General features: G+C 46.3%; 2 protein-coding genes across 8 annotated transcripts; one reads left to right on the top strand and one right to left on the bottom strand.

Moving 5' to 3' along the window:
* Positions 1 to 137331: 137331 nt before the first annotated feature.
* LOC309584635 (ubiquitin-associated protein 2-like) lies at positions 137332 to 343379 on the top strand. 7 transcript variants are annotated; one of them, XM_082300776.1, is made up of 27 exons: positions 137332 to 137466; positions 143338 to 143415; positions 144279 to 144389; positions 162080 to 162233; positions 163975 to 164052; positions 179927 to 179981; positions 181161 to 181264; positions 209657 to 209709; positions 218900 to 218967; positions 221856 to 222054; positions 223012 to 223216; positions 237401 to 237675; positions 238766 to 238944; positions 240704 to 240911; positions 242096 to 242135; positions 259929 to 260112; positions 264839 to 264905; positions 266272 to 266458; positions 267712 to 267803; positions 268705 to 268752; positions 326343 to 326421; positions 327860 to 328074; positions 337907 to 338006; positions 338090 to 338197; positions 340325 to 340392; positions 341118 to 341309; positions 342794 to 343379. In XM_082300776.1, the coding sequence occupies exons 1-27, from the start codon at positions 137368 to 137370 to the stop codon at positions 342884 to 342886; spliced, it is 3339 nt and encodes a 1112-aa protein (XP_082156902.1). In that variant the 5' UTR covers positions 137332 to 137367; the 3' UTR covers positions 342887 to 343379. The 7 variants fall into 7 exon arrangements, with proteins under 7 accessions (XP_082156902.1, XP_082156903.1, XP_082156900.1 ...); XM_082300777.1 differs by having other exon boundaries at positions 137336 to 137466; positions 238766 to 238938; XM_082300774.1 differs by lacking the exons at positions 179927 to 179981; positions 181161 to 181264 and having other exon boundaries at positions 137336 to 137466; positions 238766 to 238938.
* A 4161-nt stretch (positions 343380 to 347540) lies between these two features.
* On the bottom strand, positions 347541 to 560890 carry LOC309584636 (ubiquitin-conjugating enzyme E2 R2). The gene is made up of 5 exons (XM_082300778.1): positions 560692 to 560890; positions 428605 to 428691; positions 358931 to 359028; positions 351964 to 352098; positions 347541 to 350553 (listed from the first exon to the last, which is right to left on the bottom strand). Exons 1-5 carry the CDS (start codon positions 560866 to 560868, stop codon positions 350334 to 350336), a joined length of 717 nt encoding a protein of 238 aa, XP_082156904.1. The 5' UTR covers positions 560869 to 560890; the 3' UTR covers positions 347541 to 350333.
* Positions 560891 to 576716: the final 15826 nt, after the last annotated feature.

Below are 576716 nucleotides of genomic sequence, written 5' to 3'. Positions count from 1 at the left end.
GATGATGACCAAGATGTCAACCCTCAGGCAGATGGTCCTTCTACAAGCAGAGACTGGGATGGTCCTTCCACAAGCAGAGACTGAATTTTAAATTTCTTGTTATGGACTCAGATAGTTAAAGCCTTAAGGACATATTTATAATTAATAACTGATGTAGATTTCTATTTAGGATTAATAGTAGAGTTGTTATCTTATAAAACAAAAAGGGGGAATTGTAGGTACAAAAACGCTGTTAGTCCAATTAGACTATGAAGAAAAAAGTCTATAAAAGAGTTTGTAAAATAATTAAAGAAATCAATCTTGCTGCATAATTCCTGCCTGCTGGATCATCTCTCCTCCTCCTCCCTATGGCTGTGGGACACGGTGAATATACCCTAGGGCCCAGGCCTGCGGTAATACAACATATCTGTGGGACGCTGAATTATTTAAGACTCTAGTTAGGACTCACCACAGAGGATGTAGCTCCAATTGCAAACCTGTTAAAAGGGGAAGGCAGTCCAGCATCCCCTAGATCCCTGACAGAAGAGGCAAGGCAGTCTCTCAAAAAGATCTCTTGAGATCATTTCCATCAGACAAGCACACAGGTATTAGCCCTCCCTACCCTTTAAGCTTGTCATTCTAGGGAAGGTACTGATGCCATGAAGATTTTTGCCTTTTCTTTTATACCCTTTTATATCTTTTACAACTTCTGTATTCCTAGTGCTTTTTGCCTACATTCTTGGACTTGTTTGTTAAGCTAAGAGACTAAACATTTTAGAAGCTTCGTAGTTAGGGATCAGTGTGCCCCAGACCCCAAGGTCCTCTCCAGAACATATTCTGTAAACCAAGATAGAACCATCCAGTGGAAGGTTCCTTGGGGAGGGGGGGCTCAGTTGAGCCTCTCATTGGGGAATCTTTGATAGATATGCTAATTAGTAAAACCTATAATGTTATACCCAATGTTGGGGGGGAAGGAGAGGAGAGACACAGAGACACAGGGAAAGACTCGGTGGGGTGCATCTCGATGCATATGACCTGGACGTGTACACCTAAGGATCCTTAAAAATAAATACCAAGGTAAAATCCCTTTTCCCCTTCTAACCGTGTATGACTCTTGATTTTAAGACCAGGAAAAGGCATCAGTTGCTGGCGACCATGAAGGGACCCTAAAGACCTTGAAACTCGCAGTCTTGGGTTGGAACACATCTTGCTTTGCCCCTCTCTTAGCCGGCAAATTACAGAGGGGCCGGAGCAACAATCTAAGACTGTGACCAGGACTTTAGGACCCAACACGGAAAGGCAGAAGCACGGAAAGAGGTGAGTGAAAAGGGGATCAGTACCACAGACTGTGCTAGCACTAGGGAAGGAGATCTCCGAGGGGGTTGGAAAGGTTGGGGGCATAGAAGCCCACAAAAGGGGAAAGCTTAAACTTTTCCCCTGCAAACTGTAGAAAGGAGGGGATGCCCTCCAGGAGCCCAGAGGCTGCACCCTACGCAGCCGCAAGAGAGGCTCAGAGGTTGGTTGGTTGGTTAGTTCAGACGTCAGGAGTTGTGGGTTCGAATCCTGTTAAGATCAGATTTTCACGCGCGCGCATTTACTGCTTGCTAAAACTAGTTGCTTTTTAGTATTTTAAAGCGCTGTTTTGAAGTGTTAGTGTAGTAACCTAGATAAACTGCCTGGGAAATCGGAATTCCAAGGCCAGATTGCAGGCTGAATTCCAGAGTTAAGAGCTTTCCTCTGGCAGAGTTTTCCTGTCTGTGAGAAAACATGGGTGGTGTGAATGAAAAAATCCCTCCTAACAGCCCGTTGGAGCTGATAATAAAACACTGGAAATGGCTGACAGGACGAAAAACTACTTTAGACACCCGAGAATTGATCAGGCTGTCCACACAGGTTTGGCCGACTTTAAAATTAAGTCAAGGAAATTGGCCTCGCAATGGGAGTTTGGAAAATAACATCATTAATGACCTGATGGTAGAATTGAGATCATTACGTAGGTTTGATGAACTAAGATATGCAGAACTTTTTACTATGTATCTGAACAGGGAAGAAGCATATGTGGTAGACAAAAGTAATATGGAAATGACTCTGAGGAAGAGAAAGGGAAAGAAAAAGCCGCAGCAAGCTGACTCGTATACTAATACGGACAGAGAAATTGATATGAAAAATGCAGATACGGTAGCACCAGCTTTGTGCAATGGGGGGAGGGTCTCCCCACCCTGTTCAACCTCCGGGGCAGCCCACACAAGTGGGGGCGGGGGATGGGGGAGCAGTGGCTCCCCCACCACCGCCGCCGTCCCCACCACCGCCGCCACTGACTCCACCGGCGAGGCAGCCTGCACAGGTGGGGGCGGGGAATGGGGGAGCAGTGGCTCCGCCGCCGCCGCCGCCACCACCACAGCCGCCGCCTCCGCCTCCGCTGTCCTCGCCGCTGTCCGAGCGGGGGCAGGGGAGGGGGCGAGCAGCCGGCTCCAAGCCGGAGGAGCAGATCTGGGCCCCCCCACCCCTAGCCTCGTCAGGGGCGGAGGGCGGGCGTGGAGGCAGAGAAGGTGCAAATTGGCCACCGCCCCCTGACTTTTCCAGAGGCTGAGAAAGTGCAGACGGGCCACTGCTCTCTGACCGCCCCGGAGGTGGAGGGGGGGTGGATTGGCCACCGGCCCCTGACCGCCCCAGAGGCGGAGACGGGGAAGGGGGAGGGGAAGGGGCAGGCTGGCCGCCTTTCCCTGAGTACTCTGAACACAGGAGTGAAGGTAGAAATGGGCACGGGCAATTGCGGCGGCATTCTCCAATACAGAGAACCGCAAGTTTCCGAGCCAGAGACAGGAGGAGCCGCTCGCTCTCCCCACCCCGCGGCACAGGAAGTGTTAATGCTCAGGACAGATGGGATGGCCCCGACCCAGGCAGCTCTTACAGAGCCAGGGACGGGAGAACCTGCTTGCAGCTCCTGCCTCCCTACCCCTCCACTGCCGCCAAGAGCGAGACAGTTCCTGATCAACATTTGCCTGGAACAAGTTTTAAAACCAATGAACCAATTTCAATTAAAAGCGAATGGGATGATTTTGATACAGATGGTTCTCACGGGGAGGGAGGTAGAAGGAGGGGCAGGATAGCCCGAGAAGCTATGAGAGCAGTCAGTCCCGTCGCTAAACACACAAGGTCGAAAGCAGGAAAAGGGGGGGAGGAAGAACTTGTATTAGAGGCACCTCTGAGACAGGCTGTGGAAAATCAAGGAGTCATTTATATAAAAGTACCATTTTCTCTCGGGGAATTACAGCAGTGGAAAAACTCAATTGGGAAGTACAGGGACAACCCAGAGAGAGTACCTATATATGTAGAAATGGCCATAAAATCCCAAAACCCAGATTGGGGTGATCTAAATGTTATGCTAGATGAATTATTGGATAAAACAGAGAGAGAAATGGTCAACAAAGCTGCTAGATCTGCTATAGAAACTCAAATTGCAACTGGGAGTCTTCAAGAGTCAGTTAATGACATCTATCCCCTAGCAAACCCTGGCTGGGATCCCAATGTCCCAGAACAGATGGAAAAGCTGAAGCGATACCAAAAATGGGTGGTTGTTGAGTTAACAACGTATTCTGTGTTAAATACTTTAAAAGGTAAACTGAGTCAAGACACTGTAGATGTGATTGGAGCTACAGGGGTAAGTAAAACACAGCCTTTTTTCCAACCTTTAAAATTTAAATTGGGAAAACACTGGGTCACTCACCAGTTCCTGTATATGCCAAATTCCCCAATGCCATTATTGGGCAGAGATTTATTGGAAAAATTGGAAGCAGAAATTAAGTTTACAAAGGAAGGGGGAGTGAAAGTTATAATCCCAGAATCTGAAATTATCGAAGCAGCTGCTATACTTGTACAGGAATGCCATGGAAAAATTCCCAAAGAAGTTGAAGAGGCTGTCATTCAAATAGTGTGGGCCAATGATTCTCCTGGGAGATCCAAGAAAGCTGAACCTGTGAGTATTACACTCAAAGCAGGGGCTACACCAGTAAGGCAAAGACAATATCCTCTGAAATTAGAAGCTCATAAGGGATTAGTACCTGTGATTGAAAAGTTTCTCAAATTTGGGTTGTTAGTAGAATGTGAATCCAGGTACAACACACCAATCTTGCCAGTAAAGAAAGCTGATAGTAAAAGCTACAGGTTGGTACAGGATTTGAGGGAAATCAGCAAGATAACAGAGGACATACACCCAGTGGTAGCAAATCCTTACACACTTTTGACAACACTAACAAATGAATTAGGGTGGTTCACTGTTTTAGATTTCAAGGATGCCTTTTTCTGCATTCCTGTGCATAAGAATAGCCAAGAATTCTGCTTTTGAGTGGGAGAATCCAGAAACAGGTAGGAAGACCCAGCTCACCTGGACAGTTTTACCACAAGGATTCAAAAACAGCCCGACCATATTCGGAAACCAGCTGGCAAAGGAGCTGGAGGACTGGAGGAAAAAAGAACCAGGGGGAGTGGTTCTCCAGTATGTTGATGACATCTTGATAGTGGCCAAGACACGAGATGACTGCATCAAGCTCACTGTAAGTCTGTTGAACTTTTTGGGTCAAAGTGGGTATCGGGTCTCAAAAGAGAAGGCACAGGTTGCTAGGGAAACAGTAGTACACCTGGGCCTGGAAATTTTCCGTGGACATCGACAACTCAGCAGAGAATGGAAGGAAGCCATCTGTCGACTTCCAGAGCCCCATACCGTAAGGGAGATGCAGGCCTTCCTGGGGATGGTAGGTTGGTGTCGCCTGTGGATATCAAACTACAGTATACTGGTGAGACCTTTATATGAGGTCCTTAAAGCAGCTGAAAAGGGGATAATCATGTGGACGGAGAATGCCAGGGCTGCATTTAAACAGCTGAAACATTCCTTGATGTCAGCCCCAACTCTGGGGCTGCCGGACCTGACTAAACCTTTTGAACTCTTTACACATGAGCGACTGAATGTTGCTCTGGGGGTACTGTCACAGCACCTTGGAGACCAGCAAAGAGCTGTGGCCTATTTCTCAAAACAACTAGACAATGTGGCCCAGGGATGGCCAGGATGCTTGAAAGCTGTGGCAGCAACAGTCCTTCTGATACAGGAGGCCCGTAAATTCACCCTTGGGCAGCACATTGTTGTGTATGTACCCCATGCAGTGATAAATGTGCTGGAGCAAAAGGGTGGACACTGGCTCTCCCCTAGCAGGATGCTCAAATACCAATCTGTGTTGTTAGAACAGGATGATGTTACTCTAAAGACAACTTCTGTGGTAAACCCTGCAATGTTTTTATCATACACGTTACTTGACAGTGTGCCTGAGCATGATTGTTTGCAGACAATAGAGGAAACTTATTCCAGCAGACCAGACCTGAAAGATGTTCCTTTGAAAGATCCAGACTGGGAATTGTACACTGATGGGAGCAGCTTCATGAGAAACGGTAGGAGGATGACCGGTTACGCCGTAACCACCTCAGATAAAATCATTGAGGCAAAAGCCTTGCCTCCAGATGTATCATCACAGAAAGCTGAACTCATTGCACTAACGAGAGCTCTAGAACTGAGTGAGGGGAAGAAGGTGAACATATGGACTGATTCCAAATATGCCTTCAGTGTTGTGCATGCCCATGGAGCTATTTGGAAGGAACGTGGCCTGCTGACTGCTCAAGATAATGAAGTTAAGCATGCTAAACAGATTCTTGCACTTTTACAGAGCATTTGGAAGCCTACGGAAGTGGCCATCATGCATTGCAAGGGTCATCAAAAAGGGAAAACAGCCCCCGAACTAGGAAATCGTTTTGCTGACAAAACAGCAAAGGGGGATTGCAGAAAAAGGCATTTTTGCAGTGGTACCACAGAAAGAGATAGATTTGTCATCATTTACCCCAAAATACAATCAGAGGGATCACAAATTAATTAAGTTCCTTAAGGCTGAAATCAAAGAAGGTGGGTGGGCTGTTACCCCAGTAGGACAAGTCGTAGTTCCACCCCTGATCCTTCGGGAAATAGCCCAACGAGAGCATGAAAGTACCCACTGGGGAACAGAAAATCTTTTAAAACATTTGAGGAATGTAGTGATAGGGAGAGGAATGACTGATGTTGTACAATCTGTAACAAGCCAGTGTGAAACCTGCTGTAAAAACAACCCTGACACAAGCAAGAGAGTTGTCTTCGGAGTGATAAAGACTGGAGATCTGGTACTGGTTGACACCTTCAGTGGATGGCCTGAGGCTTTCCCCTGTCACACCAATGCAGCAAAAGAAGTAGTGAAAGCTTCGCTTAATCATATAATACCAAGATTTGGGGTTCCTTTGAGAATGTCATCAGATAGGGGACCACATTTTGTTGCAACAGTGGTTGGGGAAGTTAGCAGGATTTTGGGACTTACCTGGGACCTGCACACACCATACAGGCCCCAGGCAAGCGGCAAAGTTGAACACATGAATGGGACCCTCAAAACCCAGATTTGCAAGATTTGTCAAGAGACATCCATGACATGGGTTCAAGCCCTGCCTATAGCCTTGCTGAGAGTCCGCATACAGCCAAGGCGAAGGGACAACATCAGTCCCTATGAAATATTATATGGCAGGCCATACCAGGTTCCACATATCCCAGGGGAAATTCATATGAGAGGTAAAAATGATTTGCAGAAATATTTAATGGCTCTGAGTTCCGCTTTGCAGAAGCTCCAGAGATTCGTCATGTTATCCAAACCAATAGGATTGGACACACCTGCTCATCCATTCCAGCCTGGAGACTGGGTCTACATCAACTGGTGGGACAGCGACCCCTTGCAAGCCAAGTGGAAGGGACCATTCCAAGTTTTGCTGACCACTGCGGTCAAGGTTGCTGGCAAGGGACCGTGGATTCACTACTCCAGGGTGAAGAAAGCTTCTGCTCCCGAAATCACCAAGAAGACAGAGACTGATACAAATCAGAAAGATGCAGTTTAAACTGTTTTTTACATGTTTGCTGTTTGCCCAACTGGTAACCATGGTTCCAGGTTTACCCCATGATTTGCATGAGACTGTGGTCCAAAATGTGTCCAAAATTCTTAATAAGAACGATTGCTGGATCTGTACTCAGTTACCACCCCTAGATGGGAAGGGTCACTGGTCATTGATTGGCATTTTAATGGAAGAGAACCGCACTGAGACGTGGGAACCAATTAATAGCACCCTTCTGCCTCCCATTACCCTGAGTGGCCTGGTAGAGCGTGCAAACTATAAGGTCCCTTGTGCAATTGTAAATGCCACAGGAAAAGCCGTTCTTCCTTCATATTGACATCAGATCCATTTCAGGGAAATAATAGACCCAAGAATGGCAGCAAAGATGAAATTGACAGGGTGGAGACTGGCTCTGCCGTTTGGGACAGGGTTGTACTGGATATGTGGTGATAAGGCCTGGAAAGTTATGCCTGTGAACAAAGACCAGGCTTGTGCTATTGGTGCTGTGGTCCCAAATATGGCAATATTTGACCATCTTGAAAAACCAAATGAGAGGAGAAAAAGATCTCTTAATCCCCTCATTGAACGTCCCACACTTTTTCATAGCATAATCAGAGCCCTTGTACCCGCTTACGGAGTAGTTGCACTGGAGAGAGCAATTGTAAACATCTCGGCTGTCATTGAACGTATTGAGCAGCATACTGCAGATGCAATTTCAGCCTTACAGGAGGAAGTTGACAGTCTGTCCCGTGCAGTTATGCAAAACAGGATAGCTCTCAATTTCATACTTGCTGCACAAGGAGGTGTATATGCTATTGTCAATACTTCTTGTTGTTCTTATGTGGACCAAAGTGGAAGAATTAAGAAAGATTTGGATGAAATTTGGAAGGGAACTCAAATTCTACATAAAGTAGCTTCTGGAAATAACACCTTAAAATTTGATCATATTTTTGATACCCTCATGGTTACCAAACTGGGCCTGGGTAAAAGAAATATTCATAATAGCTGTAATTGTAGTTATTATCTGTGTAATTTCCTGTGGAGAAGCCGGTTATGTAAACCGGTTCTGCAGGTAAAGAATAGAGTAGAGTAGAGACTAGACAAGATAGAGTTTTGTTAGTCGCTAAAAGGGGGGAAATGATGCCATGAAGATTTTTGCCTTTTCTTTTATACCCCTGTTATACCTTTTTACAACTTCTGTATTCCTGGTGCTTTTTGCCTACATTCTTGGACTTGTTTGTCAAGCTGAGAGACTAAACATTTTAGAAGCTTCGTAGCTAGGGATCCGTGTGCCCCAGACCCCAAGGTCCTCTCCAGAACACATTCTGTAAACCAAGATAGAGCCATCCAGGGGAAGGTTCCTTGGGGAGTGGGGCTCAGTTGAGCCTCTCATTGGGGAATCTTTGATAGATATGCTAATTAGTAAAACCTATAATGTTATACCCAATGTTGGGGGGAGGAGATACTCGGCGGGGTGCATCTCGATGCATATGACCTGGACGTGTACACCTAAGGATCCTTAAAAATAAATACCAAGGTAAAATCCCTTTTTCCCTTCCAACCGTGTATGACTCTTGATTTTAAGACCAGGAAAAGGCATCACCATAGCCGAACATCCCAATTTCCCTCCTGTGGTTTCAAAAGTCATTTCAAGAGTCCACTGGTCTTTTCTACAATCCTGTTAGCTGGAGGGTATTAAGGAGTGTGAAAAGTCCATTTAATCCCTTCACTTTTTGCCCAATCCTGTACAACTTTGGCAGTAAAGTGAGACCCACTATCAGATTGAATTTCTTGTGGTTTTGGGAAAGTTCCAAACCATCCCTGCAATGCTTTGACAGTATTATCTCCTGTAGCTCTTTTAAAGGCATCGGCCTGGACTAACCCAGATATAATCTCTACTCCTACCAGCACAAAGTGTTTACCTCCTGACTTTTTAAAGGGGTCAATATAATCTACCTGCCACACGTCCCATTAGCCTTTACCCTTTCTTAAATGCAGAGGATCATCTTCCAAAGGGTGTCTTTCTAGCCATCTGCAACATTGTTCACAGGCTGATATGCATGTTTTACACATTTCTCTGGTAACAGGCCAACCGTGAGCAAGGGCTTCTTTGTACAAATCTTTTGCACCTGTGTGTTGTCTTTTTACATGCAACCATTCTAATAAGTGCTCCCAGTCCTCTGTAATTTGATCTTTTTTCACAGGACTTAGTCTTGCTAACTCATCAGCTTTATTGTTCCACTCTCCTGCTGGATTTCCATCTATCTGGTGAGAGTGATGCCTAGGTTTTCTTTTATATTTTCCTGATTCTGTACTGCTTAGAGTGTAACTCTGAGGTTTCTTGTAGCTTGATAATTTCTGCTCACTTTTGCTAGGTAGACATAACAAAGCCTCTCTGGGCCTGCTCTCCAAGGTCACCCAGATCGTCCTAGTCCCAAAAAGTATAATCCAAAGAGCTTCTAAGGGGGGCAAGCCGAGGGGAAATTACATCATTGAACTGAAGCTTTAATTGGAGAATTAACCCTGGTATGCAAATGAACCAAACCTATAAAGGTGTGAAGAACTCGTGACCTGTCGTCCATCTTGGGGTCCATTTTTGGCAATAGCCTGTGGCTCCCAGGGTGTACTTTTGAAGGCCTTTCAAATAAATACCTATTTTATTCTTTTACTCCTGTCCAGCCTCTGTGTCTAGGAGGCCTCTTAAGGCATCAAGAGGCTACCCACCCCATGGCAAGATTCCCTTGACTTGCAATATTTAGAATTTCTTGCCACTTTCCCTTTTGACACACTGGAATTCTGTTAACCTCCCAATCATTTTGCTGCCAAAAAGGAAGCCACTCAGTACATCCCTTAAACACAGCATAGGAATCAGTGTAGATACAGACAAGAGAAGTATTCTGTACCTCACATTGGAAAACACTCCAAACAGCTATCAGCTCGCCAACTTGGGCACTGCCTTCCCCCTCTGTGATAATTCGTTCACCTGAGGAAGTGTGGAGGGCTACAGCCTTATATTTCCATACCTTTCCTTCTCGCTTGGCAGAAGCATCTGTAAACCAAGAATTTGCTGACTGTTCGGGGGAAAAAGGAGGGGCTACTTTAATGACTGAGGCAGGTTTGTCTTGGCTGCTACCCAAGTTTTCAGTCTCTTGGATTGGCAGATTTTTTACAGCTCCTTCAGTTATTGAGAATACGTTACAATAATGTTCAATCTGAGCATACCACTTTCTTACTGAGGCCCTCTGGGCCACCCCATCAGGTGGGTGGGTCCCAGTAGAGACTGTCTTAATAACTTTGAAAGGGCCTCTCAAAACAATTGGTTGTTGTCATGCAATCTTCTCCACTTCTATGAGAGCTAAGCTAACCAAAAACAATCCTTTCTCCCAGGTAGTGTATATTTTTTCAGCATCTTTGAAGCCATGGGAGTAAAACCAACAGGCTTCGTCGGACCGCTGCCATATGTGTACTGACAACCCTGAGGAGGCAAATCCCCATTCCACCCGAAAAGGATCTGTAGGATGAATAGGGCCCAGGGCTTGGTGAGCTGTTGCTTCAAAAACCAACAATTGTAATGCTTCTTCTTGAGAAGCAGTCCATTCCCATTTTATCCCTTTTCTCAACAAGTTATAAAGAGGTCTGGCAATTATGGAAATACCTGGGATGTGTTTTCTCCAGAACACTAATAATCCTAAAGCATGTTGGAGATCTTTTTTGGATTCAGGCATTTTAATCTGATCTAAAGAGGTTAGGGTATCAGGTGGGATACATGTCATACCTCCCTTCCACCAAATCCCCAAAAATTTCACTTCATGTGAAGGGTTTTGGATTTTTTCTGGGGCAATTTGCAAATCAAGGCTTTCTAAGTGGGAGATTATTTTCTGTTGGGTATCTCTCACTTCTTCTATTTCATCTCCTTCCACAAGGATATCATCGATGTATTGATAAACAGCTAGATTGTCAGCTTTGGGTATTTTTTCTAACTCTTGGGCTAAAGCGCGGTGAGCCAGGGTGGGGCAATGTTTGTACCCTTGGGGAAGCCTAGTGAAAGTGTATTGCTGTCCTTCCCATGTGAAAGCAAAAGGGTCCATATCTTCTGGCTGTAAAGGTATCATAAAAGACATGTCTTTGACAGCTATAGTTGCCATGATTGAATGAGCCTTTTCTTGAATCAATGTTATTAATTCCGCTAGATTTGGAACTGCTGCTGTAAGAGGGTCTGTGTTGGCATTCAGCCTGCAAAAATCTATTGTCAGCCTCCACTTCCCATTAGGCTTTCGCACTGGCCCACTGGAGAATTGAAAGAAGAATGAGTATTAACTATTACTTCTTGTTCTTGCAGTTCCTGTATCACTGGTTTGGTACCCTCTTTGGCACCCAGGGGGAGGGGGTATTGTTTCACATTAGTTACTTTGCTGAATGGTAGGGAGGGTGCGGCTTGGAGCAGTTGGATGTTAAAACATGGCGTGCCAAAAGACCACAGAAGACCCTCTGAGTCCTCCCACTACCTCCCAGCAAGGGCATTCATCTCCAATAAATTGGTTGGGATATCTCCAATCACCATATTAATAGAAAGTTGGTTTTCTTCTCCAGGCAAAGTGAGCTTGACTAAGGCCACATTCATAGATTCTGTCATTCCCAAGGCATTTAAAACACAATATCGGTTCTTTGTTGGAACAATTCCACACCTCTGGGCATCTTTCTTTGTCAGTGCAGAAACTTGTGCCCCGGTGTCAATCAGAAAAGTTACAGGTGCCCGTTTAGGGCCTGTAATAGCTGTGATCATTATATCTTCTGTTTTGTTTTTAGTGAGCTGCTGGGGTTCCTCCCCCCTGGAGTGGGGTCCAGGGGGAGGGAACCCTGGGGTAGAGGCATGGGGTTTCCCTACTCCCTGGTCAGTCTTGTTCCCTATTGGTTGTTTTGTGTTCCCCTGCAGAGTTCTTCGGCAGTCCCCCGGCCATGTGGCTGGAGAATAAAGATCTCTGAAACTTCTATCAAGAATCGGTCCCTATTTCTTTCCACCGGCCTCATTGTCTATACGTTGCAGAAATCCCCGCTGCAACAGTGAGCATTCTCAGATATACCCATGCTCCGTTTCTTCGTCCTCCTGTAAGAAACGGAGAACCTAGTTTCCCTGGTTTTGAGGAAGAATCTGTTTTGGCCCATTGCCTGGACTTTGAAGGAGAAATTGCTTTGGCTAACTGCCCGGACTTTGAGGGAGAAGTGGCTTTGGCTCACTGCCCAGATTCTGAGGGAGGAGGGGTGCACTGGGTTGAACTGACAGATTCGGTAGAATGGGTTTTTGGCAGTGCCAGTTAGACACTACCTTACTCAATTTATCAAGGGGTAAGCCATCCATCACATCTCTGGGGACCCCCTTTTTGATACCTAAAAACCACCAATGCTGATGGTTAGGGATCTGGTTTACATTCTCTGTTTTTTTGCTATGAGGAGCCCTAATGTACCTGACACCTTTTGGTTTTTTTTATTTTTTTCTTTGGGGTTTTTATAGGTTCATATTTTCTACTGTAATTAATCAGATTTTTTGCAACCTCACTCCATGTCCAAACTTTGCAATCACCGGCAGGTGAACTTGATTGTGAACCTGACGGCTGAGAGGGGGTTGAATATGGAGTAAACCCAGGATTGGTAGATCCAGTTTGGTCTCTTGTGTTATTAAGGAATCTATCCAGTGTACTAGTTTGAAAACAAACCAGTGGGAGGCACCAAGTCAGAATAACAATTCAATGGGGAAATTAAAGGAAAGGAAAAAAACTAAAAGAAAACACTGGTTCAAACTTGACAGAGTCAAGATACAACCTGAGTCCCTGTTAGGCAGGGTGGTGGTAGCAGTCTGGTAGAATGGTGGCTGCAGTCCTCTGAAGCAGTGATCCTGTAGAAAAAAAGGGTCTGCTCTTCCTCAGAAGGTCCAGTGGTGGCTGTGTAGCTCCTGTCCTCTGGAAATCCAGTGGAAAGGGTTCTCTCTGGTGTTCAGAGTCTCAGATTATATCCACGATGGGATGCTTGGTTCCTCCCTCTGGGTGGAGCATCTCACAATGGGGTGATGAGTCATGAGGCCAAGTGTTGATTAGGCTCATTAACAGAAGATAGTCCGGAGGGAGTTATCTCTGAGTCATGCGGCAGGACAATGATGGGCCATTAACAGAAAGATAGTCCAGGGGGAGGAGGCAAGGAAACACTGCCCCACCTGATTTCAACAGCTCATGAGGATGGTAATAGAATACACTGCAACCCAGGACATTATCCACCCCTTATTCTATTACCATTGACATAATCCCAAATCAATACCTTCTTAAACTCTACACACACATACATATATATATATATATATACACAATGAAACCCTACACACCGTTCTCACCTAAGACTAGGTCCCCTTGTGGTACACAACAGGTTTCCCCATCTTTCTGCATTACCCACCAAGTGCAAACAGGTCCTTCAGCAAAGACAATCTCATGGATGGGTTTGCCTTTGCCTGAGGTGGAATTAATCCAAACAGTCTTCCCTAAAATGCCTCTCAGGTGTACCACAGGGACTCTATCTCCATCCAGTGTGTGCAAGGGTTCAGACTTGGCAGGACCAGCTCGATTGATGGACCCTCGTATATTGACTATCCAGGTGGCCTTTGCTAAGTTCACTTCCGAATTTTTGAAGGTCCCCCCACCAAGTGCCTTTAGGGTGGTTTTAAGTAGTCCATTGCAGCATTCAACTTTTCCGGCAGCTGGTGCATGATAAGGAATATGATCTATCCATTCAATACCGTGTTCTCTGGCCTAGGTGTTGATGAGGCTGTTCTTAAAATGAGTCCTGTTGTCTGACTCAATCCTCTCAGGGGTGCCATGTCTCCACAGGACTTGCTTTTCCAGGCCCAGGATGGTGTTCCGGGCTGTAGCATGAGGCACAGGGTAGGTCTCCAGCCATCCAGTGGTTGCTTCAACCATGGTCAACACGTAGGGCTTGCCTTGGCGAGTTTGGGGAAGGGTGATGTAATCAACTTGCCAGGCTTCCCCATAGCTGTACTTTGACCATCGTCCACCGTACCACAGAGGCTTCACCCGCTTGGCCTGTTTGATTGCAGCACAGGTCTCACAACTGTGGATGACCTGTGAGATGCTGTCCATGGAAAGGTCCACCCCTCGGTCACAGGCCCATCAGTATGTTGCATCTCTCCCCTGATGACCAGAGGCATCATGGGCCCAACGAGCTAGGAATAATTCTCCCTTGTGCTGCCAGTCCAGATCCACCTGTGATACTTTCACCTTGGCTGCCCGGTCCACCTGCTCGTTGTTGCGATGCTCTTCATTAGCCTGACTCTTGGGCACGTGCACATCCACGTGTCGAACCTCCACGGTCAGCTTCTCTACTCGGGCAGCAATGTCCTGCCAAATCTCAGCGGCCCAGATGGGTTTCCCTCTGCGCTGCCAGTTGGCTTTTCTCCAGCGAACCAGCCATCCCCACAGAGCATTAGCTACCATCCACGAGTCAGTGTAGAGATAGAGCCTCAGCCACTTCTCTCGTTCAGCAATATCCAAAGCCAGCTGGACGGCTTTAAGCTCTGCAATCTGACTGGATCCACCTTGTCCCTAGGTAGCTTGTGCAACTCGTCGTGTGGGGCTCCATACTGCAGCTTTCCATTTCCAGTTAGCGCCTACAATTCAGCAGGAACCATTAGTGAAAACGGCATAACGTCTTTTAGACTCGGGTAGCTCATTATATGGTGGGGCTTCCTCAGCACGAGTCACTTGCTCTTCCTCTTCTTCAGAAGATAATCCAAAAGTCTCACCTTCAGGCCAGTTTGTTATGATTTTCAGAATCCCAGGGCAATTCGGGTTTCCAGTATGGGCACGCTGAGTGATGAGAGCAATCCATTTGCTCCATGTGGTGTTGGTGGCATGATGCGTGGAAGGAACCTTTCCCTTGAACATCCAACCCAGCACCGGTAGTCGGGGTGCCAGAAGCAACTGTGCTTCAGTGCCGATTACTTCTGAGGCAGCTTGGGCTCCTTCATAAGCTGCCAAGATTTCATTCTCTGTGGGAGTGTAGTTGGCTTCAGATCCTCTATAGCTTTGGCTCCAGAATCCCAGTGGTTGGCCCCAAGTCTCACCAGGCACCTTCTGCCAGAGGCTCCAGGACAGACCATTGTTCCCGGCTGCAGAGTAGAGCACATTCTTCACCTCTGGTCCTGTTCTGACTGGGCCAAGGGCTACCGCATGAGCGATTTCCTGCTTGATCTGGGCAAAGGCTTGCTGCTGTTCAGGGCCCCAGTGGAAATCGTTCTTCTTGCGGGTAACCAGGTAGAGAGGGCTCACGATCTGGCTGTACTCGGGAATGTGCATTCTCCAGAATGCCTCTGGCACCTAGGAAAGCTTGTGTTTCCTTCTTATTGGTCGGTGGAGACATCACAGTGATCTTATTGATGACCTCAGTGGGAATCTGACGTCACCCATCTTGCCAGTTTACTCCCAGGAACTGGATCTCTCGGGCAGGTCCCTTGACTTTGCTCCTTTTGATGGCAAAGCCAGCTTCCAGGAGAATCTGGATGATTTTCTCTCCTTTCTCAAATACTTCCTTTGCTGTGTTTCCCCACACGATGATGTCATCGATGTATTGCAGATGTTCTGGAGCCTCACCCTTTTCCAATGCAGTCTGGATCAGTCCGTGGCAAATGGTGGGACTGTGCTTCCACCCCTGGGGCAGTCGGTTCCAGGTGTATTGCGCACCCTTCCAGGTGAAAGCAAACTGGGGCCTGCATTGTGCTGCCAAAGCAATGGAGAAGAAGGCATTGGCAATGTCAATAGTGGAGTACCACTTTGCTGCTTTGGACTCCAGCTCGTACTGAAGTTCCAACATGTCCGGCACAGCAGCGCTCAATGGTGGCGTGACCTCATTCAGGCCACAGTAGTCCACCATCAGTCTCCGTTCTCCGCTGGACTTACGCATTGGCCATATAGGGCTGTTGAAGTGTGAATGGGCCTTGCTGACCCCCCCTTGGCTCTCCAGTTTACGAATCATCTCATGGATGGGAGCCACAGAGTCTCTGTCGGTGCGGTATTGCCGACAGTGCACTGTTGCTCTGGCGATTGGCACCTGTTGTTCTTCAACTCTTAGCAGCCCCACAGCAGAGGGGTCATCTGAGAGGCCAGGCAATGTACTCAGTTGTCTGATATCTTCTGTCTCCACAGCAGCTATTCCAAAAGCCCAACGATGTCCTTTTGGGTCCTTGAAATATCCATTTCTGAGATAGTCTATGCCGAGAATGCACGGGGCCTCTGGGCCAGTCACGATGGGATGTTTCTGCCACTCGTTCCCAGTTAAACTCACTTCAGCTTCCAGTACAGTCAGCTGCTGGGATCCTCCTGTCACCCCGGAAATAGAAATGGGTTCTGCTCCCACATACCTTGATGGCATCAGAGTACATTGAGCGCCGGTGTCAACCAAAGCTGTGTATTTTTGTGGGTCAGATGTACCAGGCCATCAGATCCACACAGTCCAAAAGACCCGATTGTCCCTTTCCTCTACCTGGCTAGAGGCAGGGCCCCTCTATTCCTGGTCATGGTGCATGTTGCTCCCTTCCAATGAATACGTTCCTGAGGTCCCTTCAAGAGTATTGGTCATATTTTCATTCCTATACCGTCTGGAGTTCTGTGTGCGAGAGACTGGAGCAATGTTGACTCTAGATGCGCTTCTTGTGGTAGTTGCCCCTCTTTTTAGTTCACGTACCCTGGCTGCTAAGGAGGAGGTGGGTTTTCCATGCCACTTACTCATGCCTTCTCCATGTTCCTGAAGGAAAAACCAGAGATTACTTCGTGGGGTATCTTCTCTCCCTGGTTGGGGGATGCCTGCTCCTAATGGCAGAGACTCTTGTTGGTTCTGGCGAGATGTGGTAAATCTCTTTCTTAAGTTCCTTTTTCAATTTCTGATGGCCTTCTTCAATCAAGCTCCAGACTTACTCAGCCGAAAGACTTGTTTCCACGGATGAGATATGGGTGCGAAATGGGGCTGTGACGGTGTCCTCGTAAATCCTCAGTTTGTTGACCAACGCTTCCACCTTGTCCTCTCCTTCCCTCCATTGCAGTGTTGCCAGGTAACAGGAGTATATCTCTGGTCCAAGGCATGCGAACCTCAACCACATCTGTGACGTTCACTGGACACCATCTGGGCTCTTAGGAAATCTCTCGTCTTCTGAGAAAATGATCTCCAGCACAGCCAATTCCCTCAGGCACCGGATACCTTGTTCCATTGTGCTCCATTTTCCTTGGTGCACCTGGAGGTCTTCTTTACAAAGGTACCTGTCCCTTACACTTGTAAGCAGTCGCCGCCAGAGGCTGAGAGTTTCTTGGGTTCTCCCGATCCCCTGGTCAATGACCACATCCCGGGACAGAGATCCCAGTTGCCTGGCCTCACTTCCATCCAGAATGGTGTCATTGGCTGCAGCGTCCCAGATGCGGAGCAGCCAGGTCAGGATAGACTCGTTTGTCTGGCGGGTGAATTCCCTCTGCAGGTCACGCAGCTCACCTAGGGATAGTGACCGAGTGATGATCTCTGTCTCTGCCTCTTCTGCTGGGTGTGAAGGTCCTGGTGCATCCTTGTCAGTCACAATGCCGACTGATTTGCTTTTTGATTTCTTCTTCTGAACGGGGGCAACTGCAATTGGTTTAGGCTGTTCTGGTTCAGTGATGGTTTGCGTGGGAACGCTGACAGTACTTTTGGTTCCTTTCTCCTCTGAGTCAGTCTGCATAGACATGGACACTGTTGCTTTGCGTTTGGTTTCTTTCTCCTCTGTGACGGTCTGCGTAGACATGGACGCTGTTGCTTTGCTTTTGGTTCCTTTCTGTGTGACAGTCTGTGTAGACATGGTATTTGCTGCTTTGCTCCTTTTTACCTCCTCCTCAAGCAGACGTTGCACCACACTAAGTATGTTTTGTTTCTAAGCATGGTGTACACAATGCAGGCCATAGAGAAAAAAGAGAAGAGAACTGACAAGAAGATTTGTAGCGGGAGGGGGTCCCGGGAGCAGGGGAATCCAGCCAGAGTCACGATACGAACACCGATACGATTTGAGCATCGTGCTCCAATTTTATTATTCCGTTACACCAAGTTATACTTTTTCCCAAAGTTCACGCCCCTTTCCCATGAGAAAGCCTCTAAGCAGCGGGGGAGCTGACCAGTGTATACCTTTTCCCAAGGCTGTTCAAGGCTGCCGGCTGGCAGGTGCCTAGCAAGCCTATCTTCAGCCTGAGGCCCCTTCAGGGGTACTTCTGCAACAGCCCTGGGATGCCCAAGCCCTCCTGGGGTATCCTATATTCCACAAGGAATCCCTCTACAAAGATTATACCATCCTTAACATCCAGAGGGAACTCAATATTTTCAAAAACTGCTGTGCCTGGCCTGAAAGGCTGGAAGAAACCACTCTCTACTCCTCCCACCAGGGGCTGGGTGCTATTGTTGAAGAGATCCCAGACATAGGAGCCCAGACTAGGACAGCCCAACAAAATTGAGTATATATTCCGAATGGTATTCATCGCCTCGCAGGTTATTATGCTATAGACAAAATAAACCAATAAAGCAATTCTCATACCATTCCCTGGTTTTAACAGGAGTAACACAACAGGCAGGTAGTTCCCCATGTGAGGAAAAATATAGAGAGCAAGATACAGTACCCATGCAGACAAGCTGAGCACCGTGGTGAATAGGTTTCCGTTAACACAAAATTGTAATTCTGACTTTCTCTCAGAGCAAGCCCAACAGTCGGTGCCAAAATATGTACTAGTTTGAAAACAAACCAGTGGGAGGCACCAAGTCAGAATAACAATTTAATGGGGAAATTAAAGAAAAGGAAAAAAACTAAAAAAAACACTGGTTCAAACTGACAGAGTCAAGATACAACCTGGCCCATGTTAGGCAGGGTGGTGGTAGCAGTCTGGTAGAATGGTGGCTGCAGTCCTCTAAAGCAGTGATCCTGTAGAAAAAAAGGGTCTGCTCTTCCTCAGAAGGTCCAGTGGTGGCTGTGTAGCTCCTGTCCTCTGGAAATCCAGTGGAAAGGGTTCTCTCTGGTGTTCAGAGTCTCAGATTATATCCACGATGGGATGCTTGGTTCCTCCCTCTGGGTGGAGCATCTCACAATGGGGTGATGAGTCATGAGGCCAAGTGTTGATTAGGCTCATTAACAGAAGATAGTCCGGAGGGAGTTATCTCTGAGTCATGCGGCAGGACAATGATGGGCCATTAACAGAAAGATAGTCCAGGGGGAGGAGGCAAGGAAACACTGCCCCACCTGATTTCAACAGCTCATGAGGATGGTAATAGAATACACTGCAACCCAGGACATCCAGCCTTTCTATGGGACCTATAGCTGCTATGGTTTTTTGAAGGACAATTGCTGTAGGTTTGAGTGATTCTGGAAGGCCTCGAATTAAAGGGGTCATCAGTTCAGGCTTCACAGGTAATTGCATGGGGGATTCATATCCAGGTGTTAATTTCCTTTCATGGATCATTTGCAAACAGGCGGCTTTGTGGACGCTTTCTAGAAGTTGATCGGGGGAACCAACTATAGCTAAAGGGTCTCCCCTTTCTAAAAGATTGAGTCCCCGGGCCCAGAAAGCTGCACGCTGAGTCAGGGATCATGTGTTACGCTTGTCTCCTGTTGTTAAGAAAACTCCATGTCCCCAATATCCACTGGCCTCCTGTTCAGTTAATTGAATTTGGTCTCCTCCAGTGAGAGAGACTCGGAAGATATATTCCGTCTCAGATTCTTGGGGGACCCCCCCATACTCTTTTTTTAACTTAGCCAATTCAACAGCAGTGTATGGTATTTGTTTAGTGGTGATATGTGGTTCAAAATCTTCATCATTGATATAATTATATTCTGTATTAATCAGAGGTCTCATACGAGGACAGCAGTTTTCCCCACAATTTTTCACTAGCACTAGTTCTTTCTGGGGGTATTTTTGGTTAATGTGAGGAGTTTCCTTTTTCTCTGTCTCTTTTGGTGAGTCAGCAGTCTTTGAATTCTTAAAATATTCTTCCCTTAAAGTAGCCCGCAGCAAATGATTTTCATTCCTTTCTTCATCTAATTGTTTCTGCAAAATTTCCACTAGGTTTTGAAGGGAATCTATGATTGCTTTTCTCTTCACTACATCGCTTAATGTGGTGATCTATAGCTGCTGTAAGGCATGCTCCTAAAACAGAGCAGATTATGGTTTTATTTCGTCCAAATTTAAATCTAGTCTCATGTTGCAAAGAACATACTCTATCAGTCACACTCTCCAAATTGAACCAGTTATTTTGAGCCCATTCTTCCCCTCCCGAAGAGGGCCTGGCATTATTTTTTGCTAGCAGAACATAAAATGCAGCTTTAACTTTTGCACTGGGGTTTCCAGTCATTTTATGTAGGCATCAAAACCACTACAGGGAGGTAAAAATTACACACTGCCGCACACACAGCTTCGCTGTGTCTCCCTTCGCTTCCCTGGGTGGGTGAAGAGACCAAATCTGCTTGGGAGGCACTCATTAAGTTACTTATGGTTGTCTATTCACTACACCAAGCAGTCCAAATTCACACACACACACCAAAAACAGTTCCCCCTTTTACACTAAGAGGTCTTTTGCGAAAAATCTGAAGACAGAGCCCTCAGCTGAGTATGGGGTGCTTTTCACCCAGGCGTGTGCAGTTTGCAGGAAATTCGAGTCACCCCCCTTGCGTTCTAGACACCGCTCACCCTTTTCAGGGTGTCGGGCTAGGTGCGGCTGGAGCGAAACTTCCTTCCCCTATTACAGACTATACACAACCTTGCAACCTCTTCTGTCTGTCAGAAATCCTGTCCGTGATGCCAGTTTAATGTCACGATCTGCTAATACAAGCGAGGGTCGTGATGGTCTGTTTATTGAACTCAGAGTGCAAAAGGACACAAGGAATTTCAGTCTTAATCAGAACAGTGCACCTTTATTAAGTGCCCGGAACACGGTAATGCGATAGAGGAGAGAAAGAGAGAGAGAGATAAAGAAAACAAAGTAAAAGGGTAGAGAGGAAGAAAAGGGGGGGAGAATAGCTACCAACGGATGAGACAAAGTCCTCGTGGTCTTCTGCCAATAGATTCGCCTTCTTTCCGTGGGGAGATCTCGTCTTGGTTAATTTAGAAAGTCCCTTTATAGTTCTTTTCAAAAGCAAGGGGCAACTGGTCAAGAGGTGGGGAGGTCTACAACCATTGTTATGAGGCCCATTGCTTTGGGAAATGGGTACAGGACAGGTGTACAGGACAGGTCATTCCTTTTTGCTTCAGCGCAGTCCTTCCTGCTTTGGCAGCAAGAACAGCGCAGTCCACTGTGACCTGCACTAGTTTCCTCAGGAATGCGTACCAGTTCCCAGCAGGCACACCTGCAGGCAACACTTGGCAGACATCCCACCTCAGCCAGGCTGGTACTCCTGTTTTCAGTCTCTGTCCTTGGCAATGATGGTGAGGCAGATGTGGGATCTTCAGACTGTCTCTTACACTGTATAAATGTTTATTTTCTTTCCTTTTGCTATCTCTAAGGCATGGGTTAGGGCGATTATTTCAGCCTTTTGTGCAGAGGTGTTTGTTGGCAGGGGTCCGAATTCTATCACTTCCCGGCAGGTGGTAACTGCATACCCAGCATGCTGCTTTCCACTGATGACATAACTGCTCCCATCAGTAAACCAGGTCTGTGCATCTTCTAAAGGAGTATCCTTTAGATCCGGGCGGCTGGAGTAGGTGGCTTCGATAGTCTCCAGGCAATCATGGCATACCGGTTCCCCTTGATTTCCACTGAGAAAGGAAGCTGGGTTGACAATGTTAGTTACCACTATTTCTACATCATCTTGTTCCACCATGATGGCTTGATTTTTCAGGAACCTTTGTGGGGAGATCCAGTGCCCGCTTTTCAATTCCCTCACTGCGGACACTGTGTGGGACACCAGCACAGTTATTTTCTGACCCAAGGTGAATTTGCATGCTTCTTGGATGTTTAGCACGACTGCTGCAATGGCTCTGAGGCACCCAGGCCATCCTTTGGCTGCTGCATCTAGCTGCTTAGAGAAATAAGCAACTGCCTGTTGGTATGGGCCCAGGTCCTGTGCTAGTATTCCCAAGGCAATCCCTTGTTTCTCATGGGAAAATAGAAAGAATAGGTTACTCACATCTGGAAGTCCTAGAGCTGGAGCTGACATGAGGGCATTCTTTAGCTGATTGAAGGCCCGCGTGGCCTCCTTTGTCCACTGGAGATCTCTGCTTTCCTTTGTAATGAGCTCGTATAGCACGAGCAGCCCGTAATTGTAAATCCACAATCTGCACCATCCTTTCATCCCCAGAAAAGTCCATAACTCTTTCACTGTCTGGGGTTTTGGGGTTTGGCATATCGCTTCTTTGTGATCTTGCCCCAAAGTTCGTTTCCTGGCATTGACTTCATAGCCCAGGTAGATCACTTTCTGTTTCACTATCTGAGCCTTTTTCTTAGATACCCTGTACCCTTGGAGCCCCAGAAAGTTTAAGAGGCTTACTGTCCAGGCTATGCAAGCTTCCTCTGTTCGGGTAGCTATTAAAAGGTCATCCACGTACTGCAATAGCTTCCCTTCTCCTGGTCGGCTTCCCAGGACTCTACGTCGTTTGCAAGTTATTCTCTGTTGCTGCCTGTTCTGAGCTTCCCCTCCCCCTCCCCAAGACACTTGCTCCTGCCATGTGTTCTGAGCTCCTTTGTTCTAAGCGCGGTCAAAACCAAATGTAACTCAAACTCTTTAGCAGTGTCTGATTGGTCGGTCACCCCAGGTCTGCCCCCAGTCCTCCCCTTTCCCTTTCTCCGAATAAAAGAGAAGATCAAGGGAGGCCCCGCCCTCTTTTGGCTCTTGCTATCCTTTCTGTGAACATCTCTTATCGTCTGTTTCTTTTGAAATCTTCTAACTGCAGAAAATTGAGCAGGCAGAGAGCTATATTTCTCCCTCTTTGCTTCTGCTAGAGGTATTTGCTTTGCAGCTGATACAGGTACCAATTTTAGAGCTACTAAAATGCTAGATTGCCTGTGCTACCTCTCTGGGTTGCTCGAGGCTTTCTAAGGCATTGAACTACTAGCGCTAGCTGGTAAAAAGCTGAAAAGATACCGCCTCAATTCTCCAAACAGGGTGGGACTGTTCTTAAATCCTTGAGGCAACACCATCCATGTGACTGAGTTTTGCACCCACTCTTAGGGCTTTCCCATTCCAATGCAAAAATTTTCTGGCTGACTTCATGGAGACAGAGGCAAAAGAAGGCATCCTTTAAATCTAAAACAGTAAACCAAGTTAGCTCTGGTGTTAAGCATGTTAACAGAGTGTAAGGATTCGCTACCACAGGATAGAGATCTTCAGTTATCTTGTTAACAGCCTGTAGATCCTATACCACCCAGTACGACCCATCAGGTTTACGATCAGGCAAGATAGGAGTGTTAAAATCAGACTGGCACTCTTTTAACAGTCCTAACTGTAAGAATTTTTCAATTATTGGGCTAATTCCTTCTCTGTCTTCCTTTTTGAAGGAGTATTGTTTAATTTTAACTGGTTGTTTTCCCTCTTTGAGTTTGATCTGTATTGGGGTTGCATTTTTGGCTCTCCCAGATACATCTGTGGCCCAGACTCCTGGGAACACTTGACTTGTTATCTCTTCTCTAATTTCTTCTGCAGAGCCTCTAGTTGTTAATATTAGGCTCAGTATTTCCACATACTGTTGGTCATTTACCTCCAGAATAATTTCCCCATTCCTAAATGTAATGGTTGCTTGTAATTGTTCCAATAGATCTCTCCCTAAAAGTGCTTTTGGAGAATTGGGTAAATATAAAAACTTCTGAATATCCCATTGTTTCCCAAATTTATATTTCAACAGCTTGCAAAAATAAGCTTTTTCAGATTGACCAGTTGCTCCCTGTACCACAATGTAGTCATCCCCCTCAGGCATTAAAGCTTTATTTAAAACTGAATATGCTGCCCCCGTATCAACCAAAAATTCTCTTTCTTTTTCCTTTTCCCCTAGCTTCATTATAACCAGTGGATCTGCTAGGGTAGAATCCCCCAGTCCTCTTCAATCTTCTTTCACATGTGCAACCACCTTCCCTCTTTCTCGGTCTCCTCTGTTCTGGCGGTCTTCTTGTCTTCTTTCTGGGCACTCATTTTTCCAATGACCGAATTTTCTGCAAATTGCGCACTGGTCTTTACCTAGCCGGGGTGGGCCCTGTCTGGGAGGTCCTTGTCTGGGGGTCCCTGTCTAGGTTTTTCCCTGTTTCCTTCCCTTACTACTGCTACTAATTTCTTCATCCCTTGCTTGTAACTTTCTTCTCGATTACTGAATACCCTCCAAGCTGCATCTAATAGAGTTTCCAGGTTCCTCCCTTCTGGCCCCTGAAGTTTTTGCAATTTACGTCTGATATCTCCTGTGGATTGTCCTAGAAACAATGATACCAGCTGTTGTACCCCTACCTCGGTCTCAGGATCCAGCGATGTATTGCGGCGCATTGCATCCCTCAGATGATCCAGGAATTCGGATGGTGTCTCGGAAGGACCCTGTTTCACTGCATGCAAAGCTGACCAATTTAGGGTTTTGGGAATGGCCCTTTCCACTCCTTTTGCTATCCATTCTTGATAACCTTTTAATTTCTCTAATTCAGCTGCTCTATTTGGACTCCAGTGTGGTTCCTGGAGTGGGAAGTAATCTTTTACATCTAATTGTTGCGTTTTGTAATAATCCTCTGCCAAATCTCTTGCTGTTTTCAAAACTAACTGCTTCTCCGTGTCTGTTAGTCCACCCAATAGTAATTGTATATCAGCCCAATCTGGATTATGCTGTTTGATTATGAGTCGCAAGCGTTCAGCAGTACCCTCTGGATCACTTCGGTAATTTTTGGCAATGTTATACCATGCATCTAGGTCAGCAGTAGAGAAAGGTACTCTAATCAACATTGTATTCCCATCAGGTACCACTGCCTCTCGCAGGGGCGCCATCAATACCTGCTTCCTGGTTTGGGACGAGACAGGACTGCCATGGGGAGAGAGGGTTGGTGTTGGTGCTCCTTCCGAGTCCTCATCCTCTTCCCGTCTCCTAAGGGGAGGCTTAAGCAAATCAGTTAGTTCATCATCATCTTGTCCCTGAGCTGCTGCCTGATAGACTTTGTCTGACCTTATGCATCTCTGGCCTATACTGCACGACGAATAACACCTCTTAATTCTTCCTTGGCCTTTTTTATTTTCTTTTTCCAGAGCTAACACCATAGGGTCACTGGGGGGTTTGATTCCGCAATCTGTCTGCCATTCAGGGTGATTTTGGAGAGAGAAAAATGCATCAGCATAGGAAACTTCTTCCCATTTGCCCGTCTCAAAACCAGCATTAACTGTAGCAAGGTATTATAATCTAAAGTTCCATTAGGTGGCCACTTTGCTCCATCTTCTAATTTATACAGTGGCCACCACTGGGTGCAATATTTTACAAGAGTTCTTTTATTTTCTGTGCCTCCAGTTCCTACTATGTCTTTCCAATGTGCCAAAACACAGCCAAGCAGGCTCGCTCTAGAGATTTCCTTACTCTGTCCAGTTCCCATCCTGTTCAGAGTTTGAGTTCACTCAAATACTGTGCCACCAAATCTGGGCCACCTGTATAGCGTATAAGCCACTCTTTATAAATTCTCTTATGCTTTCTGCCAGGCCTGCTTCACTGCAACTTAAAATCTTCTTCAAAAGCCTTTACTACTTTCTCCCAATCCTTTTCTAGCACGCTACTATTTTCAGGAATGTGATGCTCTTTGCCACACAAAAGTTTTAAAATGAAATGGTCCTTGCTTTCCCAGAACTCCAGGCACGGATCTCTGTCTGCTAAATAAATAGAATCGTAATATCTCCGACTTCGACAAAATCCGCACTGAGCTAAAACCCACAGCTGGTGTGGGGCTGGAGTCTTCTTATACCCACACACAAAGCAAGGAATTCCTTCTATCACTCGTGCAAGTAGGACAAATGAATGGAAAGAGTCGGGCACTATACTCCTACCATATAACTGCTGAGGGAGAGAGGAGGGTAACGACCTCCTTCCCTGCTTAGCCACTGTTGTTTCTATCTCCTTCTTCTAGTTTTATCTCGCTTCCACCCAAACCTTTCTTCACACTCTCTCACAGTCCTTTCCCAGTGTCTTGGGGTGACCTTATGATGTGTATCCCATATCGCTGCCTATGCCCAGAAATTAATTTTTGTGCCTTTCTATGCCTCTAAACTGAGCCTGAGAGGGGGAAGGAAAAAAACTGAGCAAAACTTTTTCAAAGCAGTTTGCAGCTTGTTCAAGATCACATAAAGATAGCAGGGTTTTTTTTCCCCAGCTGGGGCAGGGGAGTGAGGAAGCACCCGGCTTGCGGCTTTCCAGTCAGCTTTTGGCCAGTTTTTCCAGTTTCTTGTTCTCCGGAGAGAGACTGAGAGTTGAACTTTTCCTTCCCTGGAATTTCGGATTTTCTCCCTTTTCTACTGGACTGCTTGATTGCTGTAACATCAGAGCACATCGGGAGGACTTTCCACCGGGCACAGAGGGCCTGGCCCTGGGCCAAGCCCCAGCTCCGAGGAGACCAAAGGGAGAACTCGAACACTTTCCCAGGTTTTTTCCTCTACAGCGAAAGATTTTACCATTTAACATCATTTTCCTTTCCATGTGTTTGTTAAATAAATAGTTTTATCTTCTTCACTTTCCTTCGAGGAAAATTTTTTTTTTCCTGAACCTGGTGGGGGAGGGGTGGTTGTGCCTTCTCTCAGAGGATATATTTCTAAATTTGGCCAAACTGGAACACCCAGTTTTCTTCCCAAACCTCCCAAACCTCAGGTACCAAATGGGACTTCCCGCACAGAAACTTTAAAATCTCAGGCTCAAAATCAACTTCTCTAGTGTCCCTCTGATAACAACGAGAGCATAAGCTCTGCCGCCTGGCAGAAGAACAGTACCACCTCTTCTTACAAATTTTATACTGTATTAGTACCCACGCAACATGCCACCCTCTCGCTGAACAAAAAATTCTAATGCATCCAAAAAAACAAGTTATTCCATGTATTCTTTCAAAACCTAAATCCTCTGCCACTGGTTGTTCCCAATCTAAAGCTACTAATCTTCCTGCGGAGGTTCTATATATTCCCTCTAAAGGAACTTGTTTGCCTCTTCTCTCTATCCAAAGTTCTATTGGATTTACAAATTCCCAAGAATCAAGACCAAACCACTGAGGGGGAGGGGTTCTTCTAACCTCTCGCCTAGCCATGATTCTAATTCTATTAGCACAAAGATCAATAATCTAGCACCGCTCCAAAAAAATGCTTCAATACTACACACTCAAACAACACACGGCAACATACACATCTCCAATCTACAAACAAATAGGCGAGCTAATCCACAGCCACATACACTTAAAAGCAGTCCAAAAACAACTAATATCCACATAGACATATAAGCAACACAATAACACTCAATCCAGCTACTAGTAGCCAAAATATTCATAACGCTCACTTGTAATAATACAATCATCAACAAGTTCGGGTGGAAACCCCCTGTATTGGGTTGACCCTGAGTTGATGGACAGTCTTTAAGACCAATTACGCTTCTCACAATTTACATATTTAAACCACACAGAAAGGCGGGACTCCCCCTTTTTGTCAGAGCTCGCCTGCTGGAAGGTGGGGGGGGCTCCGAGCCTCCCGGCCCCGCCGGGCCGGGCCGGGACCACTGCCCCTTTCCCCCTGTCCCAACGCTGCGGCACGGACCCTGGGTCGCTGCGGGGGGACTGTCCCAGAGCCGCAGGCAGCTAAAACCAGCCATGGACTGCTCACAGCTAAACCCATCCAGCATGGCTTCTGGGGACAGGCGGGTCCCTCTCCTCTTCATGCGGAGCCGGCGGAGTCAACGGGAGCTGGCAGAGCCTCCTGTCTGCAGCCAGCACACTTTGTGCTGAACTGAAGAGGACACCACGCAGCCAGCAGCACAGAGGGAGCGAGGCTTTCCCCACCGTAAAGCCTGAACAAGAACACTCTTCAACATGGCGGCTTCAGAGTCAGAGAGAAAGAGAAGTGAGTCACGTGGGACAAAGCTGAGCATGGTGACGGGACAAAAGAGGGCGATGCAGCGATTCTGGCGCGCAGCTTAAAAAAAAAACCTCCTTGCATGCCGTGGTAAGAAACTGTAATACCACAAACTGTTTGTCTCTTTAATCCATTTGAAGAACATGGGGGGATGGAGTATCTTCGTGTGCCTGTGAAGATTGTGAAGAATGCCTATGCCAGGCTATATAGAAGTAGTAAGAGGCTGTTAGAGACTTGTGGCGAAGAAAAGCCTTTGTGTGCAGGCCAAAATAACTTATCCTTAAAAAGATGAATAACCCCATGTGATGGCCCATGCTTTGTAGTGTGAAGGAACTGTGAGATTTTTCATGGGAAAGATGTTCTACACACAGCAGATTGTTTGTTTCCGGGCGGATCTGCTGTTAGTGGCAGTTTGGGAACCACGTGCAACTGAAGGAAAACCCTTTTTTCCTTAAGCATAAGAGAGAGACTTTTCAAGAACTGGAACACTGACTAACATCCCATGTTCTGTTATCCCTTGTGTGAGCTGGGTAAAAGGAGAGAAGTGCTGGAAGGGGGGGGGGGGATTTGCTTTAATTTTGTTTTGTTATTTTCTCTTTACTTTTAATTCTATTAGTAATAAAACTCTTTCATTGTACTGCAACTTTTTAAGGTTTGTGCCTGCTTTGCTCTTTCTCCTAATTCTTATCTCACAGAAGGAAAATAAGTAAGTAATTAATATTTTGAACCAAAACCACTACATTTAATTGGTGTTTCTGCCCGGTTTCGAACTCAACCCGCTACACCCCCCCCCCGGAATTGCCCGATCCACTCTCAGAATAGCTGGTTCGGTGACTCCCCCTTACCGGCTCCTGTAGCTGGCTGCCCCTGCCGGCTCCTGTAGCCAGCTGCTTGCAAGCTCCAACTTTACCCACACAGGGACTATGCTGTGCACGGGGACATCTTCTCGCGTCTTACCAGCAGCCCTGGCCACACGTACGAGTTACAGGCAGTCTAAATCCAGAACATACCATTTTATCCACAGTCCCAGCAGGTCGTTGTCTGCCCCCACAGTGAGCTACCTGAGAGATGGAGTTCCTCCAGGAAAAGCCCTGGGGCACGCCTAGGATGTCCGCTCCTCAGTTGATCCTGCAGCTAGACAGAGTTTCTCCTGCCTGGCTCACCAAAGTGATATGTGGAAAAGACTCCACTACTGGAATAAGTAGTAAAGTAGGTATGTTTATTCCAGCGCTGGAATGCATGGGAGATAGTTCCTCCAAAGTCATGTGTGCCAACAGCTGCATTCAGCTTGGTATATATAGGGTTACAAGTTCCATATTCATTAAGTTTCCCAATGTGCCTATACATATTCATTACCTAGCCCCACCTAGCCTCACCTCGTATTATAATGAGCCCAAAAGTCATTTACATCTGCGTTGCGCTTGTGCAGTGTTGTCTGGTGGCCGTGGGCGGGGGTCGCTGAGAAAGGGTAAGGAGCTTCCTCAGATGAAGTAAAGGGTCTTCCTCATTCTGAACTTTTCACCTTGCTTCCCTGCGCATGCTCTTTATGTTCCTGGCCCAAGTCCAAACTTCAAGGCTGGTTTAAGTTAGTTTTTGGTTGAAAACAGGATCTTTGGTCAAGATTCCTTCCCTTTATCAATAGTCTTCTATCTTCTCATCCTGCTTTGGTAGGCACAATAAGTGTTGAGCAAGCTGTATGCATTGCTTTTAACAAACAACTTCTTAGCAAATAATTTAACCTCTGCTTCCCCATCCCCCGATTTATAATAAAGTATTGCCTTGACTCTCTAACATTAAAAATGTGGTTGGCAGGTTTTTGTTTTTCCTGCAGTTTCGGTGACAGGTAAAGCAAGCAAGATAGCAGAGCAAGCGAGGCAACATGCGCCATCAAAAGCAAGACAGCAAGTTTTAACGGAACTTGCAAACTGCAAAATTAGCTAAAAACAAGTTAGACTGAAAAACAAGAAGCACCAGGCATGTGTTGAAGACAGAGGTAAAAAGTTCAAAAGTGAGAAAGACTACAGAAGCCTTCATCAAAAGACCACCAGAAGACTGACGACCACAACAGAAGGAACTGACGCATGCACAAAAGCAACAAACTGTTATAAAATCATGACACAGCTTTATGCAAATATGAGTATGCTAATGATATGTTGTAATTGTGATATGTCGCAGAAGGACTTTTAAAATGTAACTGAAGGCTAAAGAAGATTGAGTGAGTTTTGTGGCAGGGCGACCCCCTCACTCCCAGCGCTGAATAAACAAATAGGTGAGTCAACTATAGTTTTATTTTCTTGCCTAGTTTTGGACATCAGTTCCTGGTACTGAATAAAGGAATGTAGCGGGTTGGGTTTGTAACCGGGCGGAAACACCAATTTCATGTAGTGGTTTGGTCCAAAATACTCATTACTGTTTACTATCTGTGAGATAAGAATTACGAGAAAAACAAAGCAGGCACCAACCTTGAAAGAATATAGAGAAGTTTATTAACAGACCTAAAAGAAGAAAGAAAAAAAAATCATACCACACCTTCAGAACTCTTCTTCTCCCCCACCTTCCTCCCTTCTCCCACTGACAATGTAAAAAGACAACCCTTGAGATGTTCAGTCTGTTTACCACTTCCATAATAACCTTGTTCAGTCCATTTAGGAAGAGGAGTCTCTCTTGCCCATGCTATGAACACATTATCACAATGAGACAGCCGCCCAGGTTGGGTCTCTGCTCGCATGTGAGTCCCTTCCCCCAACTTGCAGCTTTTCCCACAACTGCTTTTGAGGGTCCACTCTTGAAGTTTTTTGGGGTACAATTTTAAGGTTGAGCAGTTCAGAAACAAAAGTTCTCTTCACCCATCTCTGGGAGCATTTCATCTCTAAGAAATCTCTGGGAGCATCTCTAGGAACTGAGGTTTTCTCCTTTCCCATTTGGAGCAAAAGTCCTCATCACTTCCATCTCTCCCTGTTCAACTTCTCATGAAATTACAGCTGCTTCAGCATCTGCCTATCTCAGTGCAGATGCTTCTGCTTACAAGTTGAACACTCCACCCCCCATATCTTCATGAAATTACAACGGATACTCTGATATATCATAGCTTCACAACAGAATTTCAGCTTTAAGCATCTCCTCTTTCTCTTCCCTCAGGTTTTCAGCTCTTCACAGCACTAAAAAGGTTAATCTCACCTAGGCCTTGCAGCTGGAATGTGGCTTATCGCAGTGGAGGGGGGGGAGCCGAGTTGCTCCGGCTGTCCACAGCAAGGCTGTATGGGGGGGTTCCTCCGGTGGAACAGGGCCCGTCGGCTCCAGGATGGCCGTGGCCCGGCCTGGCCTGGCCCGAGCAGGGCCTGGGCCGGGCCCGCAGGCCTCCACACGGGGCCCACAGCCACCTGTCCCAGCGCCGGAAACGAGAGAGAGCCTCTGCCTCAGGGTTTCTATTCTTAAGTGTGCATCACAGAGGCGGTCACAACTTTAAGTGGCTTAAAGAATTGTCCATATTCAAACTGGCTATCTGATAGGTTCCGTCAGGTCGCAGAGGAAGCTGTAAGCACCCCTTGGCCGGAACATCACGTCCTGGACTATGCTTGCTAACCCATGACACTTTCTTAACAGGTTATGCTGTTAAGTGATTTTCTTTGAATCAGTTTCCAGGGGGGCATGTGACTCAGCACCTTTGTATCTAGTGGTTATTGCTGTTATCTTGGTTGTTGTTGCTTTTCTTTTTAGTAAACTTATTTTTTCACTTGCATCTTCTTGCATTTGTTTCTCATTGTTGTTGAAAGGGGAGTGGTTAAAACTAAAGGGGGATATCTTGGTGATTCATAGTAAGATATCCCAGATCCTCTGGGCCCCAAAATTGTTACTGTATCTTTAGGACCCCGGCAGCCAGGAATCTTGTGTTTGTGTGGGGGAGGAAGTTGGCTTTCATGCGGCATTTTAATCGCTCTCTCTCTCGCACCTCAGGGGCAAGGTGGTTGTTTCACTGGCAGTTTCAATCTGTGATCTGGCAAGGTTTTTTTTGTTTTGTCCCCAGCTTAAAAAAACTGCAGTGGCGATCTTTGGGCTACCTAGAGGAGGAATTCCCGCAGCTATTTTTGTCGGAGAGTTGGAGGCACCACGCCGAAGCTGCAGCAAAGCCCACTTCGACTCAAGATGCCATTAGCGGCGTCCAGCTGGGAGGAGGACACATGGAGTGGCCCCCTAGCCCAGCCACCCTGTCTTGACTCTTCCTTCTGGGAGAGAGACTTCCCTCTGTGGTTTTCCAGCCCCTGAATCCGAGGAATTCCAGTCGGAGTTCCAGCTGTCAAAAGATAAGCAAAACGAGGCATAGAACGGATGGGAGGCTGACACCATTTTTCTCTTTGTCCTTCAACTCACATGGTCGAAATTCAGGGCACCATCTTGAGGGGTGGGCCCGACATTTTTTGGGGGGGGTCTCTATTTGTTTTGGGGAGTCTGGGGGTTTGAGCAGTTTGTATCTGGTGGTTATTTGCTGTTGTTTCTTGACTGTTGCTGTTGTGCTTGTTAGTAAAGGGTTATTTTTTCACTTAATCTACTTGTATTCATTCCTTATTTGGAACTATAAGGGACATAATTCAGAGGTTTTCTCCTTTAAATTGTCTTAAACCAAGACAGGGAGGCAACTCATTTTGGAATCTCTGCCCCATATAATTTTCTTAAACTAAGACAGCTTGATCTTTAAATTACCGGGGCTTTTCGTTTTGCTGGACTAGACCTGATAAACTTCAATAAACAAAGCCTGAGGGATTTGAAGATTGGATATCTGGTATCTTAAATTTACGGCCCTTCAATGACACACTGGAGTAACCAGAAGTTACAGAGGAGATTAACATTACAGACTGGAGAGTTGGGGACTCCCTGTCTGAGAAAAAGATGATAAGAGGACAAAAAAAAGTGGACTCATTAGCATGAGGAGCAAGAGATCAATAATCAATAGAGGATAAAATACTAATTGATGAAGAGAATTATGTAACTTAGAAGCAAGGAACATTAATTTCTTTATTTGCTAAAAATGAATAAATAAGTGAAAAGTGTTAAAAGGGGCATGTGTAGCTGGAATAATTTGCTACATACACTGGCCAGAATAAAGTAATGCCTGGCTCACTAACACTTAAAATGATAGTGTTGGAGAGTTTCATTTCTTCACAACAATTTTGGTGACATCCCCACTCCCAAAGTGACTCGCAAGTATGTTGCTGTTGAGATGGACACAACACTTGCGAAGAATGCACACTAAGTCAGAAGGTAAAAGGACAGAAAAAAACCATTTTATTCTACAAAGTTTCCATTTATATACTCTCTTGGCACTCGTGCTGTGTCCTCATAGGCTTCTACATTAACACCTCTTAAAACTTATTGATAGGTTGCAACCACCACCCATAAGAAAACAAATCTAAGCTAAAAAACCATCCCACAGACAGCTGCATGTTTTCTTCTCTTGTTTTGGGTTTCTTGCTTCTGTTGATGATAAAGTTCTCACGGGTGCAAGCTGAATTCTCAAGGGTAAAGAGTAATTGTGCTTAAATCAATGTCTGTGAAGCTTTCTGACCAGCTGTCAGTTTCCACAGCTCCCCCTTTTTGTTTTTCAACCGGAAATGCAGTGTTTGCCATCCTCTGCAGGGCCCTTCTCAGAAAGGAGAACAAACACGGCACAAGGAGGAAAATAAGAAGGATAACAATTATAATTAGACCTCCCATTTTTATGAGGTCTTTGATCCATTTAGTAATTCCCCAGTTGCCAAACAGATCATTAAACCAACCAGACTCATTTTCTTCTCTTAATTTTGAAAGACCTATTTGCAGTTCTTTGATACTAGCAAAGACTGACTTAAAGTGGTCAGAAAGATTCATGCAGCACATGCCATTGAATTCTTTGCAACCGTGTCCCTGTGCCAACAGCAAGAAATCAAGGGCTGCTTGATTTTGCAGGGTAGCGTGTCTAATAGAATCAACATCAGTTCACAATCCTGACAAAGCAAGCGAAGAGGCATTAGTCTGTTTAGCAAGCCAACAACCTAGCTTGTCTAACAGTCCCAACACTTTTCCAGCAGCTATTCCTGGGATAAAACAAGAAGACAAAACACGTTTCTCCAGATTCCAAAAATCAAGAGTGTCATCGCAGTCTCTTGAAAAAGAATGCAAGGACCATTTGTCACGAGTTGCATGTGTGTGATTTAAGAGCATAGTTAAATTTGGAGAAAGCAGTTAGGCGGCCAATAGTACATGGTCCGCCAACAGCATGTGAAGGTATTGCAGGCCACGCGCGGTCTCCACAAATTAAAAATATCCCTCGAGGTAATTTGCGTGGAGATTGATCTGAAGCAGCTTGGTAGTATGTAACACCATCCTGATTTAAAACCATCCAATTGCACCAAGCTGAAGCATTTTGAAATGCAGGATTTGCGGGTGACACATCTTGAGCACTGGGACTGTTGCAGCGGGGATTACTGCAACAAGTATATTTCAAACCAGGAGTCCCGTGGAAACCGAAGTAGATATGGACAGATTCGTGGTAGATGTTTCAGAGATGTTTATTTCTCCAGCCGCATGGCCGGGGCTCAGCTCAGGAACTCCCCCAGTCACGGGACCCAAGGGTCCTTGGCCACACCAGGGAACACAAACCAACCAATGGGGAATGAGACTGACCAGGGGCAGGGAGACCCCGTGTCTCCCCCCAGGGCCCATCTCCCGGGGCTCCATGGCAGGGGAGGGACCCCAACATCTCACCCGTTTTATTTCAATAAAAGGAGAATGAAAACAACTGGATAAACATAACAAGAACAGTTTCAAGACAAAACAAGCCACCCTCCTGAGTCTTTAAATGTCCAAACAGATTCTCTGGAACATCTTAGGGCTGACAGAAGGGAGACAGAACTCTCTGGGCATGCTTTGTGGGGAAACTGAGGCAGGAGAGGGTTAAATTTCTTCCCTCCCCCTTTTCATCCGCCCCTCGGTAGCGGAGAGGAATTGTAGGGAAATGGAATTGTATAGGGAAGCCATGGGGTGAAAAACGGATTAGGAATAAACTGGGGATAGGGTAAACTTAGGAAGGGGTTCATATTGGGTATAGGGTAAAAGGGGGAAGTAGGCTGTGGATAGGGAAATTGCTGGGATGGATATTGTTTATAATTTTGTGCATAACGGCTGCCCTTGACTGGAATACCCCCAGGCCCAGTAACATTTGCTGCTTGTAAACCCTTCTTTCCTTGCACTATATCAAACTGTACAACTTCTCCATCTCCTACACTTTGCAGGTAATTTTTAGGGTTATTCCTTTTAATGGCAGTTCTGTGGATGAATAAATCTTCGCCTGTATCATCTCGTGTTATAAATCCATAGTTGTTTTTTACATTGTACCATTTCACAGTTCCTGTGACTTTCATTGCTATAACTCCTCCCATCACGTGCTTGCGTGTTCGTCGTGGCTGCTGGTCCCGCGTGGCCGCTGCCTCGCTGACTCTGACGTCTCGGCCGGGCCCCCGCGTTGCGGCTGCTCCTCGCCGTCCGAGCGGTGCTGCTCCGGCGCGTGTCTGGGCTCTGTGCAGCCCCGCGTTGCCATCGCCGCTGGCTCCGTGCCCTGTGAGCGGTTCCGCTCCGCAAACTCCACGCTGCTTTGGGTGTGGCCCCGTTCCGGCTCGGCGCTGCGCTGTACGGCTTCTCGTGTCGCTGTGGAAACCGCGGCTTCTCCCTCCGCAGGGCTCTCCGAGCCGTGTGCTCAGAGCGAGCTGCCACGCCGATGCCCGGTTCCTGGCTGCTCGTGGCCCACGGCACCCGCGGCGCCTGCGGCATCGCTCCCTCACTCGCGGCCGCGTGGCCGGGGACCCCGAGACAGGGATGGGGTCCGCTATAAGGAGCACGCTCCCGAGGGGGCCGGGCGCATCCAGCACAGGCACCTCCGCCGGCACGGCTGCAGTCGTGTGCTCCCGGGATGGCGGCCACGCGGTCTCGGCCACGGGATTAGTATGATCCTCTGCTTTAGGGGTAATGGGACCGTTCAAATGCTCCTCAAGGGCTTCCCTGATTATAAGGTATGCACGGCAAGCTTCTCTTTGATCCCATATTTTATCCCAGATCTCATCCCAGAAACACCCCTCACAAGATACAGGAGGTTCGATATTAAAAAGTAAGTCTCGAGAAATACAGGGGAACCTTTTGAAAAGCCAGATGAAAAAGTGTTCTATATCTCCCGGTTGCATTACTTTTTTGTTTTGTTGTTCAAGGATTCCTTTTACTTCTAGATACATTTTTCTCTGTGGCTCAGAGAGCCCCATTTCCCACGATTCTTCCATAGTCCAGAGAGAATATCCAAACCAAGATGAGAAGAGAGAGGTCTAGAGTGGTTATTTTACTCACGAATTGTCCTCAGGGATCGGTATCTTGCCCGCATTCCTCCACCAGTTTGTTGCAGCGGGGATTACTGCAACAAGTATATTTCAAACCAGGAGTCCCGTGGAAACCGAAGTAGATATGGACAGATTCGTGGTAGATGTTTCAGAGATGTTTATTTCTCCAGCCGCATGGCCGGGGCTCAGCTCAGGAACTCCCCCAGTCACGGGACCCAAGGGTCCTTGGCCACACCAGGGAACACAAACCAACCAATGGGGAATGAGACTGACCAGGGGCAGGGAGACCCCGTGTCTCCCCCCAGGGCCCATCTCCCGGGGCTCCATGGCAGGGGAGGGACCCCAACATGGGACAACATGGGTTTTCCCAGCACCAAACTCATGTTTAATTAAAGAATACATGCTGGAGCCCTTACTGACTGCAAAATATCTATTTCTTGTGGCTCAAGGCTCACAGGGAGTGTGTAATCCCATACCTCAATGTCACGAAGGCACTTTTTCAAGTCAGTACTACAAGCAGTTTTAGGAGCCTGGCTGAAGGTTTCCTGAACTATTAAAGAAGGTTCAACCTGTACTCCAACCAAACATGTATGAAAAGGCGATTGTGGTGTTGGAAGAGATGCACAAAGAGGATTGATTCAGGGTGTTGGCAAGGGTTACCCACACATTTTCTTTTGGCATCGGGGATAACATGTTAAGTCCTTGCTCCATCTCAACCTGAAGCAGGACTGTCCAACAGACGGCCCACACCATCATCATCTTTGGAAGGTTGCCTGTTGGTCTCATGACATTTTTGATGTCGCAAATCAGGGCAAACACACCTCGCAGGTATCCACCACACACCGGTATCTGTGGAAACACAAGCATACCTGCGCCCCCAAGTGATAAGGTCCCATGGGCCTTCCCACTTGTTAGTGAGTAAATCTCGTACCCATACTTTTGCCCGGGGTAGGTGTGTTTCGCCTGTAGACTGTAATGAGAAGAAATGGTTAAAAAGAACGAGATTATTAGAATTTGGTGGCACTGTAAGATGATTTATCGTATACAGGGTTTTTGCCAGTCTGCTCTGTGGGGTTTCTAGAGTCATTCCCCCTTTTTGTTTTTCCAGAACACACTTTAAATAACCATGAGCACATTTGATAATAGCTTGACCAGTGGGAGAATGTGGAATACCAAGCTTGTGTGTCACACCCCATAATTGTAAAAACTGCCACGTCTTCTGTGAGACGTAGGCAGGGCAGTTATCAGTTTTCACATAGGAAGGCACACCTAAAACAGCAAAAGCCAGTCGCCAATGAGCAGTAGCATCACGACTCTTTTCTCCTGCATGAGCAGATGCCCACATAGCAGAAGGTGTCAATACAAACATGCATGTACTTGAGACGGCCAAATTCAGCAATGTGGGTGACATCTGTCTGCCAAATTGGAAAAGCTTGTAGGCCTCTGGGATTAACACCTGCTGGTAAAGGTGTGGCAAACCCCTGACAATTAGAACAAGAATTAACCATGTTGCGAGCCTCGGTAGGCATTAGCAGTGATGCCTTTTCCTGGTCTTAAAATCAAAAGTCATACATGCTTAGAAGGGGAAAAGGGATTTTACCTTGGTATTTATTTTAAGGATCCTTAGGTGTACACGTCTAGGTCATATGCATTGAGATGCACCCCGCCGAGTCTATCCCCTGTGTCTCTCTCTCTGTGTCTCTGTGTCTCTTCTTCCCCCCCCCCCAACATTGGGTATAACATTATAGGTTTTACTAATTAGCATATCTATCAAAGATTCCCCAATGAGAGGCTCAACTGAGCCCCCCTCCCCAAGGAACCTTCCCCTGGATGGTTCTATCTTGGTTTACAGAATATGTTCTGGAGAGGACCTTGGGGTCTGGGGCACACTGATCCCTAGCTACAAAGCTTCTAAAATGTTTAGTCTCTTAGCTTGACAAACAAGTCCAAGAATGTAGGCAAAAACCACCAGGAATACAGAAGTTGTAAAAAGGTATAACAGGGGTATAAAAGAAAAGGCAAAAATCTTCATAGCATCAGCAGAAATTACTTTTGTAAAGTGCGAGCACTCTGATAGAAAAAGTTGTGTGAGGCTTTGGCTTGCGCTATTTTATCAGGCTGAAGTGCCATCCACGCAGGGTTGGCTAATTTATCAGCTCTGGCATTACCTTCCGCTATAAATCCTGGTAAATTGGTGTGGCTCCTTATATGCAAAATGTAATAAGGATGAGTTTGATTCTGACATGCACACCACAAGGTCTTCAACAATGAAAAAAGAGCAGCATTATTAACTTCCTTTAAAAGTGAGCAATCAAGGCATTGTGTAATGTCTACAACATAAGCAGAATCAGTAACAAGATTCAGTGGTACATGAGAGAATCACTGAAATGCCATGGCCACAGCTCTTAATTCAACAAGCTGGGCAGAGCCTGATTCATGGCCTTCCAGCATCTGCCACCCAGACTCATCCATCCAGGTGACAGAGGCCTTTCCTGTTCTTCCTGATCCATCAGTAAAAACTGTGAGTCCTTGTAACAGCACACGACTGTTCTTAGGTCGTAAGGACAAGCTGGTGGATTTTGCCAATACAGGAATTTGTGGCTGGGCAGATGATAAGCAATCTGCCCTGAAAAGTTTTGCAGTGCACTCTGTAAAGGAGCACTGTTTGCAAAACTGCATTCAAAATATTCTTGTTGAATGGGAAGTATGATTTTTACAGGGTCTTTGGCCATCAATTGCTGGCATTTGATGATCAGTTGAGCAATTAGTTCAAACAGCATAGGTACTGTTTTCTTAGGCTGGTGAGGTAAAAAGATCCATTCCAAAATGTGCAAAGGGTCAGGCCATTGATCATTCCATTGTCCAATGATGCCTGTAGGATGGAAATCTGGGGTGACAAGAAACACAACTATGTCAATGGTGAGGTCCACCCTGTAGACCTGACGATTTGAAATAGCTTGTTGCACCTCTTCCAGCACTTGTTCTGCTTCAGGGGTTAACTTCCTCGGTGAAGTTAACTCCGGGTCCCCTTTAAGGATATTAAACAGTGGAGATAATTGCGCTGCAGTCAACCCTAAATAGGGTCGTAGCCAATTTATGGTACCCAAAAGTTTCTGTGCATCATTCAAAGTCTGAATTGATTTTTCAAATTGAATGTTTTCTGGCTGTATTGTTTGCTCAAATATTTTTACTCCCAGATATCTCCAAGGTGGTTGCTGTTGCACTTTTTCTGGAGCTATCTGCAAGCCATAATTTTGCAGCGCTTTGAGCAAATGTAGTTGGATTTGTAACAAATCCTCTTTTGTGGGAGGTGTTACCAGGATATCATCCATATAATGATAGCAATATGCTCCAGGGAATTGTCCCCTAACTGTTGACAAGGCTTGTGCAACATAGGCAAATGGTTGGGCTATTTTTCATGCCCTGTGGCAAGACTTTCCATTGATATCATTTCACTGATGCCTTTTCCTGGTCTTAAAATCAGGAGTCAAACGTGGTTAGAAGGGAAAAAGGGATTTTACCTTGGTATTTATTTTAAGGATCCTTAGGTGCACTACATCCAGGTCGAATGCACCTCAATGCACACCGCAATGCACACCCCCAAAAGATCTGGTATAACATTACAGGTCTTACTAATTAGCATATCTATCAAAAATTCTCCAATGAGAGGCTCGAACGAGCCTCCCTCCCCAAGGAACCTTCCTCTGGATGGTTCTATCTTAGTTTACAAAATGTGTTCTGGAGAGGACCTTGGGGACTGGGGCACACTGATCCCTGACAACGAAGCTTCTAAAATGTTTAGTCTCTCAGCTTAACAAACAAGTCCAAGAATGTAGGCAAAAAGCACTAAGACTACAGAAGCTGTAAAAAGGTATAAAGGGGTATAAAAGAAAAGGCAAAAAATTGTAGAGAAATGGCTGAGTGAACAGGGACACGTGTACGTGCACAATCCAAGCTATATTAGTGGACTGTCCTTGACTAGGGAAAAAAGAGAGGAGCAATGCTGATGTGGCAAGCCGACAGGATGTTGCGGAGGGGGATGCTGACCATAGAAAGAGAAAAACTTATGTTAGTTAGTCGCGTGCATATTAATCTGTAACCAATTGCTTGCTATTAAAGGCCGCGTGAACAGTGGCTGTAACCTAATAGTATGGAGCTTGCTTATGCGTGCTTGGGGAATTAGGGTATAACTATGGGTCTGACAATAGAATAAACAGAGTTCCATCATATCTCTATGAGAAGCGTGGTTCATCCCGGCAGATCTCTGGCTATTTCTGGCGCCCAACCAGGGACTTTTCCTCAGAGGAAGATACGTTCGCTGATCATCAAAAGGAGGGTGACGACGACGAGCAACAGAGATACTGCGGGCGGAGAGTGTCGACCGTGAGTCAAAGGATGTCGGTCAGGCCGGTAATAAGGGTCGCTACCTTCCCTCCGTGATACCCTGCTAGCATGGATTTAGAGTTTGCAGCAGCACAGAAATTACTCCACAGTATCCTCACTAAGCGCGGGGAGGAGGTCAAGGAGAAGGATATAAATAAGCTCGTTTTATGGGCGCGGGAGCATGGACATTTGCGAGTCCCCCCCTCCTCTTCGATGCAGCCGAGTGGAGGGAAGTAGGGGATCACCTGTAGGACTGTATGTCCTGGGTTGCAGTGTATTCTATTACCATCCCCATCAGCCGTTGAAATCAGGTGGGGCAGTGTTTCCTTGCCTCCTCCCCCCAGACTATCTTGCTGTTAATGGCCCATCATTGTCCTGCCGCATGACTCATAGATAACTCCCTCTGGACTATCTTCTGTTAATGAGCCCAATCAACACCTGGCCTCATGACTCATTACCCCATTGTGAGATGCTCCACCCAGAGGGAGGAACCAAGCATCCCAGCGTGGATATAAGCTGAGGCTGAACACCAGAGAGGAGGCCTTTCCACTGGATTTCCAGAGGACAGGAGCTACACAGTCACCACTGGACCTTCTGAGGAAGAGCAGACCCTCTTTTCTACAGGATCACCGCTTCAGAGGACTGCAGCCACCATTCTAGCAGACTGCTACCACCACCCTGCCTAACAGGGACTCAGGTTGTATCTTGACTCTGTCAGTTTGAACCAGTGTTTTCTTTTAGTTTTTTTTTCTTTCCTTTTCTTTAAACTTCCCCATTAAATTGTTATTCTGACTTGGTGCCTCCCACTGGTTTGTTTTCAAACTAGTACATAATTTGGAGCCCAATGTGGGGCAGCTCTGAGAGAAAGTCAGAATTACAATTTTGTGTTAACGGAAACCTATTCACCATGGTGCTCAGCTTGTCTACGTGGGTACTGTATCTTGCTCTCTATATTTTTCCTCACATGGGGAACTACCTGCCTGTAGTATTACTCCTGTTAAAACCAGGGAATGGTATGAGAATTGCTTTAATGGTTTATTATGTCTACAGCATAATAACCTGCGAGGCGATGAATACCATTCGGAGTATATACTCAGTTTTGTTTGGCTGTCCTAGTCTGGGCTCCTATGTCTGGGATCTCCTCAACAATCGCACCCAGCCCCTGGTGGGAGGAGTAGAGAGTGGTTTCTTCCAGCCTTTCAGGCCAGGCACAGCAGTTTTTGAAAATATTGAATTCCCTCTGGATGTCAAAGACGGCATAAACTTGCTGTCAGTTCTGCTTTGTCTTCTCTGTACAGCCTGCACCACGTACACCATGCTTAGGATCAGAGCCATGGCACAGCATCCTCAGGATGAGGGAGGGAAAAAGAGCAGAGCAACAAACATCATGCCTACGCAGACTGACGCAGAGGAGAAAGGAACCAAATGCAAAGCAACAGCGTCCATTCTACTCAGACTGTCACCGAGGAGAAAGAACTCAGATGCAAGACAACGGCGTCCATGTCTACGCAGACTGACACAGAGGAGAAAGAAACCAAATGCAAAGCAACAGCGTCCATGTCTACGCAGACTGACACAGAGGAGAAAGAAACCAAATGCAAAGCAACAGCGTCCATGTCTACGCAGACTGACACCGAGGAGAAAGGACCCAGATGCAAGACAACAGCGTCCATGTCCACGCAGACTGACACCGAGGAGAAGGGAACCAAAAGCACTCTCAGTGTCCCCATGCAAACCGTCACCGAACCAGAACAGCCTAAACCAATTGCAGTTGCCCCCGTTCAGAAGAAGAAATCAAAAAGCAAATCAGCCCGCATTGTGACTGACGAGGATGCAGCAGGACCTTCGCACCCAGCAGAAGAGGCAGAGCCAGAGATCATCACTCGGTCGCTATCCCTGGGTGAGCTGCGTGACCTGCGGAGGGAATTCACCCGCCAGACGAACGAGTCTATCCTGACCTGGCTGCTCCGCATCTGGGACGCTGCAGCCAATGACACCATTCTGGATGGAAGTGAGGCCAGGCAACTGGGATCTCTGTCCCGGGATGTGGTCATTGACCAGGGGATCGGGAGAACCCAAGAAGCTCTCAGCCTCTGGCGGCGACTGCTTACAAGTGTAAGGGACAGGTACCTTTGTAAAGAAGACCTCCAGGTGCACCAAGGGAAATGGAGCACAATGGAACAAGGTATCCGGTGCCTGAGGGAATTGGCTGTGCTGGAGATCATTTTCTCAGAAGACGAGAGATTTCCTAAGAGCCCAGATGGTGTCCAGTGAACGTCACAGATGTGGTTGAGGTTCGCATGCCTTGGACCAGAGATATACTCCCGTTACCTGGCAACGCTGCAATGGAGGGAAGGCGAGGACAGGGTGGGCGTCTTGGTGAACAAGCTGAGGATTTACGAGGACACCGTCACAGCCCCGTTTCGCACCCATGTCTCATCCGTGGAAACAAGTCTTTTGGCTGAGCAAGTCCGGAGCTTGATTGAAGAAGGCCATCAGAAACTGAAAAAGGAACTTAAGGAAGAGATTTACCCGATCTCGCCAGAACCAACAAGAGTCTCTGCCATTAGGAGCCGGCGTCCCCCAACCAGGGAGAGAGGATACACCCCACGAGGTAACCTCTGGTTTTTCCTTCAGGAACATGGAGAAGACATGAGTAAGTGGGATGGAAAACCCACCTCCTCCTTAGCAGCTCGGGTACGTGAACTAAAAAGAGGGACAACTACCACAAGAAGCGCATCTAGAGTCAATATTGCTCCGGTCTCTCGCACACAGAACTCCAGACGGTACCGGAATGATAATATGACCGATCCTCTTGAAGGGACCTCAGGAACGTATTCACCGGAAGGGAGCAACATGCAACATGACCAGGAATAGAGGGGCCCTGCCTCTAGCCAGGTAGAGGAAAGGGAGAATCGGGTCTTTTGGACTGTGTGGGTCCGATGGCCTGGCACATCTGACCCACAAAAATACACGGCTTTGGTTGACACCGGTGCTCAATGTACTCTGATGCCATCAAGGTATGTGGGAGCAGAACCCATTTCTATTTCCGGAGTGACAGGAGGATCCCAGCAGCTGACTGTACTGGAAGCTGAAGTGAGTTTAACTGGGAACGAGTGGCAGAAACACCCCATCGTGACTGGCCCGGAGGCCCCGTGCATTCTCGGCATAAACTATCTCAGAAATGGGTATTTCAAGGACCCAAAAGGACATCGTTGGGCTTTTGGGATAGCTGCTGTGGAGACAGAAGATATCAGACAACTGAGTACACTGCCTGGCCTCTCAGATGACCCCTCTGCTGTGGGACTGCTGAGAGTTGAAGAACAACAGGTGCCAATCGCCACAGCAACAGTGCACCGTCGGCAATACCGCACCGACAGAGACTCTGTGGTTCCCATCCATGAGATGATTCGCAAACTGGAGAGCCAAGGGGTGGTCAGCAAGGCCCATTCACCTTTCAACAGCCCTATATGGCCAGTGCGTAAGTCCAGTGGAGAATGGAGGCTGACGGTGGACTACCGTGGCCTGAATGAGGTCACGCCACCATTGAGCGCCGCTGTGCCGGACATGTTGGAACTTCAGTACGAGCTGGAGTCCAAAGCAGCGAAGTGGTACTCTACTATTGACATTGCCAATGCCTTCTTCTCCATTCCTTTGGCAGCAGAATGCAGGCCCCAGTTTGCTTTTACCTGGAAGGGTGTGCAATACACCTGGAATCGACTGCCCCAGGGGTGGAAGCACAGTCCCACCATTTGCCACGGACTGATCCAGACTGCATTGGAAAAGGGTGAGGCTCCAGAACATCTGCAATACATCGATGACATCATTGTGTGGGGAAACACAGCAAAGGAAGTGTTTGAGAAAGGAGAGAAAATCATCCAGATTCTCCTGGAAGCTGGCTTTGCCATCAAAAGGAGCAAAGTCAAGGGACCTGCTCAAGAGATCCAGTTCCTGGGAGTAAAGTGGCAAGATGGACGGCGTCAGATTCCCACTGAGGTCATCAATAAGATCACTGCGATGTCTCCACCGACCAACAAGAAGGAAACACAAGCTTTCCTAGGCGCCATAGGTTTCTGGAGGATGCACATTCCCGAGTACAGCCAGATCGTGAGTCCTCTCTACCTGGTTACCCGCAAGAAGAATGATTTCCACTGGGGCCCTGAACAGCAGCAAGCCTTCGCCCAGATCAAGCAGGAAATCGCTCATGCGGTAGCCCTTGGCCCAGTCAGAACAGGACCAGAGGTGAAGAACGTGCTCTACTCTGCAGCCGGGAACAATGGTCTGTCCTGGAGCCTCTGGCAGAAGGTGCCTGGTGAGACTCGTGGCCGACCACTGGGATTCTGGAGCCGAAGCTACAGAGGGTCTGAAGCCAACTACACTCCCACAGAGAAGGAAATCTTGGCAGCCTATGAAGGAGTCCAAGCTGCCTCAGAGGTAATTGGCACTGAAGCACAGTTGCTTCTGGCACCCCGACTACCGGTGCTGGGTTGGATGTTCAAGGGAAAGGTTCCTTCCACGCATCACGCCACCGACACCACATGGAGCAAATGGATTGCTCTCATCACACAGCGTGCCCGTATTGGAAACCCGAATCGCCCTGGGATTCTAGAAATTATAACAAACTGGCCTGAAGGTGAGACTTTTGGATTATCTTCTGAAGAAGAGGAAGAGCAAGTGACTCGTGCTGAGGAAGCCCCACCATATAATGAGCTACCGGAGACTGAAAGACGTTATGCTCTCTTCACTGATGGTTCCTGCCGAATTGTAGGCGCTAACCGAAAGTGGAAAGCTGCAGTATGGAGCCCCACACGACGAGTTGCACAAGCTACCTAGGGACAAGGTGGATCGAGTCAGGTTGCAGAGCTTAAAGCCGTCCAGCTGGCTTTGGATATTGCTGAATGAGAGAAGTGGCCGAGGCTCTATCTCTACACCGACTCATGGATCGTAGCTAATGCTCTGTGGGGATGGCTGGATCGCTGGAGAAAGGCCAACTGGCAGCGCAGAGGGAAACCCATCTGGGCCGCTGAGATTTGGCAGGACATCGCCGCCCGAGTAGAGAAGCTGACCGTGAAGGTTCGACACGTGGATGTGCACGTACCCAAGAGTCGGGCTAATGAAGAGCATCGCAACAACGAGCAGGTGGACCGAGCTGCTAAGGTGAAAGTATCTCAGGTGGATCTGGACTGGCAGCACAAGGGAGAATTATTCCTAGCTCGTTGGGCCCATGATGCCTCTGGTCATCAGGGGAGAGATGCAACATACCGATGGGCCCGTGACCGAGGGGTGGACCTTTCCATGGACAGCATCTCACAGGTCATCCACAGTTGTGAGACCTGTGCTGCAATCAAACAGGCCAAGCGGGTGAAGCCTCTGTGGTACGGTGGACGATGGTCAAAGTACAGGTATGGGGAAGCCTGGCAGGTTGATTACATCACCCTTCCCCAAACCCGCCAAGGCAAGCGCTACGTGTTGACCATGGTTGAAGCGAGAACTGGATGGCTGGAGACCTACCCTGTGCCTCATGCTACAGCCCGGAACACCATCCTGGGCCTGGAAAAGCAAGTCCTGTGGAGACATGGCACCCCTGACAGGATCGAGTCGGACAACGGGACTCATTTCAAGAACAGTCTCATCAACACCTAGGCCAGAGAACACGGTATTGAATGGATAGATCATATTCCTTATCATGCACCAGCTGCCGAAAAAGTTGAACACTGCAATGGACTACTTAAAACCACCCTAAAGGCACTTGGTGGGGGTACCTTCAAAAATTCGGAAGTGAACTTAGCAAAGGCCACCTGGATGGTCAATACCCGAGGGTCCATCAATCGAGCTGGTCCCGCCGAGTCTGAACCCTTGCACACAGTGGATGGAGATAGAGTCCCTGTGGTACACCTGAGGGGTATTTTAGGAAAGACTGTTTGGATCAATCCCACCTCAGGCAAAGGCAAACCCATCTGTGGGATTGTCTTTGCTGAAGGACCTGGTTGCACTTGGTGGGTAATGCAAAAAGATGGGGAAACCCATTGTGTACCACAAGGAGACCTAATCTTAGGTGAGAACGGTGTGTAGGGTTTCATTGTATATATATATATATATATATGTATGTGTGTGTAGAGTTTAAAGAAGGTATTGATTTGGGATGATGCAGATGGTAATAGAATAAGGGGTGGATAATGTCCTGGGTTGCAGTGTATTCTATTACCATCCCCATCAGCCGTTGAAGTCAGGTGGGGCAGTGTTTCCTTGCCTCCTCCCCCCAGACTATCTTACTGTTAATGGCCCATCATTGTCCTGCCGCATGACTCATAAATAACTCCCTCTGGACTATCATCTGTTAATGAGCCCAATCAACACCTGGCCTCATGACTCATTACCCCATTGTGAGATGCTCCACCCAGAGGGAGGAACCAAGCATCCCAGCGTGGATATAAGCTGAGGCTGAACACCAGAGAGGAGGCCTTTCCACTGGATTTCCAGAGGACAGGAGCCACACAGTCACCACTGGACCTTCTGAGGAAGAGCAGACCCTCTTTTCTACAGGATCACCGCTTCAGAGGACTGCAGCCACCATTCTAGCAGACTGCTACCACCACCCTGCCTAACAGGGACTCAGGTTGTATCTTGACTCTGTCAGTTTGAACCAGTGTTTTCTTTTAGTTTTTTTTTCTTTCCTTTTCTTTAAACTTCCCCATTAAATTGTTATTCTGACTTGGTGCCTCCCACTGGTTTGTTTTCAAACTAGTACACTGTACTATTCAGGTAAAAGGGAAAGAAATTACAATCTTGGGGCCCACCTGGAGAACTGTTATAAATGCCTTGAAAAATATGCAAGCCAAGTCGAAAGTAGCTGCGGCTGCGGTGGAGGCAATTGCAACACCGCCTGGGGTTGTCGCTCCTGTCCGAACTACGCAGCGCGGGGGGCTGAGTGGACTGTTTAAAAGCCCGAGCACGATAAAAGGGCAGAAAGCAGAGAAGCACTTTGAGACTGTCAGTGAGCTCCTGCGGGAGCAGGAGAAAGAGCTCTTGCAATCAGGGCCAAAAGAGGAAGTTACCGCCACCATGCCTCAGAGCAAACTGAAGACAAACACGGAAGTTACAGTCGACCAGTCAATGGGCGGAGCAACGGGCGGTCCTTCTTGTCAACTGCGCCTCTACCCTGCTTGTCCACCCCCTCCACCTCCACTGCCAGCAGAGATTCATCCCGAACCACAGACTGTTTCTCTGCCACAGACTGTTTTCCTGCCGGAGCCACAGACTGTTCCTCTGCCAGATGATGACATACCGATGATGGAGGTGACAAATGAGCTACGTGCTCATCCCCCAGGATCTTGTGTGAACCCACAAGCATTGGAAAGATGGGCTCGTCAAGTAGAAGAGGCAATGAATCAAATGAAACAACACTTTGATTGTGCACTGTCTTCTATGAAAGAAAATCGAAAGCAGGAGCCACAACAGGGTCCCATTGAGTCCCGAAAGGGTATGGCCCAGATGGCCCTGCAACTACAGGAATGGGCTCGAGTCGAGCCCTCCGCTCCACCTCCCGACTTTGAGCCAGGACGTGGCACGTACAGCAGATGTTCCCAACCTTTGGGAAGTGAACCTTCACTTGGTGGCTGACAACCTAACATTTGGGCGACCACTCTGAGTCTGGGAACAGTCACCGAGTGTGCATGCTAATTGCCACAGAAATTGTTCATGCTGGTATTATAGCTTGTGCTTGCACTCGTGCTGTGGGGGCTGTGGGGAAGAGCTTACTAGGGGAAGTTGGAATGTAGATGAGCGAGGTAGTTTATGCCAAGAATATTATCAAGTGCCTGAGACAAGAAGTTTTAGGCAGTGTGCGTCTATTGTGCACGGAATTCCACCACAACGGATTAGAGTTAGCTCATTCAGGGATCCACACGAGTTTTTACTAAGCTTGGAAGTGTGGGCAGGGAAGGAAGCCATCAGATGTCTGCAAGTGAGTAAAAAGACCACTGTAACCCAGGCATGGTGCCGTACATGTGGCTCCTCCTCTCAAGTACTTTCACCCTGAGTAAAGCTGTGATAACTTCAGTGTCAGAAAGAGAAAACGTGTGGGTAACATGGGCTCACCAGGAAAACCAGACAGATTTCTGTCTGACCATGGGGTCGGCAGCAGATCCATTTCGCACATGTCTAATTGGCGTGCCATGGATCTCACTTGAGGACACGTTTCAAAAATGGGCGACAGATATAGGGAAAATCAATGAGGAAGTGGAGCAACAAATGCAAAGCAAAAGAAACCGGGGCGAGTGCTTAGGTTGGTCTAGTTATCGGCACTCCTTGCAGCAAACCCGTATTATTGCCAATTTAACAAAAAATGCAACCTTGCCTCTTCAAGAGCTACAGCTTTATGGGTCCCTTTTTCCCAGTGCGCTTGTTAACGTAACACCATGGACCAACTGTTCCAATGTGGTGCCGCCAATGCAATATGCCAATGGGTCTGGTGTAGAGGGATTCCTTGTGGAATATAGGATACCCCAGGAGGGCTTGGGCATCCCAGGGCTGTTGCAGAAGCACCCCTGAAGGGGCCTCAGGCTGAAGATAGGCTTGCAAGGCACCTGCTAGCTGGCAGCCTTGAACAGCCTTGGGAAAAGGTATACACTGGTCAGCTCCCCCGCTGCTTAGAGGCTTTCTCATGGGAAAGGGGCGTGAACTTTGGAAAATGTATAACTTGGTGTAACCGAATAATAAAACTGGAGCACGATGCTCAAATCGTATCGGTGTTCGTATCGTGACTCTGGCTGGATTCCCCTGCTCCCGGGACCCCCCCCTGCAACACGTGGCGCCCGAACGGCAGGGACCCGAATGAGTTTTGCTTCAGGCAGGTTCGCTTCAATGCGGTAAGACTCCGTATTTCATCGTATCAGTGCGGCGGAGCCAGGGGAACCAGAGCGGGTGGCCCCAAAGCCGAGTAAAGCCGGGGGCCCGGTCTCAAAGCAGAATAGAAAGCCGGAGGATAAGTCCCGAAGCTGGGTAAAGCCGGGGGCTAAACCTCAGAGCTGAGTGGCCGGAGACCGTATTTTCGCGCGGCCGAGCGAATACCCGCAGCACAGAAGCTATGGACTACGGGGCAGGACCTCGACTCCTAGCTAATATTCTCTCTATGAGAGGCAAAATTGTAAAAGACCGAGATCTGAATGCCCTCGTTACGTGGGCCCGGGAACATGGATTATTGAGTTACATTTCGCGTTTGTTTTCAACCGAAGCGTGGGGGGAAGTTGGATATAAATTGTGGCTGTCCACGATTGAGGAAGGAAAGGCAGCTAAAGAAGTTAAAGCCCTCGGCTTAACCTGGAGGGCAGTAACTAGCACTCTCACAGAAATAAAAACAGAAAAGACAGTTGCTGTAGCAGCCATAGAGGCTTTAGAGAATAGCAGCTCTGGGAAAGGAACAGACGGGGGTCTTATGGAGCGGCGGCCAGAGACCGGAGCGGAGTCCAGGGTAGCACGGTTCTTCAGGCTGGCTGCAAAAAGATCGATTAAAGGCACAGCAGCACCCGTCCGCTCACTGCAAGAGTTGCTGGACTCAGCAGGGCAGGATGTTCTCCCTCCGACGGCCGAGGGAGAAATGGCTGCGAACGCGGAAGCTGAGCCGCCAGACCCAGGGGGTGGGGCAGCGGTCTAAGGAGACACAGGCAGTCCTGCTGTCCTGCCGAAAGTGGCAGAGCAACAGAGAGGTCCTAAAACCCAGCCAAAAGCGGCAGAGAGTTCACCCCCCCCCCCCCCCCCCCCCCCCCACCGAACAGCGGGACGTCCGACAGCAGCGCGGCTTCTGCGGTTTCATCTCCTGCAAAACCAAAGCCAGCCGGGGCAGCCCGGAAGCAGCCCCAAAAGAAGGAGAAGTACCAACAAATAATGCAAAAAGTAATCAAAAAGCTTGCTGACTTATCTACACAAAGCATTTTGCAGTCTATCTTTACAGCAGCTGTCCTGTGTTCAAAGGATTACACCAGCATCGTACAGTTGTTATTAACCCCTTCACAGTTCCTGCTCTGGGAACGAACGTGGACTGCAATGCTACAGAATGTCCTGCAACAACAGGGACAAGTCATCGCTGCATCACTGACCAGAGCTGTGCCCAGCAAAGTGGTGCCATGCTACAGGACCCCGAAACGAGAAGGCACAGTCAGCATCAGCTCCTGAGAAAAGTGACGCCACTACTTCAACAGCTGGGACTCTGAGACCTGTCCCGAGAAGCCTTGAGAGAGGCTGCAGATGTGGCTGAGTGAAGGAGCTGAGGACTTGCCAGATCCACCACTCTCCGTAGCAGGAGAGACAGCGAGATCCTGGGGCGAATCTAACAGCTGCCCTAGGTGGTTGCTAGTGACTTGTGGTGGGTGTCAGGGAACCCTCTCCAAAGGCAAAACCAAGAAGGAGAGTTGCATAAATTTTTGGGTATAGCACCAGACACAGAGGTAGAGTGAGAAATTGTTTTTTGACTGTCTTGAGACAGGAGCATTGGCGGACATTTTCAATCAGCTGTCCGCCCATTTTAGATCGAGTGAAGGCAGTTAATTTGGCTAGCATCTATGTTTTTACCTGGTGCTTCAGCAGCCAGGGATCACGCTATTTTGCATAAACTTGCTTGCTGGGAGAGGGATAAGTTAAACATAACTTCACAGATGCTTGATGAGTTAAGTGTAGATGTTACTAGTGTTAGACATACAATATTACAAAATCGAGCAGCCCTTGATTTTCTACTACTAGCTCACAGCCACGGCTGCGAAGAGTTCCAGAGTATGTGCTATATGAATCTTTCTGACCACTCTGTCCCAATTCACAAGCACCTCTCTGACCTCCAGAGGGGCCTACACATCTTTCAGGAGACAGACGACCCTATTGGAGATTGGCTTAAGGGTGTGGGTATCACCAGATGGCTGTGTACCTTGGTAGTAGAAGGCTACCGATTGCTATTTGTAGTTATATTAGGTTTAATAATACTTGGGTGTATATTTTTGCCTTAAAGCAGGGCTGCGAAAAATCATCAACCAGACCTGGGTTGCCCAAAAAGAAAACAGGGGATGTGTAGAGGGATTCCTTGTGGAATATAGGATACCCCAGGAGGGCTTGGGCATCCCAGGGCTGTTGCAGAAGTACCCCTGACGGGGCCTCAGGCTGAAGATAGGCTTGCAAGGCACCTGCTAGCTGGCAGCCTTGAACAGCCTTGGGAAAAGGTATACACTGGTCAGCTCCCCTGCTGCTTAAAGGCTTTCTCATGGAAAAGGGGCGTGAACTTTGGGAAAAAGTATAACTTGGTGTAACCGAATAATAAAACTGGAGCACGATGCTCAAATCGTATCGGTGTTCGTATCGTGACTCTGGCTGGATTCCCCTGCTCCTGGGACCCCCCCCCCCCCCCCGCAACAGTCTGGGGTTTTCTTCTTTGAAGATCCTTGGGAGGACTACCAGGCACGACAGGGCATGGCCTCCTTTCCATGGAAACAGAAAGTATCAGGACACTCCATTGGAGGCTGGAACGTGCAGGCCACGTTGGGAGGAGCTGAGTCTATTGGCACAACTGGAGGAAAGGTTTTACCTCCTGGAGTGTTTTTGATATGCGGAGATAGAGCATGGAATGGGATTCTGCATAGTCCAATTGGGGGTCCTTGCTATCTGGGAAAGCTAACTATGTTTGCCACTTCTATACAAGCATGGAAAAACATTACGGCATCAGAAAGTTGGAAAAATAGGATGCGAAAGAGATACCAGTGTAGTGTTTCCACATTTGATAAAGATTGTAATGAGAAGGTAAACATTATGAGTTTGAGTGCGTTTATACCATTGGCTATTTTTAACCCAGGGGGTGCTGCAGCTCATGGCTATAACAATCTGAAAAAGTTGGCCTGTTGGTCAGAAAAGGAATTTAATAGGACTTCCCATATGTTAAATGAGATTTTAACTGATGTAGATAGCATTAGGCATGCTGTACTACAAAATTGAGCTGCGATTGATTTTTTATTGCTAGCTCACGGCCACGGTTGCAAAGAGTTTGAAGGTATGTGTTGTATGAACCTGTCAGACCATTCCCAGAGTATCCATCAACAGCTCTCAGAACTGCAAGATGCTTTTCAAAAGATACAGATCCATACAGACAGCTTCTCTGAGTGGCTGTCCTTGCTCGGTCTGACAGGGTGGTTAGGAAACCTGGTTCAAGAAGGATTATGTCTGCTAGCTACACTAGTAATTGTAGCAATAATAATTTGTTGTGTTTTTGGGTGCATACAGAAAGCTTTAGAGAAAGTTGTTCATCGGGCTTGGCTTGTGCAAGAAGAAAAAGGGGGAATTGTAGAGAAATGGCTGAGTGAACAGGGACATGTATACGTGCACAATCCAAGCTATATTAGTGAACTGTCCTTGACTAGGGAAAAAAGAGAGGAGCAATGCTGATGTGGCAAGCCAACAGGATATTGCGGAGGGGGATGCTGACCATAGAAAGAGAAAGACTTAGTTAGTCGCGTGCATATTAATCTGAAACCAATCGCTTGCTATTAAAGGCCGCATGAACAGTAGCTGTAACCCAGTAGTATGGAGCTTGCTTACACGTGCTTGGGGAATTAGAGTATAACTATGGGTCTGACAATAGAATAAACGGAGTTCCATCATATCTCTATGAGAAGCGTGGTTCATCCCGGCAGATCTCTGGCTATTAAAAATCATCGTGGCATCATCACAGGTTCAGCATTATTAACAGATGGCACTGTAAATGCAAATTTTGAAATATCCTTTGGATGCAGTGGAATGGTGAAAAAACAATCTTTCAGATCAACAATTAATATATCCCATTTAGCAGGTATCATTGTGGGGGATGGCATTCCAGGCTGTAAAGCACCCATAATCTGTATCATCGCATTGATTTGACGTAAATCATGGAGCAATCTCCATTTCCCTGATTTCTTTTTGATCACAAAGACAGGTGTATTCCAGGGACTGGTAGATGGTTCAATGTGCCCCTGTTGTAATTGTTCTTGAACCAATTCATGAAGGGTAACTAATTTTTCTTTTGTCAGGGGCCACTGGTTTTTCCAGATAGGTTGTTCCGTGACCCACTGCAAAGGCAGGGTAGGGTACTTTGCGCCCTTCCACGCAGCGGCCCCTTTTAAAAATTTGTCCCTATTCTCACCCCCCAAGCTGCTAGAACATCCCGTCCCCACAGATGGAGAGGTGCCACAGTTACATAGGGACAGACAGTAGCCATCTGTCCCTCTGAGTTTTTGATTAATACAGGATTGGCACTCAAGTAGCTTTGTGCAGTGCCCCCAAGGCCAGCAATGGCAGACCCTACTGGCGTCGTGGGCCACGAGGGCGGCCACACAGAGGCAGAGATGATGGTAACATCGGCCCCTGTGTCTATGAGTCCCTTGAGTCTTATTTGTGAAGGAGTTACATCTTGCATAATCAAAGTACAAACCATTTGTGGTCTCTGGTCCGATATGTCTTGAGTCCAATATACTTAAGGTTGTCCTGTTGATCCGAAGCCTTGATTCCCTCACAGTCTGGAGTCGGTTTTTTGGGACATGACTTAAAAGGAACAAGTTGAGCAATACGAGTCTGAGCAGGTATAGTAACTGGAGGGGTGGGTGTGGATACCATAGCATGTATTTGTCCTGTGTAATCAGCATCCACAACCCCTGCATGTACAAAAATACCTTGCACTGTTGCACTTGATCTCCCTATTAGCAAAGCACTTAGACCCCATCCTATGGGTCCATGCGCTGCTAGGGGGACTTTATGTACCTTCATTGAGTCTAAAGTTACCGTATTGGCTGTGAAAACATCCATGCCAGCTGATCCTCGTGTCCTTCCGACAAGCTGGTCACATAGGCTTGGGTCAGTCATGCTCTCCGGGAAAATATTTGTGTCTGCGTGCACTTCCCTGTCACGCTCGTTCTCCCTTTTCCCTGCTTTCTAAGAGGATGTCCATTCACATGAAATGTGGATTTACATCGCTTTGCACGATGTCCTGGATTTCCGCATCTCTTACACATTTCTGCAGGGCTTTTTAGTGCCTGATTATTGTGGGGACAATTGGTTTTGTCGTGACCTTGCTGTCCGCAGCAAAAACAATGATGTGTTACCTTGGCTACAGCTGCAAGAGACTCTGCTAGCATAGTTATTTGGTGAGAGACATTTCCCGCTTTAGCACAAGTATTTATCATCTCCTCTAAGGTAGGATTTTCTTTTGGTAAAAGTTCTATGGCCTTTCTACATTCATCATTCGCATTGTCTCTGGCCAATTGCAGTATCAATACTTTTTTTGTATAGTCATCTGGTACCTGGTTTTCCATGGCATCTCTCAAGCGTTTTATGAATTGCATGAATGGTTCCTGAGGTGCTTGCTTTATCGTTGCATACTGCGGTGTGGATTTAGATAGGTGTGCAACTTTCGAGCAAGCCTTCATACCTATATCTAGAGCCTGAGTTAAGACAAAAGGATTCAGGCAAGCCTGCAGCTGTGGATTATCTACAGGGGGTATGTGGATGCTAGCAAGGGCTAGCAGAGGAATTTTCCTGTGAAACTTTCCTTTCTCATAAGAAAGCAGTTAGAGAAATCCGGCTTCTCACAGCTTCTCTGTGAAAGCTTTTGTTCTCATGCGAACTGGATGGACAACAGTTTGTAAGAATGTAAACCATTTCTGCACCTGCAAGTTGTTGTGAGAACACTAGAATTGTTTTCAGTCTTGTGAGAATAATATTTGGAAATGGGTGTTTTACTGCTCAGCCTATCACCTTGAGAGGTGGTGAGTCAATAGGCCAATCATGTAATTTCTCTTTTGTGAACCATGCTATAAAAAGTATGGGTGATTAAATGAGGTCACTTCGGCCATATCTTTTAACCTGGACTTGTGTCGTGATTTTGCCGTTCTCAGGGGATAACAGCGACATCAGCTGAGACAGGCCTGCTCTGAATCAAGGGTCATCCTGTGATAATTCAAGATTGGCTAGCAACATCTCCTTGGCAAGTCGTTGCCACGTTATCTCAAACATCATTGTCATGGGTTAGCAAGCATAGTCCTGGAAGTGATGTTCTTGCAAAGGGGTGCTTACAGCTCCTCTGTGACCTGACAGAACCTATCAGCTGGCTAGTTGGAATATGGACAATTTTTTAAGCCACTTCGAATTTTGACTGCCTCTGTGGTCCACATTTAAGAATGGACAAACCCCAGGAAGCTCCCTCTCTTGCTTCCGGCCGGAGGACTGGTAAATGGGCTGGGCCCGTGTGGGGCCCAGTGGCCCTGCTGGGCCCTGCCAGGACCTGCTCAGGCTGGGCCCGGGCTGGGCCGGGCCACAGCCATCCTGGAACCGATGGGCCCTGTTGCACCCGCGGCCCCCTCCAGCCCTGCTACATGCAGACAGGCCGCTCCCCCTCTCCAGTTCGGCCGAAGAATTCATCTGAAAGCTGCCTGCTGCCCGGCAAAGATCATGTGACCAACAGTGATAAGCGAAATTCCATCTGCAAGGCCCGGGTGAGATTAACCCTTTTAGTGCTGTGAAGAGCTGAAAACCTGAGGGAAGAGAAAGAGGAGATGCTTAAAGCTGAAATTCTGTTGTAAAGCTATGATATATCAGAGTACCCGTTGTAATTTCATGAAGGCATGGGGGGTGGAGCATTCAACTTGCACTTGTGAGCAAAAGCACCTGTGCTGAAACAAGCAAATGCTGAAGCAGCTGTAATTTGATGAGGAGTTTGAACAGGGAGAAATGGAAGTGATGAGGACTCTTGCTCCAAATTGGAAGGAAAAGACCTCAGTTCCTAGAGATGCTCCCAGAGATAGTCCTAGAGATGAAGATGATGAGAACCCTATTCCTCCCAGGGAAGGGGGAGGGCCTCCATTCTCAGAGATGAAAGTGCTCCCAGAGATGGGTGAAGAGAACTTTTGTTTCTGAACTGCTCAACCTTAAAATTGTACACCAGTAGTTCAAGATTGGACCCTCGAAAGCAGTTGTGGGAAAAGCTGCAAGTTGTGGGAGAGGACTCTCACATGCGAGCAGAGAACCAACCTGAGCGGCTGTCTCATTGTGATAATGTCTCCATAGCATGAGCAAGAGAGACTCCTCTTCCTAAATGGACTGAACAAGGTTATTATGGAAGTGGTAAACAGACTGAAAATCTCAAGGGTTGTCTTTTTACATTGTCAGTGGGAGAAGGGAGAAAGGTGGGGGGAGGAGAAGTGTTCTGAAGGTGTAGTATGATTTTTTTTTTTTTCCTCCTTTTAGGTCTATTAATAAACTTCTTTATATTCTTTCAAGTTTGGTGCCTGCTTTGCGTTTCTCCTAATTCTTATCTCACAGAAGGTAAACAGTAATGAGTATTTTGGACCAAACAACTACACTCTAATTGGTGTTTCCGCCCGGTTAAAACTGAACCCGGTTAAAACTGAACCCGGTACAATCATATATTGAGTTGACAAACAAATTAGTCTGGTTGTCTGTTTCACATCAAAGGGAGTCATCTCCTCTGCTGCTAAAAATGAAAGTATGTTCTGCACAGTAGGGGATCTCAAGCCATGCTGTGCAGACAGCTTACGCAGATCTGATAGGACTTGCCAGTTAAAGGGAGGGTGTTGGTCAGGCATCTGACCTCCTCCTCTGATAACAACAGGGAATGCTGCAGGCATTCCGTCAGATTTCAATTGCTTATTCCCCATATTAGGTTGCCTGGGTTATACTAGAGAGTCAGCCATTTCAAGATCTCCGTTTTTAATTGCTAATGTTTTTATATGTTTCCAAAAACTTAGTGGGTCATAGGCAGATATAGTGACTGTAGCCGGTTGTATAGTAAATACATCTTCCGGAGGGTTAGTCGGTGGATGGCAGCCGAGTCTCCCCAGGTTTCGGTCCCGCAGATCTATGAGAGCAGGGGGGTCCCTAGGCCGTTTCGGTCACTCTGGCACTGTGAACGGCAGCTGTGGAGGCACGGGGCCACTCGCTCTGGGGGCTGGCGGAACCATGTATCCATTTCCAGAAGGCAACTGCGGAGCTGCGCGACAATTACCGGTCTGCGCAGGCGCAGATTCGCTGCAAGGCTGTAAGGGCGGAAGTCTGCTCGGGAAATGTGAAACCAGGAGCCTATTTGAATGCTGCGCATGCGCGGCCGTGCAGTGATGGCAGGGGGTCAGGGGGTGGGCAAAACGTGTAATGGTCGTGCCCCTGTTAATGGCAGCTGCAGCGGCTGATGCGCTAGTAGAGGCATGTCCAGGACATTTGGAGCAGGGGTATCTACAGGTATGAGCTCATCTTCGCTGTCGGTCCAAGAATCATTAGGCAGGGGTGGAAAAAATGATTTCTTAGGAACGGGAGGGTCGGGGCAGTCTGTGCTAAGGTTGATCCCTCCTCCGGCATGGCCCCGCCCAGGCGCACCGTCGCCATCTTTACCGAGGCATTGCAGTGCGCTGTCATTACCGAGGCATTCCAGCGCGCTGCTGCCCTGCCTCACACGGCCGCCACGGTCAGAATCTCGCCGGGGGGGGGGGGCTGAAGCGGCGGGCAAGGAAAAAGCCGGCGGCAAAATCGGCGCCTTGCAAAGCATTTGCTGTGGCGGGGGGGGGGGGGGCGTCAACCCGCTTCTTCCACCCGCCCCTCTTTTCCGTTCCGGCCCTCTGCATCTGCAGGGGTTTGCTTTTCCATGTCCCGTTCATTTTTTAGCGTTCTTAAAGCATCCAAGACCACCCGCCAAATTGTCATAACAGATTTAGCTGTTTTGTCTCCCCGAGAACCAGATTAAAGGATAAGTAATCCCACTCACTCCCAGGTTGTCACACTAAAGGCATTTTCAGAGTTTGCTTCTATACCTTGGCTTTTGCACCATAGGTGCAGAGCCTTTAACTAGTGCTTGTCATATATCATACCCCGTTTAGCTAGGAATGATGTCCAAATATTTACAATAGATCTCTCTTCCTGAGATACTTGTGATCCCATTTTTATCCTCTCAGCAGCTCACCTTTGAAAAAGGTTGAATAAGTAGTAGTAGCAGTAGCCCGGGCGTATCACAGCTTTCTTAGCCGTTTTCCTCTTCTGAGTGTCCGTCTCCGGCCACTTGATCGTGGCTCGGCTGCGTGTTACAGCCGGGGAGTTGGCATTCCACGTCGGTCGGGGTCACCAGATGTCGCTGTTGGGCGCAACACTTGCGAAGAATGCACACCAACTCAGTCAGAAGGTAAAAGGACAGAAAAAACCATTTTATTCTACAAAGTTTCCATTTATATACTCTCTTGGCACTCGTGCTGTGTCCTCATAGGCTTCTACATTAACACCTCTTAAAACTTATTGGTAGGTTGCAACTACCACCCATAAGAAAACAAATCTAAGCTAAAAAACCATCCCACAGACAGCTGCATGTTTTCTTCTCTTGTTTTGGGTTTCTTGCTTCTGTTGATGATAAAGTTCTCACGGGTGCAAGCTGAATTCTCAAGGGTAAAGAGTAATTGTGCTTAAATCAATGTCTGTGAAGCTTTCTGACCAGCTGTCAGTTTCCACACAAGTAGAATGCCAAAGCACCAGAATGGTGGTTTCCAGTCCATGGTATTTAGACTGCAGACTATTTAAGAAATCTGCAGTAGGTGACTGAGAAAAGCAAACCTGAAGGAAGCTTAAACAGTCTAGTGGGATTTGCACCTGCACTGGACTGTGTTTTAGGGGTTGGAAAAGTGAAAAGGTTGCAAATTTTTGTAACAGCAGATAAAAGTCCTGACAGACAGTAGGTTGAATTTGCCTGCCAGGCCTGGTCAAACCTTCACTGTGTTTAGTGCAGGGTCTCCTCTCCAGGCCTGATGTGCTGAATATTTGGAGCGAGGGTTTGTGTCCCCAAGCCTCCATCAGTTTATTCCTTTAGCTTTCCTCTGTAAGCTTTGGCAGTTAAATATACCATTTTCTCATTTATATTTACTGCATGTACAGCAGAAAGGAGTCTACAATGCTTTGGTCCTGCTATCTTTGTTTAATTTTCTCCTATTCTAAATGCTCCCGGGCTGTATTCTGTGTGATATTTGGAGACATTCCAGCTGGCACCACACCATCTGACTACAGCATCCCAAGAGCTCTCAGCCTTTATTGTTTTGTGCTGTGCATCAAATATCCATGTTGATTAGCAAAGGATTGTCAAGTCATGATGAAAAAATGCTAGAAAGTCTGGTTAAACCTGCACAGATTATGGAGCAGCAGACATGTTTGTCACAAAACTTGTGAAACTTCGTTTAGAAATAAAATTAATTGCTTCCCCCTAGTAGTAATAAAACAAAATATCAACAGCTGCCTCAAGAAAATCAATATTACCTGTGCACTGTTTGGTCTGAATTTCAATTTAGCTCTAAAGAACCCTCTATCTTATTGGGAAAAGATGGGATTAGCAAGGTCTTGCTGCTTCCAAGCAGTAGGAACTGTCATAGCTCCTGCTCATCTATTTATTTGACTTATAGATGATGAGTCTATGTCCCTTTTCTGGGTTAAGTGAAGTGGCTTGTCTACCTGTTTCAAAATCAGTAAGTTACAAATGAGGGCAATTCAGTCTGGCAGCACCCCTCAGTACCACACCAGGCTTTGCCCAAATACTAGGACTTGTGGGCAGAATACCTTTAGGCTCCAAACTAGAGGAAGCCCCAAACCCCATAACCCAGGTCTGGTGTGGCATGTATCTCCACCTCTCAACACCTACTGGGTTGCAACCAGAGCAGAGCTCACTGGTGGCAAAACAGAGTCCAGTCCAGTCTTGCCCTTGACTAGGGAAGGGTAACAACCAACTAGTCTGTTGCCTAGCTTTTGGTTAAACCAAGAGTTTATTTTCACCTTAGGTACTATCATTGGTCAGTGAAACCAATAATAGGGAGGAAGCAGCTATAGCCCACCAAACACTGGGGCAGAGATCAACTTGGTTACCCCGAAGAGCATGCAGCGGGACCACAAGGAGGGATGATCTCTGCAGCTACATCCTGTTAGCAACCTCAGTCCCATCTTAAGAGAGTCAGTTACTCTGGCTAGGGAGTCTGTGGGGTATGCCCAGCCCCCGCCCTGGAGGGATGTCTGCTGAGATAAGGAGATTGCTTAACCTCTCAGCAGGACTCTCCCTGGAAAGGGAGCCACTTTTCAGTTACAGTGAGAAGAAGACAGACCCAGAATCCTCTGGGAGACCCTATGCAGATCCTTTTTAACCCATTGGCCTTTACCCTCTGACACCCATCCCCTGTATCCCTATAAGAGCTAGCCCCCTGCCCCTGCGAGGGCAGAGAGATGCCCGTCCCTGGCCTCCCTTCGTTGAGTGCAGACTAATAAAGCTACCTCGTGTGGAACAGCTATACGGGCCTCTTGTCTCTCTCTCCCTGGTCTGGCTTGGAGGCTGCCCTGCAGAGCTGAGCTGAAATCACGAGCTGACAATCACTAAAGAGCTGACAGCCTCTGCACAGGCCCTCCAGCTAGCAGCTGAGGGAAGACACCGGGCCCCTGGAAGATGACCTCTCTCGGGACCATCTCTCTGGACAGGTCACAGCTTCCTCGGTCAGAGATACTGACCCCACACCAGCTGCTATAGGAGTCAGTCCAGAACACATGCCACTTGAATATGTCTAAGCAGAGAAAGAGAAGCATGAACAACACTTATTACCGCAGGCCTGAGCCCTAGGGTATATTCACTGTGTCCCGCAGCCATAGGGAGGAGGAGGAGAAGATCCAGCAGGCAGGAATTGTGCAGCAAGACTGATTTTTAAATTATTTTACACTCTTTTATAGACTTTTTTCTTCATAGTGTAATTGGACAAAGGATAAGCCACCCCTTGGGGGTGATTGGCTAAAATCCTAAAACATCCATTGTCAAAATATTTTTCTACTATACCATAAACAAGACTTTTCAAGGTTGCAGGTGGCTTGATTGTTTACATAACTCTGCTACCTCTTCTGTGAGAGAGAAAAGTCTCTCACAGACGTAGAAAATAGCAAGAAAATCCTCGCTAGCAGCATTTTTGTATCTACAATTCCCCCTTTTTGTTTGATAAGAGACCAACTCTACTATTAATCCTAAATAGAAATTTACATCAGTTATTAATTCTAAACATGTCCTTAAGGCTTTAACTATCTGACTCCATAACAAGAAATTTAACGTTCAGTCTCTGCTTGTGGAAGGACCATCCCAGTCTCTGCTTGTAGAAGGACCATCTGCCTGATGGTTGACATCTTGGTCATCATCAGAAGAGTCATTAGGCTGATGATCTACATTCTGGTCACCATTTGGATGGTTGGCGTTCTGGTCATCATTTGGAGGTTGCCTGTTCTGCCTCTGGTGCTGTAGGTCAGGGCGAACACATTTTGAAGGTAGCCACCGTACCCCAGTATCTGTGGAAACGCAAGCATACCCACGACCCCAAACGATAAGCTCATGAGGGCCTTCCCACTGGTTAGTGAGTAAATTCCGTACCCAGACTTTTGCCCGGGGCAGCTGTCTGTCGCCTGCAGACTGCAATGAGAGAAAATGATTCAGAATAACAGGATTATTTGAATTTTGTGGTACTGTAAGGTGATTAATTGTATACAAAGCTTTTGCTAGTCGGCTCTGTGGGGTTTCTCCATGCATTCCCCTTTTCTGTTTGTCCAAAACATGCTTCAAGGTACCATGAGCGCGTTCGACAATGGCTTGGCCAGTAGGAGAATGTGGGATACCGAAGGTATGGTCTACACCCCATAGGTGCAAGAACTGCCGTGTCTTCTCCGAGGCATAGGCAGGACCATTATTGGTTTTCACAGAAGCTGCCACGCCCAGGACTGAGAAAGCCAATTTCCAATGGGCAATGACATCACGGCCCTTCTCTCCAGTGTAAGCAGTAGCCCACATAGCCGAGGAGAAAGTGTCAATAGACACGTGCACATATTTCAGCCGATCAAATTCAGGGATGTGAGTTACATCCGTTTGCCAAATCTGCAAGGCTTTTAGCCCTCTGGGGTTTACCCCCGCTGGCAAAGGTGCAGCGAGTCCGTGACAGCACAAGCACTGACAATGTCGCGCGCCTCGGTTGGCGTTAAATGAAACTGCTTCTGCAGGGTATGTGCACTTTGATGGAAGAAACCGTGTGATACCTTGGCTTGTGCAGTTTTGTCAGGCTGAGGCCCTACCCATGCAGAGTTGGCCAGCATGTCAGCCCTGGCATTGCCTTCTGTTAGAAAACCTGGTAAATTGGTGTGGCTTCGAATGTGCAGAATGTAATACAGATGCACTCGAGCCTGAATTGCAGACCACAAGATTTGCAACAGCGAAAACAGAGCCGCATTGTTCACCTCCTTCAGAAGTGAACAATCTAAGCATTGGGTTATATCTGCTACATAAGCAGAGTCAGTAACCAAATTCAAAGGTTCCTGTGAGAATAACTGAAAAGCCATGGTAACAGCCCTTAATTCAACTAACTGAGCAGAGCCTGACTCGTGTTCCTTCAGCCCCTGCCATTCCGATCCCTCCTTCCAGGGAACGATGGCTTTCCCAGTTTTCCCAGAACCATCCGTAAAGACGGTGGGTCATTGCACCGGCACTTGGCTACTTCTCGGCTGCAAGGAAAGTATGGTTGTATTGGGTTGACCCTGAGTTGATGGACAGTCTTTAAGGCCAATTACACTTCTCACAATTTACATATTTAAACCACACAGAAAGGCGGGACTTCCCCTTTTTGTCAGAGCTCGCCTGCTGGAAGGTGGGGGGGGCTCCGAGCCTCCTGGCCCCACCGGGCTGGGGCCACTGCCCCTTTCCCCCTGTCCCAACGCTGCGGCGCAGACCCTGGGTCGCTGCGGGGGGACTGTCCCAGAGCCGCAGGCAGCTAAAACCAGCCGTGGACTGCTCACAGCTAAACCCATCCAGCGCGGCTTCTGGGGACAGGCGGGTCCCTCTCCTCTCCATGCGGAGCCGGCGGAGTCAACGGGAGCCGGCAGAGCCTCCTGTCTGCAGCCAGCACACTTCATGCTGAACTGAAGAAGACACCATGCAGCCAGCAGCACAGAGGGAGCAAGGCTTTCTCCACCGTAAAGCCTGAACAAGAACACTCTTCAACATGGCGGCTTCAGAGTCAGAGAGAAAGAGAAGTGAGTCACGTGAGATGGAGCTGAGCATGACGACGGGAGAAAAGAGGGCGGTGCCGCGATTCTGGCGCGCAGCTTAAAAAAACCTTCTTGCATGCCGTGGTAAGAAACTGTAATACCACAAACTGTTTGTCTCTTTAATCCATTTGAAGAACATGGGGGGATGGAGAATCCTCGTGTGGCCTGTGAAGATTGTGAAGAATGCCTATGCCAGGCTATATAGAAGTAGTAAGAGGCTGTTAAGAGACTTGTGGCGAAGAAAAGCCTTTGTGTGCAGGCCAAAATAACTTATCCTTAAAAAGATTAATAACCCCATGTGATGGCCTATGTTTTGCAGTGTGAAGGAACTGTGAGATTTTTCATGGAAGAGATGTTCTACACACAGCAGATTGATTGTTTCCGGGCGGGTCTGCTGTTAGTAGCAGTTTAGGAACCACGTGCAACTGAAGGAAAACCCTTTTTTCCTTAAGCATAAGAGAGAGACTTTTCAAGAACTGGAACACTGACTAACATCCCATGTTCTGTTATCCTTGTGTGAGCTGGGTAAAAGGAGAGAAGTGCTGGAAGGGGGGGGGGGAGGGGGATTTGCTTTAATTTTGTTTTGTTATTTTCTCTTTACTTTTAATTCTATTAGTAATAAAGCTCTTTCGTTGTACTGCAACTGTTTAAGGTTTGTGCCTGCTTTGCTTTTCTCCTAACTCTTATCTCACAGAAGGAAAATAAGTAAGTAATGAATATTTTGAACCAAAACCACTACATTTAATTGGTGTTTCCACCCGGTTTCGAACTCAACCCACTACAATGGTTGATTTATGGCTGGGCAGATGGTAAGTGATCTGCCCTGAAAAGTTTTGCAGTGCGCTTTGCAAAGGAGCACTATGGATAAGGCTCCACTCAAAGTATTCCTTTGAGATCAGAATGACAATTACTGCAGGATCTGCAGCCATCAGTTGCAAACACCGTTGACGGCATTTGATTATCAGAGAAGCGACCAATTCAAACACTGTGGTCACAGTCCTTTTCGGCTGGTGAGGCAAACAACCTATTCTAGGATATGCAAAGGATCAGGCCATTGTGCATTCCACTGGCCAATGATACCTGTAGGATGGAGGTCTGGAATAGTAATGAAAACAGTGATAGCAATGGAGGGATCCACTCGATAAACCTGATGAGTGGAAACAGTCCGTTGGACCTCCTGCAGCGCTCATCGCGCTTCCGGAGTCAACTCCCGAGGTGAATTCAGATCAGGATCCCCTTTTAATGTATTAAAAAGCGGGGAAAGCTGCTTTGCAGTTAGACCTAAATAAGGTCGTAACCAATTGATGACACCCAGCAGTTTCTGAGCATCATTCAAGGTTTTAATCGAATCTGGGAATTGCACCTCTTGGCGATGGATAGTTTGGTCCAAAATTTTCACTCCTAAATATTTCCAGGGAGGATGCTGTTGAACTTTCTCCAGAGCTACCTCTAATCCATAGGCATGCAGAGCAGCGAGCAGCTGAGGCTGTATTCTCAGCAGCTCGTCCCGTGTGGACGCTGCCACCAGGATATCATCCATGTAATGGTAGCAGCGTGCATCAGGAAACTGCTTGCGAACACCGGCTAAAGCTTGGGCAACATACCGCTGACAGATAATTGGGCTGTTCCTCATCCCTTGAGGGAGGACCTTCCATTGGTATCTCTTAGCAGGTTCAGCATTGTTAATGGCAGGCACAGTAAAGGCAAATTTTGGTTTTTCATCAGGATGCAAAGGAATTGTGAAAAAACAATCCTTCAAATCAATGATCAGGATGTCCCACCCCGTAGGAATCATGGTGGGAGAGGGCATGCCAGGCTGCAATGCCCCCATACCTTCCATTACTGCATTAACTTTCCAGAGGTCCTGCAATAATCTCCATTTCCCTGATTTCTTCTTAATTACGAAAACAGGAGTATTCCAGGGGCTGGTAGAAGGTTCAAGGTGCCCCTGTTGTAACTGTTCCTGAACCAGCTGATGAAGGGCGTCTAACTTCTCTTTTGGTAGGGGCCACTGAGGTTCAAAGATTGGTGTGTTAGTCAGCCACCGCAAAGGCAGTGTAGGATGCTGTGCGCCCTTATGCACAATGACCCCTGCTAAAAATTTGACCCAATCTGTACTCCCCAAGCTGCCAACACGTCCCGTCCCCAAAATTTAAGGGAAGTGGTACTAACATAAGGCCTAATTGTAGCTGTGTGCCCCTCTGAGTCCTTCACCACCACAGGCCGTTCGCTTAAATAGCTCTGTGTGGTTCCTCCTAATCCTGCGATGGCCGATCCCACAGGGGCTAAAGGCCATGAGGGAGGCCACGCAGAGAAGGAGATGATAGTTACATCAGCACCCGTATCAATCAAACCTCGAAGCTGAATCCGGGGCGGACGGGCATTCGGCAGGATCAGGGTACATGTCATCTGTGGCCTTTGGTCAGAGATGTCTGCAGTCCAGAAGGCCTGCGGAAGTCCCGTAGATCCACTGCCAATATCTCTGTGAATTTGTTGTTCTATCCTGGGGACACAAGACTTAAAAGGCACTAATTTAGCAAGGCAGGTCTTTTCAGGAATAGTTACAGGGGGGTTTTTGCGTGGAGACCATAGCGCAAATCTGACCTTTAAAGTCAGCATCAGTAACTCCTGAGTGCACTAAGATTCCTTGATGGGCAACGTCAGATTTTCCCACCAACATCGCACTGGATCCCTGGGCTAAGGGTCCATATGCATCCAAGGGTATCTCTGCATCCTTTTTGGAGCAGTTCCCACTTTGCCCGGTCAGCTCTGGATGCAGGAGGCTGCGGGGGCCAGCCTCCGGAATCCGGGAGACCAGAGGTCTGGCTCGTGGGTCCTTCCACAGGACCGTGGCAATAGAGGCAGGTGGTGGAAGAAGGAGGCAGGCTCAATTGTGGATGAAATCCGGAAGGTTTATTGTGTCTCCGAACAGGGGACCTCGCCCCCCGGGGGTGTCCAGCAATGAGCCACCCTGAACGTGCCTGCCAGGGGTTTTATGGGGGGGTGGCGACAGGGGAGGGATGACAACGGCATCGAATCAGGGAAGGAGAAGGACGGGTCTGCGGGATGAGGGACACACAAGGGAACCTATCTCGGGAAAGGAAGGGAGGGAGGGATCCTCCCCCCAAGACCAATCACTCGACGCCCCTGCCAGAACTTTCTAGAAGCTTGGGAGGGGTGCCGGGACGATTGGCAGGGGTCTGGGAGGAGACAAATAGAGAAAGCAGGGTTATGAACACGAAACCAGGAGGGTATAAACTGGGATGGTACAGTAACACAAAACCCAAAGGGGAGACCCGGACTGAACCAAACAAGACACACTCCCACATCTCCCCCTTTTTGGTTTTTTAAGATGGTTTAAAGTTTGGCTGGGGGTAATATTCAGAGTCTGGATAAAAGACCTTGAACTCTTGCAACTCAGGAGCCGTAGGTTCGAGCTCCGGTTCCTGCAGGGTCTCTGCATCCGGGAGTACCTCGGCTCGGTCAATATCTGTAGGGGAGGGGGAGCTTGTAATCAACTTTACTGACATTCTCTTGAGGAGTCCAAACAAAATTAGGGCAACCAACAAAACAAAAAGAAAAATCAGTCCAGACCGGAAAATAGATCCTGCCCATCCGGATAGTCCCCATTTGCTGAAGATGTCGCCGAGCCAGTCACCAGTTTCTTTCCGAATTTGCATCACCATGGCCTGCATCTTGTCTGTGGATGTTCTCCGCCCTTGATGTAAACATATGTGGTCTTGGCCCATGGTTTGCGCCAGGACTGACCACACGTTTGCTGCCGGTTGGGGAACTATCCACAGCGACGCAGGCCATGGGAGCAGCTGCAGGATGACAACAAGCTGCAGGCTTCTGGCGACGGCTTGGATGGACGGTGCAGGATCCATTTCTGTAGTCTCTAAACTAGAAAGAAACTCAAAAGGAAGAATATTAAAATTGGGAAGAATACCTGGGGGCGAACTTAGGGTCCAAAGGGGCGTAGGATTAACCCACCCCGGTTTTAGGGGGTGCTTGACTCCTTCCTCCGGTGGGCTGGGAAATACACGGTTTCACCCATTTTGATGGGATCCACCTGGGGCCCTCGGGGGTGGATATGCATGCATATCCCTTCCCCCATGTAACTAGTTCATGAGGGCCCTGTATTTCCCGAGTCTCCGGGTCTTTAACCAACACCGGAGGCCTTTCTTTCATTTGCAGCTGCTGAGACCGCCTGAAGTGCCGCACCATCGGTGGATTCAGGTTCTCAAAGGCACAGTTGAGGAAGTTTAGTGTGAACAGTGCTCTTGAGAGCCTGACAGCTGGGGATTCTAATTTCTTTGAGGACCTTTGCCTTTGTAGCATCCTCTTGATATTTTGATGAGCCCTCTCGACTATCGCTTGACCTGTCGGGGAATAGGGGATGCCCGTCTTATGTTCTATTCCCCATTGCTGCAGGAAGCCCCTGAACTCCTTGGATGAATACGCAGGGCCATTGTCCATTTTGATGACTTTGGGGATGCCCAGGGTGGCGAATGCCTGCACTAAGTGCCTTCCGACATTGCTAGCCCTTTCCCCTGTGTGGGCAGAAGCAAAGACTGCTCCGGAGAAGGTGTCCACTGACACATGTACATACTTCATTCTGCCGAATGAAGCAACATGTGTCACGTCCATCTGCCACACCTCACAACTACTGAGTCCACGGGGGTTAACGCCGGTGCCAATGGCGGGAAGAGCTAATTGATGACATTTGGGACATGCGGCCACGATCGCTCTGGCCTGGTCATGCTTCAGATTGAACTGCCGGACCAGGGCAGGCACGTTTTGATGGAACAGCTGATGGCTGATTTTGGCCTGCCCAAATACATCTGGGATCGGGGCCATTGCGGCTGGCGCAGCAAGGGCATCTGCCTTCCTGTTGCCTTCCGCGATGAACCCGGGCAGGTCCGTGTGTGACCTGACGTGCATCACGTAATATGGTTGCTCTCGGTGGGAGACTAGGTTAACCAATTTCGAGAGCAACTCATATAAAGCCGTGTTGGAGACCTCTTGTAAGATGGCATGTTCGGCTCTGGAGACTACTCCTGCAACATATGCAGAGTCGGTTACTAAATTTAGAGGTTCGGGAAACCTTTCAAAAGCCCTGACGACTGCGTCTAACTCAGCGACTTGAGGTGATCCTTCCACCTCTTTAATATCAGCCTCCCACCGCTGAGTTTGGGGGTTTTTCCAAGTCGTGACTGACTTGTGAGACGCCCCAGACGCGTCAGTAAAAACGGTCAAGGCCTTTAAAGGTTCCTTGCTCCGAACACTCTTTGTGCTTAATTCGAATTGAACTTCCGAATTGAAAATTTTGTGGGCTGGCCTATGTAGAGAAATTTGGCCTGTGTAACCTTCCAGAGCAAATTGCAAGGCTTCACAATCCTGAAGCAGGCTCTCCAACATTGCTTTGGTGATTTGGCCCGTTCGCATCCTAATTGGTACGTGGATGCAGTTAAAGTCACGTCCCGATAGTTCCCTGATCCAGACTCTAGCTTTCCGGATCAGTTCAGCCATCAGCTCCTGTGGCCGTGTCATCCTTTTGGACCTATTATGACTGAGAAAGACCCACTCTATGATCAAGAGAGGGTCCCTCCGGTCCTGGTCCTCCTTGCTCTTCCTTTTGTCTTCCCATCGGAAGACAACTCCGTGTAGGTGTGGCAGATTACCCAGGATGATAAACCTGAATGGCAAGTCAGGCCTGTACCTGCTTGCCTGCCTGGTGGACATCAGGTGTTGCACCTTCTCCAAGGCTGTCCGTGCCTCTGGGGTAAGCGTCCGGGGAGAACTAAGCTCCTCTCCCCCTTTCAACAAATCAAAAAGGGGGGCTAGGTCTTCAGTGGACAGACCCAGCCACGGCCTTACCCAGTTTAAGGACCCACACAGTTTGTGGACATCCGCCAATGTCTTAATATCCGTTTGAATTGCCAATTTTTGTGGCACAATGGTCCGCTTTGTAATTTCAAGGCCCAGGTATTTCCAAGGTGGCATCCTTTGAATTTTTTCACTTTGGAGCTCGAACCCTGCAGCAACCAATGCTCCGATTGTCAGGTCAAGCACACGCGCAAGCATGTCATCATCGGGGGCACACACAAGGACATCATCCATATAATGAAGGATGATGGCCTCCTTTGCGGCTGCGCGAACTGGGGCAAGCAAGGAAGAGACATACCATTGGCAGATGGTCGGGCTGTTCTTCATGCCCTGTGGCAACACCTTCCAATGATATCTCTGTCTCGGTTTTGAAAGACAGGTGTCTGCTAAGGAAGGCAGAAGCCCCCCTTGAAGTGGCAGATATAACCCTTTTTCCCTCCAAGTTATTATATTTTGAAATCAAGGGCCTTCAGGCAGAGATGTGGGAAATAGGAATAACAGTTCTTTACTATATATATATATATATATGTATGTATATGTATATAACCAGTCAAACAAAACAACAACAACTATGACAGTAACAGCACACACAAACCCAGTGCCAGCCTTCTCGGCTGTCAGGCTATTTCCCCTCGGGTGCAGTTCCGCTCGCAGCCGGCAGGGGCGCTGGCGGCTCCCGGTGAGCAGGGCAGGTGCGATGGTTCCCCCGCGGCTGCAGGGGGCGCTCCGGAGCGAGCTCGGGAAACACGCGGGCAATGGCGGCCTGGGATCCCGGGAAGGGAAGGAACAAAGGCTTCACAAACCGCTGGGCAGCCAATCCCGGACTCTCAGGAGCAGCAGGCTGGAAACGGCAGGCAGGAGCGGCAGGGACGAACGCAAATCCCGGGTGGCAGGCGAGATGTATCCAGATGGGAGAACCCCACGGGTGCCCAGGCAGGCAGGGCGAGCAGGGCTGCAGCGTAGCGAAAAACTCGAAGCAGCAGCAGTGGGGCAGGGCAGCCACAGCTCGGCCTCCAGCAGGGCAGGGAAAGCGGCTTTTGGGGTCCCGGCGTTGTTTCCAGCAGGAAGAGAAGAACGGCCAAAAAAAGAAGAAGCAGCAGCTCCTTTCTCTGCAGCTTCTCTCTCCGGACGCTCAGAGCGAACTGCCCCCACACCCAGGTGTAGACAAAAAAGTAGCCAGGCCCGCCCCACTCCCTTTTTGTCTTTCTTAAGTACAGCTATTTGTCCCCTAGCAACATGCATATGGGAGAAAATTCCTTTAACAGAAAAAAACCTAAGACTAAACTAAAACCCCAACATTATCCACCCCGAATTTTTTCCCATACTAACATGTTACATGAAACTTAACTTTTTTTCTTAACCATATAAATCTATGCATTACCCAAATTATACACAAATATACATGCTGATAGTGATACAAGTACAGAGTCATGGGTAGTTCACCCTAAAACAAGGTCCCCTTGAGGTAAGCATCGGGTCTCTCCATCCTTTTGCATCACCCACCAGGTGCAACCTGGTCCCTGAGCAAAAACGACCCCACGGATGGGTTTGTCTTTGCTCAAGGCAGACTTTACCCAAACAGTTTTTCCAAGCATACCTCTCATGTGCACCACTGGAACCTTATCTCCGTCTGTTGTTTGTAGGGGTTCGGATTGGGCAGGGCCTGCTCGGCTGGTGGAGCCTCGGGTGTTAACTAACCAGGTGGCTCTTGCTAAATGCATCTCCCAGTTTTTTAAAGTCCCCCCACCCAGTGCCTTCAAGGTGGTTTTAAGCAATCCATTACACCGCTCAACCTTCCCAGCTGCTGGTGCATGGTAAGGGATGTGGTACACCCACTCTATGCCATGTTCTCTAGCCCAGGTGTTTATAAGGCTGTTCTTGAAATGAGTCCCATTGTCAGACTCGATTCTCTCAGGGGTGCCATGCCTCCAAAGGACTTGCTTTTCCAGGCCCAGGATGGTGTTCCGGGCAGTAGCGTGAGGCACAGGGTAGGTCTCCAGCCATCCAGTGGTGGCTTCTACCATTGTGAGCACATAGCGCTTGCCTTGGCGGGTTTGAGGCAGTGTGATGTAATCAATCTGCCAGGCCTCCCCATACTTGTATTTGGACCATCGCCCACCGTACCACAGAGGCTTCACCCGCTTGGCCTGCTTGATCGCAGCGCATGTCTCACAATCATGGATAACCTGGGAGATACTGTCCATGGTTAGATCCACCCCTCGGTCTCGTGCCCACTTATAGGTGGCATCTCTGCCCTGATGACCTGAGGCATCATGGGCCCATCGAGCTAGGAACAGTTCTCCTTTATGTTGCCAATCTAAGTCTATCTGGGACACCTCTATTTTCGCAGCCTGGTCTACCTGTTTGTTGTTACGATGTTCTTCATTAGCCCGGCTCTTGGGGATGTGAGCATCTACATGACGGACCTTCACGGATAGCTTCTCTACCCGAGTGGCAATGTCTTTCCACTCTTCAGCAGCCCAGATTGGTTTTCCTCTGCGCTGCCAGTTTGCCTTATTCCACCTTTCTAGCCAACCCCACAGAGCATTGGCTACCATCCATGAATCAGTGTAGAGGTAGAGCTTTGGCCACTTCTCTCTTTCAGCTATGTCCAGAGCTAATTGAACAGCTTTGAGCTCAGCAAATTGGCTCGATCCACCTTCTCCTTCAGTAGCCTGTGCAACTTGTCGTGTGGGGCTCCATACAGCGGCTTTCCATTTCCGGCTAGCGCCTACAATTCGGCAGGAACCATCAGTGAAGAGGGCGTATTGTCTTTCACTCTCTGGTAGCTCGTTATATGGTGGGGCTTCTTCAGCACGTGTCACCTGCTCCTCTTCTTCTTCAGAAGATAACCCAAAAGTCTCACCTTCCGGCCAGTTCGTAATTATTTCCAAGATCCCAGGGCGACTTGGGTTTCCAATTCGAGCGCGCTGCGTGATGAGGGCAATCCATTTGCTCCAAGTAGCGTCGGTGGCGTGATGCGTGGAGGGAACCTTTCCTTTGAACATCCACCCCAGCACCGGTAGTCGGGGTGCCAGGAGGAGTTGTGCCTCTGTGCCAATTACTTCTGAGGCAGCCTGGACTCCTTCATAAGCTGCCAGGATTTCCTTCTCTGTGGGAGTGTAGTTGGCTTCAGACCCTCTGTAGCTTCGGCTCCAGAATCCCAGTGGTCGGCCCCGAGTCTCACCAGGCACCTTCTGCCAGAGGCTCCAGGACAGACCATTGTTCCCGGCTGCAGAGTAGAGCACGTTCTTCACCTCTGGTCCTGTCCTGACTGGGCCAAGGGCTACGGCGTGAGCAATTTCCTGTTTGATCTGGGCGAAGGCTTGCTGCTGTTCAGGGCCCCAGTGGAAATCGTTCTTCTTGCGGGTAACCAGGTAGAGAGGACTCACGATCTGGCTGTACTCGGGAATGTGCATCCTCCAGAAACCTATAGCGCCTAGGAAAGCTTGTGTTTCCTTCTTGTTGGTCGGTGGAGACATTGCTGTGATCTTATTGATGACCTCAGTAGGAATCTGACGCCGTCCATCTTGCCACTTTACTCCCAGGAACTGGATCTCTCGGGCAGGTCCCTTGACCTTGCTCTTCTTGATGGCAAAACCAGCTTGCAGGAGAATTTGAATTATTCTCTCTCCTTTCTCAAACACTTCGGTCGCGGTGTTCCCCCACACAATGATGTCATCAATGTACTGCAGATGTTCTGGAGCCCCACCCTTTTCTAGTGCAGTCTGGATCAGTCCATGACAGATGGTGGGACTGTGCTTCCACCCCTGGGGCAGTCGGTTCCAGGTGTACTGCACGCCCCTCCATGTGAAGGCAAACTGAGGCCTGCACTCTGCTGCCAGAGGAATAGAGAAGAATGCATTGGCAATGTCAATAGTGGCGTACCACTTTGCTGCTTTGGACTCCAGCTCGTACTGGAGCTCCAACATGTCCGGCACGGCAGCGCTCAGCGGTGGAGTCACTTCATTCAGGGCACGATAGTCCACAGTCAGTCTCCATTCCCCATCAGACTTGCGCACAGGCCAGATGGGGCTGTTGAAGGGTGAGTGGGTCTTGCTGACCGCCCCTTGGCTCTCCAGCTCGCGGATCATCTTGTGGATGGGGATCACAGCATCTCGATTTGTCCGATACTGCCGGCGGTGCACTGTCGAGGTGGCAATTGGCACTCGTTGCTCTTCCACTTTCAGGAGCCCAACTGCAGAAGGATTCTCAGATAGTCCAGACAGGGTGTTCAATTGCCTAATGCCCTCTGCCTCCACAGCAGCAATACCAAATGCCCACCTGAGTCCTTTTGGGTCTTTGTAATAGCCATTCCGGAGGAAGTCTATGCCCAGAATACACGGGGCCTCTGGGCCGGTCACAATCGGATGCTTTTGCCACTCCTTCCCAGTCAGGCTCACCTCAGCTTCCAAAAGGGTCAACTGCTGTGATCCCCCGGTCACCCCAGCGATGGATACAGGTTCTGCCCCCACATGTCCCGATGGCATTAAAGTACACTGTGCCCCAGTATCAACCAATGCATCATATTTTTGTGGCTCTGATGTGCCAGGCCATCGGATCCACACCGTCCAGAAAACTCGGTTCTCCCGTGCCTCTTCCTGGCTAGAGGCAGGGCCCCTCTAGCCCTGGTTATCATTCTTTCCCTGGGTGTACATGCTCGAGGTACCTTCAAGGGGATCCGACATATCATCCTCCCTTCTGAAATATCTGGCAGCTCGGTCACGGGAGGCTGAGGCTACCTTCACCTTAGCGGAACCCCCTCGGTTAGTGCCTCCCTCCTTGAGTTCACGCACCCGCGCTGCCAGGACAGAGGTGGGTTTCCCATCCCACCTTCTCATGTCTTCCCCATGCTCACACAGGAAAAACCACAGCTCAGCTCGTGGGGTGTACCCTCTCTCTCTAGCAGGGGGACGACGGGCTCTGACTTGGGGGCCTGTGACTCGCACTGGTGCCACACTGACCCTCCTCATCTCCTCCCTCATCTCCTCCCTCATCTCCTCCCTCATTTCCTTCCTCATCTCCTTCATCTCCTCTTTGAGGTCCTGGACCACAGCAGAGACATGAGCTTTCAGCGGGCCATTGATCATGCTGTCATAATGCCTGAGCTTGCTGGCAACAGAGCCCACGGTTTCTCGGGTATTGTCAGCATCAATCGTTGCAATGAAGGTGGTGTATTGCGATGGCCCCAGCCTTGCCAGGTTCCACATCATCTGTCCTGTGCACCTGACCTTATCGGGGTCATTATCATGCTGTCCATCCCTCCCAAAGAGTACCTCTAATATTGCCACCTCTCTTAGCTGTTGAATCCCTTGCTCGAGTGTCTTCCACTGCATTCTATGATGGTACTCCTGCATTCTTTCTTTGTGAATGAACCTTTCTCTCACACTCATTAAGAGCTGCTCCCAGAGAGAAAGGGGCCCTGGCTCCCTCACAAATACCTGGTCCACACCTGGGTCCTGGGTCAATGATCCCAGATACCTTGCCTCACCACTATCCAGTTGCACACTTGTGCCCATAAGGTCCCAAACCCGAAGCAGCCAGGTGGTATAAGGCTCACGCCCCCTTCGCGCAATGTCGTTTCGCATAGTGCGGAGACTGTCGTACGACAGGGACTCAGTGATGATTTCTGGCTCTGGCTCTCCTGCTGGTTGTGAGGGCCCTGGTTGTCCATCATCATTAACTGGTCGTACTGATTTGGTCTTACACTTCCTCCTTTGCACAGGGGCAACTGCTGCTGGCTGTGGTTGTCCTTGTGGTTCAGCTGAAGCCTGGACGGTTGTAACATCCGTGGGTTCTACTGCTGTACCATCGGACTCACCCTCTTTGGGGCAGGGAGAGGGCTTTTCACTAGCTGAGGAGGTGTATTCCCTTAGCAATTGGCATATCTCCTGGCGCACCTGGCCCATCTCCTGGCACATCTCCTTGCGCACCTGGCCCATCTCCTGGCACATCTCCTTGCGCACCTGGCCCATCTCCTGGCATATCCCCTGGCGCACCTGACCCATCTCTTGGCACATCTCTTGCATCCCTTTTGCCAGTACCCCCACCCAGTTTGGGTAGTCCATTTCTGAGGTGGACTGTTGGGCGGTATCAGTCTGTGGGGCGGGGTCTCTAGTGTCTGGGGCTACGTCAGTCTCTGGGGTAGGATCTCTAGTGTCTGGGGCCGTGCCAGGTTCTGGGGCAGGATAGGGCTCTGGGGTAGGATCTCTTGTGTCTTGGGCCATGTCAGGTTCTGGGGCAGGATCAGGCTCTGGGGTAGGAACTCTACTCTCTGGGGCCAGGTCAGGTTCTGGGGCAGGATCTCTAGTCTCTGGGGCTGGTGTCCGGGTAGATATCCAAGCCAATCTCAACTTATCCTTGAGTGCTAAATAGAGTAGGCCTATCAGCAGCAGATGGTTAATATTCAGAGGGAATTTAAACCCTTCGAAAATTGATGGGGTGGGCCCGAAGAACTGGTTGAGGGGTTGGGGGAAAACTTCCCCTGGTGTCATTTCCTCACAGAAGGTACCATTGTTAACATAACCCCAAAAACATGTGCTCAGTGTGTGATAGCCGTTTATCCATGTGCCCACATTCCGGAGGAAGCTAAAAACCCATGAATTCCTCACCTTCTCAACCCATAACGCAAGCTGGATAACAGCAATGGTAGCCTTAGTCAGAGGACCCAGATTCAAGTAAGGAGCTGCAAAGGGGAAGAATATAGCTACGGCCACATGCCACCCGAACCAGGGTAAACTAGACCACATAGTGCAGCCTAACAAGGTTCCTATATCTGGCACACAAAATAAAGTTCCAAGAACTGTTATTCCTTTTTTTTTTCACCTCTCTCTCTTAATGCCCTCAGGCCCCACGTTGGGCGCCAAGATCTGTCTCGGTTTTGAAAGACAGGTGTCTGCTAAGGAAGGCAGAAGCCCCCCTTGAAGTGGCAGATATAACCCTTTTTCCCTCCAAGTTATTATATTTTGAAATCAAGGGCCTTCAGGCAGAGATGTGGGAAATAGGAATAACAGTTCTTTACTATATATATATATATATATGTATGTATATGTATATAACCAGTCAAACAAAACAACAACAACTATGACAGTAACAGCACACACAAACCCAGTGCCAGCCTTCTCGGCTGTCAGGCTATTTCCCCTCGGGTGCAGTTCCGCTCGCAGCCGGCAGGGGCGCTGGCGGCTCCCGGTGAGCAGGGCAGGTGCGATGGTTCCCCCGCGGCTGCAGGGGGCGCTCCGGAGCGAGCTCGGGAAACACGCGGGCAATGGCGGCCTGGGATCCCGGGAAGGGAAGGAACAAAGGCTTCACAAACCGCTGGGCAGCCAATCCCGGACTCTCAGGAGCAGCAGGCTGGAAACGGCAGGCAGGAGCGGCAGGGACGAACGCAAATCCCGGGTGGCAGGCGAGATGTATCCAGATGGGAGAACCCCACGGGTGCCCAGGCAGGCAGGGCGAGCAGGGCTGCAGCGTAGCGAAAAACTCGAAGCAGCAGCAGTGGGGCAGGGCAGCCACAGCTCGGCCTCCAGCAGGGCAGGGAAAGCGGCTTTTGGGGTCCCGGCGTTGTTTCCAGCAGGAAGAGAAGAACGGCCAAAAAAAGAAGAAGCAGCAGCTCCTTTCTCTGCAGCTTCTCTCTCCGGACGCTCAGAGCGAACTGCCCCCACACCCAGGTGTAGACAAAAAAGTAGCCAGGCCCGCCCCACTCCCTTTTTGTCTTTCTTAAGTACAGCTATTTGTCCCCTAGCAACATGCATATGGGAGAAAATTCCTTTAACAGAAAAAAACCTAAGACTAAACTAAAACCCCAACAATCTCTTTCTTGGGGCTCCTCGGTTGATGACCGGAACCGAGAAGGCGAAACGTGGGGCATCGTCAGGGTGTAGAGGAATTTGGAAAAAACAATCTTTAATGTCAATCACGGCCAAATTCCAATTTTGGGGAAGCATCGTCGGGGACGGCATCCCTGGTTGGAGAGAGCCCATGTCCTCAATTTCATCATTAATTTGGCTAAGGTCCTGTAGGAGCCGCCATTTGTCTTTGTTGGGTTTTTTAATTACAAAGACAGGGGAATTCCAGGGGCTGTTGGTTTCCACGATATTCCCCTTCCTGAGCTGCTCCTCCACGAGCTTCTCGAGTGCCTCTAATTTCTCACCGTAGAGCAGCCACTGTTCTACCCACACCGGCCGGTCCGTTTTCCATGTCAATTTCTGGGTAGGGCACTCCTCAGTGACCGCTGCGCAAAAATTCTGCGGGGGGTCAGGAATGTCAGTGGTGACTCCCCACTGCTGCATGAGGTCTCTCCCCAAGAGGGGTTCCTTGTAATCCAATACGAATGGACGTATATTGGCCAATTGTCCGCTCGGCCCCTTAATTTGTACAACGCTTTTAGACTGTTTAGCCAATTGGATGCCCCCAACACCTTGTACGTGCCCTGCCACGTTTTGCAGTTCCCAATGTGTCAGCCATTCCTGTGTGGGAATGATCGTCACATCTGCCCCTGTGTCCAGAAGTCCCTTGAGGTGAAGGACTTCTTCCCCTCTGTTGATTTTACAGTCTACCCTCGGCTTCCCTGTCCCTATTACATGAGTGGCACACACCATTAGGTGTGGCCCTCCTGCACGGATAGCCTGGGCGACCATCTGCCCTCTGGGCAGAAACAGAGGTGGACGGACACAGCGCAGCCAGAGAACGGGTCCTTCGGGACTAGATGTCATTAGCCCCGGAGCGACTTCAATCTCGGGGGGTGTGCAGTTAACATCTCCGACGATGACATACCTGTCAGGGCTCTGATCTCCCGCCCCCAGCTCACCACCGGTGCTCACCGGTGCGGCGTGCCACTCGCTATTCTTCAGGAGGAGCGGTGTCAACAGCTGCAACCTGAAAGAACCGTCGGAAAAGGAAGTCAAGTTTGGCTGAAGTGTCATATCCGGTAATTTTGTGTCATCGCTATCTGCCCTCCCCTGTCCCTCCTCCCCCTCGCGTCCCGTCCCTTTTTTGTCTTCACGCGGGGCGGGCGCACGCTCCTCATTCAGTTTTTTTTGTTCCTGGCTCTCAAGCCCCCCCGACCCTTGTTCTCTTTTAAATTGATAAAACTGTCTCTTGAGTGGACAATCTTTGGTCCAATGCCCGGGCTGGTCACAGAGGAAGCAGGCGTTCTTGGTCTGCTGTTGAGGCCGCTTCTGGCTGTTCTTTGCCGGAGGTGGTCTGTTGCTTCGGCCCGCGGTTCTCTTCTGGTCCGCAGCAGTATGGTGTGTTGATGTTCCCACCAAAATTGTTCCCCGGGATTGCTGCTTATCCGAGCCGGCAGGTTGTAGGTGTGGCGCCTTCGCAGCGCAAACCTCTAACATCGCCTGTATCGTCGGCGGAGGGTCCAGGGGGAGGCTCAGGATGGCTGCCTTGCACTGCGGGTTGGCGTTGACCATTGCCATCTCTGTGATGACCTCCTCTCTGGCCGCCGGCTGCTTAACCTGCAACTCTACAGCTCGGGTTAATCGCTCCACAAACCTTAGGAACGATTCAGTGGGTTGCTGACGGACCTGCGAGTACGTTAGCACAGGTGCGTCCGGCCTCAGGCCAAGGAATGCCTTTCCGGCCGCTTCCTTGACCTGCTGCAGCACCTCTAAAGGCAGACCTTGGGCCTGCTTCGGCGCCAACGCCCATTCTCCCTCGCCACTCAGATGGTCCATCGTTATTTCCTGATTGTCGGCATCAACGGCCGTATCTGAACTTTGCAGAAGCACCGGAAGGAGTCGACGGAGCTCCTTTTCCCATGCTGATTTCCAGAGCAGAAACTCTACTGAGGAAAGCAAGCACGAGAAAAGCTGACGCAAATCAAAAGGCGTCATTACTGCTCCCGAGAGATTTGCCCTTAAAAGACCACGAAAATATTCGCTTTCTCTCCCGAACTCCTTCTGCGCCTTGCAAAGCTCCTTTATTGTTTGATGGGAGAGGGGTTCCCAACTGGCGTGGGTTATTCCACCTCTCCGGGACCTCTGATAAAGAACCAGAGCAGCTGAAGGAATGGGGTCCAGTTCCGGGTTCCGGTCCTCAGGCCCTCCCCCTTCCGGCCACTGACCGTGGGAACCGGAAGGCCAAGCGTGGGAACCGGAAGCAGGAAGCAGGTGGCAACCATACACGGACCTACAACAACTTCTAGGGGCAGAGCACGGGGGCGTGCACTGATGACAGGTGGGAGGGGCAACAGGGGTGGACCCAGCTTGGGTGTGGGAGGAGTTAGGGTACTGGGAGGGGTCATGACGAAAGGGGTTGGGACTTGAGAGAAAGGCGTTTTGGGATGAAGAAACGGGGGGAGGGCAAGAGGGGGTTTCTGCCATGTGGCACCCACCATCTTGTCCTCGTCGGGCAGGGAATCCATTTTCTAAACCCTCTGAACAACTGAAGCGAACTCGGGGTCTAACAACTGGGGAATAAGAGGAACGGGATAAGCCCCGGGCAGTCTGGCCAGGACTGTCTGGGCGGGGGGGCCGAGAATCCCGAGGGAAGCCAGGGAGTCGGTAGCAACCCTGCGCAGCATCGCGGTTTGCTTCCTTCAGGACGCCCGGTTTAGGGGACAAGGGTTTAGGAGAAGGCTTAGGGGTAGCAACTGGGGAACCCGGGGTTGACTGTCCTTCCCTCCCCCTTATTTTGTTTAGAGCGGACCGAATCTGTAGATATAACAAAGAAAACTTACCTAAATCCTTTTCTTTTGCCAATTGAGATTGCGCCAATTTTGCTCCCACGGCGTTCCAAAAGGGATCGCTTAAAACTGAACTGTGGGAGCACTGAGGGAAGTGCTGGAACAGCCACCGCACAAACCGTTTTAAACACCCTTTAGAAAAACGTTTTCCCCCCCTCCAGGAGTCCCGCAACTTGGAAAAATACCCCCTTTTGTGCTGTGGACAATTTTGCGCCCATAATCCACAGCACGACATCTGGAGCTTTAAAAATAAACCAACCCTTGGACACTAGCTCCCACCAGAAACCGGAGGTGACCGGACCACAGTCGCCCCGGAGCTGCGCAGCCTACCCTGGGCTCCTACGAGCCACGGACCGTGCGAAGCCATTCACCACGCGCTGCGCGCAGCCGGGCGGGCACCGCCGGGTCCCGCCACGCCTCGCTCCGCCGCCAACACTGCGGCTCGTGTGGCTCCACCCGCACGCGGGAACTGCCTCGAAAGGCTTTACGGTAAGTTTCCCCCCCCCCGGGGAAATACTTACCTGCTGGTGTCCAGGCAAGCTCCAGGCGTCCCGATTTCCACCGAGGACGACTCTGCTGGCGCGGGCGGAGCTACCGTCCTCCTCCCCAGGAGCGCAGCTCACTAAAACGGAGCGTGCTACAACTGGGGTAGCTTGACGTCCCAAGGACGCACTTGGAAGTCCAATCAGTCCCTTCCGTGGCGTCCGGTGGAAGCAGGGGCCCCGCGATGGGCGCCAAGCTGCCTCTGCGTCCTTTTTGGAGCAGTTCCCACTTTGCCCGGTCAGCTCTGGACGCAGCAGGCTGCGGGGACCAGCCTCCGGAATCCGGGAGACCAGAGATCTGGCTCGTGGGTCCTTCCACAGGACCGCGGCAATAGAGGCAGGTGGTGGAAGAAGGAGGCAGGCTCAATTGTGGATGAAGTCCAGAAGGTTTATTGTGTCTCCGAACAGGGGACCTCGCCCCCCGGGGGTGTCCAGCAATGAGCAACCCTGAACGCGCCTGCCAGGGGTTTTATGGGGGGGTGGCGACAGGGGAGGGATGACAACGGCATCGAATCAGGGAAGGAGAAGGACGGGTCTGCGGGATGAGGGACACACAAGGGAACCTATCTCGGGAAAGGAAGGGAGGGAGGGATCCTCCCCCCAAGACCAATCACTCGACGCCCCTGCCAGAACTTTCTAGAAGCTTGGGAGGGGTGCCGGGACGATTGGCAGGGGTCTGGGAGGAGACAAATAGAGAAAGCAGGGTTATGAACATGAAACCAGGAGGGTATAAACTGGGATGGTACAGTAATACAAAACCCAAAGGGGAGACCCGGACTGAACCAAACAAGACACACTCCCACACAAGGGAATCTTATAAATACTGCTAGAGTCTAAGACGACTGCTGCTGTGGTGTGGACGTCAAAACCATCTCATCCCTGGGTGCCGTTTCTAGGGTGGCTGAGCAGGCCTGTGCCTGTACCTGTGCCACTCTCTGGGGGAGCGACTGCATTGGAGGGCAATTCCCCCTCCTTGCACCCCGGCGGAAGTTTCCCCACAAAGGCCAACCATCGGCATGAGTCAGGGATCTACAATAGTCCAAGCAATGCCCTGGCCTGCCACACCTCTTGCACTGGAGGATCGGTGTGTTTTCTTTTTGGCTTGGCTTAGGCTGCTTCCGTTTTTTCGCGTGTTTGGATTGCTTTGGTTCACAATCAGAAAATGTGTGAACAGGCTGCAGGAACGCAGCCAAAGCAGACCTTTTCTGGTTCCCAGATCCCACCTTAGCACAGGCTTCGACCATGTCTATTACCTCAGGATCCCCTGGCAAAGTATCTGATTTTTCTGCACTCCTCGTTTGCGTTATCTCTCACTAACTGCCTTAACAAAAACTGTCTTAACCTGTCATCCTCAACCTGCTTCTCGAGAGAAGCAGCGACTTTCTATACAAAAGAGTGGAATGACTCTGATTTCCCTTGAACTATTTCAGTTTATTGCTTTCTAGGCGCAGACAACTCTATGGTTTTCAACAGGGCAGCCATGCCAACCTGCTGAGCTTGCTTCAGGACGCTAGAGGACAAGTTACCCTGTAGGCTGGGATCAGAGAAGGGACCAGTCCCCATCAAAGCATCCATTCCCACTGTCCATCTAGGATCGGCAGCAGGGGGCTGCATATTCCCTAATGCAGCCTTGTCGGCCAGCTTTCTCCAGGTTTTCTCAAAAACTGTAAATTGTACAGGTTGAAATAGAATTTGACCTAAGTGTCTATTATCAAATGGAGCTAGCAAATCAGTATTTATCACCCTTATTATTTGCATAACCTCAGCAGAACCTGGCCCATATTGTGCCACCTTGGATTGCAGGTCCTGGGCAATCTTCCAAGCAATCACCTCATGCTTATCACGCTCACCTGAATTTGGGAGAGCCTTATACAGTGGGAAAGCTTGGATCTCCCCTTTTGGGGAGTCACTACCATCCTGAACTTCTGGCACAGCCTGTGGATGAAATTTAACAGCTTCCCGATTACCCCCCGAATCCTCAGATCTATTTGGCATTCCAAGTGTTTCCAATAACCTCCAGTCACCCTCCTCCAATGCTCGCATTTTAACTGACTCTAAGAAGTGATTGTAGTGGGTTGTATGCACTGTTACCGTGCAGTCCGGAAAGGTCCAGGGCTGAGACCGGCGCAGACTTTTCCTTTGCCGCCTGGCTACAGCTGCCTTACGACCTGGGGCCAGAACCTCATCTGCCTCACTTCCCAATGATGAATCATCAGGCAAAGGCAACTCTGAGATGCTGGGAGCGAACAGAGGTGGACGGAGAGGGGCACTTTGGCTAAGTTCGCTGGAGCCAGAACAGACAGCACAGACTACAGTTGGCTGCACTGCAGTTTGAACAGCAGCCTCTTTTCGGGATGCCATCTCGGCCAGTCCCGACCGAACCGGTACTGGGGCTGCTACAGCCATCTCTGGGGCTACAGCCGCACCTGGCACCACGCTTGTCTCTTGTTCCGCAGCAGCATTCGGCGCCGTCACTGGTACTGCTGCTGTTTCTCGCTTCCCAGCCGTGTTCAGCGCCGCTGCCCCCAGCTGCCGCTCTGCAGCCGCGGCCAGGTTTTCCCACGGCAGCGCTACTTCCGGGTTCGCCACTGGCCGTGCCACTCCTTTGATCGGAACGGCGTCTCCCGCGGGCGGCGCGGGCGGTGCTGGTGGCGCGGGCCCGGTGCACCCTGCGCTGCAGGGTGCCTCTGGTGTCCGCGGCAGCTGCTTTTGCAGGCTGAGCAATTCTCCCAGCTGCCAGGATGTGTTTGGTAACTCTGTCAGCAAAGGCAGATGCTGTATTAAAAGGTCGATGGCTCGGTTCTGCAGCGGTGCAGAACAGTCCAGTGCCAAGGAGGGCAGCGGACCACAGCCAGGCAGTCTCGATGCAGTCACACCTGGCGCTACGCCGGCTAAGAAGGGACATCCGGGCTGCTTTTGCTCCACTGGCGCATACGCAAACAGGCTAGGAGCCGCCAAGGGGGTCCAATTTGCTAAACTGCTAATTCGCGGCCCTGGATAAGCCGTGGCTGCTGCCAAGCTGAGCGGCAAGGCATACTGCGCGCCCTCCCGCTGCCCGGACATCCCCGCCTCTGCCGGCACAGAGTCCCTGGGGGCTGCACAGTCCTGCGATTGTGCAGGGTGAGGTGGCGCAGGCTCTGCCTGTGGAGCCCGGTCAACAGGGTCCCCCTCGGACATTCCTCTGTCACTCATCACCAAAATAGGTGAGCCAGCTCGGCTGCTACAGTCAAGGTCTGTCAGCAGAATAAATAATGAATGCCAGCTCTGGTATAATTCTAACACTGCTGGGTCCCCAGACGGGAGTTCGTGCCAGACAGCACAGCCAGGTTCCTGCCATAAGGCAAAGTCCAGGGCAGTATCTCTGTCCATGGAAATCCCTTTTAAGGTAGCCCAATCTAATAATTTTCGAACTGAGTTTTCAGAAATGGAGGTGTGCAATATGCTAAACACACCTTTCCAGACCATTACCACAGCATCGGTTTGTGAGCTGATGTTCGCCATTTTTCTGTCCTGTCGGACTTCCCAGGGGGGGAAGGGGAACAGCATACCTCTAGAGAAATTCGGCTTGGCTCACAGCAGCAACACACGTCAGAGAGTGCAGATCACGTCGGGCAACACCAAATATTACCGTTGGCCTGGGCCCTAGGGTATATCACCGTGTCCCACAGCCATAGGGAGGAGGAGGAGAGAAGATCCAGCAGGCAGGAATTGTGCAGCAAGACTGATTTTTAAATTATTTTACACTCTTTTATAGACTTTTTTCTTCATAGTGTAATTGGACAAAGGATAAGCCACCCCTTGGGGGTGATTGGCTAAAATCCTAAAACATCCATTGTCAAAATATTTTTCTACTATACCATAAACAAGACTTTTCAAGGTTGCAGGTGGCTTGGTTGTTTACATACCCTTCTACCTCTTCTGTGAGAGAGAAAAGTCTCTCACGGACGTAGAAAATAGCAAGAAAATCCTCACTAGCAGTATTTTTGTATCTACAAACACTGACTAATTTTCAGATACCACTTAGGGTAAAACAAGATTTGATGTTCTCTCTACTTTCATAGAGATTATGGGGTCAAAGGACAAAGGATAAGCAAACAGCAGTAAAGGAAATAAGACCACAGAAAAGGTCAAAAACCATGGGAGGTTATCACTGGAGGCATCAGGAGCTGAACAGTCTGCTATCTGGTGCCCCATCACCTTCACCTGTCGGAAAAAGGTCCCTGGACTCCAGCGGGGGGAGGAAGAAATTGCAGTCCAGCCAATATGGTTGACAAAGCAAGCTCCGTTTATTAGCAATCCAGAGACACTTATATAGTATCCCAGCTTGTTAACTCTTAAGTGGCTTAAAACCTATCCAAGCACATTTCTGCTTCTACATAATTAGACTACATTGGCAAGCTTCTACTAGTTATGTTATGATTAAAAGAATTCAGAGTTCAGCCTCCCTCCTCCCAGTCAGCACATCTTATCTGCACAGCTGCATCGCTTCAAAACTCCCTTTTTGTTTCCCAGGCCTGTTTCTCACACAGGGATTTTTCTCATGCAGACTTTTTCTCACACAGGCCTTTTGCTTGCAGGCTCTTGCTTGTACAGTTCTTTTATTGATCCCATAATTCTATCAATGATCCATGCCCCTGATCCTCTAACCATTCTTCAATATTCACCAACCCTGCCTGCTCAGCAGAGCCCCAAGCAGGGACCAATTTCCACTGTCCTAGTTTGAAAGACAGATGTCTGCCAAGGAAGGAGGGAACCTCCCTTGGAATGGAAAATATGACCCCTTTCCCTCCAAATTATTATAACTTTGAAATTAAGGAGCTTTCAGGCAAAGATATGGAAAAAGGAATAACAGTTATTTACTAGTAGATATATGTATAACAGCAGACAAACAACAATGACGGCAGCAACAACAAACAAAAACAGAACCCCAACAACAGCCTTCTCTTGGCTATTAAGCACTTTCCCCATTGGTGTAGTTATGGTCACAGCCGGCAGGGGCACTGTTGGCTCCCAGCCAGGCAGGGCAGGTGGGATGATTCTCCTGCAGCTGTGGTGTGAGCTCAGCCACCTCTCTCCATGCGGTAATGGTGGGTGCACCGGCAGGAGAGAGAGAGAAGGGGCTTTCCTTTGCAAACTCACGAGAAACAACCGGTCTCAGTGCCCGTTCTGGTTTGGCCAAATTTAGAAATATATCCTTTGAGGGAAGGCACAACCACCCCTCCCCCACCAGGTTCGGGAAAAATAAATTTTCCTCGAAGGAAAGTGAAGGAGATAAAACTATTTATTTAACAACCACATGAGAAAAGGAAAATAATGCTGTCATGGGTTAGCTAGCATAGTCCCGGAAGTGATGTCCTTGCCAAGGGGTGCTTACAGCTTCCTCTGTGACCTGATAGAACCTATCAGCTGGCCAGTTTGAATATGGACAATTCTTTAAGCCACTTAAAGTTGTGACTACCTCTGTGATGCACACTTAAGAATAGGAAACTCCAAGGCAGATCCTCTCTGTCTCGTTTCCGGTGCTGGGACAGGTGGCTGCAGGCCCCATGCGGGGGCCAGCGGTCCACGGCCATCCTGGAGCTGATGGGCCCTGTTCCACCTGCAGAATCTCCCCCATACAGCCTTGCTGTGGGCAGCCGGAGCGGCTCGGCTTCCCCCCCCTTCCACTGCGATAAGCCACATTCCAGCTGCAAGGCCTAGGTGAGATTAACCCTTTTAGTGCTGTGAAGAGCTGAAAACCTGAGGGAAGAGAAAGAGGAGATGCTTAAAGCTGAAATTCTGTTGTGAAGCTATGATATGTCAGAGTACCCATTGTAATTTCATGAAGATATGGGGGGTGGAGTATTCAATTCAACTTGTGCTTGTTAGCAAAGGCACCTGCGCTGAGATAGGCAGATGCTGACGCAGCTGTAATTTCATGAGAAGTTAGGACAGGGAGAGATGGAAGCGATAAGGACTTTTGCTCCAAATGGGAAAGGAGAAAACCTCAGTTCCTAGAGATGCTCCCAGAGATAGTCCTAACAATGAAGATGAGGAAGACCCTTTGCTCCCAGGGAAGGAGAAGGGCCTCTGTTCTTAGAGATGAAATGCTCCCAGAGATGGGTGAAGAGAACTTGTGTTTCTGAACGGCTCAACCTTAAAATTGTACCCCAAAAACCTTCAAGAGTGGACCCTCGAAAGCAGTTGTGGGAAAAGCTGCAAGTCGGGGGAAGGGACTCACATGCGAGCAGAGAGACTCCTCTTCCTAAATGGACTGAACAAGGTTATTTTGCAAGTGGTAAACAGACTGAACATCTCAAGGGTTGTCTTTTTACATTGTCAGTGGGAGAAGGGAGGAAGGTGGGGGAGGAGAAGAGTTCTGAAGGTATGGTATAATTTTTTTCTCTTCTTTTAGGTCTGTTAATAAACTTCTTTATATTCTTTCAAGTTTGGTGCCTGCTTTGCGTTTCTCCTAATTCTTATCTCACAGGAGGTAAACAGTAATGAGTATCTCGGACCAAACCACTACAAATGCTAAATAATAAAATCTCTCGCTGTGAAAGAAAAAACCTGGGAAAGTGTTAGAGTCCTCCCTTTGGTCTCCTCGGAGCTGGGGCTTGGCCCAGGGCCAGGCCCTCTGCGCTCAAGGGAAAGTCTTCCTGATGCGTTCTAATATTGAAGCAGTCCAGTAGAAAAGGGAGAAAATCTGAAATTCCAGGGAAGGAAAAAAAATTCAACTCTCAGTCTCTCTCCAGAGAAAAAGCAGCTGAACCACTGGCCAAAAGCTGACTGAAAAGCAGCAAGCCGGGTGCCTCTCCCCTCCCCTGCCGCAGCTGGGAAAAAAAGCTATTTCTGTGTGACCTTGAACAAGCTGCAAAGTGCTTTGAAAAAGTTTTGCTCAGTTTTTTCCTTCCCCCTCTCAGGCTCAGTTTAGAGGCATAGAAAGGCACAAAGTTAATTTCTGGGCATAGGGCAGCGACATGGGATACACATCATAAAGTCACCCCAAGACAGTGCCACTCAGGAAGCTAAATGGACTGCAGCAGGAAACCTCGGAAACAGCAAGCCGGAATGACAGAGGCGGGCACAACCAGGGGTGGCAAACCAAATATAGCAGAAACTCCAGGGCCCTGTCCGAAGCCGTGGGGCTGGCTGGGTGTTGGGTTACGGTATAGCAAGAAGCCCTGAAGCAGTGGCAGAGAATAGCGGGGCTGGGCGGGGAATTGCTCTCCTGGATAGCTCACTGGCAATGGCTGATCCGGGGTTGAGCTGTGCAGAGGAGGGGGCCCCAGCAGGGTGCAGCACGCACTGGCTCTGGGCTCCCAAGCAAGTAAAGGGGCAGAGAAGCAAGCCAGTAAGCTCCAGTCACAGTTCCAAAGGAAAAGAAAAAAAATGGGCAAAAAGCCACAAGACAACAGTATCTCTAGTCATAGATATCGCGCCATGTGGCTGCAGAGATTGAAAGCTCCACTGGAAAGAAGCAGACGGCCCTCCCCAATTCTTGCAGGAAATCCCGGGCTGGCTCTCACCCATCACGATACTCCCAGAGCTGAGGAGGGGAAGGGGCAGGGGGGGCAGTGACCACCTTGGACACAAAACAAAAACAAAACAAAAATGGATATGGGATAAAACACCATCTCCAAGACATCCACATAGGCTAAGTGAGCCCAGCCTTATAATGCCTTACAAAGAAGGGGTGCCTGATGGGTACAATCACTGCATTTTGGGCAACCATGGTGCTGTACAGAATGGGAAAAATGCACAGCAAGAAAAATAGCTGAAAGGGAAAAATTCTTTTTTTCCTGGCTCACAACCTGAAACTCTTCTTTTTAGGGAGTCAAACAACCTCCCTTTCTTGCCATCTGTCTCATCATCATTCGGTTTAGGTTGCCAGAAACTGCACCAAATGCTCTGACATACTTCTACTGTGCCACCTCCTTCCTGTTCTCTGTTAATCCCTAGCATACTCTCCTTACACTTTTCCTCCTGTAGTGCAGCTATCCTTTGTCCTGGGTCTCCTCTATGTCAATGAGGGACCTTCCTTTGTCCACTATGGAAAAAGAACGTAACAGATTGTCTTGGTTTGAAAGACAGGTGTCTGCTAAGGAAGGCAGGAGCCTCCCTTGGAATAGAAAATGTAACCCCCTCCCTCCGAATTATTATAATTTTGAAATTAAGGGGCTTTCAGGCAAAGATATGAGGAATAGGAATAACAGTTCTTTACTAGTATATATATATATATAACAAGGCAAACAAACAATAACTGTGGCAGTGACAACAAACAGAACGAGAAACCCAGTGCCAGCCTTCTCAGCTGCAGGCACTTTCCCCTTTGGTGCAGTTACAGTTGCAGCTGGCAGGGGCGCTGGCGGCTCCCGGTGAGCAGGGCAGGTGCAATGATTCCCCCGCGGCTGCAGGGGGGGCTCTGGCGCGAATTCAGGGAGCACGTGGTAATGGTGGCTCAGCTGATGGAAGAAAGGCTTGCTTCAAAAACCCCCAGGGGCAGCTGATCCCAGTGCCCCAGCAGGACCCTCAGGAACAGCAGGCTGGAACAGCAGGGACAAGCACAAAATCCTGGGTGGCAGACGAGATGTATCAAACTCCGGAGCTGCAGCGGGAACCCCGGGATGTCTCAGCAGGCAGGGCATGCAGAGCTACAGTGTAGTGAAGACTCAGAGCAGCGGCAAAGGAACAGCGGGGGCAGGGCAGCAGCGGCCCAGCTCCCAGTGGGGCAGGGAAAGGTGGACTTGGGATCCCGGGGCTCCCCCGAGGCACCTGAGCAGATGGCAAAGAAGTTCCCCCCTCAGTGAGTTAGGGTGTTGAATAGGGTCCCAGTGCAATGGCTGCTCCAGCAAGCAGAGCTCCACTCATGGTAGAAGGAAGGCAACAGAAGGCAGAACCCCACAGCAGCGACGAATTCTCCCCACAACGATTGCAGCTTCTCTCCCCTCCGAACACCAAGAGAAAGACAGCTAGGGGCTCCACCCAACCCCTTTTTCCCAGTCCAGATCTCGCAGTATCTCTGCCCTACACGAGAAAACCCCAGGTTAGAGAGGGTAGACAGCTGGACCCCTCCCTCTGTGGCCAGGTCTTTTGTCTCTCTTAAGTACCCAGTCTTTAGTGTCTCTTGGCAACACATATGGAGAAAAATCTTTAAGAGAAAAAGAAAAACAAAAGGAGAACTCCTAAAAGCCCAACACAAATTAAGTGCAGAATTGGTTCCAATTTTCTAACCACTCAGGCATTGGTCTCAGAAACTGTGGAGAAAGAACATGAAGGAGGCTTTTGATTGTCTAGACATATGGATTGTTTGGGATATCAAATGTTGAGGAATATATTTAGTGCAGGTGATATCTTAAGGGTCAGAAATAGTTAACAATTCACCCAGAGAGGTACAGAGAATGACAAGAGGGTTGCAAAACAGGCCTCATAGCTTCAAAGGAGAGACCCTGAACAAAGGACCACTTGGGTTTTTATACCCTTCATGTGTAGTCTGGGGTCTTCCTGCTGAGTCCTGGGCTCCTGCTGTGTCTTTTGTCACCTGGCTGGAGCCACAGATCCCAGTGCCCTTTATAATGTAAGGGATCAGAGCCAGATTTTGTCTCGGGCTCCCACCACCCAGAGTTCAATCTGCAATTTGCACACCGAGCCAACTGGGTTAAAGCTAACTCTGGCAGTGGGAGATTGGAACCACCTACTCAAGAAGCCCACTGACTGAAAAGAAGATTGAACGTGTGGACTAATTAGCATGAGAAGCCAGAGAATCATTCAACCAATAGAAGGCAGAATACTAATTAATAAGAGAACTAGGTAACTTGTAGCCAATGAACCACGATTTCTTTGCTTGCTAAAATGTATAGATAATGTAAAGTTTTGAGAATCTGTGTGCTAGCACCCATCTTTGCACAAATATGAAATAGACAAATACCTTGGCTCCGTGTGTGAGATTGGCTTACTGCACACCAGGTGACAAATCCAGCTTTTAGGGACAACAAAAAGAGCTCTAGAAAACACAGAATCCATGTCATTTCATCTTGACCATTATCTGGGACTGAGGCAACAAATGTAATGAACATGAAAGGAATGAGAGGGATGTGTCTTTACAAACAAACTGTGGGCCTGCTGGTAGATAAAGCCAGATACTGATAGGTGAAAGTGATGCATGAGGTGGCCACCTAAAACACAGAGACTAGACAAGAATAAGAGAATAAAGGTCGGTATTTATTTGAAGGGCCTTCAAAGGTACACCCTGGGCAGTCAAAAGGCTACACCCAAGATGGACACTGGGTCACAGGTTCTTCACACTTTTATAAGTTTGGTTCATTTGCATATCAGGGTTAATTCTCCAATTATAACCTCAGTTCACTATGTAATTACCCCAAGTTTCCCCCCCCTTCAGAGGCTTTTAGTTTATACATTTTGAGGCCTGGTGTCCTTGAGGTAGAAACCTAGAGAGGCTTGTTATGCCTAACCAGCATGAGAGAACAGCAGCTAACAGGCCACAAGAAACTTGAGTTACACACTAGGAAGTACAGGATTTGAAAAATATAAAAGTTAAAACCTAAGGCATCATAAGAAGCAATGGGAGGAACCATAAATTCCAGAGGAATTCCACGAATTGACACAGACTGTTGCTCACCCAAGGCTGTACTTAATTCCTGGACTTAGGGAAAAAGGACAGAGAGACAAAGAAAAAGAAGGGGGGGGGGATGCACATTAGAAGAGGGTCTGTATTAGGCGATTCGGGAAGTCTGTACCTCTCAAGTGCCTCAGTCAATGCGGAAAGAGAGAGGGAAATGCATCCGGGAAATTAGGATAAAAAGGAGGCTGCGTCCTCTAACAATTTGAGACACCCCATGGGGAATGCACCATGGCCTCTCCCTTTATTCAAATAAAGTAACAGGACTCCTCTGTCTCCTTTTTGGACATAAACCTCTGACATCATGGATTCATTTTCCTGACAAATTGGGGACTCGTCCAGGATACTTCCACCGGCCAGGGGTGGTGGGCAGCAAGCGGAGCTGAAGGCGCGCCTCACCCAGTTTTGGTGAGCAGCTCCGCTTGGTGGCAGCTGGCACCGGGCGATTGATTGGGTACCTGAGACTGTCCAGGAGACAGACAAGCGGCAGACCAGGGGGCTCTGTGAAGAGTCCGCAGGGAAGGACCACTGAAAATCTCACCAGTGAGTACAATGTGAACTTCAGGGAGTAAATCTGAAAGGGCACACATGGAGAGTAGCACAGGTAAAGCCAAGAAGGGGTCCTAGCAAAAGGGATGACAATCCCAAAATATCTCTGAAGAGTCCCTTGGGAGAATGTTGAGTTTATTTGCACATTCTCCCAGAGGTAATTAAGGACATGGATGCCCAAGGGGGGCAATAAAGGAAAGTCGAGAAGGGGTCTCGACAATCCATGCCTGGGGGGGCAATAAGGGGAGTCTAGAAGGGGTCTTGGCATCAGGGGATGGATGGATGGCATTGGTATGTTGGGAAAAGATTGGTTGAAGGGAAGTGTGGATAAATATGGTTAAGGCAAGGAGCAGCAGGACCGGGCATGGAGGTGTGGGACCGGGAGCATGGGCTGGGGGCCTGCGGGGAGGTGCGAGGCTAGGCTGGGGCTGTGGGACAGATGCAGGCTCAGCTCCAGGCAGTCCCTGACCCTGCCACCCTCCCAGGCAGGGATGGCAGTGGCCTCTGGCCCCCATGAGGCTGTGGGATGCCCCAGCCGCCTGTGGTGCTGCCGGCTGTGCCCACCAGCTGTGTTTGGACACTGTGGCAGGACAGGGACTGGTCTAGTATACAGTGTGTGGTGAGGAGAGTGAGCACAAAGAGGAGGAAGAAGGAATATCTGGGAAATGTGGAGTGTATGTGGAAAGATTAGGATTTTCTTTAAAGAATTTTGTTTGGGTCACTGGAGAAACAAATGATTTTGAGCTATGGGAGAATGAGCACCCACAGGCAGTAGCAGGGGGGCTAGAGGAAGAGCAGAATAAGCCCCTGGCTGAACTGGTTAAAAAGATACAGCAAGTGTATGTAAGAAGGGATGAGGAAAAGGCAAAAGCAAAGGCAAAGGTGATGGCAGAGTTATTACAGCCCCAGAGGAATAAACTGCAGGGCCCAAGGGGGCTCCCGGGACAGAGGGGATGGGGTTGGCCACAAGGAAGTGGCAGAGGCATTCCCTCCTCAGCAGGGGAGAGTAGATCGAAACAGCAATTGGGAAAGAATCAATGTGCTATCTGCAAGGCAGAGGGACATTGGAAGTGAGAATGTCTGCAGAAACGGCTGGATCCTCAGGAGGAGGAAGTCTAGAGGATAATGGAGATGGATTGTTAGGGGTGTCAGGGGCTCCCATTATACCAGGGACCCACCACACTGGAGCCCTTGTTAACTTTTAAGGTGTGTTTCCTGGTAGACACAAGGGCCTCTCAATCCCCTTTGAATTTTATCCCTAAGGAGGGAAAATTGTCAAAAAGATCTTTGATTATTCAAGGGGTGAATGGAAAAAATGAGCGGGTGCCTTTTATTCAACCACTATTAGTAGATGTGGGGGATAAGTTTGAAATGCATGAATTTCTGTTTGTTCCTAATTGTGATTGTAATTTACTGGGAAGGAATTTGATGACTAAAGTGGGAATTCAAATTAGTATTGTAAAAGACGATACAGAGGCTAACACTGTGGTAACTTTGTGTAAAATGTCTGAGAAGGCTTATGCCAAAATAAACCCAGAAGTGTGGGCAGCCCCGGGATAATATGGAAAATTAGATATAGAGCCTCTCCAAATTATTTTGAAGCAACCAGGACAAGTGGTGTCTAAAAAGCAATACCCTTTTTCAAGGGAGGGAAGGGAGGAAGGAGGGAAGGGAGGAAGGAGGGAAGGAGGGAAGGAGGGAAGGAGGGAAGGAGGGAAGGAGGGAAGGAAGGAAGGAGGGAAGGAAGGAGGGAAGGAGGGAAGGAGGGAAGGAGGGAAGGAGGGAAGGAAGGAAGGAAGGAGGGAAGGAGGGAAGGAGGGAAGGAGGGAAGGAGGGAAGGAGGGAAGGAGGGAAGGAAGGAAGGAAGGAAGGAAGGAAGGAAGGAAGGAAGGAAGGAAGGAAGGAAGGAAGGAAGGAAGGAAGGAAGGAAGGAAGGAAGGAAGGAAGGAAGGAAGGAAGGAAGGAAGGAAGGAAGGAAGGAAGGAAGGAAGGAAGGAAGGAAGGAAGGAAGGAAGGAAGGAAGGAAGGAAGGAAGGAAGGAAGGAAGGAAGGAGCTACAGCCTGTTATTGGGTCCCTGCTAAAGGCAGGTCTTTTGGACCCATGTATATCTCCCTATAACACTCCTATCCTGTCGGTTAAGAAACCAGATGGAACCTACAGAATGGTACAGGATTTAAGAATAATAAATGAAATTGTCAAACCAAGGTATCCCACAGTTCTGGATCCCTATAGTATCCTGAATCAAATCCCTTCTTCACATCAGTATTATTCAATACTGGATTTGAAGGATGCTTTCTGGGGCTGTCTGATTACAGAGAATAGCCAGAGATCTGCCGGGATGAACCACGCTTCTCATAGAGATATGATGGAACTTCATTTATTCTATTGTCAGACCCATAGTTATACCCATAGTTATAACCCAAGCACACATAAGCAAGCTCCATACTATTGGGTTACAGCTACTGTTCATGCAGCCTTTAATAGCAAGCGATTGGTTACAGATTAATATGCACGCAACTAACTAACATAAGTTTTTCTCTTTCTATGGTCAGCATCCCCCTCCCTAACATCCTGTCGGCTTGCCACATCAGCATTGCTCCTCTCTTTTTTCCCTAGTCAAGGACAGTTCACTAATATAGCTTGGATTGTGCACGTACACATGTCCCTGTTCACTCAGCCATTTCTCTACAACAGAGGACAGTAAACAGTATTTTGTCTTTGAGTGGGAACAGGAGGAAGGAGAGAAAATGGTAAAACAACAATTGACATGGACAGTCCTCCCACAGGGATATAGAGTCACCAGTTTTGTTTGGGCAAGCCTTGCAGAAAATATTAAGAGTGTTTACTCCACCCTCAGGAGTTAGGTTGTTGCAATATGTGGATGATTTGCTTTTATCAGGGGAACAGGAAAAGGTGGTTGAAGAGGCTACTGTGAAGCTGCTTAATTTTATTGCTAAAAAGGGCTTAGAGTGTTTGAAAAGAAAGCACAGTTGGTAGAGAAAAAGGTTAAATATTTGGGACACATTTTGACTGGAGGGTTACGGCATATTAATCCAGAAAGAATACAAGGAATTTTACAGGTAACATTACCCCAGACAAAAAATGAGCTACAGCAGTTTTTAGGGTTGGTGGGGTACTGCAGAGCATGGATTGAGGATTTCTCTGTTTTAGCCAGACCTTTATATGACTTTTTAACCCAAGACAGTCCTAATGTCGTGGTTTGGACACCAGAAAGGAAGCAAAACTTTAGGAAATTAAAAGACAAATTGGTTAATGCCCCAGTCTTAGCTCTTCCAGACTCAGAAAATGAATTTGAGCTATATGTGAATGTTAAACAGGGCCATGCAAAAGGAATTTTGGTACAAGAGCATGTGGGAACACAGTGGCCTGTTGCTTACTTTTCTAAGCTGTTAGACCCAGTGGCCAGATGCTGGCCTCATTATCTGTAGAACTGTGCAGCCATGGTGTGCCGGTTTGGCCAAATTTAGAAATATATCCTCTGAAAGAAGGCAGGTCACCACCCCTCCTCCACCAGATTTGGGAAAAATAAATTTTCCTCGAAGGAAAGTGAAGGAGATAAAAACTATTTATTTAACAAACACACGGGAAAAGGATAATAATGCTAAATAATGAAATTTCGCTGTGAAAGAAAAAACCTGGGAAAGTGTTAGAGTCCTCCCTTTGGTCTCCTCGGAGCTGGGGCTTGGCCCAGGGCCAGGCCCTCTGTGCTCGGTGGAAAGTCCTCCCAATGTGTTCTGACATTGAAGCAGCCCAGCAGATAAGGGAGAAAATCTGAAATTCCAGGGAAGGAAAAAAGTTCAACTCTCAGTCTCTCTCCGGAGAAAAAGAAGCTGAAAATGGCCAAAAACTGACTGGGGAACAGCAAGCCGAGTGCTTCCTCGCTCCCCTGCTGCAGCTGGAAGAAAAAGTTGCTATCTGTGTGTGACCTTGAACAAGCTGCAAAGTGCTTTGAAAAAGTTTTGCTCAGTTTTTCCTTCCCCCTCGCAGGCTCAGTTTAGAGGCATAGAAAGGCACAAAAATTAATTTCTGGGCATAGGGCAGCGATATGGGATACACATCATAAAGTCACCCCAAGACACATGGCTTTAATGGTAACTGAGGCCTGAAAACTGACAAGGGGAGGGTATTTGATTGTTAAAGTTTCACATCGGGTTAAAGCTTTGTTAACCAAAAAAGCCTCTAAGTGGATGACCAGCGCTCGGTTATTACAGTATGAATCTTGTTTAATGGAACAGGAGGATTTAGAATTGAGATGCAGGGAAGGGTTTGACCCAGCCTCCTGTTTGAACAGCCCTGGAGAGAGGGGCCAGGAAGAAATCCATGACTGCATTCAAGTGATAGATCTCCAGACCCGGGCTAGGACAGATTTACAAGACACTCCTTGGCCTGAGGAAGAAAATGAGTTTATTGATGGGTCTTCTAGGGTGCTAAAAGGGAAGCGAGTTACAGGATGCACTATCATTAATGCAAGGGAATTGAAGGAAAGGGGGAGGTTACCGCCCACCTGATCAGCTCAGACAGCAGAGCTGTGTGCGCTTGTGAGAGCCTGTGAATTATATCAGGACAAGATAGTGAATGATTTTACTGATTCTAAATATGCATATGGAGTAATACATGCATTTGGGAAACTATGGGAAGAAAGAGGTTTATTAACCTGCAGGGGAAAAACGTTAGCTCATGAGAACTTAATTTCTCACCTATTGGAGGTGGTGAATTTACCAAAAAGGGTGGCAATAATCCACGTCAGGGGACATCAGGCAGGGTGCTCAGAGGAGGCAATAGGTAACCGACTGGCTGATGAAGAGGCTCAGAAAGCTGCATTGTTGCCAGAAATCTCTAAGATTCTCCCCTTGCTCCAAGTACCTGCACCGCTTCCAGAGAAACTGTCTTTTCCACCAGAGGAGCGTGAGATAATTAAAAAGGGGGGCAGAGGAAAGAGGGGATAATTGGTTTACAAGAGATGGTAAGCAGTGGATACCAAAAGCTCTGGCCTTACAGATATTAACACAACTCCATGAAGGGAGCCATTGGGGCTCTCGAGGATTGGCAGAAGCCTTCCTCAAAATGTATGTTGCTGTGGGTCTTTTTACTCTGGCAAAGCGAGCAATTGAAGGTTTCTTGATTTGTGCTAAAACTAATAACAGGGTTATAAAGAAAACTGCTGAGGGACGGAGGCCTTGGGCTGTACGTCCCTTCCAGAGATGCCAGGTGGATTTTACTGAAATGGCCCGAGTGGGAAGGTTTAAATATCTTCTGGTAATAGTATGTGTCATAGGTTAGCAAGCATAGTCCCGGAAGGGATGTCCTTGCTAAGGAGTGCTTACAGTTTCCTCTGGGAACTGATAGAACTTATCAGCTGGCCAGTTTAAATATGGACAATTCTCTAAGCCACTTAAAGTTGTGACCACCTCTGTGATCCACATTTAAGAATAGGCAAACTCCCCCTCCAAGCTCTCTCTCATTTCCGGCGCTGGGACAGGTGGCTGCGGGCCCCGTGTGGGGGCCAGTGGGCCCGTCCAGGCCCTGCTTGGGCCAAGCCGGGCCAGGCCACGGCCATCCTGGAGCCGATGGACCTGTTCCAGCCGTGGAACCCCCCCCCACTGCCTTGCCGTGGGCAGCCGGAGCGGCTTGGCTCTCCCCCCTCTCCACTGCGATAAGAAAAATTCAACATTCCAGCTGCAAAGCTGCAAGGCTGAGGTGAGATTAACCCTTTTATTGCTGTGAAGAGCTGAAAACCTGAGGGAAGAGCGAGAGGAGATGCTTAAAGCTGAAATTCTGTTGTGAAGCTATGATATATCAGAGTATCCTGTTGTAATTTCATGAAGATATGGGGGGTGGAGTGTTCAACTCATAAGCAAAAGCACCTGTGCTGAGATAGGCAGATGCTGACGCAGCTGTAATTTCATGAGAAGTTTGGACAGGGAGAGATGAACCAGATGAGGACTTTTGCTCCAAACGGGAAAGGAGAAAACCTCAGTTCCTAGAGATGCTCCCAGAGATAGTCCTAACGATGAAGATGATGAAGACTCTTTGCTCCCAGGGAAGGAGAAGGGCCTCTGTTTTTGTTTCTGAATGGCTCAACCTTAAAATTGTACCCCAAAAAAATTCAAGAGTGGACCCTCGAAAGCAGTTGCAGGAAAAGCCGCAAGTTGGGGGAAGGGACTCACACGCAGGCAGAGAGACTCCTCTTCCTAAATGGACTGAACAATATTTGGAAGTGGGCGGCTGTCTCGTTGTGATACTGTTTCCATAGCATGAGCAAGAAGAGACTTCTCTTTCTAAATGGACTAAACAAGGTTATTATGGAAGTGGTAAACAGACTGAACATCTCAAGGGTTGTCCTTTTACATTGTCAGTGGGAGAAGGGAGAAAGGTGGGGGGAGGAGGAGAGTTCTGAAGGTGGTATAATTTTTTTTCCCCTCTTTTAGGTCTGTTAATAAACTTTTTTATATTCTTTCAAGTTTGGTGCCTGCTTTGCATTTCTCCTAATTCTTATCTCACAGAAGATAAACAGTAATGAGTATTTTAGACCAAACCACTACACTAAATTGGTGTTTCCGCCCGGTTACAAACCCAACCCGCGACAGTATGTCAGCTAACGGGGTGGCCAGAAGCATTTCCAACTGCTTCAGCAACTACAGGATCAGTTATTAAGGTATTTTTGGAGCAAATAATTCCAAGATACGGGATTGTGGAAGCAATAGATAAGGGAACTCATTTTACAGGAAAAGTTCTTCAAGGGGTTATGACTGCTTTAGGAATACAATGGAGCCTCCATACCCGCTGGCACCCCCAGAGCTCAGGCTGGGTTGAAAGAATGAATGGAGAAATAAAGAATCACCTGAAGCTGATGATAGAAACTAAAATGCCATGGGTACAGCTTTTGCCACTGGCTGTGGCAAGAATAAGGGCCAGATCCAGAGGAGATATTCAATTATCTCCCTTTGAATTGATATTTGGAATTCCTTACCCTTGTAATTCTCAACCTAGTGGGTGGGTGGAAATAAGTGATGTATATTGTCTTGGTTTTGAAAGACAAGTGTCTGCTAAGGAAGGCAGAAGCCTCCCTCTAAGTGGCAGATGTAACCCCTTTCCCTCCGAGTTATTATAATTTTGAAATCAAGGGCCTTTAGGCAAAGATGTGGGAAATAGGAATAACAGTTCTTTACTATTATATATATAACCAGTCAAACAAAACAACAATAACTATAGCAGTAACAGCAAACAATCACAAACCCAGTCCCAGCCTTCTCGGCTGTCAGACCCGTTCCCCTCGGGTGCAGTTCTGCTCGCAGCCAGCAGGGGCGCTGGCGGCTCCCGGTGAGCAGGGCAGGTGTGATGGTTTCCCCGCGGCTGCAGGGGGCGCTCCCGAGCGAGCTCGGGGAGCACGCGGCACCGGCGGCCCGGGACCCCGGGGAAGGATGGAACAAAGGCTTCACAAACCCCAGACGGCTGGCCCCGGTGTCTGGCTGGAGCCTCGGGAACAGCAGGCTGGAGCAGCAGGCTGGAATGGCAGGGATGAGCACAAATCCCGGGTGGCAGACGCGATGTATCCAAGCGGGGAACCCCCCGGAGGTCTAGGCAGGCAGGGTGAGCACAGCCACAACACAGCAAAGGCTCGAATCAGTCCTGAGACCGTTCTCCGCAGAAAGAAAAACGGCCGAAAAGAACCAGCAGCTTCTCCCTCCGAGAATGCCGAGAGCGAACTGACTCCAAACCCAGGTGAAGCAAAGGAGTAGCCAGGCCACCCCACCTCCAGTGGGCAGCTCTTTTGTCTTTCTTAAGTACAGCCATTTGTCCCCTAGCAACATGCATATGGGAAAAAATTCCTTTAACAGGAAAAAAACTAGGACTAAACTAAAGCCCCAACATTATCCACCCCGAATTTTTCCCATACTAACATGTTACATGAAACTTAACCCTTTCAACCATATAAATACATGCATCACCCGAATTATATACATATATACATGCTGATACTGATACAAGTACAGAGCCATGGGGAGTTCACCCTAAAACAAGGTCCCCTTGAGGTAAGCATCGGGTCTCTCCATCCCTTTGCATCACCCACCAGGTGCAGCCTGGTCCCTGAGCAAAAACAACCCCACGGATGGGTTTGTCTTTGCTCAAGGCAGACTTAACCCAGACAGTTTTTCCAAGCATACCTCTCATGTGCACCACTGGAACCTTATCCCCGTCTGTTGTTTGTAGGGGTTCGGATTGGGCAGGGCCTGCTTGGCTGGTGGAGCCTCGGGTGTTAACTAACCAGGTGGCTCTTGCTAAATGCACCTCCCAGTTTTTGAAAGTCCCCCTACCCAGTGCCTTCAAGGTGGTTTTAAGCAATCCATTACACCGCTCAACCTTCCCAGCTGCTGGTGCATGGCAAGGGATGTGGTACACCCACTCAATGCCATGTTCTCTAGCCCAGGTGTTTATAAGGCTGTTCTTGAAATGAGTCCCATTATCAGACTCAATTCTCTCAGGGGTGCCATGCCTCCAAAGGACTTGCTTTTCAAGGCCCAGGATGGTGTTCCGGGCCATAGCGTGAGGCACGGGGTAGATCTCCAGCCATCCTGTGGTGGCTTCTACCATTGTGAGCACATAGCGCTTGCCTTGGTGTGTTTGAGGCAGTATGATGTAATCAATCTGCCAGGCCTCCCCATACTTGTATTTGGACCATCGTCCACCATACCACAGGGGCTTCACCCGCTTGGCCTGCTCGATCGCAGTGCATGTCTCACAGTCATGGATAACCTGGGAGATACTGTCCATGGTTAGATCCACCCCTCGGTCTCGTGCCCACTTATAGGTGGCATCTCTGCCCTGATGGCCTGAGGCATCATGGGCCCATCGAGCTAGGAACAACTCTCCTTTATGTTGCCAATCCAAGTGAATCTGGTACACCTCGATTTTCGCAGCCTGATCTACCTATTTGTTGTTACGATATTCTTCATTGCAGACGTGAGCATCTACATGATGGACCTTCACGGATAGCTTCTCTACCCGAGTGGCAATGCCTTTCCACTCCTCAGCAGCCCAGATTGGTTTTCCTCTGCGCTGCCAGTTTGCCTTCTTCCACCTTTCCAGCCAACCCCACAGAACATTGGCTACCATCCATGAATCAGTGTAGAGGTAGAGCTTTGGCCACTTCTCTCTTTCAGCTATGTCAAGAGTTAATTGAACAGCTTTGAGTTCAGCAAATTGGCTCGATCCACCTTCTCCTTCAGTAGCCTGTGCAACTTGTGTGGGGCTCCATTCAGCGGCTTTCCATTTCCGGCTAGCGCCTACAATTCGGCAGGAACCATCAGTGAAGAGGGCGTATTATCTTTCACTCTCTGGTAGCTCGTTATATGGTGGGGCTTCTTTGGCACGTGTCACCTGCTCCTCTTCTTCTTCAGAAGATAACCTAAAAGTCTCACCTTCCGGCCAGTTTGTAATTATTTCCAAGATCCCAGGGTGATTTGGGTTTCCAATTCGGGCGCACTGCGTGATGAGGGCAATCCATTTGCTCCAGGTAGCGTCAGTGGCATGATGCGTGGAGAGAACCTTTCCTTTGAATATCCACCCCAGCACCGGTAGTCGGGCGCCAGGAGGAGTTGTGCCTCTGTGCCGATTACTTCTGAGGCAGCTTGGACTCCTTCATAAGCTGCCAAGATTTCTTTCTCTGTTAAAGTGTAGTTGGCTTCAGATCCTCTATAGCTTCGGCTCCAGAATCCCAGTGGTCGGCCCCAAGTCGCACCAGGCACCTTCTGCAGGAGGCTCCAGGACAGACCATTGTTCCCGGCTGCAGAGTAGAGCACATTCTTCACCTCTGGTCCCGTCCTGACTGGGCCAAGGGCTACCGCATGAGCGATTTCCTGCTTGATCTGGGCGAAGGCTTGCTGCTGTTCAGGGCCCCAGTGGAAATAATTCTTCTTGCAGGTAACCAGGTAGAGAGGACTCACAATCTGGCTGTACTCAGGAATGTGCATTCTCCAGAATGCCTATGGCGCCTAGGAAAGCTTGTGTTTCCTTCTTGTTGGTCGGCAGAGACATTGCGCTGATCTTATTGATGACCTCAGTGGGAATCTGACGTCATCCATCTTGACACTTTACTCCCAGGAACTGGATCTCTCGGGCAGGTCCCTTGACTTTGCTCTTCTTGATGGCAAAACCAGCTTCCAGGAGAATTTGAATTACTCCCTCTCCTTTCTCCAACACTTCTGTTGCGGTGTTCCCCCACACAATGATGTCATCAATGTTCTGCAGATGTTCTGGGGCCTCACCCTTTTCCAGTGCAGCCTGGATCAGTCCATGCAGATGGTGGGACTGTGCTTCCACCCCTGGGGCAGTTGGTTCCAGGTATACTGCACACCCCTCCAGGTGAAAGCAAACTGAGGCCTGCACTCCGCTGCCAGAGGAATGGAGAAAAATGCATTAGCATTGTCAATAGTGGCGTACCACTTCGCTGCTTTGGACTCCAGCTTGTACTGGAGCTCCAACATGTCCGGCACAGCAGCGCTCAATGGTGGAGTCACTTCATTCAAGGCACGATAGTCCACCGTCAATCTCCATTCCCCGTCAGACTTGCGCACAGGCCAGATGGGGCTGTTGAAGGGTGAGTGGGTCTTGCTGACCATCCCTTGGCTCTCCAGCTCGCGGATCATCTTGTGGATGGGAATCACAGCATCTCGATTTGTCCTATACTGCCGACGGTGCACTGTCAAGGTGGCAATTGGCACTCGTTGCTCTTCCACTTTCAGGAGCCCAACTGCAGAAGGATTCTCAGATAGTCCAGGCAGGGTGTTCAATTGCCTAATGCCCTCTGCCTCCACAGCAGCAATCCCAAATGCCCACCTGAGTCCTCTTGGGTCTTTGTAATAGCCATTCCGGAGGAAGTCTATGCCCAGAATACACAGGGCCTCTGGGCCAGTCACAATCGGATGCTTTTGCCACTCCTCCCCAGTCAGGCTCACCTCAGCTTCCAACAGGGTCAACTGCTGTGATCCCCCGGTCACCCCAGCGATGGATACAGGTTCTGCCCCCACATGTCCCGATGGCATTAAAGTACACTGTGCCCCAGTATCAACCAACGCATCATATTTTTGTGGCTCTGATGTGCCAGGCCATCGAACCCACACCGTCCAGAAAACACGATTCTCCCGTGCCTCTTCCTGGCTAGAGGCAGGGCCCCTCTAGCCCTGGTTATCATTCTTTCCCTGGGCGTACATGCTCGAGGTACCTTCAAGGGGATCCGACATATCATACTCCCTTCTGTAATACCTGGCAGCTCGGTCATGGGAGGCTGAGGCTACTTTCACCTTAGTGGAACCCCCTCAGTTAGTGCCTCCCTCCTTGAGTTCATGCACCCACACTGCCCTGACAGAAGTGAGTTTCCCATCCCACCTTTTCATGTCTTCCCCATGCTCACACAGGAAAAACCACAGCTCAGCTCGTGGGGTGTACCCTCTCTCTCTAGCAGGGGGACGACGGGCTCTGACTTGGGGGCCTGTGACTCGCACTGGTGCCACACTGACCTCCCTCATCTCCTCCCTCAACTCCTACGTCATTTCCTTCCTCATCTCCTTCATCTCCTCTTTGAGGTCGTGGACCACAGCAGAGACATGAGCTTTCAGCGGATCATTGACCATACTGTCATAATTCCTGAGCCTGTTGGCAACAGAGCCCACTGTTTCTCGGTTATTGTCAGCATCAATTGTTGCAATGAAGGTGGTGTATTGCGGTGGCCCTAGCTTTGCCAGGTTCCACATCACCTGTCCTGTGCACCTGACCTTATCGGGGTCATTATCATGCTGTCCATCCCTCCCAAAGAGTACCTCTAATACTGCCACCTCTCTTAGCTGCTGGATCCCTTCCTTGAGTGTCTTCCACTGCATTCTATGATGGTACTCCTGCATTCTTTCTTTGTGAATGAACCTTTCTCTCACACTCATTAAGAGCTGCTCCCAGAGAGAAAGGGGCCCTGGCTCCCTCACAAATATCTGGTCCACACCTGGGTCCTGGGTCAACGATCCCAGATACCTTGCCTCACCACTATCCAGTTGCACACTTGTGCCCATAAGGTCCCAAACCCGAAGCAGCCAGGTTGTATAAGGCTCATGCCCCCTTCGCACAATGCCTTTTCGCATACCACGGAGACTGTCATACGACAGGGGCTCAGTGATGATTTCTGGCTCTGGCTCTCCTGCTGGTTGTGAGGGCCCTGGTTCCCCATCATCACTGACTGGGCATAGTGATTTGGTCTTATACTTCCTCCTTTGCACAGGGGCGACTGCTGCTGGCTGTGGTTGTCCTTGTGGTTCAGCTGAAACCTGGATGGTTGTAACATCCGTGGGTTCCACTGCTGCACCATCGGACTCACCCTCTTTGGGGCAGGGAGAGGTTTTTTCACTAGCTGAGGAGGTGTATTCCCTTAGCAATTGGCATATCCCCTGGCGCACCTGGCCCATCTCCTGGCATATCTCCTGGCGCACCTGGCCCATCTCCTGGCACATCTCCTGCATCCCTTTCACCAGTACCCCCACCCAGTTCGGGTAGTCCATTTCTGAGGTGGGCTGTTAAGCGGTATCAGGCTGTGGGGCAGGGTTTCTAGTGTCTGGGGCTGTGTCAGGCTCTGGGGCTGAATCAGGCTCTGGGGTAGGATCTCTACTCTCTGGGGCCATGTCAGGTTCTGGGGTAGGATCAGGCTCTGGGGTAGGATCTCTAGTCTCTGGGGCTGGTGTCTGGGTAGTTATCCTAGCCAACTTATCCTTGAGTGCTAAATAGAGTAGGCCTACCAGCATCAGTTGGTTAGTATTCAGAGGGAATCTAAACCCTTTGAAAATTGATGGGGTGGGCCCAAAGAACTGGTTGAGGGGTTGGGGGAAAACTTCCCCTGGTGTCATTTCCTCACAGAAGGTACAACTTTTAACATAACCCCAAAACATGCACTCAGTGTGTGATAGCCCTTTATCCACGTGCCCACATTCCAGAGGAAGTTAAAAACCCATTAATTCCTCACCTTCTCGACCCATAGCGCAAGCTGGATAACAGCAATGGTAGCCTTAGTCAGAGGACCCATATTCAAGTAAGGAACTGCAAAGGGGAAGAATATAGCCACGGCCACATGCCACCCGAACCAGGGTAAAGTAGACCACATAGTGCTGCCTAGCAAGGTTCCTATATCCAGCACATAAAATTAAGTTATCCAGGAACTGTTATTCCTTTTTCACCTCTCTCTCTTAATGCCCTCAGTGCCACACATTGGGCGCCAAGATCTGTCTTGGTTTTGAAAGACAGGTGTCTGCTAAGGAAGGCAGGAGCCTCCCTTGGAGTGGCAGATGTAACCCCTTTCCCTCCGAGTTATTATAATTTTGAAATCAAGGGCCTTTAGGCAAAGATGTGGGAAACAGGAATAACAGTTCTTTACTATTATATATATAACCAGTCAAACAAAACAACAGTAACTATAGCAGTAACAGCAAACAATCACAAACCCAGTCCCAGCCTTCTCGGCTGTCAGGCCCTTTTCCCCTCGGGTGCAGTTCTGCTCGCAGCCAGCAGGGGCGCTGGCGGCTCCCGGTGAGCAGGGCAGGTGTGATGGTTTCCCCGCGGCTACAGGGGGCGCTCCTGAGCGAGCTCGGGGAGCACGCGGCACCGGCGGCCCGGGACCCCGGGGAAGGATGGAACAAAGGCTTCACAAACCCCAGACGGCTGGCCCCGGTGTCTGGCTGGAGCCTCGGGAACAGCAGGCTGGAATGGCAGGGATGAGCACAAATCCCGGGTGGCAGACGCGATGTATCCAAGCGGGGAACTCCCCGGAGGTCTAGGCAGGCAGGGTGAGCACAGCCACAACACAGCGAAGGCTCGAATCAGCGGCAGGGCAGGGCGACCACAGCCCAGCCTCCAGCAGGGCAGGGAATGTGGGCCGGGGGTCCTGGGATCTTTCTCTGCCGAAAGAAAAACGGCCGAAAAGAACCAGCAGCTTCTCTCCCCGAAAAGAACCAGCAGCTTCTCCCTCCGAGAATGCCAAGAGCGAACTGACTCCACACTCAGGTGAAACAAAGGAGTAGCCAGGCCCACCCCATCCTCAGTGGGCAGCTCTTTTGTCTTTCTTAAGTACAGCCATTTGTCCCCTAGCAACATGCATATGGGAAAAAATTCCTTTAACAGGAAAAAAAACTAGGACTAAACTAAAACCCCAACATATATTTAAAACAATATGTGGCCAGGATACTGTCTCCTGTGAAGTTTCTTCAACAGGAAGCAAAACCAAGAAGAGGAATCCAAAGTTTCCAGGGTTTACTCACACAAATCAGTCACTTAGGGATCGGGGATTGTTCTGCTCACAAATCTCCACCATTATGTTGCAGTGGGGATACTGCAACATGCATATACCAAACCAGGAGTCCCGTGGAAAGGAAATATATATGGACAGACAGATTCTTGATAGCTGTTTCAGAGATGCTTATTTCTCCAGCCGCATGGCCGGGGCTCTGCCGAGGAACTGTTCCAGTCACCGGACCAAGGGTCCTTCTGCCCGCGCAGGGGAACACAAACCAACCAATGGGAACGAGGCTGAGCAGGGGCAGGGAAACCCCGTGTCTGTCCCCTCAGGGCCCCTCTCCCAGGGCTACACGGCAGGGGAGGAGACCCCAACACCTCACCTGTTTTATTTTAATAAAAGGAGAATGAAAACAACTGTCTAAACATAACAAGAACAGTTTCAAAACAAAACAAGCCATCCTCCTGAGTCTTTAAATGTCCAATCAGATTCTGTGGAACATCTTAGGGCTGACAGAAGGGAGACAGAACTCTCTGAGCATGCTTTGTGGGGAAACTGAGGCAGGAGAGGGTTTAACTTCTTCCCTCCCCCTTTTCACCCCCCACTCGGCATTGGAAAGGGATTTTTGGGGAAACAACTGGCAAAAGCATGGTTTTGTGAGGGAAACCATGGATGAAAAAACGGATTGGGAATACACTGGGGGTAGTAAGACATAGGGTAAAAGGGAAAGGTGGGATTAGGAAAGGGAGACTGTAGGGGGGGCTTACAATGGAGATATTGTCTAACATGACTACGATTTTTTGCATATATACTGCCTTTCACAGGAACACCATCAGGCCCAGTGACCTGCGATGCTTGTAACCCTTTTCTACCTTGTATAATTTTGAATTCCACCACCTCTCCATCTCCCAAGCTTGGGATGCATTTTTCAGGGTTATTCTTTTTAATAGCAGTTCTATGCACGAATATGTCTTGCTGGTTGTCACACCTTGTTATAAAACCATAATTTTGCTTAACATTATACCATTTTACTATCCCTAAGATCTTAGGTACTATGATCTTTTCCTTTTTCCAAGTAGCTGCTGTTTTCTGTCTCACTGCGTCTTTGCTCTCTCTTTCAGTTGCTCCCGTGTTGGAATTGTCGGGGCTGCTGGTGCCTGCGCGCTCTTCCCGGGGTCGCGTTCGGGGCCGCGCGGGCTGGGCCGGGCCGTGCCGCTCCGTTCTCCGCGCGTCGCCTCCTCTGGTCGCAGCTTCGCTGCCGCTGCCAGGCGCTGCACCCACGTCTCGGCCGGGCCCCCGAGCGATGACCCCCCCGCGCCCTGCTCCAGCCCGCGTTTCGGCTGGGTGCGGCTCCGTTCTACCGCCACCGCCGCCAGCCGCTGCCCGCATGCCGCCCCTCTCGGTCGGGCATTCACGGGGCTCGCTCCACCACGCGCTGCGCGCGGCCGGGAGGGCACCGCTGGGTCCCGCCGCGCCTCGTTCCGCCACCGACACTGCGGCTCGCGTGGCTCCGCCCGCACGCGGGAACTGCCTCGCTGCTGCTCGCAGAGCACTCGGCGCACGTGGCCTGGGCCGCATGATCCCTGCGCCAGGCTTCCCTTCGCCAAGACACAGCTGACATTGCTCAACAGTCTCGGTAACTAAATAATATTCACAAAAATATTCTTCCATCGGCATATATTTTGACTCCAGTATTAACTGTGTCCAAACAGTTTTCCAAAAGCCCTTGGTAATAATTAAATCCCAAGAAACATAGAAAAAGTTCTTAAACAACCATGCCAGGAAATGTTTCAGTTCTTTTTGAGCTTGAATCAAGCTAAAATTTACAAATCGTTTTTCAAGAATCATTTTAAGTTTAAGATAAATGTCCATATGCGGCTCTGAGAGCCAAGAGTCTTCCCACGGTTCCTCCATAGTTTAGATATGGAATAGCAAAGCAAAACCAAGAAGAGGAATCCAAAGTTTCCAGGGTTTACTCACACAAATCAGTCGCTTAGGGATCGGGGATCGTTCTGCTCACAAATCTCCACCATTATGTTGCAGTGGGGATACTGCAACATGCATATACCAAACCAGGAGTCCCGTGGAAAGGAAATATATATGGACAGACAGATTCTTGATAGCTGTTTCAGAAAGATGTTTATTTCTCCAGCCGCATGGCCGGGGCTCTGCCGAGGAACTGTTCCAGTCACCGGACCAAGGGTCCTTCTGCCCGCGCAGGGGAACACAAACCAACCAATGGGAACGAGGCTGAGCAGGGGCAGGGAAACCCCGTGTCTGTCCCCTCAGGGCCCCTCTCCCAGGGCTACACGGCGGGGGAGGAGACCCCAACAGTAGCCAGTGCATCGACATCGGGGGAAGCCTTGTGTGCCTACCCACAGACTGTCTGCTGGAATACTCTGTATCGGCATCCCTCCAGTCTTTGGGGGGCCAATCCTTGCTGTTGTTGTTTTCTTTATTTTAAGTGGTTTCTGTGCCTTAACTCGCCACAGGTGATGTGGATGACGATGTGAGAATTAGATAAGGAGATTAGATTACACGATTAGATTTTTTTTTCTTAATATTAATAATCCTACTTTTATATTGTCAGTTAGATTCAGACCAGAGGTAGGAGAATTGTTTTTTTAGTCCTAGGAAAAGAAGTAACAAAAACCTTTAACCTTAGCAATTGTTGGGTCAGGAAGGCCAGGAGAATTTGAAGACTGGCCATGGGCGGCTAGCCTGGTTGAACCTAAATGGTGGGTCAGCACCCTGAGTAAAGTCCATAATGGGATGGGATTTTGGGATGAGGAAGGGAGACCATGGTGACTTCACTCTTCTGAAAAAGGCATTTATTGTCTAAATAAAACAGGGGGAATATACATGGAAAAAAGTGTTTGTGACTGGACTTAATCTTTGGGTTTAGATTGTTGAACCCCCAACTGCCCTCCTTATGATTGTTCCAAATATCAAGCCAGATGGAATCAAATGCATGTTAAGCTCACTAACGGTAGCTGGGTAAGGTGTTCCTACCATAATTACCGAAAGGATTTTGAAGGCTGTAAAGCAGTGGGGAGGGACAGGTTTTTTGACCGCTTATTTTTAAGCTGCCCCCGAGATAATTCCACAAGTAGGATGCATCTTGTTCGTGACTATCAGTGGAAGTGGCAACACTGGAACGGAACTTGAACCCTTTTTAATAAGTTCTGGTCCAGATCTAACAAAACAGGTCTGGGATGTAACTGTAGGTGGAAACCTCATGTGGGAGCTTGGAAATGTAAATATTGTGATTCTTATGGTGGGGCAACTATTGTTGGAGGACCATTAGGCCAAGGAAGCAAGCTGTATTTTGACCCACCAATTGATGATGAAAAATGGAAAAGCCCCTTTGCCAGTGGAACCTGGGCTTTGAAAGGGCATTATTGGATTTGTGACCAACATGCTTATTGCAGGTTACCTCCAAACTGGTCAGGGATATATTATACAGGGTATATTACACAATTGTTCTTTTTTTACTACCACGAGTTCAGGAAAATCAGTTAGGAATCAAAGTATATGATCTATTAGCAGAAGTTCGTTAAAAATTAAATGACCCAAAGATCTGTTTGCAAATAGATGACAACAGAAAATTAGTAAAACAGATAAAAAAAAGAAGAAAGTTAGCTCATGTACCAGTCCAAACATGGAACGCATGAGAAAAGATGGACATGCTTTCGTGGACTATGGGTTAAACTAATGCTGTTTTTCCTCTTATGTGGTATAGCAACTCTAATCTTTTTACCATGCATACCTTGTCTAGTGCAGCTCATTCAATATGTGATCAAGGGGATAGAAGTAGTAGCCATGCCTACTGATCCAGAAATAGCTACAAAAGGACAGATAATGAGGTCACTGCAAATAATCACAAAAAAAAAAGACCCAGGAAGAAAAAAATTAGGTCAATGGTAACTAAGGTTTGTAAAGACAATTACTGAGAAAATAGGAAGGGGGGGATTGAAAGGAATGAGAGGGATGTGTCTTTACAAACAAACTGTGGACCTGCTGGTAGATAAAGCCAGATACTGATAGGTGAAAGAAGCAATGTGAGGAACCATAAATTCCAGAGGAATTCCACGAATTGACACAGACTGTTGCTCACCCAAGGCTGTACTAAATTCCTGGACTTAGGGAAAAAGGACAGAGATACAAAGAAAAAGAAGGGGGGGGGGGTGTGTGCACATTAGAAGAGGGTCTGTATTAGGCAATTTGGGAAGTCTGTACCTCTCAAGTACCTCAGTCAATAGGGAAAGAGAGAGGGAAATGCATCCGGGAAATTAGGATAAAAAGGAGGCTGCGTCCTCTAACAATTTGAGACACCCCATGGGGAATGCCCCATGGCCTCTCCCTTTATTCAAATAAAGTAACAGGACTCCTCTGTCTCCTTTTTGGACATAAACCTCTGACATCATGGATTAATTTCCCTGACAAACATAATCTGGCACTCTGAATGATCTTTAATCTGTGACATAAATGACTCCTGCCAAAATCCTGGAGGGCAGAAAATAAAGGCCACTTTTTAAAAGAAGTAAAGCCTAAAAAACCCAGATCTCCTAGTTCGAACTGCCCCTTTGACCAGTGAGAGGTACTGAACCACGATTCTGAACGTTCACCCTGTTCCTAAACCCATCCCACCAGGGCCCAGGCTGCTCCCTAGGGTGCTAAATCTTTGTCTCCCTGCGGCCTGACAGAGATCTAAGGTGGGGCCGCCTGTCCCCGCAGATGCCCTTCCCGGTCGGGCTCCGCCGGCGTATCAACCCTCCACGGAGCGACCCCAGGAACGGCTGCGGCCTTCCCTCAGAGTCGTCCGCGGAGCAGCCGGCAACGGCGACGAGCTAGTGCCCGGCGGACCCCTCATGGAGACGCACCCTACACCACCTCCCCTCAACGCAGCTTTGAAGAGGTCTAACCAACCCCTCCGCTGCGCGGGTGTTTGGGGAGAGGGGCAAAGCCCCGGTCATATGCGTGCCAGGGTAAGCGGAAGGGCCGGTGAGGAATGAAGTGCGCGGAAGAGGAGTGTGCTGTGTGATGTCACGTGACGTCGCGTGGCGGAGGAGAGGCCTCGCGTGTGCGTGGGGAAGGAGGGAGGAGCCAGGCAGGTGGTCACGTGACGGTGGTGGGCGCCACTGCTGCTTTGTGAGCACTTTGGGCAGGTATCGCGTAGGGGGGGTTGGGATTGCCTCCTGCGGGGAGGGGGGAGGGAACTGATGGACGGGAATGCGCGCGCGCGCGCGCGCCTGCCCCCCTTCTTCCCTGCCTGCCCCTCTTCTTCCCTGCCTGCCCTGTGCGCGCGGTGGCTGCGGTGGACTCGCGTGCCCAAGGGAGGCCCGGTGTCCCTTCCCAGCTTAACGGTCCGGGGGCGGCTGTTAGACCCTCAGCGGTCTGAGGCCCTAGGACGGGCCCGCCGCTTAGGGCCGGTTCCTCATCCTGGTGTGAGCTTTAGTCCGGCGGCGGGTGTCTACTGGGACCGCCCCTCCCCGCCGGGCCTGCTGCCCCTTCCCAGGTGCGGGGAGGAATGGGGGTGGTGGCGTGAGGGGAGGTGGCTCTGCCCTACTTATGCTGGCGGCCGCCCGAGGGAAGCTTCGCCCTGCTCTAGATTACCATCTTTCCCCTTCTCCCCCCCCCCCCAGTTCCCTCAGGGGCGCGGTTAGGGGCCGCTGAGTAGGCCGCGGTAGCGGGTAGCTCCTGCCCCAGTCTGGGTTCGTGTGGGGAGGGGAAGCCCACCCGGTGGGTGTCGACAGAGGTAGATTACTTTTCTGCTCTTTTCTATTCTAGAGAGGAGGTCTTGCACCCCCTTCTCCTCATTTCTCATCTCGTTACAGCTGGAGGGGGAGCGGTTCTCTCCTGAAGGGTTTGTGCTTCTCCTGGTTCCTTGGGCTTGTGGGTGTGAAGAAAGGGCGGGGGGTGCAGTGGACCTTTCGGAGAAGTGCATCTGATGGAGGGAGGCGTCTTTGGGCCTCTTTCTAATCTCGAGTTGGGCCAAAGGAGGGCTGGCAGCACGGGAAGGGAACCAAGTGGGTGAATAACTTGATTTGTGCCTTTTGTAGGGTGTTACTTTCATGTTTTCTTTCTGAATCTCCTTCCCCGGTGCTCCCTCACTGGTGCGGTAAGGCAGCTGTGTCGTGGTCACAGCTACAGAATTCACTGATGGTAACATAGTGGCAGCAACACTAGGTTACTCGAGGACATGGCAATGAATGAACTGTTATTTCTGTTAACCATTTCTACCTAGTCTTTCCTCACCCCTGACTATGTGTGCTTGTTGAGAATTGCAAGTCAGTGCAGGGCTTTATTATTGGAATGGCTTTTTTTCATTTAAAAACAAAAAAAGGGCTCTTCTGTGTCTGCTATTCTTGCTGAAGAAAATTATAGCAGAAAAGTGAACTGGTAGAAACCCTTCTGCAAGAAACTGCATGTAGAAATGGACCTGGTGCACCTTTGAGCTTGGTGCATGGACATGCAGAGCCCCCTTGGTTACCTTCAAAGGAACATGCAGTCTCGTGGAACAGAAACTTCAGGTTTGGTGTGGAGCTATGTAAGGAGAAGCTCATGAGGGCCAGCCTGCTTTGTCTCTAGCTAGCAAGCAGTAATCAGTCCTTAGTAATCTCAATTTGAGTGAATGCTTATAATACAGAAGCAGATCAAGGTGCGATAGCCTCTGGGGTGGTGGTGGTGCCTGGTGAAAATGGAGCTGCTATTCTGGTGTGAGAGCAGCTGTTTTCAAGAGGAGAAATCGGAGCTGGATGTGAGGGGAGGGGAAGCAGCACTTGTCATTGAAACAGAGCCCTTCACAACAAATGGTAGCAATTCAGCCTTCCGAGGCTTTGCTTTTTTTAATCTTTACTGAGGCCTTTTAGCATTTCCCTTAATATTGATACCTGGGCCTGATCTTTCTGTGGTGGTTTGATCTAACTTGTTTAAAGAATGTATTTTTAACCTTAACTAGATAACTTGAAAGCAAGCAAGGCTAAATCACTTTGTAGCATTAATGATGTTTGGGACTCCTGGAAGGTTACATTGAGAAACTGGATTAACTAGTGTAAATCAATTTTGTGGAAAATGAGGCAGCTGTGTTTATAACCTCAACAATTTAAAGGAGATAGGGAGGAGTGGGAATGGGGCAAGATCTGTTCTAGTTGCAGTTTTATCAGTATGTTGATTTTTTTAAAAAAAGTATTTATAGTAATAAAACCAAAAGGCATGGAAATTCAGAAATGTAGACTGTTTCACTTGCATTGTTTTGGCCAGTCCTCAAAAAAGCTCCTGGTGCCATGAATCGCAAAAGGATTTGACTATTCAAGAGGACTTTGGAGTTACAGACTCACCACTAAAATCTAAGGAAGCTAGGGGAAAACCCAACCAAAAAATCTTGTTTGTTATCAGGAGTGTGTGGGTTTTGGTTGCATTTTTGTGGTGTGGTTTTTTGTTGTGGTGTTTTTTGTTTGGTTTTTTTTTTTTTTAGTTTTTCCAATTTTTAAGGTACCTTTATAGAACTTAGGAGCAGATTTTTGGTGTTTTATATTTCTTTCATGGATTTCTATGTGATGCTTTCCTCATAGAATGCCATTTCTTGGTATGTTTTACATTTGTTACTGGTGTCTCCCTAGTGATACTTACTGATTGTAGCAGAATAGTATGTTGATTTAGTGCTTGAGAAATTTATGTATCATGGACTGTTAATATTCTGTTAATAATTAGCATTGATAGTATTACTAATAACAGTAATATTTACTTGCAATTTCAGTGATGTTTAGTACCAGTGCTTGAATAGGTACTTCGTGAAAGACTAGGAATACAAATGAGTATATTTTAATCTTTTTTTTTAAATTTATCTTTGTTTCTTATTTGGTTAAAGCACATGAGCAGGACTCTGAAGACCTGTTTTCTGTGCCTGGGTTTGCAAAAGCCTCATATGACCTTGGTAAAAGAGAAGCCAAGTGACTTGTCCCCTTTGTAAAATGACAGATTAAAGAAACTTAGTGTTGTATTTGTATACTTCAAAATTATTGAATGGAAGGTGCTAGAGGAAATATAAGTGTTGATATTCTGCCTGAGCTTTTTGTTGAATTTATAGTCGGGGTTTTTTTCTGATACAATCTGCTTGTTTGTAGCCCATTATGTCCTCTTTGCTTCTCAGAGACCTAGTTTTGACTTGTACTGTTTTTCATATAACTTTCCTAATCAGGTTATGCTCATTAAAGTGAGAGCCAGGATGAAAGGTTGTGAAGTAGCTCCTTTACAATTGCCTCAGGTTCATATTTTACAAAAATAATACAGATGGTTTCTCTGTTTTGCTCTGACATGAAAGTCCATACTCTAATTTTGGCCATCCAAACTGGGAGTTTGTTGGAACTACCCATCTGCCTGGGGCTCCTGCAGGCTGTTTCAGGTGTGGTACCCTCATCCCTTTTCTTCCCACTACTTTGCAATGCTGCAAAGATTAAACAGTGGCTAAAGACAGATTAGAGGTGATACAGTCTGATGCCTAAGATCTCATGGCTTACTCAGCTTGCTTTTACTATAGCATAATTATTTTGCTGAGCATATTGTTTTATTTATGTTCCCTCTAAACTAAAGCTTGTAAGATAGCTTATGTGAACAACTTTGCTCAGCTCCCTTGGAGTTGTTTCTACTCTTGGTTCTCTTGAATTTTTTTTTTTTGTTCAGCTGTCTTTGTGAAAGCTGCAAGACACTGTGGCTTCTTTTGAAGGTAAAATTGCCAAGCTTTTTTCCCTTCCCTCCCCAGGTTCTTAAATCAGTCTTCCAATAGATGAGCTTGGAGGAGTTCTTAACCTGGATGTATGTAGCATTTTGCATTAAAAATGATGAAATGTTTTCCATATTGAGAGATTTTTGATCTTTCTCAAGACTTAAGGTTTGCTCAAAGTAGTATTTATATTGTAAACTTTATGATTGGGGTGGGGTTTTTTTTTGCTTTATTGTACAGGAACCACTGTTTATTACAGATCTGCAAAAGATGCAGATTCAATGGAATTTGTGTTACAGGATCATTCACTATTTGAATCCAAAGTTAAATGGAGAAAACACAAAAACGTTCTTAACCTCTAGATTTAAATTATTAGGTTGTACTTTTTTTAACCTGGTTTAATGGGGGGGAGGGGGGGGAGTACCCATCTTAATCTGTTAGGCAGCCCTATGGTTGAAGGTGTAGAATTTAAATTCAGTAGCCATGATCATATTCCTAAACATTTTTAATGGTTAGCTGTAGAGAGAGAAAGTTTTTCTGCAATTTTATTCTGTGTGGTATAGGCTTAATCTAGAACATTTTAGTTGTATTTCCTATGACTAAAATACTGTTCCTGGTGATGCCTTTTCCTGGTGTTAAAATCAAGAGTCATACACGGTTAGAAGGGGAAAAGGGATTTTACCTTGGTATTTATTTTTAAGGATCCTTAGGTGTACACGTCCAGGTCATATGCATCGAGATGCACCCCACTGAGTGTATCCCCAAAGATTGGGTATAACATTATAGGTTTTACTAATTAGCATATCTATCAAAGATTCCCCAATGAGAGGCTCAACTGAGCCCCCCTCCCCAAGGAACCTTCCCCTGGATGGTTCTATCTTGGTTTACAGAATGTGTTCTGGAGAGGACCTTGGGGTCTGGGGCACACGGATCCCTAGCTACGAAGCTTCTAAAATGTTTAGTCTCTTAGCTTGACAAACAAGTCCAAGAATGTCGGCAAAAAGCACTAGGAATACAGAAGTTGTAAAAAGGTATAACAGGGGTATAAAAGAAAAGGCAAAAATCTTCATGGCATCATTTCCCCCCTTTTAGGGACTAACAAAACTCTATATTGTCTAGTCTCTATTCTTTACCTGCAGAACCGGTTTACACAACCGTCTGCTTCACATGAAATTACACAGATAATAACTACAATTACAGCTATTATGAATATTTCTTTTACTCAGGCCCAGTTTGGTAACCATGAGGTGAGGGTATCAAAAATATGATCAAATTTTAAGGTGTTATTTCTAGAAGCTACTTCATGAAGAATTTGAGTTCTTTTCCGAATTTAATCTAAATCTTTCTTAATGCTTCTATTAAAATGTCAATCAATGGCCAGTAACCCCTCCCATCTAGGGGTGGTAAATGAGTACAGATCCAGCAATTGCTCTTATTAAGAATTTTGGACCACAATCTTATGCAAATCATGGGGTGAACCCAGAACCATGGTTACCAGTTGGGCAAACAGCAAACATGTAAAAAACAGTTTAAACTGCATCTTTCTGATTTGTATTAGTCTCTGTCGTCTTGGTGATTTCGGGAGCAGAAGCTTTCTTCACCCTGGAGTAGTGAATCCACGGTCCCTTGCCAGCAACCTTGACTGCAGTAAAAGTGGTCAGCAAAACTTGGAATGGTCCCTTCCACTTGGCTTGCAAGGGGTCACTGTCCCACCACTTGATGTAGACCCAGTCTCCAGGCTGGAATGGATGAGCAGCTGTATCCAATCCTATTGGTTTGGATAACACAACAAATCTCTGGAGCTTCTGCAAAGTGGAACTCAGAGCCATTAAATACTTTTGCAAATCATTTTTACCTCTCATATGAATTTTCCCCAGGATATGTGGAACCTGGTATGGCCTGCCATATAATATTTCATAGGGACTGATGTTGTCCCTTTGCCTTGGCTGTATGCGGACTCTCAGCAAGGCTATAGGCAGGGCTTGAACCCATGTCATGGATGTCTCTTGACAAATCTTGCAAATCTGGGTTTTGAGGGTCCCATTCATGCATTCAACTTGGCCACTTGCCTGGGGCCTGTATGGTGTGTGCAGGTCCCAGGCAAGTCCCAAAAGCCTGCTAACTTCCTCAACTACTGTTGCAACAAAATGTGGTCCCCTATCTGATGACATTCTCAAAGGAACCCCAAATTTTGGTATTATATGATTGAGCAAAGCTTTCACTACTTCTTTTGCTGTGTTGGTGTGACAGGGGAAAGCCTCAGGCCATCCACTGAAGGTGTCAACCAGTACCAGTATATACCTGCATCCCTCTTTGCGTGGCATCTCAGCAAAATCTATTTGCCAATAATTTCCTGGGAGATCTCGTCTTTGTCACTCCGAAGACAACTCTCTTGCTTGTGTCAGGGTTGTTTTTACAGCAGGTTTCACACTGGCTTGTTACAGATTGTACACTATCAGTCATCTCTCTCCCTATCACTACCTTCCTCAAATGTTCTAAAAGATTTTCTGTTCCCCAGTGGGTACTTTCATGCTCTCGCTGGGCTATTCCCTGAAGGATCAAGGGTGGAACTACGATTTGTCCTACTGGGGTAACAGCCCACCCACCTTCTTTGATTTCAGCCTTAAGAAACTTAATTAATTTGTGATCCCTCTGATCGTATTTTGGGGTAAATGATGACAAATCTATCTCTTTCTGTGGTACCACTGCAAAAATGCCTTTTTCTGCAATCCCCCTTTGCTGTTTTGTCAGCAAAACGATTTCCCAGTTCAGGGGCTGTTTTCCCTTTTTGATGACCCTTGCAATGCACGATGGCCACTTCCGTAGGCATCCAAATGCTCTATAAAAGTGCAAGAATCTGTTTAGCATGCTTAATTTCATTACCTTGAGCAGTCAGCAGGCCACGTTCCTTCCAAATAGCTCCATGGGCATGCACAACACTGAAGGCATATTTGGAATCAGTCCATATGTTCACCTTCTTCCCCTCACTCAGTTCTAGAGCTCTCGTTAGTGCAATGAGTTCAGCTTTCTGTGATGATACATCTGGAGGCAAGGCTTTTGCCTCAATGATTTTATCTGAGGTGGTTACGGCGTAACCGGTCATCCTCCTACTGTTTCTCATGAAGCTTCTCCCATCAGTGTACAATTCCCAGTCTGGATCTTTCAAAGGAACATCTTTCAGGTCTGGTCTGCTGGAATAAGTTTCCTCTATTGTCTGTAAACAATCATGCTCAGGCACACCGTTAAGTAACGTGGATGATAAAAACATCGCAGGGTTTACCACAGAAGTTGTCTTTAGGGTAACATCATCCTGTTCCAACAACACAGATTGGTATCTGAGCATTTTGCTAGGGGAGAGCCAGTGTCCACCCTTTTGCTCCAGCACATTTATCACTGCATGGGATACATACACGACAATGTGCTGCCCAAGGGTGAATTTCCAGGCCTCCTGTATCAGAAGGACTGTTGCTGCCACAGCTTTCAAGCATCCTGGCCAACCCTGGGCTACATTGTCTGGTTGTTTTGAGAAATAGGCCACAGCTCTTCGCTGGTCTCCAAGGTGCTGTGCCAGTACCCCCAGAGCAACATTCAGTCGCTCATGTGTAAAGAGTTCAAAAGGTTTAGTCAAGTCTGGCAGCCCCAGAGCTGGGGCTGACATCAAGGAATGTTTCAGCTGTTTAAATGCAGCCGTGGCATTCTCTGTCCAAATAATTGTCCCCTTTTCAGCTGCTTTAAGGACCTCATATAAAGGTTTCACCAGTATACTGTAGTTTGATATCCACAGGTGACACCAACCTACCATCCCCAGGAAGGCCTGCATCTCCCTTACAGTATGGGGCTCTGGAAGTCGACAGATGGCTTCCTTCTGTTCTCTGCTGAGTTGTTGATGTCCACGGAAAACTTCCAGGCTCAGGTATACTGTTTCCCTGGCAACCTGTGCCTTCTCTTTCAAGACCCGATACCCACTTTGGCCCAAAAAGTTCAACAGACAGTGAGCTCGATACAGTCATCTCGCATCTTGGCTGCTATCAAGATGTCATCAACATACTGGAGAACTGCTCCTCCTGGTTCTTGTTTCCTCCAGTCCTCCAGCTCCTTTGACAGCTGGTTTCCGAATATGTTCGGGCTGATTTTGAATCCTTGTGGCAAAACTGTCCAGGTGAGCTGGGTCTTTCTCCCTGTTTCTGGATTCTCCCACTCAAAAGGAAAGAGTTCTTGGCTATTCTTATGCACAGGAATGCAGAAAAAGGCATCCTTGAGATCTAAAACAGTGAACCATCCTAATTCATTTGTTAGTGTTGTCAAAAGTGTGTAAGGATTCGCTACCACTGGGTGTATGTCTTCTGTTATCTTATTGATTTCCCTCAAATCCTGTACCAACCTGTAGCTTTTACTATCAGCTTTCTTTACTGGCAAGATTGGTGTGTTGTACCTGGATTCACATTCCACTAACAACCCAAATTTGAGAAACTTTTCAATCACAGGTACTAATCCCTTCCGAGCTTCTAATTTCAGAGGATATTGTCTTTACCTTACTGGTGTAGCCCCTGCTTTGAGTGTGATACTCACAGGTTCAGCTTTTTTGGATCTTCCAGGAGAATCATTGGCCCACACTATTTGAATGACAGCCTCTTCAACTTCTTTGGGAATTTTTCCATGGCATTCCTGTACAAGTATAGCAACTGCTTCAATTATTTTAGATTCTGGGATTATAACTTTCACTCCCCCTTCCTTTGAAAACTTAATTTCTGCTTCCAGTTTTCCAATAAATCTCTGCCTAACAATGGCATTGGGGAATTTGGCATATACAGGAACTGGTGAGTGACCCAGTGTTTTCCCAATTTAAATTGTAAAGGTTGGAGAAAAGGCCTTGTTTTACTTACCCCTGTAGCTCCAATCACATCCACAGTGTCTTGACTCAGTTTACCTTTTAAAGTGTTTAACACAGAATGTTATTAACTCAACAACCACCCATTTCTGGTATTGCTTCAGCTTTTCCATTTGTTCTGGGACATTGGGATCCCAGCTAGGGTTTGCCACAGAATAGATGTCATTAACTGACACTTGGAGACTCTCAGTTGCTATTTGAATTTCTATAGCAGATCTAGCAGCTTTGTTCACCATTTCTCTCTCTGTTTTATCCAATAATTCATCTAGCATAACATTTAGATCACCCCAATCTGGGTTTTGGGATTTTATGGCCATTTCTACACGTATAGCTACTCTCTCTGGGTTGTCCCTGTACTTCCCAATTGAGTTTTTCCACTGCTGTAATTCTCCGAGGGAAGACGGTGTCTTTATATAAATGACTCCTTGATTTCCCACAGCCTGTCTCAGAGGTGCTTCTAATACAAGTTCTTTCTCCCCCCCTTTACCTGCTTCGCACTTTGTGTGTTTAGCGACGGGACTGACTGCTCTCATAGCTTCTCGGGCTATCCTGCTCCTCCTTCTACCACCCTCTCCGTGAGAACCATCTGTATCAAAATCATCCCATTTGCTTTTAATTGAAATTGGTTCATTGGTGTTAAAGATTGTTCCAGCTGAATGTTGATGAGGAACTGTCTTGTTTTTTGTGGCAGTGTAGGGGTAGGGAAGCAGGGGCTGCAAGCAGCTTCTCCTGTACCTAGCTCCGCAAGAGGCACCTAGGTTGGGGCCATCCTGTCTGCCCTCAGCTTTAACATTGGCCACGCTGCAGGGTGGGGAGAGCGAGCAGCTCCTCCTGTCTGTGGCTTGGAAACTTGTGGTTCTCTGTATTGGGGAATGCCGCCGCAATTGCCCGTGTCCATTTCTACCTTCACTTTTGTGTTCAGGGTACTCGGGGAAAGGTGGCCAGCCTGCCCCTTCCCCTCCCCCTTCCCCATCTTTGCCTCTGGAAAGGTCAGGGGGCAGCGGCCAGTCTGCACCTTCTCCGCCTCTGGGGTGGTCAGGGGGCGGTGGCACACCCCAATCTCTCCTGCCTCCGTACCCACCTTCCGCCCCTGACAAGGCTGGGGGCGGGGAGGCCCCGCGCCGCTCCTCTGGCTTGGAGCTGGCCGCTCGCCCCTTCCCCTGCCCCCGCTCGGACAGCGGCGGCGGAGGCACCCCCACCCCCACCTGTGCGGGCTGCCCTGGCGGCGGAGGCGGCGGTGGCAGAGCCACCGCTCCCCCGTCCCCCACCCCCACATGTGCGGGCCGCCCCGGCGGTTGAACGGGGTGGGGAGACCCCCCCCCCCCCCATTGCGCAAAGCTGGTGCTACCATATCTGTATCTGTCATTTCGATTTTTCTGTCCTTATTAGTATATGAGCTAGCTTGCTGCAGCTTTTTCTTTCTCTTTCTTTCTCCTCCTCAAAGTCATTTCCATATTAATTCTCTCTACTACACATGCTTCTTCCCTGTTCAGATACATAGTAAAAAGTTCTGCATAACTTAGTTCATGAAACCTACGTAATGATCTCAATTCTACCATCAGGTCATTAATGATGTTATTTTCCAAACTCCCATTGCGAGGCCAATTTCCTTGACTTTAAAATTAAGTCGGCCAAACCCGTGTGGACAGTCTGATCAATTCTCGGGTGTTCAAAGTAGTTTTTCACCCTGTCAGCCATCTCCAGTGTTTTATTATCAGCTCTAATGGGCTGTTAGGAGGGATTTTTTTCATTTACACCATCCATGTTTGCTCACAGACAGAAAAACTCTGCCAGAGGAAAGCTCTTATCTCCGGAATTCAGCCTGCAATCTGGCCTCGGAATTCCGATTTCCCAGGCAGTTTATCTAGGTTACTACACAAACGCTTCAAAACAGCACTTTAAAATACTAAAAAGCAACTAGTTTTAGCAAGCAGTAAATGCGCGCGCGCAAAAATCTGGTCTCAAAAGGATTCGAACCCACAACTTCCCGACGTCCCAACCAACCAACCTCTGAGCCACTCCTGCGGCTGCGTAGGGTGCAGCCTTTGGGCTCCTGTGGACTCCACGGAGGGCGTCCCCTCCTTTCCACAGTTTGCAGGGGAAAAGTTTAAGCTTTCCCCTTTCGTGGGCTTCTATGCCCCCAACCTTTCCAACCCCCTCGGAGATCTCGTTCCCTAGTGCTAGCACAGTCTCGGTAGTATCGATCCCCTTTTCACTCACCTCTTTCCATGCTTCTGCCTTTCCGTGTTGGGTCCTAAAGTCCTGGTCACAGTCTTAGATTGTTTCTCCGGCCCCTCTGTAATTTGCCGGCTAAGAGAGGGGCAAAGCAAGATGTGTTCCAACCCAAGACTGCGAGTTTCAAGGTCTTTAGGGTCCCTTCATGGTCGCCAGCAACTGATGCCTTTTCTTGGTCTTAAAATCAAGAGTCATACACGGTTAGAAGGGGAAAAGGGATTTTACCTTGGTATTTATTTTTAAGGATCCTTAGGTGTACACGTCCAGGTCATATGCATCGAGATGCACCCTGCTGAGTGTATCCCCAAAGATTGGGTATAACATTATAGGTTTTACTAATTAGCATATCTATCAAAGATTCCCCAATGAGAGGCTCAACTGAGCCCCCCTCCCCAAGGAACCTTCCCCTGGATGGCTCTATCTTGGTTTACAGAATGTGTTCTGGAGAGGACCTTGGGGTCTGGGGCACACTGATCCCTAGCTACGAAGCTTCTAAAATGTTTAGTCTCTTAGCTTGACAAACAAGTCCAAGAATGTCAGCAAAAAGCACTAGGAATACAGAAGCTGTAAAAAGGTATAACAGGGGTATAAAAGAAAAGGCAAAAATCTTAATGGCATCTCTGGAAGTAGGATGATGTTTTAGAGGCTATATTGAGATTCCTTTTGAGGAAAGAAAATGAATTATTATTTGTAACTGTATTTGAGCAAAGAAAATAAATTGTTATTTTCAACTGTATTTATTTTGTTAAGTGTTTTGAGGATGATGGATATAATAATATAGAATGAAGCATATGGCTTCTAAAAGCCTTTTTGTTTCCTCTATTTGGTTTCAAATGTTAACTGAATTGTTGTTTTTTTATCATAAAACACTTTGTGCCCATTGCCTCTGGTCCTGTCACTGGGTACTCCTGAAAAGAGCCTGGCTCTGTTTTTGCACCTTCCCTTCAGGTATTTATATGCTTTGAGACACTCTCCTCAAAGCTTTCTTCTTCTCTAGGTTAAGCTACTTGACATAGTTAAATCTGTAATCTTTCAGACAAACTCAAGGCCATATGCTCTTACATGCCTTTGAGAAGGAGGTGGATTAATGATTGAATTTAGTGTAGGGGTGGTGGTAATAGTAATTCTTGACTCTTGATAGGCAAAGAGGTGGGTGGGTTTGGGATGTGTGTTTAAAGTGCTGTGAAAATGCAATAAGATGCATATTTCAAATCCAAATAACTTCTGTTATTGCAAATAAGGAGTAATTAGCTGTCTTTGCTCTAGCTGAAATGAAGGCTATAATTTGGCAGTTCTGTAAGGAAAGAAACAGGTCAAGCATTTAATTGTCTGATAGTGATAAAATTGCCCAAGTCATGTGTATGTTCTGTCTTGGAATTGTGTGGATTGTAAATGATGGTTTAATATACATACAGCATGTAGGATAATTTAGCCTGAGGTGCAAAATGATCTCTAAAAAGCTGATACCTGTAATATTTTAATACTGTTGCTAGAATTGAACACCATAGTTAGCAAAGCATATATTCCAGATGCAGTCTCAGAATTCTAAGGGTGAGGTGCTGCAATTAATATAAATAAGCTGAGATGTGAGGAGTACAAGTCCCTTTTCTTTCAAAATGAATAACTTGATCCTGCAGCAGAGTGCTTGGTCTTATAGATCGATGGTGAAATAGGCGACTCATATCTTCTTGGCATGTTTTAGAAAACAGGCTTTCTACTTTGGCATTTTAATGTTGTGTTGCATAGTATATAAAGTCAGCATACGTCTGTGGGGTCAAGGGCTGTTAGTTTAGTATAGCATAGTAATGAATGATCCTGCAGAATACAAAAATATACTGAAAAGGAAATGTAAGCTTTAAAAAAAATGAATAAATTCCTGTGGAAAAAAATCTTAATGGTCTATCAATAGGAAGGAAGGTTTTAAGAAAAATTATTTGCTAATTCAGACTTTTCAAACTTAAAAGATTCTTTGCACATTCTGCAGTTTTATTATAAGCTAGTCTGGTTTGGAAAGAAATGATAGAGGAGAGTGAGAATCTCCTTTCAGAGACAGAAAACACATGGCAGCCAAACAATATATAAGCCCAGACATGCAGAAAAAGGTTAAGATGGGGAGCTGGAGCAGTGACTGTGGGTCTAGGAGAAGTCTAAGGGTGGTTCAAATACTGAATTAAGTGCAATAAGAATTTCGGCAACTTGACATCATATGTAACTTGTCTCTTTGGTATCTTCTTTAAAAAAGCAAACCAAAATTTATCTCCCACTTCCTAGTTAGTTTATTTAATTTTTTTTTTTTTTATGTTAAACACACAAGAACAGCTTGGATGACTTTTTAATAAAATTGTGTGGAGGACACTTGATTTACCTGCTCCTTTCTAGCATGTGGTATGTTTGAAGTTGAAAAGATTGTTAATCCTTCATCTCTTTTGGATAGTTTGGTATTATTTTGGTATAGATTGGATAGACCTGGCCTCGTGGAAAATTCTAGGGCAACATAACAAGTGAGTTTACATGTGACACCAAGTTGAGAAGTTGTGATCATGAGAAAAATAATGCTCAAAATAAAGTAGGAAAACCTCAGGGTAAAATCAAGTTTTCTGACTGAAGCAGGTCAAGATGAGGTTTAATATCAAAAGAAATTAATAAAACCCACCTTTTTTAAAGCTAGGCAAAATACTAACAATGGTTGTGACAACAGAAGGAGCAGTCCAGAGTTGGCAGATAAATAAAAATGATCTCTTACAGCTTTCAGTTCTTGGTACTGTTTCCGTGGTGACAGTTTGCACTTGTGCTGTATTAGATATGAGCTGAAACTTGATTTTAACAGAATAAACTATTTGGGTTCTACCTGTACTATGGATTGAACTTTGGGACCTGGTTGTATATTCATTCAAACATGAACTAAAACTTGTCACAATATTTTCTCCCAAACTCTGCTCAGCCATCCTTCCCTTGCGTGTGACTTCAAGGAAGGATGTTTTCTGGTTGCAGAGGGTAATTATTTTCATCCCTGAGAAACCTGGTTGTTTTTTTTTTTTTCCTCAGCTAGAAAAACCTTTCCTTTTGTGAAGAACTAGTTAATGTTTTTTACAAGCCTCCTAGTTAATGTAGTGTATTATTCAGTCTGAGTATTTGTTGCAGGGGGTGACCAGGCTGTAGTTCTGCTAGCCGCTTCTTTATTGGAAGTTGTAGACACCGTAGTGCCCTTTCACTGAATGCTACTAAGGAAACCCTAGGAGGGAAAATACCAAGGGCTTTACCTTTTCTGGTTTTCTTTGTTGAGAAACAGGTATGAAGAAATTTGCAATATTGATGGTTCTTCACCACTGAATACTGTGTATTGACTTGGCTAGTATTTTCTTTTATCTCCTTAGGCTAGAAAATAAGAGAGCAGAGGACTTGGAAATGGAGGTGTTCCTTTCCTCCTGTAGCAAGAGGAAGTAGAGTGTGTGCATGGCTGTGCAAGCACCAGGGACCACCTCTGAGCCACTGTGGTTTCTCTATGTTCCCTGACTCGAGATACAGCATATGGTGTGCTCAGTCATGGGAATACATTCTCTCTTCTACTTTGGTAGTTTTTCACAGAATCAACTAGGATGAAAAAGACCTTTGAGATCATAGAGTCTAATCTATGACCTAATGCTACCTTGTCAACTAGACAATGGCACTAAGTGCCACATACAGTCTTCTCTTAAACACCTCCAGGGACAGTGACTCCACTACCTCCCTGGGCAGCCCATTCCAATGCCCAATCACTCTTTCTGTGAAGAACTTCTTCCTACTGTCCAGCCTAAACTTCCCCTGGTGTACCTTAAGACTGTGTCCTCTTGTTGTGTCGCTGGTCACCTGGGAGAAGAGACTGACCCTCACCTGGCTACAACCTCCTTTCAGAGAGGGTTTGCATAAGAAAAGCCTTTTCTATGACAGAGAACAAGAAATTAGGTCCTTCTATCAAAGATTACAGGAATATGTATTTAATTTTTCCTTCAGGTCTTAGAATATCAGATGGGCAAGAAGTTTTCTTAAATTATTACTCAGCAAAGAAACATACTTTAAAAATTAACTTGCTGTTGCCCCTTCCTCATGTGCTCCCCATGATGGCTGCCTCTCAAAGAGGATTCCTATTTTCTATATATTATATTTCTATGTGGACCAGTTCAGCTTTTTTTCCCCCCCCCTTTCTTCTTTTCCCCCCCTCTCTCTCTATTTCATGGCAATAGCTGTGGTCTGGTCTGTGTTATAGTCTAGTAAGATCCTCTAGTTCTGATGGTCCTGAGAGCGGTGCTTAGATATATAGACTAACTGCATGTTATTTTCTAACTGTGTTACTTAAAGTTCCATTACGGTCAATGGCAAGTGCTGGTAACTAGTGCATCTTGCAGGTCCTTGCAAACAAGAGGCTTATAATTAGGACAGGGATTGGGATTTTATTCTTTTTGCATGTGGAAGTTCAGCTGGTTGCTATCTAAAATGGTGGTGTTCTTGCAGAAAAGCATCAAAAGATGACAATAGTGACTTTGTAGATATTGATGTTTGAAACATAAGGTTGAGCCCTCTGAATCTTCTAGGACATTTACTCTCTTTTGATTTTCCAGAATCAGGACAAATCAGGAATGTTGTCTTCTCTCCTGTGATGTTCTACCAGTGATGCAGGTCTACTCCTGGCTATCAATATTCTTCCTATTTACCACAGAAAAATGAGACAGGAATCCTCACAGGATCCATAAGATCAGGTTTGGTGTTGTTGGCTTGGGACATTACAGACACTGAGTAATCAGCACCACTCCTGAGGAACATCTGACTCTTGTAAACTTTTTCCCTTTCAAGCAGTAATAAAGGTGGTGAAATGCTTTAGACAACAGCACTTGAGGAAAATGCATTGTATCGATGCTTTACAGACATGTTTGCTTTCCTCCACTTTTTTTTTCCTCATGCTTATATCATGCTACTGCATAGCAGTAAAATCTACACTCATTGTACATATACAGTGGTCATGCCCTCATGAGGCAGTATCCTGCAGCCTTTTCCCAGGCCTGTCATTGTGAGAAATCCTGAGTAACTTTGTGATTAGAGTATTGTTGTGGTTTAGGAATGGTATTCTCCAATTTAGTGCTCCCACTAAAACCATGCTGCTGCTTGCTCCCCCTCCCTTTCCCCCCTCCCCCCTGTGGGTTACTGGAGAGGACAATTGGAGGCAGGAAAGGTAAAGATCAAGGGTTGAGATAAAAATTTACTGGAAACAGCAATGAGATAAGAAAATGAACCGTAACAGCAACAATATTAATAACAAAAGTGTACAAAAGAGAGAGAGTGATTCACATGCAAAATACTCACCCTGACCACTCCCTCTGGCTTGGAACCTGTGCTACCCAAGGGGTAAGGATAAAAAGGAATAAGGAAGACTCTCCTGTTGAGTCACAAAATTGAGAGTAGACCCCCTTGCTAAACTGAGCCCCAGACTTGACCAACAGTTTAGGCCCAAAGGTTTTAACAGCACTTAATTGATAGCTTAAGTTAAACAATTTAAGGATTAATGTAGAATTTACTATAGCAGAACACTAACTCACCAGCCAATTTACCTACAAATCTAAAGTACTTGAGAATGTATGAGAGCAACATTCTTAGTCCATTTGCTATAGCATATTCACACTTGCACACACACAGACTTAAAGAATATGTACAAGGTATATACCTGTGAAAAATTCCCTTTGAAATCAGTGAAGTACTCATGTTGGATGCCTTTGTATCTTCTCAGTGGGTAAAGGGTTGAGCCTTGAGGAGTGGGGGTATCAGTCTGGGATCAGTCATTGGCATTCAGCGATCCCCCAAGTATAGTAAACTTGAGAGTTTGCTGGCTCTGAGAGGCCCCACTCAGAGGGAGGTTGCTGGTCACAGCCTGCTGTGGTCCAGGAGAGCTCAAAGGGTCTCACTTTGGACTACTGTTTATAGGGCTTCAAAAGAGTGGGCTTTAGTCATAGTAATTTTCCATCCTGGCCACAATTTGGGTTGGTAACTTTCTTTGAAAGTTCAATAACAAAAATGTTAGTCCACTTGTGTGGTTATTCAGGCAGGAAAAATAAGTTTTGAAGGCTGTTTGTTAAAAAGCAAGAGCTCATTAAACAGCACCAGTTTCTGGGAGCAGACAGTGTTTCTGATAAGCCCAAGAAGAGCTCAGCCCAGGTGCTGCTCGCCAAGGCCTAATGAGCATTTCTCAGATGTGTGGCCCGAGGGTGGAGAGGGGATGCACCCCCACACTATAACTAGTATCGTGCACTATCTTTGAAGCAATTATATTAAAGCTAGAAAAATCAATTATTAAGTAGAGATTGATATTACCCATACCAATGACTGTGGGCAAATCTCTTGCTCAGCTTCAAGGAATAACCTTGGGGGGCATCCCCACTCAAGGAAGGAATCTCCACATGTACTCCAAGAAAGGATATGTTAGAAGACCTGGCCATTAAAAAGCAGGACCGGGCTTTTATACTAGTGTTTGACTGTCAGTTGTGTTTCTGGGCCAGCTGTGTCAGTTCAGCACCTTTAGATAAGTTATCAGTACTATCACTTGTTGGTTCCTTTATCTCAGGTGCTTTACCAGGTCTGCCATATTTTCACCTCACTATCAGGATGTTTAACTTTGGGGCTGATGAGCCAGGCTGGTTTCAGCATTTCTTCAACACCAAAAGCTGCATGACCCCCCCCCCCCCCCCACTTCTCCATTCACCACTGATAGCTTTGCAAATAGGGTATTGTTCAAGTTGTTTTACCCCCTGTACTAGTTTAAAAACAAACCAGTGGGAGGCACCAAGTCAGAATAACAATTTAATAGGGAAATTAAAAAAAAAAAACCAAAAAAACCAGAAAACACTGGTTCAAACTGACAGAGTTAGGATACAACCTGACACCCTGTTAGTCAGGGTGGCGGTAGCAGTCCGATAAGATGGTGGCTGCAGTCCTCCTGAAGTGATGGATGTGGTTCTGTTGAAGCAGTCATCCTGTAGAAAGGGTCTGCTCTTCCTTGGAAAGGTCCAGTGGTGGCTATGTAGCTCTTGTCCTATGGGAATCCAGTGGAAAGGTTGTGGTGTTCGGAATCTTAGATTATATCCAGGATGGAATGCTTGGTTCCTCCCTCTGGGTGGAGCATCTCACAATGGAATGATGAGTCATGAGGCCAGGTGTTGATGGGCTCATTAACAAAAGATAATCCGGAGGGAGTTATTTATGATTAATGCTGCAGGGCATTGATGGCCCATTAATCAGAAGGCAGTCCAGAGAGAGGAGGCAAGGAAACACTGCCCCACCTGGTTTCAACAGCTCATGAGGATGGTAATAGAATACACTGCAACCCAGGACGTTATCCACCCCTTATTCTATTACCATCTACATCATCCCAAATCAATACCTTCCTTAAACTCTACAGACACACACACACATATATATATATATATATATACGCACAGTGAAACCCTACACACAGATCTCACCTAAGATGAGGTCTCCTTGTGGTACACAACAGATTTCCCCATTTTTCTGCATTACCCACCAAGTGTAACCAGATCCTTGAGAAAAGACAATCCCACAGATGGGTTTGCCTTTGCCTGAGGTGGAATTAATCCAGAGTTTTTCCTAAAATACCTCTCGTGTACCACAGTTACTCTCTCTCCATCCACTGTGTGCAAGGGTTCAGACTGGGCAGAACCAGCTCGATTGATGGACCCTTGGGTATTGACCATCCAGGTGGCCTTTGCTAAGTTCACTTCCCAATTTTTGAAGGTCCCCCCACCAAGTGCCTTCAGGGTGGTTTTAAGTAGTCCATTGCAGTGTTCAACTTTCCCAGCAGCTGGTACATGATAAGGAATATGATATATCCATTCGATACCGTGTTGTCTGGCCCAGGTGTTCATGAGGCTGTTCTTGAAATGAGTCCCGTTGTCTGACTCGATCCTCTCAGGGGTGCCATGTCTCCACAGGACTTGCTTTTCCAGACCCTAGATGGTGTTCCGGGCAGTAGCATGAGGCACAGGGTAGGTCTCCAGCCATCCAGTGGTTGCTTCAACCATGGTCAACACGTAGCGCTTGCCCTGGCGGGTTTGGGGAAGGGTGATGTAATCAACTTGCCAGGCTTCCCCATAGCTGTACTTTGACCATCGTCCACCGTACCACAGAGGCTTCACCCGCTTGGCCTGTTTGATTGCAGCACAGGTCTCACAACTGTGGATGACCTGTGAGATGCTGTCCATGGAAAGGTCCACCCCTCGGTCACAGGCCCATCAGTATGTTGCATCTCTCCCCTGATGACCAGAGGCATCATGGGCCCAACGAGCTAGGAATAATTCTCCCTTGTGCTGCCAGTCCAGATCCACCTGTGATGCTTTCACCTTGGCAGCTCCATCCACCTGCTCATTTTTGCGATGCTCTTCATTAGCCCGACTCTTGGGTACGTGTGCATCCACATGTTGAACCTTTGTGGTCAGCCTCTCTACTTGGGTGGGGATATCCTTCCAAATCTCAGTGGCCCAGATGGGTCTCCCTCTGTGCCGCCAGTTGGCTTTTCTCCAGTGATCCAGCCATCCCCACAGAGCATTAGCTACCACCCACAAGTTGGTGTAGAGATAGAGCCTCGGCCACTTCTCTCATTCAGCAATATCCAAAGCCAGCTGGACAGCTTTAAGCTCTGCAACCTGCCTCGATCCACCTTGTCCCTCGGTAGCTTGTGCAACTCATCGTGGGGGGGCTCCATACTGCAGCTTTCCATTTCCGGTTAGCACCTACAATTCGGCAGGAACGATTAGTGAAGAGGGCATATCATCCTTCAGTCTCCGGTAGCTCATTATATGGTGGGGCTTCTTCGTCACGGGTCACTTGCTCTTCCTCTTCTTCAGAAGATAATACAAAAGTGTCACCTTCAGGCCAGTTTGTTACGATTTCTAGAATCCCAGGGCGATTCGGGTTTGCAATATGGGCGCACTGTGTGAGGAGGGTGATCCATTTGCTCCATGTGGTGTCGGTGGCGTGATGTGTGGAAGGAACGTTTCCCTTGAACATCCACCCCAGCACCGGTAGTCGGGGTGCCAGGAGGAGTTGTGCCTCTGTGCTGATTACTTCTGAGGCAGCTTGGACTCCTTCATAGGCGGCCAAGATTTCCTCCTCTGTGGGAGTGTAGTTGGCTTCGGACCCTCTGTAGCTTTGGCTCCAGAATCCCAGTGGTCGACCCCGAGTCTCACCAGGCACCTTCTGCCAAAGGCTCCGGGACAGACCATTGTTCCCGGCTGCAGAATAGAGCACGTTCTTCACCTCTGGTCCTGTCCTGACTGGGCCAAGGGCGACCGCATGAGCGATTTCCTGCTTGATCTGGGCAAAGGCTTGCTGCTGTTCAGGGCCCCAGTGGAAATCATTCTTCTTGCGGGTAACCAGGTAGAGAGGGCTCATGATCTGGCTGTACTCGGTAATGTGCATTCTCCAAAAACCTATGGCACCTAGGAAAGCTTGTGTTTCCTTCTTGTTGGTTGGTGGAGACATTGCTGTGATCTTATTGATGACCTCGGTGGGAATCTGACGTCGTCCATCTTGCCACTTTACTCCCAGGAGCTGGATCTCTCAGGCAGGTCCCTTGACTTTGCTCTTCTTGATGGCGAAGCCAGCTTCCAGGAGAATCTGGATGATCTTCTCTCCTTTCCCAAATACTTCCTTTGCTGTGTTCCCTCACACAATGATGTTGTCGATGTACCGCAGATGTTCTGGAGCCTCACCCTTTTCCAGTGCAGCCTGGATCAGTCTATGGGAAATGGTGGGACTGTGCTTCCACCCCTGGGGCAGTTGGTTCCAGGTGTACTGCATGCCCTTCCAGGTGAAGGCAAACTGAGGCCTGCACTCTGCTGCCAAAGGAATGGAGAAGAAGGCTTTGGCTGTATCGATGGTTGCGTACCACTCCGCTGCCTTGGATTCCAGCTCTTACTGAAGCTCCAACATGTCTGGCATAGCAGCACTCAGTGGTGGCGTGACCTCATTCAGGCCACAGTAATCCACCGTCAGTCTCCATTCTCTGCTGGAGTTACGCACTGGCCATATAGAGCTGTTGAAAGGTGAACAGGCCTTGCTGACCACCCCTTGGCTCTCCAGTTTGCGAATCATCTCATGGATGGGAACCACAGAGTACCTGTCGGTGTGGTATTGCCGACGGTGCACTGTTGCTGTGGCATTTGGTACTCTTTGTTCTTCAACTCTAAGCAGTCCCACGAGAGAGGGATTGTCTGAGAGACCAGGCAAGGTACTCAGGTGTCTGAGATCTTCTCTCTCTAAAGCAGCTATCCCAAAAACCCAGTGATGTCCTTTTGGGTCTTTGAAATACCCATTTCTGAGATAGTCTATGCCGAGGGTGCATGTGGCCTCTGGGCCAGTAACAATGGAGTGTTTCTGCCACTCATTCCCAGTTAAACTCACTTCAGCTTCCAATACAGTCAGCTGCTGGGATCCTCCTGTCACCCCAGAAATAGAAATGGGTTCTGCTCCCACATACCTTGATGGCATTAGAGTACATTGAGCACCGGTGTCAACCAAAGCCGTGTATTTTTGTGGGTCAGATGTACCAGGCCATCAGATCCACACAGTCCAAAAGACCCGATTGTCCCTTTCCTCTACCTGGCTAGAGGCAGGGCCCCTCTATTCCTGGTCTTGGTACACATTGCTTCCCTCCGGTGAATATGCTCCTGAGGTCCCTTCAAGAGAATCAGTCATATTATCATTCCTATACCGTCTGGAGTTCTGTGCACGAGAGACCGGAGCAGCATTGACTCTAGATGAGCTTCTTGAGGTTGTTGTCCCTCTTTTTAGTTCACGTACCCGGGCTGCTAAGGAGGAGGTGGGTTTTCCATGCCACTTACTCATGTCTTCTCCACGTTCCTGAAGAAAAAACCAGAGGTTACCTTGTGGAGTGTATCCTCTCTCCCTGGTTGGGGGATGCCTGCTCCTAATGCCAGAGACTCTTGTTGTTTCTGGCGAGATGTGGTAAATCTCTTCCTTAAGTTCCTTTTTCAGTTTCTGATGGCCCTCTTCAATCAAGCTTCAGACTTGCTCAGCCAGCCTTGTTTCCATGGATGAGACATGGGTGCGAAACGGGGCTGTGACAGTGTTCTCATAAATCCTCAGTTTGTTGACCAAGACGCCCACCCTGTCCTCACCTTCCCTCCATTGCAACATTGCCAGGTAACAGGAGTACATCTCTGGTCCAAGACATGCAAATCTCAACCGCATTTGTGACGTTCACTGGACACCATCTGGGCTCTTAGGAAATCTCTCCTCTTCTGAGAAAATGATCTCCAGCACAGCCAATTCCCTCAGGCACCGGATACCTTGTTCCATTGTGCTCCATTTTCCTTGGTGCACCTGGAGGTCTTCTTTACAAAGGTACCTGTCCCTTACACTTGTAAGCAGTCGCTACCAGAGGCTGAGAGTTTCTTGGGCTCTCCCAATCCCCTGGTCAATGACCACATCCCGGGACAGAGATCCCAGTTGCCTGGCCTCACTTCCATCCAGAATGGTGTCATTGGCTGCAGCATCCCAGATGCGGAGCAGCCAGATCAAGATGGACTCGTTTGTCTGGCGGGTGAATTCCCTCTGCAGGTCACGCAGCTCACCCAGGGATAGCGACTGAGTGATGATCTCTGGCTCTGTCTCTTCCACTGGGTACAAAGGTCCTGCTGCATCCTCGTCAGTCACTATGTGGACTGATTTGCTTTTTGATTTCTTCTTCTGAACGGGGGCAACTGCAATTGGTTTAGGCTGTTCTGGTTCGGTGATGGTTTGTATGGAGACGCTAAAGGTGCTTTTGGTTTCTTTCTCCTCTGTGTCAGTCTGCGTAGACATGGATGCTGTTGCTTTGCTTTTTGTTCTTTTCTTCTTTGTGACACTGTATAGACATGGTGTTTGTTGCTTTGCTCTTTTTTCTCCTCTCATCCTGAGGATGCTGTGCCATAGCTCTGATTCTAAGCATGGTGTACATGGTGCAGGCTGTATGGAGAAGACAAAGCAGAACTAACAGCAAGATTATGCTGTCTTCGACATCCAGAGGGAACTCAATATTTTCAAAAACTGTTGTGTCAGGCCTGAAAGGCTGGAAAAAAAAATTCTTTACTCCTCCCACCAGGGGCTGGGTGTGATTGTTGAGGCCCCAGACGTAGCAGCCTAGAGTAGGACAAGCAAACCAAGTTAAGTATATATTCCGAATTATGTTCATTGCCTCAGAGGTTATCATGCAGTAGGCATAATAGACCAAAAACAAATTTTATACCATACCCTGGTTTTAACAGGAGCATTACAACCGGCAGGTAGTTCCCCATGTGCAGAAAGATATAGAGAGCTAGGTACAAGACCCATGTAAGCATGTTGAGCATCATAGTGAGTTGATGGCTTCTACAATACAAAATTGTAATGCTGACTTTTCTCAGTACCCTGCCCTACATTGTGCGCCAAAATATGTACTAGTTTGAAAACAAACCAGTGGGAGGCAAGAAGTCGGAATAACAATTTAATAGGGAAATTTAAAAAAACCCTAGAAAACAGTGGTTTAAACTGATAGAGTTAGGATACAACCTGACACCCTGTTAGTCAGGGTGGCGGTAGCAGTCCGATAAGATGGTGGCTGCAGTCCTCCTGAAGTGATGGATGTGGTTCTGTTGAAGCAGTCATCCTGTAGAAAGGGTCTGCTCTTCCTTGGAAAGGTCCAGTGGTGGCTATGTAGCTCTTGTCCTATGGGAATCCAGTGGAAAAGGGGTGTCTGTGGTGTTCGGAATCTCAGATTATATCCAGGATGGAATGCTTGGTTCCTCCCTCTGGGTGGAGCATCTCACAATGGGATGTTTAGTCATGAGGCAAGGCATTGATGGGCTCACTAACAGAAGGTAGTCCAGAAGGAGGAGGCAAGGAAACACTGCCCCACCTGGTTTCAACAGCTCATGAGGATGGTAATAGCATACACTGCAACCCAGGACACCCCCTCCCTCCAGGCAGAGCATTCTTCTACATCCCCATCTTATTAGTAATATCCCATTTAATGCTCAAAATTGTAGTTACTATGGTTATTCAAAGGCAGTGGCTAACTGCCCTCTTCCTTCCTGTTGCTTTGGTACTTTAAAGTAGGTGTGGTGAGGTGTGAAACCTCAGCCTGGTGTGGTAAAGGTATGTCCATGCCAGGGAGGTGCAATGTTGCCCTGGTCAGTGCACTGTTGGTGGTGGAGCAGGGCCCTTCAGCTGTTCCTCGTGCTGGGCTGGTTGTTGTGTCTACTGCTAGTTGTGCTTTAAGATGACTGTATTACATCTGAAATGGATTATAACATGCCCATGTTGGCTTGATGGAGACTGTCAAACTGGGGATGTGTTTCCACAGTTGTCTGAAGCAAATGCAAGTTCATACTGCTGCCAGGAAGAGGCTCTTGCCTTCATTGGTGTTCTGCTTCAGACCTGTTGCCAAATTGTGCTGCTTATGGGTTGAAGTCAGCAAGATGAGGATAGTCTCTAAAGATCTTGTTATATTTGGGTTGTTTGGGCTCTGGTTTCACAGCAGGCTGATCTTGCTATGCTGCTTCATCCCCCCAGGAGTGTTTAAAATATTTTTGTGCGTGCCTTTTTCCTTAAAGTACCCTTTCATCCTGAAAAACAAACATGGATTAAACAACAAATTGAGACCTAGTGGAGTTAACATGTCTTAAATCACAGTGGGCTAATTCCAGACAATCATATGTGAAGTTATTAGCTTGTCTTTCAGAGAGGCTAGTGCTCTCTGTCATGTTCTCTATTAAGGGTGCTTGGTTTTATTTTTTTCATTGCTTATTGTGGTATGCTCAAATTGTGATGAATTGACTGATACTTTAATTGTTAAGTACCCATTCCTTGTGAATGCCAGTGAGCAGTTGGGTATTGAACATGTCCATATGATCACAACAGTGTGTTCAGTTTTCATCTGAGCATTATTGTGCACTGAACTCAGTGCTAACCAGCTTGCACCAAAGCTGCTGCCCTGACAAGTTGTGTGCTGAGGCACGTTCATACATCGGGGCTGCAGTGAAAGCACTTTGCTGCTTGCTTGCACATCTCCTTCTGTCCAGGTACACCACTTGTAGGTTGTCCTTAGTTCCCTAAATTTGCAGGTTTTACTTTCCAGTGTCATGGGACAGAAACCAGGCAGTTGGCTGACCTGACTAGTCAAGAGATCTGTTTCCAGTTATCATAGTAACTATCAGCCATACTTGTCAATTAACCTTGTGTCAGATGCTGTAAAAAATGAGGGGGAATAATAACTTTCTTGTTTCAAAGTAATTTTAATGATAGAGAATGAATTGGAATGGAAGCTGACTACCACAAATGGGATAGCACTGGTGGGTGGGTGTGGTTTGAGGTTTTTTTTGTTTTCTTTTGTTGCCATACAACCAAGGTATGTTTAAAGCAGGGTTATAGGTAGTTTTGTAAATAATTTCTTTAAGTATGAGGGAGAACATAAAAATATTGGCTACAAAGGTTGTATTTAAAGGTAAGGATCATAATTTTTCTATAAGAGAATGAGAGAGTAGGAAGTAGAGTGGGCATTGTCTATGACTTCATGTATATGTGCAGGAAAGCAGTTTAATTATAGAGAAGAAAGGAACGGCCTGGTTTGTGAATGTGACTTTTTTGTTAGCATTCTGAGTGGGTATGAGTGGTTAAATTCTAGGCATCAAAACAAGACAGCAGATATTAAAAAAATTTAAGGAATGATCTAGCTGGAGCTGGAATTTCAGCAGAGTAGCAGATAGAAAAGTCTATATGTTAAATAACTGGGAAAAGCTGTGAGATACAGATGTTGTCTGGAAGTAGAGATCTAGACAGATCCCAGTCAGCTGACAAAAATGCTTTTTATCCACTTCATTTACCCCTTTACTATAAAGATTGCAATAAATCCACTAATAGTGTATTGAAGCTGCTTTCTCAGGAGTCTGTATAGAGTTTGTGGTAAAGGCAGGAAGAGTTCAATCTACTACATTTGTATATTATTGGGGTATTGAATCAGTACCCTGCCTTAACTCTTTTTTTCCTTTCAGATTTTCTATTTTGTACATACATTATTTTGTATATACTGTATATGATGACTTCGGTGGGCAGTGAACGTACCCGGGGCACTAGGGACAAAATGCAAATTTCAACCTCTCAGCCAACACAACCACAGAAACAAGTAGTACAGGTACGTGCTACTATATAATCTTCTTTGAGTTGAAAATGAGCATGCAATGATATGTTTCTTCCCTAAGTCAGTAAAAACTGAGAAAAGATGGGGGGGCTATGGTTTTATTTGGAAAAGTCTGTTTGTTCGATATCTTGCTTTAATTGCTTAGTTATCCAGCACAGCATTAAGTTGTCCCTGTATTCTTGTCTCTCAAGGAGCTTTGTGTTCTTCAGCAACATTTCCCATGAGTGAGGAATTCTATGCCTATCCCTGTCAGGATTTCTGTCCTGTTACCTTAGTGTCTTCAGAGCTCAGCTCTTTCATATGCCAGCTTCATGATGCTAGAAAATTTCTGGTCAATAGAGGAATTTGGGTGGGTGGGAAAAGCTTTGTTAGATCCATGTTGTGTTCTACAGCATGATTCAGCATATTTACAAGCCACAAAATCCTAAACTTCTTGTGCAGTGCCTTCACAAAGTGAAATATGAAGATGGTCGTCCACTAGCAGACTGAAGTTATTTTGAGTATCTGCAAGATTGAAATTAAGTTTTTACCCCATTGTCTTGATTCTCAGCAGCAGAGTAGTTAAGTTGTGTTAAGTTAGAGTGCAAAATGTCTGTTTCTGGCAACTTGTTATTCTCTTGTCAGGTACTTTTCAAAATTTGATTCAATTCAAGAATTGCCTCAATTCTCAGTCTAGAGGTGCTCCCCTGGGAAATTGTCTTATTTTCTACACTGATCTTTAACATGGAGGGCCTCTTCTGCTTTGTACAATATTAATTATGTGACCTCAAGCCCTTATCTCCTTGTGTTACAGTGCTTTGCATAGTGGTGATTCATGCTAATGTGTGGATTTAGAAAGTGACTTTCAACAAATGAAGTTGAATTTGTTTTTGCTTTATAACAAGTAAGTGTGCAGGAGTATAATGAGCAGGTTGACAGAAGTGATGGGTTCCCCTTTTTTGATGTTTGCAAGACAGCAGTGGAGTACCATGCCCGGTTTTGGGTTCCCTAACACAAGGCAGACATTGGCAAATGGGAGCAAGTCCAGTGAGGAGCTGTGAAGATGGTTGAGAGGCTGGAGTACAGGATGAATGAGTGATGACTGAGGGAACTGGATTTGTTCATACCTAAGAAGGCAAGGCCAGGTTGTCTTCTATTCAGATACCTCATGAAAGGGTATAGAAAAGGTGAAGCCAGCCTCAGAGACAATGGCACAAGTTGGAACACTGGAAATTCCAGCTGTTAAAAGGAAAAAAAATTGTTTATCATGATCACTGTCATGGATTAGAGAGGTTGTGGGATCTTTGTCTGGCCCTAAGCAGCTACTCTGATGGGACGTACTCTCAGTGGGAAGTTGCACTGACTATCACTAGGGTATATTTGCAACTGATGTGATTCATTGATTTTAAGCATTAAGTCTTAGACCTTTTTCTGTATTTTTTTCCATTTAATCTACCTCTTGCATAATAGATATTGGTTTGGTCATTTCAGTGGAAAATATGGTTATTTAATATACAGCAGATATGTTTTAGTGTACCGTATATTTTTATTGTTTAGATCAGATGAACCTCCCTTCTTATGCTTTACAGATCAACAAAAACATGTGGGATGATACCGTTCAATTACCACTGATTCATTTTTTGAATGTAGAATAATGTTGCTTTCTCAAATGGAGATTTCATTGTCATAGTCACATTGAACATCATTTAAGTTACTTAAGAAATTACATCACAGTTCTTTTTCATTGTTTCTGGATAATAAATATACTATTTTATTTTAAGATCCGGGCCTATTACTGTCACTTTGTGTTTTGTACACTTCTGTTTTCTGGTAGTTTGAAGTTGTTAAAAATTTCCTTTACTCTGTTATGCTGCAAAGATAATGTATCTTGTAAGGTTGAGTAAAGTTCTAGCTGTCTTAAGATGCTACCATTTTCTTAGTTGCAATTAAAACTTAATTATACTGTTTTATAGGATACTATAATGTCACTTGTAACAATAGTGCCTTAAAACTGAAGAAGAAACACTCACTGGGGGAGAAAAAGCAAAACTTTTTGTGACACTGATTTGGTGTTTGTGTAGTAAACACATCTTGTGGGATTTTGTTGTTTTATTTTTTCCTTCTGAATCTTCAGTTCTATCTGTGTGCAATCAACTGGCATAAATGTTAGTGAAATTGCACCTGCTTGTGCTTCTAAGCTTTCTCCTTACACAGGAAAACTAAAGATATTGTTACTAATTTGATAGTGTTATAAAGTTTGTATATCTTTGTCTTCTAACATGGACGTGAAAAAAGTTGGTTTACAGAAGAAATGAATTTAATGGTTTCCTGTTTCTGGTCAAATATCCCATCATGTCTCTATAGAAATTACACTGAATGTTTGTACTCTGGATATCTTTAAAGGAAATCTCTTCACTAGCTAAGAAGTTGCTGTGGGCATGAGGAGGCTGAAGTCAGAGCAAGAAGATGGATCATCAGGACTTAATTTCTGAAACCAGGAGACCTTTTATTTTTGCTCTCTGCTGAGCTCTCAATAGATACCAAGAGCAAGCTCCTTCACACAGAGCACTGCACTGACCTGGGAAGTTTTTGTGGAGGGTGGCACCAGGGCTGGCACAGGGAATTCCAGAGCAGGCTCTCCTCTTGTGTTACTGACTGGCATATGAAGCTGTCAGCATGACGCTTTAAAAATGGGAAGTAGTGCAGAGTACTTAACTCTGTTACTGTCTTAGTTTAAGACAATTATATGGGGTGGTGACTCCACAATGAGTTACCTTCCCATAGTTTTAACCACTCTCACCAATAAGGAGAAATGAATGCGAGAAGATATAAGTGAAAAAATAACAGTTTACTAAAAAGAAAAAACAGCAATAACCACTAGATACAAAAGTGCTGAGTCACCTTGTCCTCCTGGGAACAAAGAAAACAAGATGGTGGAGAAGCCCCCTCCTCCCAAGATGATGGCAGCCATAGCAGCCCACATGGCCTAGAGGACAAAGACAAGATGGTGTAGAAGCCCCCTCCTCTGGACCACTGGCAGAGAGAGAGAACAAAGGAAAATCAACACAGCAACTGAGTCTGCAGTCCCAGAACTCCCTTCTCCCTCAAACAACAACCAATGGGGACAGGGACAAAGCAAAACCTGTAAAAAACCCTATTTTTGTCCAAAAGGCTTCAATGCTGCTGAAACGCTGGAAGAAACTTCCCAGCAGTTGCAGGGTCTGACCCCTCCTTGGCATGGCTGGAACTGGAGCAGCAGCCAGAAAACTTGTGGAGAGTGGGTCTGGCTCCTCCCTGGCAAATGGCAGGTGGCTGGAACTGGGGTAGCAGCTGAAAAACTCATGGAGAAAGGGTCCCGACCCCTCCTTGGTGAAACAGCAGGCAGCTGTGGCAAAGGTGTTGCAAAATCTGCTCTGAAGTAGCTTCGGATTGTGAAATGCAGCTTTCTGGGTTGTGACTAGGAGAGCTGCCCGAGGCAACCCCCTGGGGAGTCCAGAGAGAACAAAAGAGAGCTCATTTCGTTTGCATTCCCTGTTTTTAAAAGGACCAAGCCCCCCTCCTTTCCCTGAACTGGGGTAAAACACACAAGTTCCACTTTCTGGGTTGTCAGGTCTTAAAGAGACTAATAATCTTGGGCAGGTTGGCATGGAGAAGATATGAAATACACGAGATTTTTTGGATCATCTAGGTCACCTAGGACAGTTACAAATGCTGGTTGTCTTGGAACATTGAGCAAAGCAAATATTACTTCCCTCAAGGAACTGGGACAGCTGCAGTAACTTCTCAGCAAATAAGCAGCTGGTGTTTTATGGTGGAGTAATTTTTTAGACTCAGGATTTACGCTTGGCGATCTCCTCTAAAGCTTGCATTTGTGGTAAACTCCAAAAGTGCAGCAGTTTGAGACTGATTAAGTCTGAACTTGTGAGGTACAGAATTTCATGTGGGTATCCTGTGAAGTGAGGCTGCCTAGGATGAATCCTTTCTGTCAAGAATTTTGGGGGATGATGTGGTCCCCTTCTCAATAATGAAGTCTTCTGCAGTACATCAACTTGCATTTTAGGTCCTGGCTCTCTTCAGTATCAGCCTTCTCTAGCATGAGATAGCCTCTTCTGTTTGAGCAGAAATCAAATGAGGTCTAAGTTCATGTAGCATATAGTTATCTTTGGTATTTTCATGGGAGTGCAGTTCAAGTAGGTTGCAGATGCTGCACTATGAAGAGTGGCCTGTAAGATGTGCCGTTAATGTTTTTGAGTAGTTTTCTCTTTAGGGTAGCCATAGCCTATTTGGGTTTATGGCTCTACTGCATCCTGACACTGAACCATGCCATAAATCAAATCCCTCCTGATGGGAGAGAATTTTCTAAAAGTCCTTGCAAGGAGTTTCAAAGATAAACCGAGACTTTTCCTTGAGTTTCAATGCTGCCGGATAGTTGTTTATTAAGTCTTATCAGAGGAACAGAGCCACTAGCGTGACCCAGGTACAGCATAGAGCACAGAAAGCAGGAGTAAAGGATCTAATTATCAAGATTTACACAGCCTTTTAAAGATAATTTAGCCAATAGTTACTAAAAACGTATATTATTTTCACTTTCCTACCAATTATTCAGTAACATGGGCAGAAACTGCGGAATTCTCTATCCAGTCATTCCAAACTACTTTTACTGCAGAACATGGAGTAGTAGAAGAAGGAGAAGAAGGTTTAGAGAACAACAACAATCCTCCATTTTGATATTTCTTACTCTTATCTATTTACTACAAAGAGAAGCCCAAAACCTCTAAATTTTTCACCCTGTGACAATCTTACATAGTAGTCTATCACCTAAGTCACACCACTGTATTTTCTAGTTCTTGTCTGATCGTTGGTAATTTTTTCCAAGGTTGGAGGTTAAAACAGTGTTGTTCAGGGGGGTAAGAACCCTTAAAAACAGACAGAGAAATATTCTCGGTACTCTGGATTCCTATACATCCATTCATTTTAGTCTTTCAGCTTTTGGAGAAGTTGCCAGCATGGATTTGTTGTCCAAAAATGTTACAGAAACACTAAATATTTCATCAAGAGCAAGATTTTTTTAGCAGTTTTCAGAGACTAGTATTCAGTTATAAAAAAAAAAAGTGCAGCTGTTCATGAGCAGAATCTTGAGGCATGACTCAGTCTCTAAGTGCTCATAAAACTACAGTCAGGTGGTTATTAAAGAGGCATGGAAGGCGATGTGAACAGGGATCATCAGAGATGTGGTTAATTTAGAAATAGCATTGTCAGTTTGTTATGATAAAATTATCTCTGGAGTGGTAGATACTAAATAAAAGTAATATCAAAGTGTAAGCTTCTGTGGTAAATTCTATTATATGGTTGTCTTGTCTATATGGTGAGCTTTAACTGTGGTTCAAACACAATAGAGTATGTTGAAATTGCTTCTGTTCTAGCTAACTTTTTAACTATAAAATGGGCATAGAGGAGATGTTAATCCTTTCCCTGTAGTGCCACTGTGCTTGTTGTGTATGTTCTTTTTGAGAATCTTGAGAGAAAAAAAATATAGCGATGCTCTAGTGACCAGTGACAGAACCTGAGGGAATGGCCTGATGTGTCAGGGGAGGGCTAGGCTGGATATCAGGAAAATGTTCTTCCCCCAGAGGGTGGTTGGGCACTGAACAGATTTCCCAGGCAATGGTCATGACCCAAGGCTGACAGAGCTCCAGGAGGGTTTGGACAATGCTCTCAGGCACAGGGTGGGATTGTTGGGGTGTCCTGTGCAGGGCCAGGAGTTGGAGTTTGATGATCCTTGTGGGTCCCTTCCAACTCTGCATATTCTGTGATTGTGGTAACTAGGAGATACTTTAAAAAAATATAGTTAAATTTTGTGTACTTTATTGGATGTTTGTTTTTCAGGCAACAGCAGAACAGATTCGACTTGCTCAGATGATCTACGATAAGAATGACACAGATTTTGAAGATAAAGTGAAACAAGTATGTTTCTTATGATACAGAGTTTTTATGCCCTGCAACAATGCTGACTTGCGTTTTGGAGCTAGAGCATGTTTCTGATTTAGATTAAACCTTTTTCACAAGGATAGAACTTTAACTAGAAAAAGGTGCTCTTATTGCCCTGTAAAGTCTGTTTTCAAGAAGTTGTGTGGTAATATAGCTATGACTGTATGGTTACACTGGTGTATTTTCCTCTGGCCTTTAAGCCAAAACTCGTCTGTGCTGATCTCTTCCAGACTATATCTCTTTAGTATGGTCCTAATTGAATACTTGTCAGAATAAAGACTGCATTCAGGTTGTCCACGTGTACATGCACATGGGAAAAATGTTACCTGTGTAAACTGAGTTTGCCGATATATTGGCCATTTTTCAGGAAAAGTAAAAATTATAGAATCATAGCTTAAAGGTAAATTGAGATATTATTTAAAAAAATAATTTGACCTCCCAGAGCTGTGTATGCAGCTTTATTGACTTTTCCTTTGTAAAACCTCCTCTGAAGCATTAAGTGCTTTTTGTTGTTATAAACTTGTTTTGGTGATGTGCCAGACGTGAAGTTTTGTACTTCCTGAAGCCAAAGTACCCTCATCAATAGTGCCTGTAGCTGTGCTGGTGGGAAGGATAAGAATTAAGTTCTGCAAAGGAAATCTCCAAGCATGAAGTTAAAGGGGAAAAAAAAGTGAGAGAGTGCTTTCTTGATTATCATTTAATTTGTTTACCTTTATTTAGGATTTTAGTTTGCTCTGACACAGTAGCTATGCACTTTTTTTGAATCTGTGGTGGTACTAACTCTTATTTTCTTACAAAGATATTTTGAATATTTTAACATGTCTGACTCTTACTGCCAGCTTATGGAAGTGACGGGGAAAAACCAGGATGAGTGCATAGTGGCACTACATGATTGTAATGGGGACATGAACAGAGCAATTAACATATTGCTGGAAGGAAGTTCAGACACGGTAAGGTTTTACTTTCCTATTAAGCTGTTCTTTTTGTTTCCACTTCTTAGAAGTGATTGGGAAAGTCGCATTTTGGAAGCTTTCAATTTCCATGCCTCCAAATTCTTTTGAAGGAAATGGAGACCAGGACAGCTTTTCTGCTGCATGCATACCTTAGACTAGGCTGAGCCTTGAAAATGTTGTGGGTGTTCAGTTGGTCTCTTGCAGAATCTTTTGGTTTTCATTTACATACAATAATTTTAACTCTGCAGCAGAAATCATTGCTCTGTCAGACAGGCCTTTTTTTTTACTCCAATGTTTGTAGCACTTCCCAACCATGAGACCTGAGTCTAAGTGTTTGCCACAAAGGATAATCTTTATAAACTTAAAGCGCAGGCAGATATTTTAAGTTGTGCAGCTTATGTAGGTTTGCATTGCCAGTATTGAATTTGGAGGAGGTTTCCACATGTGAAAGTTGCATTGACAGCACTACTAATGGCAAAAGAGGATACAAATATCCTTTCACTGTTGTTCATTTGCCTAGCTTCATTGAAAACCAGAAAGAGGAGACTAAACAATGTGTATATAACAACAAATAATGTTGCTTAGAATGTTGCACAGAGCAATTTTCTATCTCAAGAGATACCAGGAAAATGTCTTGCTGCAGCTCAAGCTTTTGCTGGAGGGACTTCTTACAGTTTGTTCAAGACAGAAAGCTAGATTCCATCTCATCTAAATTGGGAAAGAAACCTGCACTTTCTTTCTTAATGCTGAACATTCAGTATTTCCTGTGATTTGTCAGGATGTGTGGGCTATCTTATTGTTAATGAAGAAACCCACCCCCCCCACACCCTAAATCTAGAACACATACTGACTGAGAGAATTTTCTTTTCTATCCCCTTTTCATTTATCAGAGTTGAGGTCATCTAAAACACAGAAATATATAATACTGAACAAACTGTCAAGTTGGGAATAGAAGAGAGCATCTCATGATTAAATCTGTGTTGGTAATGTGCTGGTTTTGTGTTCTTTTGTACTTCTCACATTTGCCATTTTCTATGTGAAAATAGTTTTCTGACTAATAGAGAATTTTAAATGCTTCCTTACTTTAGTAAATTTTTTATAAGTGATCATGACATGGAAGAAACTTTCTGAACTCATTTATCAATTAGAAGCAGCACATCCATATATTGCTCTTTTGACAAGTCCCTCTGAACCCACTGCACTTTGTAGACAAAAATGCAACTCAAACACAGAGAACTTGAAGGACTCAAGAAGGAAGGAGTATTAATTAGAAGGGGTTCTCATCAGAGTGTGAATAAACTTATTCTTTATGCAAATTTGTGGGCCTCCAACTTGAAGGCCGTTATACTCCAGAACACTTTAACTGTGTGTCTTGGTTTGAAAGACAGGTGTCTGCCAAGGAAGGCAGGAGTTTCCCCTGAAATGAAAAAAAAATGCAACCCCCTTCCCTCCAAATTATTATAATTTCAAAATTAAGGGGCTTTCAAGCAAAGATATGAGGAATAGGAATAACAGTTCTTTACTATTATATGTATGCGAAGGACCGAGTCCGGAGAGCTGGCCGGATAAACAACATGTACACCAATACGATTAAGCATCGTTCTCCCTTTATTGTTCAACTATGCCAACTTATATCTACTTTTGCAAAGATTCACATCCAGTCCCTCTAGACAGCCTCTAATCAGCGGGGGAGCTGGCCAGTGTATAACTTGCCAAGGACTCTCAGGCCTGCCTGTAGCCAGGTGCTTTCCAGGCCTGCCTGCAGCCAGGGGCCTGTTCAGGGGCTTTCCCTAGTCTTAGGGCCTATCCCTCAGCAACCCTGGGTTGTCCAATCTTTCCGGGGGTATCATATGCCCTTGTTCCATAAGGAATCCCTCTACACATCCCCCATTTTCTTTTTGGGCAACCCAGGCCTGGTTGATAATCTTTTGCAGCCCTGCTTTGACGCAGGAAAAAATGCACCCAAATACTATTAAGCCTATTATAACTACAAATAGCAATCGGCAGCCTTCTACTACCAAGGTACGCAGCCATCCGGTGATACCCAGATCCTTAAGCCAATCCCCAATAGGGTCGTCTGTCTCCCGAAGGTTGCGCAGGCCCCTCTGGAGGTCGGAGAGGTGCTTGTGAATTGAGACAGAGTGGTCGGAAAGATTCATACAGCACATACCTTGGAAATCTTCACAGCCGTGGCCGTGGGCTAATAGTAGAAAATCGATGGCTGCCCTATTTTGTAATACTGCATGCCTAACACTAGTAACATCTGCGCTTAGCTCGTCAAGCATCTGCGAAGTTATGTTTAGTTCGTCTCTCTCTCAACAAGCAAGTTTGTGTAATGTTGCGTGCGCCCTAGCCGCTGAAGCACCAGGTAGAAACATAGATGCTAGCCAAATTATACCATGACTCCAAAAGATGGGCTCTTCAGTCCCTTCACATTTGAGCTCATGGACTGAACGCCGCACCCTGGTGTCAGTGCGGTGGGTGATATTTAAGACTTGATGCAGGTTTGGGTGGAACAGGGTGAGTTTCCCTAAGTAGCACGGTCCCCCATGTGGGCTGGCGGGATCCCCATTCCATGCGCGGTCCCCGCATATTAAGAATGTACCACTGGGGAAGCGTTTTGGGGCTTGACCTGTGAGGTTGATTTGGTAGTAAATTGCTTCGGACTTGTCGTTTCCCAGAAACCAGTCTGCAAGAGGGTCGACAGTGGCCCAAAGGCGTCTATTAACATTTAATTGACCAGTAGTGGGTGGCTCAAATATCATGTAACCATCCCCAGTTTGGTTTGTGGAACCCAGTAGATCTAACTCTTCTGGTGTCCCCATAGTGACACTGATGCTTTTCAAGAATGCAGCTTGCCAGCAGGCACACTGGTGCACAGGCTTGAGTCCGATCAGCCCTGAACACTTGCCATTGTTTGTGGCATTCCCTATCAGTGAGCTGTTGTCTAGCATCCCTCGGAAGTCTTGCAGGTTAAAGTATGGGACTCCAATTAAGCAGGTGCGGAATGGGTCCCCTGGTGTGGTCAGGTGCAGACACATGGAGTCTTGCCCAGTTAAATTAGCTAGGGTGACCCACATGTTTTGTCTCTTTTGTATTGCTGTCAACATTGCATGGGACACTGCTAGGATGCTTACGAGAAGCAAACCTCTCAGAATGTTTGCAGGCCCAGCACTGCTTTGTCGCTTCTCAGCGCTCGGGGGCCACCACATGCTGCCGTGGGACACGAACCTGTGTGCTACACTCTCGCCCTAACACTGCCACACTCCGTACTGCCTTCACTCGGTCTAAATGGATGGACAGCCGATCAGAGATGTCCGCCAATGCCCTTGTCTCAAGACAGTCAAAAACAATTCCCCACTCTACCTCTGGGTCTGGTGCTATACCCAAGAATTTATGCAACTCCCTTTCTTGGTTCCACCTTCGATCACGGTCCGCACAAGGCGGGCACGTATACCACCCACTTTCTAACGTTAGATTGTGTATCCAGAGGATCCGCCGACAACCACCGCAAGTCACTAGCAACCACCCAGGGCAGTTGCTACATTCGCCACAGGGTCTCGCTGTTTCCCCCACTACAGAGAGTGGTGGACCTGGCAAGTTCCCAGCTCCCTCACTCAGCCACGTCTGCAGCCTCTCCCCAGGCTTCTTGGGACGGGGGTCCCAGTGTTCCAGCTGTTGTAGTAGTGGGGTTACTTTCCTCAGGAGCCGATGCTGACTGCGCCTTCGGGGTCCTGCATGCGTAGCACAGCACCACTTGCTGGGCACCCACAGTGGTCCCTCTGGGGAGGAAACACACATATATCCTTAGCCGTTGAATAGCACTGGGCTGGGACCTTCCCACAACCCCGTTTGAGGGTTACGGTGCAAAACACTTGTTCCTGGAAGAGCCTGCTCGATTCCCCTACAAAGCGTCTGATGATGGATTGCCACTGGAGGCTCCTCCCTATCCCTGGCCAGAGAGAGGAAATTCAATGTAAACAGCACTTTGCTTAGCTGTTTACTTGGCTCCATCTCTCCCCCTTTCTGTCAGCCCAGATATTCCTTTAGTGTACGATGGGCTCTCTCTACCACTGCCTGACTGGTGGGTGAGTGTGGGATCCCCGTGATATGTTCTACTCCCCACTGGTGCATAAATTTTGCTAGGCGACCGCTGGTGTATGCTGGCCCATTGTCCGTTTTGCTCTTTTTGGGTACCCCCATTACTGCGAAGCAAGAGAGCAGATGCCGCTCCACATGCAATGCCTTCTCTCCTGTCTGAGCAGTAGCCTACAGGAAGTGTGAAAAGGTGTCAATTATTACATGGACATAGCGCTGTCGGCCGAACTCGGGGACGTGAGTGACGTCCATTTGCCAGAGTTTGAGGGCTTTCAAACCCTTGGGGTTAACCCCCACACCTAACCCAGGGCCGTGATGGCTACAGCGGGGACAAGCCTGCACTATTCCTTTCGCATCTATCAGCGGGATCCTAAACTGTCTCTGCAGGGATTTTGCGTTTTGGTGGAACAAATCATGGCTACATCTGGCTTGCTCGAAAATGCTCGCGGGCAGGAGATGCACTATGGGGGCACAGGTCACCGCCTCGTCTGCACGGGCATTGCCCTCTCCCAGCCCAATGTTCCACTGGTGGCTCCAAATGTGCAGGATACAGTAGGGGTGTGTCCGTTGTTGCAGGGTATGTTGCAACGTGATAAGCAGTCTGCCCAAATGTTCGTTGTTAGTACACCGGATTTCTGCATCATGGATCTGTTGGGCTACTTCAATGACATATAGGGAATCGCTGACTACATTCGCCAGTTCCTTTGACCACTGTTGTAAGGCCTGTATCACGGCGTGCAGTTCGAGTGTTTGCAAGCTGTCAGCCGGTTCTCCCGCTATGACATAAGTCTTCCAGCGGTCGTTCTCTTTCCACACACAGGAGGCCTGCTTCATCTTCCTCCCTGTATCCGTGAACACCGTGCGCCCTAGTACTGGCCGATCTACATTCAACAGGCGGTTCAGTCACTCATAGCGCCCCAGCAGCTGCGCCAGCCTTCCCTGTGGGCACTTGTTATGGACCACGCCAGTGAATCCGAGCAGAGCCTCTTGCAGTGCCTCCACATGGCGTAGCATCCACTCCAAGTCCCCTGTCCGGACCGGTATACTGATGTCCTCTGCCTCCCTGCTGTCCAACTCCACCACTCGGTCGCGACTCTTTCGGATTAAAAGCGCTACCATCTCTACCCTGGACTGCAGTCTGAAGTGTGGCTGAGTCGGCGGGAAGATCCATTCGAGAATCTGGATGTCCTCCCCCTTTTTCTTTTGCCATTGGTGGATGATGTCATGTGAACCTGCTGTGCCGATCAGGGTGATGAGGATGGTGAGTGGGACTCCTCTGCGCGACACCCATGCGTGCCGCAGCTTATCTGCAACCTTGGTGAGAGCTGCTGCTTTGTCTGGGTAGCATTCCCGAGGTTCGGCAGCATTTGTCCCATGTAGCCATGGCAGGAAGGGGGCGAGGTCAGCGTTCGTGATTCCTGCGACTTCGCGGACCCATTGCAGATCTCCTAGCAGCCATTGCGCATCATGGAGCGTGGAGATTTCTGTGTTTAGCTCGATCTTTTGGGGCCTAATTTGTGAGTCTGATATGAGCCAGCCCAGGTACTTCCATGGTGCAGTCCGCTGGATCTTCTGGGGGGCGATCTCTAATCCAGTCTCATGCAGTTGTTCTCTGACCCATTGCATCTCTTTATCTGGGAACTCTGTGGCAGTAGCTATCGGGATGTCATCCATGTAATGGTAGATGAATGCTTCTGCATAGCATTGTCGAATAGGACATAGCACCCAGTCAACATATAGCTGACACAGCGTGGGGGAATTTTTCATCCCCTGGGGCAGGACAACCCACTCGTAGCTCTTAGTAGGCTCACTGCGATTCTTTGTGGGCACTGTAAAGGCAAAACATTCTGTGTCCTTTGGATGCAGTGGGATTGTGAAAAAGTATTCCTTTAAGTCAATTACAGTGATTTGCCATCCCGCTGGGATCATTGTAGGAGCCAGTAGCCCAGGTTGCAGCACCCCCATAGTTTGCATGCGTGCATTCGCTTGTCGAAGGTCATGAAGGAGGCGCCATTTTCCTGACTTCTTTGGGATCACAAAGATGGGGGTGTTCCATGGACTGACTAAAGGCTCTATGTGTCCTGCCGCTCCGCTGCATATGGCGGAGACTTCGGGTACTGACAACAAGGCTTTGTGGGTAAGAGTCTGTGACAATTGATGAATGATTTTGGGCGTGGTCAGCTGCGTCACCGTCGCTCCATAAGCCCCGCTTCCAGTTAGCATGTCGGCTTGGATCACATACAGTGGGTCTTGCGTATCACCTTGGTGTTTGCTAACTTCTTCCTTTGCTAGCCGCTTCCATGTTCGCTCCTAGAGCAGGAACTGAGAAGGAGTAAACAACAACTGTGTGATGCTGATGCAATCATTAGGACACAGGACATCTGCTGTAAAGATAAACTGCAGGATGCTCCATGTAGCTTTGGACCGTAAGCTGTGCGTGGTGACCGTTTGCTTTGCTTGCTGCAAGATCTTCCAACCATGGGGTTCCCACCTTGTGGTGTCCCCCTGTATCAGTACAGGGCAGGCTAGGGCATCTACGGCTTGCCAATCTCCTTCAACGATTGCGTTACAGACAACTCCGTTCCATCTCGTTCGCAATGGATCAGTCCTCGCCCTCGGGGCTGACGGAGGCAAGGGCTGCACCTCCTCTTGCTGGGAGGGAAGGGCCGTAGGCCCTGTGCCCAGTTCTCCCAACAGGAACGGAGGAATTATGGTGGCCGTCTTGACCGGTGGGTCCACGGGACACCACAGTGCTGATGCTGTGGTTTCATGAGCCTTAGGCTCCAGCGCGTCCTGACGCGTAGACAATTCAGGAAGCTTCTTCATTACTTCATGCATCATCTCTCAGTGCTTCTCCTCCTCTTGGGGCTGACCCCCGGCAGCCCTGGCTGGCTGCCTCCCCAGGAGACAAAGCTGTAGAGGCTGCTTCGCAGTCGGACGATGATCCGTTGTCTGGTAGAGGGGGGTGGCACGCTGCCATTTTCGGCCGGGCTTTAGGACTGCTGGCTTCTCCTCTGCTCACCTGCGCCCTGCCCCCAGAGTCGGGAGGCTCTGCTTCCACCTTTGCTCTCAGTTTTCCCTCAGGCTTCTGCGGGGTAACTTCCTTCCTTGCCGGGTCCAGCAGCTCCCGCAGCGAGCGTACAGGCGATGACGTCCCCTTCATCGGTCGACCCGCGGTCAGCCCGAAGAATTGCGCAACCCTGGACTCCGCCCTGGCCTCCGGCCGCCACTCTGTGAGCCCCCCCTCTCTTTCTTTTCCGGGGCCACCATCCCCCAGCGCCTCCATGGCTGCTGCGGCCACCTTCCTTTCTGCTTTCATTTCTGTGAGGGTATTAGTCACAGCTCTCCATGTTAATCCGAGAGCTTTAGCTTCTTTACCTTCTTTTCCACTCTCAATTGTAAACTCCCATAGTCTGTTTCCAACTTCCCACCACTTCTCGGTTGAAAACAAAAGCGAAGTGCATTTCAAAAACCCTTGTTCCCGGTCCCACGTTATTAGGGCATAGAGATCTCGATCTTTTACAGTCTCGCCTCTCTTAGAGAGGATACTGGCTAGGAGACGAGTTGCAGCCTCATACTCCAAGGCTGTCTTACCTGCGGGAGCTTGCTCAGCCGCGCGAGCTCCAGTCTCCGGCACCACTCAGCGAGCTCAGAGAGCACACGGCAATGGCAGCCTGGGATCCCGAGAAGGGATGGAACAAAGGCTTCACAAACCCCCTGGGCAGCCGATCCCGGTGTCCAGCCAGACCCTCAGGAACAGCAGGCTGGAACAGCAGGGACGAGCACAAATCCCGGGTGGCAGATGAGATGTATCGAACTCCAGAGCTGCGATGGGAACCCCTGGAGGTCTCAGTAGGCAGGACGTGTGGGGCTACAGAGTATAGCGAAGGCTCGAAGCAATGGCGGGGGCAGGGCAGCCGCAGCCCAACTCCCAGCAGGGACAGGTGTCTTGGTTTGAAAGACAGATGTCTGCCAAGGAAGGCAGGAGTCTCCCTTGAAATGAAAAAAAATGCAACCCCCTTCCCTCCGAATTATTATAATTTCAAAATTAAGGGGCTTTCAGGTAAAGGTATGAGGAATAGGAATAACAGTTCTTTACTATTTTATATATATATATATGTATAACAAGGCAAACAAGCAGGAATAACTATGGCAGTAACAGCAAACAGAACCACAAATCCAGTGCCAGCCTTCTCGGCTGTCAGGCCCTTTCCCCTCGGGTGCAGTTCTGCTCACAGCCAGCAGGGGCGCTGGCGGCTCCCGGTGAGCAGGGCAGGTGCAATGGTTCCCCCCGTGGCTGCAGGGGGCGCTCTGGAGCGAGCTCGGGGAGCATGCAGCACTGGTGCCCTGGGATCCCGGGAAGGGATGGAACAAAGAAGCTTCACAAACCCCTGGGCAGCTGATCCCAGTGTCCGGCTGGACCCTCGGGAACAGCAGGTTGGAACAGCAGGGACGAGCACAAATCCTGGGTGGCAGAGGAGATGGATCAAACTCCGGAGCTGCGGTGGGAAACCTTGGGAGGTCTCAGCAGGCAGGACGTGCAGGGGCTACAGAGTAGCAGGGGCTACAGAGTAGCGAAGGCTCGAATGCAGCAGTGGGGGCAGGGAGAGGCGGGCTTGGGAATCCTGGGGTTTCTCTGGCAGAAAGAAGGCAGCCAAAAGCAGAAAGCCTGCAGTGCTGATGAGATGGCAGCAGCCTCTCTCTCTGTCTGAACACCAAGCACTAACTGCCCCCACACCCAGGTCAAAGAGAATAGCCTGTTGGACCACACCCTCAATTGCTAGGTCTTTTGTCCTCCCTAAGTACCCAGGAATTTCTCACCCCAGTAACATATATGGGGAAAATTCCTCAAGAGGGAAAAAAACCCAGAAGGGGAACTCCCAGAACCCAACAGCAGGGAAAGGTGGGCTTGGGAATCCCGGGATTTCTCCGGTAGAAGGAAGGCAGCCGAAAAAGCAGAAGCCTCCTGTGCTGACGAATTCCTTCCAGCCTCTCTCTCCGTCCAAACGCCGGGAACTAACAGCCCATAACCCCAGGTGAAAGAGAGTAGTCAGTTGGACCCCTCTCTCTGTGGCCAGGTCTTTTGTTTTTCTTAAACACCCAGTAATTTGTCCCCTAGCACCATGTATGGGGAAAATTCTTTAAGAGAAAAAGAAAATGGAGAACTCCTAAAACCCCAACATTATCCATCCCGAATTTTTCCCATACTAACATGTTACATGAAACTTAATCCCTTTAACCATATACATACATGCATCGTCCTAATTATATACATATATATATGCAGATACTGATACAAGTACAGAGCCATGGGTTGTTCACCCTAAAACAAGGTCCCCTTGAGGTATGCATTGAGTCTCTCCATCCTTTTGCATCACCCACCAGGTGCCACGTGGTCCCTGAGTGAAGACAACCCCACGGATGGGTTTGTCTTTGCTCGAGGCAGAATTAACCCAAACAGTTTTTCCAAGCATACCTCTCATGTGCACCACTGGAACCTTATCCCCGTCTGTTGTTTGTCGGGGTTCGGATTGGGCAGGGCCTGCTCGGCTGGTGGAGCCTCGGGTGTTAACTAACAAGGTGGCTCTTGCTAAATGCACCTCCCAGTTTTTGAAAGTCCCCCCTGTCCAGTGCTTTCAAGGTGGTTTTAAGCAATCCATTACACCGCTCAACCTTCCCAGCTGCTGGTGCATGGCAAGGGATGTGGTACACCCACTCAATGCCATGTTCTCTAGCCCAGGTGTTTATAAGGCTGTTCTTGAAATGAGTCCCATTATCAGACTCAATTCTCTCAGGGGTGCCATGCCTCCAAAGGACTTGCTTTTCAAGGCCCAGGATGGTGTTCCGGGCCGTAGCATGAGGCACAGGGTAGGTCTCCAGCCATCCTGTGGTGGCTTCTACCATTGTGAGCACATAGCGCTTGCCTTGGTGTGTTTGAGGCAGTGTGATGTAATCAATCTGCCAGGCCTCCCCATACTTGTATTTGGACCATCGCCCACCATACCACAGGGGCTTTACCCGTTTGGCCTGCTTGATCGCAGCGCATGTCTCACAGTCATGGATAACCTGGGAGATACTGTCCATGGTTAGATCCACCCCTCGGTCTCGTGCCCACTTATAGGTGGCATCTCTGCCCTGATGGCCTGAGGCATCATGGGCCCATCGAGCTAGGAACAACTCTCCTTTATGTTGCCAATCCAAGTGAATCTGGTACACCTCGATTTTCGCAGCCTGATCTACCTGTTTGTTGTTACGATGTTCTTCATTAGCCCGGCTCTTGGGGATGTGAGCATCTACATGGCGGACTTTCATGGATAGCTTCTCTACCCGAGTGGCAATGCCTTTCCACTCCTCAGCAGCCCAGATTGGTTTTCCTCTGCGCTGCCAGTTTGCCTTATTCCACCTTTCCAGCCAACCCCACCGAGCATTGGCCACCATCCATGAATCAGTGTAGAGGTAGAGCTTTGGCCACTTCTCTCTTTCAGCTATGTCCAGAGCTAATTGAACAGCTTTGAGTCCAGCGAATTGGCTCGATCCACCTTCTCCTTCAGTAGCCTGTGCAACTTGTCGTGTAGTGCCCCATACAGTGGCTTTCCATTTCCGACTAGCGCCTACAGTTCGGCAGGAACCATCAGTGAAGAGGGCGTATTGTCTTTCACTCTCTGGTAGCTCCTTTGTTATATGGTGGGGCTTCTTTGGCATGCGTCACCTGCTCCTCTTCTTCTTCAGAAGATAACCAAAAGTCTCAACTTCTGGACAGTTCGTAATTATTTCCAAGATCCCAGGGCGATTCGGGTTTCCAATTTGGGCACGCTGCGTGATGAGGGCAATCCATTTGCTCCAAGTAGCGTCGGTGGCGTGATGCATGGAAGGAACCTTTCCTTTGAACATCCACCCCAGCACCGGTAGTCGGGGCGCCAGGAGGAGTTGTGCCTCTGTGCCGATTACTTCTGAGGCAGCTTGGACTCTTTCATAAGTGTCCTGGCTTGCAGTGTATTCTATTACCATCCTCATGAGCTGTTGAAATCCGGTGGGGCAGTGTTTCCTTGCCTCCTCCCCCCAGACTATCTTTCTGTTAATGGCCCATCATTGTCCTGCCGCATGACTCAGAGATAACTCCCTCCAGACTATCTTCTGTTAATGAGCCTGATCAACACTTGGCCTCATGACTCATTACCCCATTGTGAGATGCTCCACCCAGAGGGAGGAACCAAGGATCCCATCATGGATATAATCTGGGACTCTGAACACCAGAGACAACCCTTTCCACTGGATTTCCAGAGGACAGGAGCTACACAGCCACCACTGGACTTTCTGAGGAAGAGCAGACCCCTTTACTATAGGATCACCGCTTCAGAGGACTTCAGCCACCATTCTAGCAGACTGCTACCACCACCCTGCCTAACAGGGACTCAGGTTGTATCTTGACTCTGTCAGTTTGAACCAGTGTTTTCTTTTACTTTTTTTCCTTTTCTTTAATTTCCATTAAATTGTTATTCTGACTTGGTGCCTCCTACTGGTTTGTTTTCAAACTAGTATAATAAGCTGCCAAGATTTCTTTCTCTGTGGGAGTGTAGTTGGCTTCAGACCCTCTGTAGCTTCGGCTCCAGAATCCCAGTGGACGGCTCCAAGTCTCACCAGGTACCTTCTGCCAGAGGCTCCAGGTCAGACCATGGCTCCCGGCTGCAGTGTAGAGCACGTTCTTCACCTCTGGTCCTGTCCTGACTGTCCAAGGGTTATGGCATGAGCGATTTCCTGCTTGATCTGGGAGAAGGCTTGCTGCTGTTCAGGGCCCCAGTGGAAATCGTTCTTCTTGCAGGTAACCAGGTAGAGAGGGCTCACGATCTGGCTGTACTCGGGAATGTGCATTCTCCAGAAACCTATGGCGCCTAGGAAAGCTTGTGTTTCCTTCTTGTTGGTCGGTGGCGACATTGCTGTCATCTTATTCATGACCTCATTGGGAATCTGACATCATCCATCTTGCCACTTTACTCCCAGGAGCTGGATCTCTCGGGCAGGTCCCTTGACTTTGCTCTTCTCGATGGCGAAATCAGCTTCCAGGAGAACTTGGATTATTCTCTCTCCTTTCTCCAACACTTCTGTTGCGGTGTTCCCCACACAATGATGTCATCAATGTACTGCAGATGTTCTGGGGCCTCACCCTTTTCCAGTGCAGCCTGGATCAGTCCATGGCAGATGGTGGCACTGTGCTTCCACTCCTGGGGCAGTCGATTCCAGGTATACTGCACACCCTCCAGGTGCAGGCAAACTGAGGCCTGCACTCTGCTGCCAGAGGAATGGAGAAAAATGCATTAGCAATGTCAATAGTGGCGTACCATTTCGCTGCCTTGGACTCTAGCTCATACCATAGCTCCAACATGTCCAGCACAGCAGCACTCGACGGTGGAGTCACTTCATTCAAGGCACGGTAGTCCACAGTCAATCTCCATTCCCCGTCAGACTTGCGCACAGGCCAGATGGGGCTGTTGAAGGGTGAGTGGGTCTTGCTGACCATCCCTTGGCTCTCCAGCTCGCGGATCATCTTGTGGATGGGGATCACAGCATCTCGATTTGTCCTATACTGCCGACGGTGCACTGTCGAGGTGGCAATTGGCACTCGTTGCTCTTCCACTTTCAGGAGCCCAACTGCAGAAGGATTCTCAGATAGTCCAGGCAGGGTGTTCAATTGCCTAATGGCCTCTGCCTCCACAGCAGCAATCCCAAATGCCCACCTGAGTTCTTTCGGGTGTTTGTAATAGCCATTCCGGAGGAAGTCTATGCCCAGAATACATGGGGCCTCTGGGCCAGTCACAATCGGATGCTTTTGCCACTCCTTCCCAGTCAAGCTCACCTCAGCTTCCAAAAGGGTCAACTGCTGTGATCCCCCGGTCACCCCAGCGATGGATACAGGTTCTGCCCCTACATGTTCCGATGGCATTAAAGTACACTGTGCCCCAATATCAACCAATGCATCATATTTTTGTGGCTCTGATGTGCCAGGCCATCGAATCCACACCGTCCAGAAAACCCGGTTCTCTCGTGCCTCTCCCTGGCTAGAGGCAGGGCCCCTCTAGCCTGGTTATCATTCTTTCCCTGGGCCTACATGCTCAATGTCCCTTCAAGGGGATCTGACATATCATCCTCCCTTCTGTAATACCTGGCAGCTCGGTCATGGGAGGCTGAGGCTACTTTCACCTTAGCGGAACCCCCTCGGTTTGTGTCTCCTTCCTTGAGTTCACACACCTGTGCTGCCAGGACAGAGGTGAGTTTCCCATCCCGCCTTCTCATGTCTTCCCCATGCTCACACAGGAAAAACCACAGCTCAGCTCATGGGGTGTACCCTCTCTCTCTAGCAGGGGGACGACGGGCTCTGACTTGGGGGCAAGTGACTCGCACTGGTGCCACACTGATCTTCCTCACCTCTTCCCTGATCTCCTTCATCTCCTCTTTGAGGTCGTGGACCACAGCAGAGACATGAGCTTTCAGCGGATCATTGACCATACTGTCATAATTCCTGAGCTTGTTGGCAACAGAGCCCACTGTTTCTTGGGTATTTTCAGCATCAATTGTTGCAATGAAGGTGGTGTATTGCGGTGGCCCTAGCTTTGCCAGGTTCCACATCACCTGTCCTGTGCACCTGACCTTATCGGGGTCATTATCATGCTGTCCATCCCTCCCAAAGAGTACCTCTAATACTGCCACCTCTCTTAGCTGCTGGATCCCTTCCTTGAGTGTCTTCCACTGCATTCTATGATGGTACTCCTGCATTCTTTCTTTGTGAATGAACCTTTCTCTCACACTCATTAAGAGCTGCTCCCAGAGAGAAAGGGGCCCTGGCTCCCTCACAAATATCTGGTCCACACCTGGGTCCTGGGTCAACGATCCCAGATACCTTGCCTCACCACTATCCAGTTGCACACTTGTGCCCATAAGGTCCCAAACCCGAAGCAGCCAGGTTGTATAAGGCTCATGCCCCCTTCGCACAATGCCTTTTCGCATACCACGGAGACTGTCATACGACAGGGGCTCAGTGATGATTTCTGGCTCTGGCTCTCCTGCTGGTTGTGAGGACCCTGGTTCCCCATCATCATTAACTGGTCATACTGATTTGGTCTTACACTTCCTCTGTTGCACAGGGGTGACTGCTGCTGGCTGTGGTTATCCTTGTGGTTCAGCTGGAACCTGGACGGTTGTAACATCCGTGGGTTCCACTGCTGCACCATCGGACTCATCCTCTTTGGGGCAGGGAGAGAGGTTTTCACTAGCTGGGGAGATGTATTCCCTTAGCAACTGGCATATTCCCTGGCGCACCTGACTCATCTCCTGGCATATCCCCTTGCGCACCTGGCCCATCTCCTGGCATATCTCCTGGCGCATCTCCTGCATCCCTTTCAGCAGTACCCCCACCCAGTTCGGGTAGTCCATTTCTGAGGTGGGCTGTTGGGTGGTATCAGGCTGTGGGGCAGGGTCAGGCTGTGGGGCAGGATCTCTAGTGTCTGGGGCTTTGTCAGGCTCTGGGGCTGGGTCAGGCTCTGGGCTAGGATCTCTGGTGTTTGGGGCCATGTCAGGTTCCGGGGCAGGATCGGGCTCTGGGGTAGGATCAGGCTCTGGGGTAGGATCTCTAGTCTCTGGGGCCAGTGTCTGGGTAGTTATCCAAGCCAATCTCAACTTATCCCTGAGTGCTAAATAGAGTAGGCCTACCAGCAGCAGTTAGTTAGTACTCAGAGGGAATCTAAACCCTTCGAAAATTGGTGGGGTAGGCCCAAAGAACTGGTTGAGGGGTTGGGAGAAAACTTCCCCTGGTGTCATTTCCTCACAGAAGGTACCATTTTTAACATAACCCCAAAAACATGCACTTAGTGTATGATAGCCCTTTATCCATGTGTCCACATTCCGGAGGAAGTTAAAACCCCATGAATTCCTCACTTTCTCGACCCATAGCGCAAACTGGATAACAACAACAATAGCCTTAGTCAGAGGACCCATGTTGAGGTAAGGAGCTGCAAAGGGGAAGAATATAGCCACGACCACCTGGCACCCAAACCAGGGTAAAGTAGACCACATAGTGCTGCCTAGCAAGGTTCCTATATCCAGCACACAAAATTAAGTTATCCAGGAACTGTTATTCTTTTTTCCCCCTCTCTCTCTTAATGCCCTCATGCCCCACGGTTGGGCTCCGTCTTGGTTTGAAAGACAGGTGTCTGCTAAGGAAGGCAGAAGCCTCCCTTGGAATGGCAGATGTAACCCCTTTACCTCTGAGTTATTATAATTTTGAAATCAAGGGCTTTTAGGCAAAGATGTGGGAAATAGGAATAACAGTTCTTTACTATTATATATATAACCAGTCAAAGAAACAACAATAACTACGGCAGTAACAGCAAACAATCACAAACCCAGTCCCAGCCTTTCGGCTGTCGGGCCCTTTTCCCCTTGGGTGCAGTTCTGCTTGCAGCCGGCAGGGGTGCTGGCGGCTCCCGGTGAGCCAGGCAGGTGCGATGGTTTCCTTGCGGCTGCAGGGGGCGCTCCAGAGCGAGCTCGGGAAGCACGCGGCACCGGTGGTCTGGGGTCCCGGGGAAGGATGGAACAAAGGCTTCACAAAGCCCTGGGCAGCTGGCCCCGGTGTCCGGCTGGACTCTCGGGAACAGCAGGCTGGAACGGCGGGCTGGAACAGCAGGCTGGAGCATCAGGGTCAAGCACAAATCCCGGGTGGCAGACGCGATATATCCAAGCGGGGAACCCCCCAGAGGTCTAGGCAGGCAGGGCGAGCACGGCTACAACAAAGCGAAGGCTCGAAGCAACGGCAGGGCAGGGCGGCCACGGCCCGGCCTCCAGCGGGGCAGGGAAAGCGGCTTTGGGATCCCGGTGTTTTTTCGAGCAGAAAGAAAAGCAGCTGAAAAAGAACCAGCAGCTCTTCTCTCTCGGAACACTGAGACCCAACTGCCCACACCCCCAGGTGAAATGAAAAGAGCAGCCAGGTCCTTTGTCTTCCTTAAGCACAGCCATTTGTCCCCTAGCCACATGCATATGGGAAAAATTCTTTAACAGGAAAAAAAAAACTAGGACTAAGGAGAGTCTGCTTCCTCTTCAGCTTTGCAGACTCATCCAGTTTTTGGTATTTCTTTCGATGGTTCAAGATTTTTGGCACCATGCCCATCAGTAAAATAGTAGTGCATTCTGAAATTTATAGATTTGGTTCTTCAGTTGTCAGTGCAGGTTCTTTTTTTTTCTTCTGTGAAATAGCTAAAGCTCTAGGAGTGTTTTAATGCATAATACAGTTACACAGACTATGGCAGATGAAGCCATTTGATAGTTACTGGGGGAAACAGTTTCTGCCTCACAAATAATGCGGTGTTGCTCAAACACAGAGTTTTGTACTTTTAATCTGTTCTGTCTGTGCTTCTCCTAAGTTGGTTTATGATGATATAGTCTTCTATACTGGGGATGAAATTGAAAAGTTATTTCAGCCTTCTTTCTCACCTATATAATGTAAAAAAAAAAAAGAGAATTATTTTTTTTTTTTAGTACTTGTTGTCTCAAAGGAGATACTGAAACATTGAGTTTATACTTGTAAACTGCTTTGTTACCTGCTTTCTCAATGGAATTAGTTTCCTCAATTATAGGCATCTTGGACTATCTGGTCATTGCCTACCTTGTGAGGGCTGCTGAGTTGCTGTTGTCTGAATTGAGAAGAGCTAGGACAGGACCTGAAACTATTGATAGCCAACCTTTTTTGTTGAATGCAGGTGCCTGTCAGAAGTCATGGCTTTTTGTAGTGCTTCACAGTTGATGCCATCTCATTTGCATATGCAATTTTACCTCTCAAATACCTTACCTAGGCTAAAAGCTCCTAGAGATGGTGGCATATACATAAACCTATCTGCCATCTTAATGGTTTGCAAATAATACTTTTCTTCTTTCCTTTGCAGCTAACAGCTCAATCGACTAACTGTGAAATTGCATAATATGAGTTGCTGTGCTATTCTTGACAAGTGTTTTAATTGTTTTATTTTCAATTTCTATAGAGCTGATATGATCCCTGAATTTATTTTTAAGATGGAATTTAATATTAAAGTTAAAGCTTCACTTTTCCCAAGTTATTGTTTTGCCATTCCGTCTCTTGGTGCTTGAATTCTAGTACATCTGGATAGAGGTTCCCCCCGGCTGTGTATTTACTCTCAGCAGTCTATTGTTCAGTGATACTTATAAGCATTTTTTCATTTCCTTTGGAGAAAAGGATAGCTCTGTACGTGCTCCCTTGCTATATTTATGGAGGTAGTTGAGAGGGAAACTTGCTTGCTTTGCAGATTTTCTGTGTTGTAGTCATATCTAGGCTTCCTTGAACTAGTAAAAGTCCGTTATAGCCAGAAATATTTAGGATTCTCGCATTTCATAAGAAAATCCAACTTTTAAAACTTGTTTCTTTTTCATTTCTTTCAAAAAATACAACTTATGTTTCCATTTGTATCAGTGTAATATGTATGTATGGCTCTTTTTTTCCCATGAACTGGAGGGATGTGAGGTAGAAGCATGCATTGAGAGCTGTCTCTTCCTTTTTGACTTTTGTATCTAATTCTATTCTATCCAAATAGACTTCTTGGGAGACTGTAGGGGGAAAGAAGAAAAACCTTGGAAAAGAAGGTTTGGAAAACAAAGAGAACAGAGAGAAACGAGGGGACAGAGAAATGAGCCGTGGATGGGGAAGTTCCAACAGACGGGGAAGAGGAGGCAGCCGTGGCCGAGAGTGTATGTATAAGGGTTCATTTTTAAAGATTCAGACACTTTTCTTGCAGCTGAAACTGGCTGAGTTAAGAGCAAATGCTTAATGGAGTAAAGTCTGTCTGAGCTATACCTCAGCACTGAAGGGATCATAACCTGTTTATGCAACAGGTATGCTCAATCTGTCTGTGACTTGGTTTTGGGATGGTCTGTGTTTATCCAAAGACACTAAATTTAAATTTCTGTCCTTTTTTGATTAATTGATCTTGTACAAATTGATGTTCTTTTTTAAGTTTTAGAATTGACTCTCTGTAAAACTGCTTGAGAAGCAAGTATGTTGCTGCACAGCTGATACACTTTTTTTTCTTTTAATGAAAAAATTATCCAGCTTTGATTACATCTCCTTTTATGATTGGGAGAACCTGAAGATGTTCTCATCTTTTTATAAGGGGAATGAAAAGACTGGGATCATTATTACTCTCTAGCATATGTTACTCATAAGCCAACCAAAGGTGAGTTTCTATAACACAGAAAGTTCTTTGTGGGTTGAAATGTTTAAAATTTTTCTACAGCTTATGCAGGTGCAAAAATACATTGTACAAAAGCAAACTGATGTTTCCAAGTTAGGTAGCATCACATTAGATCACCATTGAATGCACATTGCTTTTTTTCTTTCTAAGTTTTATCAGCTGTATCAAAGCTATATAAATTGCCTGTAAGGGCGATATGCACTGATAGATGAGCAGAGAAACACCAATGAAAAAATATGTTTAGCTTTTGACTTAAAAGCAGGAAAAGAATTTACAATATTAGCCAATTCTTTTAATTATTGTAATATCTTCAAATATTGTGCCAGTGAAGACATTGTAAATCTTTGTAAAATAATGACAAAGATAGGAAAAAATAGTCATAAAACTTGCAGCTATGCTTAGAAAAATTGAAATCAGATCCATCAAAATGAAAGTGAGGGGCAAAATTTTTGACAGAGCCAGATGCTGCTTGTCTCTTTTTGTAAACTGGAATTAAAGATTTTTTTCAGGTTGTTACCAAATCTCGACAGCTCTTCCCAGTGCAAGTATTAATGGTTTTGTTGCTGCCATTAGGAAAAGTCGTGCAGTACAAAATCTCAACAGTGTTTTAAGTGGTCAGGTTTGGGGTGGGTTTTTTTGGTTTTTTCTTTTTTTCTTTCTCCTTCCTTCAAAGAGCCAGCCATCTTATGGAGTACTTCCTCAGGAGTTTTCTGTGAAATATTAAAGGTGCAGTGCTTAGTGCTTTTCTAATGCCTTACCTTCACCCAGTTGTAATCCCTCTGATTTATATACAGAGGAGAGTTAAGTTTCCCTGGTTGTACAGGAATATGGTATGGGCAGACAAAGAGTTGGTGTTCTTGGTTGTCCCTTATTCTTTCACTTGCCACACAGCCTGTTATTGAGGAAGCATAGTATGACGCAGCTTTATTTCCTACGTTGTTAAAAAGGTGAGGCCATAATTAATAGTGTAGGCTGCAAAACACTGCCTTTCTCCCCCAAAACCCCAACCCAACAGAAGTGTGTCTGCTGAGGGGCATTTTCCTCTTAAATGTGTTGCTTCCTAATGGTCTAGTGCAAAGTAAACATAACTTGCTTGTAGCTAGGCCGCCGAAGAAGAGGGGCGACTGACATCTGTTAACCAGCCCACTTTAAAATCTTGCCTTTTTTTTGAGGTTTAGGTTAAGCAGATGGCTATACTGTCTCATGCATGAGTCTCTTAAGCTGTCCTCTCTCCACAGTCAGAGCTGAAGAGAATGGAGTGGACAACAATCAAGGAGACAGGCCTTCAGACCGTGGGAAACGTGGCCGTGTGAGAGGTGAGATGGTAGTATTGGTGCAGGACTGGCACCAATGATTTCATATCCTGAAATTGAACTCTCCCATTTTTTTCTTTAAACACTTCTTTTTTAGCATTTGTTGGTTATCCTTTGATTCCATAAGCATTTAATTCACCTTTAATTTAGGTACATTACTCTCCCTTGCCCATTGTCATGTCTTGGTCTCAGAACAACTTAAAAGAATTGACACATTACTTCTATGGTAATTTCCTATGTATCAGGCTTGTGTGCTCTGGCTATGGAGAGCTGTTTTCCCAGATTGACTCATGTCAGCCTTTTGAGAGTGGGAGTATGCTGGGCTTCGCAGAATGTACCTTGGCAGCAGGAGAGCACAAGATTCCATCTGTATGGCTCTCAGGGAAGGATTTGATGTGTACTTGCGTTGTTGTTTCTTTGGGGTAGATCTGGTTGTCAGGCTTGCCTTCTGTTTTTGGTAGCCACTCAGAGAAAGTACAAGCCACCTTAGAGGCTTTTTGGTAAGAGAAGGAATTCAGCATAGAGGACTTGATGAGAAGAACTGTGGAAAAAGAATACTGCAGAGTCTTAGGTACAACAATCTTATCCTGTAGAAGAGATAGGAAAGGTGTTGATAATGGATTTGATGTGGAATCAAGGGGTGTGTAGTTGGTTTGATTTTCATCGGTTGAAGTGGAAAGAGGCTTGTTTCTTCTAAGAGCAGGAGGAATGAAAATGAGTAACTTGGGTACAGTGCAGATTGTGTGAGGAAGTGGGTATTAAATGAGTTAAATTGAAAAAGTGCATAGCAGAGCTAATGTACTTAAGTAACGTCTGATTGGTGAAAAATTCTGCCTTCAAAGGGCTCTCTTTGGAATATTTACTAATGAGGCATTCAAAGACAGGTACATCCAACTTCATTGTCTCCAGATCTGCATCTTGAAGGAGTGGAAACATGCAAAGACATGTAGCTTCCAAAGGGTTGCAAGAATGACTCGTACCTGTGAATCAGCAAATACCAAATGGTGTGTGTAGAGAGGTAGCTTGCAGGGGAGGGTGTGGTATAGTTCACAGCTACAGTTTTTTGGTATGTTAGCACTGTTAATAGATGGAATGTAAGTATTTCAGTTAATTGTTTTATAAAATAATCCTTTATACTCAAATTATACATATAAAGGTAGGAGTTTTTAAAATTGTTGGGTGAAACTTAGAGGTTAACTTCAAATGCAGTCTGTTGCTTTGTAACCTTATGAACAATACACTGCTTTTGTTGTCAACACTGTAGCTCTCTAGATGAATATCATGTCTTAAGCCAAAACACTGACCTATCTGACTGAAGGAATAGGAACAACTTCAACCAATTTTCATTCACTGGCTTAGTGTACAAAGTATTACTGTATCTCTCTACCACATATTTTATACTATGCATTCATGGGAGAAAAGTATCTTAATGAAATGTTTTCAACTGTCTGTGATAAACTGGTTGACTTCGGTATTACTATATTACAAGTGTGTGTATTCTGTAGCAGGAAATGCCTAACTAAATTTTAATGCAAGCCTCTCATGGTTTTCGGCCAGGACAGTTATTTTTTTCGCAGTAGCCATGAGGGAGCAGAGCCTGGAGCCATCTGGGTATGCCTAGGTTGTTATTCTATACTACTCACATCACTGCTGGGGGGTGGAAGTAAGGGATTCTCACTTCTGAGAAGGAGGAGGGGCATGGTTTATGGTCGGGAAGAAAAAGGTGGCACATGGAGTGTCCCCCTGCCATTTTGTTCATTGTCTTGGGGGTTACACAGTGCTGGGTTGATTGATGAATGTGGGGAGTTTTTGGGATTTTTTGCATGTAAATCACCCTCTTTTTGTACACTTTTATTATTAGTATTGTTGCTGTTACTGTTCATTTTCTTATCTCATTGCTTTTTCCAGTAAATAGTTTTATCTCAACCCATAATCGCTGCCATTCTTATCTCCCACTGAAGGGGAGGAGCGAGCGTGGGGGGGAGAATGGGACACACTCTAAGGAGTGCTGCTCCTAAACCATGACAGCCTTTAATTGGCACCCAATGTGAGGCATGAAGGGTTGAGATAACAGACTTGCCCAGAGTGGGTGGGAAGCAATTTTGATCTAAGAATTTTTTGTATTATGTATGGAGCCACTGGGCACAATGTCGCTTGGTCTGTTCACATGGTCGTGGTACCTAACCCTGTATGTGTTTCTGTATATGCACTATGTGCCCATCACAGTGCTTCTTCTCAGAGCAGGGATGGGGATCAGGATTGCTTTGTTTCTGTACTGTGTGATATCAGTTTATGATATGATAACATTAGGGGCAATGAGGGTCATTTGGGATGTGTCTTGAGTGCTGCTCTCCTGCATTTGCCTCGAGTGCTACCTCTGGGAATTAATTAATAATCATACCCAGCCTGTGGGGGAAACAGGGAAGGATGATTTTCCCCAGCTTTTTACCCCCTTTTCCTCCTTCAGGCCTGTTACATCAGCTTTTGAGAATTTTGAATTTCCTTTGGATGTTAAGGAAAGCCTCTTCTTGTTGCTAAGTCTGCCAGGTCTCCTCTATGCGGTCTACACCATGTTTAGAGTCAAGAAAGAGATATCTAGGGAGGTTATTCAGAGATCTGCCACGAGGGTGGATGGATAGTTATGAGTGGCATGGAATGTGGGAGGAAATGAGCTAGTTTTGAGGGAAATTCTCTGCTCCAATGGTTTGGAAGTTCACCCCTGAGCAAGTATAGGACCCTGTTAAAGTGACAGAATATTTGCAAGGATAATGCTGTGACTACTCCACAGAGGAGCAACTTGTTGCAGTGTGCTGAGCCCCTGGCTTCTATTTATTGGACACTGCTCATCACTAGACAGCACCCTCGGGGAAGGAGGAGGAAAGCAGAGCAACTGCCACTGTAGCCACTCAAACTGCCGCTGAACCACTGGTAGCAGTTATACCTGTACAGAAAAAGAAATCCAAGACCAAATCATTTCACTTAGTGAGGGATGAAGAGGAAGTAGGACCCTCAGAATAGGAGGAAGAGGCGGGGCCAGAGATAATCACCTGATCCCTATCCCTGGGTGAGCTGCGAGATATATAAAAAGATTTCAGCTGCCAGTTGGGTGAGCCCATGGTGACCTGGCTGCTCTCATGCTGGGGTATGGTGGCCCACAATATGAAACTAGAGGGTAGTGAAGCCAAGCAACTGGGATCCCTGTCCCAGGATGTGTGCATTGACCAGAAAATTAGGAAGAAGATGGAAACTCTCAGCCTCTAGAGGTGACTCCTGTCAAGCGTGAGGGAAAGGTATTCTCTCAAAAATGTTCTGATAGTGCACTCAAGCCGGTGGAATGCCACGGAGCAAGGTATCCAGTACCTGAGAGAATTAGCTGTGCTGGAGGTACTCTATAGGGATTTAAATAATGAGCAGTCTCCTGTAGATCCAGATGAGGTCCAGTGTAAACAATACGTGGTGGAAGTGCCTACGGAGTATGCCATCATCGTATGCCAACTCACTGTCAGTGGTGTCAAGGAAAGAAGGAGAATAAACAGTGCTTCAGGTGGCTACCTGACTCTGGCAATAGACGTGGTCAACAAAATAGCAGCTGTGTCCCCACCAACCAGCAAGGACACACAAGCTTTCCTAGGCACTGTGGGTTTTTGGAGGATGCATATTCCAGATTACAGTCAGATTATAAACCCTCTCTATCATGTGACAGAAGAAAAATGGTTTCAAGTGGGATTGTCTTGGTTTAAAAGACAGGTGTCTGTCAAGGAAGGCGGGAACCTCCCTTGCAATGGAAAATATGGTCCCCTTCCCTCCAAATTATGATAACTTTGAAATTATGGGGCTTTCAGGCAAGGATATGGGAAAAGGAATAACAGTTCTTTACTAGAATATGTATATACCAAGGCAAACAAGCAACAACAACAACAGCAGCAACAACAAACAAAAAAACCCAGAAACCCAATAACAGCCTTCTCTCGGCTGTCAAGCCTTTTCCCCTTTGGTGTAGTTATGACCACAGCTGGCAGGGGCACTGTTGGCTCCTGGCCAGGCAGGGCCGGTGCAATGATTCCCTTCGTGGATGCAGGGGGCGCTGTGGCATGAGCTTAGCTGCCTGTCTGCACGTGGTTAATGGCAGCTCAGACAGCAGGAGAGAGAGAAAAGGGGCTTTCCTTTGCAAACTCATGGGGAGCAGCTGGTTTCAGTGTCATTCTGGGTGGTGAAATGGACTGTAGCAGGAACCTTGGAGCAGCAGAGGCAAGCACACCCAGGGTGGCAAACAAAGTGTAGCAAAGACCCGAAGCCGTGGCAAGAGCAGTGGGGGGTCCAGGCAGACACGGGCTGTCAAAGTGTAGCAAAAACCCAAAACAGCGGCAGAAAACAGTGGGGCTGGGCAGCAGCAGCTGGGCTTCCACAAGCAACTGCTGCAAGAGCAGCCGCAAGACCTCTCTCTGGAGAGGGGAAGGGGATTGGGGTCCCAGGTTTCCCTTGAGGTACCCAAGTAGATGGTGAAGGTCCCTCCCAGCAAGGTCAGGTGTTGAAAAGGTCCCAGTTCAATGACTGCTCTTGCGAGCAAAGGCTCACCCATGGTAAGGAGAAGCAGTGAAGGATGAAACTCTGCAGTGGCAGCGAATCCTCTGGGCAGCAACAGTCTGGCACCAAAACAATAAACCGTCCTCCCTCTGATCCTGAGAGCGAGCGAGGGCTGAGCCAAGCCCCTGACCCCCAGCTAAGTCTCTCAGTATCTCTGCACTTCCCAAGAGAAAACCCCCCCCAGCTACCAAGCTCACTTCCCAGGTAAGAGACTGCAGCCAACTGCACCCCTTCCCCCTCCTGGCAACATCTTTTGTCTCTTAAGTATCGTAGTTCTCATCTCTTAGGCAACAAATGGGAGAAAAATTCCCTGAGAGAAAGGATTTTTTTCTTTTTTTTTTTCTAACCTCCAACAGGGGTCCTGAACAAGAACAAACTTTTGAACAAATTAAACAGGAAATTGTTCATGTGCCCTTGGGCACTGGCCAAAATGTGAGAATGGTCCTTTCTGGAGCCTCTAGCAAAAAGTACCTGGGGAGACCCAAGAACGACCCCTGGGATTCTGGAGTCAGGGATACAAAGGATCCCCAAGGCCTTTTACACCCCAAATGAAAAAGAGATACTGGCAGCTTATGAAGGGGTTCAAGCTGCTTCAGAAGTGGTTGGCACTGAAGCACAGCTCCTCCTGACACCCCGACTGCCAGTGGGGGGCTAGATGTTCAAAGGGAAAGTCCCTTCCACACATCATGCTACTGATTCTACATGGAGTTAGTGGGTTGCGTTGATCACAAAGCAAGCTTAAAACCCCAATCACCCAGGGATCTTGGAAGTCATCACAAACTGGCCTGAAGGTGAGAATTTTGGGCTATTATCAGAGGAGGAAGAGGAAAAGGTGATGTGCTGAGGAGCCTCCACCATATTATCAGCTATCAGAAAATGAAAAGCAATACGGTCTCTTTCCTGATGGTTTCTGCCATATTGTCACTGAAACTGTGGGAGAAAATAAAACCCCTCTAGCACTATATTTGAAGTGATAGAGAATCAGACATTACTTTATTCTGGCCAGGATGTCCCAAGAAAAATATTCCAAACACATGTTTTTGCAGGATTTCCCCCCAAATTTTATACAGTCAAAACCCATAGAGATGAACTGTTTCAAAGTTCATTGGTACAAAGTTGAGCAACCCCTAGTATTCAGTTTCCCATTGGATCCGAATCTCCTAGCCTCCGATGTTAATTAGATCTTCATTCTTCAATTTTCTTATCAATCCTTTCCAGACCAGATGTCTCCAACTTTGCTGGAGGCGGCATCTGAGGGTGGATGTTCGTAGATGGCCATTGATGTTTCGTTGATGGCCTTTTATCTTTCTGAGTATATTTGGGCTATTCCCAGTCTGTTGGTATGTTAAGCCCATCTCCTAAAAAAAACTAAAGAAAATTCCCTTCCCCAAGGCAAAGTCAAGTCAAGCCTAACTAGAGAGACAAAGTAAAATTTTAAAAGTTATATTGTTTCCAACAATATCATAGGGATACATCAAACATGGAAAGCTGACTTATGGATTCATACACGGCGAGTTGCAGAAGCTACCAAGGGACAAGGTGGATCAAGTCATGTTGCAGAGCTGAAGGCCGTCCAGTTGACTTTGGATATCACTGAATGAGAGAAGTGGCTAGCGTTCCACCTCTACACTGACTTGTGGATGGTGGCAAATGCTTTGTGGGGGTGGCTGGACCAATGGAAAAAATACCAATTGGCAGTGTAGAGTGAAAGCCATCTGGGCTGCTGAATTATGGCAAGACATGGCTGCTCAGGTAGAGAAGATGGCTGTAAAAGTACATTATGTAGATGCGATGTTCTTCAGTAGTGTGACTCTTGGGTGCATGTGGAAAAATGGTGAGGTGGATCAAGCTGCCAAGATTAAAGTGCCTCAGGTGGATCTGGACTGGTGACATAAAGGTGAATTATTTCTGACTCAATGGGCTCATGATGCCTCAGGTCATCAGGAAAGAGATGCAACATACAGATGGGCTCATTATCAAGGAGTGGACTTAACTATGGACACCATATCCCAGATTATCTATAACTGTGAAACATGCTGTTGTCAAGCAGGCCAAGCGGATAAAGCCTCTGTGGTGTGGGGGACGATGGTCAAAATATAAGTATGGGGAGGCCTGGCAGATCGATTACATCACACTGCCACAAACCCACCAAGGCAAGCACTGTGTGCTGACAATGGTGGAAACAACCACTAGATGGCTGGAGACATGCTCTGTGCCTCATGTCATTGCCCGGAACACCATCCTGGGCCTTGAAAAGCAAGGTGACATGGCACCCCAGAAAGAATTGAGTTGGACAATGGGACTCATTTCAAAAATAGCCTCATAGACACCTGGACTGGAAAGCACAGAATTGAGTGGGTGTATAATATTCCCTATCATGCACCAGCCTCTGGGAAAATTGAATGGTACAATGGATTGTTAAAAACCACATTAAAAGTAGTGGGGGGGGGGGGGGGGGGGGGGCGGGACCTTCAAACATTGGCATCTACATTTAGCAAAGGCCACCTGGTTAATTAACACTAGAGGTTCTACCCATTGAACTGGCTCTGCCCAATCAAAACTTCCACGTACCATAGAAGGGGATAAAGTCCCTGTGGTGCATATGAGGAATATGTTAGGGGGAAGACAGTTTGGAGTAGTCCTGCCTCAAGAAAAGGCAAACCCATCTGTGGGATTGTTTTTGATCAAGGACCTGGGTGTACTTGGTTGGTAATGCAGAGGGATGGGGAAACGTGATGTGTACCTCAAGGGAATTTGATTTTGGGTGAGAACAGCCTGTAATGTTAAATTGTATAATATTGGTTGCTGAATGATACTGCTACTGTGCCATAACTACCATGGACAATGAGGATGGACTGCTCCAGATACACCAGTCATGAGCTCCTGATGCAGCAGCCAGCCGACAGCACACCAGCCCTCCTCCCCCGGAAGGCATCTAGGACAGATGGAACCCACAGTCATGGACTAAATGAACTCATCAGACATCTTGGAGGGATGGCTATTGACAATGGAAATGATACGTGTGCTCGTGTATATTTTTATATATATATATATGTGTGTATGTATTTGGAAGGTATAAGATTTGGACATGAGCTAGATGGTATAGAACAAGGGGTGGATAATGTCCTGGTTTTCTGGCCAGAACAGAGTGAATTTTTCCACAGTACTTGTGAGGGCACGGATCCTAGAGCCTCTGGGTGTTCCTACGTTTTTATTCTATACCACTCATCTCACTGCCAGGGGGGCAGAAGTAAGGAATTCTCAGTTCCGAGGAGGAGGGAGATGTTGCTTACCATCAGGAAGAAAAAGTCAGCATGCAGAGGGTCCCCCCCGCCATTTTTTTCATTTTCTTGGGAGTCATACGGCACCAGGTCGGTTGGTGAATGTGGGGTTTTTGTATGCTTTTGCTATTAGTATTGTTGCTGTTACTGTTTGTTTTCTTATCTCATTACTGTTTCCAGTAAATTGTTCTTACCTCAATCCATAATCTGCCTCTTATATGTCTCGCTGGAGGGGAGAAGGAAGTGAGCGTGGTGGTGGTCATGCGGCACCAAATTAGGGGGTGTTGCTTTTAAACCATGACAAAACCCATGAAATCTGTAGAGACTTGTATAAAGCTGTGTAATTTATTTCTCAGTATTTCAGGGATGGCTGACCTTTCTTTGGATATTAGTAGAAATAATAATAATCTTCTGTAATTTCATCTGGTAGTCTTTTCTGTTACGCAGAATAAGGTGCTTCAGCTGCAAGTAAATAGGTGGCTGGTAATCACTACAGAACCTTTTTTCAGAAATGTTTCATGCGGAGCATGTGTATGTAGGAATCTAGGTATTGGATAAAAAAATAGGAGTCAGCTAATATCTTTGCAATGCATTGTCTCTATTTTAAGATACCTACTGAGACTGGAGTTATCTTACTGGCTGCTTTATAGGGGAAGATTTTCTGGGCCATTGTGTTACTGCTTTACTGTAGAACAATATAATTTTAAAAAATTATATGCACTGAAAATAGCAGGAATGGGATTGACACTGTGGTGAAAATATGATGTTCACTGAGGGGGGAAAACCCTGATACTCAGTACTTCAGCCTCTGTGCTATAGGCACTAGCCTTTTTAGGAGACTGGTTGATGGACTCCCTTGCGAGGCAGTCCTGAAGGGCAAAGGAATCTGAGAAGGCTGGACATTGTTCAAGAAGGAATTCTTAAAGGTTCAGGAGCATGCTGTCCCACGTGCTGAAAGATGAGCTGCTGTGGAAGACCACAGCCTGGCTTAACAGAGAGCTTCAGCTGGAAGTTAGGGGGAAAGAAAGAGTCGATCACCCTTGGAAGAAGGGGTAGGCAACTTGTGAGGACTACAAAGATGTCATAACATTGTACAGGGAGAAAATTAGAAGGGCCAAAGCCTTAATATGGCTGCTGCCATACAAGACAATAAAAAATGTTTCTATATCAGCAGCAAAAGGAGGGACAAGGAGAATATCCTTAATTAAGTGCGGGGGGAAAACATAGTGACAAAGGATGAGGAAAAGACTGAGGTACTCAATGCCTTCTTTGCTTCAGTCTTTTATAACAAGACTGGTTTGTTCTCTGCGTGCCCAGCCCCCTGAGCTAGAAGATGGAGACAGGGAGCAGAATGAAGCCCCCACAATCCAAGGGGAAATGGTCAATGACCTGCTACACCACTTAGACAGATGCAAGTCCTTGGGGCTGGATGGGCTCCACCCAAGGGTACTGAGGGAGCTGACAGAAGTGTTCACCAAGCCGCTTTCAATCATTTATCACCAGTCCTGGCTAATCAGGGAGGTCCCAGAAGACTGGAGTTTAGCAAATGTGATGTCCATCCACAAGAAGGGTTGGAAGTAGGATCTGGGGAACTACAGGCCTGTCAGCCTGACCTCAGTGCCAGGGAAGGTTATGGAACAGATTATCTTGAGTGCCATCATGTGGCACCTACAGAACAACCAGGGGATCAGGCCCAGTCAGCATGAGGTTTTGAAGGCCAGTCCTGCTTCACCAACCTGATCTCCTATGACAGGGCCCCCTGCCTAGTGAATGAGGCAAAGGCTGTGGGTGTTGTCTGCCTGGAGTTTAGTAAAGCCTTTGACACTGTCTCCCACAACATTCTCCTGGAGACACTGGCTGTTCATGGCTTGGCCAGTTGCACTGTTAGCTGGATAGAAAAATGGCTGGATGGCTGAGCTCAGAGAGTGGTGGGGAACGGAGTTAAATCCAGCTAGAGGCCGTTCACTAGTGATGTTCCCCAGGGCTCAGTGTTTAGGCTTGTCCTGTTTAATATCTTTGTCCATGATTGATTGAGAGGATCGAGTGCACCCTCAGTAAGTCTACAGATGACACCAAGTTGGCATTGATCTGCTGGAGGGTCTAAAGGCTTTACAGAGGTATCTGGACAAATTGGATCAATGGGCTGAGGCCAGTCATATGAAGTTCAACAAGGCAAAGGGCCGGGTCCTGCACTTGGGTCACACCAACCCCCTGCAGCACTGCAAGCTTGGGGCAGAGTGGCTAGAAAGTGGCCCAGCAGAAAAGGACCTGGGGGTGCTAGTCAACAGCTGGCTGAACATGAGCCAGTGTGTGCCCAGGTGGCCAAGAAGGCTAATGGCATCCTGGACTGTATCAGCAATAATGTGGCCAGCAGGACCAGGACAGTGATCATTCCCCTGTACTGGGCACTGGTGAGGCCACACCTTGAATCCTGTGTTGAATTTTTGGCTCCTCACTACAGGAAAGTGGAAATGTTCAAAAGGCATGTGGATGTGGCACTTGGGGATATGGTATGTTGGTGCTGGGTCAACAGTTGGACTTAATCTTGGAGGTTTTTTCCAACCTTAATTATTCTGATTCTAAAAATGGTTACTAGAGTACATGTATTATATTATGAAACTGATTTAATGCTTCTTGCTTTATGATAACTAATAAGACAAAATGATTTGAATTGTAATGTATATATAATTAATATAAAGATATTATAATATATTGAATATAACTTCAGTGTTTGTTTTGGTAGTATGGAATACCTAGAATATGAATTTTCTATACTTAGCCTCCTTATCTCTTTGTAAGGCTTAAACCTCTGTCACCTTTGCGTCTGCTGGGAGGATGGCTGGCTCTGCATTTCCAAAGCAGAAATCAGGACTCTTTGATTATTGTGTAGTCAGAGATAAGTGCAAATCTAAGGTGTTGCCTGCACTTCTAGTCTGCATTCCCTTACTGTTCTTAAACCTATTTCTTAACCTTAAAGTGTCTTCACCTAATTTAAACCTGTCAGTGTGAAAATCTGAATTTCAAAATAAAGCATCTGTGATGCAGTGGAAAGATTTAGGTCTGCAAGCTCAGCATTTTCTACAGAATAGGTTATTAAGTTAATGGAGTGCTCCAATCTGAGTTGTGATACTACACACCTTTCTCATGCTCCCATGTAGTGTACATTTGTTTTGTTGGAAGAAGATTTGTGTATGAGATGAACAATTCTTTCTATGCATGGATTATACCAGTGAAGTCTTGATTGTCTAATTATAAGTGTTTTTAACTCCAATGGGTTTTAGTGGAAACAAAATCTCACTGCCTGCTTGGGTTGACTTCTCTATAATTCATTTGAGAAAAGAAAAATATAAATTGAATAAGTGGTGGCTAATGTAAACCTAGTCAACTGAGGGAGGTGTGTGTAATTTTGTTATTTGCCTGATTCCATCATTTGCTTTTGTGCTCAATATGCTGATTGATTGTAAGAAAGTCTATTCCTTTAGACTCACTGGAAGATTTTTACTGCCACTTCACTTGTTATCTTTTTGTCAATATATAAAAATGTTAGAAAAATTGCTGATTGTGAATTACCACAGGAAAAAAAAATTTTAGTAAACATAGGCTGTTGTAATTTAAACCATATATATGCATCTTTTTAGAGTACTGTTAAAGCTATGCTTTTTATGTTAAAAGCATAAACTGGCATTACTGCTGGGAGGAATTGATCTTGTGTGTCTCCTGGTACATTTGAACTTTATTAGAGGATTGATCTAAATTTAAAATTAACCAAGCCAAAAAAATAAAAAGGGGGCAGGCAGCATGGTAGCTGGGGACAACAGGGATTTTGGTGGCATCCTTGTGTAAAGGTAACTGGTTTTCTGGCATTTAGCAAGCAGGAAACTGATTTGAAGAGCCGATACAACAGTGACCTAATAATTTTGTTTTCTGATGGTGGTTTTGTGCTCGCTCATTTTTTGACAGTATGTGCAAAGCTCAGTGCAGGAAAGAGCAGAGTTGTGATCACTAGTGAGAAAGACTTCTGTTGTAGTAGTTCTGATTTGAATGGGTTTAAGTTACTGTGGGATTGCATGCTCAGAATATGGGTCCCTGCTCTGAATTGTGTGAAGCCCCGTTTGCTTACTGACCTTTTAGTCACTGTTAAAACGTATTAAAAGTTTGGAAATACCTGATGGCCATTCACAGTTGCTTCGTGACTAACTTCTCTATGTTAGAAGGCTGTGTGCCTTTTAATGGTTTTAAGGCCATGTTTTAATTTTGGCAGCAAAGTAACTTTCTTAGCATAAGAATTTATAGTAGTGATTCAATTGTGTCGGAGAATATCAGCCCTTCCCACTGGCATCTTGCATTAATGACCATGATGCATGAGGTTCTGTGTCAGGGTGGTCTTTCAGTGGTGGGTACTCACTGTCCCATATTTTGAATTAGTTCTTCGTAAGTGTGTTATAGATTTGAATTTAGTGCTAACCCTGCTGGTTTGGTACTGCTCTTTTGTCTTCACTAGAATACTTTTTGTTGTATTTGTTGATTAAACTTAATTTCAGTTTTGACAGAAGGCATAGACACAGCTTTATGAAGTTAAGGGAATCTTCTTGAAATTCAAGTTCAGGATTAAATTTTTATACCAGATCACTTTGAAAGTGCCTTGTTGACCAGTAGTCCAAGACTGTGCATGGAGCTTCAGGAACAACATGATTTCTTTCTAGCAGTTTCTAAAATTGTTAGACGTTCTTATTGCTGTTTTTAGCCAGTAGTTTATTGTACCCATCCTGGTACAGCATCTTACATATGCCTTGTTTGCTAAAACTTCATCTTATGTGTAATATGCTAAAGTTATTTTTTCAGATTTTTGCACTTGGGAGGCTGGGGAGACTTGCTTCCTCTTCTAAAATACATTTCTACTTTTATGCTAGCTATTCCAGCTAATCTCTTTGTACCTAATGTCTGCCTCACTCAAAAATATTTCTACTTGACTGTTACTGTGATTTGCAGCTCCCAGTCAGTCTTGTAGTTGAGTTTGTCAAAAAACTTTTGATCTCTCTTCTATGCATCACTAGTAAATGGTGTTTAATGCTGTATTGATAGCTGTCGGAAGTAGTGTCCCCAAGTAAACTTTTCTAGCTGGTTCTACTCTTTTAAGAAAACCAGCAAAACCAATATTTACTAGGCAGAAAGATAATCTAGAGTGCACTGACTTCTAAAGCTGCAACCCTGTAATGCCCTGGATCAGCTTCCCAGATTGTGGATTTTAGGTGGGTGAAGGAGAGAAGAGCAGTAGAAGAGGTAGGCTGAGCAAGGAGGTTTAGAGGCTGAGTTATCAGATGGGTACAGCAGGGTCTGGGACACTGTTTATGACAGAGCAAAGAGCACAGCTCCATGTGTGGGCTCAGTGAAGAGGGATGGCGATTGACAGGTTGCAGTTGTTGCCCCTTTCCTAATCTCTCTTCTCTCCAGATGATTGTGAAAAGAGAGCAAAGAGGGGAAAATAGCCTAGTGTCAGACTTCATTCTCCTGTGTTCTTGTTCTGTGTTGCTAGATGGGAATCCTTCCTCTGCAGGTTTACATGGTTGTCATCCTGTATAGAATAGGGGTAAATCCTTTCATCAAAATGTGGATAAAGCTATCCTGCTAATTTGATGCTTCTAAGTCCTTGGGTTTGTATGGCAAGGTTTTGGTAGCAAGGGGAGGGGGGGACTACAGGAATGGCTTCACTGCGAAGCTGCTGGAAGCTTCTCTTATGTCTGACAGAGCCAATGCCAGCTGGCTCCAAGACGGATCCACCACTGGCCAAGGCCGAGCCAATCAGCCACAGTAGTAATGTCTCTGTGATAACATATTTAAGGATGGGGGAAAAAAATATTGCACAGAAGTAATTGCATCCAAAGAAGAGAGGAGTGAAAATGTGTGAGAGAAACAGTGCTGGAGACTCCAAGGTCAGTGAAGGAGGTGCAGGAGGTGCTCCAGGTGCCAGAGCTGAGATTCCCCTGCAGCCCATGGTGAAGACCATGGTGAGGCAGGATGTCCACCTGCAGCCCATGAAGGTCCCCAGGAGAGCAGAGACCCACCTGCAGCCTGTGGAGGACCCCATGCTGGAGCAGGTAGATGCCCAAAAGAAGGTTGTGACCCCGTGGGAAGTCTGTGCTGGAGCAGGGTCCTGGCAGGACCTGTGGCCCCGTGGAGAGAGAAGCCCACACTGGAGCAGGTTTGCTGGTAGGACTTCTGACCCCGTGGGGGACCCATGCTGGAGCAGCCAGTTTCTGAAGGGCTGACCCTGTGAAATGGACCCACGCTGGAGCAGTTCATGAACTACAGCCTGTGGGAAGAACTCACATTGGAGAAGTTCATGAAGGACTGTCTCCCGTGGGAAGGACCTCATGCAGGAGTAGGGGAAGGACTCCTTTACCTGAAGAGGAAGCAGCGACAGAAACATGTGATGAACTGTCCGTAACCTCCATTCCTCATCTCACTGTACTGTTGGGGGAGAGGGGGTAGAAAATCAGGAATAATTAAGTTATTATTCCCAGTTAAGCCTGGGAAGGAGAGGGGAATGGTGGGGAAGGTGTTTTTAAGATTTGTTTTACTTCTCATTATCTTACTCTGATTTTGATTGGTAATAAATTCAATTAATTTCTCCAAGTCAGGTTTGTTTAGTCTGTGATGGTAATTGGTGAGTGATCTCTCCCCTGTCCATTTGTGGAGGGGAGTGATAAGAGCAGCTTTGGTGGGCACCTGACCTCCAGCCAAGGTCAAACCACCACAGTATTTTGGAGGTCCAGAAATGTCTTTTAAAACATGGATAGTGAACTAGGGCAAGGAGAAGAACAAGTGGTGAAGGGAGGAAAAGGAAAGTCATTAAAACAGGAACTTTCTAAACTGAATTTACCATGTCTTGGAGCTACTGTTTATTCAGTTTAGATGGTCCCCTCAAAATAAGGGGTAATTTTGATCCAAATTTGAAGTCTTTCATAGGTAATTCTGATGTTTGGACAACAGTGTATCAGTGATTTAGGATTATAACTTTTGTGCTCTGGTAAGCTTGTAGTTGTTCAGTGACTTTTTATAACCACATAATTTTGTCATTAAAATAAACATCACTTTGTTCTCAGTCAGCAACTCTTGTAATACCAGATAATATACATAGTCTCCCTCAAAAAAACCAACAAACTGAAAAAGCCTCAGATATTGAGGTTATAAGAAAGAAAAAAAATTCACCAAAACTATGTAGAAATAGGCCACATGTAAAAAATAGTTTTAAACAGTTTGCATAGACGTGCTTTATGGATGGTTAAGTAATACAAAAATTTTCATGCTTTCTTGGCACTATGCAACGTGCAAAAAAAAAAAAGCCATTCACTATATTAAGAAGCTTGTAAACTGAGGTTGGTAGCCAAAATTGGAGGCAACAAATATTTGTTGTCATTGAAATAAAAATTAATATTCTTGTGGGTGATAACAAGGAAGTTTGAGTAATTTGAAATTGATAATTTTCATGTCAGTAGTTATGCTTAAAGGGGAAACAGAAGGAATGTGTTGGAACAGGTTGGTGAAAGCACAGGAGGGTAGGGGTGGGCTGAGTCAGAGAAGGAAGCAAATGGAATATTTAAATTTTCTTTTCACAGATAAGAAGCGATGGAATTTCTTGAGAGATCAAGGTATGCAGGGAGGCTGGAATTTTAAAGCATTTAGGCAAGAGGGAAAAATTAAATGAAATTTTGAACAATATCTAATGATTTGGCAATAGCAGTCTCATGGGATGATTCTTTAGGTAAAGTCTTTTTCTTGGCATTTGGAGCTACTACACTAGATGCAGAAAAGATAGCTAAGAATTGCAAGTCCTACCGAAACATGAAGTCTTAGATGAACTGTGGCTTACTTGCATGTGTTAGGGAAATTTGGGAAGTAAATTATATTTAACCACAGTACTTTTTTTCTTCAACCATAATATTTTCTAATGTGATGGACTAGCAATTGGTGGCTCCTCTGCTGTTGCTGTTAAATGCTGTTTTCTCTCCTAGGGTTTGGACGTGGCAGAGGGAGAGGAACAGGGAGGTTTTCAGCCCAAGGCATGGGGTAAGAAACATGCAGAGCACAGATTTTGGCAAGGATCAAACTCACTGGCAATATTAATTGACAGTGTTGCCACTGTGTGTCTTAATATTGCTGTATGTTTGATAAACCTATATAGATACAAAAATTCAAAATGTCTTAGATTATTAATGGATTATTTTTGTCTTAAACCAGTATTTCTACCTAGACACACCTATACAAACCTAATGTAAGTTCACTCAATGTTAATATCTCAAACTTGGGGAACCCATTTGTACCTATCAGTAGCAGCCATCAGTAGTGTCTTGGAGACTGAAAGTTTTGTGTGGTGCATATAGTTCTAGGTCAATTTAAAAAAAGATTTTTCAGTGTAATTTAGAACTTTCAAGTTCTATATAAAACCAGAAAGACTAGTGATTCTAAACTTTCTCCTGTTTTTGAGGTTTCATGCTTTAGCTGTTTGGATGTACATTGACCCTAAAACAAAAGAAGTTACTCAGCAGCTCTAAAGTTTGTTCTCAGTTTTGGTGGAATAACTTGCTTCCTGAAGTGTAGCCTCCACTACTTTCACTCAGTGTTTGCCTTTAATGACATTTCATGTAACATCAATGATGTCATGATGAACAGAAGATTCATTCTACTTTTCTGATAATTCTTCTTGTTCATACTTGTAGATGATAAACTGAAAAAAGGTTTTTATTCAATGATCCTTTTTCACCTTTTAGCTTCATCTGTGTTTTTTGACATTGGTGTCAAGAGTGTGTTCTGAAAGTCTTACTGGTGTCCCAACTCCTGTCCTGCACAGGTCTGGTGCTCTGAAAGGACATGATACTGGTTTCTCATCAGTAAGCCACCTTCTGAGAAACTATCAGCTGAGAGAGGCTTATCATTGTGCATATAAATTAATGCATTATAAGACTGGAGGAGTAGGTATGCTGTTAACTGCTATTTCAGGAATTGTTGGTTTGGTTCAGTTTCTCTACAGTAATTTTTTTCAGTCTATTCACTTTTTTTTTCTCCTTTTCTTCCTCTTTTACCTGTGTCTGCTTATAGAGGAAAAAATTTTGAAATCAAAACTATCAAGATAGATTATGTGGAAATCAAGAAGTTAAATCTAATGCAACTTCAGATAAAAATGATGACATCTATGTTCATTGAATGACCTATGTGTTCTCTTCCATTTTTAAACTTTTAAAACTCTAGGACATTTAACCCTGCAGACTATATGGAGTCTTCTGCCTCTGTTGGCTTTGGGACAAAATCAGAGATTTGGGAGACTGGTCAGAATGATGCAGATGATGGAACTGGTAAGATGCTTCAAGAAGTGGAAGGATTGAAATGAAGACCTGTAGCAAATTGCAGTTGAAATAACCATTCTGTTAGTGTTCAGTTAACTTCTGAAAATGTGAATACATTTCACATGACACTGATATTGGTTCATTTTTATAGCTTAATTGCTATTAATGTGCAGAGCACGTGCTGTAGCTGACTCTCTTGTTAGAATGAAGGGAAAGCAATTTGCAACTTTTTTGGTTTAATGCTAACAAACCCTTGAGACACAAAGGGATTTGAGGAGTTATTGGAAGAGTCTTGTATGTGAAGAACTGTGCTAAAGGAAAAGTCGATGCCTGAGCATTCTCACACCATTCAAGGAGTCACACACACACACCACCTGAGACTTTAACTGCTTAGACCAGAGTCCCTTTGCAGTGGGCAGCTCCACTGAGCCATTGGGTGCCCCTTTCGACTCCTTGCTAACACACATTCGCTCTCAGGCATGCTTCCTCCTTCTTCAGGCTTGACCCTAGGTTTCTGTCTTGGTTTGAAAGACAGGTGTCTGCTAAGGAAAGCAGGAGCCTCCCTTGGAATGGAAAATATGACTCCCTTCCCTCCAAATTATTATAACTGAAATTATGGGGCTTTCAGGCAAAGATATGAGAAAAAGGAATAACGGCTCTTTATTAGTCTGTGTATGTATAACAAGGCAAACAAACAATAACCATGGTAACAACAACAAACAAGAACAGAAAACCCAATAAACAGTTTCTTCCTGATCTTTAAGCAATTTCCCCTTTGGTGTAGTTACAGTTGCAGCCTGCAGTTGTGCTGGCAGGCTCTCGGCAGGGCAGGTGCAATGACTCCCCCTCGGCTGCAAGGGGCGCTGTGGCACGAGTCCAGCCATCTTTTCTCCACGCGGACAATGGTGGGCACAGCTGGCAGAAAGGGATGGAGAAGGGGCTTCCTTTACGAACCCACAGGGCCAGCCGATTCCTGTGACCCTTCTGGATAGCAAAAGGAGCTGTAGCAGGGACCTCAGAGTAGCAAGCTGGGAAGGCAGGGATGAGCAAAGTCCTGGAATGTTAGATGAGATGTATCAGAAACTCAGCAGCTGTAGCTGGAACCACGGGGCACCTGGGCAGGCAGGGGGTGTGAGTTACAGTGCAGCAAAGAAACCTTAGAGCATTGGCAGAGAAAACGGTGGGGCCTGGGCAGTGGCTGCCCGGCTCCCGAACATGGCCAAGAGAGAGAAAGACTCCCTTGGAGGGGGAGTGGGCTCGGGGATCCCGGGGTTTTCCCCTGAGGCACCTGAGCAGATGGTGAAAATCCTTTTTTAGTGAGGTAGGGTGTTAATAAGGTCCCAGTTCAATGGCTGCTCCCATGAACAAAAGCTCACCCCACGACAGAAGAAGCAGGACCAGGCTGGGTTCCGGTGGTGGCAGCGAATTCCCCCCCAAGCAGCAGATCAACTGTCCTCCTCTGAAGCAGAGAGAGAGAGAGACAGAGGTAGGAGCTGTACCCAATCCCTTTTCCCCAGCCCAAGTCTCGAAGTATCTCTACCCTTCCCAGAGAAACCCCCAGGTAAAAAGAGAGAGTAGCCAGCTGGACCCCTCCCCTGAGCTGTGGCCACTTCTTTTGTCTCTCTTAAGTATCCAGTCATTATTGTCTCCTAGCAACACATATGCAAGAAAATTCTTTAAGAGAAAGAAACAAAAGGAAGAATCCTAACCCCCAACAGTTTCCCACAGCAGAGTCTCAGGCATCTGAGTTTATAAAAATAAATAATTTAAGAGTGGTACAGCAGCAGGTCAACTCGACCTGGGTGCTTCTGGAGAGGGCCCCCAAACAAAGAAAACCCTAGACTTTTATGCCCTCACAGTCTATGCACACGTTCTTCACCCATTCTTCACATACCTTGCACACACCTCTTGGTCCAATGGTGATTTTTGGTCTGAGGTCTTATAACCCTTTACTGTATTCTTTCTCTGTGTCCACACAGGCCACTAACTGTTCTTATCTTGTCAAGTCGCAGCTTCTGCTGATGGTTGTAGCCTTTTTATCTTCTGGTTTGTACTTCCTGTGCACTAGCTCAGTTGACAGAGCATGGAAAACTGAAAAGTCTTTGATTTAGAGTAAGCACTATGTAGCAACAACTAAAACATCAGTGTGTTATCAACATTATTCTCATACTGAATCCAAAACACAGCACTGTACCAGCTACCGAGAAGAAAATTAAGTCTATTCTAGTCAAAAGCATATCTAGGTGAAAGTGAATTTTTTTGCATGTCACATTAACATAAATTCTGTTTACTTGAAATCCAGTGTCCAACCATACACAACTGGAATTAAATGTTAAACAACAGTTAGTAGAATTAGGACAATGAACTTTCCTCTTGCTGATTATCTCTATCAAAGTTAGATTTTGAGCTGTATCCGATTTGCAAAAAGAGAGCTCTTTCATTGGGTTTTCCAAGGGTTTGGTAAGCCCGTCCCATAAAAGTCTATGTCACATACCTTCCCTTTAGTCTTGGTAACTTTATACCACAGTGGGTCATCCATTGACTTTATACTTAGCCATGCAGTTGGGGTCCTCTGGGTTAACAGCACCAAGAGTAGTGAGATGCTCCACTTCATGTCTTTGGTGTATAGATTCTTTCCAATGCAGATATTTGTTAGCTGGTTGGTTATTCATTGCTCATTTGACATGGGAATGGTATATCCAATTTTATTTTCATAAAACTTTAAAAGCAAAATTAGAACACAATAAGACAGTATATGACCTCTCACATTTGGGTTCTAATTTGGATTTTTCTGAAAATACCTTATGTCTTGGTTTGAAGACAGGTGTATGCCAAGGAAGGGAGGAACCTCCCTTGGAATGGAGAATATGACCCCCCTCCCTCCAAATTATTATGACTTTGAAATTAAGGGGCTTTCAGGCAAAGATATGGGAAAAGGAATAACAGTTCTTTACTAGTATGTATAAGAAGGCAAACAAACAACAACAGTGGCAGCAATAGCAAACAAAATCAGAAACCCAGTAGCAGCTTTCTCGACTGCAGGCACTTTCTCCTTTGGTGTATTTACAGTCACAGCCGGCAGGGGCTCTGGTGGCTCCCAGTCGGGCAGGGCGGGTGTGATGATTCCCCCGTGGCTGCAGGGTGCACTGTGGCATGAGATTCTGCAGTCTCCCTCCACGCAGTAATGGCGGACGAAGCCAGCAGAAAATGGATGGAGAAAAGGCTCAGGGTAGCAAGCTGGGAATGCAGGGATGAGATGAGTCCCAGAGTGGTAGATGAGATGTATCAGAAACTCGGCCGCTGTAGCTGGAACTGCAGGACGTCCTGCAAGGGCAGGGGGTGCAGAGCTACAATATAGCAAAAACTCGGAGCAGTGGCAAAAAAAACTGGCGGGGCCGGGGCAGTGGCAGCTGGGCTCCGATCAGGGCAGGGAAAAGCTCCCTGGGAGGGGGAAAGGAGCTCAGGGATTATTACTGTATCCCGCAGCCATAAGGAGGAGAGGAGAGAGATCCAGCAGGCAGGAATTGTGCAGCAATGTTGATTTATTTAATTATTTTACAAACTCTTTTATAGACTTTTTTCTTCATAGTCTAATTGGACAAAGGATCAGCCACCCCCTGGGGTGATTGGCTAAAATCCTAAAACATCCATTGTCAAAATATTTTTCTACTGTACCATAAACAAGGCTTTGCAAGGTCGCCTGTGTTCATGGTTTACAGAACTTCTGCTAATCTCTTCATGAGAGAGAAAAGTATCTCACGGGCTTAGAAAGGAGCAGGAAAATTTCTTTCTAACAGCATTTTTGCATCCACAAGGGATCCCCCTTTTTGTTTTATAAGATAACAACTCTACTATTAATCCTAAATAGAAATTTACATCAGTTATTAATTCTAAATATGTCCTTAAGGCTTTAACTATCTGACTCCATAACAAGAAATTTAACGTTCAGTCTCTGCTTGTGGAAGGACCATCCCAGTCTCTGCTTGTAGAAGGACCATCTCCCTGATGGTTGCCATCTTGGTCATCATCAGAAGAGTCATTAGGCTGATGATCTACATTCTGGTCGCCATTTGGATGGTTGGCTGTTCTGCCTCTGGTGCCGCAGGTCAGGGCGAACACATTTTGAAGGTAGCCACCGTACCCCAGTATCTGTGGAAATGCGAGCATACCCACGACCCCAAACGATAAGCTCATGAGGGCCTTCCCACTGGTTAGTGAGTAAATTCCGCACCCAGACTTTTGCCTGGGGCAGTTGTCTCTCACCTGCAGACTGCAATGAGAGAAAATGATTCAGAATAACAGGATTATTTGAATTTTGTGGTACTGTAAGGTGATTAATTGTATACAAAGCTTTTGCTAGTCGGCTCTGTGGGGTTTCTCCATGCATTCCTCCTTTTTGTTTTTCCAAAACACGCTTCAAAGTACCATGAGCACGTTCGACAATGGCTTGGCCAGTAGGAGAATGTGGGATACCGAAGGTATGATCTACACCCCATAGGTGCAAGAACTGCTGCCTCTTCTCCGAGGCGTAGGCAGGATCATTATCGGTTTTCACAGAAGCTGGCACGCCCAGGACTGAGAAAGCCAATTTCCACTGGGCAATGACATCACGGCCCTTCTCTCCAGTGTGAGCAGAAGCCCACATAGCTGAGGAGAAAGTGTCAATAGACACGTGCACATATTTAAGCCGGCCAAATTCTGGGATGTGCGTTACATCCGTTTGCCAAATCTGCAAGGCTTTTAGCCCGCTGGGGTTTACCCCCGGTGGCAAAGGCGCAGCGAGTCCGTGACAGTCAGCACAAGCGCTGACAATGTCGCACGCTTCGGTTGGCGTTAAATAAAACTGCTTCTGCAGGGTATGTGCACTTTGATGGAAGAAACCGTGTGATGCCTTGGCTTGTGCAGTTTTGTCAGGCTGAGGCCCTACCCACACAGGCTTGGCCAGCATGTCAGCCCTGGCGTTGCCTTCTGTTAGAAAACCTGATAAATCGGTATGGCTTCGAATGTGCAGAATGTAATACGGGTGCACTCGAGCCTGAATTGCAGACCACAAGGTTTGCAATAGTGAAAACAGAGCCGCATTGTTCATCTCCTTCAGAAATGAACAATCTAAGCATTGGGTGATATCTGCTACATAAGCAGAGTCAGTAACCAAATTCAAAGGTTCCTGTGAGAATCGCTGAAAAGCCATGGTAACAGCCCTTAATTCGACTAACTTCGCAGAGCCTGACTCGTGTTCCTTCAGCACCTACCATTCAGATCCCTCCCTCCAGGTAACAATGGCTTTCCCAGGTTTCCCAGAACCATCTGTAAGGACAGTGGGTCCGTGAACGGGCACTTGACTATTTCTCGGCCACAAGGAAAGTATGGTCGATTTTGCCAGCTGCAGTAATTTATGGCTGGGCAGATGGTAAGTGATCTGCCCTGAAAAGTTTTGCAGTGCGCTTTGCAAAGGAGCACTATGGATGAGGCTCCACTCAAAGTATTCCTTTGAGATCGGAATGACAATTACTGCAGGATCTGCAGTCATCAGTTGCAAACACCGTTGACGGCATTTGATTATCAGAGAAGCGACCAATTCAAACACTGTGGTCACAGTCCTTTTCGGCTGATGAGGCAAAAAGACCCATTCTAGGATATGCAAAGGATCAGGCCATTGTGCATTCCACTGGCCAATGATACCTGTAGGATGGAGGTCTGGAATAGTAATGAAAACAGTGATAGCAATGGAGGGATCCACTCGATAAACCTGATGAACGGAAACAGCCCATTGGACCTCCTGCAGCGCTCGTCGCGCTTCCGGAGTCAACTCCCGAGGTGAATTCAGATCGGGGTCCCCTTTTAATATATTAAAAAGCAGGGAAAGCTGCTTTGCGGTTAGACCTAGATAAGGTCGTAACCAATTGATGACACCCAGCAGTTTCTGAGCATCATTCAAGGTTTTAATCGAATCTGGGAATTGCACCTCTTGGCGATGGATAGTTTGGTCCAAAATTTTCACTCCTAAATATTTCCAAGGAGGATGCTGTTGAACTTTCTCCAGAGCTACCTCTAATCCATAGGCATGCAGAGCAGCTGAGGCTGTATTCTCAGCAGCTCGTCTCGAGGGGATGCTGCCACCAGGATATCATCCATGTAGTGGTAGCAGCGTGCATCAGGAAACTGCTTGTGAACTCCAGCTAAAGCTTAGGCGACATACCACTGACAGATAATTGGGCTGTTCCTCATCCCTTGAGGGAGGACCTTCCATTGGTATCTCTTAGCAGGTTCAGCATTGTTAATGGCAGGCACAGTAAAGGCAAATTTTGGTTTGTCATCAGGATGCAAAGGAATTGTGAAAAAACAATCCTTCAAATCAATGATCAGGATGTCCCACCCCGTAGGAATCATGGTGGGAGAGGGCATGCCAGGCTGCAATGCCCCCATACCTTCCGTTACTGCATTAACTTTCCGGAGGTCCTGCAATAATCTCCATTTCCCTGATTTCTTCTTAATTACGAAAACAGGAGTATTCCAGGGGCTGGTAGAAGGTTCAAGGTGCCCCTGTTGTAACTGTTCCTGAACCAGCTGATGAAGGGCGTCTAACTTCTCTTTTGGTAGGGGCCACTGCGGCTCAAAGACTGGTGTGTTAGTCAACCACCGCAAAGGCAGTGTAGGATACTGTGCGCCCTTACACACAGTGACCCCTGCTAAAAGTTTGTCCCAATCCGTACCCCCCAAGCTGCCAACACTTCCCGTCCCCAAAAGTTAAGGGAAGTGGTACTAACATAAGGCCTCATTGTAGCTGTGCATCCCTCTGGGTCCCTCACCATCACAGGCCGTTTGCTTAAATAGCTCTGTGTGGTTCCTCCTAATCCTGCGATGGCCGATCCTGCAGGGGCTAAAGGCCATGAGGGAGGCCACGCAGAGAAGATGATACATCAGCACCCGTATCAATCAAACCTCGAAGCTGAGTCCGGGGCGGACGGGCATTCGGCAGGATCAGGGTACATGCCATCTGTGGCCTTTGGTCAGAGATGTCTGCAGTCCAGAAGGCCTGCGGAAGTCCCATAGATCCACTGTAATTATCTTTGTGGGTTTGTTGTTCTATCCTGGGGACACAAGACTTAAAAGGCACTAATTTAGCAAGGCAGGTCTTTTCAGGAATAGTTACAGGGGGGTTTTGCGTGGAGACCATAGCACAAATCTGACCTTTAAAGTCAGCGTCAGTAACTCCTGAGTGCACTAAGATTCCTTGATGGGCAACGTCAGATTTTCCCACCAACATCGCACTGGATCCCTGGGCTAAGGGTCCATATGCATCCAAGGGAACCTTATAAATACTGCTAGAGTCTAAGATGACTGCTGCTGCGGTGTGGACGTCAAAACCATCTGATCCCTGGGTGCTGTCTCTAGGGTGGCTGGGTAGGCCTGTGCCTGTACCTGTACCACCCTCTGGGGGAGCGACTGCATCGGAAAGCAATTCCCCCTCCTTGCACCCTGGCGGAAGTTTCCCGACAAAGGCCGGCCATCAGCATGAGTCTGGGATCTACGATAGTCCGAGCAATGCCCTGGTCTGCCACACCTCTTGCACTGGGGGATCGGTGTGTTTTCTTTTTGGTTTGGCTTAGGCCGCTTCCGTTTTTTTGCGTTTGGGTTCCTTTGGTTCACAATCAGAAGATGCATGAACAGGCTGCAGAAGCACAGCCAAAGCAGACCTTTTCTGGTTTCCAGATCCCACCTTAGAGCAGGCCTCAGCCATGTCTGTGAGCTCAGGTTCTCCTGGTAGGGCATCTATGATTTTTCTGCACTCCTCGTTCACATTCTCTCTCACTAACTGCCTTAACAACAAGTGCCTTAGCCTGTCATCGTCAACCTGCTTCTCGAGAGAAGCAGTGACTTTCTCTACGAAAGAGAGGTATGACTCTGATCTCCCTTGAATTATTTCAGTATATCGCTTTCTAGGAGCAGATATCTCTATGGTTTTCAACAGGGTAGCCATGCCGACCTATTGAGCTTGCTGCAGGACGCTAGAGGGAAAGGTACCCTGTAGACTGGGATCAGAGAAGGGACCAGTCCCCATAAGAGCATCCATCCCCACTGCACATCTAGGATCATCAGCAGGGAGCTGCATATTCGCTAATGCAGCCTTGTTGGCCAGCTTTCTCCAGGTATTCTCAAAAAGTGTAAATTGTACAGGTTGAAATACGATTTGACCTAAGTGTCTGATATCAAATGGAGCTAGCAAATCTGTATTTATCACCCTTATTATCTGCATAACCTCAGCAGAACCGAGCCCATGTTGTGCAACCTTGGATTGCAGATCCTGTGCAACCTTCCAGGCCATTACCTCATGCTTATCATGCTCGTTTGAGTTTGGGAGAGCCTTATACACTGGGAAAGCTTGGATCTCCCCTTTTGGGGAGTCACTACCATCCTGAACTTCTGGCACAGCCTGTGGATGGAGTGTAACAGCTTCCCGATTACTCACAGAATCCTCAAATCTGTTTGGCATTCCCAGAGTTTCCAATAAATCCCAGTCGCCCTCCTCCAGAGCCCGCATTTTAAAAGATTCCCAGAAACTATTGTAGTGGGTTGGATGCACTGTCACATTGCAGTCCAGGAAGGTCCAGGGGCAAGACTGGAGCAGCCTTTTCTTTCACCGCCCGGCTACTGTGGCTTTACACCCCAGGGCCAAAGCCTCCTCTGTCTCACTGCCTGACGATGAATCCTTGGGTAAAGGCAACTTTGAGGTGCCATGAATGAACAAAGGCGGGCAGGGAGGAATGGACTGAGCAGAAGAGAAACTGGCAGCACAGGCTGCAGTTGGCTGTGCTGTGGTTTAAACTGTAGCCTCTTTCCGGGATGTGGCCTCGGCCGGTTTTGACCGATCTGGCGCTGGAGCTGCTGTGGCCATCTCCGGTGCTGCTGTCGCACCCGGAGCTGCAGCCGTCTCCTGCGCTTTGGCAGCGCCTGGAGCCGCAGCTGGCTGGGGCACGGCCGCTGCGTCCACCACTTCTGTCGCTGGTCTCAGCTCCATTGGCGACTGGTGCGCCGGCGCTGTGCTGTCGGATAACACCGGGACCGCCGCCACTGCCGCCGCGGGTTCCGGGTTTGGAGCTGCTGGCCGCACCACTTCCGTGTTCACCGTATCTCCCGCGGGCGGCGCGGCTGGAGTGGCCCTGGCGCGCCCCGCACGGTGGGGCACGTCCAGCAGCTGCAGCAGCTGCTTTTGCAAGCTGAGCAGCTCCTCCAGCCACCGTGATATGTTCGGCAGCTCTGTCAACAAAAGCAGATGATGTATTAGAATGTCGATTGCTTGGTTCTGCCTTTCCACAGCACTGTCTGTTGCTGCAGAGGGTGACAAGCCGCATCCGGGCATTCTCAGTGCAGCAGGTGCATGCGCAGCTGGGTAGGAGCCACTATGGGCATCCAAGATGCCAGCCCGCTGAACCGCGGCCCCGAAAAAGCAGTGGCTGCTGCTGAGCCGAATGGTAGGGCGGGCTGTGCGCCCCCCCTGCTGCCCCAACACTCCTGCCAGTTGCTCTGCCGGCATGGTGTCCTAGGGGGGTGCGGGGTTCCATGGCAGTGCATCACGACCCAGTGCAGGCTCTGTGGCATCCTCCGCCCACGGAGCCGGGGGTGGTTTTCGGATATCTCTCCATCACATGCCTCCGAGACGGACGAGCCAGCTTTGCTGCAACATGTAAACTCTATCAGCAGTTTGAACAAACCCTGCCAAGCACATAGTAATTCTGGCACTGACGAATCCCCAGAAGGAAATTTGCGAAATAGAGCAGATCCGAGCTTGTGCCACCACCCAAAGCCCAGGGCGGTCTCCGAGTTCAGTAAGAATCCATGCCCGATAGCCCAGTCTAATACCTCACAGAGTGAGTTCTCAGAAACAGAGGTGTCCTTTGAACTGAAAACACCCCTCCAGGCTGATAACGCAGCGTCGGTTTTTAAACTGCTGTTCGCCATTCTTTCAATCCCTTCAGACATCCCGGTCCAGGGGGGCGGGGGAAGGGAACAGCGTACCTCTAGAGAAATGCGGCTTGGCTCGCAGCGTGCAGGTCACGTCGGGGTCACCAAATATTACTGTATCCCACAGCTGTAGGGAGGAGGAGAGAAGATCCAGCAGGCAGGAATTATGCAGCAATGTTGATTTATTTAATTATTTTACAAACTCTTTTATAGACTTTTTTCTTCATAGTCTAATTGGAAAAAGGATCAGCCACCCCCTGGGGTGATTGGCTAAAATCCTAAAACATCCATTGTCAAAATATTTTTCTACTGTACCATAAACAAGGCTTTACAAGGTCACAGGTGTTCATAGTTTATAGGACTCTGCTACTATCTTCGTGAGAGAGAAAAGTATCTCACGGGCTTAGAAAGGAGCAGGAAAATTTCTTGCTAACAGCATTTTTGTATCCACAAGGGATCCCGGGGTTTTCCCCTGAGGCACCTGAGCAGATGACGAAAGTCCTTTTTTTAGTGAGGTAGGGTGTTAATAAGGCCCCAGTTCAGTGGCTGCTCTCACGAGTAGAGGCTCACCCCACAGCAGAAGAAGCAGGACCGGGTTGGGCTCTGGCGGCGGCAGCGAATTCCCCCTCCAAGCAGCAGCTCTGACCATCCTCCTCCGAAGCCAAGAGCAAGAGAGCTAGCAGCTGCCCCAGCCCCTTCTCTTTTCAGTCCCATTCTCGAGGTATCTCTGCCCCTCCATGAGAAACCCCCCTAGCTAAGAGGGCAGCCAGCCAGCCACACCCTTCCCCAGGAAACTTCTTTTGTCTCTTCTAAGTACCCGGTCATTATTGTCACTTAGCAACAAAACATGGGAGAAATTTTTCAAAGAGAAAGAAGCAAAAGAAGTCCTAAACCTCCAACACCTTAATTAACACTTCCATCTCCAGGTTGTATATAAGGTACCTGTGTTTCAGGTGGTGTGGACTGACAATTGAACATACTTCCTTTTTTCCTCAAACCCCTTTTGCATATATATAACATACTCTGCCTAGTACTTTAGAACTTGTGACAAAATGAAAATGTCAATGACCAGCTGGAGTGCATGGGGCATCGCTTGGGAATGGATGAAGAGCTGAACAAAAGTTTATGGGTCAGGATTAAAGGGAGAGGAGGGACAGGTGACATTATAGTGGGGGTCTGCTACAGGCTGCCTGACCAGGAAGACCAAACTGATAAGGCCCTCTACAGACAGGTAGAAGTGGCTTCAAGTTCCCAAGCCCTGGTCCTCATGAGAGGGAGTGACTTCTATCACCCCAATATCTTCTGGAAGGACACCACCACAGCAGGGCACAAGCAATCCAAGAGTTTACAGGACTATGTTGATGACAACTTCCTTCTCCAAGTGATAGAGGAGTCAACAAGGAGAGGTGCTATGATGAACCTTGTTCTTGCCAACAAGAAGGGGCTGGTGGGGAATGTGAAGCTCAAGGGCAGTCTGGGCTGCAGTGACCACAAGATGGTGGAGTTCAAGATCCTTAGAGCAGCAAGGAGGATGCACAACAAGCTCACTGCCCTGGACTTCAGGAGAGCAGACTTTGGTCTCTTCAGGGATCTGCTTGGTAGAGTCTCATGGGATAAAGCCATGGAAGGGAGGGCCAAGAGAACTGGTTGATGTTCAAGGATTGCCTCCTCTAAACTCAGGAGCAATGCATCCCAATGAATAGGGAATCAAGCAAAAATGCACGGAGGCCTGTATGGATGAAGAAGGAGCTGCTGGACAAACAAACTCAAACACAAAAGGGAAGCCTACAGAGGGTGGAAGCAGGGACACGTAGCCTGGGAGGAATATAGATTGTCTGAGCAGCCAGGAATCAGGTTAGGAAAGCTAAAGCTCCAATAGAGCTAAACCTGGCCAGGGATGCCAAGGGCAACAAGAAAAGCTTCTGTGGGTAAATTGGTGATAAAAGGAAGACTAGGGAAAATGTGGGCGCTCTCCCGAAGGACAGGGGAGACCTGGTTATCCAGGTCATGGAGAAGGCTGAGGTACTCAACTTCTTTGCCTTAGTCTTCACCAGCAGGTGTTCCAGACACACCACCCTAGTTGCAGAAGGCAAAGGCAGGGAATGGGAAAATGAAGAACTGCCTGCTAGAAGAGAAGATCAGGTTTGAGACCATTTAAGGAGCCTGGAGGTGCACAAGTTCATGTGCACTGGAAAAGGGGAAATATAACCCCCATTTTTAAAAAGGAAAATAAGGAAGACCCAGGAACCTACAGGCCCGTCAGTCTCATCTCAGTGCCTGGCAAGATCATGGACCAGATCCTCCCGGAAACTATGCTAAGACATAAGGAAAATAAGGAAGTGATTGGTGACAGCCAACATGGCTTCACTAAGGGTGAATCATGCCTGACAAATTTGGTGGCCTATGACAGGGTTTACAGATGTGGTGGATGAGAGAAGAGCGGCTGACATCATCTACCTGGACTCGTGAAAAGCATTTGACACTGTCCCGCACGACATCCTTGCCTCTAAACTGAAGAGACATGGATTTGATGGGTGTACCACGCAGTGCATAAGGAATTGGTTGGACGGTCGCACTCAAAGTGTTGCAGTCAAGGGCTCATGTTACAGTGCAGATACTGCAACACGATGCACCAAACCAGGAGTCCCGTGTAAAGGAAATATATATGGACAGATTCTTGATAGATGTTTCAGAGATGTTTATTTCTCCAGCTGCATGGTCGGGCTCTGCCGAGGAACTCTTACAGTCTGGGACCGAGGGTCCTTGCCCGTCCAGGGAAACACAGAACAACCAATGGGAACAAGGCTGACCAGGGGCTAGGGAAACCCTGTGCCTCCCCTCAGGGCCCCTCTCCCAGGACTACATGGCGGGGGAAAGGGACCCCGACATTTCAGATATGGAATAGCAAAACAAAAACAAGAAGAGGAATCCAAAGTTTCTAGTGTTTACTCTCAAATCAGTCACTTAGGGATAGGGGATCGTTCTGCCTGCATTCACCACCATTTGTTTGAGTGCGGATACTGCAACACGCCTATCAAACCAGGAGGCCCGTAGAAAGGAAATATATATATGGACAGATTCTTGGTAGATGTTTCAGAGATATTTATTTTTCCAGCCGCATGGCCGGGGCTCTGCCGAGGAGCTCTCACAGTCACGGGACCCGAGGGTCCTTGCCTGTGCAGGGAAACACAAACCAACCAATGGCGAACAAGGCTGACCAGGGGCTAGGAAACCCCATGCCTCCCCTCAGGGCCCCTCTCCCAGGACTACATGGCGGGGGAAGGGACCCCGACAGGCTCAATGTCCAAGTGGAGACCAGTGACGAGTGGTGTTCTTCAGGGGCTGGGTATTGGGAATGGTACTGTTTAACATCTTTGTCGGTGACATGGACAGGGGGATTGAGTGCACCCTCAGTGTTTCCTGGTGAGACCAAGCTGTGTGGTGCAGTCGACACGCTGGAAGGAAGGAATGTCATCCAGAGGGACCTTGCTAGGTGGGCCTGTGCAAACCTCATGAAGTTCAACAAGCTCAAGTGCAAGGTCCTGCACCTGGGTCGGGGAAATCCCAAGCACAAATACAAGGTGGGTGAAGAATGGATTGAGAGCAGCCCTGGGGAACTGGTAGATGAAAAAATGAGTGGTTGTTATAGTCCCAGTTTGGTTTATTAGCTGCCCAGGGGTTTCTGTCACCTCTCGCCTGTTGAGCCAATTTAGCATCCTTATTAATTTTATCTCTTATCAGGTTGGAATAATTCCCTCAGCAACACATTGCTATCTCCCTAGCTTGGATTGTATCCAGTGCATATATTGAAAAATAGTTGAGTGCATTTCTCAGCATCCTCCCTTAGTCTTGGCATTTTACTTCCCACATAGAGCCAAGTCACCAGGATTCCAAGGTGGTTTAGTAAATATTTGCAATACAGGTGGGGCTCCAACCGCAGCCCTCTGTTTCATGGCAGCAGGATTAGGCAAGACACTAGAAAGCATAGGATAGAGTCCAGCAGCCAGCAGGGCAATTATCTGAGGCTTGTCTGGGCTAGTAGGCTCAGCTACTGCAAGGATTAGCTTTAGTGATGCTTCTTTCATCTTACACCTGACTTGAGTGTTTTTTCTCCCACTCCCAACCATCCCAAATGTACCAGCAATCCATTTATCCTGGGAACCTCTCCTTTAGTCTATGTTGCAGAAAGGTAAGTCTGTGCTGGTCAAAGGTCCCTTGCGGTGGCCACTGTTCTGCCAGGGTTCCATCTCTAGTTATAAATGGCCAGTCTTCTCAAAATAAAATATCTGTGTACTTCTTTTTGATAATTTGCTGTACCAAAATTCTTTTCCGGTTTTGTAGTACCTTGGTCAAGGGCACCCCTTTTCTGTGTCGGGTATATTTCCCATCACTTATTCATCCTTGTGCACTTTATTCTGATCAGACCAAGCACCAGCCCTGTCTCCTTGTGCAGTTTACACTGATCAGGCCACACACCCCTCTCTGTTTCCAATAAGTCTACTAATGGAATTTTAATACACACTCACTCTTGGGCACACTTCCTTCTTTTTCAGGCTCAACCCTAGGTTTCCCACAGCAGAGTGTCAGGTGCTGGATTTAATAAAAATAAGTAGTTTAATAGAGTGCTATGGCAGCAGGTCAGCTTGAGCTGGGTGCCTCTGAAGAAGCACCCAGAACAAAGAAATCCCTGGGTTTCTACACCTTCAAAACCGCACCACACCAGCTACTAGGAAAATTACTAAGAAAGTGAACTCTATTCTAGCCAAAAGCATATCTATGGTGAAAATACAGCTTGTAGCCTAAGGCTTCAGCAAATCCAGCTACTCATGCTAAGCAAACGGCATACTAAATCACACAATATTATGACTCTTAAATGACTCGTTCTTATTTAAAACTTACTTATTAAGCTAAACAACTCATGTCTCTCATAAGTCCTACTAAAAGTGAATGGTCCATGGGCATTGAACAGTAGGGTATGAATATTTAAGTAGAAAAAGAAAAACCATTTACAAATATGAATTCACTCAGTGACACTAGGATGGTTTTGGCAGCCCCACTTGTATAATATAAGAATGCGAGCCTCTAGGATGGAGGAGAATTCTAAGATCTGCTACCTTTGAAGAGAATTATTAATTAAAGCATGAGTAGGCAATTGAATGAAAGCCAAAAGAGCAATCAGCCTGTCTGAAGATAGAAGCAGCTGTGTGTTTCTGTATCAAGTTTCAAATGTGAAGTACACACTCCTGGCTAAAGGCAAGAGACAGACCTAGTTTGGAAAGGAACTGCTTAACAGTGATCTTGTGGTGATTCAGAAATGAAGAGTGTGACCTGCTTGTCTGTGATTGGTAAAACAGGATACCTTTCTGCTTCCTGTATTCTGTTACAGGAGATAAAGACACAGGAAACCCTGCATCAGGACGGAGAAATTTACATATGTTATTGTCCACACTTGGGAACCATCGAGTAATATGAGAATTTTTTTAACCCCAGCAAAGGGTAACTTTTCTGATCTCTTCATTGCTGAAGCCTACTCAGATGATTTTTCACCAACCTGTGTCAAGTGTGGAAGGAGAAGACTGGAGGCGAGAGCATGCTCCATTGGGCTCTGCTGTGAGCCTTTTGAGATGCAGCTTTCTAAACTTCATATAAGCCAGTTTCCACTTAACCGGAGAAGGCTCAGAGTTTAGGAGGGCCTATGAGGCAGCTGTTTTGTCACTCTGAGTCCCTTCTAGTCCAGTGTGGGAGAGTGGCCTTGAGTATATTAATGGCTGCTGAAAGGGAGCACTCTGGCCAAATTATGGCATCTTTCCTAGGAGTTACTTTTGAAATTACTTGGTGCTATAGTGCAAACATAAACACATTTTTATTTTCACTGATGTTAATTTTTCAAATAGTTTAACAGAAAAGTTAGAAGAATGCCTAATGACTTGTAAATTCCACCTAGGAATACTGATACCGTTGTTTGCTATATGGTAGCAGAGGACAAAGTATGTTGTCACAAGTATTTCAGAAGCAATAAGGTTAGCTAAAGAAAGAAGATAGAGAAGAAAGGCATGAGGAGACTGGACCAGAGGTAGAAAATTCACTGATTAGTTATTAATGAATGCAACTGTAAGGCTTATACATGACTTTGACTTGTGTTTCACTTCCGAAGTGAGCTTGAATGTTTTGTGACCCTCTCTGTTAACTCAGGGTAGCCGTCATGTGCTTTCCCTATAGCAACCTCTGTTCCTTCTTGTAGGTATCCCCTCAGTCTTCAGTAATGGAAGAATTATGCCTAAGAGTATCTTTGTGTTGGTAAACAGATCCCAGTAAGAGTACAAATATGTCTACATGAGGGGTGCGCTGCTGAGAAAACAAATTGGTGGGAATCCAAAGTGACATGGAACTTCTGTTTGGATGCCAAGTACATTGTTGCTGTTAGGCTGTGCATGTATCACTGAGAACTACACTGAACTTCAGTAACACAATTTGAGGCATGTATGGAAAGTTGGGGAGCATGGTACAGAGAATGTGTGAGAAGGCTTTTGGGAATTTTCCCTGTCCTTGTCAGATTAATGATTCTTAGGGGTATGAATGAGTGAGTGTCAGTGTGGGGAGTTCCTGCAAAATCATTTGGTTGGTGGAAATTTAAAGTAAACTAGTTAAGTATGAATTTTCTTTTGGGGTGCTAAGTACCTTTTTGCTGCTAATCTTAATTTACTTTCAGGCAAAGGGAAAAGGTACCATAAATGACAAAACAAAAATGTCTCTTGTGACATCCCACCCTTAAGGGAAAGAGAGCACCCAAGATTTGTAAATGTTTGTGGTTGAAAGGAATAACAAAAGTCAGAAGGTCTGCAAAAGTTTAGAGTTTTATTAGTAAATTACACATTTGTCTTGGAAATTGGTATGTTAGTCCCTGATCTCCTATATAAGCACACGACAGTGGGTTTTGGATAAAGGGGTAGGGTGAAAGGGAAGAGAGAAAGAGAGAGATGAATTAAAGAAGGGGGAGAAAGAAAGAAAGAAATCACCAGTTACCCTGAGCCTTGTGGGGGTGCCTTTTTATAGATAAGTTTTCCCCACCCTGGAGATAAGTTTCTTGTTTCTATGCAAATCAGTTCTCATGCACAGTCTCTTTAGACTTTTCTGGAAATGGATCAGAGGGCTTCTAGGGGTCTTTGGTGGTGTTGATTCCCCCTCCCCCATCCATGCCCACTTTTCAATCTCATTCCTGCGCTTGCCCTGGACTGTGTTGTGCTTATCTCCAGGAACTAGAACAAGGATGTTTGTCCCAAAAAAGTGCTGCCCTACCTCCGTATGGCCCCTTCTCCAGCCACATCCTGTTCTTTCTCACAGTTATTACCAACAATCCTTGGTTGGTTCCACAGACATCCAGCTATTGGTGTTTGAGGCACACACGTTAGCCCTTTATCTTCCATGCTTCTACATCTCTCTATATATGACTATAGGTAGAGTGTTTTGTTTTAGTGTTTCTTCTTTAGATAAGCTGTAGGAATGTGAGGAATAAGTCCCTGAGCCAAAAAGACTTCTTGAAAAAGAGTAGGCTTTAAAATTAAATTATTTAGTTTTGTCCAAGTGGGAAACACTTTCAACCTTGTGATGGAAAGCATCTTGGGGGTTATTAGACCATGCTGCAGCTGAGGTAGTAGTTTTAAAATAGAAGAGAGTGCTGGGAAGGAAGATGGAAATAGAGGTGGGGGAAGGAGTGGCAGACAAGATGTGGGACTGGAAGCAGGTTGTACAAATTTGAGCTGTTGATTTGGCTTATTAATCACAAGTACTAGTTTTCAAAATTTTCCCTTAACTTACAGTGGTTATGTTAGTTACAAATCAACAGACTCAGTAATAATTATGTTACCAATGTGGAGTTACTAAAGATGTGAATGAGGGTGATGTTTATATATGGAAACCCATATAGCCTGCAGTGGGCTTGCAAAGGATTTCAGATAAGCGTATACAGAGAGGAAGGGCAGGATGTAAATCCCTATCTTTATTCCTTGTTATTCAAACTTATTTCTTCTTTAATCTTAAAAAAAAAAAATATTACCACATACTGGCTACATGGAGAATTAGTATCTTACATCTGCAGTTGCATTAAAAAGGAGGTAACTGGGCAACTACCTGGGGAAACAAAACCAATTTTGCATATTAAAATGTTTTCTAAAGACATCATGCAAATATAAACTGCGGAGTTTTGAGTATTTACTAGATATTTCCTCTTTAAGCCAGTGCTGGGAAATTATCAACATCAACATTTTCAATTAAAAATAAATACACTGTTTCAAAAATGTACTTGCCCCCATACCTTCTATGAAAGCACTCAGGCACCTCTTGTCCTGAATTGTTGCAGGTGCCAGAGGAATTGCAGTAGCCTGAATGAAAGGTGTTTCTAGGTGCAACATTGTATAATCCTATAGAAAAGCTGGCTGGTTCTGTGGAGGTAAAATTTAGTGTTTGTGGCGAGTTCTCGACCCCTGCATGTTCTCCCTGGATGGGGGAGAAAGTCCTTGCCAGGAGTAAGAGACGAACAGGACTTTTGGATCTTCTCAGTTTTCAGATTGTTTATTATATCTTATCAGTAATTTACATGCCGCTGACATAGCATGAAGCAGAGCAAGGGCCAAAAGACAAAATGCAGGAAACTCAAGGCCCTTTTAAAGATAAATCACCCAATTGTCACTAAGAACGTACATTATTTTGACTTTTCTACCAATGCCTAATGATCTATTCATGTAGCCCTGTACTGCGGCATTTCCTAACCAATCATTCTGTGCTACCAACACTGCAGAAAATGGAGTAGATGAAGAAGAAGGAAGAGACTTGAAAAATGACAGGAGTCCTCCATCTTGTCTTCATCTACTTACCATATTAATGAACCTAAACCTCTAAATTTTTCACCTTGTGACAAACTATATATTGTACTATCACCTCACTCACACCCTTGTAGATTCTAATTCCTCCCAAAGCCTTGGCAGCCCTCTCCATGGACGAAGGTTAAAAACAGTGTTTCCCTGGGGGGATGGATCCCTCAGGACAGGCAGAGAAACACTCCCTGCACTTTGGGTTCCAACATCCCCTCCTGTTTGAACCATGAACACTGCTTTAACTGCTTTTTTAGTGGAGTGAGGCTCAATTAGTCAAACAGATCATCCAACCATGATCCTCTTTCAATTTTGAGTTTGGTGATACCTTCTTCTAATTGTTGAATGCTCTTGTGTATTGATACCGAATGGTCAGAAAGGTTCATGGAACACATTCCCTCAAAGTCTTTGCATCCATGTCTATGCACTAGCAAAAGATAATCTATCACTGCTCTATTTTGCAAGGTTGCATGTCTTACACTTTGAACATCCGTTAACAAATTGCTCGAGAGAAATGGCATGAGAGTTCTTACTTAGCTGTGGGGTATGCCCAGCCACTGCCCTGGAGGGATGTCTGCTGAGATGAGGAGATTGAGCAATCTTCCAGCAGGACCTCCCCCCCCCCCCCCCCCCCCCCCCCGGGAAGGCAGCTACTCTTCAGTTACGTCAAGAAAAAAAGACAGACCCAGAATCCTCTGGGAGACCCTATGCAGATCCTTTGTAAGCCATTGGCCTTTACCCTCTGACACCCACCCCCTGTACCCCTATAAGAGCTAGCCCCCTGCCCCTGCGAGGGCAGAGAGCCGCTCGTCCCTAGCCTCCCCTTCGCCGGACCAACAAAGCTACCTTCATGCGGAACCAGCTAAACGAGCCTCGTCTCTCCCTGGTCTGGCCTGGAGGCTGCCCTGCAGAGCTGAGCTGAAATCACAAGCTGACAATCACTAAAGAGCTGACAGCTTCTGCACGGGCCCTCCCAGCTAGCAGCTGAGGGAAGATGCCGGGCCTCAGGAAGGCGATTCCTTTTGGGGCCATCTCTCCAGACCGGTCACCTCTTCCTTGGTCAGAGCTACTGACCCCTCACCAGCTGTCATAAAGGAGTTTTCAAATTTCTTGTCTTAAAACGCTTGCTTGGATTCTTGCAATATGCTGAGGTGTGCCCACCTTACTGCATGCCTCTATCATTTCAGTCATGGTCGGTTGACCAGGCATGGCACTAATTATACGTTTGCACTCTGCATTAGCGTTTGCAAATGCAAGACTTTGTAGCAGATGTGGTTTCGCCGCTTCATCACTTTCTTGTCTGTCCACAGCTTGCTTGAGACGATCGACGAATGAGGTGAAGGACTCAGAAAGACCTTGTTTTACTTCTGTGTAAATGCCTTCTGGGGTTCCGACTGGTGGAATTTGTAAGATTGCCTTTTGTGCTGCTTCTTTGATGTCCGCAAGCATATCTCGAGGCAAGAGTGCTGATTTGTCTTCTGGTTTATTGTGGGGTTCATCACCAGCTAATTGCTCTAGTGTGAGAGCTGCATGTGGCCCTCTCGCATATCTTTCTCTCACCTCGTGAAGAGCTCTCCTCCATCTTGCATCCCATAGTAGGAGTTTTGCGTCTGTAAAAATTGTTGAGACAATGTTCCTACAGTCAAAAGATACCACATCATGATTGTTGAATGTGCCTCTTAAAAGCCGTTTAAAGTATGGACTTCCCAATCCATGGTTTTTCATTGCGTCCATTAAATTTTTGATGACTTGCTGATCCAGAGGTTGCCATGCAGGATTTTGATTGTGTCTCCCATATGTCACTGGCATTACAATACTATCTGTTTCTGCCATATCAAAGTCTCTCTCTTGAAGTCCTTTTTTCTTGATGCTTGCCCAGTCTGTTGAACCAGACATATCTCTTGAGACATATTTGTTAAATGGAATCAAATCCATACCAGTATTCTGTGGATTTGTAACTTGCCAGGATGCAGTTTCTTCTTGACCAAAGAATCCATGCATTCCATCTCCCCCTCCCCCTCCTCTTTGAGGAATGGGGAAGGGTATCTGTGGTTGTGCACTGTGAGGATGTAGGGGTGGAATGGCTGAAACCGCCATTGCTGGAACTGTAGATGGCATTGATGTAGACATAGAAGGAATATTTACAGTGGATGCAGGTAGGGTCCTGGCACCAAGGATGGGGATTGGGGGCCCAGTGCACCATGTTGAGGTAGAAATTCTTTAGCACATTCCTTGGAGAAAAAACTGACGTATTAAGTCTTTTGGAAATTGAAATTGGTGTTGATGTGTCGAGGAGCTGGAATGTTGTTGTTGAAAATGAACTTCAGGAGTAGGCATTGGAAAAACTGGAGTGGTACTTGTTGTGGTATAAAAATAAGGTAAACCTTGAGATGATATAGGAATGCCTTGTGAGGCTGTGATGGTTATAATATTTTCATCACTGTTTTGAGCAGGTACTTGTGGTTGTAAAAGTCCCATAATGTCAGCTGAATGATGTTGAGCAGTTTGTAGAGGATGTGCTGTAAATTATATGTCTCTTTCCGAGACTTCCCATTTAATCGGGACAATATTTATTTTATCTTGTTCGCCTGGAGGAAGAATAGAAGGAAGTGTAGTAAAATTTTGACTTTGCTGCGTTGGAGGCGTCGTCTTTGATTCCATGGTGTTGAATCTGAAATATGATTGAATTTGCTGCAGTTCTTCTGTTGTTCCACTGGGTGGCGCTGTTGCTCCATAGACTGAATGCTGAGGATCTAATGCAGGTTTGAAATGAACAGCAGATGGCGTCGATATAGGTGGGATGGAGGCCAGAGCCGCGGCTGTGCTTGGTGCGGTGGAAGACATGGGCTGGCTAGACGCCGCAGCCGCTGTGATGTGGCGCTGGTCCGAGCGAATCGCAGTTACGGAGGCAGATGCGGTATGATAGGGTGGGGGAGGTATGGGGGATATGCGGTGCTGCGCAGCTGCAGAGGTGAGGTGTTCCAAACCCGAAACAGACGCAGCATGGGATGGGGGTTCGGAAGCGGCGGGAGTGGTGACGCAAGCAGCAGGCGACAGGAATTCCGCAGTCTGTACCACGCTATGGGAGCTGAACCCGGAAGTATGTGGGAGAATGGGGAAGTGGGATCGTTCCGGGACCGTCCCTGCAAGACAAGGCTGCGGGGGGATGACAGGAGTAATGGGTGCCGGTCCCCCTGTAGCTTGGGCGGTAACGGGAGGTGCGGCCGGGGTCGGAGACGGCGGGGGTAGTGAAACCACGCCCTCGGAGACAGGCTCTGCCGTTTGGGAGGTAGCAGGAGCAACAGAAAGGGAAAATTCAGCCCCTCCCCTTTCCCTCTTATCACGTGGGGATGGAGAGAATTCGAAAAAGGTCATATCATGTTCTTCCATTGGTCCTATTAACAGTTTTATCTCTGGGTCTGGTATAAGACGCTGTTTTGGTTTCACTACGGCTGGCCCCTCCCTCTCCACTGATTTTCCCGACTGCAGGGATGGCTCATCGTCCATGCTAAGAAGGATGGAGATTTTCTCCCGTATTTTGGGCGGGGTGTCTTCCCCCGGGGCTGTGAGAGCGGTTTGACGAGTCCCTGCCTCTAGCGGAGGCTTTTGGGCAGTTTCTGCAGTAAGTTTAGAGGTTCCAGGTTTTAATGGAACGGTTTGGAGGTCCTGGGGAGTTTGTAAAGCCTCTTTTTTTAGGAGAAATAGATGTTTTTGCCTCCTGGATTACTTCATAAAGTACTCTCCCCGGTGATAGCAGACTTGTAGCTAACATCGTTTAAAGTTGCGAGATGATAAAGTACCATATTTGCATTTTCCAAAAAACATGGATCATAAAGATCCTTGACTGTAGCATTTGGGTATTCTTTTTTTTTATCCAGGATAACAAGGTTTCTAATTCCTTTCTGGTAATAATTACTGGGTGTTTCTTAATCATAGTTTCTAAGCTATTAAGTACGTCTGTCTCTGTTTTCGAGAGAGCCCCTCCCATTTCTAGTTTTGGACAGCTTACAGGCCTTCAGTTCTTTTTATTGGTCCTTGGAGTCCCAGTCCGTTTTCTGTCCCCTGTGCACTGGTTTCAGAAGGTCCTGGGCTTCCAATTTCCGCCTCCAGAGATTTTCTGGTTTTGGCCTTTGGCTGCGGTCCAGTAGTCTCCTGGCACGGTATCTCAGTGAGGGCCTCACATGTGGGAACCAGATGTGGCGGGTTCTCGACCCCCACATGTCCTCCCTGGATGGGGGAGAAAGTCCTTGCCAGGAGTAAGAGACGAACAGGACTTTTGGATCTTCTCGGTCTTCAGATTTTTATTATATTTTATCAGTAATTTACATGCCGCTGACATAGCATGAAGCAAAGCAAGGGCCAAAACACAAAATGCAGGAAACTCAAGGCCCTTTTAAAGATAAATCACCCAATTGTCACTAAGAACGTACATTATTTTGACTTTTCTACCAATGCCTAATGAACTATCTATTCATGTAGCCCTGTACTGTGGCATTTCCTAACTAATCATTCTGTGCTACCAACACTGCAGAAAACGGAGTAGATGAAGAAGAAGGAAGAGACTTGAAAAATGACAGGAGTCCTCCATCTTGTCTTCATCTACTTACCATATTAATAAACCTAAACCTCTAAATTTTTGTGACAAACTATATATTGTACTATCACCTCACTCACACCCTTGTAGATTCTAATTCCTCCCAAAGCCTTGGCAGCCCTCTCCATGGACGAAGGTTAAAAACAGTGTTTCCCTGGGGGGATGGATCCCTCAGGACAGGCAGAGAAACATTCCCTGCACTTTGGGTTCCAACAAGTGTTGTTGGATGAAACAAAAAAAAAAAAAGAGTAAAGGGCAAATCTTTAATGGTTCATAATGTTTAAGTGGGATTGTATTTCAAATAGTTCAGCATTGGGTTTTCTACATCCTAATTTTTATAGAAGTAATGTACAACTGAAAGGTAAAGAGAAGGGACAGATTGGACAAAACAAAACAACCAGTCATTCAAAAGGGAATAAACTTGAATAGCATGATTGATATTTTCTTACAGGCATGCTGAGTGTTCAGTCTCTTGGCCTTTTTTGTAATGTACAAGTCCATGGGAGATCCTGAACCTCAAATCACAACAGTTCTTATAAATAAATTATGTTGGAAGTGGTCACTTCTCAAAGTAAGTTATAAAAAATGGTATTCTGGTAATTTAATGATACTTCTACTTTAATAGTTTCATAAATTTAACAGAAAAACTTCATTTGTTATTATCTTGGTTATGTGCAGCCTTAAATAACTTTGAAACTGAAGAAGATCATAAAAGAAAATATTATAGTGGGGGAAGAAGGGAATTGTGTAGCTTAAAAGTTACAAGGAAGTTGGTTTTTTTAGGACTGCTGCAAAAGTCAGAAGGAACATTTTAGGAAACTTTCAGGTCATTCTAGAATGTGAATGTAATCCAGAAGGAAAGGATAATTACATAAGTTTGGCATAGACCAAAATAATTTTATTATTATTTTTTAAATTGTTTTTATTTTATTATCTATTGCTGATTATTTAAAAATCAAATAGTGTGACAGGAAGTGAGGAATTGGAGAGAAATAGCTGAAGAGTACCAAAAATATGTAGTATACTTTTTATTGGCTTTATAACTTTTTAAAACTAGACTTGTTACTAAGGGAAACAGGAAAGAGTCACAGATAGTCATCTAGGTTGAATTGCTATGACAAGGATCCTTGAAAATATGTAGCATAATTTCAGTGCAAACCAGAGAATTCTTAAATTGCGATGCTTTGCAAGGCTTAGGGGAAATGTTGGGAAGAGGATATATGGAGTTGCAATAATGCCAAGGTGGATTTTGGACTAAAAGGAAATTGCACTTGTGGCAAGATCAGACTTGGAAGCCCATCAATAGGAGGAAGGCGTTAGTAAACTAGATTTAGTGCAGAGAAGAGCAGTGAAATAACTGAAACTGGTAGGATTGTGTTGGAAAGGTAGAGTGTTAATAAACAATAGTAATAAACTTAGCAGCTTGAATAAACTAATAAAAGGGTGATTGGCTGTGTTCAGTATTTAAAAAGAATAAACTCACAGAACCATGGTCATAAGTAGGAACAACAGATAAATGTTTAAATCGAATATCAGGAAAATGTCCCAAGTATTATTCTAAGTAGGTTCAGTCTCCCAAAGGTGGTGGGGAAGCAATGGATCCCTTATCCTCTCACCACCAGGCAGGAGGAGGAGACCTTAGTGATGGAGGGGAGGGGAAACAGGGTTCTGCTAGGGGTGGCAGACAAATCCCCTCCCAACCTACCCCACCTCCCCAGGTGCCCTTATACAATAGGTGCAAGGCCCTGGAATATGAGGACCGGGGAAATGAGGACCAGGAAAAGGAGAATGCGGATGAAGGTGGTTCTGGGATGGAGAGGTCACCTAGGGCAAGGCAGCCTATCCCCCCATCATGACCTCCTCAATTAAGAAAAAAGAAAGGTAGTAGTCATTGGTGACTCCCTTTTGAGAGGAATGGAGGGCCTGGTATGCTGACCAGACCCAACCCATAGGTGTGCTGTCCCCCTGGGGCCTGGGTAAGGGACATCACCAAGAAACTTCCCAGCCTGGTACAGCCCACTGACTATTACCCGCTACTGGTTTTCCAGGTGGGTACTGACGAAGTCCCAACAAGAAGTCTGCAGATGATCAAGAGGGATGTCAGGGCCTTGAGGCGACTAGTTGAGGGATCTGGAGCACAAGTAGTGTTCTCTTCTGTCCTGACAGTTGCAGGGAATGATGGGGCAAGAAACAGGAAAATCATGCAGATGAACACATGGCTTTGAGACTGGTGTTACCAGCAGAATTTTGGGGTTTTTTGATCATGGGTCAGTTTATACAACACGGAGCCTGCTGGCAACAGATAGTGGTCCACCTGTCTCAAAGGGGAAAAAGGCTCTTAGCTCAGGAGTTAGTAGGGCTCATTGAGAGAGTTTTAAACTAGATTGGAAGGGAGATGGACAGGACAGGGCCAGGCTCAACAGATAAAGTATGGGAAGGGAAGAACTATAGTGACCACCCACGTAGCAAAAGGAGACTTAAGAGGGGATGCCTTGAGCAAGCACAAGCAGCCAAAGATGTAACCACAAGACAAGACTATGGAGCATTCCCTTGCACCCCCACTGGGATAGTGACACACAAATACCTCTATAAAGTGCCTGTACAGCAACACATGCAGTATGGGGAGCAAACAGGAGGAACTAGAGATCTGTGCACAGTCACAGGGCTTTCATTTCATTGCAATTATGGAGACGTGGGGGATAGCTCACATGACTGCAAAGTTGTTATGAAGGGCCACACCCTGTTTAGGAGACACAGACCAGGAAGGTGCGGTGGTAGAGTTGCCCTCTATGTGAGGCTACATTTGGAATGTATGGAGCTCTGTCTTGGGATGGATGACAGGCGAGTTGAGAGCTTATATGTTAAGATAAAAGGCAGGCTAGTAAGGATGACACTGTTGTGGGTGTGTGCTACAGGCTGCCTGAGCGGGAGGAAGCGGATGAGGCCTTCTACAGGCAGATTGAAGCAGCCTCAAAGTCACAGGCCCTGGTCCTTGTAGGGGACTTTAACTACTCTGACATTTGCTGGAGAAGCAACAGAGTGAAGCACAAACAGTCCAGGAGGATCTTAGAAAGCATTGATGACAACTTCCTGTCACAGGTAGTGGAGGATCCCACAAGGGGATCATGTGCTGTTCGACCTTATACTAACAAACAGGGAAGGCCTTATTGGAGATGTGAAGGTTGGGGGCAGCCTGTTCTGCAGTGACCATGAGATTGTGGAGTTCAGTATCAAGCAAGGAGGAAGCAGGGCAGCACGTATGATCACAACCATGGATTTCAGGAGAGCTGACTTAGGTCTCCTCAAGGATCTTCTTGGAAGAATCCCATGGGAATAGGCCCTGCAGGGAAGAGGCGTCCAAGAACGCTGGTCAATATTCAAGCACCGCTTCCTCCAGGCTCCAAAATGATGCATCACGATCAGCAAGAAGTCAGGCAAAGGGGGCAAGAGACCTGCGTAGATGAATAAAGAACCCCTGTCACTACTCAAGCATAAGCAGGAAACACATGGGAGATGAAAGCAGGGTCAGGCCACTTGAAATGAATATAGAGAGGTTGTCAGAGTAAGTAGAAATGAGATGAGGAAGGCCATGGCCTATCTGGAATTAAATCTGGCCAAGGATGTTAAGGACAACAAGAAGAGCTCCTTCAAATACAACAATAACAAAAGGAAAACTAAGGATCATATGGGCCCATTACTAAATCCAGGGGGGACCCTGGTTACAGAGGACGCAGTTACTGAACACCATCTTTGCATCAGTCTGCACTGACAAGAACAGCCCTCAGGGATCTCTGACCCAGAGGACCAGTGTAAAGGAATGGTGGGAGGAAGACATTCCCTTGGTCAAGGTGGATTGGGTCAGAGAACACCTAGGCAAACTTGACATCAACAAGTCCATGGGCCCTGATGGGATGCATCCAGGAGTGCTGAGAGAGCTGGTGGACACCATAGCGAGGCCACTCATGATCATCTTTGAAAGGTTGTGGAGATTAGGAGAGGTGCCTGAGGACGGGAAGAAAGCAAATGTCACCCTGGTCTTCAAAAAGGGCAAGAAGGAGGACCCAGGGAGCTACCAGCCAGTCAGCCTCACCTCAGTCCCTGGAAAGGTGATGGAGCCCTCATTCTGGAGGCCATCTCTACACATATGGAGGACAAGAAGGTGATCTGGAGCAGTCAGCATGGATTCACTAAAGGGAAATCATGCTTGACTAGCCTGATTGCCTTCTACAATGAAACAACTACCATGATGGATCAGGTTTTTGCATCTGTAGGATTGTTTCCTGTAGTTTTCCTGTTGCTGGATGCTGTGGGCTGTGTGCTGTCCTCCAGTGTTTGCCAAATAAACTCTGTGACAACTTATGGTACAAAGCATTTTTCAGCCAGAGTAGAGGCTATTGACGCTTCTGCTGCCATTATATCAATTATATATGTTTTAAAAGAAAATTGCTCTCTCAGGGGAAGGTATTTGGCTTATTTTGCCCCGAGGAGAGAGTTAAGACATTGGAAAGGAGCCTCCAGGGGCATAGTTTAGGTCTTGAATTTGAGTATGTTGACAGTAGGATTATGGATGGTAGAGGTGTTGTGGTCATGTTTTGTTCAGGCTCTGAATGAATATGCATGAAACTGGGAGATCCATGGGAGGGTTGAATAACCTCTCAGTGTCATAGGAGGAAGGTCTTCCAATGTTTGCAATTAATCCCTGGGTACAGACATGCATTCATGCAAATTATGTCTGGTACCATAGTGGCTAAGAAATACCTGAAATCAGAAATTAAATGGGAAAATAAACAAACTCACCTCCCAAAATTGTAAATCTGCAAAACAGTTTTCTAGAGCTTCCCATGTTTCCAACCATTATCTCCTTGCTTTGTGTTCCATGAATAATGAAAACAGGATTGCTTATAAAGCAGAATGGTTGAAATATGACATTGTGCTTTTAGCTTGTAACTGTTTTCTTTTTTCCTCTAATTCCAATAGGAGCATGGAAAAACTCAGTAGAAGAATGGACTGCAGAAGACTGGAATGAAGATGTAAGTGTACCTTGTTAGGTAGACCGATTGATTATTTACCCTTTTCATAGTTTCTGTGTTGTCTTCAAAAGCTAAATGTTTGAAGTAATACTTTGTATGCATGCAGCGATATTTCTTCTTGTGTTTTTTGCTGCAATTCTTGTTTAAAAAATATATATTTATATAAGCTTTTTTTCAGAATTAAATTGAATCAAGAAATATTATTTCTTGGTGGACAATACATAGATAATAAAATTTTAAAAAAAAGTTTTATCCCAAATTAAGTATTTGTGAATTATAAATTCTCCACTGCTCAATGCTGGTGGGTGTTAACTGCATACTTCCCCCTATTGTGTAAGGATTTAAAGCTATATTATCACAAGACTTTTATGTAACTAAGTGCTGCAGTTTACTATCAACTTTAGACTCTTGATTTGATGCTTTTTGTTTTAAATCTGCATAATTGTTCCACTTAGTCCACTTCATGTTCATAATCTTAAAAAAAGAGCTAGTAATATGCTGAAGTTGGCACTTAATTGCTTCATTCCTGCTGTTTCATCATGATGTGTTGTGTAAAGTACTTACAAGAATTTGGGTTCATTCTTTAACAGGCAGGAGATGTCTTCACGTCTGCAAAATATTTGGCATTTTTGATCATCATGCATGAAATTCGCATTTATGATTTTAAGTTTTCAGCTATTGTATTAAAGCTTAAGTAGTTCAGAAAACAAACTAGATAGCAAGAAATATGGAAAGGAAAACATAGCTTTTAAGAAGTCTTTCATCTTTTATATGAACATCCATTTCAAGTTTATTTTCAGAAGAGTAAGATTGTCTCGGAAGTCATCCCTTTTTCCTCCTCCTCTAGGGTGGCATGTCAGTGTTATCCCTAGAAATGTGTGAATGTTTCATATAACAGATATGAACGCTCCATCCTTACCTAATGAGAGGGACGTCTTTTGAGAAAATGAAAAGAAGTTCTAAAATTCATAGGTTTTCTGTATCAGTTACTGTCAGCAAAAGCTGGTAGCTTCTTTAAACCTGTCCTCTATTTCTGCAGTATATGCTAGAAGGAAACTAAGGGCTAAGGATACTGAAAATTTACGGCCTTGGTCTTACCCCTGTTTGCTGGTACAATGTAGCATTTGTAATACAGGAGGGATGTTGAGCAATGCTGGTTAGGTAATTAACTATCAAACCCGAGTAATTTGTACATGAATCTTGAAGGATCAGCAAATGAAATCTGTAGCCTGTTGTTAATTTTTATTAATCTTGTTGTGCTGGAAAAATCCCTGTAACCTAGGAGAAAGTTATTCATGTGCTGATGTTCAGAAAGAGTGAATGAAATAGTGAGCTGCAGGCAAATTAGCCCAAAACATCCCTGGGGAAAAAATAAAGTAAAATTGATTCATTTGATTTAAAAAAACAAAAGGAAGCGTAAGAATGCACCTTGTGCCATTCAGTGTAGTTGTATGAAAATAGGTCCACTTCAAATAAACCTGATATTGGTCCTTAAGTAAATTTCAATTTAACTGCAAAGATAGAGTATGATAAAGTAAGAGATTTGATCTACATCTTTTGTTCTAAATATAATTACACGCTATCATGAAACACATTAAGTGGATTGAAATCTGCCATGAAAATTTTAGCCAATAAATCTTTTGCAGGAGGGCCCTTATTGAACATGGGCATTTCTAGGAGGGCTATAAAGTAATCCAGTTCCAGGTGTTCCAGTTTGGCCAAATTTAGAAATATATCCTCTGAGAGAAGGCACAACCACCCCTCCCCCACCAGGCTCGGGAAAAAATAAATTTTCCTCGAAGGAAAGTGAAGGAGATAAAACTATTTATTTAACAAACACACGGGAAAAGGAAAATAATGCTAAATAATAAAATCTCTAGCTGTGGAAAAAAACCTGGGAAAGTGTTAGAGTCCTCCCTTTAGTCTCCTCGGAGCTGGGGCTTGGGCCAGGGCCAGGCCCTCTGTGCCCGGTGGAAAGTCCTCCCGATGTGCTCTGATGTTAAAGCAATCAAGCAGTCCAGTAGAAAAGGGAGAAAATCCGAAATTCCAGGGAAGGAAAAATTCAACTCTCAGTCTCTCTCCAGAGAAAAAGCAGCTGAACCACTGGCAAAAGAAAACTGTCCTAGGAGCAGCAAGCCGGGTGTTTCCTCCTTCCCCTGCCGCAGCTGGAAACCAATTGCTATCTGTGTGTGACCTTGAACAAGCTGCAAACTGCTTTGAAAAAGTTTTGCTCAGTTTTTTCCTTCCCCCTCTCAGGCTCAGTTTGGAGGCATAGAAAGGCACAAAAATTAATTTCTGGGCATAGGCAGCGATATGGGATACACATCACAAAGTCACCCCAAGACATTCCACCCCTTATCCCATATTGTTGGCTCAATGCCCAAACTAAGATATTCTAATTCTACACCCACATTAATACATATATATATATATATATACACAGCTATATACAAACCGTGACAGTGACAGCAAGCAGGGGTATACAAGCATTTCACACTACAGGTGGTTTTCATAAAACAATCAGATCCCCCTGTGGTACACAACGTGTTGTTCCATCTTTCTGCATTACCCACCATGTGCAACCAGGTCCCTGAGCAAAGACAACCCCACGGATGGGTTTATCTGTACTCGAGGCAGAATTTATCCACACAGTCTTTCCTAACAGACCTCTGACATGCACTACTGGGACCTTATCTCCATCTGTTGTATGCAGGGATTCAGATTGGGCTGGACCAGCTCTATTGGTGGAACCTCGGGTGTTAACTAACCAGGTGGCCTTGGCCAGATGCTGCGCCCAATTTTTAAAAGTTCCCCCACCCAGTGCCTTCAAGGTGGTTTTCAACAATCCATTGCACCGTTCCACTTTGCCTGCAGCTGGTGCATGGTAAGGGATATGGTACACCCACTCAATGCCATGTTCTCTAGCCCAGGTGTTAATAAGGCTATTCTTAAAATGAGTCCCATTGTCAGATTCAATTCTCTCAGGGGTGCCATGCCTCCAAAGGACTTGCTTTTCAAGGCCCAGGATGGTGTTCCGGGCAGTAGCGTGAGGCACAGGGTAGGTCTCCAGCCATCCAGTGGTGGCTTCTACCATTGTGAGCACATAGCGCTTGCCTTGGCGGGTTTGAGGCAGTGTGATGTAATCAATCTGCCAGGCCTCCCCATACTTGTATTTGGACCATCACCCACCATACCACAGGGGCTTCACCCGCTTGGCCTGCTTGATTGCAGTGCATGTCTCACAGTCATGGATCACCTGGGAGATACTGTCCATGGTTAGATCCACCCCTCGGTCTCGTGTCCACCTATAGGTGGCATCTCTGCCCTGATGACCTGAGGCATCATGGGCCCATCGAGCTAGGAACGACTCTCCCTTGTGTTTCCAGTCCAAGTCTACCTGTGACACTTCTATCTTTGCAGCCTGATCTACCTGCTTGTTGTTTTGGTGTTCCTCATTAGCCCTACTCTTGGTGACATGGGCATCTACATGGCGGACTTTCACAAGTAGTTTTCTTACTCGGGCAGCGATGTTTTTCCACTCCTCAGCAGCCCAGATTGGTTTTCCCCTACGCTGCCAATTAGCTTTTGCCCACTTTTCTAGCCATCCCCACAGAGCATTGGCTACCATCCATTGAATCAGTGTAGAGGTATAGCTTTGGCCACTTCTCTCTTTCAGCAATGTCCAGGGCTAGTTGAATAGCTTTGAGTTCAGTGAGTTGGCTTGATCCACCTTCTCCTTCAGTAGCTTCTGCAACCCGTCGTGTGGGACTCCATACGGCTGCTTTCCACTTTCGTTTCATCCCTACGATGCGACAAGAACCATCAGTGAAAAGAGCGTAGCGTGTGTCTTCTGATGGCAGTTGATTGTACGGTGGAAAGCAGCCGTATGGAGTCCCACACGTTGGACGCCACTAAATTTGTTCCGGTTTGGCCAAATTTAGAAATATATCCTCTGAGAGAAGGCAGAACCACCCCTCCCCTACCAGGCTCGGGAAAAAATAAATTTTCCTCGAAGGAAATTGAAGGAGATAAAACTATTTATTTAACAAACACCCGGGAAAGGAAAATAATGCTAAATAATAAAATCTCTCGCTGTGGAAAAAACCTGGGAAAGTGTTAGAGTCCTCCCTTTGGTCTCCTCGGAGCTGGGGCTTGGGCCAGGGCCAAGCCCTCTGTGCCCGGTGGAAAGTCCTCCCGATGTGCTCTGATGTTAAAGCAATCAAGCAGTCCAGTAGAAAAGGGAGAAAATCCGAAATTCCAGGGAAGGAAAAATTCAACTCTCAGTCTCTCTCCAGAGAAAAAGCAGCTGAACCACTGGCAAAAGAAAACTGTCCTAGGAGCAGCAAGCCGGGTGTTTCCTCCTTCCCCTGCCGCAGCTGGAAACCAATTGCTATCTGTGTGTGACCTTGAACAAGCTGCAAACTGCTTTGAAAAAGTTTTGCTCAGTTTTTTCCTTCCCCCTCTCAGGCTCAGTTTAGAGGCATAGAAAGGCACAAAAATTAATTTCTGGGCATAGGCAGCAATATGGGATACACATCATAAGGTCACCCCAAGACAGCAGGCCAGATGCCATCTAGTGTCTTTTTCAATGATTTGGAAGTAATACGATCACTGCTGAATAAAATTTGTGAGAAATAAAAAAAATTATTGGAATGGCCATTAAAAGTAAGCCAGTCATACAGAAATCTGAACCTCTGCTAGACTTGACCCATTCAAATGAAAAATACTTTAATATAGCCAAGTGCCCATTTGTTTTATAGGAATAAAGGCACACCTCCAGAACAAATGGCCAGTGTCTGGAAAGCAGCAACTGAAAAAATTTCAGCATTGTAGTGGATGATGAAAAAAGAACAGCTCAGCATGATGTCCTAAAGGGCTGTTGCTGTGGCAAAAAACGCCTATTGTAGTCTTTTTGCCTGTAGGCACTCTTCCCTGTCTCTTAATCATTCTTGCTTTATATTTCAGTATGTGGACTCTCCTGAACTTGGTTCTGAAATACTGCATCCAATTATTCATTGCTTTTACTAAACAAAAAATGTGGAAAATAGCTGAAAATATTTACTGATAGTATTGGTGTTTGAGAGTGAGATTTTTAGTTTATTGAATCTGAAAAGGTTACTTTATTAGCATATAATGAGTTCTTGCTTTAGTCTAGCAGAAAAAGGCTTAATATGAACCTGTGGCTGGAAAATGGAGCCATGCATTTAAATATATTATATACAATTCTCGCAGCATGACTAATGATTGAAATAACCAAGGAAGCTGATGTATTTGCTGTCTGCAGGTAAAGACCAGGTGTTTTTTTGAAGAATATTTTTATTTAAATGTGGTGTTCCCTAGTCAAGTATAAGTTAGGTGCAGGTGAGTGAAATTTCATGTTGTTTGACCTGAGGACGATTTGATTTCTGTGATTTAATAGTCCTGTCTGGTATTTATGTCTAGTAGTGAGTATTGAGCAAGTATAGTATGTTTCAGCATGCTATTAAATAGAGGAAACTCTTTGCAGTGAAAATCGGAGGTTATGTGGACAATGAAGGACCAGACAAATATTGAGGTACTGTAGATGGCTCTGGGTTTTCCTCTTAAAATTGTGATCATATTCTTCTGGCTAAATAAAATTAACTACAGAAACTATCAGAAGGGAAGAAATAGAATACATACAAATTGTTGGAAAGTGGATGAAGGAAAACATTTTCTGCATAATATTGGTAGTTTTAGTTTTTATTTGAAACAATGGCAACACTTTAAAAAAAAATTGTAGTGGGAGTGTTTCCTTTACCAGGAAGAAGCACAAGAACTTGTCTTATTTTCTTTAACTTCAGTACATCATACCAAAACACTAATAAGGTTTTGTTATTTATGATTTGTTGCTGTTGAGTTTTTATGAGTATGCCAGAATATATTTTCTTGTGGTCCTCACTTATCAACTGGCCATAGGAACTAGTAGCTTAGTTGTTAAATATATTGTGTGTTTGGTGATTGGAGGATGATTTTTATCATAGAAACAGGAGCTGAAAAGCATAGACATTTCACTGCAGACGGAGGAAATACCATTGTGAGGCTGCTGCTTGCAAATGGTTCACAACTGTTCATTCAGTTCTGGGAAAATGGCAGAGCCTCAGTGAAAGATTTGTGAGTGTAGTGTACAGTGAGCATAAATAACTTTGTTAGGAGCTGATATTAATTCTAAGATGCACTAATTTGAAAACAAACCAGTGGGAGGCACCAAGTCAGAATAACAATTTAATAGGGAAATTAAAAAAAAGGCAGAAAACACTGGTTTAAACGGACAGAGTCAGGATACAACCTGACACCCTGTTAATCAGGGTGGCAGTAGCAGTCCGATAAGATGGTGGCTGCAGTCCTCCTGAAGTGGTGGATGTGGTTCTGTTGAAGTGGTGATCCTGTAGAAGGGTCTGCTCTTCCTCGGAAGGTCCAGTGGTGGGTATGCAGCTCTTGTCCTCTGGGAATACAGTGGGAAGGGTTGTCTGTGGTGTTCAGAATCTCCGATTATATCCAGGATGGAATGCTTGGTTCCTCCTTCTGGGTGGAGCATCTCACAATGGGATGATGAGTCATGAGGCGAGGCATTGATGGGTTCATTAACAGAAGATAGTCCGGAGGGAGGAGGCAAGGAAACACTGCCCCACCTGGTTTCAACAGCTCATGAGGATGGTAATAGCATACACTGCAACCCAGGACATAAGAAATTCTAAATACTTCTGTGTAATAAAGCTTTCAAGCTGCTGCTGCACAAAGTATGTGTTTGGACAAATGCTGTAATCCCAGCAGACTTTTGAATTAGGTGTTTGATTGGAGCTTGTGGCAGTGAGTTTGCTGCAGGGTGTAGTGTAAACTTCAATGTAGCCAAGCTTAAAGAGAACATTTCCTCTCTCACGTCAAGCATGCTTTTGCATTGTCACAAATATCCTCAGGCTCCTCGATTTGCTTAGTTTTCAGGATTCATCAGTGTTTTGGCCATGGTTCATCTTATCCTGGGTTTTGTGAGCATAAGAAACTTTTGACATTACAAAGAATTTGCTATTTAACCAAGAGATTGCAAACCATAAGCTGCTGCTTGTACCATTAGCTGACCTCCTTGTGCCATATAATGCAGGAGTCTCATAACACCACAGAAAGTACAGTACACATTGTTCTAAAATAACACGTATGGTGGGGAAAGAGCTGAGCAATAGAGAAACAGCCTTTTAAATTGGAAATATGCTTTAGCTGAATCTTCTTTGTTTTGGTCAGTACATAGAGTTGCAGGCTGGCAGCATTATGCACAGGACAGAGTTGTGTTGCAGAAAAATGGTGATGCCTTTTCCTGGTCTTAAAATCAAGAGTCATACACGGTTAGAAGGGGAAAAGGGATTTTACCTTGGTATTTATTTTAAGGATCCTTAGGTGCACATGTCCAGGTCATATGCATCGAGATGCACCCCGCCGAGTATGTCCCCCCAACATCGGGTATAACATTATAGGTTTTACTAATTAGCATATCTATCAAAGATTCCCCAATGAGAGGCTCAACTGAGCCCCCCTCCCCAAGGAACCTTCCCCTGGATGGCTCTATCTTGGTTTACAGAATGTGTTCTGGAGAGGACCTTGGGGTCTGGGGCACACTGATCCCTAGCTACGAAGCTTCTAAAATGTTTAGTCTCTTAGCTTGACAAACAAGTCCAAGAATGTCGGCAAAAAGCACTAGGAATACAGAAGTTGTAAAAAGGTATAACAGGGGTATAAAAGAAAAGGCAAAAATCTTCATGGCATCAATGGTATTAAATATGTTGTATTGGCAGGAAGGGAAGGAAGTGAAGGGAGGAATTGTGGTGGTACTCATTTTTTCATGACCCAGCGTAGTGCTAGGGGAGAGCACATGAAACATTTGAACTTTGAGTAGTAAGCGATTTGCTCCCAGTAAGACCCTCTGCATCCTGCTTAAATGTTTCATAGAAGAATCCCAGATGACCATATACAGGGACATATGTGCTTTCAGTAGAGCTGCCTGTGGGATGGCAGATGATATTGCCTCATGTCTGTGATGTCCTTTAAACTGGGCTGCTAGCAATTAAAAATGCATAATTTCCTGGAAGAGCTACATTCAAATGTCACATTCTAAAGGGATTCTTTGTGCATGTTTGAATAGGTCAGTTATTCTTTAGTCTAAATACAGAGCTACACCAAAGTAGTTAAGGGTGATTTTGTGCAAATTTAATTTAAAATATAACCATTATACAGTCATATCTCTACCTTGTTAAACCAAACCTGTACTGGCTCATTCTGGTTTGCAAGTATTCCTGTCAATAGAAATGAATTAACCGTAGGAAGTTGTAGTTGTTTAACTACTATTCTTCTAAAAAGAAAAGCTATTTAAAAAAATCCCAAACAGGAAACAACCAACCCCCCTACAAACCAAAATCACCCCCTTTCCCCCCCAAAATGCCAACCAACCAGCTCCCCCTCCCCAGCTACCTGTGCAAGTATCTATCTTTATTGTAACAGCATGGTGGAAGCAGTACAGTTTTCTGCTGTGGATGGTTTGACTTGTTATACTAGTATAAGCAATTACACAGTTCTCCCTTTATTGTTTTAAAACTCATGCTTGCAGAGCAATCTGTTTAAGATGGTTTTGCTACCCCTAGCAGAAGTGCCAAGAAAGAACCATGAATGCTAGTTCACTGTACATACCTGAGTGCAAGCCTGCCTCCACTGGTGATGTGAGCTGAAATGTAAAACAGAGATACATGAAATGAGTGGGAACGGTGCAATGTGTTAGACTTCTGCAACAAGATTTATCAGAGCTGCTCTATGGAGTCCTAAATTATGTCTGCACACTGATGATATACCAGCTGTCGCATTAATTACTTTCTACTGGTATAGTTTTCAGTTAAACTATTTCCCAAACTGATGTAGTTACATTAGTATACCATTCAGTGTTCAGTATATCAAATTTCCTAACACTTTAATTAAATTGGTACTTGATTCTGTGGAGAAGACTTTGCTGAAGTTCGACTACATGTTTTTGTCTTTTTAAGCAGAGCTGCAGCATAACTGGTTGTAATGATAGCTTGACTTTACTTTCATCTTAAAAGTGCATGACCAAGATGGAATTTCTGAAGATGTCACAGTACTGAAGTGTGAGCATGTGTATGATTAAAATAACTCTCCCCCACACACACTTTTTCAGCTTTCTGAAACAAAAGTCTTCACTGCTTCCTCTGTTCCAGCTGAGAATCATGTGACTCCTAGGCAAAGGTAAGCTCTTCTTCCATAGTTTCCCTATACCTTAAAAACTTTCTGCTTGCTGAAGCAATGCTAGCTTGCACATATAAAATGTTGACTAAAACACAGGGCAGCCTTGGTCAGAGATTGGTCAAGCTAGTTTCAAAATTGTGAGTCTTGCTTTTGTGGGTTCCTGTGTGTCATGGTTTGATGCTGGCCCAATGCCAGGCACCCACAAGAGTTGCTCACTCACCCTCCCCTGCCACAGCTGGGCAGAGGAGAGATAGAAAAAAAATTAACAAAGGGTTCATGAGTTGAGATAAGGACCAGGAGAAAACACTTCAAGGGCAAAACAGCCTTAACTTAAAGTTACAAAGTGAATTTATTGCTAACAGACTCAGAGGAGGATAATAAGTAAAATAAGACCTTAAAACACCTTTTCCCCTCAGCCCATCCCTCCTTCCCACCGACATCACAGGGAGACAGGGCATGGGAGTTTTGGTCAGTTCATCACCGAGATTCTCTTCCACTGCTCTGGGAGAGGAGTCCTTCCCCTGTGAGACTGTGGGGTCCCTCCCATGGGAGACAGTTCTCCATGAACCTCTCTGACGTGGGTCCACTCTCACAAGCAGCAGTCCTACTGCACCTGCTGTAACGTGAGTCCCTCCCATGGGTAAACAGTTCTCCCAAAACTGCTGCGCCGTGGGTCTCTTTCCACGGGGTGCAGTCCTCCAAGGACAAGCTTGTCCAGCCTGGAAGCAAGGGCCCTCTCTCTCCACCGGGTCTTCCACTGGACCACAGCCTCCTCCAGGCATCCACCTGCTCTGGCATGGACACCTCCCCCACAGGCTGTGGGTGGATCTCTGCATCCCCCGTGGACCCATGGGCTGCAGGGGGACAGCCTGCTTCACCATGGTCTTCACCACGGCCTGCAGAGGAATCTTGGCTCTGGTGCCTGGAGCACCTCCTCCCCCTCCTTCTTCACTGACCTTGGTGTCGCCATGTTGTTTTCCCTCACATGTTCTCACCTTCTCTTCTCTGACTAGAAGCAAAACCTTGTGACTTTGTTTTGATTTTCTTCTTAAATATGTTATCACAGAGGCATGATTGGCCCAGTTTTGGCCAGCAGCGTGTCCATCTTTCAGAGCCATCAGAGATTGGCTCTGCTGAACATGATGGAAGCTTCCAGGAGCTTCTCACAGGAGCCACCTCTGTGGCCCCCCTGCTACCAAAAACCAGGCTGTGCAAAAACAATACACTGTGTTACCTATTATTGACTACAGAAGTGGAGCCAAACTTACCAAATCCATGAACATAATACTGACTTCTGCACAAAGACTGCTTACTGGCAGGAACAAAAGTAGCTGGTAAGAAAACTGTGCTGCTGTTGTTGAAAAGGAAGCTCTGGCTTTGCTGTCCAGAAAATGAAAAACCTGCCCCTGTAGATGTAGAAAGTATTCAGAATGTAGTGCTTTGACAAATATATTGCCATAAAAGCTTGTGTTGCTTACCAGGAAAATCACCTTCTTGCCATCACAATTACTTGCCTTAATTGATGATCTAGAGTTCAGATAGAGAACGGAAAATATGGCAGTTGCTGCCTTTGCTTGTCTTCACCAAATGCCTGGCCAATTATGTGGAATCAGCTGCCTGCATTAGCCTCAGAGAGCAGGTTAAGGTTGTATGATGAAGACTTCTGTAGTTGGATAGCATGAGATCTGAAAACTACATGGCCTAATGGTCCCAAACATCCTGATACAGCTGTACTGCTATACTTCAGACTGCAGCAAAATTTTCATTATAACATGGGTGTGACCTGGAGGAGGCATGGTGTCAGTTGTCTTACAGTTTATATTCCATTCCTTTCCTTCTTAAAGGTGATATGGCGGGGGGATTGGACTAGATGATTTCCACAAGTCCCTTTCAACCCTAACTATTTGTGATATGCTCACATGTTCATTGTTTTAATGCAAATATTCTTCCAGTGGATATCCCTCAATTTATGTTAGAAAATATTTTAGTTCATCAGCTCAAATTCTGGTGTATTGTTTTGTGTTTTGTGGTTTTTCATTTTGGTTGTTTGGTCATTTTTTTACTTGCCATAAGAAAGGCTTGGACATTAAAAAATCTATGCTAATCAAAGTGCTGGAAGCAGCTCTTCAGCCCAAGCCTGTGGTATATTTAGGATAAACTTAAGTCAGAATTTTTTGAGTAGATTTCTTTTGTTGTCTGAATGCTTTGCTTTTCCTTGGATAAACCTGTGTTAAACGTGTAGGTGTTAATAGGCCATGTTAAATGTAAGAAAATTCACATTTCTCATCCTGCTCAGGTATGTATGGTAAAGTAATTTTGGATATGTGCCTACTATCTAAGAAATGTAGCTTTTATTTCCTCTGCTCTTGTGACTTCCATACCAGCACACACTCAGTTGCTGCATGTGACTTCATTCTTTACTGTCTGTATACCCACCCCATACAGAGGTAGGACTTTGATCCCTTTCTCTTTTTAAAGGAATAGTGCAATATACAGAGAATGTGGATTATCAATATATATAATGGGTTGGCAGACAGGATCAGCTTAAACACAATGTATCTTTTATGACTTGTCTCCAGTTACTTGGTTATATTAATCATATGGGTTATTTATGTGATACGTGATGTTATAAATCTGATAATGTTTTAAATGAGAGCAAAGAATTTATATTCTAGCTGTAGTGGTAAGTTTCAGCTAGCAGAGTTTTATTTTCTGGCAAAAACCTCTATTCTACCTCTTTTGTATGGCAGGCAAGAAATGTTTGAAAAGACTGTTAATCATTAATAATTCTGTTGATGGTATGGCAGCCTTAGTATTAGTGCTTTCTTCAGTTTCAGCACAGTGTAATCATTGTGTTTATTCCAGCCAAACTTTGCTTTGTCTTACAGCATTGACTTGGTAACACTGCTTCAAAAGCCCAAAAAGCCTGTGACCTTTACCCAAGAGACAGAAGGCAACTCATTTGAGGCTCCCCAGCAACAGACCTTTGGCCAAGCCCTAGTCTTCACAAATTCTCAGCACAGCACCCAGATGGCATCAGGAACTGGCAGCTCCAGTGCTGTAAACTCTTATCCTCCTCAAAGTCTGGTAAAAATATCTTATGCTTTCTAAATATTCTGAATGAGTAAATATTTCAGGTTAAGTAACTTTTCCAGTACTGGTCATTTAATGAGATGGTTGGGTATTTATAAAATTCAGGTTGCAAATGTTGAAGGAATTCTTAATTTCATTCCTTCCATTCACACACACACAAAATAAAGTTTACCTTTTTTTTCTGGTTTTGCTAAGTAGTTGTTTCTCAGTTCACATGAAGTACTTGTATTAATTTTTGAGTAGAGAGCAGATGCATTTACTGCATGCTGATTTAGGATGAAATCACTTGTTTCTAGTGAAGAGTTCTCTGCCAGAAAACTTTGATGTGTTATTTGCAAACACATCTCTGACTACTTTTTGTGGAAACCTGATTATTTCTGAGTCAGTTGTGAGGGCTTGAAATTGGGCACTTGAACTGATTTTCACAGAATAAATGTAACTATTAGTAAATGCATGCTATTTTAAGATGCATGGATTAAAGTAAATCAGTATTGTCGTAATCAGTGATGAAGTTATATCAGTGATAACCAGAGAGGGTCTGGTCATATGCTCCAACTGCTGATTTTTTTATTGGTCATAAGCTAAAACACAAGAAGTGATGCCTCAACACGAGGAAGAACTTCTTTACATTGAGGGTGGCAAAGCACTAGAACAGCTGCCCAGGGAGGGTGTAGTCTCCCTCTCTGGAGATGTTCAAAACCCACCTGGACATGCTTCTGTGTCACCTGCTCTGGGTGACCCTGCCTTGGCAGGGAGTTGGACTGGATGATCTCCAGAGGTCCCTTCCAACCCTAACAATTCTGTGATTTATTAGTAATTTCGAACTGAAGAGGTTTTGGTTGCTGCCAAATAGCAGCTGTAGGCATTGACCCTATGGTTATGGTTATGTTCAAATTATTTATTAAATACTCAACTCCACTCTTTCCCCCTTTTTTTTTTGTCTCTCGGTAGTCTGCAGTCCTTTGTTCTGGCTTTGAAGAACGTGGGTCTCCTAAATTAACAACCTCTACTGGATCCCAAATCTTGGACCAATTGAAATCTCCAGGTTTGGGTCAGTTTACCTCTCAACAAAACAATAATAGTTCTACTACCACTACCACATCATCCTGGGATCTAAAACTGCCTATTACCCAGGCCTCAGTCCTTAGTCAGTTTGGTAAGTGCTTTGACATAGCTTTCTCTCTCTGTTAGCCTATAAGATTTCTTAATGCCAACAGCAATTTAAAATGGCCTTAAATGAAAAGCTTTTTTAAAAAAACATAATCCTAATAATATAATTGGTTACAGCATTGTGTTACACTTAGTTGCTGGTAATAGACAGTATATCACAAACTAAGTTTTGAGAGGCTTAAGTCTATCTATAAATGTCATTGAATCTTTAGAGGTTGTTGAGCCTTCATGTAATGACATCTTTGATTTAATGTGCTTAAATATTTAAGTGGAATTTTGATGTGACTTTGTGTCGTGGTTTAACCCCAGCCAGCAACCAAGCCCCGTGCAGCTGCTCACTCCCTCTCCCACCAGTGGGATCTGGGAGACAATCGGAGGGGTAAAAGTGAGAAAACTCGTGGGTTGAGATAAAGATAGTTTAATAGGGAAAGCAAAAGCCACACACTCAAGCAAAGCAAACTAAGGAATTCATTCACTGCTTCCCATGGGCAGGCAGGTGTTCAACCATCTCCAAGAAATCAGGGCTCTGTCATGTGTAATGGTGACTTGTGAAGACAAACACCATCACTCCAAACATCCTCCCCTTTCTCCTTCTTCCCCCATCTTATATACTGAGCATGATGCCATTTGGTCTGGAATATCCCTTTGGTCAGTTGGGATCACCTGTCTGGGTTGTGTCTCCTCCTAACCTCCCATGCACCCCCAGCCCCTTCCCCAGTGTGGCTGTACAAGGAGCAGAAAAGGCCTTGACTCTATGCAAGCCCTGCTCAGCAATAACAAAAACATCTCTTTATTATCAACCCTGTGTTCAGCACAAATCCAAAACACAGCCCCATACCAGCCACTGGGAAGAAAATTACCCCAGCCAAAACCAGTACACTTTGTTTCTCAACAAATTCTGGAAAATACCTATTTTTAGTATGCCTATGCTGCTTCTTGCTTGTACCATATTTTTTCCTTTTCCCCAATTTTTTCTCTTCTATTCATTGCATGAATTTTGAATGAGTAATACATAATTTCTTCATAATGTGCATCACATCTCAGCATTCTTTCCCTAGTGTGAAGTCTATGTGTGCTGAAAATGATGCAGGTTACACATTTTGTCTATTCATAATTGTATGGATTTTTCATTTAATTGAGTAAAATTAGTAGAAACAGTGAAAATGACACCAACTTGGTTTTACAGTGTAGTTCCTAGCAGTATTCTCACTGTGAAGAGTGATAGCTCTTGTATCTCTCTCGTGTGTATGAGTGTATGTTTCCAGATAGATAAGCAGCCAATTTGGTAGCAGTTATAGTCTTTGACATGCAGAAATTCTGAAAAAATGTTTATGTACATTTTAAGTTGCTTTTTAATACACTTCAACTGGATAAAAAAACCTTCACACTGCAAATTCTGTGGATCTCTTACAGTTGTTGACCAGTGCTCTGAGATACTTTCGGTGTCTGAAAATATGAAAGGGGAAGTCTTGGGAAAAAACCTGTCAGCATCCAGTGTCTCTTGACTTTCAGCCATATTGAGATGGTAGATGACTTCCTATTTCTGTTGAAAATCTTTTCTTTTGTAGGGGCAGGGGAATCCTAACTCATAATACCACTAAGTTGCAACTCTAGACCCCTTGGAAGTAATCACATTTTATCGGCACAGTTAATTGCAGTAAAACTTGCAGTGTTTGACTAAAATAATCCATAACAGTTTTTGAGGCCTAATGTGTGATAATGTTACGTGACTGTATGAATAGGTTTGGTTTTATATTTTTTAAGAAAGCCAAGGCAAGCAGCTCTGGTGCAGGTGCATTTTGCAGCAGAGCAGGGGATCTATGGGAAGACGTTGGTGATGGTGTCCTGAGCTGGGGAAACCCCAGGAGAGCACTGAGACCCATCAGGAGCCAGCAGCTTGCACAAGAGTGGCTGATGAGGCATGGGCAGGGCCAGAAGTAATGGTGGCCCACCCCCTGTGGCACTTAAGACAGGATGTGGTTTGACAGGTTGTGCGGGCGGCCTTGCCAGCTCAATCAGGGAGCAATGGTAGCCACCTGGCAGACAGCCACAGCCGACCTCTCTAAGTTCTGCACCCACCATGACTGAAACAGCTGCCTAGACAGAGCTCTGGTGGGAACGTGCTGCCATCCAGGTGTCAGGCTGCAGGGTGTGCCTTGCTCTTATGCCAGTATTGGACAGCAGTAGTGAGCACACCTGTGGGAGGTGTGCCCAAGTAGAAAAATTCCTCTGCTTAGTGACAGAACTCTGGGAGGAGGTGACTAGATTGAGGAGTATCAGGGAGTGCAAGAGAGAGACTACCAGAACCAAACCCTACCTTTCCTGGGACAGGCCCACCAGTCAGACAAGGCACATGCCAGGGAAGATCTCCTATCTTCTTTCTGCTTGGCTTAACATGGTGACCTAAAGGATAAGGGGTAATGGTGACTAGTTCCTACCCAATGCAGCAGGAACATCTCATCTGTGACTACCCCACCTCCCCAGGTGCCCTGGCATAATAGGTACAAGGCTCTGCAAGTGGAACTTAACAATGATGAGGACAATAGTACATCTAGCATGGAGGTGTTGCCAAGGTTAAGTCAGCCTATGCCCTGTGTCAAAACTGCTTCCATAAAGAAAAAAAGACAGGTCATTGTCATAGGACACTCCCTTCTGAAGGGAACAGAAGGCTTCACATGCAGACCAGACCCACTTCTTTAAGAAGTCTGCTGCCTCCCTGAGGCCCAGGTAAAAGATGTAGTGAGAAAGCTTTCTATGCTGGTACAACACTCAGATTATTGATTTTTCAGGTAGGCAGTGATGAAGTTGCAACAAGAAGTCTGAGGGCAATCAAGAGAAACTTCAGGGTCTTGAGGCGACTGGTTAAGGGATCAGGAGCACAAGAAGTGTTCTCTGTCCTTCCAGTTGCAGGGAATGATGAGGGAAGAAACAGGAAGAGCCAGCAGATCAATACCTGGCTCTGAGCCTGATGTCACCAGCAGTATTTTGTTTTGTTGTGATCATGGGTCGGTTTACACAAACCAGGCCTGCTGGCAACAGGCGGGGTCCACCTGTCTCAAAAAGGGAAAAGGATCTTTGCACAGGAGTTAGCAGGTCTCATCGAGAGAGCTTTAAACTAGATTTGAAGGGGGAAGAGGATAAACCCAGGCTTGCTAGAGAGAAGCCTTTGGGCAGCACACCAGTGTTTGAGGGACACTGTGCCAGTGAGGTCCTTTGGTCTGCCATCTCAGTGGAGGTAGGGGATGGAGATCCATGAGGCAGCAATGACACAAGGGTTACTGATGTGTTAGAAATCCCAGAAGTGCCTGAGAATGGTCACACAGGAATTGGGGCTTCTCCCCCCCCCAAAAGGCATCAGGATCAATAGCCCAAATGAAGTGCATCTACACCAACACACACAGCATGGACAACAGGAGGAGCTGGAAGCCATGGTGCAGCAGGAAAATTATGACATAGCTGCCATCATAGAAACATGGTGGGATGATTCACACAACTGGAAAGCTGCAATGGATGGCTATAAACTCTTCAGAAGGGACAGGCAAGGAAGGAGAGGCAGTGGGGTAGCCCTATATGTTAGGGAGTGTCTTGATTGCCTGGAGCTTAATGATGGTGACAATACACTTGAGGGTTCATGGGGAGGAATCCAAGGGAAGGCCAACAGGGCAGATATCCAGGTGTGAGTCTGTTATAGACCACCCAACCAGGATGAAGAAGCAGATGACATATTCTATAAGCATCTGGGAGAAGTCTCACGATTGCTAGTCCTTGTTCTTGTCCAGGATGTCAACTTACCAGATGTGTTCTGGAAATACAACACAGCAGAGAGGAAACAGTCTAGGAGGTTCCTGGAGTGTGTGGAAGAGAACTTCCTGACATAGCTGCTGAGCCAACCAGGGGAGGTGCTGTGCTGGACCTGCTGTTTGTGAACAGAGAAGGACTGGTGGGTGATGTGGTGGTCAGAGGCTGTCTTGGGCACAGTGATCACAAAATGATAGAGTTTTGGATTCTTGGAGAAGTGAGGATGAGGGTCAGCAGAACTGCTATGTTGGACTTCCAGAGGGCAGACTTTGGCCTGTTTAGGAGACTGGTTGATGGAGTCCCTTGGGAGGCAGTCCTGAAGGGCAAAGGAGTCCAGGAAGGTTGGACATTCTTCAAGAAGGAAATTCTAAAGGTGCAGGCAGTCTTCATGTGCCAGAAGACGAGCTGATGGAGAAGAAGACCAGCCTGGTTGAGCAGAGACCTTTGGCTGGAACTTTGGGGAAAAAAAAAAGAGTCTATCACCCTTGGAAGAAGGGGCAGGCAACTTGCAAGGACTACAAGGATGTTGGGAAAAAATTAGAAGGGACAAAGCCCAGCTAGAACTTAATCTGGCTACTGCCATACAAGACAAAATTGTTTCTATATCAGCAGCAAAAGGAGGGACAAGGAGAATATCCTTAATTAAGTGCGGGGGAAAACACAGTGACAAAGGATGAGGAAAAGGCTGAGGTACTCAATGCCTTCTTTGCTTCAGTCTTTTATAACAAGACTGGTTTGTTCTCTGTGTGCCCAGCCCCCTGAGCTGGAAGATGGAGACAGGGAGCAGAATGAAGCCCCCACAATCCAAGGGGAAATGGTCAATGACCTGCTACACCACTTAGATGCAAGTCCTTGGGGCTGGATGGGCTCCACCCAAGGGTACTGAGGGAGCTGACAGAAGTGTTCACCAAGCCGCTTTCAATCATTTATCACCAGTTGTAGCAGGTTCAGTTTGTAACCGGGCGGAAACACCAATTAGAGTGTAGTGGTTTGGTCCAAAATACTCATTACTTACTTATTTACCTTCTGTGAGATAAGAATTAGGAGAAAGCAAAGCAGGCACAAAACTTGAAAGAATATAAAGAAGTTTATTAACAGACCTAAAAGGAAGAAAAAAAGAAAAAAAAAAATCAGACCACACCTTCAGAACACTTCTCCTCCCCCCACCTTTCTCCCTTCTCCCACTGGCAATGTAAAAAGCCAACCCTTGAGATTTTCAGTCTGTTTACCACTTCCATAATAACCTTCTTCAGTTCACTTAGGGAGAGGAGTCTCTCTTGCTCATGCTATGGAGACATCTCCACAAGAAGTTCTCTAATGGCTTCAGTATCACAACGAGACAGCTGCCCGTGTTGGTTCTCTGCTCGCATGTGAGAGTCTCTTCCCCCGACTTACAGCTTGTCCCACAACTGCTTTTGAGGGTCCAATCTTGAGCTACTGGGGTACCATTTTAAGGTTGAGTCGTTCAGAAACAAAGGTTCTCTTCACCCATCTCTGGGAGCATCTTCATCTCTAGAAATAGAGGCCCTCCCCCTTCCCTGGGAGCAAACGGGTCCTCATCATCATCTCTAAGACTATCTCTTGGAGCATCTCTAGGAACAGAGGTCTTTCTCCTTCCAATTTGGAGCAAGAGTCCTCATCACTTCTATCTCTCCCTGTTCAAACTTCTCATGAAATTACAGCTGCTTCAGCATCTGCTTATTTCGGCACAGGTGCTTTTGCTCACAAGTACAGTTTGAACACTCCACCCCCCATGCTTTCATGAAATTACAACGGGTACTCTGATATATCATAGTCTATCACCACCATAGCTTTACAACAGAATTTCAGCTTCTAAGCATCTCCTCTTTCTCCTCCCTCAGGTTTTCAGCTCTTCTTTCTTTACTTAATGTCTGCAGGCTTCATCTGTTCTGGAGGAAACTTACAGCACTAAAAGAGTTAATCTCACCTGGGCCTTGCAGCTGGAATTCGCTTATCGCTGTTGGTCACATGATCTTTTCCGAGCAGCGGGCAGCTTCAGCTGAATCTTCAGCTGCACTGGAGGGGGGGCGTATAGAGCCGGGCCGTGCCATCTGCACGTAACAGGGCTGTGGGGGGCCGCAGGTGGAACAGGGCCACACGGCCCCAGGATGGCTGTGTCCTGGCCTGGCCCGGCATGCTGGGCCCCATACGGGCCCAGTCCAGTGCCCTGTCCCAAGGCCGGAAGCAAGAGTGAGCTTTCCAGGGGTTTGTCCATTCTTAAATGTGGACCACAGAGGCAGTCAAAATTTTTAAGTGGCTTAAAAACTTGTCAGTATTCAAACTAGCCAGTTGATAGGTTCTGTCAGGTCATAGAGGAAGCTGTAAGCACCTCTTTGCAAGAAAATAACTTCCGGAGCTATGCTAACCCATGACACCAGTCCCGGCTAATCAGGGAGGTCCCAGAAGACTGGAGTTTAGCAAATGTGATGTCCATCCACAAGAAGGGTTGGAAGTAGGATCTGGGGAACTACAGGCCTGTCAGCCTGACCTCAGTGCCAGGGAAGGTTATGGAACAGATTATCTTGAGTGCCATCATGTGGCACCTACAGAACAACCAGGGGATCAGGCCCAGTCAGCATGAGGTTTTGAAGGCCAGTCCTGCTTCACCAACCTGATCTCCTATGACAGGGCCCCCTGCCTAGTGAATGAGGCAAAGGCTGTGGGTGTTGTCTGCCTGGAGTTTAGTAAAGCCTTTGACACTGTCTCCCACAACATTCTCCTGGAGACACTGGCTGTTCATGGCTTGAATGGGTATACTGTTGGCTGGGTCCATAAATTTGCAGAGAACACTAAGTTGGGTAGGAGTGTTGATCTTCTGGAGGGTAGGAAGGTTCTGCAGAGGGTTTTAGAAAGGCTGGATTAATGGGCTGAGGCCAAATGTATGAGGTTCAACAAGGCCAAGTGCTGGATCCTGCACTTGGGTCTCACCAACCCTCTGCAGTGCTACAGGTTGGGGCAGGGGGGCTGGAAAGTGGCCCAGCAGAAAAGGACCTGGGGGTGCTGGTCAACAGCCAGCTGAACATGAGTGTTCTGGTTTGGCCAAATTTAGAAATATATCCTCTGAGGGAAGGCAGAACCACCCCCCCCCCCCCCACCAGGCTCGGGAAAAATAAATTTTCTTCAAAGGAAAGTGAAGGAGATAAAACTATTTATTTAACAAACACACGGGGAAAGGAAAATAATGCTAAATAATAAAATCTCTCCCTGTAGAGGAAAAACCTGGGAAAGTGTTAGAGTCCTCCCTTTGGTCTCCTCGGAGCTGGGGCTTGGCCCAGGGCCAGGCCCTCTGTGCCCTGTGGAAGGTCCTCCCGATGTGCTCTGGTGTTGAAGCACTCCAGCAGAAAAGGGAGAAAATCCGAAATTCCAGGGAAGGAAAAAAAAAAATTCAACTCTCAGTCTCTCTCCGGAGAAAAAGAAGCTGAACAACTGGCCAAAAGCTGACTGGGAAGCAGCAAGCCGGGTGCTTCCTCGCTTCCCTGCCGCAGCTGGAAAAAAAAAAGTCCCTATCTCTATGTGACCTTGAACAAGCTGCAAACTTCTTTGAGAAAATTTTGCTCAGTTTTCCTTCCCCCTCTCAGGCTCAGTTTAAAGGCATAGAAAGGCATAGAAAGGCACAAGAATTAATTTCTGGGCATAGGGCAGCGATATGGGATACACATCACAAAGTCACCCCAAGACATTCCACCCCTTATCCCATATTGTTGGCTCAATGCCCAAACTAAGATATTCTAATTCTACACATGCACATTAATACATATATATATATATACACAGCTATATAAGAACAATGACAGTGACACTCAGCAAGCAGTGGTATACAGGCATTTCACATTACAGGGGGTTTTCACCCAACAATCAGATCTCCCTGTGGTACACAACGTGTTGTTCCATCTTTCTGCATTACCCACCATGTGCAACCAGGTCCCTGAGCAAAGACAACCCCACGGATGGGTTTGTCTGTACTCGAGGCAGAATTTATCCACACAGTCTTTCCTAACAGACCTCTGACATGCACTACTGGGACCTTATCTCCATCTGTTGTATGCAGGGATTCAGATTGGGCTGGACCAGCTCTATTGGTGGAACCTCGGGTGTTAACTAACCAGGTGGCCTTGGCCAGATGCTGCGCCCAATTTTTAAAAGTTCCCCCACCCAGTGCCTTCAAGGTGGTTTTCAACAATCCATTGCACCGTTCCACTTTGCTTGCAGCTGGTGCATGGTAAGGGATATGGTACACCCACTCAATGCCATGTTCTCTAGCCCAGGTGTTAATAAGGCTATTCTTAAAATGAGTCCCATTGTCAGATTCAATTCTCTCAGGGGTGCCATGCCTCCAAAGGACTTGCTTTTCAAGGCCCAGGATGGTGTTCCGGGCTATAGCATGAGGCACAGGGTAGGTCTCCAGCCATCCTGTGGTGGCTTCTACCATTGTGAGCACATAGCGCTTGCCTTGGCGGGTTTGAGGCAGTGTGATGTAATCAATCTGCCAGGCCTCCCCATACTTGTATTTGGACCACCGCCCACCATACCACAGGGGCTTCACCCGCTTGGCCTGCTTGATCGCAGCGCATGTCTCACAGTCATGGATCACCTGGGAGATACTGTCCATGGTTAGATCCACCCCTCGGTCTCGTGTCCACCTATAGGTGGCATCTCTGCCCTGATGACCTGAGGCATCATGGGCCCATCGAGCTAGGAACAACTCTCCCTTGTGTTTCCAGTCCAAGTCTACCTGTGACACTTCTATCTTTGCAGCCTGATCTACCTGCTTGTTGTTTTGGTGTTCCTCATTAGCCCTACTCTTGGTGACATGGGCATCTACATGGCGGACTTTCACAAGTAGTTTTCTTACTCGGGCAGCGATGTTTTTCCACTCCTCAGCAGCCCAGATTGGTTTTCCCCTACGCTGCCAATTAGCTTTTTCCCACTTTTCTAGCCATCCCCACAGAGCATTGGCTACCATCCATGAATCAGTGTAGAGGTATAGCTTTGGCCACTTCTCTCTTTCAGCAATGTCCAGGGCTAGTTGAACAGCTTTGAGTACAACGAGTTGGCTTGATCCACCTTCTCCTTCAGTAGCTTCTGCAACCCGTCGTGTGGGACTCCATACGGCTGCTTTCCACCTTCGTTTCATCCCTAAGATGCGACAAGAACCGTCGGTGAAAAGAGCGTAGCGTGTGTCTTCTGATGGCAGGTGGTTGTATGTTGGAGCTTCTTCAGCACATATCACTTGTTCTTGTTCCTCTTCATCAGTGAGACCAAAGTTTTCACCTTCAGGCCAATTTGTGATTATTTCCAGAATCCCAGGGCAATTCAGTTTTCTGATATGGGCACACTGTGTGATGAGAGCAATCCATTTGCTCCATGTGGCATTGGTGGCATGGTGGGTAGAGGGAACCTTTGCTTTGAACATCCACCCCAGCACTGGTAGTCGGGGTGCCAGGAAGAGTTGTGCTTCAGTTCCAGTTACCTCTGAGGCAGCTTGGACTCCTTCCTAGGCTGCCAAGATTTCCTTCTCTGTGGGAGTGTAGTTGGCCTCAGACCCTCTGTAGCTTCGACTCCAAAATCCCAGTGGACGACCTCACCAGACACCTTCTGCCAAAGGCTCCAGGATAGACCATGGCTCCCAGCTGCAGAGTAGAGCACATTCTTCACTTCTGGTCCTGTCCTGACTGGGCCAATGGCTAAGGCATGAGCGATTTCCTGCTTGATTTAGGCAAAGGCTTGTTGCTGTTCAGGGCCCCGTGGAAATCGTTCTTCTTGCGGGTAACCAGGTAAAGAGGACTCACAACCTGGCTGTACTCAGGAATATGCATCCTCCAAAAGCCTATGGCACCTAGGAAAGCTTGTGTTTCCTTCTTGTTGGTTGGTGGAGACATTGCTGTGATCTTATTGATGACCTCAGTGGGAATCTGATGTTGTCCATCTTGCCATTTCACTCCCAGGAACTGGATGTCTTGAGCAGGTCCTTTGACCTTGCTCTTCTTGATGGCAAAACTGTCTTCCAGGAGAATCTGGATGATTTTCTCTCCTTTCTCAAACACTTCTGTTGCGGTGTTCCCCCACACAATGATGTCATCAATGTACTGCAGATGTTCTGGAGCCTCACCCTTTTCCAGTGCAGTCTGGATCAGTCCATGGCAGATGGTGGGACTGTGCTTCCACCCCTGGGGCAGTCGGTTCCAGGTGTACTGCACGCCCCTCCAGGTGAAGGCAAACTGAGGCCTACCCTCTGCTGCTAGAGGAATGGAGAAAAATGCATTGGCAATGTCACTAGTGGCATAGTACTTTGCTGGTTTGGACTCCAGCTCATACTGGAGCTCCAACATGTCCGGCACGGCAGCGCTCAATGGTGGAGTCACTTCATTCAAGGCACGATAGTCCACAGTCAATCTCCATTCTCCTTCCGATTTGCTCTCAGGCCAGATGGGGCTGTTGAAGGGTGAGTGGGTCTTGCTGATCATCCCTTGGCTCTCCAGCTCACGGATCATCTTGTGGATGGGAATCACAGCATCTCGAGTTGTCCGGTACTGTCGGCGCTGCACTGTTGAGGTAGCAATTGGTACTCTTTGTTCTTCCACCTTCAGAAGGCTGACTGCAGATGGGTTCTCTGATAGCCCAGGCAAAGTGTTCAATTGCTTAATGCCCTCTGTCTCCACAGCAGCTATTCCAAAAGCCCACTTGAGTCCCTTTGGGTCTCTGAAATACCCGTTCTGGAGGAAGTCTATGCCCAAAATGCCTGGGGCCTCTGGGCCAGTCACAATGAGATGTTTCTTCCACTCATTTCCAGTCAGGCTCACCTCAGCTTCCACCTAGGTCAAATTTTGTGATCCACCTGTTACACCAGAAATAGAAACAGATTCTACCCCCACATGCTGTGATGGGATTATTGTACACTGCGCACCAGTGTCAACCAAGGCATCATATTTTTGTGCTTCTGATGTACCAGGCCAATGAATCCACACAGTCCAAAGAACACGGTTTTCCCTGGCCTCTACCTGGCTAGAGGCAGGGCCCCTCTATGCCTGGTTATCCTTCTTTCCCTGGGCCTGCATCTTAGAGGTTCCTTAATGGGGATCGGACATGTCATCATCTTTTCCATCATTTCCGGCAGTTTGGCTACAGGCAACTGGAGCTACTTCCTTTTTGGTAGAACTTCCTTTCTGAAACTTGCGCTCCTTCAATTCACGCACTTGTGCTGCCAGAGCAGAGGTGGGTTGTCCACCCCACCTCTTCGTGTCTTCCCCACTGTCACACAGGAATTTCCACAACTCACTTCGTGGGATGTACCTTCTCTCTGGGGAACATCCACGTTTGGTATCAGCATCTCTGATCTGTACTGCCAAGATTTGGAGAAGGCACTCTTTAATCTCCTGGTGATTCCTCTTTATTTCATCTTCCATTTTCTGCACACTGTTTCCACAGCTGCAATTTTTGCATGTGTTGGGCCATGTATGGAGTCTGCATATGCTCAGAGCTTCACTGCCATATCCTGCACAGTCTCATTCGCACCGTAGTTCGGTTTTATTATTGCTAATGCAGAAGCGTATTCTTGTGGCCCAAGTTGTATGAGTTTTCGCCACATGAATGGATTAACTCTGGCCCGGTCTGGGCTCCTCAATCCTGGGTCATTTGTGAAGACAACCTCTCCCACCCCTAGTTCTCTCAGGCACTGGATCCCTTGTTCTATGGTCTTCCATGGGGTTTGCTGCATGTAGAGATCATCTACGCACATATATCTTTCAACCACGCCTGTCAAAACCCATCTCCAGGCACTGGCAGAGTCAGCCCTGTTTATCATCGCTGGGTTGATCACTGGATCACGTGACAGGGATCCCAAATGCCTCACTTCAGCACTGACCAGCATCCCATCATCACCTGCAGCATCCCAAATACGGACCATCCAACTTATTATGGGTTCATCAGACCATCGGGTGTAGTCCTTTCTTAGGCTGTGAAGGTCCTTTATGGACATGGACTCAGTAATGGTTTCTGTGCCTGAGTCAGTTGATGGCTTTGAGGTTCCTTCCCCTGCATCATCATCATCTTTCACTGGGCGATCAGTTTTGGTTGTGTGTTTTTCCTTGTGACAGGAGCCACTGTCAGTGGCGCAGACTCTCCATCTGGTTTGGGCTTGCTGCCTGGTTTATCTGCAGCCTGAGGGACTGGGGTGTCTGCAGGCTTTGCTGATTTATCTTCCTGCCCCTCTACCTTTACCTGCTGCAGTGTGCGATAGGCATATGCCAAAGCCCAACATATTGCAAGGAGCTTGTTCTCATTAGAATTGTCATTGTATCTCTCTTTGAGATATTTCGCCACCTCAGATGGTTTCTGAATTTGTTCAGGGGGAAAATTGCGAGCTATTGGGTCAGAGAATTTCTTCAAGATTTGGCCCATATCCTCCCATTCCCCACACCACTCAGGATGTTCCACCTCTGGGTCAGGTGTCTCGGCAGTTGTCCGGGAAATCTGACTTCTTATTCTAGACAAGCTGCGAGCCACATAGAGGAAGCTTACGAGATAAAATATCAGGAAGGTGGTCTCTTTAACATCCAGGGGAAACTGAACACTCTCAAAAGATAACCTATCAAATTTAAAGGGAAGGGAAACCCGGTCTCCTCCTCCTCTAACAATCTGGGTGCAGTTACTAATAAATTCCCAAAACAGGCTACCAAAGCTAGGACTGGGGTTAGGACGGAGAAACCACTTATCATACACACTTCGAACAGCTGCTTGTACCTCTGTCAACTTTTTATAAATCACTATCTATGTGACCTTGAACAAGCTGCAAACTTCTTTGAGAAAGTTTTGCTCAGTTTTCCTTCCCCCTCTCAGGCTCAGTTTAAAGGCATAGAAAGGCACAAGAATTAATTTCTGGGCATAGGGCAGCGATATGGTATTACAGCTGGTGGTGGGGTCCGAGGCTGTGACCCAGGAAGAGATGACTGGTCCAGGGAGATGGTCCCGAAAGGAATCGCCTTCCCGAGGTCCGGTGTCTTCCTCTCAGCTGCTGGCAGAGGAGCCCTTGCAGAAGCTGTTAGCTCTTTAGTGATATCAGCTTATGATTCCAGCTCAGCTCTGCAGGGCAGCCTCTAGGCCAAACCAGACCAGAGAGAGAGACGAGAAGGCCTGTGTGGCTGGTTCTGCATGAAGGTAGCTTTATTATGGGTCCCCTCCAGCGAAGGGAAGCCAGGGACGAGCTCTCCCCCGAGGGGCTCGAGGGAGCTTGCCTTTATAGGGATACAGGGGATCAGCAAGGGGACCAATGGATTACAGAGGGTCTGGGACAGACCAATGGGTTACAGAATGATCTGCATAGGGTCTCCCAAAGGATTGTGGGTCTACTTTTCCTCACCATGACTCAAAAGTAGTCGCCTTTCCAGGGAGTCCTGCTGGGCGATTGCGAAATCTTTTATCTCAGCAGACATCCCTCCAGGGCAGTGGCTGGGCATATCCCACAATATGGGATACACATCACAAAGTCACCCCAAGACATTGAGCCAGTGTGTGCCCAGGTGGCCAAAAAGGCCAATGGCATCCTGGCCTGTATCAGTAATAGTGTGGCCAGCAGAAACAGGACAGTGATCATTCCCCCGTACTGGGCACTGCTGAGGCCACACCTTGAATCCTGTGTTGAATTTTTGGCTCCTCACTACAAGAAAGGTTTTGAGGTGCTGGAGTGTGTCCAGAGAAGGGCAGTGAAACTGATGAAGGGTCTGGAGTGCATGTCCTATGAGGAGCAGCTGAAGGAGCTGGAGGTGTTTAACCTGGAGAAAAGGAGGCTCAGGGAGGACCTTATTGCTCTCCACAGCTAACTGAAAGGAGGTTGTAGCAACATGTGGATCATTTTCTTCTCCCAGGTAACATGTGACAAGAGGAATGCTTTAAGTTGTGCCAGGTAAAGTTTAGATTGGATATTAGGGAAAATTACTTCATGGACAGTGTTGTCAAGCTGCCCAGGGAAGTGGTGGAGTCACCATCCCTGGAGGTATTTTAAAAGCTGTGTAGATGTGGTGCTTAGGGACATGGTTTAGTGTTGGATTTGGCAGTGCTGGGTTAGTGGTAGGACTCAATCTTAGTGGTCTTTTCCAACCTAAACATTTCAATGATTCTAAATAATGCTTGCCCACAGCTGTTTATTTAAAGTAGAGAATATCAAGTGTTAGCTTTATTATTACAGTGGTAATATTCAGTATGAAACTTGTGTGATGTCTGAAAGAGACTTGCACGCTCTATAAAATCATAGCTGTCCGGTGTGTCAGGTCACCCAGATTTTTCATAAAGGGTAGAAACATGAAGAACAGAGTTCAATGCTTTAATTTTGATATTTCTTTTTCCCAACACTGACCAGACTTGAAATCCCAGCCTCAACCATCCCCAGTTCTAAGCCATCTGACCCAGCGACAGCAACAACAAATGCACACAGTCCCTGTTCCTCCTCCTGGGCTGGAGTCCTTCTCCTCCCAGGTAAAACTCCATGAGCCATCACCAGTAGACACCTCTACTGCTGTTAGCAAAATGTTACAGCTCCCCACTATATCCATGGATAACCAGGAAGTGACTGCCCACCAAACCCAGCAGAAGCAGATAAAACCACCAAAACGGAGGATAACTCCAGCATCCAAGGTGGGTAATTGAATTTGTCCTTAGTAAACATATAAGCATACAAAAGCTTGTATCAGCAATAGTATGGCCAGTAGGACCAGGGAAGTGATTGTCCCTCTGTACTTGGTACTGGTGAGGCCACGCCTTGAATCCTGTGTCCAGTTCTGGGTCCCTCACAGCAAGAAGGATATTGAGGTTCTGGAGCGAGTCCAGAGAAGGGTAATGAACCTGGTGAAGGGGCTGGAGCACAAGTCCTATGAGGAGCAGCTGGGGGGGCTGGGAGGGCTTAGCCTGGAGAAAAGGAGGCTCGGGGGGACCTTCTCCCTCTCTCCAACTGACAGGAGGATGGAGCCAGGCAGGGGTTGGTCTCTTCTCCCAGGTAACAATTGACAAGACCAGAGGAAATGGCCTCAAGTTGCACCCAAGGAGGTTTAGATAGGATCTTAGGAAAAATTTCTTTATGTAAAGGGTTGTCAAGCATTGGAACAGGCTGCCCAGGAAGATGGTGGAGTCACCATCCTTGGAGGTATTTAAAAGACATGTAGATGTGGTGCTTAGAGACATGGTTTAGTTGTGGACCTAGATTATTGGTAGGACTTGATCTTAAGGGTCTTTTCCAACCTTAATGATTCTATATATAAGTTTCTAGGGAGAAGGAGAGCAAAGACCATGGTCTGTTTCTTGTTTGTAAAGCAGGAAATTCAAAGCTGAATAGTTTTTAGGTTCAAAATACAGTGATGTCTTTTCCAAGCACATATCTAATTGTTCTGTGTGGAAAATGACTGTTGCTACATGATTTTCAGATTGACTTAGTAGCCACAAGATGAATATTGGCTGAGGGGGATGATCATGGATGACGCTTTGATATTGTAGAATAGTATGGCTTACTCTTTCAGCTCCAGATCAGGGCACAGAATCAATGAATTAATTTCAGGTTACAAGAATGTAGTTAATTTATGTAAAGTGGGGGGTTGTCACATCTAGTTAGCAGCAAAGGCTGAGGCAGTAACTGAAGAAGCCTGTAGTTAAGGGACAAGAGTGTCAGTTACTTATATCTTTAATACAGATAGTGCATGCAAAGGAATTATGTTGGATTTTTTCCTCCTTTAAGATTCCTGCCTCTGCAGTGGAGATGCCTGGATCAGCAGATGTGACAGAATTAAATGTTCAGTTTGGAGCTTTGGAGTTTGGATCAGAGCCTACGCTCACAGAATTTGGATCAACTTCAAGCAGTGAGAATACCACCCAGGCAACCAACAGTAGCTTGTATTCAAAATCTGTCAAGTATGTGTGAGTTCCCCTCCTGCATTCTTGCATGTCTTCTTTAAGGGGTCAAGTTTGTGCCAAAAACATCAAGGCACAATTGCCATGTAATGGGAGGGGGAAATATGATGACATGTAAGGTGAACGTGTGCCCAGGTTGTCAAGAATCTCAATGGCATCCTGGCCTGTATCAGCAATAGTGTGGCCAGCAGGACCAGGGAAATGATTCTTCCCCTGTAATTGGTACTGGTGAGGTCACACCTCGAGTCCTGTGTCCAGTTCTGGGCCCCTCAATTCAGGAAGAACATTGAGGTGCTGGAGTGAGTACAGAGAAGGGCAACAGAGCTGGTGAAGGGTCTGGAGTGCATGTCCTATGAGAAGCAGCTGAGGGAGCTGGGGGTGTTTAGCCTGGAGAAGAGGGGGCCCAGGGGGGACCTTCTCACTCTCTACAACTCCCTGACAGGAGGATGGAGCCAGGTGGGGGTTGGACTCTGCTCCCAGCAAACAAGGGACAGGACAAGAAGACACAGTCTTAAGCTGTGACAGGGGAGGTTCAGGTTGGACATTAGGAGGAATTTCTTCCCAGAAAGGGAATTCCAAGACATGGGAATGGGCTGCCCAGGATGGTGGTGGAATCACTGTCCCTGCAGATGTTTAAGGAAAGACTGGATGTGGCACTTAGTACCAAGGTCTGGTTGACAAGGTGGTATTTGGTTATAGGTTGGACTCAATGATCTCAGAGGTCTTTTTCAACCTAATTGATTCTGGGATTCTGTGAAGTGTTTTCTGTGGATGACATCTTAAAGAAGAAATTTATTTTCTAATGAGAATCAAAATCTCCCTGGATGGGTCAGTGTGAAGCTGGAGATAACATGAATGTATATAACCTTATAATTAAGCTACCCTTTATAAAATTGCTATTTTGTGTTTAATTTTCCTGATTTTCAAATTTGTTTGAGGATTTGTTCCTCACAACACAATTTTTTTTCTGCTTTTTGGTCCAGGAGAGATGACCTTTGTACCATATATGTGTACTAGTAGATTGGCACCAGATTACAAATCTGATGCTTCTATGGGGTGAGAAAAGAAGCCAGTCTTTCAGTATGCAGAACCTCTTACTGAAATGCGAAAATGGCCAATGATAAATGATGATAAATGCCAACATACTAGTAACCCATTTTTTCTTCCTTATTCATTAAAAAATTGGCTTCAGTACGAAGTTTCCCAAAGTTAAATCAGAAATATTATTAAAAATGAACTTTCACATTAATTTCTAGTTCTGTAAACTGAAAAAAAAAAAAAAAGCTGTTTAGAAAGTAAAACAATCCTGCATGTTTTAAAGTATTTTTCCTCTTTTCATAGTTTTGTTAGACTGCTACTTTAATGACAGAATTCTATTGTCAAAAGAGACTGGGTGTTTCTTATCATATACCAGACTTTATGGATCTACTTGTTTAAAAAAGAGAGTTTATGTTCATTAATATATCCTTTGAGAAGGTGAAAATAACATGACCAAAAAGTGCTTGTGTGTAAACTCTTGTTTTGGTCGGGCCGGCAGGACGAAGATAAATGGTGCTTAGTGCAGCTGATGGTTTTGAAGCAGTGATTACTGGGGACCAAAGTAAAATTAGATCTTTTTTCTCATTATTAGATTTTCTAGTATAAATAATGTAGCTTTGACTGCATGTTTCAGGTAGTTCTAGATAACTATATAGGAGCTGATATTTTCACAAAGGTATTTGAGATGTAGTTTACCATGTTGATAAATAATTTTTACTTTTTCCAGTGATCCTTTGAATACCTCTCTGCCAATATCCAATACAGTACAGGAGTCCACCTACACAACCTCTGCCATCAGCTCTTCCAGTCTGACCTGCTCATCCCAGAGCACTAGCCCAGTAACAACTTCCTCCTATGAGCAGACTTCTGTGCATAATAGGATAGTATACCAAAGCTCCATGGCTCCGTCTGAACCAACCCCTGTTGCAGTTACAGTGAGTGAAATTCAGAAATAAGACTTTGAAAAAGGGGAAATATTCTTATCGGTGTTAGACTTGTATTACCCAGATATGTTAATATTTTAACCAAACCAAGTGGTATTTTTGATTCCCAAGTCCACTCTGTTGTTTTTTCTTTTCCTATTTTGTAGCCATTTCTTGTATTTGGGATATAAGAGCCTCTGCTTTTATGGGTTTTGACATCTTAAATTGCTGTTTGATGTTTATTCTTAGTAACACTTAACATTCTAGTTGAGTTTCCTTCCCTGAAGCTTAGTTTTTAAAAAAGGAACTATCTCTGTATGTAAATATCAGTCATGGCATTTTGCCATAACTTGACCATTTCTATCCAAAGGTATATTATTTATTAAATTAATATGGCACCTAGAAAATGGACCCCAAACTGTTTGTGGCCCTTCCAGCATTACTCTTTTGTTGGATTTAAATAGCAGGTGGAATTAATTTAATCTTTTATTTTAAAAAGCATAAGGAGAGATCTAATCTAGGACAGAGAGTCTCAGAAGATATTCAAAAGCACCTACTCTATTTGTATATGGAATGTAGGGGTTTTTTTAAGAGAATTTATTTTATCAAATATTTGAGGAACTTGTGAGAGTTTGTAAATTTATTTACTTCTGGCCTTTGTTATGTAATGGCTCAGTCACACTTGTCTTCTGCACTAGCTCGTATGTACTGGTGAGGATCAAGCATAGACTATCCACTTCTGTACTCCAGCGTTATCCAAAAAACAACTGGTGCCTCTCAAGTCTTATCTTTCAATGGAAAAAAATTGGCGTCTCTGTGTAACTTGGATAGTTAAAATTGTGAGTTGCATTAGATCAAAAGCACAACCATTTCCTATATGTTAATGCAATTCTTTCTTTCATATCAGTGTGAACCTGAAGTTTATGTTATATACACTAGATGGGATGGTCTCCTGGTGATGGATGTATTATGGGCAGTGTATAGGATTCTGTATATTCAGGACACCTCACACTTGAGACAACTTTATTATGTGGTTTAGTTAAAGGCGATAAAAAAAGTTAATTTTCTGTCTTTTTGGTCTTTCAATTTAGTATGAATACAGAATTTTGCATGAAGCATGTTCTGTGTGTGGTTTGGTCTGAAAATTTAATGTTCCTATATGATAATTTATTAATCCATTTCTCTTTTGTTTACAGAACGGGCACAGCAGTGTTAGAACACAAGCAACTCTTGACAGTAAGTTTACAAAGCTTGGTTGTGCACAGGTCTTTCTGATCTTTCCTACTTGCTGTGTGCACAACTGTAGCAGCGATGTCTGTTTTAAGGTTTTTATATTGTTCTCACTGACTATTTTATTACTGACTCTTTTGAGTTTATTTTGTATTTCCATAGGATATACTACTTGCTGCTTGACTAAAACTGAAGTGTGAAAGCAGCTCTATTTAATCTACGAACCTAAGCAGTCTTAGAATTAAAAAAGCTGATTTGCTGCTGGTTTTTTCTTTTGAATTTATCTGCCAAAATTAGTATAAAATAAAAAATTCTAAAATTAAAAATTAGTATAAAATTTATTAGTAATCCTTCCAGTTCTTAGTTGGGAAGCTGTGAATAGCATTTAGCTGTAATGACACAAAGTCACATTCTCTGAATGCACCTCTCATTGAGTGTAGTGCTACTTGTGCCCTATTAGAAGCCCGTGGGGAATAAGGGTGACTAACATGCTCCCTCTGCCAGGTACCTTGCTCCCTTGCAGTGGAATAAGAATAACATAATACTGGCTCTGATACAGGCGATACTGTTATCTTCATCTTGGCCAGGTTCTAATGTGGTATTTTACTTGTAGCACCCCTACATCTCTGTTCCTGGAGTTAAAACAATTATATTAAATTCTAGTATTCAATCGTCTGACCTTTATGTACTGCTCTGTGGAAATTTTCAAGGGCAGCAGTGTGAATTAACATCTTTTGGAATTCCAACACTTTGTCTTCCTCTTAAGCATCTCTTCAGGTAGGTCACTAATAGGGCAGACTTTGTTTTTTTTATACTTCTGAGTAGAAAGAAGTTGGGCATTCAAACCTATAAACAATGTTTTGTTAGTGCTAAGTTCAATGTAAATGAGCAGGAGGAGTATATATGCCCAAAGAGTTACCACTTGAAAGATTGTTATATATAAAAACAACTTTTCAAGTGGAAAAGTTTCTTACTCTTATGTATAGAATTAATGAACAATTTATGAAATTCACTACAGGACTTGGTTTTTTGCTATGGAAAACAGATCTGATAATTCCTGGTATTTTTGTAATTATTCTGTAACAGCTTTATTAGTGTCTTTTTATGAGCCAGTTCCCCTTTGAGAACACTTTTGGTCTTTTCTGTATCTCAAGCACATAAACTGGAATCAGTCTTCTTCCATGTATCTATTTCATGAATCCAAACTATTATGTAATTCTCTCTTTTTAACATTTGAAAGTACTGACATTTTCCCTTCTGCATGTGCTGATAATATTCTTAGTTCATAGAATGGTTTGGGTTGGAAGGGATTTCAGTTCTAGTTCCAACCCCCTGCCATGGGCAGGGACACTTTCCACTAGACCAGGTTGCTCCAAGCCCCATCCAACCTGGCCTTGAACACTTCCAGAGATAGGGCAGCCATAGCTGAATTTCTTCCTAATATCTAATCTAAACTTACCCTCCTTCCATTTAAAGCCATTTCTTTTTGTCCTGTCACTACATGCCTTTGTGAAAAGTCCCTCTCCAGCTCTCTTGGAGCCCCTTTAGGTACTGGAAGGCTGCTACAAGGTCTCCCTGGAGCCTTCTCTTCTTCAGGGTGAAAAATCCCAACTCTCTCAGCCTGTCTTCACAGGAGAGGTGCTCCAGCCCTCTGATCATCATCTTGTCCCTACTCTGGACTCACTCCATCAGGTCCACCTCCTTACGATGTTGGGGCCTCCAGAGCTGGACACAGTACTCCAGGTGGGGGTCTCACAAGAGCAGAGTAGAGATGCAGAATCCCCTCCCTTGACCAACTGGTCACACTGCTTTTGATGCAGCCCAGGATACACTTGGCTTTCTGGGCTGCAAGTGCACATTGCTAGTTTATATTAATGTTTTCATTCACTAAGACCTCCAAGTCCTTCTCCCCAGGGCTGCTCTCAATCCATTCTCCACCCACCTTGTATTTGTGCTTGGGATTTCCCTGACCCAGGTGCAGGACCTTGCACTTGAGCTTGTTGAACTTCATGAGGTTTGCACAGGCCCACCTGGCAAGGTCCCTCTGGATGACATCCCTTCCTTCCAGTGTGTCAACTGCACCACACAGCTTGGTCTCACCAGGAAACTTACTGAGGGTGTACTCAATCCCCCTGTCCATGTCACCGACAAAGATGTTAAACAGTACCAGTCCCAATACCCAGCCCCTGAGGAACACCACTTATCACAGGTCTCCACTTGGACATTGAGCCCTTGACTGCAACTCTTTGAGTGCAACCATCTAACCAATTCCTTATGCACTGTGGTGCACCCATCAAATCCATGTCTCTCCAGTTTAGAGGCAAGGATGTCGTGTGGGACAGTGTCAAATGCTTTGCACAAGTCCAGGTAGATGATGTCAGTTGCTCTTCTTTCATCCACCACATTCCCCTTTTTCAGTCAGTGGGAACTTCACTGGACTGACATGACTTCTCAAATGTGATGGATAGTGGCTTAGCCACTTCCTCTGCCAGTTCCCTCCAGACCCACAGATGTATCTCTTTACATCCCATGGACTTCAGGTTCCTTAAATGGTCTTGAACCTGATCTTCTATAGAATTTCATTCTCTGTTGTCAGTTACCCTCATGTTTCTTGCTAAGGCCAAGACTTCTTGATTTCTGTTTGTATAGCAATTCAGCGACCTGTCTTGGGTCATTTAGCAAGGAAAACAAACCAGTAACTTGAACAAACTGTTATGTGTACCTTCCAAGTGTATATGTGAATTTTGTTTTGTGACCATTCTAAGATTGTCTTCACATGCCTTGCAAGTTAGTGATGATCCACTGGCTAGTGGTCTCTGATGTGGTATGGAAGCATGGCCCAGCAGAAGGCAGGGTTCAATTCTCTCTTACTTTTTTGGTGAATGAATGCCGCTAATTCTGTGTATTATCTTCAGAGGAGATAAGTGGTGTACTAGTTTGAAAACAAACCAGTGGGAGGCACAAAGTCAGAATAACAATTTAACAGGGAAATTAAAAAAAATAAAGGCAGAAAACACTGGTTTAAACTGACAGTCAGGATACAACCTGACACCCTGTTAGTCAGGGTGGAGGTAGCAGTCCAATAAAATGGTGGCTACAGTCCTCCTGAAGTGGTGGATGTGGTTCCGTTGAAGCGGTGATCCTGTAGAAGGGTCTGCTCTTCCTCGGAATGTCCAGTGGTGGCTATGTGTCTGGGTTTGAAAGACAGGTGTCTGCCAAGGAAAGCAGGAGTCTCCTTTGAAATGGAAAAATGCAACCCCCTTCCCTCCGAATTATTATAATTTTGAAATTAAGGGGCTTTCAGGCAAAGATATGAGGAATAGGAATAACAGTTCTTTACTATTATATATATATATATATATATATATATATATATAAAAACAAGGCAAACAAACAACAAGAATTATGGCAGTAACAGCAAACAGAACCACAAACCCAGTGACAGCCTTCTTGGCTGTAAGGTACTTTCCTCTTTGGTGAAGTTCCAGTCACAGCCAGCAAGGACGCTGGCGGCTCCCGGTGAGCAGGGTGGGTGCGATGGTTCCCCCATGGCTGCAGGGGACGCTCTGGAGCGAGCTCAGGGAGCATGCAGTAATGGCGGCTTCGGATCGCGGGAAGGGATGGAACAAAGGCTTCACAAACCCCCTGGGCAGCTGATCCCAGTGTCTGGCCGGACCCTCAGGAACAGCAAGCTGGAACAGCAGTGACGAGCACAAATCCCAGGTGACAGATGAGATGTATCAAACTCTGGAGCTGCGGTGGGAACTCCCGGAGGTCTCAGCAGGCAGGGCGTGCAGGGCTACAGTGTAGTGAAGTTTGAAGCAACGGCGAGGGCAGGGCGACCGCAGCCCAGCTCCCAGCGGGGCAGGGAAAAGCAGGCTTGGGAATCCTGGGGTTTCTCCGGTAGAAGGAAGGCAGCTGAAAAAGCAGAAGCCTGCAGTGCTGACGAATTCCTTCCAGCCTCTCTCTCCGTCCAAACACCGAGAACTAACTGCCCACAAGCCCAGGTGAAAAAGAGTAGCCCGTTGGACCCCTCCCTCAATGGCCAGGTCTTTTGTTTCTCCCAAGAACCCAGCAATTTGTCACCCTGGCAACATATATGGGAAAAATTTCTCAAGAGAAAAAAGAAAACAGAAAGGGAACTCCCAAAACCTCAACATTATCCACCCTGAATTTTTCCCATATTAACATGTTACGTGAAACTTAACCCTTTTAACCATATACATACATGCATCACCCTAATTATATACATATATACATGCAGATACTGGTACAAGTACAGAGCCATGGGTAGTGCACCCTAAAACAAGGTCCCCTTGAGGTATGCATCGGGTCTCTCCATCCTTTTGCATCACCCACCAGGTGCAACCTGGTCTCTGAGCAAAGACAACCCCACGGATGGGTTTGTCTTTGCTCGAGGCAGAATTAACCCAAACAGTTTTTCCAAGCATGCCTCTCATGTGTGCCACTGGAACCTTATCCCCGTCTGTTGTTTGTAGGGGCTCGGATTGGGCAGGGCCTGCTCGGCTGGTGGAGCCTTAACTAACCAGGTGGCTCTTGCTAAATGCACCTCCCAGTTTTTGAAAGTCCCCCCATCCAGTGCTTTCAAGGTGGTTTTAAGCAATCCATTACACCGCTCAACTTTCCCAGCTGCTGGTGCATGGTAAGGGATGTGGTACACCCACTCAATGCCATGTTCTCTAGCCCAGGTGTTTATAAGGCCGTTCTTGAAATGAGTCCCATTGTCAGACTCGATTCTCTCAGGGGTGCCATGCCACCAAAGAACTTGCTTTTTGAGGCCCAGGATGGTGTTATGGGCAGTAGCATGAGTCACAGGGAAGGTCTCCAGCCATCCAGTGATGGCTTCTACTATTGTGAGCACATAGCGCTTGCCTTGGCGGGTTTGAGGCAGTGTGATGTAATCAATCTGCCAGGCCCCCCCATACTTGTATTTGGACCATCGCCCACCGTACCACAGGGGCTTCACCCGTTTGGCCTGTTTGATAGCAGTGCATGTCTCACAATCATGGATCACCTGGGAGATACTGTCCATGGTTAGACTCACCCCTCAGTCTCGTGCCTACTTATAGGTGGCATCTCTGCCCTAATGGCCTGAGGCATCATGGGCTCATCGAGCTAGGAACAACTCTCCTTTATGTTGCCAATCCAAGTCTATCTGGGACACCTCTATTTTGGCAGCCTGATCTACCTGCTCATTGTTACGATGTTCTTCATTAGCTCAACTCTTGGGGACATGAGCATCTATGTGGCAGACTTTCACGGGTAGCTTCTCTACCCGAGTGGCAATGCCTTTCCACTCATCAGCAGCCCAAATTGGTTTTCCTCTACGCTACCAGTTTGCCTTCTTCCACCTTTCCAGCCCACCCCACAGAGCATTGGCTACCATCCATGAATCAGTGTAGAGGTAGAGCTTTGGCCACTTCTCAGCTATGTCCAGAGCTAATTGGACTGCTATGAGTTCAGCAAATTGGCTCGATCCACCTTCTCCTTCAGTAGCTTGTGCAACTTGTCGTGTGGTGCTCTGTACAGCGGCTTTCCATTTCCGGCTAGCGCCTATAATTCAGCAGGAGCCATCAGTGAAGAGGGCATATTGTCTTTCACTCTCTGGTAGCTCGTTATATGGTGGGGCTTCTTTGGAATGTTTCACCGGCTCTTCTTCCTCTTCAGAAGATAACCCAAAAGTCTCACCTTCTGGCCAATTAGTAATTATTTCCAAGATCCCAGGGCGACTTGGGTTTCCAATTCGGACGCCCTGCGTGATGAGGGAGATCCATTTGCTCCAAGTAGCGTCGGTGGCGTGATGCGTGGAAGGAACCTTTCCCTTGAACATCCACCCCAGCACTGGTAGTCAGGGTGCCAGGAGGAGTTGTGCCTCTGTGCTGATTACTTCTGAGGCAGCTTGGACTCCTTCATAAGCTGCCAAGATTGCTTTCTCTGTGGAAGTGTAGTTGGCTTCAGACCTTCTGTAGCTTCGGCTCCGGAATCCCAGTGGTGTTGGGGTTTCCTCCCCCTGCTATGTAGCCCTGGGAGAGAGGCCCTGAGGGGAGACACGGGGTTTACCGAGACCCTGGTCAGCCTCGTTCCCCATTGGTTGTTCTGTGTTTCCCTGCGCAGGCAAGGACCTTGAGTCCAGACTGTGAGAGTTCCTCGGCAGAGGCCCGGCCATGCAGCTGGGGAAATAAACATCTCTGAAACACCTACCAAGACTCTGTCCATATATATATTTCCTTTCCACGGGACTCCTGATTTGATATATGCATGTTACAGTAACCCCCACTGTAACACAGTGGTCGACCCCGAGTCTCACCAGGCACCTTTTGCCAAAGGCTCCAGGACAGACCATTGCTCCTGGCTGCAGTGTAGAGCAGGTTCTTCACCTCTGGTCCTGTCCTGACTGGGGAAAGGGCGACCACATGTGCAATTTCCTGCTTGATCTGGGTGAAGGCTTGCTGCTGTTCAGGACCCTAGTGGAAATCATTCTTCTTTCGGGTAACCAGGTAGAGAGGGCTCAGAATCTGGCTATACTCGGGAATGTGCATTTTCCAAAAACTTATGGCGCCTAGGAAAGCTTGTGTTTCCTTCTTGTTGGTCGGTGGAGACATTGCTGTGATCTTACTGATGACCTCAGTGGGAATCTGATGTCCATCTTGCCACTTTACTCCCAGGAACTGGATCTCTCGAGCAGGTGCCTTGACTTTGCTCTTCTTGATGGCAAAGCCGGCTTCCAGGAGAATCTGGATGATTTTCTCTCCTTTCTCAAACACTTCTGTTGCGGTGTTCCCCCACACAATGATGTCATCAATGTACTGCAGATGTTCTGGAGCCTCACCCTTTTCCAGTGCTGCTTGGATCAGCCCATGGCAGATGGTGGCACTGTGCTTCCACCCCTGGGGCAGTCGGTTCCAGGTGTACTGCACGCCCCTCCAGGTGCAGGCAAACTGAGGCCTGCATTCTGCTGCCAGAGGAATGGAGAAATATGCATTGGCAATATCAATAATGGCATACCACTTGGCTGCTTTGGGTTCCAGCTCCTACTGAAGCTCCAGCATGTCTGGCACAGCAGCACTCAGCAGTGGAGTTACTTCATTCAAGCCACGATAGTCCACAGTCAATCTCCAGTCCCCTTCCAATTTGTACACAGGCCAAATGGGGCTGTTGAAGGGCGAATGGGTCTTGCTGACCAGCCCTTGGCTCTTTAGCTCACGGATCATCTTGTGGATGGGGATCACAGCATCTCGATTTGTCTGATACTGCTGGCGGTGCACTGTCGAGGTGGCAATTGGCACTCGTTGCTCTTCCACTTTCAGGAGCCCAACTGCAGAAGGATTCTCAGATAGTCCAGGCAAAGTGTTCAATTGCCTAATGCCCTCTGCCTCCACAGCAGCAATCCCAAATGCCCACCTGAGTCCTTTCGGGTCTTTGTAATAGCCATTCCAGACGAAGTCTATGCCTAGAATACACAGGGCCTCTGGGCCAGTCACAATCGGATGCTTTTTCCACTCCTTCCCAGTCAGGCTCACCTCAGCTTCCAACAGGGTCAACTGCTGTGATCCCCCGGTCACCCCAGCAATAGAAACAGGTTGTGCCCCCGCATGTCCCGATGACATTAAAGTACACTGTGCACCAGTATCAACCAATGCGTCATATTTTTGTGGCTCTGATGTGCCAGGCCATCGGATCCACACCGTCCAAAAAACCTGATTCTCCCATGCCTCTTCCTGGCTAGAGGCAGGGCCCCTCTAGCCCTGGTTATCATTCCTTCCCTGGGTGTACATGCTAGAGGTCCCTTCAAGGGGATCCGACATATCATCCTCCCTTCTGTAATACCTGACAGCTCGGTCACGGGAGGCTGAGGCTACTTTCACCTTAGCGGAACGCCCACGGTTAGTGCCTCCCTCCTTGAGTTCACGCACCCATGCTACCAGGACAGAAGTGGGTTTCCCATCCCACCTTCTCATGTCTTCCCCATGGTTGCACAGAAAAAAACACAGCTCAGCTCGTGGGGTGTACCCCCTCTCTCTAGCTGGAGGACATCGGCCTCTGACTTGGGGGCCTGTGACTCACACTGGTGCTGCACTGATCTTCCTCATCTCCTCCCTCATCTCCCCCTAAGCTCCTCTTTAAATTCCTATTTGAGGTCCTTAACCACGGCAGAGACATGAGATTTCAGCAGGCTATTGACCATATTGTCATAATTTCTGAGCTTGTTGACGACGGAACCCACTGTTTCTTGGTTGCCCTCGGCATTAATTGTTGCAGTGAAGGTGGTGTATTTCTGTGGCCGGAGCTTTGCCAGGTTCCACAACATCTGCCCTGTGAACTTGACCTTGTCGGGGTCATTATCATGCTGTCCATCCCTCCCAAAGAGTACCTCTAATACCGCCACTTCTCTTAGCTGTTGGATCCCTTCTTCAAGTGTCTTCTATTGCATTCTATGATGGTACTCCTGCATTCTGTCTTTGTGAACGAACCTTTCTCTCACACTCATTAAAAAACGCTCCCAGAGAGAAATGGGCCCTGGCTCCCTCACAAATATCTGATCCACACCTGGGTCCTGGGTCAACGATCCCAGATACCTTGCCTCACCACTATCCAGTTGCACGCTATACCCATAAGGTCCCAAACCCGAAGCAGCCAGGTTGTATAAGGCTCACGCCCCCACTGCACAATGTTTTTTTGCATATTACGGACACTGTTGTACAACAGGGACTCAGTGATGATTTCAGGTTCTGAGTCCCCTGCTGGTTGTGAGGGCCCTGGTTCCCCATCATCATTAACTGGACGTACTGATTTGGTCTTATACTTCCTCCTTTGCACAGGGGCGACTGCTGCTGGCTGTGGTTGCCCTTGTGGTTCAGCTGGGGCCTGGACGGTTGTAACATCCATGAGTTCCGCTGCTGCACCATCAGTCTCTCCCTATTTGGGGCAGGGAGAGGGTTTCCCACTAGCTGGGGAGGTGTATTCTCTCAGCAGCACCTGGCACATCTTGCACATCTCCTTCACCAGTGCCCCCACTAAATCTGGGTGGTTTATTTCAGAGGTGGGCTGTTGGGCAGTATCAGGCTGTGGGGCAGGGTCAGGCTCTGGTGCAAGATCTCTAGTGTCTGGGGCCGTGTCAGGCTCTGGGGCAGGATCAGGCTCTGGGGTAGGATCTCTAATTTCTGGGGCCGATGTCTGGGTAATCTAAGTCTATCTCAATTGATCTCTGAGTGCTAAATAGAGTAGACCTATCAGCACCAGTTGGTTAGTACCCAGAGGAAATCTAAACCCTTTGAAAATTGGTGGGGTTGGCCCAGAGAACTGGTTGAGGGCTTGGGAGAAAACTTCCCCTGGTGTCATTTCCTCACAGAAGATACCATTTTTAACATAACCCCAAAAACATGCACTCAGTGTGTGATAGCCCTTTTTCCCTGTGCCCACATTCCAAAGGAAGTTAAAAGCCCATGAATTCTTCACCTTCTCGACCCATAGCAGAAACTGGATAACAGCAATGGTAGCCTTAGTCAGAGGACCCATGTTTAGGTAAGGAGCTGCAAAGGGGAAGAATATAACCACGACCATCTGCCACCCGAACCAGGGTAAACTAGTCCACATAGTGCTGCCTAACAAAGTTCCTATATCCAGCACACAAAATTAAGTTACCCAGGAACTGTTATTCCTTTTTCACCCCTTTCTCTTGATGCCCTCAGGCCTCACATTGGGCGCCACGATCTGTCTTGGTTTGAAAGACAGGTGTCTGCCAAGGAAGGCAGGAGTCTCCTTTGAAATGGAAAAATGCAACCCCCTTCCCTCTGAATTATTATAATTTTGAAATTAAGGGGCTTTCAAGCAAATATATGAGGAATAGGAATAGCAGTTGTTATATATATATATATATATATATATATATATATATATATAAAACAAGGCAAACAAACAACAATAACTGTGGCAGTAACAACAAACAAAACGAATAACCCAGTGCCAGCCTTCTCAGCTGTCAGGCACTTTCCCCTTTGGTGCAGTTACGGTCGCAGCCGGCAGGGGCGCTGGCGGCTCCCGGTGAGCAGGGCAGGTGCGATGGTTCCCCCGTGGCTGCAGGGGGGGCTCCGGAGTAAGCTCGGGGAGCATGAGGTAATGGCGGCTTCAGATCCAGGGGAGGGATGGAACAAAACTTCACAAACCCCCTGGGCAGCTGATCCCAGTGTCCAATCGGAGTCTCGGGAACATCGGGCTGGAACAGCAGGGACGAGCACAAATCCCAGGTGGCAGACGAGATGTATCAAACTCTGGAGCTGCAGTGGGAACCCCTGGAGGCCTCAGCAGGCAGGGCGTGCAGGGCTACAGAGTAGCAAAGGCTCGAAGCAATGGCGGGGGAAGGGCGGCCGCAGCCCAGCTCCCAGCGGGGCAGGGAAAGGCGGGCTTGGGAATCCTGGGGTTTCTCCGGTAGAAGGAAGGCAGCTGAAAAAGCAGAAGCCTGCAGTGCTGACGAATTCCTTCCAGCCTCTCTCTCCGTCCAAACACCAACTGCCCACAAGCCCAGGTGAAAAAGAGTAGCCCGTTGGACCCCCTCCCTCAGTAGCCAGATCTTTTGTTTCTCCCAAGAACCCAGCAATTTGTCGCCCCGGCAACATATATGGGAAAAATTCCTCAAGAGGAAAAAGAAGACAGAAGGGGAACTCCCCGAACCTCAGCACTATGTAGCTCTTGTCCTCTGGGAATCCAGTGGAAAGGGTTGTCTGTAGTGTTTGGCATCTCCGATTATATCCAGGATGGAACGCTTGGTTCCTCCCTCTGGGTGGAGCATCTCAGCATGGGATGATGAGACATGAGGCAAGGCATTGATGGGCCCATTAACAGAAGATAGTTTAGAGGGAGTTATCTCTGAGTCATGCAGCAAGACATTGATGGGCTCATTAACAGATAGTCTGGAGGGAGGAGGCAAGGAAACACTGCCCCACCTGATTTCAACAGCTCATGAGGGTGGTAATAGAATACACTGCAACCCAGGACATTATCCACCCCCTATTCTATTACCATCTACATCATCCCAAATTAATACCTTCCTTAAACTCTACACACACACACACACATATATATACAATGAAACGCTACACACAGTTCTCAAGTAGGTCTCCTTGTGGTACACAACAGATTTCCCCATCTTTCTGCATTAACCACCAAGTGTAACCAGGTCCTTGAGCAAAAACAATCCCTCGGATGGGTTTACCTTTGCCTGAGGTGGGATTAATCCAAACAGTCTTTCCTAAAATACCTCTCGTGTACCACAGGGACTCTATCTCCATCCAGTGTGTGCAAGGGTTCAGACTGGGTAGGACCAGCTCGATTGATGGACCCTCGGGTATTGAACATCCAGGTGGCCTTTGCTAAGTTCGCTTCCCAATTTTTGAAGGTCCCCCCACCAAGTGCCTTTAGGGTGGTTTTAAGTAGTCCATTGCAGTGTTCAACTTTCCCAGCAGCTGGTACATAAGGGATATGATATATCCATTCGATACCGTGTTGTCTAGCCCAGGTGTTTATGAGCCTGTTCTTGAAATGAGTCCAGTTGTCTGACTCGATCCTCTCAGGGGTGCCATGTCTCCACAGGACTTGCTTTTCCAGACCCAAGATGGTGTTCCGGGCAGTAGCATGAGGCACAGGGTAGGTCTCCAGCCATCCAGTGGTTGCTTTCACCATGGTCAACACATAGCGCTTGCCTTGGCGGGTTTGGGGAAGGGTGATGTAATCAACTTGCCAGGCTTCCCCATACTTATACTTTTACCATTGTCCACTGTACCACAGAGGCTTCACCTGCTTGGCCTGTTTGATTGCAGCACAGGTCTCACAACTGTGGATGACCTGTGAGATGCTGTCCATAGTAAGCTCCACCCCTCGGTCACAGGCCCATCGGTATGTTGCATCTCTTCCCTGATGACCAGAGGCATCATGGGCCTAACGAGCTAGGAATAATTCTCCCTTGTGCTGCCAGTCCAGATCCACCTGTGATACTTTCACCTTGGCAGCTCCATCCACCTGCTTATTGTTGTGATGCTCTTCATTAGCCTGACTCTTGGGTACATGCGCATCCACGTGTCGAACCTTCACGGTCAGCTTCTCTACTCGGGCGGCGATGTCCTGCCAAATCTCAGCGGCCCAGATGGGTTTCCCTCTGTGCTGCCGGTTGGCCTTTCTCCAGTGATCCAGCCATCCCCACAGAGCATTAGCTACCATCCACGAGTCGGTGTAGAGATAGAGTCTCGGCCACTTCTCTCATTCAGCAATATCCAAAGCCAGCTGGATGGCTTTAAGCTCTGCAACCTGCCTCGATCCACCTTGTCCCTTGGTAGCTTGTGCAACTCGTCATGTGGGGCTCCATACTGCAGCTTTCCATTTCCGGTTAGCACCTACAATTCGGCAGGAACAATCAGTGAAGAGGGCGTATCATCCTTCAGTCTCTGGTAGCTCGTTATATGGTGGGGCTTCCTCAGAATGGGTCACTTGCTCTTCCTCTTCTTCAGAAGATAATCCAAAAGTCTCACCTTCAGGCCAGTTTGTTATAATTTCTAGAATCCCAGGGCAATTACGGTTTCCAATACGGGCGCGCTGCATGAGGGCAATCCATTTGCTCCATGTGGTGTCGGTGGCGTGATGCATGGAAGGAACGTTTCCCTTGAATATCCACTCCAGCACCGGTAGTCGGGGTGCCAGAAGCAACTGTGCTTCAGTGCCAATTACCTCTGAGGCAGCTTGGACTCCTTCATAGGCGGCCAAGATTTCCTTCTCTGTAGGAGTGTAGTTGGCTTCAGACCCTCTGTAGCTTCGGCTCCAGAATCCCAGGGGTTGGCCCCGAGTCTCACCAGGCACCTTCTGCCAGAGGCTCCAGGACAGACCCTTTTTCCCGGCTGCAGAGTAGAGCACGTTCTTCACCTCTGGTCCCGTCCTGACTGGGCCAAGGGCTACAGCGTGAGCGATTTCCTGCTTGATCTGGGCAAAGGCTTGCTGCTGTTCAGGGCCCCAGTGGAAATCGTTCTTCTTGCGGGTAACCAGGTAGAGAGGGCTCATGATCTGAATGTACTTGGGAATGTGCATTCTCCAAAAGCCTATGGCGCCTAGAAAAGCTTGTGTTTCCTTCTTGTTGGTCGGTGGAGACATTGCTGTGATCTTATTGATGACCTCAGTGGGAATCTGACATCGTCCATCTTGCCACTTTACTCTCAGGAAGTGGATCTCTCGAGGAGGTCCCTTGACTTTGCTCTTCTTGATGCTGAAGCCAGCTTCCAGGAGAATCTGGATGATCTTCTCTTCTTTCTCAAATTGCTCTGTTGCCGTGTTCCCCCACACAATGATGTTGTCGATGTACTGCAGATGTTCTGGAGCCTCACCCTTTTCCAGTGCTGCTTGGATCAGTCCATGGCAAATGGTGGCACTGTGCTTCCACCCCTGAGGCAGTCGGTTCCAGGTGTACTGCACGCCCCTCCAGGTGCAGGCAAACTGAGGCCTGCATTCTGCTGCCAAAGGAATGGAGAAAAAGGCATTGGCAATATCTATGGTTGCGTACCACTCCGCTGCCTTGGACTCCAGCTCGTACTGAAGCTGCCGCATGTCTGGCATGGCAGCACTCAGTGGTGGCGTGAACTCTTTCAGGCCACAGTAATCCACCGTCAGTCTCCATTCTTCACTAGACTTACACACTGGCCATATAGGGCTGTTGAAGGGTGAATGGGTCTTGCTGACCACTCCTTGGCTCTCCAGTTTACAAATCATCTCATGGGTGGGAACCACAGAGCCTCTGTCGGTGCGGTATTGCCGATGATGTCCTGGTCTTCTGGCGATTGGTACTTGTTCTTCAACTCTCAGCAGTCCCACAGCAGAGGGGTCATCTGAGAGACCAGGCAAGGTACTCAGGTGTCTGATGACTTCGGTCTCTAGAGCAGCTATCCCAAAAGACCAATGATGTCCTTTTGGGTTTTTGGAACATCCATTTCTGAGATAGTCTATGCCGAGGATGCATGGGGTCTCTGGGCCAGTCATGATGGGATGTTTCTGCTACTGGTTCTCAGTTAAACTCACTTCAGCTTCCAGTACAGTCAGCTGCTGGGATTCTCCTGTCACCCCAGAAATAGAAATGGATTCCGCTCCCACATAACTTGATGGCATCAGAGTACATTGAGCGCTGGTGTCAACTAAAGCTGTGTATTTTTGTGAGTCAGACGTGCCGGGCCATCGGATCCACACAGGCCAAAAGACCCGATTGTCCCTTTCCTCTACCTGGCTAGAGGAAGGGCCCCTCTGTTCCTGGTCATGGTACACGTTGCTCCCTTCCAGTGAATATGCTCCTGAGGTCCCTTCAAGAGAATCAGTTATATTATCATTCCTATACTGTCTGGAGTTCTGTGCGCAAGAGACCGGAGCAGCATTGACTCTAGATGAGCTTCTTGAGGTTGTTGTCCCTCTTTAGTTCATGTACCCAGGCTGCTAAGGAGGAGGTGGGTTTTCCATCCCACTTCCTCATGTCTTCTCCATGCTCCTGAAGAAGAAACCAGAGCTTATCTTGTGGAGTGTATCCTCTCTCCCTGGTTGGGGGATGCCAGTTCCTAATGGCAAAGACTCTTGTTGGTTCTGGCGAGATGTGGTAAATCTCTTCCTTAAGTTCCTTTTTCAGTTTCTGATGGCCCTCTTCAATCAAGCTCGGACTTGCGCAGCCAGCCTTGTTTCCATGGATGAGACATGGGTGTGAAACGGGGCTGTGACAGTGTTCTCATATTCTCAGTTTGTTACCAGGGCGCCCACCCTGTCCTCGCCTTCCCTCCATTGCAGCGTTGCCAGGTAACGGGAGTACATCTCTGGTCCAAGATATGCAAATCTCAACCACATCTGTGACATGCACTGGACACCATCCAGGCTCTTAGGAAATCTCTCCTCTTCTGAGAAAATGTTTTCCAGCACAGCCAATTCCCTCAGGCATCAGATACCTTGTTCCATTGTGCTTCATTTTCCTTGGTGCACCTGGAGGTCTTCTTTACAAAGGTACCTGTCCTTTACACTTGTCATCAGTTGCCACCAGAGGCTTAGAGTTTCTTGGGCTCTCCCGATCCCCTGGTCAATGACCACATCCCGGGACAGAGATCCCAGTTGCCTGGCCTCACTTCCATCCAGAATGGTGTCATTGGCTGCAGCGTCCCAGATGCAGAGCAGCCAGGTCAGGATAGACTCGTTTGTCTGGCGGGTGAATTCCCTCCACAGGTCGCGCAGCTCACCCAGGGATAGGGACCGAGTGATAATCTCTGGCTCTGTCTCTTCTGCTGGGTGTGAAGGTCCTGATGCATCCTCGTCAGTCACTATGCAGACTGATTTGCTTTTTGATTTCTTCTTCTGAACGGGGGCAACTGCTACCGGTTTATGCTGTTCTGGTTTGGTGACAGTTTGTGTGGAGACACTGACAGCGGTTTTGGTTTCTTTCTCCTCTGTGTCAGTCTGTATAGACATGGTCTTTGGTTCTTTGCTCTTTTTTTCCCTCTCGTCCTGAGGATGCTGTGCCATAGCTCTGTTTCTAAGCATGGTGTACATGGTGCACGCTGTACAGAGAAGACAAAGCAGAACTAACAGCAAGATTATGCCATCTTTGACATCCAGAGGGAACTCAATATTTTAAAAAATATTGTGTCATGCCTGAACGGCTGGAAAAAAACATTCTTTACTCCTCCCCCCAGGGGCTGGGTGCGATTGTTGAGGCCCCAGATGTAGCATCCTAGACTAGGGCAAGCAAACCAAGTTGAGTATATATTCCGAATTATGTTCATTGCCTCGGAGATTATCATGCAGTAGGCATAATAGACCAATAAAGCAAATTTTATACCATACCCGGGTTTTAACAGGAGCATTGCAACCGGCAAAAATGTGCAGAAAAATGTAGAGAGCTAGGTACAAGACCCATGTAAGCATGTTGAGCATCATAGTAGGCGGCTTCTACAATACAAAATTGTAATTCTGACTTTTCTCAGTACCTTGCCCTACATTGGGTGCCAAAATATGTACTAGTTTGAAAACAAACCAGTGGGAGGCACCAAGTCAGAATAACAATTTAACAGGGAAAATAAGAAATATAAAGGCAGAAAACACTGGTTTAAACTGACAGAGTCAGGATACAACCTGACACCCTGTTAGTCAGGGTAGCAGTAGCAGTCCAATAAGATGGTGGCTGCAATCCTCCTGAAGTGGTGGATGTGGTTCTGTTGAAGCAGTGATCCTGTAGAAGGGTCTGCTCTTCCTCGGAAGGTCCAGTGGTGGGTATGCAGCTCTTGTCCTCTGGGAATACAGTGGGAAGGGTTGTCTGTGGTGTTCAGAATCTCAGATGATATCTAGGATGGAATGCTTGGTTCCTCCCTCTGGGTGGAGCATCTCACAGTGGGATGATATGAGGCAAGGCATTGATGGGCTCATTAATAGAAAGATAGTCCAGAAGGAGGAGGCAAAGAAACTGCCCCACCTGGTTTCAACAGCTCATGAGGATGGTAATAGAATGCACTGCAATCCAGTACATGTAGAAACAGCTGGGTATTCTGTTGGTCAGTGGAGCTGTTCAGTGTTTTATTATAGTATTGTGATCCTTTGGAAAGGCACATCTGTGGTAAACAAGTTCTCCTCTGTGTACCTGAAAAAGCACTATTTATGCTTAAAGCTTTTTATAATCTAGGTCACTGTACTAGTTTGAAAACAAACCAGTGGGAGATTGCAAGTCAGAATTATAATTTAATAGGAAAATTAAAATAAATGCAATAGTACAAGAACACTGACAGAGTCAAGATGTAACCTGACACTCTGTTCGTCAGGGTGGTGATAGCAGTCCAGATGAAGTGGTCCTGTTGAAGCAGTGATCCTGTAGAAAGGTCTGGTCTTCACTTGAAGGTCCAGTGTTAGCTCTTGTCCTCTGGGAATCCAGTAGGTAAAGGCTGACTGTGGTGTTCCAAACCTCAGATTATATCCAGGTAGGAATGCTTGGTTCCTCCACCTGGGCGGAGCATCTCACAATGGGATGATGTAATTTTATGAGTCATGTAGTGAGGCTGGATAGCCCATTAACGGAAGATATCCCCCTGGAGGGAGTTATCAGGGATGTGTCATGGAAGAGATAAAGAATATTGCCCCATCTCGTTTTAACAGATGGTAATAGAATACATACTTTTGGTTACATCTTACATTGTAACCTAAGACAGTCACATAAAGTTAGACAATATTTGACAAGCCATCAAAAGAGCTTAATGCTGTGCCCAGTTGTGGCCTTTTATCATAACTTCTTTTATTCTACTGCATTAAATATTTGACTCAGTTCTCCGAACTGGTAAGTTGTATGTGCCCTTGTACTCCAGAGATTCAAGTCTTAAACATCAAAGGTGCTGTGTAGGTTGCAATGAAGAAGCAGAGGTGTAGGTAAAAGCAGATTTGTACAGCAGAAATAACTTCTGTTTGCGGGACCAAATGCAAGGAATTTTAAAGTGAGGATTGGCTTGTGAGCAAAAGTTAGTAATCCAGATAGTGGGAGGTGAAGTGCAGACTAGTTTGCAACACATGTAGCATTGAAAATTATAAATCTATTGTAGGTGAAGAGCTTAAAGGGGAAAAATGATAGTTATGTTGCTGTTTGAATTTTCATTAATAGCCTGATTCTTGATGCTGTTACTGGTTCTTAATGGTCAGGTTTTTGTAAATCAAGGGGAGAACACTGTTGTGTTCCTTGATCCAGGCTGGGATTTCAAGTATGCTCAAATTTATCTTTGAATGTCTCTTTTTAATTTGTTCCAGCTACTTCATCAGTTCCTGTGCTTAAGACAGAGCCTTCTCCCTCACTACCTTCTGCTGGTTCTCTGCCCAGTGTGGTGTCCACTGCTGCTTCACTTCTGCCTTCAGCATCACAGCATGCAGCAACTTTGCCCAGCTTGCCTCAGTCCAGTGATCTGGCCAGCAGCTCACTCTCACAGTTAAGCAGGTACAGTAGGAGTTGTGATAAACTGAAAAGAGTTCAATTGTTGGGAAAGGACAGATGTAAGGGTGATTGTGTATGGGGCTGTCAGGCACCAGGGTCTCCTTTTCTGACATTAACTAGAATTAGGAGGGATATTCAGAAGAGGCCAGGATGTTTCTGGTTGCAAAGTATGAGCTCTGGGCTGCCTCTTAATGATAGAGCAGCTGCTGCCCTGAAGTCCTAATGGTTGTCTTGGTTTAAGACAAGTTAAAAGGTGGACACTTTGAAATAAGTTACCTCCCCTTTAGTTTTAACCAATCCCTTTCCACTAATAAGGAGAGATGAATGAGTAGATATAAGTGAAAAAGTAACAGTTTACTAAAAAACCAAAACAGCAACAGGCAAAAATAATAACAGTAATAGTCACTAGTTACAAAATTGCTGAAATCTCGTAGACTCCCTGGGAACAAGGAGAAATTAAAAAATAGCAGAGTAACCCCTCCCCCAAGGTGGTGACCTCCACGGACAACCATTTGTGGAAAGACAAAGATGGCAGCAGCCCTCCCCCCTCTTTTCTCTCTGGTGGTGGCAGCAGCTCCATTGGTGAAAGTGGCTGGCATACTCTGGCAGCTGGAACTTGGTCAAGGGCTAGAACTCATGGAGGGACTTTGCCTTCCCCTCGGCAGAAGATGGCAAGGCAGCCGGCTGGGGCAACTTGGACTCTGCGCCTTCCCATTTCAACTGGGTACTGCTGGTGGGCTGGAGAGATCATATGGAGTGGGGCTGTTCTGTTCTCATTGCAATGCTGCAGCTGCAGGCAGGCACTTGTGGAATTGGCGGGAGGGGAACTACCTGAGGCAACCCTCTAGGAAAAAAACAAAAACAAAAGAAACCCAAAGGAGAGCATCTGCCCACGATTCCTCAGCTCTATCCCCCTGCAAGAACAAAGGGAAAAAAGCCAGAGCCATGAGGCAAGAGAGAGTTCTGCCTGAGTGCCTCAACCTTAACAAACCTGGGCACCTCCCAGCCCTTGCCCCATGGTTGTTTTCCTGCTGCAGGGTCTTAAAGAGACAGTAACAATTTTGGGCACAGATAGATATGGAATACAATAACATTTTGGGTTACCTAGGACAGTGGTATATAAACAACTTTGTGTTGCAAGTGACTCTTGCTTCAATCATGTCAGCTAAATTGATTCCCCCAGTTTGTTTTTCCTAATTTTTCTACAGTGCCTACTGTTTGTTTAGTGTTGTATGTTTGAAATCATTCCCCAACAATTTACTTCCTGGCTAATTTTGAAATATCACATTTTCATTTATATTTGTATTTCTTAAAATTAGAAAATTGAAATGATTCCACAGGGAAAATGTGCGCCTTTTTCTAAGACATTTCCTTAAGACACTTTGAAATGTCAGATTAGCGTTCCTGGAAGTTCATTTAGCACAGCTTAGCTCATTATCTGTCTGATTTTTTAGTGCCTGTTACTTGAGCTTTGTCCTTGGACAGGTGACATCCTGAGGCTGTGCCGGTAATGTTTTAATACTCACCTTTGTGTCAGGGTCCCTTCCCCCCGCCGTGTAGCCCTGGGAGAGGGGCCCTGAGGAGAGGCACGGGGTTTCCCTGCCCCTGGTCAGCCTCGTTTGCCATTGGTTGGTTTGTGTTCCCCTGCGCGGGCGAGGACTCTCGGTCCCGTGACTAGAAGGGTTCCTCGGCAGAGCTCCGGCCATGTGGCTGGAGAAATAAACATCTCTCTGAAACATCTACCAAAAATCTGTCCATATATATATTTCTTTTCCACGGGACTCCTTGTTTGATACATCGTGTTACAGAATCCCCACTGTAACACCTTTGTACTGTATTTGTTAATATAAGAAACTAATTTTAAGGGCTATCACAGTTTTTTTTCTGTTTCACAGTTAGGACATAGTCTCTTAAAACACTAGTGTTTTCTGTTGAATAAAATGGTAAATGTGTCAAACAACAAGAATTAATTAATTCACGTTGAAAACATCTCCCCACATTTGTTTGTTGAAAAGCTGTGTACATTGGTAGAAATTTTAGTTGGAGGATTGATGCTGTTGGTCAGATACAAAGCACCATGAAAGATGATTCTTGAATTCCAAGCATGTCTGGCTTGGTTGTGCTGGTGGCTCTTGTCTATGTCTCTACCATAGGTCAGATAGTGAATTAAGGCTTTTAGAAGAGCTGGGCAGAGTGGGCAAGGGAGTGGTTTAAAAAACATATGTAGGACTGAACTGTTTCTTTCCTTGCTGCTTGAAGTGGTGTCATTGTAATTCCTGCAGGCAGAGAACAGTTTTAAAGAGTCAAAGTAAAATTAATCTATGAAACTGCCAAGATTTATTCTGGTCCCGCACCTCAAAGAGCTGCCAGAAGTGTTTGCCCTTTAATTAGGGCATATAATTTAGCCGGAAACTTTGCTATGAAAACTACTGTATTTTCTTGTGACTATTTCCATAGAGAGCACTAAAATATTTGTTATGGTTAGGATCTCTCTTGCTTCTGATTTCACAAGGAGAGTTTTTTTGAGCACTAAACCATACATGGTTTTCATGTCTGCTTTGTCAGTGTTCAATTTGTTTATTGTGCTGTAAGTTATGTTCTTGACCTCGAATGTAAGGTATAACTTCTCTCACTGTAAATGTTTAAAAAACTGTTTCAGTCACTTTTCAGGGAGATATTTGAAGATCTTTGGATCACAGAATCACAGAATGAACTAGGTTGAAAAAGACCTTTAAGATCTTCTAGTCCAACATATGGCCTAACACCTCCTCATCAACTAAATTATGGCACTGAGTGCCACGTCCAGTCTTTTTTTAAACACGTCCAGGGATGGTGACTCCACCACCTCCCTGGGCAGATGATTCCAGCGCATAATCGCTCTTTCAGTGAAGAATTTTTTCTAACATCCAACCTAAACTTCCCTTAGCGCAGCTTAAGACCATGTCCTCTCATTCTGTCAGTTGTTGCCTGGGAGATGAGACCAACCCCCACCTGACTAGAACCACCTTTCAGGTAGTTGTAGAGAGTGATAATGTCTCCCCTGAGCCTCCTTTTTTCCAAGCTAAACAACCCCAGCTCCCTCAGCTGTTCTTCATAGGGCTTGTGTTCCAAGCCCTTCACCAGCCTTGTTGCCCTCCTCTGGACACGTTTAAGCATCTCAATATCCCTCCTAAACTGAGGGGCCCAGAACTGGAAACAGTACTCAAGGTGTAGCCTCACCAGTGCCAAGTACAGGGGAAGAATGACTTCCCTGGTCCTGCTGGCCACACTATTTCTGATACAGGCCAGGATGCCATTGGCCTTTTTGGCCACCTGGGCACACTACTGGCTCATGTTTAGTCAGTTGTCAACCAGTACCCCCAGGTCCCTTTCTACCTGGGCACTGTCCAGCCACAGATGTATGTCAGTGCTGCTGTTAGTGCCAAAAGTTCACAGGCCTGTTCAGTTAGGGAAAAAAGATGGTGTTAAAGCAGAGTTGCTTTCTAAAGCAAAGTTATTGCAAATGTTTTTCATCAGGGGATATTACTGCAACCCTAGGGTATTTTACCGTGTCCCGCAGCCATAGGGAGGAGGAGAGAAAATCCAGCAGGCAGGAACTGTGCAGCAAGATTGATTTATTTAATTATTTTACAAACTATTTTATAGACTTTTTTCTTCATAGTCTAATTGGACAAAGGAACAGCCACCCCTTGGGGTGATTGGCTAAAATCCTAAAATATCCATTGTCAAAATATTTTTCTACTGTACTATAAACAAGACTTTTCAAGGCTGCAGGTGTTTGGTTGTTTACAGAACTCTGCTACCTCTTCTGTGAGAGAGAAAAGTCTCTCACAGGCTTAGAAAATAGCAAGAAAATCCTTGCTAGCAGCATTTTTCTATCTACAAGGGGATTCTTTATTTTCATGTTTTACAGTGTATGTATAAAACTGAACTAATAGTTCTGATTCATCTTTTCAAAGAGGAAATTGGTTTTGGTAGGGTGTAGTGGTATGAATTGGCCTTGATTAAATCGACAGATTCTGTAGTAGTATGGCTAACTTTTGGACTTTCACAGATGCTCTTCATTTGTTGGGGTTTTTGTTTTTTTTTTTTTTTGAGCCTTGTCTTTTGAGAGTTTGTTAGGGCTTTTGGTAGAGTTATGGGCCAAATACCCTGCAGTTCTAATTAGTTTAACTAATGTTATGCAGGTTATGTGAGAAATACCGTAATGAGTCAAACCAAAGCACTATCTCACCTAATTAATACTTGTGCTCTGTGGCAAGCAGCAGCAGTTGCTCATGGAAAGAATGAGAAACAAGCCATATGTTTGTGTGAGTGTTCTGATTTTGGACTTGACATGTCTTGGAGTCATTGTTACATAATTCCTGAACCAGCAGTTGTTTTTCTAAAAATATAGTAATTTGATAAATATAAATGAATGGTGTTTTAGATGTTTCTTGTTAGTAATAGTTGTCTCTACTTCATTTTCATTTTTTTCATTAAACAGTAGTAGGATATTAGTTAAAGGGAAAATGTCAGGGTGTATGTATATTATACACACACTTCTACAATTTTTTCTTTATTATCCTACTGTGTATGTGTATACACATACCTGCAATTTTTATTTTTTAAATAATATTCTACTACCTACTCTGTGTTTGTATATATGTATGTGTGTATATACATAGATATATATTAAAAATGTTTTAGGAAAAAATAATTGTATTAACTCTTTGAAATTTCTTTTTAGCTCCCTTTCCAATCATCAGAGCAGCCTCTCCCCTGCCTCAGTGTTGTCTTCAAGCACATCACATGTGGTAAGTCCTATTTGCATTTCCACAGATATTTGGCATATAGTCAGTTTATCTGATGATTAAGACCCTGTAGTGGTTTCTCAACTAAAACCAAGCTATGCTAAACTATGACAGACCCTCTCTTAGTTCAGTGTGCCCCATTATGCTAAGAACCGAAACGAGCTTTATCTCTGGGAAGGAGGACTGCCAGCTCTCTAGTGGTAAAAAAGTCTTTACCACTTGTGATTTGTTTGTACTAGATCAGGACTAGCTATTACAGAGACTTGCCAGTCACACAACTGTAGAGGAAATTTTTGTGCCAGCAAGGGGGGTATGGAATATAGAAAGAATTTCTTATAACAAATGTGTTTAAAAAACAAATAAAACTTTAAATGTGGCTGTCTGAAACTGCTCTAAAATGTGGACTGTTCACCGTCTCTACTGGAGAGGTTAGCTGGCAAAGTGCAGGTGATGGAATGGTACATGTCATGACAAATGCCTCAGGACAGATGATTTTAAAGTTTACCATGTGACATTGTTGTCACCTGTGTATTTAATGCATTAGCGATAACAAGGCAAATGATAGTGAACACAGTGCTCTAGATGAGGTTGCACAAATGAAAGTCAGAGAGACACTGCCTTGTTCTGTCTGTACAATCCCAGTTGGGGTATGCAGATAGGTTACTGCTTTTCTTTATGCTTGAATTTTGGTTTGTAATGCTCCACCCCTGCTGTATATGTAATTTAAAAATCATCCTAATGTCCTCCTTTTTTGTTGTCAGAGTTCTTTTTGGCTTCTGTGTGTTGATGACGCTGTTTTGCAGGTGTGATCAGCTTACAGCTAAGGCACTGTATTGTGCTGGATTCAAACCAGGAACTCCTTTATCCTCATGTGTTCCTGTAATACATTTTGTTTGTGTTTCAGTTTACCACATTGACTCTGTTGTGGGGCACTGCAGTTTTAATCTTTTAAATTCCACAAATGCATTGAGGAAATCACAATAGCAGTGTCCTGTTTTTTGAAAACAAATACTGTCTTTTGGAAGAATATAGTTTATGTAACATAACAAATACTAGCTTAAAGGAGTATACAAGCAAAAAGGACAAGAAATAATGCAAGGGAGTGACATTTGAGTTACTGTGGTATAATTTTGTGATGATATAGTGGTTTGAATTTAACTGTCGTAATAATTTTCTTTGAATACTTAAAAATCACAAGCATGCAATTTCATTGTTTGCCTGATACATAGATAATGCATTATTTTTTACATGTGCTGCTGTTAATTAAAATATTGTTGGGTTTGATTTTTAGTTTTGTTCCCTCCCCCCCTGCATCTTTCACTGTGCCTTGTTTGCTCTGTGATCCTCATTCCTTTTGTCTCCTTTCTAGCACACTAGTGTTGAGAACACAACTTCACTTCAGCCTTCAACAACTTTTTCAACTGCTTCAACCTCAGCCACTAGCATCACCTCTTCAGTTGTCAGCATGGCAAGCAGTATGAACACTACAGCTAGCCTTGGCCTGAATGTTACCAGTGTGTCTGCTACCACACGGGCAGCTCCCTTAATGTCTTCAGGTTTGCAATATTAACAGTTTATGTGGATAGACAGAGGACTTCAGTCAGCAGGACTATCAGTTGAGCATCTTGTCAGCCATAGCTATGCTAAGAAATCCACACTTTTGACTAGCATTTTCAGCATGCTTTATTTTCTGGGTTATAAAATAAAATTGCCTGGGTTTGTGTATTTGAGATATTTGTTAGGATGTTATGTGGCACTTATGTAGCATATTCCATCCCCAAATAGCTTTATAAATAGAAACCAGAGCAATTCTGACATTGGAAGTTTTGGACTAGGGGATTCACCCTATTTGTATTCCAGGTTATAATCAGCTCTTTGCTGTGAGTTCACATTAGCTTTAATTTCAGTCTTCTCTGTGACTTGAATTCATCTGTCAGTGTCAAAATATACTGCAGTGTCCTCATTATCATATGCCACATCCCTATTGCCACATCTAGAGAAAGAAAAGAAGTGTCTGATGTCTGGGTCATTCCACAGAAAATAGCACTTCAGAAAAAGGAACCACAGAGGGAAGGTTGGGAAGCTTCTTGCACTGAAGTGAAAGCAATGCTAAATTCTCTTTCTTTTCTAATCAGCCTGAACTGCTAAAAGGAAATCCTATGGAGAGAAGTGAATGATTTAAATATTAAGATCAGATTTACTTACAGAAGAATTTTCCATTTTCATAGCTTGTAAATAAAGTGTCCAATGACTGGTCAAAGTGCATTTTTTTTACTTTTCTGCTTCCTAGCTCTGCTTCATGTAGGCAATTGAAACCGTTGAGATTTCCTCTTTGCTATTCCCGGGTGCAACAAGTCACCAACAAAAAGTATGCTGGCAACATTTAGTGCTTTCCAGTCTATTGCTGGTGATAAGGGGCAATGTGTTGACAGAGCAGAACATGAAAGGAGATAATTTGCTCTTAGACTGAAAACAATGCCTGAATTTTGCCTTCAGGAGAGGACTGAAGAAAGGAGAAGTTCCTGTAATTCTTGTAATTCTCTTGGACAGAGTAAATAAAAAAATTAGACTGTTCTCTGATGGGACTCTTCAGTCTTAAGTAGCCTGTGGTTTCCATTCCTTCAGGCATGGTTAAACTCTCCAGGCTATTTTGAGCATTTTCATCAACCAGCACAAAATTCTTCTGTGTAGTTCTACTTTTACAAACTAAGACAGTGCAGATGCCAGGACTTGTGAGCTATCTTGTCTCAATGCTGAAGCCTTTTCTTTTCTAAAGACTTGTTAAAGTGCCTGTATTTTAATTCTACAGGCAAAGCTCCCCCAAATCTGCCTCAAGGTGTACCACCCTTGTTGCATAACCAGTATATTGTGGGACCTGGAGGACTTCTGCCTGCCTACCCAGTAAGCAATTTGTTTGTCCTTGATTGCTTAAGCCTTGGTGCAAGTGAGCCCTCCAGACCTGCTGTTGTCTATGCCAAGGCATTTCTGTTGGCACATGTTGCACATGGAATTCTTGTTCCAAGTGCTGAAGAATGTTAAATGTATTCAGTGAGGGTTTACTGTTGATAGTAAACTGTATAACTGTTGGTACAGACCTGATCTGGTGCTGTTGAAGCTAAACATGCATGTTGCTATGGTTTTCAGCGTTATCAGGTTTTAGGCCCTTTGAATAAAATAGGTTTGTATTACTGGAGTGGATAGTATTACATAGTAATGTAATAGTAATAGTACATAGTAGTGGTTGAAATGTGCCATGTGTCCTGTCTGTCATACTTTGAAAGATTGCACATAGCTTTTTGGTGTCTGACCAGGATCAACACATTTTTGGTTATCTGTTTTTTGAATCAGAAACTTTATTCTAATAATTCTTCTATATCACACCGAATGCAAGGGAATACCATAGGTTGCTTTGTGGTCTAGTCATCAAATCTTAAATCCTGCTATTTTCAGAAGTAATGATTACAGCAAGGAAGGCTGTTGTTCTCACTCCCAATTCTGAATGCCCTGTAGATTTTTCACAATTTGATGAATGATGCATCTGTTAAAACCATATTGAACATGGGACAGTAATATTCTTAGAGGACTGCTGTCATGAGGAAACAACATCAGAGTGAAAAGCCATTTTAAGCTTTGCTCTACTAGCCTTAAAATGCTACAGTGCACCATGGTAGCACAATGTGACATATATGTATATCTTTAAAATAGACTGGGCCTAGGTCAAACTGTTTAAACAGAGCCCCCAAATTGATCAGCATTAGAGAAATGTGTTATAACGATGTTTTATTTTTATGTCTTTAAGCAGATTTATGGTTATGATGATCTCCAGATGCTTCAATCCAGGCTGCCAATGGTAAGTAAATGGCTTGGTTTATTTAATTTTAAACAAGTTATCTTCAGTGTTGATCATTTGTGCAACGCAAATTAATTCATTTGATAGTGATTGAGAGCTTATCTTTATGTTCTATATGCTGGTTTTTTTTAATTATCCACGGGTTTCTAGGTGGTATAAATTGATACAGCAAAACTGTCAATTTGCAAATAGAAGCAAATGTGCTCTGTGCTTTTGAGTGGAGAAATTTTTAATTGTTATAGGGAGAGTATGGCATCTTGTCAAATCTAGTTGAAGTCTGTGTGTCAATGTTTTCTTTTAGCAAGAGATAGGATTGAACAGCAAGTAAACAAATTGGCAGCCAGTAGGTGCATCTGACAGGTTTTGGGGGTGCTCATAGGTGGAGATTTTTGCATGTGCATCATGGCAACAAATGCAGGTGAGCTGCAGGAGGGAGAGTATATGAAGTTTTCTTCTTTACTTGGATCCAGAATGCAAATGGCATGAGTGAAGCTGAGAGTTAGATTCACAAAGAGCCTCAGCCCAGATTGCAGAAAGGTAAATAATTTTGTTTTCAGAAAACTAGGATCTTGAAGAGAACGTTTGGTAGTATGTTACTGAGAAAAGTCACAGGATTAAGTGATTCAGTGTATCTCTAGATGCAGAAATGGAGCAACGAGCAGTTATCTGAAAAGAACTATCACTGGATGAATGCCATAGATAAAGGCCCAAGTCAGAACCAGGTCTTTCATATGGAGTCTGGGGACAGCCAGTCAGATAGTCAAAGGTAAATACAGGGATGTCCTAGACAAAACCCTGTCCAGCTGCACAGCCTGAACACGTCTCAAACTCAGGCAACTTTATTTTATAACCCAGCAAATAAAGCATGCTGAAAATGCTAGTCAGGAGTGTAGATTTCTTAGTGCAGTTATGGCTAGTCTTAGGAGGAGTGGCTGAAGGAGCTGGGGTTGTTTAGCCTGGAGAAAAGGAAGCTCAGGAGAGACATTATTGCTCTCTACAACTACCTGAAAGGAGGTTGTAGTGAGGTGGGTGTTGGTCTCTTCTCCCATGTAACAAGTGATAGGACAAGAGGAAATGGCCTCAAGTTGCACCAGTGAAGGTTTAGACTGGATATTAGGAAAAAATTCTTCATGGAAAGGGTTCTCAAGCATTGGAACAGGCTGCCCAGGGCAGTGGTTGAGTCTTTTCTGCCCGAGTCTCTTCTGTCTGTAATGACATGGTGTTGGTTGTGGTCTGTTTTCCTTTCCCTTGTGTACTGCCTTTGTTTTCATATTAGCTGATCTTTTCATGTTTGGAAGGGTTGTGAAATGATGTTGTTTGGAAGAGTCTGGAGAGCCCTCTCCTGGACCAAGGGCCTTGGGGGGATAGTGGTGGCAGCAGCTTCTGAGGAGGTGGCTCTGGGTGTAGGCACTTGATTGTTGGATGTGTTCCTGGATACAGCTGCCCCAACTCCTATGTTTGAAGCTCCTGAGGATAAGGAAGAAAGGCTTTTCCTTCAGGTATATATATTGCTCCTCCTCCTGCTTGGTTGGGTCCCTGGCTGTGGTCTCATGTGTGTGTGCCTGTAACAGGAGTCTTGTGCTTTCTCTACCTTTTTGCCTGAGATGGCTGGGGAGCAAAGAAGAAAATGCCCCCCATAAGGCTGTTTGTAAGCAAAAAGTCTTGCGTTTGGGATGGCCTTGAGCCCCTGTGCCCCGAGAGGAGAGGTATCCAAGAGTCCTCTGGAGATGGAGCTGCACCAACTAATCTAGTTAGAGCTCTAGTAGGAGGAGAAGGAGGTGGTGGTTTCACTTGCTGAAGTTTTAAGGTCCCCTCCAAGAGCAAGGATCACATTCTGCTTCTACGAGAGCTACTGTCATATGTTTTATCAAAGCTTTCAGAGCAGGGAAAATGTCTGGGTGGTAGTGGTGACAGGCTGGGAGCCATGGTCTTGTCAGGCAATGTTGTGTTGGGGAGTGGTGTGCTTTGGGTGCTGGCATGTGCATGATGTTTTGGCATACCTAGGTGCCGTTGTCACCTGCGTTGTCAACTCCGGGAAAAACAAAAACCCTCCAACATTTTTAGTGTTGGAGAATGAAGGCATTACTTTATTTCTGACCAGGATGTTGTTCTGGCCAGGATGTGCAACAGAAATCATTTCATCCACACATAGCCCGGGTTGTGCAGAGAAAATCATTCCATGACACATGAATTTTACTAGATTTTTCAGATACTTATACAGTCAAAACCCATAGAAATTCATTGGTTCAATGTTCATTGGTTCCAAGTTACGCAGTTCTTAGTATTTGGTTTCCTATTGGCTACAGATCTCTTCGCCTGCGATGCTAATTAGGTCCTCATTCTTATCTATCTTTTCCCAGACCAGGTGTCTCTGACCATGCCAGGGGTGATGTTTGGAGTTGATGGTCTGTTGATGGCCGTTGATGGTTGTTATCTTTTGTGTATCTTCTGTGCTACTCCCAGTCTGTTGAGATGTTAAGTTCATCAGGCCTCACCTGGTGGACCAATACCCTGGAAAGAAACTTTAATTCCCTTCCCCCAGGGCAAAGGCGAACAAACCTGACTTAAGTTATAAAATAAAAAAAAATAAACTTGGTATATTTTCCAACATCGTCCTGATGATACGTGGAAAAGACTCCACTACTGAAACGAGTAGTAAAGTAGGTATGTTTATTCCAGCCCTGGGGCGCATGTGGATTGCTCCACCAAACGTATGCACGCCAACAATACCATTTGGCTTGGTATATATCGAGTTACAAGCTACATATTTATTAGGTTTCCAAATGCGCCTATACATATTCATTTCTTAGCCCTGCCTAGCCCCGCTTCATATTATAATGAGCCCAAAGGTATTTCCATATGGCTTGTGCTTGCGCAGTGCCTTGTGCAAGGGTCTCTGGGATGAAGTAAGGAGTCTTCCTCAGATGAAGTAAGGAGTCTTCCTCAATTTGAACTTTTCACCTTGCTTCCTTGCACGTGCTCCCTGAGTCCCTGGCCCAAGTTCAAACCCCAAGGCTGGTTTGAACTGGTTCCTGGGTCCAAAGCAGGATCTTTTGGTCATGGCTGCTTTTCCTTATCAATAGTCTTGTATCCTCCCTTTTTCTACTTGACAAATGCAATAAATGTTAGGCAAGCTATATGCATTGTTTTAGCAAGCAGCCCCTTTAGTAATTCACTTAACCCTTGTTTCCCCGATTCAGTCTCTGCAGGAGGTACACTGATGTTGGTCCATGGCTGGACCTTGTCTGTGTTGCCCTAGAATAGCTCATGCTGCAAGGTGTTTTCAAGCAACACAATGAGACAGTTGTCATGAAAAGTGCCTGAAGTGGCAAGAGTAGCTGAATTCAGCCTAGTCAAAGTGATCTCTGCTGTGGCTCTTTTCATGTAATCATAGAATGGGTTGGGTTGAAAGGGATTTTTAAAGATCATCTAGTTCAACCCCTGTTACAAATCAGTTTAACACAGAAGACCAAAGGAAACTAAGTCTCTGTGAATAAAATGGATCAGACCCAGAAAGGTTCAAAATATACCTAAAAAATATGATTAAAACCAAACGAGGTTAGATGTTGATTCCAAAAAAACTTGATATATTTTATTTTATAGTAAAAGAGGCAAAGAAAGAAAAAGAAGTGTGCGTGGGGGGTGGGGGGACAAGAAGAGAGTGAAAGGGGTCAGGTAGAAACATATCACCCTTACAGGGATCCCAACGACATCTCGTTGCTCCCCTCCATCTGGTCTTCTTGGTGGTGAGAGTCCCCCGGTGCCCACTGCTGCTGCAACGTATAGAATCCCATGGATTAATATACGTTTGGGCCAGGTGTGAACGCCCACGTGCCTCCCTTGGGGAGGGCAAGTTTGACACTGTCCCTTGCAACACTGTGGATGTGTTGCATCATGCTGCAGTGCTCCAGTGCAGGGTCTGGGGACCCCTTTGGGAAGGGGGCCTTTGATGGGCCATGACACCCCCTCTGCTGTCCTTCATATGTGTAGTGGTTTGGTCCAAAATACTCATTACTGTTTACCTTCTGTGAGATAAGAATTAGGAGAAATGCAAAGCAGGCACCAATCTTGAAAGAATATAAAGAAGTTTATTAACAGACCTAAAAGAGGAAAAAAAAAAAAAAAATTATACCACACCTTCAGAACTCTTCTCCTCCCCGCACCTTCCTCCCTTCTCCCACTGACAATGTAGAAAGACAACCTTTAAGATGTTAATTCTGTTTACCACTTCCATAATAATCTTGTTCAGTCCATTTAGGAAGAGGAGTCTCTCTTATGCTATGAACACATTATCACAACGAGACAGCCGCCCACTTCCAAATAACTTTGTTCAGTCCATTTAGGAAGAGGAGTCTCTCTGCTTGCATGTGAATCCCTTCCCCCAACTTGCAGCTTTTCCCACAACTGCTTTTGAGGGTCCACTTTTGAAGTTTTTTGGGGTACAATTTTAAGGTTGAGCTGTTCAGAAACAAAAACAGAGGCCCTTCTCCTTCCCTGGGAGCAAAGGGTCTTCCTCATCTTCATCTTTAGGACTATCTCTGGGAGCATCTCTAGGAACTGAGGTTTTCTCCTTTCCCATTTGGAGCAAAAGTCCTCATCGCTTCCATCTCTCCCTGTCCAAACTTCTCATGAAATTACAGCTGTGTCAGCATCTGCCTATCTCAGCGCAGGTGCTTTTGCTAACATGCACGGGTTGAACACTCCACCCCCCACATCTTCATGAAATTACAGTGGGTACTCTGACATATCCTAGCTTCACAACAGAATTTCAGCTTTAAGCATCTCCTCTTTCTCTTCCCTCAGGTTTTCAGCTCTTCACAGCACTAAAAGGGTTAATCTCACCTAGGCCTTGCAGCTGGAATGTGGCTTATCGCAGTGGAGGGGGGGGGAGCCAAGCCGCTCCAGCTGCTAACAGCAGGGCTGTAGGGAGGTTCCGCGGGTGGAACAGGGCCCATCGGCTCCAGGATGGCCATGGCCCAGCCTGGCCTGGCCCAAGCAGGGCCTGGGACAGGCCCACTGGCCCCTGCACGGGGCCCGCAGCCACCTGTCCCAGCACCGGAAACGAGAGAGAGAGTCTGCCTCAGGGTTTCTATTCTTAAGTGTGTATCACAGAGGCGGTCACAACTTTAAGTGGCTCAAAGAATTGTCCATATTCAAACTGGCCAGCTGATAGGTTCTATCAGGTCCCAGAGGAAGCTGTAAGCACCCCTTGGCAAGGACATCACTTCCGGAACTATGCTTGCTAACCTATGACAATATGGATTCAGCTTTTCCCAGGATGAAGGTGCCCCACAGCTGAGCTCCTCTGCACAGCAGAAGATGGGCCTTCACTGCCTCGAACCAGAGGCTTTTTCACTACACACCCAAAACTTCTCTTCCTCCCCCCAGCCTTTGGCTTGAAGGTCTGTTCCAGCCTGGCAGCTGATAGCCCCAGGGCTGTGGTCTCCACCGAAAAGGTGCTAAGCTTGATCCCTCTGTGAATGTGTTCTTCCTTCCCTGAGGAGAAATCTCCATCTTATCTCCATCAAGGAGCAGCCCAGGGCTCCATTCAGGGTTTTGGTGGTTTTCTCTACAGCTTTTGCACAGTTTTGCTATAATAGGCTGTCCCGTTCCACTATAAAAGGGGGAGCTGGGAAAGGATTCTTTTGATGGATTTTTCTGACGAAAAATCAAGCACTAAGACGGCAATATTATATCTGAAAACTGTTTATTGAAATAAAAAAAACAAAAAACAATTAAGTGTTCTTATTAAAAAAAGGAGGGGGGGGAACAGGAAAAAGGAGCAGAGAGAGAGAAAAGAGAGAGAGGGGGAAAGAAACAGAAGGCAGGGGACAGCGTTACCACAGAACCCAGGCTATTTGTCAGCATTAGTTTGGCAGACGGAGTGTGCGTGTTGTGAACCGTGGTGCGTTTGTGTAGCTTCTGTGGCAGGCTGAGCGCGATTTTTAAAGAGCAGCAGGCTGTGTGTCCCTTCTGTCAGCAGAGACAGGTGTCTGTGGTTACAGGTGTGCTCCCGGAGCAGCTGTGGTCTTTCAAAGTCAGGGCGCAGTGGCTGCGAGCAATGGCGGCTGCGGGCTGGGTACGGGCAGCGGCTGTGGACAACGTGATATGCGGAAAAGACTCCACTACTAGAATAAGTAGTAAAGTAGGTATGATTATTCCAGCACTGGGACGCATGGGGGATAGTTCCTCCAAAGTCGTGCGTGCTGAGAGCTGCATTCAGCTTGGTATATATCGTGTTACAAGCCCCATATTCATTAAGTTTCCCAATATGCCTATACATATTCATTAGTAGCCCCGCCTAGCCTTGCCTCGTATTATAATGAACCCAAAAGTCATTTACATCTGCATTGCGCTTGCACAGTGTCGTCTGGTGGTTGTGGGCAGGGGTCTCCGGGATGAAGTAAGAATCCTACTCAGATGAAGTAAAGGGCCTTCCTCATTCTGAACTTTTCACCTTGTTTTCCTGCACATGCTCTTTATGTCCCTGGCTCAAGTCCAAACTTCAAGGCTGGTTTAAGTTAGTTTTAGGTTCAAAAACAGGATCTTTGGTCAAGATTCCTTCCCTTTATCAGTAGTCTTATATCTTTTAATTCTTCTTTGTTAGGCACAATAAGTGTTGAGCAAGCTGTATGCATTGCTTTTAACTAACAGCTTCTTAGCAAATCATTTAACCTCTGCTTCCTCCTCCTTCCCTTGTTTCAGTCCCCCCTTTTCTATAGTTAGTAAATTCTTTTTCTAATACATAAATTCTTTTTCTAATAATCTTTTACGATAAGCTTCCTTTAATGCGTTTCCATGTGCATTTGACAAAGTAGTTAAAACTGATAACTTCTTTAGCACTCTATAGTTCCAAACAAGCAACATAATAGACAACACAAGGCAAGCACTCACCAAAATTAATAAAACAATTATGGGGTGATATAACGTATTCAGAATGCCAGTTGCGGTAGGTGATCACCCGAAAAGCGCGTCCCACCAGTTATGACTTGCATCTTGTTTTACTCTTTGCAAGATTCTGCTTATTTCTTGTGTGTCATGATGGATGGTGACTAAGGTCTTTTTCCCGTTCTTTTGGATTTCTTCTAAAATCTCAATTAGGTCTTGATGTTTCACTAATTGCTTTACTAATGTTAGGTCCATCCCAATAGGTGTGGGTAGCAATTTATGGTATATGGTGTAGTTAGACCTTATCAATTGATGAGACACAACCAGTGCTAAATATGAAAAGTCACACCAAACAATCTTGGTAAAATTACAAATACAACAATTAGAGTGATTCCTGGCAGCTACATTTATATTACTGTCATCTATCATCATAAAAGTTCAGATAGTTCTTAAGCACACGCAGCCTTGACCAATATATACAAGTACAGTTTTCGGTGTAGTGTCTGGGTGGACCTCGAAGTGACAAATGCCTTGTTCTACATCAAGACATATGTCTTTGGCATCAAGTGTATTACTTTCACAGATAAATCCTTGTTGTTCCCATGTGATGCAAGATTCTACTGTTTGCCATTTTTCTTCTACACTCCGAGCCCATACTCTATGTTCAGAGGGGAAAAAACCTGTTCCTTCATAGTTTAGTCCCAACGCAACAATAGGATGAATTACATAAACTGTGGCATTATGTATAGTAAGCACAAAGGCAGTAGCTATGTTAGTCATTGGGTCATAAGTGAAATTTACCAAGGTCCACCAGGATTGGAGCTTTCTTTCTAACTTAGTAGCCTTATTCCAAACAACTTCTTGGATTTCAATAGGGAAAACACCTTCATTTCCTTCTCTTAAAATTAAGGAAGTTGTTGACTGCATCCATAATTGGGCTTGTATGCAGCTAAGGGCTAATGATACATTGTCTTGAGCTACACCAAGTGTGTTTAATATCAGTCTGTGGTCCAGGTCGCTGGTCTTTGTGAAGTCTGGGAGTATTTTGGAGACTTGCCACTGGCTGTTTCCTTATGCTGATAGGGAGGATTTTAGGGGCTGTTTTAATTTGGTCAGGTCACTGGTTGCCGTGGGCAATTTATTCATCAGTACCTCTAAATCAATTCCATTTATGACTCCCAGTCCTGTTCCCAGCATGCCAGTCAGGTGTCTCCACATTCTGCCTTTGAGGGGTGTTTGCTTTTGCAGCCAGGCTGTCAACCCTTCAAAGGATGTTTGTATTAAAGGGGAGCAGGCTGGTTGGATCTCAGAAATATTAATTTGCATAAGTAGTTCTACACGCTTAAGAGACCACTCTGGATTAAACAGCAATAATTGCTGGCCTGTGTTCCTCACTAAATAAGGGCTAATCTCATAAATCTTTGGTTCAGGCTTAAGTGATGTGACCTGGGTTTGGATTTGATTGCTGTCATAGGTTGTAACAGGCCTAGCCATGGTATTTATCTGGAATTTGAATGAGAGCCCATTACTGTCCTGGGCCTAAAGACAAACTACTTCAATGGTCTGTACTAATGTGAAATTATACCAACAATCTACTTCACTTGAATGATTACAGATTTCATTATGTTTGTCTGTCGGAGTAGTTGAAACACTAATTTGGATTGCTTTTTTATGAGTAGTTCAGTTAATAATTCGGCATCTTATTTTGATTTCTTCTCCTACAGTTCCCTGAAATTGCCAAGTTTTTATTGTTTTTCCCATTCTTGCTTTGTATACACTTGGTTTCCATGCATGACCACAGTCAGCAGGTTTAAATCCTTTAAATCAGAATATTTCCCCATGAGTCCAGTGAACTGCATAAGGGCTTGGGACCATATGTCTTCTCTCCTATGAATAACTTCTCAACTTAAGGCTACAATTATGACTGTGAAGAAAATTATTTCTTCGGTTATACTTGAGTGCCACCATAACATTTTCATTTTGTTCGGGTAAACTTCAGTTCATCATCATCAGGGGTCACTTTCCAAGGGGCTTCTGGAGCCTTCTTACCCCGAGTATGGTGAATCCAGGCACTCTGTTCTCTGATCTTAATTGCGGTGTAAGTGGTGAGAAGTACCTGGAATGGTCCTTCCCACTGTGGTTCCAGAGTTTTTTCTGTAAGACACTTAACATACACATAATCTCCAGGCTGAATGTCATGTACAGGACCATCCAAGCCTCGACTTCAGGTTCCAGCCACATGTTTTTCAATTTCTCTAAGCTATTTGTCTAAAGCAATCATATAGGTGGTTAATGTCTCCTCCCTAATTTGGGTAGATATTCCTTTCTGTACCCCATATGGTCTCCCATAAAGTATTTCGAAGGGACTTAGCTTTTCTTTAATTCTGGTCTTGGACCAAATTCATAACAATGCAAATGGAAGAGATTGCGGCCAGGGTAGGTTAGCTTCTTGCCCTAGTCTCACAATTTGCTGTTTAAGCAAATGATTCATTTTCTCTACTTGACCACTTGACTGGGGGTGGTATGGAGTGTGGAGTTCTCAATCTATGCCTAAATGACGGTTAATTTATTGTACCACCCTTGAAATAAAATGTGGTCCCCTGTCTGAAGATATTGTGGCTGGAACTCCAAAGCATGGTATTATTTCTTGTAGTAGCGTTTTGGTTACTTCTCAAGCCTTAGCGGTTCTAGTAGGAAAAGCTTCTGGCCATCCTGAAAAAGTATCTGTCAACACAAGCAAATATCGATACCCCCCTTTTCTCAGAAATTTCATAAAATCAATTTGCCAGTGCTGTCCAAGCCCATGGCCCCTTACAATTTGACCCATGTTTGGTTTGGGGGGATTTTTGGGATTAGTTTGGAGGTAAAGGTTACACTGTCGGGTTACTTGCATAACGGTTTCATATACATTTCTAGCGATAATTTTCCTAATTAAGTAGTTATATAAGGCATTTGTTCCTCAATGCATTTTCTGGTGCTCCTCTCTTACTAGTGACCATAGCAAATGGGAGGGAATAACTAATTTTCCTTCTGCGGTGATAGCCCATCCCTCTTGGTTAAATGTTCCCCCTTCATCTTTAATCAATTTCTTGTCCTTTTTGTTGTATGTTGGCTTACCTTCTAGGGAAAGTTGTCCATCTGGGATCAAGGCTCCAGTTGTTGTTGCCTCACCTTTTGCTGCTTCTTTTGCCTCTCTGTCCAACGGTTCATTTCCTTCTTCCAATTCTGAGCTGACCAAACCAGAACACCTTTTGATGTGCTTTAATGTGCATGATTGCTACCTTGTCAGGTAGCTGGACTGCTTCCAACAGTCGCATTATTTCTTGTGCATGTCTGATGTTTTTTCCTTGTGAATTTAACAGTCCTCTTTCTTTCCAAATGGCCCCGTGTGCATGTACAACCCCAAGTGCATACCTTGAGTCTGTACAAATGTTTATTTTCTTTCCTTTTGCTATCTCTAAGGCGGGGTTAGGGTGAATATTTCAGCCTTTTGTGCAGAGGTGTTTGTTGGCAGGGGTCCGGATTCTATCCCCTCCCGGCAGGTGGTAACTGCATACCCAGCATGCCGCTTTCCACTGATGACATAACTGCTCCTATCAGTAAACTGGGTCTTTGCGTCGTGCGTCGTCTAAAGGGATATCCTTCAGGTCAGGGCAGCTGGAGTAGGTGGCTTCAATAGTCTCCAGGCAATCATGGCGTACTGGTTTCCCTTGATTTCCACTGAGAAAGGAAGCTGGGTTGACAATGTTAATTACCACTATTTCTATATCATCGTGTTCCACCATGATGGCTTGATATTTCAGGAACCTTTGTGGGGAGATCCAGTGACCACCTGTACTAGTTTGAAAACAAACCAGTGGGAGGCACCAAGTCAGAATAACAATTTAATGGGGAAGTTTAAAGAAAAGGAAAGAAAAAAAACAACTAAAAGAAAACACTGGTTCAAACTGACAGAGTCAAGATACAACCTGAGTCCCTGTTAGGCAGGGTGGTGGTAGCAGTCTGCTAGAATTATGGCTGCAGTCCTCTGAAGCGGTGATCCTGTAGAAAAGAGGGTCTGCTCTTCCTCAGAAGGTCCAGTGGTGGCTGTGTAGCTCCTGTCCTCTGGAAATCCAGTGGAAAGGTCCCCCCTCTGGTTTTCAACCTCAGCTTATATCCACGCTGGGATGCTTGGTTCCTCCCTCTGGGTGGAGCATCTCACAATGGGGTAATGAGTCATAAGGCCAGGTGTTGATTGGGCTCATTAACAGATGATAGTCCAGAGGGAGTTATCTCTGAGTCAGGCGGCAGGACAATGATGGGCCATTAACAGCAAGATAGTCTGGGGGGGGAGGCAAGGAAACACTGCCCCACCTGATTTCAACGGCTGATGGGGATGGTAATAGAATACACTGCAACCCAGGACACCACCTTTCACTGCCAGCACTGCAGACACCATGTGGGACACTAGCACACTCATTTTCTGACCCAAGGTGAATTTGCATGCTTCTTGGATGTTTAGCATGACCGCTGCAATGGCTCTGAGGCACCCAGGCCATCCTTTGGCTGCTGCATCTAGCTGCTTAGAGAAATAAGCAACTGCCTGTTGGTATGGGCCCAGGTCCTGTGCTAGTATTCCCAAGGCAATCCCTTGTTTCTCATGGGAAAATAGAAAGAATGGCTTACTCACGTCTGGAAGTCCTAGAGCTGGAGCTGACATGACGGCATTCTTTAGCTGATTGAAGGCCCGCGTGGCCTCCTTCGTCCACTGGAGATCTCTGCTTTCTTTTGTAATGAGCTCGTATAGTGGTTTCACGAGCAGCCCGTAATTGTCAATCCATAATCTGCACCATCCTTTCATCCCCAGAAAAGTCCGTAACTCTTTCACTGTCTGGGGTTTCGGGGTTTGGCATATCGCTTCTTTGTGATCTTGCCCCAAAGTTCATGGCCCAGCACTGACTTCATAGCCCAGGTAGATCACTTTCTGTTTCACTATCTGAGCCTTTTTCTTAGATACCCCGTACCCTTGGAGTCCCAGAAAGTTTAAGAGGCTTACCGTCCAGGCTGTGCAAGCTTCCTCTGTTCTGGTAGCTATTAAAAGGTCATCCACGTACTGCAATAGCTTCCCTTCTCCTGGTGGGGCTTCTCAGGACTCTATGTCTTTTGCAAGTTGTTCTTCAAACAGGGTGGGACTGTTCTTAAATCCTTGAGACAACACCGTCCATGTGAGCTGGGTTTTGCACCCACTCTGAGGGCTTTCCCATTCCAATGCAAAAATTTTCTGGCTGACTTCATGGAGAGGGAGGCAAAAGAAGGCATCCTTTAAATTGAAAACAGTAAACCAAGTTAGCTCTGGTGTTAAGCATGTTAACAGAGTGTAAGGATTCGCTACCACAGGATAGAGATCTTCATTAATCTTGTTAACAGCCTGTAGATCCTATACCACCTGGTACGACCCATCAGGTTTACGATCAGGCAAGATAGGAGTGTTAAAATCAGACTGGCACTCTTTTAACAGTCCTAACTGTAAGAATTTTTCAATTACTGGGCTAATTCCTTCTCTGTCTTCCTTTTTGAGGGGATATTGTTTAATTCTAACTGGTTGTTTTCCCTCTTTGAGTTTGATCTGTATTGGGGTTGCATTTTTGGCTCTCCCAGGTACATCTGTGGCCCAGACTCCTGGGAACACTTGACTTGTTATCTCTTCTCTAATTTCCTCTGCAGAGCCTCTAGTTGTTAATATTAGGCTCAGTATTTCCACATACCTCTAGAATAATTTCCCCATTCCTAAATGTAATGGTTGCTTGTAATTGTTCCAATAGATCTCTTCCTAAAAGTGCTTTTGGAGAATTGGGTAATTATAAAAACTTGTGAATATCCCATTGTTTCCCAAATTTATATTTCAGTGGTTTGCAAAAATGTGCTTTTTCAGATTGACTAATTGCTCCCTGTACCACAATGTAGTCATCCCCCACAGGCATTAAAGCTTTATTTAAAACCGAATATGCTGCCCCCGTATCAACCAAAAATTCTCTTTCTTTTTCCTTTTCCCCTAGCTTCATTATTACCAGTGGATCTGCTAGGGTAGAATCCCCCAGTCCTCTTCAATCTTCTTTCACATGTGCAACCACCTTCCCTCTTTCTCGGTCTCCTCTGTTCTGGCGGTCTTCTTGTCTTCTTTCTGGGCACTCATTTTTCCAATGACCGAATTTTCTGCAAATTGCGCACTGGTCTTTACCTAGCCGGGGTGGGCCCTGTCTGGGAGGTCCTTGTCTGGGGGGTCCCTGTCTAGGTTTTTCCCTGTTTCCTTCCCTTACTACTGCTACTAATTTCTTCATCCCTTGCTTGTAACTTTCTTCTCGATTACTGAATACCCTCCAAGCTGCATCTAATAGAGTTTCCAGGTTCCTCCCTTCTGGCCCCTGAAGTTTTTGCAATTTACGTCTGATATCTCCTGTGGATTGTCCTAGAAACAATGATACCAGCTGTTGTACCCCTACCTCGGTCTCAGGATCCAGCGATGTATTGCGGCGCATTGCATCCCTCAGATGATCCAGGAATTCGGATGGTGTCTCGGAAGGACCCTGTTTCACTGCATGCAAAGCTGACCAATTTAGGGTTTTGGGAATGGCCCTTTCCACTCCTTTTGCTATCCATTCTTGATAACCTTTTAATTTCTCTAATTCAGCTGCTCTATTTGGACTCCAGTGTGGTCCCTGGAGTGGGAAGTAATCTTTCACATCTAATTGTTGTGTTTTGTAATAATCCTCTGCCAAATCTCTTGCTGTTTTCAAAACTAACTGCTTCTCCGTGTCTGTTAGTCCACCCAATAGTAATTGTATATCAGCCCAATCTGGATTATGCTTTTTTATTATGAGTCGCAAGCGTTCAGTGGTACACACTGGATCACTTCGGTAATTTTTGGCAACTTTATACCACACATGCAGGTCAGCAGTAGAGAAAGGTACTCTAACCAACACTGTATTCCCATCAGGTGCCACTGCCTCTCGCAGGGGTGCCATCAATACCTGCTTCCTGGTTCAGGACGAGACAGGACTGCTCAGGGGAGAGGGAGTTGTCGTTGGTGTTCCTTCTGAGTCTGCATCGTCTTCCCATCTCCTAAGGGGAAGCCTAAGCAAATCGGTTAGTTCATCATCGTCTTGTCCCTGATCTGCTGCCTGATAGACTTTGTCTGACCTTATACATCTCTGGCCTATACTGCACGACTAACAACACTGCTTAATTCTTCCTCGGCCTTTTTTATTTTCTTTTTCCAGAGCTAACACCATAGGGTCACTGGGGGGGTTTGATTCCACAATCTCTTTGCCATTCAGGGTGATTTCAGAGAGAGAAAAATGCATCAGTGTAGGAAACTTCTTCCCATTTGCCTTCCCGTCTCAAAACCAGCATTAGCTGTAGCAAGGTATTATAATCCGAAGTTCCATTAGGTGGCCACTTTGCTCCATCTTCTAATTTATACAGTGGCCACCATTGGGTGCAATATTTTACAAGAGTTCTTTTATTTTCTGTGCCTCCAGTTCCTACTATGTCTTTCCAATGTGCCAAAACACAGCCAAGCGGGCTTGTTCTAGAGATTTCCTTACTCTGTCCGGTTCCCATCCTGTTCAGAGATCGAGTTCACTCAAATACTGTGCCACCCACGCCGGGCCACCCGTATAGCGTATAAGCCACTCTTTATAAATTGTCTTATGCTTTCTTCCAGGCCTGCTTCGCTTCCACTTAAAATCTTCTTCAAAAGCCTTTACTACTTTCTCCCAATCCTTTTCTATCATGCTACTATTTTCAGGAACGTGATGCTCTTTGCCACACAAAAGTTTTAAAACAAAATGGTCCTTGCTTTCCCATCACTCCGGGCACGGATCTCTGTCTGCTAAATAGATAGAATTGTAATATCTCCGACTTCCACAAAATCCGCACTGAGCTAAAACCCACAGGCGGTGTGGGGCTAGGGTCTTCTTTTACCCACACACAAAGCAAGGAATCCCTTCTATCGCTCATGCAGGTAGGACAAAAGAACGGAAAGAGGAGGGGGCTATACTCCTACCATATAACTGTGGATGGATAGGAGGGGGCAATGACCTCCTTCCCTGCTTAGCCACTGTTGTTTCTATCTCCTTCTAGTTTTATCTCGCTTCCACCCAAACCTTTTTTCACACTCTCTCACAGTTCTTTCCCAGTTTTCTTCCCGAACCTCCCAAACCTCAGGTCCCAAATGCGACTTCCCGCACACAAACTTTAAAATCTCAGGCTCAAAATCAACTTCACTAGAGTGCCTCTGATAACACTGAAAGTATAAGCTCTGCCGCCTGGCAGAAGAACAGTACCACCTCTTCTTACAAATTTTACACTGTATTAGTACCCATGCAACATGCCACCCTCTCGCTGAACAAAAAATTCTAATGCATCCAAAAAAACAAGTTATTCCATATATTCTTTCAAAACCTAAATCCTCTGCCTCTGGTTGTTCCCAATCTAAAGCCACTAATCTTCCTGCGGAGGTTCTATATATTCCCTCTAAAGGAACTTGTTTGCCTCTTCTCTCTATCCAGTGTTCTATCGTATTTACAAATTCCCAAGAATCAAGACCAAACCACTGCAGGGGAGGGGTTCTTCTAACCTCTTGCCTAGCCACAATTCTAATTCTATTAGCACAAAAATCAGTAATCTAGCACCGCCCCAAACAAATGCTTCAATACTACACACTCAAACAACACACAGCAACATACACATCTCCGATCTACAAACAAATAGGTGAGCTAATCCACAGCCACATACACATAAAAGCAGTCCAACAACAACCAATATCTACACAGACATATAAGCAACCCAACAACAATGAAACCAGCTACTAGTGGCTAAAATATTCATAACACTCACTTGTAATAACTTTAGGGTCCCGCTTATATATTTTCCCCAATACAACAATACAATCATCAACAAGTTCTGGTGGAAATCCCCCCCCCCCCCCGAATCACCCAATCTGCTCTCAGGACTGGTGATTCTCCCTTGCCAGCTTCCGTAGCCAGTTGCTTGCAAGCTCTACCCGCACAGGGACTATGCTGTGCGCAAGACGTCTCTGCACATCTTACCAGCAGCCCTGGCCACGCGTACGACTTACAGGCACCCTAAATCCAGAACATACCATTTATCCGCAGTCCCAGCAGGTTGCTGTCGGCCCCCGCAGTGAGCGAGCTGAGGGGCGAAGTTCCTCCAGGAAAGTCCTGGGGCACGCCTAGGATGTCCGCTCCTCAGCCGATCCTGCAGCCGGACAGAGTTCCTCCTGCCTGGCTCACCAAAATGATATGCAGAAAAGACTCCACTACTGGAATAAGTAGTAAAGTAGGTATGTTTACTCCAGCGCTGGGATGCATGGGGGATAATTCCTCCAAAGTCATGCATGCTGAGAGCTGCATTCAGCTTGGTATATATCATGTTACAAGCTCCATATTAATTAAGTTTCCTAATACGCCTATACATATTCATTACCTAGCCCTGCCTAGCCTCTCCTCGTGTTATAATGAGCCCAAAAGTCATTTACATCTGCATTGCGCTTGCGCAGTGTTGTCTGGTGGTTGTGGGCAGTAAGTAAGAATCCTACTCAGATGAAGTAAAGGGCCTTCCTCATTCTGAACTTTTCACCTTGTTTTCCTGCACATGCTCTTTATGTCCCTGGCTCAAGTCCAAACTTCAAGGCTGGTTTAAGTTAGTTTTAGGTTCAAAAACAGGATCTTTGGTCAAGATTCCTTCCCTTTATCAGTAGTCTTATATCTTTTAATTCTTCTTTGTTAGGCACAATAAGTGTTGAGCAAGCTGTATGCATTGCTTTTAACTAACAGCTTCTTAGCAAATCATTTAACCTCTACTTCCTCCTCCTTCCCCTGATTCAGATGGCCAAGAGCTGGGTGCGGGTGGCAGCTGCAGACAGTGGCCACAAGCTAGGTGCGGGCAGTGGCTGCAGATGGCAGCCACGAGCTGGGTGTGGGCAGAAAGTGAGGACGGTGGCTACGAGCTGGGTGTGGGCAGTGGCTGCGAGCTCGAGATCCTCACGTTGACAAGCTAGTTCCCGGAATTGGCACAGCAGGGGAAAGCAGGCACAGGCAGGGAAACAGGACCTCAGGAAAGAGGGCACGAAGGCTGGAGCCGAAGGGGCCAAGATGACCCTTCAAGCGACCCAAAGCAAAAAGACCTCGTGGTGTTGCGGCTAGCTGCTTTTATGTGCCCCCAAACTCCTCCCCCAACTCAGCTTTGTGGGCCCATTTTTGACGGGCATTTTTGGCGGGCATCTTTTGCGGGCATCCGGGTACTTGCCTTCACTAGGAAGCATGGGGGGGGGGTGGGGGGCAGGGAGCTGCTCGCAGTCTAATCATGGGAGTTTTCTCTGCCCTGATTGGCTGCCAGGTGAAGCCTCTTTGAGGACAGGGCAACACAGTTTGTTTTTTTTTTTAATAGGAATTTTCTTCACCTCATTTGTGACATATGTTGAGGCATATATATATTGGTCCCTCTCATAGGCAAAAGTCCTTCATGAAGATGTTTAAGCCGTAAATTATAACATTCAGTCTCCGACAGACCCCCCTGCAATGAGCAGGGACATCTTCAACTAGATCAGGTTGCTCAGAGCCCCATCCAACCTGGCCTTGAATGTTTCCAGGGATGGGGCATCCACCATCTCTCTGGGCAACCTGTGCCAGTGTTTTACCATCCTCATCATAAAAAAGTCTTCCTCATATCTAGTTTGAATCTACCCTCTTTAAAACCTCTAGCTCTCATCCTGTTGCAACAGGCCTTATTAAAAAGTCTGTCCCCATCTGTCTTATAAGACCCCTTTAAGTATTGAAAGGCCACAGTAAGGTTTCCCCTGGAGCCTTCTCTTCTCCAGGCTGAACAACTCCAGCTCTCTCCAACAGGTCCATGCCTTCCTTTTACTGAGGACTCCAGTGCTAATCATTAGTTGGTTTAAACGGGGATGGAAGGTGGAAAACGTTGAGGAGATACAGGCTAAAGAGATGATTCTGATGATGATGGCTAAACCCTGGCAGAGGTTTTCCAAAGAAGTTGAGGAAAGTTCATTCTTGGGGAGATGCCAAAACAAAGAGCGAACAGGGATGTTGAGTGGAGGTTGCTTCTCCCCACCCCAAAGGCTTGTTCCTGTGCTTCTGAGACAAGAGGCACTGACATGCTTTTTTGCAACAGGTCTTTATTTTCTGTCAAATAAATAAAGGAATAAATAGTTAAAAACCCTTGTCAAATGAAATAGAATAAATGAGTAGTCAGTGGAGGCTCAGGGTCCATGGCTGTTCTTGTGGTGGATCTTGCCACCGATTGGGGAGGTGGGAGGACAGGGGTGGGGATGGGGCAATGATCCAGAAGTGGTGGTGGCATGGTTGGGGCTCTGCATGTTGGTCAGGATAGTTGGGCTAATCACACATGATGTGGGTGTGAGCTTCTAGGCAGACGTGGTCCCAGGCACAGGGTCTGTGGTGGTGGGTGCAGAGGAAGTCCTGAACACACCCAAAATATTTGTTGATGCTGAGCAGCAGGTTGCAGGGCCCTTGGCCTTCAAAGAGTATGCCACTGGCTGGCACGTACTGCTCAAGCTGCTGGATGTGGTGCAGGAAGTGATGCCATATCTTGGCATCCCAGTCGTGGTAGGCAGGGAGTTTGGGCTGCTGAGGGTGGTGAAGAGCTTCCGGAGGATGCAGTGTGGTGGCAGCAGCTGCTGTAGGTGTGGAGGAGGGTTTTGGGGAAGAGAAAGGGTACCTGCTGGTGGTGGCAGGGCTGTGGCATGCTGGAAGCCCATGGCCTGGAGGAGCTGGAGGCTGTCCCAGGGGAAGGTGGTGTTGTGGAGACAAGGATGGTGGCGAGACCTGGCAGGAGCACCAAGGTACCATGCCACAGGCTGGGCTGTGGGTCTGCGAGCACAGCCATGGTGGGGCTGTGGGTGCTGGGTGTGTGAGCCTAGTCAGGCTTGGTGGTGGTGTGGGTGGGTGTTATGCTTTGGGTGCTGCCAGGGGAGCAGCTTTATGTGGTGTCATGGCTTTCCTTTCCTCGCTTTCTGAGTGCAATAGGTTTCCCACTGTGGTTTTCAGTTTTGGCTGGTGGCTGTGGTGGTCTTGGGGAAGTGCATTGGTGGGGTGGCTGTGCTTGGGGAGGGTAGTGGCATGTTGGGGGCAGGTTGGCTGTAGTGGTTCAATGGGGGATGTGAAAGTGTTGGGATAGCAACACATGGGACAGTTTTACTGCCGATGGTTTTTATGTGGTTTCTCCTTTCCCTCCCGAGTGAGCTCTGATGCCTATTGTGTTCCACTGAATTTCCCTTCCTGTCCAAGTCTCTTTTCCTTATGTAATATGCCAGTATTGGTTGGGATTTTTTTTTTTAGTTTTGGTATATTTGTCATCTTTGTTTTTGTGTCAATACATCACTTTTTTTTTACATTTTGGATGATTTGTAAAATGATGTATTTCTTGGGAATCTCAGGAGCTCTCAAAGTCCAGACATCATTTGAGGAGGTAGCTCTGGGTCTAAGCACTTGAGCACTGTCAGGACTTAAATAATGCAGTTAACTTGTCTCAAAATACTGTCAAAGAGGGAAGTTCCCATAAGATAAGCCACCACAACAGGCACAGATGGCAAACAGGAAGGCGTTATTTCCAGGCCTAAATGGAGGTTTGGAATTAGCACGCCAGACAAAATTCCACTGGACCGTGGTAACTTGTGAAAAGTCCAGACAGCAACAACAGGAAGATGCCAAGCCTGGCGAGGCAGATCTGGGTAACCTATCCAGACAAGAATTCCCACCGTGGCAAACTGTGGCAAAGTAAGCAGCTGCTTACACACGTGCCATCCCAAGTTGTGGGAAGAGCACATACTACTTGTGGATACCCAGGACATGGACTGTATAAAAGTGGTACCTCCAGAAGAACACCTCAGGACCCCCACCACTGAGAAGACCAGAAGGAGGGCCTGTGGGATGCTGCAGGAACCCACGTAGTGGTGACTATCTTTCTACTTAATCTGTCTCTCTCTCTCTTTGTTTCTCTTTCTCTACCCTCCTCTTCCTATCTTTCTCTCTACCTCACATTTACTATTAAATAAAATCCATACTATTGACTTCAGCATATGGTCTCATCTGCACCTTAATTTGGGCAGAAGAATCTTTTAATAATCAGATCCTAACATTATTTTTGTGTCAGAAGTGGGATCATAATGTTATTTGAGTGTATCATAACAAGCACAATGTTTATTGATGAAGCTACTGAATCAGAGAGAGGAGGGGGAAGCAGAGGTTAAATTATTTGCTAAGAAGCTGTTTGTTAAAAACAATGCATACAACTTGCTCAACACTTATTGTGCCTACCAAAGGAGGATGAGAAGATAGAAGACTATTGATAAAGGGAAGGAATCTTGACCAAAGATCCTGTTTTCGAACCTAAAATTAACTTAAACCAGCCTTGAAGTTTGGACTTGAGCCAGGGACATAAAGAGCATGCGCAGGGAAGCAAGGTGAAAAGTTCAGAATGAGGAAGGCCCTTTACATCATCTGAGGAAGACCCTTACTTCATCCTGGAGACCCATGACCACCAGACGACACGGCGCAAGTGCAACGCAGATGTAAATGACTTTTGGGCTCATTATAATATGAAGTGGGGCTAGGTAATTGACACTGTACTGTGCCGTAAATCAAGTCCCTCCTGATGGGAGAGAATTTGCTGAGAGTCCTTGCAAGGAGCTTCAAAGATAAACCGAGACTTTTCCTTGAGTTTCAATGCTTCTAGATAGTTGTTTACTAAGTCTTATCAGAGGAACAGAGCCACTAGTGTGACCCAGGTACAGCATAGAGCACAGAAAAGCAGGAGTGAAAGTGCTAATTATCAAGATTTACACAGCCTTTTAAAGATATTTTAACCAATAGTTACTAAAAACGTACATTATTTTTACTTTCCTACCAATTATTCAGTAACATGACTAGGAACTGCGGAATTTTCTATCCAATCATTCCAAACTACTTTTACTGCAGAATATGGAGTAGTAAAAGAAGAAGAAGAAGAAGAAGGTTGTCATGGGTTAGCTACCATAGTCTCGGAAGTGATGTTCTCACAAAGGAGTGCTTACAGCTTTCCCCATGACCTGACAGAACCTATCAGCTGGCCAGTTTGAATATGGACAATTCTTTGAGCCACTTAAAATTGTGATCGCCTCTGTGATACACACTTAAGAATAGACAAGTCCCCCCCACAGCTCTCTCTCGTTTCCAGTGCTGGGACAGGTGGCTGCGGGCCCCATGCGGGGGGCCAGTGGGCCCGGCCCAGGCCCTGCTTGGGCCAGGCCGGGCCAGGCCACGGCCATCCTGGAGCCGATGGGCCCTGTTCCACCCGCAGAACCCCCCCAGCAGGGCTGTGGGCAGCCAGAGCGGCTTGGCTCCTCCCCCTCTCCGGCCAAGGCCAAGATTTCAGCAAAAAACAGCACCGCTGTCCGGCAGAGGTCATGTGACCCACAGCGATAAGCCATATTCCAGCTGCAAGGCCTAGGTGAGATTAACCCTTTTATTGCTGTGAAGAGCTGAAAACCTGAGGGAGAAGAAAGAGGAGATGCTTAAAGCTGAAATTCTTTTGTGAAACTATGACATATCAGAGTATCCCGTTGTAATTTCATGAAGATATGGGGGGTGGAGTGTTCAACTCGTAAGCAAAAGCACCTGCGCTGAGATAGGCAGATGCTGACGCAGCTGTAATTTCATGAGAAGTTTGGACAGGGAGAAATGGAAGCAATGAGGACTTTTGCTCCAAATGGGAAAGGAGAAAACCTCAGTTCCTAGAGATGCTCCCAGAGATAGTCCTAACGATGAAGATGAGGAGGACCCTTTGCTCCCAGGGAAGGAGACGGGCCTCTGTTCTTAGAGATGAAATGCTCCCAGAGATGGGTGAAGAGAACTTTTGTTTCTGAACAGCTCAACCTTAAAATTGTACCCCAGTAATTCAAGATTGGACCCTGGAAAGCAGTTGTGGGAAAAGCTGCAAGTTGGGGGAAGGGACTCGCATGCGAGCAGAGAGACCTCTTCCTAAATGGACTGAACAAAGTTATTATGGAAGTGGTAAACAGACTGAACATCTTAAGGGTTGTCTTTTTACATTGTCAGTGGGAGAAGGGAGGAAGGTGGGGGGAGGAGAAGAGTTCTGAAGGTGTGGTATGATTTTTTTTATTTTTTTCCCCCTCTTTTAGGTCTGTTAATAAACTTCTTTATATTCTTTCAAGTTTGGTGCCTGCTTTGCGTTTCTCCTAATTCTTATCTCACAGCACATAAACAGTAATGAGTATTTTGGACCAAACCACTACACTAAATTGGTGTTTCTGCCTGGTTACAAACCGAACCCGCTACAAAGGTTTAGAGAACAACAACAATCCTCCATTTTGATATTTTTTACTCTTATCTATTTACTACAAAGCAAAGCCTAAAACCTCTAAATTTTTCACCCTCTGACAATCTTACATAGTAGTCTATCACCTAATTCACACCACTGTATTTTCTAGTTCTTGTCTGACTGTTGGTAATTTTTTCCAAGGTTTGAGGCTAAAACAGTGTTGTTCAGGGGGGTAAGAACCCTTAAAAACAGGCAGAGAAACATTCTCGGCACTCTGGGTTCCTACATCTCCCCCTCCTGTTTGAACCAAAAACACTTCCTTTGCAGCTTTGTCCGTGGCTTGTCTAGCACAGTGGAGTATACAAGGTACAAATACTAAAAGAATTACAACAATAGTTAAAACGTACAAACCTATCTTCAAAATTTTTCTCCATAAGGGTGTAAGGTCAAACCAATTGAACAAATCGTTCAACAATGATCCGCTTTCTTCTCCAAGTTTAGCTATTCCATCCTCTAATTGCTGTATACTTTCATGGATGGATTTCGAATGATCTGAGAAATTCATACAACACACACCTTCAAATTCTTCACATCCATGTCCATGCACTAATAGAAGATAATCAATTGCTGCTCTGTTTTGCAGTCTCTTGTCTCACACTGAACATCAGTTAACATATCGCTCAGTGCGAGAGAGAGAGAGCATGAGAGTTCTTACTTAGCCAACAGCCTAATTGATCCAGTTGTCTTAAGGCTGCTCCTGCAGCAGCACCAGGTAAAAGGAGAGCTGCAGAAAACCTTTGTCCAAAATTCCAAGCTACGAATTTGTCATTACAATCAGATTTATATTGCTCAACAAATCTTTTCTCCCTTCTCTTATGTTCTTTTATCATTTTTGCATTAGGCATTAGCAAAGAAAGCTTTCCAAAGCTGCATGGACCGCCCTTGACATTTGAGGGAATTGCAGGCCAAATTCTGTCCTCACAAATGAGAAACATACCTCGTGGCAATTGTAATGGATCCTGGTTGAACGATATGCTCATTTTTACTGTTGAATTGCACCAAGATGTTGCATTTCTATACATTTCATAATTTGGAGTGACATCTGTTATCTTGTCTTTATTTTGTTTCAACCCTGGAGAACTGAATACTACACAAAACTCCATTTTTATTGAACCAAGAATTTCCAATTACTGAGGTTCGTAAGGAGCCTCCGGAAGGGATTTGGTCCAAACATCCCAACTTTCCACTGGATTTGAACCAAATCATGAAAGTTTTTGATTAGCATGTTTGGAAGGTGGCCATTTGTCTGCTGGCAGACCAACTAAACGTTGAAAATGGCTTCTTGGTCCTTGTATGAGTTAGACAGATGGTATCTAGGCCTGATGCATTGGCCAAAGTCTCCCAGACATTTTCTTTTGGTTGTTTTACTGGGAAAGCTGCATTCCTTAAGGCAATCAGTGAGATGATAAGGCACAAGTGTAATACCTGATTGAGCTTCATTCTCAACAGCTTTATCCCACATAGAAATCTCTGATCTGTAACACAACTTCTACCGCATGCTTACATACAAAATTTACACTATTAACTTTCCCACTTTTTGCATAAGACTCAGTTCACAGTTCTTGCACAAAAAGACAACTGATGTCTATGGCATCGACAGTAGTGTTGACACTGATTCACGTCTGCGTGCTCGCCTCCTTGTTCCCGGAGTCGATTCCTGCTTGTTTCTGGCCTAGATAAGGTTTCACGTTTTTTGCTGGAATCCACTTCGGTCCTGCACCTGTTGAGACACAAGCATACACTTTGCCCCAAGTTATTAGTTGAAAAGGACCCTCGATCTTTCCTGTCTCTAAATCTTTGATCAAGACTAAAGGATTTTCTCTCAATTTTGCCTGAGTACTATTTGAAAAATGCCTGTCTTGGTTTGAAAGACAGATGTCTGCTAAGGAAGGCAGAAGCCTCCCTTGGAATGGCAGATGCAAACCCCTTCCCTCCGAGTTATTATAATTTTGAAATCAAGGGGCTTTTTAGGCAAAGATATGAGAAATAGGAATAACACTTCTTTACTATTATATATCCATATGTGTATAACCAGTCAAACAAACAACAATAGCTATGGCAGTAACAGCAATCACAAACCCAGTGCCAGCCTTCTCGGCTGTCAGGCCCTTTCCTGTCGAGTGCAGTTCCGCTCGCAGCCAGCAGGGGCGCTGGCGGCTCCCGGTGAGCAGGGCAGGTGCGATGGTTTCCCCGCAGCTGCAGGGGGCGCTCCGGAGCGAGCTCGGGGAGCACGCAGTACTGGTGCCCTGGGATCCTGGGAAGGGATAGAACAAAGAAGCTTCACAAACCCCTGGGCAGCTGATCCCGGTGTCCGGCCAGACCCTCGGGAACAGCAGGCTGGAACACGTTGGGGACGTGAGCATATACATGACGGACCTTCACGGATAGCTTCTCTACCCGAGTGGCAATACCTTTCCACTCCTCAGCAGCCCAGATTGGTTTTCCTCTGCGCTGCCAGTTTGCCTTCTTCCACCTTTCCAGCCAACCCCATAGAGCATTGGCTACCATCCATGAATCAGTGTAGAGGTAGAGCTTTGGCCACTTCTCTCTTTCAGCTATGTCCAGAGCTAATTGAACAGCTTTGAGTTCAGCAAATTGGCTCGATCCACCTTCTCCTTCAGTAGCCTGTGCAACTTGTCGTGTGGGGCTCCATACAGCGGCTTTCCATTTCCGGCTAGCGCCTACAATTCGGCAGGAACCATCAGTGAAGAGGGCGTATTGTCTTTCACTCTCTGGTAGCTCGTTATATGGTGGAGCTTCTTTGGCACGCGTCACTTGCTCCTCTTCTTCTTCAGAAGATGACCCAAAAGTCTCACCTTTCGGCCAGTTCGTAATTATTTCCAAGATCCTAGGGTGACTTGGGTTTCCAATTTGGGTGCCAGCGTGATGAGGGCGATCCATTTGCTCCAAGTAGCGTCGGTGGCGTGATGCGTGGAAGGAACGTTTCCCTTGAACATCCACCCCAGCACCGGTAGTCAGGGTGCCAGGAGGAGTTGTGCCTCTGTGCTGATTACTTCTGAGGCAGCTTGGACTCCTTCATAAGCTGCCAAGATTTCTTTCTCTGTGGGAGTGTAGTTGGCTTCAGATCCTCTGTAGCTTTGGCTCCAGAATCCCAGTGGTCGGCCCCGAGTCTCACCAGGCACCTTCTGCCAGAGGCTCCAGGACAGACCATTGTTCCCAGCTGCAGCGTAGAGCATGTTCTTCACCTCTGGTCCTGTCCTTACTGGGCCAAGGGCTACAGCGTGAGTGATTTCCTGCTTGATCTGGGTGAAGGCTTGCTGCTGTTCGGGGCCCCAGTGGAAATCGTTCTTCTTGCAGGTAACCAGGTAGAGAGGGCTCACTATCTGGCTGTACTTGGGAATGTGCATCCTCCAGAAACCTATGGCGCCTAGGAAAGCTTGTGTTCCCTTCTTGTTGGTCGGTGGAGACATTGCTGTGATCTTATTGATGACCTCAGTGGGAATCTGATGTTGTCCATCTTGCCACTTTACTCCCGGAAACTTCATCTTTCAGGCAGGTGCCTTGACTTTGCTCTTCTTGATGGCAAAACCAGCCTCCAGGAGAATTTGGATGATTCTCTCTCCTTTCTCAAACACTTCTGTTGCGGTGTTCCCCTAGCTTTGCCAGGTTCCACATCATCTGTCCTGTGCACCTGACCTTATCAGGGTCATTATCATGCTGTCCATCCTTCCCAAAGAGTACCTCTAATACTGCCACCTCTCTTAGCTGCTGGATCCCTTCCTTGAGTGTCTTCCACTGCATTCTGTGATGGTACTCCTGCATTCTGTCTTTGTGAATGAACCTTTCTCTCACACTCATTAAGAGCCGCTCCCAGAGAGAAAGGGGCCCTGGCTCCCTCACAAATATCTGGTCCACACCTGGGTCCTGGGTTAACGATCCCAGATATCTGGCCTCACCACTATCCAGTTGCACACCTGTGCCCATAAGGTCCCAAACCCGAAGCAGCCAGGTTGTATAAGGCTCACGCCCCCTTCGCACAATGCCTTTTCGCATACTATGGAGACTGTCGTATGACAGGGACTCAGTGATGATTTCTGGCTCTGGCTCTCCTGCTGGTTGTGAGGGTCCTGGTTCCCCATCATCATTAACTGGTTGTACTGATTTGGTCTTATACTTCCTCCTTTGCACAGGGGCGACTGCTGCTGTCTGGGGTTGTCCTTGTGGTTCAGTTGTAACATCCGTGGGTTCCACTGCTGCACCATCGGACTCACCCTCTTTGGGGCAGGGAGAGGGTTTTTCACTAGCTGAGGAGGTGTATTCCCTTAGCACTTGGCATATCCCCTTGCACACCTAGCCCATCTCCTGGCATATCTCCTGGCACATCTCCTGCATCCCTTTCAGCAGTACCCCCACCCAGTTCGGGTAGTCCATTTCTGAGGTGGGCTGTTGGGCGGTATCAGGCTGTGGGGCGGGGTCAGGCTGTGGGGCAAGATGTCTAGTGTCTGGGGCTGTGTCAGGTTCTGGGGCAAGATCAGGCTCTGGGGTAGGATCTCTAGTCTCTGGGGCTGGTGTCTAGGTAGTTATCCAAGCAAATCTCAGCTTATCCCTGAGGGCTAAATAGAGTAGGCCTACCAGCAGCAGTTGGTTAGTACTCAGAGGGAATCGAAACCCTTCGAAAATTGGTGGGGTGGGCCCAAAGAACTGGTTGAGGGGTTGGGAGAAAACTTCCCCTGGTGTCATTTCCTCACAGAAGGTACCATTTTTAACATAACCCCAAAAATATGCACTTAGTGTGTGATAGCCCTTTATCCATGTACTCAAATTCTGGAGCTGCTCTGGCAGAAAGAAAAACAGCCGAAGAAGAAGCAGCTTCCCTCTCTCCCCGAATACCAAGACCCACTGCCCACACACTCAGGTGAAACAAAAAGAGCAGCCAGGTCTTTTGTTCTTCTTAAGCACCTGGACATTTGTTCCCCTAGCAACAGTATGGGGGAAAATTCCTTTAACAGAAAAAAAACTAGGAGAACTCCTAAAACCCCAACCATGCCTGATAATTGGTGGAGTAGGTTCTGAAAAGGAGCTATTCAAGAAGTTTAAAACATACAAAGCTTTGTTCAATCGAATCTGATTCGGTAGCCTCTGCTTCCCCTCTTTTCTGCTTATCCAAAAGGGATTTTAAGGTATGGTGTGTTCTCTCAATGATGGCTTGGCCTGTAGAAGAACTAGGAATGCCAAATATGTGACAAACACCCCAATTCCTCAAAAATGTGTCTAGGGTTCGTCCTCTGTAAGCTGGACCATTTTCTGTTTTTTCTCCGGGTCCTGTAACAATTGCATGCTCACTCTGCAGGCATAGGGTATTTCCTCCAATACCTGAAAGCGAGTTCAGAGGTGCTCTCAAGCACCATTCTTTGGGCCAAAAGAGATAAGAGATGACTGTAACATCTGCACCAGTGTCCAACATTCCCTTGATTGAGATTGTCTTGTCTCCACATGTTAAACTGCAAACGAGCACAGGTTGATCACGGCCTATCTGCTTCATCCAATTGGCATGAATGTCCACATCTTCACTGTCAACTGAAGCTTGTTGATCGGTCACTGGCATGATCTGCTCTGTTGCGTGAGATGGTAAAGCAAATGCTTTGGCTATTGGAGTATTTTCTGGAATAACCAGTGGAGGACGTAAAGGCTGAGCCAAAACTGTTAGCTCTTCATTTTGATCTGCTGAAACAATTGATGGAAAAACAATGAACCCTATGATGCTACATCTTTCCTTGCCTGTTATTAAAAAGTCTTGTCTCTTCCAAGATGTTCCAGTGACCCCTGTGGGTATCACTGCATGATTCATTCATAAAACATACTAATTTGGAAGCTGCCAATTCGCATTGCACCCCTATTAAAAATCCACTTCTATCTTGTTTCCCCATTGTGATAAGATGTCTCTTCCCCATACTGTGATGGGCTTCTGCACAATGAAAGGACGAATGATTGCCCCTCCTACGGGGCACCAATTGACACTGTACTGTGCCGTAAATCAAGTCCCTCCTGATGGGAGACAATTTGCTGAAAGTCCTTGCAAGGAGCTTCAAAGATAAACCGAGACTTTTCCTTGAGTTTCAATGCTTCTAGATAGTTGTTTATTAAGTCTTATCAGAGGAACAGAGCCACTAGCGTGACCCAGGTACAGCATAGAGCACAGAAAAGCAGGAGTGAAGGATCTAATTATCAAGATTTACACAGCCTTTTAAAGATATTTTAACCAATAGTTACTAAAAATGTACATTATTTTTACTTTCCTACCAATTATTCAGTAACATGACTAGGAACTGCGGAATTTTCTATCCAATCATTCCAAACTATTTTTACTGCAGAATATGGAATAGTAGAAGAAGAAGGTTTAGAGAACAACAACAATCCTCCATTTTGATATTTTTTACTCTTACCTATTTACTACAAAGCAAAGCCTAAAACCTCTAAATTTTTCACCCTGTGACAATCTTACATAGTAGTCTATCACCTAAGTCACACCACTGTATTTTCTAGTTCTTGTCTGACTGTTGGTAATTTTTTCCAAGGTTTGAGGCTAAAACAGTGTTGTTCAGGGGGGTAAGAACCCTTAAAAACAAGCAGAGAAATATTCTCGGCACTCTGGGTTCCTACAGGTAATGAATATGTATAAGTGTGTTGAGAAACTTAATGAATATGGAGTTTGTAACCTGATATATACCAAGCTAAATGGAGCTGTTGGCACACATGACTTTGGAGGAATTATCCCCCATATGTCCCAGCGCTGGAATAAACATACTGTCTTGGGGTGACTTTATGATGTTGTATCCCATATCGCTGCCCTATGCCCAGAAATTAATTTTGTGCCTTTCTATGCCTTTAAACTGAGCCTGAGAGGGGGGTAGAGAAAGAAACCCAACAAAACTCTTTAAAGCAGTTTGTTTTCAAGGACACAGAGATAGAGACGGCTCTCTGTGTTCAGCTGCGGCAGCGGCAGGAGCGGGAGGAAGCACCCGGCTTGCTTTCTTTCCAGCCAGCTTTTGGCTTTCTTTTTCTCTGGAGAGAGACGGAGAGTTGAACTTTTGTTTTCCTGGGACTTGGGTTTTTTTTCCTTTTTTCTCTGCTGGACTGTTTCAATATCAGAATACATTGGGAGGAATTTCCACTGAGGCCTTGGCCCTGGAGGTGGGCCCACCACCCTGTCCCAGCTCCAAGGAGGGGGAGAGAGAGATCTATGGAAGGACCCTAAAATTTTCCCAGGTTTCTCTCAGCAGAGTGAGAGGTTTTATTATTTAGCATCATTATTATCCTTTTCCTGTGTGTTTGTTAAATAGTTTTTATCTCTTTCACTTTCCTTCAAGGAAAATTCATTTTTTCCCGAACCTGGTGGAGGAGGGGTGGTTGTAACCTGCCTTCTCTCAGAGGATATATTTCCAAATTTGCCCAAACCGGCACACATACCTACTTTACTACTTATTCCAGTAGTGGAGTCTTTTCCGCATATCACTTCTACAATCTCATTGCTTCCCTTTTCTATAAACCTCATAGCGATGGGAGATAAGTCTTTTCTAAGCTGTTGTCTGTTGAATGAAGGAGATGCAGCCAGAAATAATTTTGTATAGGGTGATTTTTACTCTTTTTGCCAGTTGAGGAATTTTTCATGACTGCTGTCTCATTGTGCTGCACAGAGGAAAAGGTCCTTTACAAACAATTCTATTTTTCCAATTTCCAGTGTTTGCATGTTGAAATGCTTGTGTCTTATGTTATGCCCTCATACTCCTGGAACTTCTCAGTTTCTCTCTCTCTTTTTCATGTTGAGTGTATAATTATTACTGAGTCCCCTATGGTTCTGTGGCTCACATGCATGAACACACAGATGCAGGGATGGCTTCAGTAATATTAAGCCAACGGCAAGGAGTTGAGAAGGGTCCTTGTGTAGAGCTCCACAGAAAGCAGTTTATTGCTACAACTTGTGAAGGTTTCTAGAGGCAAATGACCCTGAACACGTGACAGCTCAAGCTAACACCAGGAGCCAACTGGGGAAGCAGAGCTGGGGTACATTACCATCACCGAACAAGGCATCCTGGGAGACGCTTCTTTCCCTCACCATAACCGATAAGTCTTTGGCACCAGAGACTGTCTTACCAAGACCCCTCTCTGTCTCTTGTACCACTGGTCAATCGGCCACCACACATAATTTCTTTCCATTTTTTAAAATTCTTTTTCAATTTTTTTTTTTCTTTGGAAGTCCCAAGTGCAATCTGGTGCTGAGGGTAGGTGGTGAGGGTGACTTTGTCCAGTGATGCTTTTAAATACATCTCCAGGAATGGACATTCTACAATCTCCCTGATCCCTCTTCTGGTGTTGTATCACCTTAATGCTAAAGATATTAGTACATTTATTTTTTCATGTTTGAACTCCCCATATTCAAGCTTGTGTTGTTACCTCCTCTCCTCTCTCTTTTTACATCTGTGGAGGGTTTGCTTTCTTCAGCCATCTCAGAGAAGACAAAGCCAATGAGGTTGCCTCTGCCTGGTGTCACAGGGTAATTCTGGTTAGATGAATATCAGGAGAACTGTAGTACAACCTGGGAGTTGCATCTCGAGGAGTCCTGCTGTGTACCTGAGTATATTTGGTCCCACTTCTTTTCTTGTTCTCCATCTGCATGGGAAGTGCCCATTTGTGTTTGCACGGAGCAGTGTCCTTGCAGTGATGTGGTGATGGAGGGAGGTGGTTTGAGCATGGAGAACAACCTCTTTGTTCTGTGTGGGAGGAGGTCAAAGCTGCTGAACTTTTTTGTTGCCTTGCTCAGGCTTACCTGTGTGTCATGGTTTAACCCCAAGTGTCAACTAAGTACCATGCAGCCCCTTGCTCACTTCCAACCCACCCTGGTAGGATGGGGAGGAGAATCAGGGGGAAAAAACCAAACCCAAAACTCGGGAGTTGAGATAAGAACAGTTTAATAAATGAAACTACATAAATATAATAATAGTAATAAAAAGGGGGGAAGAGAGAGAAAACCCAGGAGAAACAAGTGATGTACAGTACAATTGCTCACCATCCACTGACCAAAACCTAGCCTGTCCCCTAACTGTGATCAGCCCCCTTCTGAGTAACTCCCCCAGTTTATATACTGGGCATGATGTTCTGTGGTATGAAATATCCCTTTGGCCAGTTTGGGTCACCTGTCCTGGCCATGCTTCCTCACAGCTTTTTGTGCAACCACCCACTGGCAGAGCATGAGACACTGAAAAGCCCTTGACTCGGGGTAAGCACCACTTAGCAAACAACCAAACCATCAGTGTGTTATCAACATTATTCTTATATTAAATCCAAAGCACAGCATTGTACCAGCTACTAAGAAAAAATTAACTGTATCCCAGATGAAACCAGGACAGCATCCACCCCTTAGTCCATACCATTTGCTTCATGCCAGGTCCCACACTTCCTAATACCCCATCACCTTTCCTATTTTTTGATAGATATACACACAGATATCATTCCCTTAGTCTATGGAACATCCCTATAAAAGTCCATTGAGTTAATTTAGTCCATGACTTTTGGGTCCATCTGTCCTAACAGCCTTTCAGGTGGGAAAGATGGTGAATGGTGTTGGATTGTTGCATGTTGAAGCCAGTTCTGATTCCATCACCACTGCACTTGTTCTGGTTTATGAAAGTTCATTCTTCATTAATGTGCCGATCAGAGGGAAGTCAGGTTCATATTTCCAGAATGGATGTGGCAAAGATGGATGTTGCGAGGTGCCAGCGTGATGATGCATATAGCCACCACAGAGGTGATAATACACAGTGTTATATAGTTATTAACACCATACAGTTTAATTCATTGGCAATTCTCACCCCAAATCAAATCCTCAAGTCACACACAGACTTCCCTATCATCCTACATTACCCAACAAGTGCACCCAGGTCCTTGAGCGAAAGCAATCCCATGGATAGGTTTGCCTTTGCCTGAGGTAGAGATAAGCCAGACTTTTCCTCAGCATATTTTTAATGTGCGCTACAGGAACTTCATCCCCTTCTACAATATGTAAAAGTTTTGATTGGGCAGGGCCAGCCCGATTGGCAGATCCTCTGATGTTGACTAACCAGGTGGTTTTTGCTAAATGTGTATCCCAATGTTTGAAAGTCCCACCACCCATTGCTCTCAGTGTAATCTTTAACAGTCCATTACATCGTTCAATCTTTCCAGAAGCTGGTGCATGATAGGGATTGTGATACACCCACTCAATGCCATGTTATTTGGCCCAGGTGTCTATGAAGTTGTTTTGGAAATGAGTTCCATTGTCTGATTCAATTCTTTCTGGAGTACCCCATAAGACGTGCTTTCCAAGGCCCAGGATAGTGTTCCGAGCAGTGCCATGGGGCACAGGGTATGTTTCCAGCCATCCTGTGGTTGCTTCCACCATCAGAAACACATGGCACTTGCCTTGGTGAGTTTGTGGGAGCATGATAAAGTCAATCTGCCAGGCCACCCCATATTTATATTTCAGCCATCATCCTCCATAGCAAAGAGTCCTTAACTGCTTGGCCTGCTTAATTGCAGCATGTTTCACATACCTGGATAACCTGTGCAATCGTGTCCACAGTCAAGTCCACCCCTCGATCACAAGCCCATCTATTTGTTGCATTTCTTCCTTGATAGTCTGAGGTGTCATGGGCCTACTGAGCTAGAAATAATTCACCCTTATGTTGCCAATCCAGATCCACCTAAGACACTTCAATCCCAGCGGCATGATACACCTGCTGGTTGTTCTGATGTTCTTCAGTGGCCCAACTCTTGGGTACATGAGCATCTACGTGATGTACCTTCACAACCAGGTTCTCCACCTGGGCAGCAATATCTTGCCATAATGCAGCAGCCCAGATGTGTTTGCCCCTGTGCTGCCAGTTTTTCTGCTTCCATTGCTGCAACCACCCCTACAGGGCATTTGCCACCATCCATGAATCAGTATAGAGACAAAGTATTGGCTGTTTCTCTTGTTCAGCAATGTCTAAGGCCAGCCGGATGGCTTTCACCTCTGCAAACTGATGGCAGGATCCATCAATAAAGAAGGCATATTGCTTCTCACTTTCTGGTAATTATATAGTAGGGCTTCTTCAGCACATGTCACCTCCTCCTCTGGTGACATTCTGAAACCTTTGCCTTCTGGCCAGTTCATGATCACTTCCAAGTTTCCTGGATGACTGAGGTTCCCTATTGGAGCTCATTGTGTGATCAGTGCAACCCACTTACTCCATGTAACATCAGTTGCATGATGTGCAGAGGAGACCCCCCCTTTGAACATCCAGGCCAGCACTGGCAGTCGGGGTGCCAGGAGGAGCTGTGCTTCAGTGTCAATCACTTCAAAAGTGGCTCGGACCCCTTGATAAGCTGCCACTATCTCCTTTTCAGTTGGAGTATAGTGGGCTTCAGATCCTCTGCATTCCCAACTCCAAAACCCCAGGGGTCAACCTTGAGTCTCCCCTGGTGCTTTCTGCCAGAGGCTCCAGGAAGGATCATTCTCCCCAGATGCAGTGTAGAGCACATTTTTTACATCTTGCCCTGTCCTGACTGGCCTGAGGGGCTACAGCATGAACTGTCTCCTGTTTGATTTGCTCAAAGGCTTTTCGTTGCTCAGGGCCCCATTTGAAAACATTCTTCTTCCTGGTCACTTGGTGCCTCTGCGTCCTTTTTGGAGCAGTTCCCACTTTGCCCGGTCAGCTCTGGACGCAGGAGGCTGCGGGGGCCAGCCTCTGGAATCCGGGAGACCAGAGGTCTGGCTCGTGGGTCCTTCCACAGGACCGCGGCAATAGAGGCAGGTGGTGGAAGAAGGAGGCAGGCTCAATTGTGGATGAAGTCCGGAAGGTTTATTGTGTCTCCGAACAGGGGACCTCGCCCCCCGGGGGTGTCCAGCAATGAGCAACCCTGAACGCGCCTGCCAGGGGTTTTATGGGGGGGTGGCGACAGGGGAGGGATGACAACGGCATCAAATCAGGGAAGGAGAAGGATGGGTCTGCGGGATGAGGGACGCACAAGGGAACCTATCTTGGGAAAGGAAGGGAGAGATCCTCCCCCCAAGACCAATCACTCGACGCCCCTGCCAGAACTTTCTAGAAGCTTGGGAGGGGTGCCGGAGCGATTGGCAGGGGTCTGGGAGGAGACAAATAAAGAAAGCAGGGTTATGAACACGAAACCAGGAGGGTATAAACTGGGATGGTACAGTAATACGAAACCCAAAGGGGAGACCCGGACTGAACCAAACGACACACTCCCACAACTTGGTAGAGAGAGCTTATTATATTTTGGAATGTACATTCTCCAAAAGCCTACAGTGCCTAAAAAAGCTTGTTTCTTGTGAATTGGTGAAGGCGTTGCTGTTTTGTTGACCACATTCACTGATATCTTGCCATTTTATTCCTAAAACCTGGATCTCCTGGGCAGGTCCCTTGTCCTTACTTTGCTGTATTGCCCCACACAATGATATCAGTGTATTACAGTTGTTCCGGAGCCTCACCCTGTTCTAGTGCAGTCTGGATCAGTCCATGGCAGATAGTAGGGCTGTGTTCACCCCTGGGGCAGTTTGTCGCAGCGGGGATTACTGCAACAAGTATATTTCAAACCAGGAGTCCCGTGGAAACCGAAGTATATATGGACAGATTCGTGGTAGATGTTTCAGAGATGTTTATTTCTCCAGCCGCATGGCCGGGGCTCAGCTCAGGAACTCCGCAGTCACGGGACCCCAGGGTTCTTGGCCACCCCAGGGAACCCAAACCAACCAATGGGGAATGAGACTGACCAGGGGCAGGGAAACCCCGTGTCTCCCCCCCAGGGCCCCTCTCCCAGGGCTCCATGGCAGGGGAGGAACCCCAACACCTGGGGCAGTTGGTTCCAGGTGTACTGGATGCCCCTCCAAGTGAAAGCAAACTGCTGCCAGAGGGATTGAGAAAAATGCACTGGTGATATCAGTTGTGGCAGCACTTGGCTGCCTTTGACTCCAGTTCCTATTGAAGTTCCAACATGTCCAGCACAGCAGCACTCGGTGGTGTGACTTCATTCAGGTCCCGATAGTCTACTGTCAGCTTCCATTCTCCATTAGACTTTCGCACTGACCATATGGAGCTATTAAAGGGTGAGCGGCTCCTGCTGATCACTCCTTGGCTCTCCAGTCAATGAGTCAGCTTATGGATGGGAATCAGGGAGTCTCGGTTGGCGTAATATTGCTGCTGATGCACTCTTGGCACCTGCTGTTCTTCAACCTTCAGCAACCCCACAACTAAAGAGTTTTCTGAGAGACTGGGCAAGGTAGGCAGCTGATAACTTTCCTCTTTCTCTAGGGCAGCTATACAGAAAGCCCACCAGTACCCTTCTGAGTCCGTGAAATACCCTCTCCTGAGACAGTCTATGCCAAGGATGCACAGAGCCTCTGGGCCAGTCACAGTGGGGTGCTTTTGCCACTCATTCCCAGTCAGGCTGATTTCAGCCTCTAATACAGTTAGCTTTTGGGATCCCCCTTTCACTCCAGAAATACAAATGGGTTCTGCCCCTTTATAGAATCATAGAATATCCCAAGTTTGAAGGGATCCACAAGGATCATCAAACTCCAACTCTTGGCCCTGTACAGGACAGCCCCAAGAGTCACACCATGTGCCTGAGAGCATTGTCCAAATGTTTCTTGACCTCTGGCAGGCTTGGTGCTGTGATCATTTCCCTAGGGAGCCTGTTCCAGTGCCCAACCACCCTCTGGGTGAAGAACCTTTTCCTAATATCAAATCTAAACCTCCCCTGACACGGCTTCATGCCATTTCCTCAGGTCCTGTCACAGGTCACCAGAGAAAAGAGATCAGTGCCTGCCCCTCCACTTCCCCTTCTGAGGAAGCTGTATAATGAGGTCTCCTGTCAGTCTCCTCCAGGTTGAACAGACCAAGTGACCTCAGCCGCTCCTCATACAACTTCCTCTTAAGGTCCTTCACTATCTTCACAGCCTTCCTTTGGATGCTTTACAATAGCTTTATATCTTTCTTATACTGTGGTGCCCAAAAATGCACACAGTACTCAAGATGAGGCCGCACCAGTGCAGAGTGGAGCAGGACAATCACCTCCTTTGACTGGTTGGCAATGCCTTGCCTGATGCCCCCCAGGACACGGTTGGCCCTCCTGGCTGCCAGGGCACACTGTTGACTCATATTCAACTTGCCATAGCTTGATGACATTAGGGTACACTGTGCACTGCTATCTACTAGAGGCTTATACTCTTGTGGGTCTGACGTTCGAGGCTGTCGGATCCACACAGTCCAATAAACCCAGTTGTCCCTCTCTTCCACCTGGCTAGAGGCAGGGTGTCTCTAATATGGATTACAGGATTCTCCATTTAGTTCTTGTAGAAATGGATTAGAACTTTGTTCCATAGAATCAGTAGTGAAATCAGCCCTTCCTTTCTGCCTGGGAATCTGTCCACTGGAGCAGCAACTTTCCTGGATGAGCCCCTATTTGTGATTGTTTTTCCCTGCAATTCCTGTACCTGTGCCTCTAGGGTTGAAGTAGATTTTCCATTCCACTTCCTCATGCCTTCTCCATGGTCCCATAGGTAAAAGCACAGGGTATCCCACGGTGTATACCGTCTGTATATTCTCTCAAGAATGAAAGGACACCAGCTCTCAGTTGCTGAGTGTAGTGGTTTGATCTTGGTTGCATGCCAGGTGCCCACTAAGCTGCTCTATCACTCCCCTTCCCAGTGGGACAGGGGTGTATTGGGTTGACCCTGAGTTGATGGACAGTCTTTAAGACCAATTACGCTTCTCACAATTTACATAGTTAAACCACACAGAAAGGCGGGACTCCCCCTTTTTGTCGGAGCTCGCTTGCTGGGAGGTGGGGGGGGGGCTCCGAGCCTCCCGGCCCCGCCGGGCCGGGCCGGGGCCACTGCCCCTTTCCCCCTTTCCCAACGCTGCGGCACGGACCCTGGGTGGCTGGGGGGGACTGCCTCAGAGCCGCAGGCAGCTAAAACCAGCCATGGACTGCTCACAGCTGGACCCATCCAGCGCGGCTTCTGGGGACAGGCGGGTCCCTCTCCTCTCCATGCGGAGCCGGCGGAGTCAACGGGAGCCGGCAGAGCCTCCTGTCTGCAGCCAGCACACTTCGTGCTGAACTGAAGAGGACACTACACAGCCAGCAGCACAAAGGGAGCGAGGCTTTCCCCACTGTAAAGCCTGAACAAGAACACCCTTCAACATGGCGGCTTCAAAGTCAGAGAGAAAGAGAAGTGAGTCACGTGGGACAGAGCTGGAAATGGCGATGGGAGAAAAGAGGGCGGTGCCACGATTCTGGCGCGCAGCTTAAAAGAAACCTTCTTGCATGCCGTGGTAAGAAACTGTAATACCACAAACTGTTTGTCTCTTTAATCCATTTGAAGAACATGGGGGGATGGAGTATCTTCGTGTGCCTGTGAAGATTGTGAAGAATGCCTATGCCAGGCTATATAGAAGTAGTAAGAGGCTGCTAGAGACTTGTGGCGAAGAAAAGCCTTTGTGTGCAGGCCAAAATAACTTATCCTTAAAAAGATTAATAACCCCATGTGATGGCCCATGTTATGTAGTGTGAAGGAACTGTGAGATTTTTCATGGGAGAGATGTTCTACACACAGCAGATTGTTTCCGGGCGGGTCTGCTGTTAGTGGCAGTTTGGGAACCACGTGCAACTGAAGGAAAAACCCTTTTTTCCCTTAAGCATAAGAGAGAGACTTTTCAAGAACTAGAACACTGACTAACATCCCATGTTCTGTTATCCCTTGTGTGAGCTAGGTAAAAAGAGAGAAGTGCTGGGGGGGGGGGGGCGGGGGGATTTGCTTTAATTTTGTTTTGTTATTGTCTCTTTACTTTTAATTCTATTAGTAATAAAACTCTTTCATTGTACTGCAACTGTTTAAGGTTTGTGCCTGCTTTGCTTTTCTCCTAATTCTTATCTCACAGAAGGAAAATAAGTAAGTAATGAATATTTTGAACCAAAACCACTACATTTAATTGGTGTTTCCGCCCGGTTTCGAACTCAACCCGCTACAAGGGGAAAGAATAAGATGGAAAACAACTCATAGGTTGAGATTAGGCAGTTTACTAAAACAAAGGAAAAAAAGTGAATGTTTGCACATGCATAAGCAAAGGAAAAAGTTAATCTCTACTTCCCATCAGCAAGCGACGTTCAGACACTTCCCAGGAAGCAGGGCTTCAGCACGCGTAGTGGTTGCTCCAGAAAGCAAACATTGTAGAATAATGAATGCCCCCTGTTCCTACTCTCTCCCTTAGATTTTATATCTGAGCTGATGTCATATGGGATGGAATATCCCTTTGGTTGATTTGGGTCAGCTGGCCTGCTTGTGTCCCCTCCCAGGATCTTGCCCACTCCCAGCCCCCTTGATGGGAGGAATGTTAGAGGGGCAGTGCTGCTCAGCAGTAGCCAAAACACTGGTGTGTTCTCAACACCCTTCCAGTTACCAATGCAAAGCAGAGCACTGGGAGGGCTGCTAAGAAAAAAATTAATTCTATCTCAGTTGGACCCAATGCACTGAGATACGGGCCCATAGAGGGAGAAGCACAAACAGTCTAGGAGGTCGCTGGAAAACAGTGATGACAATTTCTGACACAAGGGGTGAAGAAACCAACAAGCTGCTTAACCTTATACTAATAAACAAGAAAGGCCTTGGCAGAAATGACCATGAGATTGTGAAGTTCAGTATTGGGCAAGGAGGAAGAGGGCAGCACATATGAACACAACCATGGACTTCAGGAGAGCTGACTTAGGTCTCCTCAAGGATCTTGGAAGAATCCCATGGGAATGGGCCCTGCAGGGAAGAGGGGTCCAAGAACGCTGGTCAATATTCAAGCACCACTTCCTCCAGGCTCCAAAATGATGCATCACGATCAGCAAGAAGTCAGGCAAAGGGGGCAAGAGACCTGCGTGGATGAATAAAGAACCCCTGTCACTACTCAAGCATAAGCAGAAAACACACAGGAGATGGAAGCAGGGTCAGGCCACTTGGAATGAATATAGAGAGGTTGTCAGAGTAAGTAGAAATGAGATGAGGAAGGCCATGGCCTATCTGGAATTAAATCTGGCCAAGGATGTTAAGGACAACAAGAAGAGCTCCTTCAAATACAACAGTAACAAAAGGAAAACTAAGGATCATATGGGCCCGTTACTAAATCCAGGGGGGACCCTGGTTACAGAGGACGCAGAGAAGGCAGAGTTACTGAACACCATCTTTGCATCAGTCTGCACTGACAAGAACAGCCCTCAGGGATCTCTGACCCAGCAGACCAGTGTAAAGGAATGGTGGGAGGAAGACATTCCCTTGGTCAAGGTGGATTGGGTCAGAGAACACCTAGGCAAACTTGACATCCACAAGTCCATGGGCCCTGATGGGATGCATCCAGGAGTGCTGAGAGAGCTGGTGGACACCATAGTGAGGCCACTCATGATCATCTTTGAAAGGTTGTGGAGATCAGGAGAGGTGCCTGAGGATGGGAAGAAAGCAAATGTCACCCCGGTCTTCAGAGGGCAAGAAGGAGGACCCAGGGAGTTACCAGCCAGTCAGCCTCACCTCAGTCCCTAGAAAGGTGATGGAGCCCTCATTCTGGAGGCCATCTCTACACATATGGAGGACAAGAAGGTGATCTGGAGCAGTCAGCATGGATTCACTAAAGGGAAATCATGCTTGACTAGTCTGATTGCCTTCTACAGTGAAACAACTACCATGATGGATGAGGGGGGAGCCATGGATATTGTCTACCTGCCCTTTGACACTGTCTCACAACATCTTCATGGGCAAGCTCTGGAAGTGTGGACTGGATGAGAGGACAGTGAGGTGGGTTGAGAACTGGCTGAATGGCAGATCCCAGAGGGTCTAGTTGGAGGCCTGTCACTAGTAGTGTCCCCCAGGGTTCAATACTGTTATTGTTTAACTTATTCATCGATGACTCGGCTGAAGGGGCGGATGCCTCCTCAGCAAGTTTGCTGACAACACAAAGCTGGGAGGAGTGGCCGATACCCCTGAGTGCTGGGCAGCCATTCAGAAGAACCTTGACAGGTTGGAGAGATGGGAAGAGAGGAACCATCTGAAATTCAACAAAGGCAAGTGCAGGGTCCTGCACCTGAGGAGGAATAACCCTGTACACCAGCACAGGGTGGGGGCTGACCTGCTGGAAAGCAGCTGTGCAGAGAAGGACCTGGACATCCATGAGCCAGCAGTGTACCCTTGTGGCCAAGAAGGTCAATGGGATCCTTGGGTACTGTACTAGTTTGAAAACAAACCAGTGGGAGGCACCAAGTCAGAATAACAATTTAATAGAAAAATTAAAAAAAAAAAAAAAAGGCAGAAAACACTGGTTTAAACTGACAGAGTCAGGATACAACCTGACACCCTGTTAGTCAGGGTGGCAGTAGCAGTCTGATAAGATGGTGGCTGCAGTCCTCCTGAAGTGGTGGATGTGGTTCTGTTGAAGCAGTGATCCTGTAGAAGGGTCTGCTCTTCCTCGGAAGGTCCAGTGGTGGCTATGTAGCTCTTGTCCTCTGGGAATCCAGGGGGAAGGGTTGTCTGTGGTGTTCAGAATCTCCGATTATATCCAGGATGGAATGCTTGGTTCCTCCCTCTTGGTGGATGTAGCGGGTTCAGTTCATAAACTGGGGGGAAACACCAATTTAGTGTAGTGGTTTGGTTCAAAATATCCATTACTTACTTATTTTCCTTCTGTGAGATAAGAATTAGGAGAAAGCAAAGCAGGCGCAAACCTCAAACAGTTGCAGTACAATGAAAGAGTTTTATTACTAATGGAATTAAAAGTAAAGAGAAATAACAAGAAATTAAAGCAAACCCCTTCCCCCTTTCCAGCCACTTTCCTCCTTTTACCCAACTCACACAAAGGGTAACAGAACATGGGATGTTAGTCAGTGTTGCAGTTCTTGATAAGTCTCTTTCATATGCTTAAGGAAAAAAAAAGGTTTTCTTCTGCTTCACATGGTTCCCAAACTGCCACCAATAGCAGACCCGCCCGGAAAGAAATAATCTGCTGTGGTGTAAAACATCTCTTCCATGAAAAATCTCACAGTTCTTTCACACTGCCAAACATGGGCCATCACATGGGGTTATTAATCTTTTTAAGGATGAGTTATTTTGGCCTGAATACAGAGGCTTTTTTTCGCCACAAGTTTCTAAAAAGCCTCTCAATACTTCTATATAGCCTGGCATGGGCATTCTTCACAATTTTCACGGGCCACATATGAAATTCATCCCCCCATGTACTTCAAATGGATTAAAGAGACAAACAGTTTGTGATATTACAGTTTCTTACCACGGCATGCAAGAAGTATTTTAAGCTACACATGAGAAAATGCGGCACTGCCCTTTTCTCTCCCGTCGCCATGTTCAGCTTTGTCTCACGACTCACTTTCTCTTTCTCTCTGACTCTGAAGCCGCCATGTTGAAGAGTGTTCTTGTTCAGGCTTTACGGTGGAGAAAGCCTCGCTCCCTTTGTGCTGCTGGCTGCATGGCGTCTTCTTCAGTTCAATGCGGAGTGTGCTGGCTGCAGACAAGAGGCTACGCTTGGCTCTCGCTGGCTCCGCCAGCTCCGCATGGAGAGGAGAGGGACCTGCCCGTCCCCAGAAGCCACGCCGGATGGGGTTAGCTGTGTGGCAGTCCATGGCTGGTTTTAGCTGCCTGCGGCTCTGGGACAGTTCCCCCACCACAACGACCCAGGGTCTGTGCCGCGGCGTTGGAAAAAGGGGGTGCAGGGGCCCCGGCCCAGCCCAGCAGGGCCCAGAGGCCCCCCACCTTCCGGCAGGCGAGCTTGGACCAAAGGCAATTCCTGCCTTTCCGTGCGGTTTAAATATGTAAATTGTGAGAAGCATCATTAGTCTAAAAGACTGTCCATCAACTCAGGTTCAACCCACTACAGTGGAGCATCTCACAATGGGATGATGAGTCATGTGGCAGGGCATTGATGGGCTCATTAACAGAAGATAGTCTGGAGGGAGGAGGCAAGGAAACACTGCCCCACCTGGTTTCAACAGCTCATGAGAATGGTAATAGAATACACTGCAACCCAGGACAGGTACATTAGGAAGAGCTTTACCAGCAGGTCAAGGGAGATGATCCTGCCCCTCTACTCAGCCCTGGTGAAGCACATCTTGAGTTCTGTGTCCCGTTCTGGTCTCCTCAGTACAAGAGAGACATGGAGCTCCTGGATCGAGTCTAGCAGAAGGTTACAAAGATGATTAAGGGACTGGAGCATCTCTTATGAGGAAAGGCTGAGGGAGTTGGGTCTGTTCAGCCTTGAGAGAGACAACTGAGAGGGGACCTCATCAATGTATATAAGTATCTGAAAGTAGGTTTCAAGAAGATGGAGCCAGGCTCTTCTTGGTGTGCCAAGCAATAGGACAAGAGGCAACAGGCAGAAACTGATGCACAGGAAGTTCCACCTGAATATGAGGAAGAAGTTCTTTACTGTGCATGTGACTGTGCACAGGAACAGATTGCCCTGAGAGGTTGTGGAGTCTCCCTCACTGGAGATATTCAAGAACCATCTGGACACAATCCTGTGCCATGTGCTCTGGTATGGCCCTGCTTGGGCAGGGAGGCTGGACCAGATGATACCACCAGTGGTCCCTTCCAACCTTATCCATTCTATCATATCCCTCCTAATTGCTGGAACTCCTGGGTCAGTTTATTGGACAGTTTCTTCACATGTGAGATGAGGGAGGAAGAAATACTGTCTTCATATTCCCGGAGATGGTGAACCACTTCATCCACTGTTAGTGGTGTATTGTCTTTCCAGATTAATGTTGTTAATGGGTTGGCATGCACCGTTGGTGCGCTCTGTACATATTTCCACTTCATGGGTTGTAGTCATAGGACTTCGTCTGGATCTTTGTGTAATTATGCATTGTCCAGGTCATAATAAATAATTTCTCACATGGCTAATTCCCTCAGGTGTAAGATACCTTTCTCAATTGCAGTCTAATTGCCTGAGTGACATGGAATATCTTCCTTCTAGGGATACCTTTCCATCACACTTGACAGGAGTTGCCGCCAGAGACTGAGGGCTTGTATTATTTTTCCCATTGCTTTGTCAATGCCTGCTTCCTTAGCAAGTGATCCTAGCTGTTTGACTTCCTTACCCTCCATTTCCAAATTTCTAGCCCTGTTATCCCAGCATCAGAGCAGCCAGGCAGTAATAATACACTCACCTGAATGACAGCTGAAATCTTTTCCTATCTCCTGCAGCTCATTTAAGGATAGAGATTGAATGGTGGTTACCACTTGTTCTCTCTCTTCCTCCTGTTCCTGTGAATGGCACTTGTGACAGTCCTGCTGCTTCATCCTCTTTGCCCTCCCTCCTTGTCCTCCTTTACTAAGCTCTTTTATGAGCTGACCTCTGTGTACATTTCTTCTGTATAGGGGCAACTGATACTGGCATATGTTGGTTCTCTGGTTCAGCTGCAAGGCCTGTCACTGGGGTTGGAGTAGTTGCAGGGCCTGTTGTCTTATTGTGAGATCCAGAGACCTTCTTGTCCCCCTGAGAGCACTGAGTGGTGCTGAACAGGGCTCGGTAGGCCTGGGCCAGGCCCCGGCATATTGCAGAGATTTGTGTCTCTCTGGAATTGCCAGGGTGACTGTCTTGGTTTGAAAGACAGGTGTCTGCCATGGAAGGCGAGAACCTCCCTTGGAATGGAAAATATGACCCACTTCCCTCCAAATTCTTATAACTTTGAAATTAAGGGGCTTTCAGGCAAACATATGGGAAATAGGAATAACAGTTCTTTACTAATATATATATATATGTATAACAAGAGAAACAACCAACAACAACAGTAGCAACAACAAACAAAAAAATAAACCAAATAGCAGCCTTCTCTCGCCTGTCAGGCACTATGGTCACAGCCAGCAGGGGTGCTGTTGGCTCCCAGCCAGGCAGGGCAGGTGCGATGATTCCCCCGTGGCTGCAGGGGGCACTGTGGCTTGAGCTCAGCTGCCTCTCTCCACGTGGTAATGGCGGGCAAGCCAGCAGAATAGAAAAGGGGCTTCCTTTACAAACCCACATGGGCAGTCGGTCTCAGTACCCCTCCGGGTGGCGAGATAGGCTGTAGCAGGAACCTCAGAGCAGCAGGCTGGAATGGCAGAGGCAAGCAGACTGCAGGGGTGGCAAATAAAATGTAGCAGAAACTCCACAGCTGTAGCAGGAGCCATGGGGGGGGGGGGGGGTCAGGCAGACATGAGGTATCGGGTTAAAGTGTAGCAAAAAACCTGAAGCAGCAGCAGAAGACAGCAGGGCTGGGCAGCAGCAGCCAGGCTCCCACAAGCAGCCAGGAGAGGCTCCCATGGAGGGGCTCAGGGCTTGGGGTCCCGGGTTTTTCCCTGGGGCACCCAAGCAGATGGCAAAAGTCCTTTTTTTAGTGAGGTAGGGTGCTAATAAGGTCCCAGTTCAACAGCTGCTCTTATGAGCAAAGGCTCACCCATGGTAGGAAAAGCAGTGGGAGGACAAAGGCTCCGCAGTGGCAGTGAATCCTCTGGGCAGCAACCGTCCAGCACTAAACCCCACCTGTCTCCACTCCAATCCTGAGAGCAAGAGAGGGAGAAGCCGAGCCCAGCCCCTCACCCCCCAGCCAAAATCTAGAGGTATTTCTGCCCTTCCCAAGAGAAGACCCCCCAGCTAAGAGAGTAGCCAGCTGCACCCTTCCCCCCACTTTGACCACTTCTTTTGTCTCTTAAGTACTGGTTGTTATCATCTCCTAGGTAACAAATGGGACAAAATTCCCTGAGAGAAAGAAAAGGAAAAATCCTAACCTCCAACAGTTACAGACATCTTTTCCAAATATGTTACTAGTTTTTTTGGATTCTGCACTTGTTCAGGGCAGGGGCAGGTGACATTATAGTGGCGGTCTGCTACACACTGCCTGACCAGGAAGACCAAACTGATAAGGCCCTCTATAGACAGATAGAAATGGCCTCACATTCACAGGCCCTGGTCCTCATGGGGGTGGGGACTTCACCCCGACATCTGCTGGAAGGACACCACCACAGCAGGGCACAAGCAATCCAAGAGTTTACAGGACTATGTTGATGACAACTTCCTTCTCCAAGTGATAGAGGAGTCAACAAGGAGAGGTGCTATGATGGACCTTGTTCTTGCCAACAAGAAGGGGCTGGTGGGGAATGTGAAGATCAAGGGCAGCCTGGGCTGCAGTGACCACTGAATCGTGCCACAACCGGGCCAGGAGACACTTCAGAGACAGAGTCAGAGAAGCAGGTATTTGCTTTATTCGGCACGCCGGGTGTGTGGGGATCGCTCCTCCAAAACACACACACCGGTCCTCCCTACAACACAGTATTAAGGGGTAAATTATGAATATTCATCACATTCCTTGGGACAGGTGTGGTTATACAAATTATTTCTCGGAAGTCATTAATATCATTAGCATATGGGCCACACATGCGCTGTGTGTCCTGGTGGTTGCGCTGAGGAAGGCTCCTCTTCTTCCTTGGGGGTCTTTCTGATGAAGACCAGTAGTCATCCTCACAGTGCACTTTTCACCTTTCTCCCTGGGCATGCATAGTCCTTTGAGGAATGATTCAGCAGTCTCTGGGATAATCCTTGTCCCCTCTATCTTGACAAGATTAGGGTGAATTCGGCTTCTTAGGTTTTGTAATTAACATCTGCTGTCTGAACTAACATTTGCTGTCTCCCAATAGTTAACTTGTGCTTACATGAGTTAGTTATTGATTGCCCTTTCCTCACCACAAGATGGTGGAGTTCAAGATCCTTAGAGCAGCAAGGAGGATGCACAACAAGCTCACTGCCCTGGACTTCAGGAGAGCAGACTTTGGTCTCTTCAGGGATCTGCTTGGTAGAGTCTCATGGGATAAAGCCATGGAAGGGAGGCCCAAGAGAACTGGTTGATGTTCAAGGATTGCCTCCTCTAAACTCAGGAGCAATGCATCCCAATGAATAGGGAATCAAGCAAAAATGCACGGAGGCCTGCATGGATGAAGAAGGAGCTGCTGGACAAACAAACTCAAACACAAAAGGGAAGCCTAGAGGGTGGAAGCAGGGACACGTAGCCTGGGAGAAATACAAAGATATGTTCCAAGCAGCCAGAAATCAGGTGAGGAAATCTAAAGCACTAGCAGAAGTAAATCTGTCCAAGAACATCAAGGTTAACAAAAAAAAAAAAAAAAGCTTCTATAGGTACATCATTGTATTGTGTTTGCATGGCCAAGCTTTGGTAGTGGGGGGGCTGCAGGAGTGACTTCTGTGAGAAGATGCCAGAAGCTTTCTCCATGTTCGGCAGAGCCAATCCTTGGCAGCTCCAAAGACACATATGCTGTTGGTCAAGGCTGAGCCAATCAGAAATGGTGGTTACATGTCTGCGATAATAGATTTTAAAAGAAAGAAAAAGTTACTGCGCAGTTGTAATAGCAGCCAGAGAAGAGCAGGGTGAGAACATGTGAGAGGAACAACTCTGCAGACACCAAGGTCAGTGGAAGAGGGGGAGGAGGTGCTCTGGGTGCCAGAGCTGAGATTCCCCTGCAGCCTGTGGTGACCACAGTGAAGCAGCTGTGCCCTTGCAGCCCATGGAGATCCATGGGGATGCAGAGATCCACCTGCAGCCTGCAGAAGAGACACACACTGAAGCGGGTGGATACCTGAGAGGAGGCTGTGATCCCGTGGGAGGCCCATGAAGAGAGGAACCCCTGCTGGAGCAGCCTGTCCTTGAAGGACTACACCCCGTGGAAGAGTGACCCACTTTGCAGCAGTTTAGGGAGGACTGTTGCCCATGGGATGGACTCACACTGGAGAAGTTCACGGAGAGCTGTCTCCCATGGGAGGGACCCCACAATGGAGCAGAGGAAGGACTCCTCTCCCTGAGAAGCAGGAGAAACCACAGGTGATGAACAGAGCATAACCCCCATTCCCTGTCTCCTTGCACCACTGGGGTAGGAGGTAGAGCTGGGAATGAGGGAGGGGTGGGGGGAAGGTGTTTTTTAAGGTCATATTTTACTTCTCATTTTCCTGCTCTGATTTTGTTAGTAATAAATTTAATTAATATCTCTAATTCAAGCCTGTTTTGCCCATGATGGTATTTTTGGAGTGATCTCTCCTGGTCCTTAACTCATGAACCCTTAGTTATAGTTTCTCTCTCCTGTCCAGCTGCAGAAGGGAGTGAGAGAGAGGCTTTGGTGGGTAGCTGGCATCCAGCTAAGGTCAACCCACTACAGTTGGCAATAAAAGAAAGACTTGGCTGGATTGGCTGGATGGTTGCACTCAAAGAGTTGCAGTCAAGGTCTCAATGTCCAAGTGGAGACCAGTGATGAGTGGTACTCCTCAGGGGTTGGTATTGGGACTGGTGCTGTTTAACATCTTTGTTGGTTACATGGACAGCGGGATTGAGTGCACCTTCAGCAAGTCTGTTGACGACACCAAGCTGTATAGTGCAGTTGTAATGCTGCAGGGAAGGGATTCCATCCAGAGGGACTTTGACAGACGTTAGAGGTGAGTCTGTGCAAACCTCAGAGTTCAACAAGGCCAAGTGCAAGATCCTGCACCTGGGTCAGGGCAATTCCAAGCACAAGTATAGGCTGGGCAAAGAATGGATTGGGTGCAGCCCTGGGGAGAAGGACTTTGGTATGTTGGTGGATGAGAAGCTCAACATGTCAGCATTTTGCACTGGCAGCCCAGAAGGCCAAGTGTATCCTGGGCTGCATGAAAAGAAGCATGACCAGCAGGTCAAGGGAGGTGATTCTGCATCTCTACTCTGCTCTTGTGAGACCCCCACCTGGAGTACTGTAATCAGCTCTGGAGCCCCCAACATAGGAAGGATGTGTACCTGATGCAGTGAGTCCAGAGGAGGCCTTGAAGATAATCAGAGGGCTGGAGCATTTCTATGAGCACAGGCTGAGAGAGTTGGGGCTGTTCAGCCTGGAGAAGAGAAGGCTCCAGGGAGACTTTGTAGCAGCCTTCCAGTACCTAAAGGGGGCCTACAAGAGAGCTGGAGAGGGTCTGTTTACAAAGGCATGTAGTGATAGGACAAGGGGTAATGGCTTTAAACTGAAAGAGGGTACATTTAGATTGGATAATAGGAAGAAATTCTTCCCTGTGAGGGTGGTGAGGTACTGGAACAGGTTGCTCAGAGAAGTTGTGGCTGGCCCATCCCTGGAAGTGTTCAAGGCCAGGCTGGACAGGGCTCAGAGCAACCTGGTCTAGTGGAAGGTGTCCCTGCCCATGGCATGAGGGGGTGGGGTGGGGGTAAGAACTAGATGATCTTTGAAGTCCCTTCCAACCCAAACCCTTCTATGATTCTATATACTGGGCATGACATTCTATGGTATGGAGTATCCCTTTGGCCAGTTCAGATCAGCTGTCCTAGACATGCTCCCTCACAGATTGTTGTGCACCTCTGCACTGGCAGAGCATAAGACACTAAGAAGTCCTTGACTTAGGGTAAGCAACACTTAGCAACAATCAAAACAAGTGTGTTATCAACAGTTTTTTCATACTGAATCTAAAGCAGCACTGTACTAACTACTAAGAAAAATTGAACTCTATCCCAGCCAAAACCAGGATGGACAGTGTGAAGGGCACAGTTCCTGGGGCAGATATTTTTGGGTTAGTGGTTGGAGGGTAAAGGAGAAGTTGATGCTGGTGGTGAGTGAGCAGTTTCCTTCATGTGGAATGCTGTTCTGGCCTGTCTCTGGTGGTTGGCTTGAGCCTTGTTGGGTGGTAGTGTTTGGGGGGTGTATCTTTTGGTTTGCTAATGATGTGTTGGGGTGAGGAAGGCCTAGGCCAATGTACTTTATGTAGTGAGGCAGGTCCCCATGACCACTGGTGTGTGACCACAGGCAGGAGCATCCTGGGCCAGTTGTGGTTGTTATAGGAGAACAATGAGTAGTGCATCTCCTATGGGTTTTTTTTGCTTTTTGGTGTTTCTTGGGTGGGTTTGGTAGCACTGAGGTGCTGTTCCTTGTCCAAATCTCCCCAGGCCTTAGTAGGCCCTCTCCTTGCCTCTTTCAGGTGCACTTTGTCCATGCCACCGAAACGCAGTACTTGTGCTCAAGGCACGAGCTCTGGCGAGCCCCCGGTCAGAGAGTCCAACTGCGTTACTTCTGTGTGTCACTGAAGCGACTTCGGCATCAAGAAAGGTGCTGCTGGCTGAGCTAGCTAGCTGGCTTCTTTGCAGAGGGAAACACGGCAGGAGCCAATGGTATCGGCTCACGTTAGCTCGGAGACAAAGGAAGAGAGAGGCTGTTCTGGTCTGACTCCTAACAGGTTTATTGTTAGAAGTTTCGAAACCTGAACAAGCTCGGAAGGGATGGAATGCGATGGGATCCTTCCCCGAGGCTTGTCCTCAGTTTTATAGGCAATTTGAAAACCACGGCGAAAAGGGAAAACAACCAATGAGTTACAAGCCAGGGGGAGGATACAATTTAACAAGAACCACTGGGGGGAAACCGAGAGGCGGGAGTTATAACAAAGAACCAATGAACATCTGAGTAACCAGGAATTTTCCCGTACCCGGGCGCTGCCCGGGGGGGGTGCGGCTTAGGCTTCTGAGCCGCCCATCGACCCACCCTCTGAGTCTGCCTCATCGGGAAACCTCATCGGCTGGGATTGATTGGCATCTCGCTGCCCCAGCCTGGCAGTGGGCTGGGTCACAGCAACATCACCCTGCTTGGCCCCAAGCAGTGCTGTAGCATTGCTGAATGATTGCGATGGGGTGGTGGAGATGGCTTTCATATCTTGGCAGTGGGAGACAATTTGGAAGGAGAGGGTTGGTGGTGGAAGAGGAGGAGCATGCAGGTTAGGCAGCATGTTGTTTGGGCGTGTGTGCTTGAGGGTCCAGCATCAGTGGGCGATGCCTGTGGACTGGAGGACTGTGGTGGGTCCCTGAGAGTGGCCTGCTGTCCGGAACCTTCAACCAGGGCAGGAGGCATCAGTGGGATGGGCTGCAGGAGGGAAGCCCATCCCTGCTTGCCTGTGGAGACCCTGTCTTTGCCCTTCAGGTACATGTATGATGACCTTCTCCGTACAGCACAGCAATTTTCTCCAGTGCATGGGCTGTGTCACAGCCTGGCCCCAGCCTCACCATGGTCATGCCGTTTTCCCTGTTGGCACAGGCTCCTGACTGGAAAAGGTATGAGCAGTGCTGAGCAATCCCAGCCCTTGCTGCTGTTGCCTCCACTCAATCTGTGGTTCCTGATGTTGGCTGGAGATGGGCATTTGATGCAGGTGTGTTTGGTGGGGGACAGGAGCTGGTTGACTCTTCATCTGCCACATGAGTGTGTCCACACGTTCAAAACAGATGCAAGCTTTGAGTTGGACGTGGTCCCAGAGGCAGGTGCTGTTGTTGTGGGTTCAGATGAAGTCCTGGATGAGCCTGAAGTATTTGTTGATACTGAATGGCAGGTTGTGAGGCCCTTGGCCTTCAAAGAACATGCCATTGGCTGGCATGCATTGCTCCAGGTGGTGGATGTAATGCTGGAGGTTGTTGTGGAGGTCTTGCCATGCCTGGGTATCCCAGTGTTGGGGAGTGCTGGGACTGCTGAGGATGTAAAAGAGGTGCTGGAGGATGTGGAGGACAGTAGCGACAGCTTGCTGTGGGTGGTTGATGTGGAGGAGGATGTCAAAGGCAAATAGCACATGCTGGTGGTGGCAGGGCTGTGGTGGGCTGGGAGCTGTTGTTGGGGTTTTAGGAGTTCTCCTTCTGTTTTCTTTTTCTCTTAAAGAATTTTCCCCATATATGTTGCCAGGGGGACAAATTACTGGGTGCTTAGGAAAAACAAAAGACCTGGCCACGGGAAGAGGGGTCCAACTGGCTACTCTCTTTCACCTGGGGTTTTCTCCTGTAGGGTGGGGGGATGCTGCGAGATTTAAACTGGGAAAAAGGGGTTTGGGTACAGCCCCTGGCTGGCTGGTTTTTCTCTGCATTTGGAGGGAGAGGAGGGTGGCCATTGTTGTGGAGGGAGTTCATCGCTGCTGCAGGCTTCTGCTTTTGGCTGCCTTCCTTCTACCGTGAGTGGAGCTTGCTCGCTGGAGCGGCTGTTACACTGGGACCCTAACACCCTACCTCACTAAAAGAGGGACCTTTCCACCATCTGCTCGGGTGCCTCAGGGAAAACCCCGGGATCCCAAGCCCACCTTTCCCTGCCCCGCTGGGAGCTGGGCTGCGGCCGCTCTGCCCCCACTGTTGCTTCGAGCTTTCGCTACACTGTAGCTCCGCACGCCTTGCCTGCCAAGACCTCCTGGGGTTCCCGTCGCAGCTCCAGAGTTTGATACATCTCGTCTGCTACCCGGGATTTGTGCTCGTCCCTGCTGTTCCAGCCTGCTGTTCCTGAGGGTCTGCCTGGGCACTGGGATAGGCTGCCCAGGGGATCTGTGAAGCCTTTCTTCCATTCCTTCCCAGGATCCCAAGCCGACATTACCGCGTGCTCCCCGAGCTCGCTCCGTAGTGCCCCCTGCAGTCGTGGGGGAGCCATCGCACCTGCCCTCCTCACCAGGAGCCGCCAGCACCCCTGCCAGCTGCGACCGTAACTGCACCAAAGGGGAAAATGCCTGACAGCCGAGAAGGCTGTCACTGGGTTACTGGTTTTGTTTGTTGTTACTGCCATAGTTATTGTTGTTTGTTTGTCTTGTCATACATATATATATATATATATTTTAGCAAAGAACTGTTATTCCTATTCCTCATATCTTTGCCTGAAAGCCCCTTAATTTCAAAATTATAATAACTCGGAGGGAAGAGGGTTGCATTTTCCATTTCAAGGGAGGTTCCTGCCTTCCTTGGCAGACACCTGTCTTTCAAACCAAGACAGCTGTCCCAGGGGAAGGTGATGTCACAGGGATGCAGGTGGTGGCAAGCAAGGGCTGTGCCAAAAGCCAGCAGGAGGAGTAGGAGCACCAGGGCACCATGCTGCAGGCAGGGCTGTGGGTGCTGCATGGGTGTTGCTGGGCAGGAGCCTGGTCAGGCTTGGTGGTGGGTGAGGGTAAAAACTGTGCTTGGATTGCTTCTGGGCAGCCAACTTTATATGGTTCCGTGGCTTTCCTTTCATCATCGTCTAGACAGCATTTCTGTTTACATTTTCAGTTTTGCTTTCTTTTTACTTTCTCCTGAGGGCTGCTGTCAGAGTGTGGGGGAAGCCTGGCACCCGTGTGTCGCATTAAGAGTATGGATTTGACTTTTGTCTGACAGAGCATTTTCAAGGACTTTCACTGAGACGGTTTCACAAAGTCCAATATAGATAGTTTATTGAGGCGACAGATAGATTCAGAATTGCTGTTGATAAATGCTCTTGCTGTGTTTACACTAAATAGCCTAAGGCTAGCCAATGATTAATTAATCTAAGAATTCACAGTTCACTAACCTTAACTTCACATTTAATTAAGCTTACTTTCACCCAGGTGTCATCTGCTAAATGCAATTTCTTACCAGAAGAGGCATCCTTGCTAAGGGAGAAAAGAGAATGAGTCAGACCTGTCAATCTGCCCAGCAATCAGTGAAGTGTCTCCTCTTAAGGAGGTGTTTCTCCTCTCCACCAAGTGTTTGCAAAGGACCAGATTTATAATCTTGAGGAGGTGAGACTAGGTCATAGTTTATAAACTTCTAACAAGACTTGTTATGGGTGGATAAGCGAGTATGAGGCTAATGTCTGGTAGAGAGGCATGGGTGCTCTTCTGTGAGGCTTCTGTGGTTGTTTTTCTAGCTTCATTGAGACATCAAGCTGAGGCCTTTGCTTCACCCCAGACATCATTCAGTTGTTAAGATAAGCATGCCCTTGCTCAAGCCAGGTGCAAGATAAGCAAGTGGCTCAGCTCATGTTCTTGCTCAACTAGTCTCATCAATTTTCCACATTTTGACATAGCAAGCCTGGCAGTTTTCTACACTGTGCTGTTATGGTTCGGTGGATGATGAAAGCATGGTAGCAAAGGCTTTTGGGGTAGCTGTAGTGGGTATGCATTTTAGGGTTTCCTTTTTGTCTCTTTTGTGAGTGGTCTTGCTTGGTTTTATTTTCAAGTTTGTTTGTCAAACAACATATATTTTTCTTATTTCATGCTCTTATTGTTTGTATATATGAGTTAATGTGTTTTCTTCTATTTCTTATAGACAAACATTTTTAGTTTTTTGGTCTTTTTTTTCCCCCACCTTTCCCTATAGCATCTACAGCCTTGCTGGTGAAAGAGTGTTTCCTCTCTCTGCAAATATCTTGAAGAATGTTTTTGGGGTCATCTGCCATTCCCCCCCAGTTTTTTCTCAGTGTGTTGATATTTATAAATAAATGCATAAATGTTGTGAAGGTTTTTTCATCAACTATTCATGCAATGGTTGTGGTTTCTAGATTTTGGGGTATTCTTATTGTGTTTTGAATTTGTTGTAGAAATTAGGCAACATTAGATGTATGGGAGGCAGGAACTGGTGGAAATATTTGTCTTTGACATGGTGGTCTGTTTACATCTGGAAAGTGAAAGTGGGCAGAGTCCCAAGTGCAAGTCGTCACTGCTTCCAGGGAAGCTTCCAGTAGTGAGAGGAACTGGTGGCTGCTGATACAGTGAGTTGGGGGAGGGGTGTGTGTATGTCTTTTAAAATTTAATTCAATTTCTTAATGGCTATGTTCATGCCATACATTTTCACTGTGTTGTGTTTTGGGGATTTTGTTTGTTTGTTTTAATTTTGGTGTGTATTACAATTGGGATATGCTATCTTTTCTGTTAGTCTGTTGCAGGCTGCCTGTGTAGTAGAGATCTTATAAATGCCTTAGCTGGTGTGTGTGGTACCTAGCAAACTGCTTGGTGGAACTTACATCTATTACATCAGAACACTTATTGTTTTTCAGTCCTTTTCTGTCTTGCATTTTGAGTCTATTCCTGATATTTCAGTTTTGACTTTAGGCACCTTCTCCTGCATGCCTTCCGTAGGTCAGGAAATACCCATGTTTGAAGAGCAGAGTATCTCTTCTGATGTTTTCTTATGGGCAGGCATGAAATGTAAAGATAACTGGTTTGCACTCGTATTTTCTAATGATTTTTGTTTTGAATGTGTGTATGCACAGGTGTGTGGGCTAGGGATATTCAGTGCTAATGTGATTTTCCTGTCGTGGTTTAATGACAGCCAGGCACCAAGCCCCAAGCAGCAGCTCGCTCACTCCCCCACCAGAGGGATCAGGGTGAAAATAAGAAGAGTAAAACCTTGAAAACTTGTGAGTTGAGATACAGACAGTTTAATAGGAAAAGCAAAAGCTGCACACACAAGCAAAGCAAAACAAGGAATTAATTCACTGCTTCCCATGGGCAGGCAGGTGTTCAGCCACCTTCAGGAAAGCAGGGCTCCATCATATGTAAATGGGGACTTGGGGAGACAAATGCCATCATTCCAAATGTCCCCCCCTTCTTCCTTCTTCCTCAAGCTTTACATACTGAGCATGTCATATGGTCTGGAATATCCCTTGGGTCAGTTGGGGTCACCTGTCTGGGTTGTGTCTCCTCCCAACTTCCCACACACCCCCAGCCCCCTCCCCAGCATGGCCGTACTGATGCCTTAGGTTTTAACTTTTATATTTTTCAAATCCTGTACTGCCTAGTGTGTAATTGAAGTTTCTTGTAGCCTGTTTACTGTTCTCTCATGCTAGTTAGACATAACAAGCCTCTCCAAGCTTGTTCTCCAAGGACACCCAGATTGTCCTAGGCCCAAAATGTGTAAACTAACATCTTAAGAAGGGGGCTAAACTTGGGGAAATTACATCATTAACTGAAGTTTTAATTGGAGAATTAACCCTGATATGCAAATGGACCAAACTTATAAAAGTGTGAAGAACTCGTGACTCAGGGTCTATCTTGGGTGTAGCCTTTTAGCTCTCCAGGGTGTACCTTGGGGGCCCTTCAAATAAATACCTACCTTTATTCCCTTATTCTTGTCTAGTCTCTGTTTTTAGGTGGCCATCTCAGGCATCAGTACAAGGAGCAGAAAAGGCCTTGGTTCTGTGTAAGCCCTGCTCAGCAATAGCAAAAACATCTCTATATTATCAACCCCGTGTTCAGCACAAATCCAAAACACGGCCCCATACCAGCCACTGGGAAGAAAATGAACTCTACCCTGGCTAAAACCAGCATATTCCCTACCTGATGGGCAGTGGGAATAATTGCAATCCTTAGATCCTGTTCTCATGTGGATTTGGTTATATTTTTTCTGGTTTATATGGGGAAAAAATGCTACTGTGTCAGTTCCAGTTCATGTCCAATGAATCCTGTTCAGATCTCTTCTCCAAATATGTTTTTTGTGTTATGATGTTCCTCAGAAGGAGATGGGAGTGCTACTTTTGAGTAACCTACAAAGATTTTTAATAGGGATTTGGTTGTGTTTTGTTAAGTGATTCATGCTGGAGATGCTGAGGTGGAATTACCTGGGAAGGAAAGGAGGATGAAATATGACACTGTTTCAAATTACAGAAAACACCTGCAATACTAAATCTTTGCCAGATGGTTTCATGTTCAGTGATGGAGGACTGGGTTTAGGAGACAGGGGAGGGATGCACAGAAATGCAGCAAGGTGGAAGGTGCTGGGGAATTTGCAGAGAGGGGTATGAAGGAGGAGGATGCTTTTCCAATGTTGAAGGCTGTGTGGAAATTAATACATAAGTGGTTAAGGCATTAACTCTTTGTGCTGGTTTGAAGGCAAGCCAGCAGGAAGAATTAACTCCACACAAACATGTTGCAAGAGATTCCAACTCAGAACTACAATTTAATAGGACAATTACAATAATGGCAATACTACAGGAACACTGTCTTAAACCAACAAAGTCAGAATATGACCTGACACCCTGTTGGTCAGGGTGGTGATAGCAGTCCAGTTAAACAGTGGTTGCAGTCCTGTTGGAGTGATAGATGTGATGTTGTCAAAGCAGTGATCCTGTAGAAAGGTCTAGTCCTTCCTTGGAGGTCTAGTGTTGGTATTGTGGTGTCCCAAGCCCCAGACTATATACAGGTAGAAATGTTCGGTACCTCCCCTGGGCGGGGCATGTCACAATAGGATGATGTAATTCATGTCATGCTGGGGAGTCCTTGATGGCTCATTAACAGAGATGGCTCCCCTTTAGGCTGTGCCATTGGGCAGCTGTTGAAAACAACTGACCATTAACAGCTCATCAGAAGGTGATATAGGTGGTGATAAAATAGTTACATTGTAACACAAGACACTCTTGATGGATTGGAGGTCATGAGGAGAAAACCGTGAGAATTAGGAGGAAAATTACTTAGTAGAGTACCAGCCTCACATGTGGAGTTCACCCAAAGAGGGAAGGGCAAACTTTTCTCCTTTTGTCCCAAACTGAACACAAAATATTGCTTTGGTTTTGCTGGCATGTCCTGTCAAAGTGTGAGCTTTCTAGGGTGAGGATTTTCTTACCTTCCTGTAGAAGAATGATCTAAGGCAGTGGTCTCCACCTTTTTTGAGCGCACCACCTCATCAGCAAAAAAATTGTGAGCACTCCCAATATATTTTTATTTATAAATATGTATACTATTGTACTAATATGTATGTTATAAAGCATACATGAAAATAAAAAAGGATGAAAATAAAAAAAAAGGATAAAAAAATTTTATTTTTATGTTCTATTTTTAGTTTTTTAAAATTTTATTTATAAATGTTATCGAAAACAATTTCTTCATGCACCCCAATGGATTGTCTTGTGCATCTCACTTTAGAGACTACTGATCTGAGTTCTCTTGTAACACAGTTTAAGTAAATTTTCCAGTCATCAGGTGGTAACTCTTTTTCAACAGTTTTTTTTAATATTTGTGCTGTTTTCCTAGCTGATGTTTTTTACTTTTAGAAAACAGAGCATGTTAAAACCTTTAGACTACATCCACATTGTGATTATGGTCCTGGCTTGAACCTAGGTCTTTGGCCCCTGATGGTCTGTTGCTCTTCCAGACACAGTCTCGCTGGAATATGACAGCTAAGAGCTGCGGGTTGGGAGGGGTAAGCGTTTAGTCGTTGCCTTTAATTTACCATTAAGATATTAAGTATTTGTATATGATATTAAAAATGTCTGTAAAATAGGTTTATTTTGAAGTTGAGGATACAGGTAAATCTTCAGCTATGCTGTAAATGATAAGGTCAGTTTCTGCTCAAACTTCCTTTAGTTCTTCCTTTTAAAATTTTCTTATTCTTATAAGAAATATAAGGGTTATATTATAAAAAGTATAAGGGTTCATAAGAGTTGTCCAGTTCTGTTATGGTTTCAGCATTTCAGCTATTAATAAATGATGTTGTCTTTTTCTAAGGATTACTACGGAATTACATTCCCTGCTCCTGCAACCTTGACAGGCAGAGATGGAAGCCTTGCTAACAACCCCTACTCAGGTGAGTGTTATTTAAACATGAGGATGGTGAGTGAGATGTGCTGATCATCCTGCTGTTGCTGAAAAAGAAGTTGTTTTCCCCTTCTGTAGGCAGTTAAACTCATCCATCCAAACTAGCCAAACAAAAGCAGGCATCTTTCTCTCGACCCTGACATTGATTAGGTTTTTTTAATGATTTTTTTTCTTCATGGTTTTGGTCAGTAATTCATATGTGACTTGGAGGTTCTTGGGAGTAAGTTGGATACCCTTTGAGAATAAGTGCAAAATTGTTACAAATTTAAATGGTAGTGTCATCTAGTGTCCTTCCCAAGCACATAGAAGTGCTTGAAAAATATTCCATAGCTTAATCATTCTTCTTGAAATTTGACTGGCCTGCTTTCCTGTTAGTGCTATTTTAGTACTTGTATGTTCTCAGCAGGAGCTGCATCTAGCAGGCTCCCCCTCACCCTCTCCAAATCTAATGGACTTCATTCCTAAAAGCATGTGGTCTAAGAAGCCCTTGTTCATTCCTGCTCTTACTCTTCAGTTATTGTTGTGCAAAGATGACATTAATGCTATTTAGGATTTTCAGCCAGTGGTTTTCTTTCACTGCAATCTGATTACAGCTTAAAACTGTAGCTATAGGTGTTATAATTCCCATAACAATGGTATTAAGTGTTGTCATACTTTTTTGTAACCAACATAAAGGAATACTAGTTGGGAATGAGATAGATATGAGTGATATATGTCACCTCCCTAAAAACATGTGAGCACGCTGCTCTGTAAGACACCAAAAAATGAAAGTGTTCAGGAGTTCTGCTGCATAATCATTTCTCTTGGGAGCCTGCATTTGGGGTAATAACTGAATTTCCCTTCCTACTTCTTAAAAAAGGTGACCCACGATGCAAGTCTTGTTTTCCTGGCCTTCAGCTATTGTTTCCAGAACTTTGGTGGTGTGAGGAACTAGACATATTAACTCTAGTCATGCTTGGCAAATAAACAGACTGACAAAAATATGCCTATCACTTCCTGTAAATCCTAACTTGCTTTCAGCCCATGAAGCTTAGCTAATCAGTTTAACCTCCAGGAGAGTCACACTTTAACCCAACAACTATTTGCTCTTTGGCTGTTTACAATACTTTTGCTTTTAGCATGTTTTATTGCAATGATCTGATATAATGAATTTGCTCAGATTGTGTGAGATAGGTAAGTATTGGTATCTCCATTTTATCAATGGATTAGCCATGGCATGGAGTTTTCTGCCACTAACAGGCAATGTCCCTGTAACCATCAGGAACAGAAACTGGGAGAGGGCTTCCCATGAACAACTGCAGGCTTTCAAGCATAAGATGTATTCTCTTCTGTAGTTGTCTATTTGTATTCAGAGATTTTGAATCCTTTGAATTCTCTGCTTTTGGCGTAGCTTTGATAGCTTTTCTGATGAGTTTGTTCTTTTGCAGGTGACATAACAAAATTTGGCCGTGGGGATTCTGCCTCCCCTGCTCCTGCTACCACGCTTGCCCAGTCACAGCAGAACCAGACTCAGACTCACCATACAACTCAGCAGCCATTCCTCAATCCGACCCTGCCCCCGGGGTACAGCTACACTGGGTTACCTTATTATGCTGGTGTGCCCGGTGTTCCCAGTGCATTCCAATATGGGCCAACCATGTTCGTAAGTGTGATAGCCTAAACTGTAACCCTCCCTGTGTGCCTCTGGTTTTGCTCTCTCCAGCCCAAACCTTCTACATCTTAGAATCACAGGATGGTTTGGGTTGCAAGGGACCTTAAAGATCATGTAGTTCCAATGCCCCTGTCATTAACAGGGACACCTTTCACTAGACCAGGTTTCTCCAAGCTCTGTCCAACCTGGCCTTGAACACTTACAGGGATGGGGCGGCCACACCTCTGGGCAACCTGTGCCAGTGTCTCACCACCCTCATTGTAAAAAATATCTTCCTTATGTCAGAGTCTAAATCTACCCTCTTTCAGTTTAAAGCCATTCCCCCTTGTCCTGTCACTACAAACCCTGGTAAAAAATGTTTCTGTGTCTTTCTTATAAGCTCCCTTTAAGTATTGAAAGGCCACAATGTCTTAGGTAACAATGTAAGATGTAACCAAAAATATGTATTCTATCATCATCTGTTAAAACCAGATGGGGCAGTGTTCTTTGTATCTTCCATGACACATCCCTGATAACTCCCTCCAGGGGGATATCTTCCATTAATGGGCCATCCAGCCTCACTACATGACTCATAAAATTACATCATCCCATTGTGAGATGCTCCACCTAGGGGGAGGAACCAAGCATTCCTACCTGGATATAATCTGAGGTTTGGAACACCACAGTCAGCCTTTACCTACTGGATTCCCAGAGGACAAGAGCTACACACCCACCAATGGACATTCAGAGGAAAACCAGACCCTTCTACAGGATCACCGCTTCAACAGAACCACATCTGTCACTTCAACAGGATTGCAGCCACCATTTAATTGGACTGCTACCACCACCCTGACCGACAGGGTGTCAGGTTGTACTCTGAATCTGTCAGTGTTTCTGTACTATTGCATCTATTATAATTTTCCTATTAAATTGTAGTTCTGACTTGGAATCTCTCACTGGTTTGCTTTCAAACTAGTACATGTTTTGGTGCCCAATATGGGACAAGTCGTGAGAGAAGTCAGGATTACCATTCTGTATTACAGAAACCACCTATTCGCCATGATGCTCAACATGTTTACGTGGGTCTTGTACCTTGCTCTCTATTTTTCTGCACATGGGGAACTACCTGCCTGTAGTAATGCTCCTGTTGAGACCAGGGTATGGTATAAAAATTGCTTTATTGGTTTTTTATGTCTATTGCATGATAACCTCCAAGGCAATGAACATAATTTGGAATATATACTCAATTTTGTTTGCCTGTCCTAGTTTGGGCTGCTACGTCTGGGGTGTCTTGGGGTGACCTTACAATGTGTATCCCATATCGCTGCCTATGCCCAGAAATTAATTTTTGTGCCTTTCTATGCCTCTAAACTGAGCCTGAGAGGGGGAAGGAAAAAACTGAGGAAAACTTTTTCAAAGCAGTTTGCAACTTGTTCAAGGTCACACAGAGATAGCAATTTGTTTCCCAGCTGTGGCAGGGGAGGGAGGAAGCACCCGGCTTGCTGCTCCCAGGACAGTTTGTTTTTTTTTTTTTTGGCCAGTGGTTCAGCTTCTTTTTCTCTGGAGAGAGACTGAGAGTTGAATTTTTCCTTCACTGGAATTTCAGATTTTCTCCCTTTTCTACTGGACTGCTTGATTGCTTTAACATCAGAGCACATCAGGAGGACTTTCCACCGGGCACAGAGGGCCTGGCCCTGGGCCAAGCCCCAACTCCGAGGAGACCAAAGGGAGGACTCTAACATTTTCCCAGGTTTTTCCTCCACAGTGACAGATTTTATTATTTAGCATTATTTTCCTTTCCCGTGTGTTTGTTAAATAAATAGTTTTATCTCCTTCACTTTCCTTCGAGGAAAAGTTATGTTTCCCGAACCTGGTGGGGGAGGGGCGGTTGTGCCTTCTCTCAGAGGATATATTTCTAAATTTGGCCAAACCGGAACATGGGGCCTCCTCAACGATTGCACCCAGCCCCTAAGGGGAAGAGCAGAGAGTGGCTTCTTCCAGCCATTCAGGCCAGACACAGCAGTTTTTGAAAATATTTAATTCCTTCTGGATGTCAAAGACTGGATAATCTTGCTGTTAGTTCTGCTTTGTCTTCTCTATACAGCCTGCACCGTGTACACCATGCTTAGAGTCAGAGCAGTATTCGGCATGGCACAGCATCCTCAGGAGGAGGGGAAGAAAAGCAGCAAAGCAACAGGCACCATGTCTACACAACCTGTCACAAAGAGAAAAAGGAACCAAAAGAGCAGTCAACACTTCCACACAAACTGTCACCGAGCCAGAATAGTCTAAGCCGGTAGCAGTTGCCCCCATTCAGAAGAAGAAATTGAAGAGCAAATCAGTCTGCATAGTGACTGACGAGGAGGCGGCTGGACCTTCGCACCCAGCAGAAGAGATGGAGCCGGAGATCATCACTCAGTCTCTATCCCTGGGTGAGCTTCGTGACTTGTGGAGGGAGTTTACCTGTCAGACAAATGAGTCTATCTCGACCTGGCTGCTCCAAATCTGGGACGCTGCAGCTAATGACAGTTCTGGATGGAAGTAAGGCCAGGCAACTGGGATCTCTGTCCCAGGATGTGGTCATTGACCAGGGGATCGGGAGAACCCAGGAAACTCTCAGCCTCTGGCGGCGACTGCTGGTGAGTGTAAGGGATAGATACCTTTGTAAAGAAGACCTCCAGGTGCACCAAGGAAAATGGAGCACAATGGAACAAGGTGTTGCAGTGGGGATTCTTGCAACACGTGTATCAGACAACGAGGCCCGTGGAAAAGAATATATGGACCGATTCTTGGTAGATATTTTCAGAGATGTTTATTTTTCCAGCTGCCTGGTCGGCGACTTGGCCAAGAACTGTATAATCACGGGACAAGAGGGTCTTTCCTGGGCAGGGGAACACAAAGCAACCAATGGGGAACGAGGTTGACCAGGGAATAGGGAAACTCCGTAGGCCCTGCCTCTACCCTGGGGCCCCTCTCCCAGGACCACATGGCAGGGGGGAGGAGCCCCAACAACAAGGTATCCAATGCCTGAGGGAATTGGCTGTGCTGGAGATCATTTTTTTGGAAGACGAGAGATTCCCTAAGAGCCCAGATGGTGTCCAGTGCACGTCACAAATGTGGTTGAAATTCGCATGATTTGGACCAGAGATATACTCCCGTTACATAGCGATGCTGCAATGGAGGGAAGGAGAGGACAAGGTGGGAGCATTGGTCAACAAACTGAGAATTTACGAGGACACTGTCACAGCCCCGTTTCACACCCATGTCTCATCCGTGGAAACAAGGCTGGCTGAGCAAGTCTGAAGCTTGATTGAAGAGGGCCATCAGAAATGGAAAAAGGAACTTGAGATTTACCACATCTCGCCAGAACCAACAAGAGTCTCTGCCATTAGGAGCAGGCATCCCCCAGCCAGGGAGAGAGGATACATCCCACGAGGTAACCTCTGTTTTTTTATTCAGGATCATGGAGAAGACATGAGGAAGTGGGATGGAAAACCCACCTCCTCCTTAGCAGCCTGGGTACGTGAACTAAAAAGAGGGACAACTACCACAAGAAGCTCATCTAGAGTCAACGCTGCTCCAGTCTCTTGCGCACAGAACTCCAGACGGTATAGGAATGATAATATAACTGATTCTCTTGAAGGGACCTCAGGAGCATATTCACTGGAGGGGAGCAATGTGTACCAAGACCAGGAATAGAGGGGCCCTTCCTCTAGCCAGGTAGAGGAAAGGGACAGTCAGGTCTTTTGGCCTGTGTGGATCTGATGGCCTGGCACATCTGACCCACAAAAATACACGGCTTTGGTTGACACCGGTGCTCAATGTACTCTGATGCCATCAAGGTATGTGGGAGCGGAACCCATTTCTATTTCTGGGGTGACAGGAGGGTCCCAGCAGCTGACTGTACTGGAAGCTGAAGTGAGTTTAACTGGGAACGAGTGGCAGAAACACCCCATCGTGACTGTCCTAGAGGCCCCATGCATCCTCAGCATAGACTATCTCAGAACTGGATATTTCAAGGACCCAAAAGGACATCATTGGGCTTTTGGGATAGCTGCTTTAGAGACAGAAGATATCAGACAACTGAATACCTTGCCTGGCCTCTCAGATGACCCCTCTGCTGTGGGACTGCTGAGAGTTGAAGATCAACGGGTACCAATTGCCACAGCAACAGTGCACCATTGGCAATATTGCACCAACAGAGACTCTGATTCCCATCCATGAGATGATTCGTAAACTGGAGAGCCAAGGGGTAGTCAGCAAGGTTCGTTCACCCTTCAACAGCCCTATATGGCCAGTGCGTAAGTTCAGTGGAGAATGGAGACTGACAGTGGATTACTGTGGCCTAAATGAAGTCCACCACTGAGTGCTGCCATGCCAGACATGTTGGAGCTTCAGTACGAGCTGGAATCCAAGGCAGCAAAGTGGTACACAACCATCGATATTGCCAATGCCTTTTTCTCCATTCCTTTGGCACCAGAGTGCAGGCCTCAGTTTGTCTTCACCTGGAGGAGTGTGCAATACAACTGGAACCTGCTGCCCCAGGGGTGGAAGCACAGTGCCACCATTTGCCATGGACTGATCCAGACTGCACTGGAAAAGGGCGAGGCTCTGGAACATCTACAGTATATAGATGACATCATTGTATGGGGGAACACAGGAGGGGAAGTCTTTGAGAAAGGAGAGAAGATTATCCAGTTTCTTCTGAAAGCTGGTTTTGCCATTAAGCGAAGTAAGGTTAAGGGACCTGCTCATGAAATTCAGTTTCTAGGAGTCAAGTGGCAAGATGGACGTCGCCAGATCCTGACAGAGGTAATCAACAAGATCACCACTATGTTCCCACCTACCAACAAGAAGGAAACCCAGGCTTTTCTAGGAGACATGGGCTTTTGGTGGATGCATATCCCGGATTACAGCATGATTGTAAGCCCTCTTTATCTCGTGACACAAAAGAGAAATGATTTCCAGTGGGGCCCTGAACAACAGGCGTTCAAACAAATTAAGCAGGAGATTGCCCATGCAGTAACCCTTGGGCCAGTCAGAACGGGGCAGGATGTGAAGAATGTGCTCTACACTGCGGCTGGGGAGAATGGTCCTTCCTGGAGCCTTTGGCAGAAGGGACCTGGAGAGACTCGAGGACGACCGTTTGGGTTCTGGAGTCAGTGATACAAAGGCTCTGAGGCCAACTATACTCCAGCCAAGAAAGATTTTTGCAGCTTATGAAGGGGTTCGAGCTGCCTTGGAAGTAATTGGCACCAAAGCACAGCTGCTTCTGGCACCTCAACTACCAATGCTGGGTTGGATGTTCAAGGGAAAGGTTCCTTCCACACATCATGCCACCGACGCCACGTGGAGCCAAGTGGATTGCATTGATCACACAGCGAGCCCGAATAGGACATCCTAATTGCCCTGGGATTCTGGAAATCATAATAAACTGGCCTGAAGGTGAGACTTTTGGATTATCCTCTGAAGAAGAGGAGGAGTAAGTGACACATGCCAAGGAAGCCCCACCATATAACGAACTACTGGAGACTGAAAGACGATATGCCCTCTTCACTGACGGTTCCTGCCGAACTGTAGGCGCTAACCAGAAATGGAAAGCTGCAGTATGGAGTCCCACACGATGAGTTGCACAAGCTACCAAGGGACAAGGTGGATCAAGTCCTGGCTTTGGATATTGCCGAACGAGAGAAGTGGCCGAGGCTCTATCTCTACACTGACTCGTGGATGGTAGCTAATGCTCTGTGGGGATGGCTGGATCGCTGGAGAAAGGCCAACTGGCAGCGCAGAGGGAACCCATCTGGGCCACTGAGATTTGGCAGGAAATCGCCGCCCAAGTAGAGGCTGACCGTGAAGGTTCGACACATGGATGCACACGTACCCAAGAGTCAGGCTAATGAAGAGCATCACAACAATGAGCAGGTGGATGGAGCTGCCAAGGTGAAAGTATCACAGGTGGATCTGGACTGGCAGCACAAGGGAGAATTATTCCTAGCTCATTGGGCCCATGATTCCTCTGTTCATCAGGGAAGAGATGGAATGTACAGATAGGCTCGTAACCAAGGGGTGGACCTTACTATGGACAGCATCTCACAGGTCATCCCCGACTGTGAGACCTGTGGTGCGATCAAGCAGGCCAAGTGGGTGAAGCCTTTGTGGTACGGTGGACGATGGTCGAAGTATAGGTATGGGGAAGCCTGGCAAGTTGACTACATCACCCTTCCCCAAACCTGCCAAAGCAAGCACTATGTGCTGACCATGGTGGAAGCCACCACTGGATGGTTGGAGACCTACCCTGTGCTTCATGCTACTGCCCGGAACACCATCCTGGGCCTGGAAAAGCAAGTCCTGTGGAGACACGGCACCCCTGAGAGAATCGAGTCGGACAATGGGACTCATTTCAAGAATAACCTTATAAACACTTGGGCCAGAGAACATGGTATCGAATGGATATATCATATCCCCTACCATGCACCAGCTTCCAGGAAAGTTGAACAGTGCAATGGACTACTTAACCCTGAAGGCGCTTGGTGGGGGGACCTTCAAAACTTAGGAAGTGAGTTTAGCAAAGGCCACCTGGATGGTCAATATCCAAGGGCCCATCAATCCAGCTGGTCCTACCCAGTCTGAACCCTTGCACACAGTGGATGGAGTGGATGGAGTCCCTGTGGTACACATGAAAGGTATTTTAGGAAAGACTGTTTGGATTAGTCCCACCTCAGGCAAAGGCAAACCCATCCGTGGGATTGTTTTTGCTCAAGGACCTGGTTACACTTGGTGGGTAATGCAGAAAGATGGGGAAACCCGTTGTGTACCACAAGGAGACCTAATCTTAAGTGAGAACTGTGTGTAAGGTTTCATTGTGTATTTATAGAAAAGTAGAGTTTAAAGAGGGTATTGATTAGGGTATGATGTAAATGGTAATAGAATAAGGGGTGGATAATGTCTTAGGTTACAATGTAAGATGTAACCAAAAGTATGTATTCTATCACCATCTGTTAAAACCAGGTGGGGCAGTGTTCTTTGTCTCTTCCATGACACATCCCTGATAACTCCCTCTAGGGGTATATCTTCCATTAATGGGCCATCCAGCCTCACTACATGACTCATAAAATTATGTCATCCCATTGTGAGATGCTCCACCTAGGGGGAGGAACCAAGCATTCCTACCTGAGGTTTGGAACACCACAGTCAGCCTTTACCTACTGGATTCCCAGAGGACAAGAGCTAACACTGGACATTCAGAGGAAAACCAGACCCTTCTATAGGATCACCACTTCAACAGAACCACATCTGTCACTTCAACAGGATTGCAGCCACCATTTAATTGGACTGCTACCACCACCCTGACCGACAGGGTGTCGGGTTGTACTCTGACTCTGTCAGTGTTTCTGTACTATTGCATCTATTATAATTTTCCTATTAAATTGTAGTTCTGACTTGGAGTCTCTCATTGATTTGCTTTCAAACTAGTACACACAATAAGGTATTCCTGGAGCCTTCTCTTCTTCAGGCTAAACAGCCCCAACTCTCTCAGCCCTTTTTCAAAGGAGAGGTGCTCCAGTCCTCTGATCATTTTCATGGCCCTCCTCTAGACCTGGTCTAACAGGTCTTTCTTGTGCTGGGGGATATGGTACTCCAGGTGGGGTCTCATTACAGCAGAGTAGTCATCTTTCCCAGTCTGTAAGGGATCTGCAAAAACATGCAAGCATGAGAAAATAGCTGCTGTCTTCCTCAAGAAAATGGGAAGTTTAAAAGGCCAGAGCTCATGGATTCCTGTGCAGGTTACTGTAAACAGCAGACAGCTGCAGCTCATGGACTTGGTGTTCCTGAAAGCCTGTAGTGCCTTCCAGATAGTCAAAGGGAGATCCAAAGCTGAGTCAGAGAGCTGAGAATGCCTAGGAAATCCTTTTGAGGATGGAGGAGACTGGATTAAGTCAGAGAGCAGGGAGTGTCAGGAGGGAAAATGTTATTTGGGAAGAGGGATGCTCCAAGCAGAAGGGTAGATGACTATTTTAGGGCCCTGTAGGACTGTGTCTTATGAAACAGATTCGGGCAGGAGTTGGTGTTTCATTAGATTCTGTGGGTGACAATTTGGTTTTTACAGTCAATGTATGAAAGAGATTCAACAAGGCCATGCACCAGGTCTTGCACTTAGGTCACACCAACCCTCTGCAGCACTGCAGGCTGGGGGCAGAGTGGTTGGAAAGTGGCCCAGCGGAAAAGGACCAGGGGGTGCTGGTCAACAGCCAGCGGAACATGAGGCAGTGTGTGCCTGTTATGAATGGATGTGGGGATTTAAATAAGTCCCTGTCTTTTGCCCAGGCCTCTGGCAGCAGGCAGTAGCTTTACTGAGGCAGCCAGCACCCCAAGACCCACTCTCATTTGCAAGTTCTTTAATAATGGCTGATTCAGTCTATTATAGAATGAATTATTTATTTAATAGACACGAAACTAACAGACATAAGACTTAAGACAGACTATTACTACACAGGAATAAGACAAAAAGAGACAACTAGTATTACACGCGGGGTTAAAGGTGCCATCAATTTTGCAGCTAGTGAAGAAATAATATAACTTATGATCCAATGTTTCTTACCATCCAATTCCTGATGGAACACACATCGAAATCCTTTCCCTCAATTCCCAGGAAAGTAACCATGGAATCTGGGTTCAGACTCTGGGAAGAAGTCTTGCACTCTTTCAGGGCATGTGTGTAGAAGGCTTCTGCCTCTGTGATAATTTGTAGTACTTTTATAGTGTAAAGCAGGCCTTTTGGTCACCTATGTTTTTTTCTTTTATCTCTTCCCACGTCTGCTTTCCATACCAAGGTGTTGATTCTTGGTTAGGCTGGCAGACCTTTTGGTGCCAGGAGAGGATACCTGCTGGGCCTTGCCCACCTGGGTCATCTCTTCTATCTGCACCAGTCACCTGTGGTGGGGAGAGGGGGTGTATGCCCTGCCATAGTGCCCAGGTGGTCAAGAAGGCTAATGGCATCCTGGCCTGTATCAGCAATAGTGTGGCCAGCAGGACCAGGGCAGTGATCATTCCCCTGTACTGGGCACTGGTGAGACCACACATCGAATCCTGTGTTGAATTTTTGGCTCCTCACTACAAGAAAGACATTGAGGTGCTGAAGTGTGTCCAGAGAAGGGCAATGGAGCTGGAGAAGGGTCTAGAGAATAAGTCCTATGAGGAGCTGTTGAGGGAGCTGTGGGTGTTTAGCCTGGAGAAAAGGAGGCTCAGGGGGGACCTTCTTGCTCTCTATAACTCCCTGACAGTAGAGTGCAGCCAGGTGGGGGTCAGGCTCTGCTCCCAGGGAGCAAGGGTCAGGACAAGAGGAAATAGCCTCAAGCTGTGCCAGAGGAGGTTCAGGTTGGACATAAGGAAGAATTTCTTCACAGAAAGGGTTGATAAGCATTGGAATGGACTGCCTAGGGAGGTGGTGGAGTCACCATCCCTGGATGCATTCAAGAAATTAGTGACCGTGACACTTAATGTCATGGTTCAGTTGACAAGGTGGTGTTCAGTTGAAGGTTGGACTTGATCTTGGAGGTCTTTTCTAACCTGTATGATTCTAAAGAAATATGCAGCCTGTTTTGAGAGAGGGTTGTGCTGCAATCAGGGGGGTAGCTCTGGCAGAAAACTTGGAGTTTGCATAAAGCTACTACAGCAATTTACTTCTGCAAGTGTGAGTGCCATGTCCCATGTCAGCCCAGTGCTCCCAACTCCAGATTGAATTTCCCACAAGGTGAAGGTGCCTTCTCCACTAGATGGCAGAGGGAGCTTGTGTTTTGTGTGCCATTCTCTGGTTAACAGTCTTTTGTTTCCTTCTTTTGTCCAGGTACCTCCAGCATCTGCTAAACAGCATGGAGTCAACCTGAACACCACACCAACTCCTTTTCAGCAAGCGAGTGGCTATGGGCAGCATGGCTATGGAGCAGGTATGCTTACCACTGCGCTTTTCACATGTGTATCTGCAGAGCTGCTTGCTCACTGTAACACCTTGTCTTGTACACACTGGCAGGCTATGATGACTTAACACAGGGAACAGCAGCTGGAGATTACAGCAAAGGAGGCTACAGTGGGTCATCTCAAGCACAAAACAAATCTGCTGGCACTGGACCTGGGAAAGGTAACATGAAACATGAGATTGCTCTTGAGTGGGATTTAGTAGGGCCAACTCCCAGTGCTGTGCAGTCAACACAGCAGCCAGCTCTAAACAGGGTCACGATCCAAGCTGTCCATCTCACGTATACAAAATGCTTTTTTAATGGCCCAAACGTTCCTTCTAAACCTCACAGCTGAACTTTGCATAAGGATTTGTGTGGCTGATGTGCAGCTTTGTCCACAATTATACATAGGAGAAATGGTAAGCTGTTTCCTCTGCCAAAGTTTTCTTTGCTGAAGAATATAGTGATCCTGCAACAGTGCTGTGTTTTTGAAGCCTAAGCAGTTGGATGCTGTTGCTGAAATTGTCCTCTGCCAAATAAAGACTAAATTGGATTTCTTGGTAGGCACTTGAGATAGCCGTGTGTTAGGGTTGAACAGGGCACTTCACACATCTCTGGGCTGTTTGGCTTCTGTCTGTACACCCTGTAACTCATCACCTTCTTTTGTGCCTGAAAATGTTTCCTTTGTGACTGTAAAGGCTGAAGAATTTATACAGCTCATGTGAAAGCTTTATTCTGCACATGCTGGTTAGACCTGAGAAGTGTATACTTAGCTGCTTAGCACTAACTAGTTCATCCTTGGACTTAAGCAAGTACCAAGCATTTGCTGTGCATTTGAAATGCTGTCTTCAGCCAAGAGCTAATCATGCTCTCATCTGTAGAGGAGCAATCCAAAAAGGAGCAATGTCCTAGGAAGGGAACAACCATAGAGCAGTACACACCCTCTGAGCCCAGTCGTCTGATTCACTGGCCAAAGGAACAGCTAATTTTATTCTGATCCAAGTGAAATGATTAGAGACAGTCTTTATAAAACTGAATAAGTGGCTGGTTTGAAAATCAACTTGCTGGTGAGTGTTCCTGAGCCTGATATGGCACCAGACTGTCTAGATGGAAGGCAGCCTGAATCAGTGATATTAATTTTCTCTGGGCAGAGGAGCATTGCAGACCTCACCCTTCTGCAGGATTGGGCTGCTTTGAGACAAATTCGGACAAATGTCCGAATTTGAACATCCTCTGACAGAAGGCAGGTTACAGCCACCCCTCCCCCACCAGGGTCGGGAAAAAAAATTTTCCTCGGAGGAAAGTGAAAGAAAAAAAACTATTTATTTAACGGACACAATGCACAATGGAAAAGAATAATGCTAAATAATAAAACCTCTCACTGTGGAGAGAACCTGGTAAAATTCAAAGTCCTTCTGTAGGTGTGGCTGTTCTCTCTCCGGAGCTGGAGTGTGGCCCCTCCAGGCTGTGGCATGGGCCTCCCGGTGCTGGTGATCTGGACTGGAGCAGAACAGTCCAAGGAAAGTTCTTGCCTGAGCTAGTGAGCTGACTAAACAGCAAAGAATTTTAACTCTCTGTTTCTCTCCTGAGAAAGAGCCAAAAAACTCAGAAAAAAAAAAAGGAAGGGTGCTTCCTCTGCTCTTGCCGCCCTAGAAGCACGCAGAGGAGTAGTGACCTTGGAGCACAAAACTGCTTTGAAAAGTTCGTCTGGCTTTTTTTTCTTTCTCTCGCACCCAGTTTTAAAGACACAGAAAGGCACAGGAATCATGTCTGGGCATAGAGCGGCGATAGGGGATACACATCATAAAGTCACCCCAAGACAAGGATGTAAAAGGACAAGGGTTCAAATGTGTAGCAGATGCTGAATCTCATTGCCCAGTGCACTACTGGAAAGCTGTTGAATGCTACAGTAGAGCCAAATGCACCCCTTATCCTAGGGGAAAGCTGTCTTTTTGTGAGCTTAAATGAGTGTTTGGTGCAGCCAACTGCTGCCTGGTGAAGTGCATTCGAATCCAAGTGGTAACCACTGGGTTGTGAATGTGGGTGATTTATCCCAGTGGACTGTTTTCCTGCTTTGCAGTGCGAGTGAGGAACCAAACCATTTTTTCTGTTCCCATATGCAGTGCTGTGGGTCGGACAGCATGGAGAACCCCACCAAGTGGGCCAGCAGCAGCATCAGGGTGTGGGGTGCAGTAGTTGCAGACAAAGGTGCATCCACTGAGGCTGCCAGAGGTTCTAGGAGCAAAGCATGGGGCTCATGCTAGGTGATGGTTGACTTTCCCATTGGTGGCTGGTTTTTTGTTTTCCAGGTGTTTCCGTGACCTCAAGTAACACGGGTGTGCCTGATATCAGTGGCTCAGTCTATAACAAGACTCAGGTGAGCAATGCTGGACTCTCCTCTCCTGTGGTCTTGAGGCCAGACCGATGGCTCCCCTTGTGGAGGAGGTTAGGGTCATTCTCAAGCCAGTTGGTTCTCAGGGTCAACAGGCTGTGGCATTTCTTATGCTGGCTGTTTGCTGTTGGAGAGGAGTGTCACCCTCTGTCCTGCTGTTTCTGCCATGTCAGCTCCTGATGGCAGCTGCTGGCATAGGTGTGGGCACTCTACACTGCCCATGCTGCCTCACATGTGCTGTGTCCTGGGTGCAAATGAAGTGTGATGGCACTAATGTTTTTGGTCAAAATATCCCCCAAAGCAAGTGAGTCAAGAGGCTGGGTTGAGCTTTGGTCAGGGGGAGAAAAATCTTATTGCAAGTGGTTCTTCTGCTTTTGTAATTCCAGCCTGAGCCCCCATAATATGTGAAGGACTGATTTCAGGCAGCTGCTGCCATACCATGTCCAACTGAATAAAAAGAGGTCAGGGAAAAAAGGAGCATAGTAGCTGCGGAAATAAAAATAAAATGTTGGAGTCATTAGCTCAGAAGAATGAATGAGAAAAGGAGCTGAAATTCATCTGCTGAAGTGCTTGCAGGTGTAACTTGGCTTGCTCTGTGAGGTTGATGAAAGTTTCAGGTGATGTGTGTTTGGGCCACTCTTGTTCTTGTTTGGTCACCATGGGGCTGCTCACACCAGTCTCTGATGCTGTCCCCCTCGCCTCCTGTGCAGACATTTGACAAGCAGGGGTTCCATGCTGGCACACCACCTTCTTTTAGCCTACCCTCTGCTCTTGGATCGACTGGGCCCCTGAACCCTGGTGCTGCCCCAGGTTATGCTCCAGCCCCATTTCTCCATATCCTCCCTGCGCATCAGCAGTCTCATTCCCAGATGCTGCATCACCACCTTCAGCAAGATGGGCAGGTGAGTCAGCCCCTTCTGCATCTTCAGTGTGTCTGAGGGCAGATTCCTAGCAAGGTCTTGGGGGTTTTTGCTTCCTTCTGGTTTTTTCTTTGCTCATTGGGAAGGGGCCTTGACAGCAATTGTAGACTGACAGACTCAATGCTGTTGGCCAGCTTGGGGAGGGAATCTCATGAAGTTCAGCAAGGGGAAATGCCAAGTCCTGCTCCTGGGGAGAAACAACCCCATGCACCAATATATGCTGGGGGCCAAAGCAGCTTGGCAGAATAGGCCCTGGGCATCCTGGTGAACACCAAGTTAACCATGAGCCAGTACTATGCCCTTGCTGCAAAGGCATTCTGGGCTGCATTAGCAGGAATGCTGCCAGCAGGTTAAGGGAGGTGATCCTTCCCCTTTGCTCAGCACTGGTGAGTCCCATGTCCAGTTCTGGGCTCCCCAGTACAAGACAAACATGGATGTATTGGAGAGTCCAACAAAGGGCCACAAGGATGATGAAAGGACTGGATCATCTTTTATCAGTAAAGGCTGAGAGAGCTGGGACTGTTCATCCTGGAGAGGAGAAGGCTCAGGGGAGATCTCATCAATATATATAAAGTGCCTGAAGGGAAGGTGCAAAGAAGATGGAGCCAGGCTCTTTTCAGTGGTTCCCAGTGACAGGACCAGAGGCAATGGGCACAGGCTGAAACACAGGAGGTTCCCTCTGAACATCAGGAAACACTTTTTTACTGGGATAGCGACCAAGCACTGGCACAGGTTGCCTAGGGAGGTTGTGGAGTTTCCATCCCTGGAGCTGTCTGGACATAGTCCTGAACAACTAGCTCTAGATGACCCTGCTTGAGCAGAAGGATTTGGCAAGAAACCTTGAGAGGTCCCTGCCAGCCTCAGCTAGGCTGTGATTCTGTGAAGAGGCCATCCTGATATGGGGCATGGAGAGATGGGCTGTGAGGTGTGAAGCTGAGGCAAGCATTGATGTCCCCTGGCTGTGGCAGGAGAGCAAGACGTGAGTGAACACTTGTACTGTAATTCTGGGGGGAAAATCATCCCCTTGTAGGTTGCATGTTGGTTCAAATTTCTGATTTGGTTTTACCAGCCCATGTGTTTCCTTACTATAAATGTTCCCCGAAAAAGTGTTCTGCCTTAGAATCCAGAAATACGAAATTACTTCTCTTTCTGAATGTGTGTCGTCTTTGGCTGGTGCACTGCTTCTGTTCACCTTGGGAGAGTTCCTTTGTTGTCCCCAGTCCTGCTCCTTTTCTTCCTTGTCCTTGAACCTGAGTGGAAGGTGGTGCCATGGTGTGTCCCTGCTCTTCTGCTTGGTTTCTCTGTGACTGTCCTGGATTGCAGGATGCAGAGATGTTGCAGAGCAGAAACAGATCCATCCAGGGTGGAGCGTCGCTGTGTTGGTGGGAGCTCTTCTGCTGATGTACGGACAGGCTTGTCTTCCTGGGAGTGTTGGTCCTCATGTTTCCTTTCTTTCTGATTTCTAGGGTGGATCTGGCCAACGCAATCAACCCAGCACCATGCAGCAAAAGTCTCAGGCTACCAAAACCTATGGCACTTCTCAATACTGGACAAACTAAATCCAAAACTGGGGAGGGGGGAGAGAATGAAAGGAGAGGAGGCAAACAAAAAGAAAGAGAAAAAGATAAAAGCTGACCCCCATTCCTAGAATTATTAGGAGAAATTACTGCTCAGCCGAACGTCTGTGTGGGGAGAACTGCAGCCAGGCAGCCATTCTCGGTGTGACTTGCCTGCTTCCTCTTGAAGTTGCTGTTGTATGTAATATATTTATGTATGTATTTGTAAATGTAATAGAGGCTAAATGTGGTTTTCTGCATCTTGCAGCCTGTTTTATTTTCTTCGTAGGGAAACTTATTATGAATTTCTCATCTGCACCAGAGCATCCTTCCTTGTTTTTTTTAAGCTTTATAACTCTGTCAAAAGACAAACTGTGCCATTTTTTTTTTTTTAAGCTGGAGCCCATTTATTTAATGCAGTTCTAAATTTAGGCAAATAAGGAGACCTGCCTCCCCCCCCCCCCCCAAAAAAAAAATAAAAAAGAATCAAGATGTGTCCTGTTGGTTTGATTTCTGCCCTCAGCCCCCAATATAGCTGTTACTTTAAAGAGATTAAAAAGGGGCTGGGAGAAGGGAAAAAAAAAGTTTTGTGGATCTTCCTCTTTCTTTCATCTCCTCATTCCTTCCTGCTGTGGAAGATGAACTCTTGTGGGCAGTTTGTTCACTGTGGCCCTGAGCTGCAGTCTCACCTTTTTATTTTTCACTTTTTTTAATAATAAAGGCCTTTGTTTTGTTTGTGTTTTTTTGTTTGTTTGGGGTTTTTTTTTTGGAGGGAGGGGTGATTGTGTGTTTTGGTATTGGGTTGGGGTTTTTTTGTTTCTCTAGCAAGAGACTTTGGATGGTTAAGTGGGTCCTGCAACTTCCTTTCCATCATTAGAGGCAAAACCTATGTAGTGGTTTCTTAAATAAAAGTATAATCTGTGTTTTGTACCTCTTTTGCCTCAAGCCACCCTGCCCAGAAAAGACAGCTACTTGATGGAAGCTTCACCTCTCCCTCCCCACTTTTTTCTAAAACAAGAGCCTGGAGGCAACTCCTAGCCCTTCTTGTCCTGCACCAGTGCGGTGAATGTTTTAGGAGTTTTATTTCTTCTTACCCCTCCCTCCACCTAATAAATATTTGAGCATATCACTAGTGTTTGTCTGCATTTTCCAAGGCCTCAAGCAGTTTTGCTTTTACAGCCTATCCCTTTCTACCCCCTCCTGCTGGGAGGGTAAGAGCAGGACATGGGTCTGCAGGGGAGCACACCTTGGTACTGAGAGCTCATAGGCAGCTCCATTGGGCTGGGATTCTGGGCAGCACCCTGACTTCTACCACAAGCATCATGTTTCTGCATTTGCTGTCCTCTGATGTTGTGTTCTCTAAGGCCCTATGGAGCAGCTGGGAGTGGTAAGGAGGGAGCACAGCAGCACTGTCCTTCCTTGCTTTGCCCATGAAGTCCATGGCCTCCATCAGGAGGAAGGTCTGTGGTGAGGTTCAATAAGGCAAAGTGCTCAGTCCTGCATTGGGGTTACAGCAATCTGTTTCTGCAGGCTGGAGACTTACTGCCTCCCTTCCCTCCCCTGGCAAGCCTAAACAGGATGTTTTCCCCTTTCATTATTGTTAGCTCCACCAGGGCTCTTCTGCACCAATTTCCTCTCTAAGCCTCTGTTCCACAATGATGGTAGAACCAAGGTTGCTCTGCTGCACTTGGCCATCAAGGAAATGGAGAAAAAAAATCCCAACAACAACCCCCCCCAAAAGAAAAACCCCAACCACTCTGCACAAGAGGCAGCCAGGTTTGTCCAGTGCAGGGCAGCATTAACACAGGGTTTGGTGCTCGAAGCACCAACTCTGGCGTGCCCCAGGTCAGAGGGAGTCCAGCTGCGTTACTTCTGCCCGTCACAGAAGCGACTTCGGGATCAGGAAAAGAGCTGCTTGTTGGGCTAGCTAGCTGGCTTCTTTGGAGAGGGAACACGGCAGGAGCAGATGATGTCGGCTCACGTTAGCTCGGAGACAAAGGAAGAGAGAGGCTGTTCAGGTCTGCCTTCTAACAGGTTTATTGTTAGAAGTTTCGCAACCCGAACAAGCTCGGAAGGCTGGAATCCGATGTGATGGTATGCGATGAGATTGTAATGGGATCCTCCCTTGAGGCTCGTCCACAGTTTTTATAGGGAATTTGAAAACCCCGGTGAAAGGGGAAAACAACCAATGAGTTACGAACCAGGGGAAGGATACAATGTAACAAGAACCACTGGGGTAAACCGAGAGGCGGGAGTTATAACAGAACCAATGAACGACCGAGTAACCGAGAATTTTCCCGAACCGGGGGAGGTGGCTTGTACCCGGGCACCGCCCAGGGGGGTGCATCTTAGGCTTCTGAGCCGCCCCCTGAGTCTGACTCTTCGGGGAATTCGATCCAGGGGAGGGGCTGGGATTGATTGGCATCTCACTGCCCCAGCCCTGCAGTGGGCTGGGTCACCCCAACACAGCATGGAGTGTTTGTCCTGGTTTTGGTACAATACCTTCTGCTAGATCAAGAAGCTACTGTCAGCTCAAGGCAAGCTGGTGCTATAGAAACCAGGCAGGAGCTACAAGCAGTTCTGATCCCAGTCAGAAGGCCCAGACAGCACCATCGTCTGTCTCATTCTCCAACATGGAGACTCCTCTAGGAAGTCAGCTCCGTAATGCCATAACCATTCCTCCAGCATCCCTGTGAAGCAGAAACATTCAGGCCCCAAACACATTTGACTTGGCTGTTGCCATGCTGCAAACAATGTCAAGTGTAGCAAATACAACACCTGTACATGTATCCTGCTAATTTCAGCGCTGAAAAAACGAATATTTCTCCACTCTTGACCCTGGAGCGAACAGCATGGGCCAGGCAGGGCAAGCACCCTGAAGGGGTGCTTGGCAGTGATTACCTCAATTCCAGTCTTCTGCATGAGGTCAAAGCACCTTGCCCCAGAAAATTGGCCATCAGCAGCACCTTTACCCCAAGTCCTTGCATCCTGCTGCAGTCATATGATACCATGGACAGTCTTCTCCCTGGTCTCCTCTTTGCTGACTGTATTGGGTTGACCCTGAGTTGATGGACAGTCTTTAAGACCAATTACGCTTCTCACAATTTACATATTTAAACCGCACAGAAAGGCGGGACCTCCCCTTTTTTGTCGGAGCTCGCCTGCTGGAAGGTGGGGGGGGCTCCGAGCCTCCCGGCCTCGTTGGGCCGGGGCCACTGCCCCTTTCCCCCTTTCCCAATGCTGCGGCACGGACCCTGGGTGGCTGGGGGGGACTGTCCCAGAGCCGCAGGCAGCTAAAACCAGCCACGGACTGCTCACAGCTAAACCCATCCAGCGCGGCTTCTGGGGACCGGCGGGTCCCTCTCCTCTCCATGCGGAGCCGGCAGAGTCAACGGGAGCCGGCAGAGCCTCCTGTCTGCAGCCAGCACACTTCGTGCTGAACTGAAGAAGACACTACACAGCCAGCAGCACAAAGGGAGCGAGGCTTTCCCCACCGTAAAGCCTGAACAAGAACACCCTTCAACATGGCGGCTTCAGAGTCAGAGAGAAAGAGAAGTGAGTCACGTGGGACGGAGCTGAACATGGCGACGGGAGAAAAGAGGGCGGTGCCGCGATTCTGGCGCGTAGCTTAAAAGAAACCTTCTTGCATGCCGTGGTAAGAAACTGTAATACCACAAACTGTTTGTCTCTTTAATCCATTTGAAGAACATGGGGGGATGGAGTATCTTCGTGTGCCTGTGAAGATTGTGAAGAATGCCTATGCCAGGCTATATAGTAGTAAGAGGCTGCTAGAGACTTGTGGCGAAGAAAAAGCTTTTGTGTGCAGGCCAAAAGAACTTATCCTTAAAAAGATTAATAACCCCATGTGATGGCCCATGTTTTGTAGTGTGAAGGAACTGTGAGATTTTTTCATGGGAGAGATGTTCTACACACAGCAGATTGTTTGTTTCCGGGCGGATCTGCTGTTGGTGGCAGTTTGGGAACCACGTGCAACTGAAGGAAAAACCCTTTTTTCCCTTAAGCATAAGAGAGAGACTTTTCAAGAACTGGAACACTGACTAACATCCCATGTTCTGTTATCCCTTGTGTGAGCTAGGTAAAAGGAGAGAAGTGCTGGGGGGGGGGGGGGGGGCGGGGGGATTTGCTTTAGTTTTGTTTTGTTATTGTCTCTTTACTTTTAATTCTATTAGTAATAAAACTCTTTCATTGTACTGCAACTGTTTAAGGTTTGTGCCTGCTTTGCTTTTCTCCTAATTCTTATCTCACAGAAGGAAAACAAGTAAGTAATGAATATTTTGAACCAAAACCACTACATTTAATTGGTGTTTCTGCCCGGTTTCGAACTCAACCCGCTACACTGACTTAAGATGAATAAATAAATATAACAGCAAAGCCCATGGCCTTTTGCCAAAATGCTTCTCCAAATCAGTTTGTTCTTTAAGGTGTAGGCAGCTGTCAAACAGCAGCTTTAGTTTTTCAGTAACCTTCTAGAAATTTATGTATATGTATAGGTATTGATACTGGAGCACCACTGAATTTGTGAACAGCTGTTATTCAAAGCTTTAGGTAACCCATGCAAATAAACCAACTCAATTAACAGGGAAGTAACAGTACTGGGATATTTTCATTTCACATTTTTATTAATAGATGTGCAGAAAAGACAAAACAACTACTGAAGGGGAAGACAACACAAAAATGCATCAGTTAATTGTTTCTGGTAAATTATACTGAAGAAAAAAAGGAAACCATCTGGGATTTCAGCTAAGAAAACTACTAAGAAATCTAGTGTACCCTGCTGGTTTCAGAATGGTTGAAAACTGCATTTGAAAGGGCAGGTAGTTGCAAATGTAAACACTAATATTGGCTGAGATGAGAAAAAGGTTAAGAAAAAAACAGAATACAAAGATCAGGTAAACATTTTTCTACAATTTCTTAAATAGGTAAAAAAACAAACAAAAAGAATCCAATACAATACCCTCATTTCAGTTTGTATCTCAAAAAAATGAAACCAGCAAGTCAACAAGCAATGACACTGCACAGGACAGTGGGGAAGAGAAATTAGTCTGGTTATGGTCAGAGCTCTCAAAATAGGTTGCTTTTTGTCTTTAAAAAAGGTTAACATGAAATAATGCATCTTACAACACCAAGCTTGAAAATACAATTCACTGGAGAGCATACAGTGAAGATGGTCAAAAATACAAGGGAAATCCTGAAAGATGCAGTATCATTTCAAACCAAGTCAGCACAGCCAGTGTTGCCATACTCTGCTCCTTCATGCCCCCAACAGCCCCCCAAAGCTGGAGACTGACATTCCTGGCCCAGTGTGGCCTTGAGACCAGTCTTGCATCCAGGAGTGCCAGAGGGCCATTTGCCAACACTGTCACCACCCTCCCAGGGCTGGTGTGAAGCTGGGAGCTGAAGGGGGCCCCACTTCGTAACTAGATGCACAGGAGCCCCACTGCTGGCTCCAAAAAGCACCAGGGGCTGAGTTAGTCCTTGATGGAAGGATGACCTGAAGGAGACCTTGTGGGACATTTCAGGAGGATTCCAGCTGCCTCCCCAGGTAAAAAGCAAGCAGGATGGCAGACCACAGAACACATTTATTATTATGTATTACCACTTAGGCTGCCTTCACTCTGCTGAGGGCACACTAGCACAACCTGGGGCAGAGGGACAGGGGCTGTCCTTGCTGCAGCAAACCCCAGCCAAGCAACATTTTGAAAACAGATCTGCTTTGATCACTTCAAACAGAGTCCCACAGGCCTTCCTCCCCTCCCCAAGGGTTGCCTTCCCCTCCTCTCCCTCCAGGCAATACTTTAAGCTTGCTCACTCTCATCCTGCTCCTTGCTTCCCACCAAGCTGATCACAGAACAAAGTTTATTCCCACCAAAGTACCCCTTGAGGGACTGCAGCTGATGATGTATCATTAAAACCACTAAGCTATACCAAATGCCTGACCCTGCAGTTCTTATCAGGGTGACTGCCTCTTTACTTGTGAGAGCAGAGGGTCTCACCCAAGCAGGGCCAGCACCTCCGATCTGCTCCCAGGGCTGGCTGCCAATCCATGTGAAAGGTGAATTCAGGGCACTGCACTACACCTGAATGAGCACCCTGCAATGGGGTGAGGGTGCTGAGGGCCCTAAGCTCTGCTAAGAGCTCCCAAAAACATGCAGGAGGCGGAGATCAGGTCACCAGCTGAAGCATACTCCTAAATAGGCTGTCAAACCCTGATTGCTGGTTTTCTTTTCCAGCCTGAAAGCACTGTGTACCCTTCTCTTGTGGGGCTGCACACATCCACCTGTGCCCCAGCCAGCCAGGCAAGAAAGAGCCCAACACCCATCCATCTCTCTGCCCTATGTCCCAGAAGTCATTGCAGGCACAGGAACACCCTAGCTGCCCCAGGGAGTTTTGTCTTTTGCCAACCCCACAGAGCTACAGCAGAGCTTCATTTACTAACAGGTTACCTGCATAAGCAACAGAAAGAAGGCTTAGGCCATCACTGGACTTGGGCTGCAGGAAGCAAGGGCTACTAGCAAGCGCTGGTGAAGGAGACTCTCCCACTGCCAAAAAGAAGTTCAGGATGAATGCTGATCCACTGGGCAGTGGGATACACTTCTGTTTTCCTCCCTCAGTAGAGGGGCAGCTGGCAGCAGATCCCAGCAGAATGGCTAAACAGAACTTTTTCAACCCAAACCTAGTCTGAAAAAAATACTGCAACCCAGGGCTCAGTTGTATAGATGTGAAGTGTTAAGTGTTTATTTTAGGGTTCATATCACAAGCCTTTTTCAGAGACAAAGCTGATTGTGCCCTCTGGGGATCCAGGGGCCAGTTATTTCCTAATTTGAGCAGGCTAAAGATTCCTGTACCTTTCAGTAACATCCCATCAAGCTCAACACACAGTAGCTTTACACTTTCCACCCCACACCTTATAAAGGAAAAGCCACCACCACAAGGCTAAACAAATGTACACATGCTATTATTGTAAATGGAGCAGCTAAACCCTGGCAATTTGCTTTGTGTGGATTTTTTCTTCCCAGTAAATGCAGCACTAGAGCTCCTGAAAATCCATCTTCCAATGGGTTTGTTCCAGCTTTAAATACATTAAATATCTCAATGAAAGACTGTATTTAATTCAAGAATCTAAACACAAGCAAACCTGTTTTGCTGAGAGCATTTTGTAGAGAAGTGAAAAGGAATTTCTTTTTTAAAAAGAAGTCATAATATAGTGATGAAAGGGTTAAGAATGCAAGAATTCAGACATTCTGTGGAGGGTCTCTAAGAGGTCCATTAAAAAGGAGCAAACAGATCCATACAACAGGAGACAGCAGGAGACAAAGTTTTTTTGATCCCCCCCTCCCACCACTACTTTTTTGCTGGACTGCTGCTAGGTTACCACTGCTCCCTTCTGGCCTGAGTTGACAGGGCAGTACAGGGGCATAGAGGGAGCAGGTCACGACTCCTCATTGCCAGAATCATCATCATCGTAACAGTCGGCATCCTCTTCCTCCTCGTCTTCATCATCAATGTCATCATCATACAAGTCGTCATAAAGCAAATCTGAACTGTTGTCATTGGAAGGCACTTTAGTTTTGATGCAGTACTCTGCCAGCGTAGTGGGGACCTTCACGCCATCCTTTTCTGCCTCAGCTTTGGTAGCCAAAACCTGTTTCCTGTGTGGAGGAGGACACAGCAACATGAGCAGGTCCATGTGCTGGCAGCAGTGTGGCTCAACTCCCCACCTCCCAACCAGCCTCTGCCCAGCCCTCCTGGCAGCTCAGAGTCAGGAGAGTTGATGTTTGGCTGAAGCACCACAAGCATCACTAGAAACAGATTTAGTTCCTGCAGCCCCAGGCTTGGGAGCACTCCAAGGGTGTTTGCAGCACACACACTCTCAGCAACATATGAAATCAATTATTCTACAGGACTCTGCATTAGAGACCTGCCAGAACTCAGAGCAAATTCCATTATATTTGTTACAGAAGGGATAGTCACGGATTTCCTAAGATGACTTAGGAAATGCCATCCAGAAACGCTATCCGCAGCCGCCCTCTACCACTGATGACTCTACCCCAACATGCTCAAAACTGCAATTCCCACAAGCATTTGTCAGCTCTGAACTTCCAACTGGAGGGTAAGAGCATGTGGCTGCACCCTGAGATGCAGCTGTAACCCCAGCACTGACTGAGGATAGCAGGAAACAAGTGTTTCCCATTGCCCCAGGATGGGCTCTGGCTGGTGCCTCTCAGCAGTACTTGGGCTGTGAACTGTTGCTGCCTCCCAGCAGGGAGAGGAGCAGATGGCAGCCTGTTCCTTTACTCCCACCCACATGCTCAGTCTGCCATACTCTGTTTATGGAGTACAGCCAACTGAAGCCAATGGAGCTGAAGGGGACTAAAATAACCTCCCAGCAAGGCTCTTTGCACAACCCAAGTCAGTGACTGACTGCCCTGCATAGCTCCAACCGGGGGTATATTCAGCTAGTGGTCAAGGCATACGTGATCTTGCCCCAGGCAAGCGTGACAGCAGTCCCACTGCAGTATGGGCTGCCCATTTGCCACTCCACAGCAATCTTGGCTCAAGTTTACACCATCTCCCTACAGCACCTGATGAACCATGAATTTATCAGCAAAGGGCAGTCAAGACTAAACAGCACTTCCAGCTAATCAAACCCAGCTGTGCAACACTTGCCAAATCCTACTGATATTCCTTCAAATTGGAGGGACAAGATTATGATTCATGAGTGCATTAAGCACAGAATTGGTAGCATGAAGGCAGTTTGAATCACATCCCAAGCAATGCAAGCAGTCCTCAAAGGCACGCAGGGACTTAGACTGGAATTTACTAGCAGCCAATAGGTTTTGCAGAGCATCATGCCAGATTAGTCTGAAAAAGAACAATACAAAGACAGAAGTTTGCACCATTTCTGTCCAGAAAAATGAACTTGGAATAAAGCTGTAAAATTCATTTTGAAAGGAGCAACCACAGCAAGAAGCTGGTTTCAGCAAATTCTGAAATCAGCCTGTTTCATAGGATTCAAAGCAGGAGGCCAGTAGCACGGCATCACACACAGCAAAACTTACCTTATGATTTCAGCATACTCCTTGTCTTTTCCTTTACTGTCCCTCCATTTCCTGAACATGACTGATGCATCCACATTGGCAGGAGAGAATGTGTTGGGCTCATTAAGCAAAGAGATTACACTCAGTAAGATAGTCCTGAAACAGGTAATCAAAACAGCAGAGTCAGAGCTAACACATTAATGGATTCTGGATGCTGACAACTTCTTTAGATGATGCATTAGAAACATGTTTAAAGTCAAAACTTATGAATAATTAAGGATATCCAAATGTAGTGGGTTGATGTTGGCTGGATGCCAGGCATCCACCAAAGCCGCTCTCTCACTCTCCTCTGCAACTGTACAGGGGAGAGAAAATATAACAAAGGGTTCATGGGTTGAGATAAAGGCAGGGAGAGATCACTCACCAAATACCATCGGGGTGAAATGGACTTGAATTGGGGATATTAATTGAATTTATTACTAACAAAATCAGAGAAGGATAATGAAAAGTAAAATAAGACTTTAAAAAACACCTTCCCTCCATCCCACCCTCCTTTCCAGCTCTACCTCCTCCCCCCAGCAGCGCAGGGAGACGGGAATGGGAGTTATGGTCAGTTCATCACCCATCGTTTCTGCCACTGCTCAGGGACAGGAGTCCTACCCCTGCTCCAATGTGGGGTCCCTCCCATGGGAGACAGTCCTCCACAAATTTCTCCAACATGCGACCATCCCACAGACAGTTCTCCAGCTCCAGTGTGGGTCCCTTTCCATGGGGTGTAGTCATTCAGGCACTGCTTGCTCCAATGTGGGTCCCCCATGGGATCACAACTCCTACCAGGAAACCTGCTCCAGTGTGGGCTCATCTCTCCACGGGTCTGCAGGTCCCTACCAGTAGCCTGCTCCAGCATGGGCCTCCCACAGGTTCACAGCCCCCTCTCAGGCATCCCTCCACTCCAGTGTGGGGTCCTCCAGGGGCTGCAGGTGGATCTCTGCATCCCCATGGATCTCCATGGGCTGCAGGGGGACAGCTGCTTCACCATGGTCTTCAGCATGGGCTGCAGGGGATTCTCAGCTCTGGCCCCTGGAGCACCTCCTGCCCCTCCTTCTCCACTGACCTTGTTGTCTGCAGAGCTGTTCCTCTGATGTTCTCACCCCACTCTGACTGCAATTACAACTGCACAGTCACTTTTTTTTCTTTCTTCTTAAATATGTTATCACAGAGGCATTACTATCATTCCTGATTGGCCCAGCCTTGGCCAGCAGTGGGTCCATCCTGGAGCCAGCTGGTGTTGGCTCTGCTGGACATGGGGGAAGCTTCTGGCAGCTTCTCACAGAAACCACCCCTGTATCCCCCCACTATCAAAATCTGGGCATGCAAACCCAATACACTAAGGACAATAGTTGAAGTAAGAGCAGATACTTATGAACTTCAGACCCTGGTCATCAGCATAGGAAAGATGACACAATACAAACATCAAAGACCTAATCTGATGACAGGCTATCATGTCTGTTCACATGCTTGTGACAGGGCAGTAGGTAAAGCTTGCATCAGACCAGAATTCAGCTTATCCGTACCACCCATAGATAGTGCAGGGTTGGAAACCTGCTTGGTGTCATACATGAAATCCCTATTTGTGCTTGGTCTTTGCATATTAAGTGATTTAAATAATTAATTTTGAGTTAATTATTTTTAAATTGAATGTTACAATTAACCCATCAGCCCAGGTACAAAAATCCAATTCCATTATCAGTGTTCCTATTTGTTTAAAATTTATTAATAGAGTTGCACCCTTCCCAGTTAAAATTTTCCCAGTTAAAACTCACAAACTTGCCCCTTTTCAAGCTACAAACCACTGGTACACCATAAGAGTTACCTTTCCTGTGTTTACTGTATACTTTTACAAGTGTTCTGAGGTGTGTTGGATGTATTTTAATACTTTTTGTAGGTGTTTCACTTGCATTTTGATTCCAAGGCCAAAACCCCCCCACCCAGTCTTAATAGCCAGCAGCTATTTCTAGCTGCAGAGCCATTACTCTGCAGGCAAGTTCCATGGCAACCTGAATACCTGAATTTTAATGAAGGTATTGTTTTCCCTTATCTCTAACTGATACCACCCCCCTTGACAACGATGAGCCATTGGTGGACAGAGATGATCCATCAAAGGGAAAGCACCAATCGCCTTGGACCGAAGGGGCGGGCTGTGGGCGGACTGGGGGCGGAGCAAAAACTATAAAAAGGACGAAGCCGAGAGGCGGGCTTTTTTTTTTTTCTTCTCTTCTCTCTTCCCCTCTTGCTCTCTGCAGACTAGCTGTGGGAGACATCGGTGCTGGGCATTAAAAGCCTTACCCCTTTTAAGGGGCTTTTAGTAATTTTTTTAAGTCAACCCAGCACTGCAAGTTTTTTCTCTACCTGAGGTCTAGTGCTGTATCAGCCAGAAGATCTCAAATCCCTGCGCTCCTGGGGCATACCATCTACCGAGCCATAGGATCCCAAATTTTTATATTTTTCTGATTTCTGTAATTTTTCGATTTTTTTTGTTTTCAATAAATTAATCTTTTTAAGAGTTGTCTCATTTCTCACACTTGGTGAACCTGTTCTTCATGACATTCAGCCTCACAGCAGAAAGCCAGGCTCTTTGCTTACCCTGACTGATACAACCCAAGGCCATCAGATGAGGCTGCACTGCCTTCCCTGCCCCACAGCGTATTAGGAGGTTGGAGCTGTGGCCAGGTCTCCCCTCTCCTCAGCCTGTGTGCCGACTGCTGTAGCAGTACTTGAAAAATATCTGCACTGTCTTCCCCTTGCTGTACTCAACATCCAGGCAAGCCGCCAAGGGCCCAGCAAGACTGAGCTGCTGGTACTCGGCAAAGACAGCATGAGCCAGTCACATAACCCCTGGCAGACAGCCAGCCTTCCTGGATTTCTAGCAGCAGCCCAGAACTAGCCAGCTGCCCTGCTCTGCTGGCATTTACCAGGGACAAACACCAGCTCCCTCACCCAGACCCTTTTGCATTTCCTACAACTCTTTGTACTTCAGAGAGTCAGCCCTTTGTTCCTCACACAGTGTCACAACCAGCACAAAACTCAACAGCAAACCCCATCAGGCAGCTCTACACACCTGGCCACCTGGCTGTAGCTACCATCACAACAGCTTCCTTTGTCTGAGGTGGTCCTGCTGGGATCAGCTTTTAATTTAAATGGAAGGGAAGAACAAGAGACAAGGAAATAAGTCTTGAAATACAGCAGTATATAACAACTGCTTTTCAGAACATGATTAAAGGAGACTACAGCCCCAACTGTACTTGAATTGATTTAGAGGCACATTCAGAGCAGTGCATGCTGAGCATATCTACAAACATCATTTATCTGTGTTACAATTCCAGGAAATGTTTGGCCATTTGGATGAAGAGTTTATAGGAAGGTTTTGAAACTAAACACTTGCATCTGGCCAGACTGTTCAGCACAGCTATCAGGAGAGTCATATACAGTTTACTTTCCTAATAATATAATTCAGTAGGAAATTGAACAGCAGCTCTGGAAAAAGTTGTCTGGTCAGACTGGAATGATGGGCAGAAAAGAAACCATCTTTTACTTCAACTCAAGAATTCATTTAAAAGCCTTTAAATCCTCAACAATCAGGCTGCAAAGCCAGCATGTCAGCTTCAGCATCATTACTGTAAAGCAAGCAAAATCTAGAGAAGGCCAAGGACAGGAATTCACATCTGGATTTAGCACTCACTCTACCACACTCTACCTACTATCTATTAGAGGTGAGACACTGCGCACTTTTCATTTCTGACCAGCACATTAGATCAGGTCCATCACTGCTGATATCCTTAAGAGCTGGCCAGTCTCTTCCAACTCAAACCCTGCCGCTGTGGGTAAACAAGGTGAACAAGGTATAGTAACAGGAAGGGATCACAGAACAGGGGATCTGACAGGACAGAAACCATAAAAATGTTCCACCATGTGTGACTGCAAACATCCCCAGCATTGCATACAAATTGCACCAAACTGGATACAGACTGACCCTCTCCAGTATTGTTATGGATCTGTTTCTCCCTTAGGTGAGGTTCTTCTGGCATGTTGTTTCATGCAAGTTGTTTGCATGAAGAGTGGGTATTTAAAGCCCACCTTTGCTTTCTTACATCCCCCACCCCATTCTGGGGAACAATGTGCTTATCAGCTGCCATATCACTTTGTTTTAAGTGTTTACAGTGCTGTTGTCTTCAGTGAGTGCCTGTCCTGGTGTAGGAATGGTATCCCCCAATTTAGTACTCCCACTAAAGACCATGACCTGCAGTTGGTTCCCCTCCCCCTCGATGGGCAATGAGATTAGAAAACTAACAGTAACACCAGTGATATAAATAACAAAAGTGTACAAAAGAGAGGGTGATTGACTTACAAAAATGCTCACCCTAGATCCTGGGCAACAATGAACAAATGGCAGGCGAGTTTCCCCCTCCTGCTACACCAGAGTTTTCTCCACCAGAAGCCCCACCCTTCTCAGAAGCCAGAGAGTGCCCTACCCCCGCCCCTGACAATGATGTGAAGTGGTATAAAATAACCTCCTAGCCATGCCCACACAGGTCCAGGCTGCAAGCCCTCATGGCTACTGCAAAAAATTAACTCTGTCCTGGCTGGAACCAGGACAGTCCTTCTACACCCCTTTATCAGCAGAGAAGCCAGTAGAGGCTCAAGGAATCAGAACTGTTAACTGCCTTTTCTCTCCATGTATCAACAAAACTATCAGACTTAGACTGTACTGAAAGTAATGTTACATCTGAACAGTTTCTGCAACCAGCTCAATGCACTAAAGCAGCCAAAAAAAGCCAACAAAAATGGGTATCCTCAGAAAACAAAGCGATAGTAAGATGGGGCATCACATATGAGCACAAGATACAGATGTACCAACATCTTGAATATTGCGCTGAATTCTGGCCTGTGCACCTCAAAAGACAGAGTGAGGCCAGGCGAGATAGGGAGAAAGACAACTAAAATTTATCAAAGAGCCTCAACCCCTAAGCCCTACCACCACTTCCTCAGCTTTATGGGACATAAGAAAAGCAATACTTTCTGCCATACAGATCACAGCTGCATTCCTTCACCTCTTGCTGGATTTTTTCTATATTTACTTATGCCAGCCTCATCTAGCTCCAAGTGATGGGAAAGTCCATATTGACTGTGTTAAAAAAAATTAATGAGCATGCTTGAAACCATTAGGTGTAGAGATGCGCAGGTGCTCTCAAAGTTGAAGAATGACATTCCTCACTCCAGACACTTCAACCACAGTCATCTGTAGTAAGCGGATTTACAAAATTCAGCAGCTGAAGAGAAGCCCTAGGTTACACAGGCAGCAGGCTAACAGTGAAGGACAAGTTTTATTTCTGCTTGCTGATACAGCTGAGGAATGTTTTCTTTCCAAATATCACTGTTAAGACCAGCATGTTCCAAGAGTAAGCACCAAAAACTGCACCATGGTAAGGGAGAGCAGAAATCAGAGAACTAGTACCATAAGAAGTTTTATGTCACTATTTAGGGTTGTATATTGTGAAATACTCAAAATGTGTGTGCATTATAAGCAACTAATGCCCAAAGCTGTTTTCTAACTATAAGCTGAAGCTTGTTACCTAGTCCTAACCATATCAGATGTATGAAAAAAACAGTTTAATAGCCATCTGAGCAAAGGGACAGGTTAACGTAGCTTAGCAATATAATAGCTTAAGATAGTATTTAAGCCTATTTTTCCTTTTTCAAAATCTGAACTAGAACTTGTATTTGGTACAGATGGATTGGATAACCTTTACCTCAAGCTCTAACGATCAGATTCCCAACCCTTCATGACTTCATGCAGCTAAGATGCACCATTTCTCTTGGGCCTTTTTAACCTTCAAGTAGCATGCTCCAGGAGGAACATCAGTTGTTATAATTTGCTGACTGCTACAATTCCTAGTCTCCTGCTATGTTAGCTCTAGTTCAGCACTTTGCAGTGTGCATGTTACAATCATATTTCAAGGGTCAAGAATCCATTAAATCCCCCTTGCTAGATCATTGCTTTGACAGAGGCTCTTTTCAAATGAATTTTGTGAAGCCAAGTTAGATGAAAGCTGAGTTAAACTGTCAGACAATCCTTTTCAAATCACTGTATTCCCTCAGGTGTCCTGAGATCCTTACCTGGATTTACCAATAAATAACAGATTTCAAGTTGAGGAACCAACATCTAATAAATCTGAGAGCAAGAATAATTCTCATATGATAAAAATCTAGAGGCAATTATTTTAACCTTATTTGGATAATAAATCATTAAAATGTTAGAACAGAAAGTACCTTACTTCAGGGTTTTTTCACTATATCACTTACTACTCCAGCTGCACAGGTGAGCTGCTACTTGATATGAGTTTTATCAGTTCTTTATTGGCAGTGTCTTGTAATGAGAATGAAATTCAGCTGGTGTTATAAAAAAAACAAGGACAGGTTAGCCTCAAATGCCTCTAATACTTAGTGATCCTTTGGGTCTTTTTGTCAGGAAGAAAGCTACCTGGCTAACTGCTCAAGATATCACACTGCAGGACAGGAGACACACAAATACTGTAAGGTAAAGAGCAGGAAGGATTATGAACAAAATTACTCCTACTGGGCACAAATAACCAAAAATGTTCTTTTCCACTCGTGGTATCTTGGAAGAGTTTGAAAACCCTAACTATAGGATAACAATGACTGGGGAAGGGCAGAAAATTTGAAATAATTTGCTTTAGGAGCGTGAAACCCTGTGAACAGGACAGAATTCTCCACATTGTTAGTCCATCATCAGGACACCTCAGCATCAGCACTTCAGTCAACTTGATAAGTCTGGTTCCCACCCAGTTCAAGACCTAAAGCTCCCAAAGTCTTGAATTCTGTTCCAAAACTTTCCCAACATGGGCCTTGGTCTTGGAGAGAGATCATAGGCCTTTGAGGTCACTGCTGTACATCACAGATTCACAGTTACCTGACATTTTGGGTAGGGTTCCACCTCTCGGAGGGCAGCTCTCCACTTTGTGGGTCATCTACAGGTGGGTGAAGAATTGAAATACATACATCTCCATTCTGCAAGACAGAAACAAAAGTTGAGAATAGCCTGGATTGAGGCAGAGATCTGATGACACAACCAGGCCAGCTGACCCAAATGAGCCAAAGGGATATTCCATACCATATGGCATCAGCTCAGATATAAAAGCTAAGGGAAGGAGGAAGAACGGGGGGACGTTTATCTGCAATGTTTGCCTTCCCGAGTGTATTGGGTTGACCCTGAGTTGATGGACAGTCTTTAAGACCAATTACGCTTCTCACAATTTACATATTTAAACCGCACGGAAAGGCGGGATTTCCCTTTTGTCGGAGCTCGCCTGCTGGAAGGTGGGGGGGCTCCGAGCCTCCAGGCCCCGCCGGGCCGGGCCGGGGCCACTGCCCCTTCCCCCCTTTCCCAACACCGCGGCACGGACCCTGGGTCGCTGGGGGGAAACTGTCCCAGAGCCGCAGGCAGCTAAAACCAGCCACGGACTGCTCACAGCTAAACCCATCCAGCGCGGCTTCTGGGGACAGGCGGGTCCTTCTCCTCTCCATGCGGAGCCGGCAGAGTCAACGGGAGCTGGCGTAGCCTCCTGTCTGCAGCCAGCACACTTCGTGCTGAACTGGACACCGTGCAGCCAGCAGCACAAAGGGAGCGAGGCTTTCTCCACCGTAAAGCCTGAACAAGAACACTCTTCAACATGGTGGCTTCGGAGTCAGAGAGAAAGAGAAAGCGAGTCATGTGAGACGGAGCTGAACATGGCGACAGGAGAAAAGAGGGCGGTGCCACGATTCTCGCGCGTAGCTTAAAAAAACCTTCTTGCATGCTGTGGTAAGAAACTGTAATACCACAAACTGTTTGTCTCTTTAATCCATTTGAAGAACATGGGGGGATGGAGTATCTTCGTGTGGCCTGTGAAGATTGTGAAGAGTGCCTATGCCAGGCTATATAGAAGTAGTAAGAGGCTGCTAGAGACTTGTGGCGAAGAAAAGCCTTTGTGTGCAGGCCAAAAGAACTTATCCTTAAAAAGATTAATAACCCCATGTGATGGCCCATGTTTTGCAGTGTGAAGGAACTGTGAGATTTTTCATGGGAGAGATGTTTTACACACAGCAGATTGATTGTTTCCGGGCGGGTCTGCTGTTAGTAGCAGTTTGGGAACCACGTGCAACTGAAGAAAAACCCTTTTTTCCTTAAGCATAAGAGAGAGACTTTTCAAGAACTGGAACACTGACTAACATCCCATGTTCTGTTATCCTTGTGCGAGCTGGGTAAAAGGAGAGAATTGCTGAAAGGGGGGGGGGGGGGGGATTTGCTTTAATTTTTTTTGTTATTTTCTCTTTACTTTTAATTCTATTAGTAATAAAACTCTTTCATTGTACTGCAACTGTTTAAGGTTTGTGCCTGCTTTGCTTTTCTCCTAATTCTTATCTCACAGAAGGAAAATAAGTAAGTAATGAATATTTTGAACCAAAACCACTACACCGAGCAACCACTACCTGTGCTGAAGCCCTGCTTCCTGGGAAGTGGCTGGACATTACTCACTGATGGGAAGTAGAGAATAAAATCCTTTTTTTTGTTCCCCTTTGTGTGTGCGCAACCTTTCGCTTTTGCTTTAGTAAATTGTCTTATCTCAACCTACAAGGCTATTTTCTCTCCCCTGTCCATCTGGGAAGGGGTAGTGATAGAGTGGTTTGGTGGGCACCTGACATCCAGCCAAAGTCAACCCACCAGTCCTTTTTGGTGGCAAATGTGGGATGAGACAAAGGCAGTTATATATATTGCATGATATAGCTATAGTAGTTATTAAGTAGAAAGCTCCTGTGTGGAACATGGAGTTTGTCAGCTGCACTGCTTATCTCTTTATTTTGCTGAGTTTGGGAACATGTTAACACAAATGATGGCTCTGTGCTTTCCCTTGGCATTGATGGCTTTGCTGTGCTGGGGAAGTTATCTCATGAAGATGAGGGAATACATCTCCCAGCATGGATTTAGGAGGGGCAGGTCCTGCCTGACCAACCGGATGTCCTTTTATGACCAGGTGACCCACCTGGTGGATGAGAGGAAGGCTGTGTATGTTGTCTATCTGGACTTCAGCAAAGCCTTCGACACCATCTCCCATAGCATACTCCTGGAAAAGCTGGCAGCCCATGGCTTGGACAGGTGCACCCTTTGCTGGGTTAAGAACTGGCTGGGTGGCTGGGTCCGGAGAGTGGTGGGGAATGGTGTTGCATCCAGTTGGCGGCCAGTCACTAGTGGTGTCCCCCAGGGATCAATGTTGGACTCAGTGCCTGAGGTGAGTGGGAAAAGCACTCCATTGTGACTGGCCCAGAGGCCCCTTGTATCTTTGGCATCAACTACCTCAGGAGAGGGTACTTCAAGGATCCAAAGGGGTACCAATGGGCTTTTAGTGTAGCCACTGGGAATACAGAGAAGATCAAATAGTTATCCACCCTGCCTGGCCTCTCAGAAGATCCCTTCATTGTGGAAGTGCTGTGAGTTGAAGACCAGCAGGTACCAATTGCTACCAGGACTGTTGCACTGGTGGCACTATCGCACCAACCAAGACTCCCTGGCTCCCATCCATGATCTGAATCATCAGCTGGAGAGCCAAGGAGTGATCAGTGGAACTCACTCACCTTTTAATAGTCCCATATGGCCAGTGCAAAAGTCAGATGGAGGGTGAAGGTTAACAGTAGACTATCATGGCCTGAATGAAATAATACCACCACTGAGTGCTACTGTAGTAGACATGTTAGAGCCCCAATATGAACTGGAGTTGAAGGCAGTCAAGTGGCGTGCTGCAACTGACATTGCTGATGCATTTTCCTCAACTCCTTTGGCAGCAGAGTGCAGACCACAGTTTGCTTTCATGTGGAGGGGTGTCAAATACACCTGGAATCAACTGCCCCAGGGGTGGAAACATGTCCCTACCATCTGTCATGGATGGATCCAGACTGCCCTGGAAATGGGTGATGCCCCTGAACATCTACAATATATCGACAACATAATTGTGTGGGGCAAGAAGGCAGAATAAATGTTTGATAAGGGAAAAAGAATAATTTAGATTCTTCTGAAAGCTGGGTTTCCCATAAAGAAAAGCAAGGTCAAGGGAGCTGCACAGAAGATTCAGTTATTGGGAATAAAATGGCAGGATGGAAACCATCCTTACCCTATGGATGTGGTCAACAAGACAGCAACTATGTTTCCACCAGCTAACAAGAAGGAAACACAAGCTTTCCTAGGCCTTGTGGGGTTCTGGAGAATGCACATTCCAGGTTATAGCTGGAAGACAAACCATTTTGAGTGGGGCCAAAAAACAAAAACAGGCCTTTGAGCAGATCAAACAGGAAATAGTTCATGCAGCAGCTCTTGGGCCTGTTCGGACAGGACCAGCCATGCAAAATATACTCTACACTGCAGCTGGGGAACATGGTTCCACCTGCAGTCTCTAGCAAAGAACATCAGGAGAAACCTGAGGTCAACTATTAGGGTTTTAGAGCTGGAGTTATCAATGATCAGAAGCCCACTATACTCCAACTGAAAAAGAGATATTAGCAGCCTATGAGGGGATTTGAACTGCCTCAGAGGTTGTTGGGACAGAAGCGTCTCCTCTTAGCACTGTGATTGCCCGCGCTACACTGGATGTTCAGAGTAAACATCCCCTCAACACATCACACAACCAGCCCTACATGGAGTAAGTGTTGATCACACAATGAGCTTGACTGGGGAAAACTAATTGCCCAGGAATTCTGGAAGAGATTATAGACAAGCCAGAAGGCAGAGATTTTGGAGCATTGCCTGAAAAGGTGATTCGTGCCCAAGAGGCACCACCATATAATGACTTACCAGAAAATGAGAGACGCTTTGCAATATTTGCTGATGGATCCTGCTGTGTGACAGGAAACCATGGGAGGTGGAAAGCTGCTGTGTGGAGTCCCACACAAGGAATTATTGAGGCTGCTGAAGGGGAAGGTGAGTCAATTTGTAGAAGTGAAAGCCATCCAATCAGCCTTAGAGATTGCAGAATGAGAAAAGTAGCCTGTACTCTATACCGACTCCTGGATGGTGACTAATGCCCTATGGGGGAGGCTGTGATGCCTTAGGATTTTAGCTTTTATATTTTTCATATCCTGTAATTCTTTACTGTATAATTCTAAAAACTCCATATAGCCTTGAAAGGAATGAGAGAGGTTTGTCTTTACAAACAAACTGTGGGTTTGCTGATAGGTAAAGGCTAGATAATGAAAGGTCAAAGAAACAATGGGAGGAATTCCACTGATTGATTAAAGGAGTGAGAGGGATTTGTCTTTACAAACAAACTGTGGGTTTGCTGATAGGTGAAGATAGATACTGAGAGACAAAAGAAGCAATGGGAAGAACCGTAAATTCCATAGGAAAAGAAAAAGGGGGGGGGGGGGGGTATACATTAGAAGGGGGTCTGTATTAAGCGATTTGGGAAGTCTGTACCGCTCGAGTACCTCAGCCAATGGGGAAAGAGAGAGGGAAATGAGGCCGGGAAATTAGGATAAATAGGAGGCTGCATCCTCTAACAGTTTGAGAGACCCCAGGGGAAATGCCCCATGGCCTCTCCCTTTATTAGAATAAAGTAACAGGACTCCTCTGTCTCCTTTTTGGACATAAACCTCTGGTGTTTGCGGATTAATTTTCCTGACAATTCCGGGGCTTTTGTCTGGGATATTTCCACCATCTGGGGGCAGCAGACAGCGAGCGGAGCTGAAGGTGCGCCTCATCCAGTTTTGGTGATCAGCTCCCCTTGGTGGCGGCCGGCACTGGGCGATTGATTGGGTTCCCGAGACTGTCCAGGAGACAGACGAGTGGTGGACCAGGGGGGTCCATGAAGAGTCCGCAGGGAAGGACCACTGAAAATCTCACCGGTGAGTACAATGGGATCTTCGGGGAGTAAACCTGGGAGGGCACCCGTGGAGGGTAGCACAGGTAAACCTGAGAGGGCACCCATGGAGGGTAGCACAGTTAAAACAAGGCACCCATGGAGGGTAGCAAAGGTAAAGCCAGGAAGGGGCCCCAGCAAAAGGGATGATGATCCCAAAATATCTCTGAAGAATCCCTTGGAAGAATGTGGAGTTGGTTTACACATTCTCCCAGAGGTAATTTAGGACACAGATGCCCAGAGGGGGCAATAAGGAAAAGTCGAGAAGGGGTCTCAACAATCCATGCTGGGGAGGGCAATAAGAGGAGTTGAGAAGGGGTCTCGACAATCCATGCCCATGGGGGACAATAAGGAAAGTCGAGAAGGAGTCTTGACAACAGGAGATGGAGAAATAGTGTTGATATGTCGAGAAAAAAAATTAGTTGAAGGGGAGCATAGAGAAATATGGTTGAGGCAAGGAGCGGCAGGACCGGACATGGAGGTGCAGGACCGGGAGCACGGGCTGGGGGCCTGTGGGAGCTGTGGGGCAGCCGGGGCTCAGTGCTGAGCAGTGCCTGACCCCCCCACCCCCGGGCAGGGGTGGTAGTGGCCCCCGGCCCCATGAGATTGCGGGACGCCCCAGTTGGGTGTGGTGCTGCCGGCCCTGCCCTCCGGGAGCACCGGTGGGGGAGGAGGAGCCGCGTTTGGACACTGCAGCAGGACAGAAACCAGCTCTGGTATATTGTGTGTGATAAAGAGAGTGAGCACAAGGAGGAGGAGGAAGGAATATCTGGAAAATGCAGATTGTACATGGAAGGATTAGGATTTTCTTTTAAGGATTTTGTCTGGTTCACTGGAGAAACGAATGATTTTGAGCTGTGGGAGAATGAGTACCCACAAGCAGTAGCAGGGGGACTAGAGAAAAGGCAGAATAAGTCCCTGGATGAACTGGTTAGAAAGATACAGCAAGTGTATGTAAGAAGGGATGAGAAAAAGGCAAAAGCAAAGGCAAAGGTGATGGCAGAGTTTTTACAGCCCTAGAGGGATAAACTGCAGGGCCCAAGGGGTCCCCCGGGATAGAAGGGACGGGGTCGGCCACAAGGAAGTGGCAGAGGCATTCCCTCCTCAGCAGGGGAGAGCCAACCCAAACAGTGGTTGGGAAGGAATTAGTGTGTGTCTGCAGGGCAGAGGAACACTGGAAGGAGGACTGTCAGCAGAGACAGCTGGATCTTCAGGAGAAGGAAGTCTAGAGGATAATAGAGATAGATTGTTAGGGGTGTTAGGAGTTCCCATTATACCAGGGACCCACCACACTGGAGCCCTTGCTAACTTTTAAGGTGGGTCCGGATCGAGAGGAGGTGTGTTTTCTGGTAGATACAGGAGCCTCTTGATCCATTTTGAATTTTATCCCTAAAGGGGGAAAATTGTCAAAAAGATTTTTGATTATGAAGAAGGGGCAGTCAATAACTAACCCATGTAAGCACAAGTTAACTATTGGGAGACGGCAAATGTTAGTTCAGACAGAAGATGTTAATTACAAAGCCTGAGAAACCGAATTCACCCTAATCTTGTCAAGATAGAGGGGACAAGGATTATCCCAGAGTGTTGGGGAAGATGAAACAGGAAAGCCTTATAAATATGATTGCCTGACAAAAGATTTTGGGAATATGAAAACTATAAGCAACATCGAAATGAAGGCCACCTTTGAGATACCAAGTCTTAGTTACTGAACAACTGGAAAACAATGGTATGGCCGACTGAAGGTAATCCCCTTTTGATCGAACAATACCCTCTGCTTGCAGGCAGGTCCAAGGGTCAGAGCAGACCCTACTAGCTCAGCAGAAGGGGTCCAAAGAGTAGTTTTTAGGAGTTAAGATGTAACACTCTATGGTAATATAACAATTCTTATAGGCTGTATGTAAACGCTATAGGATTTGTATCTTGTATTAGATTGGTTAGTGAAAATTAGAATATTCAGTACAGAAGATGATTTATTGTATTGTAACGAGGACTTCTCCTCTCTACTTACTCCCTTACCCGCTTACTGTCTTACTTACCTCCTCTTTGCTCACTCTTCCTCCACTCTTACCTACTTGCTCTTACTTTTACACTCTTGCTCTCTTGGGCCTGCTCCGAGCTGCGGCTGGCAGCTCTAAGCAGTGCCCCTGTACCCACGCCCTTTGCAATAAACCGCATGTTCCAAGATCTGACTTCAGAGATCTCTCGTCTCCGTCCGTCCCGACTGTCCAACCCACCCAAGCTCCTACACCAGAGACTGCTGAATCATTCCTCAAAGGACTACGCATGCCCAGGGAGAAAGGTGAAAAGTTCACTGGGAGGATGACCACTGGTCTTCACCAGAAAGACCCCCGAGGAAGAGGAGAGGTCTTCCTCAGCGTGACCACCAGGACAGACAGTGCATGCGTGGCCCATATGCTAATGACTTCCGAGAAATAATTTGTATAACCACACCTGTCCCAAGGAATGTGATGAATATTCATAATTTAACCCTTAATGCTGTGTTGTAGAGAGCACCAGGGTGTGTGTGTTTGGAGGAGCGATCCCCACATACCCGGCGCGCCGAATAAAGCAAATACCCACTTCTCTGACTCTGTCTCTGAAGTGTCTCCTGGCCCGGTTGTGGCGATTCATCTGGCACCCCGAGATGGGACCCTCTCTGCCCAGCTGCCGGATCCAGGGGTAAGCAGACCTCCCGGTCGTGACCCTGAATTTTCGGGGGGAGCTCAGCTGTCCTTTGGCTCACGGCAGGGGCAGACAAGGACCATCTGCACCAAATTAAGGTATTTGCTATTCCTTTTAAACACAGAAATACCTGCAGGTCCAGGGTTCGAGTCCCTGACGGTGGGTTGAAAGTCCTGAGGAAGACTGGGTCTCCCAAAATTAGTCTTGGTCAAGAGGAAAAGTACTTTTAAGGGGTTGGACCCCGACTTTTAAAGGGGTTGGACCCCCCGGGGTTGGACCCCACTGTGAAAGGTACCTTTAAGGGGTTGGACCCCGCTGTCATGTGCTATTGTACTGCTATTTTTGTTTTGTCTGTTGCTATTCTGCTGCTGTGTGAGTGAGAGTGGATGAGACGTGCTGTCAAACTACGAAGCGAGTGAGGGGCTCTATCTGCGGTTCCATACCCCCGGCGATGGGCTCGGCCAGAGAAAAGCGAAGCGTTTGACAAAGAGTGAATGAGGATAAATCATATAAACGGTTGGTTTGGAATTTAACCTTACTGCCCGAAGAGGGGCAGATTTTAGAGGAGAAAAGATTTTAGCTATTGAATTGAAAACATCCAGACCCCCAACGCCTTTCTAATGTAGCTCCATCTGATTTCCCTTTTGAAATCCCGTGTTTAGTGTATGAAAACAGTTGTGAAGCTTGTATTTGTGTGCATGTATTAATTGTGAGAGAAAGTGGTATTGTACTTCTACTAGATGGAGTGGGTGGTGTCCAAGCTGCCAGAGGAGAGAGCTTGGTATCAGACCAGAAAGAGCAAGAATAAAAAAACTTGGCAGAAAATGAAAGTGCAGATAATGTTAGAGTAAGGAGAGAGTGGCAGACAATAGTGAGAAATTTGAAAGGACCTGGTTAGAAAAGTAAGAGATGAGGAAAAGGCGAAAGCAATGGCAAAGGTGATGGCAGAAGTTGTAAGAATTGTGGACATTGTCATTAATAGATTTGGGTGTTTAGTTCCCTTTTCTGCTTGGTGTTTTGTGGGGAGCTGTAAGGCTCCTGTTATGTAGTGCTTGTGCAGAGCTGAAAGGCTCCTGTTTGGAGGGGACCCGTGCCCCTGTGCCTTTTGTGTTTTGTTGTTAAAAGCCAAAATTGGCAGGTTTCAGTTCTGAGGCGAGCTCCTATCTTGTGGGGAGCCTTGCCACCAGTCTGTGGTTTATTGTGGAGAACTAGAATTGGCAGATTCTAATCCTGCAGCCAATTCTGCAGCTGCAGCCTTGTGGGGATGGTGTTGTCCCTGTGCAGGCCTAGGTATTTATCATGCAGCCTCATCTGTGGGGGCTGTAGAGAAACCTATGGGGAAAATGTTTTGCTGTCCTTCCTTGGTTAATTTGTTAGTCACCTCTCTACTCCTGGGGTGGACTTGGTAAAAAAAAAAAAAAAAGAGATAAAGAACAATTGGTTACTAAAAGATAATTGATTGCTAAAAATGTGATTGGTTATTAAAAAAAAAAAAAAAAAAAAAGGAGAGAGAAGGGGGTTTTAGGCAGTAGCATTGCTTGATGCCGAACTTGATCTTGTCCAAAAGGAAAATCACTAGAAAAAAAGGAGCAAACTGATAAGGCGAACTGCTCCAGGGCGAAAAGCAGAAGCCTACTAAAACCCTGAAGAAAAAAAAAAAAAAAAAAAGGCAATCCAAATGCCTGATTCACAGACTGCAACTCTTGCAAAACTTTTAAAAGCAATCTCACTCCCTCCACTGAAGAATCAATTGGAAGAAACCCCACTGAAAACCTGTGGGAGACAATAAAAGTGGTGCAACAAGCACTTCATAGAATAAAAGCTAGAACTCCACTTGAATAAGTTAATGCAATTAAACTCTTGTTTCACTCAGACATATTTTTCATTTTTTTTGGGAGGGGGAAAGTTTGTTTCTTTTCTCTTTTCTAGGAATGTCAAATGTCCCGACATCAAAGATAAAGAAAGCAGTTTGAGAGCAAGGAAACTGCAAGCAGCAAAATCACACCTAAATATGATAATCATTGCTTCACTGTCACTTTGTGTTAGCCCCAAAAAGTTTTATTTCTTTTTTAATAATCGGTCTAGTGGGTCAAATTTTCACTTTTCTTTTATAGGAATCTACCAACACATGAGATGGAGCTGTATGAAAACCAATGAAATTTAAAGTGTCACCATAATTGCTCACATTGTCAGTTGGTTAATGTTTGTAATTTGTTTGTGTTTTCATTGCAAGTGACTTGGTGGGAGATCAAATATTAGTTAAAGCATTCTACATATTCTTGAGTTTAATTTTTGTCTAACTTGTTTTGTCTTTTTACTGAAAAATGGTGTGGTTAAAGACTTATAGATGTATAATTTGTCTCAACCAATATTATCCTGAGAGTTGGTATAAGAATTTATACATATTTGAAATCCTACAAATATGAACTAACCTTCCCGGTTCTGCCTCAGAAGGTGTCCTGGGTTGCAGTGTATTCTATTACCATCCCCATCAGCCGTTGAAATCAGGTGGGGCAGTGTTTCCTTGCCTCCTCCCCCCAGACTGTCTTGCTGTTAATGGCCCATCATTGTCCTGCCGCATGACTCATAGATAACTCCCTCTGGACTATCATCTGTTAATGCGCCCAATCAACACCTGGCCTCATGACTCATTACCCCATTGTGAGATGCTCCACCCAGAGGGAGGAACCAAGCATCCCAGCGTGGATATAAGCTGAGGCTGAACACCAGAGACTAGGCCTTTCCACTGGATTTCCAGAGGACAGGAGCTACACAGCCACCACTGGACCTTCTGAGGAGGAGCAGACCCTCTTTTCTACAGGATCACCGCTTCAGAGGACTGCAGCCACCATTCTAGCAGACTGCTACCACCACCCACAACAGGGACTCAGGTTGTATCTTGACTCTGTCGGTTTGAACCAGTGTTTTCTTTTAGTTTTTTTTTCTTTCCTTTTCTTTAACTTCCCCATTAAATTGTTATTCTGACTTGGTGCCTCCCACTGGTTTGTTTTCAAACTAGTACAGAAGGCTTAAAAATTATTATAATCCAGCTAAATTTTTTGGATTTTCTAATTAGTGAATTAAAGAATCTTGACAAAACACAAGCAAATGCTACATGAGAAATGATTGAAGCCCCCTTCCTAAACCAAGAGGGATACAGAAAAGCCTTCTACCAGCTCTCAAACTAAAGTGCTGTTCAATCTCATGCCATCTGTCTTAAGAGGATGTTTTAACTTTTCCTCACCCCTCCTATTTATAGCACATTCTGCAATCTCATTTGTAGGTGCAGAATGGGACGAAGGCAAAAAAAACCCAAACCAAAAAAAACCCCAAAAAAACTAAGTTTGAAACAGAATTCATTTCATTTTTAATCCCACCAAAAATAAAGCCACAGTTTGTGTCAAGATTAAATGACAAGAGTGCTATAATCTGTCTCCTAGCAAACAGAGCATAGCCCTGATGTAAAGATATGCTTGCATGAGAACATTTTGTATGAAAATGTTTTGTGTGTTAGTTTTGTATCATAAAAACTAATCCTTCATAATGTATAGAATTATACAGCAAAGAATATTATTATAACAAAAACTGTATAAAGAAGCTAAAACCAAAAAAAAGCCTCCTGAAGATACTTGACTAGGACTTTAAAGTGTAAGTTAAACCACTAAGATTAGATAAAGGGAAGAGAAATACCCATAGATAGTAAAATAACAAATCAAGTGATCCCATTAGTAGAAGATGTTGAAATTCCAGAGAGATCAAAATGGGCTCCCCCAGTGATTATTGAACTACTGGAAGGGGCACAACCAGTGTCAATTAAACAATATACACTAAGGCATGAAACATAAGAATAGAACCAATAATTACTAATTTTATTAATCAGAGGTTGTTGAGAGAGTGTAGATCTTCCTGCAATACCCCAATTCTACCAGTACAAAAGCCAAATGAAAGTTATTGATCAGGACCTGAGGACACTTTACTCACAAAATTACAAAGTGACTGGGTGTGGTTTTCAGTTTTAGATTTAAAAGATGCTCTCTTTTGTCTGCCATTAGCTGAAAGCAGTCAGGAAATTTTTGCCTTTGAATGGGAAAACCCCAGAACAGGGAGAAAAAGCCAACTTACATGGACTGTATTGCCACAAGGATTCAAGACCCATGATATTTGGAAATCAATTAGCCAAGGAACTGGAAGCCTGGACACTGCCACTTGGAGAAAGTACACTCCTGCAGTATGTTGACGATCTACTGATAGCAACAAGGACCCGTAAAGACTGCAAGAACTAGACTGTAACTCTTTTAAATTTTCTGGGACTAAGTGGATATAGAGTCTCCCCTGAAAAGGCTCAGCTAGTCCTCCAGAAAGTTACATATCTGGGGTATGAACTGGCAAGAGGGGAGAGAGCCTTGGGAGGCAACAGGAAAGAGGCAATTTGTCAAATGCCCCGGCCAACCACAACCAAAGAACTGAGACCTTTCTGGGAATGACAGGATGGTGTAGATTATGGATCTACAACTATGGACTAATTGTGAAACCTTTATACCAACTCCTCAAAGAGACTGGGGGAACTCACCTATGCTGGACACCAGAGACTAATAATGCATTTGTAACTCTGAAACGTGAGTTGATGCAAGCTCCAGCATTGGGCATACCAGATGTCACTAAACCTTTTCTATTGTTCTCACATAAGAGGCAAGGACTGGCACTGGGACTTTTGGCACAGAAGCTGGGACCATACAAAAGGCCAGTGGCTTATTTCTCCAAGCAACTGGACGTGGTCAGCCAAGGATGGCCCGCCTGCCTGCGTGCAGTGGCAGCTGTGATCCTGAACATAGAGGAAGCTTGCAAGTTCACACTGGACCAGCAGATAACTGTTTTTGTCTCTCACACAGTGTCAGCAGTGCTCACACAGAAAGGAAATCACTGGTTAACCCCATCTCGCTTTCTCAAACACCAGGCTGTCCTAGAAGAATTGGAGGATGTGAGTATACAAGTAACTAATGTTTTAAACCCAGCAGCTTACCTCCAGGGCAAGGCTACTGAGGAGCCCGTACAGCATGACTGCATTGAAACCATGGAGGCAGTTTACTCCAGCCGCCTGGACCTAAAGGACTCTCCGCTAGAAAATGCAGACAACTGGTTCACTGATGGGAGCAGTTATGTCAAGAATGGTAAGTGTCTCGCTGGGTATGCAATTACAACCACAGACACTGTCATTAAGGCAAAACCATTACCTGTGGGGACATCAGCTCAAAAGGCTGAGATAATAGCCCTAAATCAAGCCTTGTTGTTGGCCGAAGGAAAACCTATCAACATTTGGACTGATTCAAGGTATGCTTTTGGGGTGGTACTTGCTCATGGGGCTATCTGGAAAGAAAGAGGTTTATTAACCTCACAGAAGAAAGAAATCAAGCATGCTACTGAAATCATGCAGTTACTGGAAGCAGTGGTAAAACCTTCAAAAGTGGCTATAATGCATTGTAAGGGACACTCCCAGGGTAACACTATCCCTGAACTGAGAAATGCTATGGCAGACAAAACAGCAAAGGCAGTGGCCAGTAGAGTTCAGATCCAAGCCCTAACTCTAATTCCTTCTAGCATCCTTATGGATGAAAAAAAAAACCAAAAAAAAACCACCCAAAAAAAACCAAACAAAACCAAAAAAACCCACCCCACCATACGACACTGATGATTTAAATTAGATACAAGAAACAAATGAGCACAGATGGGTGGGCTAAGATAAAAGGTCTCATACTCATACCCAAAAAAAACCTGTTAAAATTATTTATCCAAAGCGAACATTCCATCAAATCACCTTAGATGACACTTCTTGACGGCTTAAAGAGGTATGAGACAAACTTACATCATGGTTACCCAACTTATCCTGGCTTAAACAGTTGTTTGTAATAGCTGTTTGTGTTATTGCATTCTTACTTAATGTTTGTATTGGTAGTTACTGTTGTATGATATTATGTACTTGGAATCACGATGCTTATGCTCAATAGCACAAGCATAAACTTAGAAATAAGATAGAAAAGGGTTCTTACTTTAAAGACATGCAAGATTTGTAAAGAATTACAAATAACCAAAGAGAAGGGGGGATTGAAGAAGGAGCAGTCAATAACTAACTCATGTAAGCACAAGTTAACTACTGGGAGACAGCAAATGTTAGTTCAGACAGAAGATGTTAATTACAAAGCCTGAGAAACTGAATTCACCCTAATCTTGTCAAGATAGAGGGGACAAGGATTATCTCAGAGACTGCTGAATCATTCCTCAAAGGACTACGCATGCCCAGGGAGAAAGGTGAAAAGTTCACTGGGAGGATGACCACTGGTCTTCACCAGAAAGACCCCCGAGGAAGAGGAGAGGTCTTCCTCAGCGTGACCACCAGGACACACAGTGCATGCATGGCCCATATGCTAATGACTTCCGAGAAATAATTTATATAACCACACCTGTCCCAAGGAATGTGATGAATATTCATAATTTAACCCTTAATACAGTGTTGTAGAGAGCACCAGGGTGTGTGTGTTTGGAGGAGCGATCCCCACACACCCGGCGCGCCGAATAAAGCAAATACCCACTTCTCTGACTCTGTCTCTGAAGTGTCTCCTGGCCCGGTTGCGGCGTGATTCAATTATTCAAGGGGTTGTGGAAATTGTGGTTTCTTCTGTAGGCTTAGAAGTTTGAACACATCTTTCTCTGAGGGAATTGTGGAAATTGTGGTAAATGGATTTAGGGATTTAATTTCTTTGTCTACGTGGGGTTTTGTGTGAAGCCTAAAGCTCCTGTTTGGAGGGAAGCCATGCCCCTGTGCTTTTTGTGTGTTTTGTTGTTAAAAAACAGAATTGGCAAGTTTCAGTCCTGAAGACAATTCTGCAACTCCTATCTTGTGGGGAATGACCCCTCCCTGCCCCAATCTGTGGTTTGTTGTGGAGAACTAGAATTGGCAGGTTCTAATCCTGCAGCCAATTCTGCAGCTGCTGCCTTGTGGGGATGGTGTTGTCCCTATACAGGCCTAGGTATTTATCATGCAGCTTCCTCTGTGGGGGCTGTAGGAAAACTTTAGGGGAAAATGCCTGTTCTGGGTGGCCAGTGCAAATAAAATGTTTTGTTGTCCTTCCTTGGGTAATTTGTTAGTCACCTCTCTACTCCTGGGGTGGACTTTGTAAAAAAGAAAATTGGGATAGGGAGCAATTGGTTACTAAAAGTGATTGGGTATTTAAAAAAAAAAAATAAAAAGGCTTTAGGCAATGGCATTACTACCAAACTTGATCATGTCCAAAAGGAAAATCACTGGAACAAAAGGAGCAAACTGATAAGGCGAACTACTCCAGGGCAAAAAGCAGAAGCCTACTAAAACCCTGAAGAAAAAAAAAAAAAAAAAGGCAATCCAAATGCCTGATTCACAGACTGCAACTCTTGCAAAACTTTTAAAAGCAGTCTCACTCCCTCCACTGAAGAATCAACTGGAGGAAATCCCACTGAAAACCTGTGGGAAACAACAAAAGTTGTGCAACAAGCACTTCATAGAATAAAAGCTAGAACTCCACCTGAATAAGTTAATGCACTTAACAACTTGTTTCACTCAGACATATTTTTTTTTCGGGGAAATTTGTTTCTTTTCTCTTTTCTAGGAATGTCAAACATCCCTGCATCGAAGATAAGGAAAACAGTTTGAGAGCAGAGTAACTGCAAGCAGCAAAATCACACCTAAATGGGATAACCGTTTCTTCACATGGACTCTGTCACTTCATGTTAGCCACAAGACGTTTTTACTTCTTTTTAATAATCGGTCTAGTGGGCCAAATTTTCACTTTTCTTTTATAGGAACCTGCCAACACATTAGATGGAGCTGCATGAAAACCAATGAAATTTAAAGTGTTACCATAATTGCTTGCATTGTCAGTTAGTTAATATTTGTAATTTGTTTGTGTTTTCATTGCAAGTGACTTGGTGGAAGATCAAATATTAGTTAAAGCATTCTACATATTCTTGAGTTTGATTTTTGTCTAACTTGTTTGTCTTTTACTGAAAAATGGTGTGCCTAAAGGTCTTATAGATTTATAATTTGTCTTAACCAATTTTATCCTGAGAGTTGGTATAAGAATTTATACATATTTGAAATCATACAAATATGTACTAACCTTCCCATTTCTGCCTCGGAAGGCTTCAAAATTATTATAATCTGGCTAAGTTTTTCAGATTTACTAATTAGTGAATTAAAGAATCTTGACAAAACACAAGCAAATGCTACATGAGAAATGATTGAATCTCCCTTCCTAAACCAGGAGGGGTAGCCATGGACTGCAGATAGGACATGAATAAAACACAGAAAAGCCTTCTACCAACTCTCAAACTAATGTGCTGTTGAATCTCATGCCATATGTCTTAAGAGGGTATTTTAACTTTGCCTCACTCCTCCTGTTGATGCCAATCAGTGTAGTGACTACAGCACATTCTGCAATATACATGCTACTCAGTTGAATGTGATGAAGGCAATTTATTCACTAAAATTCAAAAGAAAAAGCTACTTGGGATAATAAAACTAAGTTTGAAAGAGAATTCATTTCATTTTAATTCCCACCAAAAATAAAGACACAGTTTCTGGTTTGTGTGAAGATTAAATTACAACAGTGCTATAATCTGTCTTCTGGAAAACAGAACATAGCCCTGATGTAAGGCTATGTTTGCATGAGAACATTTTGTATGAAAATGTTTTGTGTGTTAATTTTGTATCATAAAAACTAATCCTTCATAATGTATAGAATTATACAGCAGAATAAGAATATTATTATAACAAAAACTGTATAAAGAAGCTACAACCAAAGAAGCCTCCCTGAAGATACCTGACTAGGACTTTGGACTGTTAGTTAAACCACTAAGATTAGATAAAGGGAAAACCCATTCTTTAATCATCTCAGGCCTAGGAAAAAAAACCAACAAACAAGGCTGAAAGAGGAATGCATCCACAAGAAAGCCAAACAAAGCAGAGATTCTTCCCTGGCTGGGTTTGGGGTGGAGGAGACCACAGCCCACAGAAGCCAGGTTTACACAGACTCCCACCCAAAATGAAGGGGGGTGGAAATAAGTGACATATATTTAAAACAATATATGGTCAAGATACTGTCTCTTGTGAAATCTATTCAACAGGAAGCTCAGCTGGCACAGACCCAGCCTTTGGACTTTGCTATTCATAATATCCAACCAGGAGACTGGGTCCTAATTAAGGAGTGGAAAGAAGCACCGCTGGTGGTGAAGCGGTGTGGACTGACCACAGAAACAGTCGCCAAGTGTTGGGGATTTTTTAGGAGCTCTCCTGGTTTGTTGTTTTTTTTTTTTTTTCTCTGTTAAAGGAATTTTCCCCCTATACATGTTGCTAGGGGAACAAATGGACGACTATTTAAGAAAAACAAAGGACCTGGCTGCTCTTTTTGTTTCTCCTGGCTGTGTGGGCAGTAGGCCTCGAAGTTCCGGAGAGAGTGAGTCGGCTTCTTCAGCTGCTTTTCCTCTCTACTGGAGAAACACCGGGATCCCAAGCCCGCCTTCCCTGCCCTGCTCGGAGCCGGGCCGTGGCTGCCCTGCCCCACCGCTGCTTCGAGCTTTTGCTACGTTGTAGCTGTGCTCACCCTGCCTGTCCAGATCTCCGGGGGGGGTTCCCCATTTGGATACACCTCATCTTCCATCCGGGATTTGTGCCCGTCCCTGGCGTTCCAGCCTGCCGTTCCAGCCTGCTGTTCCCGAGGGTCCGGCCGGACACCGGGATCGGCTGCCCAGGGGTTTCTGAAGCTTCTTTGTTCCATCCCTTCCCGGGATCCCAGGCCACCAGTGCTGTGTGCTCCCCGTGCTCGCTCCGGAGCACCCCCTGCAGCCGCGGGGGAACCATCGCACCTGCCCTGCTCACCGGGAGCCGCCAGCGCCCCTGCCGGCTGCGACCAGAACTGCACCCAAGGGGAAAGGGCCTGACAGCCGAGAAGGCTGGGACTGGGTTTGTGATTATTTGCTGTTACTGCCATAGTTATTGTTGTTTCTTTGACTGGTTATACACATATGGATATATAATAGTAAAGAACTGTTATTCCTATTTCCCACATCTTTGCCTAAAAGCCCTTGATTTCAAAATTATAATAACTCGGAGGGAAGGGGATTGCATCTGCCATTCCAAGGGAGGCTTCTGCCTTCCTTAGCAGACACCTGTCTTTCAAAACAAGACAGATCTTGGCACCCAACCGTGGGGCGTGAGGGCATTAAGAGAAAGAGGTGAAAAAGGAATAACAGTTCCTAGATAACTTAATTTTGTGTGCTGGATATAGGAACCTTGTTAGGCAGCACTATGTGGTCTACTTTACCCTGGTTGGGGTGGCAGGTGGTCGTGGCTATATTCTTCCCCTTTGCAGCTCCTTACCTAAACATGGGTCCTCTGACTAAGGCTACCATTGCTGTTATCCAGTTTCTGCTATGGGTCGAGAAGGTGAGGAATTCATGGGTTTTTAACTTCCTCCGGAACGTGGGCACGTGGATAAAGGGCTATCACACACTGAGTGCATGTTTTTGGGGTTATGTTAGAAATGGTACCTTCTGTGAGGAAATGACACCAGGGGAAGTTTTCCCCTAACCCCTCAACCAGTTCCTTTGGGCCCACCCCACCAATTTTCGAAGGGTTTCGATTCCCTCTGAGAACTAACCAACTGCCGCTGGTAGGCCTACTCTATTTAGCACTCAGGGATAAGTTGGGATTTGCTTGGATAACTACCCAGACACCGGCCCCAGAGACTAGAGATCTTACCCCAGAGCCCGATTCAGCCCCAGAGCCTGACACAGCCCCAGACACTAGAGATCCTGCCCCACAGCCTTATACCGCCCAACGGCCCACCTCAGAAATGGACTACCCGAACTGGGTGGGGGTACTGGTGAAGGGGATGCAGGAGATGCGCCAGGAGATATGCCAGGAGATGGGCCAGGTGCGCAAGGGGATATGCCAAGTGCTAAGGGAATACACCTCCTCAGCTAGTGAAAAACCCTCTCCCTGCCCCAAAGAGGGTGAGTCCGATAGTGCAGGAGTGGAACCCATGGATGTTACAACCGTCCAGGTTTCAGCTGAACCACAAGGACAACCCCAGCCAGCAGCAGTCGCCCCTGTGCAAAAGAGGAAGTATAAGACCAAATCAGTATGACCAGTTAATGATGATGGGGAACCAGGGCCCTCACAACCAGCAGGAGAGCCAGAGCCAGAAATCATCACTGAGTCCCTGTCATACGACAGTCTCCATAGTATGCGAAAAGACATTGTGCGAAGGGGGCGTGAGCCTTATACAACCTGGCTGCTTCGGGTTTGAGACCTTTTGGGCACAGGTGTGCAACTGGATAGTGGTGAGGCAAGGTATCTGGGATCGTTAACCCAGGACCCAGGTGTGGACCAGATATTTGTGAGGGAGCCAGGGCCCCTTTCTCTCTGGGAGTGGCTCTTAATGAGTGTGAGAGAAAGGTTCATTCACAAAGAAAGAATGCAGGAGTACCATCATAGAATGCAGTGGAAGACACTCGAGGAAGGGATCCAGCAGCTAAGAGAGGTGGCAGTATTAGAGGTACTCTCTGGGAAGGATGGACAGCATGATAATGACCCCGATAAGGTCAGGTGCACAGGACAGATGATGTGGAACCTGGCAAAGCTAGGGCCATCGCAATACACCACCTTCATTGCAATGATTGATGCTGACAATACCCGAGAAACAGTGGGCTCTGTTGCCAACAAGCTCAGGAATTATGACAGTATGGTCAATAGTCCGCTGAAAGCTCATGTCTCTGCTGTGGTCCAGGACCTCAAAGAGGAGATGAAGGAGATGAGGAAGGAAACGAGGAAGATCAGTGTGGCACCAGTGCGAATCACAGGCCCTAAAGTCAGAGCCCATCGTCCTCCAGCTAGAGAGAGAGGGTACACCCCACGAGCTGAGCTGTGGTTTTTCCTGTGTGAGCATGGGGAAGACATGAGAAGGTGGGATGGGGAACCGACCTCTGTCCTGGCAGCGTGGGTATGTGAACTCAAGGAGGGAGGCACTAACCATGGGCGTTCCGCTAAGGTGAAAGTAGCCTCAGCCTCCCGTGACTGAGCTGCCAGGTATTACAAAAGGGAGGATGATATGTCGGACCCCCTTGAAGGTACCTCGAGCATGAATGCCCAGGGGAAGAATGATAACTAGGGCTAGAGGGGCCCTGCCTCTAGCCAGGAAGAGGCATGGAAGAACCAGGTTTTTTGGACGGTGTGGATTCGATGGCCTGTCACATCAGGGACACAAAAATATGATGCATTGGTTGATATTGGGGCACAGTGTACTTTAATGCCATCGGGACATTGTTGCTGCCTGTTCTGAGCTTCCCCTCCCCCTCCCAAAGACAGTTGCTTCTGCCACGTGCTCTGAGCTCCTTTGTTCTAACTGCGGGCAAAACCAAATGTAACTCAAACTCTTTAGCAGTGTCTGATTGGCCGGTCACCCCAGGTCCGCCCCCAGTCCTCCCCTTCCCCCTTCTCCTAATAAAAGAGATGATCGAGGGAGGCCCCGCCCTCTCTTGGCTCAGCTACCTTCCTGTGAACATCTCTTGTTGTCCGTTTCTTTTGAAAGCTTCTAACTGCGGGAAATTGAGCAGGGAGCTATATTTCTCCCTCTTTGCATCTGCTGATGGTATTTGCTTTGCAGCTGATACAGATACCGATTTTAGAGCTACTAAAGTGCTGGATTGCCCGTGCTACCTCTCTAGGCTGCTCGAGGCTAAGGCATTAAACCACTAGCCTAGCTGGTAAAAAGCTGAAAAGATACCTTCCACATTTCGCGCCCAATGTGCTATCTCTGAACTCTGGTTCTAAGAGACTTTTAGGGTGTCCCAGCAGCTGCATGTCTGCTGGAGTTAGCTCTGCACCTCCTGCTGTGCCAGCTCTGTGTTCCGAGCTGTTACTTTTTGTGTAACAGTGAACCCGGAGCCTCAGCCTGTACCCTCCCCCACACCACGTGGCAAGGGAATGGCTGGAAAGCAGAAGACCCTTCTCACACGTTTTTTTCCCTCCGGACCTGCTTTCCTGTGGTAAATCCAGAATTCTGGTGAGTATTTTCCTGCTGGTTTAGGAGCTCCTGTTTTAAGCTGGTGCCGATGCAAACGTTCTCTTTTTTTCCTCCTTTTTGCGATTAGGGGTTGAGGTTTGTGGTGTTGCTTTCATAATGGGATCTAATGTTTCTGCACACCATAGAGAAATATACCACCAAGTTCAAAGCTACCTTTCTTGTACTGGGCATAAATACCCTAAAAATTGAGTTCAATCTTTTGTACAGTGGCTTTTTCAGTACTTTCCTAATCTGACCTCCGAGGACATAAGATCGCCTGAATTTTGGGATAAGCTGGGGAGAAAACTCTCCTCTCTTAGGCGTGCAGAAGACGAAACAGTTTCAAAATTCTTTCCTCTCCTAAGTTACACTTTGCCGGAGAAAAAAGCAGTACATGAAAAGCCTCTGCAAAAACCCCCTGTTAATTCCCTTATACCCTCTTCCAACCCCTGTGTCCCGGACCCCTCCTCCCCTATGCTGGAAAACACAGCTAGAGCAGACTGCTTTTTAGCACAGGAGAGCTATCGTCCTCCTGGCTCACCTGTGTTTCCTCAGCACCCTGCCTTGGACAGGAATCTGGAGCCCGTTCCAGGACCTTTCCAACCCCTCTTCTCCACTCCTTTGTCCCCAGTTTCTAGCCCTCATGTTTCAAGCGCGCGTAAAAACCCCTTCTCCACTGATCTTTTTGTTCCCAGAGACAGCCATTGCCATGTGCACGCAGCCCGGGAAAAAACCCCTCCCCCCAACCCCTTTTCTCCGAGTTTGTTTGTCTCCAATAATAGCGGACACAACGTTTCTTCATCCCTAAGCTACACCTCCCACAATCCCTTTCTCCCCCACCCCACAAATCCTTTCTTGTCCCCATCCCCTCCCACTCCCATGTCACAACCTGACCCTGCCCCCAACCCTGCCCCTAACCCCGCCCCCACAGCATCATGTTTCACCCCTCCCTCTGTTCCCGCCCATGACTCAAGTACTGCCCCTGCCTCCCACAACCCCGCCCCCAACCCCTCCCCTCCTCTGGCCGTGTCCCCGCCTTCACTCCCCGCCCCCACCCCTCCACTCCTCGCCCCTGCTTCCCATTGTCCTGCCCCAGGTTCCCACAATCATGTGACTACCTCTCTAAATCCTAGAACCCATGGCTACCAGGAAGTAACTCCAACTGCTTCTACTACACTCTCTCGTACTAGCAATGGAGCAAACCCTGGTTGGACACCCCTTCCTTATTCTAATATAAAGGCTTTGTGCAAGGCAATTAAGGAGTTTGGAATGCAGAGTAATTATTTTAAGAGCCTTTTAAGTGCTACTTTTGCAACTCACTTACTTGTACCTCATTATTTGATTACATTGATGCAAACTCTTCTCACACCTGGTGATTTTATGATGTGGAAAAAGCAATGGAAAATAATTTTGTCTGATTTACTGAAAATTTTGTGGCAAACTCCAGATAATTACCTGGACTTTGATAACAATTATATCACATTAGACCTTTTATCTGGTGACAATAATATGGCAAATCCTCAAAAACAAGCAATGCTTATCCCTCGTCCAGTTCTTACTGAAATCACACATGCTGCTGAAAAGGCCTTAATATTACTACCATCTCAAACTCCTAATTCTCATTATACCACCATCAAACAATTGCCAAATGAAAATATTATTCACTTTTATAGCCGTTTGTGTGAAGCTGTCTCTTCCCAGGTCCCTAATCCTGACCTCCAACAAGTGCTCCTACTCGAACTTCTCCAAGTTAATACGAATGATGCTTGCAAACAAGTCATCCTCACTCTCCCTCTGCATCCCGCTCCGTTGAATTCATCCTCGAAGTCTGTACAAAGAAGGTACAGCTGAACACAGCTGTTCCCTTTTTGAAAAAAGTGGGGATGGTTGGGGAAGTTGTGGAGAATGCTACGGGTACAGGGGAAACTCAGTCTCGAGGTAACCTTATATGCTGTCGTTGTCAGAAAAAGGGACATGTAGCTCGCAATTGCAGAGCAATTATAACTGCTGATAAAAACTCTCCAAAGAATGTTTCCCCAGGTCAACAGCAGGGAAACTAGCGACTCAATGTGTCCTAACAGCTCCGCGTTCAGACATAAATAGGGCTGCAGACAAAGCAACTAAAACTTCTGGACAGGTTTAAGGTAACCTGTGATAAAGCATACCATTTCAACAACAACAAACAGACTGTAATACCCATCTCATTCCAGAATGTGGACCACATGCCAGACTTCACATACTTTTTTGTTATTGGGGACACTCGGGAAACACCTGCTGGGATAGAGGTTACACCTACGCTCATGAAAGTGGATCAGAACGGGTGTTCTAACCTAATGGTACAATGTATATATCTACCGTACTTTATGCCAAAGGGTCAAGTCATTGCACACGCCATTCCACTGCCCAAATACCTGCCCACAGATGGTCATATCCCAGCCATCTGTTGGACTGAGGTTTTGGGAAACGACAAACCTGTAATAGAATGTAAGCTCCATCACAAATCACAGAAAACCAGTATCATGGGAATGATAGACACAGGTGCTGATGTGTCTGTCATTCCATTTGATAAGTGACCTGCGCAATGGGAATTGCAATCTCAGGGCATCATACAAGGGATTGGAGGTACCCAAATTGCAAAGCAATTCAAACACACCATCCAAATTGAAGGTCCTGAAGGACAAATAGCGACACTTTGTCCATATGTCCTAGACACCAAATTCACACTGTGGGGAAGAGATGCCGTGTCTCAGTGGGGAACAAAAGTTGATATCACCCCTAGACATGAAAATTTTCCCTTGCGGCCGCTGGAGCAGAGTGCCATCCACAAAAAATTAACTTGGAAAACAGATGAACCAGTGTGGGTTAACCAGTGGTTGCTAAAAAGAGAAAACTTAGAGGCACTCAAAACATTAGTAGCTGAACAATTGGCTAAAGGAAATATAGTTCCAACTAACAGCCCATGGAACACGCCCGTGTTTGTAATACAAAAACCGGGAAAGAACAAATATAGGCTACTACAAGATCTTAGAGAAATTAATAAGGTTATTGAAGACATGAGACCCCTTCAACCAGGTATGCCATCACCTTCAATGCTCCCACAACATTGGCATTTAGCTGTTCTTGACATTAAAGATTGCTTCTTTCATATTCCACTCCACCCTGCAGATGCCCCTCAATTTGCATTTTCTGTGCGCTCTATTAATCGTGAAACTCCCATGGAACGTTATCATTGACTTGTGCTTCCACAAGGTATGAAAAATTCCCCAACTCTCTGCCAAGAGTATATTGCTAAAATTCTATCTCCCATCCGTGCCAAAGCAGAGAAAGCCATCATCCTACATTACATGGATGATGTGCTGGTGTGTGCTCCCAATAATCAGTATCTCAAGCAGACACTTAACATGGTGATTGAGGCCCTAGAGGCCAAGGGCTTTGAATTACAACCAGAAAAAATGCAGAGAACAAGCCCTTGGAAATACCTCGGACTCAAAATCACAGAAACCTCTATCACCCCAACACACGTCACCATTAATAATAACCCAAAAACATTACAGGAAGTGCAACAGATCAGTGGGACACTGACCTATCTAAGGTCCTTGTTAGGACTCACCACAGAGGATGTAGCTCCTATTGCAAACCTGGTAAAAGGAGAAGGTGGTCCAGCATCCCCTAGATCCCTGACAGAAGAGGCAAGGCAGTCTCTCAAAAAGATACAAGAGCTCATTTCCACCAGACAAGCACACAGGTATCAGCCCTCCCTACCCTTTAAGCTTGTCATTCTAGGGGAGGTACCACGCTTTCATGGCCTCATACTTCAGTGGGACAAAGAGCAGAAGGAACCCCTCATCATAATTGAATGGGTATTCCTTCCACTCCAACCTCCTAAAACCATCACACAGCCACAAGAACTAATGGCAAAAATTATCATGAAGGGTAGAGCAAGGCTCCGCACCCTGGCAGGATGTGACTTTGCATGCATCTACTTACCTGTAACCACAGACACATTAGATCACCTACTTCAAAATAATATAAATTTACAATTTGCATTAGATAGTTACTCAGGCCAAATCTCCAATCATTACCCAAAACATGGCATGTTTAATCTGGCATTCTCTTTCATCCCTCGAGAGATTCAAAGTAGAAAACCCCTTGATGCAATCACCATTTTTACCGATGCTTCAGGAAAAAGTAAAAAGTCTGTAGTCACATGGAAAAATCCAAAGACGCAAAAGTGGGAATCAGACATCAAGGTAATCCAAGGATCACCACAAGTAGCTGAACTAGCAGCTGTCGTTAGAGCATTTGAGAGGTTCAAAGAACCCTTTAATTTGGTCACAGACTCAGCATATGTAGCTGGAGTAACTGTTAGAGCTGAGCATGCTCTCCTAAAAGAAATCTCAAACAAAAAAATTTATGATTTGCTCTCAAAGCTAATTTATCTGGTTTCCCACAGAGACCATCCCTATTTTGTCATGCATGTGAGGTCACATACAAACCTGCCAGGATTTATTGCAGAGGGTAATCGTAGAGCTGATGCTCTGGCTATGCCAGCAGACATAGTTCTATCAGCCAATTTACCAAAGGTCCCCCAAGTTTTTGAACAAGCAAAATTGAGCCATGCCATGTACCATCAAAATATTCCTGCTCTTATCCGCATATTCCATCTGTCGCGGACACAGGCAAAAGCAATAGTGGCAACATGTCCCAACTGCCAGAAGCTACAGCTTCCATCACTGGGCATAGGGGTTAATCCCAGAGGAATTAATAGCAGTGAAGTGTGGCAGATGGATGTCACACATTTCCCTGAATTTGGGAGGTTAAAATACGTTCATGTTTCTATTGATACCTTCTCTGGTGCTATGTATGCCTCAGCACATGCAGGTGAAAAAGCTAAGGACGTTGAAAAACATCTTGTCCAAGCTTTTGCTGTGCTTGGTATACCTGAGGAGATAAAAACTGATAATGGACCTGCCTACACCTCTCAGGAGTTTAAAAACTTTCATCAGCAGTGGGGATTTCGACATGTTACAGGTATTCCTCACTCCCCAACTGGACAAGGCATTGTTGAATGTGCCCATCAAACCCTCAAGCGAATGCTGCTACAATAATCAGGGACCACTAAACTCAACTCACCTGTCCTCAGACTCAGCAAAGCATTGTTTACCATAAACTTCCTGAATGGCACCTTTGAGGATCCAAACCCTCCCATCTATCGTCATTTCCAGAACACCGGGAGACAGAAACTGAAGGAAAATCCAGAAGTCCTGATCCGGGACCCAGAGACTCAAAAAATCCAAGGACCATACAAACTTGTAACTTGGGGACGTGGGTATGCCAGAGTATCTACCCCTCAAGGACTGAGGTGGATCCCAGGGAAATGGGTAAAACCTTCTGTCACTTCCTCAAAAGTTAAGGAGGTTAAAACTGCCTCCTGGAAGAGACGCCGTAAAAAAGGATCCTGGTTTTGCACCCTCATGTAAACCCCCTACTGCAGATTTTGATGTTAATCCCTTAAGTTAAGTTGCACTGTTTTGCACTCACGTTTTGCACTGTATTTTGTAAATCTTCATCCTGATACCCCATACCATAGATGTCCTGACTAACCCCCTGAGTTTTGACTGGGGAACTAGTTTAAAGACATCCTAAGTACTGTCGAGTTGTAGGGACGATAGATTCAAATTATATTTTGCACTGTTGTTTTGTTACTGTTCTATGCACTTTTAAGTTACTAAGAGTTACAACCCAGCTTTAAAGAAAAAAATAGGGAATTGTTGCTGCCTGTTCTGAGCTTCCCCTCCCCCTCCCAAAGACAGTTGCTTCTGCCACGTGCTCTGAGCTCCTTTGTTCTAACTGCGGGCAAAACCAAATGTAACTCAAAGTCTTTAGCAGTGTCTGATTGGCCGGTCACCCCAGGTCCGCCCCCAGTCCTCCCCTTCCCCCTTCTCCTAATAAAAGAGATGATCGAGGGAGGCCCCGCCCTCTCTTGGCTCAGCTACCTTCCTGTGAACATCTCTTGTTGTCCGTTTCTTTTGAAAGCTTCTAACTGCGGGAAATTGAGTGAGGAGAGAGCTATATTTCTCCCTCTTTGCCTCTGCTGATGGTGTTTGCTTTGCAGCTGATACAGATACCGATTTTAGAGCTACTAAAGTGCTGGATTGCCCGTGCTACCTCTCTAGGCTGCTCGAGGATTTCTAAGGCATTAAACCACTAGCCTAGCCAGTAAAAAGCTGAAAAGATACCTCCCACAGGACATGTGGGAGCAGAACCTGTATCCATTGCTGGGGTGACCGGGGGATCACAGCAGTTGACCCTGTTGGAAGCTGAGGTGAGCCTGACTGGGAAGGAGTGGCAAAAGCATCCGATTGTGACCGGCCCAGAGGCCCCGTGTATTCTGGGCATAGACTTCCTCCGGAATGGCTATTACAAAGACCCAAAAGGACTTAGGTGGGCGTTTGGGTTTGCTGCTGCGGAGGCAGAGGGCATTAGTCAATTGAACACCCTGCCTGGATTATCAGAGAATCCTTCTGCAGTTGGGCTCCTGAAAGTGGAAGAGCAACAAGTGCCAATTGCCACCTCGACAGTGCACCGCCGGCAGTATCGGACAAATTGGGATGTGTTGGGGTCCCTTCCCCCCACCATGTAGCCCTGGGAGAGGGGCCCCGGGGAGGAGACACGGGGTCTCCCTGCCCCTGCTCAGCCTTGTTCCCATTGGTTGGTTTGGTGTTCCCTGATAACGCCAAGGACCCTTGGGTCCCGTGACTGCGGAGTTCCTGAGCTGAGAACTGGCCATGCGGCTGGAGAAATAAACATCTCTGAAACATCTACCAAGAATCTGTCCATATATACTTCGTTTCCACGGGACTCCTGGTCTGAAATATACTTGTTGCAGTAATCCCCGCTGCAACAACTGGTGGAGGAATGCGGGCAAGACACCGATCCCTGAGGAAGATTCGTGAGTAACATAATCACTCTAGACCTCTCTCTTCTCATCTTGGTTTGGATATTCTCTCTGGACTATGGAAGAATCGTGGGAAATGGGGCTCTCTGAGCCACAGAAAGAAATGTATCTAGAAGTAAAAGGAATCCTTGAACAACAAAACAAAAAAGTAATGCAACCGGGAGATATAGAACACTTTTTCATCTGGCTTTTCAAAAGGTTCTCCTATATTTCTTGAGACTTACTTTTTGATATCGAACCTCCTGTATCTTGTGAGGGGTGTTTCTGGGACGAGATCTGGGATAAAGTATGGGATCAAAGAGAAGCTTGCCATGCATACCTTATAATCAGGGAAGCTCTTGAGGAGCATTTGTGTGGTCCCATTACCCCTAAAGCAGAAGATCATACTAATCCCGTGGCTGAGGCCACGCGGCCGCCATCCCGGGAGCACATGACTGCAGCCGTGCCGGCAGAGGTGCCTGTGCTGGATGCGCCAGGCCCCCTCGGGAGCACGCGCCTTATCGCGGATCCCATCCCTGTCTCGGGATCCCCGGCCACGTGACCGCAAGTGAGGGAGCGATGCCGCAGGCGCCGCGGGTGCCGTGGGCCACGAGCAGCCAGGAACCGGGCATCGGCGTGGCAGCCCGCTCTGAGCACACGGCTCGGAGAGCCCTGCGGAGGGAGAAGCGGCGGTTTCCACAGCGACACGAAAAGCCGCGCAGCGCCGAGCCGGAACAGGGCCTCACTCAAAGCAGCGTGGAGTTTGCAGAGCAGAACCGCTCACAGGGCACGGAGCCAGCGGGGATGGCAACGCGGAGCCGCGCAGAGCCCAGACACGCACCGGAGCAGCGCCCCTCAGAGAGCGCGGAGCAGCCACAGCATGGGGGCCCAGTCAAGACGTCGGAGTCGGCGAGGCGGCGGCCACGCGGGACTGGCAGCCACGACGAACACGCAAGCACATGATAGGAGGAGTTGTAGCCACGAAAGTTACAGGAACTGTGAAATGGTACAATGTCAAAAACAACTATGGATTTATAACACGAGATGATACAGGGGAAGATTTATTCATCCATAGAAGTGCCATTAAAAGAAATAACCCTAAAAATTACCTGCAAAGTGTAGGAGATGGAGAAGTTGTACAATTTGATATAGTGCAAGGAAAGAAGGGTTTACAAGCAGCGAATGTTACTGGGCCTGGGGGTATTCCAGTCAAAGGCAGCCGTTATGCACAGAATTATAAACAATATCCATCCCAGCAATTTCCCTACCCACAGCCTACTTCCCCCTTTTACCCTATACCCAATATGAACCCCTTCCTAAGTTTGCCCTATCCCCAGTTTATTCCTAATCCGTTTTTCACCCCATGGCTTCCCTATACAATTCCATTTCCCTACAATTCCTCTCCGGTACCGAGGGGGGGATGAAAAGGGGGAGGGAAGAAATTAAACCCTCTCCTGCCTCAGTTTCCCCACAGAGCATGCCCGGAGAGTTCTGTCCCCCTTCTGTCAGCCCTAAGATGTTCCACAGAATCTGATTGGACATTTAAAGACTCAGGAGAGTGTCTTGTTTTGTCTTGAAACTGTTCTTGTTATGTTTATCCAATTGTTTTCATTCTCCTTTTATTAAAATAAAACGGGTGAGATGTTGGGGTCCCTTCCCCCTGCCATGTAGCCCTGGGAGAGGGGCCCCGGGGAGGAGACACGGGGTCTCCCTGCCCCTGCTCAGCCTTGTTCCCATTGGTTGGTTTGGTGTTCCCTGATAACGCCAAGGACCCTTGGGTCCCGTGACTGCGGAGTTCCTGAGCTGAGCCCCGGCCATGCGGCTGGAGAAATAAACATCTCTGAAACATCTACCACGAATCTGTCCATATATACTTCATTTCCACGGGACTCCTGGTCTGAAATATACTTGTTGCAGTAATCCCCGCTGCAACAGGGATGCTGTGATTCCCATCCACAAGATGATCCGTGAGCTGATGAGCCAAGGGGTGGTCAGCAAGACCCACTCACCCTTCAACAGCCCCATCTGGCCTGTGCACAAGTCTGACGGGGAATGGAGATTGACTGTGGATTATCGTGGCTTGAAAGAAGTGACTCCACCGCCGAGTGCTGCCGTGCCGGACATGTTGGAGCTCCAGTATGAGCTGGAGTCCAAAGCAGCGAAGTGGTATGCCACTACTGACATTGCCAATGCATTTTTCTCCATTCCTCTGGCAGCAGAGTGCAGGCCTCAGTTTGCCTTCACCTGGAGGGGTGTGCAGTACACCTGGAATCGACTGCCCCAGGAGTGGAAGCACAGTGCCACCATCTGCCATGGACTGATCCAGGCTGCACTGGAAGAGGGTGAGGCCCCAGAACATCTGCAGTCCATTGATGACATCATTGTGTGGGGGAACACGGCATCGGAGGTATTTGAGAAAGGAGAGAAAATCATCCAGACTCTCCTGCAAGCTGGTTTCGCCATCAAGAAGAGCAAAGTCAAGGGACCTGCTCAAGAGATCCAGTTCCTGGGAGTAAAGTGGCAAGATGGACGACATCAGATTCCCACTGAGGTCATCAATAAGATCACAGCAATGTTTCCACCAACCAACAAGAAGGAAACACAAGCTTTCCTAGGTGCCATAGGTTTCTGGAGGATGCACATTCCCGAGTACAGCCAGATCGTGAGCCGTCTCTACCTGGTTACCCGCAAGAAGAACGATTTCCACTGGGGCCCCGAACAGCAGCAAGCCTTCACCCAGATCAAGCAAGAAATCGCTCTCACTGTAGCCCTTGGCCCAGTCAGAACAGGACCAGAGGTGAAGAACGTGCTCTACTCTGCAGCCGGGAACAATGGTCTGTCCTGGAGCCTCTGGCAGAAGGTGCCTGGTGAGACTCGGGGCTAACCACTGGGATTCTGGAACCGAAGCTACAGAGGGTCTGAAGCCAACTACACTCCTACAGAGAAGGAAATCTTGGCAGCTTATGAAGGAATCCATACTGCCTCAGAAGTAATCGGCACAGAGGCACAACTCCTCCTGGCACCCCAACTACCGGTGCTGGGGTGGATGTTCAAAGGAAAGGTTCCTACAACACATCACACCACTGATGCTACTTGGAGCAAATGGATCGCCCTCATCATGCAGCGCGCCCAAATTGGAAACCCAAGTTGCCCTGGGATCTTGGAAATAATTATGAACTGGCCGGAAGGTGAGACTTTTGGGTTATCTTCTGAAGAAGAAGAGGAGCAAGTGACGCGTGCCAAAGAAGCCCCACCATATAACGAGCTACCAGAGAGTGAAAGACAATGCGCCCTCTTCACTGAAGGCTCCTGCTGAACTGTAGGCGCAAGCCGGAAATGGAAAGTCGCTGTATGGAGCCCCACACGACAAGTTGCACAGGCTACTGAAGGAGAAGCTGGATCGAGCCAATTTGCTGAACTCAAAGCTGTTCAATTAGCTCTGGACATAGCTGAAAGAGAGAAGTGGCCAAAGCTCTACCTCTACACTGATTCATGGATGGTAGCCAATGCTCTGTGGGGTTGGCTGGAAAGGTGGAAGAAGGCAAACTGGCAGCGCAGAGGAAAACCAATCTGGGCTGCTGAGGGGTGGAAAGGCATTGCCACTCGGGTAGAGAAGCTATCCGTGAAGGTCCGTCATGTAGATGCTCGCGTCCCCAAGAGCTGGGCTAATGAAGAATATCGTAACAACAAACAGGTAGATCAGGCTGCAAAAATAGATGTGTCCCAGATAGACTTGGATTGGCAACATAAAGGAGAGTTGTTCCTAGCTCGATGGGCCCATGATGCCTCAGGCCAGCAGGGCAGAGATGCCACCTGTAAGTGGGCACGAGATCGAGGGGTGGATCTAACCATGGACAGTATTTCCCAGGTGATCCATGATTGTGAGACATGCGCTGCTATCAAGCAGGCCAAGCGGGTGAAGCCCCTGTGGTATGGTGAGCGGTGGTCCAAATACAAGTATGGGGAGGCCTGGCAGATTGATTACATCACACTGCCTCAAACACGCCAAGGCAAGCGCTATGTGCTCACAATTGTAGAAGCCACCACAGGATGGCTGGAGACCTACCCTGTGCCTCACGCTACTGCCCAGAACACCATCCTGGGCCTTGAAAAGCATGTCCTTTGGAGGCATGGTACCCCTGAGAGAATTGAGTCTGACAATGGGACTCATTTCAAGAACGGCGTTATAAACACCTGGGCTAGAGAACATGGCATTGCGTGGGTGTACCACATCCCTTACCATGCACCAGCAGCTGGGAAGGTTGAGCGGTGTAATGGACTGCTTAAAACCACCTTGAAGGCACCGGGTGGGGGGACTTTCAAAAACTGGGAGGTTCATTTAGCAAGAGCCACCTGGTTAGTTAACACCTGAGGCTCCACCAGCCAAGCAGGCCCTGCCCAATCCGAGCCCCTACAAACAACAGACGGGGATATGGTTCCAGTGGTGCACATGAGTGGTATGCTTGTAAAAACTGCTTGGGTTAAGTCTTCCTTGAGCAAAGACAAATCCATCCGTGGGGTTGTCTTTGCTCAGAGACCAGGTTGCACCTGGTGGGTGATGCAAAAGGATGGAGAGACCCGATGCATACCTCAAGGGGACCTTGTTGTAGGGTGCACTACCCATGGCTCTGTACTTGTATCAGTATCAGCATGTATATATGTATATAATTCGGGTGATGCATGTATTTATATGGTTAAAAGGGTTAAGTTTCATGTAACATGTTCGTATGGAAAAATTTGGGGGGGATAATGGGGTTTTTTTAGGAGCTCTCCTGGTTTTTTGGTTTTTTTTTTCTCTGTTAAAGGAATTTTCCCCCTATACATGTTGCTAGAGGAACAAATGGACGAGTATTTAAGAAAAACAAAGGACCTGGCTGCTCTTTTTGTTTCTCCTGGCTGTGTGGGCAGTGGGTCTCGGAGTTTGGGAGAGAGTGAGTCGGCTTCTTCAGCTGCTTTTCCTCTCTACTGGAGAAACACCGGGATCCCAAGCCCGCCTTCCCTGCCCCGCTCGGAGCCGGGCTGTGGCCGCCCTGGCCCACCCCTGCTTCTAGCTTTCGCTACATTGTAGCCATGCTCGCCCTGCCTGTCCAGATCTCTGGGGGGGTTCCCCGTTGGATACACCTCGTCTGCTATCCGGGATTTGTGCTTGTCCCTGCCGTTCCAGTCTGCCGTTCCAGCCTGCTGTTCCCGAGGGTCCGGCCGGACACCAGGATCGGCTGCCCAGGGGTTTCTGAAGCTTCTTTGTTCCATCCCTTTCCTGGGATCCCAGGCCACCAGTGCTGTGTGCTCCTCGAGCTCGCTCCAGAGCACCCCCTTCAGCCACGGGGAAACCATCACACCTGCCCTGCTCACTGGGAGCCGCCAGCGCCCCTGCCGGCTGCGACCAGAACTGCACCCGAGGGGAAAGAGCCTGACAGCCGAGAAGGCTGGCACTGGGTTTGTGATTGTTTGCTGTTACTGCCATAGTTATTGTTGTTTGACTGGTTATACACATATGGATATATAATAGTAAAGAACTGTTATTCCTATTTTCCCACATCTTTGCCTAAAAGCCCTTGATTTCAAAATTATAATAACTCGGAGGGAAGGGGATTGCATCTGCCATTCCAAGGGAGGCTTCTGCCTTCCTTAGCAGACACCTTTCAAACCAAGGCACCAAGACAGCTGAACACAGGTGGACCCATCACACTGAGGTCAAGGTCTCTGCGGTCCCAGAGATTTGGACATTTCAGATGGAGGAGAAGGACGGGAGGCTGCGACTGACACTCCACAGAAGTGGACTGGAGCAGTAGCCAGTGCATCAACATCGGGGGAAGCCTTCTGTGCCTACCCACAGACTGTCTGCTGAAATTGTATGGGCATCCCTCCTTTCAGATCTCCAGTCTTTGCGGGGCTAATCCTTGCTGTCACTGTTTTCTTTATTTTAAGCTGTTTCTGTGCTTTCACTTGCCACACGTGGTGCTGGAGACAACGTGAGAATTAGATTAGATTAGATTGCACCATTAAAATGGTTTTCTTAATAATCTTATCTTTATATTGTCAGTTGGGTTTGGGCCAGAGGTGGGAGAATAATTTTTACTCCTAGGAGAAGAAGTAGAAAAAAACTTTAACCTTAGCAATTGTTGGGTCTGCAGAGGGCCAGGAGGATCTGAAGACTGGCCATGGGTGGCCAGCCCAGTTGAACCTAAATGGTGGGTCAGCACCCTGCGTGAGGTCTATAATGGAACAGGATTTTGGGGTGAAGAAGGAAGTCCACGGCGACTTCATTCTTCTGAAAGAGGCATTTATTGTTGTCATGGGTTAGCAAGCATAGTCCCGGAAGTGATGTTCTTGCAAAGGGGTGCTTACAGCTCCTCTATGACCTGACAGAACCTATCAGCTGGCTAGTTTGAATATGGACAATTTTTTAAGCCACTTAGAATTTTGACTGCCTCTGTGGTCCACACTTAAGAATAGACAAAGCCCGGGGGAGCTCTGTCTCATTTCCAGTGCTGGAACATGTAGCTGCAGGGCCGGTACTGGGCCCGCAGGGCCCAGGTCAGGCTGTGCTCGGGCCTGGAGCCGTGCGGCCCTGTTCCACCCACGCCGCCCCCCCCCCCCCCCCCCATCCCTGCTATGTGCAGATGGCGCGGGGCCCCCCTCTCCAGTGAGGCTGAAGAATTCAGCTGAAGCTGCCCTGCTGCCTGGCAAACGATCATGTGACCAACAGTGATAATCGACATTCCAGCTGCAAGGCCCAGTTGAGATTAACTCTTTTAGTGCTGTGAAGAGTTTAAAACCTGAGGGAAGAGAAAGAGGAGATGCTTAAAGCTGAAATCCTGTTGTAAAGCTATGGTGGTAATGGACTATGATATATCAGGGTACCCGCTGTAATTTCATGAAAGCATGGGGGGTGGAGCATTCAACTTGTGAGCAAAAGTACTTGTGCTGAAACAAGCAAATGCTGAAGCAGCTGTGATTTGAAGGGAAATTTGAACAGGGAGAGATGGAAGTGATGAGGACTCTTGCTCCAATTGGAAGGAGAAGACCTCTGTTCCTAGAGATACTCCCAGAGATAGTCTTAGAGATGAAGATGCTTTTTTCTCCCAGGAAAGGAGAAGGGTCTCTATTCTCAGAGATGGAAATGCTCCCAGAGATGGGTGAAGAGAACTTTTGTTTCTGAACGGCTCAACCTTAAAATGGTACCCCAGTAGCTCAAGATTGGACCCTCGAAAGCAGTTGTGGGAAAAGCTGCAAGTCGTGGGAAGGGACTCCCACATGATGCGAGCAGAGAACCAACCCAGGCGGCTGTCTCATTGTGATAATGTCTCCATAGTATGAGCAAGAGAGACTCCTCTTCCTAAATGAACTGAATAAGGTTATTATGGAAGTGGTAAACAGACTGAACATCTCAAGGGTTGTCTTTTTACATTGTCAGTGGGAGAAAGGAGAAAGGTGGGGAGAGGAGAAGAGTTCTGAAGGTGTGGTATGATTTTATTTTTTTTTTCTTCCCTTTCCTTCTTTTAGGTCTATTAATAAACTTATATATATTCTTTCAAGTTTTTGTGCCTGCTTTGCTTTTCTCCTAATTCTTATCTCACAGAAGGTAAACAGTAATGAGTATTTTGGACCAAACCACTACACTAAATTGGTGTTTCCGCCAAACAAAACCCACTACAATTTTCTAAATAGAATTGGAGGTGTATATGTGGGAAAAAGTGTTTGTGACTGGACTTTATCTTTTGGTTTATCTATTAGTAGAAGGAGGGGGACTGTGTAGAAAAATAAATGACTCAAACTGCTGTTTGTAAATAGATGACAATGGAAAAGTAGTGAAACCAAGAACAAAGAATAAGAAAGTTAGCTCATGTACCAGTCCAAACATGGAAAGGATGGGAATGGGACATGTTTTCATGGTTACCTGGTGGACTATGGGTTAAACAAATGCTTTTTGTCCTCTTAGGTGTTGTAGCAACTCTAATCCTTTTACCATGCATGATCCCTTGCTTAGTGCAACTTATTCAACATGTGATCAAGGGGATGCAGGTAGTAGCCATGCCTACAGATCCAGAGATGCCTACAAAAGGACGGAAAATGATGTCACTGCAAAAATTGCAAAATCAAAAAAGACCCAGAAACAGAAAATTAAGTCAATAATAACTAAAGTTTGTAAAGACAATTAAGAAAATAAAAGAGGAGGTATTGAAAGGAATGAGAGGGATTTGTCTTTACAAACTAACTGTGGGTTTGCTGATAGGTAAAGATAGATACTGAGAGACAAAAGAAGCAATGGGAAGAACCATAAATTCCATAGGAAAAGAAAAAGGGGGGGGGTATACATTAGAAGGGGGTCTGTATTAAGCGATTTGGGAAGTCTGTACCTCTCAAGTACCTCAGCCAATGGGGAAAGAGAGAGGGAAATGAGGCCGGGAAATTAGGATAAATAGGAGGCTGCATCCTCTAACAGTTTGAGAGACCCCAGGGGAAATGCCCCATGGCCTCTCCCTTTATTAGAATAAAGTAACAGGACTCCTCTGTCTCCTTTTTGGACATAAACCTCTGGTGTTTGTGGATTAATTTTCCTGACAGCCTGTTAGCTACTGTTCTCCCATTCTGGTCAGACAAAACAAATCCTCTCTAGGCCTGAAACTCAAGGACACCACACTGTCTCAGGCCCCGAGAAATGTAAACAACAGTGGGTTAGTGGGGGAACAAACTTGGGGTAATGACTTCATTACCTGAAGCTGTAATTGGAGAATTAACCCCTGATATGCAAATGGACCCTACATATAAAAGTATGAATAACTCGTGACCCATAGTCCATTTTGGGTGTAGGCCATGGGGCTTTGACTGCCCAAAGTGTACCTGAAGGCCCTTAAATAAATATAACTGCTTTTATTCTCTTAATTTTGTCTAGCCGCTGTTTTTAGGTCTCCCCAACTGATACAAGGGGCTTAGATTTTAGGGGTTAAGTGCTGTGGGTACTGCTAGTATTGCAAAACTTTGCAGGTGCTTGCTAAACAATGTACTGCTTGCTGAACATTTGTTATACCAGCCAGGCAAAGGGGAAGGATGTATGGGAGGATAAGGATAGGATGCCAGACCATTGATAAGAGGAAGAAACCATGACCACAATTCCTGCTTTTGGACCTTGGAACTGGCTCGAACCAGCTTTGAGGTTTGGACTTGGACCAGGACCTCAGAGAGCATGCGCAAGGAAGCAACGTGAAAAGTTTAAGTCTGAGGTAGAGTGTTTACTTCATCAGAGGATGACTTTACTTCATCCCAGAGACCCCGGCCCACAACCACCAGGCGGCACTGCGCAGGCATAATAGGATGCCAAGCTAAGTATAATACGAAGCAGAGACAGACGATGCATATGTATAGGTGTATTGTGTAACCTGATGCATATGCAGTTTGTAACCAGATACATTTCAAGCTGAGTACCGCAGTTGGCACGCATGGTTTTTTGGGGCTACCCTCTATGGATGCTAAAAAGCTAGGAGCAGAGGAATTTTCCAGCTGCTGCGCAATTTTGTGAAGTTTTCCTTTCTCATACAGCTAGCTGAGAAACAGCGAAGATGGTTTTGTAAACTAATTCTCTATCTCTGCACCTGGGGTTTGTTTTCCAGTCTTGTTTTGGTATATTGGAAAAAATATTTTGAATGGGTGTTAGAGAACCTCAGCCAATCCTTCTAAAGGGTGGTTGGTCAAAGAACCAATGACCTCCTACCACTCTTGCGGACCACGTTATATAAACCGGTTTATAATTAATTAAATTGAGCTATTCTCCTTGGACTTATGTCGTGATTCTTGCCATTTCTCGGTACAACTGCGACATCTGGTGGCCAGCGATGTGTACTACAACCGCAACCAAACAGAGGCGAAGTGAGACGCTTCCCGCGATTTGAAGGTACACACACATTCCCCCCCCCTCGCCCCGGGGTACGGGGACGGAACTCTAAATTGAAAAGATGGAGCATAAAATTTCAAAGGAAAGCATGGTCCTTGCTGCCTGGAAAACTGTTTTATCTGCACAAAATGCTGAAATTTCAGATGAGACTATATGCAAGGTCTTGAGCTGGGCAGCAGACCACGGCGCCTCAGCAGAGCCTGATATCGCGTTTGGCTTGGACACTTGGAAACTGTTAGGGGACAGATTATGAGTTCACATACGGAGATATGGGGGTGTCTGAACTGTTTTGCACTTGGCGTTTCTTATTTTGTGCCTTACAAGGTTTTTGTGCAAAATATGACGAAGATGGACAGCCCAGTTTGGAAGGTTCTGAGGGCTCTGCCAGGGACGATAAGTTATGTGAGGGTGGACTGACTCAGGACAGCGTGGGCAGTACAATCGCCCCGTCTCCGACACTAGTCCGGGGGACGGCGCGGGGGTCCTACCCTTCCCTGCAGAAGTATGTCCCTTCAAGATACCCCTCAACAGCAGAAGAACTGGAGCGCCCTCCACCTTTCACTCCAGTGGCCCTCCCTCCCTCCTCTGTGCCACAGCTGCCCATCCAGCCACCTACTTTGGTTGATGCAGTGGGATCTGCCCTTCCCACAGCTCTGCCTTTGCTGCAACCAGGAGAGGCGGGGGGTGTCATGGCGGCTTCCTCCCCGGTGCCGCCTGCCGCTCCACGGAGAGGCCCGGCGCCGCCCGCCGCCCCGCAGGCGGCCCTGGCACCATTAGCTCCGCAACCGGGCTCGGCGCCGCTGCCTGCCGCAACGCAACCCACCGCGCTGATGCCGCAGGGACCGTCTGTGCCACTCCCGGGCGTGGCCATGGCGCCCTGGTCTCCCACAGCCACGTTTTTTGTGCCTTTCTGTCCCACGCCGGTACCCATAGCGCTTGGCTATCATGCACATGTCCCAACAGCCAGGCAATTTTCGGCGCAGGCTCAGATGCCGCAGTCACCAGTGGCGGGCTCCTTGGCAGAACAGCTTCTGGCGGTTTTGCGTGAGGCAGTACAACATTTCGTAGTGCTGACGGAGGTGTTGCGACAGGCTACTGCTGCTGGACCCACACTGGGGCTGACGCAGCCAGCTTCGGCGCTTGTTGGGGTCTCCTCCCCCCGCCATGTAGCCCTGGGAGAGGGGCCCTGAGGGGACAGAGACAGGATTTCCCGAGCCCCTGGTCTGCCTCGTTCGCCATTGGTTGTTTTGTGCTCCCCTGCGCGGGCAAGGACCCTCTGGTCCCGTGATTGCAGCAGTTCCTCGGCAGATCCCGGCCATGCGGCTGGAGAAATAAACATCTCTCTGAAACATCTACCAAGAATCTGTCCATATATATTTCTTTTCCACGGGACTCTTCCTTGTTTGGTACATTGTGTTACAGAATCCCCACTGCAACATAATGGTGGCTAATGCGGGCAGAACGATACCCGATCCCTAAGCGACTGATGTGTGTGAGTAAACCCTAGAAACTTTGGATTCCTCTTCTTGTTTTTGTTTTGCTGTTCCATATCTAAACTATGGAGGAACCGTGGGAAGACTCTTGGCTCTCAGAGCCGCATATGGACATTTATCTTAAACTTGAAAAGATTCCTGACAAACGATTTGTAAATTTTAGCTTAATTCAAGCTCAAAAGGAATTGAAACATTTCCTTTCATGGTTGTTTAAGAACTTTTGCTATGTTTCTTGGGATTTAATTCTTACCAAAGACTTTTGGAACACCATTTGGACACAGTTAATTTTTGAGTCAAAATATATGCGAATGGAAGAAAATTTTTGTGAATATTATTTAATTACCGAGACTGTTGAGCAATGTCAGCCGTGTCCTGGTGAAGGGAAGCCTGGCTCAGTGACCGTGCGACCCAGGCCACGTGGACCAAGCGCTCTGCGAGCAGCAGCAAGGCAGTTCCCGTGCGTGGGCAGAGCGACGCGAGCTGCAGTGTCAGCGGTGGAGTGAGGCGCGGCGGGAGTGGCGCGACCCAGCGGTGCCCGCCCGGCCCCGCACAGCGTGTGGTGGAGCGAGCCCTGTGAACGCCCAACTGAGAGGGGCGGCGTGCGGGCCGCGGCCGGCAGCAGTGGAGCAGAGCCGCGCCCAGCTGAAACACGCACTGGAGCAGGGCGCGGGGGGGTCATCCCTCAGGGGCCCAGCCGAGACGTGGATGCAACGCCTGGCAGCGGCAGCGAAGCTGCGACCAGAGGAGGCAACGCGCGGAGAACTGAGCGCTGCGGCCCGGCCCAGCCCGTGAAGCCCCGAACGTACCCCCGGGAAGAGCGCACAGGCACAAGCAGCTCTGGCAGCCTCGGCAGCACTAGCAGCCCTGGCAATTGCAACACGGGAGTGAGCGAAAGAGAAAGCAAGAACGCAGCGAGACATAAAACAGCAGCCACTCGGGAAAAGATCATCGTAGCTAAGGTTTTAAGAATAGTAAAGTGGTATAATGTTAAACAAAATTATGGTTTTATAACAAGATGTGACAACCAGCAAGACATATTCGTTCATAGAACTGCTATTAAAAAGAATAACCCTGAAAAATGCATCCCAAGCTTGGGAGATGGAGAGGTGGTGGGATTCAAAATTATACAAGGTAGAAAAGGGTTACAAGCATTGCAGGTCACTGGGCCTGATGGTGTTCCTGTGAAAGGCAGTATATATGCTAAAAATCGTAGTCATGTTAGACAGTATCTCCATTATAAGCCCCCCATACAGTCTCCCTTTCCTAATCCCACCTTTCCCCTTTATCCTATATCTTATTACCCCCAGTGTATTCCCAATCCATTTTTTCATCCATGGTTTCCCTCACAAAACCATACCTTTGCCAATTGTTTCCCCAAAAATCCCTTTCCAATGCCGAGTGGGGGATGAAAAGGGGGAGGGAAGAAATTAAACCCTCTCTTGCCTCAGTTTCCCCACAAAGCATGCTCAGAGAGCTCTGTCTCCCTTCTGTCAGCCTTAAGATGTTCCAGAGAATCTGTTTGGACATTTAAAGACTCAGGAGGGTGGCTTGTTTTGTTTTGAAACTGTCCTTGCTGTTTTCAATGTTAAGTTTTACATCTCTTTTGTTAAAAATAAACGGGTGAAATGTTGGGGTCTCCTCCCCCTGCCACGTAGCCCTGGGAGAGGGGCCCTGAGGGGACAGAGACGGGGTTTCCTGGGCCCCTGGTCTGCCTCGTTTGCCATTGGTTGTTTTGTGTTCCCCTGCGCGAGCAAGGACCCTCTGGTCCCGTGATTGCAGCAGTTCCTCGGCAGATCCCGGCCATGCGGCTGGAGAAATAAACATCTCTCTGAAACATCTACCAAGAATCTGTCCATATATATTTCTTTTCCACGGGACTCCTCCTTGTTTGGTACATCATGTTGCAGAATCCCCACTGCAACATAAGGCACTGGCAGCCCTGGCCGCGGTACTGAGCACAGTGCCGGCAGGCCCAGCACCGGCACCTGCGCAGACAGCAGTGCCGATGCAAGCTGCATTGCCAAGTGTAGCCCCCGCCACTACAGCCCATGACACTACAGCCTCCACCGCTACACCGCTCGCTGGTCCGGCGCCTGCATCCTGCCAGCCTCCCGAGAGACCATCGGACACACTCCTGCCCAACGATGCGAGCAGCGTTGCTATGGAAATACCTGCTTCGCTACGGGATTCTGTGAAGGCACTCAGACGCCAGCAATCAGGAAAACGGCTAGCCCACAGCTGTCCTTGGACCCTTCCAGAATGCAAGGTGACTGTGCATCCAAAAAATTCAAAACGGTTCTGGGAGGAGGTCAAGAGGTGGGCTCTGGAGGCTGGGGACTGGGATGTAATAGAAAGAGTTGGGATGCCTGAAGAGGAAAGGGGACCTGAGCAGGCTGCTACCTTGCCTCAGAGTGGTGTGCAGGTAGATCAAAGTGATGTAACAATGGACCAAGGTGATAGTGATACAGAGGGTGATCCAATCCTTTCCTGTACAGAAAGCTCTTCCTAATTCAGGTCAGTCTGAAAAACATGACACTTTTGCTTGGAAAGTGGTCCAAGATTTACAAACTAAGGTCTCTCAATATGGATTAGATTCTCCTGAGGTCATGCAGATTATTAGAGTGCTGAATACTGATCTGCTTTCTCCGTTTGATATTAAGCATTTAAGTCAGGTATTATTTCAACCTGTACAATATCAAGTTTTTGAGGCCAATTGGAGAAGGATGGCTGAAAAAGCTACAGCTGGGAATATGCAGGTGCCTCCAACTGATCCCAGATATGGAGTTCCTGCAGATGCTCTCATGGGAGCCAATAACTATTGGGACCCTGATGCTCAAGCTACCTGACATCCTCAGATCCTTGAACAGACTCAGAGGATTGGTATGGGAGCCCTATTAAAGGGCATAGACATGGCTGCTTCTAAAACACGATATGTGAAAATATCTCAGGGGCAGAAAGAGAACTTTTTATCTTTCGTGGAAAAGATTGCTGCAGCCCTCGAGAAGCAGGTTGAAGATGAGGTCGTGAGGCAGCTGTTGTGCAGACAGTTAGCAAGAGATAATGCCAATGATGAGTGTAGAAGGATCATTGATGCTTTGCCAGGAGAACCCACACTAACAGACATGGTTGAAGCCTGCTCTAAGGTGGGATCTGGAGATCATAAGTCTGCTTTGGCTGCAGTTGTGCAGCCTATTCAATCAAATTCTGATCGTGGACAGAAGAGGCCTGGAGTTGAGAGCAAACAGAACCAGATTGGAAAAAAAGCAGAGAAATAAGGAGAACAGGGGAGCTGCTCAATGCAAGAGAGGCGGTAGGCCAGCTCATTCTGCAGAATACTGTGAATCTATGTACCGTGCCAATGGTCGACTTCTGACACACTCGGGAAACTTGAACAGGAGCTCAAAGGGCATGTGTGCTTGGACACAAATGTTTCCTCAGGGCATGGCTCTGCCGCCGACACAGGCCTACTCAGCCAGCTTAGAGCCAGCACCCAGGGATCAGCCGGGGTGGATGTGCACACCACAGCAACAATTGTCCTAGAATCCTGTCGTGTTTATAAGGTTCCTTTGGATGCTTATGGGCCCCTAGGTCAAGGCTTCAGTGCATTGCTTGTGGGCAGATCTAGTGTTACCATTTGGGGGATCTTTGTACACCCAGGAGTTATTGATGCTGATTTTATAGGCCAGATTTGTGCTATGGTTTCCACACCCACGCCCCCCCATCACTATTCCTGAAAAGACGTGTATTGCTCAACTTGTGCCTTTCAAGTCGTGTGTTCCCAGGTCAGAACAATGATGTCGTGGAGATGGTGGCTTTGGATCTACGGGACTTCTGCAGATCTTCTGGACTGCAGACATCTCTAGCCAAAAGCCTCAGATCACATGTACCCTAATCCTGCCAAATGCCCAGCTGCCCACGATCCAGCTCTGAGGTTTGATCGACACGGGTGCTGATGTGACAATCATCTCTGCGTAGCGTCCTGCGTGGCCTTTAGCCCCTGTGGGGTTAGCCATTGCAGGGTTGGGAGGAACCACACAGAGCTATTTAAGCGAACGACCTGTAGTGATAAAAAACCCAGAGGGACAAACAGCTACAGTTAGACCCTATGTCACTGAAGCTCTGCTTAACCTCTGGGGGCAGGATGTATTGGCTGCCTGGGGGGTACGGATTGGGACAAATTTTTGATGGGGGCCACTGTGCTGAAGGGTGCAGAGTATCCTACGCTGCTTTTGCGGTGGCTAGTAAACAAACCTATCTGGAATCTCCAGTGGCCCCTACCAAAAGAGAAATTAGTCGCCCTTGTTGGTTCAGGAACAATTACAACAGGAACATCTTGAGCCTTCTACTAGTCCCTGGAACACTCCTGTTTTTGTGATTAAGAAGAAATCAGGGAAGTGGAGATTGTTGCAGGATCTCCGACAAATCAATGCAGTGATGGAAAGTATGGGGTCATTGCAGCCTGGTATGCCCTGACCCACCATGATCCCAACAAGGTGGGAAATCCTGATCATTGATTCGAAGGATTGCTTTTTCACTATTCCTTTGCATCCTCATAACAAGCCAAAATTTGCTTTTACTGTGCCTGCAGTTAACAATGTCGAACCTGCACAGAGATATCAATGGAAGGTTCTACCTCAGGGCATGAAGAACAGCCCAACTATCTGCCAATGGTATGTTGCTCAGGCTTTATCCGGAGTCCATGAGCAGTTTCTTGAGGCATACTGCTACCATTACATGGATGATATCCTGGTGGCAGCATCCACCCAGGATGAGCTGCTCAGGATACAGCCTCTGCTGCTCGATGCTCTGCATTCTTATGGATTGCAAGTGGCTCTGGAGAAAGTTCAACAGCATCCTCCTTGGAAATATTTAGGAGTCAAAATTGTGGCTCAAACTATACAACACCAAGAGGTGCAATTCTTGGGTTCTATTAAGACCTTGAATGATGCTCAGAAATTGCTGGGTATCATCAATTGGTTATGTCCTTATTTAGGGCTAACCACAGCACAACTTTCCCTGCTTTTTAATATTTTAAAGGGGGACCCCGAGTTGAATTCACCTTGGAAATTGACTCCTGAAGCGCCACAAGTGCTGGAGGAGGTGCAACAGGCTGTTTATGCTCATCAGGTTTATCAAGTGGATCCCTCCATTGATATCACTGTTTTCATTACCACTCCAGATTTGCATCCTACAGGTATAATTGGCCAGTGGAATAAACAATGGCCTGATCCTTTGCATATTCTGGAATGGGTCTTCTTGCCACATCAGCCAAAATGACAGCACCCACACTGATTGCTAGTCTGATAATCAAATGCCGCCAACGGTGTTTGCAATTAATGGCAGCAGACCCTGCAACAACTGTTCTTCTAGTACAGCAGGAACACTTTGAGTGGAGCCTTACTAACAGCGCTCCTTTGAAAAATACACTGCAGAATTTTTTGGGACAGATTGCTTATCATCTGCCCAGCCACAAATTATTGCAATTGGAAAAATCGACAAGCTTCACCTTGCGGCCAAAAAATAGTCGGGTGCCAGTGAAAGGACCCATCATCTTCACCGATGGGTCTGGGAAAACTGGGAAAGCTATTGTTACCTGGAAGGAGGAATCTGAGTGGCAGGTGCTGGAAGGCCACAAGACAGGCTCAGCCCAGCTGGTTGAACTGAGGGCTGTTGCCATGGCTTTTCAACGGTTTTCTCAGGTACCTTTGAATTTGATCACTGATTCTGCTTACGTAGCAGACATAACTCAGCGCTTAGATTGTTCGCTTTTGAAGGAAGTGAATAATGCGGCTCTGTTTTCACTATTGACAACTTTGTGCTGTGCAATTCAAGCTCGAGTGCATCCATATTACATTTTGCATATTTGAAGTCACACCACTTTGCCAGGTTTCATAACAGAAGGTGATGCCAGGGCTGACATGCTAGCTAACCCTGCGTGGGTAGCACCTCAGCCTGACAGAATTGCACAAGCCAAGGCATCGCACAATTTTTTCCATCAAAGTGCGCATACCTTGCAGAAGCAGTTTCACCTAACGCCAGCTGAGGCTCGGGACATTGTCAGCGCTTGTGCTGACTGTCACAGACTCACTGCACCTTTGCCATCGGGGGTAAGCCCCAGAGGGCTAAAAGCCTTGCAGATTTGGCAAACGGATGTAACATACATTCCTGAATTTGGCAGATTTAAGTATGTGCACGTGTCTATTGACACTTTCTCCTCAGCTATGTGAGCATCTGCTCATACTGGAGAGAAAGGTCACGATGTCATTGCCCATTGGAAATTGGCTTTCGCGATCTTGGGTGTGCCTTCTTCTGTGAAAACCGATAATGGCCCTGCCTATGCCTCTCAGAAGAGGCCGCAGTTTCTGCACCTATGGGGCATAGATCATACTTTGGGTTTTCCCCATTCTCCTACTGGCCAAGCCATTGTTGAACGTGCTCACGGCACTTTGAAGCATGTTCTGGAAAAACAAAAAGGGGGAATGAATGTAGAAACCCCACAGAGTCGATTAGAAAAAGCTCTGTATGCAATCAATCATCTTATAGTGCCACCAAATTCAAACAATCCTGTTATTTTGAATCATTTTCTCTCATTGCAGTCTTCAGGCGAGACGCACCTGCCTCGAGTGAAAGTCTGGGTACGGGACCTGCTCACCAAGAAGTGGGAAGGCCCGTGTGAGCTTATTGCTTGGAGTCATGGGTATGCTTGCTTTCCCACAGATACTGGGGTATGATGGCTACCTGCAAGATGCGTTCGCCCTGACCTGCGGCACCAGAAGCAGAACAGGCAACCTCCAAGGCAACCTCCAGATGATGACCAGAATGCAGATCATCAGCCAGATGATCCTTCTGATGATGACCAGGATGTCGACCATCAGTCGGATGGTCCTTCTACAAGCAGAGACTGGGATGGTCCTTCTACTAGCAGAGACTGAACTTTAAGCTTCTTTTTTTATGGAGTCAGAACATTAAAGCCCTTAAGGCTATGTAAAATTAAGCTGATGTAGAATTGTAATAGTTGATGTAGAATTGGGTTCGCTTGATGTATTTCCCATGGCATCGCTGGAGAATCTCTCTGCCTACCTTAAATTAGTATCTGATTTAGATTCTGTTTGTTAACTGGCCATTACCAAACAGACCCCTTATGCTGTGTTTGTTCTCCTTGCTGCAAGGGATCCTGCAGAGGATTACTGTTGAGAGTCTTTCTGAAGAATGGCTAAAGAGCAAAGGTCATGATAACACAGGAGGCTTAGAAAAGATGCAGACACTGAGTCCTTGAGCAAGAGGTTGCATAAATAACAGTGTGCATTCAGATAAGAAAGAAGACAGAAACCATATGGAAGAGAAAGATAAGACCACCGTGTTTGTAGATCCCACGGAATAGCTCCCACCAATGAGGAGCTCAACTTTTGCAATATGTATGAGCTAATTAAAGGTACTATAAGTAAGTGTAGTTTTGAAAAATAAATCGAGACTTGCTGAACATCATGCCTTGAGTGCTTGTCTCCCGCGACTCCACCCAACATCTGGCACCCGAACAGGAGAAGTTGCCCTAGCCTTATGCGATGGGGGAGTTGCGTTGGGGTCGGGTCCCGCAGCTAGACGGACGGCGAAAGAGGTCTCGTATACTGCAACGATTTCCTCCGCGCCCGAGCGACCGCACAGGCGGGCTCGCCGATACGTGCTGCCGAAGCCTGGAGGGGCTAGCAACGGTACCGACGTAAGTATGGAAAGGCAAGCAGCACAGGAACTTTTCAAGGCTTTTTTGCTTAAGCGTAATTTTAAAGGGATTGATCTTGATAAAGACCTCCCCGCTCTTTTAACGCATGCGCGCTCTTACGGTTTTTTCACTGACCCCCACTCCATTCATGAATTAAGTCAGTGGCGCGCGTATAGTGATAAACTTTGGGATCTTGTCTTAGATGACGATAAGCCAGCTAAAAAGATAGCTAAACTATGGAGAGTTGTTTATAATGAACTTTTAATGGTACAAGCAGAGTAAAGGGCAGCAGAAAAAATTAAGGCAGTCCATGATAAAAACCGTAATTACGATTCTGCTGCTTCCCTTTACTCCGCTGCCCCTAACCCCCCCACCTTTGCTACAGTCGAGGTTCCGCCTGAGGCATTTGCCTCCGGCCCGGCTTCACACTCACCCTCTGCGCCCCCTGATCCTCCCCTGCAGTCCCCGCCCCCGTCCCCCTCGCAGCAGCCGCGGCAGCCGCAGCAGCCGCCGCCGCCGCAGCCGTCTGTTCCTCCGGATCGCTCTCGTTCGCAAAACCCTTTCCTAAGCCATGAGCCTGTCCCTGGGGCGGATTCTGACCTCGCGGAGGCCATGGCCAAGGGTCATAGAGAGCTGTGGGCAGCTCTCGCTCGTGACGGTTTGCATAAAGGCGATGCAGAGATGCTAGCGGCTGCCCAGGAAAGCTTGGCTTTCCCTGTTCTGTTTGTTCCTAATCCACAGGGAGGCAATATTGCGCAAGTTACTAACCTCGACTGGAAGCTGTTAGCTCAGCTACGAGCAACGGTGGGGAATTACGGTGTCACCAGTGAACCAGTTAAACAGATGCTTGATTATATTTTTAACGCTTTTACCCTTCTTCCTGCTGACATTAAAGGCATTACTAAGCTCATGTATACCCCGCATCAGCGACTGCTTTTTGAGGCTCGCTGGAGGGAGGAGGCAGCTGTTAGTGCAGATCTCGCTAGACCCCAGGGAGATCCGTTAGCAGATATCACTGTAGATGAACTACTAGGACAGGGTCAACATATGAGGGTTGAGGCTCAGGCTGCACTAGGCCCTGCTAAATTGCGGGAAGCTATGGCAGTTGCTAAGAAAGCTATGGATAAAGTCCGAGCCCCGGGTGGGATCCCTATGTATATGAACATTAAGCAAGGCAGAGAGGAATCTTTAGGCTCTTTTGTTGACAAAGTTATGGAAGCCATCTCAAAAGCTGGGGTTCAAGAGCATATGCATGACCCGTTACTTAAGCAATGCCTTTTACAAAATGGCAATCAAGCCACCCGTGCCCTCATTACTTCCACCCCAGGGGATTGGACTGTCCAGCAGCTCCTAGAAAAGGCTGCTACCATGCCCACTGGCTCTCAGCTGTTCTTAGCACAGGCTTTAGAAAAGTTAGGTGAAGGGCTTAAAGAACAGGCTATTAGCTCTCAAAATCAGGTAATGGCAGCCCTTGCTCCTCTCCAAGCGGCAGCAGCACGTCCTCGCCCAGTTCCAGGTGGCCGCATGAAGTGTTATCGCTGTGGGACACCCAGTCATATTCGTCGCGAATGTACAGCCGCAAGAATTTAGCGACCCAGCGCGAACAGCGGCCGCGCGACGACACAAGTAACCGCTCCAGCACCTCTACCTGTCCCCGCCCAGCGACAAGCGGAAGTCTCGGCCTGGACCTGGCAGCCTCAGTAGATACCGAGTTGCTAACATCAGAAATCCATCGCATTCCCACTGGTGTCATCGGACCTGTGTATATTAATGGCCAAGCTATGGGAGAACTTATTGTAGGTCGTTCATCTGCAATTACAATGGGACTCCTAGTAGAGACTGGTCTTGTTGATGCTGACTCCGCTAAAGAAATTTTTATTTTAGCACATACCGATTATCCTCCCGTTAAGATCCCGGCAGGACAAAAGTTAGCACAACTAGTACCATTACCACATCTGGCTTCAAGCATTCCGCCTGTTTGTGATGCACCTAGGTGTCAGCCAAGTCCTGGCTCTACTGGATCTCTGACCTTACTCACTATTGATCTCACCTCCCGCCCACGGAAGCGTTGTCTCCTGCTGCATCAGGCAGAGTCCATCACCTTGGAACCTATCCTCAACCCCCGACGCCCATGCCTTGGGTGCGCTACAAAGACCCCAAGACGGGACTTTGGCAGGATCCTGTAAAAACCTTGTACTGGGGAAGAGGTTACTTATGTGTGTCCACTCCGACAGGTCCCCTATGGGTTCCGGCCAAATGGACTAAGCCTGTTGTCACTGATGAGCAACCCACAACAGAGGAAGAAAAGAAGGGTACAGAGGAAGATCTCACAGATCCTGCAGGAAGCTGAGCAGCGGTTTTGCATTACCTTCCTTGTGGACTCTGAACAGGAGATAGAGGGTTATCTCCTCCCACACTTGCAGAGACACTTTTTGCGCTTTTGCCAATCTGCTTGCTTTGCATGTAATTGTAACAATCATAAGGCGTGGGTAAGATTGCTTTGCGGAGGCTGTAATTTACAGTGGTGGGTCCACCAGCAACATCTATCAGAAGGGTTTTGGTGTCAGTCTTGCAGTTTTCACTGGCACCGTGAGACGGCTCAAGGAGCATTAGTACAACTCACAGGCAAAAATATCATTGACAGTTTGCAATTAGTTGAAAATCTTGAAGATCTGCGGCTAAGAGAATTAGAGTGGTCAGTACAGCATTTAGCAAAAAAGATCTTAGCCGATAGCTACTCTGTAATTTTGCAATCCTCGTGCCAACCAAATATCGGGGTCCCCATTCAGTGGCAAGTTGACCCAAGAAAGTGGGATCATGTTTGCCGGCGGTTTAAGCATCGTGCTGCTAATCGCAGGCTCAGTAATGGGTCACCCCCTTTCCTATCCTCCTAAGGTGTTTGACCCTAGAGATAATATCTGGGTCTCCTTGGCACGTGAATTGAACACCACAACATTCTGTGCCTCCCTAGCCACACCCAGTACCCCATTTTTGACATGCTTAGTTGGAGTACCACTAACAGATAATACATGGCGTAACTTCGTAATCGAGACCCAGAACCAGTTCAAAATTATTAGACCATTAAAATCCACAATGAATATTACCGCTGGCCTACAAGAGTATGATAGCTGGGATGATAAACTCCCGGTGGGTCCTGAGCCACAAGAGATAGAACTAGTTGATTCTCTTAACGCTACAGCCTGTATTTATATTAATAGTTCACGTAATTTATGCCAAGAGGGCAGCCTTAATGGCTGTCGACTGAATGAATCCAACCCCACCTTGATTTATCCTATTGGCAATGCTTCACAGTGGGATTTAGAATGGTGCAACATTACCGTGAGAAATCGATCTCTTGCAGCCCCTGGAACGTTTTTCCCTCGAAAGTTACCCAGAGGGTTTTTCCTAATTTGTGGGAATCGTGCCTGGTCAGGTATTCCATCCAGGCCTGTAGGTGGGCCCTGTACCTTTGGCCAACTGAGTCTTGCACTTCCACAGCACCATCCTAATGCTACACACCGAACACAATGGCAGAGGTCTTTAACAGAAACTATAACACCTGAATGTCAGGATGACCTCACGCTATGGAGCAAATCAGAAGTGCTTTTTACCTCCCTTTTTGTTCCTGGTGCAGCTGCGGCACGAGCCCATCGTCACTTAGAAAAACTGGCATGTTGGGTAGTTAAACAGGCAAACGGTACCAGCCGAGTGTTGTCTGAACTTGCAGAAGATCTGAGTTCAGTCCAACACGCCCTGCTTCAGAATAGAGCAGCTATAGATTTTCTACTCTTAGCCCACGGCCATGGCTGTGAAGACTTTGAAGGAATGTGCTGTATGGATCTTGAGGATCATTCTAAGTCCATCCACGCCGAAATTAAGAATTTGATTGAACACTCCCAAAAAATAAAAAAAGACTCCGGATTTTTCGGATTAGAAGGACTTACAGAGTGGATGGGCTTAGAAGGATGGATGAAAAGTGTGATTAAATCTTTAATGCTGTTGCTAATAATTGTTTTGCTTGGTTTACTTATGCTTAGCTGTATAATGTCATGTGTAAAAAATTTAATTTTGAAGTCAGTCAATATGACTATGATCATGCAAAAAGAAAACAGGGGAAGTGTTGAGAGTCTTTCTGAAGAATGGCTAAAGAGCAAAGGTCATGATAACACAGGAGGCTTAGAAAAGATGCAGACACTGAGTCCTTGAGCAAGAGGTTGCATAAATAACAGTGTGCATTCAGATAAGAAAGAAGACAGAAACCATATGGAAGAGAAAGATAAGACCACCGTGTTTGTAGATCCCACGGAATAGCTCCCACCAATGAGGAGCTCAACTTTTGCAATATGTATGAGCTAATTAAAGGTACTATAAGTAAGTGTAGTTTTGAAAAATAAATCGAGACTTGCTGAACATCATGCCTTGAGTGCTTGTCTCCCGCGACTCCACCCAACAGATTACGAATGCAACCATTTTGGTCTTAAACAAAAAGGGGGAATTGTGGATGCTAAAAAGCTAGGAGCAGAGGAATTTTCCAGCTGCTGCGCAATTTTGTGAAGTTTTCCTTTCTCATACAGCTAGCTGAGAAACAGCGAAGATGGTTTTGTAAACTAATTCTCTATCTCTGCACCTGGGGTTTGTTTTCCAGTCTTGTTTTGGTATATTGGAAAAAATATTTTGAATGGGTGTTAGAGAACCTCAGCCAATCCTTCTAAGGGGTGGTTGGTCAAAGGACCAATGACCTCCTACCACTCTTGCGGACCACGTTATATAAACAGGTTTATAATTAATTAAATTGAGCTATTCTCCTTGGACTTATGTCGTGATTCTTGCCATTTCTCGGTACAACAATGACAACCCTCCATGCGTCTGGCACCACAGTAAACACACCTACTTTACAACTTTCGAGTTGTAGAGTCTTTTCCTCATATCACAACAAGGCATCACTGCAGCAATGAAAAAAGACCAATTGGCAGCTCAGAGGTAAACCTATCTGGGCTGCTGCATTGTGGCAGGACATCGCTGCACAGGTAGAAAATATGGCTCTAAAGGTACATCGATGCTCACATGCCCAAAAGCTGCACCACTGAAGAACATCAAAACAATAAATAGGTAGATAAGGCTGCCAAAATTGGAATAGTTCAGGTAGACTTCGACTGGGAATGGAAGGGTGAGCTATTTATAGCCCAATGAGCCCATGAAACATTGGGACATCTAGGGAGAGATGCCACATACAGATGGGCTTGTGATCGAGGGGTGGACTTGACCATGGAGGCCATCACACAGGTTATTCATGAAAGGAATGAGATAGATTTGTCTTTACAAACAAACTGTGGGTTTGCTGATAGGTAAAGACAGATACTGAGAGACAAAAGAAGCAATGGGAAGAACCATAAATTCCATAGGAATAGAAAAAGGGGGGATATACTTTAGAAGGGGGTCTGTATTAAGCGATTTGGGAATTCTTTACCTCTCAAGTACCTCAGCCAATGGGGAAAGAGAGAGGGAAATGCGGCAGGCAAATTAAGATAAATAGGAGGCTGCGTCCTTTAACAGTTTGAGAGACCCCAGGGAAAATGCCCCATGGTCTCTCCCTTTATTAGAATAAAGTAACAGGACTCCCCTGTCCCCTTTTTGGACATAAACCTCTGGTGTTTGTGGATTAATTTTCCTGACATTCAGAAATATGAAACGTGCTGCAATGAAGCCAGCCATGCGAGTAAAATCTCCTTGGAATAGAGGGCAGTGGCTGGGTTTTTGATATGGTGAGGCTTGGCAAATAGACTACATTTGACTACTGCCATGAACATGCCAAGGCAAGAGCTACATACTGACCATGGTGGAGGCAACAACTGGCTGGAAACACCCTGTAAACCATGCTGTTGGAAATGCTACAAAGGTTAAAATTTTTTATGTAGCTTTAATCAATTTTGTTTGCCCTTGTCATGGGGGAAGGGAATTGAAATTTCTTTTCAGGGGATTGGTCCACCAGGTGAGGTCTGATGAGCTTAATATCTCAACAGACTGGGAGTAGAACAGAAGATACACAAAAGATAACCATCAATGACTATTAAGGAACATCAACTCCAAACATCAACCCTGGCATGGTCGGAGATACCTGGTCTGGGAAAAGACAGATAAGAATGAGGACCTAATTAACATCAGAGGCATTGGGGTTTTAAGAGGTCTAGTTTTTTTTCTCTTAATTTTCCCCCATTCTGTTACTAAGATACAAATCTCTGGGTGCTTAAGAGAAGACAAAAGACCTGGCTACTTTTTTGTTTCAGCTGGGTGTGGGGTCAGTTCGCTTTCAGCAGTTCGGCAGTTCGGAGAGAGAAGCTGCTGGTTCTTTTTGGCCGCTTTTCTTTCTGCAGAGAAAGATCCCAGGATCCCCGGCCCACCTTCCCTGCCCCGCTGGAGGCCGGGCTGTGGCTGCCCTGCCCCGCCGCTGATTCGAGCCTTCGCTGCGTTGTAGCCGTGCTCACCCTGCCTGCCTAGAACTCCGGGGGATTCTCCGTTTGGATACATCTCGTCTGTCCTCCGGGATTTGTGCTCATCCCTGCCGCTCCAGCCTGCTGTTCCAGCTGGCTGTTCCAGCCTGCTGTTCCCAAAGCTCCAGCCGGACACCGGGGCCAGCTGTCCGGGGGTTTGTGAAGCCTTTGTTCCATCCTTCCCTGGGATCCCAGGCCACCGGTGCCACGTGCTCCCCGAGCTCGGTCCGGAGCACCCCCTGCAGCCACGGGGAAACCATCGCACCTGCCCTGCTCACCGGGAGCCGCCAGCGCCCCTGCCGGCTGCAAGCAGAACTGCACCCAAGGGGAAAAGGGCCTGACAGCTGAGAAGGCTGGGACTGGGTTTGTGATTGTTTGCTGTTACTGCCATAGTTATTGTTGTTTTGTTTGACTGGTTATATATATAATAGTAAAGAACTGTTATTCCTATTTCCCACATCTTTGCCTAAAAGCCCTTGACTTCAAAATTATAATAACTCGGAGGGAAGGGGGTTACATCTGCCATTCCAAGGGAGGCTTCTGCCTTCCTTAGCAGACACCTGTCTTTCAAACCAGGACAGGAGGCAAAGAGATCTGTAGCCAATAGGAAACCAAACACTAAGAACTGAGTAACTTGGGACCAATGAATATTGAACCAATGAATTTCTATGGGTTTTAACTGTATAAGTATCTGAAAAATCTAGTAAAATTAATGTGTCATGGAATGATTTTCTCTGCACTGAGGAAGAGGCAGTCAATAACTAACTCATGTAAGCACAAGTTAATTATTGGGAGACAGCAAATGTTAGTTCAGACAGAGGATGTTAATTACAAAACCTAAGAAACCGAATTCACCCTAATCTTGTCAAGATAGAGGGGACAAGGATTATCTCAGAGACTGCTGAATCATTCCTCGAAGGACTACACATGCCCAGGGAGAAAGGTGAAAAGTGCACTGTGAGGAAGACTACTGGTCTTCATCAGAAAGACCCCCAAGGAAGAGGAGACATCTTCCTCAGCGCAACCACCAGGACACACAGTGCATGAGTGACCTGTATGCTAATGATATTAATGACTTCCAAGAAATAATTTGTATAACCACACCTGTCCCAAGGAATGTGATGAATATTCATAATTTTACCCATAATACTGTGTTGTAGGGAGCATCGCTGTGTGTGTTTGGAGGAGCGATCCCCACACACCTGGCGCACCGAATAAAGCAAATACCCACTTCTCTGACTCTGTCTCTGAAGTGTCTCTTGGCCCGGTTTCGGAGCGATTCATCTGGCATCCCAGATGGGACCCTCTCTGCCTGGCTGCCGGATCCGGGGTAAGCAGACTTCCCAGTTGCGACCCTGAATTTTCAGGGGGAGCTCAGCTGTCCTTTGGCTCACGGCAGGGGCAGACAAGGACCATCTGCACCAAATTAAGGTATTTGCTATTCCTTTTAAACACAGAAATACCTGCAGGTCCAGGGTTTGAGTCCCTGACGGTGGGTTGAAAGTCCCGAGGAAGACTGGGTCTCCCAAAATTAGTCCTGGGCAAGAGGAAAAGTACTTTTAAAGGGGTTGGACCCCCCTGTGAAAGGTACCTTTAAGGGGCTGGACCCCGCTGTCATGTGCTATTGTACTGCTATCTTTTGTTTTGTCTGTTGCTACTCTGCTGCTGTGTGAGTGAGAGTGGATGAGACGTGCTGTCAAAGTACGAAGTGAGTGAGGGGCTCTATCTGCGGTTCCGTACCCCGGCGACGGGCTCAGCCAGAGAAAAGTGAAGCGTTTGGCAAAGAGTGAATGAGTATACATCATATAAACCATTGGTTTTGAATTCAACCTTACTGTCAGAAGGGGAGGTGGATTTTTAGATGGGAAAGATTTTAGTTACTGAATTGAGAACACCCAGGCCCCAATGCTTTTCTAATATAGCCCCAGCTAATTTCCCTTTTGAAATCCCGTGCCTAGTGTGGAAACAGTTGTGAAGCTTGGGTTTTGTGCACATGTATTAGAAAGTGATATTGTCTATTAGAAAGAGTGGACAGTGTACAAGTTGCTGGAGGAGAGAGCTTGGTATTAGACAAGAGTGGCAGAGCATGGCTTTGTGGAAGGAAGGAGTTGGTTCTCTGGTTTTGGGGGTTTTTGGCCATGGAAGAGAGAAAAGAGAGGGAGAAAGGACAAAAGAGGCAATTGGATCATTAGAAAATAAGGAAATAACCCGGAAAAGTCCGCTAGGATGCGTGCTGGCACATTGGAAAGAGCTGGGGGGAGTCCCTAGAGAGAATATGAAAAAGAGCACCCTAATTAAATATTGTAATCAGTGGTGGCCACTCTACAAATTGGATGATAGTGAAAAATGGCCAGAGTTTGCGGGGGGGGGGGGGGGGGGGGGGCTAGTGCTGAAGAGCTGGCCAGATTAAACGATACGTACACCGATACGATTTGAGCATTGTTCTCTTTATTGTTTACCTATACAAGCTTATATCTACTTTGCAAAGATTCATGCCCAGTCCCTCTAGACGGCCCCCTAATCTGCGGGGGAGCCGACCAGCGTATAACTTTGCCAAGGACTTTTAAGGCTGTCTGCAGCCAGGTGTGTCTTCCAGGCTTGCCTGCAGCCAGGGGTCAGTTCAGGGGTTTTTCCTCAGCAACCCTGGGTTGTCCAGTCTTTCCAGGGGTATCATATGCCCCTGTTCCACAAGGAATCCCTCTACAGCCAGAGATTAGCTCTTTAAGATATAACACTCTATTGCAATTAATGTTATTTTTAAGGAGGGAGAATAAATGGGATGAGACCTCCTATGCATATTGTTTTTTAACCTTAGGATGCAAACCAGAGTGGCAGAAACAATGTGGCATCAATCTGGCACCACAGGACTCTATGGTCCTCCTCCTAGAAAAGGAGGCAAAAGGAAAAAACTGCATGAAGAGATGTTGCTCATCATGCAGTATTGGGCAAAGATGTTTAAAGCTCAAAGCTGAGAGAGACCAGGATCCCTTGGAAACCCAGGAGCTAATGGGGTGCAGTGGTGGCACCCTAACATCAGGAACAATGTCCCCAGAGCCCCAAACATCCTCAGAGGATAGTGGGGATGAAGGAACAAGTGAGACTGGCTCAGGAATATCATCCAGAACTAGGAGCAAGGCCCCTGTAGAAAAGAAGCTCATAGCACCACTTAGACAAGTGCTGGGGCCAGATGGGGGAATAACAAAAGTTAAAACACCATTTACAGCTTTGGATTTAGATACCTGGAGGGAGGCAGCCAGAATGTATAGAGAAGACCCTGAAAAGGTAGCAAAGAGGTTTGAACTGGTTGTTAGAAATCAAGATATTGATTGGGAGGATATAGACCTAATGCTATCAGAATTAACTGAGACAGAAAAAGCTGCTGTAGTATCAACAGCAAGAACACATGTGCAGGGACAGATAGCTGCTTGGACATTGCATGGAAATGTAGGTAATGTTTTTCCTACAGGAGATCCACACTGGGACCCCAATGATCCACAAACATATCCGTTCTTAGTTAGATACAGGAAATTAGTACACTGGGGGCTTCTAAATGCTATACCTAAAACAGTTAACTGGTCATTGTTATTCAGTATTCACCAAGAAACCACTGAATCCCCAGGTGCATTTATAGAAAAATTAAGGGATAATATGAGAAGACACACTACACTGGACCCAGCTTCTGAAATTGGGCAGCAATAGTTAATATCCTTATTGATGGGGGTATCAGCACCAGATATACGTAGAAAACTGCAAAAGATTAAGGAACCAGATAACCAAAACTTAGAGAAACTTCTAGCAGTGGCATGGGAAGTTTATAAAAACAGGGCACAGCCCCACACAGTCGCAGTGGCCCAGGTCAGGGGATCGGGATTCCCCAGGGACGGGAGAAGGCCCCCACACAGAGGACAAAGGCAGCAACGCCCAGGCTCAGATCAATGTTTGTTATGCGGACAGCCTGGGCACTGGAAATGAGATTGTCCTATGAACCGTGCCGTGACCCCAGTGCCACAATCATCAGCACCACCAGGACCAGTGACTGTAGCACAGCTGTACCAGGAGTGACGGGGACCGGCGGGTCCCCCCCTAGCCGACTGGTTGGTCAAAGTTAAGCTAGGGGAACGGGAGGTGGAGTTTTTGGTGGGTACTGGACCCACATTCTCAGTCCTGAATTAGACTTTAAGTCCTGTAAGTAATGATTATGTCCAAGTTGTTGGGGCTACAGGGAAAACTGAGAAAGCCTATTTTTTGAGACCCTTAAAATTTACATTAGGCAAAAAGATGGGAATACACCAATTTCTATATCTTCCAAACTCGCCTAAACCCCTGCTAGGCAGAGATCTATTAACCTGGTTAGAAGCAAAAACAGAATTCACAGAACAAGGAATGAGACTACAGGTTCCTGAAGAAAAATTAATTTTGGCCTTAAGTTTAGCAAATGTCCCTGAAAAAGGAGGAATACCCATAGATGATAACAGATCAAGTGATCCCACTAGTATGGGATGTCAAAATCCCAGGAAGATCAAAACGAGCTTCCCCAGGGGTTATTGAATTATTAGAAGGGGCACAGCCGGTGTCAGTCAGACAATATCCACTAAGGCATGAAGCACAAGTGGGTATAGAACCAATAATTGCCAAATTTATCGATCAAGGGTTGCTGAGAGAGTGTAGGTCCCCCTACAACACCCCAATTCTACCAGTACAAAAGCCAAACGGAAGTTATCGGTTAGTCCAGGACCTGAGGGCAATAAATGCAATAACAAAAACACTGCATCCCATAGTAGCCAATCCTTATACTTTACTTACAAAATTACAAATTGATTGGGTGTGGTTTTCAGTTTTAGATTTCAAAGATGCTTTCTTTTGTCTGCCATTAGGTAAAAAGAGTCAGGAAATTTTTGCCTTTGAATGGGAAAACCCCAAAACAGGGAGAAAGAGTCAGCTCACATGGACTGTACTGCCACAAGGATTCAAAAATAGCCCCACAATATTTGGAGGTCAATTATCCCAAGAACTGGAAGCCTGGACACCACCACTTGGAGAAGGTACATTTCTGCAGTACGTTGATGACCTACTGATAGCAACAAGGACCCGTGAAGACTGCAAGAACTGGACTGTAAGTCTTTTAAATTTTCTGAGACTAAGTGGATATAGAGTCTCTCCTGAAAAGGCTCAGCTAGTCCTCCAGCAAGTTACATATCTGGGGTATGAACTGGCAGGAGGGGAGAGAGCCTTGGGAGACAACAGGAAAGAGGCAATTTGTCAAATGCCCCGGCCAACTACAACCAAAGAACTGAGAACTTTTCTGGGAATGACAGGATGGTGTAGATTATGGATCTACAACTATGGACTCATTGTGAAACCTTTATACCAACTCTTAAAAGAGACTGGGGGAACTCACCTATGCTGGACACCAGAGACTAATAATGCATTTGTAACTCTGAAACATGAGTTGATGCAAGCTCCAGCATTGGGCATACCGGATGTCACTAAACCTTTTCTATTGTTCTCACATAAGAGGCAAGAACTGGCACTGGGACTTTTGGCACAGAAGCTGGGACCATACAAAAGGCCAGTGGCTTATTTCTCCAAGCAACTGGACGTGGTCAGCCAAGGATGGCCCGCCTGCCTGCGTGCAGTGGCAGCTGTGATCCTGAATATAGAAGAAGCTTGCAAGTTCACACTGGACCAGCAGATAACTATTTTTGTCTCTCACACAGTGTCAGCAGTGCTCACACAGAAAGGAAATCACTGGTTAACCCCATCTCGCTTTCTCAAATACCAGGCTGTCCTAGCAGAATCGGAGGATGTGAGTATCCAAGTAACTAATGTTTTAAACCCAGCAGCTTACCTCCAGGGCAAGGCTACTGAGGAGCCCGTACAGCACGACTGCATTGAAACCATGGAGGCAGTTTACTCCAGCCACCCAGACCTAAAGGACTCTCTGCTAGAAAATGCAGACAACTGGTTCACTGATGGGAGCAGTTATGTCAAGAATGGTAAGCGGCTCGCTGGGTATGCAATTACAACCACAGACGCTGTCATTGAGGCAAAACTGTTACCTGTGGGGACATCAGCTCAAAAGGCTGAGATAATAGCCCTAAATCAAGCCTTGTTGTTGGCCGAAGGAAAACCTATCAACATTTGGACTGATTCAAGGTATGCTTTTGGGGTGGTACTTGCTCATGGGGCTATCTGGAAAGAAAGAGGTTTATTAACCTCACAGAAGAAAGAAATCAAGCATGCTACTGAAATCATGCAGTTACTGGAAGCAGTGGTAAAACCTTCAAAAGTGGCTATAATGCATTGTAAGGGACACTCCCAGGGTAACACTATCCCTGAACTGGGAAATGCTATGGCAGACAAAACAGCAAAGGCAGTGGCTGGCAGGGATCAAATCCAAGCCCTAGCTGTAATCCCTTCTAACATCCTTATGGATGAAAAACCCCCACCATATGACACTGATGATTTAAATTGGATACAAGAAGAGAAAGGACAAGTAGGATCTGATGGGTGGGCTAGAATAAAGGATCTCATTGTCATACCCAGAAAACTGCTAAAATTATTCATCCAAAGTGAACATTCTAAGACACATTGGGGAGTTGATGCTTTATATAACCATTAGAAGGACAAAGTGACAGCATCTAAATTAAAGGAAAGAATTGAGGACATAACTTCCACTTGTGAAATCTGTCTTAAAAACAACCCTAATACCACTGTTAGGCTAAACACAGGAACTATCACTAAAGGAGTTTTACCAGGGGATGTGTGGCAAATTGACTTTTCTGAATTACCTAGGAAGGGGGGATACAAGTACCTTCTAGTCCTCACAGACACTTTCTCAGGTTGGCCAGAAGCTTTCCCTTGTAGGACAAATAAAGCTAGAGAAGTTGTTAAAGCTTTAATACAAGAAATTATTCCACGATTTGGGGTACCCAGAGAAATTAATTCTGACAGAGGATCACACTTTGTAGCCCAGGTGGTGCAGGGAGTGAGTCATCTACTGGGCATACACTAGCAGTTACATACACCATACAGGCCTCAGGCAAGTGGACAAGTAGAAAAGATGAATCACTTATTAAAGCAACAATTAGCCAAAATTTGTCAGGAAACTAATTTATATTGGTATCAGGCTATGCCCATGGCTTTGCTAAGAATTAGGGTAAAACCACGGCTCAAAGAAAAATTAAGTCCCTTTAAAATTCTGCATGGAAGGCCCTATGGAACAAACATGATTCACAATGACAGTGTGGCTCTGGTTGGGCAAAGCTATCTAATAGATTATGTAAAGCATTTAGGTCAAAAATTACAATGTGCACTACAGTTGTTAATTGTCAACCACCACCACCTGATAAAGCCTTTCATAATGTGAAACCAGGGGATTGGGTTTATGTTAAGTCTCTTTCAGGGGATCCACTCCAAGAGAAATGGGAAGGATCTTATCAGACACTGCTGACCACTCATACAGCAATTAAAGTACAAGGAAAACCGACCTGGATCCATTATACCAGGACCAAACTGTGGAGGGATTCCTTGTGGAATATAGGATACCCCAGGAGGACTTGGGCATCCCAGGGCTGTTGCAGAAGTACCCCTGACAGGGCCTCAGGCTGAAAACAGGCTTGCAAGGCACCTGCTAGCTGGCAGCCTTGAACAGCCTTGGGAAAAGGTATACACTGGTCAGCTCCCCCGCTGCTTAGAGGCTTTCTCATGGGAAAGGGGCGTGAACTTTGGAAAAAAGTATAACTTGGTGTAACCGAATAATAAAACTGGAGCACGATGCTCAAATCGTATCGGTGTTTGTATCGTGACTCTGGCTGGATTCCCCTGCTCCCGGGACCCCCCCCGCTACACCAAACCTGCACCAAAACCAGAGTGGGAGGCAAGAAGAACAGGACCTCTGCACCTTCAACTACAAAAAATCAACACAACATGATTTGGACCATACTAGTAATGTTGGTTATTGGGGCAAGCGCATGGGACCAGAATACATACCTTCGATTGCTCAAAGGTGTTGTTGAGAATTTTAATCTAACTGATTGCTGGATATGTTCCCAGCTGCCTGAGAATTCTGCTAGAGGCTTTCCTTTGGTTGGGGCAACATTCCCTAATACAACAACAATCTATGCTGCACTTAGTACTAACAGGCTTTCACATTATGTCAACATATCCCTAGATCAACTTCAGTGGAAATTAGAGTTTGAAGAGCCAATAATTAGGTCCTCACCAGTATCCTGTGTGCAGCGGTGCTGGGAAGAATCTGTACCTAAAAACTCAGGAGGGAATAAGACAGACTCCAAATGCGGGAACTTAACATTTATAGGGAGTTATGCTAACTGCTCAGAATTCTGGACCTATGGGGGGGCTAACATGTGGAATAAGAATCAAACGACGAGGACCAAAGCCCAAGGGTTGGCCAGTGCCCACAGGGCGGGGTTGGTACTGGATATGTGGTCACAACGCCTATAAAGTTTTACCCTTGGGATGGCAAGGCCACTGTGCCATAGGACCAGTATTTCCCCCCATTACTGTTGTTTCTCAACTACGAGGCTTACTCTGGACTTTTATACAGAGGACCAAACAGACATCAAACCCTTTAATAGATAGGCCCACTAGATTTCACAGCTTTGCCAGATGGTTTATACCGGGACTCAGAGTAAGTGAACAAGCGAAAGCAATAGTGAACCTTTCTGCTATTGTAGAAACCATAATGAATGCTAGTGCAGATGCCATAAGAGCGCAGCAAATCGAGATTAAGAGCATCTCACAATTAGCCATACAGAATAGACTTGCATTAGATTTTCTGTATGCCAAGGAAGGAGGAGTATGTACAGTTATAAATACAAGCTGTTGTATCTTTGTTGACTTAGACAAACAAATAGAAACAGATTTGCAGAGAATTCTAGAAAAAACACGGACACTACATCAGATCACCTTAGATGACACTTCTTGGGGGTTTAAAGGGGTATGGGACAATCTTACATCATGGTTACCCAACTTATCCTGGCTTAAACAATTGTTTGTAATAGCTATTTGTGTTATTGCATTGTTACGTAGTGTTTGTATTAGTAGTTACTGTTGTATGATATTATGTACTTGGAATCGCGATGCTTATGCTCAATGGCACAAGCACAAACTTAGAAGCAAGATAGAGAAGGGTACTTACTTTAAAGACATGAGAGATTTGTAAAGAATTACAAATAACCAAAGAAAAGGGGGGATTGAGGAAGGGGCAGCAAATAGCTAACTCACTGTTGGGGTTTTAGTTGTTCTAGTTTTTTCTGCTAAAGGAATTTTCCCCATACGTGTTGCTAGGGGGACAAATTGCTGGGTACTTAAGAAAAACAAAGAGCTACACATTGGGGGTGGGGTGCATCTAGCTACTCTTTTGTTTCACCTGGGTGTGGGGTTGATCGGTCCCCAAACGCCAGAGAGGGAGGCTGTTTTTCGTCGGCTGTTTTTCCTTCTGCAGAGAAAGATCCCAGGATCCCCAGCCCGCCTTCCCTGCCCCACTGGGAGCCGGGCCGTGGCCGCCCTGCCCCCGCCGTTGCTTCGAGCCTTCGCTATGTTGTAGCCATGCTCGCCCTGCCTGCCCAGACCTCCGGGAGGGTTCCTCATTTGGATACATCTTGTCTGCCACCCGGGATTTGTGCTCATCCCTGCCGTCCAGCCTGCCGTTCCACCCTGCTGTTCCCGAGGGTCCGGCCAGACACCGGGACCAGCTGCCCAGGGGTTTGTGAAGCTTTTGTTCCATCCCTTCTTGGGATCCCAGGGCACTGGTGCTGCGTGCTCCCCGAGCTCGCTCCGGAGCACTCCCTGCAGCCGCGGGGGAACCATCGCACCTGCCCTGCTCACCGGGAGCCACCAACGCCCCTGCCGGCTGCAAGCAGAACTGCACCCAAGGGGAAAGGGCCTGACAGCTGAGAAGGCTGGCACTGGGTTTGTGATTGTTTGCTGTTACTGCCACAGTTATTGTTGTTTGTTTGACTGGTTATACATATATAGATATATAATAGAAAAGAACTGTTATTCCTATTTTCCACATCTTTGCCTAAAAGCCCCTTGATTTCAAAATTATAATAACTCGGAGGGAAGGGGGGTCGCATCTGCCATTCCAAGGGGGGCTTCTGCCTTCCTTAGCAGACACCTGTCTTTCAAACCAAGACACTCATGTAAGCACAAGTTAACTATTGGGAGACAGCAAATGTTAGTTCAGACAGCAGATGTTAATTACAAAACCTAAGAAGCTGAATTCGCCCTAATCTTGTCAAGATAGAGGGGACAAGGATTATCTCAGAGACTGCTGAATCATTCCTCAAAGGACTACACATGCCCAGGGAGAAAGGTGAAAAGTGCACTGTGAGGAAGACTACTGGTCTTCATCAGAAAGACCCCCAAGGAAGAGGAGACGCCTTCCTCAGTGCGACCACCAGGACACATAGTGTATGAGTGACCCGTATGCTAATGATATTAATGACTTCCGAGAAATAATTTGTATAACCACGCCCGTCCCAAGGAATGTGATGAATATTCATAATTTAACCCATAATACTGTGTTGTAGGGAGCATCGCTGTGTGTGTTTGAAGGAGTGATCCCTACACACCCGGCGCACCGAATAAAGCAAATACCCACTTCTCTGACTCTGTCTCTGAAGTGTCTCCTGGCCCGGTTTTGGCGTGATTCAGCACAACCCAGGCTATGTGTGGATGAAATTATTTCTGTTGTACATCCTGGCCAGACCAACATCCTGGCCAGAATAAAGTAATGCCTTGATTCTCTAACACTAAAAATGTTGTTGGAGAGTTTTTGTTTTTCCTGCAATTTCAGTGACAAAGGCATTGCTGGTTTTTGTACATCTGGAGGGGTGGAGAAAGCCCATGGAATGGGAAAATAATATCTATCTGTGAAAGGACGGGGAATAGTAGTAAATGAAAATGTATAAATCTGTATGTTGGGTATAGAGATAGTTTAAAAATGTAGATTATGTTATAAGTGTTGGTAAGAAGGGATTTCAGTAACGAGTATTAAATACAATGGAATAGTTAAGATATATAGGTATTAAATTATGTGGGATATGAGTATGATGCAAATAGTATGGAAAAAGGGGTGGAGTGGAATAATATTGGAATGGAATAAATTTGGTCTGGCTGAGCTGGAGTTCATTTTCCCATAGCAGCCCTCCCAGTGCTGTGCTTTGCATTGGTAGCTGGAAAGGTACTGATAACACACCAGTGTTTTGGCAACTGCTGAGCAGTGCTGAAACAGCATCAGCGCTGCCTCTTCAACACTCTGCCATCCATCAATAGGTTGAGGGAGGGTAAGATCCTGGCAGAGGACAAAGCTAGGCCAGCTGACCCAAAATAAGCAAAGGGATATTCGATACCATATGACATCAGCTCAGATATAAAAGATAAGGGAGGGAGGAGGAATGGGAGCGCATTCATTATTTTACAGTGTTTGCCTTCCCAAGCAATCACTCCGCATGCTGAAGCCCTGCTTCCTGGGAAGTGGCTGGACATTGCTCACTAATGGGAAGTAAAGAATAAAATCCTTTTTTTTCTCTTTGTTTGTGTGTGCACAACCTTTTGCTTTTGCTTTACTAAACTGCCTTATCTCAGCCTATGAGTCATTTTCCATCTTATTTTCTCTCCCCTGTCCAGCTGAGAAGGGGGAATGAGTGATTTGGTGGGCACCTGGCACCCAGCCAAGGTCAACCCACCACATCATTGGTAGCCGAGTTAGTTCCAGGAATTTTTTAATTGAAGGGTTTAGCACACTCTACTAGCTCAGGTATTACAACAATGCTTCTCCCAGGACACAAGGATGTTGAACAGATGGTGTGGGGCAGGCTTACACTGCTTCCCTAGGACACAGCTGTTCAAAATGTCAGATGAAAAAGCAGGAGATGCTTTCTGAAGGTTTCACTGAAAATCCCTTCCAGAATGCAAGAGGAAGAATATTTTGGCAGCATATGGAACCCATACAGCTACATAATCCTGTCTGTGTCAATCTACTCACAGTGCTATGGCCTGAATATAGATTTAAAGCTCCATAATGCCTACCATTTATAAACACCGTAAGATGCCTGTAAGACCAATTCTTCATCAGCAACAGCACTCTGACATGAGTAGTTTGCAGGACTGCTATAGCAGTATCTACCTACCACAGCTGATAGTCTTCACTGAAGTTAACTCTTGAGGATCATAGGGTCTTGATGTCAGAGGAGGTGGAGGTGCAGATGGGGCCTGAGGCCAGACAGCAGATGTTGGCCTCTCCAGGCCCCGCTATCTTGCTGCCTCTTGCAACTGTCTGTAGGATGACTTCCAAGTTCTCAGAGGCAGCCTTACACCAGCATTCACACTGACCCTTATCACCCTGATCCAAGACATGTTAATGATAGGAACAAGAGAGATGCTGCAGATCAGTTCTGTTCAAGACCGCAGGCTGCCACTTCCCCATGCATCTGATCTTAGCTATGTCCTGAGGATACTCCAACACTGCTCAACACACAGGAGCCAAAACACAAAGTAGCACTGTGATACCATCCATGCCTTTGAGCCCAAGCCAGTGATCACAGCTACAGATAGCAACAGCTCACCTGAAGGACATTTCTTTTATAGCCAAATGAGATCCATTGGAGGCAGATTTAAGCAGCTCATTAACTATTTCCAGGTATACTAATTAGCAAGCCCTCACCATTTGAAGCAGTTTTGTCAAGAACACAACAAAAAAAAAAGCAACATAGCATTTGGAGCTGCTGAATACCCAAGCACACATTTATGTTGCTGGAACAGTTTCCATATAAAGGAAACTGCCTTGTTAGGATTCCAACAGGCTTGTACAATCTTGTACAACCTAATATCTTTTTAAGGTGAAGTTAACCTTACTAATGTTAGATTATGTTCCCAGCCTATTCTGGTTTTATTAATAATTTTCATGAGTTTACCCAGTTTCTCCTTTAACCATCTCCTGGGAGATGGTGGCCAGGAGAAGCCATTGCTGCACTCAGGAGAATTTCCTCATGTGATCAGGTCAGCAGCATGTGGACAAGCAGATATTCAGCAATACAAAGATATAGAGGGAAACAAGAATGTGAGAAGTTTCCCTCTTATAACAATGTTACGATTGGGAATTCAAGCATGGCATCAGAGTCTGGATGGGTAAAGGTGTCATGGGGCTTGATGAGATCAGCACAAGATTTTAGGGATCTCTGTAGTCATGAAACATAGATTTAAAAGAAACAAAGATTTTAGTTATAGGCTAGCTGTGTTGAAATTAGTTAGAATAGGAAGGAATTTGGGCCCAGCTAGAGTTAATTAAAATAGTTAAGAGAGCTGGACCTGAAACGGTTTTCAAGATGTTAGTAATTGATTACTAAATAATTGATGATCTGTCATTTGTATGTTTGCTTAGCTGTGCTTAGAACGAGGAACAGAAACATTGATAAGTTGGTCTAGGGAACAAGGACAGTTACCAATTTCCTCCCTCTGTGGGAACCTATTCAAAAATCACACAAGAGGAAATTTGGAGGTCACTAAAGTAATTAGGATTGTTAAAGTTCAGAAAGGCGAAAAAGGTTAAAGTGAGGGAGATGAGCTTACTTCATCTATCTGGGACCACGGACCCAATTCAAGACCACCGACTCAATTCAGAGCACACACTACGCATGCTTAATGACATTTAAGCTCATTTCCATACGAAGTGGAGAATGGGAGGTGTTAATGTTATGAATATGCATTTGTATTTTGGATATTCATAATTTTTGTAAATAAAAGCTTTGTGTTTGCTTGTATCGGGGCCCTGCGTCTTAGGGAGCTATCCCACGCAGTGCCTGGCGCCAAATAAAACATACACTTTTTAACTCTAAACTGTTAGAGAGCTTTTGTCTGGCTCAGTTGGATATGAATATTAGATCGATATTCATATTTTGGTAAATCAGTCAAGGGGCGAGGCTTTTCCCATGTACATTCCTGGTTTGAAGTGGACACAAAGAAAGCCTGCAGAAAACCTGTGATAAGGAAACAGAGCTGCACCAAACGGACCATTTTTGAAAGGCCTTTAGCTCCTCAAAGTATTCAAGCAGTAGTCCTAGCAGGCTGACGTTTGTCTAGGATATCCAAGTTTAGCAGGGATTTGATTGACCTCCACTAAAAGATTGAGTTTTGAGCCAAAACAGGCCTTCAATTTTCAAATACAGCCATGAAATTTGGCAATTTTGAACCAATTGTATGAAATGAAATGAAATGTAATGAAATGAAATGAAATCAAATCAAATCAAATGCTGCTTCTCACAGTCTTTGCAGCAGCACTATTAAACTGTCTCAAGCTGCTGCTCACATGAGCTCTAACACAACTCAACCAGGCTCCAGGCGAAACCTTAAAGGTCACTTGACAGATGAAAGCCCAGCAAAAAACACAACATAGTCAATTCACACCAGATGCAGGGCAATGTATCCTATGCTCCAGCAACAGCAGAGGTTAGCCTGAGCACTGCCATATTAACATAGCTGGACCACCGTCAGCCCCTGAGCTAGTCCATCAGAACACCACACCAACCTCATGGCAGCACTTCCTCTAGTGCTTTGGCCCTTGACAACTGCACTTTAAATCTCTCCAAGCAGCCCATGCTCAGCATCATGAAGAAAATGCTTTCAAGCTGGGGAGTGCTTCTTTCTAAAAACCATTTATATAAAATCATTCTCCTTCTGAACCTGCTATGTAGTTGTACCATGATCCAATCATGGATTTGATAGCCCAGTGTTACACTCTGAACACCACTCATACATGCACTGAACTAAGGGCCTCTTCAAATTGACTAGCAGACATTAAGTCAAAAGGTATCTGTTCACTCTGGTCCTAGGGTGACCAGGCTGTGCATGACTCCTCCTGAAGCTGGACTCTGATGCCTGAAGATGGCCACCTAAAAACAGAGACTAGACAGGAATAAGGGAATAAAGGTAGGTATTTATTCAAAGGGCCTTCAAAGGTACATTGTGGGGTATGCCCAGCCACTGCCCTGGAGGGATGTCTGCTGAGATAAAAGATTTTGCAATCGCCCAGCAGGACTCCCTGGAAAGGCAACCACTCCTTTGGGTCATGGCGAGGAAAGGTAGACCCACAATTCTTTGGGAGACACTATGCAGATCATTTTGTAACCCATTGGTCTGTCCCAGGCCCTCTGTAATCCATTGGTCTCCTTGCTGATCCCCTTTATCCCTATAAAAGAAGACCAATTCGCCCCTGTGGAGAGAGAGCTCGTCCGTGGCTCTTCCCTTCGCTGGAGGGGACCCATAATAAAGCTACCTTCGTGCGGAACCAGCCACACGGGCCTTCTCGTCTCTCTCTCTCTGGTCTGGTTTGGCCTAGAGGCTGCCCTGCAGAGCTGAGCTGAAACCACGAGCTGATAATCACTAAAGAGCTGACAGCCTCTGCAAGGGCCCCTCTGCCAGCAGCGGAGAAGAAGACGCCGGACCTCGGGAAGGCGATTCCTTTCGGGACCATCTCCCCGGACCGGTCATCTCTTCCTGGGTCGCAGCCTCGGACCCCACCACCAGCTGTAATAGTACATCCTGGGGAGTCCAGAGGCTACTGCCAAGATGGACCCCAAGATGGATGGCAGGTCACAAGTTCTTCACACTTTTATAAGTTTGGTTCATTTGCATATCAGGGTTAATTCTCCAGTTAAAGCTTCAGTTAATTATGTAATTTCCCCAAGCTTGCTCCCCCCTTAGAGGCTTTTGGTTTATACTTTTTGGGCCTAGGATGGTCTGAGTGTCCTTGGAGAGCAGGCCTGGAGAGGCTTTGTTATGTCTACCTAGCATGAAAGAGCAGAAGTTAACAGGCTACAAGAAACTTCAGAGTTACACACTAGGCAGTACAGGATTTGAAAAATATGAAAGTTAAAACCCAAGGCATCAACTCCAGCTCTGGTTCTTTCTGCAGTTGGAGCACCCCAAGTCTAAACCCCTTTATCATAGGCTGACTGCTGCAGGAGACTTTTTCCCAACATTTCTTGTCTCATCACTCAATTTTGTAGGATATATTCAAATTAAAAATGTACTTGAAAGGTGTACAAACAACTAGTTGTCTAAGTATCCTAGTAGAGCAAGACTCCACACACCAGTTTAGGGGGTCCAAGAATCCCCTAAAACTGCCAATGTTCACAACATGATGCTTCAGCTGAGGCTGCTTGCTGCACTTGCAGGTATGAGAAAGGCTCTATCCCTGCCTACAGAAACAGCATTTCCTACAACATTTAGATTTAACTCTGCAACCATGAAGCTGACAGATAACTATAGTTATGGCTACAGATGTTTAGTACCTTCAATACTTCCAGAAGTTTAAGGACATAGGAAACTTCACATATCTGAGAAAAACATCAATTAGCTTAAAAAAACACTTTACCTCATAAATGTTGGGGTGCCACATTTTGGTCAGGAATCTGAAGGTAGGTGGTGAATATGGATAGTCAATAGGAAATTTAATGTGAGCCTGGAAAATAAAGCAAAATATTTTAATTATGAAACAGAACAAAGAGATCAACAAACAACCATTGCAGTGAAAACATGGAAAAAAAATTCCATTAATTCCATTAAATAGGTTTTTTTTACATATCAGTGCCCATGTGGACCCACAGTATAACTCTACACAATTTCTTATGAGGAAAATACTAACTGAACAAGAAAAATCTAAACACCAGGCCTTACTTGGGTTGGTAACACTCAGAAAACAAGCCATAAGGCATTTACCAAGTCCTAATTCAAGCAGTATTATCCAACAACTGTTGTTCAGCAGGGCAAACTAGATTTGAAAAGCTAGAACTCAAGATATAATTGTGCTCTTGCTAGGTTCAAAACACTTGCAGGATAAAAGCACTTGCTAAGGTGAAAAGACCTATATTTGGCAGTGCAAAGGTTTTTAATTACTCTTTCTGTGTAGGAAAAAAAATTATTAAATACTTGTTAAATTGAGATCTAAAGGGTTGGGGTTTTTTGCCTTTCTTGTGTGAGTTAAACTGGTCCACCTACTTGCGTTCCTAACGCTACATTTCTTGCCACCACAAGCATTTTCCAAGTCTGAATACCATCTGTTTGTTTAATAAATCAGCATAACTTGATGAACCAAATATTAATGGGCAATGATAGCAAAAATTACCTCCCAGTGCCTCTGAGGTTAGTAGGCAGCTGTGGGGCAAGACTCTCAGAGCCAAGTCAGTTGTGGGAAGACTGCAGAGATCCCAGCACTGAATATTAACTTCCTTGTGCTGTCCTGCCATTCACACCATTCAGAAGAGCCAGCCAGTAGGAAAGCAAGCTGAATCTGGACTGATTAATGCCAAAAATGCTCCCCTCAAAGGAGGACTCGCAGACCACTTTCTGCACTGTGGAGCACAGATCCTTCCCTTGGCACTGCTTAACCCACCAAGAATGTCCCACCAGACTAATGTGACATCTGCAGAGAAGCATCTCCTGGCACCTACACCACAGCTAGGCTCACAATCAACTGAGAATACAAAAAGAGACCCCAAAAGCAGGTCACATACAATGAGAGCAGAATCCTGGGTCACCCTCTTAAACACCTAACCATGCAACTTGGATGCAGGGTGCTGACCTTGTTCAACAGGACAAGCTATGAGAAGTTTTATTCCCAGAAACAGGACCAGGCAAACAGATTGGATTAAAGAGCCATTGAGAACCTGGCTACCATTTTACTTAGACTGGCATATACTTTTGCCTTGAAACCTGTGACAGATGGGTAAAGCTTTGTAAAGGAAAGGTCTGGTAAAATCATGGCTCCAGTCTGTTACTTAGCATAAGTAGAAATGAACTGTGGGACAGTGACTCAGCTAGAATAGAGGAAGTGACGCATGCTGCGTGAATGCCTCGTGCCCGCACCGTGGTGTATGGTGGTTGGTTAAATTGGGTTTTGTTGTGCCTTAAAACTATGTAAACTGACAACCGAATAACGGCATAAAAAGGCCGGGTTTTTTGTCAATAAAGTTCCTCCTTTGCACCTGCCTGGGGACTCCTCACTGCTCCGTATCGCTATAACTGGCGCCCGAACGCGGAAGACTACCCTACGACGAAGAGCGGACCTCACCCGGGACAAAAACCCCCGGGCCCCAGGAGCGGCCCCGGCCCGTGACCTACACCGGTTCCCGCGGAGCCCCCGCAGTGGCCCCAGGCAGTGCCCACGCCCACGCAAAGGACTCCGCCGGCGGCTCCAGGCAGCGCATCCCTACGGTGAATTCTGGCAGCGAGCTGCGGCGGCAAACTCAGGCGGCATGCTTAGACAACCTGAGCGAACTCTCAGCTTCACCTTATCACACTTCTGCGCGCGCATTCAACACTTTAAGGTGAGCTGCGATTAATAATGGGTACTAAGCTGTTACAGTGCAGACACTGCAACACGATGCATCAAACCAGGAGTCCCGTGGAAAGGAAATATATATGGACAGATTCTTGATAGATGTTTCAGAGATGTTTATTTCTCCAGCCGCATGGCTGGGGCTCTGCCGAGGAACTCTCACAGTCGCCGGACCCAGGGTCCCTGCCCGCGCCGGGAAACACAAAACAACCAATGGGGAACGAGGCTGACCAGGGGCTAGGAAACCCCGTCACTGTCCCAGGGCCCCTCTCCCAGGGCTACATGGCAGGGGAAGGGACCCCGACACTAAGCTGTCCCTTGAGCAGAAACAGACCTTAGAGACGGTGCAGCAGCTTTTACAAAGGCAGAACAGAGACATTTCCGATGCTAAATTACTTTCTTTCCTAGATTGGATTTCTACGCATATCAAAGATCTCCCGCCAGCCAGCATTTATCATCTAGATGCTTGGCAAACGGTTGGGCAAAAACTTTTCTACCTTAAGACTGCGGGAGATGTCTGTGCGTCCAGGCATCTCACGACTTGGGGAATTATAATAGCAGCTCTCACAGAATCTAACACAGGTTCGGCTGCCCCGCTCCCCTGGGAACCTCTCTCCCCCTCCACACAGCACAGCTGCGCTCTTTGGCAGCTGTCTCCCAGGGAGACGCATTCCTGCATAACAGCTCCTCCGCATTCCAGTCTCCCCCGGGTCCTAGAGCACCCTCACTGCTCGCCCTCACCACCTCCGCCCCGCCCAACACTGCCTCTGTGCTGCCTACTCCTCCCACGGCCTCTGTGCTGCCTAGCCCTCCCGGCCCTGCCTCCGCACCGCCCACCTCTCCTACAGCCTCTGCACCGCCCACGGCTTCTCCCATGGTACCTCCTCTTTTGCCGCCCACCCTCTCGGCACATGCCCCTCCCACGGCTGCTTCACCAGCCCCCTCCACAGCTGCTTCACTTCTGCAAGCCGCTCCGGCCTGACTGTGGCTTCCCGGCCTTGGATGCGGATATCCCTACAGCCGCGGTGAATGTCAAGGCTTCTCCGGCTAGTCCCCCGCCCTCGCAGGGCCTCTGGAATGCTGCAGCTACCCCACCCCCATGTGGGCCCCTGGGCCAAGCCGCCCTCCTGCCTAGGCTACCCCAGGAGCTGCCGGACAGCTCCCCTGACCCTCCGGAGACTGTTACTTTGAATAGCTATTCAGACACGGCATCTTGTAATGCCCAGGCGGTACAGCAACTGTACCCTACACAGGATTGGGACCAGGTCCCCCCATATCTAACTGCGTATCCAGTTGTTTACGAGCAGGCCAGGTCTCCATCCTATAGAGTACTCTGTCCTGCAGGAGTTGCGCAGGCTGGCACAAGACGCGGGTGTGACTTCTGAGCAACTGATTACATATCTACAGACATTAAGTTCTGCCTGTATTCTCACTCCTGCTGACTGGAAAAATATGATGAAGATGGTCCTGATGATGACCCAGTATCTTGTGTGGTACTCAGACTACCGTTCATCTTGCCTGTCTCAGGCAGGGCGTCTACAGCGGAGGGATCCCCCTGTCCTTGTGGTTCAGTTAACGGGTGAAGGTGTTTGAAAACGCCAGAGCCCAGACAGACTATCACCGTGATATTTATGACCTCATTGCCCGTCTTTCCATTGCAGTGCTGCACCAGGTTCCAATGACAGACAAAGCTACTAACATTTCTTATACCAAAGTTGAGCAGGGGCCAAGTGAGCCTTACACGGTTTTCATGGACAGACTCAAGGTGGCGCTGTCCCGACAGGTAGATGATGAGGACACACAACAAAACGTGTTACGGCAACTTGGGTATGAGAATGCGAATTCTGACTGTAAAAAAGCCCTCTTATTTTTTCGTAATTGCCGCACTTGTGATATAGCGGAGATGGTTAAAGCTTGCCGAAATGTAACTATTCCATCCCATAGCACTAACCCCCCCACTGCAGCTTACGCAGCTTGGTTACAGAAAGCACATGGCAATCATTGCCATTGTTGCGGGTCCCTTGATCACCTAAGGAACAATTGCCCTCTGCAGCAACCAAGAGGTCAATCTCCTTCCACTAATGCTCCTACCACTAAGTGTCCCCTGTGCAAAAAGGGGTTGCATTGGGCAAAAGATTGCCGCTCATGCTGTGTTGTGGACCGTAAACCTGCGGTCTCAGGAGACCGCCCACGGGGGGCGAACTCGCGCGCCCTGCAGAAACAAACAAATGCAAAGCACAGCCTCTGGCAAGCCAGCTTGTCCCAGCAACCTCTGGAAGTGCCGGACTGGACCTGGCCGCCAGCCAGCCAATAACTCTGGAGACCACCTCAATTCATTTAGTCCCTACAGGGCTATGGGGACCTATTGGAAATAATATGCATGCTTTACTAATCGGACATTCTTCTACCACTAAGCTAGGACTCTTTGTGCTACCTGGTGTCATTGACTATGAAGGTGAAATACAGATTATGCTCTGGACACCCGTGACACTTTGCTTTACACCCATGGGCCAGCGACTCGCACAGCTTGTTCCATTCTGCAGCATGACCCCGAGTGGAAAAGGTAAGCTTGGTACTGCAGGCTTAGGAAGCACTGGCCAGCCTCAAATTTTTTGGGCAAGTGCTATCACAGCAGCTCAGTCAACCATGGTCTGCATGATTGATGGTAAGGAATTCAAAGGACTTGTTGATACCGGGGCTGATGTTTCCATTATCAGAGCCAGTGACTGGCCTAGTGATTGGCCCACGGTTGACCCTGCCTCGACTTTGGCTGGGGCAGGAGGGCTTCAACGCCCTCGCCAAAGTGCCCACCTTCGCCTTGTTCATGGCCCCGATGGGCAGATTGCCTACATTGCACCATTCATTGCTCCAGTACCGTGTACATTGTGGAGACGTGATGTCCTGGGACAGTTTGGAACTACTGTGAGCATAAACACTGACTGTCATCAAACCCTTTTTCATAGGGGCCACTGAACAGCCGTTCCAAACAAAAGTACTGAACATATGTAAGCTCACGTGGAGGACTGATGATCCTATCTGGGTCTCTCAATGGCCCCTATGTCAGGAATGGCTACAGAACCTACAGCAGCTTGTAAATGAACAGCTGTCTCTCTGACACATACAGCCATCCTCTAGCCCTTGGAACACTCCTGTATTTTGCATTCCCAAGAAAAGTGGTAAATGGTGACTGTTGCATGACTTGCATGCGGTAAATGTGGTCATTGAACCCATGGGTGCCTTGCAACCTGGACTTCCCCCTCCTGCGATGATACCTCTCGATTGGCCCCTCACTGTCATAGACTTGAATGACTGCTTTTACCATTCCCTTGCACCCTGATGATGGACTTCGTTTTGCCTTTTCAGTGCCCACCCTGAACCATGCGGAGCCAATGAAAAAGTATCACTGGACAGTTTTGCCACAAGGCATGTTGCAACAGCCAAACTATATGCCAGAGGGTGGTGGACCTTACTCTGCAACCTGTCTGCCGCCAATTTCCTGAAGCGACCGTGTACCACTACATGGACGATATTTTCCTTGCAGCTAAAGATCATTCTGTTTTGTGTTCCATACAGGTGGCTGTCGTTCAGGCAGTTCGAGCAGCTGGCTTGGTCGTTGCACCTGAGAAAGTGCAGCAGCAGGCCCCGTGGCATTATCTAGGGTGGAAAATTACTCAGCAGACTATCTGCCCTCAGCCTGTAAATCTTTCTGTTGAGGATAACCTGACCTTGAATGATTTGCAGAAATTGTTAGGTTCCTTGAACTGGTTACGTCCCATTCTAGATTTATCCACAGAGCTTTTGCACCCCCTGTTTGCTTTACTCAGGGGTGATCCTAATCTCAATTCTCCCCGACAGTTGATTCCTGAGGCTAAAAAAGCCCGAGATCATTGTGCTCAGGCTCTGGAAAGTCATCAGGGCTGGAGATGGGACCCTGATGAACCTGTTTCTCTTGCTATAGTGGCTAGCAAGTTTCAACCCTTTGCTGTCTTGTTTCAGTGGTTTCCTGATGACAGTGATCCCTTGCATGTGCTGGAGTGGCTATTTTTACCTCACACAGCAACAAAAAATGTATGGACTATCTGTGACATGTTTGCGCAGCTAATCATGAAAGGCCGTGAGTGGCTGCAGACGCTCAATGGTCATGATCCACATGTAATCTATGTACCTGCAAACAAAGAAAACTTGTCATGGTTATTGTAAGAGAACACTAACTTTCAGATTGCACTTGCAGACTTTTCAGGACAATTGTCTATCCACTACCCTTCACATCGCCTGTGGACGGAGGTGGGTAGCTGTTCCGGTTTGGCCAAATTTAGAAATATATCCTCTGAGAGAAGGCACAACCACCCCTCCCCCACCAGGTTCGGGAAAAGATAGATTTTCCTCAAAGGAAAGTGAAAGGGATAAAACTATTTATTTAACAAACACATGGGAAAAGGAAAATAATGCTAAATAATAAAATCTTTCGCTGTAGAGGAAAAACCTGGGAAAAGTGTTAGAGTCCTCCTTTTGGCCTCCTCAGAGCTGGACTTGGCCCAGGGCCAGGCCCTCTGTGCCCGGTGGAAAGTCCTCCCGATGTGCTCTGCTGTTAAAGCACTCAAGCAGTCCAGTAGAAAAGGGAGAAAATCCAAAATTCCAGGGAAGGAAAAACAAAGTTCAAATCTCAGTCTCTCTCCGGAGGAAAAAAAACTGAACAACTGGCCAAAAGCTGACTGGAAAGCAGCAAGCCGGGTGCTTCTTCGCTTCCCTGCCACAGCTGAAAAAAAAGTTGCTATCTCTATGTTACCTTGAACAAGCTGCAAACTGCTTTGAGAAAGTTTTGCTCAGTTTTTCCTTCCCCCTCTCAGGCTCAGTTTAAAGGCATAGAAAGGCACAAGAATTAATTTCTGGGCATAGGGCAGCGATATGGGATACACATCACAAAATCATCCCAAGACAGTAGCCTCCCCTTATATGCAAAATGCTGCTGCAGCATGACTCCCGTCGACGGAATGACAGTTTTTACGGATGCAGAACCAGCAAAGCTGCAGTAGTATGGCATGAGGGTGACTCTGCCCGATGGCATAAAAGGGTCCTGGCAGTGCACAATGTTTCAGTGCAAATCCTAGAGTTAGCCGCTATCCGCTATGCTTTTCAGTTGTTTTCACAGGAACCGCTCAACATTGTAACTGATTCTGTATATGCTGCTAATGTAGTTGTTTGTTTGGAATCTTCATACTTGTGATATGTTTGTCATGGGTTAGCGAGCATAACTCTGGAAGTGACCAAACCACTATGATGTTGATAACCCAGTTTTATTTGCAGAGCTGCGTACACTGTGGCTTTTGATTAACAACCGGCAGCATGACTTTTATGTGCTTCATGTCCGTTCTCATACAGGTTTACCTGGACCTATCATGGAAGGTAATACTTGTGTTGATCTTACTGTCGTGCCAAATGTTGTGCCTAATAAGTTTGCTTAGGCTAAGCTGTCTCATGACTTCTTTCATCAGAATGCACGCTCTTTACGAAAGCAATTCCAATTAACTGCCTCACAAGCTCGAGACGTTCTGCTTTCCTGCCCTTCTTGCCATGGAATTGCTCCTGCTCCTTTAGTAGAAGGTGTCAGTCCTCGAGGCCTAACTGCTAATTCTGTCTGGCAAACTGATGTTACTCATGTTCCAGAATTTGGTTGTTTAATGTTTGTTCATGTAACTGTTGACACTTTCTCATGTTTTTTGATGGCAACTGCCCACACAGGAGAAAAGGCTCGTGATGTTACTTGACACTGGCTCACATGCTTTGCTACTTTGGGCCTCCCAGACACTATAAAGACTGACAATGGCCCTGCTCATGCTTCTGAGCGGACTCACCAGTTCTTACAGCAATGGGGTATCTCCCACAGCATGGGTATCCCTCATTCTCCTACTGGTCAGGCGATTGTTGAATGTGCCCACAGAACACTGAAAACTATGCTTCACAAACAAAAGAAGGGGGAGTTGGAGTGCCCACATGATAGGTTAGCAAAAGCCCTGTATGTTCTCAATTTCCTGAATCGAGATGAAGCTGGTCAAACAGCATACGAAAGGCAATATTCTTTTGATACAAAGGCTCGTCCCAGGCCTCCGGTGATGGTGAAGAACCCAGTAACAGGGCAGTGGGAAGGACCTTTAAACTTGTTAACATGGGGAAGGGGTTATGCTTGTGTCTCCACAGCTCACCACCTGGAATGGGTTCCTTTGCGGTGTGTGCAACCATTTGTTGCATCATCCTGATCGGTGAATGCACTGTGAGTGTTGTACCCTCTACACTGGACGGCCCCCCTGAAAATGCTATGCACACTAAAACTATAATGTCCTGGGTTGCAGTGTATTCTATTATCATCCTCATGAGCTGTTGAAACCAGATGGGGCAGTGTTTCCTTGCCTCCTCCCTCCGGACTATCTTCTGTTAATGAGCCCATCAATGCCTTGCCTCATGACTCATCATCCCATTGTTAGATGCTCCACCCAGAAGGAGGAACCAAGCATTCCATCCTGGATATAATCTGAGATTCCGATCACCACAGACAACCCTTTTCATGGGATTCCCAGAGGACAAGAGCTACATAGCCACCACTGGACCTTCCGAGGAAGAGCAGACCCTTCTACAGGATCACCGCTTCAACAGAACCACATCCACCACTTCAGGAGGACTGCAGCCACCATCTTATCAGACTGCTACCGCCACCTTGACTAACAGGGTGTCAGGTTGTATCCTGACTCTGTCAGTTTAACCCAGTGTTTTCTGCCTTTATTTTTTTGATTTCCCTATTAAATTGTTATTCTGACTTGGTGCCTCCCACTGGTTTGTTTTCAAACTAGTACATATGTGCATCTCTATGACAACTGCTAATGATCCTTTTCGCACGTGCTTGGTAGGGGTACCCATTGACAAGAAATGCTTTGGTAAGCTGTATAATGAAAGCGTGCAGCAAAACTGCACGGCCCCAGGTATATTGCAGCCTATGTGGTGGTGCCAGGACCCCTGACAGAAGACTGCAGGACAGGCTGAGACATGGTATAAAGATCTGAGAAGGATGCATGACTTTCCAGCTTTGCCCTCGCAGCCACAAGAACTAGACACGCTAGGGACTTTGCGCACTTTGCTTTTCTTTTACATTGATGGTACGTTTGGTGTTCATATAAACAGTGTTAACTTTGATGTCTCTCCTAAAGGTATTTTCAGCAATGCTTCCTTGTGCTGTAATCGAACCTTGGAAAGTCAACTGACATCTGGCATCAGCGCTATTGCTCTCCCCTCGGACTTGTTCTTAATATGAGGGGAGTGTGTCTGGAAAGGTATAACAGGCAAAGCTGTTGGCAAACCTTGCACCATTGGCCAACTAACCTTGTTTCATCCAAATCGGACTGCTCTAATTGTTGCAGCACAGTGTCGCGTTAGGCACAGCACGCAGGTTCTTAATGAGAAGTGCGATCCGACGGTAACTTTCTGGAACACTGCAGAGCGCATCTCTGCCAGTTTAGTACCAGCAATTGGTACTGCTCACGCCTTGGCTTCTTTAAACAAGCTTGGCTGCTGGCTTGCAAAGGAAGCTAATGCCACAAGTGCCGCTCTTTCAGCTATGCTAATGGATGTTAAATTGGTGCAACATGCAACACGCAACACTGCAAAACAGGGTGGCCATTGACTTCTTGCTGTTGGCTCAAGGCCATGGATGCGAAGATTTTGACAGCATGTGCTGCATGAACTTAAGTGATCATTCAGAGTCTATTCATAAGAGTATCAGTAATCTGAAGCAGCTCATTAAACAGTTACAGCAACATAATGAGGGTGACTGCTGGGGGGTGTCTTCATGGCTTGAGAACCTCGGCTTCGGCTTCGGGGCATGGTTTAAACACTTAGCAATGTATGGCATAGTTATCCTTGGTGTGTTCTTAATGATTATGATATGTATCCCATGTATTTTATCTTGTGTGCAACAAATGATCAATAATAGTCTTAATAAGATAATGGCCATACCGGCACAGACAGTTTTAGCTGTGTAACACTTAAAAAACAAAGAAGGGGGAAGTGTGACTGATAGGTAAAGCTTTGTAAAGGGAAGGCCTGGTAAAATCATGGCTCCAGCCTGTTACTTAGCCTAAGTAGAAATGGACTGTGGGAGAATGACTCAGCTAGAATAGAGGAAGTGACGCATGCTGCGTGAATGCCTCGTGCCCGCACCGTGGTGTATGGTGGTTGGTTAAATTGGGTTTTGTTGTGCCTTAAAACTATGTAAACTGACAACCGAATAACGGCATAAAAAGGCCGGGTTTTTTGTCAATAAAGTTCCTCCTTTGCACCTGCCTGGGGACACCTCGCTGTTCCATATCGCTACAGCAACCCAAATTTTATGAGGCCAGAGTGACAGATATGCAGGAAAAGGTTTTTCTGTTAAGCTTTATGAAACAAATTCATGAGCTCATGTGGCTTTACAGCCTGTACATGCCTGCTCATGATACTGACTGTATGTGGGTATGTTACAGCAGCACTGAGTCCTTGCCTCACAGTCATTTGCCACAGCACCCTCACAATCAAAAGATTTATGATCTGAATAAACAATCCTAGCCCACAGTTTAAGGTCAGTTACACAAATGGCATGGCTCTGAGAGCAGCAAACGAATGCCTCTTGTCACCATACCACCACAGAAGAGAGCAGCTATGGCTATGGCAGCAAGGACATGCCTAGCTCTACATGCCACTCTACAATGGGAGCAGAGCAGAGATTTACCCAGGGCAGAACACATTCACTTCAGCTTAAGTGTTTGCATCATGTAAGCTGCAGACTCCTCTGGACCACTGGGGTTTTCCCAGAAAAGCTCATTCCTGTGCTTACATGCAGTTTCATGAGATCCAACACATAATAAAACAACCCAAGGACTGAGATTAAAAATGCAAGAGACAACAAAACTCAGGATTTAGCTAACTGTAAGTTTTCTTGGCAGAACCCATGTCTTCTACACAGGTATAGATTCTAGGCAAACAAAAAAAAAGATGCGGCAGCAGCCATGATTACAGGTCAGTTTTTTCACTAAAAAGCCCAATCCTATGTTGAGACAAAAAGATCGAATTAGGCAATAAACTTTTTTTTTTTTTTTTTTTTTTTAAATAAAGCAGTAGCTCACAGAACCATTTACATCACTGATGTAAGGCAAATCAGCTATCTGAGCATAATTCAGCCAGGCTACTAGGTACTAGAGAGTGGCAGAGTTTTAGGGCAGCTTGTTGTTAGGTCAGTTACAGCGAGACAAACTAATTTAGGAGGAGTAAAGATGCAACTCAGTCCCCCACATACAAGTGTGATACAGGATGTTTTGTCCACTAAATATCAAGTAGCAGGAAACCAGCTGCCTATACCTAGATAAGAGCCAGAGACAAATATGTGCTTGCCTAATCCCTATCTGTACTTGCTTAATCAGCTTTTAGTTCCAGGACCTTGAGCATAATGACCATACAAGGAAGGGTCAACCAAAAGACACCGGAGGATGACTACTAACCTTCATTCTGCGATCACCATGAGGAAAAAAGACCCCCTAGCAACAAGTCACACATGCGCAGAATGCCATGAAAAAGACACGTTAACAGGAAAAGAGACTGTATAAGAAGGAACTGGAACTGGCGAAAAGCGCGGCAGTTGGTGGAGCGGAGACTCCCCTGCCGCCCAGCGCTGTATTTGCTTTTGCCTTGCTTGCTTGCTGTTAATAAATAAAATTGTAATTAGCAGATTGAGTCCCGGAATTCATTACAAATTGGTGCCGTGACTCGGATGCAACTTGTACGGCAGGGTAACGGCTCCACCGGGGAGGCGCCCCGCCGATCTGTCGGCGGCCCTGGTGGTCCCGATCCCTACCTCGGTTGCACCGATGAACCCAAATTCAAGGCATTAGGCAAAGGAAGCCGGCAGACCCTGTAAATTTTGTGCACAAAGGTCCGGACGAAGATGCAGGACGCGTGAGTATCTGTGCGGAAGGATCCGTTTGGTCTGGGTCAGGTATCCTGGAGTGCTGCGAGTGTGTGCACGAGAGGGGAACCGGCAGCTCGGATTCTCCAAGTGAGTGTGGACCCTCAGTAGTGCGGTTCTCATTGCCCGCGAGGGCGTGAGCCACGAACCAGGGAAAGCGAGTGAATCTGCACCACAGACACACTTGAGGGCACTCCAGAAGATGGGACAGGGGAAAAGCAAGCCCTCCGTACCCATAAAACTTCCCCCGGTGCCTAGAGATAGCCCACTGGGGTTTATGTTAGATAATTGGAGACATTACCCTAGCACAGGGGGTAAGGATAAAGCTAAAATGATTCATTATTGTATAGAAATATGGGGCGGGAAGGAAATTTCCCAGGGTGTTTTCTGGCCTATATTTAGATCATCTGAAGGATGGGTAAAGCAGAAACTTAACACCTGGGTGAATACAAAAACTCCTTTTAGTCAGGAAGAGAGTGATTATGCTAGCGTTTGGGCAGCAACACCTAAGGATGAAGTGCTCCTGTTTCCCCTTAAGGAAGGAAAGCGAAAGAAAGATAAGGAAGAAGATATCCCTTTGATCCCTCCCCCCTATGTACTCCCTCAGGATCCCCAACCCCCAAATGCGCCTCTAAGGGAGCCCCAGGGGGTGGGAGGTAACCCCGAGCCCCAAGAGGAAGAACAGGGACCTATGACTAGGGGCCGGGCCAGACAACATAACTTATACCCATTAAGGGAAATGCCCATGGGAGGCCCGGGTCCTCAACCCGCAATAGGATTCATCTCAGTACCCCTTAGTTCTAGTGATGTACGGGAATTCAAGAAGGAGATGGGGAACCTCCTGGAAGATCCACTGGGGGTGGCAGAAAGGTTAGACCAGTTTTTGGGGCCCAGTATATACACTTGGGGTGAATTACAGGCCATATTAAATATTCTTTTTACGGCCGAGGAAAAGAATATGATTAGGAGGGCAGGAATGCGAATATGGGACGCACAACATGCGCAAGGACCTTTAGCAGATACTAAGTGGCCTCTGCAGGATCCCAATTGGAATCACCAGCAGCAGGCAGACCGAGGTCACATGCAGGATCTGAGAATAATCATAATACAAGGAATTAGAGAAGCAGTGCCTAGAGGGCAGAATATTAACAAAGCATTCAATGAAAGACAAAAAAAGGAAGAGACACCCACAGAGTGGTTAGAGCGCCTGAGAAAGAATCTGCAGATGTACTCAGGTTTAGACCCCGAAACACAACTAGGACAGGCATTGTTAGACACAGTTTGTGGCTAAATCATGGGAAGACATCAGGAAAAAGCTGGAAAAGCTAGAAAATTGGCAAGATAGAGGTTTAGATGAATTGTTGAGAGAAGCACAAAAAGTGTATGTTAGAAGGGATGAAGAGAATCACAGGAAGCAAGTAAAAATGATGGTGGTGGCAGTTAGGGAGACAAGAGGAAACGATCCTCCCCCTCCTCACAGACCGCGTCAAATGCCCCAGAGAAATGGGGGAGGGGACACACGAGTAGAGAAAAGGGATGTAAATGTGTGTTTTTATTGTGGAAATAGAGGGCACTTTAAGAAAAACTGCAGAAAAAGGCTGAAGGATGAGAGGATGTTTAAAGAAGATTAGAGGGGTCAGGGGCTCTATTTGCTGGGGGCACGGAAACATCAGGAGCCCTTGATAAAAATTAAGATAGGTCCTCAGCAGCAGGAATTTGAGATTTTGGTAGACACTGGAGCGGAACGGTCCACAGTACAAGTATTGCCCGCCGGGTGCAAAATTTCCCGGGATACTGCCCAAGTGGTTAGGGCAAAAGGGGAACCCTTTGAGGTCCCCATTATAAAGAATGTATTAGTAGAAACAGGATCTAAAATGGGAATAGGGAGCCTCTTATTAGTTCCAGAAGCTGATTATAATTTGTTAGGAAGGGACTTAATTATAGAGATAAGCATTAATGTAGAAGTAGTGAATAAAGAATTAAAAGTTAGACTTTGTCCCTTGAGAGTGGAAGATGAAGAGAAGATTAATCCAGAAGTATGGTACACCCCAGAGAGTGTGGGAAGACTCGAAATACCTCCCTTCTCGGTAACCATTAAAGATCCTGAGGTGCCGATAAGGGTCAAACAATACCCCATTTCTCCAGAGGGAAAAAGGGGATTAAAACCCGAAGTTGACAGGCTACTGAGTAAAGGTCTTTTAGAACCTTGTATGTCCCCTTTTAACACCCCTATCTTGCCAGTAAGAAAGGCAGATGGGTCATACAGACTAGTTCATGATCTAAAAGAAATAAATAAAAGAACAGTAGCGCGCTTCCTGGTAGTGGCCAACCCTTATACCTTATTGAGCAGATTAGGTCCCGAAAATCAGTATTATAGTTTAATTGATCTTAAAGATGCATTTTGGGCATGCCCCCTAGACGAGAAAAGTAGAGACTATTTTGCCTTTGAGTGGGAAGACCCAGTAACACATAGGAGACAGCAATTAAGATGGACAGTGCTCCCCCAGGGATTTACAGAGTCTCCGAACTTATTTGGACAAGCCTTAGAGCAAATCCTGCAAGAATATCAGACTAGAGAAGGAGTGGTCCTCATTCAGTATGTAGATGACCTTTTAATTGCAGGAGGAGCAGAGGACAAAGTACGAGCAGAAAGCATCAGACTATTGAATTTTCTCAGTGTTAAAGGACTAAAAGTATCTAAGGCAAAATTACAATTTATGGAAGAGGAAGTGAGATATTTAGGCCATTATCTGAGTAAAAGAGAAAAGAAAATAGACCCTGAAAGAGTAAAAGGGATTCTGTCCATACCACCCCCTAAGAACAAAAGACAAGTGAGGCAGTTACTAGGCCTAGTGGGGTATTGTAGACAGTGGATTGAGAACTATAGTAACAAGGTTAAGTTCTTATATGATAAGTTAAGCCAAGAGGGTTTAATAAAGTGGAGCGAGGAGGATGACCAACATCTAAGAGTATTGCAGCATGATCTAGTCAATGCCCCTGTCCTGAGCCTACCAGATTTAAAAAGACCTTTCTATCTATTTATAAATGCTGACAATGGAACGGCCCATGGAGTACTAACCCAAGAATGGGCTGGAAAAAAGAAACCTGTGGGGTACTTATCAAAATTGTTAGATCCTGTCAGTAAAGGGTGGCCCACATGCCTGCAGGCAATAGTAGCTTGTGCTCTCCTGGTAGAAGAGGCTAACAAGATTACCCTCAATGGAGAACTAAGGGTATTATCCCCTCATAATATTAGGGGAATTCTACAACAAAAAGCAGACAAATGGATAACCGATGCCAGACTCTTAAAGTATGAAGGGATCCTATTAGACTCCCCGAAATTAACCCTGGAGGTAACAACGCTACAAAATCCTGCTCAGTTTTTGTATGGAGAGCCCGATGAAGCTAAATTGGCCCATGATTGCCTGTTAACCATAGAAGAGCAAACTAAAATAAGACCAGATCTTGAAGAGGAAAAATTAAAAGAAGGGGATAGATTATTTGTAGATGGATCATCTCGAGTAATCAATGGAAAAAGAGTATCCGGTTATGCAATAATAGGAGGGGAAGAGTTTAAGGTGATAGAATCAGGACCATTGAATAGATCCTGGTCCGCACAAGCCTGTGAGCTTTATGCCGTGTTACGAGCACTGCAATTATTAAAAAATAAGTTAGGAACAATATACACTGATTCTAAGTATGCCTATGGGGTTGTGCACACTTTTGGGAAAATATGGGAAGAACGGGGACTAATAAATTCCCAAGGAAAGGACTTAGTCCATCAAAATCTAATAAAACAAGTGTTACAGGCTTTGAGGGGGCCAAGAAGAATCGCTGTTGTACATCTAAAAGGACACCAGAGAGGGCTGGACTTCAAAAGCAGGGGAAATAATGCAGCAGATCAGGAAGCAAAAAGAGCCGCACTATTAGCATTACGACCTACTCCCAAAGAGGATCCAGCAGCTGAGAGAAGGAAGTGCCATACTTGTGGGGGAAATCTACAGGACCCTCCTTGCTATGCTTGTTGGGACAATTGGGGTATGGATGCTATAGAATGCACCTGTGAGACACCAAGGGCTAAGCATTGTCTTTTCCACGATAAAATTTGGCAGATTTATAGTTTTACAGCCCAAGAGAAAGAAAAGATGCAGAAAATGGGATTGAGAGAAAATTCGAAGGGGGAATGGAGACTCCCAGAAGATGACAGAATCGTACTACCAAAATCATTAGCCATGGAAATTATGAAGAGAATGCATAGCAAAACACATTGGGGAGCACAGGCATTGGTAGACCAGTTTGCCATTAACTATATGTGTATCGTAGCAAATGATCTAGCAAAACAAATAGTGAGGGGATGTGTTATTTGCCTAAAGGTAAATAAGACGAACCTAAGGAAATCCCTAATGGGGGGACGGCCTACAGCATATAGGCCATTCGCCAACATTCAGTTAGACTTCACTGAGTTGCCAAAAACTGGAAGATATAAGTACCTACTGGTAATAGTGGACCATTTAACCCATTATGTAGAGGCATTCCCGACTGCAAGAGCAACGGCGCAAGTTGTAATTAAAACCTTGTTAGAACATATTATCCCAAGATACGGGATAATAGAAACCATTGATTCAGACAGAGGACCACATTTTGTGTCAAGAGTGATCAAAGAAATCATGACAGTAATGAGGATAAAATGGGACTACCACACTCCCTGGCACCCCCAAAGCTCGGGGAGAGTGGAAAGAATGAATGGGAAAATCAAGAAGCAACTGACAAAACTTATGATAGAAACCAAATTGTCATGGATAAAGTGTCTACCTCTTGCATTATTGAACATTCGAACCCAACCTAGGTCAGACATGGGAATATCTCCTTTCGAAATGTTGTATGGAATGCCCTATAATGTGGAAGAGCCTCAAGACCACCCAAGCCTAAGAGATCAGAATATAAATATATATATCACAAGTTTAATGAAATATAGAGAGAATCTGTGGAAAAAGGGAATGCTAGCCCAGAGACCCCCATTAGACCTTAAACTACACCAGGTACAACCAGGAGATTGGGTGATGATAAAGTCCTGGAAGGAAGCAACCCTACTCCCACTGTGGGAAGGTCCTTATCTTGTATTACTTACCACAGAGACTGCAGTTAGAACAGCAGAAAAAGGATGGACGCATGCTAGCAGAATCAAAGGACCAGTGACGGGCCCAACCCCCGAGTGGCAGGTGACCAGCCGCCCCGGAGACCTGACATTAAAGATTCAGAAGAAAAATCATTCATGAGCAAACATCGGGTAGAATATGCACCAGAACCATATTATATTGAGGAAGGACTAATTCTAGCGCGGATGTTAAAATAAGGTGTGGGGACCCCAAGTGTCACTGTTATCCGTTTGTATGCTACATCTGTAAAGTATGCGGGTACAAGTAGTGGAGTCACTGTAGGCGAAGGGTTCCCCCTAGAGGGGTTTGTATTCCTTGCTGGACTCTCCAGTGGAACTTAACTGATTAGATCCTAAAGTATAAGGTGATGCATGAAAGATTAATAAGAAAGGAATCTGAAGAATAGTGGAAGATCTTTGCATATGGGATTGAGCCAAAATATTATTGCTATCATCCTAATGAGCCAATCCCCTTTATAGTTGAAATTATTCATTGCACCTGTCGTACCCACCTGAAGGGAATCCAGTGTGATACACCTCAGGTTAAGAACTGTAACTGAGACTCCTATGTTAAGAGGCAAAAAAAAAAAAAAAAAAAAGAGAGCGACAGAATTGCCCCCAGGGGTCTCCTGAAGAATACTCTTGCTGCCGAGAAGATGGTACCCCTCGTGGCTCGAAGCAACCGAGTCGACGAGCGAGGCAGAAGAGTAGAAGGCTATGGAGGAGAGAACCCCCAGAATAGGATAATAAAACTACGCTCATGGAAATGCCTCAAAAGTAAGATTAAGAGCAAGGATCCCTGGAGGGAGGGCAGGTTGCAGTGTGTAAATTGGAGGAATCCTCAAACATACTTTTGTACTCCCCAAGCCTTTAGTGATGCTCGTTGCTTGACCCGGCATATTACCCTTCTTGTGCTTACATCGTATTTAAATGAAGCTAGCGCAACAGAATCCCTATCACACCAACCATTTAAATGGTCATTAATACGGTGGGAGGATCAGAAGGTTATACAAACAGTAACTACGCCAAGTAACCCAAGCTTTAGTTGTCAACTCTGTGATCTTATACAAGTAAAACCATGCCTGAACAAAAAAGGATTTTATTTCTGCCCAGCATCTAACCCAGGGAAAACCTATTGTAACTGGCCTGGACACTACTACTGTGCATACTGGGGCTGTGAAACAGTCGCCTTTGGGTTTTCCCCTGGAAGAGGAAAAGACAAATATATCAAGGTCGGGTGGAGGCCCAGCGGGTGTCAGCCCCCAGAGGTAGAGTCAGACACAGGAATAAAGCAGGGCAGAAACTGTCACGGAATTCAGATAAATGTGACCAATAAAATGGATTCCGGATGGGCAATAGGAAAAACCTGGGGCGCTAGATTATGGGAATCCGGTACAGATCGGGGTGGCACTTTCTGATAAAAAGGAAAGAGATACCACTGAGTGCTGAAGCCATAGGCCCCAACATAGTTATTAACCCCCCTATAAAAATTCAGTCCCAGGGTAATCGAGCGGCAGAGGAAGACCACACTGCTCAAACACTGACTATTTATAATCAAACTGAATCAGACCAAAAGGAATTGAGGGAATACAGCACCTTATGGAAAGTAATGCAAGCCAGCTTTGGCATTTTAAATAAGACCAGCCCAGAACTGACAGAAGGATGTTGGCTATGCTATAATATCAGGCCTCCCTTTTATGAGGCTGTCAGAATAACGGGTAAACCACAAAGACTCAATGAGAGCAACCCAAAACAGTGCTCTTAGAACAAAGTGAGTGAGCAGGGGATAACACTTTCCCAAGTATCAGGACAAGGACGATGTGTAAGTACTGTTCCCGAAGAAAAAAACATTTATGCAACATCACAATGAAAAATCCGAAGCAGAGACAGCCAGCAGCATGGTTAATCCCGGCCGCCAATACCAGATGGGTCTGCCAAAGCATAAGAATAACTCTTTGTTTGTCCCTTGAAGTTTTTAATCATACTCATGACTATTGTATTCAGGTAAACATCATACCTAGAATCACTTACCACCCTAAAGACTGTTTTCAAGCAACATATCACCCCTGAACACCACTTGATGAGGAGAGAACCTTTCACCGCCCTAACCATAACAACCCTCTTAACAGTAGGAAGAGTGGGAGCTGGAACAGGAATAACCTCACTAATTAGCCAGCAAAAAGAGTTTAAAGCACTAAGGATCTCTGTAGACGAAGATTTAAGTAAAACAGAGCAAGCAATTGATGGATTAGTCAAGTCAGTCAGGTCACTGTCAGAAGTGGTCCTACAGAATCGCAGGGGACTAGACTTACTGTTTTTACAACAAGGGGGTCTTTGCGTAGCACTCAAAGAAGAATGCTGCTCCTATGCCGATCACACCGGAGTGGTAATAAACACCATGAACGAATTAAGAAAACAGCTAGAACAAAGGAAACGAGACGGGGAAACACACCAAAGCTGGTATGAAAACTGATTTAATCATTCCCCCTGGCTGACTACATTGCTTTCAACCATTGCAGGACCATTAATTTTGTTAGTGCTTGGACTCACCTTTGGACCATGTATATTTAATAAACTAATTTCTATAATAAGAAGCCGCTTAGAAGCAGCACACCTTATGCTTGTTAGAGCTAAGTATAAACGAATACTTGAAGAAGAAAACTTAGAAACATTAGAACTGGCTAAACAGGAATTACAAAGATTCAGTGAATAAAAATGAATAAAGAAGAGAAATGGGGGATTGTGAAGGATACAGGATGTTTTGTCCACTAAATATCAAGTAGCAGGAAACCAGCTGCCTATACCTAGATAAGAGCCAGAGACAAATATGTGCTTACCTAATCCCTATCTGTACTTGCTTAATCAGCTTTTAGTTCCAGGACCTTGAGCATAATGACCATACAAGGAAGGATCAACCAAAAGACACCGGAGGATGACTACTAACCTTCATTCTGCGACCACCATGAGGATAAAAGACCCCCTAGCAACAAGTCACACATGCGCAGAATGCCATGAAAAAGACACGTTAACCGGAAAAGAGACTGTATAAGAAGGAACTGGAACTGGCGAAAAGCGCGGCAGTTGGTGGAGCGGAGACTCCCCTGCCGCCCAGCGCTGTATTTGCTTTTGCCTTGCTTGCTTGCTGTTAATAAATAAAATTGTAATTAGCAGATTGAGTCCCGGAATTCATTACAGTACTCAACCATTACTGCACTCACTTTATGCTTGACTCCTCTAGCTGAGCTTAAACTGAAGAAATCTTATTTTGGTGTCCTGATTTTAGCTGCCTGCTCACCATAGCTCTTTGATACCACTGAACACACTCAGTAGGCAAGGAGGTAGAGATGACAGTCATCAACCCATTCCCGCCTTCCCCAGTTTATAACTAGTCATGCTTATAGTCCCTAGAAAAATAATAAACTCCCCTGATGTTATACTCAACATGATACCTGTCCTAGGTTGCAATGTAAGATGTGCCCACAAGCATGTATTCTATCACCATCTTCATGAGCTGTTAAAACCAGGTGGGGCAGTGCTCCCTGCCTCCTCCCTCAAGACTATGTCCTGTTAATGGCCCATCAGTGCCTTATCTCATGACTCATCATTCCACTGTGAGATGCTCCACCCAGAGGGAGAAACCAAGCATCCCATCCTGGATATAAACTGGGATTTTTGAAGACCACAAGCAGCCTTTTTCCCACTGGATTTTCCAGAGGACAAGAGCTACATACCTACCACTGGACCTTCTGAGGAAGACCAGATCTTTCTACACAGGATCACCGCTTCAACAGAACCACATCCACTCACTTCAGGAGGACTGCAGCCACCACCGTATCAGACTGCTACTGCTACCCTGACTAACAGGGTCAGGTCGTATCTGACTGTCAGTTTAAATCAGTTTTGTTCTTTTTTTTTCTGCCTTGTTTAATATATATATATTAGTAAAGAACTGTTATTCCTATTTCCCATATCTTTGCCTGAAAGCTCCCTGATTTCAAAATTCTAATAACTCGGAGGGAAGGGGGGTTGCATCTTCCATTCCAAGGGAGGCTCCTGCCTTCCTTAGCAGATACCTGTCTTTCAAACCAAGACAGATCTCAAAAGGGTTAATTCAGTCTTTACTGTGCCTGTGAAACTTTTAGCAGAGAAACAAGGCCTGTGAAAGCTGCTTCTGTGGGAGACAGAGGAGTAGAAACTCCTGCAATTAAAGGAGGCTTTGATTTACAACCCTGGAAGAGACTAGGTCTGGCTTAATTGACAGAGATCTATAGACTTTAGGCAAAAGGATTACAAACTTGTATTCCTATAGTTATAAGTAAAATTGTACACTGGGTGTTTTGGTGAAGGGTTTTAAAATATAATAGTGTGATTTTATATAGTTTAAGTTAAGAACGTAGATGGTATAAGAGAGACATCTGTGTGTACGTGACATGAGAAGTTATTGGTCAAGACATAGCTGCATTGCAGTGAGAAGTGCCACAGGTGATAGGTCATAAATCTAAAACAAAGTGTCGCTTTAAGTGTCTATTGGATTAGAAAGTTATAAATTACAATGTAACCCTAAATCTTGTGACTAGTCACCATTATTCGGAGGTGGTGTAAAATCTCACGCCTCGACTGATGCGTTTGTTATTTTAAACAATAAATTCGTGTAATTGCATAGTCCCATCCCTTAAAGTTATTTTCCTCCGACATGTGAAAGCACGGAAACGGACATTCCAGCAAGGACAGTTGGGAGATAAGAAGAAGACATCTGGCCTAAGAATGCAGTGATAGACAAAATAAAGTACTGAATTTCTGTGAACATGGGGTGGGATTTATATTAATAGGTAAATTGTACTGTGCATGTAGCAACTGTATATAAGTAACCCTCTTGTAGAATCACATGTCCACGTTAGGTTAGAATCTCCTGTGTGCACCTCAGGCCTGAATAAATGATGCCCTCTTTAACGCAATTTTAGTGTTGGAGAGTCTGATTCCTATATTTCGGATATTTGGTAACAAATAGATCATCCTGGTGAAACACAGGACTCCTTTAACATAAGCGCCTTAGAATAAAGTATAGATTAATAAAAGTTGGGTGTTGGCTGCTATGCTTAACCGAAACTGCTTTTGGAAGACAAGAAGCCTAGCCCTGAAAAGGGGCTATGATTTTAAGTGAATACTAGATGCTATGCCTAATGCTAACTGCTCTTGAAAAAAACAAACCCAAGTGGACTGATAAGGGAAAGGAATGCGAGCTAATGGGTTTGGCTAACCGCTTTTCTGCAGAACAAGGTCTTAGCCCCTGTGGGTTAAGCAATAAGAAGGAAGACACATGCTAACTGCCGTTTTAATGGCAAATAGAAGAACTGTCAGAAAGGGTAGAATAATGTAATAAGAGATTAGGAACATAATCAATATACAATTATAGATGAAGTATAACTAATATAGCAACAAAGTGTGTAATAGTAAAATTGTGTATTATTAAAATAGGTGTGTGATGAATGTATTAGATAAGAATAGCGTGCCATGTTTGTAACCCTAAGATAAGGAAACCACAAGTTATGTAAGACCCCAACCTCTTAAGATTGTAACTTTTAGATAGATGAACAAAAAGGGAGGATGCTGAACTGTTGGGTGGAGTCGCGGGAGACAAGCACTCAAGGCATCATGTTCAGCAAGTCTCGATTTATTTTTCAAAACTACACTTACTTATAGTACCTTTAATTAGCTCATACATATTGCAAAAGTTGAGCTCCTCATTGGTGGGAGCTATTCCGTGGGATCTGCAAACACTGTGGTCTTATCTTCCTCTTCCATATGGTTTCTGTCTTCTTACTTATCTGAATGCACATTCTGTTATCTATGCAACCTCTTGCTCAAGGACTCAGTGTCTGCATCTTTACTAAGCCTGCTGTGTTATCATGACCTTTGCTTTTTAGCCATTCTTCAGAAAGACTCTCAACACTTCCCCTGTTTTCTTTTTGCATGATCATAGTCATATTGACTGACTTCAAAATTAAATTTTTTACACATGACATTATACAGCTAAGCATAAGTAAACCAAGCAAAACAATTATTAGCAACAGCATTAAAGATTTAATCACACTTTTCATCCATCCTTCTAAGCCCATCCACTCTGTAAGTCCTTCTAATCCGAAAAATCCGGAGTCTTTTTTTATTTTTTGGGAGTGTTCAATCAAATTCTTAATTTCGGCGTGGATGGACTTAGAATGATCCTCAAGATCCATACAGCACATTCCTTCAAAGTCTTCACAGCCATGGCCGTGGGCTAAGAGTAGAAAATCTATAGCTGCTCTATTCTGAAGCAGGGCGTGTTGGACTGAACTCAGGTCTTCTGCAAGTTCAGACAACACTCGGCTGGTACCGTTTACCTGTTTAACTACCCAACATGCCAGTTTTTCTAAGTGACGATGAGCTCGTGCCGCAGCTGCACCAGGAACAAAAAGGGAGGTAAAAAGTACTTCTGATTTGCTCCATAGCGTGAGGTCATCCTGACATTCAGGTGTTATAGTTTCTGTTAAAGACCTCCGCCATCGTGTTCGGTGTGTAGCATTAGGATGGTGCTGTGGAAGTGCAAGACTCAGTTGGCCAAAGGTACAGGGCCCACCTACAGGCCTGGATGGAATACCTGACCAGGCACGATTCCCACAAATTAGGAAAAACCCTCTGGGTAACTTTCGAGGGAAAAACGTTCCAGGGGCTGCAAGAGATCGATTTCTCACGGTAACGTTGCACCATTCTAAATCCCACTGTGAAGCATTGCCAATAGGATAAATCAAGGTGGGGTTGGATTCATTCAGTCGACAGCCATTAAGGCTGCCCTCTTGGCATAAATTACGTGAACTATTAATATAAATACAGGCTGTAGCGTTAAGAGAATCAACTAGTTCTATCTCTTGTGGCTCAGGGCCCACCGGGAGTTTATCATCCCAGCTATCATACTCTTGTAGCCCATGCGTAACGTTAGTAGTGGTAGTCAAGGGCCAGAGGCTCCGGGTAGTCTTGAGTCTCTGTAACAAAGAGACGCCAAGTACTATCATTTAACGGCACCCCAATCAAACATGTTAAGAAGGGGGCACTGGGCGAGGCTAAGGAAGCACAGAATGTTGTGGTGTTCAATTCACGTGCCAAGGAGACCCAGATATTATCTCTAGGGTCAAACACCTTAGGAGGATAGGAAAGGGGGTGACCCATTACTGAGCCTGCGATTAGCAGCACGATGCTTAAACCGCCGGCAAACATGATCCCACTTTCTTGGGTCAACTTGCCACTGAATGGGGACCCCGATATTTGGTTGGCATGAGGATTGCAAAACTACAGAGTAGCTATCGGCTAAGATCTTTTTTGCTAAATGCTGTACTGACCACGCTAATTCTCTTAGCCGCAGATCTTCAAGATTTTCAACTAATTGCAAACTGTCAATGATATTTTTGCCTGTGAGTTGTACTAATGCTCCTTGAGCCATCTCACGGTGCCAGTAAAAACTGCAAGACTGACACCAAAACCCTTCTGATAGATGTCGCTGGTGGACCCACCACTGTAATTTACAGCCTCCGCAAAGCAATCTTACCCACGCCTTATTACAATTACATGCAAAGCAACTAGACTGGCAAAAGCGTAAAAAATGTCTCTGCAAATGTGGGAGGAGATAACCCTCTATCTCCTGTTCAGAGTCCACAAGGAAGGTAATGCAAAACCGCTGCTCAACTTCCTGCAGGATTTGTGAGATCTTCCTCTGTACCCTTCTTTTCTTCTTCTGTTGTGGGTTGCTCATCAGTGACAACAGGCTTAGTCCATTTGGCCGGAACCCATAGGGGACGTTTTAGTTGTAATAACATCAAAAAGTCGCTGGTTTTTCACTTCCTTGATGACAGCGTCCTCGATTCTAGAAACAATTCCTACAACATAAAGAGAGTCTGAAATGACATTGAGGGGTTCCGAAAAATGAAGGGCGGCCCACAGTACTGCTACAAGTTCTAAGGTTTGTAATGTATCAGTAGGGGTAGCTGCGATCTTATGGTGGCACCATTGTTGATTATAGTGCCAAACAACGGCAGCTGTCCTGGTTCTGCATCTGGCATCAGTAAAAACTGTCAGAGCATCAGGGATAGGCCCTCGGTGCTGCAACGGTTTGGATATCCAAGTCCAGCTTCCCAACCAGTTGAGTAATTTTGGAGCTAATGGGCCGGTGCGAACTTCTGCTCCAGAAGAGAGCAATGCTTCAGTGAGCTGCGAGGAGTTGAGTAGGTACCAGTCTAAGGTAGGTTTTTCCATGGGGAGGTAGATAACTGCAGGTTCAAGGCCACTAATTTCCCAGGTGCGTAGACGTCCTTTCTTTAAAAGAGTTGCTAAATTTTCAATCTTTGGAGTGACTGTTTTTCTTTGCTGCAAGGGGGGCGAAATCCATTCTAGAACGGAGATGTCCCCCGTTTTCTTTTGCTGAGTAATGGCTCCTAAGAGATGTTCTCTACTGTTCCAGACAGTTAAGGATAAGGGGGTGTCGGGGTCTAGACGGTCAACAAAGCCTCTGGAGATACAGGATGTAATTTGCTGCAAGACTTTAGACTGTTGCGGCGTAAGTGTCACAGGAGTACATGGGTCTGTGCCCTTTAGCAAAGGACGTAGCTGTTCCAATAGCATGTTGGGAATTCCTGTAATGGGTTTAAGCCATTGTAGGTCTCTTAGAAGTTTTTGGGCCTAATTTAGGTTTGAAATAGATGCTTGAATATGTAACTTCTGAGGTTTTATTCTCTGAGCGGTAATAGTCCATCCTAGATATTTCCATGGAGCAGAAACTTGTATTTTGTTGGGTGCCACAACAAGGGACCAGGCAGCCAAGGAGGCAACAATAATTTGCATCTGGGCAGGGGTGAAGGGATCCCTTTGAGCAAAGAGAATGTCATCCATGTAGTGATAAATAATGGCATCAGGCATCTGTCTCCGTAAGGGTTGCAAGGCAGCATCAACATACAGTTGGCACAAAGTAGGTGAGTTTTTCATCCCTTGCAGCAATACAGTCCATTCAAATCGTCTAGCTGGTTCTCCTTTATTCAGGGCAGGTAAGGTAAAGGCGAAGCGCTTGGTGTCATCTGGATGCAATGGAATAGTCAAATTCCTGCGGCTGTACATTCGCGACGAATATGACCGGGTGTCCCACAGCGATAACACTTCATGCGGCCACCTGGAGCTGGGCGGGGACGTGCTGCTGCCGCTTGGAGAGGAGCAAGGGCTGCCATAACCTGATTTTGAGAGCTAATAGCCTGTTCTTTAAGCCCTTCACCTAATTTTGCTAAGGCTTGTGCTAAGAATAGTTGCGAGCCAGTGGGCATGGTCGCAGCTTTCTCTAAAAGTTGCTGGACAGTCCAATCCCCTGGGGTGGAAGTAATAAGGGCACGAGTGGCTTGGTTACCATTTTGTAGGAGACATTGTTTTAATAATGGGTCGTGCATGTGCTCTTGCACCCCGGCTTTTGAAATTGCCTCCATGACTTTATCAACAAAAGAGCCTAGAGACTCTTCCCGACCTTGCTTAATGCTCATGTACATAGGAATTCCACCCGGGGCTCGAACTTTGTCCATGGCTCTCTTAGCAACTGCCATGGCCTCCCGCAATTTAGCAGGGCCTAGTGCAGCCTGAGCCTCAACCCTCATATGTTGACCCTGTCCTAGTAACTCATCAACCGTAATGTCAGCCAAGGGGTCCCCCTGGGGTCTGTTAAGATCTGCACTCACAGCTGCTTCTTCTCTCCAGCAAGCGTCAAAGAGTAATCGCTGGTGCGGGGTGTACATTAATTTAGTGATGCCTTTAATGTCAGCAGGAAGGAGAGTAAAGGCATTAAAAATATAGTCAAGCATCTGTTTTACGGGCTCGCTCGTAACACCGTAATTCCCCACCGTTGCTCGTAGCTGAGCTAACAGCTTCCAGTCGAGGTTAGTAACTTGCGCAATATTGCCTCCCTGTGGATTAGGAACAAACAGAACAGGGAAAGCCAAGCTTTCCTGGGCAGCCGCTAGCATCTCTGCATCGCCCTTATGCAAACCGTCACGAGCGAGAGCTGCCCACAGCTCTCTATGACCCTTGGCCATGGCCTTCGCGAGGTCAGAATCTGCCCCAGGGACAGGCTCATGGCTTAGGAAAGGGTTTTGCGAACGAGAGCGATCCGGAGGAACAGACGGCTGCGGCGGCGGCGGCTGCTGCGGCTGCCGCGGCTGCTGCGAGGGGGACGGGGGCGGGGACTGCAGGGGAGGATCAGGGGGCGCAGAGGGTGAGTGTGAAGCCGGGCCGGAGGCAAATGCCTCAGGCGGAACCTCGACTGTAGCAAAGGTGGGGGGGTTAGGGGCAGCGGAGTAAAGGGAAGCAGCAGAATCGTAATTACGGTTTTTATCATGGGCTGCCTTAATTTTTTCTGCTGCCCTTTTCTCTGCTTGTACCATTAAAAGTTCACTATAGACAACTCTACATAGTTTAGCCATCTTTTTAGCTGGCTTATCGTCATCTAAGACAAGATCCCAGAGTTTGTCACTATACGCGCGCCACTGACTTAATTCATGAATGGAGTGGGGGTCAGCGAAAAAACCGTAAGAGCGCGCATGCGTTAAAAGGGCGGAGAGGTCTTTATCAAGATTAATCTCCTTAAAATTACGCTTAAGCAAAAAAGCCTTAAAAAGTTCCTGTGCTGCTTGCCTTTCCATACTTACGACGGTACCGTTGCTAGCCCCTCCAGGCTTCGGCAGCACGTATCGGCGAGCCCGCCTGTGCGGTCGCTCGGGCGCGGAGGAAATCGTTGCAGTATACGAGACCTCTTTCGCCGTCCGTCTAGCTGCGGGACCCGACCCCAACGCAACTCCCCCGTCGCATAAGGCAAGGGCAACTTCTCCTGTTCGGGCGCCAGATGTTGGGTGGAGTTGCGGGAGACAAGCACTCAAGGCATCATGTTCAGCAAGTCTCGATTTATTTTTCAAAACTACACTTACTTATAGTACCTTTAATTAGCTCATACATATTGCAAAAGTTGAGCTCCTCATTGGTGGGAGCTATTCCGTGGGATCTGCAAACACGGTGGTCTTATCTTCCTCTTCCATATGGTTTCTGTCTTCTTACTTATCTGAATGCACATTCTGTTATCTATGCAACCTCTTGCTCAAGGACTCAGTGTCTGCATCTTTACTAAGCCTGCTGTGTTATCATGACCTTTGCTTTTTAGCCATTCTTCAGAAAGACTCTCAACACTCAACTTGTAAATGTATAAATAACCTCTGTAAGATGAACATGGCGGACACGCATATGGAGGTTTTAAGCCTGGATTAGTGCATGCATTATTAAATACTGTGCCAGAAAATACATTCAGTAAGTACTAGCAGCCTGTTTCTCACATCAATGAGGTAGGTTTAAAGCGCTTTGATATAGTGCAGTTTCAGAACCTGCAAAGCATCATTATAGCTAGCCACACTGTTGTTGACTATTTGACAAAGTAAAAATTAATGTAGAACCAACATTATTATTTCAGCTTCAGCTATTATGACTTAGGTCCAAAGTAATTTCTTGTGCCAGAGCTGGGCACTTACCTGGTGATTTAGTCCCAGTTCTGGGTTCATTTCCCAGCAGCACCATAACAATATTTACTGACATTCATTGTGCTTTTAGAGAATTAGGACCGCATCTCTGAACTATCTTAGAAGATGAGTGACCAGATAAATTAAATCTTGTGAGTCCTGAAAACTCCCTTGATGCTGCAGTGGACATATGAACACTAACAGCAGCAAACCCCTATATTTTCTGCACTGTTAAATAAGGAATTTAAATCAAAGACCTGAATGTGAAGAGCGAACTAGATCTCATTAAACGGATGTGACGCTTCTAAACAAGAAATAAAATAGAGCCAGAAGTCAATGGGGCAAAGATGAGTCAAGAAGCGAGGTTAACTTACACAGAGACTGGTTTGAAAAGCAGAAGCCCATTCTTATTTCACACTAAATCATATCTTGTATACACTTCCTAATTTAGTTATCTGGGGCATTACTAAAAGCTGTCGCTTCCAATGGAAGACTCTTTTCATATAAAATTTTTTCATTTACCAGAACTTCTTTGAACAGTAAGTTGTTATTAAATATTTCTCTGCTGTGCTGGTTTTGGCTGGGAGAGTTAATTTTCTTCACAGTGGCTAGTATGGGCTAGTATATTTTGGATTTGTGCTGAACACAGTGTTGATAATATAGAGATGTTTTTTGTTATTGCCGAGCAGGGCTTGCACAGAGCCAAGGCCTTTTTTGCTTCTCACACCACCTTGCCAGTGCACAAAAAGCTGGGAGGGGGCACAGTCGGGGCAGGTGACCCCAACAGGCCAAAGGGATATTCCAGAACAAATGGCATCATGCTCAGTATATAAGATAGGGGAAGAAGGAGAAATGTTGGGGAAGATGAAACAGGAAAGCCTTATAAATATGATTGCCTGACAAAAGATTTTGGGAATATGAAAACTATAAGCGACATCGAAATGAAAGCCACCTTTGAGATACCAAGTCTTAGTTACTGAACAACTGGAAAACAATGGTATGGCCGACTGAAGGTAATCCCCTCTTGATTGAACAATACCCTCTGCTTGCAGGCAGGTCCAAGGGTCAGAGCAGACCCTACTAGCTCAGCAGAAGGGGTCCAAAGAGTAGTTTTTAGAAGTTAAGATGTAACACTCTATGGTAATATAAGAACTCTTATAGGCTGTATGTAAATGCTATAGGATTTGTAGCTTGTATTAGATTGGTTAGTGACAATTAGAATATTCAGTACAGAAGATGATTTATTGTATTGTAACCAGGACTTCAGACACTCTTATTCCTATCTCTCGCTCTCTCTCTCTCTTTACTTACCCGCTTACTCTCTTGCTCTCTTGGGCCTGCTCCGAGCTGCGTCTGGCAGCTCTAAGCAGTGCCCCTATACCCACGCCCTTTGCAATAAACCGCATGTTCCAAGATCTGACTTCAGAGATCTCTCGTCTCCGTCTGTCCCGACTGTCCGACCCACCCCAAGCACCTGCAAGAAAGGGGAAGACGTTTGGAGTGATGGTGTTTGTCTTCACAAGTCACCATTACACGTGACAGACCCCTGATTTCCTGGAGATGGCTGAACACCTGACTGCCCATGGGAAGCAGTGAACAAATTCCTTGGTTTGCTTTGCTTGAGTGTGCAGCTTTTGCTTTCCCTATTAAACTGTCTTTATCTCAATCCATGAGTTTTCTCACTTTTACCCTTCCAATTCTCTCCCTGATCCCACTGGTGGGGGAGGGAGTGAGCAGCTGCATGGGGCTTGGTTGCTGGCTGGGGTTAAACCATGACATTCCATGTAGCTATGTTCATAAAGCTGGGACTGTTGTTAAGTCAGTCAACCCAAACCAAAGCAGTAAGCCTGCAACATGAAAGTCAGTTACAATTACACCTTTAAAGAAAGTGCTTTCACCCACATATTAGTCTTGTTGCTCCTTAGATCTGAAATCAGAACTAACAATAGACATGAAGCCAGGGTTGAGCTCAATTATAAGGGAGGGATTTAGTACAGCCCTGTTAAGCTGTTTTGCATTCAAGCTCTTATGATCTCATACATTCACATTCCTGTTGCCTGGGCCATCTCTCAAGGTATCCAAGTAAATAAAACTGCTCTGAACAAGCAGTGCCTGGAAACCAAACTATTTTCTTTTAACATTACTCAAAAGGATTTTTTTTTTAATATTGCCTCCCTTTGATAACCTGTAAATTCAGTCTGGAGGTGCTAGCCTTCATGACAATAACTGCTCATGGCAGTGCTACTCATCTAGAGATTGCATTAGCCTGCAGAAGTCAGATGCATTGTCGTGGTTTAGGAATGGTTCTCCCCAATTCAGCGCCCCCAGAGACTCTCCCAAACCAGATGCCATTCCCTTGCTCCCCCTGACTTCCCCTCCCCCATTGCACTCCGGAGATGGAGTTGAAAATTGGAGGCAGGAAAGGTGAAAATAATGGGTTGAGATAAAAACAATTTACTGGAAACAGCAATGAGATAAGAAAACAAACAGTAATAGCAACAATACTAATGACAAAAAACGTACACAGAGAGGGTGATTCACATGCAGAATGCTCACCAAGCCCAGGACAATGAAAAACAATGGCAGACAGACCCTCTCCCACCCCGGGCAATGACATGAGGTTCTATCGAATAACACAATGTCTTGGCCACGCCCCCTCTGATGCCTTGAAAATAGAATAGACATTCCCAAAAACATTACAGTGAATATAAAAGCAAACCTTTACTTGAAAGCTTTCAGGTACACAATATGATGAAAATCGCACGTGGTATAGTAATTCTACAATTTTTATAAGGTTAGTCAATTAGTATACTTATACTGTCCAATTAAAAGGTTAGTTGGTTAGGTAATAATTCCTGGGGTCCTGCCCCACTGGAAGCAGTCCAGAGGTTTCTTTTGCCCTGCTTTTGTTATGTCTGGTCCAGATCCTGGTTGGAAAATAGAACATCCTTGTAGTTGGTTCTCTTCTTGGAATAAGACTAAACAATATTTAGGAATGTGTTTATAAGGTTAGCTTATTGTTCCTAAATGTAGGGAAGAAAGGAAAAATACTAGAAGCTAAAGCCATGCTTTAGCAATCTACAAAGCTACAAATATATGAAAAATATAAAAAAGCTAAAAATCTTAGGCATTACCTCCCACTGATCTGGGCTGGAACCAGGACATGCATTTAGGATCTCAAGGAGTTCAGCAGTTAGAGAAGATAATTCTTTCTTGCAGTGCATTTTACTGTAAGAATGGTCCATGGTATTGTCCAGTCAATTGTTCTGCTCAGTTTGAACAATGCAACAACCACTCTGGCTCTGGCTAGAAACATTCATTGTCAGTGCTCTTGAATTGGGAAGCATCCAGCTTCAGACAAGACAGCTGTTAATGCTCTCGGTGTGGAGAGCTTGCTGGGGACAGAAAGCTGAGGACAAGGCCGAAAGTTGAATAAGAAGTTTCCCTTAGGCAGAGGCCACCTGAACACTCCTGAAGCTGTTTATCTCCCTGGTTGCACAACCAAGCACAGTCCCACCAGCACAGGGACAGTAGGTGCATAAGTCAGTCCTGTAGTGCCCATGGTTTGACAGAGAGGTTTTTTCCTGCCTCAGCAATATGTTCCAGGGTGATAATGGCAAAGCAAGAGCATTTCCACACAGGTCTAGACTTCTGAACTCCTTAGTATAAACCATGAAGATGCAGATGTGTTACTTTGACAATTTTTTCCCCAAACTTCAGGTCAATACCCTCAGAGCTCAGGAAAACAAGCAGATTACAGGAGCACTCACCTACATTAGGCTAACATGGTTGCCCACAGACTGTATGAGAGTTGTATGGCTTGAAATCAGGTTCACTGGGTGTGTGTTATACAGATATATTAGATTGTATGACTATTTTTCAGGCAGAAACAGATGACTGTTCTCATTTATACCTAAACAAACACACTGACTTCCTTTTTTGGAGAAAATAGGAATAACAACTTCAACTGTGTGAAACCCAAGTCTCCCTTTAGTGTCTAATACTTGCTGAAGGAGCCAAAGACATTTGGCAACATTGCACCTAAAGTTTACTCCAAATCATACATCTTCTCTTAGGTCTGCTTTAGAGGAGAAGCTGGCACTTGAAATAGTCCTCCTGAAGGTATAACTGAGGATGCTGGTACCTGAATTGATAAAGCTCTAATGCTAGTGCAGCTGTTCTAGAAACTGTGCCCACATCCAAAAAAGCAATTTTCCAACTCTTTCTATTTGCAAATAGAGTTTTGCTGGAGAAATGGCAGGAATATTTGAGGTTGCTTATTCAAAATATCATGTTACATTACTGGCATCTCTGGCAGAATGTATGGAAGTCTTCCAGTTATGTGTGTACGAGATTGATATCCTGGGCACCTGCTTCCACTTGCCAGGCTCCAGGGTCCAAAAGATTGTCTCCTACTGGGAACTGCATTAGTCTACAACATCTTCAGCATCCTGTTCAGTCTTATATTTTGACCTTTCATGACCTGGATAAGTAATTTACTTCCTTGAAGCAGATTTACACACTGGCATGTCTATGGAATGGTTGAGCATGAGACAGTATGATATACTTTGGATTTATCCAGGTCATTTCTCAAGTTTAGGTTGCTCAAATTCAAGTAATCATGACCAAAGCATATCTGTTTCACAGCATTTTGCATCAGGCTTGAAAGAGTGAACTCACTTATTCATTCTCCCATTTGCATACTGTCATGGTTTAGCATAGTTTGGGGTTTTAGTTAGAGGGCTCCATCAGCCACAGAAGTGATTCTTTGCAAAGAGGGACTTACAGCTTCCTCTATGACCTGACAGAACCAATCAACTAGCTAGTTTGAATATTGGCAACATTTTTAAGCCACTTAAGAAGCTTGACACGCCTCTGTGATCCACATTTAAGAACGAACAAAGCCCAGGAAAGCTCTCTTGCTTCTGGCTTTCAGACAGGTAACTGGGGGGCCCGTGGCCCGGCTGGGTCGGCTGCAGTGTGGCTTGGCTAAGATCTCTGCTCGCTGGACACCCTGTGCATCCCCCTCAGTGCGCGCCAGGCTGGCCAGGAGACAGCCACCCCGGAGCCACATGGCCCTGTTCCATCCGCGGCCCTGCGGCTCGGCCAGCCCCTCCCAGTGCAGCTGCTGAAATAAAATGCTACACCGAAATGAGCTCCGGCCGGCACCTGGCAGAAATTAGGTGACCAACAGCAAAAGGCGAATTACAGCTGCGGGGCCCAGGTGAGATTAACTCTTTTAGTGTTGTAAGTTTCCTCCAGAACAGATGAAGCCTGCAGACATCAATCCTCTTCTAAGTCAAAAGAAAAGGAAAGGTGAGGGCATGTGAAGAAAACACCATAAAGACACCAAAGTCAGTGAAAAAGGAAGAGCTGAAACCCTGAGAGAGGAGAAAGAGGAGATGCTTCAAACCGAGAAGCTGAAATTCTGTTGTAAAGCTATGGTGATGGACTATGATACATCAGAGTACCCATTGTAATTTCATGAAAGCATGGGGGGTGGAGCGTTCAAACTGCAATTGTGAGCAAAAGTACCTGTGCTGAAACAAGCAAATGTTGAAGTAGCTGTGATTTGATGAGAAGCTTGAACAGAGAGAGATGAAAGTGATGAAGACCCTTGCTCCCGGGGAAGAAGATCTCTGTTCCTAGAGATGAAGATGCTCCCAGAGATAGGTGAAGAGAACCTTTGCTTCTGAACAGCTCATCCTTAAAATGATACCCCATTAGCTAAAGATTGAACCCTCGAAAACAGTTGTGGGGAAAGCTGTAAGTCGAGGGAAGGAACTTTCACATGTGAGCAGAGAACCAACACGGGCAGCTGTCTTGCTGTGACATTGAAGCCATGAGAGAATTGTGGAGATGTCTCCATAGCATGAGCGACTCCTCTCCCTAAGTGAACTGAAAAAAGAGATTATTATAGAGGTGGTAAACTGACTGAAAAATCTCAAGGGTTGTCTTTTTATGTTGTCAGTGGGAGAAGGGAGGAAGGTGGGGGGAAGAGAATTGTTCTGAAGGTTTAGTCTGACTTATTTTTCTTTCTTTTAGGTCTGTTAATAAACTTCTTTATATTCTTTTAAGTTTTGTGCCTGCTTTGCTTTCTCCTAATTCTTATCTCACAGAAGGAAAATAAGTAAGTAATGGATATTTTGAACCAAATCTGCTACACTTAATTGGTGTTTCTGCCTGGTTTACGAACTGAACCCGCTACACATACTTACCAAAACACAGCAGATTTCTTTATTGTTCAGTGAAGCAAGCCATACCATTTGAATCTGCTAAGTAATGCCCAAGCTACCTCAGTATAAGAACACCCTTTCTTTCAGCCTGTTTTAACTATTTTTAGACAATTTTTAAACAAGCACCATTCATAAGTCAGTAAATGACTAATTGTCTTGATTCTCTTTGTATGCAAGCAAGGCTGGATGCAAGAGGAAAGCTCTCCTCAAGGGACAGCCAATCACATGCTCTGTTAAAAAAACAGGGCAGGGCTTGATGCAGTCGTCTCTTTCATAAGCAGCAAGATGAAAGGAATATTTATAGCATTTGTCTTGGGGTAACTTTATGATGCTGTATCCCCTATCACCCGCTCTATGCCAGATGTGAATCCTGTGCTTTTCTGTGTCTTTAAGCTGGGTCTGAGAGAAAGGGAAAAAACAAAAAGCCGAGAGGTTTTGTGTTCAAGGACACATACACTCCCCTGCATTCCTGCTGCTACAGAGCCGAGGAAAGCATCTTCCTGCTTGTAGCCAGCTTTCGGCTCTGTTTCTCGGGAGAGAGATGGAGAGTTAAACTTTTTTGCTTTTTAGCTAGCCTGCTGTGGCATTTAAGTAAAACCTTATAAAATGAAGTCCTTGTTGCCTTTGTAAAATTACAGCTCAGGCCTGTTACTTCAGCTAGAGAAGGACTGTGAGAAAAGTCTGTGAGAAGAAAAACAATTAGTTTTTACCCATGAAAATGTAGTATCAACAGAAGCAAGAAAGTTAAACAATAGAAGGAGAAAAACAGCAACATATCCACACCTGTTATCTTTCTGAATGCTTGAATGCTTTTGCTATAGGTAGCCAATGGTAGTATGTTGTAGTTAGTAATAGCCAATGAGCCTATTGTAGTAGTTTAGCAGCCAATGAATATGTAACACGAATTATAGCATACAAAAGGTGTATAAAAGAGGCTGCTTTGTTTAATAAACGGCTTTTTGGCCCTTGGAAGAGTCACTGTCTGTGTGTCGTGGCCGCCCCAACAGCGACATTTGGTGCCCCATGTGAGGAACTGTAAGATAATTGGCTGCCGGGAGAGCGGAGGGGGCAGAGCTCTGCATCCAAGAGCACTGGGGAGAGGTGCCAAAAGTCCCAGAACGACAAAATATTAAAAGGTAGGCTGCAGGGGACCATGGGAACTCAAATATCCCAAGAAGAGAAGACTATAGTAAATATGAACGCTTAAGCTAAACAAGCGTGATATTAAGTATGACAAACATTCTTTAAAAACTTTATTACTGTGGTGTAAGAGCCACGAACTTGAAGCCACTTGTTCGAGTGCTTTTAAGGTGATAACCTGGGAAAAAGCTGGACTGCAAATTCTTGATTTCACTTCCCGGGGTGATGAAACTGGTAAATCTTTGCTGGCTACCGGAAGGGTGGTGCTGGAGACCTTAAAAGTGGTGAAAAAGGAGCGGGACTTAGAACTGCAAACCTCTGGATGCGGGGGGGGGGGTGAGGGCGCAGGCGGGTAAAACTGGCAAAGAGCCGCATGACGGAGCGCCGACCGAGCCTACTTGTGTTGAACCACCTGGCTGTGTGCCACCTACAAGCCCTAGGACAGACTGCCCTACTTCCCCCTCTCCTGCGAAACTGCTTTATCCACCCTTGCCTGCAAATGAGTGGAGGGATTGGAACAACCCTTGGTACTGTCTTTGGAAGCCTCCGGTATTCTGTGGGACAGGGCAGCTCCAGTGGCGGCTGCAGCAGCTCCGTCCAAGGCCCTGGCAGAGGGCCCAGGAACAGCAGCAGCTTCTTTCCCCCCTTTCTCCCCCCCCACTGCTGCGTTTTTGCTGTGTATCACCGAGCCGAAGAGGGCAGTGAGGAGGGGGCAGGCGAGCCCTGGCATCCTCCCCACGCTCTGCTTGGAGGACCCAGAAACCTGTGGGAGGGGCCCAGGGGGGCCCGTTCAGGGCTGCGCAACTCCATTTCTCCATGTTTTTTTAAGGTGCTTTTTTAATTAATGAAACTGAGTTGCATGGAATTTGTTCGACTCGAAGAAAGGGAAAGACCAGCTTCCAGCTTCTGCCCTGCTCTTCCTCTCCCTTCCCGTGTTCATGATATGGAAAGGTTACCACTGGAAGAGCTTCTGAGAAATGCTTGCTTTGTCCCAACCTTAGTGCCCTTGCAAATACATATTACTTGTGTTAAAAAATACGTTTTACTATGCATCTCAAGAAATTTTGTGGCTTCTGTTAAAAGTAACTTATATTTTCAGTAAGCTGTGGACTCTGATGGGATTGTTTACTAGAGAGGTTCAAGATTATCTGTACCGGTACCCTCAGATCCCTCCTTGAAAAGAGCAATTAACTTTAAGGTCTGATGTTAAAACCTTGAATGATTTACAGGGTTGCTGAGAGCAATTAGCTGGCTGAATTCCTTTCTTTACTCTCTTATTCACGTTATTTGCAGAAACTATTCGAGGTTTACGTATAATTGGCTCATGATTCTCCACTGCAAAAGTGGAGGGACCTGTGCCAGCTTTACCATTTTACTTGCTCTTTTATCCCTAAGCTTTACTAAGGTAACTTTGCCATGAATGTTTTGCCATGAATAAACATGCAACAGCTTTTCAAATTGGTACAGCTATTTCATGGTTCAAGTGTAGATTTTTTTCCTTGCCACTTCAAAATTAACATTGGACTTGATATCAAAAAAGTTTAAGTACCGTGATAGGCCAGTAAAGTGACTAGGAGTGATACTACCTTACAAAACAGACTTGCTCTCTGAGTATGTGTTATCTGCTCAGTGGCTGAGTTTCTAATATTCGCTATTCTTATGCAGACAGGAAAACAGTAAACAGTAGTATACTCCTTTGGAATCATCTGAAACCATGGCTTTGTAGCTGTTTATATGCCCTTGTCAGTTCTATGCACCCACTGACCTACCAGAGTTACATGTGCAAAACTCAGGGCAGTATTATATGACTAGGCCCTCCAGCCCTTGGTATTTAATAGTCCAAGGTCAAATCTATTGTACTGATAATCACAAAAGGCTGTCTTGCCATCTGCGAACTGAGCAAGTTTTAAGTGCGATTTGCCAATATATACACTGTTGTCACTTTTCTGACTAAAAACATTCATGGTATTCTTTGGCACATCTTGAAGATTGCCAGAGATTTAATGATTGTAATATGCCTTATAAAGCTTTATCTTAAAAGACTCTAGCAAAATGATGCTACCAGGAAAGTACTGAGGGACGTATGATATTGTCATTTTTTTTTGAGTACGCCTGCTACTTGGAAAATCATGCGAACTTGTGCCAGAGGAGTCCTGACTGTGAACGAATATTTTCAATCATGTTTATAGTTACCATGACCTATTCTCACAACTGAATTATGTCACATCACAACTGAATAGTATGGCCCTCTGGCCGTTCCCTCTGTAGGCTTTCCTCAGCATTTGGTCCTTCTTCCTGTTTCAGCAGTTTTGCTATGGCTTGATCCAGTACAGCTTCATGGTTTTTCAGTGTTTCCAGAGTTCCAGGAAAAGATATCTGGACTTTGTCAAAGGCCTCCTCCAGGCTGATGGTGTTCTCGCAGAGACGCTCCGGCAGTCTGCCGTGCTCGGGACAGCCCGGCTAGCTCAGTCAGTAGAGCATGGGACTCTTAATCTCAGGGCCGTGGGATCCCTCCCACGGGCACACAGTCCTCCCAAGACTGCTGCGCTGCAGCTCCTGGAGGCAGGAATCACACAGGATCACCTTCTATGGCTGGCCCGAGTTTTCCCCCTTCCATGTGAATTGCGCTTCCTGCTTTTCCTCCTCTTGGTGCGCAGGAGCATCCATAAACTTCTGCACTATGTTGCGTAGGTGGGAGTTGGGCTGCAGCTCCCCGACGGGGGACTGCAAAGCGGGAACAGGGCAGGACTCTGCTGGCACCGGAGTGCCTGCTTGGTGCAGCCCCTGCAGAGGTGTGGCTGCAGCCCAGGGACACAGGGTCCTTGTAAATGTCCAGATTTGCCACACTTTATAATTTCTCTAGTAAATCCATGTTGCTGCTATTTCAGTTATACATCAGTTGTTTGCTTGTATATCATTCATTGATGTTAACTACTATATGACAAATTTTTGGTAGCTTTCTTGCACTGATGAAGTCAAGATGAGTTACATTCTGCTGTATCAAACTTTTATAAGAACACTCTTGACTCTGAATATAGTTCTGTCAAAATTTGAGTGATGTTAATTTAAAGTTCTGCTAAATGTAAGTGTTGTAAGTTTTTATGAGACTAAGGCTACGTTGAGTTTAATTGTCGTTAAATTTATGTGATGTCAGATTTAAATTCTGTTAAAGTTTTCTTACATTTAAGTTCTGCTAGGCTTAAGTTCTGCTGAAGTTAATTCCTGACAAGTTCATCTTCTGTTCAGTCTTAATTTTAAGTTCTGTTATTTTAATTTTTGTTAAGTCTAAGTCATAGATTGATTTTTGTTCAGTTTCAATGATGTTAACTTTAAGTTCTGTTTGGTTTACTCTCTGCTACGTTTGAGTGAAAAGTTTGAGTGAAGTTAACTTCTGCTGAAATATGCTCATTTAAACTGAAAGATGCAGTTCTTTTGTTACAGAGACAAGATTGAACCGACTGAAACAATTATGATGAAGAATTGGTAAGCAACTGTTTAAGAACATGAGATAATAAGTTGCAAAAATATGTGAAGATTCAGCTTGCTAAATCCTTGAATTCGTTGAAGGTTCCGTGGGTGTAGGTGTTCCTCATTGGTCAACTGGTGTGGAGGGCTGGGAGCTCTTGGCACAGGAGCCCTCTGCTCTCCCTTGGAGAAGAGAGGCCTAAGGGCAAGACGATCTCCCCCAGAGATAAGCACCCTTCCTCTGGGTCATGGCGAGAAAGTGAACCACTGCCAGCATGCCTTGTTTCTATATGGTAATATCCAGTACCCAGTTGGCTAGTTGGTTTCTACCCCAACCCCTGCCTATCCCATATAACCTCTGCCCCCTAGCCCTGATGCAGGGAGCCTTGTCCCCAGCCACCCCTTCACAGGGACTGCTGGACAATAAAGGCTACCTCTGTGGAACTGCTATACAAGGCTCCTGTCTCTCTATCCCCGAGTTTGCCTTGGGTGATTTCACAAAGGGCTGAATCACAAGAGCTGGAATCACTTGTAGCTGAGAAATCGCTACACTTGCTGAAACCACTTGTTGCCCAGGGAAGCCGGCCACCGCTCTTGGAAGAGTTGTTCCTTGCAGGGCACTCTTTCTAGGAAGGTCGTGGCACACCAGGTTGCCCATCCCCCTGCTCCTTGGAAGCAACAAAGTGGCGCATCGAACAGCTTGGACTCCTACTCTGGAAGTCCTGGAGAGAGCGACTCCTGCACAGCTGTTTGCAGGACTTAAAGCCGCCGTCGGATAGTCACTTCTCTGAGGAGACACTCCTGCGTTTTAGCAGAGGCTATCTAAGGAGACAGGTCGAGACCCTCGCCTACCATCTCGGAGAAGAAACACTTCTTGAGGATCGACCTGGCTGACCACTTACCCAGCAGACGTTTTCTTTGACCCTACTGGCTGCCCCCATGCCTGAAGAAAGAATTGTAAGTTAAAATTGGGGTCTTTTCTCCGCGCTCCTATATTTTTGAGTCCTTTTTGCTTTTTTTTTTCTTTTTTTCTGCTGGGTTAGGGAGTGGGATAGCCAGGATGGGACAGAGGCTGGGAAAACCTAGCCTCACCCAACCTGAGAGAGACCTCTATTTCCAAGTTCTAAAAATCCTTCTTAGTAATTTTAAGTTCTCTAAGGGGAATCTTTCTAAGAGGAAACTAAAGTTCTTTATAATTTGGATTTCTAAGCATTTCTCTGATATTAACGGTGACTCTATCCTTTCTGACTCTTTTTGGGACCTCGTCGGGAAAAAATTTATTCTCTTCAAGCTTCCGGTGATTTTTCTGTTTCTCAGTTTATCCCCTTGTTTCATATTATTGTTAAGTTAGTAGAAAAAAACAGTAGTATTTCGGGAATGTCGGAAAATCCCCTTTCAAACCCCTCCCCCCCCCCCGCTTTCCCCTGCCTGTGCTCCCAAACCCCCTTCCCCACTGGAGAGGGAACTGAAAAGCGGCGCATTCTGTACGGAACAGGGTACCCATGGAAACCCTGACGCCTTCCGATCCCCCCTCCTTCCCTGCCAGGGCGACTCTGGCCAAGTTGCTTTGGAACCTGTCCCCACCCTGTAGGCACAAAAATGCTGTTAGTGAGGATCTTCTTGTTATTTTCTAAGTCCGTGGGAGATTTTTCTCTCTCACAGAAGAGGTAGCAGGGAATGTAAACAACCAAGCCACCTGCAACCTTGGAAAGTCTTGTTTACAGTATAGTAGAAAATATTTTGATAATGGATGTTTTGGGATTTTGGCCAATCGCCCCCAAGGGGTGGCTGGTCCTTTGTCCAATTGGGCTGTGGAGAGGAAAGTCTATAGAAGGTTTGTGAAATGATTAAATAAATCAATCTTGCTGCACAATTCCTGCCTGCTGGATCTCCTCCTCCTCCTCCCTATGGCTGCGGGACACGGTGATATACCGTAGGAACCAGGCCTGCGGTAATACCACCCCCCAACCCGATCCCCCGGTCCCAGCCATCTATCCGTCTCTCCCCCCGAAAGAGGGCGCAGGCGACGCTGCCCTCTCTGCCACCCTGCCTCCCCCCGTTCCAAGTTATCCCGCTCCCCCGCAATACCACCCCTCCCCGCCGCCGTCTGCATCTGTTCCCCTGCCTGTAAGCGCGCCCTTGCACGCCTCGCACCCCCATCCCCCTGCCGCTCCCCCCCCCCCCCCTCTTCGCGCACCCCCATCCTCCTGCCGTGTTTTGTGATACTATCGATTCTACCAAGTTCATACATCCCCCCCACCCACACCTCAGTAGCAGGTGGACAAACGCCTGGCTCCTTAGAAATCGATCCACCAGCCTCCATACCCTCAGGCTATTTCCTTGCCGGCACCCACCCTACCTCCATTTCAATTGCTAATGAAGTGGCTGCTGCTAAACCTGTTCTGCCAGTTTCGCTGCCTCAAACCTCTTTACCCACCAGCCTTCCCCCGTCAGGGGAGGAGAGCCCGGGTCACGTTCTCCCCCCCTGCTCTTTCGGTTTCTCCAGCAAACTGCACTCCCGCTTCTAAACCCCACCGCCTCGACCCCTTCCCCCCAACTGCTTCCAGCCTCTGCTGCTGATTTCAAACAGCCTTGCAGCAGCAGCGGCAGCACCCTGACCCCTGCTTCTCCCGAGATCTGTAGTTGCCGCATAGCTGCAGCCTCCCCGCCGCCTCCCCGCGGCCGGGACGCGCCCCCTCCTCCGGCACGGCACTCCCGGTCCCCCTCCACTCCCGCCCCCAGCCTGGCTCGGGCGGTATCGGCATCCAAAAGCTGACACGCTATTCCCCCTGCCGTTCAGCTCCAGGCTGCCACGGCTCGCCTTAGGAAACACCGCTCCTCCTTTTCAGAGGATGACAGCAGCATCACGGACTCTGAATCGGAGCCCGACGATCGCTGGACGCAAACACGGAGAGAAGCCACCCGGGAGGGAGACTGGGAATTGGCCTAAAAGATTTCAGCCTTCCCAGTCGTTTTAACAAAAGGGAGGCGGGGGAGACCCACAACAACAACAAAAAAATATGGGAGCCAATTCCCTACAGAGAAATCAAAGAGCTTTGCAAGGTCGCTAAGGAACACGGGCAGGGATCCCATTTTTCTAGAAATTTATTAGAGGCCACCTTCTCTGCCTACACGCTCATCCCGCACGATATTAAAAATATTGTTAACTGCCTCCTTAGCCTGGCTGAATATACGCTATGGGAGAGGCATTGGAAAAGACAATTAAAAACATTATCTGACTCCTATTCCAAAGACGTGAGTCGGCCAAATTTGACCATTGAGCAATTAGCCGGAGAAGGTGAACTTCAAAAGCCCTCAGACCAAACAAACACTATACCTGAAGCTGCACTGCAAGATATATCCATTGCAGCAAAAACATCACTGCTTCTTACTCCTGATGACTCGATACTCACACAACATTTTTCTAACATCAAACAGGGAGTAGACGAGAGTTTCATTAAATTCGTGGACAGGTTAAAGGTAGCCCTTGAAAAACAAATAGAAAGTCCAGAGGGACGAAAGGAACTTTTGAGTAAACTTGCTATGTCAAATGCTAATGAACAATGTAAGGCTATCCTAAGGGCTTTACCCCTGGACACAGAATCTACCATAGAGCAAATGGTGGAAGGCTGCACATGCTATAAGTCCACCAAAAACGCAGTTGCCCAAGCAGTTGCGAAGGGCATTGCAGAAAGGGTATCTGGTGCATTTGCAGTGGTGGCTTCGAAAGATAACGCCCGCTGTTTCAATTGTGGAGAATTTGGACACTTTATAGAGGACTGCCCAGAAAAGTCACCCACCCAGGACCGTCGCACCAGCTACCAAAGGCCCCAGAGACAGCAGTGGTACCAACAGAGCCTGGGAAACTTCCAGTGGAGCATGGGACAGCCTCATGCTTTGACAACAAATCAAAACCCGTATCACCTTGACCAGTATGCAAAATCCACTGCCAAGTGCCAGGAGCAGACGGACCTCGCAAGGCACCATTATCCCCGGAGATCCCAGTTGATATCTTCTCCCAGGTGAAGTTATCGCATGCATTCTATCATCAAAATATACCTGCCCTCATCAGGATGTTCAAGCTCTCGAAAGACCAAGCAACAGCAATTGTAGCAACGTGTCCAAACTGCCAAAATTACCACATACCATCTATGGGTACTGGGGTTAACCCCCTGGGCCTGAACAGCTGCCAACTATGGCAGTCTGACGTGACCCACTTCCCATCCTTTGGAAAGTCTAAGTATGTGAACGAGTCAGTCGACACGTTTTCTGGAGCAATGTTTGCATCAGCCCATGCAGGAGAAAATGCTACCCACACCATCAAGCATTTTCCCCTTGCATTTGCCACCCTTGGAGTCCCTGAACAAATAAAAACAGATAATGGGCCTGCCTATACCTCCCGCAAATTGAAAGATTTCTTCCACCAGTGGGAAGTAAAACACACAAGGGGCATACCCGCTAATCCCACAGGACAATCCATCATAGAAAGGACTCATCACACCATCAAAAGAGTCCTCAATCAGCAACGGAGAGAAACAGAGATTATGTCTCCCGTTGAGAGACTCTGTAAGGCTCTCTACGTTATTAATATCCTAAATTGTACATCATCTGAGCCTGACCCCCCTATACTCCGGCACTTCTCAAATTCAGCCCGAGCTAAGCTCACTGGAAAGCTGCCGGTGCTGATCAAAGACCCAGAAACACATCAGATTTCTGGACCTTTCCAGTTGATTACCTGGGGGAGGGAGTATGCCTGTGTTTCACTACCATCTGGCCCCAAATGATTCCCAGGAAAAAACATCAAACTATACTTAGGCCCTGCAAACACTGCCTCCACAAATAATAACCGAAATATCCCAGAGTCTGACACATCAGGTCCAGATAACCAGAGAAGCTCAGCCTGGAGACGGAGGAAGTGTTGACTGCCAAGAAAAATCCACTGTCCTGTCACCAGGTCAGAGACAAAACACAGCTCCAAGAAGGACACTACTTAACAAAATGCAAGCTACAGGCCAGACATATGTCTGGCCAACACTGTTATAAATAACAAGTTATTCCCCAGTTACCTCTTGTCTTGGGGTGACTTTGTGATGTGTATTCCCTATCGCTGCCCCATGCCCAGAAATTAATTTTGTGCCTTTCTGTGCCTTTAAACTGAGCCTGAGATGGGGGAGGAAAACCTGAGCAAAACTTCTTCAAAGCAGTTTGCAGCTTGTTCAAGGTCACACAGAGACAGAAACTTTTTTTCAGCTGTGGCAGCAGAGAGAGAGGGGGAAAGGCACCCTGCTTGCTTTCTGCCAGTTTTTCAGCTCCTTTTTCTTTCTCCGGAGAGAGACAGAGAGTTGAACTTTTGTTTTCCTGGGACTTTGTTTTTTTCCTCTTTTCCTCTGCTGGACTGTTTCAACATCAGAATACATCACGAGGAATTTCCACCGAGGCCTTGGCCCTGGAGGTGGGCCCACCACCCCGTCCCAGCTCCAAGGAGGGGGAGAGAGAGATCTACGGAAGGACTCTGAAATTTTCCCAGGTTTGTCTCAGCAGAGCGAGAGTTTTTATTATTTAGCATCATTATCCCTTTTCCTGTGTGTTTGTTAAATAACAAGTTTTAATGTCTTTCACGTTCCTTCGAGGAAAATTTATTTTTTCCCAAACCTGGTGGGGGGGGGGGGGGGGGGGTGGAGGTGGTTTGTAACCTGCCTTCTCTCAGAGGATATATTTCTAAATTTGTCCAAACTGGCACAAATTTAGTGGCCCCCAACTGCGTGGCTCAAAGGAAAGTAAAAAACCTGTGCTAATTACATTTTGGTTTGAATTTAACTACTTTGTGTTGGTGTAAAGTAGTCATCATTTTGGTTGAGTTCATAATGTCTCTCTAGCTTGATGTACTCATGTATTTCCGGTCTGTAGGCTTGTTTGAGGTACTAGTGCCTTTCTGGTCCTAAAGCCTATTTGCCTATCCACAACTTGCTCCGATCTTATCTTTGATAAGGAATTTTTGCAGAGCAGGGGCACAAATTTGGATTTCTATTTTGCTGTGCTCAGTGATAATGATTTATAAGAAGTTGACAGAGGTACAGGCAGCTGTTCATAGTGTGTATGATAAGTGGTTTCTCCGTCCTAACCCCAGTCCTAGCTTAAGTAGCCTGTTTTGGGAATTTATTAGTAATTGCACCCAGATTGCTAGAAGATGAGGAGACGGGGTTTCCCTTCCCTTTAAATTTGATAGGTTATCTTTTGAGAGTGTTCAGTTTCCCCTGGATGTTAAAGAGACCACCCTCCTGGTATTTAATCTGGTAGGCTTCCTCTATATGCTCTATATGTCTTGCAGCTTGTCTAGAATGAGAGCTCAGATTTCCAGGGTGACTGATGAGACACCTGACCCAGAGGTGGAAAATCCTGAGTGGTGTGGGGAATGGGAGGATATGGGCCAAATCCTGAAGAAATTCTCTGACCCAATACATTGGGATATCCCATCTGAACAAATTCAGAAACCAGCTGAGGTGGGGAAATATCTGAAAGAGAAATACAATTAAAATTCTGAGAAAAAGGTTTTTGCAATATGTTGGGCCTTGGAATATGTCTATTGCACACTGCTAGGTACTGTAGAGCAGCAGGTAAAGGTAGAGGGGCAGGAAGATAAATCAGCAGAAACCCCAGTCATTCAGGCTGAAGCCAAACCAGACAGCAAGCCCAAACCAGATGGAGAGTCTAAACCATTGACAGTGGCTTCTGTCACGAGGAAAAAGCACACAACCAAAACTGATCGCCCAGTGAAAGATGAGGATGATGCAGGGGAAGGAACCTCAAAGCCACCAACTGACTCAGGCACAGAAACCATTACTGAATCCATGTCCATAAAGGACCTTCACAGCCTAAGAAAGGACTACACCTGATGGTCTGCTGAATCCATAAGTTGGATGATCTGTATTTGGGATGCTGGACGGTGCTGAAGCGAGGCATTTGGGATCCCTGTCACGTGATCCAGTAATCGACCAAGTAATAATAAGGAGGGCTGAGTCTGACAGTCTCTGGAGATGGGTCTTGAATGGCGCGAGGGATAGATATCTGTGCAGAGATGATCTCTATATGCAGCAAACCCAGTGGAAGACCATAGAACAAGGGATCCAATGTCTGAGACAACCAGGGGTGGTAGAGGTTGTCTTCACAGATGACCCAGGATTGAGGAGTTCAGACTGGATCAGAGTTAATTCATTCATGTGGCAAAAACTCATACAACTTGGGCCACAAGAATATGCTTCTGCTTTAGCAATAATGAAACTGAACTACCGTGCGAATGAGACTGTGCAGGATTTGGTAGTGAAGCTCCAAGCATATGCAGATTCCGTGCATGGCCCAACACATGCAAGAGTCGCAGCTGTGGAAACATGTATGCAGAAAGTGGAAGATAAGATGGAGAAGAATCATGAGGAACTCAAGGAGATTAAAGAGTGCCTTCTCAAAATCTCAGCAGTACAGATCAAGGATTCTGATACCAAACGCGGACGTTCCCAAGAGAAAAAGTACATCCCATGAAGTGAGCTGTGGGATTTCCTGTGTGACAGTGGGGAAAACAGGAGGAAGTGGGGTGGACAATCTACTTCTGCTCTGGCAGCATGAGTGTGTGAATTGAAGGAGCGCAAGCCTCAGAAAGGAAGTTCTACCAAAAAGGAAGTAGCTCCAGTTGCCTGTAGCCAAACTGCCAGAAGTGATGGAAAAGACAATGACATTTCCAATTCCCATGAAGGAACCTCTAAGATGCAGGACCAGGGAAAGAAGGATAACCAGGCATAGAGGGGCCCTGCCTCTAGCCAGATAGAGGTCAGGGAAAACCGTGTTTTTTGGACTGTGTGGATTCGTTGGCCTGGTACATCAGAACCACAAAAATATGATGCCTTGGTTGACACTGGTGCACAGTGTACAATAATCCAATCGCAGCATGTGGGGGTAGAATCTGTTTCGATTGCTGGTGTAACAGGTGGATCACAAGATTTGACCTTGGTGGAAGCTGAGGTGAGCCTGACTGGAAATGAGTGGAAGAAACATCTCATTGTGACCGGTCCAGAGGCCCCGTGCATTTTCGGCATAGACTTCCTCCAAAGCGGGTATTTCAGAGACCCAAAGGGACTCAAGTGGACTTTTGGAATAGCTGCTGTGGAGACAGAGGGCATTAAGCAATTGAACACTTTGCCTGGACTATCAGAGAACCCGTCTGCAGTAGGCCTTCTGAAGGTGGAAGAACAAAGAGTACCAATTGCTACCTCGACAGTGCATTGCTGACAGTACCGGACGATTAGAGATTCTGTGTTTCCCGCCCACAAGATGATCCGTGAGCTGGAGAGCCAAGGGGTGATCAGCAAGACCCACTCACCCTTCAATAGTCCCATTTGGCCTGTGCCCAAATCAGAAGGAGAATGGAGATTGACTGTGGACTATCGTGCCTTGAATGAAGTGACTCCACCACTGAGCGCTGCTGTGCGGGAAATGTTGGAGCTCCAGTACGAGCTGGAGTCCAAAGCAGCGAAGTGGTACGCCACTATTGACATTGCCAATGCATTTTTCTCCATTCCTCTGGCAGCAGAGTGCAGGCCTCAGTTTGCCTTCACCTGGAGGGGTGTGCAGTATACCTGGAATTGATTGCCCCAGGAGTGGAAGCACAGTCTCTCCAATTGCCATGGACTGATCCAGACTGCACTAGAAAAGGGTGAGGCTCCAGAACATCTGCAGTACATTGATGACATCATTTTGTGGGGGAACACCACAACAGAAGTGTTTGAGAAAGGAGAGAAAATCATCCAGATTCTCCTGGAAGACGGTCTTGCCATCAAGAAGCGCAAAGTCAAGGGACCTGCTCGAGAGATCCAGTTCCTGGGAGTGAAATGGCAAGACAGACGGCGTCAGATTCCCACCGAGGTCATCAATAAGATCACAGCAATGTCTCCACCAACCAACAAGAAGGAAACACAAGCTTTCCTAGGTGCCATAGGCTTTTGGAGGATGCATATTCCTGAGTACAGCCAGATTGTGAGTCCTCTTTACCTGGTTACCCGCAAGAAGAACGATTTCCATGGGGCCCTGAACAGCAACAAGCTTTTGCCCAAATCAAGCAGGAAATCGCTCATGCTGTAGCCCTCGGCACAGTCAGGACAAGACCAGAAGTGAAGAATGTGCTCTACTCTGCAGCTGGGAGCCATGGTCTGTCCTGGAGCCTTTGTCAGAAGGTGTCTGGTGAGACTTGAGGTCGACCACTGGGATTCTGGAGTCGAAGCTACAGAGGGTCTGAAGCCAACTACACTCCAACACAGAAGGAAATCATGGCAGCCTATGAAGGAATCCAAGCCACCTCAGAGGTAATCGGCACTAAAGCACAGCTCCTCCTGGCACCTTGACTACCGGTGCTGGGAGGGATGTTCAAAGCAGAGGTTCCCTCTACCCACCACGCCACCAATGCCACATGGAGCAAATGGATTGCTCTCATCACACAGCGCGCCCGTATCAGAAAACTGAATCGCCCTGGGATTTTGGAAATAATCACAAATTGGCCTGAAGGTGAAAACTTTGGTCTCAGTGATGAGGAAGAACAAGAACAAGTGACACGTGCTGAAGAAGCTCCACCATACAACCAACTGCCATCAGAAGTCACACACTACGCTCTTTTCACCGACAGTTTTTGTCGAATCATAGGGATGAAACAAAAGTAGAAAGCAGCTGTATGGTTGTCCCACACAACAGGTTGCAGAAGATACTGAAGAAGAAGGTGGATCAAGCCAACTCGCTGAACTCAAAGCTGTTCAAGTAGCCCTGGACATTGCTGAAAGAGAGAAGTGGCCAAAGCTCTACCTCTACACTGATTCATGGATAATAGCTAATGCTCTATGGGGATGGCTGGAAAAGTGGGAAAAAGCTAATTGGCAACATAGGGGAAAACCAATCTGGGTTGCTGAGGAGTGGAATGACATCGCTGCCCAAGTAAGAAAGCTACTTGTGAAAGTCCGCCATGTTGATGCCCATGTCCCCAAGAGTAGGGCTAATGAAAACACCAAAACAACAAGCAGGTAGATCAGGCTGCAAAGATAGAAGTGTCACAGATAGACTTAGATTGGAAACACAAGGGAGAGTTGTTCCTAGCTCGATGGGCCCATGATGCCTCAGGTCATCAAGGCAGAGATGCCACCTATAGGTGGGCACGAGACCGAGGGGTGGATCTAACCATGGACAGCATCTCCCAGGTTATCCATGATTGTGAGATATGCGTTGCGATCAAGCAGGCCAAGCAAGTGAAGCCCCTGTGGTATAGTGGGCAATGGTCCAAATACAAGTATGGGGAGGCCTGGCAGATTGATTACATCACACTGCCTCAAACCCGCCAAGGCAAGCACTATGTGCTCACAATGGTAGAAGCCACCACAGGATGGCTGGAGACCTACCCTGTCCCTCATGCTACTGCCCAGAAAACCATCTTGGGTGTTGAAAAGCAAGTCCTTTGGAGGCATGGCACCCCTGAGAGAATTGAATCTGACAACTGGACTCATTTTAAGAATAGCCTTATTAACACCTGGGCTAGAGAACATGGCATTGAGTGGGTGTACCATATCCCTTACCATGCACCAGCTGCAGGCAAAGTGGAACGGTGAAATGGATTGTTGAAAACCACTTTGAAGGCACTTGGTGGGGGAACTTTCAAAAATTGGGAGCAGCATCTAGCAAAGGCCACCTGGCTAGTTAACACCCGAGGTCCCACCAATAGAGCTGGTCCAGCCCAATCTGAATCCCTGCATACAGTAGTTGGAGATAAGGTCCCAGTAGTGCATGTCAGAGGTCTGTTAGTGAAGACTGTTTGGATAAATTCTGCCTCGAGTACAGACAAACCCATCCGTGGGGTTGTTTTTGCTCAGGGACCTGGTTGCACATGGTGGGTAATGCAGAAAGATGGAACAACACGTTGTGTACCACAGGGAGATCTGATTGTTGGGTGAAAACTATCTGTAATGTGAAATGTCTGTATACCACTGCTTGCTGAGTGTCACTGTCACTGTTTGTACATAGCTGTACATATACATATATGAGTATGTATTAATGTGTGTGTGTAGAATTAGAATATATTAGTTTGAGCATTGAGCCAACAATATGGGATAAGGGGTGGAATTCTGGGCCTTTCCAGTTGGTTACCTGGGGGAGGGAGTATGCCTGTGTTTCACTACCATCTGGCCCCAAATGGTTCCCAGGAAAAAACATCAAACTATACTTAGGCCCTGCAAACACTGCCTCCACAAATAATAACCGAAATATCCCAGAGTCTGACACATCAGGTACAGATAACCAGAGAAGCTCAGCCTGGAGACGGAGGAAGCGTCGACTGCCAAGAATAATCTACCGTCCTGTCAACAGGTCACAGACAAAACACAGCTCCAAGAAGGACACTACTTAACAAAATGCAAGCTACAGGCCAGACATATGTCTTGCCAACGCTGTTATAAATAACAAGTTATTCCCCAGTTACCTCTAAAACCCCACTTACCTATATACCTACCTTCCTGTTCCCTCCCCTCCCTCTCCTCCCCAGCCCTCACTTACCTGCAACCAGAATATCCCAAACCCTCTATCCCCCCCCAACAGTATTCATTAAAAAAAAAACAAACAAAGAAAGGAGAAATGGAAAGGGGAGGAGGGAGGAAAAGTGAAGACAACCCTTCCCCTTCACCTCAAAGCTAAGAAATTTTCATTTATCTTCCCTATCAGAAGCCCCATCTCTGTCTAAATATGAGACCCATCTACCTTGGTGCTGCCCTCACTGCTGCCTGAATGCTCCTCACAGTGCAACAGGCCCTAAGCTGGGTTGTCCCACAGCCCAGCCATAATATCTGTGTGACCCTAGCTAAGACATTAAAACAAGATAACTTGTGCCTGTCCATGAGCAACCTAGACAACCCATTGTCGACATGCCTGATAGGGATTCCTCTAGCAGTACATGAATACCCATATACAGGTAAGAAACCCAATCCGGTAGACATTTGGGACAAGTGGACCAAGATTATTCCACAAGCACCAGAGGAACCCCAGGAATTAGAGTTATTGGGGTCCTCCAAAGCTCATTACTGTGTGCAATTTCATTATAAACTATCCGGCCAACATTTGAACCACCTTGACCTTATTAGGTCGACCCATAAAAAAAATGTATCACCAACTAACAAAGTTTATAATCCTCCAAATTGGTGCAATTACACCAGTCATATGCTTTCTTCATCCTCACTCCATCCCAAAGTGTTGCCCCGGGGAGTGTTTCTTATTTGTGGAGACAGGGCATGGGCCGGGATCCCTTCATGCCTTCAAGGGGGTCCTTGTAGCCTTGGCCAGCTTACTACCCTCACCCCAAACATTACGATACACCAAGGTTTAAAAAATAATTTGGCACACAAATTGGCACACCAAAAACGATTATATGTGGAATATGATGAAAATTGTGATTCTCAAGTTGTTAATTGGAGTAAAGGAAAAAGGGTAGCAGTCTCCCTACTTCTACCTTGGGTAACCGCTACTAAAGCCCTTGGTGAGCTAAATCACCTTGGATGCTGGCTTAGCAAGCAGGCCAATGCAACATCTGCCGCCTTTAGCAATCTCCTCCAAGATGAAGAAACCACCAGACACGCGACACTGCAAAATCAGGCAGCCATTGACTTCCTGCTCCTAGCCCATGGACATGGCTGTCAAGATTTTGAAGACGTGCTGTTTTGATTTAACATCACGTAATGACTCCATCTCAAAGAACATCCAGCTGCTAAAAGATCAAGTCCACCAAATCAAGACAGAAGAAAAAAATCACAGACGGTCTCAGCAACTTTCTCGGACAATGGGGACTCCAAGAGTGGGCACTTTCTTTAGATAAGGGTGCTTTGTGGATTTTCATTGTAATTCTTATTGTATTGCTTATGTTCTCATGTTTTTTACGCTGCTTTAAAAAGGCCGTTTGGGAGGCGTTCTTAGTAAAAAAATAAGGGGGAGTTGTGGAGGGCTGGGAGCCCTTGGCACAGGAGCCCTCTGCTCTCCCTTGGAGAAGAGAGGCCTAAGGGCAAGACGATCTCCCCCAGAGATAAGCACCCTTCCTCTGGGTCATGGCGAGAAAGTGAACCACCGCCAGCATGCCTTGTTTCTATATGGTAATATCCAGTACCCAGTTGGCTAGTTGGTTTCTACCCCACCCCCTGCCTATCCCATATAACCTCTACCCCCTAGCCCTGATGCAGGGAGCCTTGTCCCCAGCCACCCCTTCACAGGGACTGCTGGACAATAAAGGCTACCTCTGTGGAACTGCTATACAAGGCTCCTGTCTCTCTATCCTCGAGTTTGCCTTGGGTGATTTCACAAAGGGCTGAATCACAAGAGCTGGAATCACTTGTAGCTGAGAAATCGCTACACTTGCTGAAACCACTTGTTGCCCAGGGAAGCCGGCCACCGCTCTTGGAAGAGTTGTTCCTTGCAGGGCACTCTTTCTAGGAAGGTCGTGGCACACCAGGTTGCCCATCCCCTGGCCTCTTTGAAAGCAACAAATTGGGATGGTTATTCATAACAATCTTTGCTTTTCCATCTTTCACAGGTACCACAAAAGAATGACTAACAGATCTAAGTTATGGATATTATTGATTGTAAGCTGTTCAGTCCTTTCTTTCTTGCTTTTACTTTGCTTTATTGCTTTATATGCATAGATGTATGAAGTATAGTCTTGATTTTTTAAAATAAGTTACTGTAGATGTATTATTGACTCTGAATATATTCTTAATATCATAGCGCAAATTCACCAACTTTATAAAAAGCAGTATCCATAAGATGTTATTTGATGGTATGCATATGCATTTCTTGGATTGTTTGCAGTTTGTTTAGGGTACCATTGAGTATTTAGCTAAGGATGAATGATAAAGCCAGCTGTTTTACAGACTTTCACATACTGTTATGTAGCTATCTGCAAGATGTGTCATTTTAAGAAACTTTCCCAAGTGTTATTAATACAGGCTTGTTTCTAGGATATGTTAGGGGAACCCTTTCAGTTAAGGCCTTGGCTCTGGCCAAACCCTGGCCCTACCTTGTCGGGAAGCATGCCAACAGACCCAGGTGTTTCTGCACTAAAAATGTAATTGGGTCACTTTGACTTGCTGATTGGGGTGTATAGAAGGTGGACCCCCTTTTGAGGTACACTTGGAGGCCTTGTCCGGGAAGGTCCTCCAGGTCCTCATTGTGAAACAGGGTTCACCAGCTATGGCAGACTCTGGGTGATGGTCTAGTGTTTAGGCAATTGAAAGTGTATTGTTCTAAAGCACTATCCTTTTGTTGTGTGATACTGATTACACATCTTACTTTGCTTTTTTGCTGGGTGTAGGTTTATTGTTTCATTACATGTATTTCCTTGCTTTTATGTTGCCTTCACGTTCATAGTGACAAACACATGTTATCATAAAAACAAAAAGGGGGGAATATGACCTCTCAAGAATATCTAGATAATACAATATTTACACTACAGTTTTTGCAGGTGGATCATGAATTTTGATCCCCAGCAGAGCGATATTGGTCTGAAGATTTGCATGTGTGGAACCAATTTCTAAAAGGTTTTATGTAAGGATCCACAACTGGGTGTGCAATGGCAAGGCCTAGCTGATCTATTAACCTGGGGGAGAAGGTATGTATGTGTTTTGGTGCCAACAGGTCTAGCGTGGATACCTGCCTGACCTGACAAACATCAATCGCCTCTGAGAAAGTGAGGCCCAGCAAGAGGAAAAATGACCCAATCACCATCCAGCCCTCATGGCCAAGGCAGGAGCAGGAGTAGGACTACCAGGAACATGGCTGTGACCTGAAGGCTTGCATAGGCAGCGTGCCAAGTGCCTTGTGCCCTACTGCATCTACCATCATGTTGTTGTGTTCCTGCTGACCTTCTTCAGTTGTTCCCTGTTCCATGCTTCCAGAGAGACATTCGGCAGTGTTGGGGTCCATGTTTCCAGCTGGTGGACTCCCTCCTGTCTGGGCGGCGTGGCCCCTGAGCTCCAGCCATGGGAGCTTTGGAACAGTAGCCATTTACTGCCAAGTGCAGAAGAAGAAGCAGCTCTCTCTCTCTGGGAACATTGGACACTATCTTTTTGTTTTCCTATGTTATGAGTCTCTTTGTCGGTGGCATGGTTGTTCTTGGTGGGTTTTGTTGGTTGTGATCTGTATTCCATGTGTTTTGTCCTGTGGCCGGCAGGTGGCCAGTGGCAGTCTTGGTGGGGTGGTGGCTTTACAGGTGCAGACTGTTTTAACATTAGAATACATGAACCCTTTACATAAAAAATAAACAAGGGAGAGATGTGGCATTTAAGTAAAACCTTATAAAATGAAGGCCTTGTTGCCTTTGTAAAATTATGGCTCAGGCCTGTTACTTCAGCTAGAGAAGGACTGTGAGAAAAGTTCGTGAGAAGAAAAACAATTAGTTTTTACCCATGAAAATGTAGTATCAACAGAAGCATGAAAGTTAAACAATAGAAGGAGAAAAACAGCAACATATCCGCACCTGTTATTTTTCTGAATGCTTGAATGCTTATTCTATAGGTAGCCAATGGTAGTATGTTGTATCTGAATCTTCCTAGGTCTTCTCCACAGCAAGAGGTTTTAACATTATTCATTCTTCTTTTTCTGTGCCTGCGTGCACTTTGCTTGTTAAATAAATAGGGTTTTTTCCACTTTCCTCCGAGGAATTTTTTTCCAAACCTGGTGGGGGAGGGGCTGCTGAAATCTGCCTTCTAACAGAGGGATGTTCATTTCGGACGTTTTCCTCCAAATTTGTCTCAAATCAAGACAGTATTGTAAGTATAAACCACAACACTGTGCTTTGGTGATACACAACTTCGCCTTTCTCAGTGCAGCAGGCAGTAGTTCTTCACTCCTCAAGCTGGCATACCATCATTTATTTAAACAACAGTGTTGGTTTTGCACAGCCTGGTTTTTGGTAGTGGGGGCCCACAGAGGTGGCTTCTGTGAGAAGCTGCTAGAAGCTTCCACTATGTCCGGAAGAGCCAATCCCTGATGGCTCTGAAGATGGCATGCTGCTGGCCAAAACTGGGCCAATTAGAGAGGTTGGTAATGCCTCTGTGCTAACATATTTAAGAAGAAAATCAAAACAAAGGGGGCACAGGTTTTTTTCTAGCCAGAGGAGAGGAGGAGGTGAGAACATGTGAGGGAAAACAACATGGTGACACCAAGGTCAGTGGAGAAGGAGGGGGAGGAGCTGCTCCAGGATCCCAGAGCCGAGATTCCTCTGCAGGCTGTGGTGAGGACCATGGTGAAGCAGATTGTCCCCCTGCAGCCCATAGGGTCCATGGGGAATGCAGAGATCCACCTCCAGCCCGTGGGGCAGGTGCCCACGCTGAAGCATATGGATGCCTGGAGGAGGCTGAGGTCCAGTGGAAGACCCAGTGGAGAGAAGGGCCTCCTCCTTCCAAGCTGGAGAAGCTTGTCCTTGGAGGACTGCACCCCATGGAAGAGTGACCCATGCTGCAGCACTTTTGGGAGGACTGTTTGCCCGTGGGAGGGACTTGCTGCAGCAGTTTTGGAAGGACTGCTGCTCATGAGATTGGAGCCACATTGGAGAAGTTCACGGAGAACTGTCTCCTGTGGGAGGGACCCCACAGCGTAGCAGGGGAAGGACTCCTCTCCCTGAGCAGTGGAAGAAGATCTCAGGTGATGAACTGACCACAAACCCCCACTCCCCGTCTCCCTGCACTGTCGATGGGAAGGAGGGAGGAGTTGAGGGGAAAAAAGGGTTTTTAAGGGCTTATTTTACTTCTCATTATCCTCCTCTGATTTTGTTAGTAATAAATTCACTTTGTGCATCTAAGCTGAGCCTGTTTTGCCCTTGGAGTGTTTTCTCCCTGTCCTTATCTCAACTCAGGAGGCCTTCATTAAATTTTTCTCTTCTCTGCCCAGCTGTGACAGGGGAGGGCGAGTGAGTGACTTTCGTGGGTGCCTGGCATTTGGCCAGCATCAAACCACGACAACAAGGAACATAGGTTTCTAGAAACTGAGTAGCAAAAGCTAGGAATTACAGTAAAAAACTTATCTCTGCTGTCTGCCACACAAGCCAAACTAAGGACTTATGCAGCCATGCTACTTATTTTTCAGCCACTGCACTACCAATTGGGAACCCTCCTGTTTGGAGCTGGTCACAGGCAGTAAAACAAGGGAGACACAGGTAACACTGATACAACTGTATTATGCATAGACCCAGTGTGCAACCCATCTGCAAAGTGTCTATAATCCTGTATGAGACAGTGAAGTCTGATACACCTATGTGAGCTGCCTCCCTGCCCAGTATCCTTCAGTTCACTGCAGGAACCAGCACTATGTAAGAAGGCATTTACTAGTGAGAAATCTACGATTGAGACACAAAAGCAAATTTTCACATTATTGCATAATGATGTGCCTATCAGCTCCATTGTCATAGTCCGATTCAAAGAGATCAAGTTTAAAGTTTAAGCTAGTGAGGTGCTAAATTCAGGAAGCATCCAGCATTCTGTCATTGTCTGTCTTTTCACCCCTGCCTTGTGCTTTAGATTATTTAGAGTGCACAGCATTACAATCACTGTAGCTTTACTCAAGAGCAGCAATGACTTGGTCGCCAGCAAACTGCACTGCAAGGGATGAAAATTAAAGAAAGATGAATCCTAGATCAGATGCCAGGGGTTTTTTTTCAAAACAAGACAAAACCCCAAATTGCACAATATTATTGAACTGTTAGAGTCTCAATTAGAGCTTTGGCCTGCTAAGGAAAGAGACCCCAGTTCAAATGATATGTTTAATTCATTTAATGACTTCAAAACACAAACATCCACCTTAAGTCAAAAATCAAAACACAGAGGCACGTCACTGAGGCCCACAGAGCATTAAATTGCTACTTCTCGCACTACAAAGTACTCTTGTCTTGGCTGGGGGACAAAAGCAGCAGCTGCCAGCCCAAATCTGCTACAGTACCAGCTCCTGCAAATATATATTTATCAGCTGCATTACACCAGGCAGACAACTAGCTCTTACACTAAACATCTGCTTAAAAGGAAGCAAATAAGACAGCACTGCTGCTGTAGTCATAAGGACAAGATATTCAACTGCCTTGGCCTTTAGTGGCTCCAAAGTACTACTGTTTGAACCACATCTCAGGTTGCCTTGTGTTAGGCACCATATATACCTTATGCTCCCAACGTGGATCTAAGGAAACAGCTACTGAAGAACATATCCCTTCACATAGGGTCTTCTGTCTCCTGCAGACCACCAGAAAGTCACCTCCATGCTATAACAACCATGCTCCATTTAAAAAGCTAGTTACACATGGCTAGACAAAACCATCTACAAAATGGTTGTTCTTGATCCTTTAGGTCCTGCACCTGGGTCAGGGAAATCCCAAGCACAAGTATAGGCTGGGCAGAGAATGGATTGAGAGCAGCCCTGGGGAGAAGGATTTGGGGGTCTTGGTGGATGAGAAGCTCCATGTCTCAGCAATTTGTGCTGGCAGCCCAGAAAGCCAATTGTGTCCTGGGCTGCATCAAAAGCAGCATGACCAGCAGGTCAAAGGAGGTGATTCTTCCCATCTACTCTGGTCTTGTGAGACCTCACCTGGAGTACTGCATCCAGCACTGGGGCCCACAACACAAGAAGGACATGGACGTTGAAAGTTCAGAAGAGGCCACAGAGATGATCAGAAGGCTGGATCCCCTCTCCTATGAAGACAGGCTGAGAGAGTTGGGGCTGTTCAGCCTGGAGAAGGCTTAAGGAAGACCTTATAGCAGCCTTCCAGTACCTAAAGGGGGCCTACAAGAAGGCTGGAGAAGGACTTTTTACAGCCAAGGGGGAATGGCTTTAAACTGAAAAAGGGTAGGTTTAGATTAGATATTACGAAGAAATTCTTCCCTGTGAGGGTGGTGAGGCCCTGACACAGGTTGCCCAGAGAAGCTGTGGCTGCCCCATCCCTGGAAGTGTTCAAGGCCAGGTTGAATGGGGCCCTGAACAACCTGGTCTAGTGGAAGGTATCCCCGCCAATGGCAGGGAGGTTGGAAATAGATGATATTTAAGGTTGTTTCCAACCCAAACCATTCTATGATCACTGTTGATATACTGATGCTTAAAAAGATATCTTTCAAGTCAGATGTAGAAGAGAAAGTACAACACTGAAGTAAAAGCTAGCATTGGTATTTCTACCTATGTTCCAACTAGTTGCCATGTCGATGACTAATATGGTATCCAGATAAGGCCAGAATCCTCAGTTTGCTGAAATATCTCCTGAAAGAGCCAGAAAAAGGGTGCAAAGCAGGTTGATTCATCTGCAGAGAAGCATAATTTAAGGTACCCTTTATACTTCTGATAAAAGCAGCAGCAGTGCAATTGAGCTAAGCTTGGTATATGAACAAACAACCTTGAAATTCAAGTTTGTATCTAAGTAATTGTACCCATTTACATTGTTTGAAGGTATACAAGGTAAGAGTAGCAGTCAGGAAGAACTACTTCAGACTACTACAGGTGACCTGGTTTCAGCCAGGGCAGGGTTAATTTTTTGCAGTAGCCGGGAGGGGGCGTGGCTGAGGGGGCATGGCCAGGACCCAGGTGTTATTTTATACCACAAGTCATTGGTGGGGGTGGGGAGAAGGGCATTCTTTCTGTTCAGGAAAATGGGGTGGGGGGAAGCTGTCTGCCATTGTTCATTGTCTTGGGCTCCTTGGTGAGCATTTTTGCATGTGAATTACTCTTTTGCACACTTTTGTTATTAATACTGTTGCTGTTACTGTTTGTTTTCTTATCTCATTGCTGTTTCCAGTAAATTGTTCTTATCTCAATCCATGATCTTTGCCTTTTGTGCCTCCAATTCTCAACTCCATCCTGCTGCAGGGGGATCTTGAAAGAAAGTCAGAGGAAACTTGTACAATTGTGCAACTAAAAGCAACTCTTAAAGCTCTAACACTATGCATTGCCTACGAGTACCAAGGAAAAATGAGGGAAATTTAAAACTAATTTAATTTTTTTTTCCTGTATTTAAGCATGTCATAAATTATATCCTTAATTTTAAGTGGCAGATCTGACTTAACTTTAGAAGAAATTTGTGTGACAGATAAGCAATCACCCATAAGTGGCATACCAGGGAAGAGAAGACAAGATGTATGGTAGATACAGTCTTCTTTTAGTGAGAACTTGTGGCAGACAAGAAAAGTCTCATAGAATAAGGCCTTTGCTCACTTTGTTCACATTTGCCCTCTGAAAATTCACGAAAAGCACTTTGGGAAGTGTACAGATGGCATGAAGACAAAAACAAGTTATGTAAGCTTCGCAGGAACAGCGCCTGATCGGAGTGCTAATTGGTCAAGGGGACTTGTGAACAGCAACACAGGAGGTGGCATACGGCCAACGTGTGTTTGTTTTGGTTAACAAAAATGCTAACAAGTATAATTTTAGCCAGAGTATTTTTAGCACAGTATAAAAGCCTAGCATAGTCATACAGTATATAAGGCTTTGTATGCTGGTAATAAACTTGATTCTATTCGGAACAAGCAAGAGGGTCCATGTCTTCATTGCTACAAGAACTGGAGAGCAGATAAAGATACTTGAAGAAAAAGAAAGTAGAGAACTTCAAGATAAAGCAATTTTTCTACTGAGACATCACTTTCTACTTAGACCCTTCTAGTATCTACGTTCTGGTGAATTATAAATAACTTATTTTTCAGCTTCACCCCTCCTTTTTAAGGTCTTGAAGTTTAAGAATATTAACTGAATAGAGAAACGGATAATAAATAACCTTCCGATGGGTCCTCATGTATGCCAGTAGTCACACAGCACCTTCTTATTTTTAAGCCTCCCCAAAAACAAGTCATGTTGCTTTTCTGCAAAAGCTCATCTAAAAGCTCCTCCACTTTCTAAATAATATGATCATCACATGCAAGTATCTGTGGCCACAGAGATCACTGATGTTTAATGTACAAAAATGCATGCTGTGTCTCCAATAGTTCCAGTACAGTGCTCCAGCATTCTGCCACACTCAAAAAATTGTAGCATCCACCTGGTCAGTTTGAGAACTGGATTATCTCTTACTCCATTTGGGGAAAAATAATACCCACACATCTGCAAAAACCTAAGACCTGAGCACAGGACTTGCTTGCATATGGAATAAGCTGAGGCTACCAAAATCCAGGAATGGCAGAGAGCAGAAATTTCATCCTTATTTGCATGCTAGCCATGATCCCATGATGAGATTCTTTCTTGTCTTATAAGATTAATTCTTAAAAACTTAATGTCGTTAGGCCATTTGATCAGAGCCTGTATTTCATACACACTGCACTGGATGCAAGATGCCTATAATCTAGCAAATTACAATACAGTAATAATTGGTTTGCAGCAAGTTGACAGTGTTTCAAAAATAAAAGCATAAGTACAGTCCTGTAATGGAAAACCTACCCCAGACATACACGGAAGTGTCTGATCCCTAAAAGAATCTGTGTTGGTAATTATAACTTTATGTATGCTGGGATAAAATATGTAGATGTTAAAAGATTATTTACCCACACTCATCATTACAAATGTTTTCATGCTTGTTTTTTTCAGCTACTAGCAAGCAACATGTAGCAGGTTCGGTTTGTAACTGGGCGGGAACACCAATTTAGTGTAGTGGTTTGGTCCAAAATACTCATTACTGTTTACCTTCTGTGAGATAAGAATTAGGAGAAAAGCAAAGCAGGCACAAAACTTGAAAGAATATAAAGAAGTTTATTAACAGACCTAAAAGAGGGAAAAAGGAAAAAAATAAAATCATACCACACCTTCAGAACTCTTCTCCCCCCCCCCACCTTTCTCCCTTCTCCCACTGACAATGTAAAAAGACAACCCTTGAGATGTTCAGTCTGTTTACCACTTCCATAATAACCTTGTTCAGTCCATTTAGGAAGAGGACTCTCTCTTGCCTATGCTATGAACACATTATCACAACGAGACAGCCGCCCAGGTTGGTTCTCTGTGTTATAAACATATAGTATTGGCTTCTCGCAAAGTATTAAAGTAGATATTATATAATGTTAGAAATGCTTTTTGCTGTGTGGATGTAGTTTTCTCTCGTTTTAGCAAGAATGTTAGCAAGTGTGAGCAAGTAAGATAACCTCCAAGCGAACAGAGGATGAGGCCCAAGGAGCTGCTAATCAACACTTTGTCCAGAGAACAAAAGGGCCCAAAGGCTACTCCACCCAGAGAAAGGGCAGCCAGGAGGGTCTGAGAGCCACTATCACTGCTCTGCCCGGGGGCCAAAGAGGCCCAAAGCTGCAATCAGCCCTGACTGTCTGGAGAATTAAATCCACCCTACCATCGACTCTTACCTAGCGGGCCCAACCCCAAGAATCAAAAGAAATAAAACCACAAGGCAGAAGACTACGCATGCTCTAAAAAGGCGGACCCAAGGAGTGGCCATGCAGATCAATTCCTGGAAAAGTTTTAACATGAATAAAGAACAGACAGTAAAAATGGTATAAAAAGGACTCACCTCGAGCATCAGGTGTGCTCTTGGCAGAGCACCAAGGCACCCGGCCGTTATCCCTTTGCTTTATTTTATGTGTCTCCTATTGTCTTTATATTAAACTCTTTAAATTCTAACAGGAGAGTGAACCTCGTTTTTCACATCTGCTCGCATGCGAGTCCCTTCCCCCAACTTGCAGCTTTTCCCACAACTGCTTTCGAGGGTCCAATCTTGAATTACTGGGGTACAATTTTAAGGTTGAGCCGTTCAGAAATAAAAGTTCTCTTCACCCATCTCTGGGAGCATTTCATCTCTAAGAATAGAGGCCCTCCTCCTTCCCTGGGAGCAAAGGGTCCTCCTCATCTTCATCTCTAGGACTATCTCTGGGAGCATCTCTAGGAACTGAGGTCTTTCCATTTGGAGTAAGAGTCATTGCTTCCATCTCTCCCTGTTCAAACTTCTCATGAAATTACAGCTGCGTCAGCATCTGCCTATCTCAGCGCAGGTGCTTTTGCTCACAAGTACAAGTTGAACGTTCCACCCCCCATGCCTTCATGAAATTACAACGGGTACTCTGATATGTCATAGCTTTACAACAGAATTTCAGCTTTAAGCATCTCCTCTTTCTTCTCCCTCAGGTTTTCAACTCTTCACAGCACTAAAAGGGTTAATCTCACCCAGGCCTTGCAGCTGGAATTTCGCTTATCGCTGTTGGTCACATGATCTTTGCTGTGCAGCGGTGGGCAGCTTTCAGCTGAATCTTGGCCACATTGGAGATGGGGAGCCGGGCCGCTCCGTCTGCACAGAGCAGGGCCGGGGGGGGTGGGGGGGGGGGCCGCAGGTGGAACAGGGCCCCCGCACGGGGCCCGCAGCCACCTGTCCCAGCACCGGAAACGAGAGAGAGCTCTGCCCGAGGTTTGTCTATTCTTAAGTGTGAGGCGGTCAAAATTTTAAGTGGCTTAAAAAATTGTCCATATTCAAACTGGACAGCTGATAGGTTCTGTCAGGTCACAGAGGAAGCTGTAAGCACCTCTTTGCAAGAACATCACATCCAAGACTATGCTTTGCTAACCCATGACACAACACTGCAAGCTTCTACTCAACATTGCTATAATCACTCATGAGTGATCAGTAACTATTTCAGATTGATGATACAGGTTCAATCATACTATCAAGAGGATGACTGATTACTTTGATTAAAAAATTCACTGCTTGTAAAGAGGTGTTACACTCAAAGATTCAGACATCTGCATGCTACTTAAAACATGAACTGCTTCCTGACACAGAAACATATCCAAAGCATGACTTTGGAGGAGCCTCTAGTGGTGATAAAGTAGATGAGCATCTGTTAAGTCATAATCAGAAGTATAAGCTAACAGCCTTGCTAGTATTCACATTAGCCTACAGATGCATTACTCCTAGTAAGGTTACCAGCAATCAGCATCTGAAAGCCACATACTTGGTAACAAGTAGAATGATTTAAATAGTGCCCTACCCACAAGTTTTACCTTGCCTTGATTCAAGTAAGGAAATAAACCAGCTTGTTTCTTGTCCTTTTCTGCTTGTAGGTAACATTTAGTACAAAAACCAAAGAAAGAGTTCTGAAAGCTTCCTAGAACAGGGAACAGTGTTCATACCCAATTTATGCACTAAGTTACATACTGACACAGGTAGTTATTTTTTTTAAATCTCTGTGTGGTCCCAAATATGGGTTCTTTCATCCAGTATGCAAGAAGCCAATCCACACACAGAGTTTAGATATTTGTTTATTTCATGTCTGCACAGAGATAGATGCTAGGTGGTGAATCCACAAAGCCAGCACATCCTCAGTATGCTAGCTACTCACTTTTATATACTTTGAACAATTAAAAAAATCAGCATTTCCAGTATAAGTAACATCCTAAAGCTATAGTCATTGGCTTTTCATTCTCTCCTCTCTGTTTAAAGATACAGTGCACACTTATTTTATCACACATGCTCTATGAGAAAGGAGCTTATGTGAGTAAGGGGCAATCACAGCCTATGAGTGAGTATTTTATTATGTTAATGAGCACAAAGTTCAAGTAAAGTTGTTCTTTGGCTTTGTCGTTTGATTTAGTGTCCTCCTGTTCTTACTTCTTGGATCATTGCTCTTGGTTACTGCAGGTTTGGTTGTTCCCTCATTTTTCATAAGTTATTTTATTTGTCCTGTACTATATTTCAGTGAAATTTTAACCTTCTAATGTTACTTTTTTTCAACATAAGCACACAGAAAGTAAGGATGTTTGAGATTCGCACAGCAGAAACACATCCTTTGAGTAATTTTACACAGATGTTAGAGCAGTATCTTCCATAGGTACCAAGACTGAGAACATTTTGCTGCTGAAAAAGGACTTTTCTAGAGCATGAACTTTGTTTGACAGTATCAACTGGAAGCAATTCTGTTTGCACTCCATTTGGTATGCCTGAGAGCAGGTATCATTAACTACGCAGTTTCTCCAGTCTTGCAACCTGCTGCTGCCACACTGATGTAGCACATGAAAACTGGAAAGCTAGTTTCATCCTTTCAGAAAGCCCTGAAACATTACATTTTTTGATAAGCATTAATAGTGGTGCAACACTTTCTTTAGCCTAGAACAAAAGAAAACACCTCACATTTGGTGATTTGCCTGCATCTACTCATATACCATTTAGGTTCTAATAAGAGCCCTTAAAGAACTGGAGGATTTAAAGGCTTATCTGGCATCAGGTTCTAAACAAAACAGCAAACATTTGCTGATAGTTAAAAGAATCAGACATTATCCTAAGTTGGAAGCAACCCACAAGGATCAAGTCCAACTCCTGACCCTGCACAGGACAACCCCAAGAATCACACAATGTGCCTGAGAGCATTGTCCAAACACTTATTGAATTCAGGATCATCCGTCTTGCCCTTCTTGAAAATTGGGACACCATTAGCCAGCTTCCAGTCAACTGGGACCTCTCCAGATTTCCAAGAGCATTCAAAAATCATTAAGAGAGGCCTCATGACGACATCAGCCAGTTCTCTGAGTATTTTTGGATGAATCCCATCAGGCCCCATAGACTTACCGGGATCCAGCTGGAGCAGCAGCTCCCGCACAAGTTCAGGGTTGACTGGAAATTTATCATTGTCACAGCCATGGTCCCCCAGCTCAAGGCACTGGGACCCCCTTAGTCCGTCACCAGCATTGAAGACAGAGGCAAAGAATGCGTTAAACATGTCTGCCTTGTCCATATCCCTGTTTGTGAGGTGACCATCCTCATCCTGTAATGGCACGATGTTATTTCTGGACTGCCTTTTGCTATGAATGTATTCAGGAAAACTGTTTTTATTGTCCCCCTGTCTTGGGGTGACCTTATGATGTGTATCCCATATCGCTGCCTATGCCCAGAAATTAATTTTTGTGCCTTTCTATGCCTCTAAACTGAGCCTGAGAGGGGGAAGGAAAAACTGAGCAAAACTTTTTCAAAGCAGTTCGCAGCTTGTTCAAGGTCACACACAGATAGCAATTGGTTTTCCCAGCTGTGGCAGGGGAGGGAGGAAGCACCCGGCTTGCTGTTTCCTGAGGACAGTTCTGGCAGCTTCAACTCTAGTTGTGCTTTTGAGCACAAATTTTCTCCCTACAGTGGTGAGCAGCATCTCTGTATTCTTCCTACATCACCTGTCCGCGTTTCCACTGACCATATACTTTCTTTTTTTGCCTTAGCTCCAGAAGATCATCCCTGCTCAGCTAAGTCAACCTTCTGCCTCATTTGCTTGACTTCCAACATTTGGGAATTGCCTGTGCCCTTAGGAGGTGGTGCTTAAAAAGTGACCAGCACTAATGGACCCCAGCACCTTCCAAAGCATTTTTCCAGGGAATCTTACTCACTAGTTCCCTGAGCAGCTTGAAGTCTCCTCATGTCCAGGGTTAAAATTTTGCTGGGACTTTTCCTCCTCTCACCAGAGATTTGAAGCTTGATTGCTTCGTGGTCACTGTGGCCAAAGTGGTCGCTGTGGCCAAGATGGCCACCAATCGCCATTTCACTCTCAAGCCCCTCTCTGTTAACAAGCAACAAGTCAATGAGGGGACCTTTCCTAATCATCTCTCTTAGTACCTGTACCATGAAGTTGTCATCCAGGTGTTTTAGGAATCTTCTGGACCTGTTTGTACCAGCTGTGTGGCATTCTCAGTTAACATCTGGCAAGATGAAGTTCCCCATAAGGACAAGGGTGGTTGATTTAGAGTTGTCCTTTAGTTCAGACAATGAAAAAGTTAATGCTGTTTCAGCACTTTGCAATTACAATTGCAGAGTAGCTGCTGTCAAAGTACTTCAGAGGTTTGTTTTTTAGCAGCTGAAAGATTTGTCTGACAACTATAGGTCTCTATCTTCCTTAAGACGCCATCTGATATGCAAAGTAAATTTTCCCCAAAATCAAATCATTAACAGAACTGATGTTGGTAAAAAAGCCAACCCACCACAAAGTTCCTTTTGTTGTCATTATTGAACATTGTTATTCACTAGAGCCACTGCTCAGTCCCTCTCACCCCACCTCGTCCCAGTTTTCATAGCCTCTAAGGAAAAGCATTTTCAGTCAAGCAAAATGGTCTCCATCAGAGACTGTGACAGCAGTAACCTTCAGTGGCACTGAAGGCAGTCTGGGAAGTTGAGTATCAGACCCAAAAATCTCTCTTGCTGTACCAAAAGGGTTATGCATTTCCAGATCAGTACAATTTGTCTCCATATCCCTCCAATCCTGAAGTGTCCCCTGTGAAGCAAAGGTCATGCACCTCTTAGGAACAGCCCCATCAATGCCTATAAAGTACACCAAGGTGGGATTTTGGGTTGTAAGTGCAAAATACATACCCATTACGAAAAAGGATCAACATCCAGGGACTTTGGCCATGTCACTACAATAATTTTCTGCATTGGACATGCAAACAGTTCAACCAACAGCAGTTTAACTCTCTAAAGACCTCCATATCTGACCCTTAAAATTACTCCTGCCTGCTCAGCATTATACTGATTTATATCTAACATTGTTAGTTCTGGTGCAATACAGAATTATTCTGCAGATATCCAAAACTACTTGGCCTTTAACTGTCCCACTGGAAACAGTTTACACTATGCTACTCGAAGGACAAGGCCAACAAGCTTGGTTTTTTTTAAATGCCAAACACATCAAACTCAACAACTTTATCAGACTTTAAAGGACAAGTGGTTCAATGAAATGGCAGCATCTTTTCCTATGCACCAAACCCATGGACAAGGAACATCACTAGCATTCTGTTGGGGTTTTAGTTTATTGGGGTTTTAGTTTAGTCCTAGTTTTTTTCCTGTTAAAGGAATTTTTTCCCATATGCATGTTGCTAGGGGACAAATGGCTGTACTTAAGAAAGACAAAAGAGGGGGGTGGGGCGGGCCTGCCTACTCCTTTGTTTTCACCTGGGTGTGGGGGCAGTCCGCTCTCGGCGTTCTGGGGGAGAGGAGCCTGGTTCTTTTCAGCCGTTTTTCTTTCTGCAGAGAAAGATCCCAGGACCCCCGGCCCACCTTCCCTGCCCCGCTGGAGGCCGGGCTGTGGCCGCCCTGCCCCGCCGCTGATTCAAGCCTTCACTGCATTGTAGCTGTGCTCGCCCTGCCTGCCTGGACCTCCGGGGGGTTCCCTGCTTGGATACATCGCGTCTGCCATTCGGGATTTGAGCTCATCCCTGCCGTTCCAGCCTGCCGTTCCAGCCTGCTGTTCCCGAAGCTCCAGCCGGACACCGGGGCCAGCCATCTGGGGTTTGTGAAGCCTTTGTTCCATCCCTTCCCAGGATCCTAAGGCACCAGTGCCGCGTGCTCCCCGAGCTCGCTCCGGAGCGCCCCCTGCAGTCGCAGGGAAACCATCGCACCTGCCCTGCTCACCAGGAGCCGCCAGCGATCCCTGCCAGCTGCGAGCAGAACTGCACCCGAGGGGAAAAGGGCCTGACAGCCAAGAAGGCTGGGACTGGGTTTGTGTTTGCTGTTACTGCCATAGTTATTGTTGTTTTGTTTGACTGGAGATATATATATATATATAATAGTAAAGAACTGTTATTCCTATTTCCCACATCTTTGCCTAAAGGCCCTTGATTTCAAAATTATAATAACTCGGAGGGAAAGGGGTTATATCTGCCACTTCAAGGGAGGCTTCTGCCTTCCTTAGCAGACACCTGTCTTTCAAAACCAAGACACATTCATTTTAACGTTCACACAAACACTACCATCCTAAACTTGCTAATTTTAAAGAAAATCTTCACAGTGCTCTTATAAATGGAAATTTTTTTGGAAGTACAAAAATAAAAATGCAATCCCCCACTTTTTTTTTAAACACTTTAGTGCATTTGAACACACCAAGACACAATGCTTATATTTTTATACAAACATCTTACTACAAATGTGCTTTACAGTAACAGAAGAGCTCTCCTCCCTTGCTAAGCAATCATACAAAGATAAGAGAATCCCTTTTAACTCCCACTTTGCACCCACTTACTAGTACAGTCCTGATCATCTACTCTAATAGGACTGCCTTCTGAGCTTTTTAGAAACATAATTATCAACTTTGGCATCAATTAGATCAGCAGAAGTTGGTGCTTTCTGAAACCTGCTGGAGAGCAAGACAGTACACTTACCACTGTTGTGAATTTAGGAAGGGAAAAATTAAAGCCCTTACTATCCCAGGAAGTAGCAGAATCCACATATCTACAACATTGATGATATGTGCTTTTGTTTCAAGTCAAATTTAGAATTGAAGGAAGTGAAAAAACATTGATCAACAACAATTTCCACCTCCCAAACAGTGAGGTCCTCAAGGTGGAGAATCACAGCAAGGTAAGAGGAGAGGTCCCAGCTGACTGGAAGCTGGCAAGGGTTGTCCCAGTTTTCAAGATGGGCAAGAAGGATGACCCTGAAAACTATAGGCCTGTCAGTCTCACTTCAGTGCCTGGTAAAGTTATAGAGAATATTATTTTGGGAGTTATTGACAAACACTTGAAGGACAACACAGTCATTGGTCACAGCCAGCACAGACTCATGAGGGGAAAGCCCTGCTTGACAAATTTAATTTCCTTTTATGACAAGGTAACCCACCTAGTTGACCAAGGAAAGCCAGTTGTGATCTTTTTGGATTTCAGTAAAGATTTTGATACTGTGCCTCACAGGATCCCTATGGACAAAACGATATGTTTATCCATCTGTGTGCTAGATAATCATGTCACGCAGTGGGTGAGCAACTGGCTGACAGGTCAGGCGCAAAGGATTATAGTGAAAGGGGTGGCAGGGTGGTGACCTGTCACTAGTGGGGTTCTGCAGGACTCCATCTTAGGGCCAGTTCTCTTCAACATCTTCATAAATTACTTGGACACAGGGTTCAAAGGTACACTAAGTAACTTTGCCAACAACATTAAATTGGGAGGAGCTGTCGACTCCCTTGAAGGCAGGGAGGCCCTGCAGAGAGACCTTGACAAATGAGAAGGCTGGACAATCACCAACCATATGAAGCTTAACAAGGGCAAGTGCTGGATTCTGCACCTGGGACAGGGCAACCCTGGATGTACAGACTGGGGAATGAGAAGCTGGAGAGCAGCAATGCAGAAAGGGACCTGGGGGTCTTGGTTGATGCTAAGTTGAATATGAGTCAGCAGTGCCCTGGCAGCCAGGAGGGCCAACTGTGTCCTGGGGAGGCATAAAGCAAAGCCACGCCAGCCAGTCAAGAGAGGTGATTGTCACGCTCTACTCTGCACTGGGGCAGCCTCACCTCGAGTCCTAGGGGCACTTTTGGTCACCCCAATAAAAAAGATGGCTATTAGAGTGATGCCTTTTCTTGGTCTCAAAGTCAAGAGTCAAACACGGCTAGAAAGGAAAAAGGATTTTACCTTGGTATTTATTTTAAGGATCCTTAGGTGCACTACATCCAGGTCGAATGCACTTCAATGCACACCGCAATGCCCCCCAACAATAGATCGAGTATAACATTATAGGTGTTACTAATTAGCATATCTATCAAAGATTCCCCAATGAGAGGCTCGAGTGAGCCCCCCTCCCCAAGGAACCTTCCCCTGGATGGTTCTATCTTAGTTTACAAAATGTGTTCTGGAGAGGACCTTGATGTCTAGGGCATACTGATCCCTAACTACGAAGCTTCTAAAATGTTTAGTCTCCTAGCTTAACAAACAAGTCCAAGAATGTAGGCTAAAAAACACTAATACAGAAGTTGTAATAAGGTATAAAGGGGTATAAAAGAAAAGGCAAAAATCATTATGGCATCAAGAGAACATCCAAAGGAGGGCTACGAAGATGGTGAAGGGTCTAGAGGGGAAGGCACATGAGGAGTGGGTGAGGTCACTTGGCTTGTTCAGCCTGGAGGAGACTGAGGAGATACCTCATCACAGTCTACAACTTCCTCACGAGGGGAAGTGGAGGGGCAGGCACCAATCTCTTCTCTCTGGTGACCAGTGACAGGACCCAAGGGAATGGCATGAAGCCTTGTCGGGAGGTTTAGGTTGGATATTAGGAAAAGGTTCTTCACCCAGAGGGTGATTGGGCACTGGAACAGGCTCCCCAGGGAAGTGGTCACACCACCAAGCCTGACAGAATTCAAGAAGGGTTTGGACAATACTCTCAGGCACAGGGTGGGATTCTTGGGGTTGTCCTGCACAGGGCCAGGAGTTGGACTTTGATGATCCTTCTAACTCAGGATATTCTATGATAACAGCAGAATTACAAGAATTTGCTAATGTCAACAAAGATGAATCACCTCTGGACCAGGGGGATGGGGAAGAAAGGGGTAAGGTTGCACAAAAGGTAACTTAAGACTAATTTGCATGGTAAAAAAATCACACCCCTGGGAAGGGACCTTGTATGCTAATGTCACACCAACCTCATATATTGAACTAGTCACTAATCAGAGCATGCACAGAAATGAGTTGGTTAAGTTGACCAATGAACAAGTTTTGCACAACTTCTTTGTTTTATCTTGTATAAAAGCCCGCAAACTCTCCAAAGAGGTGTGCTAGCTTTGCAAACTATCACCTCGCACCCCTTTCTGCATAGAACCGCATTAAAGGTTAGGAGGTGAATCTCAACTCTGTGCTCATTGTCTCTTGCACACCAGGCATGAACCTAAACCCCGACTGAGGGACTCCACAGGGTACCCTACAGATTTCTTGATGCTTGGTCTTCTCATCTCTTGGGCACACCACTACTGAAAGACTCTAAAGTATATTAACTTTTAGCTTCTTATTATCATCATCATCATGATCATTAGATATATGCATTCAAACCAAATTAGGTTTCAGGAGTAGGGTAAGCATTTGTCTCAATCAGTCTGCAATTCAATATACTCAATACAGTTTCAAATTAGCATGCTATGCTTTGAAGTTTAGAAAACTTGTCCCCTCCACCCCTTCAATCACCACTACAAACATCAAGAGAATTCCTGTTACTGAAAGTATGCAAGTTTTGTTCTGAAGGTTACTGTTCAGTATTCGCTATGTGAAAAGAGAAGCTCTAAACAAAAATAAAATAATCACTTTTTTTCAAGGGGCCTTTTAATAGTCACAACATTTGAAAGTGCTCAGGTCAGAGGTTATTCCATTTCAGCATCAGTATTAAAAAACAGCATTCAACTCATCTGGGTATCAAACAAAATCAAAGCACTTGACAAATTATCCCATGTCTCATTTTAAGACTAACGATATTGACACTAGTATACAGCGTTGTGAGGAATTCTTAACTTTCCTAGCAGGATACTCGGGAGTTACACAAGTAGATGTCACAGAATCACAGAATGGGTAAGGTTGGAACAGACCACAGTGGGTCATCTGGTCCAAACTCCCTACCCAAGCAGAGTCATCCCAGAGCACACGGCACAGGATTGTGTCCAGACAGTTCTTGAATATCTCCAGTGAGGGAGACTCCACAACCTCTCTGAGCAGCCTGTTGCAGTGCTCGGTCACCCAGCAAGTAAAGAGGTTGCTCCTCATATTCAGGTGGAATGTCCTGTGCATCAGTTTCTGCCTGTTGCCTCTTGCCCCATTGCTTGGCACCACAGAGCAGAGCCTGGTCCATCCTCTGACCCCTCCTTGAAGATACTGACAGACATTGATGAGGTCCCCTCTCAGTCATCTCTTCTCAAGGCTGAACAGGCCCAACTCCCTCAGCCTTTCCTCATAAGAGAGATGCTCCAGTCTCCTCATCATCTCTGTAGCCTCTGCTGGATCAGCTCCAGGAGCTCCATGTCTCTCTTGTACTGAGGAGCCCAGGACTCGACACAGCACTCCAGATGTGCCTCACCAGGGCTGAGTAGAGGGGCAGGATTGTTAAGGAAATTCCCCAGTCTGACCATTCATGAGACACTTTGGCAGTCACTCCCAATGCCAGAGCCTTTAACTGCTGTGACCAAAGCCCCTTCAAAACAGGTGGCTCCAGTGAGCTGACAGGTGCCCCACTTGACTCCCTACACACCCCACTCACACACAGTCAGACCAGGTTTCCTTACTGGCTCCACCCCAGGTTTCCCATAGCAGAGTCTCAGATGTATTGTTCCATAAAGAAATTTAGTCACTGTGCAGTAACACAGAAACAGCCCAAGCTGGTGCCTTTGAGGAGGGACCCCCAACCAAGGCTTTTATACCCTCAAAGTCTAAGTATGTGATAGTCTGGGGTCATTGGCTCCTGCTCTGTCCCTGAGTGTCCAATCACCTGGCTGGGCCACAGGTCCTCGTGTCCTTTGTTATGCAAAGGATTGACAGTTCACAGCCTCTTGCCTCGAGCTCCCACCACCCAGAGCTCAGTCTGCAGCTGGCACTGCAGCCAAACACCGAGCTGCCTGCACTGAATGTATTCCTCAACAGGATCACCTACCTTGACCTGCTGGCAACGTTCTTCCCAATGCACCCCAGAATCCCATTGGCCTTCTTGGCCACAGGGACATACTGCTGGCTCATTGACAGCTTGTTGTCCACCAGGACATCCAGGTCCTTCTCTGCAGGGCTGCTTTCCAGCAGGTTGGCCCCCAGCCTGTGCTGGTGCCCAGGGTTATTCTTCCCCAGGTGCAGGACTTTGTTGCACTTGCCTTTGTTGAACTTCATACAGTTATGTCTGAAGTTATTCAGGTGTCCTTCATCTACCATAAAAAGCAGAGCACATCATGATGATGTCTGCCTTCAAACACATCACCAGTTTTCAACTTCATGTGCTACAAAATAAGTTACATCATATTCATTTTGCTAATCCATTCCAAATATTGTACACTTTGAACAAACCTGCAATGTAAGCTAATTAGACAACATTGACAAGCTAGCCTGTGAGTCCAAGAGCAAAAGAATAACAACATCTAAACTATTCATGGCTTCTGCTCTGGTATCCTAGGAAATCAGCTGGAGCTACTTGGTTCAAGTCGTGTACTATGGCAGAAATATCTGCAATCCCACCCTAATAACCAGCATTTCTACAACTACTAAGTAGCATCTACAAAGGAGAGCAGCAGGTTTCCTATAGAATCTTGAGCATGAACTGCACATGCAAAAGCACAGTATGTCTGGGAAGTCAGGACACTCCCATCTCAGAAATGTTTTGGCTAGGTCAGACTACATATTTGCAGAGACAGCAGTATAAAACCTAGCTCACTTGCACAGAGTAGCACAATGAAGTAAGTGAGCACATGATGCCAGAGTATCCCAAGCTAGATGGTCACTCAGTTTCTTTCCTCAGAACTGGCCCCATTGACCCCTTGGTCATGCAACTCAAGAAAGCCTCCTTAACTTAATTAAACACATTTAGACTTTCCCTAAAATGTAAGCACATTGTTTGGAAGGTTTTCTACATGGTAAAATTTAGTTTGTAATTTTAATGTCCTAACTGAACTATTAGGTCATTACAATCATAAAATAGTCTACATAGGCTAAAATCTAAATTTATTTCAGGTACCATGTGTGCCATTTTAGTCTGCCAGTTCATAGCCTTGAAGCCTTTATCTGTTTGTATGGAGAAGATACCAAACCAACTACCCACACTCCAGAAGTCAGCATTTAGACTCCTGAATTCTTCTCAAAGGATGCTTTCAGAAAGCCATAATTAGTCCAACATTCCTTTTCAATGCTACAAAGTTCAAGTTGTCCCAAATATGGGTTCTACCCCATGTTCAAGAAGCCAATCAGCACAGTTACTTATCTCATGTCTGTGCAGAGATAGGTGCCAGGTGGTGAATCCACAAAGCCAGCACATCATCAGTATGCCAGCTACCCGCTTTTATACACTACAAACAGTGAAAGATTAACATTTCCCCTATACCCACAATCTAAAGCTATAGTCATTGGCTGTATCTTCCTTGATCTCCATTTAAAGATACAGTACACAAGTATTTTACCAAGCACATTCTATGACAACATATAAAGGGGTTTATGTGAGTGTCCTGGGTTGCAGTGTATTCTATTATCATCCTCATGAGCTGTTGAAACCAGATGGGGCAGTGTTTCCTTGCCTCCTCCCCCCAGACTATCTTTCTGTTAATGGCCCATCATTGTCCTGCCGCATGACTCAGAGATAACTCCCTCCGGACTATCTTCTGTTAATGAGCCTAATCAACACTTGGCCTCATGACTCATTACCCCATTGTGAGATGCTCCACCCAGAGGGAGGAACCAAGCATCCCATCGTGGATATAATCTGAGACTCTGAACACCAGAGACAACCCTTTCCACTGGATTTCAAGAGGACAGGAGCTACACAGCCACCACTGGACTTTCTGAGGAAGAGCAGACCCTTTTTCTACAGGATCGCTGCTTCAGAGGACTGCAGCCACCATTCTACCAGACTGCTACCACCACCCTGCCTAACAGGGACTCAGGTTGTATCTTGACTGTCAGTTTGAACCAGTGGGGGGTTTTCTTGTTGTTTTTTCCCTTTATTTAATTTCCCCATTAAATTGTTATTCTGACTTGGTGCCTCCCACTGGTTTGTTTTCAAACTAGTACAACAACAAATTAGAAAATGACAGTTCGATTCAAATATCAACTGTTTGGAAGTAACCATATATTAATATCAAAACCAGATGTGGAGGTTCTTTCAAGCTGATTTTCCATGCACAGCTTCACTGTGCTGTAGCGTGAAGAACCTATCAACAGCAAGAAGGCATTTAAAAAGTAACAAAATGTTACAGTGACTTCATTAAAGCACTAAAGAAGCTCAAGGGCTACTGGATGGTGAGCACAAATTAGTTTTTAAAGGAGATTAAATTTTGACTTGGACTTCTCAGATGAAGAGATTTCAATTCAAAGAAGGAGCAGCATTCTTGTAAACTTCATTCTTGTAGTTGTACATGAGAAAGGATGGTAGAAAGTTTCCATACTACCATCTGATAAATTTATATGGAACTAAATTTAAAATATCTCTATAAACATGAGCTTGTGTCTATATTTTTCCTTTAATGAAGGTACTCTCCTTCCCCCACTACCTTTGAAGAACATCACATTTTCTCGGTATCAAGCTTGTTCACTACCAACATGCCTTCTCTCCACCGCTACAAACGTTTGAAGTAGCAGCTATTACAATGCTCGTGTACAGTTCTGCTTGTGCACAAATGGCTGCAGTGTACAAACTGCTAAGTGAAATAGAAAAGCAATGGAAGTTCACCGGCAAAAGAGACCCAGATCTTCTTTGTTTATAGCCTTTAAAAGCCAGGAGTAACAGGTGCCATAAAAGCAGCTATCCAGCTGGATACAGAGCAGGACAGCTCAGCGTCCTAATCCAGACACTGAGCACAATTAATGTGCTGTCACATTAGGACACAAGCAGCAATCAGAATTATGTGAAACAGATCAATGATAGTCATTGTCATGGGAATTGAAACTTCCAAAAGTAAAAGTACATACTGTTGTTTCCTACTTCTTACACTCAACTATGGGTCTGATAAATCCTCAGCATTTGTGCTTAAGAAATACCTTAGCATCCAAACACTATAGGTCCTAAGTGTGGAGTAAAGAACAAACCAGCACAAATCAAAGCATGGGTTCTTCCTCTCACCTCTCCTGGCACCACTGTTTGTGGTATCCATGCTAATACCCAAGCAATATCTTGGCAGCTGTAATGCAGGAGAATAGGAGTCCAATTTAGTAATCCTGCTAAAATCATGCAACCGCTTACTCCCCATTCCCACCACCACCGATTGAAAGCACAAAAGGCAGAAATCACAGGTTGAAATAAGAACAATTTACTGTAAACAACGAGAAAGAAACCAAACAGCAACACCAACAATATTAACAACAAAAGGTATAAGACAAGAAGACAACAAACACATAAAACAACACCTGACCCTATCGCTCACCACACTTTCTCCCACCAGAAGAAACATCCTTCTCAGAAGCGAGGGAGGTAGTCACCTTTCCCCCCACCCCTGGCAATGATGTGAGGTAGTATCAAATAACATTAAGGGTCTTGGCAATGGCCTCTACCAGTGATCTGGGCCTACACCAATATATGATCCACCTCTTACTCTATACCATCTCCCTCATGCCCAGATTCTACACCTTCCCACTATATACATATATATATAAACATGCACAAGCACAACTATCACTTCCATAGTCAATGACTACCCCTCCAAGATGTCTTCTGACTTCATTTAGTCCATGACTCTGGGTTCTATCTGTCCTAGATGTCTTCCAGGGAAGGAGGGCTGGTGTGCTGTTGGCTGGTTGCTGAATCAGGAGCTCACGACTGGTGTATCTGAAGCAGTCCATCCTCATTGTCCATGGGAGTTATGACATACAGTGGCAGAGTTATTCAGCAACCAATATTAAACAATTCAACATTACAGGCTGTTCTCAACCAAAAATCAAATCCCCTTGAGGCACACATCGTGTTTCCCCATCCCTCTGCATTACCCACCAGGTGCACCTGGGTCCTTGAGCAAAACAATCCCACGGATGGGTTTACCTTTCCTTGAGGCAGGACTACTCCAAACTGTCTTCCCTAACACATTCCTCATATGCACCAAAGGGACTTTATCCCCTTCTATGGCAGGTGGATGTTTTCATTGGGTAGGGCCAGTTCGATGGGTAGAGCCTCTAGTGTTAACTAACCAGGTAGCCTTTGCTAAATGTAGATCCCAATGTTTGAAGGTCCCACCACACCTTGCTTTCAATGTGGTTTTTACCAATCCATTGCACCGTTCAATTTTCCCAGAGGCTGGTACATGATAGGGAATATGATATACCCACTCAATCCTGTGCTCTCTGGCCCAGGTGTTTATGAGGCTGTTTTATAATTGAGTCCTGTTGTCTGACTCAATTCTTTCTGGGGTGCCATGTCACCACAGGACTTTCTTTTCAAGGCCCAAGATGGTGTTCCAGGCAGTGGTGTGAAGCACAGGGTACATCTCCAGCCATCCAGGGGTTGTTCCCACCATTGTCAGCATGTAGTGCTTGCCTTGGCGGGTTTGTGGCAGTGTGATGTAATTGATTGGCCAGGTCTCTCCATATTTATATTTCAACCATCGTCCCCCATACCACAGAGGCTTTACCCACTTGGCCTGTTTGACTGCAACACGTTTCACACCTATGGAAAACCTGTGTGATAGTGTACTCAGTAAAGTCCACCCCTTGATCATGAGCCCATCTATTTGTTGTGTCTCCTCCCTGATCACCTGAGGTGTCATGGGCCCACCGCGCCAGAAATAATTCACCCTTATGTTACCAGTCCAGATCCACTTTAATCCTGACAGCTTGATCCACCTGACCATTGTTGCCATCTTCTTCAGTAGCCTGACTCTTGGGTACATAGGCATCTACATGAGGGACTTTTACAGTCAACTTCTCTACCCAGGCAGCGATGTCTTGCCACAATTCAGCAGACCAGATGAGTTTCCCTCTGCGCTGTCAATTGGTCTTTTTCCATCAGTCCAGCCACCCCCACAGAGCATTTCCTACCATCCACAAGTCAATGTACAGGTGGAGCGCTGGCCACTTCTCACATTCAGCGATACCTAAAGCCAGCTGGACAGCTTTCAGCTCTGCAACCTGACTTGATCCACCTTGTCCCTCAATAGCTTCTGTGACTCGCCATGTAGGACTCCATACAGCAGCTTTCCATTTTTTAATGCATCCCTATGATAGAGCAGAAACCTTCAGAAAAGAGAGTGTATTGCTTTTAATTTTTGGGTAGCTGATTATATGGTGGGGCCACCTCAACATGTGTCACCTTCTCCTCCTCCTCTTCTGATAATAGTCTGAAATTTTCAGCTTTGGGCTAGTTCCAGATGACATCCAAGATCCCTGAGCAATTGGGCTTCCCTATTGGAACTTGCTGTGTGATCAGAATTATCCACTTACTCCACGTAGCATCAGTGGAATGTTCTGTGGAAGGGACTTTCCCTTTGAACATCCAGCCCAGCACTGGCAGTCAGGGTGCCAGGAGGAGCTGTGCTTCAGTGCCAACCACTTTTGAAGCAGCTTGAACCCCTTCATAAGCTGCCAGTATCTCTTTTTCAGTTGGGGTGTAAAAGGCCTCGGACCATTTGTATCCCTGACTCCAGAACCCCAGGGGCTGTCCTCGAGTCTCCCCAGATACTTTTGCCAGAGATGCCAGAAATAACCATTCTCCCTGGCTGCAGTATAGAGCACATTTTTCACATCTTGTCCTGTCCTGACTGGCCCAAGGGCTACTGAATGAACAATCTCCTAGTTCAATTTGTTCAAAAGCTTGTTCTTTTTCAGGACCCCACTTGAAATCATTCTTTCAGGTCATGTGATAGAGAGGGTTTGCAATTAATACGACTGTAATCTGGAATATGCATCCTCCAAAAACCCACAGCGCCTAGGAAAGCCTGTGTTTCCTTCTTGCTGGTTGGTGGGGACACAGCTGCTATTTTGTTGACCATGTCCATTGGAATCTGACATCGGCTATCTTGCCACTTTACTCCTAAAAATTGAATTTCCTGGGCAAGTCCCTTGACCTTACTTAGTTTTATGGCAAAACCAGCCTTCAGGAGGATCTTTATTATCTTCTTCTCTTTCTCAAAAACTTCCTCTGCTGTGTTGCCCCACACATAGATGTCATCAAAGTATTGCAAGTGTTCTGGAGTCTCACCCTTTTCCAGTGCAGTCTGGATCAGTCCATGCCAGTGGGGCTGTGTTTCCACCCCTGGGGCAGTCGGTTCCAGGTGTACTGGTGCCCTTCCAGGTGAAAGCAAACTGTGGCCTGCACTCTGCTGCTAAAGGAATGCAGAAAAACACATTGGCAATGTTGATGGCAGCACTACTTTGCTGCCTTGGACTCCAGTTCATACTGAAGTTCCAGCATGCCCGGCACAGCAGCACTCAGTAGTGGTGTGACTTCGTTCAGGCCATGATTATCCACTGTCAGTCTACATTCTCCCTTGGACTTACACACTGGACACATGGGGCTATTAAAGGGTGAGTGGGTCTTGCTGACCACTCCCTGGCTCTCCAGTTGACGAATCATCTCATGGATGGGGGTCAGGGGTCACAGAATCCTGGTTGGTGCAGCATTGTCAACAGTGCACTGTTGTGATAGGGATCAGTACCTGTTGTTCTTCGACCCTCTACAGCTCCACAGCAGAAGGGTCCTCTGAGAGACCAGGCAAGGTATTCAGCTGCCTAATTTCCTCTGTCTCCACAGTAGCTATTCCAAAAGCCCAACAATGCCCTTTTGGGTCCTTGAAATACCCTCCCCTGAGGTAGTCTATGCCAAGGATACATGGGGCCTCTGGGCCAGGCACAATGGGGTGTTTTTGCCATTCATTCCCAGCCAGGCTCAGTTCAGCTTCCAGTACAAGTCAGCTGTTGAGATGCCCCTGTCACCCCAGAAAAAGAGGTGGATTCTGCCCCACTATATCTTGATGGCATCAGGGTACATTGTGCACCAGTGTCAACTAAAGCCTTATACTCCTGTGGGTCTGATGTGCCAGGCCATTGGATCCACACAGTCCAATAGATCCAATTGTCCCTTTCCTCCACCTGGCTGGAGGCAGGGCCCCTCTAGTTCTGGTCATGGTACTCGTTGCTCACTTGTTGTAAATATGATGAACCGCAGGTCCCTTCAAGAGGATAGGAAGTAACATCAGCACCTTCCATTCTGTCTGAGGACCTGCTCACTGGAAACTCAAGCAGCATTTATCCTTGAAGAATTTCCCATGGTGGTTGTTCTTCCTCTCAACTCACATACCCATGGCTCCTAGGGCAGAGGTGGGTTTTCCATCCCACTTCCTCATGTCCTCTCCATGGTCATGCAGGTAAAACCACAGGTTACCTACCTCATGATGTGTTCTCTCTCTCTCTCTTGAGCAGGGGGGTGCTTGCTCTTAATAGCAGAGACTCTGGCCTGTGCTGGCAGGGCACAGGACATTTCCTCTTTAAATTGCTGGAAGTCCTTGGACAGTCTCTCTGTGGCTGAGATGTATGCCCACAGGGAGGAAGAGAGACTTTCCTCATATTGCCAGAGTTGAGCAACCAAACTATCCACTATTTGTTCTCCTTCTTTCCATGACATCACTGTCAATGAGTTGGCGTACTACGATGGCGTGCTCCATAGGAACTTCTGCCACATGGGTTGTGTGCCCTAGACTTCCTCTGGATCTATAGGGGGACTGTTAGTTACTTGAATCCTTATAGAGTACCTCCAGCACAGCTAATTCTCTCAGGTACTGGATACCTTGCTCCATGGTGTTCCACTTGTCTTGATGCACTGATAGATCATCTTTGAAAAGATACCTTTCCCTCACGCTTGACAGGAGTGGTCTCCAGAGGCTGAGAGTTTCTGTCTTTTCCCCAATCCTATTGTCAATGCCTGCATCCCTGGACAGGGAGCCCAGCTGCTTGGCTTCACTACCCTCTAATTTCCAACTGTGGCTCATGATGTCCCAGCATTGAAGCAGTCAGGTTATCATGGGCTCGCCCTACTGGCGGCTGAAATCTTTTCACATATCTCGAAGCTCACCCAGGGATAGGGATCAGATGATTATCTCTGGCCATGCCTCTTCTTCCTGTTGTGAGGGCTCTACTTCCTCTTCATCCCTCACTAAGCAAACTGATTTGGTCTTGCATTTTTTCTTCTGTATAGGGGTGACTGCTACCAGCACGGGTCGTTCCTCTGGTTCAGCTGCAGTTTGAGTGGCTACAGTGGCAGTTGCTCTGCTTTCCTCCTCCTCCCCCTGACGGTGCTGTCTAGTGAAGAGCAGTGTCCATTAAAGAGTAGCCAGGACCCAGCAAAATGAATTAATTTGTGCCTCTCTGGAATCACCACAGCATTTTCCTTTCAAATATTCTGCCAGTTGAACAGGGTTCTGTGGTTGTTCAGAGATGACCTTCCAAACCACTGGAGGAGAGAAGTCCTTGAAATACTGGCCCATTTTCTGCCACATTCCATGCTACTCACGACTATCCCACCCTGGTGGCAAATCTCTGAATAACCTCCCTAAAAATCTATTTCTTGTCTCTTTCATGGTGTGGACTGCACTGAGGAGACCTGGCAAACCTAGCAACAAGAACATACTTTCTTTAACATCCAAAAGAAATTCAAAATTCTCAAAAGCTGATGTAACAGACCTGAAGGAGGAAAAGGGGATGAAAAGTTGGGGAAAATCATCCTTCCCAGTTCCCCCCCCCCACTGGGTACTATTATTAATGGACTCCCAAAGCTAGCTACCAAGGTAAGGGTAGGAGAGCAACACCGAATACACATCCCAAATGACCCTCATTGCCCTTGATGTTATCATGTCATAAACTGATATCTTACAGTACAGCAACAAAGCAATCCGGATCCCTCTCCCTGCTCTGAAAAACAAGACTGCAAGGAGCCCATATGGGTATATATACAGGGTTAGGTACCACATGCACATGAACAGCCCAAGCAACATTGTGACCAGTGGCTCCATACCTAATACAACAAATGCTTAGATCAAATTTGTTTCCAACCTGCTCTGGGCAGATCTGTTGTTATCTCAACCCTTTGTGCTCCACATTAGGTGCCAGTTAATGTTGGCATGGTTTAGGAATGGTATTCCCCAATTTAGTGTTCCCACTAAAGCCATGGGGATGCAGCTAGCTCCCCCTTCCCCCCCCCCCCACCAAAGCACAAAAGGTAAAGATCACAGGTTGAGATAAGAACAATTTACTTGAAGCAGCAATGAGGTAAGAAAAGGAACAGTAACAGCAACAATATTAATAAGGAAACGTGTAAGACAAGGAAACAGAAACAATTTACATGTAAAATAAAACAATACTGGACCATTTCACCTGCCATGCTTTCTCCCACCCTTTCCCCCCACCCCGGCAATGATGTGAGGTGGTGTCATATAACATTAGAGTCTTGGCTATGCCCCCCCTCCACTGATCTGGGCCAAACCCAGGACAGTGACCTACTTGCTTGTTTAGCGATAAAGAAAGCCAAGCCAACAAGCTTTGACCAGACTGATCACCTGACTTAAAATGTAGATTTTAAAATTACAGCTTCAGCAGCACATGTACATCTACAGAGCATATCATTAACATCCCATGTTTAACTCTTTGAGAGTGGAAAAAGAAGGACTCACCAGAAGCCAAGTCTTATAGGGTCTAGTTACAGAAAAAAAAAAAAAAGTCACCCATCATCACCCTTCAGAGTATGCCGGGCTTTCAAGAGAGCTCTAATTTACTTATATTTGCATACTGGAAGCTGTACAGTAACCATAATTTTTGCATCTCATTAGTAGCCAGATAACCCTTATTGTGTGGTCTGGGTGAACTTTGCAGGTTTGAGAGCACCTAGCAAATCACAGTTTCATTGTACTGGACATTAGACAAGCAGTAACACACATCTTGCCCTTAAAATATGCCAACAGCACTGCCTGCCTCCTGCAAAAGGAGACGTGTTTCAAAATATGCTCCTTTACTCTTGTTATGCAAAGATTAGTCTCATTTGAGTAGATTGTTTGCTGCTCAAGTGTTTTTAATTGGCCTTTTCCCAATAGAACATCATTCAAAGTATCCATGTGTGATCCCAGAAAAAGGAAGAATCAGTTGCTGAAATTAACACAGGAACATTAGTTAAAGTCAGTTCCAGGTGCTTTAAAAATAACAAACAACAAACCACACCCACATCCCCCCAAAAACAGCCAACCAAAAAACATTTGAGTCCATTTGGGTTTTATAGGAAATAGTATTTTCTCCTGTTGGCAAGATGGCTCTTGTGCTAAAAGCAAATATACTGTCAGCTTTACTACAGATCCAGTACATTTTATGACTTCAAAATGTTTATCTCAAAACAAATCTCTGGAGTACATCTACATAATTATCTAATGTTTAGTGTTGCTCAGCAAAGTCACATCATCTTTTCAAGATAGAAAGCCTGCAGAGATACAAAGGTTGAATACAGTGGCTGTTTATAGCCCATATAAACAGCAAGTGGTACAGTATTTCAGTCTCAACAGTCCAAATCTTAGAGGGAAAAATCGAGGAGTCAGATGCTGGGCAAGTGATCTTAGAAGTATCCAAGCAATGACATGCAGCAAACACAAAGGGATTTGTGTTGTGTAATGCTGTCCAATCTTTCAGGATAGCATGCCTGTTGACACCAGATTTCGTATTTCACATAGGGCTATTTTACTGGCTGCAGCCATCAGGACTAAAATGCTGTTATTCTCCTATCAGTATGGGAAAAAAAAATTCCTCAGCAAATCCAAAGCAGGGTAACCCATACTGTGCACTAAGACATATGTGCTGTGGAGCTCACATTGAATGTACAATCACTTCCGCACTGGGCACTGCAGCCTGTACTGTAGAGGGTTTTTTAATGCTTCTGCTCTAATCTCCAAAATAAACATACAAGGCAGCATATCTAATTATAAGGTAACATATTGCTCATTTACTTTTTTTATTGTGAATGGTTAGCTTTAAACACAGCTAGTGAAATATCAGATGAATGATCATGGAAGTGTGCATCACTAATTCATTATTCTTACAGTTCAGTAGTTTAACACAAAAAGCCACATTAGCAAGATTTTCAATTTGCAAATTAAACACTGACTGATCTGACATTCTTGTATTATAAGACATTAAAGTAGCTTCCAATGTGAAATGGTGTCTAAAACCACAGCTTCATCGAAGAGACAATTGACTACAGCAAACTAATGAGAAAATTTCACCAGAAAAACTTAAGTATATGCAAAAAAAAAAAAAAACCAAAAAAACACCTCAGCCAACGATAAAGTGTTTATAAGCATGGATTTTAAAGTAATCCTTTTACAGAGAAAGATTTTCTCACATATTTCCCCCATAAATACATAGCACAGAACAGGAACTGGTTGAGACTACTTCCTTATCCTATATGTAACAAGTGTCCTCCAAAAAGATAAGCACAGAAGTTTACCCAGGTAAAAAGGATCCTGCACTCTCCAGAAGAAACTTAATTACAAATAGCTCATCCTTTGATTTTCTGGACACTGGTAGAACAGGAGTGATACAATAAGCAATGCATGGGTGAGCATTACAAGTCTGATGCTTGTGAAGTGCATCTCAGGAGCCAGTGCTGACCTGGGGACCCCACTCTGAGAAACTCCAGGTCTAAACCCAGAATTCTACATATATATCTTCTCAGTAATGCTTGGTGAGCTGCCCAAGAGGAGTGACATGGAAGCAAATGCAGACACATCCTGAACACTGAACTCCAAGTTTAATACTAAACTCAAGGTTACAAGAAGGTGTCTGTATGAGGTTGACTCAGAGCCTGAAATCCTGTACATAACCACCTTTACCACTCATTTAGTTCAGATAATTGTCTTATTTTTCTCAAAAACACTAAAGTGGGATGTCTTATTCAGTTAGCTGGCACTGGGGCATTTAGCCCAAAGGCACTTTAACTTGCATCCTCCACCTTCTGGGTGGATGTCCTACTCTAAAAGCCACTCCCCAAACAGAAATGCAAAAGTCCAAGCCAAAAGAAAAGGAGCCTGACTGCTGTCCTGGTTAGGAATGGTTTTCTCCAATTTAGTACTCCTGCTAAAACCACACACTGCTTCCCCTCCCCCCCCCCCCCCCCCCCCCCCCCAGTTGGAGGCACAAAAGGCAAAGATCACTGGTCGATATAAGAATAATTTACTGGAAACAGCAATGAGATAAGAAAATGAACAGTAACAGCAACAATATTTTAAAAAGGTATAAGAAAAGAAAGGATTCACATGGAAAGCCTGTGACAATAAATACCGAACAGCTCCCCCTAACATGTTTTCTCAACAGGAACCCCTTTTACTCTGAAGCAAGAGTCCCTTTCCCCCCACCCCTGGCAATTACATGAGGTGGTATAGATTAACCTCAGTGTCTTATCTATGCCCCCTCCCAGATACTGCAAAAATTATCCCTGTCCTGGCCAGAACCAGGACACTTCTCAGAACATAAAACTTAGAAAAAGCTGCCAGGATTATAAATATTTCACACTGTAAAGTGAGGTGATAAACAGGACCAAGTCCTCCTTCCAGATGAGCATCTTAAGCTACCAGAAGCACATTCCCTTACTGCTGGCTGGGTTTTGGCCCTAGCCCACTATGCAGCCAAAAGGCCAGGAGGCAAAAGTTTCAACAAGGGAATGAAGGATTCCCCAGTATAAACTCACAGCCTGATAACTGTTACTTCAAAAAACCCAGAAGATATGGGTTTAGTCTCTTCAAGATGAAGATGGAACTGAACCCATCTCCAAGCAATAAAGCCAAGGCTGGCCAGTACTTTTGGCTGAGCCACATATTACATTTTTTACAGAAGCCAAAGTTCTGAGGAGGGCAGTTGTCCCCAAACAAGAAATGGTAGAACCCCTTCAAGTCTCACTACAAAGCTGGGCACTTAATAAGTGGGGTAGCCCTTAACATCACTCTTCCGTACTGAAGTTATTGACACTTCAGGCACCTCTGCACAATTTTAATTCTTTACCCTGCTTACCACAGACTGCTCCAAAACTGTGATAGAGTTACAGGACAAGATTATATGGGCTAAAAATAGTGCAACAAAAGCATAGCAGGGATTATTTAAGAAGCCTGTATTATTCCTTAACTTTAATTAGAACTTTGACCTCGGACAACCAAACTTGCCTAGAACAAATGCACCTAAGGAAGAACAAGGAATGAAGATCTGAGTGAAGTCTTTTCCATTATCCTAGCAGAGCTAAACAACATCCAGATCAGACATCCAAAATGTCTGAACACCAACAACATTCCTTTTTGTAGTGGGTTGATGCTGGCCAGATGCCAGGCACCCACCAAAGCCGCTCTCTCACTCCCCTACACAGCTGTACAGGGGAGAGAAAATATAACAGAGTTGATGAGTTCAGAAAAGGACCAGGAGAGATCACTCCCCAAATAACATTACAGGCAAAACAGACTCGAATTAGAGATATTAATTGAATTTATTGCTAACAAAATCAGAGCAGGATAATGAGAAGTAAAATAAAACCTTAAAAACACCTTCCCCCCACCCTTTCCTCCTTCCCAACTCTACCTCCTCCGCCAGCGGCGCAGGGAGATGGAATGGGGGTTATGGTCAGTTCAACACCTGTTGTTTCTCCCTCTGCTAAGGGAGAGGAGTTATTCCCCTGCTCCACTGTGGGGTTCCTCCCATGGGAGACAGTTCTCCGCAAACTTCTCCAACGTGAGTCCATCCCATGGGCAACAGTTCTCTGCGAACTGCTGCAATGTGGGTCACTCTTACAAAGGGTGCAGTCCTGCAAGGACAGGCTGCTCCAGCAGGGTCTCCTCCCTCCACAGCCCCTTCTCAAGCATCCCCCTGCTCTGGTGTGGGGCTCCTCCAGGGACTGCAGGTGGATCTCTGCATCCCCATGGATCTCCATGGGCTGCAGGAGGACAGCTGCCTCACCATGGTCTTCACCACAGGCTGGAGAAAAATCCTAGCTCTGGTACCTGGAGCACCTCCTCCCCCTCCTTCTCCCCTGACCTTGGTGTCTGCAGAGTTGTTCTTCTCACATGTTCTCACCCTGCTCTTCTCTGGCCACAATTACAACTGCACAATCACTTTTTTTTCTTTCTTCTTAAATATGTTATCACAGAGGCCTGTCCTGGGTTGCAATGTATTCTATTACCATCCTCATGAGCTGTTGAAACCAGGTGGGGCAGTGTTTCCTTGCCTCCTCTCTCCGGACTATCTTTCTGTTAATGGCTCATCAATGCCTTGCCACATGATTCATCATCCCATTGTGAGATGCTCCACCCAGAAGGAGGAACCAAGCATTCCATCCTGGATATAATCTGAGATTCCAAACACCACAGACAACCCTTTCCACTGGATTCCCAGAGGACAACAGCTACATAGCCACCACTGGACCTTCCGAGGAAGAGCAGCCCCTTTCTACAGGATGACTGCTTCGACAGAACCACATCCATCACTTCAGGAGGACTGCAGCCACCATCTTATTGGACTGTTACCACCACCCTGACTAATAGGGTGTCAGGTTGTATCCTGACTCTGTCAGTTTAAACCAGTGTTTTCTGCCTTTATTTTTTTGATTTCCCTATTAAATTGTTATTCTGACTTGGTGCCTCCCACTGGTTTGTTTTCAAACTAGTACAAGGCCTTACCACCATTTCCAATTGGCCCATCCTTGACCAGCAGCACATCAGTCTTCGGAGCTGCCAGAGATTGGCTCTGCTGGACATGGAGGAAGCTTCCAGCAGTTTCTCACAGAAGCCACCCCTGTAGCCCCTGCCCCCCCCCCTTCAAACCATGCCATGCAAACCTAATACACTTCTTTACCATGGCTACATGTAAGAGCAGCATGGTTAAACTGAAAGCAGAATGTGAGCTTGATTGCTGGATCCCAAATTTGCATTAAAAAGGACACAGATGCTCCGTTTTCTTTGTGAATGCAAAGCTTCCTACTAAATATTCCGTACTCTTAAAATCCTGTCATGTCAAGTGGAAACACAACACAAGAGCTCTGAAGACAAGCTTTAAAAAGGATTTAAGCTCAGGGCTGGCAATCAGGCTGATGCAAGCATCAGTCTGAACAGGTTCCCATTCACCATTTAGCAGTGGAAGTACTACCAACACAAAAGCTTTACAGGTCACCATAAACAAAATTTCAAAGGTTTGATCAAGAATTAAACAATATGCAAACCACCTGTATTTTGTTAATTATTGCTAAGCGACATTAAGGCAAACAGTTTAGCCAAATTCAAAAGGGATTAGGCATTATCTGGGTAGTAAGAACAGCCATAATTACATTAACTAGGATAAAACAGTTTATAAAAGGATTAAAGAAGTACCAAGCCTTGTGGCATGAGTCAGCCACTACATCATAGATAAATTGTTCTTTCCAATTGCTTTGCTTAGCATAAAGCAATTGAAACCATGCCCACTGTTCTAGCAACTGATAATTAAATTGCACCAAGGATCAGCCTACAAAAACCAAAATCAAACTGGATTTCACTTGCTCAGGTTCAAGCTTCTCAAGTGAACTTGTTCAACTGTATATTACATTTATCTTGGAACAAAGGCAACTCACACCAAACTTTAGCTGATATATATTCACAAATGCTTGCAACACATTAAACTAGACTTGAAATGTTAACATCACAGGAGTTGTTGTGATCTGGCTTTGAGGGTGTCACATGAATGAAACACCCAGACCATTACAATGAAACACCTAAGTAAGCAACTCTAGTGATTTCAGTAACCAGCTACTACCTGGAGCTAGAGGGGAAAAAAAACCCCAACACAAAACAAACCAAATGTCTCCAACAGGTTTGCCTTGTCCTGTCCTAAAACAGATCAACCAGAGAATATAGATCCTTCACCATTTAGAAGATTTGTCTCCAGTGGTAGGACTATTAATTAATTTTAGAAGAGTTTATCTACTTCAACCTCATACCTTGGACTGCAATCTTTGTGTTTCCAACCTAAGTCTATCTGGGACACCTCTATTTTCACAGCTTGATCTACCTGTTTGCTGTTATGATGTTCTTCATTAGCCCAGCTCTTGGGGACATGAGCATCTATATGACAGACAGGCAGATTCTCTACCCGAGTGGCAATGCCTTTCCACTCATCAGCAGCCCAGACTGGTTTTCCTCTATGCTGCCAGTTTGCCTTCTTCCACCTTTCCAGCCAACCCCACAGAGCATTGGCTACCATCCATGAATCAGTGTAGAGGTAGAGCTTTGGCCACTTCTTTCTTTCAGCTATGTCTAGGGCTAATTGGACAGCTCTGAGTTCAGCAAGCTGGCTCGATTAACCTTCTCCTTCGGAAGCTTGTGCAACTTGTCGTGTGGGGCTCCATAAAGCTGCTTTCCATTTCCGGCCAGCACCTACAATTCAGCAGGAACCATCAGTGAAGAGGGCGTATTGTCTTTCACTCTCCGGTAGCTTGTTATATGGTGGAGCTTCTTCAGCACGTGTCACCTGCTCCTCTTCTTCTTCAGAAGATAACCCAAAAGTCTCACCTTTCGGCCAGTTTGTAATTATTTCCAAGATCCCAGGGCGACTTGGGTTTCCAATGCGGGCACACTGCATGATGAGGGCGATCCATTTGCTCCGTCGGTGGCGTGATGCATGGAAGAAACCTTTCCTTTGAACATCCACCCCAGCACCGGTAGTCAGGGTGCCAGGAGGAGTTGTGCCTCTGTGCCGATTACTTCTGAGGCAGCCTGGACTCCTTCATAAGCTGCCAGGATTTCCTTCTCTGTGGGAGTGTAGTTGGCTTCAGACCCTCTGTAGCTTCGGCTCCAGAATCCCAGTGGTCGGCCCCGAGTCTCACCAGGCACCTTCTGCCAAAAGCTCCAGGACAGACCCTTGTTCCTGGCTGCAGAGTAGAGCACGTTCTTCACCTCTGGTCCTGTCCTGACTGGGCCAAGGGCTACGGCGTGAGCAATTTCCTGCTTAATCTGGGTGAAGGCTTGTTACTGTTCTGGGCCCCAGTGGAAATTGTTCTTCTTTTGGGTAACAGGTAGAGAGGGCTCACGATCTGGCTGTACTCGGAAACGTTTATTCTCCAAAAACTTATGGCACCTTGGAAAGCTTGCGTCTCCTTCTTGTTGGTTGGTGGAGACATTGCTGTGATCTTATTGATGACCTCAGTGGGAATATGATGTCATCCATCTTGCCACTTTACTCCCAGGAACTGGATCTCTCGGGCAGGTCCCTTGACTTTGCTCTTCTTGATGGCAAAGCCGGCTTCCAGGAGAATCTGGATGATTTTCTTTCTCCTTTCTCAAATACCTCCGATGCCGTGTTCCCCCACACAATGATGTCATCAATGTACTGCAGATGTTCTGGAGCCTCACCCTCTGCCAGTGCAGCCTGGATCAGTCCATGGCAGATGGTGGGACTGTGCTTCCACCCCTGGGGCAGTCGGTTCCAGGTGTACTGCATGCCCCTCCAGGTGAAGGCAAACTGAGGCCTGCACTCTGCTGCCAGAGGAGTAGAGAAAAATGCATTAGCAATTTCAATAGTGGCGTACCACTTCACTGCCTTGGACTCCAGCTCGTAATGGAGCTCCAACGTGTCCAGCATGGCAGCGCTCAATGGTGGAGTCACTTCATTGAAGCCGCGATAGTCCATTGTCAATCTCCATTCCCCATCAGACTTGCGCACAGGCCAGATGGGGCTGTTGAAGGGTGAGTGGGTCTTGCTGACCACCCCTTGGCTCTCCATTTCGCAGATCATCTTGTGGATGGGGATCACAGCATCTCGATTTGTCCGATACTACTGGCGGTACACTGTCGAGGTGGCAATTGGCACTTGTTGCTCTTCCACCTTAAGGACTCCAACTGCAGAAGCATTCTCTGATAGTCCAGGTAGGGTGTTCAATTGCCTAATGCCCTCTGCCTCCACAGCAGCAAACCCAAATGCCCACCTAAGTCCTTTTGGGTCTTTCTAATAGCCATTCCAGAGGACGTCTATGCCCAAAATGCACTGGGCCTCTGGGCCGGTCACAATCGGATGTTTTTGCTACTCCTTCCCAGTCAGGCTTACCTCGGCTTCCAACAGGGTTAACTGCTGTGATCCCCCAGTCACCCCAGCAATAGAAATAGTTTCCACTCCCACGTCTCAATGGCATTAGAGTACACTGCGCACCAATATCAACTAACAATTCATATTTCTGTGGCTCTGATGTGCCAGGCCATTGGATCCATACTGTCCAAAAAACCCGGTTCTCCCGTGCCTCTCCCTGGCTAGAGGCAGGGCCCCCCTAGCCCTGGTTATTATTCCCTCCCTGGGCATACATGGTAGAGGTGCCTTCAAGGGGATTTGACATATCATCTTCCCTTCTGTAATAACTGGCAGCTTGGTCACAGGAGGCTGAGGCTACTTTTACTTTAGCAGAACCCCTGCGGTTAGTGTTTCCCCTTTGAGTTCATGCACCTGTGCTGCCAAGACAGAAGTGGGTTTCCTATCCCACCTTCTCATGTCTTCCCCGTGGTCACACAGAAAATACCACAGCTCAGCTCGTGGGGTGTACCCTCTCTCCCTAGCAGGGGGACATCGGGCTCTGACTTGGGGGCCTGTGACTCGCACTGGTGCCACACTGATCTTCCTCATCTCCTCCCTCATCTCCTCTTTGAGGTCTTTAACCACAGCAGAGACATGGGCTTTCAGTGGACCATTGACCATACTGTCATAATTCCTGAGCCTGTTGGCCACAGAGCCCACTGTTTCTCGGTTGTTCTCGGCATCAATTGTTGCAATGAAGGAGGTGTACTGCCGTGGCCCTAGCTTTGCCAGGTTCCACAACATCTGTCCTGTGCACCTGACCTTGTCAGGGTCATTATCATGCTGTCCATCCCTCCCAAAGAGTACCTCTAATACTGCCACCTCTCTTAGCTGCTGGATCCCTTCCTCGAGTGTCTTCCACTGCATTCTATGATGGTACTCCTGCATTCTCTCTTTGTGAACGAACCTTTCTCTCACACTCATTAAGAGCTGCTCCCAGAGAGAAAGGGGCCCTGGCTCCCTCACAAATATCTGGTCCACACCTGGGTCCTGGGTCAAGGAACCCAAATACCTTGTGTGGGAGACAGAGGAGTAGAAACTCCTGCAATTAAAGGAGGCTTTGATTTACAACCCTGGAAGAGACTAGGTCTAGCTTAATTGACAGAGATTTGTAGACTTTAAGCAAAAGGATTACAAACTTGTATTCCTATAATTACAAGTAAAATTGTACACTGGGTGTTTTGGTGAAGGGTTTTAAAATATAATAGTGTGGTTTTATATAGTTTAAGTTAAGAATGAAGATGGTATAAGAGAGACATCTGTGTGTACGTGACATGAGAAGTTATTGGTCAAGACATAGCTGCATTGCAGTGAGAAGTGCCACAGGTGATAGGTCATAAATCTAAAACAAAGTGTCGTTTTAAGTATCTATTGGATTAGAAAGTTATAAATTATGATGTAACCCTAAATCTTGTGACTAGTCGCCATTACTTGGAGGTGTTGTAAAATCTCAAACCTGGACTGATGCGTTTGTTATTTTAAACAATAAATTCGTGTAATTGCATAGTCCCATCCCTTAAAGTTATTTTCCTCCGACGTGAAAGCACGAGAAAGTGACAAGTGGTGCCCAGTGTGTGGCAGATTTACGGCGCAGAGGTCGGAGTAGGATGAAGAGGATTCCCCCGGTCGACGTGAGTTAGCTGAACCCTGAAACGAAGGGTGATCCGGCAGAAGCTAAAGCTGAAAGGAAGCTTAAACGGAGGGTTGCAGGCCGATTTCTCCAAAGCACGCCGGTAGGAGAACTGTCTTCAATGTTGAGTGGAGGCAGGGACCGGGTAGGTTAAGAGATGGGTGAAAATATTTCAAAAGAACAAAAGGATGTTTATAATAAGTTAGATGCCTTGCTGAAGTTACATTCTGAGCCTCTTCCCAGCAGGGAAGTGAAAGATTTATTGCTTTGGGTTTTCCGTAATTGCCCTGACGTTGACTTTGACCTTCTTCTTACTAAATCAGTTTGGGATGATATTGCAACTAGACTTTATGATCTTGCTTCGAAACGCGATAAGGCGGCGGCTATGTTACTCCCTGCTTGCCGGGTGGTGATAGAATTGTTGAACAGCTCGGTGATTAATGGCGGCTCCAAAATTTTAACTGCGCCACAGGCTCCCTCGCAGTCGCCCCCTCCGGCCGCTTGTGATATTGCACCTGAAAGGGGGGGTGGTGAAGAAAAGAGGGGGGAGCCCTTGGAAGTGACGTATAGTGCCGGAGGGCGGGAGGCCCTGGAAATTACATCTCAGGAAATGACATCTTCGGAAGTGATGAAAGCAAAGATGGATGCCCCCATGACAGCTCGGAGGGTTGCCGGTAGCACAGCAGATGTGCAAACTCAGGATGAGTGTTTACCATCAGTGGATGAATCTAATTTAAGCCTTGAAGACATGAATAGGCTTTGCTCTGCTGATAAGCAGAGAGAAATAAATCTTAGGCAAAAGCCTTGTCTCCAGCTAGGCGAAAACATTCTAAAGTGAAGATTCTACATTACATGGATGATCTGTTAATTTCAGCACCAACACAGAAGGAGATGGAGGAAGCTCGTGACAATGTTGTAACAGAGATTAAAAGGGCTGGACTTGAGATTTCTACATCAAAAATACAGGAAACTCCAGCGTGGAAATATTTGGGATGGAAAATGATGGAACAGTCAATAAGGCCACAGAAAATACAGCTTCGAATTAAAGTTCATACTTTACAAGATTTGCAGCAGCTTTTGGGAGAGATAAATTGGATTAGAGTTACTTTAGGGATTACTAATGATGAACTTGCTCCAGTTTTTCACTTCCTAAAGGGAGATTGTGACATTACATCCCCAAGAAACCTCACACCTGAAGCTCTAAAGGCACTTGACAGAGTAACAGAGGCTTTTCAGAAAAGACAAGCACATCGTTGTGTAGATTCACAACTATTCTTTCTTGCAGTACTGGGGGAAAAAATGCAATTGTATGGTCTTATATTTCAATGGGATGCTTCTGCCAAAGATCCCTTATTGATAATAGAATGGGTTTTTTTGCCTTACAGATCTCCAAAAACAATCTTCACAACGATGGAAATGTTAGCTCAGATTATAATCAGAGGCAGGTCAAGGTTGTTAACTATGGCAGGCAAAGAGTTTGCGATAATTTATTTGCCTCTGAAGAAGCAATATTTTGATTGGGCATTACTAAACTCAGAAGAACTTCAGATAGCATTATTGAATTATCCAGGTACCTGTTCTATTCATTTCCCTAGTCATAAATTATTTCAGGCAAAATTAAGCTTTAGAGAAAGATCACTGTTAAGTGAAGTGCCTTTGGATGCTGTGACAATTTTTAGTGATGGATCAGGAAAGACATATCGCTCGGTGGTAATGTGGCAAGACCCAGAAACTAAAACATGGAAACAGAATATTCAAATAGTAGAGGGTTCAACCCAGGTAGTAGAACTTGCAGCAGTAGTTAGAGCATTTCAGCTTTTCCTGGAGCCTTTTAATTTGATTACAGATTCTGCTTATGTTGCTAATATAGTTAAGAGAATAGAAGGATCAGTTTTGAAGGATGTTAGCAATAATGCTCTGTATCGTCGTCTTAATTGTCTTTATACACTTGTGCAAAATAGAACTAATCAATATTTTGTCTCCCATATTAGGGCTCATTCTTCACTCCCAGGATTCCTGGCGGAGGGCAACTCCAGGGCTGATAAGTTAACAGTTGCCATAGTGAACACCTTGCCAAATATTTTTGAATAACCAAAGTTGAGTCATGCCTTTTTTCATCAGAATGCACAAGCTCTTATGAGAATGTTTCGTCTTTCCAGAGATCAGGCTAGAGCAATTGTAAATACCTGCCCAGATTGCCAACTGGTGCAGCCTCCTGTTTCCATGGGAGCAGTAAACCCTCGAGGGCTACAGAGTTTGCAATTGTGGCAAACGGATATCACTAAATATCCGTCCTTTGGAAAATATAAAAATATCCATCTGTCAGTGGATACATTTTCCAGTGCAGTTTTTGCTTCTGTACACACAGGAGAGACAGCAAATCATGTGTCAGCATTTTTTGCAAGCTTTCGCTTCCTTGGGGGTACCTCAAGAAATAAAAACAGATAATGGTCCTGCTTATACAGCCCAGAAACTAGCCACATTTTTGATGAATTGGGGTGTTAGCCATACTTTTGGCATTCCTTATTCGCCCACGAGTCAGGCAATTGTAGAAAGGACACATCATTCCTTGAAGCGTATTTTACATCAGCAAAAGGGAGATCTAGCACAAGCAACACCACAGATGCGATTAAGTAAAACTTTGTATGTTTATAACTTTTTGAATAGCTCTTCTGCAGAGCCTGATCCTCCAATATTTAGGCATTTCTCTAATAGCACACATGCAAGATTAAGAGAAAATCCTTTAGTTCTGATTAGAAATCCAGAAACAGGACAAATAGAAGGTCCATTCCCATTAATAACCTGGGGCAAAGGGTTTGCTTGTGTTTCTACAGGTACGGGACCTAAGTGGCTTCCTGTGAAGAATGTGAAACCATATCATGTGCAGTAAGAAGCTGACAACTCTACGAGTAGAGAAGAGAGTATGCAGACGTGAACTTCACAGAGACTACAGCCCATACCTGCAATCTTTTGTTTTATTGTTAAAGCTGTAAATTTTAGGTTTTAGACTGATGTAAGAGTGCATAAGCAAATGTGTTGTAAAGATCTTTTGGCAAATAATCCTCATTTTTCTATTTAAAGAAGGTATAAAATATCTTTGTGCCTCATCATTAGATTAAGTAAAAGAAAAATTGGGAAATACAAAATATTCTTACAAATTCGTTTAGAGATTGAGATTTGGGAAGAAGTCTTTTGCCAAAAGAACTTTCAAGAAACATGAAATTTAATCAAATGTTATGTTTGTTTTTTGCTTTGTTTGTCTTGTTTGTTTTCGGTAGAGTAGCTTTGCTGGTTGATCAACCTGAGACCAATGTTTGGGTGACTTTAGCTAATGCTTCAGGGTTGGATACTCTATGTCTGTCTACCACAACTCCAGAAAATCCATTTTCAACTTGTCTAGTCAATGTTCCAATAGAGAATTGGCCAATCCCAGAGAAGATTGACAGGGCCTTACGAGGTACCTTTGCGGGATCAAAAGTTTGGGAACACTATACTCCAGTAAATACATGGGAATAGTGGACTCCCTATCTTCCTAAAACCTCTGATGAACCTGAAGAATTGGAAATCCTTGGTTCTGTAAAAGTGAAATTCTGTGTTGAGTTCTATTCTACAAACATTAATCAATCACTGATGAGAGATGTTTCTCCATATCACCCTGTCTATAAGAACCACTCCTTTTGGTGTAATAGTACTTTTGTAGTTTCATCTGCACCTAGCTCTATTCCTCTGCAATTACCAAGAGGAATGTTTTTTGTATGTGGAGACAGAGCATGGCCAGCTATCCCTTCAAACATTAAGGGTGGTCCGTGTACTTTGGGAGAGCTTACATTATTTACTCCTAATATGAAGACAATTGCCAACGTGAGACACAGACAAAAAAGATCTACTCCACATCAATATGGACCAGATTGCAAAGATGATTTTACCCCATGGGGCTATGGAAAAAGGCTTGCAACATCTCTTTTTATGCCACCAGTTGCCTCAGTAGTTGCGTTAAAGCAGTTGGATCAGTTAGGATGTTGGCTGAGTAAACAATCTAATGCTACATCCCTTGTATTAAGTGGCCTCTTGGCAGATGTCAAAGATGTGAGGCATGCCACTTTGCAAAATAGAGCAGCCATTGATTTTCTTTTGCTGGCCCATGGACATGGATGCAAAGACTTTGAAGGGATGTGCTGTATGAATCTGTCTGACCACTCAGACTATTCATAAAAGCATACAACAACTTAAAGAGGGTGTGTCAAAAATAAGAATCTATGATGGAACTTGGCTGGATAATTTGTTTAGTGGATGGAGTTTAGCATCATGGGTAAAGCAATGTCTTACAACAGGCCTATACATTTTGGCAGTCATAGTAATAGTTCTCATAATGGTGCCGTGTCTGTTTCAATGTGTACAGCGGATGATTGATAAATCCATCAAATGAGTTTTTTTGGTGCAGAAAGGAGTGGGAGATGTGGGAGACAGAGGAGTAGAAACTCCTGCAATTAAAGGAGGCTTTGATTTACAACCCTGGAAGAGACTAGGTCTAGCTTAACTGACAGAGATTTGTGGACTTTAAGCAAAAGGATTACGAACTTGTATTCCTATAATTATACGTAAAATTGTACACTGGGTGTTTTGGTGGAGGGTTTTAAAATATAATAGTGTGGTTTTATATAGTTTAAGTTAAGAATGTAGATGGTATAAGAGAGACAACTGTGTGTACATGACATGAGAAGTTATTGGTCAAGACATAGCTGCATTGCAGTGAGAAGTGCCACAGGTAATAGGTCATAAATCTAAAACAAAGTGTCATTTTAAGTATCTATTGGATTAGAAAGTTATAAATTATGATGTAACCCTAAATCTTGTGACTAGTCGCCATTACTCGGAGGTGTTGTAAAATCTCACGTCTGGACTGATGTGTTTGTTATTTTAAACAATAAATTAGTGTAATTGCATAGTCCCATTCCTTAGTTATTTTCCTCCGACACATGAAAGCGCGAGAAAGTGACAACCTTGCCTCACCACTATCCAGCTGCACGCCTGTACCCATAAGGTCCCAAACCCGGAGCAGCCAGGTTGTATAAGGCTCACGCCCCCTTCGCACAATGTCTTTTCACATGTTACGGAGACTGTCGTACGACAGGGACTCGGTGATTTCCGGTTCTGACTCTCCTGCTGGTTGCAAGGGCCCTGGTTCCCTGTCATCATTAACTGGTCGTACTGATTTGGTCTTATACTTTCTCCTTTGCACAGGGGCGACTGCTGCTGGCTGTGATTGCCCTTGTGGTTCAGCTGGAACCTGGATGGTTGTAACATGCATGGGTTCCACTGCTGCACCATCAGACTCTCCCCCTTCAGGGCAGGGAGAGGGTTTTTCACTAGCTGGGGAGGTTTATTCACTAGCTGGGGAGGTTTATTCCCTCGGCACCTGGCATATCTCCTGGCGCATCTGGCATATATCCTGGCACATCCCCTGGCACATCTCCTGCATCCCCTTCACCAGTACCTCTACCCAGTTCGGATGGTCCATTTCTGAGGTGGGCTGTTGGGCAGTATCAGGCCATGGGACAGGATCTCTAGTCTCTGAGGCCAGATCTCTAGTCTCTGGGGCCATGTCAGGTTCTGGATCAGCATCCCTAGACTCTGGGGCAGGTGCCTGGGTAGTTATACAAGTCAATTTCACCTTATCCCTGAGTACTAAATAGAGTAGAACTATCGACAACACCAGATAGAGTAAACCTATTAACAACACTTGGCTAGTAGCTAGGAGAAATCTAAACCCTTCGAAAGCTAGTGGGGCAGGCCCAAAGAACTGGTTGAAGGGTTGGGAGAAAACTTCCCTCAGGGTTATTTCCTCACAGAAGGTACCATTGTTAATGTAACCCCAAAAACATACGCTTAGTGTGTGATAGCTTTTTATCCACGTGCCCATATTCAAGAGGAAATTGAAAACCCATGAATTCCTCACCTTATCAACCCATAGCACCAACTGGATAACAGCCATAGTAGCCTTAGTCAGAGGACCCATGTTTAGATAAGGAGATGCAAAGGGAAGAAATATAGCCACAAACACGTGACACCCGAACCAGGGTAAGCTAGCCCACATGGTGCCGCCTAATGAGGTTTCTATATTCAGCACTCGAAATTAGGTTACCCAGGAACTGTTATTCCTTTTCACCCTTTTCTCTCGATGCCCTTGGGCCGCACATTGGGTGCCAAGATCTGTCTTGGTTTGAAAGACAGGTGTCTGCCTAAGGAAGGCAGGAGCCTCCCTTGGAATGGAAGATGCAACCCCCCTTCCCTCCAAATTATTATAATTTTGAAATCAAGGGGCTTTCAGGCAAAGATATGGGAAATAGGAATAACAGTTCTTTACATATATATATATAAAAAAAACAAGGCAGGGAAAAAACTGATTTAAACTGACAGAGTCAGATACGACCTGACCCTGTTAGTCAGGGTAGTAGTAGCAGTCCGATAAGGTGGTGGCTGCAGTCCTCCTGAAGTGAGTGGATGTGGTTCTGTTGAAGCAGTGATCCTGTGTAGAAAGATCTGGTCTTCCTCAGAAGGTCCAGTGGTAGGTATGTAGCTCTTGTCCTCTGGAAAATCCAGTGGGAAAAAGGCTGCTTGTGGTCTTCAAAAATCCCAGTTTATATCCAGGATGGGATGCTTGGTTTCTCCCTCTGGAGAGATGAGTCATGAGATAAGGCACTGATGGGCCATTAAAAGGACATAGTCTTGAGGGAGGAGGCAGGGAGCACTGCCCCACCTGGTTTTAACAGCTCATGAAGATGGTGATAGAATACATGCTTGTGGGCACATCTTACATTGTAACCTAGGACATGTCTATATGGCTCTCACTGCTGTGACTTACACACAGATTTACAGCTGCAACTCAACTAGCTTTGCATCTATTAGCACAGATACTGGTATTGGTCTAACCATGGCAACATGGGATTAAGCATGGACTACTAAACCAACTCATAAACTGGGTCAATTCATAACTTGTGTTAAATATCATGCTGTCACTACCAGACCACTACCATACTCAAACACTATAAAATTATCTCAGTGGTTTAATACTGTGAACCTTGGTGGTTTGCCATGGTTGACAGTGTCACTGAAGAAAGCCCTGAGTATTCCTTTTGCTGTACCTATTAACAGAAGGTGTTGGGGTTTTAGTTTAGTCTTAGTTTTTTTCCTGTTAAAGGAATTTTCTCCCATATGCATGTTGCTAGGGGACAAATAGCTGTACTTAAGAAAGACAAAAAGGGAGTGGGGCGGGCCTGGCTACTCCTTTGTCTACACCTGGGTGTGGGGTCAGTTCGCTCTGAGCGTCCGGAGAGAGAAGCTGCAGAGAAAGGAGCTGCTGCTTCTTTCTTTTGGCCGCTTTTTCTTCCTGCTGGAAACAACGCCGGGACACCAAAAGCCGCTTTCCCTGCCCTGCTGGAGGCCGGGTTGTGGCTGCCCTGCCCCGCTGCTGCTGCTTCGAGTTTTCGCTACACTGTAGCTCTGCTCGCCCTGCCTGCCTGGGCCTCCGTGGGGTTTTTCCCATCTAGATACATCTCGTCTGCCACCTGGGATTTGTGTTCGTCCCTGCCGCTCCAGCCTGCCGTTCCAGCCTGCTGTTCCTGAGAGCCCGGGATCGGCTGCCCAGGGCTTTGTGAAGCCTTTGTCCCATCCCTTCCCAGGATCCTAAGGCACCAGTGCCGCGTGCTCCCGAGCTCGCTCCGGAGCGCCCCCTGCAGCCGCGGGGGAACCATCGCACCTGCCCTGCTCACCGGGAGCCGCCAGCGCCCCTGCCGGCTGCGAGCAGAACTGCACCCGAGGAGAAAGGGCCCGACAGCCAAGAAGGCTGGGACTGGGTTTGTGTTTGCTGTTACTGCCATAGTTGTTGTTTTGTTTGACTGGTTATATACATATATATATATATATATATAGTAAAGAACTGCTATTCCTATTTCCCACATCTTTGCCTAAAGGCCCTTGATTTCAAAATATAATAACTTAGAGGGAAAAGGGGTTATATCTGCCACTTCAAGGGGGGCTTTCTGCCTTCCTTAGCAGACACCTGTCTTTCAAAACCGAGACAAATCTTGGCGCCCAATGTGGGGCAGGGAGGGCATTAAGAGAGAGAGGTGGAAAAGGAATAACAGTTCCTGGATAACTTTATTTTGTGTGCCAGATATAGGAACCCTATTAGGCAGTACTATGTGGTCTAGTTTACCCTGGTTCGGGTGGCATGTGGCCGTAGCTATATTCTTCCCCTTTGCAGCTCCTTACTTGAATATGGGTCCTCTGACTAAGGCTACCATTGCTGTTATCCAGATTGCGTTATGGGTCGAGAAGGTGAGGAATTCATGGGTTTTTAATTTCCTCCGGAATGTGGGCACATGGATAAACGGCTATCACACACTGAGCACATGTTTTTGGGGTTATGTTAACAATGGTACCTTCTGTGAGGAAATGACACCAGGGGAAGTTTTCCCCCAACCCCTCAACCAGTTCTTCGGGCCCACCCCATCAATTTTCGAAGGGTTTAAATTCCCTCTGAATACTAACCATCTGCTGCTGGTAGGCCTACTCTATTTAGCACTCAAGGATAAGTTGAGATTGGCTTGGATATCTACCCGGACGCCAGCCCCAGAGACTAGAGATCCTGCCCCAGAACCTGACATGGCCCCAGAGAGTAGAGTTCCTACCCCAGAGCCTAATCCTGCCCCAGAACCTGACACGGCCCCAGACACAAGAAATCCTACCCCAGAGCCCTATCCTGCCCCAGAGCCTGCCACAGCCCCAGACACTAGAGACCCTGCCCCACAGACTGATACCGCCCAACAGTCCACCTCAGAAATGGACTACCCAAACTAGGTGGGTGTACTGGCAAAAGGGATGCAAGAAATGTGCCAAGAGATGGGTCAGGTGCGCCAGGGGATATGCCAGGAGATAGGCCAGGTGCGCCAGGAGATATGCCAATTGCTAAGGGAATACACCTCCTCAGCTAGTGAAAAACCCTCTCCCTGCCCCAAAGAGGGTGAGTCCGATAGTGCAGGAGTGGAACCCATGGATGTTACAACCGTCCAGGCTTCAGCTGAACCTCAAGGACAACCACAGCCAGCAGCAGTCGCCCCTGTGCAAAGGAGGAACTGTAAGACCAAATCAGTACGACCAGTTAATGATGATGGGCAACCAGGGCCCTCACAACCAGCAGGAGAGCCAGAGCCAGAAATCATCACTGAGTCCCTGTCGCACGACAGTCTCCGTGCTATGCGAAACGACATTGTGCGAAGGGGGCGTGAGCCTTATACCACCTGGCTGCTTCGGGTTTGGGACCTTATGGGCACAAGTGTGCAACTGGATAGTGGTGAGGCAAGGTATCTGGGATCGTTGACCCAGGACCCAGGTGTGGACCAGATATTTGTGAGGGAGCCAGGGCCCCTCTCTCTCTGGAAGCGGCTCTTAACGAGTGTGAGAGAAAGGTTCATTCACAAAGAAAGAATGCAGGAGTATCATCATAGAATGCAGTGAAAGACACTCAAGCAAGGGATCCAACAGCTAAGAGAGGTGGCAATATTAGAGGTACTCTTTGGGAGGGATGGACAGCATAATAATGACCCCGATAAGGTCAGGTGCACAGGACAGATGATGTGGAACCTGGCAAAGCTAGGGCCATTGCAATACACCACCTTCATTGCAACGATTGATGCTAACAATACCCGAGAAACAGTGGGCTCTGTTGCCAACAAGCTCAGGCATTATAACAGCATGATCAATGGCCCGCTGAAAGCTCATGTCTCTGCTGTGGTCCAGGACCTCAAAGAGGAGATGAAGGAGATGAGGAAGGATATGACGTAGGAGATGAGGGAGGAGATGAGGAGGGTCAATATGGCACCAGTGCGAGTCACAGGCCGCCAAGTCAGAGCCCATCGTCCCCCTGCTAGAGAGGGTACACCCCACGAGCTGAGCTGTGGTTTTTCCTGTGTGAGCATGGGGAAGACATGAGAAGATGGGATGGGAAACCCACCTCTGTCCTGGCAGCGCAGGTGCGTGAACTCAAGGAGGGAGGCACTAACCGAGGGGGTTCCGCTAAGGTGAAAGTAGCCTCAGCCTCCCGTGACCGAGCTGCCAGGTATTACAGAAGGGAGGATGATATGTCAGATCCCCTTGAAGGTACCTCGAGCATGTACACCCAGAGAAAGAATGATAACCAGGGCTAGAGGGGCCCTGCCTCTAGCCAGGAAGAGGCACGGGAGAACCAGGTTTTCTAGACGGTGTAGATCCGATGGCCTGGCACATCAGAGCCACAAAAATATGATGCACTGGTTGATACTGGGGCACAGTGTACTTTAATGCCATCGGGACATGTGGGGGCAGAACCTGTATCCATCGCTGGGTTGACCGGGGGATCACAGCAGTTGACCCTTTTGGAAGCTGAGGTGAGCCTGACTGGGAAGGAGTGGCAAAAGCATCCGATTGTGACCGGCCCAGAGGCCCCGTGTATCCTGGGCATAGACTTCCTCCGGAATGGCTATTACAAAGACCCAAAAGGACTCAGGTGGGCATTTGGGATTGCTGCTGTGGAGGCAGAGGGCATTAGGCAATTGAACACCCTGCCTGGGCTATCAGAGAATCCTTCTGCAGTTGGGCTCCTGAAAGTGAAAGAGCAACGAGTGCCAATTGCCACCTCGACAGTGCACCGCCGGCAGTATCGGACAAATCGAGATGCTGTGATCCCCATCCACAAGATGATCCGCGAGCTGGAGAGTCAAGGGGTGGTCAGCAAGACCCACTCACCCTTCAACAGCCCCATCTGGCCTGTGCACAAGTCTGACGGGGAATGGAGATTGACTGTGGACTATCGTGCCCCGAATGAAGTGACTCCACCGTTGAGCGCTGCCGTGCCGGACATGTTGGAGCTCCAGTACGAGCTGGAGTCCAAAGCAGCGAAGTGGTACGCCACTATTGACATTGCCAATGCATTTTTCTCTATTCCTCTGGCAGCAGAGTGCAGGCCTCAGTTTGCCTTCACCTGGAGGGGTGTGCAGTACACCTGGAACCGACTGCCCCAGGGGTGGAAGCACAGTCCCACCATCTGCCATGGACTGATCCAGACTGCACTAGAAAAGGGTGAGGCTCCAGAACATTTGCAGTACATTGATGACATCATTGTGTAGGGGAACACCGCAGCCGAAGCGTTTGAGAAAGGAGAGAGAATAATTCAAATTCTCCTGCAAGCTGGTTTTGCCATCAAGAAGAGCAAGGTCAAGGGACCTGCCCGAGAGATCCAGTTCCTGGGAGTGAAATGGCAAGATGGACGGTGTCAGATTCCCACTGAGGCAATCAATAAGATCACAGCAATGTCTCCACCAACCAACAAGAAGGAAACGCAAGCTTTCCTAGGCGCCATAGGTTTCTGGAGGATGCACATTCCCGAGTACAGCCAGATCGTGAGCCCTCTCTACCTGGTTACCCGCAAGAAGAATGATTTCCACTGGGGCCCTGAACAGCAGCAAGCCTTCGCCCAGATCAAGCAGGAAATCGCTCATGCGGTAGCCCTTGGCCCAGTCAGAACAGGACCAGAGGTGAAGAACGTGCTCTACTCTGCAGCCGGGAACAATGGTCTGTCCTGGAGCCTCTGGCAGAAAGTGCCTGGTGAGACTCGGGGCCGACCACTGGAATTCTGGAGCCGAAGCTATGGAAGATCTGAAGCCAACTACACTCCCACAGAGAAAGAAATCTTGGCAGCTTATGAAGGAGTCCAGGCTGCCTCAGAAGTAATCGGCACAGTGGCACAACTCCTCCTGGCACCCCGAGTACCGGTGCTGGGGTGGATGTTCAAAGGAAAGGTTCCCTCCACGCATCACGCCACCGACGCTACTTAGAGCAAATGGATTGCCCTCATCACGCAGCGCGCCCAAATTGGAAACCCAAGTTGCCCTGGGATCTTGGAAATAATTACGAATTAGCCGGAAGGTGAGACTTTTGGGTTATCTTCTGAAAAAGAAGAGGAGCAGGTGACACGTGCCGAAGAAGCCCCACCATATAAAGAGCTACCAGTGAGTGAAAGACAATACGCCCTCTTCACTGATGGTTCCTGCCGAATTGTAGGCGCTAGCCAGAAATGGAAAGCCGCTGTATGGAGCCCCACACGACAAGTTGCACAGGCTCCTGAAGGAGAAGGTAGATCGAGCCAATTTGCTGAGCTCAAAGCTGTCCAATTAGCTCTGGACATAGCTGAAAAAGAGAAGTGGCCAAAGCTCTACCTCTACACTGATTCATAGATGGTAGCCAACGCTCTGTGGGGTTGGCTGGAAAGGTAGAATAAGGCAAACTGGCAGCGCAGAGGAAAAGCAATCTGGGCTGCTGAAGAGTGGAAAGACATTGCCACTCGGGTAGAGAAGCTATCCGTGAAGGTCCGTCATGTAGATGCTCACATCCCCAAGAGCCAGGCTAATGAAGAACATCGTAACAACAAACAGGTAGATCAGGCTGCGAAAATAGAGGTGTCCCAGATAGACTTGGATTGGCAACATAAAGGAGAACTGTTCCTAGCTCGATGGGCCCATGATGCCTCAGGTCATCAGGGCAGAGATGCCACCTATAAGTGGGCACGAGACCGAGGGGTGGATCTAACCATGGACATTATCTCCCAGGTGATCCATGATTGTGAGACATGCGCTGCGATCAAGCAGGCCAAGCGGGTGAAGCCCCTGTGGTGTGGTGGGCGATGGTCCAAATACAAGTATGGGGAGGCCTGGCAGATTGATTACATCACACTGCCTCAAACCCGCCAAGGCAAGCGCTATGTGCTCACAATGGTAGAAGCCACCACTGGATGGCTGGAGACCTACCCTGTGCCTCATGCTACTGCCCAGAACACCATCCTGGGCCTGGAAAAGCAAGTCCTTTGGAGGCATGGCACCCCTGAGAGAATCGAGTCTGACAATGGGACTCATTTCAAGAACAGCCTTATAAACACCTGGGCTAGAGAACATGGCATTGAGTGGGTGTACCACATCCCCTACCATGCACCAGCAGCTGGGAAGGTTGAGCGGTGTAATGGACTGCTTAAAACCACCTTGAAGGCACTGGGTGGGGGGACTTTCAAAAACTAGGAGATGCATTTAGCAAGAGCCACCTGGTTAGTTAACACCCGAGGCTCCACCAGCCGAGCAGGCCCTGCCCAATCCGAACCCCTACAAACAACAGACGGGGATAAGGTTCCAGTGGTGCACATGAGAGGTATGCTTGGAAAAACTGTTTGAGTAAAGTCTGCCTGAAGCAAAGACAAACCCATCCGTGGGGTCGTTTTTGCCCAGAGACCAGGTTGCACCTGGTGGGTGATGCAAAAGGATGGAGAGACCCGATGCTTACCTCAAGGGACCTTGTTTTAGGGTGAACTACCCATGGCTCTGTACTTGTATCAGTATCAGCATGTATATTTGTATATAATTTGGGTAATGCATAGATTTATATGGTTAAAAAAAAGTTGTTTCATGTAACATGTTAGCATGGGAAAAATTCGGCGTGGATAAAGTTGGGGTTTTAGTTTAGTCTTAGTTTCTTTCCTGTTAAAGGAATTTTCTCCCATATGCATGTTGCTAGGGGACAAATAGCTGTACTTAAGAAAGACAAAAAGGGAGTGGGGCGGGCCTGGCTACTCCTTTGTCTACACCTGGGTGTGGGGTCAGTTCGCTCTGAGCGTCCGGAGAGAGAAGCTGCAGAGAAAGGAGCTGCTGCTTCTTTCTTTTGGCCGCTTTTTCTTCCTGCTGGAAACAACGCCGGGACACCAAAAGCCGCTTTCCCTGCCCTGCTGGAGGCCGGGTTGTGGCTGCCCTGCCCCGCTGCTGCTGCTTCGAGTTTTCGCTACACTGTAGCTCTGCTCGCCCTGCCTGCCTGGGCCTCCGTGGGGTTTTTCCCATCTAGATACATCTCGTCTGCCACCTGGGATTTGTGTTCGTCCCTGCCGCTCCAGCCTGCCGCTCTAGCCTGCCGCTCTAGCCTGCCGCTCCAGCCTGCCGTTCCAGCCTGCTGTTCCTGAGAGCCCGGGATCGGCTGCCCAGGGCTTTGTGAAGCCTTTGTCCCATCCCTTCCCGGGATCCTAAGGCACCAGTGCCGCGTGCTCCCGAGCTCGCTCCGGAGCGCCCCCTGCAGCCGCGGGGGAACCATCGCACCTGTCCTGCTCACCGGGAGCCGCCAGTGCCCCTGCCGGCTGCGAGCAGAACTGCACCCGAGGAGAAAGGGCCCAACAGCCAAGAAGGCTGGGACTGGGTTTGTGTTTGCTGTTACTGCCATAGTTGTTGTTGTTTTGTTTGACTGGTTATATACATATATATATATATATAGTAAAGAACTGTTATTCCTATTTCCCACATCTTTGCCTAAAGGCCCTTGATTTCAAAATATAATAACTTAGAGGGAAAAGGGGTTATATCTGCCACTTCAAGGGGGGCTTTCTGCCTTCCTTAGCAGACACCTGTCTTTCAAAACCAAGACAGAAGGTTAACAAGACTAGAGCAAGAATATATTCTGCCTGAAACTCAAATTCTACATGGCAGTCCCATTAAGCTGTGACCAAACATTATTTTAGTGATTAAGTGTACAACAGCATTTATCAATGTATTCATAATTAAAGCAAAAAAGCATCTGGCAGTTAGAAACACCAGCTTTCTTTATAAAGGTACCTGCAGGTCAGTTGTGCTGTAGTTTTCTATTTACAGTGGTTGTTAAGTGTAGATTTTGGCTTTCTGCCCACATTTTAAGATCAGTGTTACAGCATGGCCTGGGTAATTGCACTTTGGATGACAAGCACAACAGAAATCAAAAGCATGTCAATAATATACATAAAACCTCAACTTACTAGAATCAAATCTTGCTATGTGAAGGTGCCAGCTCCACAAAGCACCATACCAGGCTGTTTCCACTTGCCATACTACAGAGCTGTGAGCCATTTCATACTTCCCACCTAACATCAAATCCTGAATGCCAGTTTTGCTACACTGAGAGGCTTTATTTTGAACCTAATCTTCAAAGCACAGGAGGTAAGACCTGAGGTGGCTGTAGTAGAAGAGCTCAGGAGCTGGAGCAATTAAGATGGTACAAGAATGAAATCGTAGAGGTGGGAGGTAAAAAAAAAAAAGGGTAGCTCCAAAATCAATGTGGATCCCTCCAATACTTCAAATGATGAGGTAGTCACGGCATAGCTTTGCCTCCTCCAACAAGTTTACCCAGATTCGCCCCAATACTCTAAAAATTATTTATGAGGCCTGCGTAGCATACAGCAAGTCTACATACCCAGGCCCTGATGGCTTTCTCTTCAACACCAGGAATATTCCCCTTCTCTCCCAGGGTAAATTATACAACCCCAGCTTCATTTTTTGCACTTATAGAATTGCTGCAGTTGCCACATGGACAGTCTGTGCAGAGGAGTGTGACTTGTCAGCACATCAGGATCTGTGCTGGGGTGCTTCAGGAAACTGCTCAGGTTTTTATTTTTAAAAAACAGGAATAAGCAGAACTTCTTATTTAAAAAACTCTGATTTTGTGCTTAAGTAGCCTGGAAGCTATTCACTTGACAATTTCTTCAGCTATTCCAAATTTAAATACTGTACTTACAAACATACAAGTTGAATTTGTTTTGGAAGAAAGCTTTCCCATGCGCTATTTATAAGGAGCAAAATGCTTTCTACCTACAGATTTAGTCAACTATGCTATTATAAGATATACCCATTTTACATAAAAATGTTAACTTATTCAAGATCACACATACAAATCCATTACAGATAGAATGCATTTTGATCCCTATCCTGCTCAGTAAATTATACTGCCTCTTACTGTTGTCAACAAACATTTTGATGCTACCTTACATTCAAAGCTGTACAAACTCCCCATATGTCTACACGACTCCTCCAATCCTAGCCCTGTGTCCTTCAGATGACCACCTCTTACAGTCACCAACAGATCTAAAACAATGCATTGCACTGGCTCTCTCATCCTGTTTGTATAACATCTGCAGGCTATTCTCAACAAGTGCCATGCTTCACCCACACAAAGAGCCTAACAGATGATGAATTCCAATTTGTATATCCCTTTTACCCAGTCTAATATCAGATTGTAGGAATTCATGTTCAGAGTAAACATGACAAAGCAATATTCAATAGCTCTACTAAACAAAGCTCAACTAAACATATTGAAGAAAGCTTGTTGACTGCTACCCAGCAGAAGACAGTATTTTGTTGACCATATGAGCATGTAGCAGCAGACACAACACCCTTTCTTGGAAAGAAGATACCAATTTCCCATAATACTCTTATTTCAACTTGACATCATCTAATTAATAATCTGCAAATTAAGGTCCAAATTCAACATGTCAACCAAGCATTATTAGTAGGTTTTAGGCTCAGCCTAAATTTTGTCATCTTCAGTTTTTCTGCATCACTACAGTTGCAGAAGTTATGTATCACATAAAAGTAGCCTAACAAAACAGAAGTCTCTTACAAGCACAGGGACTCTCCTTCCCAGTGTCATCATCACGGTATTTTTCCGTAACACACCTCCCTCGTAACATATACTTTTTTAATAAAGATATTTAAAATAGAGTTTAAATTACAACAATGCAAAAACAAGCAAACAAAAAAATGCTATTCATACAGAGTTTGTTCCAGGAAGCATACTGCATATAATCTTTCCAGAGTACAGAAATCACTACTCTATACTTAAGAAAAGGGAAGAAAATCCCTAAATTTGAAGAAAATGCTGAACAAAACAGCTAGGATATCACAAAGAAATTGGTGTATACAAAAGTTAAGGATATAGAACTGATGCAGCCTTCCAACACCTCGAGTTTCTTTCTATCTGCTAGCCTCTATCCAGAGCTTTGCTGGATTTGTTGAAGTATAACTCACAGGCTCTCCCCTAGCATCACCAGCAAGCCTACTTTTGTTTTAATAGCAGAAATTAGCCATTTTAGAAGCATTGGTAAAGAGTAGGCAGGTCAAAAATACTTCACTGTTCTCTTAAAAATAGGTGAAAGTCACCCACATGCTCAGCAAAGCTGATAACCACAGAGGGAAAGATGAAACAGAACAAGGCTGAAACACCAGGAACTCTAATCAGGTCACATGGTGACCTTATGTCAGCCCTCAGTCACACCCCTAAGTACACTTGGTTCAGTATAGAAAGAGGGAGACACCCAAGATGGGCTTGGATTCCCAGAGACCCCAAAACAGATGAAGAGGCCTGGTAGCATCATGATGACAGGTCTTTTGTGGCCAAACATACTAGAGCCTTCCTCCATGCCTCTGCCATTACACAGACCTGACCCCACAGTATGCAGTGTTAGCTACTTGGACACCAAGCAAGATCAAGTATGGTGCACTTGCCAAAGATCACTGAAGATATGCCCATGAGGCATGGGAACAGGTAATGCCATGCTTTGGGATGGTTACTCACTACCCTTACCCCAACCTGACCTGATTTACCACTTAGCAATACCACCTACAACTTCAAGCAGGAAACTCCCTGGCTGAAGTAGGCATCACTGTACCTACAGCAACCAGCCCAGATGTGATCTCATGGACATTACCATTAAGCAGTATGACTTTTCACAGCTTTTGTTGATTAGCAGCATGTTACTTAATTGCCTCTTCCAGGCAAAATATGGTCCCTGGTTGAACAGCCTAAGCATAAGCATATCATTCACACCAGAGACATGGCTGGTGTTTCGCTCCTAATGAGTCTGCCCCTAATCCTCTGGGGGTCAAAACAAACTTCAGTATTAACAAATTTTTGAAAATAATCCAGCCAGTTCCAAAGTGTAAAAGCCCAAATGTTCACAGCCTCAATAAAGTCTAGCCCACTTACCCAGCTTCCCCCAGTAGTGCCACTATGGCTGCATTTCAGGCCAAAGGCAGACAAGCTTCTTCTACACAAATTAAATCTCACAGAAAGAAGAAAGCATATTAGCCAAGTTTTAAAGCACATAAGCCTTCAGGTTTCTGGTACACACTGAGAAATGGAAATCATTTCATATGTCGGTCTCAAAATTCTAATTTTTATATGCGCCAATGGAGATCACACAGTAACATAAAATGGCTAGTTTCATTTAAAGTCCACTGGTGTCCTGGTTCTGTCCAGGACAGGGTTAACTTTTGCAGCAGCCAGGAGGGGCACAGCCCCGAACCTGGGGTGATTAGATACCACCATGCATGGCAGGGGGGACGACACAAAGTGGGGTGATTTTCTTCCCTGTTTTGCTGGGGTGTACGGTCAAGTTGCACTGGGTTCCAAGTGGTGAGCAATCGCACATGAATTATTTGCCTGTCTTATACACACTGCTATTACTATTGTTGTTATGGTTCACTTTCTTATTTCATTGCTGTTTCTAATAAATGGTTTGTATCTCAACCTGTGATCTTTACCTTTTTGTGACTCCAATTCTCTTCCCCATCCCACCATGGGGGAGGGCGGAACTGAGCGAGCCATGCGTGGTCTGGGGGGTTTCAGTGGGAACACTAAATTGGGGAATACCATTCCTAAACCATGCCAACATTAACTGGCACCTAATGTGGAGCACAAAGGGTTGAGATAACAACAGATCTGCCCAGAGCAGGTTGGAAACAAATTTGATCTAAGCATTTGTTGTATTAGGTATGGAGCCACTGGTCACAATGTTGCTTGGGCTGTTCATGTGCATGTGGTACCTAACCCTGTATATATACCCATATGGGCTCCTTGCAGTCTTGTTTTTCAGAGCAGGGAGAGGGATCCGGATTGCTTTGTTGCTGTACTGTAAGATATCAGTTTATGACATGATAACATCAAGGGCAATGAGGGTCATTTGGGATGTGTATTCGGTGTTGCTCTCCTACCCTTACCTTGGTAGCTAGCTTTGGGAGTCCATTAATAATAGTACCCAGTGGGGGGGGGGAACTGGGAAGGATGATTTTCCCCAACTTTTCATCCCCTTTTCCTCCTTCAGGTCTGTTACATCAGCTTTTGAGAATTTTGAATTTCTTTTGGATGTTAAAGAAAGTATGTTCTTGTTGCTAGGTTTGCCAGGTCTCCTCAGTGCAGTCCACACCATGAAAGAGACAAGAAATAGATTTTTAGGGAGGTTATTCAGAGATTTGCCACCAGGGTGGGATAGTCGTGAGTAGCATGGAATGTGGCAGAAAATGGGCCAGTATTTCAAGGACTTCTCTCCTCCAGTGGTTTGGAAGGTCATCTCTGAACAACCACAGAACCCTGTTCAACTGGCAGAATATTTGAAAGGAAAATGCTGTGGTGATTCCAGAGAGGCACAAATTAATTCATTTTGCTGGGTCCTGGCTACTCTTTAATGGACACTGCTCTTCACTAGACAGCACCGTCAGGGGGAGGAGGAGGAAAGCAGAGCAACTGCCACTGTAGCCACTCAAACTGCAGCTGAACCAGAGGAACGACCCGTGCTGGTAGCAGTCACCCCTATACAGAAGAAAAAATGCAAGACCAAATCAGTTTGCTTAGTGAGGGATGAAGAGGAAGTAGAGCCCTCACAACAGGAAGAAGAGGCATGGCCAGAGATAATCATCTGATCCCTATCCCTGGGTGAGCTTCGAGATATGTGAAAAGATTTCAGCCGCCAGTAGGGCGAGCCCATGATAACCTGACTGCTTCAATGCTGGGACATCATGAGCCACAGTTGGAAATTAGAGGGTAGTGAAGCCAAGCAGCTGGGCTCCCTGTCCAGGGATGCAGGCATTGACAATAGGATTGGGGAAAAGACAGAAACTCTCAGCCTCTGGAGACCACTCCTGTCAAGCGTGAGGGAAAGGTATCTTTTCAAAGATGATCTATCAGTGCATCAAGACAAGTGGAACACCATGGAGCAAGGTATCCAGTACCTGAGAGAATTAGCTGTGCTGGAGGTACTCTATAAGGATTCAAGTAACTAACAGTCCCCCTATAGATCCAGAGGAAGTCTAGGGCACACAACCCATGTGGCAGAAGTTCCTATGGAGCACGCCATCGTAGTACGCCAACTCATTGACAGTGATGTCATGGAAAGAAGGAGAACAAATAGTGGATAGTTTGGTTGCTCAACTCTGGCAATATGAGGAAAGTCTCTCTTCCTCCCTGTGGGCATACATCTCAGCCACAGAGAGACTGTCCAAGGACTTCCAGCAATTTAAAGAGGAAATGTCCTGTGCCCTGCCAGCACAGGCCAGAGTCTCTGCTATTAAGAGCAAGCACCCCCCTGCTCAAGAGAGAGAGAGAGAACACATCATGAGGTAGGTAACCTGTGGTTTTACCTGCATGACCATGGAGAGGACATGAGGAAGTGGGATGGAAAACCCACCTCTGCCCTAGGAGCCATGGGTATGTGAGTTGAGAGGAAGAACAACCACCATGGTGTTCCGGTTTGGCCAAATTTAGAAATATACCTCTGAGAGAAGGTACAAACCCCTTCCCCCCCCCAGGTTCGGGAAAAAATAAATTTTCCTCGAAGGAAAGTGAAGGAGATAAAACTATTTATTTACCAAACACACGGGAAAAGGAAAATAAGGCTAAATAATAAAATCTTTCGCTGTGGAGGAAAAACCTGGGAAAGTGTTAGAGTCCTCCCTTTGGTCTCCTCGGAGCTGGGGCTTGGGCCAGGGCCAGGCCCTCTGTGCCCGATGCAAAGTCCTCCCGATGTGCTCTGAGGTTGAAAGCAGTCCAGTAGGAAAGGGAGAAAATCCGGAATTCCAGAGAAGGAAAAAGCAAAATCCAGCTCTCAGTCTCTCTCCGGAGAACAAGAAACTGGAAAACAACTGGCCAAAAGCTCACTGGAAAGCAGCAAGCCAGGTGCTTCCTCGCTCCCCTGCCGCAGCTGGGGGGGGAAAAAGTCACTATCTCTACTTGACCTTGAACAAGCCACAAACTGCTTTGAAAAAATTTTGCTCAGTTTTTCCTTCCCCCTGTCAGGCTCAGTTTAGAGGCGCAGAAAAGCACAAAAATTAATTTCTGGGCATAAGCAGCAATATGGGATACACATCATAAGGTCACCCCAAGACATTCCACCCCTTATCCCATATTGTTGACTCAATGCCCAAACTAATATATTCTAATTCTACACACACATTAATACATATATATATATATATATATATATACACAGCTATATACAAACAGTGACAGTGACACTCAGCAAGCAGTGGTACACAGGCATTTCACACTACAGGTGGTTTTCACCCAACAATCAGATCTCCCTGTGGTACACCACGTGTTGTTCCATCTTTCTGCATTATCCACCATGTGCAGCCAGGTCCCTGAGCAAAGACAACCCCACGGATGGGTTTGTCTGTACTCGAGGCAGAATTTATCCACACAGTCTTTCCTAACAGACCTCTGACATGCACTACTGGGACCTTATCTCCATCTGTTGTATGCAGGGATTCAGATTGGGCTGGACCAGCTCAATTGGTGGAACCTCGGGTGTTAACTAACCAGGTGGCCTTTGCTAGATTCTGTTCCCAATTTTTGAAAGTTCCCCCACCCAGTGCCTTCAAAGTGGTTTTCAACAATCCATTACACCGTTCCACTTTGCCTGCAGCTGGTGCATGGTAAGGGATATGGTACACCCACTCAATGCCATGTTCTCTAGCCCAGGTGTTAATAAGGCTATTCTTAAAATGAGTCCCATTGTCAGACTCGATTCTCTCAGGGGTGCCATGCCTCCAAGGGACTTGCTTTTAAAGACCCAGGATGGTGTTCCGGGCAGTAGCGTGAGGCACAGGGTAGGTCTCCAGCCATCCAGTGGTGGCTTCTACCATTGTGAGCACATAGCGCTTGCCTTGGCGGGTTTGAGGCAGTGTGATGTAATCAATCTGCCAGGCCTCCCCATACTTGTATTTGCACCATCGCCCACCACACCACAGGGGCTTCACCCGCTTGGCCTGCTTGATCGCAGCGCATGTCTCACAATCATGGATCACCTGGGAGATACTGTCCATGGTCAGATCTACCCCTCGGTCTCGTGCCCACTTATAGGTGGCATCTCTGCCCTGATGGCCTGAGGCATCATGGGCCCATCGAGCTAGAAACAACTCTCCCTTGTGTTTCCAGTCCAAGTCTATCTGTGACACTTCTATCTTTGCAGCCTGATCTACCTGCTTGTTGTTTTGGTGTTCTTCATTAGCCCTACTCTTGGGAACATGGGCATCTACATGGCAGACTTTCACAACCAGCTTTCTTACTTGGGCAGCGATGTTTTTCCACTCCTCAGCAGCCCAGATTGGTTTTCCCCTACGCTGCCAATTAGCTTTTTCCCACTTTTCCAACCATCCCCACAGAGCATTGGCTACCATCCATGAATCAGTGTAGAGGTAGAGCTTTGGCCACTTCTCTCTTTCAGCAATGTCCAGCTCTAGTTGAACAGCTTTGAGTTCAGTGAGTTGGCTTGATCCACCTTCTCCTTCAGTAGCTTCTGCAACCCGTCGTGTGGGACTCCATACGGCTGCTTTCCACTTTCGTTTCATCCCTACAATGCGACAAGAACCGTCGGTGAAAAGAGCGTAGTGTGTGTCTTCTGATGGCAGTTGGTTGTACGGTGGAGCTTCTTCAGCACGTATCACTTGTTCTTCTTCATCAGTGAGACCAAAGTTTTCACCTTCAGGCCAGTTTGTAATTATTTCCAAAATCCCAGGGCGATTCAGTTTTCCGATATGGGCACGCTGTGTGATAAGAGCAATCCATTTGCTCCATGTGGCATCGCTGGCGTTGTGGGTAGAGGGAACCTCTGCTTTGAACATCCACCCCAGCACTGGTAGTCGGGGTGCCAGGAGGAGTTGTGCCTCAGTGCCAATCACCTCTGAGGCGGCTTGGATTCCTTCATAGGCTGCCAAGATTTCCTTCACTGTTGGGGTGTAGTTGGCTTCAGACCCTCTGTAGCTTCGGCTCCAAAATCCTAGTGGTCGACCTCGAGTCTCACCAGACATCTTCTGCCAAAGGCTCCAGGACAGGCCATGGCTTCCGGCTGCAGAATAGAGCACGTTCTTCACTTCGGGTCCTGTCCTAACTGGGCCAAGGGCTACTGCATGAGCGATTTCCTGCTTGATTTGGGCAAAAGCTTGTTGCTGTTCAGGGCCCCAATGGAAATCGTTCTTCTTGCGGGTAACCAGGTAAAGAGGACTCACAATCTGGCTGTACTCAGGAATATGCATCCTCCAAAAGCCTATAGCACCTAGGAAAGCTTGTATTTCCTTCTTGTTGGTTGGTGGAGACATTGCTGTGATCTTATTGATGACCTCAGTGGGAATCTGACACCGTCCATCTTGCCATTTCACTCCCAGGAACTGGATCTCTCGGGCAGGTCCCTTGACCTTGCTCTTCTTGATGGCAAAACCAGCTTGCAGGAGAATTTGAATTATTCTCTCTCCTTTCTCAAACGCTTCGGCTGCGGTGTTCCCCTACACAATGATGTCATCAATGTACTGCAAATGTTCTGGAGCCTCACCCTTTTCTAGTGCAGTCTGGATCAGTCCATGGCAGATGGTGGGACTGTGCTTCCACCCCTGGGGCAGTCGGTTCCAGGTGTACTGCACACCCCTCCAGGTGAAGGCAAACTGAGGCCTGCACTCTGCTGCCAGAGGAATGGAGAAAAATGCATTAGCAATGTCAATAGTGGCGTACCACTTCGCTGCTTTGGACTCCAGCTCGTACTGGAGCTCCAACATGTCTGGCATGGCAGCGCTCAGTGGTGGAGTCACTTCATGGAAGCCGCGATAGTCCATTGTCAATCTCCATTCTCCTTCTGATTTGCGCACAGGCCAAATGGGGCTGTTGAAGGGTGAGTGGGTCTTGCTGACCACCCCTTGGCTCTCCAGCTCACGGATCATCTTGTGGATGGGAATCACAGCATCTCGAGTTGTCCGGTACTGCTGGCGATGCACTGTCGAGGTAGCAATTGGTACTCTTTGTTCTTCCACCTTCAGAAGGCCGACTGCAGACGGGTTCTCTGATAGCCCAGGCAAAGTGTTCAATTGCTTAATGCCCTCTGTCCCCACGGCAGCTATTCCAAAAGCCCACCTGAGTCCCTCTGGGTCTCTAAAATACCCGTTCCGGAGGAAGTCTATGCCCAAAATACACGGGGCCTCTGGGCCAGTCACAATGAGATGTTTCTTCCACTCATTTCCAGTCAGGCTCACCTCAGCTTCCACCAAGGTTAAATTTTGTGATCCACCTGTTACACCAGAAATAGAAACAGATTCTACCCCCACATGCTGTGATGGGATTATTGTACATTTCACACCAGTGTCAACCAAGGCATCATATCTTTGTGGTTCTGATGTACCAGGCCAGCAAATCCACACAGTCCAAAAAACACGGTTTTCCCTGGCCTCTACCTGGCTAGAGGCAGGGCCCCTCTATGCCTGGTTATCCTTCTTTCCCTGGGCCTGTATCTTAGAGGTTCCTTCATGGGAATTGGACATGCCATCGTCTTTTCCATCATTTCCAGCAGTTTGGCTACAGGCAACTGGAGCTACTTCCTTTTTTGGTAGATCCTCCTTTCTGAGACTTGCGGTCCTTCAATTCACACACTCGTGCTGCCAGAGCAGAAGTGGGTTGTCCACCCCACTTCCTCATGTTTTCCCCACTGTCACACAGGAAATTCCACAGCTCACTTCGTGGGATATACCTTCTCTCTGGGGAATGTCCACAGAGAAGGCACTCTTTAATCTCCTGGTGATTCCTTTCCATCTTATCTTCCATTTTCTGCATACGTGTTTCCACAGCTGTGATTCTTGCATGTGTTGGGCCATGCACAGAGTCTGCATATGCTCGGAGCTTCACTGCCATATCCTGCACGGTCTCATTTGCACCGTAGTCCGGTTTCATTATTGCTAAAGCAGAAGCGTATTCTGGTGGCCCAAGCTGTATGAGTTTTCGCCACATGTATGGAATAACTCTGGCCCGGTCTGGACTTCTCAATCCTGGGTCATTTGTGAAGATAACCTCTACCACCCCTAGTTCTCTCAGGCGCTGGATCCCTTGTTCTATGGTCTTCCACTGGGTTTGCTGCATGTAGAGATCATCTCCGCACATATATCTTTCAGCCACGCCTGTCAAAACCCGCCTCCAAAGACTGGTAGAATCAGCCCCCCTTTTCATCACTTGGTCATTCACTGGATCATGTGACAGGGATCCCAAATGCCTCACTTCAGCACCGTCCAGCATCACATCATCACCTGCCGCATCCCAAATACGGACCATCCAACTTATTATGGATTCATCGGACCGTCGGGTGTAATCCTTTTTTAGGCTGTGAAGGTCCTTTATGGACATGGACTCAGTAATGGTTTCTGTGCCTGAGTCCGTTGGTGGTTTTGAGGTTCCTTCCCCTTCATCTTTTGAGGTCCCTTCCCCTGCAGCATCATCATCTTTCACTGGGCGATCAGTTTTGGTTGTGTGCTTTTTCCTCGTGACAGGAGCCACTGTCAGTGGCTTAGACTCTCCAGTCTGGTTTGGGCTTGCTGTCTGGTTTATGTGCAGCCTGAGTGACTGGGGTGTCTGCAGGCTTTGCTGATTTATCTTCCTGCCTCTCTACCTTTACCTGCTGCAGTGTGCGATAGGCATATGCCAAAGCCCAACATATTGCAAGGAGCTCGTTCTCATTGGAATTGTCATTGTATTTCTCTTTCAGATATTTTGCCACCTCAGCTGGTTTCTGAACTTGTTCAGGGGGGAACTTGCAAACCATTGGGTCAGAGAATTTCTTCAGGATTTGGCCGATATCCTCCCATTCCCCACACCACTCAGGATGTTCCACCTCTGGGTCAGGTGTCTCATCAGTCACCCTGGAAATCTGAGCTCTTATTCTAGACAAGCTGCGAGACATACAGAGCACATAGAGGAAGCTTACCAGATTAAATACCAGGAGGGTGGTCTCTTTAACATCCAGGGGAAACTGAACATTCTCAAAAGATGACCTATCAAATTTAAAGGGAAGGGAAACCCCATCTCCTCCTCCTCTAACAATCTGGGTGCAATTACTAATAAATTCCCAAAACAGGCTACTGAAGCTAGGACTGGGGTTAGGACGGAGAAACCACTTATCATACACAGTATGAACAGCTGCCTGTACCTCTGTCAACTTCTTATAAATCATTATCACCGAGCACAAGATAGAAATCCTGATTCGTCTCCCTGCTCTGTAAAATTTACATATCAGGGACAAGATTGGAGCAAGTTGTGGATAGGCAAACAACCCTAGGGACCAAAAAAAAACCAGTACCTCAATGAAGCCTAAGGACCAAAAAGACATGAGTACATCAAGACAGAGAGACATTATGAACTCAACCAACATGGTGATTACTTTACTCCAACACAGAATAAGTAAATTCAAACCAAAATGTAATTAGCACAGGTTTTTTTTTTTTCCACTTTCCTTCGAGCCTCACGTTGGGCGCCACTAAATTTGTTCCGGTTTGGCCAAATTTAGAAATATACCTCTGAGAGAAGGTACAAACCCCTTCCCCCCCCCAGGTTCGGGAAAAAATAAATTTTCCTCGAAGGAAAGTGAAGGAGATAAAACTATTTATTTACCAAACACACGGGAAAAGGAAAATAAGGCTAAATAATAAAATCTTTCGCTGTGGAGGAAAAACCTGGGAAAGTGTTAGAGTCCTCCCTTTGGTCTCCTCGGAGCTGGGGCTTGGGCCAGGGCCAGGCCCTCTGTGCCCGATGCAAAGTCCTCCCGATGTGCTCTGAGGTTGAAAGCAGTCCAGTAGGAAAGGGAGAAAATCCGGAATTCCAGAGAAGGAAAAAGCAAAATCCAGCTCTCAGTCTCTCTCCGGAGAACAAGAAACTGGAAAACAACTGGCCAAAAGCTCACTGGAAAGCAGCAAGCCGGGTGCTTCCTCGCTCCCCTGCCGCAGCTGGGGGGGGGGAAAAAGTCACTATCTCTACTTGACCTTGAACAAGCCGCAAACTGCTTTGAAAAAATTTTGCTCAGTTTTTCCTTCCCCCTCTCAGGCTCAGTTTAGAGGCGCAGAAAAGCACAAAAATTAATTTCTGGGCATAAGCAGCAATATGGGATACACATCATAAGGTCACCCCAAGACACATGGGAAATTCTTCAAGGATAAATGCTGCTTGAGTTTCCAGTGGGCAGGTCCTCAGACAGAATGGAAGGTGCTGATGTTACTTCCTATCCTCTTGAAGGGACCTGCGGTTCATCATATTTACAACAAGTGAGCAACGAGTACCATGACCAGAACTAGAGGGGCCCTGCCTCCAGCCAGGTGGAGGAAAGGGACAATCGGATCTATTGGACTGTGTGGATCCAATGGCCTGGCACATCAGACCCACAGGAGTATAAGGCTTTAGTTGACACTGGTGCACAATGTACCCTGATGCCATCAAGATATAGTGGGGCAGAATCCACCTCTTTTTCTGGGGTGACAGGGGCATCTCAACAGCTGACTTGTACTGGAAGCTGAACTGAGCCTGGCTGGGAATGAATGGCAAAAACACCCCATTGTGCCTGGCCCAGAGGCCCCATGTATCGTTGGCATAGATTACCTCAGGAGAGGGTATTTCAAGGACCCAAAAGGGCATTGTTGGGCTTTTGGAATAGCTACTGTGGAGACAGAGGAAATTAGGCAGCTGAATACCTTGCCTGGTCTCTCAGAGGACCCTTCTGCTGTGGAACTGCAGAGGGTCGAAGAACAACAGGTACTGATGACTTGCAATACATTGATGACATCATATGGGGCAACACAGCAGAGGATGCTTTTGAGAAAGGGGAGAAGATAATCCATACCCTTCTGAAGGCCAGTGTTGGGGTTTTGGGAGTTCCCCTTCTGGTTTTTTCCCTCTTGAGGAATTTTCCCCATATATGTTGCTGGGGCGACAAATTGCTGGGTACTTGGGGAGGACAAAGGACCTAGCCACTGAAGGTGTGGTCCAACAGGCTACTCTCTTTCACCTGGGTGTGTGGGCAGTTGGTGCTCAGAGTTCAGAGGGAGGGAGAGGCTGCTGCCATCTCATCAGCACTGCAGTCTTTCTGCTCTCAGCTGCCTTCTTTCTACCAGAGAAACCCCGGGATTCCCAAACCCACCTTTCCCTGCCCCCACCGCTGCATTCGTGCCTTCGCTACTCTGTAGCCCCCACACGTCCTGCCTGCCAAGACCTCCCAGGGTTTCCCACTGCAGCTCCGCAGTTTGATCCATCTCGTGTGCCACCCAGGATTTGTGCTCATCCCTGCTGTTCCAGCCTGCTGTTCCCGAGGGTCTAGCTGGACACCAGGATCGGCTGCCATGGGGGTTTGTGAAGCCTTTGTTCCACCCCTTCCCGGGACCCCAAGCCACCATTGCTGCATGCTCCCCGAGATCGCTCTGGAGCGCCCCCTGCAGCTGCGGGGGAACCATCGCATCTGCCCTGCTCACCAGGAGCCGCCAGCAGCCCTGCCGGCTGCAACAGTAACTGCACCCATGGGGAAAGGGCCTGACAGCCAAGAAGGCTGGCACTGGGTTTGTGGTTCTGTTTGCTGTTACTGCCATAGATATTGCTGTTTGTTTGCCTTGTTATACATATATATATAATAGTAAAGAACTGTTATTCCTATTCCTCATATCTTTGCCTGAAAGCCCCTTAATTTCAAAATTATAATAATTCGGAGGAAAGGGGGTTGCATTTTTTTTTCATTTCAAGGGAGACTCCTGCCTTCCTTGGCAGACACCTGTCTTTCAAATCAAGACAGCCAGTTTTGCCATAAAGCAAAGTTAGGTCAAGGGATCCGCCCAGAAAATTCAGTTTTTAGGAGTAAAATAGCAAGATGGAACAGTACAATAGACTGGTAAAAACTGCATTGAAAGCAATAGGTGGTAGGACCTTCAAACATTGGGATCTACATTTAGCAAAGGCCACCTGGTTAGTTAACACTAGAGGCTCTACCAATCGAGCTGGCCCCGCCCAATGAAAACATCCACATGCATATGAGGAATGTGTTAGGGAAGACAGTTTGGAGTAGTCCTGCCTCAAGGAAAGGTAAACCCATCCATGGGATTGTTTTGCTCGAGGACCCAGGTGCACCTGGTGGGTAATGCAGAGGGATGGGGAAACACGATGTGTGCTTCAAGGGGATTTGATTTTTGGTTGAGAACAGCCTGTAATGTTGAGTTGTATAATATTGGTTACTGAATAACTCTGCCACTGTATGTCATAACTCCCATGGACAATGAGAATGGACTGCTCCAGATACACTAGTCATGAGCTCCTGCTGCAGCAACCAGCTGATAGCACACCAGCCCTCCTTCCCTGGAAGACATCTAGGACAGATAGAACCCAGAGTCATGGACTAAATGAACTGAACAGACATCTTAGAAGGACAGCCATTGACTAAGGGAATGATACCCATGCTTGTGTGTGTATATATACATGTATAAATATATATATATATATATTAGGAAGTTGCAGGATCTGGACATGATATAGATGGTATAGAATAAGGGGTAGATAATGTCCTGGTTCCAGCCAGGACAAGGTTAATTTTCGCAGCAGCCAGGAGGGGCATAGCCAGGACCCTGAGGTTATTAGATACCACCTCATGCCATGTGCAGGAGAGATGGAGGGCAGTGGCATTTTTCTCTCTGTTATTAGTATTGTTGCTGTTACTATTCATTTTCTTATTTCATTGCTGTTTCTAGTAAATTGTTCATTTCACAACCCATGATCTTTTTGTGCCTTCAATTCTCCTCTCCATCCCACCACAGGAGGAGGGAGCAAGCAGCGCATGGTCTGAGGTGTTTCAGTGAGAACAATAAATTGGGGAATACCATACCTAAATGACAACAACTGGTCTTTCAAAGAAGTGACAAAGAATTCTCTATAGAGGACTTGTTAACATGACTAGTTGCCTCAAGAAACAGCCATTTGACACTGTTCAAATTCAATAGATGATGGTAATGTTTCTTCTGTTGTATAAATCCAAATTTTTAACAAAAATTGAGCTTCAATGCCTTTTTTCTGCTTAGCATTTTGAATAACTTATGGTCACAAAAAAACCCCCACAACACGTGAGAGATTAGGCAGAGATCTCACTGAAGTAGCTATATCATTAAGAACTGACAAAGCCTTCATCAAACATTTGTGTATGGGCATTTTGTTACCACATTAATGACAAATTAGAAGGGATTTAGGTAATAGCTACAAGACACTCGAAAGGTACAAAAGAAGCCTTAACCTCTCAAGCTTAACGCATCACTGAAAGGCATTCAGCTATGGTGGCACAAGTATTGGCACAGTTAATATTCTGCAAGAGAAGTAATTGGGAGTACAGAGATGAAATTCAGTTTTTGTCAATACATTTTAACATGCCCATTCTTTTAATAAAGGTGAGTGCTGTCACAGATAGTTATTCTAGCCACGTTCAGAAAACATTTGCACACCAGTGTAGTTTATACTCATGAATTAGAGGGTTATACAAGCAGACTTTATGCAAGACCAAATGCATATTCACAGAATGCATTTTAAGTCAAGGCTACTCCATTGCAATGGCTTTTGTTTTGACAAGGCCAAAGAGGGTGCTGCAAAAGAGAATATTATTCACAGCCTTTGCCTAGGTCTGACAGCAAAAGGTTTCTAGCTGTAGAGATGCCTAAGGATTAATTTAAAACCAAACATTTTTGCACAATGTATATCACACAAGAATTGACCCAAGTGGAACGATTGACTAAACATTGGTCCTTACACTGTTCCAATACTCTGGCAAAGAGTTTTGCATCTTAACACCTCCAAATATTTTGCTACAATGTATATGAAAACATATGCCTTAAATACTTTAACTAGGATACATAACTTGGAGAAGAGTCATAGCTACTGCAAACATGTCCCTACTGCTATCAACTTAAGGTTCTTCTCCCAAGCAAAAGCCTTTTACCCAAATTTCTCAATTACTTGTATCATTTTAAGAGAAAAAAACCAGCCCAGTGGAAACTCATCATGTCATGTTTTAGTACTAAAACCTTAAGGAGTAAGACACAGCCTGCTTGCCAGGCAGCCTTCTCTGGCATTAACAAATACTACAGTATCTGAAAGTGTCACCCACTTAAGACAGCCCTTTTACATCCCCCTTGTTCTCCATGTGATGGCCTCATTAAAAAAATCCCAAACATGCAGAAAGTCTGAAGATGACATTTCTTCAAGTCAAGCAAGATCCCAAAATATCATACATGCATTCCAATTCAGTAGCTTTATCATTTTTCTCCTATTTGTAGGCCACTTAGGGCAGATATTTACGCATTTAAAATATTTCAGAAAGTATGGAGATAGGCAATCAATTTGGCTCATCTTGGCTACTAGTGCTTTGAGGGAAGGTACACAGTGCCAAATTACTATTAAACTGATCTGGTGAGATGAGATATTCTCATTCAGTCACTACCACAAAAGCTTAGTAATTGCAATTCTTCTAACTCAAAATGCTGGATAAAACACGTTTTAAAAAATGAAGTAGCACTCTGGAAATAGGAAGCTAATTTTGTGTATGTGCATGTATATGCACACATCTGATGACACGCAGCCCAAATTATAAGAGGACATGGTATATTATGAGTCACATGACCTCTAGTCCAGCCACACTGCAGTCCATGTGTAACTGCTACATTTCCAACTTAGTTACACTTCAGTTCAAGATAAAATCTCCACTGTTTAGTCTATATGTCTTGGTGTGATTTTATGATAATACTGTATTCCCCTATCGCCTGCTTATTGCCCAGAAATGGGCCCCGCAGCTTTAAGCTGGGTTCATAAGAGTGGGGAGAGAAACTGGGCAAATTCCTCAGCGTGGTTTGTGTTCAACGACTCACACACACTCCCCTGCTTCTCACCGCTGCAGAGCTGAGGGAGCACCTTCCTGCTTTTAGCTAGCATGTTAGCTGAGGCAAGAAGTTTTCCCAGGACTGCATACTGAAATCCTCCGGAACGTCTTCTTCTTCTGGAACTGTTCGACCTAGCTGTTGTCCTGGGGTGACTGTAGGATACTATATTCCCTATCGCCTGCTCTATGCCAGACATGAGTTCTGTACCTTTAAGAGGGGAGGAGGGAAGCCGGTGGAATTCTTTCGGCAGTCTGTGTTCAAAAACACAGATAACTCACTCGCTCTTCTCCCCACCTCTCCCTCTCGGCTCTCTGCAGCAGGGAAGAGTTGCATTCTTGTCTTGGGGTGACTTTATGATGTGTATCCCCTATCGCTGCCCCATGCCCAGAAATTAATTTTGTACCTTTCTATGCCTTTAAACTGAGCCTGAGAGGGGGGAGGAAAAACTGAGCAAAACTTTTTCAAAGCAGTTTGCAGCTTGTTCAAGGTCACACAGAGATAGAGACTTTTTTTTTTCCAGCTGTGGCAGGAGAGCGAGAGGGAAGGGAAGCACCCAGCTTACTGTCCTTTCCAGCCAGCTTTCAGCAGGTTTTTTTCCCCAGCTCCTTTTCCTCCGGAGAGTTGAACTTTTGTTTTCCTGGGACTTGGGGTTTGTTTTTTTTTTTCTTTTCTCTCTGCTGGACTGTTTCAACATCGGAATACATTGGGAGGACTTTTCCACCAAGGCCTTGGCCCTGGAGGTGGGCCCACCACCCCGTCCCAGCTCCAAGGAGGGGGTGAGAGAGATCTACAGAAGGACTCTGAAATTTTCCCAGGTTTCTCTCAGCAGATCGAGAGGTTTTATTATTTAGCATTATTATCCTTTTCCTGTGTGTTTGTTAAATAAATAGTTTTTATCTCTTTCACTTTCCTTCAAGGAAAATTTATTTTTTCCTAAACCTGGTGGGGGAGGGATGGTTATAGCCTGCCTTCTCTCAGAGGATATATTTCTAGATTTGGCCAAACCGGCACAATTCTCTTGCTTTTTAGCTAGCTTCTTGTTCATTAGCTGAAGCAAGGAGTTTTCCTGGGACTGTGGCTTCTTCTTTTTCCTTCTGGAACTGTTCAGCAACACCAGAACATCACCGGGAGGCCCTACACCGTGGCCCAGAGGGGCCCACGCTGCACCCCAGCTCTGGAGAGAGCAAAGCCACACCTACAGAAAGGACTCAGGTTTTCTTCACAGCGAGAGGTTTTATTATTTAATATTATTAATTCTTTTTGGTGCCTGCATGCACCCTGCTTGTTAAATAAACAGGGTTTTTTTCACTTTCCTCCGAGAAAAATTCTTTCCAAACCTGGTGGGGGAGGGGCTGCTGAAACCTGCCTTCTATCAGAGCAAGTTCATTTCGGACATTTCCTCCAAATTTGTCTAAAACCGGGACAGCTGAGATCCGAGAACCAGATCATCGGACCTCATAAACTGGCAAGAAGACTGTGGGGACGCTGCAGCCCAGCCTTGTGCCTCAGGAGGGGCTGAGCCAGATACAGACAGAACTCTAAAACCACCAGCTTTCGCCACATCAAGGAGGTTTATTATGTAACATTACTTGTAGATACAAAAATGCTGCTAGCGAGGATTTTCTTGCTATTTTCTGTGAGAGACTTTTCTCTCTCACAGAAGAGGTAGCAGAGAATGTAAACAACCAAGCCACCTGCAACCTTGAAAAGTCTTGTTTATGGTATAGTAGAAAAATATTTTGACAATGGATGTTTTAGGATTTTAGCCAATCACCCCAAGAGGTGGCTGATCCTTTGTCCAATTAGACTATGAAGAAAAAAGTCTATAAAAGAGTTTGTAAAATAATTAAATCAATCAATCTTGCTGCACAATTCCTGCCTGCTGGATCTTCTCTCCTCCTCCTCCTCCCTATGGCTGCGGGACACGGTGATATACCCTAGGGCCCAGGCCAGCGGTAATAATTACTCGTTTTTTTTCTTTGCCCTGCTGGTACTCTGCTTGTTAAATAAATAGTTTTTTTCACTTTCATCCAAGAAATTCCTTTTGTATCAGTGTGGGAGGGAGTGCTGAAACCTGCCTTCTTATGAGGAGACGTTCATTACAGGATGTTTCCTCCTAAACTTTTCTCAAACTGAGACACTATACTACTCATTACTATGAATATCTGATGATGGCCATAAACTACACAGCCAAGCTGGATTTCAAAGAACAGAATTAAAGTTCTGCAAGCATTTTTTTTCTGGCATTTCCTACCCTCTAGATGTAAAATGAGCATCATGGATTACAACTAAAGTGTTATTAAAAAGAAAATACTCAGTGTGAATATATCACTATGTAAAATAACAGGCAGTGTAAACATGACTTCAGAAACAGCAAGGTAAAAACATGTTTGAGCTTTTGAGAAGTTACAGATGTGGTCCCACACTCAGACACTGGCAGAACATCACTGCAATAGCAGAGATCTTAAGGATTTACCAGGCAAACAAAATATTAAGAAAACCCTTCTAACACTAGAGAGTTAAAAGCTTCCATTAATTTCCATAATATCAACCAGATCTAAAGCTATGCACATGCTTTTAGTTATTATCTCTTGAACAGACTTGCAAGAAATTTCAAGAGGCACAAATCTTCACATTGCTCTCCAACAAAAAGTCATGTTTTATTTTACCTTATCCAAGAATCACTCTGTGCAGACTCATGGAAATAGAGCCAAACAATGAATTATGCAAACTGACAGTGCTCAATCTTTCCAAATGGAAAGCTTTCTATTTTTATCCTCATGGCAGAGGCAGGGTCTCCTCTTGCCATACAACAGGACCTAATTGCACACAATCTTCTATTCTCAGGCAGTATTAGAAGTGGAAACCATTCTCTGTGCTTCTTAGCATATGCAATATCCCTACTTGGATCAGAGGAGTCTTAGGGGAAGAGCTGGAAGCTGGCTACCATGATTACCTTGCCTGTTGCCTCCTGAAGCTAGGCAGATGTCCAGAAGAGTCTACAGTCTAGGGGGTTCTGTAGGTCCCAGAGACCCAACCATCCAAAAACCTACGTGCAACAGCAGAGTGAGGGTCAATCAGGTATTCCCCAGGCCTGAGAGTTAGAGATCATAAAGTATGCTTATGATCCATGAACCAACATCAGATGTTTCTTGCCTTCCTGCCTACAGACAGCTTCATATCTCTTTCACTTTGGAGATAGTCAACAATAGGTGATCCTATCCTACAGATAGGCAGGTTGCTTACTAGCATCAACAATACCTAAAGAAAACAAAAATAGAAGCTTAAGTACACTGAGAGAGAAGCTTTGTAGCACCTTGCAATGCAGAGGCCTGCAGAAGGCAGCTTTTATGCTCAGAGTACCACACATTTGTTCCTTGGCACCAAGAAATATTTTTGTGGAGTTAAGTGTTCTACCAGTTACAACTTCTATTTGCTTAATTTTAAGCTCTCTAGAAAGCATCCTATAACACCAAAACTTTTAAACATGGTGCTCATACTTGCCATCAGTTATCTGTAAGTTCCATATCAATTCACTGCTCTGAAAAAAAATGATTCTCACATATTGCAAGTTGCTTTAAAATCAAAACAAATCACTTGGAAGAAACTGAGATCCAACAACACAGAACTCTAAGCAGCACACAGTTAACAAGTTACAAAAAGCAGGAAAAACAATGTCTTAATGAGTATTTAGCCCCCAAATTACTTGAAAAAACTAAGCATAATGCTTGGGTTCCTCCCTCCCCCATTTGTTTCAATACTTGCTTCTTCATGTAGCAAAAATACCTTATGAAATAAATTGTCCGAAGAACTACCAAACTCTAACAGTGCAGTTCATTCTTCTTGTTTCCTTGACACAGCAAACTTGGTTAAACTGTGCTTCTGGGCAGCACTACACATCTAATAATGAAGTTTCTATTTATATAATTTCTCACTTGCACCTTCCCTGAAATATTGGCTTCCAGCACAAGAATGGGAGGTCACCAGTGTATGAAATAACTCCTTCCTTGAGGGTGGTGATCTGGAACCTGAGCAAAGGGTTGCCCAAAACATTATTCCCAGTCACAATGAATAGCTACATAAAGTCACTAGATAAGGCAAAGATGAACAGGGATAAAGACAGCCATACAGAAACATCTGGGCTTGTGACAACCTTCACTGCAGATGTACACTTTTAGCTGATTGCATGAGGGGAGCTTGCAATTCAGGACTACTCCTATCCTTCACTGATACAAGCTGCTCTCCACAAAGTGGTTGCTTGCCTTGGACTGCTGCCCTTCCCATCTAGCTAGGAGGTCCTAAACTATGAAGTACTGCAGTAAACCTGAGCATGCTATATTAGTTTATAAAATATGCTTAGATGCTGTGCTTGAATTTTGAACAAGTCCCCAACCTTTATTGTAGACAGTACTAAGGTATTGATAATCTACCATTTAAACAAACGTTCAGGGGGACAGGTTTTCTGCTTCAATTTATCAAATACTGGTTACAGGATTAGCAGCTGAAAGCAGAATCTGTTGACATGTTGAACCAGCCTTTAACAGTAGCTCCTCTCAAAAAGGTACAGAGAACATTTCCCTCATTTCAGTTTATTCAGCTAGTTCAACAATCCAGAGATAAAGGTCATATTTATTCAAGAAAAAACAACGTGTCAAAAGGTCCAAGTGTTTCATGAGCACAAATCAAGTATTTGTATTCCCAACCAACTAACACTAACACTTTATTAAGGTCACATTAAACACAGGCTTTTCTCAAAATATTTATCCTTTAGCTTAACTAGAAGCTTTTGTACTTCTCTTCCAGTTCCTACCCTCAAACCACACCTCAAGTGGAAGAAAATTCTCAAACTCTCATTGCCACAAAGTTTAAAAAAAGTTACAGATTGTGTATTTCTAATCCTGCTTACCTAATCTTAGGAAACTAAAAAGACAAAACAAGATGAAGCTAAATATTTAATCAAGTCAAGAAATCTGAAAAACAAATCAGATGCTGATCTGAACTAGTGCTCACCTTGCATATACTATGAACATATCATAGAAGTCACCCCACAAGATTAATACCCAACTTTATTTTATTTCTAAATGATTCAGCAAGCCAAATCTAACACATCTAAAAGTTTGCCTGAAGGCCCAATACAAAGAAAGTCAACAACATCACTTCTTGGGACCACAGGACTCCTTCTCCCTAGTGACAGAACAAGGGTCTAAAAATCACTTTTCCAGTGGCTCAAAATCTAAGATGCATAACCAAAGATCAAACACTACCAAAACAAAACCCACCATGTGCAGCTCCTCATGGAGGGAAGGTGAGACAGAAACAACATATGAGAGACTTCAGCCATAATTCTTGAAGAGAATTCCTCTGCTGTGGAGGGGTGAAGGCATCACAAGACCTTCATCTCCCACTGTCAAAATAAGCATCACAGGATTGGTCAGAAGGATTTACAAGAAAGGTACAACATTTCGAGGACATAAAACACCAAAAGAGATATCACATTCATAATACTGAGGTAAGGCAACTGGCAACCTTGCCTAAAGTCTACACTAGTTAATGCACATCCCTGGATTATTTCATAGGTTGTTTCAGCTTCTTTCCAAGAACAATTACAAACACATAGTCCCCAAGCAAAACTATTTTGATCCATTGTGATTTCTTCGAAAAAAATGGATGAGTAATGTCAGTGCAGGAAGAGGCTGTCAAACCATTCAGATGTAAAAATGGCCCAATTACCAACCCAAGACTAGAGCAACTTCCTGAATAAGTAATAATGGAAGCAAGTCTAAGAATATACCTATCACACCTACACAAGCATGTCCACCAACTCATTACAAAAAGCAAGCCTTGTGCTAAAGCCTTCCCTTCCTTCTAAATAATGAAGCCAAACTGAACACAAATCTATTATTCCACATGCTACAAGTTAATTTTGGGTTTGTGGAACAAAGATCTTAAACCTTGACCCAGCATCGTGGTTTAAGCCCAGCTGGAAATTAAACACCACGCAGCCGCTTGCTCAATCCCCCCCCTCCTATCCCACTGTGGTGGAATGGGGAGGAGAATCAAAGTAAAACTTGTAGGTTGAGATAAGAACAGTTTAATAATTGAAAATAAAGTAAAATACAGTAATGGTGGTAAATGATGATGATAATAATAATAAAAAGGGAAAAAACCAAGTGATACACAATACAGTTGCTCGCCACCCGCTGACTGATGCCAGACCCCCCTCCCCCCTTCCTGAACCCAGATTGGCCACCCTTCTGGGTAACTCCCCACAGTTTATATACTGGGCATGACGTTCTAAGGTGTGGAATATCCCTTTGGTCAGTTTGGGTCACCTGTCCCGGCTGTGCTCCCTCCCAGTTTCTTTTGTGAAGCTCCTCACTGGGAGAGCATGAGAGGAGGAAAAAAAAGTCCTCGACTTAGGATAAACACAACTTAGCAAAAAACTAACACACTGGTGTGTTATTAACACCATTCTCATTCTGAATCCAAAACACAGCACTGTAACAGCTACTGAGAAGAAACTAACTCCATCCCAGTTGAATCCAGGACACCCAGAGAGGCCAAGATGCATGTCAGCCAAGCAAAGGAATCATCCAAAAATTTATTTCGGTTTGACAGAAAGCAAAGGTCATGAAATGACAGACACAGAAGCCACTACTAAAACAATAACTCTTGGGAGAAGAGAGCTGAAGGGGACATTATTTTGCTAGAGACCAAGCAGACATCAAGTGCAAAGGGGTCTGCCCGATACAACATATCTTCTGCAGGCACTATGGCTTTTCAATTGCTTCCTTTAAGAAAATACATGCACTTCCTCCTCCAATTGTTTTGAGAATTTAAGTTTCCCCCCGTTTCTGGGGCAGCAGTGCCAGATTTCTTGCTTACTGTATTTACAAGAGAACCACAAACAGATTTTTGGATTAACAGGAAGACTCAGAGATAAATGCTTTTAATTTATCTACCTTTACTAATTACGTGTTGCTGTAGCCCTTTGAAGGCTGCCCTCTAGAAGTTTGGAGAGGAAGAAAAGGAAACCAGAGAGGAAAAAAGTAATGAAAAACAGTCCTGAACTCCATGAAGTTTTGAAAAAAAAAACCTCACAGCTTTTATCTTGAGTTAGTCATCCTACAAAGGATGCTCCTACATGGCAAACAAAGCTATCAAGGGAAGCCCCTTTGAAATAAATATACACAGACTAGAGCCAAGAGAACAAACGGGGGTGAAAGGGAAGAATTTTCTCCCTGCCATGAGGTACCTGCGTTTCTTTGGGGTTAAAACAGAGAAATAACAGAATAGAGACAGCTATAACACGGCCTCCGCTTCCCAGAGGGCATCCTGAGAGAAGAGGCCCTGCAGGCCCCCAGCCAGCCTGCCCTGCAGAGCGTCCCCCCACCGCCGGCAGCGGGCGGGGAAGGGCAGCTCGCAGGGCACTATCTACGAGCGCCGAGCCGCCCTGCCTTCCCTCCTTCCGCAGGCCCCGGCCCCCTCCCGCGGAGGGCGGAGGAGTTGACAGCGGCCGCAGGCCCGCCGCGGCCCCTCCGAACCCGACAAAGAGGCCCGGCAGACGGCGAGGGGAGTGGTTGCAGGCCCCGGCGGCAGCTCGCCGGGACATCTGCGGCGGCGGGAGGCCCGGTCCGCCAGCGGAGCGAGGAAAAGCCGTACCTTGAAGTAACCGCCCTCGTAGAGGGTGTTGGGGGGCCCGAAGATCGCCACCTCCCAGTTGTAGAGGTCGGACTCGTCGACCAGGGTGATGCGGAAGCCCTCCACCGGCTCCTCCTGCAACGATTTCAGCTCCAGCATCAGCGCCTTCTGTGAGCTGCTCATCTGCTGTTGGGCCATGGTGCGGCGCGGCCCCCGCCGCCCAGGCTGCTGCTGCCGCTGCCCCGCCGCCGTCGCGCTGCCCCACAGGCCCCCCCGCCCCGCGCTGACAGCCGTCGCCGCCGCCACTTCCTTTTGTGACGGCGCCCACTCGCATCTGACCTCAGCGCGGCGCGCTGCGCCACACCAGGCCGCGCCCCGCCTCACGCCCCGCCCTTACCGGCGCACTTAAAGGGGCAGCGCTCTCCGCCACACCGTTTGTGGAGTGCGTGGGTGCGTGGTTCCTGGCGTAGCATCAGCCCTTACGGGCCAGGTCCACATCTCTCCTGAGGCAGAAGAGAAGTTGCGTGCAGAGCTATGAGTGGAATGGAGGGGGCGGTGTTCTGTGGGGGTCACGGGTGGGGCACAACCAGTCCGTGGTGCTGCACTGATAGACATTCACGGTCAAAAAAAGAGCAGCTTTTGTACAAAGGATGGGTTTTGAGGAGCGACCTTGCATGACCCAGGGTCCCCTAAAAATCCTGCAGCAACCCCCAAGCAGCAGTAGAAGAACAGGCAGTTATCTCTCCCACTGGTGTTGTTTTCACGTAGCTCCATGGATGTGTGAGGCGCTACAGGCAGAAAATGCAGTTTCAATCCTTCCTCCCATTTTTGGATATGGTTAAGGGAGAAAAATGTTTGCGGAGGTGGCAAGGTACATCGACCTGTGAATGTGAGCAAGCACCTCAGACCATGCTTGTGATCTCCTATTCCTTAGAATATGTTTTAGAATAGAATAGCATATACTAGCATAGTTCAGTTGGAAGGGACCTACAATGATCGTCTAGTCCAACTGCCTGACCACTTCAGGGCTGATCCAAAGTTAAAGCATTTTAATACCCAAATGCCTCTTAAACACTGACAGACATGGAGCATCAACCACCTCTCTAGGAAACCTGTTCTGATGTCTGTCCACTTTCTCTGCAAGTAAATGCTTCCAAATGTCAAGTCTAAACCTCCCCGATGCAGTTTTGAACCTTTCCCACAGTTCCTGCTGTATACCAGGGAGAAGAGCTCATCACCTCCCTCTCCACTTCCCCTCCTCAGGAAGCTGCAGAGAGCCACAAGGTCACAGAATCACAGAATGAACTAGGTTGAAAAAGACCTTTGAGATCAAGTCCAACCTATGACCTAACCTAACACCTCCTCATCAACTAAACTATGGCACTGAGTGCCACGTCCAGTCTTTTTTTAAACATGTCCAGGGATGGTGACTCCACCACCTCCCTGGGCAGATGACTCCATTGCCCAATCACTCTTTCAGTGAAGAATTTTTTTCTGACGTTGTCATGGTTTGACACTGGCCAAAGCCAGGCACTCACGAAAACCATTCACTCATTCTCCTCTGCTATAGTTGAGCAGAGGATGGGGGGAAAAAAACCAAAGGGCTCATGAGTTGCGATAAGGATTAGGAGAAAAACACTCTAAGGGCAAAACAGGTTCAAACTTAAATGGGATAAAGTAAATTTATTATTAACAGAGACAGAGGAGGATAACGAGGAATAAAATAAGCCTTTAAAACACCTTTCCCCTCCCCTCCCCCCCCCCCCCCAGCCCCTCCCTCCTTCCCACTGACAGTGCAGGGAGACAGGGCATGAGGGTTCTGGTCAGTTTCTTACTCGAAAAATCTTTCTTCAGTTCGCTTAGGGAAAAGAGTTTCTTTCTTTCTGCTGTGCCGTGGGGTCCTTCCCACGGGAGACAGTTCTCTATGAACTTCTCCAACATGATTCTAATTTTCACGAGTAGCAGTCCCGCCCGACCTGCTATAACATGAGTCCCTCCCACGGGCAAAACAGTATTCCCAAAACTGCATGACGTGGGTCATTTTAGTTCATGGGGCGTAGTCTGTTAAGGATAAGCTGCTCTAGTTTGGAAGCAAAGTCTCTCTATCTCTGGAAGCAAGGGTCTCTCTCTCTTCGAGTTTCCCAGTAGATTACAGCTTTTTAGCATCCACCCGCTCTGGCACGAGCACGTTTTCTCATGGGCTGCAAGTGGATCTCTGCATCCCCCCATGCACTTCATGGATTATAGGGAAACAATTTGTTGTATTATAGTCCTCACCACAGCTTGCAGAGAGATCTCGACTCCAAGGCTTGGAACACCTCCTCCCCCTCTTCCTTTTCACTGACTTTGGTGTTGCCATACTGGTTTTCTCCACATGTCCTTACTTTCTCCTCTTTCTCCGACTAAGAAGATAAAACTGCTGCTCATAAGTACCATTGTCAACAAATTCCACCAGTTCAAAGATTTCTGTAGGATTTTGTAGCACTGAGAAGTTGATCTCATCTGGATTCCGTGTCAGGGAATTGCTTGCCATGGTTTTGCTGCTGGCCATGTGGTCCCTGCCACCACTGCACAGGCGGTGCCGGCCGCCGTGGTGCCAGCACCATTCAGCACCTTGCTTCATGTGGGGCACCGAAAAGGAGAAGCTGCTGATGCCGCTTCTGCCCTTCTGCTCACAGCACGGCTGGCTAAAAGCGGCTAAGCAGGCAAAGTTCACTGCGAGTCGTGCTAAGATGGCAGCAGCCGCATGGCAGCGGCCACATGGCCTCAGCCACACTGAGATAGCCTCCAGTGGCTGCCTCGCCACCCCTGGGAAGAACTGCACGAGGTTTCTTTCCTCTTAAATATGTCATCACAGAGGCGTTACCAACTTCTCTAATTGGGCTAGCAGCATGTCCATCTTCAGAGCTGTCAGGGATTGGCTCTGCCAGACACAATAGAAGCTTTGAGCAGTTTCTCTCAGAAGCCACCTCTGTGGCTTCCCCTGGCCCCAGCAAAAAAACAGGCTGTGTTAAACCAACACAGATGTCTAACCTAAACTTTCCCCTGGCATAGCTTAAGACTGTGTCCTCTCATTCTGTCAGTGGTTGCCTGGGAGAAGAGACCGACCCCCACCTGACTAGAACCACCTTTCAGGTAGTTGTAGAGAGTGATAAGGGGTCTCCCCTGAGCTTCCTTTTTTCCAGGCTAAACAACCCCAGTTCCCTCAATCATTCCTCATAGGGCTTGTGTTCCAAGCCTTTCACCAGCTTTGTTGCCCTCCTCTGGACGCGTTCGAACATCTCAATGTCCTTCCTAAACTGAGGGGCCCAGAACTGGACACAGTACTCAAGGTGTGGCCTCACCAGTGCCAAGTACAGGGGAAGAATCACTTCCCTGGTCCTGCTGGCCACACTATTGCTGATACAGGCCAGGATGCCATTGACCTTCTTGGCCACTTGAGCACACTACTGGCTCATGTTCAGTCACCTGTTGACCAGCACCCTCAGGTCCCTTTCTACCTGGCCACTGTCCAGCCACTCTGCCCCCAGCCTGTAGTGCTGCAGGGGGTTGTTGTGGTCAAAGTGCAGGACTCAGCACTTGGACTTATTAAACTCCATGTTGTTGGACTTAGCCCATCTATCCAGCCTGTCTAGGTCCCTTTGCAGAGCCCTCCTACCCTCCAACAGATTGCCACATGCTCCCAGCTTGGTGTCTATCATGGTATCCCGCAGTGGTAGGGAGGAGAAGAGAGATCCAGCAGGCAGGAATTGTGCAGCAAGATTTATTTAATTAATTATTTTACAACTCTTATAGACTTTTTTCTTCATAGTCTAATTGGTCAAAGGATCAGCCACCCCTTGGGGTGATTGGCTAAAATCCTAAAACATCCATTGTCAAAATATTTTTCTACTGTACTATAAACAAAGGTTTGCAAGGTCGCAGGTGTTCATAGTTTATAGAACTCTACTAATATATTCCATGAGAGAGAAAAATATCTCACGGGACTGGAAAGAAGCAAGAGAAATTCTTGCTAGCAGAATATTGTATCCACATGTGAAGAACTCGTGACCCAGCATCTATCTTGGGTGTAGCCTTTTGACTGCCCAAGGTGTATCTTTAAGGCCCTTCAACTAAATACCTACCTTTATTCCCTTATTCTTGTCTAGTCTCTGTTTTTAGGTGGCCATCTCAGGCATCAATCAAAGAACCCAAAATTCTGCCGATGGCACCAGACCTTAAGCCACTTGTTGATAATGTGGGTTCTCCTGTTCCTTTCATCATTTGTCCCTGCCACTGAAGGGACTGAGCAGAACACCACCAGTGCTCCTGCCCCATCAACCACTCAACCCAGAGACCTGAAGTCCCTTTTAATTGCCCTCGTGCTCTTCTTTTCAATCTCATCACTGCCAGCCTGGAGTATCAGCAGTGGATAATAATCAGAGGGCTGAATCAGCCTAGGAAGTCTCCTGGTAATATCCCGTATCTGGGCTCCAGGGAGGCAGCAGACCTCCCTGTGGAATGGGTCCGGTCAACATACAGAGCCCTCTGTTCCCCCAAAAGGGAGTCACCTACTATGACTACCCTTCTTTTCTTTTTAATGCTAGAGGTAGTGATCCATCTGACAGATGAAGTGAAATTGGGAGGCTCTCTGTGCAGATTATTTTCTTCAATATCATCTGGCTGACCCTCTGGATCCAGGGCCTCATACCTATTCTGAAGTGGCACCTAGGTAGGTGATGGGGGTTGGGAGGAATTTTTATTAACTCCCCAAGTAGGGACCCATTTCCACTCTCCTTCATCTACTAGGTCTCCTCCTTCTGCCTGATGGTAGGAAGCATGGGAATCCTCTGATTCCTGGTGGGCTTCTCTCAGGGGTGGAAGGGTGAAACTCCACCAGTCTGTTTCCCTTTCACTTTCCCTAATACTCTTTAGTCTTTCTACTTCCTCTTTAAGCTCGGCCACCAGACAGAGGAGATCATTCACCTGTTTGCATGCAGGTGTCTTTTGCACCATCCCCTGGTACTACTAACAGGCCCAGACACTCCTTACAGGAAGTGGTCTGGACAGATGTGTCCTTCTTGGGGGGTTCTGTTTGGGTTGGTACACTTTTACTAGTGTATTGGTTTTGCACGGCCTGGTTTTTGGCAGCAGGGGGGCCACAGAGGAGGCTCCTGTGAGGAGCTCCTGGAGGTTTCCACCATGTCCAGCAGAGCCACTCCCTGATGGCTCTGAAAGATGGGCATGCTGCTGGCCAAAACTGGGCCAATGAGAGAGGTTGGTAACGTCTCTGTGATGACTTATTTAAGAAGAAAATCAAAGCAAAGTCACAAGGTTTTGTCTTCTAGTCAGAGAAGAGGAAGAGGTGAGAACATGTGAGGGAAAACAACATGGTGACACCAAGGTCAGTGGAGAAGGAGGGGGAGGAGGTGCTCCAGATGCCGGAGCCAAGATTCCTCTGCAGGCCGTGGTGAGGACCATGGCGAAGCAGGCTGTTCCCCTGCAGCCCATAGGTCCATGGGGGATGCAGAGATCCACCTGCAGCCTGTGGGGCAGGTGCCCATGCCAGAGCGGGTGGATGCCTGAAGGAGGCTGTGGTCCAGTGGAAGACCCGGTGGAGAGAGGGGGCCCTTGCTTCCAGGCTGGAGCAGCTTGTCCTTGGAGGGAGGACTGCACCCTGTGGAAGAGAGACCCACGGTGCAGCAGTTTTGGGAGGACTGTGTGCCTGTGGGAGGGACTCACGTTGCAGCAGATGTGGTAGGACTGCTGCTTGTGAGATTGGAACCATGTTGGAGAGGTTCATGGAGAACTGTCTCCCATGGGAGGGACCCCACAGCGTAGCAGGGGAAGGACTCCTCTCCCAGAGCAGCAGAAGAGAATCTTGGTGATGATCTGACCAAACCCCCATACCCTGTCTCCCTGTGCTGTCGGTGGTAAGGAGGGAGGGGCTGGGGGAAAAAGGTGTTTTAAGGGCTTATTTTACTTCTCATTATCCTCCTCTGATTCTGTTAGCAATAAATTCACTTTGTAACTTTAAGTTAAGCCTGTTTTGCCCTTGAAGTGGTTTTTTTTTTTTTCCTCCCAGTCCTTAGCTCATGGAGCCTTTGTTAACTTTTTTTTCTCTTTCTCTCCTCTGCCCAGCTGTGGCAGGGGAGGGTGAGCGAATGACTCTCTTGGGTGCCTGGCATTGGGCCAGTGTCAAACCACGACAACTAGCTATAGCTTTTGATAGTTTTGAGACCATTTCTGAAAAAAACCCAAAACCAACCAACCAAACCTCAACACAAAATAAAAACCCCACTAGCAGGAGGATGACTAACCCTGCCTGATTGTCGTGCCTCTATGAACTGCCGTGCAAACTGCCGTGCCACGCCCCTGTTTTCCCGCTCCTGTTTGCTGCGCTCCCTAAAGCCTTCTTTTAATAGCACCTCCGATGGCCGGAGGAAGTCCCTCCCTGCGCCTGAATGGCCGACGAGAGGGTCACCCCTCAGCCTCCTTTTCTCCAAAGTAGACAAACCCAGAGCCCTCAGCTGATCCTCATAGGACGTTCCTTCCAGCCCTTTCACCAGCTTTGTTGCCTTCTCTTGGATGCATTCACGTACTTTAACATCCTTCTTAAATTGTCTTGAGTTGATGGACATAATGTTTTGTCAATACAGGATCCGGTTGACTGGCAAGATACGTGGGCTGGGAGCTGTGCTCTTACTTTGGTGCCAGGCTTCTTGGGTAGCAAGTACTTCCATCACCATTGTGTTTGACCAACCATCTCATCTGAGCCACATCTGGAAGGGTTGCAGATATGATGCTCTCAGCAGTGCTCTCTCCAGGAGAGAAAAAGCTCTTCACCTCTGCCCACCACATCCAATTTGGCCCCATGTCAGGGGTCAGTAATGAATCTTTGGCTTCATCTCTATTCTTCCCAATCCCAACATCTTGGTCCCAACTGCCCATGTTTCATTACTGCTCCCTGCTCCCCAAGCCTTATCAGCTCCATTCACACCTCCATCCCTGCCTCCCAAATGCCCAAGTTTAACATCATGGCCACCATCATTCCCAAATGCCCCAACCCCAGCATCCACTTACAGCTGCCCCTCCACATGACCTTTTTCCATTACTAATGAGTCTAATAATGTGTCCAACCTGGACGGCCATGCTGTGACCTTCCCCAGTTGATGCCAGCCAGCAAGGACCTGATCCGTTAACGCAGCATCCCAGCTCACACCATGGTCAAACAGGTGGCTCCAGGAAGGGGAAGTCTCATTGGGAGAGTAGGAGGCCACATGTGCCATTAACCCCAACCTGGCAGCAGAACTTGTCTCTATAAACTGGACCTCAAGATGTCACCAGTGCCTGATGTAAATCTGAGATGAAAATGTCTCTTCAATTTCTTTCTGCTTTGTTCTTATCATCTATTTTTAATATTTATTTTTTCTTCTCTTTCCTCCTTCCTGCAAGTCATGTTCATGAAGGATGACAAACTGAGAGTTAACTCCTCTGCTTATCAACAGCAGAAGCCTTGAAAATGTAAACACTGTCTTGGTGTCACGTTAGAGGGTTACTGCCCCATGAGCTGGCAGAGAGAGAGGACAAAAGGTGGGAAGATGGGGCAGGTCCCACCTATGCAACTTTGTTCTTGGGGCAGGATCACCTCACAAAATATTCTTCAGTACTTTAGCCAATTTCTTTCCTGAGTGGCTCAAAGGATGAAATATCTGCTCCTTCCTCTAGGACACTGGACTTGCCTGGGCTAAAAGACAACACCATCTCCTCTCCTGCTGCCTCCTCCCTGCTCCTCTGCTCTGCTGAGGCATCAGCAGGGATCTCAGGGACTCTGAGCTAGATTTTAACACCATCTCACCCCTGGGACATCAGATGGATGCTCCTGTGATGGAAAAGATTAGGCAAGGGGTAGGAGCTCTGCTCATCTCCCCTGTGAACTGCTTACAGCCCCCTCCAGAGCCCCTTGTAACTCAAACCACAGACAGCTATTCCTTGGGCTGTACTGAAGCAGAGCAGGACACCTGGAGGTCTACCTCATTACCCTCCTGCCCCAAGGCAGTAATATCTTGTCCCAAACAGCCCAAGAGATATTTGCCCAACCCATTCTTTAATATTTGTCCTTCAAACTGCCCAAAGTGGAAATTCGCTTGCTCCTGGGTCAATGTGTCTCTGGGCTCAGCTCACCTCACCTCCCTGTTAGAGAGCTGTTATGTGTGTCCCCCCTCATGAAGCTCATACTGTTTCTTCTTGTCCAGACCACTATGGGGATATGGAAGATAGAGAGAGGGGCCAGGATTATTTCCTCCATCTCCTTCCTGAAGTGCCATTGTCCAGACTGGATGCAAATCTCCAGCCAATACCATACCAGTGTTAGCAGCATATTGTTCCCACCACAGCAGCACACATTGCCTGTGGGCCAAGGGGAAACAGCACTTGGGGCTTTTCAGGCTGGTTTCTCAGCCCCAGAGGAACTGGTGATAGAAGAATCTTGGGTTGCTTCAATTATTTACACTAGATACCTCGGTCTCAGACCAAAGGGCAGACAAGCACCACAGTGATAGATCTCAGCCCAGGCACTAATGCCCTGTTGCTGAGGAAATATTTCCTCCTAAAAATCCCTGAGCATTTAACAAGGGAAATCAAAGTGCAATTGTCTGCTCTGCTGCCCAAGTGAGCAATGCTTGCTTCATGGGGTGATTCTCACCTCCAGAAAAAGAGAACAGGTGTACAAGAGTCCTCACCTTTACATTGGCACCTATATAGGTTTCTATATTTGGGGAAGAGAGCATCTGAGTACTCAAAGGAAGCAACTATGAATCTTTGAGAATAAAGATATGTCCAAAATTCACCTTTTGGCTCTCTTTCACCTAAAAATAGGGCAAGTTGATCCTCAGGCAGAATTCATCACAGGGATGACGATGCTTTTGAGCATCAGTCAGCAGCATCTGGGTTAATGGGAAACTTGGGCCACACCAACCCCCTGCAGTGCTGCAGACTGGGGGCAGTGGCTGGAAAGCTGCCCAAGAGAAAAGGACCTGAGGGTGCTGGTCAACAGCTGGCTGAACAAAAGCCAGTAGGTGCCCAGGTGGCCAAGAAGGCCAGTGGCATCCTGGCTTGTATCAGCAATAGTGGGCCAGCAGGACCAGGGAAGTGATTGTCCCTCTGTACTTGGCATTGGTGAGGCTGCACCTTGAGTACTGTGTCCGGTTCTTGGCCTCTCACTACAAGACAGACATTGAGGAGATGGAGCATGTCCAGAAAAGAGCAACGAAGCTGGTGAAGGGTCTAGAGAGCAAGTCCTATGAGGAGCCACTGTGGGAGCTGGGGTTGTTTATCCTGGAGAAAAGGAGGCTCAGGGAACACCTTAAAGAAGGTTGTAGCAAGGTGAGGGTTGGCCTCTTCTCCCAGACAACTAGTGACAGGACAAGGACACGGCCTCAAGCTGTGCCAGGGGAGGTTTAGGTTGAATGTCAGGAGGAATTTCTTCACAGAAAGGGTTGTCAGGCATTGGAAGGGGCTGCCCAGGGATGTGGTGGAGTCACTATCCATGGAGGTATTCGAGAAATGACTGGACGCGGCACTCAGTGCTCTGGTCTAATTGACAAGGTGGTGATAGGTCACAGGTTGGACTTGATGATCTTGGAGGTGTTTTCCAACCTAAATGATTCTGTGATTCTGTAAAGTAGCCACCAGCAGAGAAGCGCAAAGTTTGGAAGATTCAGAACAAAGCATAAGAAAAATGAAAAGAAACAAAAGATCTTTAGTGGGTGTTTTTAAACCTTATTTTGATTTACTCTTTTTCCTGCTTGTTTAAATTTGGATGAAATAGTTGTCTTTTTCTTTTTTTTGCCTTTTATTCTACTTTGCTCTTTTAAAATGAATGAAGTCCATCACAAGGGCTTGATAAAAGTGTCATCAAGATGCCTGCTGCTGCTCTCATTCAGCTGATGAATAAATTATAATCACATTACAATGCTATTTCAGCTGTGATTCCAGGACCTGGGGAGGATGACGGCTGTGACCTTATGCCTGTCAGACAGTGGTCTGCATTTCCAAAGAGTTTGTGTAACTGACTGTTCAGGTCATCTTACACCTCCTTTTCTAGGCTCGGTGTGCAGAAATATCTGAGCCTGTTCAACCTGCCAGCTATAGGGACAGTCCTCCATCCGCACAAAGTGGTGGTGGTGCATGTTGTTGTCCTCAGAGGCTTCTGATCTGATTTGTCTTGAAGCTTGAAGTGACCATTGTCACCCTCCAAAGCAGAAATCTGGGACATCTCCCTTTATTGATGACGATGTAACTGAGATATCTATATGGTTCGGTCCCAACAATAGTTTCTGTGTTGGGGACTGGTGTTTTAGGTTATTCTTGTTGCACAAGACATCCCTGTCTCAAGCATTGCAGTGCGGCTGAGATGGTGTGGTTTAGCGGGGGGGAGGGGGTCCTGGGTGCAGGGGAACCAGCCAGAGTCACAACACGAACACCGATATGATTTGAGCATCGTGCTCCGGTTTTATTGTTTACTTACACCAAGTTATACTTTGCAAAGTTCATGCCCCATTCCCACGAAACAGCCTCTAAGCAGCGGGGGAGCTGACCAGTGTATACCTTTTCCCAAGGCTGTTCAAGGCTGCCTGCTGTCAAGTGTCTTGCAAGCCTGTCTTCAGCCTGAGGCCCCGTCAGGGGTATTCTGCAACAACCCTGGGGTACCCAAGCTCACCTGGGGTATCATATGCCCCTGTTCCACAAGGAATTCCTCTACATATCCCCCGTTTTCTTTTTGGGCAACCCAGGCCTGGTTGATGATCTTTCGCAGCCCCACTTTAAGGCAAGAAAAAATACACCCAAGTACTATTAAGCCTAATATAACTACAAATAGCAATCGGCAGCCTTCTACTACCAAGGTACACAGCCATCTGGTGATACCCAGACCCTTAAGCCAATCTCCAATAGGGTCGTCTATCTCCTGAAGGTTGTGCAGGCCCCTCTGGAGGTCAGAGAGGTGCTTGTGAATTGAGACAGAGTGGTCAGAAAGATTCATACAGCACATACCCTGGAACTCTTCACAGCCGTGGCCGTGAGCTAATAGTAGAAAATCGATGGCTGCATGATTTTGTAATACTATATGTCTAACACTAGTAACATCTGCGCTTAGCTCGTCAAGCATCTGCGAAGTTATGTTTAACACATCCCTCGCCCAGCAAGCAAGTTTATGCAAAATAGCGTGAGCCCTGGCTGCTGAAGCACCAGGTAAAAACATAGATGCTAGCCAAATTAACTGCCTTCACTCAATCTAAGTGGGCAGACAGCTGATCAAAGATGTCCGCCAATGCCCTTGTCTAAAGACAGTCAAAACAATTCCCCACTCTACCTCTGTGTCTGGTGCCATATGCAAGAATTTATGCAATTCCCCTTCTTGGTTCCGCCTTTGCAGAGGGTTCCCTGACACCCACCACAAGTCACTAGCTACCGCCCAGGGCAGCTGTTACGTTCGCCACAGTCTTGCTATTTCTCCTGCTACGGAGAGTGGTGGATTGTTGCAGAATGATTAGAGGATTAGAGACATGGATTATTGATAAAGGGAACAAATCAATAACAGAACTGTACAAGAAAAAGCCTGCAAGCAAAAGCCTGCATGAGAAAAAGCCTCCATGAGAAAATGCCTGCATGAGAAACAGGCCTGGGAACAAAAAGGGAGCTTTTAGGAGGTACAGTGCTGTTCTGATAAAGATGTGCTGACCATGAGAAGGGAGGAAAAACTTTGATCTCTCAAGACAAAACATAAAGCTTGCCAAATGTAGTCTTTTATCTAACCCAATTATGTAGAAGTAAGAATGCGCCTTTGTAAGTTTAAACTAATTAAAGAACTGATAAGCCTGTATACTTTCACACTATATAAGTGCCTTTGTATTGCTAATAAACGAAGCTTGCTTACCAATCACATTGATTGCCTGCATGGTTTCCCCCACCGAAGGCAGTGGATCTGGCAAGTTCTCAGCCCCTTCACTCAGCCACGTCTGCAGCCTCTCTCAAGGCTTCTCAGGACGGAGGTCCCAGAGTTCCAGCTGGTGTAGTAGTGATGTCACTTTCCTCAGGAGCCGATGCTGACTGCGCCTTTTCGCTTCGGGGTCCTGTATGCGTAGCACAGCACCACTTGCTGGGCACCCCTCTGGTCAGTGCTGCGGCGATGACTTGTCCCTGTTTTTTCAGGACATTCTGCAGCGTTGCAGTAAAGGCAGCTGTTTGAGATGACTGTTTTGCACGGGTAGCACCTGCTGCTCCCTGGGGCAGCATGGCAAGAATCGTCTTAGTTTGCCTATTAGCATTTTCAAAGGCAAGTGTTTGGAACATTTGCTCTTGGAGCTCTTCAGAGAGCTCAGTTGCATCCTTTAAGGCTGCTGACAGACGGTCAATGAACTGACCATATGGCTCTGACAGCCCCTGTCGGACTGCTGCAAACGGAGGTGACTTCTTCTTTTCAGGTACTGACAACAAGGCTTTGTGGGCAAGAATCTGTGACAACTGATGAATGATGGTGGACATGGTCAGCTGTGTCACCGTTGCTCCATAAGTCCCACTGCCAGTTAGCATGTCAGCTTGGATCTCATACAGTGAGTCTTGTGTATCACCTTGGTGTTTGCTAGCTTCTTCTTGTGCTATCCGCTTCCACATTCGCTCCCAAAGCAGGAACTGTGAAGGGGTTAATAACAATTGTGCGATGTTGATGCAATCATTAGGACACAGGACATCTGGCACTGGGTCAGTCCTCACCGTCGGGGCTGATGGGGGCGATGGATGCACCTCCCCTCGCGGGAAAGGCGGCGCCATAGGCACTGTGCCCAGTCCTCCCGACGGGAACGTAGGAGTTCTGGTGGCTATCTTGACCAGTGGGGCCACGGGACGCCACGGTGCTGATGGTGTAATATCCCAAGCCTTGGACTCCAGCGCGTCCTGCCGCGTAGATAATTCAGCAAGCTTTTTGATTATGTCATACATCATCTCTTGGTGGTTCTCCTCCTCTTGGGGCTGACCCCCGGCAGCCCTGGCTGGCTCTGGCTTCGCGGGCAACAAAGTCGTAGAGGCTGCTTCACCGTCAGACGTTGCTCTGCTGTCTGGCAGAGGGGGGTTGCGCCCTGCCGTTTTTGGCCAAGCACTAGGACCGCTCGTTTCTCCTTTTCCCGCCTGCATCCCGCCCCCTGAGTCGGGCAGCTCTGCTTCCGCCTTTGCAGCCATTTCTCCCTCAGACATCGGTGGGGTAACTTCCTTCCCCGCCGAGTCCAGCAACTCCCGCAATGAATGTAGGGGTGCTGCTGTGCCCTTAATCGGTCTACCCGCGGCCAGCCCGAAGAACCGTGCAACCCTGGACTCCGCCCTGGTTCCCGGCCGCTGCTTCGTAAGACCCTCGTCCGTTTCCTTCCCAGAGCCACCACGCCCTAAAGCTTCAATGGCCGCCGTGGCCACTATCCTTTCTGCTTTCATCTCTGCAAGAGTGTTAGTTACTGCTCTCCAGGTTAAGCCGAGAGCTTTTGCTTCTTTAGCTTCCTTTCCACCCTCAATTGTGGACAGCCACAATTCCTTCCCTACTTCCCACCACGCTAAGGTCAAAACCAAAACCGAAGTGTATCTCAATAATCCATGTTCCCGGGCCCACGTAACGAGGGCATTCAGATCTCAGTCTTTCACAATCTCGCCTCTCTTAGAGAGGATACTAGCTAGGAGTCCAGTCCCGGCCTCGTAATCCATAGCTTCCTATTACCGCAGGCCTGGTTCCTACGGTATATCACCGTGTCCCGCAGCCATAGGGAGGAGGAGGAGGAGAAGATCCAGCAGGCAGGAATTGTGCAGCAAGATTGATTTATTTAATTATTTTACAAACTCTTTTATAGACTTTTTTCTTCATAGTTTAATTGGACAAAGGACCAGCCACCCCTTGGGGGTGATTGGCCAAAATCCTAAAACATCCATTATCAAAATATTTTCTACTATACCATAAACAAGACTTTCCAAGGTTGCAGGTGGCTTGGTTGTTTACATTCCCTGCTACCTCTTCTGTGAGAAAGAAAAGTCTCTCACGGACTTAGAAAAATAACAAGAAGATCCTCACTAACAGCATTTTTGTACCTACAATTCCCCCTTTTTGTTTTATAAGATAACAACCCTACTATTAATCCTAAATAGAAATCTACATCAGTTATTAATTCTAAAAATGTCCTTAAGGCTTTAACTATCTGACTCCATAACAAGAAATTTAAAGTTCAGTCTCTGCTTGTGGAAGGACCATCCCAGTCTCTGCTTGTAGAAGGACCATCTGCCTGATGGTTGACATCCTGGTCATCATCAGAAGAGTCATTAGGCTGATGATCTACATTCTGGTCACCATTTGGATGGTTGGCGTTCTGGCCATCATTTGGAGGTTGCCTGTTCTGCCTCTGGTGCCGTAGGTCAGGGCGAACGCATTTTGAAGGTAGCCACCGTACCCCAGTATCTGTGGAAACGCAAGCATACCCACGACCCCAAACGATAAGCTCATGTGGGCCTTCCCACTGGTTAGTGAGTAAATTCCGCACCCAGACTTTTGCCCGGGGCAGCTGTCTGTCGCCTGCAGACTGCAATGAGAGAAAATGATTCAGAATAACAGGATTATTTGAATTTTGTGGTACTGTAAGGTGATTAATTGTATACAAAGCTTTTGCTAGTCGGCTCTGTGGAGTTTCTCCATGCATCCCCCTTTTCTGTTTGTCCAAAACATGCTTCAAGGTACCATGAGCGCGTTCGACAATGGCTTGGCCAGTAGGAGAATGTGGGATACCAAAGGTATGGTCTACACCCCATAGGTGTAAGAACTGCCGCGTCTTCTCCGAGGCGTAGGCAGGACCATTATCGGTTTTCACAGAAGCTGCCACGCCCAGGACTGAGAAAGCCAATTTCCAATGGGCAATGACATCACGGCCCTTCTCTCCAGTGTGAGCAGTAGCCCACATAGCCGAGGAGAAAGTGTCAATAGACACGTGCACATATTTCAGCCGACCAAATTCTGGGATGTGAGTTACATCCGTTTGCCAAATCTGCAAGGCTTTTAGCCCTCTGGGGTTTACCCCCGCTGGCAAAGGCGCAGCGAGTCCGTGACAGTCAGCACAAGCGCTGACAATGTCGCACGCCTCAGTTGGCGTTTAATGGAACTGCTTCTGCAGGGTATGTGCACTCTGATGGAAGAAACCGTGCGATGCCTTGGCTTGTGCAATTTTGTCAGGCTGAGGCCCTACCCACGCAGAGTTGGCCAGCATGTCAGCCCTGGCATTGCCTTCTGTTAGAAACCCTGGTAAATTGGTGTGGCTTCGAATGTGCAGAATGTAATACGGATGCACTCGAGCCTGAATTGCAGACCACAAGGTTTGCAACAGTGAAAACAGAGCCGCATTGTTCACCTCCTTTAGAAGTGAACAATCTAAGCGTTGGGTTATATCTGCTACATAAGCAGAGTCAGTAACCAAATTCAAAGGTTCCTGTGAGAATCGCTGAAAAGCCATGGTAACAGCCCTTAATTCAACTAACTGAGCAGAGCCTGACTCGTGTTCCTTCAGCACCTGCCATTCTGATCCCTCCTTCCAGGTAACAATGGCTTTCCCAGTTTTCCCTGAACCATCTGTAAAGACGGTGGGTCCTTGCACCGGCACTCGGCTATTTCTCGGCCGCAAGGAAAGTATGGTCGATTTTGCCAATTGCAGTAATTTATGGCTGGGCAGATGGTAAGTGATCTGCCCTGAAAAGTTTTGCAGCGCGCTTTGCAAAGGAGCACTATGGATGAGGCTCCACTCAAAGTATTCCTTTGAGATCGGAATGACAATTACTGCAGGATCCGCAGCCATCAGTTGCAAACACCGTTGACGGCATTTGATTATCAGAGAAGCGACCAATTCAAACACTGTGGTCACCGTCCTTTTTGGCTGGTGAGGCAAAAAGACCCATTCTAGGATATGCAAAGGATCAGGCCATTGTGTATTCCACTGGCCAATGATACCTGTAGGATGGAGATCTGGAATAGTAATGAAAACAGTGATAGCAATGGA

Source organism: Coloeus monedula, assembly GCF_965178545.1.
Source record: "Coloeus monedula genome assembly, chromosome: W".
NCBI lineage: Eukaryota > Metazoa > Chordata > Aves > Passeriformes > Corvidae > Coloeus > Coloeus monedula.
This window is presented reverse-complemented; position numbering and strand designations above follow the sequence as displayed.

What these genes read in the sequence shown, in the direction of transcription:
- LOC309584636 (XM_082300778.1), bottom strand. Translation starts at nt 560,868, where the DNA reads ATGGCCCAACAGCAGATGAGCAGCTCACAGAAGGCGCTGATGCTGGAG. An exon ending in ACGAGGGCGGTTACTTCAAG is followed by an intron (nt 428,692 to 560,691) that starts GTACGGCTTTTC and finishes TTTATTTTCCAG; the next exon opens with GCTCACATTAAATTTCCTAT. An exon ending in GAGTATGCTGAAATCATAAG is followed by an intron (nt 350,554 to 351,963) that starts GTAAGTTTTGCT and finishes TCCTCCACACAG; the next exon opens with GAAACAGGTTTTGGCTACCA.
- LOC309584635 (XM_082300776.1), top strand. Translation starts at nt 137,368, where the DNA reads ATGATGACTTCGGTGGGCAGTGAACGTACCCGGGGCACTAGGGACAAA. An exon ending in CTCAGTCCTTAGTCAGTTTG is followed by an intron (nt 223,217 to 237,400) that starts GTAAGTGCTTTG and finishes AACACTGACCAG; the next exon opens with ACTTGAAATCCCAGCCTCAA. An exon ending in CAACCCCTGTTGCAGTTACA is followed by an intron (nt 240,912 to 242,095) that starts GTGAGTGAAATT and finishes TTTTGTTTACAG; the next exon opens with AACGGGCACAGCAGTGTTAG.